The sequence below is a fragment of the Notolepis coatsorum genome (genome assembly GCF_963971535.1).
Source record: "Notolepis coatsorum genome assembly, chromosome: 7".
Classification (NCBI taxonomy): Eukaryota; Metazoa; Chordata; class Actinopteri; order Aulopiformes; family Paralepididae; genus Notolepis; species Notolepis coatsorum.
Genome location: NC_140171.1, coordinates 103,152,853 through 103,648,074, shown reverse-complemented (window position 1 = coordinate 103,648,074; position 495,222 = coordinate 103,152,853). Strand labels below are relative to the sequence as shown.

Here is a 495,222-nt window from a genome sequence, read left to right as displayed (position 1 = left end):
GCACGTTCTTTGCTGAAAAATAAGTGCTACAGTCAATAGGGTCCAGCTGCAGACTCGGAGCCTCGGTCCAGATTGGGCACTTCCGCCCAGCCACAAGATTATTACTCCTGTGACAGGGCAATGCGCTGATTGGCGGAAAGTACGGAAGTATCTCGAATTACGTCTGACGTTTATGATAAATTCAGCAGCATGGGGAGGGCCGGGAGGAGGGGAGGTACAGGTAGTAGAAGACATAGAGGTACAGGTCGCGTGAATATTAAAGGCAACCAACTTCTGTTCGGCTTGTGGTTGCCTTTAATATTCACGCGTACAGGTCACATAATTATAGTACAGTGGAGAAGTAAAAATAGAATAAAAAGGCAGTGTAAACAATATACAATATTATTAACTCTAATAATAACACGCCTCGCGGGCTCATTATAATACGAGTATAGAGCGGATCCCCCGGCCGTATTCAAGCGCTGGAGCGCTTTGCGATGGATCAAAATTAGATAGGAATCAAATGTATTGTCATCATACAGCACCTATAGTTATATAATGGAATAGACTGTATTAATATAGTAGTAATAATAGTAGTTGGCTAGTTGCGCGCTTCTGGCCACCTCCCGCAGTGCGCGCATACACACATACTGTATACAGTATGTGCAAAATTAGTTGTCAAGAGCCAATCGCACAGGTTGCCTCATCTCATCTGGCTCTGCAAATAGATCTCTGATAGTCTGAATATCATATATAGCCTGCTGATGATCTCTCTCGAGTCAAATCCATTCTGAGAACGGAATGCAGTGCCCGCGACTGTTGTTTATACTCTGCTCCTGTGTTGTAACCCAACCCCCTCCAATGTACAGTAAATGACCAAGTATGGTTTTGTCAATATTCCAATGTACAGTTTTGCTTGTACTGTACAGTTGTACAGTGTCCCCCACCCACCCACCCTACCCGACCCCCCCCCCCCCCCCCCCCCCAACCACCTCCAATGTACAGTCCCCCCCCCCCACCTACCCAACCTCCTCCAATGTACAGTTTCTACGTCAAATGTATATACTCTCTTTTCTGGACTCTTTTTGTATCACAAACAATACTGTATTTGCAAATCTGGTATGTCATAAATGTATAGATGTAGCAGTACTGTCTATCTGTATGTCGTGTATGTCATATGTTATGATGAATTGAAAATGGGGGACCCTGATGTAAACAAGACGAAAGTCTTTCTCTGGTCTGCATACCCTTAACAATTGTGTGTATTGAGCTGTACTGTATTGTACCCATTCTGCAATCTGTTAATACAATTTTCAATCAATCAATCAATCAATCAATCAAGACCCGCGTCGCGGGCACTGCATTCCGTTCTCAGAATGGATTTGACTCGAGAGAGATCATCAGCAGGCTATATATGATATTCAGACTCTAGATCTATTTGCAGAGCCAGATGAGATGAGGCAACCTGTGCGATTGGCTCTTGACAACTAATTTTGCACATACTGTATACAGTATGTGTGTATGCGCGCACTGCGGGAGGTGGCCAGAAGCGCGCAACTAGCCAACTACTATTATTACTACTATATTAATACAGTCTATTCCATTATATAGCTATAGGTGCTGTATGATGACAATACATTTGATTCCTATCTAATTTTGATCCATCGCAAAGCGCTCCAGCGCTTGAATACGGCCGGGGGATCCGCTCTATACAATGCAGACCCACGGCTCTCGTATTATAATGAGCCCGCGAGGCGTGTTATTATTAGAGTTAATAATATTGTATATTGTTTACACTGCCTTTTTATTCTATTTTTACTTCTCCACTGTACTATAATTATGTGACCTGTACCTCTATGTCTTCTACTACCTGTACCTCCCCTCCCCCCGGCCCTCCCCATGCTGCTGAATTTATCATAAACGTCAGACGTAATTCGAGATACTTCCGTACTTTCCGTCAATCAGCGCATTGCCCTGTCACAGGAGTAATAATCTTGTGGCTGGGCGGAAGTGCCCAATCTGGACCGAGGCTCCGAGTCTGCAGCTCGACCCTACTCGCTACAGTGGCATCTCCACTTGCACAAATTGAAAGTAGGCACTTCCGGCTGACTTCCGGTTGCCAATAGTACTTCCTGTCCCATCCAAATACATTGGTTTTAGCTACTTTTCTCCCCTTATTTAAACAACTTTGTCGGCACAGAGAGGCAATGAAACGTTTGTATTATTATAGTATAGAATGTATTTAATAAGCAAACGTTTGTCAGCAGGGTTTTTGGGCTGTATTTCATGTAAAAACGTTTACTGTTAGTTTCCTTGCTCAGCCAGCATTAGCCTTCATTAGCTAACAGAAGCTAGTGGTTAAACAGGCCGGATTAGCTTTGAGCTAACTATCTTTCCCGACCCATGTATTCCCATTCTAAACATGAATGAATGAATGAATGAATGAAAACTTTATTTAACAGATTGCAGAATGGGTACAATACAGTACGGCTCAATACATACAATTGTTAAGGGGATGCAGACCTGAGAAAGACGTTTGTCTTGTTTCCATCAGGGTCCCCCATTTTCAATTCATATAGAGTCAGTTTACAAAACATGACCTGTCTATATAACGTTGAGGAACAAATTATAAGTGTGTGGGTGTGTGTTTTGGTGAACATTGGACTGCAAACAGAAAATGCATCACAGTTAGACAGTAGCTACTGTTAGCTGCCCTCCGGATTAGCTTTGAGCTAACTATCTTTCCCGACCCATGTATTCCCATTCTAAACATAACGTCAGTTTACAAAACATGACCTGTCTATATAACGTTGAGGAACAAATTATAAGTGTGTGGGTGTGTGTTTTGGTGAACATTGGACTGCAAACAGAAAATGCATCACAGTTAGACAGTAGCTACTGTTAGCTGCCCTCCGGATTAGCTTTGAGCTAACTATCTTTCCCGACCCATGTATTCCCATTCTAAACATAACGTCAGTTTACAAAACATGACCTGTCTATATAACGTTGAGGAACAAATTATAAGTGTGTGGGTGTGTGTTTTGGTGAACATTGGACTGCAAACAGAAAATGCATCACAGTTAGACAGTAGCTACTGTTAGCTGCCCTCCGGATTAGCTTTGAGCTAACTATCTTTCCCGACCCATGTATTCCCATTCTAAACATAACGTCAGTTTACAAAACATGACCTGTCTATATAACGTTGAGGAACGTTATCTCCCGGGACGAGTAGCCACGTTAGTTAGCCAACAACCAGCCAGGCAGCGCCGTTATCTCCCGGGACGAGTAGCCACGTTAGTTAGCCAGCAACCTGCTCTCACCATGTCTCCCTCCCCAGCCCCCTGCTCTCATCCAGTCCCCTGCTCTCACCATGTCTCCCTCCCCAGCCCCCTGCTCTCATCCCGGCCCCTGCTCTCACCATGTCTCCCTCCCCAGTCCCCTGCTCTCATCCCTGCTGGCTAACTAACGTGGCTACTCGTCCCGGGAGATAACGTTCCTCAACGTTATATAGACAGGTCATGTTTTGTAAACTGACGTTATGTTTAGAATGGGAATACATGGGTCGGGAAAGATAGTTAGCTCAAAGCTAATCCGGAGGGCAGCTAACAGTAGCTACTGTCTAACTGTGATGCATTTTCTGTTTGCAGTCCAATGTTCACCAAAACACACACCCACACACTTATAATTTGTTCCTCAACGTTATATAGACAGGTCATGTTTTGTAAACTGACGTTATGTTTAGAATGGGAATACATGGGTCGGGAAAGATAGTTAGCTCAAAGCTAATCCGGAGGGCAGCTAACAGTAGCTACTGTCTAACTGTGATGCATTTTCTGTTTGCAGTCCAATGTTCACCAAAACACACACCCACACACTTATAATTTGTTCCTCAACGTTATATAGACAGGTCATGTTTTGTAAACTGACGTTATGTTTAGAATGGGAATACATGGGTCGGGAAAGATAGTTAGCTCAAAGCTAATCCGGCCTGTTTAACCACTAGCTTCTGTTAGCTAATGAAGGCTAATGCTGGCTGAGCAAGGAAACTAACAGTAAACGTTTTTACATGAAATACAGCCCAAAAACCCTGCTGACAAACGTTTGCTTATTAAATACATTCTATACTATAATAATACAAACGTTTCATTGCCTCTCTGTGCCGACAAAGTTGTTTAAATAAGGGGAGAAAAGTAGCTAAAACCAATGTATTTGGATGGGACAGGAAGTACTATTGGCAACCGGAAGTCAGCCGGAAGTGCCTACTTTCAATTTGTGCAAGTGGAGAATACTAGACTCCGCTGCCGTGTTAACACTCTTCCTGTTTAGATTTTCGAGCGTGACATCATCGCCTACGGCAAGCGTACACGCTCAAAACGCAAAACCGTAAACAGAACCCGGAGCAAACCAAGACTGAAGTGTGTACACAAACTAGAGGGGGGAGAGGGTGGGGGGGGGGGGGAGTTCAAACCCGACCCGGATGCGTGAATATTTTAGGCGACCAACTTGTGTTTAGCGTTTCTCTGATTGGCCACTACGCCCATGTGACCGCGGCAGCGCGAGAGAGCTGCAGCGCGGAAATAGGCTGTCTATTGCCATTCTCTAAGACAAACTCTAACCATAACCAGCTCCTTAACAGCGCCTAAACTTAACCCTTCTAACTTTAACCAACTCCGAAACAATGCCTAACCTTAACCAACTCCGAAACAATGCTTAAAGTTAACATGCCTAAACTTAACCGGCGAAAGAATGCACGTTAAAAAAAAAAAAAAAATGAAGGGAATCAAACTTGTTACCAACGGACCACAGGATCCACAGCAAGGCAGTGCTACCAATTGAGCTAGTTCTGGATGTTAAAAAAGGGGGGATTACTGCTACATAATGCTGCCGCGACAGAGCTCCGCGGCAGAGCGGGGGGCGTGGCTAGACGCAAGTTGGGCGTGGCTAGACACAAGTTGGTTGCCTTTAATATTTAGGCGACCCGGAATGAGGACGGTACGGACCGGAACGAAGCGTGACGATAGAACGCCAGGTAGTTTGCAGGCTGTTTGACGTGGAAATGGGCAAAGACACAGCTCGTCACGGATTGGGCAAGCGCGTCAGTGGCCAATCAGAGAGCGTCTCCGAGAAATGCGGCTTGGTTTGGTATACACGCGGGAAAACATGCTGAAAAAAGATGCCAGTCTGATATTTAAAATCCAACACAGTCTAGCACAGGAATGAATAAATGAATGAATGAATGAATGAAAACTTTATTTAACAGATTGCAGAATGGGTACAATACAGTACGGCTCCATACACACAATTGTTAAGGGGATGCAGACCAGAGAAAGACGTTTGTCTTGTTTACATCAGGGTCCCCCATTTTCAATTCATATTGACATTTATGACATACACAACATACATGACATTTATGGCATAGGGACATACAGGTATTTAGTACTGATACATTTGTGACATAAACGGTATTCAAATATACAGTACTGTTACCCATAGATCCTGACAGAGTATATACATATGATGGGGAGGGGACTGTACATTAGGAGGGGGTGGGTGGGTGGGAGAGAAATATACATACGGTGGGAAGGAGACTGTACATTTGGAGGGGGTGGGTGGGTGGGAGAGAAATATACATACGGCAGGGAGAGAATATATACATGCGGTGGGGAGGAGACTGTCTATTAGGAGGGGGTGGGGGGTTTGGACATTTACGGTGGCCAGTTTAGAATTGCAGCCTCCCGTAGGTGCTCTTTAAGAGCGGTTTTGAATGTGGGTAGGGATTCACATTCCTTTACAGCTTTGGGTAGGGCGTTCCACATTGATGTGGCATAATTGCGAAACGTGTTTAGTCCCTTGTTTGAGCCGAATCTGGGTTTAACATGATTTGTTGAGCTTCCTCTGGTGTTGTGGTTGTGGTATTCACTGACCTTTGGGAAGTATTTTGACATGTACATGGGTCGTATAGTGTATCTTGTAGACCAGGCCCATTGCAAGTTGCTGTACTCTGTCGTCTACTCTAAGCCATCCTAGGTTGTCAAAGTGGGCAGGGGTGAGGTGGGTTCTAGGGGTAAGGTCAAGTAGTAGTCTGACCAGTTTGTTTTGTGATGTTTGTAATCTTGTTTTTAGCACCTTTGAGGTGCTTTGGTACCATGAGGTGCAAGCATAGTCGTAGTACCCTTGAATGAGTGCTCCTGTCAGAGTCTTTAGGGTGTTCTTGTTTACCAGAGAGGAGATCCGGTACAAGAATCTAGTTCGTTGGTTGACTTTTTTTTTTATTACATTGCATGCCATTTTGTCACAGGAAAGATTTGCCTCTAGGATGGAACCCAGGTAGGTAATTTCATCTTTCCTTGTGACAATATTGTCACCCACTGTAACTGAGAAGCCGTCGGTCTTGCTGAGTTTGTTATTTGAACCGAAGAGAATGGACTCTGTTTTGCCCATGTGTAATGATAGTTTGTTATCAGCGAGCCATATGCAGATTTTGCCTAGTTCCGAGCTGAGGGTTTTTTCAACCTGCAACTTGTTCTTGTCAGAGACCAGCAGGGCTGAGTCGTCCGCAAACGGGAACAAGTTGCAGTCACAAGCTGACGACATGTCATTTGCATAAAAAGGTCAGCGACCTTTACTATCAAGAGCCACTTTTCCCCCCTCCCACAAAATAAAATGCTCAGTATACACAATATATTTACCCTTAAAATGAAGATAACAGTGTATAACGTTTTATATATCCCCAAGCATACCCCACATTTAGCATAAAACGCCTGACAATTGCATACCCAAAGTAATTTGCGATTTATTATACTTTATACGTATAGAATAGCACACAGTTTGTTGCATTAATGGAATTATAAAGCAACAAAAAGATTTTTTTTAACTTTTTATTGCTGTTTTTACCTGTTATAACAAAGGAAAACCTCAAACTCTTATGAAAAGGAGAAAAAATACTGGCTGTGTAGACCTATTTTTAAATAAAACACAGAAGAGGAGACAACACTGGTGTCTGTAGACCGACTTTGAAATAAAACCCTGAACTATTCAGGTATATTTGAGTCCTTCCCTTATTTGTGGAACATTTATAAAATAAAAAGTAGTCCACTTTGAAAAAATACTACCATGTGTAGACCTACTTTGAAATAAAACACATAAAAGGAGAAAAAACACTGGCATCTGTAGACCTACTTTGAAATAAAACCCTGAACTATGCAGCTCTATTTGAGTCCTTCCCTTATTTGTGGAAAATCTATAAAATAAAAAGAAAATGTTTCGTTGTTCGCAAATTTCGCACCACATATCAGGCATACAGCTAAGCCTGCATCGTTAGTCATGAAAGCAAATTAATCTGTCCACGCTGAATTAAACCCTCTATTTTCCTCAGACTTTTTCCTTTTTTTGGATTTATCCATGGTTAGCTTACTGGGGGGTCGGAAACTCAAGATTAGCCACTTAGTTGATGAAATATTTTTGTTGATGAAATATTTTTTCATTTCAGTGTCACAGTATGACACCGATCTCCAAAATAACAAAAAAGAAATTAAAAAAAGCGTTTTTTTTGGGCCAGGGAGCTGATTGGCTAAAGAGCCGTACGCGGCTCCGAAGCCGCAGGTTGCCGACCCCTGGTCTAGCCCCACCACCTCTCTCACAGTTCTTAACAGAAAGCAGCAGGCTCACCAGAACAGTGGTAGAGGGAAATTTCATCATCCCAGGTAGACAAAGCGCATTTAGCAAATCAGCCTTCTCGATCAGAGCTGCAGAGTTCTGGAACACCATCCTATCACACATCCGCAGTACTAATACACTGCACTTTGAGCTACATGACATGTATGAAAGGTGCTTTATAAATACTTACTTACTTACTTACTTACTCAGGTCCTTCACACACACACTCAAATCATGGCTATTACAAAATCAGGTCTGTGACCATAACCATTAGCAAGTCACATCGCAGTCCAGCTGCCCAGCCCCAGTATGCTTGCCTACTAGCCTGACCGTCCTTATTGTGATTATGTGGTATGATTTATGATTATGTATATGTGTGCATGTGTGATTATTATCATATGGTGTGCCTGCCATATGTGTACCTGCCTATACAGTGTTTATGTATAGCTTTGATTTGTCCCTGTACACCGTTTTTATTTTTATTCTATTTTATTTTTTATAGATGCACAAAATGCCTAGAGAGTGAATGTACAGAATATGTTTTAAACTGTTTTTAGATTAGCTTTAATATCCTTCTATTTCTTCCCATTTTTTTTTGTTTCTTTTCTGGCTTAAACATCTAGCCCAGGGACTACACCTGAAAACTAGCAACCCTGCTAATGTTGGCATATTTAGTTTTTTTTATTTGTATTAATTTATAAATGTATAAACTGTTGATTAATATGCACTGTCCCTCAAATAAACTGAGTAAACTAAACTAAAAGAGGCAGTTCACCCAAAATAAAAAAAATAAAAACTCCTTACCCGTAGTGCCCCATGTGTTTGCCTAGTTTTTGAGATATCCGAGCGAAAAACGACATTTTAAAACTGAAATGAAAGCATTTTGTTGAAGTCAGAGGTTATATGTAGGATTGTTAGTAACTGTCTAACTGCATATATAACTGTTTCCACTAGAGGGCGCTCTAGGCGGAGCCACTCAAGACACCACCAGGTGGCGAGTATAAATAGAGATGTCTCCTCCTACTCTACCTCTTTTCCCCCCAGCCTCTCAGTGAGAGGAGACCTCATGTGCTGCTGCTCATTGCATGTGAATGAATAAACCACGCCGCTTAAAGGCTAAAGATAGAAACCATGCCTCTTGACCACATTATTGTCGCCCTATAGCCGGATTCTGTCAACACATTTGAACTGTAAATGGTCTGTTCTGCTTCATGTATTACATACCTCGCAATGTGGTCGTTTGTTTTAATTATTTCCCATAACTCGTATGTGTGATTGATTGATTGATTGAAAATTGTATTAACAGATTGCAGAATGGGTACAATACAGTACAGCTCAATACACACAATTGTTAAGGAACCAGACCAGAGAAAGACTTTCATCTCGTTTACATCAGGGTCCCCCATTTTCAATTCATCATAACATATGACATACATGACAAAGATAGACAGTACTGCTACATCTATACATTTATGACATACCAGATTTACAAATACAGTACTGTTTTTGATACAAGAGTCTAAAAAAAAGAGTATATACATTTGACGTATTTTCAATTGTATTGTCCCTTTTCCCTGTTACCCTTCGAGAGGCCCTTTTGTCCTCTTGCCAGGCAGTCATTGTAAATATAATTTGTTCTTAATTGACCTGCCTGGTTCAATAAAGGTTAAATATTTTTTTTTATAAATAAATGCAATGTCCCTTTCCAGAAACCATGACCCGGTTACTGGCGGTTGTACTTCGGTAGAAAATAGTTCATACATGCAAATGTTCACAAGGTCTGTGGATTATCTTAATTTCTGGAAAGACATTGCCTTATTTTTCTTTTGCCGTTTTGAACCACAGAAGATATCTCCTTGGTAGAACCTTGGTGTTGTCCTCGACGACCAGTTGAACTTCTCTGCTCACATCGCAGCGACAACCAGAACCTGCAGATTCCTCCTGAGCAACGTCAGAAGGATCCGCCCCTTCCTGACAAAAGAAGCCACCAAACTCCTCGTCCAAACAACAGTCATCTCCCGCCTCGACTACTGCAACGCACTGCTCGCTGGCCTCCCGGCCACTGCCACCAAGCCTCTTCAACTCATTCAGAACGCAGCGGCCCGCCTGATCACAAACCTACCGAAGTCGGCCCATGTCACCCCACTTCTTAGGGACCTGGGCCCTCATGCATCAACGTGTTCTACGCACAGATCTGTGCGTAACCCGTGCGTACGATCATTTCTAAGCAAAGAGTGGGATTCATCAACTTCAACTTGAACTTGACTTCGTGCTTACATCTACGCACATTTCGGACCTGGCGTACCTCGCGCCCAGTGGTAGAATATATTATTACAACAAGGAAATGAGCTTCTGTGCATAATAACACTGGATGTTCTATGAACCGTAGTTCATTATAGTTCATTGTAAAATAGCAACAGTAGTGTAATTATGGTCAAAACCCTATAATAGAATAGAATAATAGATCTTTCTCTCAGAATGAATGCAGCATGTCATATATGTTACGATGAATTGAAAATGGGGGACCCTGATGTAAACAAGACGAAAGTCTTTCTCTGGTCTGCATCCCCTTAACAATTGTATGTATTGAGCTGTACTGTACTGTACCCATTCTGCAATCTGTTAATAAAGTTCTCATTCATTCATTCATTCATGGTTTATATAGCGTTATCGGAATATACGGGGTGTAGGCTACTGACTGACTGCGCTCCGCGTAGCTTGATTGATTGATTGATTGAAAAGTTTATTAACAGATTGCAGAATGGGTACAGTACAGTACAGCTCAGTACATACAATTGTTAATTGGGGATGCAGACCAACTTTCGTCCTGTTTACATCAGGGTCCCCCATTTTCAATTAATCATAAATCATAAAGCTCAACTCGTTATTATTTTGCGCACAGACCGCCGAAACACGGGAACGTTTTGATTATATTTAAAAGGCTTTACGTTAAACGAAACAAGTGGAATTTCGAAGCTGTAAGCAGAATAAGTCATATGAATATAGTGTTCTTCCCCCTTTTTACTGTACAAGAAAGAATAGAAAACGCATTGCAATGACACCATGCAGATAGTGGACACTACAGACTATATCAGGGGTGGGCAATTATTTTTCCCGGGGGGCCGAATGAGCAACTGAAAATATGTTGGGGGGCCGGGCCAAAATTCCAAACTCAATTATGCATAATATACATTTTATTTCTATATAAAAAGCAGTAAATGGCATTGTTTTGACCCCTGGTAAGAGTGTATGCTATTATTTGGCAATTAAAAGGTGAGGTTAGCTTTCAAAAATATCATTTATTCAAATAGAATTTATTTCCAAAATGATAAACTAAATGTGAAACATTAATAACGAGTTTCTATTGTTTCTATTGAAACAAGGATTTTCTTAGCTTTCTAAAGACATCACATCATCTTATAGCAAAAATAAACAAGACATGTCACTGAACTGTGTAAAGAAAAGTGTCCCCGTTTTGTAGCCTTTTTTACTTTACATGCCTATATTAAACATTTAAGAAAAAAAAAAATCAAGTGTCCCATTTCACTTGTTATATTTCCACATTTTAGTGTTCTTCAGTTCTTTTTTGTTTCATTCAGTGTGAGAAATCCAGTCTCTGTTGAGCTTTAACAAGTCCATCAAAGTCAGGTTGCATGTCTGAGGTGGAGATGCGAAGCACAGCTGCCAGATGTTCATCAGTGAGAGAGGATCTGTACCTGGACTTGGTAAATGTCATGACTGAGAATGTCTGTTCACATATGTAGGTGGATCCAAAGAGAACCAACATCTTCTGAGCATGTCTCCTAAGCGTATATTGTGCGTGTGAACGTTGACATGAAAAGAAAAAAGTAAAAAAAAAAAAAAAAAAAAATATTAAAGAAAAAATATTTTTTTTATTTTTTTTTTATTTTTTTTTATTATCATGTAATCTTTCGCGGGCCGGTCAGAATCATCCCGCGGGCCGGATGCGGCCCGCGGGCCGTACAATGCCCAGGTCTGGACTATATGATGGAATTCAAGTTCATGTATTGAAAGGCAGGATACATCATACATGCAGTGAGATTCATTGTTCTTGTATATGCTCTCGTATTATATTGTTTATATAGGCTACCCAATACTGACATCAAAATAGATTGTAGTAGTATGCCTCTAGAAATCATGCAGCAGGTAGAAAATTGACGGGAGATCCATCGCGATTTGGAATAGAATTGAGGAGAACTTTAATCCGTGGGTATTAATCAAACAACACGGGAAAAGGCAGTCATATTCCAGCGCGGTCTTTATTAGCCGACAACAAAATAGATGCCTCTAAAAATCATATAGCCAATCGAACACAACTAATAAAGGCATTCATATTGTACAGCACGGTTATAATGACACACAACACAACCAACGCCAAACAGTGGTCAACGAACGGTCTTTATTAGTATTTTGAGCTGTCCAGGCAGAATTGCAGCAATGGTCTTAGGGAGCCGTTGATATCTGACATCACCGTTTACAAATCCGCCTTTTATTTATCCACCTCCGTTACGAGGACCTCCACCTCGGTGTCTGTGTAGTTTCTCTTTTTCGTTCGCTTTGCCATCCTCCAACATTCCACGCACAGGGATTCCCTCATGGTATTTGAAGGGGAGGGCCTGACCATATTTGGTTGGTCGGGGCGGTTTTGGTATGCAAATACGTGAAAGCGTGCACGAGCTGCGGCGCAGGGCCAAGGTGGGATTCATCATGACAGGTGTGCGTAGAGCCTGCTTACGCACGTGTGATGAATGCCGACTTCCCTGTGCGTGCGCTAGTTCTAAATTCCGTGCTTACGTGTGGAAGTAGGTCAAGGTCAAAGTCCACGTTGATGAATGAGGGCCCTGGACTGGCTCCCCATTGCTGCACAAATCCACTTCAAGGCCCTCGACCTAGCATACCGTGCGGCAAAGGGAACCGCTCCCGCCTACCTCCGGTCAATGGTCTCCAACTACACACCCTCAAGACCCCTACGCTCTGCATCTTCTGGCCGCCTCAGACCTACTCCTATCCAAGCTCCAGGAGGGTCATTAAAGAGAAGTCGCCTATTCTCATTCCTTGCCCCACAATGGTGGAATGAACTACCCACCCCAGTTAGAACAGCCGAAACCCGTCCAATCCTTTCGCCGTCGACTAAAGACTCATTTCTTCAACCATTATCTGAATTAAAAAGAAAAAAAATTCTAACCCTATACCTTACCGTCATGCACTTGTCCTAATAAACTAACATACACTATAGCACTCAACACTTTGATGAACATTGTTACTCAGCTGATAGAGTTGTGCCCTTCCTGATGACTTGCCGTACAGAACTTGTAAGTCGCTTTGGATAAAAGAGTCAGCTAAATGACTAAATGTAAATCTCCCAAACCACTACAATCTGGATGGATAGCATTTCGGGTAAGTTAGGTGTTGTGAAGGGCCAGATTAAACCGAATATATATATTTATTTATATATATATATTTAATTGTATTTGTATATTCTCTAATATTCCCTGATATCCCTTGTATATTCCTTGTACAATATGCATTGAATATCCATTCTAGCCTACTGAACATCCCATAATAGTCTCCATTCTACTATTGGTCGAGACCTTGGTGCCAGGCTGCCATACCCCTCAGACCCAGTTCAAACGTACCGCTCCACATGTACGAACAAGTCCTAGTTCCGCGTAGGAATCTGGCTACCGCACCACTAATGGGACTATTTGTTCATAGTGCGTATATATACTGCGCTACTAAAGTAGGACTTTCTTTTCAGTCCAGTTTCTTACCCTCCAATAGAGTCACAGACGTAAAGCCTCCCCGCGACGCCACGTGTGGGAGTAAGGCCAAGTTCGCCTACCATCGGTATTGAGACATCGTGTATACTAATATTTGAATAGTCATATTTGGCACTATATCGTCGAGTTGGACGTAGTCTATTAAGCTAATAATAGTCTGTTAATATATAGTGCTTCGTGCGGTGAGAATACTACCGTAGTCAGTACCCCATCGTTTCGGGCAGAGAACTGGCTGCTTACCCAGGGTGGTTGACCCCATGTGAAGCTGCACCCGAGGAGCCCCAGAGCCGACGAGCGAGTGGACCTGTATACCGGATTATTCTACCGACGACAGCCCGCCTTCCCAGGCACGGATTATGCTTTGTATACTTTGATTATTCCATGGATAAAGACCCCCGACACTGCCGTGTGTTGGAACCCCCCCCCCCTGGAGAGGACGCAAGGTGAGGAGACGCTCTGCAAGACGAGGTCGCTTCACGTCTCTCCCCCGTGGACCGGAGAGAGCCGGCCCACAAAGAGTCCACCTGCTTTCATCTGTGGTCCAAGGATCGCCGGCGCATTGAACGGCACTACAGTGGGTTCACCTGGGATACCCTTGGCCGGACGAGGCAGCCGGATTCTACCCCCCCCCCCCTCCTACTCCTGTCGGCTTACAAGCGACCGGATTAACCCCCTCTAGTGTATCTAGTATATAATCATTAAAGTATCATTGCTGTTATTCCTTAACTATTCCAGGTCGTATATTTACCACCTGCGCCTTCAGAGATTGGACATTCTCTATTGATATACCGACGAATACTCTTTGCCATAAAAGTGCATACTATTTCAATTCATAAATGTAATTAAGTGATTAAGTGCTTGTTCTACACACCATCGCTGTGTAGAAATAAAGACCTGTTTCGACTTCGTACATTTGTGTTGGATCCGTTTCATCTACGTGAGAGTGTTTATGATAATATATTTATGCCGTGTACTGGGTGGCCGAATATTAAGTACAAAGGTAGTGGTAGTAAGTATCATATCTAGTAATACAGTCAGGGAATTGTACCCCTCAGTTACAATTGGTCCTTCGAGCCGGATGGTAATTAGTGTAATATTAATATAGTGTTATTAATATTGAAATGGCCTATGATGAACACTCCACGAAACGATCCTCCTAACCAACGCCCGCAGCGCGAACGACGGCTCCCTCAGTACTTAGAGGCTTACGCTGTCAGTCAACAACCTAGTCTTCTACTAACAGTAAACGCGGTAAAACTAGAAAGTAAAAGTATGTCTAACCCCAACGCCCAGACTACCCCGACCATAGAGGCCCCTACGGGCTCTAATGTAACTGACCAAGTTCACGGTGGGGACCAGTGGGAACCAGACATGACTTCACACCCCGCCAGTACTGAAGAAGTAGTCCCCGATGAGTCCCGGGAGGAATACAACGCTACCGAGAGAGAACTCGGCACGGAAGAAGACGGGGAGAGCACCGTGGAGATAGAACTCCAAGGCTCCGCAAGGAGTACCCCGAGGGAAGGCTCCCCTATACAACCGCCTTCTCCCAGCGAGGCAGAGAGGACCCTACAGCAGGCCTTCCTCATCAGCCTGAACGCCGCTGCTGAACGCGACCGACTGCAGATCCAGCAGCGAAGCGAACACGAGCAGATACGTCTAGAAATAAGACGCATTCAGATGGAAGAGAATGTGGCCCGAGAACGAGCCGGTGCTCAACGGGACGCAGCGCGCGACAGACAGCAGTCGCAACTAATAGAACAGCTGATCAGACGGACAACACCCTCTCCCTCCGCCAGAGGCTCCAGGAACTCGTCTAGACACACCTCCAGGGCGGCATCCCCTAGCCGAGTAAACAACCCTGAACTTGACCAACAGACGAGGTCTATACCCCCCACAGACCACCTCCCCCCACCGGTCCAAGCGAGACCTAGCAACCGGGAAGGAGCAGCATATCCTGTGGAGAGGCTAAACCAGAGACTACAAGCACTGGATGACCTAACTGAAGACGAAGAGGAAGAGGAGGAGAACCACGCCCGAAGACAGCACAGTACTCTACCGGACCAGGAGGCCCGGTACAGCCCAGGCTATACTCCCGCGGAGCTGCGCTACAGACCCCCGACTCTATACCTGGGTGAGCACGACGCACGACCCGCACCGAGGAACAGCACCTGGACAAGCGGGCCATGGTACACTGCCGGTACCAGCCCATACCAAGGAGCGGGAGGAGACTCGCCTAGGAGGCCTCTCCCCCAACGCTCGCCGATGTATCCACAGTCAGCGTCATACATTGGCACGCCTATGGTACCCGACTTCACCCAAGAGAACCGGGCCCAGTATACAGAACTCCGCATGTGTCTGGAGACCATGTTGGTGGATGTATTGGATGAACGCCACAAATACGCCATCCTACTGAAGCACTTAAAGGTACCCCGCGCACATAATATAGCGCTCGCCTACGCGACTTCCACCACCCCATACACAGCAGCGCTGGTAGCATTGGACCAGAGGTATGGGCGCATATGGGATTACGTGATCCAGGAGATCCGACACATCGACCGCTTACCCCCAGCAATAGACAATCGAGCACTGGACGACCTGTCCATCAGAGTGCAGTCCCTGGTAGGGATGTTGGGAGCGCAAAGAGAGAAGGGGAGGCATGAACTTTACGCCAACTCAAATGTGGAAAGGATCCTGGAGAAGCTGCCGCCCGCTCGTCAGGAGCGCTTTAGGCGGCAGAGGGACCACAGAGACCCGAATGGCCCCGAACCGAACCTCCTCGATCTAGCAGACTTCCTGGCGAGAGAAGTCAGCAGCCTACGGCTAGATACATTCGGACGGAGCACCCCTGGCTCCAGAGAAGGAACCAGACGACTAAATGATGGAAGAAGATCGGTGACTGTGATGCACCAATCGGAGTCAGTACCGAGCAGCAGGAGCCACAGTACCCCCTCCAGAACGGAGAAGTGGAAGATAGTGTGCCCCTACTGTGAGAAAGAACACTGGCTAGCGCAATGCGACTCCTTCCCCAAGCTGAACGCGGAGGAAGCAGGTCAATGGATAAAGTCCAACAAGCGCTGTTTTCGCTGTGCGCGCTCACACATGGCAGCCGAATGCCGCTTAAAGAAAAGGTGCACCAAGTGCGATGGAGCCCATCTGGACATACTTCACGACAGTAACAGACGGCGCCCTTCACCTGCACCATCCAGCCGCAAAGCGAGCGTCATGTACATCGATCCCGCCAGCAGCAGTGGAGCCCGAGTACTCCTAAAAGTAGTGCGTGTGACACTAAGCTACCAGAATAAAGTCCTGGACACTTACGCCGTCCTCGATGACGGGTCAGAGAAGACCCTGCTGCTCGCCTCCGCTGCGGCCCAGCTAGGGCTGCGGGGAAGCGAAACCCAAATGACAATTCGGACAATAAGACGAGATTTGAAGACGATAAAGGGCGAGAATGTCTCATTCTCTATCGCAGCAAGCGGCCAGCCTGAGCGACGGTACCAGATTGCAGACGCTTTCACCAGCCAAGAAATAGGACTGTCGCGGTACACATACCCCGTCGCCAAGCTGATGGAGAAATATGCACATCTGCGCAAGTTACCGATCCCGCTCATAGACAATGCTATGCCGACCCTGTTGATAGGCTCCGACCATGCAGACCTCATTGTCCCGATAGACCGGGTTCATACCGGACCCCGAGGCTGTCCTGCAGCAGTCGAGACCCGTTTGGGATGGACTCTCCAAGGCCCGCTCGCCAAATCTCTCAACCGAAGTACAGCCACTAGATGTCTCCACTCCCGAGTCACAGAGGGAGAAACCGCACTCCTGCAACACGTAGAGCGGCTATGGACCTTGGAACAAATGCCCTTTAAGAACGGAAAGAAAGACATTCGCTCTAAAGATGACATTTACGCCATTCACCTCCTCGAGACAGGGACCAAGAGAGTCCCGGTCAACGGCGTGTTGAGATACGCCACGCCACTCCTGCGGCGAGAAGGAATGCCTACTTTCCACGCCAAGACAGACGCCACAGAACGGTACCTGCTGAACACGGAGCGGCGCTTAGCCAAGAACCCCGCCCAAGAGAGTGTATACCGCGCTGAGATTGAGAAGCTCATCACAGCGGGACACGTCACAAAGATGGACATTAAAGAGGCTGACCAGACCACTGAATCGTGGTACGTGCCCCACCACAAGGTCCATCACAACGGTAAAGACCGCATAGTATTTAACTGCAGCTACCAGATCGGATCCCAAAATCTGAATAAAGAGTTACTGCCCGGTCCCACACTCGGCCCCTCCCTACTCGGCGTTCTACTCCGCTTCCGCCAGGAAAAGGTGGCCATCAGCGGGGACATTAAAGGAATGTTCCTGCAGGTGAGATTAGTAGAGGCGGACAAGCCCCTGTTACGGTTCCTATGGAGAGAGAAGCCAGGAGATGAGCACCCAGCCATCTACCAATGGGAAGTCCTCCCCTTCGGAACGACGTGCAGCCCCTGCTGTGCGACATTTGCACTACAGAAACATGTAGCAGAGGACCCAGCAGCGGACGAAGAGGTCCGACACAGCGTAAAGAACAGCTTCTACGTAGACAACTGTCTACAAAGCCTTTCAACCCAGGAAGAAGCCGAGGCTCTCCTGATTAAACTCCGCGCCTCATTGATCAAAGGCGGCTTTGATCTCAGGCAGTGGGCCAGCAGCGATCCGCAAGTACTGCGCAGCCTCTCCTCCGAGGACAAGGCAGCCAGCAGCGAGACCTGGATGGCTACAATCCCGGGAGAAGCCCAGGAGATGACCCTGGGATTGGTGTGGCGATTCAAAACAGATTCGCTTCACTACAGACACAAGCCCCTGACTACGGAGCAGGGAAGGCCGGCGGCGGCGCCGACCACCAGACGGAGTGTGTACACAACACTCGCCCGACAATATGACCCGCTAGGATGTATTCTACCGTACACCACCAGGGCAAAAATGATTGTACGAGCATTGTGGGACAAGGACCAGGGCTGGGACGACCCCATTCCCGCACACCTTGCATCCACCTGGAGAGAGTGGGAGATGGAGCTCCACTCACTCCCAGGCGTTAATATGCGCCGAAGCTACTTCCCACCCACGGTGAGGCCAGAGACATGTAAAATGGACTTACACGTCTTCAGTGACGCCTCAGAGGTCGCATACGGATCAGTAGCCTACTTGCGGGCCCAAGACCAGGGGGGAGAGATCTACACAGCATTTGTCCTCGCCCGCTCGAGAATAGCCCCACGCAAGCAACAATCTATCCCACGTCTAGAGCTCTGCGCAGCCCTAGCCGGAGCGCACCTAGCCACGCTCATCCAACGTGAGCTCACCATACCGGTGTCTAGAACAATCCTGTGGTCAGATTCCACGACGGTACTCGCCTGGATCAAATCGGACTCATGCAAGTACAAAGTCTTCGTGGGAGTCAGAGTCACCGAGATTCAAGACTTAACCGAAGAGTTAACCGGAGAAACAGAGTGGCGCTACGTTGATACAAAACAGAACCCAGCTGACGTCATCACCCGGGGGATGCCCCTGGATGACCTCACCCGTCGCAATGTCTACAGTGACGGCCCCGCATTCCTAAGACTCCCGGAAGGACAGTGGCCCATGCCTATCCCGAGGGAAGCAAGTCCAGAGGAGGTGGAAAATAAGAAGTCTGTGTTCTGTGGATTGAGCACCGTAGCCTCCACCGACCCTAACATAGACGATTGCACGTCCATAGAGAGTGCACAACAAAGAACATTCCTGCGGTACCACCCGGAGTGCAAGTCCCCCGCTGATATGTCAGCAGCTAACTACGAGGAAGCAGAATTGCTTCTACTGCAGCGAGCCCAGAGAGACTCGTTCCCCGATGAATTGGCCTGTCTACAGGGAGGAAAGCCCGTCCCATCCGACAGCAGATTAATTCACCTGGCCCCCGAGAGCGACGCTCATACCCTCATCAGAGTGGGTGGTCGCCTACGCAGAGCCCCCAATCTACCGGATGACATTAAATACCCGATCGTATTGAACAGCCGACACAAGGTCACAGAGCTGATTATAAAGAAATACGATGAGGATGTACATCACGCAGGAGCAGAAAGAGTCTTCGCGGAAATCAGACGTCATTACTGGATCCTACAAGGAAGAGAGGCGGTACGACGCTTCCAGCGAACATGTCTAGACTGCCGCAAGTGGCGCGCGCAGCCCAGCATACCAAGGATGGCTGACCTTCCTCCATGTCGCCTCCGAATCGGTGACAAGCCATTCCACTCAACGGGTATGGACTGCTTTGGCCCGCTGCACATAAAGAAAGGAAGAGGAACCGAGAAGCGGTGGGGTATTGTATTCAAATGCATGACCACCAGAGCGATACACATCGAGCTTCTCCCGACCATGAGCACAGACTCATTCCTTATGGCCTTCCGAAGATTCACATCACGGAAAGGAAGACCGTCTACCCTATTGTCCGATCATGGGACAAACTTCAAAGGCGGCGAAAGAGAGCTGAGAGAGAGCTTCCAAGCTATGGGCCCAGAACTTAAGACCCACCTCGCTCCAGCACAGGTTGATTTCCAATTCAACCCCCCAAACGCACCCCACTTCGGTGGCACTTGGGAACGAGAAGTGCGCTCCATAAAGACAGCCCTGTACGCAGTACTTGGGGCCCAGACTGTGGCGGAAGAAGTCCTAATGACAGTCCTCACGGAGATTGAGGGAGTACTTAACTCGAAGCCCCTCGGATATGTCTCCAGTGATGTGGCGGATATCGACCCAGTTACCCCCAACACACTCCTGATGGGGCGGCTAGATCCTGCATTACCCCAGACAATGTACCGGCCTGAAGAAGCGAACGGCCGACGAATGTGGAGGTACAGCCAAGTATTAGCCGACAAGTTTTGGAACAGTTTCCTACTGCACTACCTACCGTCTCTACAGACCCGCCAGAAGTGGGTAAAGGAGAGAGACAATTTGACAGAAGGAACAGTCGTCATGATTATTGATCAATCACTGCCCAGAGCTATGTGGCCGGCCGGCCGCGTAAGCAAAGTGATCACCGGTGCCGACGGCAAGGTCCGAGCAGCTGAAGTGCTCGTCCAGGGTCGCACTTACACCCGTCCCGTGGCAAGGCTCATAGAACTGCCTCGACTCCCAGACACAATCGATGATGACCATGACCCTACAACCCTATGACTTTGTGAAGTTGACTGACCCCTACAGCAAACCCTTATGTGTAAATAGACAACGCGATTAATCTGTCTCTGTTTAACTGATTAGGTCTGGGACCTATTCAGGGGGTGGCTGTTGTGAAGGGCCAGATTAAACCGAATATATATATTTATTTATATATATATATTTAATTGTATTTGTATATTCTCTAATATTCCCTGATATCCCTTGTATATTCCTTGTACAATATGCATTGAATATCCATTCTAGCCTACTGAACATCCCATAATAGTCTCCATTCTACTATTGGTCGAGACCTTGGTGCCAGGCTGCCATACCCCTCAGACCCAGTTCAAACGTACCGCTCCACATGTACGAACAAGTCCTAGTTCCGCGTAGGAATCTGGCTACCGCACCACTAATGGGACTATTTGTTCATAGTGCGTATATATACTGCGCTACTAAAGTAGGACTTTCTTTTCAGTCCAGTTTCTTACCCTCCAATAGAGTCACAGACGTAAAGCCTCCCCGCGACACCACGTGTGGGAGTAAGGCCAAGTTCGCCTACCATCGGTATTGAGACATCGTGTATACTAATATTTGAATAGTCATATTTGGCACTATATCGTCGAGTTGGACGTAGTCTATTAAGCTAATAATAGTCTGTTAATATATAGTGCTTCGTGCGGTGAGAATACTACCGTAGTCAGTACCCCATCGTTTCGGGCAGAGAACTGGCTGCTTACCCAGGGTGGTTGACCCCATGTGAAGCTGCACCCGAGGAGCCCCAGAGCCGACGAGCGAGTGGACCTGTATACCGGATTATTCTACCGACGACAGCCCGCCTTCCCAGGCACGGATTATGCTTTGTATACTTTGATTATTCCATGGATAAAGACCCCCGACACTGCCGTGTGTTGGAACCCCCCCCCCCCTGGAGAGGACGCAAGGTGAGGAGACGCTCTGCAAGACGAGGTCGCTTCACGTCTCTCCCCCGTGGACCGGAGAGAGCCGGCCCACAAAGAGTCCACCTGCTTTCATCTGTGGTCCAAGGATCGCCGGCGCATTGAACGGCACTACAGTGGGTTCACCTGGGATACCCTTGGCCGGACGAGGCAGCCGGATTCTACCCCCCCCCCCCTCCTACTCCTGTCGGCTTACAAGCGACCGGATTAACCCCCTCTAGTGTATCTAGTATATAATCATTAAAGTATCATTGCTGTTATTCCTTAACTATTCCAGGTCGTATATTTACCACCTGCGCCTTCAGAGATTGGACATTCTCTATTGATATACCGACGAATACTCTTTGCCATAAAAGTGCATACTATTTCAATTCATAAATGTAATTAAGTGATTAAGTGCTTGTTCTACACACCATCGCTGTGTAGAAATAAAGACCTGTTTCGACTTCGTACATTTGTGTTGGATACGTTTCATCTACGTGAGAGTGTTTATGATAATATATTTATGCCGTGTACTGGGTGGCCGAATATTAAGTACAAAGGTAGTGGTAGTAAGTATCATATCTAGTAATACAGTCAGGGAATTGTACCCCTCAGTTACATTAGGTGTAATGTTAAATGTAAAGTGCCCCTTTAAAATGATGAAAAGTCTCCAGTTTACTGATTAGAATAGCAAACTATATGAATACATGTGTACTAAACTGCAATGTTATAGTATCCAAGACCAATGTTATAATTCAGTCCCTGCATACAGTATATACCTCATGCAGTGTTCAGATTAAAAGATAGAGCCAGCCTACATTACATTTCAAGGCAACTTCTCACCTGGTTTTATGCACCTTCTGTGAATATACTAAAACAATTGTTTTATATCTAGGCTTAAATCCATATTCAAAGTTCTGTGTCATAACAGTAAAACTTACTAAATGTAATACAATTTTAGTCTGATAGAAGAGAGGCACGTCTTGCGTTTGTCTAAAGCGCATGTGTTGTGTGAGATCATGTTGGTGATAATTAACCTGGGGGCCTAATTTGAGATCACTGGAACACATGAAGAAAACAGGTGGCTCAGGAGGTAGAGCGGTCGTCTGGTAATCAGAAGGTTCCCGGTTCGATTCTTCCTCCTCCCGACGTCCAAGTGTCCTTGAGCAAGGCTCGTTCTGACCGCCTCCAGCCAAGTCTAGCAGAGCGTATGCAGTACCTCACGTGTACCCTGTGGCTGGATACTAGTCTACATAGACCTGTTCGCTGTATAACTATAAGTCAGACTGTGTGTGTGCAGACACTGTAATATATTTGCATTTGTTAGCCATGCTAGCGATCTAAACAATCAATCCATGCCAAAGCTAGAAATGTAAAAGGTGAAAGACTCACAGCCATGCTGATTTGGCTAAATGACATCCAGCGGTTTTCATTTTAAACAACCTTTAGTCAGGAGAGTGCCATGGTTTCTCCATAGAGCCGTTGATTTTTTTTTAACGCAGCAGCTCTCGCAGGTAGGGTGACCAGATGCAAAAAGTCCAAAAGTGGGACAACAGTAAGATTTTGGTGGGACAAAGTGGGACAACAGTAAGATTTTGGTGGGACAAAGTGGGACAGATAGATAATGTAATTTTTTTTATTAGAATAACTGCCATGGTCTTCACTGAATAGATTTAAATCAAAGGTTAAAGGTTAAATAAAAATAAATACAAATTAAAGACCACAGTCGGCTGACCTGTATGAATGGGAGTGTTGTACTGTGTGATAGACACTTGTTATCTCAGCTGCAGTGACCTCGTCCGTCTGGCTATCATTGTTTGGTTTAAAAAGAAACGTATCCATAGATCTGGATGTTTCTTTTTGGTGAGCCACTTTCAAGTGAGACTCACGTCCACTCTGGCGCTTCAAGTCGTATTCTCCTCCATGCGCAATTGAAAACGAACTATGACACAAAACACAGGAAGCCTGCTGCGGATTGCCTGCCATCTGCCTCACCCAGTCATGTGTCGTTTGCCAGTCTTGGTTGTAACTGCAGGTCCGTTTTTTTTTTTTTTTTTTTACTTTGACCAGTCACCTGGTTCTTTTAGCGTTTATCGCTTTTTTCTTCGCATTCATACTTGGTCAAGTTCGACCGACAGAAGCAGGCTGAAAGGGTTCAGATGGGGGGGTAGACACTCTGGGAAAGGCACGGCTGCCGTCCGGGATTCGAACGCGCTCAGCCCCAGATCCGCGCGAGCGCGGTTGTCCACGGCGCTGAAATAGCACTTGCGGTACGTGGTGAGCTACTGGAGCTCCCCAGGTCCGTTTCTTTTTACTGCTTTCCATCTTGAACTAGTTCGCTTGTAATGTTGTTGTGTTTTTTTTGACCAATCAGATTTGCGATATGAGGTAGCGTCACAAGTTCAACTCTCGCGAGCAGAGCAGTGCGCTAAAGTACTATAACCAATCAGATATGCGATATGAGGTAGCGTCACGACTCAGTCTCAGTCACGTCACAAGCAGGCAAGCAGCGCGCTAAAGTACTATAACCAATCAGAGCAATGTGTGTGGACAAGAGACGGGTTGCTACGTTTACTGTCTGTAGGGAGGGGCTTTTAGACGCATGTTTTTTTTTGGCTTCGAAAAGAGGGACATCCTCTCAATATGAGGGACGCGGGACATTTGGTCAAATGGTGGGACAGTACAACCAAAAGGGGGACACCTGGTCACCCTACTCGCAGGTAGGCCACTTTAGTCACGTGAGTCAGTTGGTATTGCCGATTGCCTCAAACACGGTATGTGTGTAAACAGGTCTATAGGAATCTAATTGAAAGCAGCCACACTACTGCTCTGCCCGTTTCCATCGAAACAGGCCATAATGAGCCGATGAGCAGGTCGGCACCTTGCATGGTCGCCGCCGGTCTGTGAATGTGAGGCATAAGATGTAAAGCGCTTTGGGGATAAAAATGCGGTCCATTAACACTTTTGAGTGCCACGGGTCAATCTAGCCTCACGTTACCACTGCAAACTCTTTGAGCTCCATTGGGAAAATACCACCCCCTATCGTCTCCCGGATGGTACTGCACCCCTTTGGAATGGATTGAATGAAACGCATTCTCGAAGTCAACTTCCTGTCTGTTATTGCTACGCAACTGCAGCGTGGGGGGAAAACTGCCCGCCTGGTACATTGTGTACACTATTTAGTGGAGAAACGGATAGTTAAAGCGGCAAATTAAAGACAATCAAGCAGACTTTTCTTCAGTCCTTCACAATGCCAAAGAGCTGCTGTGTTACGCGTTATACTAATGACAAAAACAGAAATCCAAATCGGAAGTTTTATACCATCACAGAGGAAAAAGTGGCTGGTGGCTAACGTTCGGCTAACTCGCTCTGATGTTGTGGTCGTGGTAATCAGGGGGAGTTTCTTTGACTCATATCTCGCCTTAGAATCACCAGAAAGGCTTTCGAAATAGTGAAATGCCATGTTGGCCTCAATATTTTCAAAACAAATCGTATGAAAATGTTATGAAATGAACAAGAATGTGATAAAACATGTAATAAAAACAGAGCTCAATGCATGGATTTGATGGTAGAAATCCGTATGGTCCCCCTATACGAAGATGGCGGCGGTCTTGTGACATCAGAGTGTCTTCGAGAATGGGAAAAAAACAGTCCAGAATCCACATTTTACTTCTCAGGCAAGTAACCGGAGCCGATTGCAGTCTTTGTGGTCCCGCAGAACAGCGTGGAATAATGTGTTCGAGCACCCAGCGTTGGATCAATAAACGCGATCGATATTTGGAATGACGATCAGGAATTGGAATAATCCTTTTGGAGAACATCTGATCTGAGGTAAGGAATCTATTTTACCAGTATTGGGATAATCAGAGCTATTTTCACCTATATATCAGCGTGTGCCATGTGTGTATGTGTGCGATCAGGAAATAAGAGAATCGATTTTCAGCCCGCTTCTATAGCGTGCATAAGTACACATAAATACTATCGATAATCTAGCGTTTATTTGAAAACGATTCATAAATAGGCCGAAAAATTACAACATGTTTTGTGTATTACAGTAAAGGGCGTTTATCAAGATGTAGTTTATGCGTTCGCAAATATGAGAGCTCTATCATTGAAGTGGGTAAACAGGAAAATATGGCCGGCACGGAAAGTGTTAACAGGTAGCAATATTAACCCGGGGGCCTAATTTGAGATCACTGAAATGGACGAAGACAACAGGTAGGAACAGACTCCAATATTCAGTCAACGGAACGACTCCACAGTTCATCTGCTGCAGTTTATTTAACAATAGTAAATAAGTAGGAAACGAGTCTTTAACCAGTCTGTACAGCGATTCATCCTCTTCCTTATATTTATAGTATTTTGCTTAATAACTTGTATGATTTACAATTGGCCATATTCACACTGTGGACAATTTGCTCCCATGCTTGGGTGGAAAGGAATCCCAACCCAAGTGTGACATAGAAGCAAAATGGCCACCGTGTGAATATGGTCAATGGGGGAAAAGGTTACCCCCCCCCCCCCCCCCCCCCAAATTCAAGTGTGTGTGTGAGAGAGGAATGAGGGTTGATACCAGGTGTTTTTTTACTTAAAGGAACACGCCAACATTTTGGGAAATTAGCTTACCGTCTTCTCCAGAGAAAGACAAGAAGATAGATACCAGTTTCTTCTCTGTGCGTTCAGTAGAAAGCTATCTGGCTGCATGTTAGCCTAGCTTAGCACAATGAATGGAAGCGGACATGACTGGTTAGCCTTCGGGAGAGGTGTTAGTTGGACAATGCTGTGGATAACCGGTCATGTCTGCTTCCATTCATTGTGCTAAGCTAGGCTAAGATGCAGCCAGATAGCTTTCTACTGAATGCACAGAGTTAACTGGTATCCAACTTCTTGTCTCTCTCTGGAGAAGACGGTAAGCTAATTTCCCAAAATGTTGGCGTGTTCCTTTAAGTTGAATTGCAAATTAAACCCTATCCCCTATATAGTACATGACTTTAGTCTAATCATTAGGGCAGAGGACACCATCCGAGACGCAGCCTACGAACAAGCAGTCAGCCAGTGATCACCATTCCGTCTCAAGCTTACGGGGCGGGTCTCTCTTTTAACACTTTACAACATTTGTATGACAAAGAAAATGTATGACAAAATCTTTTTTTAATGTCAAAGCAACATATTTTCTACACCCGCAAGACAAGATTTTCTGATTTCCAGGCCACTGAGATGTATTTCTTTTTCACAAGTCCTTGTGAAACGGGTCATAGCCGTTTCCTTGGAGTGGCCGGGTGGGGGGGTTTGTGTCAGTGTCTTCATGTGCGCCTGCATACATGTCTGTTTGTACACAACCTGCCGTAGTCCATTTCCTATTTCAATACAAATGAGTGCAACGCTAGATTACAACGGCCAGGAACGACAGCTGGAGAAGAGAAAGAAAACCTGGCCCAATATTCCAAGACAAAATATTGTACAGTTTCAAAAAAAAAGAAAAAAAGAAAAAAAAAATGCTTTAACTTTTTTTCCAAAGATACAAAATAAAAAGGTTTGAATAATATAATGCAATTGTTTTTGTAAATCTTCTTAAAAAAGAAAAATGAAATCATAAAGGCATGAAACCATACCAAAAAACAAACCAAAAATAAAAGTATCGAGCACATTTGGTCTCAACCAAAAAATATATTCTTTGTGATTTAAATTTCTTTTAAGAAGCAATTAACAAATCCCTCAACATTTTAAGGAAGAAATACACATCACTTGGGTTTAGGAAACTATTACATTCCCTAGAAGTGTTGACATTATTTAATCTTTTACCCCAAATGTTCTCTTTTTTTTCTTTTTACAACTGACAAAACCTTTTACATGTCGGTACAAAAAAAAGTGTTCTCAACCTCCTAAAGAACCAACCCAGGCCTGAAAAGGGACACAAGTCTGGGAAAAGAAGTAGGAGGATGGGTGTGTTTCAGGACAAGAGTCTCTCGTTTAGAAATAAACTTTATTTCTAGTTTAGAAATGCTACAATCCCTCCACAAACTTCTCTAAAGTGTCCCCTGTAGAGTCTCCCGCCAGGCCCAGGTCACCGCTCAGCCCCCCTCGACCGGGCACGTTGAGCTGCGGCAGCATGGCGCTCTGCTCCGGCGTCCCCATGTGTCCCTGCTCCATGGACCCCGACAGGTGGCCTCCCAGGCCCGGGCGGGGCGACCCGGAGTGGTGCTGGGGCGAGGGCTGGTTCTGGACCTGCGAGGGGCTGGAATGTGGCTGTTGTGATGGTGGACACGGGGACTGAACGGGCCCCGGGGAGCGGACCTGGTTGCTGAGGGCGTTGGCTCCACCCTGGGGCTGTCCTGACAGCAGGTGGGTCTGGGGGCTCATGGAACCGGCCTGTTGCTGGGGCTGCTGCTGCTGCTGGAGCAGTCGCTGGTGCATGAGGCTCTGGGCGGAGTCCATCCCCATACCAGGCTGGCCTATCTGAGCCATGGAAGGGAGCTGGCCCATGGGCCCCCCTGCTCCTCCAGCGCCTGCCTGCATGGCGAGCTGCTGCTGTTGCTGCATTCGGAGCTGGGAGTACGTGGGTGCCGTGCCCTGGGCTTGGGGGGGGAACAGGCCAGGATGGCCTTGAGGCATCACTCCCTGTTGCTGCTGCTGTTGTTGTTGTTGTTGTTGTTGTTGTTGTTGTTGTTGTTGTTGTTGTTGTTGTTGTTGTTGTTGTTGTTGTTGTTGCTGTTGTTGTTGTTGTTGTTGTTGCTGCCTTAAAAACTGCCGGCGGTAGAGCTCCTGCATCTGGGGGTTGGAGTTATGTGCCGGGTTCATCAGCTGCCCCTGGGGCCCCAACGCAGCCATGCCCTGGGCTGTAGGCTGCTGCTGCTGCGGAGGCATCCCGGGCCTCTGAACAGCCCCTCCCGGCATGGCCGCCATCACTTGCATCGCTTGCTGCTGCCCTGCTTGCTGCTGCCCTGCTTGCTGCTGCCCTGCTTGCTGCTGCCCTGCTTGCTGCTGCCCTGCTTGCTGCGGTTGGTTGGCGTGATACTTGGCCGTCCGCTGTTTGATGAACGCGGCCATGAGCTGAGGGTTGGACTTCAGGATACTGAGGACTTGCTGCTGCTGCTGAGGCGAGCTGGGCGACTTGAGGGTGCGGAGGAGGTCCTGGAGGGCGTTGGGAGCGATGGTGCCGGGCCTCTGGGGCACCTGCGGCCGCAGGCCGGGCTGCTGAGGGACCAGCATCCTCTGGGCCGGCCCCTGGGGCATCATGGCCCGCTGCATGGTCAAGGCTTGTTGCGGGGACTGCCCTTGGGGAAGGCCCGGCTGTTGAGGCTGGGAGGCCTGCATGGGTCCCGCGGCTCCGGGCCACTGTCCCGGGACCATGCCGGGTTGCATCACCTGGGGCCCCCGGGGTCCCGGCACCATGTGCTGCTGGGGCTGCGGAGAGTTCAGGCCGTTCATGTTGCTCATGTTGACCCGGTAGTTCTGCTGGTTCTGCTGGGCCTGAGCCATCATCTCAATGTGCCGCGCCATCTTCACGGCGGCCGGGGGCGGAGGCTGCTGCTGCTGCTGCTGCAGAGGCTGCTGGGGCGGCTGCTGGAGAGGGGACTGCTGTTGGTGGAGAGGGGACTGCTGCTGGTGGAGAGGGGACTGCTGCTGGTGGAGAGGGGACTGCTGCTGGTGGAGAGGGGACTGCTGCTGGTGGAGAGGGGACGCTTGTGGCCCCGGCTTGCCCTGGGAGACCGGGGTCTGAGGCTGGCCGCTGCGAGGCGCGTTGGGGAAGCCGGGGGACATGGCGCCCTGCGCGTTGGGGGTCTGAGGCTGGTTGGAGAGCGGCTGCTGAGAGGTCTGCGGGGCGCTAGGCTGGGGGAGGTGGGAGGCTGGCGTGCTGGGGGCGGCGGCGGAGGCCGGCGGGGACGGTAGAGGCATGGTTCTGCCCTGCATGGTGGCCATCCTCCTCCTCATCATCTGGGCCTGCTGGAGCCGGTGCTGCAGCTGCTGCTGACGGAGCTTGTGCTTGATGTTCAGGCAGAAGGGAACGGGACACTTGTTCTCCTGACAGTGCTTGGCGTGGTAGCAGCACAGGGCAATCAGCTGCTTGCACACGGGGCAGCCTCCGTTGGTCTTGCGCTTGCACCCCTTGGTGTGCTGGACCACCCGCTTCATCTTCTGACACGACGGCAGCGCGCAGTTGGCGTTGCGACACTGGCAGGCGTGGACCAGCGACTGGATGCAGCGCTGGATGCTGAGGCGGCGGCTCTCCTGGGGGCTCTTGGAGGCCTCCCCTCCCTGGCCGTTGCTGTCATCGTCCAGGCCCAGGCCCCACTTCACCATCTTGTGCTCGTGGCCCTTGCTGTTGTAGCAGTTGATGCACAGGTCAAAGTCCTGGGGAGAGTGAGACGGAGAGGGATAGAGAGTTTAAGACCAGGTGTGTTCATGGTGACAGGCCTTGGTTTAAGACCAGGGCCCTCATTTATCAATAATGTGTAGAAAGTGTTCTATTTTCGCTCCTACGGACGGAATTCAGAATGTCTCTAGGCACAGAAAAACCGGGATTTATCAAACATGTGTTTTGATTGAACATTTTATTAACAGATTGCAGAATGGGTACAATACAGTACAGCTCAATACACACAATTGTTAAGGGGATGCAGACCAGAGAAAGACTTTCGTCTTGTTTACATCAGGGTCCCCCATACACAGGTCGTATGCACACATGCAAGTACTCCGTGTTGATAAATACCAATTATTCTTATAGTCTATGCTCGTGCACGATTCTAAGTATTTGCATACAGAACCGCCCCTAATCACGGCAATTAAACACCCCCATGGGAACATGCCTGTTTGTGGAATGTGGAATAATGGCTAAGCGAGAGCGAGATTGATCATGGAGGTCATCTAACCAACAAATTGAAGGTAGAAATCATTTAGTTGTGAACAATCTTATTTGGAAACATGACACAATATTCAGCTTTTTATTTTAAACAATATTTAATCGTATGATTTTAAATATTTTTTGAGAATAAATAAATCCAATGAAGTTGTCCATTCCAGTAGACTAGACACCCAGGAGGAAGGAGCGTTCAAGGGTGTTGACTGACGCAGTCCTACAGAACCAGCATTGACAAATGACAAGCTGGCCTGATATTTGCACTGTAATGACTGAAATGAACAAGTCACCGAATTGCTACCTGTGCAACCCAATGGAGAATAAAAACTCATAACCACTATTTTGTGCTTGCGGTGATAACATGCAAAACAAATGCCTTTTTTCGTTTAGGTTTTTTTTTAAGTTAGATTAAGACCTTGCAAGGGTAGATTTACTTAAAACTGCTGTATGATCCTCTTGGCTGAATTGCTGCAGCGTTTGGAGGTGGGTGTTCTGCGTCTGCCCCCCGTGCCAAACGAGCACAGCCACCAAACTTTCAGCAGGCCAACTGCGCTCTACAATGGCTTGTGTGCGCACATGAGCCTGTTATAATTGCGCTCCTGTTGGGTTGTTGGGTTGGTCAGTCATTAACCATGGCTTCAGTGATAACCCAGATCACCTGCATTTAAGTGATATTTTAATTACAGATACCCCAGTAATAACATTACAATTGAATTAAATACAATTAGCCTGAATGAGTCGTGCGTTCCTCCCGGCAACAACATTTATCAGCCAAATGCGCAAATGTACATTGACGGAGTGGAATCCCTTTCTATTCACATAACTGAATTTGTTTATTGATGGAGCTTTGACAGCTACATGGGTACAGTCTATTGCTCTGATGATGTTGGGTAACCTGGCGTAAAATCCTCTCTTGACCTCGGCCTGCTGTTGATATGGGTATTGTATGTAGTTGGGGGTTGGGAAAATTATGACATCCAACACTGCGGGCATAATCCTGCTCATGAAGGGTTGGGAAATGCCCGTGCATGGGGATGTCATTCGTGCGTTTTGTTCCACGCTCCAATTTTGGTCCCAAATTGTGGTACAAATCAAGGACAATGGGTCTCATTCCCGAATATTTTCCAAAGAGTTCTCTTGGAACCGACTGAGACAGAATCTACGACAAGTTCACTCTGAGTCCCCAACGCGTGGGGAAGATGTCTTAACACATTGAGTGCCAACGACGAGATATCTCGTTGTTGGCCGCCATGCGTTGAGTGCCAACAATGAGAAATCTCGTTAATTAATCGCTATTTCTTTTATTAGCGATATCCATTAATTTTTCATCACTCCAGCCTCAAGTTATCATTGGGACTGTCTCTGAGCTCGAAAAGGGCAAATACCACCCCCTATCGTCTCTCCGGATGGTATTGCACCCATTGGAATGGACTCAATGGAAATGCATGGGGGGAAAAAAACCCGGATTCCACATTTTACTTCTGAGGCAATGTAACCTGAGACTATTGCATTCATTGAGGGGACTGGAAGCAGCATGGATTATGTGTTTCGAGGTTGGATCGTTGGATCAATATACGCGATCGATATTTGGAATGGCGATCAGGAATTGGAATAATCTTTTTGCAGAACATCTGATGTGAGGTAAGGACTTTATTTGACCAGTCTTGGGGTAATCAGATGTTTTTTCACATATTTCACAATGTGTGTGTGCGTGTATGGCGTTAGCGCCAGGCAGGGCATAGATAATCGATTTTTCAGCCCGCTTCTCTAGCGTGCATAAGTACACATATACTATCAGTAATCTAGCGTTTATTTGAAAATGATTAATAAATAGGCAGAAAAATTACAACGTGTTTTGTGTATTCCAGTAAATGGCTATTTCCGCAGAATATTTTTTTCTTCTTCTAGAAATCTTCAAAATTATACTCGTATTTAAAGCGGTATAAAACGGAAATGTACAGATGAAAAAACAATCCGTTTCGTACATGTTGACTGCAAGCAAGTCATTGATAAGCGACGGGCGTATTAGACACATAGCCATAATTTAAGATATAGTTTATGCGTTCGCTAATGTGCTCGCCCTGTCATTGACTAAAGCGGTGGCACTCAAGCGATAAATAGCGCACCCCACGCTGGCAATCAAAGTGTTAAGTGGCTCAAACTATCACAGCTGAGATGCCGCGATGAGGAATGTCACCGCTCTGAAACATGAAAGCGCATTGCCGTCTAGGTCATTTGCATACAAAACAACGCCTCCAGAGCTCCTTATAAGGCAGGCTCTGTGCCGTGTGCAAATGAAATCGAGAAAAGTCGAGGGTTTAGACACACCTGCCCAGCTCATTAAATGCAACTAATGATGCAGCCGTGTGAAAATGGTGGCGGAAGTGCTTTGCGACCGATCAAAATGAGATTAGATTAATGTATTGTCATCATTATACAGAATACAGGCTACTACTCGTGACCCACACACACATACGCTCGCACTGGCAGTACTGTAGTCTACGCGCGTAATGAATGAACGCAGTAGACTTATATTATTCTAATGACTTGTTTTATTAGGAAATCGCAGATACAGTCCACCAGTCCGCTGCCAGACTCTGGCGGCCTTAATATGTGTACTGTACTTACTGTATAGGGCAGAGCATATATATAGTATCTACTAAATCCTAATGAAACAAGTAATTAGAATAATATAATAATCATAATATAATGATTCAATTTTACACAGCCATCATACAAAACATCATTTCACTCTCCATCACTGTTTGGTACGGCAACACACCCAAACACACACTACACAGACTAGACAGGATCATCATTAGGGCATCCAAAATCATTAACTGCACACTCCCCACCCTGGACTCCATACACAAACATCACACCATCACACGCACACACAAAATCATCAGTGACCACCTGCACCCAGCTCATCACCTCTTCCAACTCCTCCCCTCTGGTAGAAGGTTTAGGTCACTAGGTAGTCGCACGGTTAGGTTCAACAACAGCTTCTTCCCCAAGGCCATACAATTATTCAACTCCAACTCATCCTAATTTCACCCCCTGCTGTTATGTTATGTTATGTTATGTTATGTTATGTTATGTTGATGTTATGTTGTGTTCCATGTGGTGTATTGTCGCAGCTACCACCTGCACCGTGCTCAAATTCCACCGGCCTGGCCGTGTGGCAATAAAAGAAACTTGAAACTTGATAAGCCTACTGTTCATTCATTAGACACGTAGGCTATACTGGTGCACACAAGACTTATGGAATATGAATGCAGTCTATTTCCACACGATTAGCTTTAGTTCTTATTTATTTATCCACTGTCATTTGCAGTGTTGGTGTAGTAGGCTACATAGTGTATTTCAATATCTGTTTTATTGATTAATGATATATTTGAAGGAATTCAAGTTATAGCTATATCAAACAAATGTCTGTCCCATTAATCATGGGATATATTGCATGTTGGCTCTAACCTGCATTCTTTCAAATGTATAATTAATCAATAAAACAGATATGTAACAAATAAGAAATACAAATTCCACAGAAGGCATTCAATAATTATTATTTTCAATCATTACACAATAATTGCATAATTGTGTTTGAATATCTGGGTAATTAAAGTAATTATACATTTGCCCAAAATAGCTGGTTCAGATATGGTTAATCCAGCTGCCCTGTGATCAGATGAATCCATATTATTTATTTTTCCGACAGTTCGGTCGGGGCGCCTGCTCAGCGAGGAAAGGATCTAAGGGGGGTAGTGTGATCCTTCCACACGTTACACCCTCTCAGTGAGAGTCCGCGCTGCCAGGTGAAAAGAAGCGGTTGATTGGCTACACGTGTGTCGGAGGAAGCACGTGATAGCCTCCACTCTCCCAGACCCACTGTGGGGGATAAGTGCGCAGGGACCAGGAAGGGGATTGGGAATTGGCATAATGACTAACATTGGGATGGGAGAAAAACGGAGGAAAAAGGAGGGGGAAAAAGATTAAAAAAAAAAAAAAAAAGTCTCACGGTGTGTATCATAAGTCTCATGGTGTGTCTCATAAGTCTCATGGGTCTCATGGTGTGTCTCATAAGTCTAATAAGTGTCTCATGGTGCGTCTCATGTGTCTCAAGTGTCTCCTGATGCCAGAGAAGCACGTTAGCGCCGTCCCGGCCGGGCGTGCTCACCTCGCAGACGGTGCAGTGCCAGCGCGTCTCCACGTGGTGCTTGCACTCGTTGCAGGTGTAGACGAAGCGGTCCTGGCCCTGGTTGTGCAGCTCCACCAGCATGCACATGGTGCTCCACTTGCACCTCCTCAGGGAGCTGAACTCCAGGTGCTTGTCCCGGGCCAGCGTCAGGAAGGCGTCGCGTCCGTCCATCAGGTCGCAGGTCAGCAGAGGGTCGGGGTCCAGGATGGGCGGCAGGGCGTTGGCCATGGGAGCGGAGTGCAGGTGGATGACAAAGAACACCTTGGAGAGGAGACATGAGATATCATATTGCTTTATTGATTCGGGAAATGCGGGCATCATAGTAGCATGGGGGGGTGGGGGAGGTACAGGTATGGGCAGGGCAATAGGAGAAAGACATAAATATAGGCAATCAAAATAGATCTAAATATAAAAATATGAGAAATAAACAGTGTAAAAAAAGGTGCAGATATGTTATAGACAGGATAGATAGAATAGTTTATTGATTTAGAATTAGGGATGTCCGATATTATCGGCCGATATTGGCATTAAAATGTGATATCGGAAAATATCAGTATCAGATTTTCAATTTTTATAAATTTTTTTACATTTCTATAACCTTTATTTACCGAGGCAAGCAAGTAAGAACAAATTCTGATTTTATTTATTGTCAAAAGTATGCATACTGTTGTGTTAACACTTTGATCGCCATCGTTAAATTCATAATTTACCATCCCTAGCCAGCACCATTTGTTTATGGAGAAGTTCCCCTTCTTTGCAGGGCTATAACTTTTTAAATTCCATTGCTAAATTGACATTATTATGGCCCATTCAATGTCCTATATCTATTGTTCAGGGTGTATCAACGTTATACTTTTTCATTCACATATTCATACTAAAATATGGTCTAAAGTATAAGTATGTTTTTATCGTTTTCTGCAGCTTTCTCCAGAACTTGATTTATAGCCCCAAATGCATTATATTGATGATCAAATACAGTTTGGTAGCGATCGGTGCCAGATAAAAAATGTCAACTGGAGGTACTTCTAGAAGTTACTACGTATCATCTGATGTTGACCGGATGGGCGGGGGGTCGTTTATAATTCCGTGGGCAACGTTATATCATTCATCTAGTGTGGGTCATATGATCATCAGAGCAGTTTATATGGAACACGTTCGAAAATAACGCTGAAACTCACCGTGGCTTCCTCGTGCCGTTGGGGGATGAGCGTGGAACAGAATTTTTTCTATTATGGGATGGAGAAATACCGGATCCATTTCCAGGTTGTATAATAGTATATACGTCCAAATCATGTTGTTTATTGAGTTAGGGTGAGCGATCGATTATCCAGTGTGTCAAGATGGAGTCCCGGGAGCTATAGCGAGTGGTCGGACCGAATTTGGATGAGCACCAGTTTCCTGTTTCCGGTTTGCTGTTTGGGCGATCTGCCGATCGGCCACCAGATGGCGCTCTTGAACCGTTAGAGAGTTGAGTGGAGATCAGCAGTATATCTCAGGTCCCCGGAGGAGAAATATGATTTCGATCACAGATTTTTGAAATATTGATATCAAAGACGAGTTACGGCGTCTTCGGCAGAATGAGCATGGCGGGGAAAGACGAGTTCCAGCGTTTTCGGCGATTAAAGTGTTAATTCCACAACAAGAGATATGTAATGTTAATTACCTGAAATTATTCCGTTTTGGGGGGGGGGGGGGGGGGGGGGGGGGCCTGCATATATCGGTATCGGAAATTAAGAGTTGGACAATATCGGTATAGGTAAAAAAGCCAATATCGAGCATCCCTATTAGAATGGAAACATACATATACATTTGATCACAGGATGAACAGGTATACATTATCACCATTTACCAATAGGATTCAAATAAACACAATAAAGCCATAGGCTTGTTTCCATTGTGGTCCTTCATCATTGGTGTCAGTGGATTTATGTACTGGTGTGTGGACGTGGGTGTTTGTAGTGTCTGTATGTCAGGATGTGTGGTATAAAATGAAAAATACATAATAATATTCCATTTTATAGACAATAAAAGAATAAAAAAGGAATAACACATTAGAAACCCTTTGGTCACTACTCCCAGCTTCTGCTACTTATGATCCACCTCTTTATAGCTGATTTAAAAGTGGAGAAGGGGTTTATGGGCTTCAACTCCATTGGTAGGCTATTCCATAGTACTGCTGCTGAATACAGGAATGAGTTTTGGCCTATTTTTCTATTACATCTCACTGAGACGATGTCTGTTGGAGAGTTCGAAAATTGACCATATTCACAAGGCGGCCATTTTACTCTCATGTCATGCTTGGGATTCCTTTCCAAAGGACTGAACATTAGACAGGGTAATTATTTCTGAAACCATAGACTGCTTATTAATTAACAAGAACTTATCGACATCCAGCATAGGGGTAGGCAATATAGACAAAATATATCATGATATTTCTACACATTTACACGATTCACATATGTTTTTTCACATTCCTTTTCTGGGGCTAATTTTAGGGCTGGGGCTTAATTTCAAAATATACCTATTCAATATTTTTTGTATGAATGTAAGCTGAACATAAGGCTAACAAGCCGGTCTGTTTAAACTGAGGGGGGAATTCACAAAGTGATTGCGCAGCTTTTTCTGACGCTATGCCGGTGCAAATAGCTCTGAAACAGATTGCTATTCACAAAGCAAGCACAAAGGGTGAAATACAGTGGTAATCGCGTTGCCATCAGCATTGTGTCTCGGTGGCATTTGCGGGTATTTAAAGGGGACATGCATTGCTATTCCTTGCACTATTTGGGCAACTTTACACAATTCCTGTGAGTCTATTGAACACATCTGTATGTTTTTTTTTTTTTTTTTTTTTTAAATCATTGATTTATATTTTTAATCAAGTACTCAAAAGCCAAATTTTTCTCCCTTTGGATTTCAGGCTGTGTTGGCCTGGCTCCGCCCATAAGCACTTTGAGTGACAGTCATCCACACAGTCTGCGACTGGCACAGAGAGAGAGATAGAGGGAGGGACACAGAGCATGAAGTTATCTCTCCACTGTTTCCCTGTGAGGTCCAGGTTGTGTGTAAATGAGTATGTGCTACTGCTGCTTCCCCGCGAGGTCCAGGTTGTGTGTAAATGAGTATGTGCTACTGCTGCTTCCCCACGCGAGGTCCAGCCCAGGTTGTGTGCAAATGAGTATGTGCTAGTGCTGCTTCCTCGCGCACGGTTTGTTTCCCCGACAGAAGTCTCTCTCTCTCTCTCCCCCTCCCTCTCTCTCTCTCTCTGCCTCGCTCTGTTTGAGGAAGGGAAGATAATTTCACTCGCTCTGCTGTCGCTGTCAACCATAGAGGGGGCGTTAGTTATGCAAATCAGTGCTATATTCACGTCAGCAAAACTGTCAAATCAGAACAGCTTAGTTGAGTGAGGGAGGATCTTGTGAACTCGAGACTAGACTGGTGAGTCAATATGATAATTAACGAATCCCCAATTGCTAGGGAAACATGCTAATCACTGGAAAAGGCAATTTATAATGCATGTCACCTTTAAATGAGGTAATATGGGCGGAACATGTGCTCCTTTCTATGCAAATGAGCCTCATCGCAAAATTAAAAAAAAACGCTGCACAATCCATTCTTTGTGAATTCGCCCATATGTCTTTTATAAAAGGATCTTGTATTGTAGCAGTTACTATTTCAAGGCAAATCATTTCCACTGCTGGGCAATTAGAAATATGTTGGCCTACAGTTGATGCACCTATTCTGAGGAGAAACTTGATCATCTATGAATTTGATCATTGTTGGTTCGGTTACACCAGTCTGAAACTCCATGGTGGACCACAAATCAGTTACTGCTTCACTCATTTGAATAGAATCCAGGAATACACTTCTCTCCCTGTAAAAAACAAGCCTTTTGGCACAACTCTTGGCCTAGTTTAAGTGTTTAATCATTGACATCTATTCACAGGGCTTTGTGGAGACTTGAGATGGAATTTCTTTGCATTAGTAAGTAATCCAAGGAGGCTGCCACAGTGGTTAGTAGGGGTGGGAATCACCAGTTTCATCACTATACGATATATTCTTTGGACAACGATACGATATTTGCCGATATCACAAAGTCTGCCACGATACGATACGATACAATTCGATTCAGGTGCCTGTGATCAATATGTGACGATATTATATGCCCATTTATCACAATCAGTAACATTTAGACTCAATATCGGAGATATCATGACATTTTTATTTTAGAGCTCTTCCAGACATTTAAATGAAAAACAATCTATTGTTTTTAATACAAATAGACCTCCTGTTCACTGTAAATTGTTTTATGTTGCATGATGATCATGAATACATTTATTATGTATTGTATTTTTTTATGTTTAAATATCAACATTATCTGTCCATCCTCAGTACATTTACTATAAATATACTATACTTCATCTGGTCTTTGCACACGCACACACACAGAAAGGGAGAATGCCTGCCCCTCCACCCCCCCTTTCTCAGTCCCCACTCTGCTGTTCTATCAGTCTATGGCTCTGATCAGGGTTAGCTTGTTGTTAGCTTACGCTAACGTAACGTTAATTGCGGTCTTTAACGCGACGTGGGCATAAAGGAATGGCGAGGATTGCAAAACATGTTAGATGCATTTGACCCGTTGCGGAATAAAACAGCAGGGACTTGTTTTGGGTCGCAAAATAGGCACACTAGCCTTGCTCTGTTGCAATGTCTGCGTTTCCGACGCTACTGGTGTGCTGTTGAGCCGAGCGGATACGACTCTCCACGGTGAAAGAATAGCCCTGTTTTTCAATGTGTACATAATGTAAATATCTGTAGATGACAGCATCTACTCTGACGGATCTATAGAGGAACAGCAGCTTTCATTTGTGGGATTTTTCAAGTTAGACTGGGGAGCCACAGACAGACAGAGCGGAGAGCAGATAAGGACTTGGGCTGTGCGCCAAGGTCATTGCAGAGAGAGAGCCTTTTGAATCATAGCAGCGTTAGTGTGTCAGGTGACAAGAGCGGCGTTGCCATGGCGTCGTGTCACTTAGTAATGAGAGAAGGGGCGTGGCTACGGGGATGGTCACCGGTTGCTAGGGGAAAGACTTATAGCTGTGAGTTCTTCTGGTTAGACTCAGAAACGAAGCGTAGACACGTAGACAGAGAGACCTCAGAAGCTAGAGGGTGGGGGAAGGGAAGCTGATGCGTAGGCCCCACCCTCCGGTTGCCATGAGCTAGCTTCGGCTAACAGGGAAGGCTTTTGGATAACACTAGGCCGCAACAATCACTGGGCTGATAAGAGAGAGAGATCATTAGAATAATGAATTCAATAGCAGTCAAAGACTTTTCAGAACGGTTTCCATCTTGTACAGAGTATGTTTATGAGAATAAACGTCAACATCCAGGAGAGGTATCCTGTTTCCAGTGTGTCGTTAACTATTTTGAGACGAATGCATCAACGGGGAAGATATCGTGCATCAGCTAGAGAATGAGTACAAGTTAAACACAACGCAGAAACTTCACAGAGCCACAGGTGACGAGGTAATTACTGGCTGATATCCCGAAAACCAACAACGGGATTTTCAAAATAAGAGTATCGCAATATGAATCGATCTTTTTACGTTTCATCGATCCTATTGGATCATTGATAATAGATCGATATATCGATCTGGATCGATGTATCGTCCCACCCCTAGTGGTTAGCCTACAAACTACTAGCCAGTTAAGCTAGGATAACCACTATGTGCTTGTTAAGGCGCTACGGTTCACTCGCTGCACGTTAATGTGTAGTTGACAAAGTGTCCACGGTAACTATGGCCAAAATTATAAATATGAATTAAGCGTGGATTGTGTAGGAATATCCTGATATCCCTGTGAAGGCACATCATGATGAACCTGTAACCGGCAGTGGCGTGCAGACAGAGATGGGGCCGAAAGGGGGGTTTGAGCCCCTACCCTTTTGCCCCAAGTGCCCATCCCAATCCCATCTCGTATTTTTTGTCAAATATGCACACTGGGTGTTGGTGGGTTAAGTGGCCTTTTTGTAGCTTACATATTCTTTTCTACATTTAGTACTGTAGATTTACTGTATATTTTAGAATGTATATACATATTTAGAATGTATATCCAAGACTGTATTTCTATTCTTATTTGTGATAAAAGTTTTTTTTATTAGCGAGCGATCTGTAGTGCTGAATTTCCTGCGGCAATAAAGTACTTCTATTCTATTCTAACGTGTTGAAATAAAGGTTTGAAATGAAAAACCGCCCTTAACACTATGTGTTACAAAGGGTCAGATTAAACCGAATATATATATTTATTGCTTGAGATCCCTTGTATAATATTTGTATATCGTTTGATATCCCTTGTATATTCTTTGTATATATACACGGAATATCCCTTTACCTGGGTACAAGCCAGACCATAATATTCGTTCTCCTATTGGACAGCGACCCCTAGGCGCCAACGGCCATACCCCCAATTAGGGCTGGGCGATATGACCAAAAACGTTATCGCGATAAAATTATAAAATTATTTTCATATAATTCGATATCGATAATTATCGTCGATATAATGTCTGTCAAGTTTCATTAACTTCTAATATGCTGCTGCGAATGTCTCAAGTCGAGTTGATGTCGTCATCAGTCCTCGCACGTTAGCAGTTAGCCGACAAGCGGAGTATCTCATGACAATAAATATGACACTAAAATACTCTCTTCCGCCACAATATATTGAAACGACGTCCACTCCCACACTACTATAATTGTGGCCTCAGAATTCAAAACACACACATACTCGGCACGTAAATATATAAAACAGTGCCGTGCAAGCTAGTTAACCTAGCCAGCCTGTTGCTTCTACGCGGTGTATTCCATGACAATGTGCTAAATATCACACTAAAATACTCTCTTCCGCCACAATATATTGAAACGACTTCCACTGTATACCCCCACTACTATAAACGTGGCCTCAGAATTCACCACACACACATACTCGGCACGTAAATATATAAAACAACGCCGTGCAAGCTAATTAGCCTAGCAAGCCTTGTTGTTGAGTGAGTCCTACCGCTCTGGGTCTCCTTCCGGGTCGCCCGCCTCCGTCGCTCTCGGCCATCTCCTTCACTGATTGGTTGTTAGCTGTTGTGCGTAGCACGTCATCACGTAAGGTTGGTTGTTGTTAGTGAGTGTGATGAGCCGAGGCTGAACGGAGCCAAGCTTGGAAAATCGATATATCGAAACTTTGCGACCACGTTTCATGTTTATTTCGAGGAAATAATTTATCGCGATAGTTATCGTTATCGTTTTATCGCCCAGCCCTACCCCCAATGGCAAGTTCAAAGGCAACGCCAAGGCATGTCTCAACATGTCCAGGTTTGCGCAGTAATACGAGACAGAACTGAGGTTGGCACTAGATTATTCACCTTACGTATAAATACGTCGCAGGTGGATACAGCAGTGGTCTTATCCTAAACGTTGAAGCCTTCACCACGAGACAACGTGCCGTGAAGTGGGCCTCTTTGCCCCTGAATAGAGCCTTGAGAACCGCGTGCGAATATATAGCTAAAGTGTCAGAGTTTAACGCAGTATCGTTGAGTTCGACTTATTCTAATGTGAAGTAATAGTCTATCATTTATAGTGTATCGTGCGGCTACCGTTCTTCAGTGACCAGCATTACCACCGGTTCGTCGTACCTATAGCTAGTGCACTTATCCAGGCTGGGCGGCCTAAACTCGTGCCACCACCCGAGGAGTCCTAGACGAGAACCGTTGGATATGTACACCGGAGAACCTACACCGGCGAATGCACAGCCTTTTCTGGCTGGATTATATTGCTTTGGTACCGTGACTGCTGGAGCAGAGAACCGTCTACCCCACTATCGTGTGGGATCTACCCCTGTGAGGAGCACCCTCGAGCCCGCCTCTAGGACCAGAGGCTGGCTAGCTTTCATCCATGCTGTCGGGCATACTGGATTATAGCTGTTGCTTTGTCTGCGGACCAAGGGAGTACTGCACTGGCTCCTGTATCTGGAGCCTCGTTATTCCGCGTTGACCCAGACTTTGCACCCGAACATTCCTCTACCCTGCCGGCTTACAACCGGAGGGAACCCCCCAGTGTCTCCAGCTGACTACTAGTGTGCCTTATGTAATTGCTATGCTACACTGCTACAGGTGGCGTCAGTTATACCCATCTTACTATCCTCATGGACTTACGCTCTTGACCTACTTTAAGTGTTCTTCGCCTTACAAGCGCAAGTATAATTCTCAATCTGTAACCTACCGTTGCTTGCTCTAATAATAATAAATCCCTCTAACTAGAACTTTATGTGTCATTGCCGTATTCTTGTGTGGGTGTTCACCAGATATATTCATGTACTGTATGGCCAGTAATTAAAGTACATAACTAAGTAGTGGTTTAATAATACCATACTCTCAATACAGTCAGGGAATTGTACCCCTCAGTTACACTATGGGTGCCGGCCAGAAATCCGGAAAATGACTGTGGATTGCCAGCGCTATTTGTCTATGGAGAAATTCCCCTTCTTTGCAGGGCTATAACTTTTTAAACTCTATTGCTACATTGCCATTATTAGGGCCCATTCAAAGTCCTATATGTATTGTTCATTGTGTAGCAACGTTAAACTTTTTCATTCACATATTCATAGTAAAGTATGGTCTAATGTATAAGTATGTTTTCATCTCTTTCTGCAGCTTTCTCCAGAACGTGATATATAGCCCCAAATGCATTATATTGATGATGAAATACAGTTTGATGGCAATCGGGGCGATATAAAAAATTTCAATTGGACGTACTTCTAGAATGATCTACATATGATCTGATGATGACCGGATGGGCGGGGGATCGTTTATAATTCCGTGGGCAGCGTTATATCATTCATCTAGTGTGGGTGATATGTTCATCATAACAGTTTATATGGAATACGATCAAAAATAACGCTGAATCTTACCGTATCCTCCTCGCGCCGTTGGGCGATGAGCGTGGAACAGTCATTTACCTATTATGGTATGTAGAAATATCGGGTCCATTTCCAGCTTGTATAATAGTATATATGTCCAAATCATGTTGTTTATCGAGTTATTGGCAATCGATCGCTATGTATTGTGTCGAGATCGAGTCCCGGTAGCCAAACAGAGTGCCCGGAAGTAATACGGCCGACCAGCACAACCTCCATAGCACTTCCTGTTTGGCGATTGCGCCGATCGGCCACCAGATGGCGCTCCTGAACCGCCAGAGAGCTCAGTGGGTCCTCCTGGTGGATCTCAGGCCAGAGGAGGGGAAATATGAATCCGATCGCAGATTTTTGAAATATTGATATAAGGACGCTGTAAAGCGTCCTCCGGCAACTTGAGCATGGCCGGGAATGACGCTTTTAAGCGTTTTCCGGCAGTCAAAGTGTTAATACAGCGATACAATAGAAAAACACAGATAATCTGTATGATGCAAAAACGAACTCAAATTTTATTTACTGCCATCAAGCCACTTTCCCCAAAGTCCACGGTAAAAAAAAAAATAAAAACGTAATGAAGACCGACCTCTTTATGCTTCTCCATGCTGGCGTAGAGCTTCTGGGACAGGTCGTTGCCACCATTCTGCATTCCAGGTTTCTTCTTATTGGCTCGGCTGATGCTGCTCTTGTTTTTGTTGGTCTTCTTGTTGTTCTTCTTCTTGGCGTTCTTGCCGTCGCCGGGTGTCCCCTGTAGAACAGAGACAGACAAGTGGCAAAGTAGAACATAATTACAGGACTTGCTGACTGAAGGAAAGGGAGACATCCACTATAGGCAGTAGTGGGAGGTGGAATAATGTCCTGTTTCATGTTGTTCTAACCTCGGGAGGTTCGCAGGCGGCCGTGTTCTCCTCCTTCTTCCTCTCCTCCTCCTCCTGCTCCAGCTCCTTGATGCTCTCCTCCAGAACGTTGGGCCAGAAGTCGCCCTCGAAGTAGGGCAGCTCGTTGGCGCTGGTCACGCGGTCCTCCGTCGCCTGCTTGAAGATGTCCTGAAACAAGACACACACAAAAATTCACATGTCTATTCTGGCACAAAGATTACGCTTGATGGAACGTGTTCAATTGTAAAGTCCTAAGTATTCCAATGGGGTGCTGTCAGTGCCAGCTGAGTGTGAGGATCAAAGTGTTTAGACTAGATCTCTTTTACAGTAAGCCTCGCGTCAGATCTGCCCTAGCCCACCTTGTAGTCGTGCAGGATCCTCTCTGCGAAGGCCTTGTCCAGCATCTTCCTGTACCACTCCTGCAGCCTCTTGGGCTTGGGGATCTTCTGGTCGGCAGGGTGGCAGTGGAAGATGTAGTCGTCCCCTTCGCTGGGTGGACACGCCCAGATGTGGCCCTGGGTGTACCTGCGGAGAAAAGACAATTCAGTGGCGGCCTCCCAAGACGGCCCTGGAGGAAGTGGGACCTGATGCACGCTGACTGCAACAGGGAAAACTGAGGTAGCTCAGAACATGTGTGTGTGTGAGTGAGTCAAGTCAATAGTTTTATTTGTCATGGCATACAAGTATACAATGAAATGCGGGGGGTCTTGCCCGCAACGATTGTGCATAATACAATAGTAATATAGTAATAACAATAGTATATAATGGTAGTGTCTGGTTAGGAGCGAGTGATCATGGATGGATTATCCAATGGGGGGTCCGGGAGGGGGGGGTACGAGCTAGAGCATATGTGTGTAGGGTATTAGATAGCAGGTATTAGGGGTATATCCTGTATAAAACATTTAACTAAATGGTGATTTCATTGGATGTGCACTGTTAATTAATGCTTGTATATCTTATCTTGTGTTGTCATGTTTGTTTATGCGTTTGTTTAAAAAATAATAAAAAAATAAAATACAAAAAAAAAATAATAACAATAGTAATATATAATAGGAATCCAATAGGACGACATTGTGCAATAAAACAGGTAAACAAAGTAGGGCATATCGGTATATGTACATGAGTTATTTACAGAGCATGGTAGGACATGCTAGGTCCTGTGGTAGTGCAATACATACACTGTTAGCTACGGATGAGGCACTGGGTCTTTTTTTTTTTTTTTTTTTTTAACTTTGACCAGTCAGCTGGTTCTTTTTGGGTTTATCGCTTTTTTCTCTGGTCAAGTATGACCGACAGAAACAGGTTGAATGGGGGTACAGATGGGGGGAAAGACACTCTGAGAAAATACGGCTTGTCCGGGAGTCGAACTCGCTACCCCAGATCCGTGACGCGCACGGTTGTCCCCGACGCCGAAATAGCGTTGGAGGTACGCGGTGAGCTACTGGAGCTCCCCGAGGCACTGGGTCTTTATGTACACTGCTATACAATGCTATACAATCTCAAGTTATACTATTCTTTTTTTTTAACAAATGTTTTTTATTTTCTCTTTTCTTTACATGAAACAAGACAAACAATACAGTAACAGTAATAAATCAACAATAACTCACAGGACAACAGAAATAATAATAACAATAATGACAGTCCAGTAATTAAATCAGAATGAAAATAGACTAAAAGACATAAAAATAATAAATACAATACCATGGACACTCGCTCGCTCTCTCCCCCCCCACCCCCTCAGGACCCCAACATGGGCTATACATCCACTACTTCATTCAAATCAACCCCAGAAAACTCCAAATTTATATGCGTTCCTTTATCTTATCCACCACAGCTACCCAGACTGCGATGCTGGTTTCATTAACACCTAAAATTCACGCAGTAGATATCTCTAGATAAATCACATCGAGATAGGTGAGAATCCATACCTTCGGGCACATTTTATCCGGTTGAATCCAGCGTGACGCTATCAACTATACTATTCTTAAAGTGACCTTTCCTTTTGTAAAGTGACCATAAGTGTGAGCGTGTGCAGCATGAGTATGTGTGTGCTCATGTTAAAGTGGCTGCTAGTGTGTGAGCGTGTACAGTGTGTGTGTTGTGTGTGTGTTCATGTGTGCTTGTGTGTGGAGAGTTCAGTGTTCAAGGCTCTGATGGCCTGGGGGAAGAAGCTGAGCCGAAGTCTCTCTGTCCTAGTTGCTGGTGTTCGCAGGCGTTTGCCTGACCGCAGCAGCTTGATCAGGCTGTAGTTGGGGTGGTGAGGGTCTTTCATTATTCTGCAGGCTCTGGATTTGCACCTCTTGTTGTATAGGACCTGCAGGGGTGGTAGTGCAATACCCGTGGTACGCTCGGCTGAGCGCACCACTCTCTGTAGGGCCTTCTTGTCCTGTGCCGTGCTGTTTCCATACCAGGCAGTGATGTTTCCAGTCAAGATGCTCTCTACAGCTCCGGAGTAGAAGGACTGGAGTATCTTCCCAGATACTCTGAACTTCCTTAACTGTCTCAGGTGGTAGAGGCGCTGCTTTGCCTTTTTTACGACTGAGTCTATGTGATGTCCATGTCAGAGCCTCTGAGATGTGGACCCCCAGGTACTTGAAGCTGCTCACCCTGTCCACGGTAGCCCCGTTTATCCTCAGTGGTGAGTGAGTGAGTGAGTGAGAGACACACAGAGACAGAACGAGATGGAGACACATATAGACAGAAAGAGATGGACACATACAGAGACAGAGAAGGACAGAAAGAGAGAGAGAGACAGACAGAGAGACAGAGATATAATTGAAGAAGGAGATAATACGGGGGAACAAGACTCACCCTAGTTTCTTTACATATTCCAGATAGCCAATAAGGATCTCGTGGTAGACTGCCGTCCGTAGCAACCGAGGTTTGAAGAAGTGAATACTGTCAAGGTACGATATGTAAACCCGTCTGAGGAAGGAAGAGACGAGGTATCGGGTTAATGCCAGGAAGAAATGTACATGAGTACATGCCATCTCATCTCCAGCAGAATCTCTCCCTCTGGTACGTAGTACGCACCTGGTATTGGGGAACGGGGCTTCAGAGCCGTACTCCTGCACATGCATGCCAAAGAAGCACACGTCCACACCGTCAATCTCCTCGAAGGCGAAAAGTGCTTTGGTTCTGTAGGGGAAGGTCTCTGACATATCGCCCGTGTCCACAAATCTGGCATGGAGAGAAAGAACAGCAACGTTTGACATGAATGAGCAGTCTATTGCAGACAGCCAGAGAACTAATGGCCTTGAATCAATAAACCTACACCCCAGGATTGGGACAAAGACCATTGTCTTTGATCTTGTGTGGGTAAATAGTAAATGTCACCGTGAGAGAGCCACAGGGTGTGTGTGCGTCAACAACGGTACCGACACAAGACTGAACATAAAAGCGTCACATAACTCCTCAGCTGGTAGACCCTAGCTGGTGAAAATAGTAAATACCATAGGCCAGAAAACAAAAGCTCGCCATATGGGTGCGACGTAATGTAAAGATGTGAAATTACTTTGTTATTATTAGACTACGATGGCGCGAAGCTGCAATATTCAGTCGATCGTTTGGAAAGTGCAACGTTTATAATCTTTTCCTCAAACCGAGCTACGCAATCCGACACGTGATTGCATGACCTGCCAGGCCAAAATGAGGCTTCCTATGGGTTTCCCCTAATTGAAGGTCACTTCATTTTTGCATGACAAGTCACCTGCACATGCAATCGCGTGTCAGATTGCATAGCTCCGTTTGAGAAAAAGCCATATGCAAACAGCGCTGTGGGATTATAAACATTGCACTTTACAAACGATCGACTGGATATTGCAATTTCGCAGCATCAGCGTTATAATAAATTAAGCCAACAGAGTAATTTCACGACCAATTGGCGAGCATTTGTTTTCTGGCCTATGGTATTACCAGCTAATGACTCCTAATCTCACTATGGAGTTGAACAAGGCCAGTTAGGGGATTTATATAAATAACACCAACAATAATCTAGTCCATGATTCCAGATTTTATTTTGCCACAGATGAGCATGTGGCCGTGTTTATCAAAAAGGCAATAATGGTTATCTGCTAAGCGCTTGTCTAAAAACCCTGATGTCCTCCACCATCTGAAACGGTTGCTCTCACCTGGCTTTCATGCCAGGCTTGACCTCCGTCGTCTTGTCGGAGCTGGCCACCACTCGCACAAACACCTCTCCTGCTTCTGGGTGGTTCTGCCTCTTCAAGTACTTATTCACACGGTCCTCTATGTACATTCCCAACCGAGTAGACTGCAACCCTACACACACACACACACACACACACACACACACACACACACACAGCAGCAATTAGTTAACACAGTTCAGAAAGGTCACAATTCAAGGGCGGTCGGTGGCGTAGCAGAGATTGCGCTCGTCACCAATGCAAGAGGCTGCGGTCTCGACTCCCGGAGTCAGCATTGCCCTGCGGCTTGGGCCGGTCGTCATACTAACTCGTTTGGCTGAGTTAGGGGGAGGGAAGTCGTGGGTGGTAATCTTGTGGACAGCGACGCCTACAGGTCAGGTCTGGGCGCCTGCTCAGCGAAAGGCAGGAAATGGTGAAGGCAGCGTGACCTCCCATGCGTTACACTTCACCAATTAGAGTCCTCGCTGCCAGGTGAAAAGAGAGCCGCTGGCTGTCTCCGCATGTGTCGGAGGAAGCATGTGGTGGTCTTCAGGGTTCCCTTGTACCGACCAGTAGGAGGAACATGCGCACAACAACCAGGTAGGGGAGGGGGGGAATTGGCATAACGACTAAATTGGGATGGGGAGAAAAAACAGAAAATCAGGCGGAGAAAAAGAGGATACAAAAAAGAAGAAAAAAAGAAAGGTCACAATTCTTGCCTTCATTCCAGCGGACATGTTTTATGCATGACATGAGATTTAATCCAAGTTAACGTTAACCCCAATAATTGGAAGGCATGGAAAGGTCTCTAGGACGACAAATACCAGAGGAACTGCAAGGAAACAGCTACTACTGCAGGAACTATATATATATATATATATATATATATATATATATATATATATATATATATATATATATATATATATATATATATATATACAATGTACAGGTGATTAAACTGGGTATAAAATATAGAAATTAGTACTACTGAGTAGTATAGTGCAAATCAAATGTATGTACAGAGTTGTAGTATTAATATGTACAGTAGGGCTGCACGATTTTGGGAAATAATCTAATTGTGATACAATTTGCGATTATAATTTTTTTTTAAGCAGCCCCACAGAAGTTTATTGTAAAATGCGGCTTGCATCTGGCCTACGCGGTGGGTCTGTTCAGGACACCAAGCCTGAAAATGTTTCTTTTTACCTGGGAATCAATACCGGTACCCAACGGTACCTTTTTTTCTGTACTTTACTCTCCCTCACACAATCTAAAACCCCTTACCTCCCTCTCCCAAACCGATCTTGTATCTAATTTTTTTTTGCGATTTGATAATTGCATCATTCCAAATCGCGATTTCGATTTAAAATCGATTAATCGTGCAGCCCTAATGTACAGTGATACAGGTATACATAACTATGGTAGTACGTCATACTGACCAGCAGCGTAACTAGTAAGAGAAGTTAAGGGATATGTACAGATATATAGATATAGTATCTACAGATATGTAAAAAGGATTACGGTAGGTAAATGCAGACAGATGTATATATGTTAAGAATAAATATATATATACATACATGGTATTTACAGCATTATTGTACATGCCATCATACAGAGTTATATGCTATATGCAGGTGGAGGTATATAGAAGGATTGTATGCAGGTATATTCAGACAGATATGGATATATGTGATAAATATATAAATGTATATACAGCACTAAACTGCACAACAGGAACTAAATCGGCGGCGACAGGCTACAAGGGTAATAAACTAGGAACAGAGGTGGTGGTTACTAACTTTTGGCAGAGAACTTGTTGTCTTTCCGCGTCTTGCCACTTTTCTTCAGACAGTTGTCGCAGATTAATCTGGAGAAAAAGCACCAATCCAGGTTATTAACGGTCGTTACCACGGCAACAGCATATGCAACAGTGCCGTTCTCCTTATCTGGACAGATGTGGTTGATGAGGACTTACCCGGACGGCCAGATGACGTCATAATGAAGAACACAGATCTGGTGCATCTTCCGTCCGCAATCTTTACATTCAACAAACCTGAGGAGGGGAAGAAAAGGGTTTCAATTAACCCCTGGTTGCCTCTGGCTCTGATATTGGTTGTTTAGTGTATTTGTGTAATTAGTTGTTTTTTGTATTCATGTGCAACTTTTGTATTCCTTGGCTGCAGCTCGTCTTGGCCAGGTCTCACTTGAAAGATATTTGTAATCTAAATGTGACTTTCCTGCTTAAATAAAGGTTATAATAATTAATATAATAAATAAAATAAAAAAACATCTTCAAATGCAGAAACGGGTTGTGTTTCCCAGTGGCCATCATTTGACCCGCTGCCATTCCGCTCCTGAGGCAGAGACGAAGCTGTCCGGTCAGTTTTAGGGGCGCAAAGCGATGCATGCAAGCCTCGGTAGGAGGAGTGAAGAATATTTAGGAATTGTGCCTCCAGTATACTCCACTCTGTGTACGATTGGATGAACAGCATTGCAAAACAAGAGCAAAACAATTTTCTATTGGCATGTCGTCTCTTGGGACCCAGAGCCTGAAAACATCCAGCAGGTGGCGTTTCTGAGCAGCCTTGGATACACCAAGACCTCAATGATTGATGCAGGAACAAGGGGAAAAAGGGGAAACTTTGCAAGGAAAGCAGTAAAATATGGAAACATTTGTGGTCGATATGAGGCTGGGTACCGTTAGTCTCAACCGGTGAAGTTAGTCGGATATTCTGAAAATGTTCTACTCAAGAGAAACTGTACGTATGCGTTTGTGTACATTTAACTTAATTTCAAGTCATTATTTCAACTCGTAAGACCCTGAGGTTACCCTAATTTACATCAACAATGAGCTTACAAAACAAGATAACATTTATAAGCAATGTCATACATATATATAGGTACAATAAACAATAAAAAATCTGTTAAATGCAGCAAAGGAAGGAAGAACCTTCAGCTTCAGAGTCAGTTGGAGGGCATTCCAGGTGTTGGAAGCGTCAAAGGAAAAAGCAGTGTTTCCTAGTTCAGAGCAAACTGGAGGAACAACCAACCAGTTATTTGAAAGTGTAGAAGATTCCATTCCAACAGTGTTGTGACGTAAGAGGGAAGTTTACCAATAATGGCTTTAAAGATAAACAAATAGTGAAATACCAATGATAGTTACGCCTTTCAACCAGAGAAGGCCATCCAACCTTTTCATAAAGGACACAGTGGTGGGTATCATATCTGTCACCAGCAATAAATCTGAGAGCAGAATGATGGACGAGTAGAGTTGAAGCCGCAGCATAACTTACGGTTCAGAGTCTAGTGTGTCGTTCTTCTTTCTTTCAAACTGGTCTTTTGAAATCATTCTGGAGAGACATGGGAGGGAGAGGGGAGAGGAGTTGGAACAAAGAGCAACACAGAGTCATTACATTTCTACTTTCCTTCCCCACCAGTTAGTTAATCCGTTATACGATGAAGTGAATATGAGTCAGAGGACCTGGATGAGCATGAGAATTATAGAATAGAATAGAAGTACTTTATTGATCCCGAGGGAAATTCAGCACTACAGAAGATCGCTCACAGTAAACATTTAGGTAGTCAAAAAATCTAAAATAAGAATAAAAATAGCCGGGGATAGACATTCTGAGATATGTATATACATTCTAAAATATACAGCCAAAAATACACAGTAAAATGTACGGTAATAAGTGTAAAATGTAGATTTAAAAAGTCCAGGAAGATTATTATATGACAGAAGAGTTGTACTGTCACTCTGTGCTCAGTGAGGCGCAGTGAGGCGCAGTGATGCGTTATGAAGGCTGACGGCAGCTGATCTTACGTCTGTGGCTGTGCAGGGTCGTCCCCCAATGTCACGCTCTCTCCCTGGATCTCGTTGAAGCACTTCTCGCAGAAATGATACCTGTAGGAGAAACACACTCTTCAGTGTAGAGTCCAACAGACCACACAACACACCACGTTGTACAGACACCAAGTCCTTCAAATAGCAAAAGATAAATCAGTAGATATTTAACATGTCAGTTTTCATCTGTGGTTTAATCCGTCTTTTGATTGCATTGGTTTGTTGTTTTGTAAAACACTTAACCGTTTTGAAAAGAGATGAATTATTTATTAAATATAATATATTATATTATCATTACTACGACTAGAACTACTATTATTAGTACAACTATTACATGTGTATTAGTAGTATGTTAGATATACAACTACTATTCCATGTGGGAATCCCCACACTGCAGTCCATCATCACACTACAGGCCATGCTGCCTGTCAGACTGTGTTCTATCTTTACAGCCATGCTGCCTGTCAGACTGTGTTCCATCATTACAGCCATGCTGCCTGTCAGACTGTGTTCCATCATTACAGCCATGCTGCCTGTCAGACTGTGTTCTATCATTACAGCCATGCTGCCTGTCAGACTGTGTTCCATCATTACAGGCCATGCTGCCTGTCAGACTGTGTTCTATCATTACAGCCATGCTGCCTGTCAGACTGTGTTCTATCATTACAGCCATGCTGCCTGTCAGACTGTGTTCTATCATTACAGCCATGCTGCCTGTCAGACTGTGTTCCATCATTACAGCCATGCTGCCTGTCAGACTGTGTTCCATCATTACAGCCATGCTGCCTGTCAGACTGTGTTCCATCATCACACTACAGCCATGCTGCCTGCCTGCCTGTCAGACTGTGTTCCATCATCACACTACAGCCATGCTGCCTGTCAGACTGTGTTCCATCATCACACTACAGCCATGCTGCCTGTCAGACTGTGTTCCATCATCACACTACAGGCCATGCTGCCTGTCAGACTGTGTTCTTTAATTACATATGTTGCACAGCACCATTCTATCTGTTGGGTATAACGACTTGGCTGTAGTTATGTGGTTTAGACAGCAGGGGGCGCAAGGAACACAGAAATGGAAATAATTTGCCTTCTTTCAGCAGAGAAGAAAATACAATCATTTGCCACACTGCTTGTGGCCTCAACCAGTGCATCACATTTTCAGCTGGCGTACAGGGGAGGGAGGGGGCAGTAACATTTCATTCTCAAAGTCCTTCAAATGGATGCCGAGCAAACCAGTGTTTAGCCCAACAAACCACCATGTCAGACACACAGTTCCCTAACCAACACAATCATATAGACCTCTTTTCCGTCAACTTCATCACCAAGACACACACACACGCACGTATAGCAACAGCAGTATATTTCTGCACCAGCCAATACATAGGAGATATAACAGGGTACTGGCCTCAAACCAAATAAAAAACAATGAAAATCTCAAATGTTATCAAAATCGATCACAGTCAATAATTGCATACAGATGTGGAAGTTGGACACATTTTACAATCTTCATCTTTGACATTTAGACTGTGGTGTTTAATGCCCTTACACACCTGGTTAGACTGTTGTTTAATGCCCTTACACACCTGGTTAGACTAGTGTTTAATACCATTGCACATCTGGTTAGACTGTGGTGTTTAATGCCCCTGCACACCTGGTTAGACAGGTGTTTAATGCCATTGCACATCTGGTTAGACTGTGGTGTCTAATGCCCCTGCACACCTGGTTAGATTGGTGTTTAATGCCCTTACACACCTGGTTAGACTGGTGTTTAATGCCCTTGCACATCTGGTTAGACTGTGGTGTTTAATGCCCCTGCACACCTGGTTAGACTGGTGTTTAATGCCCTTACACACCTGGTTAGACTGTGGTGTTTAAATCCCTTACACCTGGTTAGACTATTTTGTTGCCATTCTATTGCCAAAATCTATGCATCCCAATACACAGTAAGTGGTAAATTATATATGGCACAACGTACCCAATATTGTGTCAGATAACACACTGCCTGCAGGACCTCAGTATTATAAACACACTGCCTGCAGGATCTCAGTATTATAACACACTGTCTGCAGGACCTCAGTATTATAAGACACTGCCTGCAGGACCTCAGTATTATAAACACACTGCCTGCAGGACCTCAGTATTATAAACACACTGCCTGCAGGATCTCAGTATTATAACACACTGCCTGCAGGATCTCAGTATAATAACACACTGCCTGTAGGATCTCAGTATTATAACACACTGTCTGCAGGACCTCAGTATTATAACACACTGCTTGCAGGATCTCAGTATTATAACACACTGCCTGCAGGATCTCAGTATTATAAACACACTGCCTGCAGGATCTCAGTATTATAAACACACTGCCTGCAGGATCTCAGTATTATAAGACACTGCCTGCAGGACCTCAGTATTATAAACACACTGCCTGCAGGATCTCAGTATTATAACACACTGCCTGCAGGACCTCAGTATTATAAACACACTGCCTGCAGGATCTCAGTATTATAACACACTGCCTGCAGGATCTCAGTATTATAAACACACTGCCTGCAGGACCTCAGTATTATAGACTTTGTTTCAACTTGATGCCACAGATATTCTAAATGGAGACCCAGGTTCATTTCCTGATGCAGTGTTTGCAAATATTAATAACCGACAGGAAATCAATGAGTCCAGGCTGTTCCCACACAATCCCAGTGAAACAGTGTGGTTTTCTTTCTTTGCAAATGGACTATGAACTATTAATACGAGGCCTTGCAGCCGCCCCGTGGTATTTTCCAGAACCCAGTGTTGGTGTCAGTGTTGAGGATGAGCGGTTCAAGCTGATCGGTTAAACGTTGCTCTGAGTAAAACCATGATGAGGCCGAGCCGCGCTGTGCCAGGCCTATAATAATTATTTGAAATGTTATGATATTGTAAGAAAGGGGCAGGACTAGATAGCCTGTGCTTCCTTCTGCCTCTTCTCCAACTCATCCTTGTTTGTTTTTATACGGATGAAGACGGACTCATCTTTGTCTTTACGCCGATTTGCATGTTTGTTGTGTTCGGGATTTAAAAAAGAAAATACAAAAAAATTATATAATATCAATCCAATGCATTTCCTGTTCCACCTCTAGACGGATACACACCTGTTCTGGTAGCTGTAGTACGTGCCACCGGTGGGGATGGTGCAAAGCTGTTTGCCGTAGCAACAGAGGGTTTGAGGAGAGAACTCATACTGAAGATGGAAAAAACAGTGGACAAAAGAAGAGGTTACGGTCAACTATGCTGTTATATTCAAATACCGTTTTAATTATGCTCTTAACATTTGCATGTGTCTGGAAGGCAGAATTCATTACTGTATCTACAAAACCTTCCGTTTAATCATCTTCACTTTATTCATTTGCTTAGATTTTTAGAAGGTGTTGAACGAGCTTAGTGGCAGTTTTTCATGTCTGGTCATTTTTAGCATGGTGTTATTCACTGTCAAAGATGCAAAGAAAAATCATAATTTATATTCTCCTTTGTTTCATCACAATTTACTCAAGCCTAATAACAGACACAATATCTCCGACACTGGGAATACATTCCATGAGATCCATAGATGTCCCTAGATACCAAGAACATGCAAATGGACCTTGTAGTGGAGCAATCTTCCATTTACTTATGTATTTTTAGGCGGATTTTCAGAAAATAGGGCTAGGGCTTAACAGGTTAAAATGTATGAAATGTCTCTCTCTATTATGTTTTTACCTGGCATTTTTGCCTAGGGACTGCAGTTGAAAACCCAGTGTCACACTAGCCAGCTAACTCGGCATATTTACAGTGGTGGCACTCTGTCTCACTACTGTTGAATAATGTACACTGTCCCTATTCAAATAAACTATAAACTAAACTAAGATCTTTGAGACTGGATCATCTCAACAAAACGTAGGATTAGGACAGGGGTCGGCAACCTGATTTTAGCCTATCAGCCAAAAAAGATATTTTTTTCTCTTATTTTGGAGATCGATGTCATACTGTGACACTGAAATGAAAAAATATATTTCATCAACTAAAATATTTAGTCAACAAAAATATTTCATCAACTAAAATATACAGTACGTCACACCCCGCGCCTCTCCCTGCCGTCTGCAAGTGGCTAATCTTGAGTTTCCGACCCCCCAGTAAGCTAACCATGGATAAATCCAAAAAAAGGAAAGTCTGAGGAAAATAGAGGGTTTAATTCAGCCTGGACAGATTAATTTGCTTTCACGACTAACGATGCAGGCTTACCTGTATGCCTGATATGTGGTGCGAAATTTGCGAACAACGAAAATTTTACTTTTTATTTTATAGATTTTCCACAAATAAAGGAAGGACTCAAATAGAGCTGCATAGTTCAGGGTTTTATTTCAAAGTAGGTCTACAGATGCCAGTGTTTTTTCTCCTTTTCTGTGTTTTATTTCAAAGTAGGTCTACACATGGTAGTCTTTTTTCAAAGTGGACTACTTTTTATTTGATAAATGTTCCACAAATAAGGGAAGGACTCAAATATACCTGAATAGTTCAGGGTTTTATTTCAAAGTCGGTCTACAGACACCAGTGTTGTCTCCTCTTCTGTGTTTTATTTAAAAATAGGTCTACACAGCCAGTATTTTTTCTCCTCTTCATAAGAGTTTGAGGTTTTCCCTAACATGGGTCTCCCAGTCCCTCCGCTCTGCAGTAAACAGAAAATACATTTCCTGGTATCCCATTCCCACTTTATCCCATCAGGAGGGAGAGCTCCACACTGGAAAAATGGTCTGGCTAAAATAATAAAAACAAGTTTTCTCTCTGTGAGTGGATGTCTCGAGGGGATGACCAAAGTGGTGGACGTCTCGTGGTGATGGCCAAGAGGATACGATCCTCTCTACGTCGCCCCCATACCTCAAATGGATCCGAACGGAATACATATTCATATGCAAACGGCATATAACTGATATTTTTGGATCCGAGCCTTGACATTTAGCCGTTATCCTATTTTCATACTAGTGCTCGTTTCCCTATGCTTTTTCTTTTGTTGTTGCCGTTTTTAGCTCTATTCTATTTCAATCTTTCAAAAATGTTCTTATGTACCCCAGTTGCTATTGCATGTACATGTTTGTGTTTTATTAAACATATATACATACCAACTATTTCACCTGTTTTATTCTCCACCCATCGATCATCCATAGCAACACTACTATCACCGACATCGAAGAAGGGAGATCCCCCCTTGAATGGCCCTTCTAAGGTCTATCCTTCCCTCACTCACGCATCACCTTCTCCTCCCCATCCTTCCCTCACGCATCACCTTCTCCTCCCCATCCTTCCCTCACTCACCACCTTCTCCTCCCCATCCTTCCCTCACTCATCACCTTCTTCTCCCCATCCTTCCCAGACTCATCACCTTCTCCTCCCTTTCCTTCCCTCACTCACTCATCACCTTCTCCTCCCTATCCTTCCCAGACTCATCACCTTCTCCTCCCTTTCCTTCCCTCACTCACATCCTCCGTCCCCTCAGTCTCACCTTCCTGCCACAGCAATAGCCCAGGCCCTGCATGACGGGGTCGATCTCCGCCTCGAACACCTCGGCCAGCTTGGAGCAGTACTTGTAGACGCGGGACGTCTTGCGGTTGTACAGCCAGGCGTTGTTGAACATCATCCAGACGTCATCCACATACTGCCAGGGCTCCTGGTACTGCCCAGTGTCCAGCTTCCGCTTGACCGTGGACAGGTCTATGGGGGTCTTCACAATGTCAAAGTAGTCCTGGACAACGGATATGAATTAAGGTGTCAAATGATTTACTAGTAGATGGCAGACCCACTGTGAAATGCAAAAAAATAAATAAAAAAAGGCAGGCACTGCCGTGAATCAGGAAGTCTGAGCCTAGATCAAGTAAAGCATATAAGCACGGGAGCCTACAGCAAACATAGAAATGTCAGTATTACCAGTTGGAAATAGCAAGGCATACATTTCTGGCTTACAGAGACTGGATTTCAGTATTTACTGCATAAAAATCCTGTTATCAAGCATTTCTGTTAAAAACAGAAGCCAATAGGGAGGTGTAGTGGTTACGTCATTTTCGTTTTTTCTTGTTCCACCTTCTGTTCCATGCAATGTATTTCCCCATTTCCCATTTCTAAATCGGCTCGTTTAAAACAAATAAAGCATGGACATTGGCATGGTGTACCTTTCTGTGCGTATTCATCCACAATCTATAGCTCAACATGAAAATATTCGCAATTAATCATAAAGGTAGCAAAATAACAACGTTTATGTTTTCGTTCACTGAGGAACTACACTGACTTTGGCGCTGCTGACTGTCACCTCATCTGACCCAACAGCCAACACTAGTCCTCTGATAATCTAAAGCCACCATCTTTAAAAGCCACAACCATGATTTGTATTTATAATTTAAATCGTATAACGTTAATTCGCTGCATATTATGTCACAGTAAGTACTAATTTAAAAAAATTGTTTCGTTGTACATATTGTGTATATAGTTGATAACATTATTGTTTTTTACGCAACGTTAGTCTGAGAAGAGGACCTGCAAATTGTATTCGTTCCCGAAACATAACACAGAGCGACAGTGGTGGGCCAAACTGATAAGGTGAGATAATCGCAAGAAGGCTCCGATTGTCATGATTGTCATTTCCCTGTATAAAATAAGAAATTCCTTTATTGATCCCCTTGGGGAAATTCGGTATCATAGCAGCATGGGGGAGGGGAGGTACAGCCAGGTAGTAATAATAACTTTATTTGTATAGCCCTTTTCATACAGAAGTATGAAAACTAGTTTACCTAGTAGAAGACATACTACAGGTACAGGTCACAGAATTATAGTACAGTGGAGAAGTTACGATTTAAATAGAATAAAATATGTATATCTATATATATGATTCATTATTCTATATATACGATTCATTATTCTAATAGCATTTGTGAATTCCTATAACGTCAAGTTATAACGTTAAAAGTACTGTATATTTGCATATCTTGTATGTCACAAATGTAACAGTAGTGTACTGTATATCATAAATGTCATGATGTATATCTGTATATTGTGTATGTCATAAATGTCATTATGAATTGAAAATGGGGGACCCCGATGTAAACAAGAGGAAAGTCTTTCTCTGGTCTGCATCCCCTTAACAATTGTGTGTATTGAGCCGTACTGTATTGTACCCATTCTGCAATCTGTTAACTCATTGACCGCCACGTTGGGAACGGGATATGACTATGTGCTGCCAACGCATTAAACCTATGAAGTCGCTCACCTTGTTTGCAGGGCTATAACTATATATATAGTATTACCTATGGCCCATTTGGCATCGAGTATCTATCGTTCAAGATGTGAAAAAGAAAAAAAATGTCCATCCATACATTCCCGTTTTATACCGTGGTGAATATAAGTATGGTTTTAGAGCGGTTTAGGGTAATTCCTGGGAGGCTAGTAATAGGCCGCGAGGCATATTATACTTAATCCATTGGCATTTCGTCCCTATACACGCTACAATAAAAAATTCAAATGCATATGATCGGTATATTAGTTCCATCATGAATGCATGAAAGGGGTGGGGGGGGTCGTTTCTGATGAATTGATCGTCAATAACGGCATTCGTTAGTACAACAGCATACGCTGATCAGGGTGATGGTTATGAAAACAAGGCACGATCAAGCTGAAATTGACGTTAAATTGCTCTTACCTGTGGCCGGTGAGATTCCAAAATGAATATTCCAATTATTTGATTGCCATCCGGTTACGCGTGAATACTTTCAGCAGCCAACATGCCCTTCCGCGTTGCTCTGATTGGCCGAGCGCGCGCATGCGCATGAGCCGCGACAAGCTCCTCAGCCAGGCAGGAATACTAAACTCCCCTTAACGCAATTTATACAAATGGAAGTATTGATTACGCCGTAACGAATCATTAAACAAATATACCGTTAAGTGGAATATGTTGTTTCTTTACACATATGTTGGATTATGTAATTGGTTTGTCATGACAAACCAATAAAAAATTGCGAATTAACCGGTGGCTACAACAACACACAGTAACTACATGCATCATTGTTTACAATGAACGGTGGGGCTAATCTAATTGACATCAAAGGACAACGATGTAAATAAGTCATTGCGCCTTTTCGTTCCTATCCTTGACAAAAGAAAATTATGTGATGTAATGATCTGTATATGTTTTGTTGTCTAAAATAAATACCATACCATGCATGTAGTTACTGTGTGTTGTTGTAGCCACCGGTTAATTCGCGATTTTTTTTTTGATCCACTTTCTCCCATTTTCTATTTTTCTCCCATCCCAATTTTAATATCGTCCAATTCAACCCTCCCGTCTTCGAACGTTGTTTCTTGCCTCCCACAAGCCGGCTGCAATATGGACTAAGTCATACATAGCACGAGTCCCCTCCGATACTCGAGGTAACAGCCGTCGCATCTTTTCACCTGCGCGGCTCGATCTTTCAGCGTCGAGGGTCTGGGCTTTGTAGGGGCCCCGCCCCCGTCGCTTCTTGATTCTACTGCGCAGGCGCACCAACCGACCTGTAGGAGTCGCTGTCCACAACGCCCGATACCCACCCTTCAGTTTCCCTCCCCGTAATACGGCCAATGTGTATTACTGTGGACGACCAGCTAAACTGAGGGCAATGTGGAGCATTCGTTGCGAGCGCCTTGCCCACTGCGCCACGTAGCGGCCCTAATTCGCGATTTTTTATTGGTTTGTCATGACAAACCAATTACATAATCCAACATATGTGTAAAGAAACAACATATTCCAGTTAACAGTATATTTTTTTAATGATTCGTTACGGCGTAATCAATACTTCCATGCGTATAAATTGCGTTAAGTGGAGTTTAGTATTCCTGGCTGAGGAGCGGCTAATGCGCATGCACGCGCTCGGCCAGTCAGAGCAACGCGGAAGGGCATGTTGGCTGCCGAAAGTATTCACGCATCCGGTACATCGTATGTCCATTTGGGCCACGACATAACCCACCACAGCATAATGAATCGGGGGTAGGGCTGTCACGGTATGACATTTTCTCACCGCGTTGTGTGTGTGGCTAATCACCGCGGGATGCGTTTTTTTTCTAATAAAAAAAATTCTTCATTTATTTTTAAATTATTATTATTTTTTATACCTGTATATATTTTTTTATTATTAAGACATGAGTTTACCCGCGATCGTGATTAGAAAAAAATTCTAAGGTCGTGGGAGTCCCGAAACTATTTTAAACATGTTTGATAATCTATCCTTTTGTCCCTCAACATTCTGAAATGTGATAAAAGTGCGTTGTGGGATATATGCCCTTCTCCTTACTTAAAACTAATGTTATTTGAGCGAACACTTAACGTTAATATAACACTATTTTAACGTTAGTGAATGTGAATGCACATACATAGCTAGTTAAATATCACAACTTGTGTCATCATTGTTCATCATTAGGGGAAACTAAGTGCTGCCTCTCTCCGCCGTCCCCGCTACACTCGGGACTACACTAACGTTAGCCTATAGCTAACGTCATAGATAGCTACTTACGTTTGCAAACAAAGCTAATGTTATCCAGTTGACATTACAGATCATAATAGCTATAATAGCATTAACGAAGTGAGCGTAGGGGTTAGTCAGAGTGTAGCGGGGTCGGTAGAGAGAGGCAGCACTTAATTTGCGTGTAACGTTAGTCAAATAACATTGAGCAAGTTACATGACCGGCACTTTGGCCCGGATGTGTTAGAACGCTCCCCTATACTCGATTACGATTCAGATTAATACAGGAAAAGGTATACATTGGGGGCTCAAGTCCGGGATATGAAAATAAATCCTGATTTCATCTGTGAGTTGTAAACTGTATGGAAACGTGAAGTTAGCTCATGCTACTGGAAAACGGACGCCTCGTCATTAAATGAACAGAGTAAAAAATGATGACATGGTGGACACGGTTGTCTGTTCTGCCATATTAGACAGTCATAATTTAAGATATAGTTTAAGCATTCGCAAATATGAGAGCTCTGTCATTGAAAGGGCTTCTACAACGGAAGACGGCCGCTGCTGCTGGAGCTGGACCGAGTCAAGCCGGCGGCGGCGCACGGAAGCCGGGGAGAAACCACCGCATCGCCCCGCTGGCGCTTCACAGCGCGAGAGTGTAAAGTCGCGGCTCATGCGCATGCGCGGGCGTAAGCGATAACTGGGGGGCGTGCTAGTGTAGGGTCACGTGGGCTTAGTGGCCAATCAGAGGAACCCGGAAACCGAGCAGCGTTGTAGAAGGCATAGACAACTCCAGGCTACTCGAAAACTCCACGCGGATGAATTTCATCGACACACAGCCACATACACAGAGTCTCAAAAGGAGTGCAACATCAGCCGCATACCACCAGGCGGTGGCATTGGACTTTTGCGATCTCAGACTCATTCCCTATAGTTACACAGGCTCCCTGGATGGATAACGATTGGAAATAGCGAATAAAAGAAATAACGATCAAATAACGTGTATATATACGTGGTTGGCGTTCAACGATTGGCGGACAAAGACGTATTAAATCGTTGTTGGCAGAGAATGAGTTAATAAAGTTTTCAATCAATCACATTAATACACCAGCTGACCCTGTTTTCCATGCTAAGTCCCAGCTTAAGGCGAGACACTGCAGGTGAATAGTCAAATATACTTTTTTTGTTGATTTTGAGATTGTTATATTTTGCTTCCTAAACATGTCTTCTATGAAACTAGTGACAATAAAACGTCAATAACACACATTTAGTTGTTTATTTTACATAATTTTACCTTATTGCATCCATAAATGTGCACATATTTAATGGGGAAGTGCCTCATTTGCATATATAAACATAAATTTCAGAAAACTTGCAATATATTTTTTCTTAGTTTATATGTACATAACAAATTGGGAAAGTTTCATAGTGATATCTATTCAAATATTTTTTGCCTATTAGGGGGTACTACACTGTACTACACTGTTTGTAGCCTGTGTGTAGTTCTGTTCAGTTCAATAACATCATTATTATTATTATTCAGTTATCAAGCATGTGTTTAGGTTGTCTATTACTAATGGTTTGATTAGGGATTGTGTTTGTAAATAACTGTTTAAAAAGAAAAGTATGGCATTTTACAATACAGAACTTTGAAGGCGTTTTCCCAAACATGAGTTTTAAGAGTTTTTCCTCATACTCTGAGCCAGAAATCTCCACTTCAGTAGCACTCACATACACCAAACCTTCCAGTTCTATTCATATCTATGTTCTGAAGGTATTTACAGAAGGGTTTGTTGATATCGCATTCATACCCTGATTTATATCACATTTTATTCCTAAAAACATGGCGAAATATGGAATTTTACCATAAAAATGGACTGAATGGAGTATTTTCTGATTTATGGAGTGATAAAAAGAGATATCCAAAATCCCCTCTGTAATAACCTTTGGCTCTAATATGTCAACAAAATGAAACTATAATTTTGAAAATGGCTTTATCCAATGTTCAGATTTCTGTCCTGGAATTATATGCAAATTAGTGCATATTTAAGTAGATCATGCCTCATTTGCATATTTAAACATACAATTTCAGAAAACTTGTAATACAAAAAAGTCTTGTCTTAATATAAGTAATCAACTGGGGAAGTTTCATTGTGATATCTATTAGTTAATTTTTTTACCCTATTCACCTGCAGTGTCTCCCCTTAACCCGTTAACACATTGTGCGCCATAAACGGCGTAAATCGTTATTGCCCGCCATGCGTTGAACGCCAACAACGGCGTAAATAGTTTTTGGGATCAATATTTCATTTTTTCGCCATGGCATTCATAATTCATCCAGCCTCCCTCCGGACTGCAGCGACACCCTGTCTGAGATTGCAACGCCTCAATACCGCCACCTGGTGGATGGTCGGGCGAGTTGCACTCACGCCAAAACCGGAAGTGGCGATCGGTGCATCAAGGAAATCCCTCCGGCAGTCATATCTTGTTACGTGGGTCCAGACAAACAATCGAGTGCATTTGGATCGCTTTCAAAACACAATAATCTATATGATTTCCGCGTTTATTGTGCCATACAAACCGGAAATAGATCTAGGAGATCGGCGTCAAATAATTGGCATCTTTTTCCTCCAGTCTCATCGGCGAACGGTAAGAGGAATATAACGTTATTTTCAGCCCGATTGTTTATTCATTTCACTGCAAACCATCTGCTCAACATATCAACCCATACTAAATAAAGCCGTTACTGACGATCAAGGAATTATAAACGACCCCCCCCCACTTCACGCATGATGAAGCATAATGTATACCGATTGTTGTGAAGGGCCAGATTAAACCGAATATATATATTTATATATATATATATATTTAATTGTATTTGTATATTCTCTAATATTCCCTGATATCCCTTGTATATTCCTTGTACAATATGCATTGAATATCCATTCTAGCCTACTGAACATCCCATAATAGTCTCCATTCTACTATTGGTCGAGACCTTGGTGCCAGGCTGCCATACCCCTCAGACCCAGTTCAAACGTACCGCTCCACATGTACGAACAAGTCCTAGTTCCGCGTAGGAATCTGGCTACCGCACCACTAATGGGACTATTTGTTCATAGTGCGTATATATACTGCGCTACTAAAGTAGGGCTTTCTTTTCAGTCCAGTTTCTTACCCTCCAATAGAGTCACAGACGTAAAGCCTCCCCGCGACGCCACGTGTGGGAGTAAGGCCAAGTTCGCCTACCATCGGTATTGAGACATCGTGTATATTAATATTTGAATAGTCATATTTGGCACTATATCGTCGAGTTGGACGTAGTCTATTAAGCTAATAATAGTCTGTTAATATATAGTGCTTCGTGCGGTGAGAATACTACCGTAGTCAGTACCCCATCGTTTCGGGCAGAGAACTGGCTGCTTACCCAGGGTGGTTGACCCTATGTGAAGCTGCACCCGAGGAGCCCCAGAGCCGACGAGCGAGTGGACCTGTATACCGGATTATTCTACCGACGACAGCCCGCCTTCCCAGGCACGGATTATGCTTTGTATACTTCGATTATTCCATGGATAAAGACCCCCGACACTGCCGTGTGTTGGAACCCCCCCCCCTGGAGAGGACGCAAGGTGAGGAGACGCTCTGCAAGACGAGGTCGCTTCACGTCTCTCCCCCGTGGACCGGAGAGAGCCGGCCCACAAAGAGTCCACCTGCTTTCATCTGTGGTCCAAGGATCGCCGGCGCATTGAACGGCACTACAGTGGGTTCACCTGGGATACCCTTGGCCGGACGAGGCAGCCGGATTCTACCCCCCCCCCCCTCCTACTCCTGTCGGCTTACAAGCGACCGGATTAACCCCCTCTAGTGTATCTAGTATATAATCATTAAAGTATCATTGCTGTTATTCCTTAACTATTCCAGGTCGTATATTTACCACCTGCGCCTTCAGAGATTGGACATTCTCTATTGATATACCGACGAATACTCTTTGCCATAAAAGTGCATACTATTTCAATTCATAAATGTAATTAAGTGATTAAGTGCTTGTTCTACACACCATCGCTGTGTAGAAATAAAGACCTGTTTCGACTTCGTACATTTGTGTTGGATCCGTTTCATCTACGTGAGAGTGTTTATGATAATATATTTATGCCGTGTACTGGGTGGCCGAATATTAAGTACAAAGGTAGTGGTAGTAAGTATCATATCTAGTAATACAGTCAGGGAATTGTACCCCTCAGTTACACCGATCATATACATTTGAATTTTTTAATATAGCGTGTATAGGAAAGAAACGCCAATATGCATCAGGGCCTATAACTAGCGTTTTTGGAATTACAGCAGAAAAGCTTAAAAACATACTTATATTATAGACGGTATTAACACAACAATGTATGAATGAAAAAATATAACGTTCCCACATCAGGAACGATAGATAATCGATGTTGAATGGGCCATAGTAATGCAGACATAGCTATAATATTTAAAAAGTTATAGCCCTGCAAAGAAGGTAAACATCTCCATAGGGTTACAGTGCTGGCAGACTGGGTATAATGATGGGCACAATGCCCGGCGCCCAATGTGTTGATGTAAAAAAAATAAATAAAAAGAAAATACCCTGTTTCAGACAAACTGACAAAGAGCCGGGTGCTCACTCACGGATCTGCACCTGCCACTTTCCCGAAGGAAAAGTGAAGGGACCCATCCTCTTTAAGTGGAACGAGGCAGAGTACTCCAGGCGAAGTGTTGGCCTTCCAACCCTTTCCAGAGACAGGTTCCCTTCCGTGACACCCAGCACACCGAACAAACCCAGCACATCCCGGGAGGGCGGTAGGTCAGCGGGAGACTAATGTAGAGGGAAACTAATGATCCTTTTACAACATACACCACCAGCTTGATTACAAATATTTTTTATTCAAGTAAAAATACCAAAAGAATGTGTTCTAACAATACTCGAACAAAAATGAATATTGAATCATGACTCGCCAGCTACTGTACCATGTCATTCATCATCAATTTAGGAAGCATGTGTAGCTTGAAAAACCTCTCTAGAAAGTCAAGGTTGCTGCCCCATGCCTCTGCTCTTGGGATGACTGCACAGTCCCTTGTTGTCCAGATGAACAGATGACATGTCTCCCTGTCTGTTAGATGCAGTTGTCCCTGGATCTGGTGCCAGTAGACGTGGGACTCCTTGAGCTGGTAACTCTCACCAGATAAAAATCTGGGCTTTCACTAGCCTCTGCAATGGTCATGTCCCTGTGTTTGTAGGGACACTTCACTTCCACCAGTGCAGAACTGCCTACAAGTCCATCGGGGGATGCTCCCAGGATTCCGGACTTGCTGAGCCAGAGCCCAGACTCCTCCACCTTCATCTCAGTCAACTCCTCAAATCTCCCGATTCCCTCCCCCTCGTTTGAAACCCCCCAGTTGACAGCAAGAACCCGATCCAAACAATACTCTCCCAACACTCTTTATCAGTGAAGGTGTAACCCGCTTTGCCACCAACACAGCACCAAAGTTACTGTGCTTACTTGGACAGCGTGCTGCTGCTCCCCGGTCAGCTCCATTGCAGATAATATGCTTGGGAAGCCTAGACTCCCATGTTGCCTAATGATGTCTGCGACTGAGGATGGGAAGACACGGCTTCTCTGGTTCAGGAGAAAGGATCCATCTCAGACCTAGTATTGAGGTGATCAAATGGTGTTTTTGTTTTGTGTTCGTTTTTAAAATTCACATTACAAAAAAGGCACCTGAAATATGTGTCAACGTTTAGATAAAACCTATGCGATAAGACACCAAAATATAATTTAATTAAGTACACAGACACCATTGTGTTCAGAGACTGTCTTGGTGTGCATTTCTTTTTTTTTATCCACTTTTTCTCCTTATTTTCTATTTTTCTCCCATCCCAACTTCGTATAGCCAATTCTCCCCTTCAATGCTCCCCTCTCCTGTCTTGAACGTTGCTAGACTATGCCTCCCACTGGTCGGCTGTAGTGAGGATAGAAGCCTTGCATCACGTGTCCCCTCCGGTACACGAGGAAGCAGCCGGTCGCATCTTTTCACCAGACAGCGCGGACTCTCAGTGGCAAGGAGTAACGCGTGGGAGGCTCATGCTGGCCCCGATACTTCCTGTCTCTGCTGTACAGGCGTCACCCAACCGACCTGTAGGAGTCGCTGTCCACAACGTCCAATCCCCACCCATCGACTTTCCACCCGCTACCTCTGCCAATTGAGATAGTATGACGACTGGCCCAAGCCGCAGGCAATGCTGACTCGGGGAGTCGAGACCGGAGTCTCTTGCATTGGTGACGAGCGCAATCTCCGCTACGCCACCCAGCCGCCTCTTGGTGTGCATTTCATTGTTTGACTTCTTAGTGCCTCGGACTACGGATTTAGCTACACCAAGGTTGTGGGTACTGGGAATATTTCTAAAGTGTTTTTACATCAGAAGTGCTATTATAATCTATATCTGTGGGAAGGCAAAAGTGCCCTTTTCATATAATAAATATGTAATACTATTTGTATTTGATACTATATAATATGTAGTAGTAGAACTATACATATGTAATACTTAACAAGTGCAAGTCCATCATTCCAGTGATGTGAGAGGCAATATGGGGCTTATCACTTGTCACTGTGATGGAGTGTAATGTAGTGTCAGAGGGGCCTATAGCATGCAGCCAAATTAAAAGTATTGTCACATGTAAGGCACATGTACATTACAATGAAAAGCTTGGTTATGTATGACCCTCCTGAGATTGTGTTTCATACATATTTCATATATAAAATGAATTACTAGTCATTCAAACAGCTCTATTTGAATTTTAGTTCAACCAGGAACACATCCATGTACTATTGAGATTCAAAGTGAAAATTCTAACTTTAGTAATCCAATCCAAACTTTAATGTCAATTCAACATTCAAAGTGATGGAAGGAAATTATATTTTTTGCAAGATACTGCCCTGTTTTTCTGTTCATTTGTCTTACAGACTTGACAGTTGGGGGGGAATGTTCCACCTTGAACGCGAAGAGATATCCCTAGTTAGGAACTAGTGCTCTGTTCTTTCCTCATCCTAAGATTACCACACGTAACAGTACTATGCCTTTTGACTGTTTGATGTTAATAAAGTGTTATGTTTTGTGGGCATTGTACACCGTGATTACGTTCTAAACAGTGTTTTAACAGTATTTTACATTTCAATTCGTTATTTCAGGTTTAAGTTCTTTAAATTTTTTAGATTGATGTGTAACAGCATTTAGCCATTTGTAAGATGGGGTTTTGGTTGTTGGTGATTACACTCACCGAAACATGATACAATCAGTGTCTCATGCTTGCCCTGACTGCGCCGATAAGATGACCCTCCGCATACGAAAACTCCTCTACATGACCTGATTTAAAATGGTTCTCTCCTCTTTGTATACTTTTGTCCTCACCAACAAAGTATTCTGCCAGGGAACTTATGGACACGACAGTAGACATTGCTAACGTCTAGTACGTTTAGCTAGGTAACGTTAACCTCGTTCCCAGTTTTATCTCTGTGAGGTAACGTTAGCTAGCTAGCTATCAGCTGGCCGTGACGTGATTAGGCGACGGCTCTGAAAGAGGCATTCTACTGCCTACTGGTAATTTTTTTACGACAAATTAAAAACCTTATAACTACCTTTATTTCAACCAAAAATTATTAAACAGTAATGTTAGTGGTCGAAGGGAACTCATTGTGCAAAAATGGAAGCTTGTCAATTTCCATGCGGCAGAATTGTTACAATAGCCGATAATCCATTTTCCCAATGATGAATCCCTATATGGGTGGAACAACCAGTGACGTCAGACTACACCTCCCTAAAGTTCCCATTTCCCCATTTCAGTTTTTGGTTTAGTTTTCAAAACATTAATGATGTTATAAAGTCCTAAAATTAAGACTTCAGAAAACATGCTGACAGTTGCAAGAGCCAAGTAGTAACATTCTTATCCAAGTGAAAGGCAACTTGTGAACACAAAATACTGTACATGTAATGAGTGTGTGCGTGTGTGTCTGTGTGAGTGCATGTTTGTGCGTGTGTGAGTGCATGTGTGTGTCTGTGTGAGTGCGTGAGTGTGTGTCTGTGTGAGTGCATGTGCATGCGTGCAGGGAGCGAAATTAACTTTTTGACTCACCGGCCAGTGGCGGGTAGATGGGAAGAGTCTACCCGCCAAGCATATTTCTTACCTGCCAATATATATTTTATATATACAATTTTTTTTTAAATAAAATATATATTATATAATCATACTTGTAGTTGTATTATCTGCGAGACATCGCCACCACGCAATAAGTCAAAATGCTTGCTATCTGCAAACAGCTCCACTGTCTGTTTTGGCTGTGTTGCTCTTCTAGAAAAATAATCCTTTCAGGGTTGCCTATTGAAATACTGTACACTTTCCTACTGTACACTTTCCTGATTAATTGAAATGGGGGACCCTGATGTAAACAAGACGAAAGTCTTTCTCTGGTCTGCATCCCCTTAACAATTGTGTGTATTGAGCTGTACTGTATTGTACCCATTCTGCAATCTGTTAATAAAGTTTTCAATCAATCAATCAATCACACCTCCAGTACAGAAACATTGTTTGAGTTTGCGTGTCAGGTAGACCATTGATTGACAGTCGAGTCTGCCAATTACATCACATCGCTTGCACTCCGGTGCTGCAGCTGGACCCATTGCCCACCTCTGCTGTTGATAACGCTAGCCAAGTTATTATACACACAGATACACAGTGGGCCAGTGACTTTGGTGTAGGGGTGTAACAATGCATCGATCCTAAGGGGGAAATTCAACTGCATCGATTTGAAAATGTTAGAATAGATTATCGCAATTTTAATGTGTACACGTTATGTTATTGTCATGTCCGTTACAGCCAACACACCGACATACGCTACTGCATCAACGTTATGATTAACAAAGCAAGGCATTCGTTTTGTTGCATTAACGTTATATTACTATTGCTATCGATAAATCTAGGTGTTCTAAAATCTATTGCTATTGGTAAGAGAGACTATAATAAGTTGGTGTCTCGGAAAACGAGAGCCCTGATCGCGGAGTTTCAGGAAGTAAACAAGAAAAATGAGAGCTTCCGATTGGTCATTTGCTTTATTTCCCATGAAACCAGTCACTTCACTCTACTGTGATTGGACCGTTGGCTTGAGTGCAATGTGGGACTTGTAGTTTTTTAACGATCTCGCAGCGGAGGAAAAAAAAGACGAGAGGCTATAATCTGTATTCGCACAGCGTGCGCGTAAGTGATTTTTACCGTTCGCATACAAATATTTTTAGGGGCCTGCTTATGAACTACACGTCTACACGCCACACGGCGGGCAGCCCTCTAAGTGTCATGCGCCAAAGGTAAAAACAGACCGCCCCTGGCGGGCGGCGGGCTTTAGTTTCGGTCCCTGCATGCGTGTGTGTGTCTGTGTGAGTGTATGTGTAACTGTGTGAGTGCATGTGTGCGTGTGTCTGTGAGTGCAAGTGTGTATACATGTTTGTGTGAGTGCATGCATGTGTGTGTGTCTGTGTGAGTGCACGTGTGTGAGTGTGTGTGTGTGCATGTGTGTGAGTACATGTGTGTGTGTGTCTGTGAGTGCATGTGCGCGTGTGTGCCTGTGTGAGTGCATGTGTGTGTGTGAGTGCATGTGTATGCTTGCGTGTGTGTATGTGTGAGTGTATGTGCATGAGTGTGTGTGTCTGTGTGAGTGCATGTGAGTGCATGTGTGTGTGCGTGAGTGCATGTGTGTGTGTGCATGTGTGTGAGTGCATGTGTGAGTGCATGTGCACCCTACCGGGATGCCGAGCAGCATGGGGTCTACAGGTTGTCTGAAGGGCAGAGACTCTGGGTCCTGCTTGTAGAGTGACTCTAGTGTGGGCATCAGAGCCTGACGCAGCTCCTCTGGCTTAAAGACTGGCAGAGGGAAACACGAGAGACGAGAGGAGAGGAAGTTAGAGAGTTGGATGGTGGGAGAGACAGAGATAAGAGACAGAGAGGGACATGGAGAGAGAGAGAGAGAGAGAGAGAGAGAGAGAGAGAGAGAGAGAGAGAGAGAGAGAGAGAGAGAGAAAGGGGGGGGGGGTGTAGGGAAGAGACATTCATTAAATATTTAACATCCTGAGTTCCACTCAAAAAAGTTAATGTCATTCTTCTGTTGCTCGTCCAAAACTCACTTTTCCTCCGTGACTGAGAGGGAGACGAGGAGGTTGTGCCGTTAGCTCCTCCCTCCTCCTCTTTTGGTTCAGTCTTCATTTCCGGTTTCTTCTCCTCCACCTCCATTGGCTCTGCCTTCTCCTCAGGCTCCTCCTTCGTTATCAACAGCGAACCAGAGTCGCCCTCGGTCTAAGAGGCGGGAGGGCGGGTGGTTAAGCTCCACTGTGACTTTAGGCTGTGATCACATTGGACGCCTTTTTCTGGCACCCAAAACGTGAGGTGCGGTGGTGTACACAGAGAATCTATAAGTGCACAGGGCGCAACGAGCAATACCACTGATTACCGTTGCTACCTCAGCTGGTACATTGCTACTTCAGCTGGTACATAAGTACTGATTACCGTTGCTACCTCAGCTGGTACATAAATACTGATTACCGTTGCTACCTCAGCTAACGTTAGTTACATACATCACCACTAGGGGTGGAACGGTTCACAAAATCCACGGTTCGGTTCGTATCAGGGTTTTGGTGTCACGGTTTTCGGTTCGGTTCGGTATACGTTTTTATTAAAAAAGAATTTGACACTCCAAAAATACCATACATCAGCATAAGATTATAGCCTAAAAATAATCCAACTTTTCAGTTATTCTCAAGGATGTACAGTAGTCATGCAAAAACTGAAAGAATGAGGCAGTTTTATATCAGGCACATTATTTTGACAGTGACCGGTTGTTAGAGCTAGGAGAGATTTTGGTACAGCAAGAGGGGAGGCATTGCTGATTTAAACATGCTTCTCATTTATTTGGTAAAAAAAAAGGTTTACAGCGGTTTGCCTTAAATAATGTTTGGCACACAAAGACCGAACTGACTGAAAAATATAGGCAACATTTGTCAAAGTATTAGTGCAAACAAACAAAATAATTAAACCTTTCTATTTTTGTGGCCACATTATAGACGAAGGCCATCAACATAAAATATGTATATATGCTCAACCAGCACTAGACTTATCAAAAAGGAAAAGTCAGTTATTTAAAATAAATAAGTCATGTGTACTAAATATATTTTTACTTTTTAATTGCATGAAACATTATGAAGTATTCTCTTATGCTGCTTTTCACTGCATGGTACCTAATCGAATCGACTCGCTTTTGCTTTTTGAGCGTCTTAGTAGCCGTATTTGAAGTGACGTCACACGAGGAAGTGACTAGTCAACAGTAACATGGCGTTGGAACCTGGAGAAGCCCTGATATAATATAAACCAACAGCCAATAAATGTGAAGTTATCTTTGAACCTCTGTTGTCATGCCTCGTCAATATACGCCCCCCGCCTTCCCCACTAATGGAACTGGTGTCGTGGAATCACTTCGCTGTGAGCGTTTCCACGGTTAGCTTGCGGCTAACATTAGCTCCGCGAGCTAACGTTAGGTAGCTTAGCTCGCGGCAAACGTAATTACTGCCTCTGCATCACAATAACCGAACAATACACACATGCCCCGAACCGAACAGTGTAGGGTTCTAATGTGTATAGTTCCACCCCTAATTTCCACTGATTAGTGTTGCTACCTCAGCTAAGCATACATTACCACTAGGGTTGGGTACCGAACTCTGTACTTTTAAGGGTACCGACCGAATTACGTCGGTACTACAGAGTATCGATTCACGTTAGATCAATCGGTGCCACATTTCTGTACCTAAGCCCCGCCCAGATAGAAAATGATCCGAATTCCAATGACGTGCAATTGTCCTTTGTCATTTCATTATAGACAGACCAGCGCAGACCTTCAATGACGTGCAATTGTCATTTCATTATAGACACAGACCAGCGCGGACCTTCAATGGCATGCAATTGTAATTTCATTACAGACACAGATCAGCGCGGACCGTTAATGACTAGCAATTGTCATTTCATTATAGACACAGACCAGCACGGACCTTCAATGACATGCAATTGTAATTTCATAAGACACAGACCAGCGCAAGCAACAGGTCCAATGTGTCTAAAAGCTGTGCACATAGTTAGCTGCTAAGCTAACTAGTGTTAGCCACTAACTAACGTTAGCAGCTAACCCTGGAGTGACTCCACAGCACCAGTTCCATTAGTGAGGATAGGGGGGGGGGGGGGTATATTGACTAGGCTTGACAAACGAGGTTCCAAGAAAACTTCACATGTATTGGCCGTTCGTTTATATATATCGCTTCATGCATCAGGCTCCATCAGGGTTCCCACGCTTGCCTTGACATTTTTTTCCATGCTACCTCCTGATTTTCCAGGTACCATATTAAGTGATGATCTATAGCCCCCTGAAGCTTTCCGCCCCCATCCGCGCCCCCCTCACACACACAACCCCCTAGGTCGGACACCTGACTACTTACTTGATTTAAAAGATGTGCCAGTCAAGTCTACATTGTAAATACTTATAAATTATGTCTTATTTTTACAATTTATTGAACTGGAACTTTTGAGCACTGGGATTGATGTTCTCTCTTCCACTCCTCTCCTATATCATCCTGTCCTCTTCTCTCCACACCTCCCCTCTCTTGTCCGCTCCTGTCTTCTCTTCCTACTCTTCTCAACTCCTCTCCACTCTTCTCCCTTTTCCTGTCATCCTCTACTCTCTTATCCTCCTCTTTCATCTTCTCCCCTCTTCTCTTCCTCCTCCCTCTTTCCTTCTGTGCCCTCCTGGCTCCTCGCCCTCTCCACTCCTCTTCCTCCTCCTCTAGAGTTTGAGGTTCTGAAACAGAATGTTATTTTGAGTTAAAATTGGTCATCTCCATGAGCTAAAATGGTATTATATTTGTCTTTAGCGAAGTGAAATGAGACAACCCTACACTTCACAGGAACGCGCAAAACAGAGGGGTAGGGCCAAGCGGTAGGGCCAAGGGGAGAAATGGGACGCAACATTGCTCTGTAAAAGCTTTTGTAAATCAAACTAATGAACCTAAAAGGTCAAACATAAGGCTGGTTCCCCTGTGGTTCCTCAGTACAGCAACCTCACTAGTAAGCTTAGCTTAACAGTATAGATGTATAGAATCAATCAGGTCATGATCAATGATTTTTCAAAAATGTCTCACCCCAAATGTTCCTATTTAGTAGTATAATTCTTAAGAAAAAAAAAGAAAAATCACAAAATAGCTAAAAGTAGATATAAGAATGAATGTTACAAAATTTATCAAGACTAGACTGGTCATGTCAACTAGTATAGAAGTAATGTCACAGCTAGGGCTGGGCGATATGGCTTAAAAATAAAATCTGATTTTTTTCACACCACATCCGAATGAATTTCCTTATTGGGATTAATAAAGTGCAAATCTAACTTTCAGCAAACACACATTTTTGTAAAATAAAAGGTGACTATTAAAAAAAGAATTATAATTTTAATTTTTTATCGATTTTCATTTAAAGAAATCATCCTAAATCATCCAGTCGAATTACTCGATAAAATCGATTAATGGTCCAGCCCTAGTCACAGCCTACTCTGAAAATGTATTGGTAGTTAGCTAGCAATGCAAGCTAGCCAACACTAGCTAGTTAGCTAGCAAGCTGAACGTTGACTAGCAAGATTGCACTGCATGTGCTTGCTAACCATCATTAATTAATCCAAAACAAACTCCCCTAAATGTGGTGAATAACACTGTTTTAGGAAAAGTCGATGAGTGAAATACATCAAACATAGTTCTAGTATTTTAAAAGCAAGGTCAAAATTACCTCAACAATTCTAGTGTAAGCTGCTAGCTACCAAGATTGCACTGCTTACTAACTAACGTTGATGAACCCAGGTTTAGCATACAGTTAAAACACTACTTACATTTGAGGATAAACTTGCATAAGAAATTTCACTGTAGATGTCAAGGTTCCCGTGTTGGCTTCTTATTCCCAAAGTCCACCAATCCGAAACTATACTTTTAAAGTCCATATCACCAGGTTGCCTGTATCAAATTCCAACATCCAATATACCATATACTGTAGGATGCCAAGAGCATGCTCTACAACATGGGATCATCCATTTCTATCTACAGTAAAAGCTGTTGACATGTGCTCAATAGTTTCACGTTATTACTATTTTACACATCATCCAATAAAATTTTCCAGGATCACTGTTTCAATTTCCATGTAAGTGTTAACTTTTTCTCAGTTTCCATGACTTTTCCATACCTGGAAAATGAAAAAATAAATTCCATGTACTGTGGAAACCCTGTCCATGTACAACTCTGTGTGTTGACTTCCTAGTGTCGCTGAACTACTGCAACTAAGAGGCTCAAACTCATACATCACAAGGAACCTCTCTCCCTCTACGTTCAATGATTTAAATAGCCAAACGTTACACTATAAATACTAACTGGATAGTTGATGATGAACATTTAATTAAATTATCTGAAATATTCTAAAATCATTATGTCCACTATAAGCCATTATCCATGTGTGTGTGTGTGTGTGTGCGCGAACTTCCCATCTCTGGTCTTTGGAAAGACCAGATGAGGTCAGAGGAGTTTGATAGTATCTACTAGGGATGGGTACCTTTCACATTTGAACCGGTACCGGTACCTGTGAATCGATACCGGTACCCAACGGTACCTTTTTTCGGTACTTTAGTCTCAAGAAATTTAATTTACCTACCTCAGTCGTAAAAAGAAAAAATCCAAACTTCAAATAACTACAATTTCGACAGTTTTCGGCTTGTCATTGCTCCGACTGCTTTGTTGTTGAATCAAGTCAAATCCTAGGTAAGCATATATTGTGCGTGTGAACGTTGACATGAAAAGAAAAAAGTAATTTTTTTTTCCGGTTTCTCACTTGATTCGATACTCTGTAGTACCGACGTGTTTCGGTTCGGTGCCTCAAAAGTACCGAATTCGGTACCCATCCCTAGTATCTACTGAGGATGGCCAGATAATGTTGATATTTAAACTTAAAAAATACATAATAAATGTATACATGATCATGCAACATTAAAAAAATCGTTGTAGGAACCGTTTGGGAGAGGGAGGTAGGCAGGGGCGGAGCTAGGGGGTGGCTACCTGGGCTCAAGCCCCGGATGTATTCTTAAAAGCCCCGAATCTATTAAATTTTTTTTTTTTTTTTTTTTTACAATTCATCATTGTTACATGAAAATATGTTTGCACCAGATTTAGCAGAAGCTAATTTCCATCTGTGGTCTATCCAGCTGCTAACTGTATTTGAGTGAGTTAAGTCTTGGTGTTATGGTAGACTCGGACCTAAGCTTTAAATCACAATCAACAAGTTGACAAAAACTTAATTCCTCCACCTTAGAAACATAGCTAAAGTACGGCCATTTATAAATCAAAAGGACGCTGAAAACCAGATCCATGCCTTTATCTCAAGCCAACTCGACTACTGTAATGCACTCCTTACCGGCCTCCCGAAAAAATACGATGATAACTATTTTATTGCAATGCACTATTGCATTATTTTATTCTATTTGACTAACTATTTTATTGCACTGCACTATTTTACTTTGTATCAGTGAATCATAGACGCCTGGCCATAAGAGCATTCGGAGCATCTCTGCTCTCCCACTATTGAACTTGGGGGAGCAAAGGTATGATCTTGCTCCACCACTTTTTTATTATATGAAAAATATGATATATCCCCCCCCAATATATAAATCTAACCATAACTACGTTATGGTTAACTGAGTTTTATAGTGAAAAGAGCAGCTTTATTGGTCAAGATTGAAGGCTCTATATTGCAGGAAATTGCACGTACAGGTTCATTAAATTCAAAAAAAATCTGTCGTGGAGGGGGTTGTGCCGGACCCCCTCCGAACCACCCTGTGCCTGCCCAAAAACTAAAAAAAAATTACAATTTTTTTTTGTTTTTTTAATTTAAAAAAAGGCAGGGGTTTTAGTTTGTGTGGTGTGATAACAATGTTGAAATAATGGAGGTACCGAAAAAGGTACAGACAGGTACCGGTATCATTACGTGTTTGCCCGACAACCGTTGGGTGCCAGACATGTAATATTACGTTTTTGGTTAGTTTCTTTTCTTTTTCGATATTAACACTTTGAGTGCCAGCGACGTGTTATGTCGTTATTTCATGCCCCCGTTGAGTGCAGACGACGCTAATTGTCTTTTTTTATTAGCGATCTGAATTCATATTTCATCAACAGAGTCTCCCGTTGGTACAGCAGCCCCTCTAGGAGCTCCGATGGGAAAATACCGCCCCCTATCGTCTATCCCTGTGTAACTGCAGGCCATTCGATTACACTGGTGGATGTGTGGTGGATGTGTGGGGGGGGGGGGAGCCTACTGGCTCCACTATGCTGGTGAGCCGTCTGATGAAGAGGGAAGTGATCGCAAGATGGAAAGCAGCCTGGAATATATATTTACAGCAGCCAATAATCAATCAATAAACGTGATCGATATTTGGAATGGCGATCAGGAATTGGAATAATCTTTTTGGAGAACATCTGATCTAAGGTAAGGAATCTATGTTACCAGTCTTGGGGTAATCGGAGCTGTTTTGACCTATATCTCAGCGTGTCCCGTATGTGTATATGTGTGTGTGTGTGCTGTTGAGGAAATAAGAGAATCGATTTCTCAGCTCGCTTCTATAGCGTGCATAAGTACACATATACTATCGATAATCTAGCGTTAATTTGAAAACGATTCATAAATAGGCCGACAAATGACAACGTGTCTAGTGTATTCGAGAATATTCCAATAAATGCCGTTTATGACGGAATCTTTCTATTTTCCGGAAATTTGAGAAAACGATAGCTTTTCGAAATGCTATAAAAAGGATATGAACCGATTAAAAAACAATCTGTTTCGACAATGTTGACTGCAATCAAGTCATTGATAAGCGACGGGCAGATTAGACACATAGCCATAATTTAAAACATAGATTATGCGTTTTTAACGCCATCATTGAAGTGGATGGTGGCATTCAACGGGGGGTAAATAGGAAACGGAGGCCGGCACTGAAAGTGTTAATATCCTATTCACTGTCACAGAGCTGTATTTTGGCTGGATAAGGTATATTGAGAGACCGAAGGTGCAGTACCGGCCAGATCCTGGTAGTGGCGCCGTCTCGAGAATGCAGTAACCCCTGTTGCAGACCTGGTGTCACACGGTTTACGCTCCGGGCGGACTTTTGTTAGTCTGAAGCGAGGGCTTCACTCGAATTCATTATGCAGTAAAGGATTATGGCATGGGCCAATGGACATAATGATCTACCAGATGGCGATCAAATAATTGAAAAAAAAAAAATTGGAATCCAACCGGCCAAAGGTAAGAGCAATTTGACGTAAATTTCAGCTTGATCGTGCAAGGATTTAATAGCCATCCCCCAGATCAGCCTATGTTGTGGTAATAACGAATGCCGTTATTGGCAATCAATTAATGAGAAACAACTTGCCCCGCCCCTCCCTTTCATGCATTCATGATGGAACATAATACAGATCATATGCATTTGCATACACTGTGTCGTGTGTAGGGACGAAACGCCAATGGATTTAACGTTATTAGCTTAGCACCTTATAAATAGCCTTGCAGGAATTATCCCAGATCATTCCGATATAACACTCATATTCACCACGGTATAAAACGGAACTGTATTGATGAAAAAAACATTTCTTTTATGCATCTTGAACGGAAGGTTCTTACTGTCAATTGACAATGATATTGGATACATAGCTATAATATAAAATATAGATTTAGCTCTACAAACAACGTGACGCACAGTGAAAAGTTGTAATGGAAAGCTGGCCTAACTAGAGCAGGCCCAGTCTAATAGCTGGCACTGATTGAGTTAAGGATCCCCATTAGCTGGTGCAACCAGCTAGTCATCCTGGGGTCCACAAAAGAAAAATAAGAAATACAAAAACAATTATTGTTGCAAAACAAAATTATTAAAAGTCAGTACTCAACACACAATGCATATTGAAACTAACAAATAAGATAGTTAAAATGACATGCGAGCAAAGAAACAGAAAACAAAACAAAAATACTTTACAGTGTTAAATACAATTTAAGATAATTTTTTTAAGTTAATTTACTGTAAATGCAGCAGAGGTTTTGAGGCAGGTTATTCCAAAGAGTCAATGATTTAAAAATAAAATATCTCCTTAAAGCGTTGGTTTTTGGACCTGGTCATTCAAGCAGCCCCTTACTGGAACATCTAGTGTAATGTTCATGCACAGTCACTCGACGACAACGTGACTGTAAATGAGGGAAACCTCAGTTGCCTTTCGAGTTAAAATAAAGGTTTGAATTGAGTATTACTATAAACAATCTGTTTATGTATAAAAACAGGAGTTTTACTGCTCATGACCAACTTGAACAGCACAAGTATATTGAAAGACACCCTATTTTCAACGTTAAGCCAAGAGGCAGGCATGCATACGGCTCACATTAGACCTTAGTGAGCAGCCCAGTACAAACCATGCTGCCCTGTTCTGGACAACCTGGAGCTTCCTGAGGTCACCACTGGCAGCAGATGACCACATCGCAGAGCAATAGTCAAGATGACAAAACTAAACTTTGAACTAGCTGACATAAAAGGGGATGGGCAACAAAAGAAGCACATTTCCTGGAAATACCAATTGCTCTTCCCATTTTCAAAACAATATAATTAATATGGTGAGACCAAGACGGAGTGCAATCCAGCATCACTCCAAGGAGTTTAGTACTTTCAACTTGTTGAACTGCCGAATTACACAAGTTTAAATGAAGCTTTGGATTTGTAGATAACCTGTGCCTTGTTCCCAGCACAATACATTTAGTCTTGGAGATGTTAAGACAGGGATTAAAGCAAAAACAAATCTCCTGACTGAACTTTATTTCAGGCCAAGTCATATTCTTATTTTAACCGCCACTGTATTTTCTTTTAACAGCGTTAGCGTTTTAAGGGAGCCTACTTGTAGAGCCTAGTGTGTCCTGACTGACTATAAAGCCTACAGTGGCGGCCGGTGTGAACAACTTTGGGTGGTCGTAGGCATCTGACCAAGCTGACCAAGCAAATACTGACTCATAACGTTACCAACGTTAAGTCGAGTTAATTGATTCATACTACACTAGTACACGTATGATCATCAATCCAATAATGAACACATATATAGTAGGGCTGCAACTAATGACTAATTTGGTAGTCGACTAATCTGTCGATTATTTTTTCGATTAGTCGACTAATCGAAAACCAATTATGTAAAAAAAAAAAAAAAAAAAAAAAAAAAAGATATAATTTTTTATTTTTTTTTATAAACTACCTATCTTTGTGAAAGTGGCTTCTCAGCTCTGGTCCAGCTGAAGACGGAGCAGAGGAACAGATTGGACATTGAGCATGACCTCAGAGTTGCTCGTCTACCATCACCCCAGACTTTGAGACTCTTGTCAGGACAAAAACAACAACATCTTAACATGATGATCCCATAGCAAATTAAAATAATGACTAATGAAACATTTGAATTTGGATCTTAAGCCACTTTAAATGAAAATGTATTTGAAGAACAATACAGCAATCACTCATAACAAGATAAATAAATTAAATAATACAAATTAAAGTGGAAGTGTACTTTAAATAACTAAAAAAATAATAATAAAAAAGAAAAATAACTAGCAGCATCTGCCCCCAGCACCGCGGCTGATGGGACTGTAACTTGGTCCAGGACCAGGAGGGTGACGTGGAACAGCTGTAAGGGGAGAGGGGGATGAGTCAGATCAGACAGACTTCTAGGTCTTTTGTTTGCTGTATGTGAGAGGAGTCTGTGTGTGTACTGTGTAATTTGTGTGTGTGTCTTACTCTGATCGCTGTGTGAGTGAGAGGAGTGTACTGTGTAATTTGTGTATGTCTTACTCTGATCGCTGTGTGTGAGTGAGAGGAGTGTGAATGTGTGTGTGTGTCTTACTCTGATTGCTGTGTGTGAGAGAGAGGAGTGTGAATGTGTGTGTGTGTCTTACTCTGATCGCTGTGTGTGAGTGAGAGGAGTGTGTATGTGTGTGTGTCTTACTCTGATCGCTGTGTGTGAGTGAGAGGAGTGTGTATGTGTGTGTCTTACTCTGATCGCTGTGTGTGAGTGAGAGGAGTGCGTGTGTAATGTATTGTGTGTCTAGTCTGATCATCATCTCCTGCAGGGGAACAATGTTTTCAATGTCCAAAATTTGCTATGGGATCACCATGTTATGATGTTGTCTGGAACCCTGAGAAACCACTCTCACAAAGATAGGTAGTGCAATCGACGCAACAATTTCTCGTCGGCGATTTTTTATAATCGACGTCGTCGATTATGTCGACTAATCGTTGCAGCCCTAATATATAGGCCCATCTTGTCATTTTAAACAAGTTACCATTCATTCATTCAGCCATTATGCAATACCCACAGCGAAATTAACACGCTGTGTTGAGAGAGAGAGAGAGAGAGAGAGAGAGAGAGAGAGAGAGAGAGAGCGAGAGAGAGAGCGAGAGAGAGCGAGAGAGAGAGACAGAGAGAGACCGCATTAACTCATTAACTCACTGTGTTTAGTTGAAACGTGGTCCAGCCGGAGGGCTTGATAAAGTGTATAATGTCCACTGTCCCACAGTCCCAGACTGTTGTTGTCGATGTATATCCACTGTCCAGAGTGACTGCATCACAACACAACAGCATCGAGTAACTAACTTCCTAACCAGAAACTGGCGTCGGCCAATCAGAGAGAGTGTCTCCGAAAAATGCGGCTACGGAAAATACTGGCGTCGGCCAATCAGAGAGCGTCTCCGAGAAATGCGGCTACGGAAAGTCTCGACGCTGCTTGCTTAGATGATATTAGATCGCTTGGAAAAGCGCCCGGCTTCCATCATAATACATCATATTTCAACGCACAGCACGTTACGCACTGATTGGCTGCGACGGATACAGCGATGAAACCAGTGCACGCCCACTGTAAGCGCTATTGCGTCTAGCCCGAGAGAAATGCGGCTACGGAAAGAATAGACGCCTATTGAGTCTAGCCAGAGAGAAATGCGGCTATGGAAAGGAGTCACTTCCTGTTAATGAAAACAATTATTTATATTTGATATATTAACGTTATATTGTGCATTGGAAACACAAACACTTAAAATGAGTAAATATTATTCATTTTAAACATGTTTATTTTATTTATAGGGCCCAAAAAAAATCTTATTCTTCTTCTTTTAACCAGGGAGGGCGGCGCTCTAGCGCCCCTATCGGCCAGCCGCCACTGAGAGCCTACTGTTGTGGTTGTCGTGCTAGGCAATTGTGTGTATTGAGCCGTACTGTATTGTACCCATTCTGCAATCTGTTAAATAAAGTTTGCATTCATTCATTGAAGTTTCCACGCTCATATGGGCTCCGATGAGTATCAGAGGTAGATCAACGTGTGAGAAATAAGTTTTGTTTGGGTTTTGTCCGCTAAAGTAGGCCTAATGCAGGATTTGTGCACATGTGTTTTCTGACATAGCCTATGTGAATGCGTTTCTGCTACTGGATCTACCAGATCCAGAGAGATACACCTGTGTGATGTTGCTACGGAGTTAACCTGTTCCACCCGTGGAATATTTTCGCCTAAAATATATACCTAGGTAAATGGAATATTGCTCCACTTCTACAAGGGCCATTTACATATTCTTGGTATCTAGGGACATCTATGGACCTCAGGGAATGTATTCAGTGTCCGAAATATTGTGTATTACTAGGCTTGCTTAAATTGTGATGAAACAAAGGAGAATATGAATTATGATTTTTCTTTGCATCTTTGACAGTGAATAACACCATGATAATAATGACCAAACTTACAAAACTGCCACTGATCTCATTCAGTACCCTCTTGAGATCATGTGTAGAAAAAAATCTAAGGAAATTAATAAAGGGAAAATGATTAAACCGAAGGTTCTGTAGATACAGTACTGAATTCTCCCATCCAGACCAATGCAATTTGAAATATTATTATAGAATATAGAATATGATGCTTATAAATTACCTTATTATAGCCAATTCGCACATTTATATATATATACATATATTATCTTTCAAATGCCCGAGTTCAATTTGGATTTAGTATCACCAGGCGTGCATAAGAACAGATAATGATATCTACTGTAATTTACTGTATTTTTTTATTTTCACCACAGTGCAACCATTTTGAAACTAATTTCAGATCTAATTGTTGTTACATGCTAACAATAGGGAGGAGAAACTAACTGCGTTTCAATATTTGTCAAAAACGTTACCTTTTGTGGCTTATTATCCCGAATAATAACAGTTATTGACATAATTCATTCAGAACGCTGAACTTTGAACCCCCATAGAACTTGCCAGGAAGTGTAGTTCGGAATAATTCCAACGCTGATCCACAGCTATGCATGCCCTCGACAAAATGGCTGCAAAAAAACTACAATTCCCATGGTTCAACATTTTCAAAATGGTCGCCACCTTGGAATAGACTTCAACAAATCGAGAAGGTAAAACTATCTAATGGCACTTTTAACCTATTGCTAAACTAACATATTGATGATAATATACATTCTACATGCTTTTATGACATGTTAGTGATGTTAATACTTTAATACTGTTACAAAGGATCAGATTAAACCGAATATATATATATTTATTTATTGATATATATTGCATAGTATTTGTATATCGTTTGATATCCCTTGTATATTCCTTGTACATATACACGGAATATCCCTTTAGTCCAGCCCATAATATTTCATTCTCCTATTTGACAGCGGTCCACCGGCGCCAGGGACCGGCCCCCGGAGCCAAGTTCAAAGTCACCGACACGACGTGTCTGGACATGCCCAACCTTGCCCAGGGATACGCGACAGAAATGAGAGTGGAACTAGTTTGTGCACCGTGCGTATAAATACGGCGCAGGTGAATGTAGAAGCCCCTTAGCCCCTTACCTCCGTACCCTTCGTCCATTTAGTATGTTACCGATAAGTTGAAGCCTCACCCACGATACAACGTGCGGTGAAGTATGGCCTGTTTGGCCTCAGAATAGAGCATCGAGACCGCGTGCGAATTAGTAACTGAATTGTCAGAGTTTGGCGCTATACCGTCGAGTGCGACATATTTCTATTGAGTCTTTAATAGTCTATTTGTGTATAGTGTATCGTGCGGTTAGAATTCTATAGTGACCAGCATCTCCAACGCTTTCTCGTATTAGCTAGAGTTCTTATCCAGGCTGGGCCGACCGCATGGCGCTTTCACCCGAGGAGACCTAGGCGAGAACCGTATGGACATGTACACTGGATTAATCTACCCGACGACTACATAGCCCTTTGCGGCTGGAATATATTTGCTTTGGTCCTATGATTTATGGAGCGGAGAACCAGCCGACGCTGCACGTGTTGGATTTACCCCGAGAGGAGTCAAGTCGAGTCGGCGCTCAGAGAGCCTGAGGCCGCCTAGCTTTCTTCACTGTAGAGCTACAGTCTACAAGAGAACCAAGCTGTATTCGTCTGTGGATCAAGAGACTACTGCACCGGCTTCTGTACCTGAAGTCTCCCTAGTCATCGTTGACCAGACGTCCTACTACCGACAGATCTTCTACCCCCTTGCTGGCTTACAACCAGTGGGAACCCCTTCCAGTATCTCCCGCTATTACTAGTGTACCATAGATATAATTCCCTAAGATTCAGGTTGTATAATTACCTCCTGCGTAACCAGAGAATGGACATTCGTTATTGATTTGCCTACGCATACTCCTTTGCCTTACAAGTGCATTCAAAGAATAATGTAAAGTATCCTATGTACCTTTTGCTCCATTAAATACTTGATTAATACCTTTGACTGGAACCGATTTCATTGTGGGAAGTGTTCATCATATTCATATATCGTGTACTGTATGGCCAGTAATTAAAGTACATAAAGCGGTAGTGGTTTAATGATACCATACTTATCAAGACAGTCAGGGAATTGTACCCCTCAGTTACAAATACGTTTGATTTTAAAATCGCAAATATTTTTGCAACACTCTCATAAATAAAAAATATTGATTTATGATCAGATGCTGTTTTGGGACCGGATCGGGTCCCGTCGGGTGGAACAGGTTAAGCTAATAAAGGATACTCACAACCACAGCAGAGGACTCACGTATTTGTACTGTGAAGTAACACGACAATGACAAATGTGTTGTTTCTGTTTTTCTTTTTGACATACGGTACTTGCGGCCAGGGTTCGAGTTATCACCTATGCTATGGGGGCCCCCTGAATTTTTTTTGTTACTATTTTTCCCCCTGACATTTTGGCTGTTTTCGAAGTCATATTTAGAGGAATATCTCATTAGGATCAGTCTAATACTAATGAAAACTAATGAAACTGGCCCCCGTAAATGTCAAAACCCCCCCTCCTAATGTACATTTTCTGTTAGGATCTCTGTGTAACAGTACTGTATATCTGTAGTCATCATGTATGTCATTAATGTCATGATATATCTGTATATATGTATGTCATAAATGTCATTATGAATTGAAAATGGGGGACCCTGACGTAAACAAGATGAAAGTATTTCTCTGGTCTGCATCCCCTTAACTCTTTCAGTGCCACTCACGAGATTTCTCGTTTTTTTTTATAGGTGGCTGCATGCCACTCACGAGATTTCTCTGAATTATTATTATTATTATTTTTTTGCGATCTGAAAAATTATTGCATCACCCGAGCCTACCCGAGTATAGCCGAGCTGCGCCGGTGATCACTGTGGAAAAAAGCGCCCCCTGTCGTCTCCCAGATGACATAAGTGATTTTGGAATGGACTCAATGAAAATGAATGGGGAAAAAAATCCGGTACTCCACATTTTCCAGTTCACTGATCCAGCCGGGGTTACCACAGTTCATTCTGGAGCCTCAGATCCCCGCGGATCATGGAGATCTACTGTGTCGCGTTGGATCCATACACGTATCGATTTTTTCGAATGGTGATCAGGAATTGGAATATACCAGTTGGATACCATCTGATGTCAGGTAAGGACTCTATGTTATCAGTGGTAGGATAATCGGAGTAAGTTTGATGAAGTTATAAGCTGTTTTGTGAAATGTCTTCTTTCGGTTTCACTGTAAAAGTCTGTGAGGAAATCAACGGAGCGATTATCAGTGCGCGGCCGTAATGTGCTTGCGTGCACGTATAATATTGATCATCTAGCGTTTATTTGAAAACGATTCATAAAAAGGCCGACGAATATCAACGTTGTGGAATATTCCACTAAAAGACGATTTTCATAGAATGCTCCAGAATGAGCTGTTTTTTATATCAAAACGGGGGCTTTTCTAACTGCTCTGAAACGGAAACGACGCGATAAAAAAACAATCTGTCTTCACAGCACTGACTGGAAAATAGTCTTTGATAATGCGATGGGCAGATTAGACACATAGCCATAATTTAAAACATAGATTAGGCGATATTAACGTTAACATTGGCGCCGATGGTGGCATTCAAGCGGTAAAACGGAAAACCAGGCGTGGCACTGAAAGAGTTAACAATTGTGTGTATTGAGCCCATTCTGCAATATGTTAGTTTTCAATCAATCAATCACATCACACAACAGTCTAATCGTTAACTATTGTGTGATGTCATTATTCAGTCTCATTCTTAACACTTTCAATGCCCAAAACGTGATAAGACGTTTTATCAGCCCAATGCCTGAATGCCCACGACGACAATTATCGTTTTATTTTTTTATTAGCGATCTGAATTCATATTTCATCAACCGAGTCTCCCGTTGGTATGCAGCCCCTGTAGGAGCTCAGATGTGAAAAAACCGCCCCCTATCGTCTCCCAGATGGTAATGCATGCTTTTGGAATGGACTCAATGAAAATGGATGAGAAAAGAAAAATCCGGAATCCACATTTTACTTCTCAGGCATGTAATCCGAGCCAATCGGATTAATTGTGGACCATCAGAACAGCGTTGAATATGTGTTTACAGTATGTAGCGTTGGATCAATAAAAGCGATCGATTTTTGGAATGGCGATCATGAATTGGAATGATCTTTTTGGAGAACATCTGATCTGAGGTAAGGAATCTATTTGACAAGTCTTGGGATAATCAGAGTTGTATTCGCTGAGATCTCAGCGCTCGCCCTATGTGTGTGTGGGCGATCGCTTTGAGGAAATCAGAGAATCGATTTTTCAGATCGCCTATATAGCATGCATACATACACATATACTATCGATAATCTAGCGTTTATTTGAAAACGATTCATAAATAGGCAGAAAAATGTCATGTATTCTAGAATATTCCAGTAAAGGGCGATTATCATGGAATATTTATATTTTCCTTGAAAACGAGGGCTTTTCAAACTGCTATAAAACTAAAATGAACCGATAAAAAAACAATCCGCTTCGACAATGTTGACTGGAAAACGAGTCATTGATAAGCGACGGGCAGATTAGACACATAGCCATAATTTTAAACATAGAATAGGCGTTATTAACGCAAACATTGAAGTGGATGGTGGGCATTCAAGCGGTAAATCAAGATTAAGCTTGGGCTCTGAAAGTGTTAACCATCAATATTTGTTAATTTTCTTACTCACCTCTGATATATAATGCCATATGTACTAATTTGCATTTTGCATCTGATCAAATAATACAACAATTTAATTAGAAAAATTAGACTAAATTTATGAACTTGAATGAACATTTATTCGTTTATATTATAAATAAAAAACTAACAAATCGAATGGAAAATAAATGTAGTTGTATGGCACTTAACAGCAGCATTTACCTCCATTTACCTCCTTGGCAAATAACCAGCTGTATTTAGTCTTCCAAAAGGTCCACTCAATACTAGCACTGTCAACCAGTAGCGCTGCTAGCTGCTGCGCTAACAGCATTAGTTGAGTGTTTACATAACGTTAAACTGGCTGCTTCTTCTTCACCAAATGGGTTGGAGTAGCGTTAGGCTATGTGTCCACCAGGGACGGTTTTTTCAAGGCGGACCGCTTTAAAAAATAAAAATAATAATAAAAAAAAGAAAGCTCGGAGTGTTTTTCTGAGGCTCGCGCCAGCCACGGCTCCGCCCCTTCCTCGATGGGTTACCTTGATGAGCGCGCTCCTTTCCAAAAAGTTGAACTAGTTTCAACTTTATGAGCTGGGAGCGCTCAAACCAAAAACGCTGCCGCCGAGAGCTCATAAAACGCAAGGCGCGGCTCTGGGAAGAGGAGCGCGCCTGTCGCTTCTCCAGCATAGAAATTAATGACAGAAAGGAGCGGACAACTCATAAAACGTCCGCTATGGACACAAGCCCTTAGACACGCTCATGGGCGACACATAGCGGCTTGGAGGTGAAACGCAGCCTATTCCACAACATTAATTACTCGGTTATTTTAAAAACTGAAAGACAAATATTATCTATTGACAATTTATTTAGGTAATATAAATAATACTAATTCGTATATTGAAAAAATATATATATATATAATTTTTTTTTTGAGAGACATGTATTGTTGACTATGGGGGCTCAGGCTCTATCTATGGGGGCTGAGCCCCCATTGGCCCCCACATAATTCGAACACTGCTTGCGGCACACGGAACAAGATAACAACTCACCACTACAGCCCCCCAGTAGCCTAGCCAGTCTCTTGAAACACTGCCATCTTCAAACGTCCACTCCTGAGTCCTCTCGAAACTTGCTTTTGTTAGGTGGCCCCGCTCATCATTTTCATCTGAGAAAACCGCGGTGGGTTTTCTTTTTAGCGGCCGGCTTACTCCTTCCATTTAACGGTATTAAGCTAGCGTTAGCTAATCGGTATAGCAGGCGTGCGTAACGTTACAGTGCAAGCAGGTGGTGGATGTGCCGTCGGTAAACAAGGAGAGATTGACGCGCGAGGAGATTGGGGCTGCAAAAAAAGGCGACTGTCGTAAGACCAAAACACACCGCAGTTTTAATTATTGTACATGACTATTTTGTTACCTGCCATGTGGCGGACAGACCTCTCATTGTCACTCGCCAAACCTAAAACCTGCCTGCCATTGCTTATGTGTTCCCAGTCTACAAATCATATTATACCAGGTAGCCAATTGACGGAAAATCCGTCTCAAGACGGAGCGCTTTAATCCCTGCGTTAAGAACAAGTCTATTACATACTACCCAGTCCATTTCCATTTAAATTAATGGAAATGTGTAAAGATGCAAATTAACCTGTAGGCCCCACCCCTACACACACCTCCATCTTGGGCACGAGCTTGCCACCAGTGGACTCAAACTCCTTCTGGTCGTGGCATGGTGGTTGGGCTTTGGTCTCTTGGCCTGGCAGGTCTGCGACAGCGCACTGGGAGTGCAGGTCGGCGCTGGCAGCTGAGGCTGGGGTGGGCACCCGGTTATCCAGACTGGCCCCGGGCTGAGACAGCTGAGAGGGTGGGGAGGAAAGGGAAGAGAGAAAAGAGACAAGAGACAAGAGAAAGAGAAAACATTAGTAGCTCATCATTTGGCCTGTTCACGTGCAGGGGGTGACACTAATGGCTTGTCTCCATTAGCTATGTTCAGCCTGACTGGGGCTATAGCCATGGCCAGGGTCTGGTAGGGTCGTGTCTCCATTGGGTTTCCTGTAAACTCTCCGGTTGCTAGGCAGCCTTTCAAAATGTAGACCACTAACTGTGGTACACAAGCTAAACCATGATGACACAACAGTCCCAGCTGGTTTTGGCCAGATTGTGAAAAGTGGCTCTCACCCGGGGACCAGCCAGGTTTGTCCTGGTTCTAAAGTCAATGGAGAGTGGAGTCGCTCACTGTGTGCCAGACAGGCCACAGCATGGCTAAACCCTGGCTAGTAGGGATGGGTACCGTTCACATTTTAACCGATACGGTACCGGTACCTGTGAATCGATATCTGTACCCAACGGTACCTTTTTTCGGTACTTTAGTCTCTAAAAATGTAATCGACCTACCTCAGTCGTGAGGTAGTTTTTTATTTTTATTTTTTAACGGTATCTCACGTGAATCGATACTTGGTAGTACCTTTAAAAGTACCGAATTCGGTACCCATCCCTACTGGCTAGTGGAGATGAGGCCACAGCACGGCTAAACCCTGGCTAGTGGAGACAAGGCCACAGCACGGCTAAACCCTGGCTAGTGGAGACAAGGCCACAGCACGGCTAAACCCTGGCTAGTGGAGACAAGGCCACAGCACGGCTAAACACTGGCTAGTGGAGACAAGGCCACAGCACGGCTAAACCCTGGCTAGTGGAGACAAGGCATACGACACAGCTAAACCCTGACTAGTGGAGACAAGGCATATGACACGGCTAAACCCTGGCTAGTGGAGACAAGGCATATGACACGGCATGAACATCTCTCGTTGCAATTAATCGCTCCCCAAAAGTCCACAGATGGGACATTCCATTGTGATGGATGCTATGAACAGAATGCCAGGTACGCAGTCAGAACACAGAAGGTGGGTGCAGGTGGAAGGACTGGTGAATGGCATTCAGAGGGATGGGGTTTGGGGCGGAGGGCATGCGGAGGGTCTCAGTCTCTCACCGGCGTGGTGGGGGGTGGAGGCGGGGGCTGTGTCTGTGCCGCCGCGGGGAGCTCCGCCTGGTTTTGGGGCTGGGCGGGACGGGGCGGGGTGGCTCCCTGGCCCGAGGCGGGGCCAGGGAGGGTGGGGGTGGAGCTGCGGCTGGAGGGACGGGGGTTAGTGCCCCCCCCAGCCGAGGAGGCGGGGGGAGGCGTGGAGTGCAAGGGGGTTTGGGAGGAGGCTAGCTGGAGGCCCAGTGAGGGGCCAAGTGCATTCAGTGGAAGGTTAGCGCTCTGCTGCTGCTGGAGGAGAGAAGGACACATGAAGGGCAGCATTCAGACCATATAGCAGACATTCAGACACCATATAGCAGACATTCAGACACCATATAGCAGACATTCAGACCATATAGCAGACATTCAGACACCATATAGCAGACATTCAGACACCATATAGCAGACATTCAGACCATATAGCAGACATTCAGACACCATATAGCAGACATTCAGACACCATATAGCAGACATTCAGACCATATAGCAGACATTCAGACACCATATAGCAGACATTCAGACACCATATAGCAGACATTCAGACCATATAGCAGACATTCAGACCATATAGCAGACATTCAGACACCATATAGCAGACATTCAGACACCATATAGCCGACATTCAGACCTTATAGCAGACATTCAGACACCATATAGCAGACATTCAGACACCATATAGCAGACATTCAGACACCATATAGGCAGACATTCAGACCATAGCAGACTAGGGCTGACCTTCGAAGCTTTTTTTGGCAATCGAAGCTTCGGGGCCGAGCTTCGATTTTAATATAATTCTAATTTAAAAAAAAATGTGGGACTTGTACAGCACTTGGTAAACTTTGTTGTTTTTAAATGTGCTCTATAAATAAAGTGGATTGGATTAATTAATTAAGTAGCCCCTTTCGTGACTGTGACGCAGCCAACAAGGTTTCACTCGGCTCCGCTGCCTGGGTGCAGTGGGGCTGCTCTCACAGCCAACGACATGACATTACATAATTATGTTGCAACCTTCGTCTATCAAGCAAACAATTATATAAATATTTATATGTAGTTGATGGAGACAAAGGCAGAATTCGACTTAATTAAGCACGTTTTATTAAGACATTTTTATATGGGTCGGGACACTTTAAAAAAGCAGCACAATGAACACAAATCTGTCCGACATAGTCTTAAATAACAAACGGCATTGCTTCGCTTTCCTTAACACTTTGACTGCCATGAAACGTGTTTTGACGTCATTGCGGGCCATGCTCAAGTTGCCGGAGGACGCTGTACAGCGTCCTTATATCAATATTTCAAAAATCTGCGATCGGATTCATATGTCCCCTCCGCTGGCCTGAGATCCACCAGCAGGACCCACTGAGCTCTCTGGCGGTTCAGGAGCGCCATCTGGTGGCCGATCGGCGCAATCGCTTTAACAGGAAGTGGCATAGAGGTTGTGCTAGACGTCCGTAGTACTTCCGGGCGCTCGCTATAGGTCCCGGGACTCTGGCTCGTCACGCTACACAGTGATCGATTGCCAATAACTCGATAAACAACATGATTTGGACGTATATATACCATTATACAAGCTGGAGATGGACCGGGTAAATTTACATCCCATAATGATAAGATTTCAACTCTACGATGATCGCCCAACGGCGCGCGGAGACTGGGGTGAGTTTGAGCGTGTAACGTTACCGTCTTCGATACTAACTGCTATTATCAACATTTGACCCACATTAGATGATTGGTATAACGCTGCCCACGGAATTATAAACGCCCCCTAGCCCATCCGGTCAACATCAGATGACGTGTAGTAACTTCTAGAAGTACGTCTAGTTGGAATTTTTTATATCGCGCTGATTGCCATAAAACTGTATTGCATCATCAATATAATGCATTTGGGGCTATAGATCACGTTCTGGAGAAAGCTGCAGAAAGAGATGAAAACATACTTATACATTAGACCATACTTTACTATGAATATGTGAATGAAAAAGTTTAACGTTGCTACACAATGAACAATACATATAGGACTTTGAATGGGCCCTAATAATGGCAATGTAGCAATAGAATTTTAAAAGTTATAGCCCTGCAAAGAAGGGGTACTTCTCCATAGACAAATAGAGCTGGCAATCTATGGTATATCATGAATTTAACCCAAGGCAACCAAAGTGTTAACAAACAAATTAAATAAATTTAATTGTAGGCCTATGCCTTCATTTGAGGCTTAATAAAAATTACACACACAATTAGGCTACTACACACAATCGGTCAGTGTAGACGAATATGAAAATATCTTAAACGAACGGCAACTTAGTTAAATTGAACAAACATTTATTCTAAGCCGTCATTTGAGGTTTAATAAAAGGAAACAATGAATTCAAGGCTACAATACCTGAGCTTTGATTGGCCTATAAAGGATAGTGCTGCTACTCACGGTTATCCTCAACCCGCTTTAGGTTGTGTGCCAAAAATACCAATGTGTCTACATTATTTGGCAACAGAGAACTTCTTGATTTGTTTACAATAAATCCAGCTTTAGAAAAGATGCGCTCTGAAGGGGTTGAAGTGGCAGGGATGGAAAGAAAACGCTTTGCTACAGTTGCCACGGTGCGCATTTATTCTGCACCAGCCCAGCGGTCCACCTTTATCCGTTTTGGTTCTGTCTTTTGATCACTTCTCCACGTGGTGCTGCATCTTCATCCATAGACGGAAGGAGGTCGCATTCTCTCTCTGTCCGTTCTATGCCTCTTTTCCGCTGGCGCCGACTCACTGCCTCCTTCATCCCGTCATCGTCAGTTGGTGGCGGTGCCAGGTGCTCAGCCAACGTAATCACCTCCGTGTACACATGTTCCTTTTCCTCGTCGGATAGCCAGCTTAGTTGCTTGAAGCGGGGGTCAGTGGCTGCGCTGAGGACAGTAGCTTCAGTCGCATCTGAAAGTCGCCACCTCCTATCAATTTCGTCCACCAGTTTACCTTTCAGAGCTTTTGTGGTGGGGCTGTCACTGTCGTCATCTTGCAGGTGTCTTCTTTTCAAATTTGTCAGCATTGGCGCTACTGCAGACAAGGACACATTTTCTTCTTTTGACAATAGTTCAGTCAAAGTGATGAAGGGCTTAAGAATGGCAACAGTTTCCTCTGCGATGACCCACTGGGCTGTTGTCAGGTCCAGTGTTCGGTCAGCTCTTTTGGTGACGATTGGGTCAGACAGGACAGCTGAAATGGGCCACCGTTGTTCAAGAAGACGCTCCAGCATAAAACAAGTCGAGTCCCAGCGTGTTGCAACTTCTTGAATGAGTTTGTGGCTTGGGACTTGTTGTATGTTCTGTTTTTCTTTTAACGCCGCAGTTGCTTTCGCACTTTTCTTAAAGTACGCCACAAGTCGCCTTGCAGCAGCCACGGTACGGTGTACTGGGTCGTGTCTTAGTGCTGCATTAACGCAAAGCTGACGTGTGTGTCCAGCACAGCGCACTCCCCTGACAGTCCCCCACGCCTCCTCCTCCTGCAGCTTCTGAGTGCACAGAATCATATTAGCAGCATTGTCGTGCACAACCGCAACTCTTTTCTCTGCAGGTATAGCATATGCATCGACCGCCTCTCCCAGTCTCTGTGCAATATTTTGAGCTGTGTGACTCTCCTCCATTGACGTAGTCTCTAAGGTCGCTTTCACACAGGGGCTGTTTGGTCCGGACTTTCGGACCAGAATTCGATAGTCCGGTTTTTCGTGTCTGTGTGAATGCGCGTCGAACTCGGTTCGCGGACCAAACAGTCGAACTCTGGTCCGCCTGAAAACGTCGGTCTCGGTTCGGCTTCATCGAACCAAACGCGAACCAAATATAGGAAGTGATTATTATTACCACTGCTCGCAGCACTCACTGCAAAACAAGCACACTGCATCTAATCTCTCTATCTATCTATCTATCTATCTATATATCTGTGCATCTTGGGAAGAAGGAAGAAAAAACGCGGCTTATTATTATTACCGAGGAGCGCGGCTTATTATATTATTAATAAAACAGCTACTTGTGGGCACTCATAAAAACACTGTGGTCTACAAGTTGTTTAGCGAGAGGATGGTGGTAATGTGCTTCAATAGAACAATGGATCAATGCCATGTCAAAACTCGGCTCCGCTGATCTGGAGGGCTCCGCAGTCCACACACGCACACGCGCGCGCACACACGGGATCGCAGCCACACACACATTTCCACTGTCCAATAGACAAGCGCCCTTTTCGACCGCGTGACATTGTTCAGAAGGTCTCGGTCCGCCTGACAGATTTCTATGTGAAAGCAGGCGAACCAAATGAAGAATGCAACAATGTTGCAACTTCACCCCCAGAACCGCACCGAGTCCACCAAAACTATATGTAAAAGCGACCCAACACAGTTCTTCATTCCCCAGTCATTGTTTATCATATGAGCTGTCACCGTCATGTACGCTTCCATCTGTAGACTGGTCCATATATCCGTTGTGAAACTAATTGCAGAGCACTTCTCAATGTCGCTGCGCACTTCATCCCGTATGCATCTGTGCTGGTCTGTAAGCGCATAGGAGATAGCCTCTCGTGTCGGCAAAGTATACGCTGGCTCCAGTGTTTTGATTAGGCGTTTAAACTAGGGCTGTCAGTTTATCGCGTTATGAAAATGAACTCAAAATTAATAAAAAAAATAAAAATAAAAAAATAATAATAATAATAATAATAATAATAATAATAATAATAATAATAATAATAATAATAAACATAAAAAAATATAAAAATGTATCTCATTCATTCCATAAGAACGTAGAATACACATTTACAGACTTTTTTTAATATGGTCCATTTTAATGTTCTTGGTATCTGATTCTAGGAACATTTATGGATCTCAGGGAATGTATTCCCAGTGTCAGAAATACTGTGTCCGTTACTAGGCTTGAGTAAATTGTAATGAACCAAATGAGAATATCAATAAGCTTTTAATTTATCTTTGACTGTGAATAACACCATGCTCAAATTGACCAGACCTGAAAAATCTAAGCAAATGAATAAATGGAAGATGATTAAACAGAAGGTTTTGTAGATACAGTACTGAATTCTGCCATCCGGACACATGCAATTTGAAATAGGATTATAGAATATAGAATATCAGGCCTAAAATGGTTATGAAATTAAAATGTGATTAATTAGATTAATTAATTACAAATCCTGTAATTAATTAGATTAATTTTTTTAATCGCCTGACAGCACTAGTTTAAACCCTTTCCCTTCCATGATATTTATAGGTCTCATGTCTTCCACAATAAACAAAACTAAAGCCTTGCTTATGGCTTGCCGTAAGCTTCTTAGTCAGCGTGTCACCAATGGTTGTTTGTCGTGAGGTGTCGGCTGAGCCTGACGTCGAAGCATCCGTTTTTTTCAGACAATGCACCTACAAAAGCAGATGATTACAATTAAATTAGGCAACTTGGTAACACAACATTAGTCATAGCAGCATAGGCATAGCCTTATTAATGTTTTGTGTGGCGTCACCGTCGTGTACAACAATACTTACGTTTTTTAGGTGATTTGACTAAGTCGTTGTAGAGTTGTGATATGCCAATTTCTTCTGGCATATCTGGCACTCTGCTTTTTGGGTGTTGTCTTTGCATATTTTAAAGTGTAACCACACGTCTGATGACTTCTTCGACATGTCTGCTGCACATGTCCTTGTTGTTTTCAACACAGATAATCTCCACGTGCTTGTTGTAGAGAGGTGGAGTCGAGGCGCCGCTTACTTTCGTTTCATTGGAATGGAGGCCCAAGATTTTGGAGGTGGGAAGATTTGAGGAAACTATTTTTTTTCTTTTTTTTTTAAACATATTTTTTTTCCATGTTCGAATCTCATGCCATCGAACGAAGCTTCGAAGTATTTAAGACAGCCCTATAGCAGACATTCAGACACCATATAGCTGACATTCAGACACTATAGACAGACATTCAGACCATATAGCAGACATTCAGACCATATAGGCACTGGCAGACATTCAGACACCATATAGCAGACATTCAGACACCATATAGCACCATATAGCAGACATTCAGACACCATATAGCAGACATTCAGACCATATAGCAACATTCAGACACCATATAGCAGACATTCAGACACTATATAGCAGACATTCAGAGTGACACCATATACTGTAGCAGACATTCAGACACCATATAGCAGACATTCAGACACCATATAGCAGACATTCGGACACCATATAGGCAGACATTCAGAGTGACACCCTTTTCGACCGCGTGACACCATATACTGTAGCAGACATTCAGACACCATATAGCAGACATTCAGACACCATATAGCAGACATTCGGACACCATATAGCAGACATTCAGACACCATATAGCAGACATTCAGACACCATATAGCAGACATTCAGACACCATATAGGCAGACATTCGGACACCATATAGCAGACATTCAGACTGTTGTGAAGGGCCAGATTAAACCGAATATATATATTTATTTATATATATATATTTAATTGTATTTGTATATTCTCTAATATTCCCTGATATCCCTTGTATATTCCTTGTACAATATGCATTGAATATCCAATCTAGCCTACTGAACATCCCATAATAGTCTCCATTCTACTATTGGTCGAGACCTTGGTGCCAGGCTGCCATACCCCCCAGACCCAGTGCAAACGTACCGCTCAACATGTACGAACAAGTCCTAGTTCCGCGTAGGAATCTGGCTACCGCACCACTAATGGTACTATTTGTTCATAGTGCGTATATATACTGCGCTACTAAAGTAGGACCTTCCTTTTAGTCCAGTTTCTTACCCTCCAATAGAGTGACAGACGTAAAGCCTCCCCGCGACGCCACGTGTGGGAGTAAGGCCAAGTTCGGCCTACCATCGGTATTGAGACATCGTGTATATTAATATTTGAATAGTCATATTTGGCACTATATCGTCGAGTTGGACGTAGTCTATTAAGCTAATAATAGTCTATTCATATGTAGTGCTTCGTGCGGTGAGAATACTATCGTAGTCAGTACCCCCATCGTTTCGGGTAGAACTGGCTGCTTATCCAGGGTGGCCGACCCCATGTGAGGCTGCACCCGAGGAGCCCCAGAGCCGACGAGCGAGTGGACCTGCATACCGGATTATTCTACCGATGACAGCCCGCCTTCCCAGGCACGGATTATGCTTTGTATACAGTGATTATTCTATGGATAAAGACCAACACTGCCGTGTGTTGGAAACCCCCCCCCCGGAGAGGACGACAGGTGAGGAGACGCTCTACACGACGAGGTCGCTTCACGTCTCTCCATCGTGGACCGGAGGAAGCCGGCCCACAGAGAGTCCAACTGCTTTCATCTGTGGATCGAGGATCGCTGAGGCACCGAGCCGCACAACCGTGGGTTCTCCCAGGATACCCTCGGCCAGACGGATACAGCCAGACTCTACCCCCCCCCCCCCCCTTCTCCAGTTGTCTTACAAGCGACCGGAATCCCCCCCTAGTGTATCCAGTTCTATAATCATTAAAGTATCATTGCTATTATTCCTTAAATATTCCAGGTTGTATATTTACCGCCTGCGCCACCAGAGATTGGACGTTCTCTATTGATATACCAACGAATACTCATTTGCCATAAAAGTGCATCCTATTTCAAATCATAAATGTAATTAAGTGATTGCTCTACATACCTTTTGCTATGTATTAATTATTATTAAACGCAGACTTTCGACTTGGTACATTTGTGTTGGATCGTTTCATCTACGTGGGAGTGTTTACCATAATTATTTATGCCTAGTACTGGGTGGCCAGAGTCTAAAGTACAAGAGGTAGTGGTAGTAAGTATCATATCTAACAATACAGTCAGGGAATTGTACCCCTCAGTTACAATTGGTCCTTCGAGCCGGATGGTAATTAGTGTAATATTAATATAGTGTTATTAATATTGAAATGGCCTATGATGAACACTCCACGAAACGATCCTCCTAACCAACGCCCGCAGCGCGAACGACGGCTCCCTCAGTACTTAGAGGCTTACGCTGTCAGTCAACAACCTAGTCTTCTACTAACAGTAAACGCGGTAAAACTAGAAAGTAAAAGTATGTCTAACCCCAACGCCCAGACTACCCCGACCATAGAGGCCCCTACGGGTTCTAATGTAACTGACCAAGCTCACGGTGGGGACCAGTGGGAACCAGACATGACTTCACACCCCGCCAGTACTGAAGTAGTCCCCGATGAGTCCCGGGAGGAATACAACGCTACCGAGAGAGAACTCGGCACGGAAGAAGACGGGGAGAGCACCGTGGAGATAGAGCTCCAAGGCTCCGCAAGGAGTACCCCGAGGGAAGGCTCCCCTATACAACCGCCTTCTCCCAGCGAGGCAGAGAGGACCCTACAGCAGGCTTTCCTCATCAGCCTGAACGCCGCTGCTGAACGCGACCGACTGCAGATCCAGCAGCGGAGCGAAGAAGAGCATATACGTCTAGAAATAAGACGCATTCAGATGGAAGAGAATGTGGCCCGAGACCGAGCAGACAGCCAGCGAGCAGCTGCTGGTGCTCTACGGGACGCAGAGCGCGACAGACAGCAAGCGCAACTAATAGAACAGCTGATCAGACGGACAATACCCTCTCCCTCCGCCAGAGGCTCCAGGAACTCGTCTAGACACACCTCCAGGGCGGCATTCCCTAGCCGAGTAAACAACCCTGAACTTGACCAACAGACGAGGTCTATACCCCCCACAGACCACCTCCCCCCACCGGTCCAAGCGAGACCTAGCAACCGGGAAGGAGCAGCATATCCTGTGGAGAGGCTAAACCAGAGACTACAAGCACTGGATGACCTAACTGAAGACGAAGAGGAAGAGGAGGAGAACCACGCCCGACGACAGCACAGTACTCTACCGGACCAGGAGGTCCGGTACAGCCCAGGCTATACTCCCGCGGAGCTGCGCTACAGACCCCCGACTCTATACACGGGTGAGCACGACGCACGACCCGCACCGAGGAACAGCACCTGGACAAGCGGGCCATGGTACACTGCCGGTACCAGCCCATACCAAGGAGCGGGAGGAGACTCGCCTAGGAGGCCTCTCCCCCAACGCTCGCCGATGTATCCACAGTCAGCGTCATACATTGGCACGCCTATGGTACCCGACTTCACCCAAGAGAACCGGGCCCAGTATACAGAACTCCGCATGTGTCTGGAGACCATGTTGGTGGATGTATTGGATGAACGCCATAAATACGCCATCCTACTGAAGCACTTAAAGGTACCCCGCGCACATAATATAGCGCTCGCCTACGCGACTTCCACCACCCCATACACAGCAGCGCTGGTAGCATTGGACCAGAGGTATGGGCGCATATGGGATTACGTGATCCAGGAGATCCGACACATCGACCGCTTACCCCCAGCAATAGACAATCGAGCACTGGACGACCTGTCCATCAGAGTGCAGTCCCTGGTAGGGATGTTGGGAGCGCAGAGAGAGAAGGGGAGGCATGAACTTTACGCCAACTCAAATGTGGAAAGGATCTTGGAGAAGCTGCCGCCCGCTCGACAGGAGCGTTTTAGGCGGCAGAGACCACCGAGACCCGAATGGCCCCGAACCGAACCTCCTCGATCTAGCAGACTTCCTGGCGAGAGAAGTCAGCAGCCTACGGCTAGATACATTCGGACGGAGCACCCCTGGCTCCAGAGAAGGAACCAGACGACTAAATGATGGAAGAAGATCGGTGACTGTGATGCACCAATCGGAGTCAGTACCGAGCAGCAGGAGCCACAGTACCCCCTCCAGAACGGAGAAGTGGAAGATAGTGTGCCCCTACTGTGAGAAAGAACACTGGCTAGCGCAATGTGACTCCTTCCCCAAGCTGAACGCGGAGGAAGCAAGTCAATGGATAAAGTCCAACAAGCGCTGTTTTCGCTGTGCGCGCTCACACATGGCAGCCGAATGCCGCTTAAAGAAAAGGTGTACCAAGTGCGATGGAGCCCATCTGGACATACTTCACGACAGTAACAGACGGCGCCCTTCACCCGCACCATCCAGCAGCAAAGCGAGCGTCATGTACATCGATCCCGCCAGCAGCAGTGGAGCCCGAGTACTCCTAAAAGTAGTGCGTGTGACACTAAGCTACCAGAATAAAGTCCTGGACACTTACGCCGTCCTCGATGACGGGTCAGAGAAGACCCTTCTGCTCGCCTCCGCTGCGGCCCAGCTAGGGCTGCGGGGAAGCGAAACCCAAATGACAATTCGGACAATAAGACGAGATTTGAAGACGATAAAGGGCGAGAATGTCTCATTCTCTATCGCAGCAAGCGGCCAGCCTGAGCGACGGTACCAGATTACAGACGCTTTCACCAGCCAAGAAATAGGACTGTCGCGGTACACATACCCCGTCGCCAAGCTGATGGAGAAATATGCACATCTGCGCAAGTTACCGATCCCGCTCATAGACAATGCTATGCCGACCCTGTTGATAGGCTCCGACCATGCAGACCTCATTGTCCCGATAGACCGGGTTCATACCGGACCCCGAGGCTGTCCTGCAGCAGTCGAGACCCGTTTGGGATGGACTCTCCAAGGCCCGCTCGCCAAATCTCTCAACCGAAGTACAGCCACTAGATGTCTCCACTCCCGAGTCACAGAGGGAGAAACCGCACTCCTGCAACACGTAGAGCGGCTATGGACCTTGGAACAAATGCCCTTTAAGAACGGAAAGAAAGACATTCGCTCTAAAGATGACATTTACGCCATTCACCTCCTCGAGACAGGGACCAAGAGAGTCCCGGTCAACGGCGTGTTGAGATACGCCACGCCACTCCTGCGGCGAGAAGGAATGCCTACTTTCCACGCCCAGACAGACGCCACAGAACGGTACCTGCTGAACACGGAGCGGCGCTTAGCCAAGAACCCCGCCCAAGAGAGTGTATACCGCGCCGAGATTGAGAAGCTCATCACAGCGGGACACGTCACAAAGATGGACATTAAAGAGGCTGACCAGACCACTGAATCGTGGTACGTGCCTCACCACAAGGTCCATCACAACGGTAAAGACCGCATAGTATTTAACTGCAGCTACCAGATCGGATCCCAAAATCTGAATAAAGAGTTACTGCCCGGTCCCACACTCGGCCCCTCCCTACTCGGCGTTCTACTCCGCTTCCGCCAGGAAAAGGTGGCCATCAGCGGGGACATTAAAGGAATGTTCCTGCAGGTGAGATTAGTAGAGGAGGACAAGCCCCTGTTACGGTTCCTATGGAGAGAGAAGCCAGGAGATGAGCACCCAGCCATCTACCAATGGGAAGTCCTCCCCTTCGGAACGACGTGCAGCCCCTGCTGTGCTACATTTGCACTACAGAAACATGTAGCAGAGGACCCAGCAGCGGACGAAGAGGTCCGACACAGCGTAAAGAACAGCTTCTACGTAGACAACTGTCTACAAAGCCTTTCAACCCAGGAAGAAGCCGAGGCTCTCCTGATTAAACTCCGCGCCTCATTGATCAAAGGCGGCTTTGATCTCAGGCAGTGGGCCAGCAGCGATCCGCAAGTACTGCGCAGCCTCTCCTCCGAGGACAAGGCAGCCAGCAGCGAGACCTGGATGGCTACAATCCCGGGAGAAGCCCAGGAGATGACCCTGGGATTGGTGTGGCGATTCAAAACAGATTCGCTTCACTACAGACACAAGCCCCTGACTACGGAGCAGGGAAGGCCGGCGGCGGCGCCGACCACCAGACGGAGTGTGTACACAACACTCGCCCGACAATATGACCCGCTAGGATGTATTCTACCGTACACCACCAGGGCAAAAATGATTGTACGAGCATTGTGGGACAAGGACCAGGGCTGGGACGACCCCATTCCCGCACACCTTGCATCCACCTGGAGAGAGTGGGAGATGGAGCTCCACTCACTCCCAGGCGTTAATATGCGCCGAAGCTACTTCCCACCCACGGTGAGGCCAGAGACATGTAAAATGGACTTACACGTCTTCAGTGACGCCTCAGAGGTCGCATACGGATCAGTAGCCTACTTGCGGGCCCAAGAAGAGGGGGGAGAGATCTACACAGCATTTGTCCTCGCCCGCTCGAGAATAGCCCCACGCAAGCAACAATCTATCCCACGTCTAGAGCTCTGCGCAGCCCTAGCCGGAGCGCACCTAGCCACGCTCATCCAACGTGAGCTCACCATACCGGTGTCTAGAACAATCCTGTGGTCAGATTCCACGACAGTACTCGCCTGGATCAAATCGGACTCATGCAAGTACAAAGTCTTCGTGGGAGTCAGAGTCACCGAGATTCAAGACTTAACCGAAGAGCTAACCGGAGAAACAGAGTGGCGCTACGTTGATACAAAACAGAACCCAGCTGACGTCATCACCCGGGGAATGCCCCTAGATGACCTCACCCGTCGCAATGTCTACAGTGACGGCCCAGCATTCCTAAAGCTCCCGGAAGGAGAGTGGCCCACGCCCATCCCGAGGGAAGCAAGTCAAGAGGAGGCTGAGAATAAGAAACCTATGTTCTGTGGATTGAGCACTGTTATCTCCGCAGACCCCAACATAGATGATTGCACTACCATAGAGAGTGCACAACAAAGGACATTCCTACTGCACTACCTACCGTCTCTACAGACCCGCCAGAAGTGGGTAAAGGAGAGAGACAATTTGACAGAAGGAACAGTCGTCATGATTATTGATCAATCACTGCCCAGAGCTATGTGGCCGGCCGGCCGCGTAAGCAAAGTGATCACCGGTGCCGACGGCAAGGTCCGAGCAGCTGAAGTGCTTGTCCAGGGTCGCACTTACACCCGTCCCGTGGCGAGGCTCATAGAACTGCCCCGACTCCCAGACACAATCGATGATGACCATGACCCTATAACCCTATGACTTTGTGAAGTTGACTGACCCCTACAGCAAACCCTTATGTGTAAATAAATAGACAACGCGATTAATCTGTCTCTGCTTAACTGATTAGGTCTGGGACCAATCAGGGGGTGGCTGTTGTGAAGGGCCAGATTAAACCGAATATATATATTTATTTATATATATATATTTAATTGTATTTGTATATTCTCTAATATTCCCTGATATCCCTTGTATATTCCTTGTACAATATGCATTGAATATCCAATCTAGCCTACTGAACATCCCATAATAGTCTCCATTCTACTATTGGTCGAGACCTTGGTGCCAGGCTGCCATACCCCCCAGACCCAGTTCAAACGTACCGCTCAACATGTACGAACAAGTCCTAGTTCCGCGTAGGAATCTGGCTACCGCACCACTAATGGTACTATTTGTTCATAGTGCGTATATATACTGCGCTACTAAAGTAGGACCTTCCTTTTAGTCCAGTTTCTTACCCTCCAATAGAGTGACAGACGTAAAGCCTCCCCGCAACGCCACGTGTGGGAGTAAGGCCAAGTTCGGCCTACCATCGGTATTGAGACATCGTGTATATTAATATTTGAATAGTCATATTTGGCACTATATCGTCGAGTTGGACGTAGTCTATTAAGCTAATAATAGTCTATTCATATGTAGTGCTTCGTGCGGTGAGAATACTATCGTAGTCAGTACCCCCATCGTTTCGGGTAGAACTGGCTGCTTATCCAGGGTGGCCTACCCCATGTGAGGCTGCACCCGAGGAGCCCCAGAGCCGACGAGTGAGTGGACCTGCATACCGGATTATTCTACCGACGACAGCCCGCCTTCCCAGGCACGGATTATGCTTTGTATACAGTGATTATTCTATGGATAAAGACCAACACTGCCGTGTGTTGGAAACCCCCCCCCCGGAGAGGACGACAGGTGAGGAGACGCTCTACACGACGAGGTCGCTTCACGTCTCTCCATCGTGGACCGGAGGAAGCCGGCCCACAGAGAGTCCAACTGCTTTCATCTGTGGATCGAGGATCGCTGAGGCACCGAGCCGCACAACCGTGGGTTCTCCCAGGATACCCTCGGCCAGACGGATACAGCCAGACTCTCCCCCCCCCCCCCCTTCTCCAGTTGTCTTACAAGCGACCGGAATCCCCCCCTAGTGTATCCAGTTCTATAATCATTAAAGTATCATTGCTATTATTCCTTAAATATTCCAGGTTGTATATTTACCGCCTGCGCCACCAGAGATTGGACGTTCTCTATTGATATACCAACGAATACTCATTTGCCATAAAAGTGCATCCTATTTCAAATCATAAATGTAATTAAGTGATTGCTCTACATACCTTTTGCTATGTATTAATTATTATTAAACGCAGACTTTTGACTTGGTACATTTGTGTTGGATCGTTTCATCTACGTGGGAGTGTTTACCATAATTATTTATGCCTAGTACTGGGTGGCCAGAGTCTAAAGTACAAGAGGTAGTGGTAGTAAGTATCATATCTAACAATACAGTCAGGGAATTGTACCCCTCAGTTACACAGACCATATAGCAGACATTCAGACACCATATAGGCAGACATTCAGACACCATATAGCAGACATTCAGACCATATAGCAGACATTCAGACACCATATAGCAGACATTCAGACACATTTTAGTTTAGAGCACCTTGTGGTTGGCATGAGAAGTGAACATTTTAATTCTAGTGTGTGGATCGGCCCGATCTTGCTTAAAATATGTAAATAAATTCTGTATCAACCACAGGAACAATTTACATAATGTTATGTTATAGCCATAAGTAATATATTAACATTTTGTATCGGCGAAAGTCCCCAATTTTCTTTTTTGATATATATATTAAAAAAAAAATTAAAAAAAATATATATATATAGATAACATAACATACATTATGGACCTATTTTCCTGTGGTCGATTAAATACTTTAACATTTTCTGATGAGACCGTGTTGCTAGTATGGCTGGACAAAGCCATTTTAGTTCAGTTTCTCAGCAGTGGTCACTCCTCCCCCTGGCTCCCCACCTCTCCTCTCCTCACCTGGGTGACAGCAGCCTGTGCCGGTGGCTGGCCCATGCCAGGCCCCACGGTGACACTCATGGCCCCGATGGTGATGGTGGCGGTCCCCGGGGGGAACTGCCCCTGACTGGCTGTCTGGCCAACCATGCTGCCTCCGCCATGCACTGCCATCATGCCCTGGGACTGAGGCATCCTGGAGGGCGACATGCCCATCTACAACAAACAAGGTGAGGACGAGACAGTGGGACGTTACCACCTGCACAGTAACAGAGTGTAAGGAGGGATGTTACCACCTGCACAGTAACAGAGAGTAAGGTGGGATGTTACCACCTGCACAGTAACAGAGTAAGGAGGGATGTTACCATCTGCACAGTAACAGAGTAAGGTGGGGTGTTACCACCTGCACAGTAACAAGAGTAAGGTGGGGTGTTACCACCTGCACAGTAACATCGAGTAAGGTGGGATGTTACCATCTGCACAGTAACAGAGTAAGGTGGGATGTTACCACCTGCACAGTAACAGAGTAAGGTGGGGTGTTACCACCTGCACAGTAACAGAGAGTAAGGTGGGATGTTACCACCTGCACAGTAACAGAGAGTAAGGTGGGGTGTTACCATCTGCACAGTAACAGAGTAAGGTGGGATGTTACCACCTGCACAGTAACAGAGAGTAAGGTGGGGTGTTACCATCTGCACAGTAACAGAGTAAGGAGGGATGTTACCTTGTGCACAACAATGGGCAACACACAGGAACACACATGCATCTTTGGGTCACAGAGAGGAATAGCAGGTGATATAAATGGTGAATCACACAGACGTCAATGATCCACTTATTATCCTCAGGGCAGGCTACTACTTAAGTCTCTTGCATAGCATATTGGACACAGGCTGTTTTGCAAATTGATTTCGAAACTAATCAGCAGAGTCCTTGACACAAACGGTGTTCCCGTTAATAGGAAATGAAATAAATGATTGGGCACATTTCTCTGCATTGAAAAGTGGCCCCCCATAGTCCCCGCTAGCCCACTGGTTAAGAACGCTCGAACAATGGAGAAATCCACTTCAGCAACGCCCCGCTATGTTCTGTACAGTCAGTGCTTCCACTAACACCAGGGCTTTGGGTATTCTTCGGTCTTGGTCTAACAAAGCCCGTTTCGTCCACTGTTCCACACAGAAGGTGCTTTGTACATGTAAATATTGTATGTATAGATTGTATAGATTTATTTTGCACATAATCTCACACATGCATCCAACAACTCAGTTTTGCACACATTCATTTAGTTCGACAGTTATTGGGAGTAAATGAGATTCCGGTGATGCTATCGGGGGCATTGAATCCTTGCGTCCTTTGCAGAAGTAGTTTGTTTTTAGCTCAGAGGACGAGCACCATAGAAGGAAATGTAATTTTAAGTAATTTTAATCAGTATGCATTACTGGGTAACAAACAGGAAGGAAGACTGCCGGGTTCTAAACTGTGGATATCAAACAGGGAAGGTAAAGACGGTTTTAAACTGTTAAACAGTAATCCAGAACCATTTTACTCGGTTCATTCCATTTTACTTTTTATTACAGGTTCTAAACTGTCAGGTATTGAACTGTGTGGGTATCAAGCAGGAAGAAAGACTGTCAAGACTTTAAAACTGTGTAGAGCAGTGTGCCCAACCAGTCGACCTTGATCGACCGGTAGATCGCACGCTGGTTTCAAGTAGACCGTGAGATTATTTAGGTAGGTGACAGTGGGGCCACAGCGCATTGGCCAAAAAAAATCAAAAAATAAAAGATCAAGCGAAAATCCGCGAGCCCAACTCAGATAGAGTTTTCCACCTGGCCGTAGGGCTGGGCGATATGGCAAAAAATCATATTGCGATAACGATATGATAATGCTAACCCTAACCCTAAACAACAGATGTATGTTTATTTTGCAGCAATTCTTTGTTGTTGCCGCCATCTTTAGTGTTACATCCCCTCACACTCCAGTTCTCAGGCTGCAGCTGGTTTAAAAGCTAAAGTAAACCGGCTTCTCTGCTGGCTGTGGCTCCAGGGGAGTTGAACAGTTCTGACTCTGCTAGTTTCTTTTCTATCTTTTGGCGCTTTTTTGGTGGACAAACCGTGTGCACCGTGACTCCTGACTAGAGACTAGCTCTGCTAGCACACATAGCCTACTGTGTACAGACGGTTTCAAACTGTATTTTAAATTAGAAAGCAAACAAAATAAATGGACAAGAGAAAAATAAATCTCAATTTGGTCAGTATTGTCATTTGGACAAGCAAAGCCATTACTTTAAGTTGCAGGCAAGAAAGACAAGTCTGTCCACTGTCTCTGGTTTTAAAACTGCCCTGTTGCAGGTTTAAAAAAAATAAAAATAAAATCGATATTTATTTTTTCCGATTTTTTTTCTTCTTTTCGATATTGATTATTAAAATATATCGCGATAATTATCGTTATCGTTATATCGCCCAGCCCTATGTGAGCCGCCGCACTCAATGGGCTATTGAGGCAACAGAGGGGCTTGTCTCGCTTCGCCAGTTTCTGACAAATGCGTCAAATTGGTTACTAATGTGAAAGATCGGATCGGGAAAGATCGGTATCGGCAGATACTCAAAATCACATGATGGGGAGCAAAAAAATGCGATCGGGACATCCCTAGTTATTATTATATGTATTATGTGTTATCTCTCCACTCCACACTATGGTAGTGCTTGTACCAGCACTGGAGATACGATCATAAAAAAAAAAGATGATATCTAATATATACGGTATATATATATATATATATATATATATATATATATATATCATATATTATTGATTAGGGCTGCAACGATAAGTCGACATTAAAACATCGATTATAAAGAAATCGTTGACGAGGAATTGTTGCGTCGATTAGTCATTAAAGAAATTTAAAATAAAAAATTATTATAATTTTTTTTTTGCACTACCTATCTTTGTGAAAGTGGCTTCTCAGCTCTGGTCCAGCCAGCTGAAGACTTCTTAGCTTAACATAACAGACCGACAGTAAGTTTGGTGGAACTAATGGGATAACTGGGGATGTTGTTTGGTCCTGACAAGAGTCTCAAAGCAACTGAGGTCATACTCAATGTCCAATCTGTTCCTCTGCTCTGTCTTCAGCTGGACCAGAGCTGAGAAGCCACTTTCACAAAGATAGGTAGTGCAACAAATAAAATAAAAATAAAAATAAAAAATAAAAATAAATATATATATATATATATATTTATAAATGTTTTTATATAATTGTTTTTCGATTAGTCGACTAATTGAAAAAATAAGACAGATTAGTCGACTACCAAAATAGTCATTAGTTGCAGCCCTATTATTGATATATATATAGCACTATCGAGTCCTGGCTTTAGGCACAATCATGAACAGTGGTTTAAGAAGAGTGTGTGTGCTGTATATGTGTGTTTCTCACCGCTGGGACGGAGCTCATGCTGATCTGCTGGGGGTGGTTCATGGGGGAGGCGGCACGGGCTCCCATGGGCGCTTGAGAAATCTGCACGTTGGGCAGCGCCATGGGGTTGAACGGGTTGATTCCTGCACAGACCGGTCAGTAATAACATTAGGCAACTGACACACATACAAACTAAAAAGAAGAGCTGCAGAGGTAACGCAAGCACACACACACACACTGCGGTATCGAGGAGGTACCTTGAGAAACCTGCATGCGATTCATGATTTGATTTGGCAGATTTGGTAGAGGAACAGGTCCATCTGAAGAGGAGGGGGATGGAATAGAAGAACACAGGAAAACAAAATACTTAAGTTAGGAGACAAATAAAGACACCAGGAAGAAGGTTAACACTTTGATTGCCTAAGGCTAAATTCATGATATACCATAGGTTGCCAGCTCTATTTGTCTATGGATAAGTACCCCTTCTTTGCAGGGCTATAACTTTTTAAATTCTATTGCTAAATTGCCATTATTATGGCCCATTCAAAGTCCTATATGTAGTTCATTGTGTAGCAACGTTAAACTTTTTCATTCACATATTCATAGTAAAATATGGTCTAATGTATAAGTATGTTTTCATCTCTTTCTGCAGCTTTCTCCAGAACGTGATCTATAGCCCCAAATGCATTATATTGATGATGAAATACAGTTTGATGGCAATCGGCGCGATATAAAAAATGTCAATTGGACGTACTTTTTTTTATTTTTTAAATATTGATATCAAAGACGAGTTACGGCGTCTTCGGCAACTTGAGCATGGCGGGGAAGGACGCCTAAAAACGTCTTCCGGCAGCCAAAGTGTTAAGAAAAGGACCTCTTCCATGGCTCGTCGAAGTCAAACTGGCAAGCAGGACGGTTTATTTTTAGGTAAAACTACCACAATATCATATCACAATAATTTTGTATTTTATTTTTTTATTATTTTTTAAACAAACACATAAACAAACATGACAACATACGATAAGATATACAAGCATTAGTTGACAGTGCACATCCAATGAAATCACATTTTAGTTAATTGTCATATATAGGATATACCCCTAATACCTGTTATCTAAAAACCTACACATATATGCTCCAGCTCGTACCTCCCCCTCCCGGACCGCCCATTGGATAATCCATCCATTTTCCCTCGCTCCTAACCAGACATTACCATTATATGCTAGCTTTTATTTTCTCCACCACTTCTAACCACAATGTCATTTTGGATTCATTGAGACCCAAAATTCTTGCTGTAGATATTTCTTGATAGATCACATCGAGATATGTAATAATCCAGACCTTTCGGAAATTTTTTTCCGGTTGGAACCATCGTGATGCTATCAGCTTTTTAGCCACTGTGATACCCGATAAAACCAATCTCTTTAGCTGTGGATGTACTGCACACTCAAAAACATCATTCAGCAGTAATACAGAGGGGTGTACAGGTATATTCCAAGTTAAGAGATTTGATAATTGCTGGGTCACCTCTTTCCAGAATATCTTAACTGGTGGGCAGTCCCAGTACATGTGCATAAATGTCCCCTCATCCCCATTTGTACATAAAGAGCATTTGGAGTCTTGTATAAGACCCATTTTTTTCAGTCTTATAGGAGTCAAGTATGTCCTGTGAATATAGTTAAGATTGATTTGTTGATGGTCCGCGTTCCTTGATGCGAGTCGAACATTTGCCCAGGCTTCTTGCCAATCAAAATCACTTTCCAGGTCTGGTATATCCCTCCTCCAGACGGAGTCTAGGTGGAGGGTTTCATATGAGGACGTTAGTAATTGATGATAAAAATCTGAAACAAAACCTCTTGATGTCTCTCTTTCATAGAAGAATTTGTGGTATCTGTGGTGTTCAATTGGTTTCGTTAATGGAACACCTTGAGTCTTCAAACATAACAATAACTGTAAGTAAAAAAGATGTGTGGACTTGGTGAGATTACATTTCTTCTGTATTTCTTCATAACTACAGAAACCCTGTTTGTTAAAAACATCCCCTAATGAGTGTATGCCTTGCTTTTCCCATATAGGGAATCTTATAGGTCGTTTTCCAATCAAGAGTGCATTGTTATTGAATAAGGGAGTATGATTGTGCCATTTATGTGGGTTAGGATATTTTTAGTGTGTTTCACGCCATATCCGGATCGCATGAGTAATTATGGGGCCAAATTTCCGTTCGCAATGCTTGATTGGTAGTTTAGTGCAGTGTTTCTCAACTGGTGGGTCGCGGGGCCATTTTGAGTGGGTCGCGGATGTGTGTGTAATTTTTAAATTTTTTTTTTATAAATATTATATATTTTTTTTGCACTACCTATCTTTGTGAAAGTGGCTTCTCAGCTCGGGTCCAGCTGAAGACAAAGCAGAAGAACAGATTGGACATTGAGCATGACCTCAGAGTTGCTTTGTCTACCATCACCCCAGACTTTGAGACTCTTGTCAGGAGCAAACAACATCCCCAGTTATCCCATTAGTTCCCTGTGCTAAGAAGTCTGCTAAGAAGGATATATTTATTATTATTATTATTATTATTATTATTATTATTATTATTATTATTATTATTATTATTATTATTATTATTATTTTATTTCATTGTGTTTTTAGCCCTAGTTGCACTTTTGTTGCAACCCCAGTTATCCCATTAGTTCCCCCAAACTTAGGTCTGTTATGTTAAGCTAAGAAATCTGCTAAGAAGCATAATTATTTATTTATTATTATTATTATTATTATTATTATTATTATTATTATTATTATTATTATTATTATTATTATTATTATTATTATTATTATTATTTTATTTCATTGGGTTTTTAGCCCTAGTTGCACTTTTGTTGCAACCCCAGTTATCCCATTAGTTCCCCCAAACTTAGGTCTGTTATGTTAAGCTAAGAAATCTGCTAAGAAGCATATTATTTATTATTATTTTATTTCATTGGGTTTTTAGCCCTAGTTAGTTTTTGTGTTTATTTCATGTTTTTAACAGTGCATGAAAGATTGCGTATTACTGCAAAAAAGATAATTGAAATAAATCATAGTGGTTAAAAAATTTGGGTCGCGACTTAATGACTAAGGAAAATGTTGGGTCCCGAGGCTAGACCAGTTGAGAACCACTGGTTTAGTGTATGCTATGTCCTTCAGTCTATGTGGGGCTACTATGTTTTCTTCTAATTTTCTCCAGGATACTAATGCTTGGGGATCAAACCATGTTGGCAATGGTCTTAATGTGTACGCCTTAAAATAGTGGAAAAAATCTGGAAATGCCATGCCACCGTCTGCTTTATTTCCCTGTACGGTGGATCTTTTTATACGTGGTGGTTTGTTATTCCAAATAAATTTGTATGTGGAGGAGTGTAATCTTTTCCAGTAACCCTCTGGAGGGGGTAACGGTAGCATTGAGCTGAAGAAGTTGATTCTAGGTAGTACGTCCATCTTAACTATTGATATCCGTGCCTGTACTGAGTTTTTAAGTTTTGCCCACCTATCAAGGTCGTCTTTGATTTGGTTTTGGATTTTTGTGTAATTGTGCTTCACCGTTTGTCTTATGGTGGCTTATATCACAATAATTTTGTATCTGAGATTTGACTGTATAACCCAACCAATCTTTCGCCGTCGACTAAAAGCACACTTCAATATCTGAAATGAAGGGGAAATAAATTAAGAAAAATCTAACCTTCTTACAGTCTTCTACTATCATGCACTCTTCCAACTAAATAATCTTCCTTGCCTATATTACTACCTACTATACAAATATGTCTACTACTATGCACTCAACACTGCAGCACCCAGGTTTCAGCACTGTTTGATGAACATTGTTACTCATCTGTAAGAGTTGTACCTAGGGCCCTATGGAATCCACGATCGCGGAGGATTTCACAGGAGTGAGACCCTCTCTCTCTGAACATAATCGATAAGAGTCCGCTTCCACCACACCCTCCAGCCCTAATTGATTAGTCTTGGTTCCACCACACCCTCCAGCCCTAATTGATTAGTCTCGATTCCACCACACCCACCAGCCCTAATTGATGCTCCATATGAATCAGTGGTCATGCCTGAGACTCCGCCCGGTGCCTGCAGAGAGAGGAAACACACTCACTCTGTGGCCGGGGGCCGAGGGCGCTGGGCTGAGGGAGGCCTGCTTGCAGAGCCCCCAGGGCGGCCAGGGGGAGGCCTGCTTGCTGCTGGGCGGCCAGCGGGGCCTGGTGGATGATCTGCTTTTGGAGCCGGGAGCGCCTCTTCTCCTCCAGCTCCTTCTGGATCTTGTAGATCTTCTCCGCCAGGAAGTGGTAGTACTCATCCTGGCGAGGAGGAAAGGGAAATTAAGGGGTTTGATTCTGCTGTTGGTGGTACCTCCGGCTCGGTCAGTCGTCCCTACGAACAGTGTTTGCAAGTGGGAACTCTTAACATTCCTTGAACTCTAACATGCACTAACAATTGACCTGTGTCCCCCTCCTCCCACACTGTGCAATATCCTACCCTTCAAGTGCAATACTCACCCACTACCGTCTGAAACCGTGATTGTTATTTTGTATATTGTACAGTATTGTAACATTGTTTTATTGTATATTATTCCGTTTCTCTTTTATTACTCGTGTGATTTTATAATTGCTTCCATTATTGCAACCTTAACCTCTTAACACTTTGAGTGCCACGGACGCTTTTTGTCGTTAGTTCATGCCGCCAGTTGAATGCCAGCACCCCATTGGATTAGACTGATGGGGGGGGGGGGTCCAGTTTCCTCATTTTACTTTTCCGTCAAGCCATCTGAAGGATCAGGCGGCTAGGTGGTGTAGTGGGCAAGGCGCTCGCCACCAATGCAGGAGACGCTGGGTTCAAGCCCAGCTCTCCGCATTGCTATCAGCTTGGCTGGTTGTTTATACTAATACAATTGGCAGTATTAGGGGGTGGGAAGCTGATGGGTGGGGATCGGACGTTGTGGACAGCAACTCCTACAGGTTGGTTGGTGCGCCTGCGCAGCAGAATCAGGAAGCGACGGGGGCGGCGTGTCCCTCCCACGCAGACCCCCGCCGCTGAGAGATCGCGCTGTGCAGGTGAAAAAGATGCATCAGCTGCTTCCTCGAGTACCGGAGGGGACACGTGATGTAAGGCTTCGTCCACATTGCAGCCGGCTTGTGGGAGGCATGGCCTAACAGCGTTCGAGACAGGGGAGGGTAGAATTGGACGATACGACATTGGGATGGGAGAAAAGTAGATAAAAAAAAATAAAAGCCATCTGAAGGATCGAAGTGATTGCCGAGCCGGAAAACAACGTGGAATACATATTTACAGTACCCAGCGCTGAATCAATAAACGCGATCGATATTTGGAATGGCAATCAGGAATTGGAATAATATTTTTGGAGAACATCTGATCTGAGGTAAGCAATTTATTTTACCAGTCTTGGGGTAATCGGATCTGTTTTCACCTATATATCAGCGTTTGCCCCATGTGTGTGTGTGTGTGTGTGTGTGTGTGTGTGTTGATCAGGAAATGAGAATATATTTTTCAGCCCGCTTCTCTAGCGTGCATAAGTACACATATACTATCGATAATCTAGCGTTTATTTGAAAACGATTCATAAATAGGCCGAAAAATGACAACGTTTTTTGTGTATTCCAGAATATTCCAGTAAATGCCGTTTATCACGGAATCTATATATTTTCCTGAAACTTTCAAGAAAACAAGGGCTTTTCAAAATGCTATCAAACGGAAATGAACCGATTAAAAAACAATCTGGTAGCATATTCTTGGTATCTAGGGACATCTATGGACCTCAGTGAATGTATTCCCAGTGTCAGAGATATTGTGTCTATAACTAGGCTTGCTTAAATTGTGATGAAACAAAGAAGAATATGAATTATAATTTTTCTTTGCATCTTTGACAGTGAATAACACCATGGTAAAAATTACCAGACATGACAATCTGCCACTGATCTCGTTCAGTACCTTCTTGAGATAATGTGTAAAAAAAAATCTAAGGAAATGAATAAAGGGAAGATGATTAAACAGAAGGTTTTGTAGATACAGTTCTGAATTCTCCCATCCGGACCAATGCAATTTGAAATATTATTATAGAATATAGAATAGCAGGCTTATAAATGACCTTATTATAGCCAATTTGCACATTCATGGATTGTGCCAAATCTTATATTTCAAATGCCCGAGTTCAATTTGGATTTAGTATCACCAGGCATGCATAAGAACATAATGAAATCTACTGTATGTACATTACAGTAGCTTTTTTTTGTCAGGGTGCCACCATTTTTAAACTAATTTCAAATCCGATTGTTGCTACATGCTAGACATAGGGGAGACAAACTAACTGTGCTCCCATATATGCCAATAACGTTACATTTTGTGGTTTATTATCCCGAGTACGGTAATAAGAGATATAAAAATAATTCATACAGAAGTAATTTACTTGAAGCCCCATAGACACCTTTGGGAAGTGTCGTTCGGAAAAATTCCAACGCTCATCGAAAGCTCTCGTTGTAGTCTTCAAAATGGCGTCAACAAAACTACAATTCCCGACGGTAAATTTTTCCAAAATGGTCGACTTTCGCGACCAAAACAATATAAAAATGAAAACGAAAATCTATCTAATAACACTTTAACCTATTGGTAAACTAACGTATTGATGATAATATACATTATAACTGCTGTTGTGACATGGTTATGATGTTTATACTTGAATACGTTTGAAAAAAAAAAAAAAAAAAAAACTGGTTTCGAATCCAGCCCAGGACATATGTTGCATGTCTTCCCCCATCTCTTCACCCAATTTCCTCTGACTGTCCTATCCACAATAAAGTAGAACCCCCCCAAAAAAAAAGAGATTAATGAACGTGAGTGAAGCGGCCCGGACACACAATATTCTTCTTACTAAACCGGCCTTCACGTGCATGAAAAGGCACCAAACCTTGCTAATAGGTCCAGTGTGTTACCAAACTATGGCCAAATAAATATGGGGTCAATAGTCCTGAAGGAAGCAAAGGCTGAAACTCATGAATTGTAATATTTGATTAAAATCCAATGGTACAAGTTACATTGTCTGCACTAGTGATGTTAAAATTCACCGATTCGCATCGGTGCACCGGCATAAACGTTCATGATGCGAGTGCACCGGTGGAATAAGTCCGCATCGGCTACAATTCAGGCTGAACTCGCGATGCATCTTGTTGTAGCGTCTTTGCATCGGTCAAAACCGATTCATTCATATAATTTTCTCTCATCCACTTCTGTCAGCAGTGCACTGTGACTGCACACAGCAGATACTATCTTTGCTTCGCTACTACAGAAGGCGAGAGCCGCGTCACAGTTATCAACAAACAGAGGAAGTCGAGGAGGAGGAGACATGAATAGAATTGATCAACTGGCTAACGCTAGTAGCTGCTGGCTAACGCTAAACTACAGGGTCTAACTAACTAACGTGACTCTGCATTGCAACACCAGTTCCATTAGTGAGGAAATGGGGGGGGGGGGGGGTATATTGAAGACGCTTGACAACAGGTTCAAAGATAACTTCACATTTATTGGCAATTCGTTTCTTTATATCACTTCCTCCAGCCAGGTTCAAACTGTGTTGTTGACAAAATGCCATCATGGTGTGGTCAGCTACGGAGCATCAGCACGCTCAAACTCAAACGCGCGCGCTCTCTCTCTCTCCCCCCCCTCTCTCTCTCCCCCGCTCTCTCTCTCTCTGTTCAATGATTTAAAGTGGCCAAACATTACAATATAAATACTAATTGGATAGTTGATGATAAACATTTAATTTCATTATCTGAAATATTATAAAATCATTAAGTCTGCTATAAGCCATTAACCCTTTGTGTGTGATTATTATTGTCTATACATTGTGTGTGTGTGTGTGTTTTTAGCTGTGGATAGAAAACACAGTACTATGCCAAAGTCTTCTTAGGCACCCAAGAGTTTTTATATAAATTATATTATATATATTATATAAATTATAAAACAGTAGATTATTTTATTTTTAATAATATTATAAGCTGCATATAAGGAATACAACCAAATCCTCTGTCATACCATAAAATGTTATCATTATTTTGCATCGTGTTGAATCGCATCGTATCGCATTAGGTTGAATCAAATCGAATCGTATCGTATCTCAACAGGGGGTGAATCGTATCGCATCGCCCGGTGCTTTAAATGTATCGTTAATGTATCGTATCGTTGGCACCGTATCGAGATGCGCATCGCATCGGCCTCAGTGATGGAGATGCACATCACTAGTCTGCACAACTTGAAAAAGCATATTTTTATTTTGTCTTTGAATCTTCATGGAAACAAAATTCCAAGATGTTACATAACGTCTACATTTGGCATGGTGTATCAGAATAGTTTAAAAATAAAAAAAATTAACTGAATTTGATTTTATTCTTTTTTTGCCATCATGTGAATCGTTCATATATTAAAACCACAAACGAATCATCATCCCACCTCTCAGTTGGCTCAACATGTTGGTGAGCTGCCATTGGCTACAAAGAGTGCGAGTTCAAGTCCTTTGAGTGGTGCTTAACACAATGTGCGCCATGCGTCGAGCGCCAGGAACTAGTTAACTCGTTTTTGGGATCGTTATTTAGTTAATTCGCTATATCTATTCATAATTCATCCCGTTCAGAGCCTGTCTGAGCTGGCAGACGGTCAACACCGCCCTCTACTGGCAGGCGGAGCTATTGCATCTCATTCAAAATGGGATGGTGTGTTTTAGGAGGCGATCTGAGCCGGGCGGGGGGGGGGGCGAGCGCCCCGCTACGACGGTAATTTCATGTATGGACGAGGAGACATAATAGTGATAATCTAGTGTTGATTTCAGGATGATTAGATAATGGATTACTGGATTACAGTAAAATGCATGGAACTTCTACCCATGTACAATAGAGAGCATCCTGACTGGCAACATCACCTCCTGGTTTGGGAATAGCACTGCACAAGACCGTAGCAGACTACAAAGAGTGACACGTTCAGCCGAACGCACAATTGGAGGGGGGCTTCCCACCCTCCAGAACATTTACAACAAGCGGTGCAGGGGGAAGGCTAAGAGAATCATCAAGGACTCCAGCCACCCGAACAACTGCCTCTTTGAACTGCTGCGGTCAGGCAAGCGATACCGGAGTCTTAAGGCGAGCACAGACAGACTCAGAAGAAGCTTCTATCCCCAGGCCATCAGGCTGCTAAACGAACAATAAACACTATGCAACAACCATCAAATGCACACAGCACACACACCCACACACTCACTTAAACAAACACACTGCAGCACCCACTCTCCACACTTTAGATCACACAAACACACTTTATATTTATTGATAAAGGATTTGCACTACAACTCGTACACCTACTGTAAATTGTACCTAAATTGCACCTCATCCCATTTCTGCCTTGCACTATATAGTATTGTATATTAGTACACTGCATAGTATTGTATATTATATGGTAACTCAGTTACGTCTATTCTGCATCGAACATTGTACATATGTCTATACTGAACACTGACCTAATTTTTTTACTTCTAATTTACATGCTATACTATGTTATTTTATTTCATACTTATCTCGTCTTGCACAGTCTCTGGAGCGTAACAGTAAGAAGCATTTTGTATAAAAGTATTCTGTACTTCTGTATGACAACTATTAAAGAAACTTGAAACTTGAACTTGGCCAGCAGCCTCAACCCCTCTTCCTATACACACTGAAATCCAACCACACCTCAGACAAAAACAAAAGAAAAATGTAAACAAAGAGCAGTATCATGTCATCTTTTGCCTTGAGGTCGCCGTTTGATGACAACATTACAGATTTGACCTTTAACTCATTACCCACCAACGACGAGTATACTCGTTATTGGCCGCCAATCGTTGGACGCCAACGAGTATACTCGTTATTTGATCGTTATTTCTTTTATTCGCTATTTCCATTCATAATCCATCCAGGAAGGCTGTGTAACCATAGGGAATGAGTCTGAGATAGTAAAAGTCCAATACCGCCACCTGGTGGTATGCGGCCAATGTTGCACTCCCTTTGAGACTGTGTGTGTGCTGTGTGTTGATGAAATTCCTCCGGGCGGATTTTTCTAGTAGCCTGGACCGAGAGCTTTACCCAATCGCATTGAATCGTTTTCGGGACCCCCGATTCATTATGCTGTGGTGGATTATGTTGTGGCCCAAATGGACATACGATCTAGCAGATGGCAATCAAATAATTGGAATATTCATTTTGGAATCTCACCGGCCACAGGTAAGAGCAATTTAACGTCAATTTCAGCTTGATTGTGCCTTTTTTTCATAGCCATCGCCCTGATCAGCGTAAGCTGTTGTACTAACTAATGCCATTATTGACAATTAATCAGAAACGACCCACGCCCCCCTTTCATGCATTCATGATGGAACATAATATACTGATAATATGCATTTGAATTTTTTATTGTAGGGTGTATAGGGACGAAATGCCAATGGATTATCCATCGCGGCCTATTACTAGCCTGCCAGGAATGACCGTACTTTTCGGACTATAAGCCGCGGCTTTTCCCCCCATTTTTCGACCCTGCGGCTTATATAACGGTCGGCTTATATGTGGACAAAACCCGAAAATCAAAATATTGCTTTTTTTACTGCAGTGAAATGTTATTTATCTGTTCCCTTATTTGCTAAACTTAATACAAATGAGTTAATTCTTGTTATTTGTCCGACAGTATTGTGTCCCAATGGGAGTCATTCTCTGTAGAGGTGGGAGTCATTCTCTGTAAAGGTGGGAACTTAAAGCTCAATATAAGAACGGCCATGCACCACCACCCACAGAATCGAGAAAGAGCAATCAATCTGTCAATCCTTTCCGTGTCCGGGCCGGGTGAGGTTTCCCGTGTTGAGTCAAATTAAGCCGCAGTCTCCACTCCTTACATATGGTAATTAAACATTAAAACACATGCGGCTTATAGTCCAGTGAGGCTTATATATGTACACATCATTCAATTTAGCTGCTGCGGCTTATAGTCAGGTGCGGCTTATGGTGCAAAAAGTACGGTACCCTAAACCGCTCTAAAACCATACTTATATTCACCACGATATAAAACGGGAATGTATGGATGGAAAAAATATTCCTTTTTCACATCTTGAACGATAGATACTCGATGTCAAATGGGCCATAGTATTGCATCCATAGCTATAATATATATATCAGGGCTCAAAATTGCGACCGAATTGGTCGCACATGCGACCGAAATTGTATCTGTGCGACCTCAAAATATAATTGGGAGCATTCATGCAAGTGCAAATAATTGTTCTGACTTAGGGCGGCTAGGTGGTGTAGTGGGCAAGGCACGCGCCACCAATGTGGAGACGCTGGGTTCGCGTGTTCGAATCCAGCTCTCCACATTGTTTTCACTTTAGCTGGTCGTCCGCAGTAATACACATTGGATTTGGCCGTATTACAGGGAGGGAAACTGAAGGGTGGGGATCGGGCGTTGTGGACAGCGACTCCTACAGGTCGGTTGGTGCGCCTGCGCAGTAGAATCAGGAAGTGTCGGGGGCAGCGTGAGCCTCCCACGCGTTATTCCTCGCCACTGAGAGATCGAGCTGCGCAGGTGAAAAGATGCGACTGCTGTTACCTCAAGTACCGGAGGGGACTTGTGCTATGTATGACTTAGTCCAGTGGTTCCCAAAGTCGGGGTCGCGACCCAAAGGTGGGCCGCGAGCAGCCACGGATGGGCCGCGAGATGATTTAAAAAAAAAGAAGAAAATAAAAAAAAAACATTTTTTTTATTTTTTTTTTTTTTTTTTTTTTTTATTTAATTATTTTTGTCAGGCCACTGAACTTAGAAGCAGGCCAGGACAGTGTTTCTAGTTGTATTCAAAAATTCTATTCTATTGTATTCTAAAATGTGACTATATGGTTTTATATTAACTTAATAAATAAACAAAAACGAAAAATCTATTTATTTCAACGAACATTTCAAACTAAATAACAGATTATGCACATAAAACGCTGAAAACAACCGAAGCAACAATAGTATTTTAATGAGGCTATTATTATTATCATTATTATTTTGCAATAAGTTAGCCCTCTCATAAATAGCACATATAAATGAATAACTAACTTGAACTAACTTAATAGGATTGAAGTGATATTTGGCTTAAAAAAATCGGTCGCCTGGCAAAAAAAAAAAAAAAAAAAGCCAGACGATGTGCATTGGGCCGCGGCTCTCTGACGCCTTATTTTCTGGGCCCCGGCCTGAAAAGTTTGGGAACCCCTGACTTAGTCCACATTGCAGCCGACTTGTGGGAGGCAAGAAACAGCGTTCGTGACAGGGGAGGGTTGAATTGGATGATACGAAATTGGGATGGGAGAGAATATAGAAAATGGGAGAAAAATTGGATAAAAAAAAAAAATTGTTCTGACTTTGATTGTCTCTGATTGGGTAAACAAAGCCATGTGCAACTGTGAAACCTGAAACCGCGCTGGCGTGAAAAATAGCCGGCCCGGACCCATATAATCGACGCACAGCCGAAGATACAAGTTTTCAAAGGGTGCTCGATACCGCCGCCTGGGAGGATCTGGCCGGTACTGCACCTTCGGAGTCCCAGTATGCCTTTTACAGGCAACATACTGCTCCCCGACATTGAATAGGGTATTAAAATCGAAAAAAATAAGGAAAAACGACGAAAGTGTTATTAGCTAAATATGAGCTTATAAACATCTCTGTGCATTACACCGGAAATCGTTGTAGTCCTAAGAAAGATGAGACCCAGGGCTTTCAATAGACGTCAACATTTCCTAACTACACTACCCAGCTCACACCAGCCGCCAACAACAGAAGTCCAACCATTTTCCATGTAATTTTCCTGACGTGATTTTCGTGATTATATCTCAAGGCGGGTCAAACAAACCTCAACGCTATTGCCATAAAATACAACGTATATTGTTTCTTTACCTTTCTGTGAACATCTAGGAAAAAAACGCAATTCCAAATAGTCTGTAAAAAATGGCGGAGCTATGGGTATACAAAATTAACTGTACTTACAGTAGAGTTCATTCACGGTCTTTGCTGCCCTGTAACGGGCGCCTGGTGGCACTAAATCCAGATTTAACTCTGCCATTGGAAAGAGGAGATTTGGCCCGATCCATAGATGACTTGGCCATAATAAGGTAATTTATAGGCCTGATATTCTATATTCATTTAATAATAATTCATATTCTCCTTTGGTTCATTACAATTTACTCACTTTTCAAGCCCGGCTCCGTGGCTAGAAAGGTTTAAGATGGAGGAACCTTCATCTTTAAGATGGATTTTTCAGAATATCATAAAAGATATTTCCCAGCTTCTAATCAGCAGGTGGTCTTCCACAGGCAAGAATTCTACATTCAGTCAGATCCTGACTGAATCTCGTCGTTAAAGAACCTAGGACGCCTATCACAAAGAGTAGGAGGTTCCCCGATGTTCCTGGCCAAATTCCCAATCAGGTCTCTGACATCAAGGCCACCTAATCATCCCTTCCCCTTAATTGGCTGATATCAATCCCTGTCTCCTGAGCCGTTCAGCCACTGTGTAGTGATGTGTGCCTGGTGCCAGTGTATGGCAGCCATTGAGCCTGCGTAGCCCAAGGTTGGGTGCTACCAGTGTGCTAGAAAAGTGCTATATAAATGTAATGAATTATTATTACATGTAGTTCCTTTAAAATAGACTATCACATTAGGCCTTTGCATGGTTTTATGTGGAGGGTTTGCAACAAAATGCAGAAAGCACGCCCTGGGAGAGTACAGGCTGCTTGTGTAGTGTAGTCCCATAACATACACCATGGAGAATTATCTCTGTCATGTTAAGAGCGGTAGTTTATCTTGTGTTAACTTGTCAAAAGTAATTCCACAAGCAGCTGCCTTGGGGTCTCCACCACAGAGGGCCTGATGAGGCCTGGAGGGGCCTTCTGTCTGTCGAGGAGCTCCATCCCACCGTGAGCCGCCGGCTGACCTCTAAAGCCTGCCAGACGGCCGGGCCAAATTGCAAAAGGCAGCCGGACAGCCGATACTTTGCATCTAGTAGGCACGGGCCAATGTGTGATTTTGGTGGTATGTGCTATTGCACCGATGTGTCCCTTAGTACACACAGTGAGAAAAATACCCTGTGTTGTGCAGAACCAATGTCAATATATATATATAAGTGTGTGTTTCAACTTTTGTGTTTTAAAAAGCGGTGTCAATGTTTTAAAATCATTTTTTACGTATTAAATTAACAAATAATCTGTTTCAATGTTTTAAACGGCATGATTCAGAAATAGGTCAACATTTTTATATTGCCAAATAATTTTAGTGCTTTGAAATGTTCTCTATCAGTTTCCTTATTTGCAAAACTTGATACGACTTGTAAATGTGTTAATTATTGTTAACTTGTCCGGCTGTATAATTTCACTCACTGTTTAAAGAACTACAGTTGTGTCGTAGGGGAGGGGCCGAGTACTTTCAGTCCCAGGTGTTGGGAGACCGATGCACAGAAATGACAGCTACCAAATAAGAGAAATGGCTCCATTTTTTTTTGAGGCCTGTAGCTCTGGAATAAGTATTGTGCTATCAGCATGTTTCATAAGACATATATTGAAAAGTATCTGCTTGATTTGTACAAGTGATGGCTTATTTTGAAAATATGAACCTGTACTTTCATATAATGTCTAATATATCTGTCTAAAATATATATATTATGTCTAGATATATGTCTATAGATGTCTAAAGGACCCTAAAGGACCCAGAGTCTGTGCTGGGTCACATATGGTAAAGCCCATGCCTAGTGTCTAGATACTATTGTCTTCCACTGGCTTTCACATCATAATTGCACACAAGGACACACAGAAATATAAATACGTCGATATAAATACGTTGATATAACTTTTTCTTTATGTGCTTCTACACTTAAGAGCATGTGTACTACTACATTTAAGAGCATGTGTACTACTACATTTAAGAGCATGTGTACTACTACATTTAAGAGCATACATTTAAGTAGGGATGCACCGAATATTCGGCCACCGAAAATTATCGTCCGAAAATGGTTAAAAAAGGCAGTTTCGGCTTTCGGCCGAAAGGGTTTTAGCACCGAAAAAATATCACTGAATGTCAAATAACAGGGTTACGTTCGTAACCTAACGTGTTGTTGTGATGACGTAATCAAAACACGGCCACAATCATAACATGCGCAACGTGTAACGTGAGCAGCTTGTCAGCTCTTCCCGCGTTCTACAGCCTGTGACAACTCCTCTTGGGAGTCGCTCTGTTTCTATGTAAACTCCGCGAGCAACGCATCCAATAAATGCGTCTTTAACATGCTTTATATCCTTGCCATTAGTATATGCCCGTCGCGGTTAAAAATCTTTTTAACTAACGTTAGCGTTAAGCTAGCCAACAACGCTTTCCATTCCTCTTTCACTAGTCTCTCTTAAGCTACGTCATCCCCCGCTAAGAGTCACGGGAGATGTAGAAAATACAACAGTCCTTCCATGTAGGCTATAACGCCGTGAATTATGACTCAGTAACCACTACAGTAACATCATTAATTCTGCTATAAGCTATTCTCCCCCTCGTGTGTGTGTCTTTATGCAGATCTGTATGCAGTTTTAAAGCACCTTGGCTTTGTTCTGAATGCACTTTGTTGTAGTTATCCTACAGAGAAAAGAAAATGCACTTGACTTTAATGCACATTTTGTTGTACGCAAAGAGAAAATGTTTAAATTGTACAATCTTTCAGCAGTCAGTCTGGAATTAATGTATACATTCAAAAGTGCTGAATAAATGTTTTATGGACCCATAATAGTGATTATTAATATTATTTAAGTTAAGTTTTGCCATAATCAGGTAGCTGAACAAAGAAATTTAATAATACATTATACAGGGTTCATACACCTTTTCCAAAGCTAAATTCAAGCACTTTTCAAGCTTTTTCAAGGTGCATTTTCAAGCTTTTCCAACATCTTATGCGGCTGTGGTAAATTAAACATTTAAAATATTATTTAAATTATAATTTTACTTCTTCCATCACATTAAATCAGATGTTATTGTGCTATAAACAACCAAAATGATGTAGACTTGGCATCCTATATAACCTGGCTGAGCCAATATGAAACAATCACTCAAATAATCACCAGATAAAACTTCAATTTCAATCAAATATTTATTGATTTGCTTGTTAGCCATGTTGATCACAGCGAAACCACAGCTCCGATGCATAATGGCGTTAGCTAAACGAAACTAGTTTGAGGGTAAATTGGCTTTCAGTGTGTCAGAGCGAGCGCACTCAAGTTGTGCAGACTGGACGCTCTGACCGAAGAGTCAGTTTATCAGAGCGGAGCAGTGAATTTATTAACTCACCTTAATATACGGTGTCGCTTGTCGTTGTCAACATGAACAATAAACATAGCCGTCTGTGGCAAGGCTAGCTGACTAACTTGCTAATGTCTTAAAAAATGAATAAGAAGCTTGCTAACGTTACTGGGATTAAAGCAAGTTTTCAGGAGGGGCGGGGGGTGCCTTTGGCGGGGCAGGCATGCGAGTGGCGAGGCTTGAGAGAGAGAACTCCTTCATTTTGCGTGAAAGGCGATCTCCGAAATTTTATTTCTTTATCTAAAAACCTAACTATTCAGTCAGATAGCGATTTATTATGAAAGTATATACAGTGCAATTTCAATAACTGTCCAGCACTTTATACACAATTCAAGCACTTTTCAAACCTTGAAAACACCACATTGAAATACAAGCATTTTCAAGGATTTCCAGCACTTGTACGAACCCTGATTATATATATATATATATATATACATATAGGATTCTTAATAGGACTAGTTGTTAAAGATCCCTAAATATTCAGCACAACAATTGAATGAGGTTGGAGTGGGGTGGAATTTGGCAATGATCACGTGGTGCCACCAGTACGACACATCTTCAGTTGTGTTCCCCGACCTCATTGGGTGTTTCAGCCATTTATTTATATATATATATATATATATATATATATATATATATATATATATATATATATATATATATATATATATATATATATATATTAGGGCTGTACCGAATGCTTCGATCATAATGTTGACATTCAAATTCTAAATCAACATTCAAACTTTTAATTAAAAAAAAAAAAAAAAATTGTCTATTCAATCCGTTTAGACCAGTGGTTCTCAAACTTTTTACACCAAGTACCACCCGAGAACGTAGCTGGCTCTCCAAGTACCACCATATAACCGGTGTTAAAATACAGTCTATTCAGCTATGCACAGTTCACGCAGGAGGCAAATGTATTCCTAATACCATTATTTATTGTTAACTTTTGTCAGACACAGCCACAATGTACAAAGGGTTAGCACTAGAACTAGCAAACGCTTCCACACAACTCATACAATGCAAAGGGCATTGAGAACATAATAACTAACATTCTCACATAGCAAGTGAGAAAATTAAGAACTGTATTTCAGCAAATGTACTTAATTCTCTCTATCTCTCTCTCTCTCTCTCTCTCTCTCTCTCTCACACAGCAAGCAATTGTCCGTCATTCTCTTTCTCTCACACTTTACCCTTTAAATGCCAGTGTTTGTGATGGGCATCACAAATTATTGTAAAAAAGAAAAGAAAACACATATTCAATAAATGTTTGAATGTTTACCCTTTAAATGCCAGTTTGTGTGATGGCATCACAAATTATTGTTAAAAAAAAACACACAAAAAGTAAAATATTTTCAATATATCAAATGCAAAGTACATTTTTCTGGGGGAGATTATTACAGGCTAGGCATGTGTCAATGATTAGCAGCAACACAGATTTTGATGGATTTTTTGTAATGTCAGATTTAACACCAACTCTTTTCAGAAAAGTGGGAGTATTTCATTTTTTATCTGACATTACAAAAAAAATTGTTATGATCAGGGCTGAAGTTGAATTAAAGATTTATGACTGTTTAGACTGCATTACGCTCCGTCACAGTGATCTCCTGGTTGTTCCCCACTTAGATTATCTAACTATCACGCTGCCGCAACCAGAAACACTGGCCTGGCCTGCTACTACTGTAAGTTCAGTGGCCTGACTGCAAAAAAAAATAAATAAAAAAAAAATCCTTTTTGTTGTTGCTTTTTTGTAAATGTTTTCAAGTACCACCAGCAGTACCACCAAATACCACTAGTGGTACGCGTACCACAGTTTGAGAACCACTGGTTTAGACCAATGGGGGTTTTCTTCACAGTTGCAGTTAAAGATTAGGCTACACTAATATTATAATATTATACTATAAGACGTCACCATCACTTTCATACCAACCGTGCCCTTATTGGATTATTTATGTTGATGAAACTGATAAAGAAAGTTGATTTAATAAAAGAAAAAGACTAATTTAATCAGATTAATCACTTTATTCAAATTGAGGATTTAGTTAAAAGAAAAATTATATTTTTTTATAGACATTCAAAGCTTCGTTCGAATACTTCAATAAAAGCTTTGAATGTTAAAAAATGACATTCGGTACAGCCCTAATTTATATGAATCATTTTCTGCCTTTCGGTTTCGACCAAGAATTTCCCATTTGCTGCATCCCTACATTTAAGAGCATGTGTCGGAGGTCGGCGTAGAGCCCTGTGAATGAATGAATGTGGGTGTGACCTAGTGAGTTGGTGACACTACTGGTCTATGAGGTGCTTTGCATCTAATACAAATATACATCTCAATACAAGCTACCGTATTACAGGAGACAAGGCATTTACTTTATTGTAAGGCAGCTGTTGCGTTTGATAAGAGTGGTGTGCAGCCAAGCTGAGGTGTGGTTATAGATGTGTTTCTCGTCCACGTCAGACTGTGTGTGCGCGTACCAAGGGGGCAAAAAGGAACGTAATCCTGGTCAGAACAACGGGGCAGACTACAATATATTTGCATTTGTTAGCCATGCTAGCGATCTAAACAATCAATCCATGCCAAAGCTAGATACGGTATGTAAAAGGTGAAAGACATCCTGCCGTTTTCATTTGAAACAACTTAGTCAGGGGAGTGTCATGGTTTCGCACAGGTAGGGGGCAACTTAAGTCACATGACTCAGTTGGTATTGCTGATTGGCTCGAACACGGTATGTTTATAAACAAGAAACACGTCTATTAAGACCTACCCTGCTGTTTGCAGACTCGTACATGTCGCCCTCCACCTTCCTGGCGTAGGCCACCAGGTTCTCCATGCGCCGGTCCTTCAGGGCTGCCGGGTCTGGGGTGGGGAATATGGCTTGTACTCTGCACAGGCACACAGGAGATGGGGAGATTGCATCAATAAACCACTTTAATAGTTACAATAGGCCTGTGTGGAAAATAAAACCACACAATTGCCTGTAGCCTGTAAATGTGTCTACAGGCTACGATGGCTGGTAAATACCAACGTCTCACTGGCCACTTGCACTACTTTACCAAATAACTACATTTTTAGAATGTGGCTAGTAAAGTAATCACATTTATGCATTGTTTACATTCTGTCAACTGTGTTCTGCTTTTATGCCTATGTTCATTTTATACTAATTGCTGTGGGGCACTCTGGACTACGGTCCATTTGTGAAAAGTGCTATTTAGATATGTATTCATATTTAATATTTATTATTATTATATAATAAAAAAAAATTAAGCATTCAAATGTCTGTAAAGTCTCGACGACCAAAGTAACGTACCGGCATTTGGCTGGCGTTCCCCAACTTGCCAGCTGCACTTCCAGAACAGTAAACATTCCTAACCAGGTGAGTGGACTTACAGTTTGTGTACGAGGTGATTGCGCAGGTCCTGGGTGACATGCTCGTGCCAGGCTTTCCTGGTGCCTGAGGCAGAGAGGGGCGACGCCATGGGCAAGCTGCCCAGGGAGCCCAGAGTCGGGCCGTCCGACAGCAGCTGACTGCAGGGGGAGGGAGGGGGGTATGGAAGAGAGAGGGAGGGGGGGTTTGGAAGAGAGGTAGGGAGGGAGTTTGGAAGAGAGGGAGGGAGTTTGGAAGAGGGAGGGAGGTAGTTTGGAAGAGAGGGAAGGCGGGGGAAGTTTGGAAGAGAGAGGGAGGAAGTTTGGGAGAGAGAGAGAAGGGGGGGGGTTGGAAGAGAGGGGGCAGTTTGGAAGAGAGAGGGAGGGGGGGTTTGGAAGAGAGGTAGGGAGGGAGTTTGGAAGAGAGGGAGGGAGTTTGGAAGAGGGAGGGAGGTAGTTTGGAAGAGAGGGAAGGCGGGGGAAGTTTGGAAGAGAGAGGGAGGAAGTTTGGGAGAGAGAGAGAAGGGGGGGGGTTGGAAGAGAGGGGGCAGTTTGGAAGAGAGAGGGGGGGTTGGAAGAGAGAGGGAGGGGGGAGTTTGGAAGAGAGAGGGAAGGGGGATATTTTGGAAGAGAATGGAGGGGGGGGGGCAGTTTGGAAGAGAGAGGGAGGGGGGGAGTTTGAAAAGAGGGAGGGGGGGGTTTGGAAGAGAGGGATGGGGGAAGTTTGGAAGAGAGAGGGAGGGGGAGGTTTGGAAGAGAGGGAGGGGGGAAGTTTGGAAGAGAGAGGGAGGGGGAGGTTTGGAAGAGAGGGAGGGGGAAGTTTGGAAGAGAGGGAGGGGGGACGTTTGGAAGAGAGGGAGGGGGGAGGTTTGGAAGAGAAGGAGGGGGGAAGTTTGGAAGATAGGAAGGGGGAGGTTTGGAAGTGAGGGGGTCGTTTGGAAGAGGGAGGGGGAGTTTGGAAGAGAAAAAGAAGGGATTCAGGAGGGAAAATATATCCTAAAGTATATAGCACTGAATGTTGTTTTTTCATTCATATGCCGCCAAATGCTTGTTTGAATTCATAAGGAAACAGCAGAAAGTCCTATGAATAAATCCATCTTTAGTTATTGCTAATCTAAAGATACAGGCACCCAAGTAGCCCTAAAATAAAAATAATACATATACCTGTATCACTATATTGTATTAATTATACATATTAATACAAATGTACATGTATACACCTGATTAGCACTATACTCTGTAGTACTAATTTATATATTTTATACCCAGTTTAATCACCTGTAAATTGTATATTATTATTGCACTTTACTGTTACATTTGCACTCTGGTTCGATGCCAAACTTTGTTCGTTGTACTAGGGCTGAGAAAGAATGTTCTAGGTAAGTAACATTGTTTTATTTTTATTTTCTTTATTATCTTTCCCCCCCCTTATTTTTTCCGATTTTTCTCCCATCCCACTGTTAGTCGTTATGCCAATTCCCAACCCCCTTCCTGGTTGTTGCGCACTCCGCCCTGCGCCTGGCAGCGCAGATTCACACCGGGAGAGTGTAACGTGTGGAAGGTCACACTACCTCCCTCCAGATCCTACTCTCGCTGTGCAGGCGCCCCTGACCGAACCGTAGGGGTCGCTGTCCACAACGCCCAGGACCCACCCATCAGCTTTCCCACCCCTAACACTGCCAATTGTGTTAGTATGAACGACCAGCCAAGCTGATAGCAACGCCGAGAGCTGGATTCGAACCCAGCGTCTCCAGCGTTGATGGCGAGCGCCTTGCCCACTACACCACCTAGCCGCCCTCTAAGTAACATTGTTAACACTGTGCTACATTGCAGAGAAATACAAATCTGCAATAATGACTCTTTAAAATATAAATGTTTACAAGCGTATGTTTCTTCTGCTTCTCATCGACTAACGTTTGATCGACTATCGGAGGGACATAATGATGGACAAAATTATTAACCAATGAGGAGTGACTGACTTGTTGAGTGTGTTGGGGAGGGAGGAGTCTGTGTGAAGGTTGGTCTGTTCCGACGTGGCCACGCCCATCGCTGCCGCGCCTCCAAGAGCCATCTGGTTACCTGCAGCCACAGACGAGTGGCGTCAAATGATTTGGCAAAACAATGTATACGACGATCGACGGATACAACTTAGCGAAACCTGTTGAAAATATTGACTGATCCAAAGCCATAAAATCATGTACAGGGTATCTGCAGGTTTCAACAAGTTACATTTAGACTTTTTAAGACATTTTTAATACCACTTAACTCATTCAGGGCCAGACCCGAGATAAGTCGTGTTAACTCGCTGACGCTTGAGCGCCAAACCAGAGAAAAGTCGGGTTTTCATTGTCATTTATTTTATTCATTATTTCCATTCATTATCCATCCAGGGAGCCTGGTGTTATCATTGGGAATGGGTCTGAGATCGCAAAAGTCCAATACCGCCGGCTGGTGGGTTGCGGCCTGTATTGCACATTCTTTGAAACTCTCTGTATTCGGGTGTGCGTCGATTAAATAGGTCCGGGCGGACTTTTCCTAGTCGGGCATGCCGAGCGCTTATAACGCATGGATTTATAAGAATCAAACACTCCCGATTCATGTTCTTTGGTGGATTATGTTATGGACACGAACACGATCGACATCAATACTTGGAATGGCGATCAGATAATTGGAATATTCTTTTTGGGGTACATCCTAGTCAAGGTAAGGGCTATATGGTATCAATCTTGCGTTGATCCAATAATTCCTTCATTGCGATCGGAGCGTATGTGTGTAATGTACTGTGTAACGTATTCCGTTGGTGATGATCAAAGCATAAAAAAAACGATACCGATATAGATTTGATTTCGAAACAGGCGAGAAACGGCACGTTTTTAGTTAAATGCACGTATTTCTGCATAGCGTCGTTTTCTGGGATTAGACAGGATTACTCTAAAACTATACTCATATTCACCACGGTATAAAACGGGAATGTATGGATGAATTTTTTTCACAAATTGAACGATAGATACTCGATGTCAAATGGGCAATAGTATTACATCCATAGCTATGATATATAATATAGTTTTAGCCCTGCAAACACTGCCACGTATTCCTATACTTTAAAGCGGTGGCCTTTTAACCAACACAGTACACAGCGCTCTCTGGCGCTGATTGAGTTAAGAGCAACATTTAATACCAACGTCACGACCATACTAGCAAAAAACTAAAACATAGCGACACTGAACTGGCGGCTGCACGCCAATAAAGATTTTCTTCTGTATTTATTTTCTTCGCTATTGCCATTCATAATTCATCGGGGCAGCCTGTGCATGCTGTACTGAATGTGTCTGAGATCGCAGACGGTCAATACCGCCGCCTACCGCCTTGCGGCCACTATTGCACTCCATTTGAAACTATGTCGTTTATTTTCTCTACCGAGCTGCGGCGTGGGGGCGGGTCCTAAACACTCAAGCGCTTGTAGGGATGGCTTGGACAACTGAGCCCGCTCGCACGTTCATGTGCAATGCCAGATAACATCGGAGACAGGATCGCTGTGGATATCTGGAATGGCGATCAGATAATTGGATTATTATTTTTGCAGTGATCACAGCACGGAGGTGCGCCCCGCTCCAACCCCCCTTGCATGTATGCACGAGGAAACATAATACCAATAATCTAGCGTTGATTTCAGGATGATTAGATAATCAGGCGAAAAATGGCAACGTGATAAGTGGATTTGACTAAAGGGCTGTTTTGACGGAGTTCCCTGGAATTACACAGGATCACTCTACCACTATACTCATATTCACCACGGTATAAAATGGAAATGTATAGATGAAAAAATTATGTTTTTTGCACGTTGACCAGAAGAAACCCACTGACAATCGACGGCGTTATTAGATCCATAGCTATAATATAAAATATAGGTTTAGCTCTACAAACAAGGTGAGCGTTTACATGGGGTTAATGGGCGGCAAGGCCTATGCACTTCCCGGAAGGGGGCGTGGCACCCAATGTGTTAAGCCTAAGCCTGACGGGCGCGGTACAGGGCCGAGATTCATATCACGCCATAAATCGATCAATACAGAATGTATTAATTAATGTTTGATTGAAAATTGTATTAACAGATTGCAGAATGGGTACAATACAGTACGGCTCAATACACACAATTGTTAAGGGGATGCAGACGAGAGAAAGACTTTCGTCTTTCCCCCATTTTCAATTCATAACATACAGATATACAGTAGTTTATTTACAGAGGGAGTTTCTAAAAGAGAATATATTCATTTGAGGGGGAGGAAACTGTACATTGGGGGGGTTGGGTTGGGGGGGGGGGTTTGGACATTTACCGGGGCCAGTTTCAAATTGCGGCCTCCCGTAGGTGCTTTTTTAGAGCGGTTTTGAAGGTGTGGGTAGGGCGTTCCACATTGTTGTGGCATAATTGCTAAACGTGTTTAGTCCCTTGTTTGAGCCGAATCTGGGTTGGACATGATTTGTGGAACTCCCTCTGGTGTTGTGGTCGTGGTATTCACTGAACTTTGGGAAATATTTCGACATGTACATGGGTACCTTAGTCGTGTAGTGTATATTGTAGACCAGGCCCATTGCAAGTTGCTGTACTCTGTCGTCTACTCTAAGCCTAGGTTGTCAAAACGGGCAGGGGTGAGGTGGGTTCTAGGAGTAAGGTCAAGCAGTAGTCTGACCAGTTTGTTTTGTGATGTTTGTAATCTTGTTTTTAGTGCCTTTGAGGTGCTTTGGGACCATGAGGTGCAAGCATAGTCGTAGTACCCTTGCGTTTCTTTTTAAAATGTAGCCAAGAGTAAAGACCCTAACCGTGTCAAAACAGCAGTGAATGTGTATTTTCAGCAATACGTTTGTTTACCAATGATTTTAAGTGTTAGTGAAATATGAGTTTATAGAAATTGGAAAATTGGAGGAGAAATTTAGATTACAAATCATTCACGTTTTTTGCTGCACGCCTGGTGATACTAAATCCAGATTGAACTCTACCATTGCAAAGAGGAGATTTGGACCGATCCATAGATGTGTCAGTTGGCCATAATAAGGTAATTTATAGGCCCGATATTCTATATTCATATTTCAAATTGCATGTGTCCGGATGGCAAAATGCAGTACTGTATCTACAAATCCCCCTGTAAATCATCTGCCGTCTTATTATTAATGTAATACTTATGGCTTTTTAATACCCTGCAGATAACCTGATGTATACAACGTTTTCTTCCAAGTCCACATCAGAGAGACTTTTACCAAGTGCATTGATGGGTCTCATCTGCGGCAGCTGCTGCTGGTTCTGTGCGTTCTGCTGACCCGGGCTCTGGCCGGGCCCCGGGGCCTGCTGGGACGGTGACTGCCCAGGGGCCTGGCTGCTGTAGGGCAACCCCAGAGCCGCGTAGGCCCTCTGCATGGAGCTGGGGTCGATGGGGGTCGAGGTGTTGATGGAGGGCGAGCTGGGCTGACCGGCACCCACTGAGGACATGGGGTTCTGGAGGCCTGCATTAGGAGAGCCCAGCATGGCTGGAGAGAGGGAGAGAGAGATACGTCAGATAAAAATACTTAACTGTGGTATTTTGTTTGTTAAAAATAAGTGGTCTACATGTTAAAATAATAGCTCCGCATTCCACACAAGTGTTTGGTACTTTGGTCAGTAACATGGATCTTCCAGTCCCTCTGCTCTGCAGTAAAAACACAATAGATTTTCTGGTATGCAGTTCTCATGCAGAACTCTTAAAAATGTAAAACTAGTTTTAAGCAAATATGTGCTTTAAACAAGTAGAATAATCTGCCAGTGCATTAAGCTAAATTTGGCTCGGCAAGATTTCTTAGTCCGAGTGAAAAAACCTCTCTCCTGATTGGATAAAGTGGGAATGGGATACCAGAACATTTATTTAGTGTTTACTGCAGAGCTTAGGGACTGGGAGACTCTATATCAGTGATGGCTGTCAGAATGTAGAGCTATTTAACACTTATACGACTTATAGCGCCTTTAAACACGACAATTAAAATCACTTCACAGAAAGCCCCCGGTAGTCGGAAACAGTGGTAACAGTGAGAGTTAATCTAGGCCTAAACGTTTGAACCGCGACAGGACTGAATAAATGCATAAATCCCTGCAAGGGACGTGACATTTGCATATTATTTTGGGTTCAAGCCGCGGTCAGGCTGAGAAAACACTGCGCCAGAGACAGAAATCAGAGGAGTCTGAACAAAAAAGAAAGAAACTCCTGCACGCTCTGTTTGCATTGGCAGGGGGAACCGCACGCCGTGGCATTGTGCTCTCAAACGGCCCAACAGGCCAATCAGACGAAGACAAACAAATGCCGGAGGGCTCGGGAGCGAGGAGCGATGCTGGGCAGAGTGGCGAGAGGGAAAGCAGAGGGAGGAATATTGGAAAAAGAGCAAAAAGCACTGTGAGGAATGACACGAGATAGAGATTTGAGAAAACCAAGAGAAGAGAAGAAAATGGCACCGGTGAAGAGAGGGGGGAAAGTAGTACCAAAAAAAAACTAGAGCGGTTGTTGGTGCAAGGCAGGCAGTCAGAGCAGCAGTCACGGATTCAGCTGGACGATCGAGATGCTGCCCCCCCCCCCCCGCCCCCCTCTCTCTCTCGACCACAGCCCATCCCTCCCGTGTGTCGGATTACAAGCCCAGCGGGACTCCGCGCTTAGCTCATCGAGCTGCTCTCTCAAAGCCAGCTTGGAGGAGCACAGGGCTGGAAATAAACAGGCTGGTGGGCTTACAATGTTGCACAGAAATACTGTACGTGTATACACATTACACACAACCTCGTTTTGTACACCGACGGTCAATACTGTACATGTATACAGTACACACCTTCGCTTTGTACACGGACGCCGAGTTTGGAAGGATCTGTGCCTACGTATATGGACTATATTTAGCTTTGTTTGCCCCCCAATCAGAGTCATTTAATATGTATCAAGTATCTGCCGATACAGAGTCCCGATGTTTGTATTTTTCTAAATAATACAGCTGTACATTTCAATCCAATGTAGGTAAAGAGTTTTTTTATTTATTTTTTTTGCTGATGGAATGACCAGCTATAACCACGTGGACATGCTTAGGCAAGTTCCCGCTTAGTTGCGTCTCTTAATTGCACAGACTTTGCATTAACAGGGACCGCTCTGCTTCGAGGCACAGCCCACCTGGATCCGTTGCAACTTTTCAAGCTTTTAAACTCTTCCCATGTTGAACATAAGATCGCGTTGACGTTTTGGCTTCATCTGATAAGAAACCACATGGGTTACTGGCTGACGATCCCCTCGTAAAACTATTCTATTCCTGTGTTTGTATAGCGTAACCCGCCTGTCACTGACCAAACGGAGGATACAGGCAGATGCCAAGCCTGCATCACACATTTCCCATAATGTTTTTCATTGGTTTTTATTTCAAGATCGGAATTTGATTTGGCTTAATATAGCCAATAACCGGTTAAAAATGCTGTGATGGGCCCGATACCGATCTTTGAGATCAATATTATTCCAAGATAACTAAGCTGCATCAATACAATATCCCCTAATGGCAGAGAATGGGGCTCCAAGTTGAACCCAGGGTTGGCCATGTCTGGAAGTCATACTGCATATATCGACAACCAAAAGGTCAGCCCAAGTTTTATTTTATTTTATTAGGGATCCCCATTAGCTGGTGCCATAGCAACCAGCTAGTCTTCCTGGGGTCTACACAAAAAAATAAATACAAAAACAATTATTGCAAAAACAAAATTATTAAAAGTCAGTACACACAATGCATAATGAAACTACTGTAACAATTAAGATAGCTAAAATTACATTACAGTGTAAAACAAAAACAAAACATTACTTTACAGTGTTAAAAACAATTTTAAAACAATTTAAGATAATTTTTTTAAAGTGAATCTACTGTAAATGCAGCAGAGGTTTTGAGGCAGGTTATTCCAAAGAGTTAATGCTCTAAAAATAAAAGATCTCCTTAAAGCGTTGGTTTTAGGACCTGGCAATTCAAGCTGCCCACTACTGGAACCTCTAGTGTAATGCTCGTGCACAGTATTACTAAAAACAATCAAGTTCATAATCATAAGTGACCACAAGACTGCTGCACACCCTGCTGCCAATGCTTCGACATATCTGTCCATCTAGACACGTTTCGACATATCTATCCAACTAGACACGTTTCTACATATCTATCCAACTAGACACGTTTCTACATATCTGTCCAACCAGACACGTTTCTGTTTCTACATATCTATCCAACTAGACACGTTTCTACATGTCTATCCAACTGAGTTGGGGAAAATTGTTTTTAAATTCGCTGCCCCCTTTGCTTGGAACATGGAATAGCAGAAAGATTTAAAATAGCCTGATCCAATTTCTCATGACTTTAGTTTGATCCTCAACTCAATCAGCGCCAGATCCGAGTATAGTCGGGTTTTCATCGTTATTTCTTTTATTCGATATTTACATTCATTACAGGCACACGGACTCTGGGTTAACATGGGGAATCATCCTGAGAATGCCAAAGTGCAATACCGGCCGCATCCACCCAGGTGGCAGTATCGAGCACCCTTTGAAACATTATATCTTGGCCTGTGCGTCGATCAAAAGTATCCGGTCGGATTTTTCTTTGTCGGCCAAGTGAAGCGGTTGTCCCGATCGGATTGAGAAGTGTGAAATGCTCCCGGTGCATGATGTGTGGCGGATTATGTTGGCGACACGATCGACACCAATACTGGGACTTGCGATCAGATAATTGGAATATTCTTTTTGGGGTACATCCTAGTGAAGGTAAGGCCTATATGGTATCAATCCTGCTGTGATCCAACCATGACTTCACTTCGATCACAACATATATGTTAGGGGTGCACCGATATATCGGTCGGGTATCGGTATCGGCCGATAAGTGCCTTGTTGACTGCTATCGGCCTATAAGCTCAAATGTGCTGATAGCAGTCGCCGATAAATAACCATCAATTTGTGTAGCGTCAAAAGGCAAAAAAAAAAAAAAAGTTCACTCGCAACCTACCTGCACAACGCCCGCCGTCCCCCACACACACACACAAGCTACTGCATCACAGTTACTACTTATGATTAACAAGGCATTCGTTTTGTGGCATTAACGTTATATAGTTAGTGTTACACGGACAATAACATCAGCATATTATTATTACCCATAGCAGCAAGACATTACTCCGAGTCCGTTCATAGCTCAGTTCCATTCCGTTGCTCATTCCGTACCAAACTACCCATTCTGCAATCTGTTAATAAAGTTTTCAATCAGACAAATGTATAGAAAGGCTTTGTTTTATTATAACATTTGTTGCAGTAAAATCATTGTCTCTCGTTTGGTCATTCTGTGGAGCGCTGGTCGGCGGGCAGCTAACGTAAGTTTGTTTACCTCTCGCAAGCAGATCAATGGCGGCTTTGCGGAAGTAAAAAAAACTAATAAACGCTTGCCGATTGGTGGTAAGAACAGCAGGAGGTGGGTGCTAGCGTTGGGGCGAAATTGGCAGAATCGACTGTCAATCAAAATGGTTCTATTGCATTGGCTGAGAGGCTGAGCTCTGGTTGAGAGAGATGGTGCTCTCTCTTATTAAAACTCATAAGTCATAAACAAGTCTTGAGCAAGACAAGAAGTTAGTCTGTAAGGTTATGAAAGCCAGTGAGTATATTAAAAAAAAAGTTTGGGAACCGCTGCTCTAAACTTTTGATGAATTGAAAATGGAGGACCCTTATGTAAACAAGCTGAAAGTATTTGGCTGGTCTTCATCCTCCAGTCTTATAGTCTTAGCAGTTGTATTAAGCTGTACTGTATTGTACCCATTCTGCAATCTGTTAATAAAGTTTTCAATCAATCAGACAAATCATGTATAGAAAAGCTTTCCTTTTATTATAACATTCTTTCATATAACAAAACAATATATTATTGTTTTTAAGAAAACGTTTATATGTCAACAAATAAAATAATAATAAAATGAATAAATAAAATATTAAATAAATAATAATACACATCTCTTTTTGTGTTACACCAAATTATGCTCACTGAGAACAAATGCCTCTTTACTTACTGGCCTCTTTACTTACTTAAAAAAGGAAAGGAAACATCAAGAAATATATGTATGGCATTCCATACCATGAATGAATATTCTCTGTAACGCGAGAATCAGCGCTCAATAACGCAACAGGCCTAGCTAGTGCTGATTCGAACATTATATTCTGTAACAAACTTCTCAATCAAGCACAGCACAGATATATAAATATATAGCCAATATATTTAACATTGTAACAAAGAAAAAAAGGTTGTAGAATACACGTGTATTCAATAACTGAGAAATGAATAGAACACGTCACATTGTAAAAGGAACATTAAAGAGAGAGATGTTTAGAGCGGCTTCGCACGTTGTTTTAGCCTACTTCCGATTCTTACGAAAAAGCGGCATGTTTTTCTTTATAAATAGAAGCATCTCTGCTTTGTCGCAGCTCAGTCTGTTTCTCTTCTCATCTATAACATGAGACGCAGCACTGAACAGCCGCTCGCTGTCCACGCTGGTGCATGGGGCAGATAGGTATCTGCGTGCCATCTGTGCCAGTACAGGGAAACGGCCGTGATTATTGCTCCAATATTCAAGTGCACTCTCATTTCTGGGAATGGAGACCTCTGCAAGATACCCATCCAGTTGCTGCGATGCGCTTGAGCGTGGCCTTTCTGGCCCACTCTCCTCCAAAATCTCATCGAACATGTCGTGCAGAGTGGACCGTGCCTCGTCCGTCCGTGCCCTTTTCTGCTGTGGGCTACCAGCTGCCTCTGCATTATGCGCTTCGTCATCACCAGGCATTGCATGAATTAGGTCTACTAATACACGTCGTTTTGCATCCCCATCAAAGTAGCGGTCCTTATATCTAGGATCCAGTGCGGTTGCAATACTGTAGATGGGGTCAAACTCTATTTGATCGAAGCGTTTATTTATAGCCTCTAGCAGTGTGGTCTTTGTGGTTTTGACACCATGGTCTGTGTCAACGTCCTTGCTCAGAAGGCGTCTCAGGGCCCTCACGGATGGAATGACGTCAGCAGCCGACGCCTCAGATGCGCTAATTTCTCTTGTCAGTTGTTCAAACGGAGAGAGAAGTGTGAGGACGTTTTCAACCAATCCCCACTGGTGCGCATTGATAGTTGCGGGGAGGTCATAATCTGCAGAATATGCAGCGAGTGTGCGCTTCTGTTCTAGAAGGCTTTGCAGCATATAAAAAGTACTGTTCCAGCGCGTGGAAACATCTTGCTGGAGCCGTTTTATTGGACCCAACTGGCCTGTCTTCTGCAGGGCATGTAGGCGTGAGTACGCGAGTGGGGAATGCTTAAAGTGACCGACTATTTTTCTGCCTATTGCGACCACATCCGCGATGCTCCTCTGACTCAGTACCGCCTCGTGGACTGCCAGCTGGAGAGTATGTGCCATGCACCCAAAACTGGTGAGTCCACTGTCCTTCATCGCTTTAGACATATTCTTGGCATTATCTCTCACGACAACATGCACCTGTGATTTGTCGATTTTCCACGTGGCAAACATCTTATCGAATGCTGCGGAGATTGCTGTTGCTGTGTGGGACCCTGTAAACTCCTGCGAATGAAACACCACTTTGACCAATTTGAAGTCTTTGTCTACCCATTGGGCGGTGAGGCTAAGCATGCTCATGGGACTGACATCGGAACTCCATATATCAGTTGTGAAGCTAATGGCGTGCACATCAAGGGCCAGTAGCTCGTGAATGTGTGTGGCCACAACATTGTAGATGTCGGGTAGACGGACGTCAGCGAAATAACACCGACTTGGCAGTGTGTACCGGGGCTCAATGTACTCCACCAGCCTCCGAAACCCCACGTCTTCCACAACGGAGAAGGGTTGGTCATCTAGTGCGATAAACCTTAGTGATAGCTTTAGCTTTGGCACTGTCCCTATCTAACTTTTGGCTGTGCTCGAATGCGTGTGTTAACAGAGACTGAGTCGAGGACTTGCGTTGCACTTTCGTAGTAGCCAGTGCCGATGTGGCTTTCAGATACTCATTGTAATCTTCCACGTGTCTTGATTTTAAATGGTTGATCAGATTTGATGTATTAAAATCCCTGGTTGAGGTGCCTCCCCTTGAAACACCAACGGAGCATTTGTTGCAAATAGCATAGCGTCCGTTTTCTTTTTCTGACACCGTGAAATGAGCCCATACAGCCGACATTGTCTTCGTATTTGTTTTGTGTACAAGAAAAACAGCACGGTACCGTAGATATTTCAGACACCCCCGCTTTTCTTTCGTTGAAATATAAATAACGTTACATTCAGAGCGCTGCCTTGATTTTTCTGACGAAAGATTATGTTCTTTACTTCCTTAAAGTTCCTTTTTGCGGCCTTGAGAAGCGTGCGCACACTCACAGCTGAGATGATGTTCCTTTTTGCGCCTGACGAGAAACACTGAATTCTGCTATTATTTTAGGCATGGCAACAAATTAAATAATAATAATAATAAAATGAATAAATAAAATATTACTACACGTCTTGTGTTACAAATTGTGCTCACCGATATGAACATAGGCCTCTTTACTTACTTACAAAAAAGGAAACATCAAGAAACATGTTTATGGATTTACAGGTGCAGCTCAATAAATTAGAATATCGTGGAAACGTTTTTTTATTTCAGTATTTAAATTCAAAAAGCGAAACTCTCGTAGATTAGATTCATTACACACAAAGTGAAATATTTCAACTAGCCTTCATTTGTTTGAATTTGGATGATTATGTCTTACAGCTCATGAAAGCCCAAAATCTGTCATCAATAAAAAAATAAAATAGATGTATTTTTCTTTTGTATATACTATAGAAATGTCGGCCTTCTGAAAACTAAGTATGTTCATGTATGTTCACTCAGTACACTTCGTTAGGGCTCCTTTTGCAGTGCACAAATGACTGCATCAATAATACAGTGAAATATACTGACTTTTCCACGATATTCTAATTTATTGAGCTGCACCTGTATTCACCATGCCATGTGTTTTATTTTATAATGCTCATGAGTCATACAATACAAGTAAACATTATCCTCGCCTTAGCGAGCACACAACAATTAACCAGCTATATCAACAATAAGCAGCAGTTATTAACGAAAATGTTGGTAACTCCAGTCATTTTACTCAAATTGCAACAAATAAAATACTTCACCACACGAAAGAACTAAATGAGAAGTACGCTCAGAAACAGATTATATTTATTAGTAAAATAACACCATAGCACCGCCATTAGCCTTTTCATGTCACACACCACCAAAAGGGCGCGCGTGCACATATACAGTAGTTAAAAAAAAAAAAAAAAAAAATTAAAAAAAAAAATTAAAAAAATATATTAAAAATATATATATATATATATTTTTGGGCCACAAATATCGGTATCGGTATCGGCCGATTGTGTTAGTTGAACAATCGGTATCGGCGGCAAATTTGCATATCAGTGCACCCCTAATATATGTGTAATGTTACTCCACAACGTGTGCCGTTGGTGACGATCAAAGCATCAAAAAACTACCCCCTCCCACCCTTTCATGCATTCATGATGAAACATAATACCGATAATATAGATTTGATTTCAAAATATTAGCGTGTACAGGCGAGAAACGGCAACACTTTGAGTGAAATGCACGTATTGCTGCATAGCGTCGTTTTCTGTGATTAGACAGAATTACCCTAAAACTATACTCATATTCACCACGGTATAAAAAGGGAAGGTATTGATGAATTATTTTTTTCTTTAACACATATTGAACGATAGATAATCGATGTCAAATGGGCCATAGTATTGTATCCATAGCTATAATATAGAATATATAGTTATAGCCCTGCAAACACTGCCACTTATTCCTATCTTAATTTAGAGCGTCTGCGTGGTAAGTACAAACGATGCTCAACTGCGTGGCGTCTAGGGCTGACCTTCGAAGCTTTTTTTGGCAATCAAAGCTTCGGGCCGAGCTTCGATTTGAATTCGAAGTTTCGAGAGAGAAACAAATAAATAAAGAATATTAATTAAAATATATTTTTGTTTAATATATATATTTTTTTACCTTATGTTGTGGGACTTGTACAGCACTTGTCAACTTTGTTGTTTTTAAATGTGCTCTATAAATAAAGTGGATTGGATTAATTAATTAAGTAGCCCCTTTCGTGACTGTGACGCAGCCAACAAGGTTTCACTCTGCTGCGCTGCCTGGGTGCAGTGGGGCTGTTCTCACAGCCAACGACATGACATTACATAATTATGTTGCAACCTTCGTCTATCAAGCAAAGAATTATATAAATATTTATATGTAGTTGATAGAGACAAAGGCAGAATTCGACTAAATTAAGCACGTTTTATTAAGACATATTTTTATATGGGTCGGGACACTTTAAAAAAGCAGCACAATGAAACACAAATCTGTCCGACATAGTCTTAAATAACAAACGGCATTGCTTCGCTTCTTCGTCGACATGTCTGCTGCACATGTCCTTGTTGTTTTCAACACAGATAATCTCCACGTGCTTGTTGTAGAGAGGTGGAGTCGAGGCGCCGCTTACTTTCGTTTCATTGGAATGGAGGCGGGAAGGCGCCGCTTACTTTCGTTTCATTGGAATGGAGGCGGGAAGGAGCAGCTTACTTTCGTTTCATTGGAATGGAGGCGCAAGATTTTGGAAAGAAATGTAAAAAAAATAAAAAATGAAACTTCGATTATTTTTTTTTATGTTCGAAGCTTGTGCCATCGAACGAAGCTTCGGAGCTTCGAAGTATTTAAGACAGCCCTAGTGGCGTCCAAAGAGTTAATGATCTAGAATGCAAAACCACTGGACAGTGTCTATGTATTTGATTCGGTTTCCGTGTTATCCCAAACATGTGCACTTCATATGTGATATTAAGCATGTGTACTTCTTATTGCCGCTTTGTTCTTCTACATATTGAATTGTTTACCATTTTTTTATCTTGTGATTTATACTATGACGTGTATCTTGGCCAGGTCACCCTTGTGAAAGAGATCCTTGATCTCAATGGGCTAAATAAAGGTCAAATAAAAACATATACAATTATTACAGGTTTATTTATTATCTATTTCCACTCTTGGTCTTCATTACACTTGGCATCAATACCCTTTTCAACTGGCTCACTGTGCCCTGTGAAATCTCACTGGCCTTTGGGGAAATTCTTGTTAAAAAAGTAACTGTGGCGTTGGCAGCAATTTGATTGGCTCAAATGTTGATTGAAAGCTCCACTGGCACATGCCCTGAAGAGGCACTTTGTTTTTTTATGCTCTGCCCAAGCTGAATTTGATGAGTTTGACTTAATAATACATTTAATTTGTATAGTGCTTTCTCAAGTACACAAAGCATAAAATGAATAAAACAACCGTTTGACAAGAACTTCTCCAGATCTATTGATGACATTTACATTTAGCCGACGCTTTTATCCAAAGCGACGTACAAATTGTGTACAACAAGTCAGCGGGAAGGGTACACCTCTGGCAGCTAAGGGTAAGTGGCATTTTTCGTCAAACAGTGTTGAACTTGAGTGTTAGGTCGCTTTCACATAGTTTTGGTGGACTCTGTGCGGTTCTGGGGGTGAAGTTGCAACATTGTTGCATTCTTCATTTGGTTCGCCTGCGTTCACATAGAAATCTGTGAGGCGGACCGAGACCTTCTGAACAATGTCACGCGGTTGAAAAGGGCGCTTGTCTATTGGACAGTGGAAATGTGTGTGTGGCTGCGAGCCCGTGTGTGCGCGTGTGTGTGTCTGTGTGTGGACTGTCTGCGAGCCCTCCAGATCAGCGGAGGCGAATTTTGACATGACATTGATCCATAGATAGATAGATAGATAGATAGATAGATGCAGTGTGCTTGTTTTGCAGTGAATGAATGCTGCGAGCAGTGGTAAGGTAATAATAGTATTGACGTGGCATTGATCCAATGCCGTGCGCCTCGGTAATAATAATAAGCCGCGTTTTTTCTTCCTTCTTCCCAAGATGCACAGTTAGATATATAGATAGATAGATAGATAGATAGATAGATAGATAGATAGATAGATAGATAGATAGATAGATAGATAGATAGATAGATAGATAGATAGATAGATAGATAGATAGATAGATAGATAGATAGATTAGATGCAGTGTGCTTGTTTTGCAGTGAGTGCTGCGAGCAGTGGTAATAATAATCACTTCCTATATTTGGTTCGCGTTTGGTCCGCTGAAGCCGAACCGAGACCGACGTTTTCAGGCGGACCAGAGTTCGCCTGTTTGGTCCGCGAACCGAGTTCGACGTGCATTCACACAAACCCGAAAAACCGGACTATCGAATTCTGGTCCGAAAGTCCGGACCAAACAGCCCCTGTGTGAAAGCGACCTTACACTCTGAGCGCATAGTAATATAGACAGTGTTTTCTACAGGATTTTCAGACTATGGAGGGTGAACCTCCGACCCTCTAGGGCGGTCCGGAGGCTAGATCTATGATGAACTTTGTGCTCAAAACACAAAATCGACTAGACTAGTGCTTCCCAATCCTCTCCTTGAAGCACCCCAGCAGTTCAAAGTATTTGTTAAATTCCACCACCAGCACACCTGATTTGATTCAACTTAACTAGCCCTTTATTAGTTGAATCAGGTGTGCTGGTGGTGGAATTTAACAAATACATGGAACGGCTGGGGTGTCTCGAGGAGAGGTTTGGGAACCACTGGACTAGAGCATACATTTGAGCCATAAAAGAAATGAAGCAAAAGTGGTTACCTGTGTTGAACTGGTTTATTTTTTTTGAAAATAAAAAAACTTTATATTTATATATATTTAGATTTTAGATTTTTTTTATTTTTATTATTATAGAACTGTCCCCCCAGGAACCCGAATAGGAGTGGTTCTGAGGCGGCCAGAAGACGCAGAGCGCAGGGGTCTTGAGGGTGTGTAGTTAGAGGAGGCAGAGCTGTGCAAGACTACACCCCTGTGTAATGCTATCTTCTGCTGTTACGTGGGGGAATGAACGACAGCAGAGCAGCGCACACTGCCTGGAGCAAAACTGAAAATGTTGCCTCCTCTATAGGAATGATTTGTTGATCTTCACGGGGTCGTCCAGTTGTATTACATAAAAAAAAGAGAATGGAAAAACACCAAAGATTTACGTTTCAATAGTGTTAATACTACAATCAGGGCTCTACAGTGCGACCATATTGCTCGCATATGCCCCTAAAAATATGTGTGTGCGAACCTGAAAAATCAATTACTCGCACGGCGTGCAAGTGCAGATTACAGCCGCAGTCGCAATCGTTAAAAAACTACAAGTCCCACAGTTCACAGCCGCATAAACGTTCCAATCACAGTAGAGTTTCCTGTGGTCACGCGACTGGAAACTGAAAGTAACGATCAGCGTTACTGTCCGAGTCAGACAATACAGCCATGTCGAAGCCCATTCATTTTTATTTTGCGCGAAAGATACCGGAGAATGAGAAGTCAGGCGAGGCAGCTCATGTTACAGAGGTGATAGTTAACGTTAATGTTAACCAAGATACTGACGCTAGCCAGCATGCTAGCGAAGTTGGCCAAGCTAGCGAGGCTACACCCACTACTACCCCCACTGTAGCACCCAATGTAGCCACTGTAGCTAGCGAAGCTACACGCACTGGAGCCGGAGGGAAGACATACAAATTTAACGTGAATTGGCTAAACATTTTCCCATGGCTAGAGTTCGAAAACAATGTCATGTTTTGTAAATATTGCAAAGTAGGATCGATGCATTGCGATGCATTGTTACACCTCTACAACTGGCCCACTGTGTATGTGTGTACAGCTAACTTGGCTAGCGTTATCAACCGCAGAGGTGGGCAATAGGGTCCAGCTGCAGCGCCGGACGGCCAGAGTGCAAGCGGTGTGGCAATAGGGTCTAGCTGCAGCGCCGGACGGCCAGAGTGCAAGCGGTGTGACGTCGTAATTGGCAGAATCGACTGTCAATCAATGGTCTACCTGACACGCAAACTCATAAACAATGTTTCTGTACTGGAGGTGTACAGTATTTCAATAGGCAACCCTGAAAGGATTATTTTTCTAGAAGAGCAACACTAGCTCCCCCCTCTACTGATGGCCTTGGTTGTAAAGCCAGTGTCTCCTTTTTGTTCAATGTCACTGACTTTCTTATTAGGTCTAGTTGTTGGCTACAACTTTGCCACAGTAGGCATTAATCACTTAATTAATAGTTCAAATGTCTGTGTCCCATTCCCGTTTGCACACGCAGATGATACACACACACAGTGGGCCAGTGACTTTGGTGGTATGTGCTATTGCACAGATGTGTGTCCCGTTCCCGTTTGCACATGCACGCACAGTACAAATATACATATATTTATTAAAAAAAAAAAAAAAAAAAAAAAAAAAAATAAACTCTGTTACTTGAAATATTTTCACTGTGCTCCTAAATATTTTTGGGTGCTCCTAAATTTCTTTGTGTGCTCCTAAATGTTTTCATTTAGGAGCACCTGTGCCCCTAGTGAAAAAGGTTAGCGTAGAGCCCCGACTACAATGCGTCAATAATTTATCTGTAAAAAAAAAAGTGCAGTCAATATTTTATGACATCCATTAGTCTTCATCACGCACCAGAGATACAATTACCTGATACAAATAAAACATAGTGCATAGTTAAATAAATATGAGAGTGTGCAATGATCTTTTTATGATTGAAGCTACAAAGATGTATTTGCCAAATGGTTTTCTGCTTCTTTCCGGCAAAGAAAACAGACACATGGCGTGTATTTTGTTATTGCAAGCCGCTTCTGCTGATGGAGTGATGGAGTGTTGTTTTAGAACCTGTTCGTCTTGCCCCAGTCTACTCTATATACTGCATTTGATATGATTGAACAGAAACTAACATTTTAACTTTCAGCTTGCACTCGTAATGTTAATCGTGTACAGACACCTGCAATGGTCACCCAGCCTTCTTACTGACTATGTATTACACTGGTTCAGAACATATATCAAAGGGAGAAAATATTACGTCAGGCTTGGAGATCATTCTTCTGAGAAACATGACACCTACTTCGGAGTTCCACAGGGGAGCTGCCTTGGTCCATTATTATTCTCACTATACATGCTGCCACTCGGAGACATCATTAGAAAGCACAATGTATGTTTCCATAGTTATGCAGATGACACACATTTGTACATCTCCGCTGAACCAAATGATCACACAGCTATAAACTCCATTTCCGCCTGTCTCTTAGCAATAAACAAATGGATGACGAACAACTTCCTAAAATTAAATGAGGGCAAAACTGAAATTCTACTAGTCGGTCCTATAACAAAAAGAGAAATGTTACAGAGCAATATGGGGCAACTTACTCCTTGGATCAAACCCGAAGTTAGAAGTCTTGGTGTTATAATAGACTCGGACCTAAGCTTTAAATCACACATCAACAAGGTGACAAAAACATAATTTTTCCACCTTAGAAACATAGCTAAGGTATGGCCGTTTATAAATAAAAAAGACGCTGAAAAACTGATCCATGCCTTTATCTCAAGCCGACTTGACTACTGTAATGCACTCCTCACTGTGCAATTGATTTCAAGGTCGTCCTCCTTATATACAAAGCACTAAATGGAACAGGACCAAGCTACATTGGAAATTCTCTGGTCAACTATGTGCCTCCTAGAACATTGCGATAATCTACTACTGGTCTATTGACTGTTCCAAGCCACAGTCTAAGGAAAATCGGGGATGCAGCCTTTAGGCTTGGGCGGTATGACTGTATACCAGGGTATTTAGAAATCCCGACGGTATTGAAAATCAATACGGTCAAAATCACAGATGCGTTTCAGTTTCTATTACACTGAAACAGAGTTTTGACAGGGACGGCATTGGTTGTAGTGCACACAGAGCACGTGCCAGCAGAGGGCGAGACCAGTCCTCACTAGTGGAGCGAGCACACGCAGAGCTGGTTGTCTACACACAGGACAGGAAAACCCGCTTCAGTGGTGGAAATTAAATGACACGCTTACCGTTGCTGGCTTCTGGCTACCGTTCTGAGAGCTAACGATAGTAGCACTAGGATGCTGCGGGCTAACTGGCCATTGTTCCGTGATTTGTTTACTTGGTAACACGGGTTGCCCCCCCAACTGTAGCTAGCTAATACTGGAGCTAACTAACTGTACAAATCGATGTGATTGGCTGAGACTGTATTTTGTACGGTTGGCTGCCTGGCTGTTGTGGATTCGGGTAGCCAGTAGCCCCTTTCGTGACTGTGATGCACCGAGTGAATCCACTCTGTGCATCAGTCACGAAAAGGGCTAGGTAGCCAGCTAGCTGGCTGGCAGTTCATAGTGCAGTAGTGTGTGTATCTATGTACATTGATGATAAAGAGGGGTTTCTCCCCTACTAATGTACAGTCTCCTCCCCATCATATGTATATATTTTGTTAGGATCTCTGGGTAACAGTACTGTATATTTGCATATCGTATATGTCACAAATGTAACAGTACTATATACCTGTATGTCATGTATGTCCCTATGTCATAAATGTCATGTATGTCATAAATGTCACTATGAATTGAAAATGGGGGACCCTGATGTAAACAAGACAAACGTCTTTCTCTGGTCTGCATCCCCTTAACAATTGTGTGTATTGAGCCGTACTGTATTGTACCCATTCTGCAATCTGTTAAATAAAGTTTTCATTCATTCATTCATTAGCTGGCTGTTGTTGGCTGAAAGATCGAGTTCTCTCATAGCCGTGAGTAATCGATCAATCGATTACTCAAGCCCACCCCTATAAGCTATACAAGAAGAATTTAATGTGACTGATCTAGTGAGCTAGAATCGGAATATTCCACCCATAAATAGCTAATGTCAAATGGAAGTATTGTATATTCTGTACTTAGTTTGAAAGTGGTCAGACAGTTCCCTCTGTGTGTAATGCACAGTCGTCACACATTCATAAATAACACTTACAGAAAAGCTTATTGTGCACTGTAATAAAAGACGTTTTGTTCAATGGGGGATTTTTTTATGTACCGAATACCGTGAAACCGTGGTATTTTTGCCCAAGGTTATCGTACCCTCAAAATGTCATACCGGCACATGCCTAGTCTACACTATAGTCTACACTACTAGGTCTACACTACATAGTTTTTATCAATAAAAAATATATATTACATATATATTGTTGGTGCTCCTTACATTTTGATGGGTGCTCCTACATTTTTGCTGGTGCTCCCAACTTTTTGAAGTTGGGAGCACCAGTGCTACCAAGTAAAAATGTTAATTTCGAGCCCTGACTGTAGCACTATTTTACTCTGTCAATTATATTGCATAATTATACTATCTATTCTATTCTACTATTCTATTATTGCACTATATTATTTTACTCTGTCTATTGCTTTTTATTACAGGTTCAAAACTGTCAGGTATTGAACTGTGTGTGTATCGAGCAGAAGAGACTGTCATGAGCAGGAGACTGTCTGATACGGCTTGCCTTAAAATGTGCATTTGTGGTGTCAGGCAACAGGAGACTGTCATAAGCAGGGGAGACTGTCAGCTTTAATACTGTCTGATATGGCTTGGCTTAAAATGTGCATTGTGGTGTCAGGCAGAAGAGAAGACTGTGATGTTTTGAACTATGGATACCGAACAAAGGTTTGGGACGGCTTTGAACTGTTGAAACAGTAATTCAGAACAGTTTTACCATTGTACGACTTTGAACTGTTTAACAGTAATCCAGAACTATTTTATTGCACTGTAAAATATATATATTTTTGTATCTATTCTATTCTACAATTTTATTGCACTGCACTATTGCACTATTTTACTCTGTCTATTTTATCTTGCTCCTTTTATCATTGTCTATTTAAAACGGAATCAAACCATAAACTAGGTGGCCTGTTGGGATGTTAGATCCTAATGTGAAAAACTGTGATTTTATATGTCTGCACTTTATGTGCTCATTTTATGCCTGTCTTTTTTCTGTTGTGAAGCACTTTGAGCTGCAGTTTCTGTATGAAAGGTGCTATACAAAAAGTGTATTATTACTACTGTAATTTGTCTGTTATGCTTCATGTATTGCATGCCTTGTAATTTCATTTAGTGCGTTTTAATAATTTCCCTTACTTCTGTGATGTATGTATAGGGATGGGAATTGAGAATCGGAATCGATTGGGAACCGGTTCCTAATTGTCCGATTCCTGGAATCGCATGCCTCCGTGACTATCGATTCCTCTTATCGATGCCATGTTTTTCTGACAGTTGCGCATTTAAAAACAATAACGTTAGCGTCACGCATGCAGCCATAGCAGACTATTTTATTCCTTGACTAGGAAAACCTAAAGGGCTCGATATTGCGACCGTTTTGTGTGTGCAGTGAAAACTGAAAGTGCTTTGCATCCTAGTCATTAATTTACATGGTAAAGTAATGTTAGCTGCTAGCTAGCTAAATAGCCATGCTTATTGCAGAGAGAGACAGAACACTGAGCTTTATTTATACAGGTATAGGTTATTGCTAACAAATTCTCTTTTGCAATAACGACCTGTTGAATGCAACTACAGTTCAATAGATTAAATTAGTTCTCAAATACATTATTTTATCTAAGTGTATAGTTAATTTATTTTTTTATTTAATTTTTCTGACATGGGGGCGCGCAACAATAAATGATAAATGACAATCATAAATGTCAAGTTGCATGTTGTTATTCTAACCAGCTTAGTTCTGTTGCATTTCCAATTTATTTATTCAAATTATAAATGTAGCAGGAATCGATAAGTGAATCAATAAAGAATCGGATAGATAAGCAAAATCGATAATGGAATCAGATCGATAAAATCTTATCAATTCCCATCCCTCGTTTATAATTCCCCAATCATCAGTAAATGCTTTATGTAGGTTGGGTGATATATTGATCAGATGGTTTGCAAACAAGGAAACGCACAATCGGGTTGAAAATAATGTTATATTCCTCTTACCATGGGTCAATGAGACTGGCGGTGAAAGATCCCAAGTATACGACGCCGATCGCCTAGGTCCATTTCCGGTTTGTATGTCGCAATAAACGCCGAAATCATATCGATTATTAAGTTTAGAAAGCGATCCATTATGTACATAGTGTCTGTCGGGAGTCCCGCAACGAGATGTGACTGCCGGATGAGTTTCATCGATGCACTGATGGGCACATCCTGTTGGCGAGTGTAACTCGCCCGACCATCCACCAGGCGGCGGTATTGACCCGTCGTTGCAGTCACCTATAGGGTCCAGCTGCAGCACCGCGGGTGTATATATGAATTATGAATGCCATGGCGAAAAAATGAAATATTGATCTCAATAACGCTGGACAGGGATCTTGGCAGACAACGCATGCCGGCCAATAACGCTGGAAAGCGATTTTGGCAACCAATAAATAGTTATTTAAAAAAATTATAATAATTTAAAGGAAATTGTAATAGTCCCCAATCATTTGGCATAAGATATTGATGGCTAGTGCATTTGTTTGGCTATTATGTCACAAAGTAAATAAACTCCCTTTGAAACGGTGACCGCTGTGTCATTTATGTTTAATGTAGACCTTTTTTTATTTGTACATTAGCTCTTTGACTCTCAAGAGTGGAGTGGACTCAACATTAATGACTTGGACTCGGACTAGAGTAATGGGGACTCCACTCAGACTCTGGCTCTTCTATGGTGACTCGGACTTGGACTTGAACACTGGGGACTCGAGACCCAACCTCAAGATTTAGTGACTCGACTACAACACTGATGTCACGTCAGTCACACAGTTTTTGTCACAGTAGACGGCAAAGACACAAATGTGGCAGGTCTACTCGTCATCCTCCCGTCAGGGGGGGGGGGGGGTCTAACCGGCAAACGTTTCGTTACTAGTCTGCCTCTCTCTACCGCCACTCATTAGGTGCCCTCAGCGGTGAATCTGGACATGAAGAGAGTTAACTCACGCTGCTGCGACCGCCGGTCGTTGGCATTCTTCAGCGGCAGACAAACGGGACAGTCGTGGCGCGTGCAGTTCTTCCAGTGAGAGATGATCTGTCTGGATGACGCACAGTGAGCCACTGAAGAACAAACAATGAGAGAGAGGGACAAACCGTTAGAACACAGGGATTAAAGCAAAAACTGAACTTTTTTTCAGGCCAAGTCATATTCTTATTTTAACCTCTACTGTATATATTTTTTTTAATAGCGTTTTAAGGGAGCCTACTTGTTTTTTTTTTAATCTTTTCCCCCCTCCATTTTCCTCCGATTTTCTCCCATCCCAATGTTAGTCGTATGCCAATTCCCAATCCTCTTCCTGGTCGCTGCGCACTTACCCCCCACAGTCAGATCATCTGGGAGAGTGGAGGCTATCACGTGCTTCCTCCGACACACGTCCAGCCAATCAACCGCTTCTTTTCTTTTTTTAAAACTTTGGCCATTCCCCTGGCTCTTTTATGTGTTTATCACATTTATACTGGTCAAGGATGACCGACAGAAACAGGCTGAAAGGGTTCAGATGGGGGGGAAGACACTCTGGGAAAGGCACGGCTGCAGTCGGGATTCGAACTCGCTAAGCCCCAGATCCGTGACGAGCACGGTTGTCCACGGCGCTGAAATAGCGCTCGCGGTACGTGGTGAGCTACTGGAGCTCCCTAACCGCTTCTTTTCACCTGGCAGCGCGGGTCCTCCCTGAGAGGGCGTAGCGTGTGGAAGGATCACACTATCCCACTCAGGTCCTATCCGCGCTTAGCAGGCGCCCCGACCGAACTGTAGGAGTCGCTGTTTACAACGACCCGGACCCACCCCGCCAGCTTCTCCCACCCTCTAATACAGCCAATTGTATTAGTGTGAACGGCCAGCCAAGCTGGTGACAACCCCGGAGCTGTGAGCTGGATTCGAACAGGCGAATCCAGCTCACAGCTCCGGGGTTGGTGACGAACGCAATCTCCGCTACGCCACCTAACCGCCAAGGGAGCCTACTTGTTTCGGTTTCGTCGATAATCCAATGTACAGTTACCCCCCCCCCCCACCCACCCAACCACCTCCAATGTACAGTTCCCCGCCCCCCTCCACCCAACCTACCCAAGCTCCTCCAATGTACAGTTTCTTCGTCAAATGTATATACTCTCTTTTTTAGACTCTTATTGTACCACAAACAATACTGTATTTGTAAATCTGGTATGTCATAAATGTATAGATGTAGCAGTATTGTCTATCTGTATGTCATGTATGTCATATATGTTATGATGAATTGAAAATGGGGGACCCTGATGTAAACAAGAGGAAAGTCTTTCTCTGGTCTGCATCCCCTTAACAATTGTGTATTGAGCTGTACTGTACCCATTCTGCAATCTGTTAACAACAATCAATCAATCAATATTTAACAGATTGCAGAATGGGTACAATACAGTACGGCTCAATACACACAATGTTAAGGGAGTGCAGACCAGAGAAAGACGTTTGTCTTGTTTACATCAGGGTACCCCATTTTCAATTCATAGTGACATTTATGACATACACAACATTTATGGCATAGGGACATACATGACATACTAGTTTCAAGTTTCTTTAATAGTTGTCATACAGAAGTACAGAATACTTTCATACAAAATGCTTCTTACTGTTACGCTCCAGAGACTGTGCTAGACAAGATAGTATCAAATAACATAGTATAGCATGTAATTTAGAAGTAGAAAATGAGGTCACAGTGTTCGGTATAGACATATGTACAATGTTCGATGCAGAATAGACGTAACTGAGTTACCATATAATATACAATACTATGCAGTGTACTAATGTACAGTACTATATAGTGCAAAGCAGAAATGGGATGAGGTACAATTTAGGTACAATTTACAGTAAGGTGTACGAGTTGTAGTGCAATCCTTCATCAATAAATATAAAGTGTGGGGAGTGGGTGCTACAGTGCGTTTGTTTAAAGTGGGTGTGTGCTATAAAGTGTGTGGAGTGGGTGCTACAGTGTGTTTGTTTAAAGTGAGTGTGTGCGTGTGGATGTGTGTGCTATGTGCGTTTGGTGGTTGTTGTTGTGTAGTGTTCATTGTTCGTTTAGCAGCCTGATGGCCTGGGGATAGAAGCTTCTTCTGAGTCTTTCTGTGCTCGCCTTGAGACTCCGGTATCGCTTGCCTGACCGCAGCAGTTCAAAGAGGCAGTTGTTCGGGTGACTGGAGTCTTTAATGATTATCTTAGCCTTGCCCTTGCAACGCTTGTTGTAAATGTTCTGGAGGGTGGGGAGCCCCCCTCCAATTGTGCGTTCGGCTGAACGTGTCACTCTTTGTAGTCTGCTTCGGTCTTGTGCAGTGCTATTCCCAAACCAGGAGGTGATGTTGCCAGTCAAGATGCTCTCTATTGTACATGAGTAGAAGTTCTTAAGGATCTTCTGACTGACTTGGAACTTCCTTAGGCGCCTGAGGAAGTAGAGGCGTTGTCGTGCCTTCTTCACAACACTACAGGTATATAGTAATGTTACATTTGTGACATATACGATATGCAAATAAACAGTACTGTTACCGATAGATCCTAACAGAGATTATATACATTATGATGGGGAGGAGACTGTACATTAGGGGGGGGGGGGGGGGGGGAAGAAAATTTGACAGACAGATTGGGTCTGTAGGCTGAGGCTCTTGGCAAAGGTAAAGCCCTACCTCTCTCCCAATGACCTGGAGAGGGTCATCTATGCTTTAATATCATCTCGGCTGGACTATTGTAATGCCCTGTATGTGGGTCTAGACCAGGTCTCCCTGCGACGCCTGCAGCTGGTGCAGAACGCTGCTGCACGCCTCTTGACTGGCACAAAGAGGCGTGATCACATCAGACCAGTACTGGCTTCCCTGCACTGGCTCCCTGTTCGTTTCAGAATTGATTTTAAAATAGACTGATGAGGGAGACACCACAACAGTGAAATAGTACAAATAAAGCATCAAACAGCAGAGGTAAGGGCCTCAAAGAATTATGTAGGGGAAACCACTCTGGGCTCTTTTCGGCAGATGAGCCTAGGCCTCGACTAAAGACATGATTGATTTGTATATTATTGTATATCATTACCTTTTATTTCTTACTTCTAGCATTGTATTTTATTCTTATGACTTTTTTTTATCACATCTATTTTTCTTTTTTTTAAACAACGAATGGCCCAACAACGTCTTGATCGACTAAAGACCAAACTAATCTCCTAAGAGGGGGCAGACAGAGACGGATGGAGACACCAAATGAAAGTACATACCGGAGGAACACAAATGACTACTTTGTCAACAAGCTCAGGTTCCGAGTGTTGCACTCATTCCTAGTGTGGGAAGGTTGCGGTTGGCTCGGGTGAGGAAACCAAAGAAGGACGTTCCTGTTGTGTGACGACCAGAAAAGCGAATGGGCTAACGGGGCTAGCAGCAAACTATAGACTAAAACTAAAAGATATGCCGCGTTCACGTTACGTGGGAAGAAGCGGAAGAACCAGAGGACATCTCGTTGCTACAACTAGGAAGCCTTCACGCGTTGACTCGATGAAACGCCCACATCCATACTTCCGCAATTCGTGACGCGAAGTGGGAGATATCGGTGTCTATAAAAAAATCCCATATGTCCTAGAAGGAATTACCACTAGGAGGCTGACGTGAATGGTTTTTCCCAGTCGGAAGCTGGTTCTTCCGCTTCTTCCCACGTAATCCAATCCAATCCAACTTTATTTATAAAGCGCTTTAACAGCCACAGGGGCACAAAGTGCTGTACAGGGGGAGCATATTAAAAACTATTAGCAGCACTAAAAATAGATACAAAAAAAACAAGAGTACCAAAACAGAGATAAAAAACATTAGGTAAATATAGGCAGCAATACAAATTTAAATAGATCAGAGTACTTAAAAAAAAAATGAAAAGCAAAGGACACAGTAAGACAATAAGATCATAAAATCAACAAGCTACATGGTGTCGAAAGCCAAAGAGAAAAGGTGGGTCTTAAGGAGGCCTTTGAAACGGGGCAGTGATGAGGCCTGCCTAATCTGCAGTGGCAGCTCATTCCACATTTTGGGGGCGACAACGGAGAAAGCACGGTCCCCACTGAGCTTACGCCTAGTTGTAGGCACTACTAGGAGCAGCTGGTCAGCTGACCTGAGATAGCGAGAAGGTGTATAGACCTGCAACAGCTCAGAGAGGTAGGGTGGAGCAAGGTCATGACGAGCTTTAAAAGCAAATAAAATAATTTTAAAATGAATCCTAAAGTGCACGTAACGTGACCGCAGCAATATAATAGGTCCATGGCAGAGCCTGAGGCAGGCCCACAGGCCGCCTGGCATCGACGTAAGCTGCGAGACGTGCAAGGGGACAATTACTACATGGCTTCAAGCTTGGAAGGCAATATAGTAATTTATATAATTGTATAAATAAAATACAATTACACTGTGTTATCTTTGACAACACGCCAACACGCTTGGCGAAGCTTCAAAATAAGCGTATCAGTAAAGCCCATCGCATTGGATGCTTATTGCGCATTCAGTGTGCCGTGATAAGCCACATAGCGTCGCTGCAATTTTGTTCTCAAGCCAAACCAAACACTAGCGATACTTGAGTCTCAAGGCGCCCTCAGGTGAAAATGAGCTAAACCTCCAGCTGACTCGAGATTAGGCTCAAATCTCAGAGGGGCGATCGGTGCTTATTGAGGAACAGAGTCTTGCTCCATGGCTATTTACGTGGCGGTGAGATGAAGAGGGCATGAGCCCAAAAGGAAATTAGTTGGTTGGGTTCCATGCAGAGACATCGATATACACACACACACTTACACCCTGGGCTTCAGGGTGAAATCATGAAAAGTGCTTCAGTACAGCAGTATTTTAGATGTTTTGAGCTGTCAGAGCCATAGGTCTTTCTCATATACTCTGCATTTCCCCCCGTTCTAAGGTACATTATAGAAGAATTACAGTTCTGAATTACTTTAAAGAACAGTTCTGAATTACTATACAGAACAACAACAAAGTACATCTACTTAAGGTTTAATTTGTTTTAGGCACAATAAATAAGAAAGCCCAGAGTCAGTACTTCACTCTTATACTTTGAGTTTCATTACATAGTTCACGGCATGTAACAGTCAATCAACTCAATGGTGTCCGACAGTTCTATGGCAATTGGCAATTTTAAAATAGACGGTAATAAAAAAGTAAAATAGAATAGACAGAGTAAAATAGTTCAATAGTGCAGTGCAATAAAATAGTTAGTAAAATGGAATAGACAATAATGCAATAGTGCAGTGCAATTAAATAGTTCACATCTACAGTACAACGACCACAGTCTGGATGCAATGAGTCCAAGCAGCAGAGTGTATAAAATAGACAGCAGCAAGATAGACAACGCCAAGATAAGGCATAGAACATTAAATTATATAATTTTTCACATTAGGATCTAACATCTTAACACTTTGATTGCCTAAGGCTAAATTCATGATATACCATAGGTTACCGGCTCTATTTGTCTATGGAGAAATTCCCCTTCTTTGCAGGGCTATAACTTTTTTAATTCTATTGCTAAATTGCCATTATTAGGGCCCATTCAATGTCCTATATGTATTGTTCAGGGTGAAGCAACGTTAAACTTTTTCATTCACATATTCATACTCAAATATGATCTAAAGTATAAGTATGTTTTCATCTTTCTGCAGCTTTCTCCAGAACGTGATTTATAGCCCCAAATGCATTATATTGATGATCAAATACAGTTTGATAGCAATCGGCGCGATATAAAAAAATCCAACTGGACGGACTTCTGGAAGTTACTACACGTAATCTGATGTTGACCGGATGGCCGAGGGGGCGTTTATAATTCCGTGGGCAGCGTTATACCATTCATCTAATGTGGGTCAAATGTTCATCGGATCAGTTAGTATAGGAGACATTGAAAAATAACGCTGAATCTTACCGTATCTTCCTCGCGCCGTTGGGCGATGAGCGTGGAACAGACATTTTCCTATTATGGGATATAGAAATATCCGGTCCATTTCCAGGTTCTATAGTTAGTAATATATACGTCCAAATCATTTTTTTTTCGAGTTATTTGCAGCGATCGATGTTCACTGTGTGAAGACTGAGTCTCTCTAACACTAGCGAGTGCCCGGACCAGGGTTAGAAATAAAAAAAAAAAATTCAAGGGCTTTTTTTGCCCCCCATAATTGCTTTTCGGGGGCTTTTTTTGTATTTCGGGGGCACAACATTTTTATAATTAAAATTAACATAAAGATTATAAAACATTGTTGACACTTTTTTTACAGTCTTCGTCCCTATGTTTGATAACGTAATGTTAATGTCTCCATATATAGGGCTCTACGCCAGGGCTATTCAACTAAATTGTTCAGGGGGCCACATTGTCAGAAACCCAAGGGGCCAGGGGCCGGCCTGCCACGGCGCCTCCCCGTGCTATGAATATAATGTACACTTGACACAACACGCAACCACATTTTCACAACTTTTATTTAAAGGGGAACTATTTTACAATTTTTTTTCACTATTTGGGCACTTTTACACAATTCCTGTGGGTTTATGGAACACCTGTAATTATTTTTTTTTAATTCATTGTTTTGTATTTCTAATCAAGTACTCAAAAACAGCATTTTTCTACCTCAAGATCTTAAGCCGTTTTGAGCCTGGGCTCCAACCACAGTGGGAACTGTGTGGAAACTCAGCTGATTATCATGCAGCGGTGTCTCTCTGACATCACAAATCAGCACATTTTCAAATGACTCAGTTCAGTGAGGGTGAATATTGTGAGAGGAGAATTGGAAGAATGCGCCAATATGAGAATTAGAGACATAGATCATATTAATATAAGTCCACATTCCATAGCTAGGACACAATGCTAAACACTGAAAAAGGCCATTTATAAGATAGTTCCCCTTTAACTACATTGCAAAAGTAGTATACTTTTCAAAAAAAGTGCTTCATTTATGTGCCACATCTGCAACATCTCCTGCAAAAAGTGCTTCATTTATGACTGTGCAACAACTGCAACATCTCCTCTTCAACATTTCAATATAAAAATAAAAAACAAACAAGTGCATGATGTGCATCTGAACATTCTAACATCAACACTTGAACAAAAAAACACATTTATAGTGCAGCTGCGCTTATGAAAAAGTGCTTCATGTCTGTGCAACAACAGCAAATCACAGCATCTTATTAGCACTTATTGTAGACTCTTAACTCTCAAACATCAGGGGGGTGGGGGGCAGACAGGCCTAGCCTACATACACACATCTAATGAGAGCGATTGCACTTCTTTGACTGGGCAATGGCAGAGAAAGAGGGTTCATAGGAAGTGAGGGCTACCCGCAAACAGTGATGCAAATGCTCATTTGTCAAGGAGGCACGTTGCTTGTTTTAATGGCATTCATGTGAGAGAAACTGGATTCACAGGTGTATGTTGAGCCAAACATTGTTAGCACAGATATTGCCAGCGTTTTTATTTTGGGGAATGTCTTGACATGAATACACTTTATCCAAAATGTTGTGGTGGATTCATTCTCAAGTGCCTGCTTCAGAGCAGATGATGCTTGCATGTCAATTATTTCAAGTTGCAGGAGACCTTCATCAATGTGAAGTGATGCAAGGAACTCTTGTCCTTTTGTGGAAATAGCAGCTACATTGGCAAATGGGTTGCTCACAAAATGCATCAATTCTCTGGACATGTCAAATTCATCAAATCGACTTGCAAAGTTTCCCCTCAATTTATCAATGAAATCTGTCATTAATTGAGTGACTTTTGGCTAAATTGTGCGTGTTAACGTTGACATGAAAAAAAAAGTAATTTTTTTTTTTTTTTTTTTTAATTTTTAATTTTTTTTTTTATCATGTAATCTTTGGCGGGCCGGTCAGAATCATCCCGCGGGCCGGATCTGGCCCGCGGGCCGCCAGTTGAATAGCCCTGCTCTACGCTAACCTTTTTCCCAAGGAGCACATGTGCTCCTAAATAAAATGTTAATAAATAAAATCTAAATACAAATTTAGGAGCACACAGAAATTTAGGAGCATAGTGACAATTGTTCAAGTAACACACACACACACGATGTGTGACATCATGGCTTGGTTTCATGTTTTGATGTACCTTCAATTATCTGTAAATAATACATACATACTCTATCTAAATAGATTAAATATTATTGTCCCTGAGTGAGGGCAAGTTGTGTTGTTGTCTTGATATAATAACCGGTTGCCTCTGGATCAATGAATGTCTAATATTGAATAATATTATTAGATATTTTATTTTTAACATCCCTAATTCCAACAGTCAAGAGGCTTGTTTCAAATGGATGAAAAACCCCACACACGCAACGTTTGTGAGTATAGGCTCTGGCCAGATCGATCAATGAAATACGTTGCGCGCTCAGCGCTGTGGAATGAAGGAAATGCGCATCGGGATCGGATTTGGATGTTATTCTTTTGGAGTTGTGTTACAAATGGAATGGTCTTTCCCCGCCGAACACAAGTTACTTAACGTTACACAGAACACAGGTCGCGCTATGCAGATGCTTAGCTTGCTAACGTTAAGATAGCAGTGTAATGCTTGATGAGAGCAGAGCGCTCTCTCTGTGTTCGCAGCACCTCTCAAGTGCCTGTAACACGCAGCGGGCCCCGCCTCCCTCCTCCTTGGAACAAACATTCCACCCAAAAACTGAATTTCAGTCCAGTTTCAATCTGAACTATTAACAGTGGAGCTGTTTTGTAATCTTCACAATCACTCGTCTGTCTCGCACACTGCAAGTAAATGATTTTTCCGGTTTGCACACACACATATTATTAGGGGCAATACGAGGGAAATGCTCGCACTGTAGAGCATATATATAATTATATATATAATTAGTAAACTGTCAGGGGCTTTTTTTTGCCCCCCTTAACTGATTTTCGAGGGCATTTGGTCAATTTTCGAGGGCATTTTGCCCCAAGCCCCCGTTAATTTCGAACCCTGGCCCGGACCCCATATGGAGTGAGTCCTACCGGGTTAAAGGTAACATCCGTTTTTTCGATCTGCCGATCGGCCACCAGATGGCGGTCTTGAACCGCTAGAGGATTGAGAGGAGATCACACTTGTGTCTCAGGGCCCCCGGAAAGGAAATATGATACCGATCACAGATTTTTGAAATATTGATATCAAAGACGAGTTACGGCGTCTTCAGCAACTTGAGCATGGCGGGGAAGGACGCCTAAAAGTGTCTTCCGGCAGTTAAAGTGTTAATAGGCCTTTGTTTATGGTTTGATTAACCCTTTCACTGCCTCACTACCATTTACAACAAGCAGTGCATGGGCAAGGCTAAGATAATTATCAAAGACTCGAGCCACCCAAACAACTGCCTCTTTGAACTGCTGCGGAGTCTCATGGCAAGTACAGAGAGACTCAGAAGAAGCTTCAATCGCCAGGCCATCAGGATGCTCAACGAACAATAACACTATGTAACAACCATCAAATGCACTCACAGCACACACATCCACACGCACACTCACTTTAAACATACAACTCACTGCAGCACCCACTTTAACCACTTTAGTACACCTAAGCACACTTTATATTTATCTGTAAAGAATTTGCACTACTACAATCCATACCTCATTACACCTTACTGTAAATTATATTGTACCTAAATTGTACCTAGACCTGTCACGATAACACATATTGCTGGGCGATTAATTGTCCAAGAAAATATTGCGATAAGCGATATTATTGCGGTTTTGAGAGAATTTTTTTTTTGAGAAATGTATTTCCCAAAAGTTTTCAATTAACCTTTTTATTTTTATTTTACTAATATAATAATAGCATAATAATGCAAGGAAACCGTTTCAAAGTGCAATAAACCTTTATTTAACATTGGAAGACATTTTAAATATCCTAAATAAGTTCAGTTTGATTATTTATTATAAAACAAACTGAAACTGGAAACAAGCCCTCTGTCTGGCTTTTTGTATCATCCTTTTAACATGTACATGTATTATTAATGTACCTTGCGGTACCAATGACAAAATGTTAATAAAGTATGAGGAAAAAACTGTGGAAACGTAATAAATAAAAAGGCAGTGAAACAATAATCAAATAAACACCAAAATATATACTATCTCTATTGGAATGGAGATTTCAGCACAGGATAAACTAGGGATTGGCAAAAATAATCCAGATCGATTGATCACATGATGTACTCGAGTACTCGTGGAGGAAAACGCTGTACAAAATAAACGTCTTTTCCGGTGTTTTAGACTTTTATTTTGAAACCCACCCACCGGTCCGGAGCGGAAGTATTGTTGTTATTATCCTAGCAGAACGTATTGAGCGGACAACTTGTCTCGTCCGGTTCTGTGTTTTTGAGCTAATGATAAAACAAATGTTGATATTGTTGGTGAACAACTAACTTTAGGTTAGTTTTAACGTTAGATGCAGCTACTACAGGCAATCAACGATGAGGAGGAAGCGCCAAAGCCGTATATAATAGAATAGTAGCCCTGTGGTGCGTAGGCACGACTCGAAACTACCTGTTATAATAAATTAATTCATGTTTAACTTGTCCACGTGTCCAGTCCTTTGACTAGCCCCACCCGTTCATTGTAAACAATGATGCATGTAATTGTATTAATGTTATTCTGTGTTGTAGCTAGCTATGCTATACGTTGTATTTCGTTTGTTAGCTATTTAGCTAATGTTGATAGCATCAACGCTAGATCTTTAATCTTTATTTAGCAGTCCAGTTTCTCCGGGCAGTAGCGAGTAACTACTTGGGTCTAAAAATAGCTACACTACAAAGAACACTACTTGGTTAAAAGGAGCAACACTATTGAGAAATGTAGTTAAGCTATGTGGCGTTGCTAGTGCCCCACGGAGCTCCCGTGCTGTACGCTAAGCTTTTTCACTAGGGGCACACTTGCCCCTAAATGAGAAATTTAGGGGCACAGAATATTTTTTAGGGGCACATTTTTTAATAACTATTTTACCATTATAGTGCAAAAAAATATGTTCCTCCTGCCTCATTACTGTGGTCCTTTTATTTAACATTTAAGTGTGTTTGTTTTCAGGTTTGTATCTTTTATAATGAACCAACTGAGAAAGTGTGTAAATCACTAATAGAACAAAAACAACAAACTGTGTGTGTGCGTGCGCTTGTAGTGCTCCTTGAATGAGATCACCACAACACACACACACACACCACTGGGACCCTCTCGAAAACGAGATACTGTATCTCAAGTGGTTTTCCCAATAAAAGAATTTCAATATATACCATTGCATTAATCAGGAGGACAAGAAACTCTGCATACCTTTGTTTCACAATGAAAAGTGCTTTATAAATACAATTAATTATTATTATTGTAAATAACCCCATGAAAGGTTTATTATTTTTATGGGTAATTACCTGCTTCATATTTGTGATGTTACTGGTTTCAGAGTGTGCCTAAAGTGATCAATGTGTTGGGCCGTTTATTATTTTTTTTGATCCACTTTTTCTCCCATTTTTCTATTTTTCTCCCATCCCAATTTCGTATCATCCAATTCAACCTTCCCCTGTCTCGAACGCTGTTTCTTGCCTCCCACAAGCCGGCTGCAATGTGGACTAAGTCATACATAGCACGAGTCCCCTCCGATACTCGAGGTAACAGCAGTCGCATCTTTTCACCTGCGCGGCGCGATCGTTCAGCGTCAGGGGTCTGCGCTTTGGAGGGGCGCCCCACCCATCAGTTTCCCACCCCCTAATACTGCCAATGTGTATTAGTACGGACGACCAGCTAAACTGAAAGCAATGTGGAGCTCTGGGCTCGAAAAGGCGAACCCAGCGTCTCCAGTATTCATGGTGAGCGCCTTGCCCACTGCACCACATAGCCGCCCAGTGTTGGGCCGTTTATTGAGATCTATGCCAATTAATGTTTATGTATATCCGGGACTTTTTTTTTTATAAGAATTGAGAGGCCTACTACGGTATTTGTATACAGGGTATCTGCAGGTTTACTTACTTACTTACTTACGCCTATCGCTCCTTTTGGGGGAGCATAGGCCGTCGACAACAGTTCGCCAGGGTCCTCTGTCCTGTGCTTTGCTTTCCAGCTGTTTCCATGTCAGTCCGCTCTGTGTGATGTCTGTCTCCAAGTCCCTGCGCCAGGTGTTCTTGGGCCGGCCTCTCTTCCTTTTGCCTTGGGGGTTCCATCTAAGGGCCTGTCTGGTGGTGCTGGTGTTTGGTTTGCGTAGTGTGTGGCCGATCCATCCCCACTTTCTTCTCTTGATTTGTTCTTCCACTGGTTGTTCGCCCGTTCTCTGCCAGAGATCATTGTTGCTGATGGTATCTGGCCAGTGGATGTTCAGGATCCGCCTCAGGCATCTGTTGATGAATGACTGCACTCTAGTCATTGTGATCTTGGTTGTCCTCCACGTCTCTGATCCGTATAAGAGTACTGGCTTGATGTTGGATTTGAATAGTCTGATCTTTGTCTGCTGACTGATAACCTTGGAGCTCCAGATGTTCTTTAGTTGGATGTATGAGGCCCTTGCCTTGCTGATTCTTGCTCTGACATCTGCCTCCGTGCCACCCTTCTTATCTATGATGCTACCTAGGTAGGTGAAGGATTCTACTTCCTCAAGTGCTGTTCCCTCCAGGTTTACTGGGTCTTTGTTGTTTGTGTTGATCTTGAGTATTTTGGTCTTTCCTTGGTGGATGTTGAGGCCTAGTTGTGTTGAGGTGTCTGCCAGTATGTTAGTCTTCTCCTGCATCTGTTGTCGACTGTGGGATAGTAGGGCAAGGTCGTCTGCGAAGTCTAGGTCGTCCAGTTGTGTTGTGAGTGTCCACTGGATCCCGTTTCTCCTCTGTGCTGTTGTGGTCTTCAATATCCAGTCGATGGCCAGGAGGAAGAGGAAAGGGGACAGGATACCACCTTGCCTTACTCCGGTCTTCACTTGGAAGCTTCGTGTGAGCTGTCCGCTGTGTATGACTCTGCAGGTCATACCTTCATAGGAGTTCCTCATGATGTTGACAGGTCTGCAGGTTTAGCCCAGTCAAATTTAAGGCTTTTTAATACTTTTTAATGCCACTCAGAATGAAATTTAATACCAATTTCACAATAACAAAAATCGCGCAACGACACCAATTAGTTTAAGTTTAAGGACACATTGGTCCAAAGATGTTTATTAAAACATAAAGGAGTAACTGGATTGGATGAAACAAAGGGGTGACAAACATAAATATCTCTCCGTCTCTCTCATGTCAGAAGTCACCTCGCTGGCAGACTGCCGTCCCTCTCTCTCTCTCTCATGTCAGAAGACACCTCGCTGGCAGACTGCCGTCCCTCTCTCTCATGTCAGAAGTCACCTCGCTGGCAGACTGCCGTCCCGCTCTCTCTCCTGTCTCTCTCTTATGTCAGAAGTCACCTCGCTGGCAGACTGCCGTCCCTCTCTCTCTCTCTCTCATGTCAGAAGTCACCTCGCTGGCAGACTGCCGTCCCTCTCTCTCATGTCAGAAGTCACCTCGCTGGCAGACTGCCGTCCCGCTCTCTCTCCTGTCTCTCTCTTATGTCAGAAGTCACCTCGCTGGCAGACTGCCGTCCCTCTCTCTCTCTTAGAGCCATATGGAATCCGCGATCACGGAATCGCGGACGGAATCGCGGAATTGAGCAATAAAAATGGAATCAACTATAAAAAAAAAATTACTTTTTTTTTATTATTTTTTTTACTTTTTTTTTTTTATGTTGTGGGACTTGTACAGCACTTTGTTCAACTTTGTCAGTGCTGTAAAGTTTAAACCTTTTTAAATCTTAGACAAACAAAACACTTTGCTTTCATGAAATATTGTAAGCCGTCATTTGAGGCTTTATAAAAGCAGCACAATGAACACAAATCTGTCAGTGCCGAGTCCGACCTCATCTTAAATAACAAATAGCATTGCTTGTTGTAGTTAACAAAGAGAGGCAGAGTTGATTTTGCAAAAATAAATATAATTTTTTATTTTAATAATCAAATTTTATTTTCATATTCGAATCCCATGCCCATCGAACGAAGCTTCGAAGTATTTAAGACAGCCCTATTAAATGGACTGTTATATCTTATTAAATTGTGGACATTTATTCATTCCCACCTATTAGACACGATTTCTGATGGTAAAATGATCGTACAAAGCAAAATACAGAATTCTGAAATATTAAAACGGAAAAAACGGAATTTGGAAAAAAATAAAATGGAATTTGGAAAAAAATAAAACGGATTTCATATGGCTCTACTCTCTCTCTCATGTCAGAAGTCACCTCGCTGGCAGACTGCCGTCCCGCTCTCTCTCCTGTCTCTCTCTTATGTCAGAAGTCACCTCGCTGGCAGACTGCCGTTCCCTCTGTCTCTCTCTCATGTCAGAAGTCACCTCACTGGCATACCTCAAACATACCTCTGTTGGTTCCGCCCCATTCCGGTGAACACCGGTCTGCGTAAATAAAAAGTCCGACTTTATCTCCCGTTTTTCCCCAGATTTCATAATGAAACATAAGATGCCATGGCATTTTATCTTTCCTGTCTATGGCATTTTTTTAAGACCTCTGAAAGATGGATTTAAGACATTTTAAGACAAATTAAGGCCTTAATAGTTGATAAACACATTTAAGACTTTTTAAGACTTTTTAAGGATCCGCGGACACCCTGGTATATGTGACATTTATTTTGAAAACCATGTTGCGACGCATCCTTGTTTAAGTTTGCGCTTTTGACAGTGAAATGTTCAGTTCAACTTAGCTCGAAGGAAAGACTAATCAAAAAGGTTTAATGGACCTGTATGAGGCCATAGCTCTTACGGTGGGACTTTATAGAAGAGGAATGTAATACTATGCAAAACGAGAAATAAACAGTGATTTTACCAGCAGTAAGTTGCAAGCCACTTTCATACGGGGAACCGTGACAATTATTAGTATTATCTTATTTGCATATTGTCTCATTATTAGATAGATAGGTTGATACTTTATTGATCCCCGGAGGGAAATTTAAGTAGACAGTATTTAAGTATTGAAAAACCTCGTAATAGTAGGCGACTCACCTAATGCATGGCTGAACTGAACGTTAGAAGTGCCAGATCAGACTTAATTTCACCGGCTATGGTCTCTTATCATCTCTCCACATCGGACGTGGTTCTCATAAGATGGACTGATATCCGCTCCGTTCTTCTTGCAGAGCAAAATTAGCGGATTAAACTTATTGAAATGAAGTTCTTCTTTGGCGATGCAACATTCAGTTTCGATTCGATGGTTCGCTAGGAATTATGGGATTTGGTGTTGGATGTATGGACTACGCAGATGGGGACATGGTATTTAATCGCACGATAGACTACAACTACCAAGTATATAGCGTGGCCCAGATTCACTTCACACGCAAATCTTTTTTTCCACTCAGGCTATCGCAGTAAATTCATTCATTGCAGACAGATTTTTTCATAGCACCGCAACATTATGTCGCACTGTACAGCCCTAATGTTTTACAAAATTTTTTATCCAATTTGTATAGATTAATTTAGGAGTGAAATGCGAATGAAGGGTTGAAATCACTACTCGCAAGGTTGCCCCCAAATATTATTGTCCACTCGCACGGGCCAAATTAAGGGGCAATTTGCGATAATCTTGTTGCAGTGTACAGCCCTGCTGTAGTAAGGCCAGCGGCCCCCCACACGGAGAGTGACTGACAAGGGGTACTGGTTCCGTCTCATTAAAACAAACGTGCAAATAGCAATTAATCGCGCCCGTCAAAATCATTGCATTCATTTTAATTATTGCGCCGATTAATCGATTTATTGCTCATCGCGGCAGGCCTAATTGTACCTCATCCCACTTCTGCTTTGCACTGTATAGTATATTGTATGGTAACTCAGCTACTTCTACTCTACATAGATCATTGTATATATGTAGAGCCATATGAAATCCGTTTTATTGTTTTCCAAATTCCATTTTATTTTTTCCCAAATTCTGTTTTTTCCGTTTTAATATTTCAGAATTCTGTATTTAGCTTTTTATGCTCATTTTACCATCAGAAATAGTGTCTAATAAGTGGGAATGAATAAATGTCCACAATTGAATAAGATAACAGTCCATTTAATGTTTTTAAGTGCTGCAACTCAGAAATAGTTACATTTTACACAATACTTTTCAAATAATATTGTGACAAAATAAAAATACACATTTCAAGTGTAAACAATAGATACAGCTAGCTACTACTGACATTATCACAATGACAATGTCAGTAGCCTAGCTATATCTATTATATTGTGATGAAATATAGTAATGCATAATTTAGGCACCTTTAGTTTAGTTTATTTCGTTTATAAAGGACAGTGTATAATGACAATTGTTTGCATTAAACAAATGGATGAGTGCACCAGATTTAGCAAGAAGCTATCATTTCCATCTATAGTCCTATGTACTGTAACGTTTCATAGCTATTTAAGTTTATTTAGATTATAAAGGGCAGTGTATAATGACAATCGTTTGCATTAACACTTTGACTGCCATGAAACGTCTTTTCACGTCATTGCTGGCCATGCTCAAGTTGCCGGGGGACGCTGTACAGCGTCCTTATATCAATATTTCAAAAATCTGCGATCGGATTCATATGTCCCCTCCGCTGGCCTGAGATCCACCAGCAGGACCCACTGAGCTCTCTGGCGGTTCATGAGCGCCATCTGGTGGCCGATCGGCGCAATCGCCAAACAGGATGTTGAATAGAGGTTGTCCTAGACGACCGTAGTACTTCCGGCGCTCGCTATAGGTCCCGCGACTCTGGCTCGTCACACTACACAGTGATCGATTGCCAATAACTCGATAAACAACATGATTTGGACGTATATACCATTATACAAGCTGGAGATGGACCGGGTAAATTTACATCCCATAATGATAAGATTTCAACTCGACGATGATCGCCCAACGGCGCGCGGAGACTGGGGTGAGTTTCAGCGTGTAACGTTACCGTCTTCGATACTAACTGCTATTATCAACATTTGACCCACATTAGATGATTGGTATAACGCTGCCCACGGAATTATAAACGCCCCCTAGCCCATCCGGTCAACATCAGATGACGTGTAGTAACTTCTAGAAGTACGTCTAGTTGGAATTTTTTATATCGCGCTGATTGCCATAAAACTGTATTGCATCATCAATATAATGCATTTGGGGCTATAGATCACGTTCTGGAGAAAGCTGCAGAAAGAGATGAAAACATACTTATACATTAGACCATACTTTACTATGAATATGTGAATGAAAAAGTTTAACGTTGCTACACAATGAACAATACATATAGGACTTTGAATGGGCCCTAATAATGGCAATGTAGCAATAGAATTTAAAAAGTTATAGCCATGCAAAGAAGGGGTACTTCTCCATAGACAAATAGAGCCGGCAACCTATGGTATATCATTAATTTAACCCAAGGCAACCAAAGTGTTAAACAAATGGATGAGTGCACCAGATTTAGCAAGAAGCTATCATTTCCATCTATAGTCCTATGTACTGTAACGTTTCATAGCTATTTAAGTTTATTTAGATTATAAAGGGCAGTGTATAATGACAATCGTTTGCATTAAACAAATGGATGGGTGCACTAGATTTAGCAAGAAGCTATCATGTCCTAACGTTATAGCTATTTAATCACAATAGTGTCGCAAGTGTTTTTGTGGCTCCAGTCCACGGAACGTTGACAGAATTTGCAAAACACCTTATCGCCGGAGGCATAAAAGTCATTGGGATACTGCTCTGCTCTGAATTGAGGGCTTATTGGGGAATTTCTTAGCTTCTTGACGATGTTAACACCGAAGCAGCGAGACGGTTGGAGACTGCTGTGTTGTGTGTAACCCGCTCTAGCGTCCGCCTCCCCGGTCGCGTGTGCACCAAGCGTTCCACCCAAAAACGGAATTTCAGTCCAGATTAGGCCAAATTCTGCAATATTCCACGTTTTGCAGTTGATTCCATTTTTATTGGTTAATTCCGCGATTCCGTGAACGCGGATTTCATATGGCTCTATAAATGTATATACTGAAAATTTCTGTCTACGTACTTGACTTCTATTTTATACTTGCTATACTTATTTTATTATCTATTTTTGCCTGGCACAGTCTCTGGAGCGAAACAGAAAGAAGCATTTTGTATAAAAGTATTTAATTTTTTTATATATTTTTTTATTATTATTTTTTAAACATACATATAAACAAACATGACAACACACGATAAGATATACAAGCATTAATTCACAGTGCATATCCAATGAAATTACCATTTAGTCAAATGTCTTATACAGGATATACCCCTAATACCTGTTATCTAAAAACCTACATACATATGCTCCAGCTCGAACCCCCCCCTCCCGGACCCCCCATTGGATAATCCAACCATTATAACTTGTTCCTAACCAGACACTACCATTATATGCTAGCTTTTATTCTCTCCACCACTTCTAACCACAATGTCATTTTGGATTCATTGAGACCCAAAATTCTTGCTGTAGATATTTCTTGATAAATCACATCGAGATATGTAAGAGTCCAGACCTTCCGGCACATTTTTTCCGGTTGAAACCATCGTGATGCTATCAGCTTTTTAGCCACTGTGATACCGGATAAAACCAATCTCTTTAGCTGTGGAGGTACTGCATGCTCAAAGACATCATTCAGCAGTAATACAGAGGGGTGTACAGGTATATCCAGAGTTAAGAGATTTGCTAATCGCTGGGTCACTTCTTTCCAAAATATCTTAACTGGTGGGCAGTCCCAGTACATGTGCATAAATGTCCCTTCGTCCCCATTTGTACATAGGGAGCATTTGGAGTCTTGTTTAAGACTCATTTTGTTCAGTCTTATAGGAGTTAAGTATGTCCTGTGAATATAGTTAAGATTGATTTGTTGATGGTCCGGGTTCCTTGATGCAAGTCGTACATTTGCCCAGGCCTCTTGCCAGTCAAAGTCTGTCTCCAGGTCTGGTATATCCCTCCTCCAGACTGAGTCTAGACGGAGGGTTTCATACGAGGCCGTTAGTAATTGATGATAAAGATCTGATACAAAACCTCTCGATGTCTCTCTTTCATAGAAAAAATTGTGGTATCTGTGGTGTACAATTGATATCTTTAATGGAATAAAAGTATAAAAGTATTATTTTTTTTTTATCCACTTTTTCTCCCATTTTTCTATATTTTCTCCCATCCCAATTTTCGTATCATCCAATTCAACCCTCCCCTGTCACGAACGCTGTTTCTTGCCTCCCACAAGCCGGCTGCAATGTGGACTAAGTCATACATAGCACAAGTCCCCTCCGGTACTTGAGGTAACAGCAGTCGCATCTTTTCACCTGCGCAGCTCAATCTCTCAGTGTCGAGGAGTAACGCGTGGGAGGCTCACGCTGCCCCCGACACTTCCTGATTCTACTGCGCAGGCGCACCAACCGACTTGTAGGAGTCGCTTGTTCACAACGTTCGATCCCCACCCTTCAGTTTTCCCTCCCCGTAATACGGCCAATGTGTATTACTGCGGACGACCAGCTAAACTGAAAACAATGTGGAGAGCTGGATTCGAACACGCGAATCCTAGCGTCTCCACACTGGTGGCGAGTGCCTTGCCCACTACACCACCTAGCCGCCCGTAGTATAAAAGTATTCTGTACTTCTGTATGACAACTAATAAAGAAACTTGAACAACGAGGGTCTTTCCGAGGGAGGCGTGGTTGGAATGGACCTATCTCAAACCCGGCCCTCTTTTCTTGATCCTCCAATCACAACTGTCGAGTTACACTATTTGTCCTCGTTTATTTATATACATTTTATATACATTTTTTACTAAATGTATGTGGAAAACCTAATTAGGAATTCATGGTGTGTGTGTGCGGTGTCATTTTTTATTTTTTTTTAATAAAGTGGGACAAGCACATCTGGTTGCTTATGGCACTTAATTTGTTTTCTAAAACCTTTTGAAAACAGAGATTGATGATCATTTGCTTGTGACAGTTTACTTCATATTGATTACAAGCAGCACATATACAAGTAGCTCTATAGGCTATTGCTCGAATTGTGTGAAAATCAAACATAGTATGCCATCTGATTATTATGTTCTGCAGTGAAGAGAGGGAACCGTGCTGTTAATTCACGAACTGTCTTGTCTGAATCAGGAACAATCAATGTTTTCTTGTTAACCTCTAGCCTACAGCCTAAAGGTTCGCCTGGACGTAGGGTAGGGCTTGGCGATAAAACGATAATTATCGCGATATTTTAACTCATTCGGGGCCAAACCCGAGATATCCCGGGTTAACTCGCCATGCGCCAAGACCCGAGATATCTCAGGTACAGGTAAGGGCTATCTGACGTAAATTCTGGCTCGATTGTGCAATGTTTTCATACCGATCCAGCTGATCAGCGTTTTTTTTTTGCGTTCAATACTAATGCCGTTACTGGTAATCAATAATCAGAAACGACCCCCCATCCCCCGCCTTTCATGTTTGTTTTTTTTAAGATTTCTTTTTTGGCGTTTTATCGCTTTATTTCTACTGGGCAGTCCAGTAGGGAGAGACAGATGAGGAATGGGAGACAGAGTGGGGGGAAGACATTCGGCAAATAACGACGGGTTCGGGAGTCAAACCCGGGTCGGCCGTGTCGCGGCTGAGCGCGCTATGTGGTTCGCCACTGAGGCGCCCCCTTTCATGTATTTATGATGAAACATAATACCTACTGTATACATTTTATTCAGGAATACTAGCGTGTACAGGCAAGAAACGCCAACGCAAATAGTAGAATTTACCTATATGGCTATAACTCAGCATTTCAGGAATTACCCCATACCACTCTGAAATGATACTTATATTCACCACGGTATAACACGGGAATGTATGCATGGAAAAGTTATCTCTTTTTTGCATGTTGACGGGAAGAAACAGTGTCTAATGACTATAGCAATGTACCTATGGCTATAATATAGAATATAGATTTATCTCTACAAACAAGGTCAACGAGTCGTATCTTTTAACACTTGGCCCAGCTACAACGGGACCCGTCTAATAGCTAGTGCTGAATGAGTTAATAATTGATATCGATCGATAATAAAAAATATATCAATAATATACAAAAAATAAAAATTGTGACCTGCAACAGGGCAGCTTTAAAACAGAGACAGTGGACAGACTTGTCTTTCTTGCCTGCAACTTAAAGTAATTGCTTTGCTTGTCCAAATGACAATACTGACCAAATTGAGATTTATTTTTTCTCTTGTCCACTTATTTAGTTTGCTTTCTAATTTAAAATACAGTTTGAAACCGTCTGTACACAGTAGACTATGTGAGCTAGCAGAGCTAGTCTCCAGTCGAGAGTCACGGTGCACATGTGCGGTGGTTTGTCCACCAAAAAAGCGCAAAAGATAGAAAAGAAACTAGCAGAGCCAGAACTATTCAACTCCCCTGGAGCCACAGCCAGCAGAGAAGCCTGTTTACTTTCGCTTTCAAACCAGCTGCAGCCTGAGAACTGGAGTATGAGGGGCTGTAACACTAAAGATGGCGGCAACGACAAAGAATTGCTGCAAAATAAGCATACAACATATATTAACTTTTTTGATTTTTTTTTATACTTATAACAATATCGATAATTATCGATATCGAGTGATATGATAACATTATCATATCGTTATCGTGATATCATTTTTGGCCATATCGCCCAGCCCTAACGTAGGGTTATATTTTTGCCAATTCTGAGCGTATTATTATTATTTTTTTATAAATGTTTTAGCATTTATTGCTTTTCATGGTCAGACATGACCGACAGATGAGGAGAGGATGAACGGGAGAAGAGGCGGGGAAAACATGCAACAAATGTCACCGGGACGGACGCGTAGGTGTGCGATGCACTAACGTGGTGCATATTGTTCTGGGCGTTTTTAGCAGACAATGTGAAAATATACCAATTTTGGTGTTGCCTTCATATTTGGACCAATATCTCCCTACAACACGGCAGGCAGGACATTGTTTTTAGCTTCTCTCCAGTCTTGTCTGCATTTCCGTCTAGGGACCGCTAAACAGTAGTGTATGCTGGGCAAAGGGAAATGCCTTTGCAGATATTAGAATGAAATCAAGTTAATTGGACAGATTTGAAATCGAAATCGCGATTTGGAATGATGCAATTAGCAAATCGCAAATTTAATCACAATCGCAATATCTGTCATAAAAATTGCAATTAGATTATTTCCCAAAATCGTGCAGCCCTACAGTAAAGTACCGATAGCAGCACCATTCGTCCAGCAGCTTAATGAAATCTTGGTTCTCACCAATCAGGATCCAGTACCAAATTGTCACTTTCTCACTATCCGTCCCTAGAGGACTGGTCTCCACATCAGCAGCCTCGTCCAAATCAATAAGAAATATCTACGGGCGTCCTGGTGGCTCACCATGATAGGACGCGTACCGTATAATCACAACATCCTGGGTTTGAATCCGGCCTAAAACCTTTGTTGCACGTCACAACCCCCCCCCCCCCCCCCCCCCCCCCCCCTTCTCTCTACCCCAGATGTTCTGCCACTAACTGTCCTATCAGCAGTGGTGGAAAGTAACGAAGGATTTTTACTCAAGTACTGTATTTAAGTACAGTACATTTTTCTAGCTACTTTATGTGAGTATTTTCATTTTAGGGAACTTCATACTTTTACTCCACTACATTTCAAGGGAAATATTGTACCTTTTACTCCACTACATTTATCTGAACCCATCAGTTACTAGTTACTTTGAAGAAAAGGATTTAGCATAGAAAACATAATGTATACCAAATAAAAAATGTATGAATATTATTATGGCTGACCCCGATTAGTTGAATAGACAACTAATCGATCGAAAGGAGCCGTAGTCCACTGCCAACTGCAAAAAAAAGTATATATATATATATATATATATACACCGGTATATATATATATTATATATTTTTTTTTATTATCATTATTTCCAAAAGAAAAGAGGCCTAGAAGTGTGGCTAACGCTAATGGCATACATACCAGAGGCTAACTGCCTAAGAAAACAGGCACAGAGGCACTGAAAGAAGATTTCACCCATCTAATGAACACACTAGAGACTAGACAAATATCAAGATGTATCCATCAGTGGACCAATTGCATGCTTTCGCAGAGAACAAGAAGCCTTCCGTCGACTCCTTCAGACATTAAGCACCCCCACAGCCCAAATGGAATAATAATATATATTTTTTTTTAATTATACTTTAAAAAAATAAAATACTAAAAATTCCATAGTCGACTAGTCGACTATCGGCTAATTTTGGCAACTACAAGTCGACTATACAAATCCTTAGTCGGGGACAGCCCTAAATATTATATACTTTCACATTTGAAGCCTGTCTGACGTAATCAGAGCAGCATAAGTGGACCACATACCACTTTAACCTAACCTTTAATCAGAGCAGCGTCACTGGACCACATACCACTTTAAAGGATAACTCCAACATTTTGGGAAATTAGCTTATTTAACATCTTCCCTGGAGTTAGACAAGAAGATACATACCTTTTTTGTCTCTGTGCATGCATTAGGCTTAGGGAACAGACGCTCCGTTAGCATAGCTTAGCTTCATCACTGGAAGTGAGGCGGGACAGTACCCTGACGTTCCCTACAGGTTTGTTGATATTCTCCTTCCTTCAAAGGATCTGAACCGATTGAAGTTTATGGATACCATGACTTAAAATCCTCTTACCTTGACGATTAAAAGCCTCCCCAATTTAGAAAACAGTAATCCAATGGCTGGTATTGATAATATACTACTAACTACTGGACGCTCGGAGCTAACCGGAGCTAACGCAGAACAGGATGTGTAAAGCAAATAATGACTTCCTTTCTGGGGTTTTCAAAATAAAAGTGCAACGTTTATAGCAGCGGAAAACGTTTATTTTGTACATTATCTAACGTTAACACGAACCTAAACTAATGTTACAACTAACCTAAAGTTACTGGTAGTTTAGGTTTGTGTTAACGTTAGATAATGTACAAAATAAAGTTTTCCGCTGCTATAGACGTCGCTCTTTTATTTTGAAACCCCCCAGAAAGGAAGTCATTGCTCTCGTTATCGGCTTGAGTGTCCGGTTAGCTCCGTTAGCGTGCAGTAGTTAGTAGTATATCAATACCAGCCATTGGATTACTGTTTTCTAAATTGGGGAGGCTTTAAATCGTCAAGGTAAGAGGATTTTAAGTCATGGTATCCATAAACTTCAATCGGTTCAGATCCTTTGAAGGAATGAGAATATCAACAAACCTGTAGGGAACGTCAGGGTACTGTCCCGCCTCACTTCCAGTGATGAAGCTAAGCTATGCTAACGGAGCGTCTGTTCCCTAAGCCTAATGCATGCACAGACAAAAAAGGTATGCATCTTCTTGTCTAACTCCAGGGAAGATGTTAAATAAGCTAATTTCCCAAAATGTTGGAGTTATCCTTTAACATAAAGTGGTAGAGAGCCCTCTGTCCTCTCATGGTAGACATCATTAACTCCTCCCTGTCCACTAGCTCCATCCCTGCTGACTTGAAGGTGGCAGCAGTCACCCCAATTCTCAAAAAACCCGGTCTGTACCCCGATAACCTCAACAACTTCCGCCCCATTTCCAACCTCCCCTTCCTCAGCAAGGTCCTCGAGCGTGCAGTAGCCGCCCAGCTACAGAGTCACATGGCACACCATGACCTGTTCGAACCACTCCAGTCTGGGTTCAGGGCTAAACACAGCACTGAGACCGCCCTGATAAAGGTAACAAATTACCTCCTCATGGCTGCTGATGCTGGCAACATCAACATCCTCATCCTCCTGGACCTCTCAACTGCTTTTGACACCATCTCACACTCAACCCTCCTAGACCGCCTGGAAAGTGTCCTTGGCATCACTGGTACCCCCCTGTCCTGGTTCACATCCTACCTGACCAACAGGTGGCAGTATGTTTCCCTCGGGGGGTCCAGGTCAGCTCCAGCACCTGTTAAACAGGGTGTTCCCCAGGGTTTGGTGATTGGTCCGCTCCTTTTTATAATCTACCTCCTCCCACTCTGTGATATCATAAGGAAACATGGCCTCCACTCCTACGTAGGGCTGAACGATTAATCGATTTTAAATCGAAATCGCGATTTGGAATGATGAAATTGAAAAAAGAAAAGAAAAAATCGCATTTCTTTATTTTTTTATATTTATTTAACCAGGAAGTCCCATTGAGATACAAGATCAGTTTGGGAATAGGAGGTAAGGGGTTTTAGATTGTGTGTTGTGAAGTTTAGACTTCAGAGAGGGAGAGTAAAGTACAGAAAAAAAGGTACAGTTGGGTACCGGTATCGATTCCCAGGTAAAAAGAAACATTTTCAGGCTCGGTGTCCCGAAAAGACCCATGCATAGGCCAGATGCAAGCCGCATTTTACAATAAACCTCTGTGGGGCTGCTTAAAAAAAATTATAATTGGAAATTTAATCGCAATCGCAATATGTCAGAAAAATCGCAATTAGATTATTTCCCAAAATCGTGCAGCCCCAGTCCTATGCAGACGACACGCAGCTTTACCTCCAACCAAACCCTCTGCTCCCCTCCCTCCCCCCTCCCTCACTGCCTGCCTCCAGGACATAAAAACATGGATGACCACCAACTTCCTTCAACTCAACAGCAAGAAGACCGAATTAATAGTTGTAGCTTCCCCAGCCCTCCTCCAAAAGATCGACGCCTTGTTCTCTCCGTGGATGGCTAGTCCATCTGCCCCTCCACGGAGGTAAGGAACCTGGGCGTAATACTGGAGTCAACCCTCTCATTTCACCCTCACGTCAAGTCTGTCACCAGGTCCGCCTTTTTCCACCTCAGAACCATTTCCCGCCTCAGCGGAAAAAACTCATTCATGCTTTCATCACTTCCCGCCTCGACTACTGTAACGGAATCCTTCTTGGTGCTTCCAAGAAGGTTCTGGATCGCTTGCAGTACGTCCAAAACTCTGCTGTGAGGGTCCTCACGCGCACCAAACCCTGGCAGCACATCACCCCCACCCTGCAAAAACTCCACTGGCTCCCCATCAACTACCGAATCCCCTACAAGATCCTCCTCCTCACCTACAAATCCCTGCACGAGTTGGCCCCTTCCTACTTGAACAACCTACTCCACCCCTACACTCCAGCACGAGGCCTCCGCTCTTCCAACTCCGACCTCCTCACCATCCCCCGCACCAGGCGTTCCACACTGGGAGGCCGAGCTTTCTCTGTAGCTGCCCCAAGGCTGTGGAACTCCCTCTCCCCCTCCATCCGAGGCTCTGACACCATCAACCTCTTCAAAACCCACCTAAAAACACACCTGTTCACACTTGCCTTCACGCAACACGGCCCTGCTCCAAAGTTTAAAGTTTTAAGCCACTGTTACGTGTGGGGTATGTTTGTACCCTGATCAGGTGTTCCCAGTGTGTGATGTGTTATGTCTAGTTGTAGTTCCTGGTCTTGTAGTCCTTATCGTTTCCCTCCCAGGTGTATCCATTTCAACCCAGGTGTGTCTTGTCTCGTCATCCCCTCCTGTATAACTGTCCTGTTCTCCCCTGTGTGAGATGCTGATCCTGTTTGTACAGTTCTGTGTTTTGTGTCGTTATTTTATGTTATACAACGGCATGCAAATTTCTCTATTCTGATTGGCTGAAACAGTCAAGTTATACGTGGGTATTTGTAATAACCCCACGCTCTTGGTACCAGGACCCACCCACAACCGCATTACTATCACTCCGCCATGCGAGTTTTTAGAAGTGAAAGCAAGATGGCGGACAGTAAACATTACGAAAGGATATGGTGATAGGGTCACATAAAGACTAAATGAAAAACGATTCTGTCACGGCGAATGTGTTAGTTTCTTAAACAATGTTGGATGATGTAATTGATGGGTCATGAGTCATTGTGGAACAAAATTAAAATCGAGCGAATTGATTTGATTGCAAAAAAATATATATATTTTTTTACCTACTTTCTATAGAAGCAGCTGGGAGGTGCGCTGTTTTAAGTGAGCGTGGGTTATTGAATTGATTGATTGCTAATTTTATTACTGTACACCTTGTTTCCAACTGGTTAAGTTTAGGCACTCTTTCGAAGTCGCTCTCTTTCGAAGTTGGTTAAGGTTAGTTTGTCTTTAGAGCAGGGCGATAGACCACCAGCCCTGATTCCAAACTCTACCCTTAACCAACTTCGAAAGAGAGCGACTTCGAAAGAGTGCCTAAACGTAACCAGTTGGAAACAAGGCGGACAGTAATTAAAATAGCAATCAATCAACCAATCAATTCAATAATCCATGCTCACTTAAAACAGCGCACCTCCCAGCTGCTTCTATAAAAAGTAGGTAAAAAAAAAAAAAAAAAAAAAAAAAAAAAACTCTTATAGGGCAAAGAAACCCCCCCCCCCACCCCTATATAGGGCAAATAAAACTTTTTTTAATTTGTTTTACCTACTTTCTATAGAAGCATCTAAGAATGAAGTTCTATAGAAAGTAGGTTCAAAACTAAAGAAAAGTTGGATGTGTTAGTTTGTTGGATGTCTAGTTGAAAGACCGTTGGATGTGTTAGTTTGTTGGATGTCTTAGTTGAAAGACAGTTGGATGTGTTAGTTTGTTGGATGTCTTAGTTGAGACAGTGAGAACAGTTGGATGCACTTCCGAGCTGCTTCCACATAGAGGCAACTTCTCCCTTTTTTTTGGGAACTACTTTTTCTGCGGATGGTTTTTTTCAATAAATCTTCAATTAATGTGTGTTCATTGTATAGCAATAAGGTTGGATGAATGCGCCAGTTGTGTAAAAGCCATTACACCACATGCAGTCGTGGGTTGTGAGAATTAGACCATGCCTAGGGGGTCTAACGACCACCCACTCCTGTGCGTGATGTAATGCTTTATTACTCTTCTTTTACAAAACCATGGTAAATATAAATTAAATATCTTTTGTTGGTTACTTTGGCTACTGTCTCCTTATTATGTTACATTGACAAAGACAACGAGCACTCCTTCAGTCAATGGTAACGTAATAGCCACAGATCCCGCTTGTTAATTTTCTTGTTACCGTTTCATCCAATTGGACAGCACCTTGCTTCCTTTTTTATTTTATTCGTTTTATTTTTTCCTGTTACTATACACATATTCATTTTTTTTAACCCGTTCTTTTATATAGCTTCTCTCTCCTTGTACAGTGTCCTTGAGTCTGAGAAAGGCGCTTCTCTCTCTAAATCCAATCTATTATTATTATAGAGGTCAATGGATACACAAACGCCATGTAGAATGTGTACTTTTACTTTAGATAATTAAGTACATTCAATAGCAAATACTTCTAATTTTACTTAATTTGAATAGATAACTTTTACTTTTACCAGAATACTAATTTACCAGAGTATTTCTACTTGTACTTAAGTAAAGGAACTGTGTACTTCTTCCACCACTGTCTATCAGATGAAGCAGAAATGCAAATACAAAATAAAAAAACATTCAGTTCTACACATCAAGGGCCAACGTGCCACTCACCCTGGCAGGATTTGCCGGCCTGGCAGTGGGTCATGTGGTTGAGGACGTTCTTCATGGTGCGACAGTGGGGCAGAGAGCAGGCCCTCACCTCCCCGTTGGCCTGCTCCCGCCGCTGGCACTTGTGCGCGTGGAGCAGCAGGACCAGCTGCTGCTGGATCAGTTTGCGCTTCTCCGGGTCAGCTGTAGGTCCGGTCGTCGGCACCGCCACACCGGCACCGATCAGAGGCAGCATAGCTGTCTGCTGCTGGGGCTGCTGCTGGAGCTGGGACTGGAGGGGAAGAGATGAGCAGAGTCGGCAGCCAGAATGATTATTATCGCAGCCTAAATGGTAAATGGCTGCATTTCTATAACAGCTTTTATCCAATGCACTTTACAATTTGTTCCTCACATATTTACCCATTCACTCACACATTCACACACCGACGGCGGAGGCAACCATGCAAGGTGCCGACCTGCACATCGGGAGCAATTAGGGGTTAAGTGTCTTGCTCAGGGACACTTTGACACGCTGCCCGGGAATCGAACCGGGAATCTCCGGATTACCAGACGACTGCTCTACCTCCTGAGCTACTGTTGCCCCTTCAGCCTAGCGGTGAGCTGTACAAAACTGTGGTGCGGAACATTATTCGTCAATAATCATGAACCTTGCCAAAGACATACGTCTTCTGGTAATGATGTGCTCTGGGTGGTTTATCAGGGTATCTGCAGGTTTCAACCAGATACATTTAAGACTTTTAAGACCTTTTTGATACCACTTTCACTTTGCAAAATGTAATACCAATTTCACGACCATAAATACAACAATTATGAATTAAAAAACACAGAGCGCCACTGAACTGGCGGCTGCACTTGCGCGCCACTTTAAATCATTGCGCGTTCCATCCTCGCCAGATGCACCAAGCTCCCGGTAGCCCCGCAAAAACATTTTGACTTGACTACAAAAACCTTAATATATTTAATATTATTTCATCTCCCAATAGCTGGGCTGGGCTGGGCTGGGCGGGGCTGCCCCCTCCCCCCAAAAAAGTGTATACTTGTGCAAATTGAATTGAACACATTACCTTTTAAGGCCTTAAATTGAGAATTATAAATGCAATAATTTAAGTATTTTTAATACCCTGCAGATACCCTGTTTATTGCTGAAAAAAATATGCCTGGAGGAATTGCTAGGTAAAGGTGTGCTTGTAGACAAGAACTAACCATGTTTGGTACACTGGTGACGGCGGCCCCTTTGAGCTCGGTGGGGAAGGGGGGCAGGCTGTTGGCAAGTGCAGCCTTGTTCTGGAGCTGCTGCCCAGGACCTGCAGAGCCTTGACCATAGGCCTGAGCCCCGAATGGACCCCCGTTACTGCCCAGGCCCATCTAGAAATAGGGACAGAGAGAAATAACGTTAGCAGAATGCAAATATCGTCCACCAGCATAGCTGTATCAAGCCTAAAGCAGGAATGTTTCAGCAGGACATGGACAAAATATAGAAATACAAAAGAAAAGAAAGAACTATCTTAATTGAAATTGAATGGGAATGTCCAAAACAGATTTTCACAATAAAGGTGCAGTTAACACATTGACCACCAGCAGCAGGGGGCGGTGATCCCCCTTCATCGCCAGGTCTTTATTCAATGGATATAGTTTTAGACTGCGACATTTGCGAGTGCTTAAAATATATCTTATATTATATCTATGGGTCTAATAACGCTGTCGAGTCTCAGTGAGTTGCTTCCAGTGAATATGCCCGAGACAGATTTTTCATCCGTACATTTCCGTTTTATACCGTTTTGAATAGAGTATGGTTTGGGTGCTTTTCAGTAATTCCAGGAAAAACGCCCCGGGCACATACGACGAGCACAAAGTTTCCGCGCGGGTTCCGTGCGAGATTGCGCGCCTGGCCTGGCACACCAAACTCCGACTTCAGAGCGGGTGGACGACAGACTGCAGCGCGGAGCCCTCTAGAACCAAAGGAATTCCCAGCAGCAGCAGCACGAACTCTCTCTCTCTCTCTCCCCCCCCTCTCCCTCTCCATCTCTCAGTCTATCTCCCCCCCTCTCTCTCTCGCTCTCTATCTCCCCCCCTCTTCCCCCCTCCCCCCTCTCTCTCTCTCTCTGTCTCTCTCTCTTTCGGGTATTTCTATGTTTACTTCTCAGTTCTCACAACTGTTGGACTTTCACGTGTCAGGCCAAGCCAGGCATGGGGGGGGGGGGGGGGGTGCGTGAATACTTTATCCAAGGCAGTTGTCCTTCCGCGTTCGGTTTGCGCGCCCTGATTGGCCTCTCAGCGCCCAATCGTGTTGCGCCTAGCTTTCAGTTCCACAGCCCAAGTCCTCGCCCATTTCCTCGTATTGTTTTCATATCAATCGACATCACATCACGCGCTATTCATATCAATCGACATCACATCAATATAAATAACGTAGTGTTTTCATCTCAGATATTAACGTAACACGCTATTCATATCAATCAGCATCACATCAATATAAATAACGTAGTGTTTTCATCTCAGATATTAACGTAACGCGCTATTCATATCAATCGGCATCACATCAATATAAATAACGTAGTGTTTTCATCTCTTCATATCAATTGGCATCACATCAATATAAATAACGTAGTGTTTTCATCTCAGATATTAACGTAACGCGCTATTCATATCAATCGGCATCACATCAATAATTTTCAGCCCTGCTTGCGTGTACATTTACCTGCCAGAGTGGCAGGTAGCCTTCTGAAATCTAGTCGCCAAATGGAAGTTATACATGCATTTGGCCGGTGACAGGTGTTAATTTTTAGCCCTGCTTATGATGTAGCCTATTGGCAGGTTGAGTGATAGTTAGTTGAGTGATAGTTAGTTTTACTATATGATGCACGGCGGAGATGAAAACAATACGACAATACGAGGAAAGTTTTAGTATATGATGCGCGGCGGAGATGAAAACAATACGACAATACGAGGAAATGGGCGAGGACAGTTGAGTGATAGTAGTATAGGCCAATCAGGGCGCGCAAACCGAACACGGAAGGACAACTGCCTTGGGTAAAGTATTCACGCAGGGGGGGTAGGAGGGGTGGGGGGGGAACACTGTACAACTGTACAAGCAAAACTGTACATTGGAATATTGACAAAACCATACTTGGTCATTTACTGTACATTGGAGGGGGTTGGGTTAGGACATTTACAGGGGCCAGTTGGCTTCATGAGAGTGTTCCTTCAGAGACTAGATTCTAGGCCCGTGCACTGTTCTTCAGACGGATTCCTACGCCACTATAAAACTACAATATCAATGGTTTGGCTGAACAAACAGACAGAAAGACAGGCAACCAGATATATAGACAAGATAGACAAACAAACACAGACAGGCAACCAGATATATAGACAGATAGCCAAACAAACAAACAAACAAACAGACAGACAACCAGATATATAGACAGATAGACAAACAAACAAACAGACAGACAGGCAACCAGATATATAGACAGATGCCAAACAAACTAACAAACAAACAAAAAACAGACAGGGGGGGGGGGGGGGGGTTGGGCGGGGTACTAAGTATAGTAATGGTTTATTTGCATTGGGAAAGATACAGACACATTAGCTGGTTGAACAACGTCTATATGTTGAAAGATAGAGAGAAAAAGAGAGAAAGAAAGAGAGGGGGAGAAAGAGACTGGAGAGAGAGAAAGAGAAAGAAAGAAAGGCAGGGAGAATAAAGAGAGAAAAAGATAAAGAGAAAGAATGAGAGAGGGAGAAAGAGAGGGAAAGAAAAAAAGAAAGAAATTGAGTGTGTGAGAATGCGCGTGGCGCACGCCTCCCGCGCCGCCTCGAATCCAACCAAAGCGGAAAAGATAGCTTGCCGCCCGCGAGGCGCGCGCCCACTTGCGGCCAGTGTGCACAGCTCCGCCCGTTAACATGGGAGCGGAAGTGAGGCGGCAGTCGCCCGTCCGTCCGTGTTCATTCGCGTTGGGTGTGCCGGGGGCGAGGCATTTTACTGTAATCCAGTCATGTTGTAATTTTTCGGCTGATTATCTAATCATCGTGAAATCAACGCTAGATTATCATTATTCTCCTTTAGTCTCCTCGTGCATACATGAAATAACCATCGTAGCGGGGCGCTCGCCCCCCCCCACCGCAGCCAACGGTAAACAGCCATACACTGTCCACAGATAGCTGTGATCGCGGTAGAAATAAATGTCAGATCAACGATCAAATTTATATATTATGTTCTTACCTTGTATCTGATGTAATGCAAAAGAAATAATCCAAATATCTGATCATGGAGGTCCGTACCACACTACCGACTGTTTCACAATGACGGCGGGCGGAGTTACTGTTCGATGCCATCGTTGTATAGAACTGGCTCGCCTGAGTATTTAAACCCTGCCCGCCCGGCTCAGATTGGCTCCTAAAACACACCAGCTCATTTCCAATGAGATGCAATAGCTCCACCTGGCAGTAGAGGGTGGTGTTGACCGTCTGCCAGCTCAGACAGGGTCTGAAGGCTATACCAGAGGCTGCAGCTATGAATTATGAATAGATATAGCGAATAAACTAAATAACGATCCCAAAAACGAGTAAACTCGTTTCTGGCGCTGAACGCATGGCGGGCAATAACGAGTTAACTTGTGTTAATGGTTAACTCAATGGGTGCCGCTGTAGTTAGGCCAGCTTTCCATTACAAACTTTCACTGTGCGTCACGTTGTTTGTAGAGCTAAATCTATATTTTATATTATAGCTATGGATCCAATATCATTGTCAATCGACAGTAAGAACCTTCCGTTCAAGATGCAAAAAAGAAAATAATTTTCCATCCATACGTTCCCGTTTTATACCGTGGTGAATATGAGTGTTATATCGGAATGATCTGGGATAATTCCTGTGAGGCTACTTATAAGCTGCGACGCTAATAACGTTAAATCCATTGGCGTTTCGTCCCTACACACAATAGTTAAAAATCCAAATGCATATCAGTGTTTCCCACAGGATTTTGTGAGACTGTGGTGGGTGAACCCCCGGAACCTTAATTTTTTATTTAGTTTTATGTTAAATGCATCAATCTGGTGCACTTTGAGAGCAAAATAAAGAGGCTAGATCAGGGGTGGCCAACCAGTCAGAGACTAAGAGCCACAAAAATGACTGTGGTACCACAAAGAGCCACACCATATACCAGCGTTTCTCAACCTTTTTTTTCAGTCACGGCACCCTTCATGTGTTTATAGGTCTCACCCTCTGGCCTCTGAAGTTGCTAATGTCTTTTTTATTTGGGCCTCACAGGGTTAAAAGTACCCTGTGAGACCCACGGTTGCAAAATTACAAAATCACTTTTAGCCATTTAAAAAAAGAATGTTTATTTAAAAAATTGTAAGCACATGGTCCTGTTGTTCAGCCTCACAATGCTATTTGATAGTAAATGTGTTTATATGTCCCACCCTCTGAAGTTGCTAATGTCTTTTTCATTTGGGCCTCACAGGGTTAACCTCCGAGATATACAGTAAAAGTGTATATTTTCAGCATACGTTTGTTTACCAATTATTTTAACTGTTATTAGTGAAATATAAGATTATAGAAATCTCAGGGCATTGAGTCGGAAACCGGCGCATATTGACAGGAGGAAGTGGCACATCCAAAAGTGAGTGTAGTCTTTTGAAGGAAGAGACTCAGGGCTTTCAAATTTCGAAAAACTACCCTACCCAGCTCACACCAGCCCCTGTCAATCATCTGACTTCTGGATTTACTTTTTTATTTCTATTATTTTTTGGGATGATCTCCCACAAACCTGAACGTTATTGCCATAAAACAGAATGCAGTTAGTTTCTCTAACTTTCTGTGAACGTCTTGCAAAAAACGGTGTTGCAATATGATGAAAAATGGTGGAGAAATTTAAATTATAAAAAAGATGGCAGAATTCAGTACTGTATCTACAAAACCTTCTGTTTAATCATCTTCCCTTTATTCATTTGCTTAGATTTTTCAGGTCTGGTAAATTTTAGCATGGTGTTATTCACAGTCAAAGATAATTTTTTTTTTTAAATGATATTCTCCTTTCGTTCATTACAATTGACTCAAGCCTAGTAACAGACACACTATTTCTGACACTGATCCATATATGTCCCTAGATTCAGATACCAAGAACATGCAAATGGACAATTTAAAAAAAATAAATTATGTTTATTCTACGTCCTTATGGAGTGACTGACATAAAAAAAAAAAAAAAAAGATGGAAGAGCCGCACATTGACGGGCAAAGAGCCGCATGCGGCTCGCGAGCCGCGGGTTGGCCACCCCTGGGCTAGATATATGATGAACTTTGTGCTCAAAACACAAAATCGACTAGAAATAAAAAAGACATTCGCAATTTCAGAGGTCAGACCTATAAACACATGAAGGGTGCCGTGACTGGAAAAAAAGGTTGCGAAGCGCTGGTCAAAATAGAACTTCTAAATACACAATCTCTCAATAATAAATCATTCTTCATACAAGACCACATTATCGACAAGGAGATAGACTTCATGTGTCTCACTGAAACCTGGCACCAGCCAGAGGTTTACTTCACCCTAAACGAAGCCTGTCCTCCTGGCTACAGTTACCTGGAGAAAGACCGCAGCACCGGTCTTGGTGGAGGCTTAGCCGTTATTCACAGAAACCAACTGGAACTGTCCCCCCTGCCTGTACTGTCCTCATTTGAATGCCTTGCTTTCAAATGTAAACCCCCTCTCCTCATGACAATACTACTGATTTACCGGCCACCTAAACCCAACTCTGTTTATCCCAGAGATGCAGGACCTCCTCACTACACTCTGCACAACCTCTGCCAATATCATAATACTTGGAGATATAAATATTCACGTCGACACGCCCTCCTGCCACCCTGCAGCTGAGTTTCTGCTACTCCTGGACTGCCTCAACCTCCCACAACACATTGATGTCCCCACACACACAAAGGGCCACACACTCGACCTGGTCATCACAAACTCCGCCCCCATCAACAACCTGCTAGTCTACAATCTAGGGGTATCTGACCACAAGACCATCTCAAGGGAGCCGTCTTTCCAGTCTCCACTCAACAAGCCCACGCGCCAAATCCATTTCAGGAACCTCAAAAATATCAACCCGGACACCATGACCCTGGACCTCCAGCTTCTCTCCTCGGTCAACTTCTCATCAGCAACTGAGTCAGTGGACTTCTACAATAAATCCCTGAACAGTCTTCTGGATCTCCATGCCCCTGTCAAATCCAAAACAGTCACCTTCGCACGCTCAGCCCCCTGGTACACCAGCGAGCTGCGGAGTATGAAGACTGCTGGGCGTGTCCTTGAGCGGCGACTCAAGGTCTCAGGACTCACTGTACACAAATTGGCCTACCGTGAACACCAGAAGACCTACTCAAAATCCCTCAGTCTGGCACGGTCCCAGTACTACTCCTCCATCATAAATTACAGTCCTGGAAACTCCAAGCAACTATTCTCCTCCTCAAACCCCAAATATCACCTCACTCTGACTCTTCTGAGGAACAGTGTAGCAACTTTGCCACCTTCTTCAGGACCAAAGTTGACACCATCCGCTCCCTCCTCTCTAGCCTCTCCAGTCCAAACAGTTGAACCACAGCCGGCGACTACTCAACCTCTCTGCTGCTTTTCAATCATCACACAGCAAGAGGTTGAGGAAATTGTCAGGAAAATGAAGCCTTCCACTTGTATCCTGGACCCCTTTCCCTCAGCCCTGGTGAAATCCAATATTGTCACTATGAGCCCTCTCATCACCAAGGTCATAAACCTCTCTCTCCAGGCTGGCCATGTCCCCTCTGCCCTTAAAACTGCAGTCATAAAGCCACTAATTAAAAAACCCTCCCTAGACCCGGAAATCTTGGCCAACTACAGACCTATATCCAACCTCCCATTCCTGTCTAAGGTGCTGGAGAAGGTAGTTGCCGCTCAGCTTCAGGACCACCTAAACTCGAACCAACTTCTCGAGAAGTTCCAGTCAGGTTTCCGCTCTGGCCACAGCACAGAAACTGCCCTGGTCAGTGTCACCAACGACCTACTGATGATGGCTGATGCTGGCTCTCCTTCCCTCCTCATCCTCCTTGACCTCACAGCAGCTTTCGACACCGTCGATCATGACATCCTCCTTCACCGGCTCCAGTCCACCAAACTGCAACAGGGCAGTTTTAAAACCAGAGACAGTGGACAGACTTGTCTTTCTTGCAACTTAAAGTAATGGCTTTGCTTGTCCAAATGACAATACTGACCAAATTGAGATTTATTTCTCTCTTGTCCATTTATTTAGTTTGCTTTCTAATTTAAAATACAGTTTGAAACAGTCTGTACACAGTAGGCTATGTGTGCTAGCAGAACTAGACTCCAGTCACGAGTCACGGTGCACATGTCCACCAAAAAAGCGCCAAAAGATCGAAAATAAACTAGCAGAGCCAGAACTGTTCAACTCCCCTGGAGCCACAGCCAGCAGAGAAGCCGGTTTACTTTGGCTTTTAAACAAGCTGCAGCCCGAGAACTGGAGTGTGAGAGGATGTAACACTAAAGATGGCGGCAATGACAAAGAATTGCTGCAAAATAAACATACATCTGTTGTTTTAATAAAAAAAAAAAATATATATACTTATAACAATTTCGATAATTATCGATAGAGAAATATGATAACATTATCATATCGTTATCGCGATATGATTTTTTTCCATATCGCCCAGCCCTACGCTGATGACACCCAACTCTACCTAAAAATAAACCCTACCCCATCCACAGTTCTGCCATCTTCCACTCTGACCACATGCCTGGAGGAGACCAAGGCGTGGATGAAGGACAACTTTTTACAGTTAAACAGTTCTAAAACTGAAGCCATTATTATTGGCACCCCACACCAGGTTCGCTCATCCACCATCACCACCATCACCTTTTCCGGCCAAAACATCACCCTGACACCAACAATCACCAACCTAGGGGTAAAAATGGACCCTCACCTGACCTTTGAGGCATACATAAATCAACTATACAAAAATTATTTCTACCACCTTAGGACATCGCCAAACTTCGCCCCTCACTCACTCTGTCAGATGCCGAAAAGCTCATCCACGCATTTGTTTCCTCCAGGCTGGATTACTGCAACGCACTCCTCATTGGGATCCCTAGCAAGAACATCCAAAGGCTACAATGTATCCAAAACAGCGCTGCTAGGATCGAGTGCGGAAATACCACCACATCACTCCCATCCTCAAGTCCCTTCACTGGCTCCCTGTCTCACTCAGGATCGAGTTCAAAGTCTCCCTGCTCACCCACAAATGCCTCTACGGAAACTTTTTCCTTCCGGTCCGATTCCGATACCCAAGCTTTGGGTATAGGCCGATACCGATACCAGTGCATACATTTAAAAAAATATATATTTATATTATATGAATTATATATATATATATATATATTTTTTTTTACAGATACTGTTTTATATATACTGTTTTTTTGTAATAACTAGAACATAATGGTAATTATTCAACAACAGGTGATTGTATAGATTAGTATTAGTATCATTAATTGACAACTATGCTCAATGAGTTCACCCACGGAAAGGTTGTTGGGACATTGGTACCGCACGAACGTTCTACGTTGTTGCACTTGCTACCCAGTCTGCTCCGGTTCAGTTAGCTACTGTAGTAGGAGAGGCTCTGGCTAGTAGTAACATTTATTAGGGATGCACCGAAATTTCGGCCACCGAAAGTTTTTGGCCGAAAATGGCCTTTCGGCTTTTGGCCGAAAGAGTTTTTTCACTGAAAATATATCACCGGAACAGAAACAACCTGTAACCTAACGCGTGTTGTTGTGATGATGTCATCAAAACGTGGCTTCAGTGATTACATGCGCAACGTGAGCTCTTCAGTCCTGCGTTCTGCAGCCTGTGATAACTCCTCTTAGGACTCGGGAGTCGCGCTGTTTCTATGTAAACTCCGCACGCAACGCGTCCAAAAACACGTTGCGCGTCTACTGTGCCAAAGTCAAGAGAGCACATTCATCTGCGGACTAGAAAGGTGCGCTCAGTAGAGCACAGATGTCCGCCATGGGGGGGGTCTCTCTCTCTCTCTAACTTTATTAACAGATTGCAGAATGGGTACAATACAGTACAGCTCAATACACACAATTGTTAAGGAGATGCAGACCAGAGAAAGACTTTCGTCTTGTTTACATCAGGGTCCCCCATTTTCAATTCATCAGGACATATATGACATACAGATAGACAGTACTGCTACATCTATACATTTATGACATACCAGATTTGCAAATACAGTACAGTTTGTGATACAAAAAGAGTCCAGAAAAGAGAGTATATACATTTGACGTAGAAACTGTACATTGGAGGAAGTGGGGGGTGGGGGGGGGGGGGGGGGGGGGGGGGGTTGGGTTAGGAGGGGTTGGGGGGGACACACACTGTACAACTGTACAAGCAAAGCTGTACATTGGAATATTGACAACCATACTAGGTAATTTACTGTACATTGGAGGGGGTATTTTTATATAAAATGCTTACTGTAGCCACTACAGTAACATCATTAAGTCTGCTATAAGCTATTCTCCCTCTCATGTGTGCAGATCTTTATGCAGTTTTAAAGCACATTGGCTTTGTTCTGAATGCACTTTGTAGTTATCCTACAGAGAAAAGAAAATGCACTTGACTTGGAATTAATGTACTGTATGCATTCAGAAGTGCTGAATAAAGGTTTTATGGACCCATAATAGTGATTATTTATTATTTAAGTTATGTTTTGCCATAATCATATATTTTTCCATAATCAGGTAGCTGAACAACATTGGTAAAAAAAAATTCAATTCTATGAATCATTTTCGGCCTTTCGGCATTCGGTTTTCGGCCAACTGTTTCCTATTTTCGGTATCGGTTTCGGCCAAGAATTTCCCATTCGGTGCATCCCTAACGTTTATGTTGTGATTTTCGATAGAGATGTTCGGATACCATTTTTTCCTTCCCGATCCGATTCTGATACTGTTTATTAGTAATAACTAGAAAGTAATGGTATTTATTCAACAACAGGTGATTGTATAGATTAGTATTAGTATCATTAATCAATGAGTATGGGGCTGCGGCACTGCAGATATACCCTACTCCAATGATCCGCACGGACGTTAGACGGTGTTGCACTCGCTACCCAGTCTGTTAGTAGCAGAGGCTCTGGCTAGTAGTAACGTTCATGTTGTGATTTTCGATGCAAAATAAATATTCAACATTCTCTTTTGAGACTCCGCCTCAGACTCTTATCCTTTGGCACTTGGAACTTGCTGTACTTTGCTTGCAGGTCTGCAGCCATTATTGCTGGATTATGAATAGCACCAACTTTAGCCACGGTACCGTTATCAAGCTAAGCTAGCTGGCCTAGCTCGTCTTCCCCGCATTGATGAAAATTTGCCACCGATACCGATTGTTCAACTAACACAATCGGCCGATACCGATACCGATATTTGTGGCATTTTTTTTTATTTTTTTTTGTAATATATATTTTATGAAACTACTGTATATTTGTGTTACAAATTGTGCTCACCGATATGAACATAGGCCTCTTTACTTACTTAAAAAAGGAAACAAGAAATAGCACTATCTCTCTCCCAGTATGTTCTGCAGGGCTGCAGCTAGATACTAGTTCTCCCAGTATGATCTACCGGCTGGGCTGCAGCTGGATACTATTGTCTCAACCACAGCTCTCAACCAATGAAATTTTGATTGACAGTTGATTCTGCCAATTACGTCACACACCGCTTGCACCCGCCTCTGCCGTTACCACCAAACGGCAAGCGCGTATAAATTTTGTACTTCCGCTTTTGTCCGCCATTGATTTTGACGAGACTGGTATTCTACAACAACAACAACAACGGCGGCGCGGCCGACGTTTAGCTTTTAGCTCCGCAGGATTACTTAAACGAGGCATAATGATTTTACTGCAACGCATGTTATAATAAAACAAAGCCTTTCTATACATGTGTCTGATTGAAAACGTTATTAACAGATTGCAGAATGGGTAAAACTCGGGGCTCTATGAGCAACGGAAGGAACTGAGCTAGTATGAACGCCTAATGCTTGCTACGTTCGGGTAAATAATATGCTGATGTTATTGAACTTGTAACACTAACTATATAACGTTAATGCCACAAAACGAATGCCTTGTTAATCATGAGTAGTAACTTTGATGCAGTAGCTTGTGTGTGTGTGTGGGGGGGGGACTGGCTTGTGCAGGTCGCGAGTTAACTTTTTTTTGTCTTTTGACACAAATTGATGGATATTTATCAGCTACTGCCATCGGCACATCCGAGCTTATCGGCCGATAGGCCGATTGCAGTCAACAAGGCACTTATCGGCCGATACCGATACCCGACCGATACCGATTCCCTTGGGAATCCGATGACCGACCCCTACTTATCATTTGGCACTAAAAGCTAGAGATGTTCCGATACCATTTTTTCCTTCCCGATCCGATTCCCTTGGTATCGGCCGATACCGATACTGATCCGATACCAGTGCATACATTTACATTGTCACCGGTATGGCTGTCCGTATTATGTCATTAATTGCGTGCATGTGTGGGAGAGGTGGACGGCACTTAGGTTAGCCAGTTAACGCGAGCTATAACGTTACTGGGGAAAAAGTGATTTACCTTGGAATACTCCTTTGCCAATTTGCTGTACTTTGCTTGCAGGTCTGCAGCCATTATTGCTGGATTAGGAATAGCTCCAACTTTAGCCAAGGTAACGTTAAGCTAAAACTATCTTTTCAGGTAGCTCTTCAGCTAATGCTAATAACACCAGCAACGCAAGCGAATACATCAGAGCTCCCCGTCAACACCGCTCTGTCGGGACGATGGAATTTAAGAAAGTATCTGCTGTTAAAATGACAAACAGCATTGACACTTTAATTCACGGCCGATTAAAAACACGTTTGTTTTATAATGCACTATCAGCAGGAGGATACCGCACGTGTTGTTGATAAATTACGTCATATGGTATCGGAGCATATCATTTACGTGTAGTCGCCGATACCGATACCAGCATTTTAGGCTGTATCGGAAGAATTTCCGATACTGGCATCGGTATCGGAACAACTCTACTCAACGGTTGTTCCAGCTAGGGATGCCCCGATCGACCGGCCAGCGATCGGTATCGGCCGATATTCAGTATAAATATGAGATTGGTGAATTCCTATAATGCTTTATTTTCGCAGATCGTGAAAACCGATCGAAAAACATGATCCAATTCTCAGCGGAGTTCTCACTCGCTGACTTCTCTCTCAGGCACACAGCTGCTGCTGCAGCGCACTGCCCCTCCTCCTCCCCCTGCCCCTCCCAGACTCATGTCAACAGGGGCTCCGGCAATAGTCCTCCGTGAGACCTACGTGAGCTAACGTTACTGTTTAAACAAAACTACACAGTCAACTATTCACTTTAGTTTAATACATGATGCATTGTCTAACTGGCTAGCTAATGATAGCTCCTGATATCAACAAATGCGCATTTCAGTTTAAGAATGATAGGGATGCCCCGTGCAGATCGATCGGCCAGCATGAGACCTCCGTTAGCTAGGTAGCTAACGTTAGCTCACTGGTTAAACAAAATGACCCAGTAAACTAAATAGTTCACTTTATTTTAATACATGATGCATTGTCTAACGTCATCTAGCCGGCTAGCAGTAGCTACAGATAGCTCCTGATATCAATGTCTTATAACATAATTGACATCCATTTTTGCAGCTGAACATTGGCTAATTAGCTATCATGCTTCATAACAACACTGCGAAGATGGCAATGCTGAATGTGATTTGACCAAAGCAGAGTATACACACAGACAGTGGAGCTGTTTGCAGATAGCGAGCATTTTGACTTGTTGCGTGGTGGCGATGTCTCGCAGATAATACAACTACAAGTATAATTATATAATATATATATTTTAAAAGATATATAATAATATATAATTAAATTTTTTTTTTTTTATATAAAACCAAAAACGATCGGTATCGGCAGTGTATCGGACGATATGGCTCATAGACGATCGGTGATCGGTGGCAAAAAACGTGATCGGGGCATCGCTAGTTCCAGCACATAATTATTTGAGGACCTTTAAATTAAATTTAGCCCCTTTGGTGGCTCAGATATAGGGCTGAACGATTAATCGATTTTAAATCGAAATCGCGATTTGGAATGATGCAATTATGAAATCGCAAAAAAAAATATATATATACCGCAATTTTTTTATTATTATTTTTTTTAACCAGAAAGTCCCATTGTGATACAAGATCGGTTTGGGAGAGGGAGGTAATGGGTTTTAGATTGTGTGTTGTGAAGTTTAGACTTCAGAGAGGGAGAGTAAAGTACAGAAAAAAAGGTACCGTTGGGTACCGGTATCGATTCCCAGGTAAAAAGAAACATTTTCAGGCTCGGTGTCCCGAAAAGACCCATGCGTAGGCCAGATGCAAGCCGCATTTTACAATAAACCTGTGGGGCTGCTTAAAAAAATTATTATTATAATCGCAATCGCAATATCAGTCTGAAAAATCACAATTTGATTATTTCCCAAAATCGTGCAGCCCTACTCAGATACAGGAAGATTTCCAGAGGTGGTCATTGCTGCCTCTATCCCTTGTTGCCTGGGTTAACGGTAACTGTCCTACAGTTTAGTCACTGGTTTCATTAGGAATAACAAAGTCTCTCGACTTTGCAGGGAGCTGCTGCCAAGGTTTCTCAGAGGTTTAACTTTACCTCATTGCAGGTTTTATTAGGAGTTTTATTAGGAGCCGTTCTTTCAACCTAAAGGTGCACTTTCTTCAACCTCGAACCTAAATTCCTTAGCGACCCGTGTTGCCAACGTAAACAAATCAGCGCGCACATTCGAGACACACATATGAAACGAGTCATACGGAACAAATAACGTATAACGGAGGCTGGAATTAGACCAATGTGACTCACAAACTCACGACAGTAGTACACAACTACACAGACGCACACAATTTATTCTGCATTGATTAAGTGATAATCAAAACCCAGCTTAAGCCGTTAAACCCCTGTAGTGAATCCGAAGCCAATACGCACACACATAGTCGCACTGGAACACTTTACCAAACATACACTCCCGGCATTCATAACTCGTAGCAGTCATCTTCCATACGCTTAACCATAACATAACGGTACCCAAACAACACGTCCCCGAGTCCACATTCATGCACGCATCCATTTCAAAACGTTAGAAAAACGCTCCGTTTCCCGATTCCTCATTCATCCAATGTCTGGAAGTGGACCCATGGTCAATCCATTCGACCTTAATAAACGGATGGCCACCGGTCCATAACCGCATTCTATAGAAGAATAAGTCTTTATTTGTCGTGCAGATTAACACGCATGCGAGATGAAAGACTCACAGGAACACGCGCGTGGCTCTGACAGAGAGGGAAAGACAGACTGCCCTGCCCTCTGCTGGCACCAGGGTTTCCGTTAGAATTTTTTTTTGCAGGTCTGAGTGACAAATGGGATAAATTCCGGTCAGAGTTTATTGAGCTTAAAAACAATTGATAGGCCTATATAAAGAATGACATCATCAAGGCATTTATAATATTTTAACTTAAAACTAGGCTACTTTTGCGTATATAGTCATTAATATATTCCAAATAAAATAAGTCCCTCGAGACTTCGTGCTGCTGCCGACTTGAGGTGTCGGTGGGCAGTCTGCCCGACCTTAATAAACAGCAGTCTGTTATAATCACATTTTTATGAGCTAACGAATTCCGTTATATTGGACATTTGTATTAATTATATCAAGCGAAGAACTGAGAAATTTGGCAGAGAGAGACGGCAACATTATCGTGGGTTTGCGCCGTGATGTATATCTCCACCTCCCAACGACTTGGTGCTGCTCATAATGTCCGGTGAAAATAATTCCCTCTAAGCACAATTTGATTATTTGAATTGTATTAAAATAGGCTAAAATTAAATAGCCTATGCGATGAACGAAACAATCATTACATTTGTCGTTGCTTCACCAAGCAGCCGGTCTAATAATGACATCCTGTTGTCAGCGCAAGCTGGCTGCTGATATATTTACGTGAAGCATGGAGCAGGCAGAGTGGTGTTTTTAGGTCCGGTCTGGAAACCGCTCAGCAGGGCCCCCACCCAACAGCTGAATTGCCAATGGCTGAATTGGAGTACTGCACCCTGCCAAGCCATGCTTCTCGCAAATATATCAGCAGCCAGCTCGCGCTGACAACAGGATGTCATTATTAGACCGGCTGCTTGGTGAAGCAACGACACATGTAATGATTGTTTCGTTCATCGCATAGGCTATTTAATTTTAGCCTATTTTAATACAATTCAAATAATCTAATTGTGTTTAGAGGGAATTATTTTCACCGGACATTATGACCGGAGAGATTAAATATGTCGGACTTCAACAGATTTTGCCGGTCAAATACCGGTAATTACCGGCTAACGGAAACGCTGGCTGGCACGTGCTGTGCACTACAAGCAACGCATCTGTTATTTGGCGCACAGTCTGTGACGTCACAGTATTGAAAATCATACCGACGGGATTTCGAAATACCCTGGTATACCGTAATACCTTCCAAGCCTAGTGCAGACTGTGGGTGACTGTCACTCAAAGCGCTTATGGGCGGAGCCCAGCCCAAAACAGCTTGAAATCTTGAAGTGGAAAAATGCTGCTTTAGAGTACTTGATTAGAAATACAAAACAATGCATTTTTTTTTTTTTTATACTTACAGATGTGTTCCATAGACTCACAGGAATTGTGTAAAATGGCCCAAATAGGGAACCCTTTAAGCATTTTTGGTTGAAATAAAATGTAATTATTTTACGATTAATTGCTAATTGTGTCATGTTGAGGTATAGATTGTGGATGAATAGTACACACAGAAAGGTACACCATGCAAATGCTGTTCATGCTTTATTTGTTTTAAACGAGATGATTTAGAAATGTGTCCATTGGAAATACATTGCAATTTCAAGTGAGGTGGACCGGCCAGAAACAACAATGACGTAACCACTATACCTCCCTATATGGAGGCATCGCATCCTCCACTAAACCTCGCCGACAGCCCTTATTGATTCGCCCCTTAACATGTCTTCCTCTTCTTATTCTAAAAATACCGTAGTTAATCTAGAAGCAACTCCGACGGCACACTTTCTTCGCTCCAATATAAGATTCCGTAATTCCTCTAATAGTGACCCGGGCTTGTATTTGCTTAAACTGTAGCGGGTACCAGGCTTTTATTAGGAGGAGGCATGTATAAGAGAGAGGCCTATATTTCTAATTTTCAAACGGATCATAATGAATAAATCAACATTTTGTGTCAGTTTGAACCCAGTAAAATGTACTGGGTTCATTTATTGAAACCAAGTACTGTATGAAATAGTAAACAGTGCAATTACAGGTGGTCACTGGTCATTTCAACGTTTTCAAAGTGAAATCAAGTAACTTTACCTTAGCAGCTCAGTATGCAGCTCAGTATATTAGTAACCCGGCTTGTATTAGGAGGTCGGCTTATAATTGCTTAGCTCAAGAGCGCACCCGGCCATTAATAGAGACCCGGTTTGTAATTGAATACCGGTCACTATTAGAGGAATTACGGTAATCCGGTTTTCCGTCCTTCTCTGGTTGATAGTGTTCTCCCTGTGGTCCAACTCTGGCATGGAGACATTTAGGCCATGGTTACACAGACTGTTTTAGTTTTCGTTTTCGTTTTGTTGCTGTTTTTTATACGTTTGCTGTCCCTGTTAACACTTTGGCTGCCAGGAAACGTGTTTAGACATCATTGCCGGCCATGCTCAAGTTGCCGGAGGACGCTGTACAGCGTCCTTATATCAATATTTCAAAAATCTGCGATCGGATTCATATGTCCCCTCCGCTGGCCTGAGATCCACCAGGAGGACCCACTGAGCTCTCTGGCGGTTCAGGAGCGCCATCTGGTGGCCGATCGGCGCAATCGCTTAAACAGGAAGTGGCATAGAGGTTGTGCTGGACGTCCGTATTACTTCCGGGCACTCGCTATAGGTCCCGGCATTCTAGCTCGTCACAATACACAGTGATCGATTGCCAATAACTCGATAAACAACATGATTTGGACGTATATACCATTATACAAGCTGGAGATGGACCGGGTAAATCTACATCCCATAATGATAAGATTTCTACTCTACGATGATCGCCCAACGGCGCGCGGAGACTGGGGTGAGTTTTAGCGTGTAACGTTACCGTCTTCGATACTAACTGCTATTATCAACATTTGACCCACATTAGATGATTGGTATAACGCTGCCCACGGAATTATAAACGCCCCCTAGCCCATCCGGTCAACATCAGATGACGTGTAGTAACTTCTAGAAGTACGTCTAGTTGGAATTTTGTATATCGCGCTGATTGCCATAAAACTGTATTGCATCATCAATATAATGCATTTGGGGCTATAGATCACGTTCTGGAGAAAGCTGCAGAAAGAGATGAAAACATACTTGTATACATTAGACCATACTTTACTATGAATATGTGAATGAAAAAGTTTAACGTTGCTACACAATGAACAATACATATAGGACTTTTAATGGGCCCTAATAATGGCAATGTAGCAATAGAATTTAAAAAGTTATAGCCATGCAAAGAAGGGGTACTTCTCCATAGACAAATAGAGCCGGCAACCTATGGTATATCATGAATTTAACCCAAGGCAACCAAAGTGTTAAATAGAAATGCCGTTTTGGCAGGAAAACACGCTGCCCTACTGACAACGCTAAATTGTGTTTCAGTTTTGGAAAAACGCCAAAACTCGCCGACAACGTGTCGTGTAATCTGCGCGGAGCCGTTGTTGCTCAACGCCCATGCGGAGTAGATACCGACATCACCAATACTGTGTGTCTCAATACTGTGGAAAGACTACAGGCGAGGGATTTACGCTGGGTGGTCTGTCTGCGCGTGGTTCATGCATTAATCATAGGTACTTAACGAGGTGTTAAGAACACACACAAGGACACAAGCACTCCTTTCTTAGCAGAGAACGAAAATGTAATACACTTATCTTAACGTTATAAGTTATAGCAACTTAACTTGTGACAAACGCAGTGTCTATATTAAAAAGACCATCATAAAACGCGAGTCGGGACTCAGTGTATTGTCATTAAACAACATTAAAACACATTTAGAATGTTACGAATTTTATGAGCGAACAAATTTAGTTTGAGTGGATTTATTGCAACCTAATGCTGTCCTTATTTTAATGTTGCGCTTTGTTATTACGTGGCTTGAATCCGCAGCCCAGGGAACAAACTTAACTTTTTGACTTACCAGCCATTTGGCAGGCAGATTTTTTTTACCAGCCAAAAATTATAAATAGCTTTTTTGTATATCGCCATGTGTTATTATTACTATATAATACTTCTCATATGCTATTTTCAATTAATATCATAAACAACATAAGGAATATTAGCATAATTTTGAGTGGATTGAAGGAATGAGTCAGCGTTAAATATTTTTAAATGCAAATAATTTATTGAAACATAGAAGTGGGGTCGGGACGTCACACACACTGTTTCAACTCACCACCCCCGCATTATATTGTAGTGATGTAGTCTGTCTTCAAACTTCCACTCCTCTCGAAACTTTTTTATATTTGAATATCAACATTATCTGTCCATCCTCAGTAATCCTCAGTTTACTATAATATACTCCTGTCCTGAGTCCTGACTTCATCGTCTTTCCAAACGCACGCACACAGGGAAGGGGAGAGTGCCCCCCCATTTCCCTTTCTCCAGTCCACACTGTCTGCTGTTCTCTATGGCTCTGCGCCTCTGCCTCTGATCAGGATTAGCTTGTCAGCTTACGCTAACGTTGTAGTGATTGTAATGGTACATAAACGTTAATTTCGGGCGATGTGGGCATAAAGGAATGGCGATGGTGCAAAGAATGTAGATGCATAGGGCGGCTACGTGGTGTAGTGGGCAAGGCACTCGCCACGAAATGCTGGAGACGCTGGTCTCGTCAGTTCGAGCCCAGCGCTCCACATTTGCTTTCAGTTTAGCTGGTCGTCCGTACTAATACACATTGGCCATATTAGGGGGTGGGAAACTGATGGGTGGGGATCGGGCGTTGTGGACAGCGACTCCTACAGGTCGGTTGGTGCGCCTGCGCAGTAGAATCAGGAAGTGTCAGGGGCAGCATGAGCCTCCCACGCGTTACTCCTCGCCACTGAGAGATCGAGCTGCGCAGGTGAAAAGATGCGACTGCTGTTACCTCAAGTACCGGAGGGGACTTGTGCTATGTATGACTTAGTCCACATTGCAGCCGGCTTGTGGGAGGCAAGAAACAGCGTCCGTGACAGGGGAGGGTTGAATTGGATGATACGAAATTGGGATGGGAGAAAATATAGAAAAATGGGTGAAAAAGTGGATAAAAAAAAAAGAATGTAGATGCATTTGACCCGTTGTGAGAAGAAAAAAACACCACAGACTTATTTCGGGTCGTGTAGGCGCACTGCTGTGTAGCGCTGCTCTGCTTTCAGAAGCACGGATTGGGTGGATATGACTCGCGGAGTTGCTACAGGGTTTTTCAAAATAAGAGTATCATATGAACCGAACGTTGCTAGCTGCCATAGATATTATGACTGGAGCTGCGCTTGGGGCGGAAATGAGACCTGCACAGGATTTTCAAAATAAGAGTATCGATATGAACTACACGCCAGGTGGCGGGCAGACCTCATTTTTACTCGCCAAACCTTAAATCTACACGCCATTGGCGCTTGGCGGGTGCTTATTTTGTTCCCCAGAGTAAGCCAGATAAACAAATTTATTAACGCGCCTTTCAAGATGCGCTATTGGTCAGGACAGGCCGCTGTCCTCATTCAGAGCGAGAGAGGGGGAGGGATAGTGTGTGTGCGAGCAGCGAGCTGTGCTTTTCTTTCTTGTCACAACCCATGCTGTTCCTCATAGCTCTGGATAGTTAACCACAAACGAATGCAAAGTCAAGTCAAGATACTCCTCTTCAACCTCCTTCCTAAAAATATAGTCTGCTCTACTGCTCTACCACACTACAGAAGGTTAACCCTTTCACTACCACACTACAGAAGGTTAACCCTTTCACTACCACACTACAGAAGGTTAACTCTTTCACTACCACACCACAGAAGGTTAACTCTTTCACTACCACACTACAGAAGGTTAACTCTTTCACTACCACACTACAGAAGGTTAACGCTTTCACTACCACACTACAGAAGGTTAACTCTTTCACTAACACACTACAGAAGGTTAACCCTTTCACTACCACTAAAGAAGGTTAGCTCTTTCACTACCACACTACAGAAGGTTAACCCTTTCACTACCACACTACAGTAAGGCTGAGCCCGAATGTTCGAACGTTCGTTCGTTATGTTAACATTTGAATTCTAAATCAAAATTCAAAATTTTATTAAAAAATAAAATAAAAAATAATGTATGTTTCTTTTATGTGTCTATTCATTCTGTTTGAACCAATGTGGTTTTTCTTCACAGTTGCAGATAAAGATTAGGCTACACTACTATTATAGTATTAATTCATTAAAGAAAGTTGATCTAATAAAAAAGACTCATTTAATCAGATGAATCACTTTATTCAAATTGAGGATTTAGTTTGAGGATATTTATAAAAAATAATAATAATAATTAAAACTCGATATAAAAAAAAAATATATATATATTTATTAAAAACGAAGGTTCTAACGTTCGTTCGTAAAACCCTGACGAAGTTCGAATCCCAAAAACAGGCTTCGGGGACAGCCTTACACTACAGACGGTTAACCTTTCACTACCACACTACAGACGGTTAACCTTTCACTACCACACTACGTAAGGGATAATGTATAGCTACGAGGTCATTGTCGCAAAATAATTGACCGACACGTAGTTTAAAATACCGAGCCGCTTCGGCGAGGTGTTTTAAACGTCAGTGAAGGTCAATTATTTTGCGACAATGACCGAGTAAAGCTATACATTATCCCGCTTATTACATGGCTAACTTACTAACAATATACCTAATTCATTTTACATCGACTCGCAACACTGGTTCTGGCTGCGTTCTGGCTCCGCTCGTCGCTCCGCCCCCTGTCATCGCCGGCAGCAGAACACCGGCAGTGTCTAATTGCACTGAAACAGTGTGTGTCAGTGGGCTTGATTGCGAACAGCTGCGCACAGCGGTCATTATTGAAAAAACAGCGGTCATTATTGAAAAATAATGACCGCTGTCGGGGGGCTATTGACCAATCACAAGCAAGCATTTCGGCGAATGTGAAAACGCCATGTAATAAAGAAGGTTAACCTTTCACTACCACACACAGAAGGTTAATTTTTTTTTTTTTTTGTGACCTGCAACAGGGCAGTTTTAAAACCAGAGACAGTGGACAGACTTGTCTTTCTTGCCTGCAACTTAAAGTAATGGCTTTGCTTGTCCAAATGACAATACTGACTAAATTGAGATTTATTTCTCTCTTGTCGATTTATTTTGTTTGCTTTCTAATTTAAAATACAGTTTGAAACCGTCTGTACACAGTAGGCTATGTGTGCTAGCAGAACTAGACTCCAGTCACAAGTCACGGTGCACATGTGCGGTGGTTTGTCCACCAAAAAAGCGCCAAAAGATCGAAAATAAACTAGCAGAGCCAGAACTGTTCAACTCCCCTGGAGCCACAGCCAGCAGAGAAGCCGGTTTACTTTAGCTTTTAAACCAGCTGCAGCCTGAGAACTGGAGTGTGAGGGGATGTAACACTAAAGATGGCGGCAATGACAAAGAATTGCTGCAAAATACACATACATCTGTTGTTTAAATAAAAAATTAAAAAAAGATTTAATACTTTAATAATTATCGATAGAGAAATATGATAACATTATCATATCGTTATCGCGATATGATTTTTTTCCATATCGACCAGCCCTACCCTGGTGTGTATGTGAATTAAGGCTGAGCCCGAACGTTCGTTCGTTACGCTGACATTCTGACTTTAATGAATGGGTTTGAACGTTCGGTGAAAAAAAAATAAAGGAGGCGCACGGGGTTGAGGCGATGTAAAGAGGCGCGTCCCCCGCGGTGCTCGGCTCAACCAGTATGGTCTGCCGGGCTGTAGCTGGATACTATTGTCTCAACCAGAGCTCTCAACCAATGCAATAGAACAATTTTGATTGACAGGCGATTCTGCCAATTACGTCACACCGCTTGCACCCGCCTCTGCTGTTACCACCAATCGGCAAGCGTTTTAGTTTTTTACTTCCGGCAATGCCGCCATTGATCTGCTTGCGAGAAGCACAACACTTACCGTTAGGGATGCACAGATATGAAAATTGGCCACCGATACCGATTGTTCAACTAACACAATCGGCCGATACCGATATTTGTGACAAAAAATAAGTATTTGTCATTTTTTTTTTATATTTTTTTTTGTAATTTTCTTTTGTAATTTTTATTTTTTTTTTAATGAAACTACTGTATATTTTTTTATGTGTATGTTTGTATTTGTAGGCCTCTTTACTTACTTAAAAAAAGGAAACATCAAGAAATATGTTTATGGTATTAATTCCACCATGCCATGTAGCACTATCCCTCTCCCAGTATCGTCTGGCGGCCTGCAGATGGATACTATTCTCTCAACCAGCGCTCTCAACCAATGCAATATAACCATTTTGATTGACAGTCGATTCGGCCAATTACGTCACACCGCTAGCACCCACCTACTGCTGTTCTTACCACCAATCGGCAAGCGTTTATTCATGTTCTACTTCCGGGCATGCCGCCATTGATCTGCTTGCGAGAACCACAACAAGCTAATACGTTAGCTGCCCGCCGACCAGCGCTCCACAAGATGACCAAACGAGACACAATGATTTTACTGCAACAAATGTTATAATAAAACAAAGCCTTTCTATAAATTTGTCTGGTTGAAAACTTTATTAACAGATTGCAGAATGGGTAGTTGGGTACGGAATGAGCAACGGAATGGAACTGAGCTATGAACGGAGTAATGCCTTGCTTACTTGCCATCTTCGGGTAAATAATATGCTGATGTTATTGAACGTGTAACACTAACTATATAACGTTAATGCCACAAAACGAATGTTTGTGTCATTTTAACAGCAGATACTTTCTTAAATGCCATCTTCCCGAGAGAGGGGTGTTGACGGGGAGCTGTGATGGGTTCGCTTGGTTGTGTTATTAATAGCATTGAACAGCTAACCGAAAGCTAGCGTTAACTAATGTTAAATGTTTAGCCATAACGTTACCTTGGCTAAAGTTGGGGCTATTCATAATCCAGCAATAATGGCTGCAGACCTGCAAGCAAAGTACAGCAAGTTGGCAAAGGAGTATTCCAACGTAAATCACATTTTCACCAGTAACGTTAGTCTTCCATCTCCCGGTAGCTCATGCTAGCTAACCTAGCTCATGTTAACGTAGTCACTGAGCGACCACCTCGCGTACACAATTAATGACATGTTGCGGACAGCCATATCGGTGACAATGTTTAGCTTTTAGTGCCAAATGATAAGTCTGAAGTGGAGTCTCAAAAGAGAATGTTGAATATTTAGTAGTAACTTTGATGCAGTAGCTTGTGTGTGTGTGTGGGGGACTGGGGGCGGCGCCGTTGTGCAGGACGCGACTGAATTTATCGGCTACTGCCATCGGCACATTCGAGCTTATCGGCCGATAGGCCGATTGCAGTCAACAAGGCACTTATCGGCTGATACCCGACCGATACATCGGTGCACCCCTACTTACCGTAGCTAATACAGCTCCCCGCCGAGAACGTAGATGACCAAACGAGGCATAATGATTTTACTGCAACGAATGTTATAAAACAAAGCCTTTCTATACATGTGTCTGATTGAAAACTTTATTAACAGACTGCAGAATGGGTACAACTCAGGGCTCTTATGAGCAACGGAAGGACGAGTGCTTGCTACTTGCTATGTTTGGGTAAATAATATGCTGATGTTATTGAACGTGTAACACTAACTATATAACGTTAATGCCACAAAACGAATGCCTTTGTTTATCTGGCCCCTTACGTGACTGCGGTGTGCAAGGGCTATTGTTTATCATAAGTAGTAACTTTGATGCAGTAGCTTGTTTATTTTCTTCTGAGTGATTTGTTTAATTACAAGTTTACATGAACAGCCACCACTGTAAACAACATGTTTTTCACCAATAGACTATGCAATGCCGCCCTCCATAGGATCTATAATAAAAAAAAATCAAAAAAAATGTAAGTAAATTATTTTTTTTATTAAAATAATTTAAAAAAACTAACGTTCGAACGTTCGTTCGATAAACCCTGGCGAACGTTCAAACCCTAAAAACAGGGTTCGGGGACAGCGGCAGCCTTAATGTGAATAGATCTCGTGTTATTTAAAATGATAAGAAAATCTTGAAACTTGATTTGTCTTGTTACGTCAGGGTCCCCCATTTTCCTTATAATACATTTACATTTAGTCATTTAGCTTTTAGACTTACAAGGTCTGTACGACAAGTCATCAGGAAGGGCACAACTCTATCAGCTTGGTTTGGTGAATTCGGTGGACACTGCGCCGAGGACAATAACACGCTGGCGACATTCTGTGATGATTATTATTATTATTTATGAAGCCCAAGACATCACATCACAATAAAAACGTGAGTTATACTATGAGTAGGAGAAACTGCTCATTAGCAGGGAAAGCTGCTCTTTTTGCAGCACAACAAGGTTACAAAAGATACAAGGTTTATTGGTTAAAACACATGAGCATGACCCCCAGAATATGACGGGGTTAGCAGAACCAGATAATAACAGCGGGTATAGTAAGGCGTCCCTTAGGTAAATTAGCACACTTATCACAGCACTAAATTACATAAACTATCATGACTTTTCCTTCTATGGGTGTGTGTTTGCAGTGCCACAAGACAGAGTCGTTGTCATAACAAAAGAGTCTGCACTAGAACGTGAGAGGGGGCCATGCAGGATTACAATGCATTCTGGGTAGGGTTGTAGTTGTTTAACACTAAGTGTAAAACTTTCAAGGCCATTTTCTCTGAATACGTTTTGTGATATCACCATGATTCATAGGAAGTAGCTTGAAAAGTATCCCACCAAAATGTTCAAGTGATGGCTTATTTTGAAGGTATGAATCTGGACTTGCATAATATGTAAAAAAAAATATATATATATATATATATTTGACATGGCCTCAACAAGTCCCTACTATCCACGGCTAGTCACACTGACGATACCTTTGCATCCTTTCAGCAGCTCTCCGAGAAGTAATGTCTTTATGCATCTACAGAGCCGTAGTTTTAGATTCCATTGTCCCAATCTCCGGGAAGCCTTACCTATTGACTCTTTAAGACTATTCCCTTTTATAAAGAGTATGATCTCTTGTCTCTATGATCTTATCCACACACCGTGTCCAGCTTCTTTACAACGTAGCAACGTGTACGTTTTGAGTCTATATTTTATTCCATTTATCTTTTTGTTTGGATGTTAGTTATGTCTTTCTCTACTGCATACTTTTTTGTAAGTGTGTATATTTGACTGAATACTGAAACTTGAAAAGGAACTGTTTTGACAGCTATGAGTCTTTAAAAATAAAAATCTAAACTGTTCAAAGGCATTTCTGAAGTTCCGCTTGGTTAGTCTGGATGCTGAGCAACATTCAGTAAATAGCACCAACATGCCAATAGCATTGGTCTTCCAATTTGACACCAATTTGTCACTGAGGAACTCTGACAGTGGGGGCCATATCTCAGCTGTGCCACGATGCCTCTGCCCAAGCCAGTCAAATGCAGTTCAGGACCCACCACCGACACAATACAGCTCAGCATGGCAGTCGCTTTTGGCAGGAGTTGAGTTTTTAAACCGCCAGCCTGTAGAAACCGTCAATCTTTTTATCCACCATTCTGATGCATTTCAACCACAAGGCACATCACCACTCCTCTTTCTGTCCTCCTTGTTTTACAAGTTAATTACTTTTCATAGATAGTTTAGTCATAGATTTGATTTATCATTGAACAAATATTTAAGTTCTAGGTGTGGGAGATAAGACTCCCTTCTAAGGCTGAGCCCCGAACATTCGAACGTTCGTTACGCTGGCGTTCGGATTTTAATGAATGGGTTCGAACGTTTGCAAAAAAACTAAAAAAAACAAAACAAAACAACGAGGCGCGCGAGTCGAGTCGAGGTGGCGCACGTCACCACTCGGCTCAATTATTCAATCATGGCAGCTGTAACAGCAAGAAGTGGGAAGAAGTCACAATACTATCCAAATATGCACTAGATAAAATGTATATTACGTTCACACTAATATAACTGTTTATAATAGAATAGTCTATTGGCTGAGTGCGGCCGGCTTTCGTGTGACATCACGTCCGGGCGAGTTAACCAGGCAATTCAAATGACTGCTGCAGTGCTAATGCTAATGGTTGTTGTCGAAAATCTATAATAATCACAGATACATTCAGACAGTCAGTACTGGATCTAACAAAATGGATTTATGGATTGGATACACAATTATGGAAAGTTCAAGCCCGCCAGACCAGAAAGCTTCTGGGAGACATGCAGCGGCTATTCCAATTCATATGGAGATGTTCTACCGGGCCGGCGGCAAAAAGTGAGTCTGCGTTATATGTAGGGATGGGTACCGAATTCGGTTCTTTTGAGGTACCGAACCGAAACACGTCGGTACTACCGAGTATCGATTCAAGTGATATACCAAAAAAAAACTAAAAAAAAACGTATTTTTTTTTAACTTTTTTTCTTCTCATGTCAACGTTCACACGCACAATATATGCTTACCTAGGATTTGACTTGATTCAACAACAAAGCAGTTGGAGCAATGGCAAGCCGAAAACGGTCGAAATTGTAGTTATTTGAAGTTAGGATTTTTTTTTACGACTGAGGTAGGTAAATAAATTTCTTTTAGACTAAAGTACCGAAAAAAGGTACCGTTGGGTACCGGTATCGATTCACAGGTACCGGTACCGTATCGGTTCAAATGTGAAAGGTACCCATCCCTAGTTATATGATATTATGTTGGACTGCTGTCGGACCCCGATACGGATCGTCTTTTCCCTTTATTTTCTTCTGAGTGCTTTGTTTACATGTTTACATGAACAGCCACCACTGTAATATAAACATTTGTTTCATGATAAGACTATGCAATGCCGCCCCCGTAGGATCTATAATGATCAAATTAATTAATAAAAAAAATAACGTTCGAAAGTCCGTTAGAAAAACCCTGGCTAACTCCAAACCCTAAAAACACGGTTTGGGGACAGCCTTACTCCCTTCCCCCCTCTCTTTGATCTCTCAGGGGTTCTCAAACTTTTTTATACCAAAACCCCATTTTATTTATGATTTTTTTTTGCGACCCCACACTTGTCCAGTGTCCAGTGAACTTGACTTTCAGTAGCTCGTCACACGAAAGATCATTGAGCGCCTCCTGGCTGCATTCTGTTCCTACAAAAAGCCATCAAGCTGAGTAAATACCCCCAAATCTCCGCTGATTATCCTGGAGTGCCACTAACAGATGCCAGCGCTTTATCAGCACATATCTCTGCCAATGTGTTGTTTTTGTCTGCAAGGAAAATCTGCGCTTCTTCTCCGAGTTAACAAAGGTGAATACTCTGCCTCGAGATCAGAGGCAGACACCATTTCATCACGGCAAACCAGCACCGCTTCCGACAACAAACCTATCAATTGAGAGTCTGGGTTACACAAAAAAGACCAGACCGCCCCTCCCGCGATTATAAATGCGCAGGGTGTAGTGAGATGTGTATTGGAATACGTGTGCGGGCCTCCATTGATGAAGGGGCGAGAGTCGCGAGACATGGCAAATACACAGCTGCCGGGTGGAAAACTCGATCCAAGTTTTTTTTTAGTTGCCAATGCACTGTCATCTACCCGCGACCCCACTTTGGGTCGCAACCCGTAGTTTGAGAACCGCTGCTCTATGTCCCCAAAAGATGTCTCATTCCTTTGACCCCCACCCTTTCCAGTTTTGTATAAAGATGTTCCAAGATTCTGTGGGGGGGGGGGGGCTCTCGTCCCTGGTGTCCTAGCTAAACACTGGGTTGAGAGTCATCCAGCCTAACTCTTACTATTTTGTATTGATACTTTGAGTAAATAAATCATATTAACTTTGAACTTGAACCGCTTTACACTGGCTTCCTGTAACATTTAGAATTGACTTTAAGGTCCTTCTCCTTACATACAAAGCTCTAAATGGACAGGGACCTAGCTACATCGCCAACACTCTAATAAATTACACACCAGCAAGAACACTGCGATCATCAGCTGCTGGACTACTAGAGGCTCCCAGAAGCAGTCAAAAGAGGATCGGCAATGCAGCCTTTATCAACTATGCCCCAAAACTATGGAACAAACTACCCCAAAACATCAGGGAAGCCAACTCGCTAGACATCTTTAAAAGACAGCTTAAAACCTATCTCTTTGCTCAGGCATATCACTGATAGATATCTGCTACCACCTAGTGGCAAGAGGAAACATCAGGGATATCCTGACACAACTTGTATTTACCTGCACTATTCTTACCCTGCCTACTCTTATACACTGCCTATCAAATTCATGTGTCGGTTATTGCACTTTTTACTTCTTACTGATGACTATTTTTAAACTGAATCATTTTAAACTATTTTTATTATTTGCTAGATCCAAATGTGAAACACTGATTATTTGTTCATGCAATAGGTCCCACTATTTAGTATGGGTTCGAGTCCCTGTGATCTAATATCACTAAAGTTACAGTGTGGGTTTGAGTCCCTGTGATCTAGTATCACTAAAGTTACAGTGTGGGTTCGAGTCCCTGTGATCTAGTATCACTAAAGTTACAGTGTGGGTTCGAGTCCCTGTGATCTAGTATCACTAAAGTTACAGTGTGGGTTTGTGTCCCTGTGATCTAATATCACTAAAGTTACAGCAATATGTACTGGGAAGTATGTTGGGAATTACAGGAGTATTACTGAATAGAGAGCCTATTAGGATGCTAGATCCTAATGTGAAACACTGATTTGCCATATCTTGCTATGCTCGCTCATGCCTGTATTTTTTATGTCAGTTCTATTTTATAATTTTTTTTTACTATTTTTAAACTGAATCATTTTAAACTATTTTTACTATTTGTGTTACTGAAAACTGTAAGCGGAGAGCCTATTGGGATGCTAGATCCTAATGTGAAACACTGTGATTCTACCTGTCTATCTTTTTATGCTCACTTATGCCTGTATTTTTTACTGTTGTGAAGCACTTTGAACTGCAACCTCTGTATGAAAAGTGCTATACAAATAAAGTTATTATTATTATTATTATTATTATTATTATTATTATTATTATTATTATAACTTTGTTCCACCACACAGGGGTGGGGAGATCAAAATAATTGTGATTCTTATGTGAATAGATTATAAAAAAAATTAATAACAGTCAAATTTTCCCAATGAAAATTTAATAGTATTTCTGCTTGAAATGCCCATCCCTACAAGGTTATAGGAACATTTGACTATTCAAAATGACATAGGTATTCAGACAAAAGAAAATGTGGCAACCAAACTTTCGCACGCTTTTATTTTGAAGTGCTTGGGATTATATGGAGTTATTTGCAAAACATTACATATCTTTGGAACAGTGTATGATAAAGATTCACTTTAAATTGTATCTGAATCGGGAGATTCCCCTCAGTCAGAATTGAAAGTGTATTTCTCCGCTGTCTGACTGGCAGAAAAGTCTAGTTCGGTATTTTTCTCTTTTTCGATACCAGGCTAGTAAATCCTTTCTTATACATCACTGAGCTTTTAGCCTATAGCCAATTGTCACGTACGTGGGTTGTTCATTATCATTATTGCCATATATTTTAACACCATGTAACATCAGGGTATTATATTATTTGTGTTGTTTTCTATGTGGGATGTTGTGTCATCTCCTAATTGCCTGTTTCTGTTCCGCAGATGCCACTCATCTCCCTGATTGGATTGGTTGCATCTGATTGGTGCACCTTCGGACAGGCAGTGGAGATGGGTGGTTAATAGAGTGGGAGGTGACACACATCGGGGCGCCTCATGGAGTCATTTGCCAGTGACCATAGTGTTGGAGGTTGCCCTTGAATTGCCACTGTTGTGTCGAATTGTTATTGTGTGTTCTTGCTGTTCACACTGCTTACCTGGTGTATTTGTGTCTGTGTTGGTTGCTACCAGGTAAGTGCAAATAACAATATATCTTGTTGGCCTCTGTGCCTTCTATCACTATTGTGTGGATACTATAGTGAGTACTCCTTATGCCATTTACCACTGTGTGTGGGCAACTGTAATATTGTGTTGGCCTTATTTGTCGCTACTGTGTAGATTAGCCATTGTTTCAGTTTATATATTATTGTTGTTGGCCTCAGTGCCTAATTGCCACTGTTCCCCTGGAACTATATATATACATTGTGTTGGCCTTAGTGCTGGGTGATATTCCAGTGCCAACCTGGTTGGCTGGTGTCTGTAGACACAGCCCATACTAGCGTTTATTAGATTTACCCTGTGTGTTCTCCAACTACCTTTTTCCCTGTTTGTTTATATGTTTGTGGGATTACTTCCCCTCCTTCCTTACCATAATAAATCAGTGGCGGTTTCAATCCCTACCCTGTATAATAAATATAATTTACTATTTTTGGAACAACGCCTTGTGTTTACTTTCTTACCTGCTCAGGACCGTGCTTAGTGCACTACTGAAGGGGCTGGTTTTCACATACAGCCCGCTTCAGCTTATATTTTATATTGTCATTAGACATTGCTATGTGACACCAATGGAAATGCTAGAAATTGTCACGTGGATCAATGGAAAATGTCTATTGTTTCTCTATACTTCAGTGTGCTCTGACAGATCGGGCCTTGCATGTTTACAAATGATAGAGAGAGGAGCTTGTCCCTGGTTTTATAATAAAATGGCATAAAGCCATGAAAAGAGGTATAATGTTCAACAAGCATTGGAAGTTGTGGTGGATGTTGAGGACGATCCAGATAATATAAATGAAAAGGACTCTGAGTCAGATAGCTGGACAGTGATGACAATCATAGTGAAGGACTTGACTTGATGTGTTTGAAGCTATGGTTTGAAGTAGCCTCAATTGATCCGACAACTACTGTGTATTATGCTTTATTGTGCAACTTGAATGAAAATCACCTGTTGATTCATGTGTGTAACTATGCTATTTGGATACGATGCAGAGAGGGACATTGAGGAGCCCACAACAGAAAAGGAGGAGAGCTATATGATGAAGGGGCCTTTTGTGTGTGTGTGTGTGTGTGTGTGGAGGGGTGGGGGTAAATTGCAGAGAGATATTTGTCCATATGAAGGAAACACCAAAATGTATATATTTTCTAAGGCTGTCAATCGATTAAAATATTTTATCTGATGAATCGCATGATTGTGCATAGTTAACTCGTGATTAATCGCATATTTTGTATCTGTTCTAAATCTACTTTAACCGTTTCGGGGCCAACCACGGATAAATCAGTGTTTCGAATCCAACGGTTGAGGACCAACCCAAGGTTGTTTTGGCTTTTATTCCATTGTAATATCCTACTCGATGTCACCGAGCTGCACTGCAGATCTACCCTCCTCTTCGAATTCTGAAAAGTGCATTTACCGGCCAGATCCTCTTAGGGGCGCCGTCTCGATAATGCAGTGTGCCCTGTGGCAGAACGGTGCACTCTTTTTTTGACTTTCAATGGAGTTTCCAGTTAGCTGGATTCTGGATGTGCAGCCTAGTAGCTTGGAATACCTTTTGCGACGCCGAATTCACTATGCAGTAAAGGAATAAATCATCAGCCAATGGACATATGGATCTACCAGATGGCGATCGTTAACTGGGAAATGCTTTGGGGGATCCAACCGGCCCACGGTAAGATCTTTTTCACGTAAATTACATGCTGATCAGGGCTTGTTATGAGAGCCATCCACCCGATCAGCGAATGAGGCTAACGCGGTTATTGGTAATCAATAATCAGAAACGACGTCCCCCGCCACCCCCCCCCCTTTCAAGTTTTAATACTCTTATCAACATGAGTCAACAAATGCTTGCTTTATGCAGCCATTTAACCTCTTAAGCCCGGAGCCCTATTTTCTGGAAATCCGCCTAAAATACATACCTAAGTAAATGGAAGATTGCTCCACTTCTACAAGGTGCATTTGCATGTTCTCGGTATCTAGGGACATCTATGGACCTCGTGAATGTATTCCCAGTGTCAGAAATATTGTGTCTATTACTAGGCTTGCTTAAATTAAAATGTATACAAAGAGGAGAGAACCATTTTAAATCGGGCATTGTTAGGAGTTTCGAGAATGCTGGCTACCAAGCTAAGCTAAGTTAGCCAACTTAGCTACTAACGTTATATACACAATATGTACAATGACAATGATTTACATTATTACAAATATGGTAACGTGGTTGTGGCTTTTACAAAAAGTGGTTAGCTTTAGAGATGAATGGCTATGATCACGGAGCAATAGTGTTAGGTGAAACAGAGACTAGCTCCGCGGCTAGTAGTAGCAAGGCTCTCTGCTTCCTGCCACTACCTGCCCTGTGACTGCCCCCGTGGCCCTGTAGCGTCTATTAGTGGCGTAGATAACTGGCGTAGATAAGGGGGGCGTAATAGCATAGGTCAGTGGCCAATCAGAGCGCAAAACTCGAACGCGGAAACACAAATGTGTTGGGCTTCGAATAAACGCGTACGGTCGACTGAGTCCATTTTCTTTTGCCCCCATTTCTCAGAAACAATGCCCCCCCAATAGGTTCCAGGTAATTTGGAGGTTCTTGCACTTCAGTGACAACCAGGCGATAAATCTTGATGACAGACTGTACAAAGTACGCCCGATCCGGCATATAACGCAATCAATCAAAATATCCCTATATAATAGCTTTACTACATTTTAGGGCTGGGCGATATAACGATAAATATCGCGATATATTTTAATAATCTATATCGAATATCAATTTTTTTTTTAAATCGAAAAATCGTTTTTTTTTTATTTATTTTTTTGACCTGCAACATGGCAGTTTTAAAACCAGAGACAGTGGACATACTTGTCTTTCTTGCCTGCAACTTAAAGTAATGGCTTTTCTTGTCCAAATGACAATACTGACCAAATTGAGATTTATTTTTCTCTTGTCCATTTATTTTGTTTGCTTTCTAATTTAAAATACAGTTTGAAACAGTCTGTACACAGTAGGCTATGTGTGCTAGCAGAACTAGACTCCAGTCACAAGTCACTGTGCACATGTGCGGTGGTTTGTCCACCAAAAAAGCGCCAAAAGATCGAAAATAAACTAGCAGAGCCAGAACTGTTCAACTCCCCTGGAGCCACAGCCAGCAGAGAAGCCGGTTTACTTTCGCTTTTAAACCAGCTGCAGCCTGATAACTGGAGTGTGAGGGGATGTAACACTAAAGATGGCGGCAATGACAAAGAATTGCTGCAAAATAAACATACATGTTTATAAAAAAAAAAAAAAAAAAATTATACTTATAACAATTAGATAATTATCGATAGAGAAATATGATAACATTATCATATCGTTATCGCGATAAGATTTTTTTCCATATCGCCCAGCCCTACTGCATTTCATAAATGATAAACAAAATAACACTAGGTGGTTGTCGTTATTTGCTACTTTCTATATTGCATACTGTCAAATAACAAGTTTCCACACTTACTGCATATAGCCTCAATGCCACACACTTACTGCATATAGCTCAACATGATCGAATATATATATATATATAGGCATATATCGTAATCAATCAAAATATCACTATATAATAGCTTTACTGCATTTCACTAGGTGGTGTTTTACCCTATGAACTTGGAATAATGTGTCTCAGACGAGCAAAGATCATGATTCTCGCATGCTGCAGAAAACGCTTCATATCTCCGTTTTCCAGGAAATCAGCCTCGATTTCAGCCAATGTTTACCTTTTTTTAGCGTGGAATTGTGAACGAACGAAGGCATGTAGAAACTAACGTTTTTTTCATATTGTACAGCAAATAGTGTTTGTCAAATGAGCCGAACCATTTCCACATAGCTAAAATATAGAATATAGAAATAGATCCGAGAAAATCATGAAATATCGGAAAATCAGCCCAAAAAGGCTGGCATTCAAGCGCTATTTCTGGCTCCCCCTGCTGGCACTCAAAGTGTTAAGAGAAAAAGAGAAACCGCTAAAACCTTGTCTTGTCCAGTGTCCGTTCCTCTGACCAACGCAAATACCTTGTGTTTCAACATTTGGGAGTCAGCCAGTCAGTTTGGGACATCAGCTGTTTGGCAAAAGAAAACACTATGAGAGTCACCTAGAACGGACCCATAATAACTCTGGCAGCGAAAGGTAAGCTAAGCAAGATTGTTCATCAAACATGTTGAAACTTGAGTACTACAGTCTGTACTGTATGCACTGTCAGAGTGCATACTTAGTAGTATTAAGACATATTAGCATATAATATAGGCAAGGATTCGAACTTCGTCAGGGCTTTTCGAACAGATGTTCTAACCTTCGTTTTTAACACAGTGGACGCCAACAACGTCATAATTCGTTATTGCCCGCCATGCGTTGAACGCCAACAACATGATAATTCATTGTTGGGATAAATATTGAATTTTTTCGCCATGGCATTAATAATTTGTCCAGCCTCCCTGCACGACTGCAGCTGCACCCTGTCTGATATTGCAACGCCTCAATACCGCCGCCTGGTGGATGATCGGGCGAGTTACACTATGCCAAACCGGAAGTGGCACTGGTGCATCGAGGAAATCCCTCCAGCAGTAACATCTTGTTACGTGGGTCCAGACAAACACTCGAGTGCATGGGATCGCTTTCGAAACGCAAAATAATCTATATGATTTCGGCGTTTATTGCGTCATACAAACGGGAAATGGATCTAGCAGATCGACGTCAAATTATTGGAATATTTTTCCTCCAGTCGCATCGGCAAACGGTAAGAGGAATCTAACGTTATTTTCAGCTTGATTGTCCATTTCTTTGTTTGCAATCCATCTGATCAATGTATTAACCCATACAAAATGAAGCCGTTACTGACGATCAAGGAATTATAAACGACCCCCCCCCCCTTTCCTTCACACATGATGAAGCATAATGTATACCGATAATATACATTTGAATTTTTTAATATAGCGTGTATAGGAAAGAAACGCCAATCGATAATCTATCATTATGCTTCAGGGCCTATAACTCGCGTTTTTGGAATTACAGCAGAATCTTAAAAAACATACTTATATTCTCGACGGTATTAACACAACAATTAGAGCTGCCGCGATAACCGCATTACCGCGGTATCGCTGTTGCATCACGCTCACCGCAGAGTTAGGCTGAATACCGCGTCACTGCTGTTTTTTATCATAATAATAAAGTTGGCTTGCGGCTTGCGGCTCTGCAGATATACCCTACTCGGTTCCAAGCGACCCTATTGGGTAGAAGTGGTACCAGAAAAGTCATGTGAAACATTGCAGACCACTGACTGGTCAGAAGACCACTTTGTAGCCTCTGAACAAAAACAGTACGCCGGCGCCGCCATCTTTACTGCCTCGCTAAGGATGCATTTCATTCGGATTTGTTTGCGTCTTTGCGACAGAACCAAGTGCAATAAACAAAAAAGAATGGATTCACTGTGTATTCTGCCTTATTTATTGATGAAACAAAACCGACATCAACCCAATTTACCACCGAGCGGAGAGTTTAGTGTCACAACAAGATCGCTGATGTGTTAAGTTTGTTGTTGTTATTAGCCTAATACTATCGTCAGCCGATATACACGAGAGGTAACGTTAAACCCGGGTTTGCTTGGTAGAATACACAATGAGAGGTAACGTTAGCTTTAGCAGAATAGACGCAACGAGAGTCTGGTTAATGTTATTGATTGATTGATTGATTGATTGATTGATTGAAACTGTGTTAAACTCTGGCTTGCTGCAAGCCCTCGGACATCTATGCCCACGGAGCTTTCAGTGTACACAAGCGAGCGGCCCCGCCTGCATCCCCACACGGAGACAAACGGAGTAGTACCTGGCTGCAGTGGAAAAGGAACGAAGTACCAGGTGCCTAAAGCGGGTCGAGTCGAGTAGGTACTATGCAGTGGAAAAGCGCCATTAGACTAGAGGCAGGCTATAAGAGTAGACTACAAAAAAAAAAAAAAAATGCATTCAAACTTTTTTTTTTTTTGTGCGCACTGTGCGGTAATAACCGCGGCGGTAGGAAATATTTCGCAAATTCGTGCGCTAAGGAAAATATCAATACCGCGGCAGCTCTAACAACAATGTATGAATGAAAAAATATAACGTTCCCACATCTGGCACGATAGATACCTGATGTTGAATGGGCCATAGTAATGTCAATATAGCTATAATATTTAAAAAGTTATAGCCCTGCAAAGAAGATAAACATCTCCATAGGCTCACAAAGGTGGCAGACTGGACCCAATGATGGGTACAATGCACGGCGCCCAATGTGTTAATAAAATGTTTTTAAATTCAAATAAAAAAATATATATAATTCTGAGAGAATTGTTGAATAGATACACAAATGTTCTAGAATGTTTGATTATGACATCATACTGTGACATCACAATGTTCTAGAATGTTTGATTATGACATCATACTGTGACATCACAAATGTTCTAGAATTTATTTTACTATAATATTAGTGTAGCCTAATCTTTATATGCAACTGTGAAGGAAAAACCCCATTGGTTTAAACAGAATGGGGAAAAAATACAAAAAATGTATTTCAAAAAAGTTTTATTTTATTTTATTTAAATGTTTTAATTAAAAACGAAGGTTCTAACATCCGTTCGAAAAACCCTGACGAAGTTCGAATCCCAAAAAACAGGCTTCGGGGACAGCCTTACCTACCACATAGCAGTACATTCAAGTAGCACAGGTCGTTGTGGACACTCACTTTTCCACGGCTAAACGCACCTTGGTTGAAAAATGCAGGATTCAATCTATGTTGTTTAGTCCATCTGTTCAGTACTGTTAGTACTGTTTCAAATATGCGCAATGAGATCTTCTGAGAGAATTGTTGAATAGATACACAAATGTTCTAGAATGTTTGATTATGACATCATACTGTGACATCACAAATGTTCTAGAATGTTTGATTATGACATCACAAATGTTCTAGAATGTTTGATTATGACATCATACTGTGACATCACAACGGAACATGTTTGAGTCCCATTTGAATAATATAAATAATATGTATGGTAAGGCTGTCCCCGAAGCCTGTTTTTGGGATTTGAACTGCGTCAGGGTTTTTCGAACGGGCGTTCGAACCTTCGTTTTTAATAATAAAAAAAAATATATATATATATTTATACTTTTTTTTTATATCCTCAAACTAAATCCTCAATTTGAATAAAGTGATTAATGTGATTGAATTAGTTTTTCTTTTATTAAATCAACTTTCCAGACCCAGACCCAGCCCAGGGAGAAGCCCCAGCCCAACTAAATCAACTTTCTAATGAATATAACTCATCAGTTTATTTTACTATAATATTAGTGTAGCCTAATCTTTATCTGCAACTGTGAAGAAAAACCCCATTGGTTTTCAAGGCCAACTTGCATGTTGTATTTTTGTTCAATAAACAATGTGGACTAGGCCAACGGTGACTTTCATGAAGGAAAAAAAATTATTGAAATTGACCCAGTTTTAGCGTTTTTATCAAACATTTTGTCTGCCCAACACAATCACCACGCACGTGGATATTTTAATCAATGGTTCATAAGTAACGTGCGCGTGTAATCGAAATGATGTCGTCACAACAGGTGCAGGGCACCAGGGGGCTCTGAGAGTCACACAGACACAGCTAGTGGCAGGCACTGCAGGCAGAGAGCCTTGCTACTACTAGCCAAATGAAAATGTATCTGTTTCACCTAACAACACTATTGCTCCGTGATCATAGCCATCCATCTCTAAAGCTAACCACTATTTGTAAAAGCCACAACCACGTTACCATATTTGTAATAATGTAAATCATTGTGTCGTTACTTGTACATATTGTGTATACACCGTTAGAAGCTAACATAGCTTAGCTTGGTAGCTATTGTGCTAACAACATATCCCGACGTCCAGCTCGCTAGCCGGCATGAACGCCCGACCCAAAATGGTTCTCTCCTCTCTGTACACCCCCGTCCCCACAAGTACCCTGCCAGGGAGCCCATGGACACGACAACAGCAGCAGCCATAAGGTGCTCGAGCCCGTAACGCTAGTGGTACACGATAGCTATGAGCTAACTAACGCTACAAGCTCAAACACACAACCACCACTATTGTCACGTCCACAAGCTCCCCCGGCAGAACACCCGCAAGGACAAAGGCACACAAAGAGGAGAGAACCACCCCAAATCGGGCACTCATGCCGGCCAACAAGCCAGACGCCGCAGCACGTTGTTAGCACAATAGTAGCCCACTCGGTGCATCACAGTCACTGACTGATGCACCGAGTGGGCCACCATTGATCAACATGCAGCGACGTGTAGCTTGCATGATGCGTGTGCAGTGCTTTGCCACACAGGTCTGAGAAGAGGACCTGCACATGATTTTACTCGTTCCCCAAACTCCTCTACATGCCCCGATCTAAAATGGTTCACGACAGTAGACATAATGCTAACGTTAGCCAGCGCCATATATCCAGTAGTACTATGACCCGGACGCTTATTGCTTATTAACAGCGGAGGAGTGCTGCCGAGTGCTTCCGTGTTTTCCCTGATTGGCTGCGACACGCCCCGCGGCAGGCGCGACAGCCGCAGAGCGGAGCGGCAGAGCTTGCGGCATTATGTAGCCGTAATCCGCGATGATTTTCATTCGAAGCTTAGCTCACCTGGCAGCACTGCGGTCCTGCGGTCCGTTGGTGACAAGTTCGAATCCCATCAATTTTTTTTTTAACGTGTATTCTTTCGCCGGTTAAGGTTAGGCATGGTTAAGGTTAAGGTTAGGCATTGTTTCGGAGTTGGTTAAGGTTAGAAGGGTTAAGTTTAGGCGCTGTTAAGGAGCTGGTTAAGGTTAGAGTTTGTCTTAGAGAATGGCAATATTCTTTCTATGGTTAAGGTTAGGTATGGTTAAGGTTAAGGTTAAGGTTAGGCATTGTTTCGGAGTTGGTTAAGGTTAGAAGGGTTAAGTTTAGGCGCTGTTAAGGAGCTGGTTAAGGTTAGCGTTTGTCTTAGAGAATGGCAATAGACAGCCTATTTCCGCACTGCCGCTCTCTCGCGCTGCCGCGGTCACATGGTCACATTGTCACATTCTTGCACTCCTCCGCTGTTAATAAGCAACACGCGACCCGGACGGGCATAAGGCATACGTTTCCTGAAGTGACGTCACGGCCGTGCTAGCGTCTAATAAGCTTTTAGATTTGCTTGTGCATGTTATTCGTGCGTGGACCTTTTTAACCATTTCTGAGTGAAATTTCTGGCGTCAAATGGAAAAAAATAAATAATTAAATTAGATACCAATGATGTAAACTACCCATAATTGCAGAGTAGGGTTTAACCTGCAAGTTGGGCTTTAAACAGAATGAATACTTTTTTTTTTTTTTTTTTTTTTTTTAAATAAAAAATTCGAATGTTGATTTAGAATTCGAATGCCAACGTAACGAACGAAGGTTCGAACATTCAAACGTTTGGGCTCAGCCCTAGTAAGACATAGTACAAAGGTTAGTATTCTTTTTTCTTTTTTCATTTCAGATATTGAATGAAGATGTGTTTTTACGGCCGGTGCAGCAGGCAGACCAGGCCATGCCAGGCCAGGTAGCACCCCCTGGGGCAGCCTGTTGATATAAAAGACCCAGCTGATACAACCAGAGACCAGCAGCTTTTCTTCTACACAGTTCAGTGAGCACACACACACACCCACCCACACCCTCCACACCACACCACTCTTCCTTTCAGTCCCCTACCTCGACACACTCCACACAGTGGCAGACGGCCTAGTTGCCAGTGCTCATCTCGCCACTCCGCGCCTAAGCAAAATCTAGGAGGACTAAGTGTATTCAGCTGGATCACGCTCTTCCCCCTCATGCTGTCCATGATAAAGTGGTCTACAACACACCCCCCTTCCCCAGAGACTAACAGGGCACCAAGCCAGCCGGGGGGGGGGGGGGCTCACAGTTCCACAAAATAAAAAAAAGAGACAAAGGGGTATAAAGGACTGATCACAGGCCACACACGCATGCGTCCAGAGTGAGATATTTACAACCGGGACACACAAACACAGGGTTCATTATATGTGCTTCAAAAAAAATTGTGTCATATCGATCATATGTGCCATCATATGACACCTTTGACAACTGTGAGAAGGGGACAGGAAGTAGGGATTGGGGGTTAATTTCATATCACGGCTTTGGGGTCACCGCTCAGCGGGGAGAAATTATACCATTGACAACCGGGGGCGACAGTGGCTCAGGAGGTAATCAGATAGTTCCCGGTTCGATTCTGGCTTCTCCCGGGCAGCGTGCTGAAGTGTCCTTAACAACTGTCGCTCGACAGAAACGTCGGCGTCACTCAACGTTTATCCTTCATGTTTCAAGTTTCTTTAATAGTTGTCATACAGAAGTACAGAATAATTTTATACAAAATGTTTCTTACTGTTACGCTCCAGAGACCGTGCTAGACAAGATAAGTATGAAATAAAATAGTATAGCATGTTAAAAATAGAAGTAAAAATAGAAGTCACAGTGTTCAGTATAGACATATGTACAATGTTCATGTTTTGGTGAAGGCTTCGTCGTCTCAATGGTAATAAAAGACGCCAAGCTCCCGACAACGTTAATTTCCTCTGCCAGTCCTTCCTCCATGTAGGCTATGCTAGTAGCTACAGCTAAAAACAAAGTGACCCCACCGCGTGTATGCTTTACCCAACGCAGTTGTGCGATTTGCGAATCCGATTGGCCACTGACGTTTCTGGTCATGTGACATGTGCGCCCAATAGCGTGACGAGCTGTGTCTTTGCCCATTTCCACGTCGAACAGCCTGCAAAGCACCTGGCGTTCTATCGCCATGCTCCAAGACAAACTCTAACCTTAACCAACTTCGAAAGAGTGCCTAAGCTTAACCGGCGAAATAACTTGCCGTCACGCTCTAAGACAAACTCTAACCTTAACCGACTTCGAAAGAGTGCCTAAGCTTAACCGGCGAAAGAACTTGCAGTCACACGATTGGTGCACATGTCACATGACCAGAAACGTCAGTGGCCAATCAGATTCGCAAATCGCACAACTGCGTTGGGTAAAGCATTCACGCGACCCCACCGGTATATCCACAGCAAGGTTGGCACTTCATCCAATCACACTGCGTGACATATATTGACAGTATCACAATATATTGAATAGGGGCGGAGTCAACAGAGGCCACAAATAGATATGATCACGATACTAAGAGTCACAATATTGCAATATACTTTGCGATGTATTACAATTAGTTAAACTGAAGCCTTTAACATCTGCAATAAAAATATATATACACATCCGTTTTATCTTTTTTTATCTACTTTTTCTCCTTTTTTTCTGTGATTTTTCTCCCCATCCCAATTTACCTCTTGTACCAATTCTCCCTCCCCTGTCCTGATCGTTGCTCGCATATGCCCCCCACTGGCCGGTTGTAGGGAGGATAGAAGCCTTGCATCACATGTCCCCTCCGATACATGTGGAGGCAGCCTGTCACACCTTTTCACCTGCCAGCGCGGACTCTCATTTGGCTCTGCCAATTGAGTTGGTATGACGGCCGGCCCAAGCCGGAGGCAACGGCGACAGCCGGATTAGAACCCGGTCTCTTGCGTTGGTGACGAGCGCAATGTCCGCTGCGCCACCCAGCCGCCTTATCTAATACGATAATAATTTCTATTGCCGTAAAATGCGATTGTCAAGCTAAAAAAAGGAAGAAAGATCAAATATCTATTAAATAAAAAAAAAATATTGATACTTGGCGTCACTGTATTAATATAGTATACTCCTCCCTCTCTAGGTTCCCTCAGCAGCTAGTATACTCCTCCCTCTCAGCAGCTAGTATACTCCTTCCTCTCTAGGTCCCCTCTCAGCAGCTCAGGGCTCCAGACTAACTTTTTTCACCACCGTCCCAGAACCGTCCCGAAATACAATTTTAACCGTCCCAAAGTGAATGTAACCGTCCCAAAAATCAAATGTTGTTTATTTACTTTGGTTTTGTCGTCTATAGTTGTTATTGCCATAAGAAACACCATTCAGAGAAGGGGAGAATTAATTGATTTAGTCAAAAGGCTCCCAGGTGGAAAGATTTCACAAGAATAATTATGATTAAAAATAAATATATATATATAAAAAATAGTGTTTAACAATATAGGGATATTTGGTCACGGTGCTGTTATAGTCAACCAATTGGAGCCATGTTGATTAAATGTATTTGTATTTTATTTCGTTTTAGTTTTTTTTTGTTATTACAAATGTGTGTTTATGGTTGAAAATGTTAGATAAATAAAGATCAAATCAAATCTAACTGAATAAGTTATCCTTCTTCTAACAAGAAAGAAAAAAACGTAGTTTAGCTTTAAACTATATAATGTCATTGCGTCCAGAGATTCCACCTTTGATAACTAAAGTAATGACACTTGACTAGTAATGAAACATGTCCCTTAGATCGCGCTGTCCTCCTGGTCGATATTGATAACTGCTGCTAAATTCCAGCGGGCCCTCCTCACTGAATAATATAGATTCATCATGTAGCTGAAGTGAAGTCGTCTATTTCTCCGTGTTCGTTTCGATAAATGTAACGTTATGCCAAATAACTCGCAATGGTAGTAACATTACGTGTTAGTATAGAATCGAATAGAAATCCTTTAATAATCCCGAGGGAAATTCGGCACTACAGAGCAGACTATGTATCGCTCACATTGAACAACAATAAACATTTAGGTCAATATAGGACTAAAATAGGAATAACAATATAATAATATTAACAATAAGAATAAAATAGTGTGAACTATGGATTAATCAGTGGCAGTCTGATACGTTAGTCAGTAACGTTAGCTATAATAAGCAGCTATAACTAGAACGCGTCGATAACTCTATACAGTTCCAATAGACTAACATTACACTTCTGTGATTTAAATGTGTCCTCACCTTAGACTCAGGCCCTGGGCCTGGGGTAGTATTGCTGGATGTGGATGCAGTTCCTTGTTGGTCAGTTTGGGACTGTTATCCATCTTCTGCTGTGTTCACCCTCTTCAAATAGCGCAGCATGTTTATTGTTTACAGTGCTCGCTTCACTGAGAGGATGCCACAGTGACAGTATAGCGTATTTTTTTATTTATTTTACTTTTCGTTGTGTTTTTGTACAGTGGAGAAAGCCTAGGTAAGAGAGATTTCCCTCACCTGATAACACGTTTATATTTTTTGGAGCGAGATTCATTTGGGGTGTGTGCTGCTGCTGCTGCAGCAGCGCGACTGGCTGCGGAGAGGTGGGTAGGAGCTTGACGTTGGATTAGCGTATCGCTGCCTTGGGAGACGGAGATAGACATTGGATTCGGCTAATCATGCAACGTTTAGATTCACCATTTGACAGCAATATATGCGCGCACTGACAGTCGGCTAATTTACATTTCCTGTGAAAAAAAAGAAAAACTCCCCGTCCCGGTTGCGTCCCAAAAAAGATTTCTGTTCGTCCCAAATCAATATTTGATCGTCCCCGGGACGACGGGACATCGTTAGTCTCGAGCCCTGAGCAGCTAGTATACTCCTCCCTCTCAGCAGCTAGTATACTCCTCCATCTCTAGGTTCCCTCTCAGCAGCTAGTATACTCCTCCCTCTCTAGGTCCCCTCTCAGCAGCTAGTATACTCCTCCCTCTCAGCAGCTAGTATACTCCTCCCTCTCTAGGTTCCCTCTCAGCAGCTAGTATACTCCTCCCTCTCAGCAGCTAGTATACTCCTTCCTCTCTAGGTCCCCTCTCAGCAGCTAGTATACTCCTCCCTCTCTAGGTCCCCTCTCAGCAGCTAGTATACTCCTCCCTCTCAGCAGCTAGTATACTCCTCCCGCTCTAGGTCCCCTCTGAGCAGCTAGTATACTCCTCCCTCTCAGCAGCTAGTATACTCCTCCCTCTCAGCAGCTAGTATACTCCTCCCTCTCTAGGTGCCCTCTGAGCAGCTAGTATACTCCTCACTCTCTAGGTCCCCTCTCAGCAGCTAGTATACTCATCCCTCTCTAGGTCCCCTCTCAGCAGCTAGTATACTCCTCCCTCTCAGCAGCTAGTATACTCCTCCCTCTCAGCAGCTAGTATACTACTCCCTCTCAGCAGCTAGTATACTCCTCCATCTCTAGGTTCCCTCTCAGCAGCTAGTATACTCCTCCCTCTCAGCAGCTAGTATACTACTCCCTCTCAGCAGCTAGTATACTCCTCCCTCTCTAGGTCCCCTCTCAGCAGCTAGTATACTCATCCCTCTCTAGGTCCCCTCTCAGCAGCTAGTATACTCCTCCCTCTCAGCAGCTAGTATACTCCTCCCTCTCAGCAGCTAGTATACTACTCCCTCTCAGCAGCTAGTATACTCCTCCATCTCTAGGTTCCCTCTCAGCAGCTAGTATACTCCTCCCTCTCAGCAGCTAGTATACTCCTCCCTCTCTAGGTCCCCTCTCAGCAGCTAGTATACTCCTCCCTCTCTAGGTCGCCTCTCAGCAGCTAGTATACTCCTCCCTCTCTAGGTCCCCTCTCAGCAGCTAGTATACTCCTCCCTCTCTAGGTCCCCTCTGAGCAGCCAGTATACTCCTCCCTCTCAGCAGCTAGTATACTCCTCCCTCCCTCAGCTAGTATACTCCTCCCTCCCTCAGCTAGTATACTCCTCCCTCTCTAGGTTCCCTCTCAGCAGCTAGTATACTCCTCCCTCTCAGCAGCTAGTATACTCCTCCCTCTCTAGGTTCCCTCTCAGCAGCTAGTATACTCCTCCCTCTCTAGGTCCCCTCTCAGCAGCTAGTATACTCCTCCCTCTCAGCAGCTAGTATACTCCTCCCTCTCTAGGTCCCCTCTCAGCAGCTAGTACTCCTCCCTCTCTAGGTCCACTCTCAGCAGCTAGTATACTCCTCCCTCTCTAGGTTCCCTCTCAGCAGCTAGTATACTCCTCCCTCTATAGGTTCCCTCTCAGCAGCTAGTATACTCCTCCCTCTCAGCAGCTAGTATACTCCTCCCTCTAAGCAGCTAGTATACTCCTCCCTCTCTAGGTCCCCTCTCAGCAGCTAGTATACTCCTCCCTCTCTAGGTTCCCTCTCAGCAGCTAGTAATACACCTCCCTCTCTGCAGCTAGTATACTCCTCCCCCTCTAGGTCCCCTCTCGGCAGCTAGTATACTCCTCCCTCTCTAGGTCCCCTCTCAGCAGCTAGTATACTCCTCCCTCTCAGCAGCTAGTATACTCTGTTGTCACAGTTTGTTCACTCTCGACAAAGCTGGTGGCTGGGTCTGGTGCCTCCTATTGCCTTCTTGTGAAACCACACTGGCGGCAGGCTCGGGGTAAACAATCCCTGACATACACACGCGGGTCTCGACAATGATATATATAAATGACAATAGTGTGGAAATCATCTCGCAGCCGAAGGCCGGGATAATACTGCCAAGTGTGGAATGTGTCCGTCTCGTTTCTCAACTGCATCCGAGCGATTGAAGAGACATTGTAAAGAACCGGGCAGGGAGCCAGAAAGGCACGGCGCTCGCTATACAGATGGGCGCGTGCTTGTGCACACAAAACAAAAAACGAGGAGCGATGTGGAGTGCGGAAGGCTTTGATAGACCTCTCCATTAGTGTTCTCCAAGGCCTTGGAGGCACGCTGCAGTGAATATATCAAGCTGTTTGAAACAAAGCCTGGGCAGCTTTATGGTCGGCTGTGGTACATCTCTGCTCTCATTAACTGGCCAATTGAGAGCCACATAAAACCAAGCACTGGCAACTATCACACACACACAAAGACATTAAAAGATCGAGCTATGCTGTACAGACAAGGACACACACACGGATTCTGGGCGAGAGCCCATGTCCTTCCAAACGGCTAAGCTGCTAGAGAAAAACCTCCTCGTCTCAAATATGAAAAGTATTATTACCGCTCCCGCCACTATGAATTACGCTAATGGACGATTCTGTACAAATAATGAATCATAGCCGATGACGCCGTCAATGCACCCCCCCCCCCCCCCCCCTCCCCCAACCACTTGGCCGTCACGGCCACACAGGAGTGAGTCGAGGCTTGTTCCAGCGACTAGGCTATACACTGAGTCAGAGCAGAGAGGATGGTGCATGTGAATGGCATAGGCTAGGCTATTATGGCTGGGCGATATATCGAGTATACTCGATGTATCGCGGCTTGTTCTACATGATGTAGTAAATTACTATATCGTGAACATCGAGTATATGTTGTCACGTCGCGGCTGAGATGAGACTTGCTTTAGCGCAGAGCTGTCCTCTCATTTTCATTATAGACAGACTGGCTCGCCCTCTCTCGCTCTCTCTCTCTACATTCAATGATTTAAAGTAGCCAAACGTTACAGTATAAATACTAACTTGATAGTTGATGATATAAATATTTAATTTCATTATCTGAAATATTGTAAAATCATTAAGTCTGCTATAAGCCATTATCCCTTTGTGTGTGATTATTATTTTCTCACAGTAGTGTGTATTATATATATATGTGTGTGTGTGTGTGTGTGTTTGGCTAAAGTGGATAGAAAACACAGTACTGTGCAAAAGTCTTGGCACCCAATAGTTTTTATATAAATTGTCTTAGATGTAAATTATTTTTTTATTAGTGTGTCAGTAGACTACTCTTAGTACATTTTCATTTAATTATTTAAAGCATCTTCATGGTTTAATAATGCAAACATATGTTGCAGGGACTTATTATAATCATCATATTGGCGTGACTGTATGCATCAAAGGGGTAAATCAAGCATTTTTAAGTGCTTTCGAGGAAATGTCAAAACATCGCGATATATATCGTGTATCGTGATATGGCCAAAAGATATCACGATATCATTTAGAGGCCATATCGCCCAGCCCTACTAGGCTATACACTGAGTCAGAGCAGAGAGGATGGTGCATGTGAATGGCAGCGACTAGGCTGTACACTGAGTCAGAGCAGAGGATGGTGCATGTGAATTCCCCAAGGTATAGAAAAAAGTGCGATGACTCACCTTGTTCATGTTGCCTGCCTGCTGGGCTGCATTAAGGGTGGCATGCTGCCCCCCCTGGGTGAGCGTCTCTGCCAGCGCGCTACCCGCTCCTCCAGCACCAGGCGCCGTTCCCTGCATGGTCTGTCCCTGGTAGGGTATGCCAGCACCCCGGCCTCGTCCAGCACCAGGCCCCAGGCCGCCGTTCATCACCTGCCCCGGCTGGGGCTGCCCTCCCTGGCCCAGGAGCCCGGCATGGCCCTGGCTATTGTTCATCATTGCCTGGTTGTAGCCCGTCGCGCCGGGCGTGCCCACTTTCTGGCTGTGGGGGGACGGGTGGCTGTTGGGCGAACCCTGGCCCAGGGAGCTCTTTCCCAGCAGCCCGCCCATGCCGCCGGGCTGAGGGCCGGCCGAGTTCATCCCCACGCCGGTGAGGCTGGAGGTGCTGCCCGCTCGCAGGAGCTCCGAGAGCTTCTTGTGCTTGGCGGCCGCGTCTGGGACCATAGCGCCGCCTAGGCCTGCCGGCATACCCCCCGGTGCCGAGCTGCCGTTGGGGGGCAGGCCGCCCATCAGGCCAGGTTCCCCTCCGTTGGGGATCAGCTCGTCTGGTAGGTCATTTTCCAAATCATCCCAAGACAGAGAGCCCAGGTCCACTGGGAGGAAGAGGGGCCAAGGGGGAAGGAGAGGAGAAAGGAGAGAGGAGACTGTTAATACCATGTATACACTTTTTGGACAGCCCATGTATTTGCAGTTGTCAAGCCAAATCAATTGTGAATGTGATATATCACCAGACAGTAGGGCTGGGCAATATAACGATAAATATCACTGTTACAAAGGGTCAGATTAAACCGAATATATATATTTACTGCTTGAGATCCCTTGTATAATATTTGTATATCGTTTGATATCCCTTGTATATTCTTTGTATATATACACGGAATATCCCTTTACCTGGGTACAAACCAGACCATAATATTCGCTCTCCTATTGGACAGCGACCCCTAGGCGCCAACGACCATACCCCCAACGGCAAGTTCAAAGGCAACGCCAAGGCATGTCTCAACATGTCCAGGTTTGCGCAGTAATACGAGACAGAACTGAGGTTGGCACTAGATAATTCACCTTACGTATAAATACGGCGCAGGTGGAAACAGCAGCAGTTCGTTCATTACTAGTAAAGCCTTCACCACGAGTCAACGACCAAGTGAAGTGAGCAACCTTGCGTCTAAATAGAGCACTTAGAACATGTGCGAATAGGATAGTAAAGTGTCATAGTTTGTAGAGTTGTTCCGATACCGATACTAGTATCGGAAATGCCGCCGATACTGCCTAAAATGCTAGTATCGGTATCGGCGAGTACACGTAAATTCTAGCCTCCGATCCCATGATGTAATTTATCTCCTGCCGAGTCCTGCGGAGAGTGAGGATTATAAAATGAACATGTTTTAAAGTGTGATGCTGTGTCATTTTAACAGCAGATACACTTTCTTAAATTCCATTGTCCCCGACAGTGCGGTGTGACGGGGAGCTCGGACGGGAATCGGGATGTGTTTGGCTGGTGTTATGATAGCATTAGCTGGAAAGATAGCTAGTTGGAACAACATCCGCTTTTAACGTTACATCAAATCAGATGATCGCCTGTCCTTTCTCCAGGACCTAACACTGTCCGTGACCGTCTATCAACAATAATGCACCCACGGTGAATTGTATTTAAGTTAAGTAGCTACGGACTAGCGTTAGCTGACTATTACTAACGTTATCTTAATGTCGATGCGGGAAGGCGAGCTAGGTCAGTTAGCTTAGCTTGATAATGTTACCGTGTCTAAAGTTGGTGCTATTCACATAATCCAGCAATAATGGCTGCAGACCTGCAAGCAAAGTACAGCAAGTGCCAAAGGATAAGAGTCTGAGGCGGAGTTTCAAAAGAGAATGTTGAATATTTATTTTGCATCAAAAATCACAACATGAACGGTCTATCTGCCACTAGCTTACAGACTGAATAGGGTATATCTGCAGAGCCACTGAGTAGCGAGTGCAACACCGTTTAATGTCCGTGTGGATCATTGGAGTAGGGTATATCTGCAGTGCTGCAGCCCATACTCATTGATTAATGATACTAATACAAATCTATACAATCACCTGTTGTTGAATAAATACCATACGTTCTAGTTATTACTAAAAAAAACAGTATAACAGTATCTAAAAAAAAAAAAAAAAAAAAAGTATAATTTATATAATTTTTTTTTACATTTTTTTTTTATGCACTGGTATCGGATAAATATCGGTATCGGCCGATACCCAAAGCTTAGGTATCGGAATCGGATCGGAAAGGGAAAAATGGTATCGGAACATCTCTAATAGTTTGGTGAAGTAACGTCAAGTTCAACCTAGTTTAATGTGACGGATAGTGCACAGGAGAATCTACACCGGCGAATGCAGAACCATTTTCTGGTTGGATTATATTGCTTTGGTACCGTGACTGCTGGAGCAGAGAACCGTCTACCCCACTATCGTGTGGGATCTACCCCAGTGAGGAGCATCCCTCGAGCCCGCCTCTAGGAGGAGGCTGGCTAGCTTTCATCCATGCTGTCGGGCATACTGGATTATAGCTGTTGCTTTGTCTACCGATCAAGGGAGTACTGCACTGGTTCCTGTATCTGGAACCTCGTTATTCCTCGTTGACCCAGACTTTGCACCCGAACATTCCTCTACCCTGCCGGCTTACACCCGGAGGGAACCCCCCAGTGTCTCCAGCTGGTACTAGTGTGCCTTATGTAATTGCTATGCTGCCCTTGGGGGGGAAGGGCGACGGGATGGGTTAATCGCAGATACGAATTGCATGCATGCATCGCATGTGTGCCAATTGATGACCTCGGAGCAGGTCCTAAATTATTATTAAATTATTATTATATTATTATAATTATTATTAATTATTATTATAATTATTTCCCACGCTTGCCTTGAATTTTTTTTCCATACTACCTCCTGATTTTCCAGGTACCATATTAAGTGATGATCTATAGGCCCCTGAAGTTTTCCGCCCCCATCCGCGCCCCCCCTCCCCTCACACACACAACCCCCTAGGACACCTGACTACTTACTTGATTTAAAAGATGTACCAGTCAAGTCTACATTGTAAATGCTTAGAGATTATGTCTTATTGATAATATCAATGCATGAAATAATGCAACAAGCTCAGGGGTGTACAGTGCGACATATATCTCGCACGTGCTACAGCAACAGCTGTCTGTGCGATGGATGGATTTACTTCAGTAGCACTGGTGCGATAGGGATTCGGTTCATATAGATACTCTTATTTTGAAAATCCTGTAGCGGGTCTCATTTCTGCCCACGCGCAGCTCCAGCTAGGCTCCGAAAGCTAGCAACGTTCAGGTGCATATGATACTCTTATTTTGAAAAAACTCTTGTGACAACTCGACGAGTCGTATCCGCCCTATCCGTGCTTCTGCTAGAAGAGCAGCGCGTTGGTCGGTTGGTGCACGTTAACACAGCAGTGCGCCTACACGTCCCGAAATAAGTCCGTGGTGTTTTTTCTTTCTCGCAACGGGTCAAATGCATCTACATGCTTTGCACCGTCGCCATTCCTTTATGCGCACATCGCCCGAAATTAACGTTTATGTACCATTACAATCACTACAACGTTAGCAAGCTAACAAGCTAATCCTGATCAGAGGGCGCAGAGCCAGCAGACACAGTGTGGAAAGGGAAATGGGGGGCACTCTCTCCCCTTCCCTGTGTGTGTGTGTGCGTGCGTGCGTTTGGAAAGACGATGAAGTCACTAGTCAAGACTCAGGACAGGAGTATATTATAGTAAACTGAGGATGGACAGATAATGATGATATTCAAATACAAGTTTCGAGAGGAGTGGAAGTTTGAAGACAGACTAGACTACAATATGATGCGGGGGTGGTGAGTTGAAACAGTGTGTGAATGAATGAAAACTTTATTTAACAGATTGCAGAATGGGTACAGTACGGCTCAATACACACAATTGTTAAGGGGATGCAGACCAGAGAAAGACGTTTGTCTTGTTTACATCAGGGTCCCCCATTGTGTGTGTGTGTGTGTCCCAACCGACCCCACTTCTATGTTTCAATAAATTATTTGCATTTAAAACTATTAACACTGACTCATTCCTTCAGTCCACTCAAAATTATGCTAATATTCCTTATGTTGTTTATGATATTAATTTAAAATAGCATATGAGAGTATCATAGTAATAATAACACATGGCGATATACTAAATGACAGCCAAACATGGCACTGCAACTAAATAACACAAATACAATAGGCACATTTGTGACTGTTACAAATATAACACGTTTTATACTTGTGCTACAAGATTTTGGCCTGTGCTACAAAACTATCAACCTCTGTAGCACCAGTGCTATGTGCAAAAAAAGTTAACGTACAGCCCTGAAGCTGTAGATGAACAACAATTTATTAAACTGGAACACATGAGCACTGGGATTGATATGTTCTCTCTTCCACTCCTCTCCTATCTCATCCTGTCCTCCTCTCCACACCTCCCCTCGTGTCCGCTCCTGTCTTCTTTTCCTACTCTTCTCAACTCCTCGTAATCATAATCGAAATTAATCGTTGTGAGGTTGCATCGTTTCACCCCTACTACCAGGGGAGGAAACTAACTTTTTGGCTTACCAGCCAACTGGCGAGTAGATGATTTTTTTTACCAGCCAAACTGATTTTTTTACCAGCCAAAAATAAATCGCTAATTGTGATAATTACTTCTTTGTATGTCTTCGTCTAAATTGATTTTCAATCATAGTAATAATAATCACACCGTGTCTCTACTCTTTAAAATATTTATTAGCATAAAACATTAATAAGTCTCTACTCTCCAAAATATTAGCATACAACATGTATTAATCACACTGTCTCTACTCTTCAAAATATTAGGATATCACATATTAACATGAAAGAGGGAACTATTCTGGACTGGGTTGGGCTGAACTGGGCCGTGAAAGATGCTGGGCTGGACTGGGTTGGGCTGAACTAGGCAGTGAAAGATGCTGGGCTGGGTTGGGCTGAACTGGGCTGTGAAAGATGCTGGGCTGGACTGGGTTGGGTTGAACTAGTAGGCAGTGAAAGATGCTGGGCTGGGTTGGGCTGAACTAGGCAGTGAAAGATGCTGGGCTGGGTTGGGCTGAACTAGGCAGTGAAAGATGCTGGGCTGGACTGGGTTGGGCTGGTCTAGGTTGGGTTGGACTGGGTTGGGCTGGTCTAGGTTGGACTGGGTTGGGCTGGACTGGGTTGGTCTAGGTTGGACTGGGTTGGGCTGGGACCGTTGGACTGGTTTGGGCTGGTCTAGGTTGGACTGGGCAGTGAAAGAACCAAGCATTTCACTGTAATGTAATAGCTAAATAAAACAACTTGAACTTGACTTGTTACATTTGCACTCTGGTTGGATACCAAATGTATTCTGGTTGTACTGTACTTGTGCTGTATGATGACAATACATTGGAACCGAATCTCATGACAAGTTGACAACGCTAGGGGTTCAGCAGGTGTATTCTGAATGCCAAGTGTATGACAACATCACCGTTGTGAAGGGCATATGGGCGAGTGGTGATATGGGGGGAAATCCGGTAATAATAAAATGTCACTCTGCTGCATTTAAGCAAAGCCGCTCAGTATAGTCCACTATGTTGAATGCGCGTTATGGTAGCTTGATGCTAGGTAGCTAGCCGGCTAATGCTGGTTAGCCTCACGTCCACTTGTCATTCTCATCCGACTCGAAGGTGAACGTCCTGTGCTGTTCGTCCCCATGTCAGACCGCACTGATATCCGAAAGCGACGACTCTACATGCAATTATTTTCATCCACAATGTGTTTTTGTCTAAGTGTGTCTACGTTGTCAAGCCGGTGACAGGAGTTTGTAGGTCTGCGCGCAGTGGTCTGTCCACTTCCCCTAGATGCGCGACATCTTCTAGAAAACGAGTGTTCATTGGAGGAGCTTAGAGCGCATCTGTACAACGATGATGTTCATTGGTTATGGTCGGATTATTATGATGCGCAAATGGGAGGAATCAAGGGGGGAGTCAGATTTCGGCTTGTGCCAGTGAGCGAATCAGCAGATTGCAGAATTATTTTTTTGTTTTGTAATTACTAGTACTCGCCAGACTGGCGAGTGCTCTTCATGAATCACTCGCCAAACGTAAAAAATACTCGCATTTGGCGAGTAAAGTGGCCTAATTTCCTCCCCTGCCTACTACTCTTACTCTGTAAAAGCGTTTGTAAAAGCTTTTGTAAATCAAACTGGTTATCGTTATGAGAGCTAACCAGGGGCGGATTTAGGATTATAGGAGATCCGGGGCTTAGCCCAGATAGGTGCCCGCCTTTTTATTTTTTTTTATTTTCGAATTTTTTCTTTTTTTTTGCAGGCAAGCGGCAGATTTTTTTTGAATTTAATTAACCTGTATGTGCAATTTCCTGCAATATAGAGCCTTCAATCTTGACCAATAAAGCTGCTCTTTTCACTATAAAACTCAGTTAACCATAACGTAGTTATGGTTAGATTTATATATTGGGGGGGGTATATCATATTTTTCATATGATCAAAAAGTGGTGGAGCAAGAGCATACCTTTGCTCCCCCAAGTTCAATAGTGGGAGAGCAGAGATGCTCCGAATGCTCTTATGGCCAGGCGTCTATGATTCACTGATACAAAGTAAAATAGTGCAGTGCAATAAAATAGTTAGTAAAATAGAATAAAATAATGCAATAGTGCATTGCAATAAAATAGTTATCGTATTTTTTCGGGAGGCCGGTAAGGAGTGCATTACAGTAGTCGAGTTGGCTTGAAATAAAGGCATGGATCTGGTTTTCAGCATCCTTTTGATTTATAAATGCTATGTTTTCAGCATCCTTTTGATTTATAAATGCTATGTCGAGAATACAGCTGTGACTGCGTCCCCGACCGCCAAGAACCTTGGTGTTGTCCTCGACGACCAGTTGAACTTCTCTGCTCACATCGCAGCGACGACCAGAACCTGCCGATTCCTCCTGAGCAACGTCAGAAGGATACGCCCCTTCCTGACAAAAGAAGCCACCCAACTCCTCGTCCAATCAACAGTCATCTCCCGCCTCGACTACTGCAATGCACTGCTCGCTGGCCTCCCGGCCACTGCCACTAAGCCTCTTCAACTCATTCAGAACGCAGCGGCCCGCCTGATCTCAAACCTACCGAAGTCGGCCCATGTCACCCCACTTCTTAGGGACCTGCACTGGCTCCCCATTGCTGCACGAATCCGCTTCAAGGCCCTCGACCTAGCATACCGTGCGGCAAAGGGAACCGCTCCCGCCTACCTCCGGTCAATGGTCTCTAACTACACACCCTCAAGACCCCTACGCTCTGCATCTTCTGGCCGCCTCAGACCTACTCCTATCCAAGCTCCGGGAGGGTCATCAAAGAGAAGTCGCCTATTCTCAGTCCTTGCCCCACAATGGTGGAATGAACTACCCACCCCAGTTAGGACAGCCGAATCACGTCCAATCTTTCGCCGTCGACTAAAGACGCACTTCTTCAACCATTATCTGAATTAAAAAAAAAAAAAAAAAAAAAAAACAATAAAAAAATCTAACCCTAACTAACCGTACTGTCATGCACTTGTCCTAATAAACTAACCTACACTGTAGCACTCAACACTTTGATGAACATTGTTGCTCAGCTGATAGAGTTGTGCCCTTCCTGATGGCTTGTCGTACAGAACTTGTAAGTCGCTTTGGATAAAAGCGTCAGCTAAATGACTAAATGTAAATGTAAATGTAAATGTATGTTTCTAAGGTGGAAGAATTAAGTTTGTCAACTTGTTGATTGTGATTTAAAGCTTAGGTCTGAGTCTACCATGACACCAAGACTTAACTCACTCAAATACAGTTAGCATCTGGATAGACCACAGATGGAAATTAGCTTCTGCTAAATCTGGTGCAAACATATTTTCATGTAACAATGATGAATTGTCAGAAAAAAAAATAAACACTTTTATTTTTTATTTTTTTAAAAATAGATTCAGGGCTTTTCAGAAAACATTCGGGGCTTGAGCCCAAGTAGCCACCCCCTAGCCCCGCCCCTGGAGCTAACGTTGGCTAGCTACTGTACCTGGTGCTGGCTAACTGGCTCGTTATGAGAGCTAACGTTGGCTAGCTACTGTACCTGGCGCTGGCTAACTGGCTCGTTATGAGAGCTAACGTTGGCTAGCTACTGTACCTGGAGCTGGCTAACTGCCTAGTTATGAGAGCTAACGTTGGTAGCTACTGTACCTGGCGCTGGCTAACTGGCTCGTTATGAGAGCTAACGTTGGCTAGCTACTGTACCTGGCGCTGGCTAACTGGCTCGTTATGAGAGCTAACGTTGGCTAGCTACTTTACCTGGCGCTGGCTAACTGGCTCGTTATGAGAGCTAACATTGGCTAGCTAGTTAGCAAGATTGCACTGCTTACTAACTAACGTTGATAAACCCAGGTTTACCACACAGTTAAAACACAGCTACTGTACTTACATTTGAGGATAAACTTGCATAAGAAGTTTCACTCAAGTTTCACTGTAGATGCCAAGGCTCCATTGGCTCACCAAGCTGCCTGCATCAAATTCCAACATCCAATATACCATATAGGATGCCAAGAGCATGCTCTACAACATGGGATCATCCATTTCTATCTACAGTAAAAGCTGTTCACGTGTAAAGGGTTTTTATAAACTCATGTTAATTCTGTGCTCAATAGTTAAATTTTATTACACATTATCCAATAAAATTTTCCAGGACAACCGTTTCTATTTCCATGTAATTGGTCACTTTTGCTCAGTTTCCATGCCTTTCCATACCTGGAAAATGAATCCCATGAATTCCATGTTTTCCATGTTTTCCAGGTCCGTGGGAACCCTGAGGTGGTGTCAGTTTAGACCCATCTTACTATTCTCATTGACTTACGCTCTTGACCTACTTTACGTGTGTTCTTCGCCTTACAAGCGCGAGTATAATTCTCAATCTGTAACTTAACGTTGCTTGCTCTGATAATAATAAATATCCTCTAAATAGAACTTTATGTGTCATTGCCGTATTCTTGTGTGGGTATTCACCATATATATTCATGTACTGTATGGCCAGTAATTAAAGTACATAACTAAGTAGTGGTTTAATAATACCATACTCTCAATACAGTCAGGGAATTGTACCCCTCAGTTACAATCACGATATATTTTAATAATCGATATTGAATATAAAAAAAAAATCGAAAAATCGTTTTTTTTCTTTGACCTGCAACAGGGCAGTTTTAAAACCAGAGACAGTGGACAGACTTGTCTTTCTTGCCTGCAACTTAAAGTAATGGCTTTGCTTGTCAAAATGACAATACTGACCAAATTGAGATTTATTTTTCTCTTGTCCATTTATTTTGTTTGCTTTCTAATTTAAAATACAGTTTGAAACTGTCTGTACTAGTGCACTGCAACCTTGCCCAGGCCCGACGGGGCCCGGCCCGGCCCGGCGGGTTCGGCCTGGGTAGGGCTTTTTTTTTAATAAATAATTCGGGCTCGGCCGGGCCCGGGCACCGCCGTTTTTTTTTTTTTTTTTTGCGTTTTTTTTTTTTTTTTTTTATATATAACTAGGGTTATATGATAACCTTCGTTTTAAGATTCGCTTTCTCTTTTGCGCCAGAGAAACATTTGGATGTAATTACTGCAGCGCGCAGAGAGAACTCAGGGGACAAGTTCAACTCGATTGGTTGTGTTGGAATATAGCCAGTTGGCGAACGTTTTAATTTGTTCTTGGGATGTATGTAGCCGGTTTTGTTAACGGTGTTCAACGCGTTGCTGACGTCTGGTGAGTGATGTTTACTATTTGCTGGGTCGCGACTGCTACTTGTTTTGTTGTGATTTTCATTACGTTGCTCTGCTCGAAATCTGATTTCTGTTTTCTGTTTGTTTGTTTGACTGAGTAGGTTATTGTGTGTTGTGTGTGTGTGTGTGTGTGCGTGTGTCAAAGAAGATTCTATAGCCTTCAATACGTTTTACGAGGCTGATGTGTGACAGTGTGAGTCAGTCTATATAAGCGAGCACTGGGAGAGACGGCATTGCGAAACAGGCTATGTAAATGCTTCTTAGTTTTGTTTATTTATTACGTTCATATAAAACCGTGTTTCGAATATTTAAAACAAATACAAAAAAAATTATATTTTAATAATAATAATAATAATAATAAATTTTTTAGGGTTTTCACGCGGGCTAGGGCTTAAAATATTATTTACAGTCAGGCTTATTTTCGGGCAGGGCCTGAAGTTCAAGGGCTCGGGCAGGGCTCGGGCTTTATTTCAAGGCCCTTGCAGACCACTAGTCTGTACACAGTAGGCTATGTGTGCTAGCAGAACTAGACTCCAGTCACGAGTCACGGTGCACATGTGCGGTGGTTTGTCCACCAAAAAAGCGCCAAAAGATCGAAAATAAACTAGCAGAGCCAGAACTGTTCAACTCCCCTGGAGCCACAGCCAGCAGAGAAGCCGGTTTACTTTAGCTTTTAAACCAGCTGAAGCCTGAGAACTGGAGTGTGAGGGGATGTAACACTAAAGATGGCGGCAATGACAAAGAATTGCTGCAAAATACACATAACAATTTCGATAATTATCAATAGAGAAATATGATATGAGAAATGTGATTTTTTTCCATATCGCCCAGCCCTACCAGACAGTACTCACTGTCTTTGACTATGAATGCACACAACACTCTAACTTACTATTAGGGATGGGTAGAAAAAACTCACTAAATTGCTATACAATATTCACTGGAGTGGGAACTATTTGAATACTAATCGATAACCCCCCCTAGGGGTGGACGGTATGGTCTAAAATTTATATCACGGTATAATTTGAAGCATAGACGGTAACGGTATATATCACGGTATCATCGTTTTTGATAAAAAAAAAATTTTTATATAATTTTTTTTTTTTTTTTTATAAAATATATATATTATATAATTAGACTTGTACTTGTATTATCTGCGAGACATCGCCACCACGCAACAAGCTCCACTGTCTGTGTGTACTCTAGTAGCCTCCAGCTACGGCCAGGATTATCCGGAGCTGCACCTGGACCTATACTCGAGTAGCCTCGAGCAGAGCTACGGCCAGGATTCTCCGGCGCTGCACCTGGACCCTATTGGCATAACGTTACTTAACTGTGCTCATCAAGCCCTCAGCTCGAATACGCATCGAATCAGTGTTATAAGACATTGATATCAGGAGCTATCTGTAGCTACTGCTAGCCGGATATATAACGTTAATACAACGCCTCAGTGAATTATTTAGTTCAATGGGACATTTCGTTTTGAACGGTGAACCAACTTGCGTTAACGTGAGCTAACGGCTAACGGAGCTATCATACACGTCTACTCTACTAGACTTGATGGAGCGTTTGTTGATGTCAGGAGCTATCGGTAGCTGGCCGACTAGATACCGTTCGGTTAGACAATGCCTCATCATGTATTAAACTAAAAGTGAATAGTTGACTGGGTCATTTTGTAACGGTAGCTAAGCTAACGTTAGCTCAGGGAGACGTCCCGTCCCACTAGACTACTAGTAGACCCGTGTTTACATGCGTGCGGGAGGGGCTGGCACGCCCACTGCGCGAAGCCTCCTAAATAACTTTTTCCAGTTCGCACATATCTATTATCTATGACTAATTCTATCTATTTTTAGGGGCAAATGCGAGTGAAATAGTCGCGCAGTGGTTACATGACGTCATTGCTATTTTAGAGCTGCACTACCGGTTACACGGTATAGGCAAAATCCATACCGTAGAGCAAATTCATACCGTTTATACCGTATACCGTTTATACCGTCCACCCCTAACCCCCCCCCCCCCTTTTTTACCTGGCTGGCTGGGGAGCTGTACCCATGCCGTTTAGTGGTGTAACAGTTAATAGGGTCTCCTCTCAATACACTAAACAACGTAGGAGTTGATAAAACAAGGGAAATGTATTTTATATTTACCAAATGATATTTGCATAAACTATTCGATTCTTTACAATTGAACAACTATTTGAATATTAGAAGATCGACGCCATCCCTGCTTACAGATTTGAAAACATTCTTCCTCTGAAAACTTAAAAACGGACTTATATGGTTCTTCGTCTGAGCCTCTGAGGTAGGGCTGGGTGATTAATCGATATTAATGAATTAATCGATTAATTCGAATGAATGATTTAGGACGATTTTGAAACATTTGTAGTTTTTTTTAAGAGTCACCTTTTATTTTAGAAAAAGTGATGTTTGGTGAAAGTTAGATTTGCACTTTATTAATCCCAATAGGGAAATTCATTATTTTTTTACTGAATCCTCAATTTGAATAAAGTGATTAATCTGATTAAATTAGTATTTTTCTTTTATTAAATCAATGACTGTGGTAAGTTTTCATTTATGTTTTTAGATGGAAGGCTGTATTCCATCTGTCTAACGTTAGCGAATATTGTGAGATTGATGAATAGGACAGTCATAACGTTGCTGGACTATCGACCTAGTTAGCCCCTTTCGTGACTGCGATGCACGGCTACAGGGTTTGGGCGAGTGAATCCACACTTGTGGTATTATTATAACTCATTTATTGTGTAACGCTAGCCCCTTAAAACTTACCACAGTCATGGTATCCATAATAACTTCAATCGGTTCGGATCCTTTGAATGAAATGAAAATGTAAACAAACACTGGCCTCACGTTAAAAAGTAGCACTGGTGACGTGAAATCACTGAGCCCAGAGAGGAGTGGTTCGGCAAAAAAAAAATCAGAGTATATTTGCTTAGAAAACGTAAATGTCAAGCCGTCAGGTGGCGTAGCGGAGATTGCGTTCGTCACCAACGCCGGAGACGCTGGATTCGCCTGTTCGAATCCAGCTCCCGGCGTTGTCACCAGCTTGGCTGGCCGTTCACACTAATACAATTGGCAGTGTTAGAGGGTGGGAAAGCTGGAGGGGTGGGTCCGGGTCATTGTAAACAGCGACTCCTACAGTTCGGTCGGGGCGCCTGCTCAGCGCGGATAGGATCTAAGGGGGGTAGTGTGATCCTTCCACACATTACACCCTCTCAGTGAGAGTCCGCGCTGCCAGGTGAAAAGAAGCGGTCGATTGGCTAGACGTGTGTCGGAGGAAGCACGTGATAGCCTCCACTCTCCCAGACCGACTTTGGGGGGTAAATGCACAGCGACCAGGAAGGGGATTGGGAATTTGCATAACGACTAACATTGGGATGGGAGAAAAATCGGAGGAAAAAAAAAGATAAATAAAAAAAAATTAAAATAAAAAACGTAAATGTCGAATTCAATTATTTTTTATTTCTCCACGTGGTAAATACACAGGTCACAACATGTTTACAGGAACGTTTTGGAGTTGTATTTGGAGTGTATTTCGTGACTGTAGGGGACTGTAGGGAACTTCAGGGTAAAGGTCTGACCAACTTCCAGTGATGAAGCTAAGCTACGCTAACGGTGTGGGCGTTCCCTAAGCCTAATGCATGCACAGAGACAAAAAAGGTATGTATCTTCTTGTCTAACTCCAGAGAAGATGTTAAAGCCCAACATCCAGGTTAAACCCTAGTGATCAATTATGGGTAGTTTACATCATTGGTATATAATTTCATTCTTTATTTTTTTCCATTTGACACCGGAAATGCCACTCCGAAAGAGTTAAAAAGGTCCACGCACGAATAACATGCACGCGCGAATAAAAAAAGCTTATCAAACGCCGACGTCACAACAGGTGCATATTAATGAGCCGAATCTAAAAGCTTATCAGACGCTAGCACGGCCGTGACGTCACTTCAGGAAACGTATGCCTTATGCCCGTCCGGGTCATAGTACTACTCGATATATGGCGCTGGCTAACGTTAGCATTATGTCTACTGTCGTGAACCATTTGAGAACGGGGCATGTAGAGGAGTTTGGGGAACGAGTAAAATCATGTGCAGGTCCTCTTCTCAGACCTGTGTGGCAAAGCACTGCACACGCATCATGCAAGCTACACGTCGCTGCATGTTGATCAATGGTGGCCCACTCGGTGCATCACAGTGGGCTACTATTGTGCTAACAACGTGCCGCGGCATCCGGCTTGTCGGCCGGCATGAGTGCTCGATTTGGGGTGGTTCTCTCCTCTTTGTGTGCCCCCGTTCTCGCGGGTGTCCTGCCGGGTAGCTTGTGGACGCGACAACAGCGGCGGCCGTAGGGTGTTTGAGCCTGTCGCGTTAGTTAGCTCATAGCTATCGTGTACCACTAGCGTTACGGCGGGCTCGAGCACCCTACGGCTGCCGCCGTTGTCGCGTCCATGGGCTCCCCGGCAGGGTACCCGTGGGGACGGGGGTGTACAGAGAGGAGAGAACCATTTTGTGTCCGGCGTTCATGCCGGCCAGCGAGCCGGACGTCGGGATATGTTGTTAGCACAATAGCTACCAAGCTAAGCTATGTTAGCTTCTAACGGTGTATACACAATATGTACAACGACACAATGATTTACATTATTACAAATATGGTAACGAACGTGGTTGTGGCTTTTACAAATAGTGGTTAGCTTTAGAGATGGATGGCTATGATGATCACGGAGCAATAGTGTTGTTAGGTGAAACAGATACATTTTCATTCGGCTAGTAGTAGCAAGGCTCTCTGCCTGCAGTGCCTGCCACTAGCTGTGTGTGACTCTGAGCCCCCTGGTGCCCTGCACCTGTTGTGACGAGATCATTTCGATTACACGCGCACGTTATGAACCATTGATTAAAATATCCATGTGCGTGGTGATTGTGTTGGGCAGACAAAATGTTTGATAAAAACGCTAAAACTGGGTCAATTTCAATACTTTTTTTCCCCTTCTTCATGAAAGTCACCGTTGGCCTAGTCCACATTGTTTATTGAACAAAAATACAACATGAAGGTTGGCCTTTAAATAAGCTAATTTCCCAAAATGTTGGAGTTTTCCTTTAAACTATGGCTCAAGCTGTAAGGACTGTTGAAGTTCATTCCATGAGCTAGAGGGGCATCATAACAAAATGCAAATTTACCCTGTTCAGAGCAAACTCTGGGGCAGGGCTGTACGCTAAGCTTTTTCACTAGGGGCACACTTGCCCCTAAATTAGAAATTTAGGGGCAAAAAATATGTTTTAGGGGCAAATTTTTTAATTACAATTTTACCATTATAGTGCAAAAAAATATGTTCCTCCTGCCTCATTACTGTGGTCCCTTTATTTAACATTTAAGTGCTTTTGTTGTCAGGTTTGTATCTTTTATAATGAACCAACTAGGGCTGGGCGATATGGCCTAAATATGATATCACGATATTTTCTGACCTTTCGGCGATGCACGATACACATCACAATGTTTTTCTTTTTTACCCCAAACAATTCATTATGAGGCTTACCAAGACAGTATGAGTTTGCAAGCTAACATTAAAGACAAAATAAAATACCCATGCATTTAGCATTTTTATATTATATATTAGATTTAGATTATTGGATTATTAGATTATATATTGCATATATTTAGCAATGAGATATTATATGATTTAGATATGAAATATGATGAATTGAAAATGGGGGACCCTGATGTAAACAAGACAAAAGTCTTTCTCTGGTCTGCATCCCCTTAACAATTGTATGTATTGAGCTGTACTGTACCCATTCTGCAATATGTTAATAAAGTTTTAAACCAATCAATCAATAAATAAATAAATAGCATTTTAGCATTTTTATGAAACTACTGTATATTTGTATGTCTCTAAATGTTTTGATGAATTGAAAATGGAGGACCCTTATGTAAAAAAGCCGAAAGTCTCTCTGGTCTTCATCCTCCTGTACTGTATTGTACCCATTATGCAATCTGTTAATAAAGTTCTCATTCATTCATTCTGACGGGAAACAGAATAATTTTGATTGACAGTAGAGTCTGCCAATTACGTCACAACGCTTGCACCCGCCCTGCTGTTCTTAGCACCAATCGGCAAGCGCATTCGTTTTTGACTTCCTGAATGCCCCGTGTGCTGACATCAACAAAGCTACTTACATTAGCTCCCCGCGGCCCACGAGTAGGAGACCAGTGCTCTGCAGGATGACTAAATGAGGCATAATGATTTTACCTCAACGAATGTTATAATAAAAGCCTTTCCATACATCTGTCTGATTGAAAACTTTATTAACAGACCGCGGAATGGGCATATCTCAGCACAGGCTGAGATATGAACGAGTAACGTGTGGACCAGATTGACGCGACACAAGGTTTACACAACAGCCCCCACCCCTTGTTTTATTGTATTTGTACCTGTACTACCTGCTGTCAGCTGTTTATCTCTCTCTGTGAGCTTGATTAGCTCACGTTAGCTAGCGTTAGCTCCGCGGCTAACCCTGAACTAAATCAATGACATCATTTCGAGTAGTTTTCACTGCACATAGAAGCAGCCAAACAGCGGGAGAATTTCGGGAGCATATGGCCAAAACCCAGTTAGGAACCATCGATTCCCATCCCTACTACTAACTTTACTTTTCTTCATAGCTAAATCAGACAGTCAGCCAGTCTATCAGAGTGAGTGCTCAGTTGATTTTCCCCGCTGATCATACCTGAGTGCTCAGCGTCATCACACGCCTTGGATCATTTAGGAGTGAAATGCGAATGCAAGGCTTGAAATCCCTACTCGCAAGCCCGCCCCCAAATATTATTTACCAATCGCAACGGCCAATTAAAGGGGCAATTTGCGATGAGATCATCGCAGCGTACAGCCCTGCTCTGGGGACCTTAACACATTCGGCGCCAGACCCGAGATATCACGGGTTAACTCGGCATGCGTTGGGCGCCAAGTCTGTGTTACATAGGGAATGAGTCTGGGGTCGCCAAACGGCAATACCAGCCGCATCCCGCTAGACGACGGTATCGAGCACCCTTTGTAACCTTGTATCTTGGTCTGTGTAATGGCCAATAAGGCTGTCGCCGAAGCCTGTTTTTGGGATTCGAACTTCGTCAGGGTTTTTCGAACGAACGTTCGAACCTTTGTTTTTAATTTAAAGAAATAAAAGAAATTTTTTTTTGGAATACTCCCGATCACAGGTAAGAACGATCCGACGTCAATTTTAGCTTGATCCTGCAAAGCTTTTATATCGCTCGGGCTGATAACCGTTTTTAGTGTTCAATACGAATGCCGTTACTGACATAATCAGAAACGGCAACGCAAAGACGGCAACGCAAGGGGAGAGTCTTCAGATTTGCCCACTCTGGGAGCCGTTCTCAGAAAATAGCGTATTCAGGCTCCCAGAACGCAGTTCCGTGTGGATGAAAGGTGCATACTATTGCTGCCGCGGTATTGATGTTTTCCTTACCGCACAAATTTGCGAAATATTTCCTACCGCGGCGGTAACCGCAAAAAAAATTAATATTAAATAGTCTATTCTTTATAGCGTTAGTGTTATATAATTATACTTGTAGTTGTATTATCTGCGAGACATCGCCACCACGCAACAGGTCAAAATGCTTGCTATCTCAGGTCTGTACACTGCGATGATATCGGCGCGAATTGCCCCTTTAATTGGCCGTTGCGATTGGTAAATATTATCTGGGTGCGGGCTTGCGAGTAGAGCTTTCAAGCCTTGGATTCGCATTTCACTCCTAAATTATCCAAGGCGTGTGATGACGCGATGACGTCACTCACGCGAGCTGAGCAGTGAGTCCCCAAGTGAAGCATATGAAACGGGAGACAAAGTGTTCTACAAAAGGACAGACTGTGTTGAAGGTATGATCAGCGGGAACAATCGACTGAGCACTCACTCTGATAGACTGGCTGGCTGACTGTCTGATTTAGCTATGAAGAAAAGTAAAGTTAGTATTGCTTCATATTTTCGATGCGTTGTTCGACCTCCTATAGTGAGCCGAACTGAACTGAACTCAGACACACGGAGAGAGCTGCGGCGTCTGCTCCTCCTCCAGCCCTCTCGCACCCGTGGCTGTTGTAAACACTGGGACCTCAGTGAGCCTGCCAGCCGGCTAGCTACTGATAGCTATCAACAAATGCTCCAGTAAGTCTAGTAGTGCATGATAGCTTGCGTTAGCTTACTGTTCAAAACGAAACGTCCCATTAAACTAAATAGTTCAGATAGCTCCGTCCTGATATCAATGTCTTATAACACTGAGTCGATGCGTATTCGAGCTGAGGGCACGCTGAATATAGTCAATAGGGACCAGCTGCAGCGCCGGAGAATCCTGGCCGTAGCTGGAGGCTACAGTATAGGGCCCAGCTGCAGCTCCGGAGAATCCTGGCCGTAGCTGGAGGCTACTCAGTACACACAGACAGTGGAGCTGGTTGCATATAGTGAGCATTTAGACTTGTTGCGTGGTGGCGATGTCTCGCAGATAATACAACTACAAGTATGATTATATAATATATAAATTTTATTAAAAGAAAATTATATAAAAAAAAAAAAAAAAAATTTAATCAAAAACAATCGATATAAATAATGGTAAAATTGTTATTTAAAAATGTGCCCCTAAAAAATATACTAGTGAAAAAGCTTAGCGTACAGCCCTGCATCTGCAAACAGCTCCAGGCTCCACCGTCTGTGTCGAATCACATTCAGCATTGCCATCTTCCCAGTGTTGTTATGAAGCATGATAGCTAATTAGCCAATGTTCAGCTGCAAAAACGAATAATGTCAATTATGTTATAAGACATTGATATCAAGAGCTATCTGTAGCTACTGCTAGCCGGCTAGATGACGTTAGACAATGCATCATGTATTAAATAAAGTGAACTATTTAGTTTACTGGGTCATTTCGTTGTGATCTAACGTGAGCTAACATTAGCTACCTATGCTAACGGAGGTCTCATGCTGGCGCATCCCTATCATTCTTAAACTGAAATGCGCATTTGTTAATATCAGGAGCTATCAGTAGCTAGCCAGTTAGACAACACCTCATCATATATTAAACTAAAAATAGTTGACTGTAGTTTTGTTTAAACAGTAACGTTAGCTCGGTAGCTCACGAGCGATAGCTAGTTAGCCAACGCTAGCCAGCACTTGCGAAATGAATACCAAACTGATTATATCAGACGTTGATATCAGGAGCTATCAGTAGCTAGATAACACTAGACAACGTGTCGCCTCATGTATTAAATAAAAGTGAATAGATGACTGGGCCATTTTGTTTAATGCTTGTTAAATGTTGAAAGAGGAGCTCTGAGGACGGTGCCCATGCACTCGAGGGTTTGTTGACGATATGCCACGGGTCTGGGAGGGGGAGGAGGAGGAGGGGCAAGACGGTCAGCAGAGTGTGGCTGTGAGAGAAAAAAAATCCTCTGTCCCCGTTTTGTGATGCGGTATTATTCAACTTAACGCTGCGGTGGCCGTGATGTAACAGCGATACCGCGGTAATGCGGTAATGCGGTAATCGCGGCAGCTCTAGTGCATACGATAAAATACTTTGACTGATATGACCGAAATAATTTTCGTCTGGACATGGCCTTAATTAGCTCATTTAAGATAGCTGGTGCCAAGTGTCTCCTCTAGGCTGCTTTTTTTCCTCAGTTGAAAAAAGTTGAAAGTTTTGGGTTAAAGCGCAGGCAAGACTGCAGAGACAGAACGTTAGTGCTAGCTATCCTATAACTGATGATTTATAAGTTTGTGCTGTAGCAATGCAATCACGGGTTCCTTTATGGATGCTGTCATTTGTAAATTGTGTGTTCCCCTGCAGATCAGGGTAAGACGCATACACAAACACACAGCTCTTCTCACTCACACACAGACACAGCAAACAAAAATCGGACTCATCCTCGTCCCCTACAGCTGTTGGAGATGGTGGAGCCTAGTGAGTGAATCCACGTCACCCTAGGGCTGGGCGATACTGGCCAAATTGAGATTTATTTTTCTCTTGTCCATTTATTTTGTTTGCTTTCTAATTTAAAATACAGTTTGAAACCGTCTGTACACAGTAGGCTATGTGTGCTAGCAGAACTAGACTCCAGTCACGAGTCACGGTGCACATGTCCAGTGGTTTGTCCACCAAAAAAGCGCCAAAAGATCGAAAATAAACTAGCAGAGCCAGAACTGTTCAACTCCCCTGGAGCCACAGCCAGCAGAGAAGCCGGTTTACTTTCGCTTTTAAACCAGCTGCAGCCTGATAACTGGAGTGTGAGGGGATGTAACACTAAAGATGGCGGCAATGACAAAGAATTGCTGCAAAATAAACATACATCTGTTGTTAAAAAAAAAAAAAAAAAAAATTATCGATATCGAGAAATATGATAACATTATCATATCGTTATCGCGATATGATTTTTTTCCATATCGCCCAGCCCTACGCCACCCTCCTGGACCAGGTTAACAGCCCCATCAGAACCGCGGTGTTGTTCATTCATTGTTTTGTATGTCTAATCAAGTACTCTAAACCAGTGTTTCTCAACTGGTGGGTCGCGGGGCCATTTTGAGTGGGTCGCGGATGTGTACCGTACTTTTCGCACTATAAGCCGCACCTGACTATAAGCCGCAGCAGCTAAATTGAATGATGTGTACATATATAAGCCGCACTGGAATATAAGCCGCATGTGTTTTAAAGTTTAATTACCATATGTAAGGAGTGGAGCCTGCGGCTTAATTTGACTCAACACGGGAAACCTCACCCGCCCCGGACACGGAAAGGATTGACAGATTGATTGCTCTTTCTCGATTCTGTGGGTGGTGGTGCATGGCCGTTCTTATATTGAGCTTTAAGTTCCCACCTCTACACAGAATGACTCCCACCTCTACAGAGTGACTCCCATTGGGACACAATACTGTCGGACAAATAACAAGAATTAACTCATTTACAATATATATATATTGTATTAAGTTTAGCAAATAAGGGAACAGATAAATAACATTTCAATGCAGTAAAAGAAGCAATATTTAGATTTTCGGGTTTTGTCCACATATAAGCCGCACCGTTATATAAGCCGCAGGGTCGAAAAAATGGGGAAAAAAGCCGCGGCTTATAGTCCGAAAAGTACGGTATATATATATATATATATATTTTTTTTTTAACTTTTTTTTTTTTCACTACCTATCTTTGTGAAAGCGGCTTCTCAGCACTTTTGTTGCAACCCCAGTTATCCCATTAGTTCCCCCAAACTTACTGTAGGTCTGTTATGTTATGTTAAGCTAAGAAATCTGCTAAGAAGCATATATTATTTATTATTATTTTATTTCATTGGGTTTTTAGCCCTAGTTGCACTTTTGTTGCACGTTTTTGTGTTGTTTTCATGTTTTTAACAGTGCATGAAAGATTGTGTATTACTTTTTTTAAATCATAGTGGTTAAAAAATGTTGGTCACGACTTAATGACTAAGGAAAATGTTGGGTCCCAAGGCTAGACCAGTTGAGAACCACTGCTCTAAACTAAAGCAGCATTTTTCCACTTCAAGATTTCAAGTTATTTTGGGCTGGGCTCCGCCCATAAGCGCTTTGAGTGACAGTGACCCACATTCTGCACTGGCAGACAGAGAAAGATATAGAGAGCTTGTGGGGGATACCAATTAATTTCGCCACGGGGGGAGGGGCACAATCCCACAGGACAATGCATTGGTAACTTGTTTCAAATGACAATATATACCCCTGTGAATATTATTGCACGGATCGGAATACAGGAGCGTGTGTGGGAGCGTGCGCAACGATATTTTGACAGTGATATGCGAGCTCCAGCCCCACGCGCACACACATTTACACACACACACACACACTCCTGCACGTGGTCGGGAGGTTGTGTGTAAATGCTTGTGTCCCTCTCGCTCTCCCTCCCTCTCCATCTCTCCCCATCTCTCTCTCGCTCGTTCTCTGCTGTCTCTGTTGTCACCCGCGCACGTCAACCTGTGGCAGTACTGAATTCTGCCATCCGGACACATGCAATCTGAAATATGATTATAGAATATGAGGCCTAAAATGGTTATGTGATTAAAATGCGATTAATTAGATTAATTAATTACAAATCCTGTAATTAATTAGATATATCTTTTTAATCGCCTAACAGCACTATTAAATATATTAGGCCTATACTGCACAGACTGTTGGAAGAAAAAAAAGAAGCTATTGGATAACATCCGTCTGTAGCGCATAGGGTTAAACCCATAAAGGAATAATCACCCTTTTGACAATAGGCCTAAGTAATTTCTACTTCTTCAGGAAAAGTGTCAGCTTCTCTGCCGTCTCACAGGAAAGTTGGTTCCTTTTCTGATCAAGGACATGAGATGCAGCGCTCAACAGTCTCTCACCGTCTGTGCTCGTGGACGGGGCAGACTGTTAAGTTCACTTCTACTGCAGCCATTACGGTAATCTGTATAAAGGTGAATGGGCGCTGTTGTTGCGCGTCACTGGTTTCGGACTAGAGGAAGGCTGTGGCCACTACGCTGTGGAGCGTGAAATAAACATGAATGAAAGATAACGGTTGTCTTATTTGCAGCTTAACATGGTAGCAGAGGATGTCGGCCTCTAACGTTAACTACAGGCAGCCGCCTGGACTGGACGAAAAGACGTCTTTTGAGAAGTGATAGAATGAAGTGGAGATGTGGAGTCGGGTGACGGATTTAGCCAAGAAGAAACAAGCGTTGGCTGTTGCTCTATCGTTGACGGGTAGGGCGAGGGATACTGCGTTGGAAATACCTGTCGATGATCTAAATGAGGATAATGGAATGATAACTTTGATTCGGGAACTTGACAGAGTGTTTTTGAGAGAAGAGAAGGACCGGGCTTACGAAGCCTATTCGGAGTTTGATCAGATTTCGCGAGGAGACGGCGTCTCTATGGTGGACTATATTGTTGATTTTGAACAGAAGTACAACCGGATCAAGAAATTCGACATGGTTCTACCTGACGCTGTTTTGGCATTCAAACTGCTGGATACAGCAGGCCTCGACATCAAAGACAAACAACTGGCATTGACTGCCTGTGGTAAGCACACCTTTGTTGATATGAAGTCAGGACTGAAACGTATTTTTGGAGAAAAAACTGAGAAAAAGGCTGGGGGCATTACTGTGAAGCAAGATGCAGCTTTTTACACAGATCAGAGACGAGAGCAGCAGAGGCGGGAGCAGCCGCGATCTCAAAGTGGACAAGTTAGAGGGCCATTCGCAGGCACAAATCCGCTTGATAAATTTGGAAGACGAACGAAGTGTGGGATTTGTCAGAGCACATTCCACTGGGTGAAAGATTGCCCAAACAAAAAAGAATATGTACAGGTGATGGAAGAAAAAGAAGAACCAGATGAGTGTAATATAACACTTTTTTCTACGGAATCAGATGCAGAAATATTCATGGTTGAGGCTCTGGGAACGGCTGTCATTGATACGGCATGCACACGGACTGTATGTGGTGAAAAATGGCTGGATAACTATGTTGGGGGACTAAATGAGAAACAAGTCAAAAGGTTGGTTAGCACAGAGAGTAGCAAACCTTTTAAGTTTGGGGATGGGCGAGTTGTACATTCTACAAAAAAGGTCAAGATACCAGCCAAGATAGGAGAAACAAAATGTTGTATTGAAACAGAGGTAGTCTCATTTGACATCCCTTTACTGCTCAGTAAAACTTTGCTAAAGAGAGCAGGAGCTGTGTTGAACCTGGAAAACGATACAGCTATAATGTTTCAGAAACCAGTAGCTCTGGAGTTGACTTCATCTGGACACTACTGTCTGAACATACTGGATAAAGAGTCCCCAAGTGAAGCATATGAAACGGGAGACAAAGTGTTCTACAAAAGGACAGACTGTGTTGAATGGAAAGGCCCTGGGGTTGTGATGGGGCAAGATGGGGTGGTGATTTTTGTACATCATGGTGGGACAAATGTCAGGGTTCATCAATCTAGGCTGCGAAAAGTGCACCCTGGGGAAAGTAATACAGTGGACAATATCGATGTATCTGTTAGTGATAGTAATGTGCATGTTACTGACAATGATATGAATAGTAACAGTGGGGACATGCCTGTTACTGATGGTGATATAAATGGTGACATGAATAATGACGTAGAGGCAGCGGGTGTAGCAAACCAGGATATAGATAATCCTAATGGGATCAATCAAGACGATTATTACCAGACCGGTATAAAGGTAAAAGCCGGTCAGACAATCAGCTTTGTGGATAATGTAACAGGTGTTTCTCACACAGCTAAATTGATGGGACGAGCAAGGAAAGGCTACAGGAAAACACAGCAACTGGTACAACCTACAGTACTTAGAACCTTTTGACATCACCGGTACTATGGGGTCAGTTGATCTTACTAAAGTACACAATTTTCAGGTTAAGCCACTAGATGGTGTAGAACTAGATGGTGTAGAACTATGCTCTGATATGCAGGAAAATGATGTATTAGGAACAGAGGGTGTATCATTTGATAAGGCTAAACAAGATGAAATCAGTAACTGGAGGAAAAATGAGGTGTTTGAGGAGGTGAAAAATGTGGGTCAAAGACAGGTGTCAACGAGATGGGTGTGTACCAGGGTTCGAAATTAACGGGGGCTTGGGGCAAAATGCCCTCGAAAATTGACCAAATGCCCTCGAAAATCAGTTAAGGGGGGCAAAAAAAGCCCCCGACAGTTTACTAATTATATATATAATTATATATATGCTCTACAGTGCGAGCATTTCCCTCGTATTTGCCCCTAATAATATGTGTGTGTGCAAACCGGAAAAATCATTTACTTGCAGTGTGCGAGACAGACGAGTGATTGTGAAGATTACAAAACAGCTCCGCTGTTAATAGTTCAGATTGAAACTGGACTGAAATTCAGTTTTTGGGTGGAATGTTTGTTCCAAGGAGGAGGGAGGCGGGGCCCGCTGCGTGTTTACAGGCACTTGAGGAATCAGAGGATGCGAACACAGACAGAGCGCTCTGCTCTCATCAAGCATTACACTGCTATCTTAACGTTAGCAAGCTAAGCATCTGCATAGCGCGACCTGTGTAACGTTAAGTAACTTGTGTTCGGCGGGGAAAGACCGTTCCATTTGTAACACAACTCCAAAGAATAATATCCAAATCCGATCCCGATGCGCATTTCCTTCATTCCACAGCGCTGAGCGCGCAACGTATTTCATTGGTCGATCTGGCCAGAGCCTATACTCACAAACGTTGCGTGTGTGGGGTTTTTCATCCATTTGAAACAAGCCTCTTGACTGTTGGAATTAGGGATGTTAAAAATAAAATATCTAATAATATTATTCAATATTAGACATTCATTGATCCAGAGGCAACCGGTTATTCGTCTGCTATTTGTAGATATATCAAGACAACAACACAACTTGCCCTCAGGGACAATAATATTTAATCTATTTAGATAGAGTATGTATGTATTATTTACAGATAATTGAAGGTACCTCAAAACATGAAACCAAGCCATGATGTCACACATCGTGTGTGTGTGTGTGTTACTTGAACAATTGTCACTGTGCTCCTAAATGTCTGTGTGCTCCTAAATTTGTATTTAGATTTTATTTATTAACATTTTATTTAGGAGCACATGTGCTCCTTGGGAAAAAGGTTAGCGTAGAGCCCTATATATGGAGACTAAGGGGGGCAAAAAAAGCCCTTGATTTTTTATTTTTTTTTCTAACCCTGGTGTGTACGCTTAAAGAAACCCCTGATGGTATCATACCCAAAGCACGGCTAGTGGCTAGGGGTTTTGAAGAATTTAACACTCAAGATCTACAGAAGGACTCGCCTACATGCTCATCAGAGTCCTTTAGATTACTCATGTCAGTCCTGTGTCAGAAAAAATGGACATTGAACTCTATGGACATAAAGTCAGCTTTTCTTCAAGGAATGGAGTTGTCTCGGGATATACACATCCGCCCTCCTCCAGAGGCTAAAAGTGAGGGGACACTGTGGAAGCTGAAGAAGTGTGTCTATGGACTTGCTGATGCCTCTCTCTACTGGTACAACAGAGTAAAAGCAACGATGATCAAAACAGGGGCCACTATGTCACAATTTGATCCTGCTGTATTCTACTGGCTTGATGAAAACTGTATTGTGACTGGTGTTCTTGCCTGTCATGTGGATGATTTCATCTGGGGTGGTTCACACACATTTGCCACGACAACCATTCCCCACCTCAAAACAGTTTTCCAGGTGGGACGTGAGGAACAAGACAACTTTCGCTATGTGGGGATGGAACTCTCCACAATAGGTGGAGAAGTGCTTGTGCAACAGGAGATCTACATAAAGAACCTTCAGCCCATTCTCATAGACCCATCAAGAGCGTTGCACCGTGATGCTCTTCTCACAGAGTGTGAGACTGACAACCTAAGGTCAAAAATAGGACAACTCTTGTGGGTGGCTAGACAGAGTAAGCCAGATATCATGTTCGATACATGTGTCCTTGCAACCAATCTAAAACATGCTACTGTGCAAACTATGCATGAAGCAAATAAGGTAGTACGAAAACTGAAATCAGAACATGTCACCCTGAAGTTTCACAACTTAGGAAAGGAGGACTCTTTGAAGCTTGTTGTTTTCAGCGACGCATCCATGGGAAACCTCCCAGATGGGGGAACACAAGGAGGGCATCTCATCGTTCTGATGGGTGAGAAAGGACGATTCTCTCCAATCTGCTGGAAATCAAAAAGGATCAGAAGAGTGGTTCGGAGCACGCTGGCAGGAGAGACACTAGCCCTGGCTGATGGTATTGATAATGCCATATTTTTGTCCTCCTATCAAATCCACCAAGTCAGTGACTGAGAAACGACTGAGACTGGAAATAAGTGGAATCAAAGAACTTATCCAGGACAAAAGGATCCAACGGATTCTGTGGTCTACCACGAAGGACCAGCTGGCAAACTGTCTGACCAAAAAGGGAGCATCTTCCCTTGTGCTGCTTAAAGCACTGAAGAATGGACAGTGGAAGCTAGATGACTGAATAACTGGTTATGATGACTGAGTTTATTTTTTTTTGTTTTCTTGAAATATCCTTGCAGTCTATTTTTTTTCTTGTAATATCCGTGCAGTGTATTATTTGTTTAAAAAAAAATAGTGAGATTTGGGTGCATTTTATTTTCTTGAAATATCCTTGCAGTCTATTTTTTGTTTAAAAAAAAAAGAGAGTGAGATTGTTAAATTCACTTGTTGCGTGTCACTGGTTTCGGACTGGAGGAAGGCTGTGGCCACTACGCTGTGGAGCGTGAAATAAACATGAATGAAAGATAACGGTTGTCTTATTTGCAGCTTAACACAGACAAGTGCCTTCAAAGATCTAAAAGAAAAATAATCTGGGCACAACGCTAATTGAGCTGTGCCAGTTCTGGAAAGCGGCCTTGATTGGTCCTCCAATATCTAAGAGGGCTATCACGACTGTGCTTGATCCACTGTATAAATCAAATCAAATGTATTTGTAGGGCTGTAGACCGAATGTACCGAATCATAATGTTGACATTAGAATTCTAAATCAACATTTGAATTTTAAATGTTTTATAAAAACTATTTATTCTTTTACATTTTTTTTAATCTGTTTAAACCAATGGGGCTACACTAATATTATACATAAGAGTAAGACGTCACCATCACTTCATACCAACCGTGCCCTTATTGGATTATTTATGTTGACGAAACTGATGAGTTATATTCATTAACCCTTTCAGTGCCACGGACGACATATCTCATTTTTTTCAGCCCCCCCCATTGAGTGCCCACGACGACAAATAGTTTTATTTTTTTATTAGCGATCTGAATTCATATTTCATCAACGAGTCTCCCGTTGGTACACCAGCCCTTACAGGAGCTCAGATTGGAAAAAAGCACCCCCTATCGTCTCCCAGATGGTAATGCACCCTTTTGAATTGGACTCAATGAAAATGGATGAGAAAAAAAACTCCGGAATCCACATTTGACTTCTCACGCATGTAACCGGAGCCGATCAGATTCATTCTGGACCCTCAGCACAGCGTGTAATATGTGTTTTACAGTATACGCGTTGGATCAATAAAAGGATTGATTTTTGGAATGGCAATCAGGAATTGGAATAATCCATTTGGATACCATCTGATCTCAGGTAAGGAATCTATTTTACCAGTCTTAGGATAATCAGACCTGTTTTCACGGAGATATAAGCTTTTCCCCTATATGTGATATGGCTGTTTGACTGTGCGAGCGATCAGGAACTAAGATAATCGATTTTCAGCTCTGAAAATATATTATAGTATATATTATAGTATATTATACTATCGATAATCTAGCGTTTATTTGAAAACGATTCAGAAATAGGCCGAAAAATGACAAAGTTCTAGAACAGCGGTTCCCAAACTTTTTTGGCCGTGCACCCCCCGTCACCTCCCGACCTAGCTGACGCACCCCCCAATGGGTTTCTGCTAGAAAAAATTGTTGCTGAGACCACACAGATTTTATTTTTTATTTTATCTCTTCCCACGGCGACTATGGATAGGGAATTTCTTTATTTAATTAAAATGTTCACGACAACATGGATGCATGTACTCTGCCAGCATGTTTAATATCCATAATACTAAAGGTTTGACTAAGATTTTGATGAAATTTTATTATATATATATATATATATATATATATATATATATATATATATATATATATATATATATATATATTATAAAAAAAAAAAAAAAAAAAAAAAAAAAAACAGTTTGGGAACCACTGTTCTAGAATATTCCAGTACAGGCCGATTATCATGGAATCTATTTTTTCCGCGAAAACGAGGGCTTTTCAAAATGATATAAAACGGAAATGAACCGATAAAAAAACAATCCGCTTCGACAATGTTGACTGGAAATGGGTCATTGATAATGCGACGGGCAGATTAGACACATAGCCATAATTTAAAACATAGATTAGGCGATATTAACGTTAACATTGAAGTGGTGCTGGGCATTCAAGCACTAAATGTGCGCCCCCTGCTGGGCATTCAAAGTGTTAATGGTAATGTGATTATGTGGGAAAAGCATTATTTATTTATATACAGGGCTTTCCCTAAACAATGGTATAGGGGTGCAGCGCCACTATGACAATGTGCCAACACCACCAATGCGTTTAAGTTAAATCGTATTTTTTTTTTATTACACTGTACTTTTTTTATTTGGAACTTTTGTTTGCCATTTTATTGAAATTACGTTTTTAAGTTGCAGGAAATTACAGCAAATGGCTTTCTACGATCTACAAAAACAAATATGGCAGCGACATGAATAAGGCGGCTAATAACCAACCTTCCTATCACAGTATTGGTCAACCAAAATGGGTTCAATGGCTGATGCTATAAAGAAGGCAGATGCTTTAAAATTCATTAAATTCATAAATGTAGTCAATTAAGTATGTAGCTGAAAATGAGACAGAGCAGGGTGGCCGATATAATGCAGATAATTATTGGCATCGGCTAAAACTATATTTAATATTAACAAATGGGACAAAAAAATCTAAGTAAAGTTTATTTTTTATCAATTGACACTTGCGGGATTGACACAAGGGGAAGCGCAGCCTTTTTTTTGTTAAATCAGCCATGTGGGCACGTGTCCTGGTCTATGCTGATTATTTCAAAATACCAGATATCTGCCAGATTAATCTGCCGGAGCGATTAATCAGCACTACCTCGTTCACCCACTTCCACCAACCCCTGGGTCCCAACACTTCCAATTAAGGAGCACTAATGACCTCCAATTACGGAGCACTAATGAGCTAACATGCTAATTGCCGCTCCAACATCACAGGGACAGGAGAGATGCGGAGCACTGCTGTCGCCTGACGAACCGAACCCTGTGTGACAACACTGAAGGATCCGGCAGCACTCTGGGCTCCTGCTGGGTGAAGGGGGAAGGGGGAGGGGGTGGTGCAAGCGTAATGCAGACTTCTCGGGAGCTGTACTTTGGTTGAGGCAGAGAATGAAGGGATTAAGATGAAAAAGATGGGAGGTCTGTGCACACATACACCCTGAGGAAGTGTTATTGTCTAGCAGCATAAAAGAAAGACGGGTATCTGCAGGTTTCAACAAGTTAAATTTAAGACTTTTTAATACCACTTAGAGCCAAATTGAATACCGATTTCACGACCATACTAGCAAAAAAATTATAACACTGCCGTCTGCACTGCAGATAGCTTGAAAGAAATAACTGACTGACTACTACTAGATGCCAATTATAAATCACTAATGGGTATGTAATTACCAAGTTAATTTATTAGTCACAGAAAGAAACCTTCCATTTTCTGCACAATGCTGCTGGCTCAGTCAGGCTGCTGCTGGGTGTGAGAGAGGGCTCTCTTCTGCTGCTGGGAGTGAGAGAGGGCTCTATTCTGCTGCTGTGTGTGAGAGAGGGCTCTATTCTGCTGCTGGGTGTGAGAGAGGGCTCTATTCTGCTGCTGGGTGAGAGATGGCTCTTTTCTGCTGCTGGGTGTGAGAGAGGGCTCTATTCTGCTGCTGGGTGTGAGGGGGCTCTATTCTGCTGCTGGGTGAGAGAGGGCTCTATTCTGCTGCTGGGTGTGAGAGAGGGCTCTATTCTGCTGATGGGTGAGAAAGGGCTCTATTCTGCTGATGGGTGAGAGAGGGCTCTTTTCTGCTGCTGGGTGTGAGAGAGGGCTCTATTCTGCTGCTGGGTGTGAGAGAGGGCTCTATTCTGCTGCTGGGAGTGAGAGAGGGCTCTATTCTGATGCTGGGTGTGAGAGAGGGCTCTATTCTGCTGCTGGGTGTGAGAGAGGGCTCTATTCTGCTGCTGGGTGTGAGAGAGGGCTCTATTCTGCTGCTGGGAGTGAGAGAGGGCTCTATTCTGCTGCTGGGTGTGAGAGAGGGCTCTATTCTGCTGCTGGGTGTGAGAGAGGGCTCTATTCTGCTGCTGGGAGTGAGAGAGGGCTCTATTCTGCTGCTGGGTGTGAGAGAGGGCTCTATTCTGCTGCTGGGTGTGAGAGAGGGCTCTATTCTGCTCTGTACTCTCACATCCAGCAGCAGAGTGGACCCATCTCTCTGAAGGAAAAAATAATAATAAAACAGCACTCTGATATTCTCATTTAACTCATTGTCCGCCGGGGACTAGCCTCATCCTGTTCTAGCCAGGCCACGCTTTAAAGTTAGGAGTGCGTCACCTTGTTTGTAGAGCTATATCTATATTCTATATTATAGCTATGGATACAATACTATGGTCATTTGACAGTAACCATCTTCTTTCCAAGATGCAAAAAATTCAAATTTTGTTCATGAATACGTTTGCACGCTATCCCGTGGTGAATATAAGTATAGTTTCGGAATGATCCGGGCTAATTCCTGGGAAACGGAGTTAAAGCGTGCTACGTGAATTCTACTAAAAGCATTGGCGTTTCATCACTGGAGACGCTACTATTTCCAAATCAACTGTATATAATAGGTATTGTTTCATCATGAATACATGAAAGGGGGGGGGGGGGGGTCGTTTCTGATGCTTTGATTGCCAGTAACGGCATACGTTATGAACACCACACGCGCCGATCAGCCGGATCGGTACGAAATCCTTGCAGGATCAAGCTGGAATTTACGTCAGATAGTCCTTACCTGTGGTCGGTGGTATTCCAAAAATAATATTCCAATTGTTTGATCGCCATCTGGTCTACGACAAAATATGGCACAACACATGCATCGAGGGGCCCGGACCCGTTACCGAGTGAATCTCGAGGCTTCCCTGTACTAAAAAAATGCGCCCGGAGCGGTTTAAACGTAACACCCGGTCTGGAACAGGGTTTACTGCACTCTCGATACTGCCACCTCGCAGGATCTGACCGGTACTGCACCCTTGGGATCAGGGTTTCCGTTAGAAAAAATTGTTGCCGGTCTCCGTGACCTGCAAGATTTCAATCTACCGGACAAATGAGATTAATTCCGGTCATAGTTTATTGAGCTTTAAAACAATTGAATAAAGAATGTCATCCTCAAGGCATGTAGATTTATAATATTATTACTTAAAACTATAGGCTACTTTTGCGTATACAGTCATTAATATATTCCAAATAAAATAAGTCCCTCGATACTCCGTGCTGCTGCTGACTTGAAATAAAATAGACCGCGTATGTGGGCAGTCGGTCCGACACTAAACAGCAGTCTGTTATAATCACATTTTTATGAGCTAACGAATTCCGTTATATTGGACATTTGTATTAATTATATCAAGCGAAGAACTGAGAAATTTTGCAGAGAGACGGCAACATTATCATGGGTTTGCGTGATGTATATATCCACCTCCCAACGACTTGGTGCTGGTCATAATGTCCGGTGAAAACAACTCCCTCCAAGCACAACTTGACCACCCGAACCGTACCAAAACAGGCCAAAATTAAATAGCCCATGCGACGAACGATTCATTACATTCGTTTCATCGTTGCTCCACCAAGCAGCCGGTCCAACAATGAAAGCTGTTATCAGCGCGAGCCGGCCGCAGTTAGTTTGCAAGAAGCATCCAGCTGCAGACCCGCAGAGCAGCTTTCCAGGTCTGGGGACCGCACTGTGCCAGCAAAGCTGGTGGGTTCTGTGGGTCTGCAGCTGCATGCCTTCCGCAAATCCAGCAGCAAGCTCTCGCTGAGCGAAGCAACGACAACAAACGCAATGATTGTTTCGTTCATCGCATAGGCCACCCAACTCCAGCCCATCCAAATACAATTCAAATAATCAAACTGTGCCCAGAGGGAACTATTTTCACCGGACACTATGACCGGAGAGATTAAATATGTCGGACTTCAACAGATTTTGCCGGCCAAATACCGGTAATTACCGGCTAACGGAAACGCTGCTTGGGATCCCAGTATGCCTTTTAACGGCAGAATACAGGTCCCGTGACATTGAATAGAATATTAAAATAAAAATAAAAACAATCAAATAACGAGTATACTCGTTGTTGCCGTTCAAAGGATGGCGCCCAATAACGAGTATAATCGTTGTTGGCGGGGAATGAGTTAATAAGTGGAGAATATTATGTTAAGCAGCAGCATGTCAAACTGATGTTTTGGCAAACAACCTTCATCGTTGTTTCAAAATACTTATGATGGAATTGTCCAAACATTCCTTTGACGTGCGGCTGCTCAGTTTATTCATAAGTAATGAGTATGTCAGCAAGTGCAGGTTCTTCCTTTCTATTTTGTGTCCCGATTAGTGGTGGAACGGTACACATTTGGGGCATGTGTGTATTGTTCGGTTATTGGGATGGGCAAAAAAATATGCACATACCCAGAGAGGCAGTAACTAAGTTAGCCGCGAGCTAAGCTACCTAACGTTAGCCGCAAGCTAACCTTGTTCCCAGTTTTATCTCCGTGAGATAAAGCCTGGTAAAGAACTACTGCCGAAAGTGTCCATGGGGTAGTACGTACTTCCCCTGGAAGCTGCCTCCGAACGGACCAAACGTTTCCCGAATCCTGTCGGCAAACAAGCTAGAAAGTCCCGGTCATGTAGTAAATTCTTCAGGCAAAGGCGTTGCAGTGGCTTAAGCGAGGAAATATTGTGCACTTCACACGTTTCTAGGCTCAAGGCTTCTCGAGTCAATTAGGTACCATGCAGTGAAAACGGCATAAGAGAATACTTCATAAGGTTTCATACAATTAAAAAGTAAATATATATTTAGTACACATGATTTATTTATTTTAAATAACAGTGACTTTTCCTTTTTGATAAGAAAGTTAATACTTTGACAAATGTTGCCTATATTTTTCAGTCAGTTCGGTCTTTGTGTGCCAAACGTTATTTAAGGCAAACCGCTGTAAACTTTTTTTTTACCAAATAAATGAGAAGCATGTTTAAATGCCTCCCCACTTGCGCTACCAAAATCTCTCCTAGCTCGGTCACTGTCAAAATAATGTGCCTGATGTCAAACTGCCTCTTTGCATGACTATGTCCATGAGAATAACTGAAAAGTTGGATTCTTTTTAGGCTATATATCTTATGCTGATGTATGGAATTTTGTATTTTTTTTTAATTTTATTTACCTATACCGAACCGAACCGTAAAACGTGACCTCAAGACCATGATACAAACCGAACCGTGGATTTTGTGAACCGTTCCACCGCTAGTCCCGATGCATCAAACATCTTAATGGCCTATGTGTATGTAATAGAGTTCAACACTTGCTCTTTACACAGCCCGAGGAAGGTCACCGTTTCTCTGGCAAAAATGAATAAATAATCGTAGTTAAATTAGTGTGGGCGGCTAAGTGGCGCAGTGGGCAAGGCGCTCGCCACCAATGCAGGAGATGCTGGGTTCGAGCCCAGCTCTCGGCATTGCTACCAGCTTGGCTGGTCGTTCATACTAACACAATAGACCTATCTCAAACCCTGCCCCTTTTCTTGATCCTCCAATCACAGCTGTCGCTTACCTCGGACAAACTTTGTTTGTACGAGGAAGTCCGAGGTAAGCGACAGCTGTGATTGGAGGATCAAGAAAAGAGGGCAGGGTTTGAGATAGGTCCATTGGCAGTGTTAGGGGTGGGAAGCTGGTGGGTGGGGATCGGACGTTGTGGACAGCGACTCCTACAGGTCGGTTGGTGGGCCTGCGCTGTGCAGGTGAAAAGATGTGACGGCTGCCTCCTCGTGTACCGGAGGGGACGCTTCATTACTTTAGGCAACCAACTTGCGCCGAGCCACGCCCCCGCGGCATTATGCAGCCGTAATCCCCCCTCTTTTAACATCGCCGGTTAGCTCAACTCGTTCGCCGCCTTGCTGTGGAGCCTGCAGTGCGTTGGTGACAAGTTCGAATCACTTCAAATTTTTTTTTCTTTTTTTAAACATGCATTCTTTCGCCGGTTAAGTTTAGGCATTCTTTCGGAGTTGGTTAAGGTTAAGGTTAAGTTTAGGCATTCTTTCGGAGTTGGTTAAGGTTAGGGTTAAGTTTAGGCATTCTTTCGGAGTTGGTTAAGGTTAGAGTTCGTCTTGGAGCATGGCAATATTTCTTTCGCCGGTTAAGTTTAGGCATTCTTTCGGAGTTGGTTAAGGTTAAGTTTAGGCATTCTTTCGGAGTTGGTTAAGGTTAAGTTTAGGCATTCTTTCGGAGTTGGTTAAGGTTAAGTTTAGGCATTCTTTCGGAGTTGGTTAAGGTTAGAGTTTGTCGCAGAGCATGGCAATAGAATGCAGCCTATTTCCGCACTCACATGGGCGTCGTGGCCAATCAGAGAAACGCTGAACGCAAGTTGGTTGCCTAAAATGTTGACGCGGAGGGGACACATGATGCAAGGCTTCGTCCACATTGCAGCCGGCCAGTGGGAGGCATGGCCTAACAGCGTTCGAGACAGGGGAGGGTAGAATTGGACAATACGAAATTGGGATGGGAGAAAAATAGAAAATGGGAGAAAAAGTAGATAAATAAAATAAATAAATTTGTGTTGTGCAGGCCACGTGAGCGGATCGGCGTGGGCGTGAAATCCGCTCTTCGCTCTAGACGGCTTGTTCCGCTCCGCTAATCGCTCATGTTGACCCCGCCCCCAAGTCGCTCTCCGCTCGCTCACCTTGAATCGAGCGCTCCCCGCTCCACATCGCTCGGTAGATTTTTTTTTTTTTTCTTTTTGAGCATGGTGTAAATTAGCTCAAACTACAACAGTCTACACCCCCTGGGCCCCTTAACAATTGAGCCGTATTGAGCCGTATTGTAATTGTACCCATTCTGCAATGTTAAATAACGTTGTTTATCCATTCACTAGCTCTACTAAGCGATGATAGCTAGCCTAGCCACAATGCTATGGTTGCTGCCATTAACGTTAGCATGTAAGCAGGGAGCGAAATTAACTTTTTGACTCACCGGCCAGTGGCGGGTAGATGGGAAGAATCTACCCGCCAAGCAGATTTCTTACCTGCCAACTTTTTTTTTGATATATAATTTTTTTTTTTTAAATAAAATATATATATTATATAATCATACTTGTAGTTGTATTATCTGCGAGACATCGCCACCTCGCTGTCTGCAAACAGCTCCACTGTCTTTGTGTATACTCTAGTGGCCTCCAGCTCCAGCAAGGATTCTCCGGCGCTACAGCTGGGCCCTAACCTCTTACATTCAGCATGAAAGGATTCTCCTACCCTGCACCTGGACCCTAGTCAGCAGCGCTGCAGCCCTCATGCGATGTAACTGGACACTTGCAGTTGTTTATGTCGGGAGCTATCAGAAGCTAGCCAGCTGGATAACGTTACACAATGCCTCATGTATTAAACTAAAAGTGAATAGTTGACTGGGTCATTTTGTAACAGTAGCTAACATCAGCTCACGGAGGTCTCTCTGACTAGAGTAGACTAACATCAGTCACGGTGACTGTGTGTTTACATGCAGCATACAGAAACAGGTAGGGGAGGTTTAGGAGCAGCAATGCGCTCAGACAGCGAGTGAGAACTCCGCTCAGAATTGGATCATGATTTTCGGTTTTCACATGACCATTTGATTGGCCGCCACACGGCGGTCAGTCCTCTAAGTGGGAGGAGCCAAACGTAAAAACTGCCCGCAAATGGCGGGCGGCGCTCTCTAGTTTCGGTCCCTGCATGTAAGCTAACGACAACAACAATGGCGTCATATACTTTTTCTAACAGGATGTGAGTGACGGTTCACCCTTCTCATTGGTTGAAAATGGCCTTCATGTTTGTACATCGCTATCTGTTGCTTTGGCATTGTACTACATGTATATTACATCAGTGTTAAACCACTGTGAGCGGCCCGGAGTGGATTGGAGCGGAGGAGAACTCTCGCTCCAGACGTCGTGCCGACCCATTTTAAAACCCACTCCTCGCTCACGTCAAAACACCCCGCTCCGCTCCCCGCGCCGCTCACGTGCACTGGTGTTGTGCCCAGATTTTCTTTTTAAATCTTTAAATACTTTGAGAATTACTTTCATGACTCAACCCACATTGACCACCTGCAGTTTGCATACCAGGAAAAGACACACCAAGTATAATAATAATAATAAATCATTTATTTTGTATAGCGCTTTTCAAAGACCCAAAGTCGCTGACAAGGCAAAAAAGAAACAAAGAAAACAAACAAACATAGAACCACAGGGAAACGGAGAACAATAAGAATACACAGGAACATAAAACCATGAGTAAGTAAGGGAAAACCAAGGGGGGTGGGGGGGGGGCAGGAGAGGAGAGAACGTAGGGCAGGGGAAAATGGTGGTGGGTTGGAGGAGGGTGGTTATGGGTAAGGAAGGTTGAATGCTAGGGAGAACAGGTAGGTTTTGAGTCTGGATTTGAAGGTGGAGAGTGAGGGAGAGTCTCTGATGGTCTGAGGGAGGGAGTTCCAGAGTCGGGGTGCAGCTCGTGAGAATGCCTGGTCACCAAAACGTTTGAGTTTGGATGACGGGACAGTGAGGGAAAGAGTGGAAGAGGACCGGAGGGAACGGGTGGGGCGGTAGGGGAGAAGGAGGTCAGTCAGGTAGGGGGGGCCAGGCTATGGAGGGCTTTGAAGGTGAGGAGTAGTGTTGTCTGTATGTATGTCTGACAAGTATGACGTATATCTTGCCAGTTAGGGTACAGACCCTCACCTGTATCCCTGTGTATACTATTGATTTCTCTCATATTTCTTATATTGAGAGTAGGGATGCACGATAATTATCGGGCCGATATCAGCAATTATGACGTCATCCCGATAAACCCGATAACGTTATTGATAGCTCCGATAATATATAATAAATTTTTTGGTTAAAAGAAATCCGGTGTGGGTGGATTTGGATGAAGGGCGCTTGTTTTTATTATAGCCTCCTCCCGTTTTGCCAGTACTGTGGTATGACTGATAGCGTGTGGTTTAGGAACAGGGAGTTTTTCACAAATCCAGCGCTCCCTTTCTTGGCTGTGACGTAGTCATGTTACATTCGGAGGCAGACAGTCGATCTGCCAATTACGTCCCACCGCTTGCACCCACCTCTTCTTCTTACCACCAATCGGAAGCTCTCGTTCGTTTATTTACTTCTGGATTGTCAGCCATTATTCTACTCGGAGCTCAGGCTAATAACGTTATCTCCCCGCCAGCCACATTGACAAGTACCAGTGGCGCTTATACATTACTGGCAAATGTCTTGTTGCACTTGTGGCAACGAGCGTTGTCAGCATCGACTTTAGTAAAATAGACCCAGACTTTTGAACGTTTCGTTCTGTCCGCCATGATGAGAGCAGAGCTGTCTGTACTCGGCAGCACCCGTGTGTGTTTGTGTGTGTGAGTCAGGGCTGTACACTGCGATGATATCGTCGCGAATTGCCCCTTTAATTGGCCGTTGCGATTGGTAAATATTATCTGGGGGCGGGCTTGCGAGTAGTGCTTTCAAGCCTTGCATTCGCATTTCACTCCTAAATTATCCAAGGCGTGTGATGACGCCACTCACGCGAGCTGAGCAGTGAGCACTCAGCAGGTATGATCAGCGGGAACAATCGACTGAGCACTCACTCTGATAGACTGGCTGACTGTCTGATTTAGCTATGAAGAAAAGTAAAGTTAGTATTGTTTCATATTTTCGACGCGTTCAACCTCCTATAGTGAGCCGGAACTGAACTCAGACACACGGAGAGAGCTGCGGCGTCTGTTGCTCCTCCTCCCTCCCGCACCCGTGGCTGTTGTAAACACTAGTCTCTAGTGGGACACTGGGACCTCGGTGAGCCTGCCAGCCGGCTAGCTACTGATAGCTATCAACAAATGCTCCAGTAAGTCTAGTAGTGCATGATAGCTCGCGTTAGCTTACTGTTCAAAATGAAACGTCCCATTAAACTAAATAGTTCAGATAGCTCCTGATATCAATGTCTTATAACACTGAGTCGATTCGAGCTGAGGGCACGCTGAATATAGTCAATAGGGTCCAGCTGCAGCGCCGGAGAATCCTGGCCGTAGCTGGAGGCTACAGTATAGGGTCCAGCTGCAGCTCCGGGGAATCCTGGCTGTAGCTGGAGGCTACTCGAGTACACACAGACAGTGGAGCTGGTTGCATATAGCGAGCATTTAGACTTGTTGCATGGTGGCGATGTCTCGCAGATAATACAACTACAAGTATGATTATATAATATATATTTTATTAAAAAAATATAAAAAAAATATTTTTTTTCTTTTTTTTTTTTAAATCAAAAACAATCGATATAAATAATGGTAAAATTGTTATTTAAAAATTTGCCCCTAAAAAATATTTTTTGCCCCTAAATTTCTCATTTAGGGGCAAGTGTGCCCCTAGTGAAAAAGCTTAGCGTACAGCCCTGTGAGTGAGTGTGTGTGTGTGTGTGTGAGCACAGCACAGCCCGCTCCTCGCGCAGGCAGAGACACCGAGGCAGGAGAGATATAGAAAACGGCCAACAAGATTAGTTTGCGACGTTTAAATTCCTCAAAAAAAAAAAAAACATAATTTCTCGAGTACCGATAGCAGTACCTAATACCTATGACATCGGAGCTTATAAATACTCAAAAAAAATTATATACATTTAAAAATAAATATCGGTTATCGGTTATCGGCTTGAGGAGCATAAAGTTATCGATATCGGTGTCAAAAAAATCAATATCGTGCATCCCTAATTCAGAGTTCATTTTCTCATATTTTCTATATTCATATTTTACTTTATTGCTTATATTTATGTCTTTCTACCATTACCCTGCCCATACCTGTACCTCCCCTCCCCCCTGCCGCATGCAGCTATGAAGCCCGAATTTCGCACAAGGGAATCAACAAAGGAATATCTTATCTTATCAGTACTCGGAAGGATGGGGTTAGGAAACGGATTCATTAATATGATAAAAGTACTATACAAAGACCCATCGGCCATGATTATAACAGGTAAATTCACCTCCATACTCTTTCCTGTGTCAAGCTCGTCTAGACTGGGTTGTCCTCTTAGTCCCGGACTATTTGCTCTATCCTTAGAGCCTTTAGCACAGTATATAAGACAATCCCAATCCATAGAGCCAATCTCAATTAAGGGCACACCGCATCATATTAGTTTATATGCGGACGACGTAATATTGTTCATGCAAAACCCTACCACCTCACTGCCTCATCTTCTCAAGCTGATTGATGATTTTGGCAATCTATCGAGATTTAGGATAAACTGGCCAAAGTCGGCCTTCCTTCCATTAATGTCTCTGCGAAGGCTACATTCCTTCCAGAAAATATACCAATGGTAGAACACTTTAGATGTCTTGGAGTTGAAATATTCCCTACTATATGCCAAACGGTGAAGTATAATTATTAAGGCTGTCAAATATATCGCGTTAATATCGCGTTAACTCCCGATTCTATTAATGCCACTAATTTTTTTAACTCAAGATTAACTAAAAAAAAATAAAAAATTTTTTTTTTACTAGACTTCACTCAGGTGTATTATTGATGCTCTCATTGATACTATGTTTGTTTCTGAAGTGTGTGTGTGTGTGTGTGTGTGTGTGTGTGTGTGTGTGTGTGTGCGTGAGATATATAGAGAGAGGGGGGTGAGAGAGATGAGGAAGGGGCAAAAGAGAAAAAGAGCTGGGAGAGTGTGTGTGTGAGGGAGAGAGGGGGGTGTGTGATTAATCAGCCCTTGTGTGTGTGAATGTAACAAGTTCCTAACGTTTTCTTTCCCCTATTATTTCATGCACACTTTATTCATTGTTTTAAATTATTATTTTCTTTTAAGTTATTTTGTGCATCACTCTGTTTTGAATTTGATGCAAATTTGCAATGCATGAGGGTCATCCTTTTGTGTTAAATGGCTGCACAAAGCAAGCATTTGTTGACTCGCATGTTGATAAGAGTATTAAAACTTGGAACTTGAAAAAGATCTGTTTAAGGTAAAAAAGAAAAAGAAAAATGCGATTACTTTGCGATTAATCGCGAGTTAACTATGGACAATAATGCGATTAATCGAGTTAAATATTTTAATCGTTTGACAGCACTAATAATTATACAAGACTCCAAGATAGGATCACAAATGACTTTGACAGGTGGTCAAAACTTAAAAACTCAGTACAGGCCCGAGTATCAATAGTTAAGATGGATGTTTTACCTAGAATCAACTTATTTAGCTCAATGTTACCGTTACCCCCCCTGCTGGTTACTGGAAAAAATTACACCCCACCGCATATAAATTTATTTGGAACAACAAACTTCCATGAATAAAAAGATCCACCGCACAGAGAAACAAAGCCGACGGAGGTTTAGCATTTCCAGACTTCTACCACTATTTTAAAGCGTTCTCTTTAAGACCACTGAACACCTGGTTTGATTCTCAATAGTGATGCACCGATGTGAAAATTGTGGCCGATACCGATAACCGATATTAATATTGCTGTTCTGGCCGATACCGATATTTACCGATATGATAATCAAATAAAGAGCTTTTTTTTTTTTTTTTTTTTTTTTTTACTTTTGTAACTTATTTTCAGAAATGACTGATATTTTGAAACTATTTAAGGCCAACACATGTATAAAAAAAAATATATATTTTTTTTTAATATCGGCCCTATCTTGATATCGGACCGATACCGATGTGTAAAAAAACGGCCATATCGGCCGATATTATATCGGCGCCGATATATCGTGCATCACTAATTCTCAAGCATCTGTATCCTGGAGAACATTAGAAGAAAACATAGTGGCACCACAGACTGCAGGATATAGTATACACTAGAGATGTTCCGATACCATTTTTCCCTTTCTGATCCGATTCCGATACCTAAGCTTTGGGTATCGGCCGATACCGATATTTATCCGATACCAGTGCATAAAAAAAAAAATTATATAAATTATACTTTTTTTTTTTTTTTTTTCAGATACTGTTATACTGTTTTTTAGTAATAACTAGAACGTATGGTATTTATTCAACAACAGGTGATTGTATAGATTTGTATTAGTATCATTAATCAATGAGTATGGGCTGCAGCACTGCAGATATACCCTACTCCAATGATCCACACGGACATTAAACGGTGTTGCACTCGCTACTCAGTGGCTCTGCAGATATACCCTATTCAGTCTGTAAGCTAGTGGCAGATAGAACGTTCATGTTGTGATTTTTGATGCAAAATAAATATTCAACATTCTCTTTTGAAACTCCGCCTCAGACTCTTATCCTTTGGCACTTGCTGTACTTTGCTTGTAGGTCTGCAGCCATTATTGCTGGATTATGTGAATAGCACCAACTTTAGACACGGTAACGTTATCAAGCTAAGCTAACTGACCTAGCTCGCCTTCCCGCATCGACATTAAGATAACGTTAGTAATAGTCAGCTAACGCTAGTCCGTAGCTACTTAACTTAAATACAATTCACCGTGGGTGCATTATTGTTGATAGACGGTCACGGACAGTGTTAGGTCCTGGAGAAAGGACAGGCGATCATCTGATTTGATGTAACGTTAAAAGCGGATGTTGTTCCAACTAGCTATCTTTCCAGCTAATGCTATCATAACACCAGCCAAACACATCCCGATTCCCGTCCGAGCTCCCCGTCACACCGCACTGTCGGGGACAATGGAATTTAAGAAAGTGTATCTGCTGTTAAAATGACACAGCATCACACTTTAAAACATGTTCATTTTATAATCCTCACTCTCCGCAGGACTCGGCAGGAGATAAATTACATCATGGGATCGGAGGCTAGAATTTACGTGTACTCGCCGATACCGATACTAGCATTTTAGGCAGTATCGGCGGCATTTCCGATACTAGTATCGGTATCGGAACAACTCTAGTATACACCAAATTATCAATTAAGCAATGAGACTTGAAATTTGGCCCTCTTATATGTGATTCGGATATGGCGTGACACAGAAAAAATTTACTAACCAACATAAATGGTAGGGATGCCCCGATCACGTTTTTTGCCACCGATACCGATCACCGATCGTCGTGATCCATATCGGCCGATACCGATCCGATACCGATTGTTTTTGATTAAAAAGAAATTAAATTTTTTTTATATAAATTTTTTTTTTTTTTTTTTTTTTTTATAAAATATATATATTATATAATTAGACTTGTACTTGTATTATCTGCGACTGCGAGACATCGCCACCACGCAACAAGTCAAAATGCTCACTATCTGCAAACAGCTCCACTGTCTGTGTGTACTCTAGTAGCCCAGCTCAAAAGGATTCTCCGGCGCTGCAGCGGGACCCCATTGGTAACGTTAAGTGCTTTGGTCGTTTCACATTCAGCAAGCCCTCAGCTCGAATACGCATTAAATCAATGTTATAAGACATTGATATCAAGAGCTATCTGTAGCTACTGCTAGCCGGCTAGATGACGTTAAGACAGAACTTTAGTTCAATGGGACATTTCGTTTTGAACAGTAAACGAACGTCAGCTAACGCAAGCTAACTGAGGTATGAACATGAACTACTAGACTTTCTGGATCATTTGTTGATATCAGGAGCTATCGGTAGCTAGCCGGCTAAATACCGTTAGACAATGCCTACTAAACGTGAATAGTTGACTGGGTAATTTTGTTTAAACAGTAACGATAGCTAGGTAGCTAACGTTAGCGCAGGTCGAATGCAGTGCACTACAGACTCGAGCAGAGGAGCCGCACCTCTTTGTTTACAAACTCTACACGGGGGCGGGCGGGGCTAGGGAGGAGGAGCAGCGGCAGTTTGCAGGTCGTGTGTGTCTGAGACAGACAGCGAGTGAGAGCTTCGCTTGATCGGTTTCCGCTATCGGCGAATATGACTAATTATCGGAATTCACAGATTGCATATTTATACTGAGTATCGGCCGATAACGATCGGTGGCCGATCGATCGGGGCATCCCTAATAAATGGCATAGCCATTCTCCCCTATTCAATAACAATGCACTCCTTATTGCACAACGACCTATCAGATATCCCAAATGGGAAAAGCAGGGCATACATACATACATTGGGAGATATCTTCAACGAACGGGGTTTCTGTAGCTATCAAGATATTCATAACAAATTTAACCTCACCAGCTCCACTTATTATTTCTATATACAGTTATTAGTAACTTTGAAGGCTCATGGAGTCCTATTAACCCTTTCTCTGCCACGGTTATATCCATCCTTATACCATCCTCTGCCAGCTCTATTTGTCTATGGAGATGTTCCCCTTCTTTGCAGGGCTATAACTTTTTAAATTGTATTGCTAAATTGACATTACTATGGCCCATTCAACGTCAAGTATCTATCGTTTAGGATGTAGCAACGTTCTACTTTTTCATTCACATATTCATACTAAAATACGGTCTAAAGTATAAATATGCTTTTATCGTTTTCTGCAGCATTCTGCAGAATGTGAGTTATAGCCCTAAATACATATTAGATCATCAAATGTAGTTTGATACCGATTGATGTCAGATAAAAAATTTCAATTGTACAAGGTCCTACACGTCAGGCCTCATCATCTGCTGGTGACCGGAGGGGGGGGGGGGTTTATAAGTCTGTGGCCGACGTTAAATCATTTATTTAGTATGGGTGATATGTTGATCGGAGCAGTGTGTATGTATAATAATAATCAAACACGCTGAAACTCAGCATGGAGCAGAAAGTTCGCTATTATGGGATGTCGATCTTGTTGGTCCAGTTCCAGGTTGTATAATACTATATACGTCCAAATCATGTTGTTTATAGAGTTATTGGCAACAGATAGCTATCCAGTGTATCAAGCTGGAGTCCCGCTAGCGATAGCGAGTGGCTGGACGAAATATGGGTGAGCACCACTTCCGGCACGTCACTTCCGGTTTTGACGATTCGCCGATCGGCCACCAGATGGCGGTCTTGAACCGTTGGAGAGTTGAGAGGAGATCAACAGCAAGTCTCAAGTCTCCGTGGGTGAAATATGATTGCCATGACAGATTTTTGAAATATTGATCTCAAAGACGCTGTACGACGTCATTGGCAGATTAAGCATGGCGAGCAATGACGTCTAAAGTCCTTGGCGATTAAAGGGTTAAAGATACCACTTGAGCACCACAGATATCACAAATTCTTTTATGAAAGGGAGACATCGAGAGGCTTCGTATCTGACTTTTATCTTCACTTACTCACGTCTTCGTATGGAATCCTTCCCCTAGACTCAGTTTGGAGGAAGGATATACCAGACTTGGAAGTAGATTTTGATTGGCATGAAGTCTGGGCAAACATTCGACTAGCGTCACGCAACCCGGATCATCAACAGATGAATCTTAATTTTATTCATAGGACTTACTGACTCCTATAAGATTGAACCGAATGGGGCTTAAACAAGACTCTCTATGTTCTTTGTGTCTAAGGGGTGATATCGGTACATTTATGCATATGTTTGGGAATGCCCCCCTGTTAAGATATTCTGGGAAGAAGTAACCACGCAATTATCAGAATTTTTATTTCTGACCATACCTGTACTGCCTTCTGTATTATTGTTGAATGATGTTTCTCAGTTAGCAGCCTCTATACAGCTAAAGAGACTAATTTTGTCCGGTCTTACGGCTGCTAAAAAGCTGATAGCATCACGCTGGATTCAACCGGATAAAATGTGCCGGAAGGTATGGGTTCTTACCTATCTCGATGTGATTTATTTAGAGATATCTACCGCAAGAATTTTAGGTGTCAATGAAGCATTGCAATCTGGTTAGAGGTGGTGGAGAGAATAAAGGTTAGCATATGAATTGTAATCCTTGGTTAGAAACGAAATAATGGATGGATTATCCAAGGGGGGTCCTGAGGGGGGGGAAGAAGAACGAGCAAGAGCATGCATGTATTGTATTGTTATACTATAGTCCTGTGATTTATTGTGGATATTTACTGTTAATGTTTGTGTGTCTAGTTTTATGTCATGTGAAGAAGAAAAAAAAACGTTAAAAAAAATCTTATCTTATGGGCCGCAATGGTTGTGGTGTGCAACAGCAACCGTTTAATTCTGTACCCTTTCAGAACGAGGCACCCGATTTTATCCGCCATGTGCAGACTGGAGGTGAGAAGACAGAGCGGTGCGGCACAGTGGACCAGTTCCCCCGGCAGCTGCTGCTGCTGCCGCCGCCGCCGCTGGACATCTTCATCGAGATTCAGGGAGGATGCAGCCTTTAATGAGGCCACTTGGCCCGCACACTTCCCTGAGTAAACACAGCCCCCCTGCTCCGCTCCCCCACCGCTCTCACTGGCATCGGGCAAGCAGGTGCTCCGCGTGGAGGAAGTCTGGCCATGGGGCCGAGGGACCATCAGTCTTTCTCTTTCCCCTTTCTCTGACTCGCTCCCCCTCCTCCTCCTCATCCTCACAGCTGGGTTGCTCCTCACAGCGTTAACAGTGTTCTCTTTAACCACAGACAGTCAGGCCCTCGCCTTGTGTTCTTTTCTGAATGGGAACACACACACACTCCAAGACCTTGCTCCCCCCCCCCCCCCGGCTCCTTGGCTAGAAACCAAAATGCAAAGCAATGTTTTGGTTTGGTAGCGCCATGCAGTCGGGGGAGCCCCCGGCAAGTGGGAGAGAGCAGCCCGATCCCATTTGAAATATGTAAACAAAGTGTGTATCGACCACAGGAAAAAGGTATTATAAGTAATAGATTTACGTTTCAAATCTGTGAAAGTCCCAGAAGAAACGTTGCAATCGGGAGTCAAAGTAACAATGCTTGGGGTGGGGGGCGAGTGCTCATTGCTAGTTCAACCCCTGGTCAGGTTTGGGAGACTTAAATATATTACTTATTAATATATTACTTTTATATATAACATAACGTACAATATGTACCTTTTTTCCTGTGGTCGATTAAGTACTTTATTTACATTGATGAGACCGTGTTGGGAGAGGGAGGGGGGGGGGGGGGGGGGGGGGGGGGGGCGAAAACCAAAGTGACACCAAAGTCTCCCCTCCTCCTCCTTCTCTCCTTTTGCACAACATTCCTATAAACCCCACCCCCCATTCCGAGCCTTCAGCCAGCCTGTTCTTCTCACCACTCGTAGTGCTTCCTTTTCTTTCCCTGGTGGGTCTGGACGTTTGGTTGCTATAAATAGGCCCTGCAGCATCTAGCTGCCCCCAGCAGTGGTCCACTCCAGACTGTGGCTGCTATCCCACCCCAAAGCGGAGAGTCTGGCCCAAGAGGGACAGGTGCAGCACGCCTGCCTGCCTGCCTGCCTGCCCGCCCACCTGCCTGCCTGCCTGCCTGCCCGCCCGCCCACCTGCCTGGGATTTCACTTGCTGTTCTGTATCACAGCAGGGGGACTAACAGACCACTTAGCACTGAGAATGGTGTCAAGACCTTCTATTGAAGCCTGAATTCAAATTCAATATATACAAGCTATCTGAGGAAATATACATCAACGTATATATCAAATGTTAGCTAGGGCATAAAAAAAATATTGTTTGGTTCCTGTTGGTTGTCAGTTAAGGCCATGAGTAGGTAGGGAATTTATTTAATTTTTTTATTTTATCTCTTCCCACGGAGACTATGAATAGGGAATTTCTTTTTTTTATATTTTATTTTTTTATTATTTTTTAAACATACACATAAACATAACATACAATTAGATATACAAGCATTAATTAACAGTACACATCCAATGAAATCACCATTTAAATAAATGTATTATATGAGATATACACCTAATACTTGCTATCTAATACCCTACACACATATGCTCTCGCTCGCTCCCCCCCCCCCCCCCCCCCGGACCCCCACTTGGATAATCCATCCATTATCATTCGCTCCTAACCAGGCACTACAATTCATACGCTAGCTTTTATTCTTTCCACCACTTCTAACCACATTGCAATTTTGGATTCACTGACACCTCAAATTTTTGCTGTAGATATTTCTAGATAAATCACATCGAGATATGCAAGAATCCAAACCTTCCGACAAATTTTTTCCGGTTGAAACCATCGTGATGCTATCAGCTTTTTAGCCGCTGTGATACCAGATAAAACGAATCTCTTTAGCTGTATAGGGACTGCAAACTCAAAAACATCATTCAACAGCAATACAGAGGGGTGTACAGGTATATTCAGAATTAAGAAATTTGATAATTGCTGGGACACTTCTTTCCAGAGTATCTTAACTGGTGGGCAATCCCAGTACATGTGCATAAATGTACCCTCATCCCCATTTGTACAAAAGGAGCATCTGGAGTCTTGTTTAAGTCCCATTCTGTTCAATCTTATAGGAGTCAGGTTAGGGGTGGACGGTATGGTCTAAAATGTATATCACGGTATAATTTGAAGCATAGACGGTAACGGTATATATCACGCAGGGGAGGAAACTAACTTTTTGGCTTACCAGCCAACTGGCTGGTATCTGATTTTTTTTACCAGCCAAATAGATTTTTTACCAGACAAAAAAAATCGCTAATTGTGATAATTACTTCTTTGTACGTCTTCGTCTAAATTGATTTTCAATCATAGTAAATTAATCACACTGTCTCTACTCTTCAAAATATTACATCATTAAATCACATATTAACATGAAAGAGGGAACTATTCTGGACTGGGTTGGGCTGAACTGGGCAGTGAAAGATGCTGGGTTGGGCTGGTCTAGGTTATACTGAATGATAAATTGAAAATGGGGGACCCTGATGTAAACAAGACGAAAGTCTTTCTCTGGTCTGCATCCCCTTAACAATTGCATGTATTGAGCCGTACTGTACTGTACCCATTCTGCAATCTGTTAAATAAAGTTTTCATTCATTCATTCATCACAGCTCAACTACTAGGAATGTGTGTCTGACTCTTAAGTGCAGGAAATATTCATCAGAAAGGGGGGACATGATGGAGGGAATGGAAAGAGCAGGTTTGACAGGAGCAGGGTTGAAGGGCATATTGGAGTGTGGAGGAAGTGGACAAGGCATTAAGCAAACAGGACTGAAATGGGGGACCCTGATGTAAACAAGACTAAAGTCCTTCTCTGGTCTGCATCCCCTTAACAATTGTGTGTATTGAGCTGTACTGTATTGTACCCATTCTGCAATCTGTTAATAAGGGCTGGTTTAGGTTGGACTGAGTTGGGCAGTGAAAGAACCAAGCATTTCACTGTAATGTAATAGCTAAATAAAACAACTTGAACTTGACTTGTTACATTTGCACTCTGGTTGTATGCCAAATGTATTCTGGTTGTACTGTACTTGTGCTGTAAGATGACAATACATTGGAACCGAATCGACAACGCTAGGGGTTCAGCAGGTGTATTCTGAATGCCAAATATGACAACATCACCGTTGTGAAGGGCATATGGGCGAGTGGTGATATGGGGGGAAACTCGGTAATAATAAAATGTCACTCGGCTGCATTTAAGCAAAGCCGCTCAGTATAGTCCACTATGTTGAATGCGCGTTATGGTAGCTTGTTACATGCTAGGTAGCTAGCCGGCTAATGCTGGTCATTCTCATCCGACTCGAAGGAGACGCGTCGCGTGCTGTTGTTCGCCCCCATGTCAGACCGCACTGATATCCGAAAGCGACGACTCTACATGCAATTATTTTCATCCACTGATGTGTTTTTGTAAGTTTGTCTACGTTGTCAAGCCGGCTGCCGGTGGCAGGAGTTTGTAGGTCTGCGCGCAGTGGTCTGTCCACTTCCGCTAGATGGGCGGCGTCTTCTAGAAAACGAGTGTTCATTGGAGGAGCTTAGAGCGCATCTGTACAACGATGATGTTCATTGGTTATGGTCTGATTATTATGTGGCGCAAATGGGAGGAATCAAGGGGGGAGTCAGAGTTCGGTTTGTGCCAGTGAGCGAATCAGCAGATTGCAGAATGATTTTTTTGTTTTTGTAATTACTAGTACTCGCCAGACTGGCGAGTGCTCTTCATGAATTACTCGCCAAACGTAAAAAATACTCGCAATTGGCGAGTAAAGTGGCCTAATTTCCTCCCCTGATATCACGGTATCAGTGTTTCTGTTAGAATAATTTTTTTTGCCTGATAGGCAGGCTATATAAAGAATGACATCCTAAAGGCATGTAGATTTATAATATTTTAACTTAAAACTAGGCTACTTTTGCGTATAAAGTCATTATATTCCAAATAAAATAAGTCCCGAGTCGAGACTCCGTGCTGCTCCCATTGCAAACAGCGGGGCTGGATTTTGCTAGAAGCATATGTAGCTGCAGAGCCGCAGAGCCAGTGGCTCTTTCAGGTCGTTCAGCCGTTTGGTGGGGGGGGCGCTGTTGAGCGGGCCTGTGACCAGACCTGAAAGAGCCACTGGCTCTGCGGCTCTGCAGCTGCATGCTATTTCGCAAATCCACTGCTGCAGCCGTCCTCCCGTCGTTATCATAACACTACACACATATCATAATGTTTACAGCAAACTGTAGTTGATCACCAGGTATGTTTTATTAACGTAGAATAATTCATATAAGAAAAAACGATAGGTAAGATCTCTTACCTTTCTCCACTGGTTAAAAATGCCAGGAACTGAAATTGAAACTTGCTGTGCGCCGCGGTGATATGTGTTTATTATGAAATGACAATTGCGTGTTGACACCCCCAGTGCGCCCACTGCGCGAAGCCTCCTAAATAACTTTTTCCAGTTTGCACATATCTATTATCTATGACTAATTCGATCTATTTTTAGGGGCAAATGCGATTGAAATAGTCGCGCTGTGGTTACATGACGTCATTGCTATTTTAGAGCTGCACTACCGGTTACACGGTATAGTCAAAATCCATACCGTAGAGCAAATTCATACCGTTTATACCGTATACCGTTTATACCGTCCACCCCTAAGTCAGGTATGTCCTATGAATATAGTTAAGATTAATTTGTTGATGGTCAGGGTTACGTGACGCAAGTCGAACGTTTGCCCAGGCTTCTTGCCAATCAAAATTTATTTCCAGGTCTGGTATATCCCTCCTCCAGACTGAGTCTAGGGGGAGGATTCCATACGAGGACGTTAGTAATTGATGATAAAAATCTGATACAAAACCTCTCGATGTCTCTCTTTCATAGAAGAATTTGTGGTATCTGTGGTGTTCAATTGGTATCCTTAATGGGACTCCATGAGCCTTCAAACATACCAATAACTGTGCGTAAAATAAAATAATATGTGCAACTGGTGAGATTAATTTTTTTATGTATGTCTTCATATCTACAAAAAACCTGTTTGTTGAAAACATCTCCTAATGTGTGTATGCCCTGCTTTTCCCATTTAGGGTATCTTATAGGTCGTTTTCCAATCAGGAGTGCATTGTTATTGAATGGGGGAGTATGACTATGCCATTTATGTGGGTTAGAATATTTTTTTTGTGTTTCACGCCATATCCGTATCGCATGAGTAATAATGGGGCCAAATTTCAATTCGCATTGCTTAATTGATAATTTGGTGTATACTATGTCCTGCAGTCTATGTGGTGCTACTATATTTACTTCTAAATTTCTCCAGGATACTGATGCTTGGGAATCAAACCAGGTTGTCAGTGGTCTTAAAGTGTACGCCTTAAAGGGGAACTATTTTACTATTCCTAGCACTATTTGGGCAACTTTAAACAATTCCTGTCAGTCTATTGAAGACATCTGTACGTTTAAAAAAAAAATGCATTGGTTTATATTTCTAATCAAGTACTCAAACCCATCATTTTTCAGCCACAAGAAATCAGGCTGTTATGGCCTGGCTCCGCCCATAAGCACTTTGAGTGACAGTCAGTCGATCGAGAGAGAGAGAGAGAGAGAGAGAGAGAGAGAGAGAGAGAGAGAGAGAGAGAGAGAGAGAGAGAGAGAGAGAGAGAGAGAGAGAGCGAGAGAGAGAGCGAGAGAGAGAGCGAGAGAGAGAGAGAGAGAGAGAGAGAGAGAGAAGAACAAAAAAAGTGTAAACACTCTGCGTGTACACGCAGAGTGTTACAGTTCTCTCTCTCTCGGTTCGGGAGCATGGGCTGTAGCGCAGCACGGTGGTGGACTTCCTCGAGAGGGAGAGGGAGACACGCAGAGCGTTTACAGTTCTCCCTCTCTCGGTTCGGGAGCATGAGCTGTAGCGCAGCACGGTGGTGGACTTCCTCGAGAGGGAGAGGGAGACACGCAGAGCGTTTACAGTTCTCTCGCTCTCGCTCGGCGGGCAGCTAGAGGGGGCGGGTGTTATTATGCAAATACGCTTACGCACCATATGACGTCCCATATAGGCTAATTTTCAGATGACTCACTTGAGGGAGGGACATTATTGTGAGGGGAGAATTGGAAGAATGCGCCAAATCGAGAATTAGAGACAGATCCTATTACTATAAGTCCACATAGCTAGAAAATAACCCTAAACACTGGAAAAGGTAATTTATAAGATAGTTCCCCTTTAAAATAGTGGTAAAAATCTGGAAATGCCATACCTCCGTCGGCTTTGTTTCTCTGTGCGGTGGATCTTTTTATACGTGGTGGTTTGTTATTCCAAATAAATGTTTATGCGGTAGAGTGTAATTTTTTCCAGTAACCATCTGGAGGGGGTAACGGTAGCATTGAGCTAATGAAGTTGATTCTAGGTAGGACATCCATCTTAACTATTGATACCCGTGCCTGTACTGAGTTTTTAAGTTTTGACCACCTGTCAAAGTCGTATTTGATCTTATCTTGGATTTTTATGTAATTGTACTTCACCGTTTGGCTTATAGTAGGGAATACTTCAACTCCCAAACATCTAAAGCAGGGGTCAGCAACCTTTTTGACATGGAGTGCCTGTTTGAAATATAGTTGTAACTAGTGTGCCTCAACAATATTCCATGCATCGTAATTTTTTTTTCTCATCAGGTCATTATTACATCATTATTGTTATTGTTATCATTAACAATATTATTATGATGGTTGTATCAACCCTAAATCTGAGTGGGGGGGGGGTGGAATGCAATGCATTTCACTTACATTTGCCCATTCATTTTTGGACAAATCACACACCATTGTGTGTACTGTACGTGTGCTGTCATAGATCCACCTACAGGCCTAATGGAGAACACCAGGAGAAAACTAGGATGTGAATGGAGGGTGAATGTGAGGTATATCGTGTAAATAAGTTTTGATTGATCGCAAGACTACACTGTAAAAAAAATTATAATAATAAGTGACCAGAACTTAAAAATAATTAGTTCAGTTACTGTGCATTAAGGTTCAGTTTTCAATCCATAATAAGTTAACAGAAAAATAAGTACACAACCACATTATTTCAACCTAATAAAACTATGTTTATTGTCATTGTTTTAAGAACACAAGTTGACTTGGTAATACTCACATTTTGAGTAAAAAAATTGCTTTTAACATGTGCAATGTTCAATTAAATAGAAAAATAAATAATACAATTTGTTGATTAATCCCACTGGTCACTAGGGTTGGGCACCGAAAACCGGTTCTAATTAGGAACCGGTTCCTAACTTCCGGTTCTGGAACCGGAAGTAACATACCTGCATTTCGATTCTTTAAAAAAAAAAAAAAAAAATGTACTTTGTTAATTAATACCCTAGTTACAGTACAGCAACCAAATTAAACTGTATCAAGTCAACTGAAAATGTGAATAGTATGAAAAAAATGTAAAATTTTCAAAAAAAAAAATATATATTCTCCTGCGAAATAAGCTGTGACCTGCACCTCAAAGAATCGGAATCGAGAATCGTTCAGAACAGGAATCGATATGGAGAATCGGAATCGGAACCGTTCAAATCCAAACGATGCCCAACCCTACTGGTCACAATGGTGACCGTAATAATGTTTTTGTTATAAGGCTCTGCAAATGTTACTGAATGATGTAGCAATGTATTTCCAGCTAAATTGAAATAATAAACAAATATAGGGTCTCAATTAAATATGTGGTAGTTAAAAGAACCTGTGGGAGGATTTCAACAAGATAAATGCGACAACAGTGCAAAATATTTCACTATAATATTTCAATTTTCAAAAAAAAATAAAAAAATTTGCCTATGAAAATGCCCTGCGTGCCTATGCAGGCACGCGTGCCTAGGGTTGCCTACCCCTGATCTAAAGTGTTTAACCATTGGTATTTCTTCTGGAAGGAGTATATTTTTTGCAGGGGCATTAAGTGGAAGGAAAGCCGATTTTGGCCAATTTATCCTAAATCCCGATAGATTGCCAACGTCATCAATCAACTTGAGTAGATGAGGCATTGCGGTGTTAGGGTTTTGCATGAACAGTATTACGTCGTCCGCATATAAACAAATTTTATGTTGTGTGCCCTTGATTGCGATTGGTTCTATGGATTGGGATTGTCTTATATATTGTGCTAAAGGCTCTAATGATAAATCGAATAGTCCGGGACTAAGAGGCCAACCCTGTCTAGAAGAGCGTGATACCGGAAAGATTTCGGAGGTGATTATACCTGTTGTAATCATGGCCGATGGGTCTTTGTATAATACTTTAATCATATCAATGAATCCTTTTCCTAACCCCATCCTTTCTAATACTGCCCATAGATAAGACCATTCCAACCTATCAAAAGCTTTTATCGCATCCAGGGACAGCATCGCCTTAGGTGTGGTGTCATCCTTGCTGGCATCTAGTATGTGTAGTAATCGTCTTATATTATCCGTGATCAAGCGGCAGTCTGATCCGGATGAACTAAAGACGTAATATGCTTTTGAAGTCTGATGGCTAATACCTTAGAGTACAGCTTGATATCGGTTCCGAGGAGGCTTAAGGGTCTATAACTACCGCAATCAGTGGGGTCTATGTCTTTTTTAAGGAGGACTGTTATGAGTGCAATCAGGGAGCGAAATAAACTTTTTGACTCACTGGCCAGTGGCGGGTAGATGGGAAGAGTCTACCCGCCAAGCATATTTCTTACCTGCCGAAATATATTTTATATAAAAAAAGATTTTTTTAATAAAATATATATTATATAATCATACTTGTAGTTGTATTATCTGCGAGACATCGCCACCACGCAATAAGTCAAAATGCTTGCTATCTGCAAACAGCTCCACTGTCTGTGTGTATACTTGAGTAGCCTCCAGCTCCAGCAAGGATTCTCCGGCCCTGCAGCTAGACCCTATATTCAGCTAGACCCTACATTCAGCATGCAAGGATTCTCCGGCGATGCAGCTGGACACTATTTAACGTTACGGTTATTTTGTCAAATCACATTCAACATGCCCTCAGCTAGAATACGCATTCAATCAATGTTATAAGACATTGATATCAGGAGCTATCTGTAGCTACTGCTAGCCCGGTAGATAACGTTAAGACAATTTAGTTTACTGGGACAGATGGATTTAACGTGAGCTAGCTAAGCTAGCTAACGAGGGAACGGAGCACTCAAGTCGACTATTGCTGGAGCATTTGTTGATATCAGCAGCTATCAGTAGCTAGCCAGCTAGATACCGTTAGACAATGCCTCGTCATGTATTAAACTAAAAGTGAATAGTTGACTGGGTCATTGTTTAAACAGTAACGTTAGCTCATGGAGGTCCGATATAGACTAGAGCAGACGGAAGTAAACAAGCCAAATGAGAGCTTCCGATTAGTCATTTGCTTTCTTTCTCGTGAAACCAGTCACGTCACTCTACTGTGATTGGACCGTTGACTTGAGTGCAATGTGGGACTTGTAGTTTTTTAACGATCTCGCGGCGGAGAAAAAAAAGATGAGCGGCTATAATCTGTACTCGCACAAGAGTATCGTTATGAACTACACGTCTACACGCCACACGGCGGGCAGCCCTCTAAGTGTCATGCGCCAAAGGTAAAAACAGACCACCCCTGGCGGGCAGCGGGCTTTAGTTTCGGTCCCTGAGTGCAATATTGTCGTTCTTATGGAAGTTCCCCTCCTTGATCGAGTATAAAATCATATTAAGTAATAGGGGTCCAATTACGTCCCAACATGAGAGGTACATTTCTGGTGGGATACCGTCTCTTCCAGGAGCCCTAACACTTTGCATTTCAGATATGTCCTCCCTAAGTTCATCTAGTGTGATGGGTGTTTCTAACTGTTTAGCGTCATCCTCTGATAGTTTAGGGAGGTTAATTTGATTAAGATATGTGTCCATTTTGTTTTGATCGAAGGTCGTTTCTGATTTATACAAGTTGGAGTAGAACTCTTTGAATGTCTCGTTGATTTTTTTAGGGTCTGTAACAAGTCCTTGTTGTGCTTTAATGGTAGTTATATCTGCAAATTCTGCGTTGACTCTTAACCGCATAGCTAGTAGGGGTGCACCGATGTATCGGTCGGGTATCGGTATCGGCCGATAAGTGCCTTGTTGACTGCAATCGGCCTATAAGCTCGAATGTGCAGATGGCAGTAGCCGATAAGTTCAGTCGCATCCTGCACAACGCCGGCCCCAGTCCCCCACACACACACACACAAGCTACTGCATCAAAGTTACTACTAAATATTCAACATTCTCTTTTGAGACTCCGCTTCAGACTCTTATCATTTGGCACTAAAAGCTAAACATTGTCACCGATATGGCTGTCCGCAACATGTCATTAATTGTGTACACGAGGTGGTCGCTCAGTGACTACGCTAACATGAGCTAGGTTAGCTAGCATGAGCTACCGGGAGGTGGAAGACTAACGTTACTGGTGAAAATGTGATTTACGTTGGAATACTCCTTTGCCAACTTGCTGTACTTTGCTTGCAGGTCTGCAGCCATTATTGCTGGATTATGAATAGCCCCAACTTTAGCCAAGGTAACGTTATGGCTAAACCTTTAACGTTAGTTAACGCTAGATTTCGGTTTCCACTAGGGACATTCCCCCCTCACTTTTCAAAATCTTGTTTTTGCCCCCCTCACATTTTACAGTCCGAAAAATAACATTATATAATGTTATTATTTTGCAAGACATGTCGAGAGGAGTATGGTGAGTGAGTGGATGGATGTCTCGTGGTAATGGCCAAGATGGTGCAATCTTCTCTATATCACCCCCATACTTCAAATTAGGGATGCCCCGATCACGTTTTTTGCCACCGATACCGATCACCGATCGTCGTGAGCCATATCGGCCGATACCGATCGTTTTTGATTAAAAAGAAATTAAAAATTATTTTATATAAAAAGTTTTTTTTTTTTTTTATAAAATATATATATTATATAATTAGACTTGTACTTTTATTATCTGCGAGACATCGCCACCACGCAACAAGCTCCACTGTCTGTGTGTACTCTAGTAGCCTCCAGCTACGGCCAGGATTCTCCGGAGCTGCACCTGGACCTATACTCGAGTAGCCTCGAGCAGAGCTACGGCCAGGATTCTCCGGCGCTGCACCTGGACCCTATTGGCATAACGTTACTTAACTGTGCTCAGCAAGCCCTCAGCTCGAATACGCATCGAATCAGTGTTATAAGACATTGATATCAGGAGCTATCTGTAGCTACTGCTAGCCGGATATATAACGTTAATACAACGCCTCAGTGAATTATTTAGTTCAATGGGACATTTCGTTTTGAACGGTGAACTAACTTGCGCTAACGTGAGCTAACGGGTAGCATACACGTCTCTACTAGACTTTGTGGAGCGTTTGTTGATGTCAGGAGCTATCGGTAGCTGGCCGACTAGATGTTATAAGACATTGATATAAGACATTGATATCAGGAGCTATCTGTAGCTACTGCTAGCCGGCTAGATGACGTTAAGACAACTATTTAGTTCAATCGGACATTTCGTTTTGAACGGTGAACTAACGTCAGCTAACGCAAGCTAACGGAGATATCAACATGGACCACTAGACTTCTGGGGCATTTGTTGATATCCGGAGCTATCAGTAGCTAGCCGGCTAAATACCGTTAGACAATGCCTACTAAAAGTGAATAGTTGACTGGGTAATTTTGTTTAAACAGTAACGATAGCTAGGTAGCTAACGTTAGCTCAGGTCGAATGCACTATCTAGACTCAGCAGAGGAGGTCCGCCTCCTCTGTGTTTACAAACTCTACACGGGTACGGGCGGGGCTAGGGAGGAGGAGCAGTTTGCAGGTCCTGTGCGTCTGAGACAAGCGAGTGAGATATCCACTTGATCAGTTTCTGCGATCGGCGAATATGACTAATTATCGGAATTCCTTGATCGCATATTTATACTAATTATCGGCCGATAACGATCGGTGGCCGATCGATCGGGGCATCCCTACTTCAAATGGATCCGAGCGGAATACACACACGTGTGCAAACGGAATATGACTGATATTTTGAGCTGCGACCCTTGTCATTTTAGCATTTATTTATTTATTTGTGTTTAATTACACATATATGTACTGTGAATCTTCACTGGCCTCACGATTCGATTCTACGATGCAGCTCAATAATATATTACATTCTCAATTTTATAATCTATATTACTGCACATGGCTACTTTTCCATCAATTAATACAAGCAGTCAGATAAATAAACTTTTATTTAGAAAGTTCTTAAATCAGAATGTCAAAATAAATGTCTTTACTAATGTTGCACGATACTAGAAAAGTATCTCGATCAGGGTTTCCGTTAGAAAAAATTGTTGCCGGTCTCAGGGTCCGGTAGATTTAAATCTACCGGTCAAATGAGAGAAATTCCGGTCAGAGTTTATTGAGCTTAAAAATAATTGACATCCTCAAGGCATGTAGATTTATAATATTTTAACTTAAAACTAGGCTACTTTTGTGTATACAGTCATTATATTCCAAATAAAATAAGTCCCGAGACTCGGTGCTGCTGCAGACTTTAAATCAAATAGGTGTCTGTGGGCAGTCGCCCGACATTAATAAACAGCAGTCTGTTATAATCACATTTTTATGAGCTAACGAATTCCGTTATATTGGACATTTGTATTAATTATATCAAGCGAAGCACTGAGAAATTTGGCAGAGAGAGACGGCAACATTATCGTGGGTTTGCCTGATGACTCTCTCCACCTCGCAACGACTTATTTGCAAAGAGTATGGCGCTGCAGAGCAGCAGATTCAGCTGTTTTAAGGCTCTATCTGGGGACCGCTCAACAGCGCCCCCCACCCAACAGCTGAATTGCCAATGGCTGAATTGGAGTACTGCACTCTGCCGGTACAGATGGGTGGGTTATGGTGGATTCTGTGGCTCTGCAGCTGCATGCAGTCGCAAATCTAGCAGCAATCTCCCGCTGACACAGCAGTGTCATTATTATACCTGCTTGGTGAAGCAACGATGAAACAAATGTAATGATTGTTTCGTTCATCTAGGGCTGACCTTCGAAGCTTTTTTTGGCAATCGAAGCTTCGGGCCGAGCTTCGATTTTAATTCGAAGCTTCGGGGGGGAAAAAAAATTTAATGTTTTTTTTTTAATATTTTTTTTTATCTTATGTTGTGGGACTTGTACAGCACTTTCGTAAACGTTGTTGTTTTTAAATGTGCTCTATAAATAAAGTGGGTTGGATTAATTAATTAAGTAGCCCCTTTCGTGACTGACGCATCCAACAAGGTTTCACTCGGCTGTGTGATTTAATTCAAGGTGGATCGCTGTTGTCGTTTGAACAACTTCAGATTTCATGGGAACTACCAATCCCCCAAATCAAGAATGTTTAAGATGAATGAAGTAAGATTTTGATTATTTGAAATATGGCCTGTGTAGACTAAACTATGCACAGAATTATGTCAGTCTACAAGGTCCGGATTCTACATGGTCCGGCAATGTAGACCTTGTAGACTCCACTACAGACCAATTATCAGTGAATGTTCATGCATTTTTAAGAAGGGCAACTTCCACAAAAAAACAAAGAACTCACCAAAACATCTCAGTAGCACCTTATCTAAATGTTATATTTCATATATGGAGATTCATATTTATTTATGTATTGCATGCATTTCTACATTTTATTTCCTATTTTGTTTATTCATCCCAGTATCTTTCTTTCTTATGTGTGGAATTCTACAAGGTGCGCGCACACACACACACACACCTACACACACACCTACACACACACACACACACACACACATTTAGTCATTTAGCTGACGCTTTTATCCAAAGCGACTTACAAGTTCTGTACGACAAGACAGCAAGAAGGGTACAACTCTATCAGCTGAGTAACAATGTTCATCAAAGTGTTGCGTGTTACAGTGTAGGTTAGTTTATTAGGACAAGTGCATGACAGTAAGGTTAGTCACGGTTAGATTTTTATTTTAATTTTTTTATCATTTCAGATAATGGTTGAAGAAGTGAGTCTTTAGTCGACGACGAAAGATTGGACGGGATTCGGCTGTCCTAACTGGGATGGGTAGTTCACACACACACACACAAATCGAAGTAAAAAAAAAATTGATTTTTTTTTTTTTTTTTTTTTTTTAAACTTCGATTTTTTTTTTAATGTTCGAAGCTTGTGCCATCGAATCGAACGTTCGAAGCTTCGAAGCATTTAAGACAGCCCTACGTTCATCGCTTAGGCTATTTAATTTTAGCCTATTTTAATACAATTCAAATAATCAAATTGTGCTTAGAGGGAATTATTTTCACCGGACATTAAGACCGGAGAGATTAAATATGTCGGACTTCAACAGATTTTGCCAGTCAAATACCGGTAATTACCGGCTAACGGAAACGCTGATCTCGATACCCAGCTGTTAACACTTTCAGTGCCGGCCATTAGACACAGCCACTTTACAAATAAATTTGATTTGGCTAATGAAAAAAGTATGGTTAAATGGAAATCGTTGGGTATGATTTGAGCTTCACGAGCGTGCGTTAATTTATTCACATGCAAACAAATCTATTGTGCACACATATTTCCCATCACATAATAATTGTGTGTCCCCCACTTCTCAAACTAAAGTTTCGCCCTTGGTAACGATTACATAAGAGCCATATGAAATCCGCGTTCACGGAATCGCAGACGGAATCGCGAAATTGACCAATAAAAATGGAATAAACTGTAAAACGTGAAATATTTCAGAATTTGCCCTAATCTGGACTGAAATTCTGTGTTCGGAAGAATATGGAACGTTTGGTGCAACGCAAACATGATCGGGGACGCTACAGCGTAGGGCTGGGCGATATGGCCAAAAGCGTTATTGCGATAAAATTATAAAATTATTTTCATATAACTCGATATCGATAATTATCGTCGATATAATGTCTGTCAAGTTTAATTAACTTCTTATGCCCGGCGCCGATGGACGGGCTATTAATAGCATAGATATATATAATAGACTTGTTTTGCTGCTGCAAAACATCCTAGCCAGCCTGTTGTGTCTAAGCGGTGTATTCCATGACAATGTAATAAATATTACCCTAAAATACTCTCTTCCGCCCCAATATATTGAAACGACGTCCACTGTATACCCCACACTACTATAAACGTGGCCTCAGAATTCACGCCACACACATACTCGGCACGTAAATATATAAAATAGTGCCGTGCAAGCTAGTTATCCTAGCCAGCCTTGTTTACTACTAGAGTCCTACCTCTCTACCCAGAGGTGCACCGCGGGTCTCCTTCACTGTCGGCCATCGCCTTCACTGATTGGTTGTTAGTGCGTGTGCTGACATCCAAGCTTGGAAAATCGATATATCGAAACTTTGCGACCACGTTTCATGTTTATTTCGAGGAAATAATTTATCGCGATAGTTATCGTTATCGTTTTATCGCCCAGCCCTACTACAGCATGTTACACACAACACAGAGAAATACCCAAGTGTCTGGCTGCTTCGGTGCGCCGTTAACATCGGAAGAAATTCCGCACTAAGCCCTAAATTCAGAGCAGAGCAGTATCCTAATGACTTTTATGCTTCAGTCGATAAGGTGTTTTGCAAATTCTGTCAACATACCGTGGACTGGACCCGCAAAAACACGTGCGGAGATCACTTCAAAAGCCATGTTAGGAACAAGGACTGTGCTTCCCAAAACGCACCAACTCTCTAACGATGATCTCTGGTGATCTCTGGTGATCACAATAGATACAGCTAGAGGGCGAGGCTAATCACTGACACTATTGTGATTTAAATAGCTATGTAACGTTACAGCACATAGGACTATAGATGGAAATTATGGCTTCTTGCTAAATCCCATCTATTTGCAAATGATTGTCAGTAGGCCTACACACTGTCCTTTATAAATGAAATAAACTAAAGGTGCATAAATTATGCATTACTAATACTATATTCCATCATAATAGAATAGATATAGCTAGGCTACCGACAGTGAAGTAGCTAGCTGTATCTTGTTTACACTTGACATTTTTATTTTGTCACAATATTATTTGAAAAATAGTGTAAAATTGAACTGTATTTCTGAGTTGCAGCACTTAAAAACATTAAATGGACAGTTATATCTTATAAAATTGTGGACATTTATTCATTCCCACTTATTAGACACTATTTCTGATGGTAAAATGGTAAAAGGCAAAATACAGAATTCAGAAATATTAAAATGGAAAAAACTGAATTTGGGAAAAAATTCAACGGAATTTGGAAAATAATAAAATTGATTTCATATGGCTCTACGATTACACAGAGAGCAGCCAGGGGAATGTTCTCGGTTCACGTACATTCTGTGTTTCAGAACTGAAAACACAACTGTTGAATAAATTTGATTTGGGTATAAAAACTAAAACAAACATTATGTGGGTCCATAAGATCTGTATCCCATTCACTGTCTATGGAGCAGCTCCAGAATTTATACCTGATGATGACATCACAAGTTTGAATCTGACTTCTCTAGCTTCTGACTTTGGGAGAGAGTGTCAAGTTCAAGTTTGTTTATTAAATATCACAATAAAATACACTTACTTTACGGTAAAATGCTTGGTTCTGTATCATGTTCAATATTGATTTAACTTTCCTAGGCCATGGAAATAAGATATTGGAATTCGTGCGACCATTTCACTCGCATTTGCCCGCACATTCGCATGTGCGAACTGGAAAAATTATTTAGTGCAGTGTGCAAGTCAATATTACAACCTACCGTAATCTTTTTCCCCCTCTGTACAATAGGCTATACGTTATAGGTGGGGACATCACTAAAAATGAAGCAGATTCATTTTTATTTTGAGTGAAAAAGAGAAGAGGAGAAAGAGGAATCCGGCAAGGGGGATTCGCAAGCTTCATCTAACGAGGCGAGGCGTTGCAAGGTTTAACTGAGGTGGCTAACGTTAACATGACGGCACTCACTTTACCAAGCTAATGTTATAAAAAATTATATCTTGCAGCATATTTTAAGTTTTTCTTTCTTATATTAACACTTCCGGTGCCGTTCCCGTAGAACTACGTTTCTGTAGCCCAATCGTTGAGTGTCGGAAACGTAGATCTACGTTTTTCTCATGGTATTTCTTTTAATCGCTATTGCCATTCATAATTCAGCGGGGCACCTTGTGCATACTGTTCTGAGTGTGTCTGAGCTGGCAGACAGTCTTATACCGCCCTCTAACGCCTTCGGCCATTATTGCACCCCGTTAGAAAGGGGTTCGTTTCTTTTCTCTACCGAGCGGCTCCTAAACACTCCGGCAAAACACACGCTTGTAGGGATGGTTTGGACTACTGACCCCGCCCGCCCGTTGAAGTGCAATGCCCAACAACATCAGAGACAGGATCGCTGTGGATAACTGGAATGGCGATCAGATAATTGGATTCTTTTTTTTGCATTACATCAGATACCAGGTAAGGACACTATAATATGAAAGCTTGCGTTGATCTGATATTTATTTCTACCGCGATTGAAGCTATCTGTGTTTTATGTGTGTGCCTGTCTGTCGTTGGGTTGCGCGCCGGTCTAAACCACATTGCATACTTGCACGAGGAAGGATAATAATGATGATCTAGCGTTGATTTCAGGAAGATCCGATAATCATATATTGTGCGTGTGAACGTTGACATGAAAAAAAAAAAAGTTAAAAATTTTTTCTTTTTTTTTCGGTTTCTCACTTGATTCGATACTCTAGTACCGTCTCGGTACCTCAAAAGTACCGAATTCGGTACCCATCCCTGCTAATACGGTGTATATATATACACGCGACGCGTTAAACGCTGGTCAATCACATTAATACTATATGCTATTGCTATATATTGCTATTGCTATATGCTATTAATTAGGGCTGGGCGATAAAACGATAACGATAACTATCGCGATAAATTATTTCCTCGAAATAAACATGAAACGTGGTCGCAAAGTTTCGATATATCGATTTTCCAAGCTTGGCTCCGTTCAGCCTCGGCTCAGCACACTCACTAACAACAACCAACCTTACGTGATGACGTGCTACGCACAACAGCTAACAACCAATCAGTGAAGGAGATGGCCGAGATCGACGGAGACCCGGAAGGAGACCCAGAGCGGTAGGACTCACTCAACAACAAGGCTTGCTAGGCTAATTAGCTTGCACGGCGTTGTTTTATATATTTAAGTTTCAAGTTCAAGTTTCTTTAATAGTTGTCATACAGAAGTACAGAATACTTTTGTACAAAATGCTTCTTACTGTTGCGCTCCAGAGACTGTGCATGACAAGATAAGTATGAAATAAAAACATAGTAAAAATTAGAAGAAAAAAAAAGAGGTCAGTGTTCAGTTTAGACATATGTACAATGTTCGTAGACGTAGTTACCATACAATATACAATACTGTGCAGTGTACTAATATACAATACTATATAGTGCAAGGCATAAATGGACGAGGTGCAGTTTAGGTACAATTCACAGTAGGTGTACGAGTTGTAGTGCAAATCCTTTATCAATAAATATAAAGTGTAAGTGTGTTTGTGTGATCTAAGTGTGGAGAGTGGGTGCTGCAGTGTGTTGTTTGTTTGAGTGAGTGTGTGTGTGCGTGTGGGTGTGTGTGCTGTGTGCATTTGATGGTTGTTGCATAGTGATTATTGTTCGTTTAGCGATTATTGTTCGTTTAGCAGCCTGATGGCCTGGGGATAGAAGCTCCTTCTGAGTCTTTCTGTGCTCGCCATAAGACTCCGGTATCGCTTGCCTGACGGCAGCAGTTCAAAGAGGCAGTTGTTCGGGTGGCTCGAGTCCTTAATAATTCTCTTAGCCTTCCCCTTGCACCGCTTGTTGTAAATGTTCTGGAGGGTGGGAAGCCCCCCTCTAATTGTGCGTTCGGCTGAACGTGTCACTCTTTGTAGTCTGCTACGGTCTTGTGCAGTGCTATTCCCAAACCAGGAGGTGATGTTGCCGGTCAGGATGCTCTCTATTGTACATGAGTAGAAGTTCCTAAGGATCTTCTGGCTGACTTGGAACTTCCTTAGGCGCCTGAGGAAGTAGAGGCGTTGTCGTGCCTTCTTCACAACACTGTCAATGTGTGTGGTCCATGACAAGTCCTCGGATATGTGGGCTCCGAGGTACTTGAAACTGTTCACTCTCTCAACTGGTGCCCCGTCGATGCTGAGGGGGCTGTAGTCCTTGACCCCCGACCTCCTGAAGTCCACAATCATCTCTTTTGTTTTGCTGACGTTCAGGGAGAGGCAGTTCTCCTGACACCACTGTGACAGGTTCTCTACCTCTTCCAGGTAGGCCCTTTCGTCGTTGGCAGAGATCAGGCCCACCACTACTGTGTCATCAGCAAATTTGATGATGGTGTTGTTGTTCCGCTGTGCTACGCAGTCATGTGTGTACAGGGAGTAGAGGAGGGGGCTCAGAACACAGCCCTGGGGGGCCCCTATGTTGAGCGTGATGGATGAGGAGGTGCAGTTGCCGGCTCTTACCACCTGGGGTCTGCCCGTCAGGAAGTCCAGGACCCACTGGCACAGGTCATAGTTCAAGCCCAGGTCCCTGAGCTTGGCTATGAGTTTGGAGGGGACTATGGTATTGAATGCTGAGCTGTAGTCGATGAACAGCATTCTCACATAGTTCCCCTTCCTCTTGTCCAGATGTGATGCTGCTGTGTGCAGCACATGGGCTATGGCGTCCTCCGTGGACCTGTTGGGGCGATATGCAAATTGCAGAGGGTCCAGGTTGATGGGGAGGGAGGAACAGATGTAGCCCTTCACTAGCTTCTCAAAGCACTTCATGGCTATGGAGGTGAGGGCTACAGGGCGGTAGTCGTTGAGGCAAGCGGGCGTAGATTTTTTGGGTACAGGGATGATGGTGGACTTCTTCAGACAGGTGGGGATGACGGCCTGTTCCAAGGACAGGTTGAAGATGTCAGTGAAAACCGGGGCCAGTTGGTCGGCACAGACTTTTAGGACGCGGCCGGGGATGCCGTCCGGTCCTGCTGCCTTCCTGATATCCACTTTTTTAAAGATCCGTCTCACCTCATGCTCTGTTACCCTGAACACTGAGTCTCCCTCAGCAGACCCCCCCCCCCCCCTTGCCGTGGTTTGTAGGCTGGTGTTGTTATTCACAGCCTCAAACCTCGCATAGAAGGAGTTGAGATCATTTGCTAAGGAGATGTCACTGTTCAGTTTGAGGGGGGTTCCTTTGTAGTCTGTCATTGTTCTGAGGCCCTGCCACATGCCTCTAGAGTCAGCCTGTTCAAACTGAAGTTCAACTTTATCCCTGTAACGCCGTTTTGCCTCTATTACTGCTCTCCTGACGTTGTATCTTGCCATCTTGTGTTCTTCCATGTTGCCTGTCACCAGCCCGGTGTTGTATGCTGATGTGCGCACTTTCAGAGCCTCACGGACGGATTTGTCTACCCAGGGCTTTTGATTTGGGTAGATATTAATTTTGGTGGTGGGGATTATTACTTCTACCTGAGTACAGACATAGTCAATCACCGTTTCGGTGTATTCGTTAATATTGGCTGTGTTATCACGGAGTACACTCCATTCTGTGCTTCCCAGCACTGCTTGGAGTGACTCTACTGACGTCACGGTCCAACGCTTAACCTCTCGCGAGACCACCGGCGTTCGCTTGAGACACTGTTTGTACTTAGGCAAAAGAAAAATTGCGGCGTGATCGCTTTTACCGAATGGACTAAGAGCCTGTGACTTGTACCCATTCTTAAATTGCGAGTATACATGGTCTAATATGTTCTCGCCTCTGGTGGGACAGGTCACATGCTGATAGAAATTCGGCAGCACCTTTTTAAGACGCGCGCTGTTGAAATCCCCCAAGACCAAAATGGCCGCGTCAACGTTAGCTGCCTGGAGTTTGTTTACCTCGTCGTGAAGTTTTGAAAGTGCGACCTCAGTGTTCGCGTGTGGTGGAATGTACACTCCGATGAGGATGATGGACGTTAACTCTCTTGGGAGGAAGAAGGGTCGACATTTTATCGTGATAAACTCCAGGTCTGGGGAGCAGTGGTTAGACATTTCTTTTGTGTTGCCTAAATCGCACCACTCCTTGTTTATCATGAAGGCGATGCCGCCTCCTTTCTTCTTTAGTGACTCTAATGTCGTCCGGTCTTTCCGTAGAACGAAGAAGTGGTCTGCCGGTTCTATTGCATGATTCGGGACATCTGGACTCAGCCAAGTTTCTGTGAAACAGAGGACGTTACAATCCCGAATGTCCCTCTGGAATTGGATCCTTGCTCTGATGTCGTCCAATTTGTTTCCTATCGATTGCACATTGGCCAACAATATGCTGGGCAATGTGGTTCTGTGTCGTTTGGACCTCAGTCTGTTCCGGACCCCGGCTCTCTTTCCTCGTCTTCGCGGCGGCTTTTGTTGTTGTCCGTGGCCGGCATAACAAAGGATCTCGGTGGGCCATTTCTGCTGTTCAGCGATCCGATCCAGAGAGCAATCCAAACGGTAAGTTTTTCTTAATCCAATGTCAATGATTGACTGACGGTCATACACATATAATGCACCAACAGTTGGTGCAAATAAAACTCCTAATACTATAAAAATTAACAAAATAAAGCACAGTCTCGTCGGAGCGATCAGAAAGGCAGCCATCACAGCAGCGCCAGTTCAGTCAGTGCCGAGTATGTGTGTGTGGTGAATTCTGAGGCCACGTTTATAGTAGTGGGGGTAATGGGTATACAGTGGAAGTCGTTTCAATATATTGTGGCGGAAGAGAGTATTTTAGTGTGATATTTAGCACATTGTCATGGAATACACCGCGTAGAAGCAACAGGCTGGCTAGGTTAACTAGCTTGCACGGCACTGTTTTATATATTTACGTGCCGAGTATGTGTGTGTTTTGAATTCTGAGGCCACGTTTATAGTAGTGTGGGAGTGGATGTCGTTTCAATATATTGTGGCGGAAGAGAGTATTTTAGTGTCATATTTATTGTCATGAGATACTCCGCTTGTCGGCTAACTGCTAACGTGCGAGGACTGATGACGACATCAACTCGACTTGAGACATTCGCAGCAGCATATTAGAAGTTAATTAAACTTGACAGACATTATATCGACGATAATTATCGATATCGAATTATATGAAAATAATTTTATAATTTTATCGCGATAACGTTTTTGGTCATATCGCCCAGCCCTACTATTAATACTAATACGTAGGGCTGGGCGATAAAACGATAACTATCGCGATAAATTATTTCCTCGAAATAAACATGAAACGTGGTCGCAAAGTTTCGATATATCGATTTTCCAAGCTTGGCTCCGTTCAGCCTCGGCTCAGCACACTCACTAACAACAACCAACGTTACGTGATGACGTGCTTATGGTGCGTTCACGTCAGGTGGGAAGAAGCGGGAGAACCAGCTTCCGACTGGGAAAAGCCATTCACGTCAGCCTCCTAGTGGTAATTCCTACTAGGTCATATGGGAGTTTTTTTATATACCCCGATATCTCCCACTTCGCGTCCCGAAATGCGGAAGTATCAACCATCATGGCAGCAAGCTTGACGGCGATGTCGGCAATACAAGGTAAATACAAATCAAAATGATCACTTTGATCACATAATCAGAATAATACAATCATACTGCTGTACTCTTCATATGAAAAACGAGCTATACTTGCTGCTGTTCGTCTACAGTTGATTTTAACGTAACTTGTTAACGACTTGTAGCAATAGGTTAGCAGTAGGCTAAGATCGCCATCTTGGATGTGGGCGTTTCCTCGAGTTCAACGCGTGAATGCTTCCTAGTTGTAGCAACGAGATGTCATCTGGTTCGTCCGCTTCTTCCCACCTGACGTGAACGGACCATTACGCACAACAGCTAACAACCAATCAGTGAAGGAGATGGCCGAGAGCGAAGTAGACCCGGAAGGAGGTAGGACTCACTCAACAACAAGGCTTTGCTAGGCTAATTAGCTTGCACGGCGGTTTTATATATTTACGTGCCGAGTATGTGTGTGGCGTGAATTCTGATGCCACGTTTATAGTAGTGGGGGTATACAGTGGACGTCGTTTCAATATATTGTGGCGGAAGAGAGTATTTTAGTGTCATATTTAGCACATTGTCATGGAATACACCGCTTGGATACAACAGGCTGGCTAGGATAACTAGCTTGCACCAGCGTTTCCGTTAGAACATATTCGTGCCGGTCTGTTTGTCCTGCAAGATTTCTATCCCCGGACATATTCGAGAAATGCCGGTCAGCCTGGTTTTCCTTTTTACCAGCTGAATGCCACCATCGGCGCCAATGTTAACGTTAATATCGCCTAATCTATGTTTTAAATTATGGCTATGTGTCTAATCTGCCCATCGCATTATCAAAGACTATTTTCCAGTCAGTGCTGTCAAGGCTGTTTATCGCGTCGTTGCCGTTTCAGAGCAGTTAGAAAAGCCCCCGTTTTGATATAAAAAACAGCTCATTCTGGAGCATTCTATGAAAATCGTCTTTTAGTGGAATATTCCACAACGTTGATATTCGTCGGCCTTTTTATGAATCGTTTTCAAATAAACGCTAGATGATCAATATTTTTATATTATACGTGCACGCAAGCACATTACGGCCGCGCGCGGATAATCGCCCCGTTGATTTCCTCTCGGACTTTTAGTGAAAACGAAAGAAGACATTTCACAAAACAGCTTATAACTTCATCAAACTTACTCTGATTATCCTAACACTGATAACATAGAGTCCTTACCTGACATCAGATGGTATCCAACTGGTATATTCCAATTCCTGATCACCATTCGAAAAAATCGATACGTGTATGGATCCAACGCGATACTGTAGAACTCCATGATCAGCGGGGATCTGAGGTTCCAGAATGAACTGTGTCACTGGTAACCCTGGCTGGATCAGTGAACTGGAAAATGTGGATATAATGTCGCACCTCAGCCAGGATAATTAAACTTTCCACTCGGGCCTGATATACCCGTTTGTCGTTATGGTGGCCAGACAGGCTCAAAAAAAGAAAGAAAAAAAGATTCACATCCGAGCGGCGCCATCCGCGCTTTATCAGCGTGAAGCAACATGTAATGATTGTTTCGTTCATCGCATAGGCTATTTAATTTGAGCCTATTTTAATACAATTCAAATAATAAAATTGTGCTTAGAGAAATTATTTTCACCGGACATTATGACCGGAGATATTTAAATATTCGGACTTCAACATATTTTGCCAGTCAAATACCGGTAATTACCGGCTAACGGAAACGCTGGCTTGCACGGCACTGTTTTATATATTTACGTGCCGAGTATGTGTGTTTTGAATTCTGAGGCCACATTTATAGTAGTGTGGGGTATACAGTTAGTTTCAATATATTGTGGCGGAAGAGAGTATTTTAGTGTCATATTTATTGTCATGAGATACTCCGCTTGTCGGCTAACTGCTAACGTGCGCGGACTGATGACGACATCAACTCGACTTGAGACATTCGCAGCAGCATAAGAAGTTAATTAAACTTGACAGACATTATATCGACGATAATTATCGATATCGAATTATATGAAAATAATTTTATAATTTTATCGCGATAACGTTTTTGGTCATATCGCCCAGCCCTACTAATACGGTATATATATATACACGCAGGGAGCGAAATTAACTTTTTGACTCACCGGCCAGTGGCGGGTAGATGGGAAGAGTCTACCCGCCAAGCATATTTCTTACCTGCCAAAATTTTTTTGATTAAAAAAATATATATATATATTTTATATAAAAAAAATTTTTTTTTAATAAAATATATATTATATCATCATACTTGTAGTTGTATTATCTGCGAGACATCGCCACCACGCAATAAGTCAAAATGCTTGCTATCTGCAAACAGCTCCACTGTCTGTGTGTATACTTGAGTAGCCTCCAGCTCGAGCAAGGATTCTCCGGCCCTGCAGCTAGACCCTATATTCAGCTAGACCCTACATTCAGCATGCAAGGATTCTCCGGCGATGCAGCTGGACCTATTTATAACGTTACCGTTCTTTTGTCAAATCACATTCAACATGCCCTCAGCTAGAATACGCATTCAATCAATGTTATAAGACATTGATATCAGGAGCTATCTGTAGCTACTGCTAGCCCGGTAGATAACGTTAAGACAATTTAGTTTACTGGGACATATGGATCAACGTGAGCTAGCTAAGCTAGCTAACGAGGGACCGGAGGTATTATGCACTCGAGTAGACTATTGCTGGAGCATTTGTTGATATCAGCAGCTATCAGTAGCTAGCCAGCTAGATACCGTTAGACAATGCCTCGTCATGTATTAAACTAAAAGTGAATAGTTGACTGGGTCATTGTTTAAACAGTAACGTTAGACTCTTGGAGGTCCGATATAGACTAGAGCAGATGGAAGTAAACAAGCCAAATGATAGCTTCCGATTGGTCATTTGCCTTTTTTCTCATGAAACCAGTCACGTCACTCTACTGTGATTGGACCTAGTGCGATGTGGGACTTGTAGTTTTTTAACGATCTCGCAGCGGAGAAAAAAAAGACGAGCGGCTATAATCTGTACTCGCACAAGAGTATCGTTATGAAGTTATGAACTACACGTCTACACGCCACACGGCGGGCAGCCCTCTAAGTGTCATGCGCCAAAGGTAAAAACAGCCCGCCCCTGGCGGGCGGCGGGCTTTAGTTTCGGTCCCTGTATACACGCGATGGACGCAGCAGGCGATCACTGCTACTGTTATTCAGCCACGCCAGCCGCCGCGCCGCAGCCGTGCAAGAGGTACATGATTGATTGATTGATTGATTGTGTAGTGACTGTACATAATTCACACAGAACTGTTGTTGGGAATAGTAGTTCCCCCCGGACGATATTGTGTGTAGCACTTCCTGCCTCGAGCATTCATTCTACCTATCGATTCGACTACGTTGACATTGTTATGCTGCTGTTGAATAAAGGAATTAGGTTCAACTTCGATACATCATTCTACCTATCGATTCGACTACGTTGACATTGTTGTTATGCTGCTGTTGAATAAAGGAATTAGGTTCAACTTCGATACACGGCCTCAGACTCCTTTATCCCAACTACCGAGCTAACATGAAGCTAACTACTGAGCTAACATGAAGCTAACTGCTGAGCTAACTACTGAGCTAACATGGACCTAACTACTGAGCTAACATGAGCTAACTGCTGAGCTAACATGAAGCTAACATGAAGCCAACTACTGAGCTAACATGAGCTAACTGCTGAGCTAACATGAAGCTAACTACTGAGCTAACATGAGCTAACTGCTGAGCTAACATGGAGCTAACATGCAGCTAACTGAGCTAACTAAGAGGTACGCGATTGATTGATTGACATGTATTCCATAATATGTAAAGTACATGTGGTCCTCGTTTGGATAATATGTAAAGTACAGTTGACAGCGGCGTTGTGTTAACGTTGCAATGTACAGGGAAAACATTATGGCGTTGCGAGTGAATCGCGTCGCGATAATATACATGTATTCCATTTCGGCGTCTGAGCGGGGGAAAAGAAAATGCGCATTTGGAGGGCGTTACAGGGGCCAATCAGGGCAAAATGCGGAAGCGCTCTTGCACTCTTCGGCTGGGATTAATATAGACGCGGCCAGGTCACTTCCCGGAAGGGGCGTGGCACTCAATGTGTTAAAAATAGGGATGCACGATAATTATCGGGGCGATAATTATCGGGCCGATATCAGCAATTATGACGTCATCCCGATAAAAGTATTGATAGCTTCGATTTTTTTTTTTTTTATATAAACACATTTTTTTTAACTTTTTTCTTTTCATGTCAACGTTCACACGCACAATATATACTTATTAGGATTTGACTTGATTCAACAACAAAGCAGTCGGGGAATGGCAAGCCGGAAACTGTTGAAAATGTGGTTATTTGAAGTTTGGATATATTTATTTTTTTCAACTGAGGTAAATCATACATACGCTAGCCTGTTTTTAACACTTTGGGTGCCGGGAGCCGTCTTTAGACGTCTTTGCTGGCCATGCTAAAGTTGCCGGGGGACGCTGTACGTCGTCTTTATATCAATATTTCAAAAATCTGCGATCGGATTCATAATGTCCCTCCGCTGGCCTGAGATTCACCAGCAGGACCCACTGAGCTCTCTGGCGGTTCAGGAGCGCCATCTGGTGGCCGATCGGCGCAAGCGCTTAACAGGAAGCGCACTAGAGGTTTTGCTAGACGTCCGTATTGCTTCCGGCCACTCGGTACATGTCCCGTGACTCTAGCTCGTCACTCTACATAGCGATCGATTGCCAATAACTCGATAAACAACATGATTTGGACGTATATACCATTATACAAGCTGGAGATGGACCGGGTAATAATATATCCCATAATGATAAAATTTCTACTCGACGATGATCGCCCAACGGCGCGCGGAGACTGGGGTGAGTTTCAGCGTGTAACGTTACCGTCTTCGATAATAACTGATATCATCAACATTTGACCCACATTAGATGATTGGTATAACGCTGCCCACGGAATTATAAACGCCCCCTCGCCCATCCGGTCAACATCAGATGACGTGTAGTAACTTCTAGAAGTACGTCTAGTTGGAATTTTTTATATCGCGCTGATTGCCATCAAACTGTATTTCATCATCAATATAATGCATTTGGGGCTATATATCACGTTCTGGAGAAAGCTGCAGAAAGAGATGAAAACATACTTATACATTAGACCATACTTTACTATGAATATGTGAATGAAAAAGTTTAACGTTGCTACACAATGAACAATACATATAGGACTTTGAATGGGCCCTAATAATGGCAATGTAGCAATAGAATTTAAAAAGTTATAGCCCTGCAAAGAAGGGGACTTTCTCCATAGACAAATAGCGCTGGCAATCTATGGTATATCATTAATTTAACCTTAGGCAACCAAAGTGTTAACAATAACACTGGCATTTAAAGGGTACAAATAAAAAAAATTCCTGCACCAGAATGCAGGAAATTAAGTCTTTGTAACAAAAAAAAATCCTGGTGGGGGACCCCCAGACCCCCTGTTTAACCCTTTATCTGCCAGGGATTATTCTGATCTTAATCCACTGTCTGCCAGTACTGTAAATCCATGAAGATGTTCCCCTTCTTTGCAGGGCTATAACTTTTTAAATTGTATTGCTAAATTGACATTACTATGGCCCATTCAACGTCAAGTATCTATCGTTTAGGATGTAGCAACGTTCTACTTTTTCATTCGCATATTCATACTAAAAAACGGTCTAAAGTATAAATATGTTCTAGTTTTCTGCAGCATTCTGCAGAACGTGATTTATAGCCATAAATACATATATTACATCATCAAATGTAGTTTGATACCGATTGACAGATAAAAATGTTCAATTGTACAAGGTCCTAATCGTCATGCCTCATCATCTGCTGGTGACCGGAGGGGGGGGGGGGGGGGTTTACAAGTCCGTGGCCGACGTTAAATCATTTATGTAGTATGGGCGATACATAGATCACAGCAGTTTATATGGATCATAATAAGCAAACACGCTGAAACTTACCGCAGCTTCCTCTGACCGTTGGGTGGTCAGCGTGGAGCAGAAAGTTCGCGATTATGGGATGTTGATATATGCGATCCATTTCCAGGTTGTATAATATATACGTCCAAATCATGTTGTTTATCGAGTTATTGGCAACGGATCGCTATCCAGTGTGTCAAGCTCGAGTCCCGCGAGCGATAGCGAGTGGCCGGACCGAATATGGATGAGCACCACTTCCTGCCGCTCATTTCCTGTTTGGGCGATCCGCCGATCGGCCACCAGATGGCGGATGGCGGATCGGTGGTAACACGTCATTGGCGAATAAAGGGTTAAAAAGTGGCCTGACTGGGGCTATTTTGCACTATATTTCCTGGCCTGAATGATTTCCCCAGTCCGGCCCTGGTTAAAAGCCTCCAATGCGTATTGGTGTGTGCGTTTGAACGTTTGCATGTTTCAACCATACATTTCCATTTATAAAAAAAATAAAAAAAAAGAGTATAATAAAAAGAATTTTTTTTTATCTCCTATAATAGTGGGGGTTGCGGCTCTCTGACACCGTTATTTGGGGGTCGCGGCCTGAAAAGTCTGGGAACCCCTGCACTAGAGCATACATTTGAGCCATCAAAGAAATTAAGCAAAAGTGGTTACCTGTATTGAACTAGTTTATTTTTTAGAAAATAAAAAAAATAGACTGGATTACTATTACGACTACTACCAATACTACTGATACATCCCTATTGGCAAACTTTATATATATATATTTTTTGTATCTACTTTTTCTCCCATTTTCTATTTTCTCCCATCCCAATTTCGTATCGTCCAATTCTACCCTCCCCTGTCTCGAACGCTGTTTGGCCATGCCTCCCACAAGCCGGCTGTAATGTGGACGAAGCCATACATTGCACGAGTCCCCTCCGGTACTCGAGGTAGCAGCCGTCGCATCTTTTCACCTGCACAGCGTGATCTTTCAGCGTCGGGGGTCTGCGCTTTGGAGGGACGCCGCCCCCGTCGCTTCCTGATTCTACTGCGCAGGCACACCAACCAACCTGTAGGAGTCGCTGTCCACAGCGTCCGATCCCCACCCATCAGCTTCCCACCCCCTAATACTGCCAAATGTATTAGTATGAACGACCAGCAAAGCTGAATGCAATGCGGAAAGCTGGGCTCGAACCCAGCGTCTCCTGCATTGGTGGTGAGCGCCTTGCATTGCGAACTTTATCACGCATTTGAAACGGCATCACCCGAATGTGAATATCACTGGTACACGGAAGAAACAGATCCTAGTGCAAACCCAGTTCCCTGTGGCAGTCAAGCAGCATCTCGCTATTAATTCAGACCGGGCCAAAGCAATAACAAACGCCATAGGTGTTTTTATAGCGGCAGAGCTGCGACCATACTCCGTTGTCGAGAACACTGAGTTTAAGCACATGTTAAAAGTAATATAGCCCCGCTACCTAGTTCCCTCTCGTCCGTATTTCAGCCAGCAAGTCATACCACCAGCTCTGGTAGCCCCTTTCGTGACTGTGATGCAAGCCCTGGCTGCCCCTGTATTAAAGCATCAGTCATGAAAGGGGCTATGTATAAACAAGCACCCGCTACAGTTGTCCACGACTTATCCTCCAAGGCATCTGCTAATATAATAATCTTCAGATTTACTAAAGTGTTATTAGTAGGTTACAGCAGTAAGCATTAGTTTGCTCAGTATATTATGGCCAATTCGTTTTATATTGTTTAATAGTTAAATAAATAGATAAATGAAGCACATTTCTTTTGTACCCCCCCCCCCCCCCCCCCCCCACTGTACCGAAAATAATACTTAATAATACACTTACCAATGGAGGGCTCAACATTAGCTTGATAACATGAGCTACAGTAGGCTATAGCTAAGGATGCCCCGATCGATCGGCCAGCGATCGTTATCGGCCGATAATCAGTATAATTATGAGATCGGTGAATTCCGATAATGCTTTATTTTCGCCGATCGTGAAAACCGATCGAAAAACATGATCCAATTCTTAGCTCACTCGCTGAGTTCTGTCTCAGACACACGGAGCTGCAAACTGCCGCTCCTCCTCCTGCCCCTCCCGCACCCGTGTAAACACAGAGGCTCCTCTGCTCTAGTCTATAGTGCATGGGACCGTGAGCTAACGTTAGCTACCTAGCTATCGTTACTGTTTAAACAGAATGACCCAGTCAACTATTCACTTTTAGTTTAACACATGAGGCATTGTCTAACAGTCTCTAGCCGGCTAGCTACTGATAGCTCCTGATATCAACAAATGCTCCAGCAATAGTCTAGTAGTGCATGTTGATACCTCCGTTAGCTCACGTTAGATCACTGTTCAAAATGAAATGTCCCATTAAACTAAATAGTTCACTGAGGCGTTGTCTTAACGTTATCTAGCCGGCTAGCAGTAGCTACAGATAGCTCCTGATATCAATGTTTTATAACATTGATTCGATGCGTATTCATTCAAGCCCCTGGCTTCCATCGCATGAGGGCAGAGTATAGGGTCCAGCTGCAGCGCCGGAGAATCCTTGCTGGAGCTGGAGGCTACTCGAGTATACACAAAGCAGAGTATACACACAAGACAGTGGAGATAGCGAGCATTTTGACTTGTTGCGTGGTGGCGATGTCTCGCAGATAATACAACTACAAGTATAATTATATTGTAGGAATGCGGTAATGATAGTGAAAACGGATCCGTGTTCTGATGCAAAAAAGCTATTTTATTACGCACTCTACTGTCGCACAACAACACTGCCATTCCTCTTTCATTCGTCTCTCTTAAACTACGTCATCCCCCGCTAAGGATCACGGGAGATTAGGGATGCCCCCCGGACCCCGGTTTTAAACGGGAACCGGTACTATATTAGAAAATACCGGAGTATTTATAAGCTCCGACGTCCTCGGTACTGCTATCGATACTCTAGAGAAATTATTATTATTATTATTATTATTATTATTAAAAAGTTGCGAACGATCTCTCCTCTCTCTGTCTCTGCACGAGAAGCAGCGAGTCATTATTACACACTCCTCGCGAGTCGCGCTACACATACATACGGGTACTCCTTAATGAAAGCGCTGTCAATAGTATGCAGCTGCAGCACGTCAGACAGCAGCGCTTACAAGCCCCGCACATACAAGCCCTGCACACCTGATGTGCTGCAGCTGGAAGCATCTCAGCGCTGTCTCCGTGCCGACGCGCGCTGCACACAGACACAGACAGCTCTGCATGGACTGAGTCGTGATGGCGGATAGAGCGAAGCGTTCACAAGTGCAACAAAACATTTGCCAGTAAGGGTGGCAATACGAGCAATCTATCAAAACATTTGTTTGCAAAACACTATATTAGTGTGCAGAAATGCGCCGTATTCGACTGCCTTGCGCGCAGTGGTCCATCTGCATCCACGTCCACTGCAGCCGGTAAGCCAAGATACGGAGTTTCCTAGGCTAATAACGAATTATTACAAATAGGCTAATAAACAAAATAATTGTTTAGCTACAAATACTACAATCTAAAAACTTTTTATAGATCGTCAAGCTGAGGTCAGCCACCAATGTGTCCCAGGCCAGTGAGCCCACCACACATCCTCCCTCTACCTCCACCACCCAAAGTCCTTTCTCCCTAGCAGCTAGAGGAAAGATGACAGAGGATAGGGTGAACGAGTGTCACAGGGCTGTGACAAAGTTTGTTGTCAAAGGCCTGCACCCGTTCTCTACAGTGGAGTCCAAGGACTTTAGGTAACAACTAATCATTCAGTGTATATCGTTTTTTTTGTATACATAGTTGTCTAACTTGTCTGTTGTTGTTATAAGTTATTATTGAAGCAGCTATTCCCACCACTCCACACACATTTACAATAATTCAATCATTTCTAATCTTTACTGTAGGGAGATGACCAATGCTCTCAACTGCAAATATAAAAATCATAAAAAAATTATCAAAAAGAACCGATAAGAGTATCGATAAAGTACCGAACCGTTAAGCAGTATCGATAGGAGTAGTAGTATCGATAAAATCCTAACGATACCCATCCCTACGGGAGATGTAGTAAACACCACATAAGGCTAGGATGCCGTGAATTATGTCCCAGTAGCCACTACACACGTCCCCCCAGAATTTACAACTGGCCCCAAAAAACGTCCAGGGGCTCTGACGACCCGCCCAAAACGACTCCGGTACCCCTGGGCAGGCACAGGAAACCGAGGCAGTGGTAAAGCAGTAGGCTGACATAGGGCTGGGCGATATGGCCAAAAACGTTATCGCGATAAAATTATTTTCATATAACTCGATATCGATAATTATCGTCGATATAATGTCTGTCAAGTTTAATTAACTTCTTATGCCCGGCGCCGATGGACGGGCTATTAATAGACTTGTTTTGCTGCTGTGAATGTCTCGAGTTGATGTCGTCATCAGTCCGCGCACGTTAGCAGTTAGCTAGAGCAAGCGGTGTATCCCATGACAATGTACTAAATATGACCCTAAAATACTCTGTTCCGCCCCAATACATTGCAACGACGTCCACCGTATACCCCACACTACTCTAACCGTTACCCTCAGAATTCACGCCACACACCCACTCGGCACGTAAACTATAAAATAGCGCCGTGCAAGCTAATTATCCTAGCCAGCCTTGTTTCCAAGCGGTGTATCCCATGACAATGTACTAAATATGACCATAAAATACTCTGTTCCGCCCCAATACATTGCAACGACGTCCACCGTATACCCCACACTCAGGGAGCGAAATTAACTTTTTGACTCACCGGCCAGTGGCGGGTAGATGGGAAGAATCTACCCGCCAAGCATATTTCTTACCTGGCAAATTATTTTTGATTAAAAAAAATATATATATATATTTTATATAATTTTTTTTTTAATAAAATACATATTATATAATCATACTTGTAGTTGTATTATCTGCGAGACATCGCCACCACGCAATAAGTCAAAATGCTCGCTATCTGCAAACCGCTCCACTGTCTGTGTATACTTGAGTAGCCTCCAGCTCCAGCAAGGATTCTCCGGCGATGCAGCTAGACCCTATACTAATACTCTACATTCAGCATGCAAGGATTCTCCGGCGCTGCAGCTGGACCCTATTGGTGTATAACGTTACGGTTCTTTGGTCAAATCACATTCATCAAGCCCTCAGCTAGAATACGCATTGAATCAATGTTATAAGACATTGATATCAGGAGCTATGTGTAGCTACTGCTAGCCCGCTAGATAACGTTAAGACAATTTAGTTTACTGGGACATATAGAGCTAACGTGAGCTAGCTAACGTGAGCTAGCTAACGTGAGCTAGCTAACGTGAGCTAGCTAGCTAACGAGGGAACGGAGGTATTATGCACTCGAGTCGACTATTGCTGGAGCATTTGTTGATATCAGTAGCTAGCCAGCTAGATACCGTTAGACAATGCCTCGTCATGTATTAAACTAAAAGTGAATAGTTGACTGGGTCATTGTTTAAACAGTAACGGTAGCTCATGGAGGTCCGATCTAGACTAGAGCAGACTGCCTCTGTGTTGATACGAGCAGAAGCCAATAGTATCCCGCTGCAGGGCTGGCCCGGCTGGGCGGATATGACTCGTTGCCACGTTTTTTTTTCAAAATAAGAATATCATACGAACTGAATGTTGCTAACTGCCGGAGCCATCGATATTATGACTAGCTGCGCTTGGGGCGGAAATGAGACTCGCACAGATTTTCAAAATAAGAGTATCGTTATGAACTACACGTCTACACGCCACACGGCGGGCAGACCTCTCAGTGGCAAGCGCCAAAGGTAAAAACTGAGCGCCCCTGGCGGGCGGCAGGCTTAAATTTCGCCCCCTGCCCACTACTATAACCGTTACCCTCAGAATTCAAAACACACACCAACTCGGCAGGTAAACTATAAAATAGCGCCGTGCAAGCTAATTATCCTAGCCAGGCTCGTTTACTACTCGAGTCATACCTCTCTACGTCTCCTTCCGATGTCGGCCATCACCTTCACTGATTGGTTGTTAGTGCTGTGTGCTCATATCCAAGCTTGGAAAATCGATATATCAAAACTTTGCGACCACGTTTCATGTTTATTTTAAGGAAATAATTTATCGCGCTAGTTATCGTTATCGTTTTATCGCCCAGCCCTAGTCCATCTGATCATTATTATCAATACCATCAACACTAGCATGGCATCAATACTAGGGATGCACGATATTGATTTTTTGACACCGATAACTTTATGCTCCTCAAGCCGATATTTATTGTATTATAATATTTTTTTTAACTGTATATATATATATATATATATATATATATATATTAGAGCTGGGCCGTTAACGGCGTTAACGTGCTGCGTTAACGCTATACTAGTATCGCGCGATAATATAATTAACGCATTAATCTTTAAAAAAAAAAAAAAAAAATGTACCTTATTTACCCAGGGTAGGTTCGCTGAGCACAGATGCTCTTTTTCAGGAACGCCCTGCTTCACATTCACACAGTTCCATTCACACCTGGGAGCTGCCCAGTACAACCACAGTTGACACCATTGGCCACTGAGCAACTCCACTGGAGCAGTTGATTCAAGCCATGTCACATAGTTCAAGTTTGAAATTATTCTTTCCGTTTTGCTCCCGAGAGTGTGCTAGATACTGTACTGTACTGGTAATATTATTTATTTGTGTTAACTTCTGAATAAAACAACTTATTAAACACAAGTACATCTTATTGAACATTATTTTGATATTTCATTACCAATTATCATAGCAAAACAGCTTTTTCAAACAGTCTGTAATGCATTTTGGAAACGGGAGATGGGCTCATGGTGTAATGGGCCACCTGGCCTGAGAAACATGAGGAAAGAAAAAGTAAGGACTTACTTCTGGTCATTATTTGGGTAGAACACACATAGTTTGAATGCCTTCGGCAGGTTTTTCTTTTTTTTTTGAGCCATTTTAATCTAGATTAATCTAGATTAAATCCAGGATTGCAGATAGATTAATCTAGATTAAAAAAATTAATCTATGCCCACCTCTAATATATATATATATATTTTTTTTTATCAAATTTTTTTTGGGTATTTATAAGCTCCGACGTCATCGGTACTGCTATCGGTACTCGAGAAATTATGGAGTTTTTTTTTTAGGAATTTAAACGTCGCAAACTAATCTTGTTGGCAGTTGTCTATTAGGCAAAGTAAAATATATTGTTGGTTTCCTGTTGGTTGTCAGTTTGGCCATGGGTAGGTAGGGAATTTATTTAATTTTTTTATTTAATTCTTTCCCACAGCGACTATGGATAGGGAATTTCTTTATTTAATTAAAATGTTCACAACAACATGGATGCATGTACTCTGCCAGCATGTTTAATATCCATAATACTAAATGTTTGACTAAGATTTCTATGAAACTTTATTCTAAAAAAAAAAAAAAAAAAAAAAAAACGTATTTTTTTATTTTTATTTTTTATATATATATTTTTTAAACTCATAAAATATATTGGGTCGCACCTAAATCGGCAGGGTCGGTCGGCAACCGGAAACCAACTATTAATTTTGTTAGGCCTTATCTCTCCTGCCTGTGTCTCTGCCTGCTGTGCTCGCCTCTCTTCCCCTCCCTCCCACACACACACACACACACACACACACACACACACACACACACACACACACACACACACACACACACACACACACACACACACACACACACACACACACACACACACACACACACACACACACACACACACACACACACACACACACACACACACACACACACACACACACACACACACACACACACACACACACACACACACACACACACACACACACACACACACACACACACACACACACACACACACACACACACACACACACACACACACACACACACACACACACACACACACACACACACACACACACACACACACACACACACACACACACACACACACACACACACACACACACACACACACACACACACACACACACACACACACACACACACACACACACACACACACACACACACACACACACACACACACACACACACACACACACACACACACACACACACACACACAGACACAGACACGGGTGCTGCGCTGCCACAGACAGCTCTGCTCTCATAATGGACAGAACGAAATGTTCAAAAGTCTGGGTCTATTTTACTAAAGTCGATGCCGACAACGCTCGTTGCCACAAGTGCAACAAGACATTTGCCAGTAATGTATAAGCGCTGGTACTTGTCAATGTGGCTGGCGGGGAGATAACGTTAGCTCCGAGTAGAGTAATGGCTGACAATCCGGAGGTAAATAAACGAACGAGAGCTTCTGATTGGTGGTAAGAAGAAGAGGTGGGTGCAAGCCGTGGAACGTAATTGGCAGATCGACCGTCTGTCTCCGAATGTAACGTGACTACGTCACAGCCAATAATACGTATCGGCCCAATAATTATCGTGCATCCCTAATCAATACCATCTGCACCGAATGGGAAATTGTTGGCCGAAACCGATACCGAAAATAGGAAACAGTTGGCCGAAAACCGAATGCCATATAAATATATAATATATATATATAATGTATTTTTTTTTTTTTTTTTTTGCTACCCGATTATGGCAAAATACATGATTATGGCAAAACTTTACTTAAATAATATTAATAATCACCATTATGGGCCCATAAAACATTTATTCGTCACTTTTGAATGCATGTATTAATTCCAGACTGACTGCTGAAAGATTGTACAATTTAAACATTTTACAATTTAAACATTTTCTCTTTGCATACAACAAAATGTGCATTAAAGTCAAGTGCATTTTCTTTTCTCTGTAGGATAACTACAACAAAGTGCATTCAGAACAAAGCCAAAGTGCTTTAAAACTGCATAAAGATCTGCATAAAGACACTCACACACATGAGAGGGAGAATAGCTTATAGCGGACTTAATGATGTTACTGTAGTGGCTACTAAGGCTGAGCCCGAACCCTGTTTTTAGGGTTTGAACGTTCGCCAGGGTTTATCGAACGAACGTTCGAACGTTCGTTTAAAAAAAAAATTAATAAACATTTTCTTTAATACATTTTTTTTTTCATTTTTTTTATAATTTTTTTTTTTTTATTGTATTATTATAGATCCTACGGAGGGCGGCATTGCATAGTCTATTGGTGAAAAACATGTTGTTTACAGTGGTGGCTGTTCATGTAAACATGTAATTAAACAAAGCACTCAGAAGAAAATAAACAAGCTACTGAATCAAAGTATGATAAACAATAGCCCTTGCAGTCACGTAAGGGGCTAGATAAACAAATGCATTCGTTTTGTGGCATTAACCGAACGTTATATAGTTAGTGTTACACGTTCAATAACAGGTATTCACTCTTGGTCGACGGGGAGGGGAGCCGGGAGAGGCGCACGCCTCGGCTCAACAGACCCGTCCACCGTCTACCTCGGAACGGCCGGGCTCCCAACACGCCTGCCGCCCGTCCGCCCTACCACCGTTCCGAGGTAGACGGTGCACGGGTCTGTCCACCGTGCGCCTGCTGTTGTTTCCAACGCAACCACCTCCCGCCATGAAGCTCGCGCTCCGTGGCCGAAAAAGGATGGTATTCATTAATGATCCTTCTGCAGGTTCACCTACGGAAACCTTGTTACCGATTACTTCATCGGCCGGTAGCTACGGTAAGTCTGTTGAGGCTTGCCGATTGGTGGTAACAGCAGAGGCGGGTGCAAGCGGTGTGACGTAATTGGCAGAATCGCCTGTCAATCAAAATAGAGCTCTGGTTGAGAAATAGTATCCCGCTGCAGCCCGGCAGACCATACTGGTTGAGCCGAGCGCCTCGCATTCACATCACCTCAACCCCGTGCGCATCCTTTATTTTTTTTTCACCGAACGTTCGAACCTATTAATTAAAGTCCGAATGTCAGCGTAACGAACGAACGTTCGAACGTTCGGGCTCAGCCTTAGTGGCTACTGTCATAATTCACTGCGTTCCTACATGGAAGGACTGTTGTATTTACTACATCTCCCGTGACTCTTAGCGGGGGATGACGTAGCTTACGAGCGATGGGTCAAAGAGGAATGGAAGCGCTGTTAGCTAGCTTAACGCTAACGTTAGTTAAAACGTTTTTAACCGCGACAGGCATATAGCAATGGCGAGGATATAAAGCATGTTAAAGATGCATTTATTGGATGCGTTGCTCGCGGAGTTTACATAGAAACTAGGGATGCCCCGATCACGTTTTTTGCCACCAATACCGATCACCGATTGTCTATGAGCCATATCGGCCGATACAGATCGTTTTTGGTTTTATAAAAAAATTAATTTAATATATACATTTTTTTTTATATAAAATATATATATTATATAATTATACTTGTAGTTGTATTATCTGCGAGACATCGCCACCACGCAACAAGTCAAAATGCTCGCTATCTGCAAACAGCTCCACTGTCTGTGTGTATACTCTGCTTTGGTCAGGGGGCGAATTTAGAGCCCGCCACCCGCCATTGGCGCTCAGTTTTTACGTTTGGCGCCTCCCACTGAGAGGTCTGCCCGCCGTGTGGCGTGTAATCAATCAATCAAGTTCATAACGATACTCTTATTTTGAAAATCTGTGCGGGTCTCATTTGCGCCCCAAGCGCATCTCCAGTCATAATATCGATGGCTCCGGCAGTTAGCAACATTCGGTTCGTATGATACTCTTATTTTGAAAAAAAAAACGTGGCAACGAGTCATATCCACCCAGCCCTGCAGCGGGATACTATTGGCTAAGGGCTTCTGCTCGTATCAACACAGAGGCAGTCTGCTCTAGTATAGAAGAGCGGACCTCCATGAGCTACCGTTACTGTTTAAACAATGACCCAGTCAACTATTCACTTTTAGTTTAATACATGACGAGGCATTGTCTAACGGTATCTAGCTGGCTAGTAGCTACTGATAGCTGCTGATATCAACAAATGCTCCAGCAATAGTCGACTCGAGTGCATAATACCTCCGTTCCCTCGTTAGCTAGCTCACGTTAGCTAGCTCACGTTAGCTAGCTCACGTTAGCTAGCTCACGTTAGATCTATATGTCCCAGTAAACTAAATTGTCTTAACGTTATCTAGCGGGCTAGCAGTAGCTACAGATAGCTCCTGATATCAATGTCTTATAACATTGATTCAATGCGTATTCTAGCTGAGGGCATGTTGAATGTGATTTGACCAAAGAACCGTAACATTATACCAATAGGGTCCAGCTGCATCGCCGGAGAATCCTTGCATGCTGAATGTAGGGTCTAGCTGAATATAGGTCTAGCTGCAGCGCCGGAGAATCCTTGCTGGAGCTGGAAGCTACTCAAGTATACACACAGACAGCGGAGCTGTTTGCAGATAGCGAGCATTTTGACTTGTGGCGATGTCTCGCAGATAATACAACTACAAGTATGATTATATAATATATATTTTATTTAAAAACTTTTTTTTTATATAAAATATATATATATTTTTTTTTAAATCAAAAAAGATTTGGCAGGTAAGAAATATGCTTGGCGGGTAGATTCTTCCCATCTACCCGCCACTGGCCGGTGAGTCAAAAAGTTAATTTCGCTCCCTGCTCGTCATGTATTAAACTAAAAGTGAATAGTTGACTGGGTCATTGTTTAAACAGTAACGGTAGCTCATGGAGGTCCGCTCTAGACTAGAGCAGACTGCCTCTGTGTTGATACGAGCAGAAGCCAATAGTATCCCGCTGCAGGGCTGGGCGGATATGACTCGTTGCCACGGTTTGTTTCAAAATAAGAGTATCATACGAACCGAATGTTGCTAACTGCCGGAGCCATCGATATTATGACTGGAACTGCGTTTGGAGCGGAAATGAGACCCGCACAGATTTTCAAAATAAGAGTATCGTTATGAACTACACGCCACACGGCGGGCAGACCTCTCAGTGGCAAGCACCAAACGTAAAAACTGAGCGCCAATGGCGGGCGGCGGGCTTAAATTTCACCCCCTGATGGCAACAGATCAAAAAGTTTGAACCTGGTCGAGGGCAGGGTTTAGTTCAGTTAGCTGGATAAACCATGGCCACGCCCTCGCAAAGAAATGCCAGCTCCCTTCCTGAAATAATTCTCACAGTCTAGATCCCATTATACCATTCTGAATTATGTTTTTGTGGTTCGTTTTTCTAGAGGGGGCTTTTGAAATGTAAAATAATATACCTAAAATGCTGATAATAAATCATATTCAGCCTATGGATTTACTTTGTTCTAAATAATGCACGTCATATATACGGCGCTCGCGAGGTGCGATATACACACTGTGGTTATTTTAACACTATGGCGACCAAAGTCCCGCAGCGATTTAGGCCTCAGAGGACAGAGGATTGTTTACAAACCAATGTACTTTCTAAGAGCTATATATATCATTTATAGTAGGGATGCACGATATTGATTTTTTGACACCGATACCGATAACTTTATGCTCCTCAGGCCGATAACCGATATCGATAACCGATATTTATTGTATTATAATCTTTTTTCTTAATGTATATATTTTTTTTTCAACATGAAACAAAACATATCACAATACAATAATAATACATAAAAAGACTTCCCAGGACAATAACTTAACACCAACTTAAATGTGACCTAACCAGACAACAGAAACAAAAGCCAAGACAACAGTATTGACTGATAAAGTGACCATATTTATTTTTCCAAATGAAAATTCACAATCCGTCAACAACTTATAATACATCCAACCTAAGACGCTCGAAGCTTTTTGTTCTTCTTTTTTCAAAGCGGAGCCTTGAAAAAAAGGCTTTGAGTGGACACATCACCACCACAACAAGTCACCTGCAACAAGCTAGAAGATAGAAGCTAGAAGCTAGAAGCTAGAAGCTGCTGTGAATCCAAAGCCAGCTATTGACGAGTTGTTTGCTAAATTAAAGAAGTTTGACAGAAATGACCCAAGGGCTCAAGCCGCTAGCTTTTAAGCAGTCCTTGGTGGTGCAAATTAACCTGGCTACTATGGAGCAATAAGTGACTGCGTTCAACCGAGGGTTGCATCACAGCCATGGAAGGGGCTAGCTTTGCTTAGCTCCTCGCGTCGTCGTAGGCTTCTAAGTTAACACAATAACACACCATCGTAGCGGTGGTGATGCCGCAGGTGACCCGTCAGGCTGGATGTATTACAAGTTGTTGCCCTTTTCCCTCCTTGTGGAACTTCTCCATTGCATTTATTACAAATAGCAAGCGATCTTTTTCCTCTGAAATTCCGAGTACCGACGCAGCCATCTTTGTTTTTAACGTCCGCGCTGATTCAGAAACTTACGTGCCTACGTCACAGCCAAGAAAGGGAGCGCTCGATTTGTGTAAAACGCCGTTCTTAAACCACACGCTGTCAGTCGTACCACAGTACTGGCAAAACGGGATGAGCCTACAGTCAAAACAAACGCACTTCATTCCAATTCACCCACACAGCATTTTCTTTTACCAAAAAATATATTATATTATCGGAGCTATTAATAACGTTATCGGGTTTATCGGGATGACGTCATAATTGCTGATATCGGCCCGATAATTATCGGCCCGATAATTATCGTGCATCCCTAATTTATAGTATTGCTATCTGTCCATTCTCATTGTCACTTGAGCAGGGCTGTACGCTAAGCTTTTTCACTAGGGGCACACTTGCCCTTAATGAGAAATGTAGGGGCAAAAAATATTTTTTAGGGGCAAATTTTTAAATAACAATTTTACCATTATTTATATCGATTGTTTTTGATTTAAAAAAAAAAGAAAAAAATTATTTTATATAATTTTTTTTTAATAAAATATATATATTATATAATCATACTTGTAGTTGTATTATCTGCGAGACATCGCCACCACGCAACAAGTCTAAATGCTCGCTATATGCAACCAGCTCCACTGTCTGTGTGTACTGAGTAGCCTCCAGCTACGGCCAGGATTCTCCGGAGCTGCAGCTGGGCCCTATACTGTAGCCTCCAGCTACGGCCAGGATTCTCCGGCGCTGCAGCTGGTCCCTATTGACTATTCAGCGTGCCCTCAGCTCGAATACGCATCGACTCAGTGTTATAAGACATTGATATCAGGACGGAGCTATCTGAACTATTTAGTTTAATGGGACGTTTCGTTTTGAACAGTAAGCTAACGCAAGCTATCACCGCAGCTCTCTCCGTGTGTCTGAGTTCAGTTCAGTTCGGCTCACTATAGGAGGTCGCGCGTCGAAAATATGAAGCAATACTAACGTTACTTTTCTTCATAGCTAAATCAGCCAGTCTATCAGAGTGAGTGCTCAGTCGATTGTTCCCGCTGATCATACCTGCTGAGTGCTCACTGCTCAGCTCGCGTGAGTGACGGCATCGCGTCATCACACGCCTTGGATAATTTAGGAGTGAAATGCGAATCCAAGGCTTAAAAGCACTACTCGCAAGCCCGCCCCCAGATAATATTTACCAATCGCAACGGCCAATTAAAGGGGCAATTCGCGACGATATCATCGCACTGTACAGCCCTGTTGAGTGCATAAACCGTGCCTTCATAATGGCTTAAAGAAAAAAAAATCCATCGGTTGGTTGTCATTTTATAGTGTCGTGAATATAAGGTTTATCGCGCTTTTCGTCTTTTTTCCAGGAAGCTGAAAAAAAGGCTAAACATTGGCGCCGTTATATCAAACGCCATTTCTGCTGTATATATACGAATGAAATAAAACAAACTGCGTAGCATCCGGATATTACAGAGCATCTATGGATGAAATGGGGGCGGCGGGGAACGCCGATTAGTATGCGTTCAGGTAGCCAATGTCAGTAGTCTATCACGTTTGTTTTATAACCTATGTCCAATCCAGCTGTAATTTGGGGTAATAGTATCATACCGTCAGGCCATGTGATCGCCGGCAGCATTTCTTCATTAGTCATCGGATTCTGGTAGATCGATATGTATTGGCTCATAAATCCCATTATTCCAGGCTGAAAAATACGTTCGGTAAGGTGATCAAAGATGGAGGGTCTTCATTTGGAACCGAGGCTCATATGATCCGCCCACAGGCTGTAAAAGAAATTTATTTTAAAATCCCCTCAATGATACTGCAGTGGAGCGATGGCGCCCCTAAGCGGATCTGGCCGGTATTGCATGTTTCGAAAATCAAATATGTGGAAAGATCCTGCAAGTGGATCGGGGACCTAATAAGTTATAAATATGGAATAAAACAATAACAACTTGCCACGTATGTACTCGTGGCTCTGGACCACAACGCATGGAATCGAAACACGTATATACTCGTGGACGGACGCCATAGTGTTAATAACGTCGGAGCATTGCCAATGTGAATCCTGCGGGGATGTTTTTAATGAATGAAACCTATCAGGCGTTTGACTCCGATTAGTTTCATATTCTCGGCTGTGGATGTATTTGCGCCCGGATTGTGTTTCATTAAAGCATAAATTGAAGCATCTTCATGCGTGGATTGTGGATATGAATTACGACAAATCTGAATATGTGGATTGTTGAATTGTGTCACTCACACGTTATTGTGATATTGTAACTGGGATTAAAATGTTTGAGGAGATGCGCTGTTTGACGGATTTGATGACGTGGATGTGACTTGAGAAAATGAATGAGCAATTGCAAGCCTTGGATGTTTTGATGAATGCATTTGAGAAAATGCATTTATCTGTTCAAGCACCGTTAGTGTTATCTGATGATGAACAAGAAGGTGATTACATTTACATTTACATTTACATTTAGTCATTTAGCTGACGCTTTTATCCAAAGCGACTTACAAGTTCTGTACGACAAGCCATCAGGAAGGGCACAACTCTATCAGCTGAGCAACAATGTTCATCAAAGTGTTGAGTGCTACAGTGTAGGTTAGTTTATTAGGACAAGTGCATGACAGTACGGTTAGTTAGGGTTAGATTTTTTTTTTTTTTTTTTTTTTTTTTTTTTTAAATTCAGATAATGGTTGAAGAAGTGCGTCTTTAGTCGACGGCGAAAGATTGGACGTGATTCGGCTGTCCTAACTGGGGTGGGTAGTTCATTCCACCATTGTGGGGCAAGGACTGAGAATAGGCGACTTCTCTTTGATGACCCTCCCGGAGCTTGGATAGGAGTAGGTCTGAGGCGGCCAGAAGATGCAGAGCGTAGGGGTCTTGAGGGTGTGTAGTTAGAGACCATTGACCGGAGGTAGGCGGGAGCGGTTCCCTTTGCCGCACGGTATGCTAGGTCGAGGGCCTTGAAGCGGATTCGTGCAGCAATGGGGAGCCAGTGCAGGTCCCTAAGAAGTGGGGTGACATGGGCCGACTTCGGTAGGTTTGAGATCAGGCGGGCCGCTGCGTTCTGAATGAGTTGAAGAGGCTTAGTGGCAGTGGCCGGGAGGCCAGCGAGCAGTGCATTGCAGTAGTCGAGGCGGGAGATGACTGTTGATTGGACGAGGAGTTGGGTGGCTTCTTTTGTCAGGAAGGGGCGTATCCTTCTGACGTTGCTCAGGAGGAATCGGCAGGTTCTGGTCGTCGCTGCGATGTGAGCAGAGAAGTTCAACTGGTCGTCGAGGACAACACCAAGGTTCTTGGCGGTCGGGGACGCAGTCACAGCTGCATTCTCGACTGTGATTGAAAGGTCGGTTAGGGGGGAGGATTTGGCCGGCAGGTGGAGCAATTCTGTTTTGCTTAGGTTCAGTTTGAGGTGGTTGGACGTCATCCAGGCTGAGATGTCGGACAGACAGGCCGAGATCCGCACAGAGACGTGGATATCTGAGGGAGGGAAGGAGAGGAAGAGTTGAGTATCGTCGGCATAACAATGGTAGGAGAAGCCATGAGACGTGATAATGTTACCCAGTGATTTAGTGTAGAGGGAGAAGAGAAGGGGTCCTAAAACCGAGCCCTGGGGGACACCCGTCCGCAGGGGGCGGGTGGCCGACAGGGTCCCTCTCCATGACACTTGGTAGGAGCGGTCATTGAGGTATGATGACAGCCATGTCAGCGCAGAGCCAGCCACTCCCATTCCTGCGAGGGCCGCAAGGAGGATCTGGTGGTTGACTGTGTCGAAGGCTGCAGATAGATCTAGGAGAATCAGGACAGAGGAGAGGCCTTTCGCTTTTGCTAAGTGAAGTGCCTCTGTGACCGCAATGAGGGCTGTCTCTGTGGAGTGACCAGTCCTGAAGCCTGACTGATTAGGGTCTAGGAGGTCATTCTGTAAGAGATAAGTAGTAAGTTGGTTGGATACAGCACGTTCAAGTGTTTTAGAAAGGAAGGAGAGAAGAGAGACAGGACGGTAGTTGCCTATGACAGTAGGGTTCAGGGTTGGTTTTTTTATGAGCGGCGTGACTCTGGCTTGTTTTAGGGAGGTGGGGACCACCCCCGAGTTGAGTGAGGAGTTGATGGTTGCAGTTAGGAATGGGAGGATGTCTGGTGCTATGGTCTGGAGGAGTGGGGAGGGTAGCTGGTCCAGCTGGCAAGTAGTCGGACGGTTTGACGTTACCAGTGTCAGGGTCTCTGCTTCTGTAATGGGAGAGAAAGATGACAGAGTGAAGGATGAGGTTCTCGATTCAGCATTTGGAATGGGTGGGGGTTGGGAGAAGGAGCTGCGGATGTTCTCCACTTTTTCCTCAAAGAAGATCGCAAAGTCTTCGGCAGAGAAAGATGAGGGAGGGGGGGGTGGGGGGGGAGTGAGGAGGGAGGACATGGTAGCATGCAGTTTGCGAAGATTCTTGGCAGAGGCCTCGATCCTATGGTGGAAGAAAGAAGCTTTGGCATTAGTGATGGTTTTGGAGAATGTTAACAAGAGGTTGTGATATGTGTCGATGTCAGCAGTGAGGCGTGACTTTCTATACTTCCTTTCAGCTGCTCTCAGGACCTGTCTTTGTTCTCTCACTGGATCTGTCAGCCATGTGATTAACATGACTGGTGTCACTGGTATAAACTAGGGCTGCAACTAATGACTAATTTGGTAGTCGACTAATCTGTCGATTATTTTTTCGATTAGTCGACTAATCGAAAACCAATTATGTAAAAAAAAAGATATAAGATATATATATATATATAAAAGATATAATTTTTTTTTTTTTTTTTTTTTATAACTACCTATCTTTGTGAAAGTGGCTTCTCAGCTCTGGTCCAGCTGAAGACAGAGCAGAGGAACAGATTGGACATTGAGCATGACCTCAGAGTTGCTTGTCTACCATCACCCCAGACTTTGAGACTCTTGTCAGGACCAAACAACAACATCATAACATGATGATCCCATAGCAAATTAAAATAATGACTCATTAAACATTTGAATTTGGATCTTAAGCCACTTTAAATGAAAATGTATTTGAAGAACAATACAGCAATCACTCATAACAAGATAAATAAATTAAATAATACAAATTAAAGTGGAAGTGTACTTTAAATAACTAAAAAAATAATAATAAAAAAGAAAAATAACTAGCAGCATCTGCCCCCAGCACCGCGGCTGATGGGGCTGTAACTTGGTCCAGGACCAGGGGGGTGACGTGGAACAGCTGTAAGGGGAGAGGGGGATGAGTCAGATCAGACAGACTTCTAGGTCTTTTGTTTGCTGTGTGTGAGAGGAGTCTGTGTGTGTATGTGTGTATGTGTGTGTGTCTTACTCTGATCGCTGTGTGAGTGAGAGGAGTGTGTGTACTGTGTAATTTGTGTGTGTGTCTTACTCTGATCGCTGTGTGAGTGAGAGGTGTGTACTGTGTAATTTGTGTATGTGTGTGTCAGCGTTTCCGTTAGCCGGTAATTACCGGTATTTGACCGGCAAAATCTGTTGAAGTCCGACATATTTAATCTCTCCGGTCTTAATGTCCGGTGAAAATAATTCCCTGAGTCTAAGCACAATTTGATTATTTGAATTGTATTAAAATAGGCTAAAATTAAATAGCCTATGCCAGGGGTGTACAGTGCGACATATATCGCACGTGCTACAGCAACAGCTGTCTGTGCGATGGATGGATTTACTTCAGTAGCACTGGTGCGATAGGGATTCGGTTCATATAGATACTCTTATTTTGAAAATCCTGTAGCGGGTCTCATTTCTGCCCACGCGCAGCTCCAGCTAGGCTCCAAAAGCTAGCAACGTTCAGGTGCATATGATACTCTTATTTTGAAAAAACTCTTGTGACAACTCGACGAGTCGTATCCGTGCTTCTGCAAGGAGCAGCGCGTTGGTCGGTTGGTGCGCACTGCTGCGTTAACACAGCAGTGCGCCTACACGTCCCGAAATAAGTCCGTGGTGTTTTTTCTTTCTCGCAACGGGTCAAATGCATCTACATGCTTTGCACCGTCGCCATTCCTTTATGCGCACATCGCCCGAAATTAGCGTTTATGTACCATTACAATCACTACAACGTTAGCAAGCTAACAAGCTAATCCTGATCAGAGGCGCAGAGCCAGCAGACACAGTGTGGAAAGGGAAATGGGGGGGCACTCTCTCCCCTTCCCTGTGTGTGTGTGTGCGTGCGTGCGTGCGTGCGTTTGGAAAGACGATGAAGTCACTAGTCAGGAGTCGGGACAGGAGTATATTATAGTAAACTGAGGATGGACAGATAATGATGATATTCAAATATAAACAAGTTTCGAGAGGAGTGGAAGTTTGAAGACAGACTAGACTACAATATGATGCGGGGGTGGTGAGTTGAAACAGTGTGTGTGAATGAATGAATGAAAACTTTATTTAACAGATTGCAGAATGGGTACAGTACGGCTCAATACACACAATTGTTAAGGGGATGCAGACCAGAGAAAGACGTTTGTCTTGTTTACATCAGGGTCCCCCATTGTGTGTTTGTGTGTGTGTGTCCCAACCGACCCCACTTCTATGTTTCAATAAATTATTTGCATTTAAAACTATTAACGCTGACTCATTCCTTCAGTCCACTCAAAATTATGCTAATATTCCTTATGTTGTTTATGATATTAATTGAAAATAGCATATGAGAGTATCATAGTAATAATAACACATGGCGATATACTAAATGACAGCCAAACATGGCACTGCAACTAAATAACACAAATACAATAGGCACATTTGTGACTGTTACAAATATAACACGTTTTATACTTGTGCTACAAGATTTTGGCCTGTGCTACAAAACTATCAACCTCTGTAGCACCAGTGCTATGTGCAAAAAAAGTTAACGTACAGCCCTGCCTATGCGATGAACGAAACGATCATTACATTTGTTTCCTCGTTGCTTCTAATAATGACAACGACGTTGTCAGCGAGAGCTTAGTGCTGGGTGTGCAAACTTTTGTGAAGCTGCAGAGCCGGAGCAGCAGCAGCACAATGCAGTATTCCAGCAGTACTCCAATTCAGCCATTTTCAATTCAATGTTGGGTGGGGGGCGCTGCTGTGCGGTCCCCAGAAAAGAGGCAATAACAGCTGAATCAGCTGCTCTGCAGCGCCATACTCTTTGCAAATAAGTCGTTGCGAGGTGGAGAGTCGTCACGCAAACCCACGATAATGTTGCCGTCTCTCTCTGCCAAATTTCTCAGTTCTTCGCTTGATATAATTAATACAAATGTCCAATATAACGGAATTCGTTAGCTCATAAAAATGTGATTATAACACTGTTGTTTATTAATGTCGGGCGACTGCCCACAGACACCTATTTGATTTAAAGTCGGCAGCAGCACGAGTCTCGGGACTTATTTTATTTGGAATATAATGACTTTATACGCAAAAGTAGCCTAGTTTAAAGTAAAAATATTATAAATCTACATGCCTTGATGATGTCATTCTTTTGTTTTGTTGTCATTCTTTTGCCTATCAATTGTTTTTAAGCTCAATAAACTCTGACCGGAATTTCTCTCATTTGACCGGTAGATTGAAATCTACCGGACACTGAGGCCGGCAACAATTTTTTCTAACGGAAACCCTGGTGTGTGTGTCTTACTCTGATCGCTGTGTGTGAGTGAGAGGAGTGTGAATGTGTGTGTGTCTTACTCTGATCGCTGTGTGTGAGTGAGAGGAGTGTGTAGGGAATCGAAAACCGGTTCCCGTTGGGAACCGGTTCCTAATTGGCCGATGCCTGGAACCGTGTGGCTCCCGTGACTTTCGATTCCCTTATCGCTGCCTACAGTTGCGCAATAATGTTAGCCGTTAGCATGTAGCCATGGCAGACTCTATTTGATTCCTTAATGGCTCGAAATTGCCTGGGTTTTGGTAATATGCTCCCGAAATGCTCCTGCTGTTTGGCTACTTCTATGTGCAGTGAAAACTACTTGAATGCTTTAGAACCTAGTCATTGATTTAGATCAGGCTGAGCTAAAATTAGCCGCGGAGCTAACGTGAGCTAACGCTATTTAATCAAGCTCACAAAGAGAGATAAACAGCTGACAGCGGATAGTACAGGTACAAATACAATAAAACAGCAGGTGGGGGCTGTTGTGTAAACCTTGTACTCTTTAGTTCACATATAATGAGAGACGGAATGTTTGTTTACAAGACTGTAAGCCAGGAAGTACAGTGGTGCAACATACAAATGTGTCCGTGTAGCAACACAAGCCAATAGCTTATAGGACAGGGGCCCGGGGAGCTCTCTCTCTCTGTGTGTGTGTGTGTGCGTGTGTGTGTGTGTGTGTGTGTGTGTGAGAGAGAGAGAGTGTGAGTGAGAGACAGAAGTCAGAGGAATAACAACCTGTTATTCAATAGATTAAATTAGTTTAAGAATAAAAAAATAAATACATTTTAAGAGAATCTCAAATACATTATTTTATTTAAGTGTAGGCTATAGTTAATGTTTTATTTTTTACAGTTTTTGTATTTTTCTGACATGGGGGCTCAACAATAAATGACAATCAGAAATGTCAAGTTGCATGTTATTCTAACCAGCTTAGACCCCTACGCTCTGCATCTTCTGGCCGCCTCAGACCTACTCCTATCCGAGCTCCGGGAGGGTCATCAAAGAGAAGTCGCCTATTCTCAGTCCTTGCCCCACAATGGTGGAATGAACTACCCACCCCAGTTAGGACAGCCGAAACCCATCCAATCTTTCGCCGTCGACTAAAGACGCACTTCTTCAACCATTATCTGAATAAAAAAAAATATATCTAACCCTAACTAACCGTACTGTCATGCACTTGTCCTAATAAACTAACCTACACTTTAGCACTCAACACTTTGATGAACATTGTTGCTCAGCTGATAGAGTTGTGCCCTTCCTGATGGCTTGTCGTACAGAACTTGTAAGTCGCTTTGGATAAAAGCGTCAGCTAAATGACTAAATGTAGTTCTGTTGCATTTTCAATTTATTTATTTAAATTATAAATTGATCAGGTATCAATAAGGGAATCGATAATGGAATCGTATCGATAAAATCCTATCAATTCCCATCCCTATGTGTGTGTCTTACTTTGATCGCTGTGTGTGAGTGAGAGGAGTGCGTGTGTAATGTATTGTAGTCTGATCATCTCCTGCAGGGGAACAATGTTTTCAATGTCCAAAATTTGCTATGGGATCATCATGTTATGATGTTGTCTGGAACCCTGAGAAGCCACTCTCACAAAGATAGGTAGTGCACAAAAAAAATAAAAATAAAAAATTATGACTAATCGACGCAATAATTTCTCGTCGACGATTTTTTATAATCGACATCGTCGATTATGTCGACTAATCGTTGCAGCCCTAGTATAAACCAACGGTTAATCAATTCAATGCATGTATGGATGATGTCCGAAAGATTAAAACCTGATTAATAGTGAAACTGTATAGCCTCCAAGCCTCTCTAACATGTTATTTCGGGGGTCGCGCCTTGAAAACTTTGGGAACCATGTATTTATACATGATACCTAAGCACATACAGTACAGATATCCTCATAAGTATCTATTAATTCGTATCAATTAGATACTTTGAGTTTGTTTTTGTCTACTTATTCTGAAAGAGTAAAACTAATTATTTTCGCTAGCAAGATCTCATTCGATTATTCATTCCATTAAGCCTACTGCCAGCAGGCACATTTAAAGAAATATAATCTGATTGATTGGGGTAATGAGGGACTTAAAATGTGCCTATGATAGATTATGCATTTAACTTGTTGGTGAGGCTATTGAGCCCTACTGTATTGTACCCATTCTGCAATCTGTTAATAAAGTTTTCAATCAATCAATCAATCCCGTTTCAGGTGAGGCGGCCGCACGCAATTATCCTGAGTATCATGTCTGGTTCAAATTAACGAGACTAAATCAGCATTCGAGGAACAGGGAATGCCTGGATTCAAACATAATCTGGATAATGGGACTTTTGGTCGATTTATTTGAACCAGGTACGGGGAATAGGGCCCAGATGATTATTATCTCAAAACAATCAACACTTGCCCCCCTCCCCACACACACGTCTCTCATTTCATCATCTCTTCCTCCTAAGACCTTCTCCCATATTAATCTTCTTTCCTTTTAGGTTGTTCATTCTCCTCCTCAGCATCTCCACAAAACCTTTTACCTTTTGCTGAGATTTTTCCTGGATTATTAGGCCTAAAGTGAAAAGGACCCAGTCATGTAAAGATCTGAGGGCATCCAGTCAAATGGGAGGAACTCCAAAAAGGGGGGAGTAACTAATGACCCAGCAAAGCTACATTTCAAGCATGGACAGAGAGCAAAGAAACAACCGAGTATTCCAAGGGCAAGAGCTGAATGGACCGATCTCAAACCTTGCCTTATTTTCCTGATCCTCCAATCACAAAGTGTTTCCAGGAAGCAACAGTTGTGATTGGACGATCAAGAAAAGGACAGGGTTTGATATTTTATTCAATTAAACACATGTGGAATATATAGGCTTGTATTTAGGTAGCTGAATCTAGTTCTGTTGTGACTAAAATAATCACCCACAAAACATTCCTAGCCAATCCTCCTTTCCTCCCACCCCCCTTCTCTCTCTCTCAATACAGAGGGAGTGCATAATGTGAGTGGGGAGCAAAAATTGCAATATCGCCTAATGGGAACAGATTGGATTCAAACTAGGGGAAACCAGCTTAAATACAAGCTCAGACGTGTGCAGCGAGTGGCATTTAAAACCACCAATTAAGCGGCGGTGTGGAGTCAGCCAGCATAATCATAATTGATTTCTTGGGGTAGGGGTAGGGGTGGGGGGCACCTCCCTTGTCCTACACCCTCCACCGCTTCTCTCCGGTTTATTTTCTTGCCTGCAGGCACAACCCTAAATGGCTCCATTAGAGGCTGGCTCCTAAAGCGTGCCATTTGCCCGGTGGGCCCTAAATGTGCCGTAGGTACTGTAGGGTTAGCTGCGACTGAGTGCATGGAGAGGGAGGGGCTGAGCTCTTATTGAAGCCATGCAATGCCCATGATGACTGAGACATGGATGTTGAACCACAAGATGCCAGGGTCTGTAGTTCACTAATATTGTTGTACTAGTTATACACTGCTGCTCTATAGAAGTAGTGAATAGCAAATGATGAACAGGGAAATTTGCCTAATCATTCCTATTTTGAATTTTCACATAATATTGCCACTACCAAGAATTTGAAGTGTCATCAAGAACGGCCAGGAGCTGTAGTAGTTGTGTGTTGTATGTATATATTGCAACTAAAATACTAGACTGTATAACGTGAAAATCTACACAGTCACACACTGTCGGGCTGTGGCTTATCTGTGGACCGAGAGCGGTAAGGGAAGCAGAAGGACCCTGCTGGGGTGACAGATGGCCTGAATGGGGTAGAGGGGGGCACAGTTTGCTCTCCATCACATCAATGAAAGGCACCCACTACATAAAACATCCAAAACACACACAAGAGAAAACAGACGCTGGAAAAATCTGATGCATGAACGATCACATGCATACATATGCTCACACACAAAAAACAGACTACCATACACCCCAAAATGGGAGGGGGCATATGCAACCCAAGCTGGGCCCCCGCTGCAGAAGGCAAAGGGCAAATGTCAGGGCAAAAGGGGTGTTGCACGAGAAGCTCATCACCACAGTGAGCAAGCACTCTTTTGTCTGCAGTAATTTACTGCTGAGGATGCTGCACAACTCAAAGCCGACAAGGTCTGCTGGGTTAAAATTACAATTGGGAAGCACTTGGGACTCTATAAAGGAGGGGGTCGACGGGTGGGTGGGGGTCTAGCGAATAGATCACGATAGATGGGAGGTGTTTCCATCATGTGCGACTGGAGTCATAATGTCAATGTGGTGACTGATGTTCATGTTGGGTGAAATCTTGTTCAGACGAATCATCAGTGGACAAGTCGAGCATACAGAAAACTCAATCAAAGAAATATATATATTTATTTTTACAATAGACATTCCCAAAATGTGCACACAAAAGAATACGATGCTACAGTACAGGGCTACTACACGGCACACATCGTGCATGATATTGCATTATGAAGTGCAGTCCCGTCCCATCCAGCTGCCTGGCAGTTCATAAGGTTAATAGAATGAATGCCATTCAATTGGTCATATATACAACTGTAAACTGTCAGATTCCTGGTTAGCTGTACTTGTTACAAGCATCTGCAACTTTATCAGTCATCATCACTAGAATACCTGTAATGAATTACAGCTCAGGGAAAATAGCTAACGTTAAGACTAGTAAAACTGTAGCTGTAAAAAAGTGGAACCAATTCTATTGACTTAAGGTGTGTAAGTAAGGACTAGCCCACTAGTTACAACATCACACGAGGTGGCCACTAGTGTATGTTGACAGAGTTTACATGTGTTTGTTTAGCTAGAAAGCTAGATATGATCATGGCTTGGATCTTATACGTATCCCCCCTGTGGTACGAGTTGGTTGACGTTAGGCTAAACCACGCCAAAGTAGTTTAAATCCAGTATTATGTCTGGAAAACAACGGACTACATCTTGCAGACATGAGGTTAGCAGCTCAGTGCAGACTTGCTCACCGACACTATTGGACGTTTATAGCAACCAACGGCCAAACTTTCTACCAGCAGCACCGATCAGCAAGACATCACTTTGCGTTATGAATCTCGCACAAGTTTGTTTGATCACGTCTTGTTGAAAAAACATAAACCATGGTGGATTCACCTGTATGGGTTTAAAGACTGTAGTACAAGTGATGACTGTGTGTGAGAGGCCTTTACCTGGTCCATCTGACAGCAGCGCAGGTGAATTCAGCTTCGCTCGCTTTGAGTTGGGAGGTCCGACATCCAGCAGGTTTTCAGCCATTGTTGTGGTCTTTTTCTAGTTGGTTTGTTTGCGAAGTATTGGGAAAGTTGGTTCCGTCAACCGCCACCTTTCTGGTTATTAGCACATTAGCAAAGCCGAAAGCTCGCCAACTGGCTAATTGTTTGCTAACAGTTAGCCACTGGCTAACGTTATAGCTGCTCCTTGCAGTGGGTCTTTCAAAAGAGATGCAATAGCGCCCCGCTTCGCCACCGCCACTCACCCCATGATAATCCAACACCCAACACCCACATTATTATCGTTAAATACCCCGAAATAAACTATCGCCCATGTCAAATCGAACGCAGAAATTTAAACGGGCAATATTGACACGGATCGTTGCATTTCGGGACAGAAGTCGTACATTTTATATGTCCAAAGAACCCATTTTGTGTGACGTCAATTTTCTTCATGCAAAAATCGTGCGAAGGTCCATAAAAATGCAGAATTGCATAAAAATCATATATATTCGCAGAATTGTCCGAACGTCGCCGTCTTGTCGCTGATTGCTCGCGGTAAACAACACCGCTCCGAGCAGCGACACGGGGCTGAAGCGCCGCTGCACTCTGAAGGGGAAATCACATCTACAGGGCTTTTCTGTCCGACGGAGGCCGATCCAATTCCCGTTTTTTCGCGAGAAATATTTCCGAAACGATGCTAGAACTTCGTTTGCAGGGGAAGGCGCCTGCCAGACCTCGGCTATGATGCTCGATTTCTTAAATAAAAAAAACTGTGTTCGACCGAAATCCAAATTCCGAGCCACGACAAGATGGCGGCTGTTGATTCCTTCGATACAAAAAAGTTTTTTTTCCCTTTTCCAGATCCACTGTGGAGGGGGAGGGGTCGCGCTGTCACGCCCTACGTAAGCCGTACAGCAGCGCGCCGCCAGGGGCAGTAGTGGACCACCAGAGACCAAATAAAATAAACGGAATACTTTCCATTAAACTGCCACAAATACATTTGATACGAATTGAATAATATTCATTGCGGAGACCACGAATTAAGCCTACAACAACTAATCACACATTTCAGGGATGGGTTTAGCTACCCATTATTTTTTTCCCTTTTGAAATTACTATGGGAATTCTATCAGTTCAAGTAAATATGATTGATAACTCCCAACAACGTTGACAGGTGGTCATAGGGGAAGATGATTCCACAGGTTTAAGTGCTTTCCCTCTCTCTGGCTATGTTCACACTGCAAGCTTTAGTCCTTAATTCTGATTTATTGCTCAGATCAGATTTTCTTTGTTTGGCTGTTAAGTTTTTTTTTAAATGTGGCCAATTAATATCAGATTCCAGTGTGAACTGGAACGCTCCTGAACTGAGTCTGACCTGCATACGCAAATGAACAATAATGATGATGGACGTAAACATAGAGGACACTGAAGTCAGTTTATGGTTTAATTTATAAGCTGAATGCAGTGTAGGCTAGCTAAGTAAAACAAATCAAACCGGCACCTGATTTAGGACCACATTATGAAAGTGGCCCAAATCAGAATTGAAAAGATCAGATTCCATGTGATTTGTGCTGTTCACACTGTCATGGAAAAAAACAGATCAGAGTCATATATGAGCAAAACAAATTTTTGACTGCAGTCTGAATGTAGCCTAAGTCTTTAAGTCTGTGTGTCTGTGTGCCTGTGTGTGTTGACCCCCTCAATCCTTCCAATAAGCCACATGGTAGACTATTACACAAAGTACACTCCAAGTATAAACTTGTGCATCCTGGTCTCCGTCACTATTACACAAAACAAAAGCAAACCAATGAAATTATGTCACTCATCCTCTCACTCAGACAGACACACGTTGAATCATTTGATAATAAGTGTCTCTTTTTCATTGTTTTTGATGTAAAAATCTGACACATGCACATGTAAAAAAAAAAGATTGTGACATACAATACTTGCATATGTACAAACACAGTGAGTGCTTTGTGCAAATGTGTACAGATTATGATTGTGTGTTGATAAATGATACATGGGTAATGTGCACAAAAAAACATCTAATTGATGAAAAGAAAACAGATACACAATAATTTTTAAATGAACAAACTTTGCCTTATTTAATACATTGTCCCAGTGTGGTAAAAAACACCCAAGGGTCGACTTTACTAGCAAATCCATTATGAAAAGATGTGTGCGATCATTACCATTAAAGTGTGCGATTAGGCTACTTGGCTGTGATGATTTCAAGAGTGCTAATAAAACACTTCCTTTATACAAATCTACCCCTTTCTGTTGAATGAATTATCCTACTTCTTCATAAATGATTAAAAGGACACTTCATCCAAAAAAAACTAAATTTATTTTGCACATAATCTCACATCCAAAAACTCTCTAAACAATTTTGAAAACATTCATTTAGCTCAACAGTTATTGAGAGTAAATTACTTTGAATATGGCCACCAGTGATGTCAAATAGCAATACCTTATCTTATAGGGACTGCTACCTTATACAGCTGTAATTACCATGACACAGGGATTCAGTGTCCCAGATGACATCATCACTGCTGGCCATATTCAAACTAATTTACTCTTCAGATCAAATTTGATTGCTATGTCTCTCTACCATTACCCTGCCCATACCTGTACCTCCCCTCCCCCATACTGATATGATGCCCAAATCTCCCCAAGGGGATCGATAAAAGATTTATCGTATCTTGCTTTTAACTGTTGCATCAAATTCACATGCGCAAAACTGTTTATTTTAGAGTTTTTGGAGGTGTGCGAGATTATGTGCAAAATAAATCAGTTTTCTTTGAGTGAAGTGCCCCTTTAACAAAGAGAAATGTATTTGTGTTCGCTCGAGCCGACTCCATTTGTAGAGATGGTCACGGCGCTCGCTTTCCTCTTGACGTGTTTTTCCCTTTATGAAAATATGCGACACACGCATCGTTCAACACATCAGGGGCTTCGATTGCATTCAGGCAAGACTATACGGCAGAATCTAGATCCACAAAAAAAAATAAGCAAGAATTTTGCATTAAAGTGTTATCTGAAGAATTACACAAACCAAACACAAGGTTCAATATAAATATTAAGAAAAAAGAAATGTAAAAGAAAAAGAAATGTAGACAGTTTGCTACTGAAGGAGAATGAAAGTTATTGTAGTGAGAAGAAATCACCCCGTCGTCCGTCCACATGCAGACACCCCCCCCGTCATAGACCAGTCAGACGAGGTCACCCTACCATAGACCAGTCAGACGAGGTCACCCTACCATAGACCAGAGTCAGACGAGGTCACCCTACCATAGACCACAGTTAGACGAGGTCACCCTCCCATAGACCAGAGTCAGACGAGGTCACCCTACCATAGACCACAGTCAGACGAGGTCACCCTCCCATAGACCACAGAGTCAGACGAGGTCACCCTCCCATAGACCACACAGTCAGACGAGGTCACCCTCCCATAGACCACAGTCAGACGAGGTCACCCTCCCATAGACCACAGTCAGACGAGGTCACCCTCCCATAGACCACAGTCAGACGAGGTCACCCTCCCATAGACCACAGTCAGACGAGGTCACCCTCCCATAGACCACAGTCAGACGAGGTCACCCTCCCATAGACCACAGTCAGACGAGGTCACCCTACCATAGACCACACAGTCAGACGAGGTCACCCTCCCATAGACCACAGTCAGACGAGGTCACCCTCCCATAGACCACAGTCAGACGAGGTCACCCTACCATAGACCACAGTCAGACGAGGACACCCTCCCATAGACCACAGTCAGACGAGGTCACCCTACCATAGACCACAGTCAGACGAGGTCACCCTCCCATAGACCAGAGGGTCAGACAAGGTCACCCTACCATAGACCACAGTCAGACGAGGTCACCCTCCCATAGACCACAGTCAAGAGAGGTCACCCTCCCATAGACCACAGAGTCAGACGAGGTCACCCTCCCATAGACCACAGAGTCAGACGAGGTCACCCTACCATAGACCACACAGTCAGACGAGGTCACTGCAATCCTGTTTGTTTTTATTTCTCCACATACAGATGTGTGCTATAAAAAAGGGGGTGGTGTGCCCATCATCACACCGCAGCGCCAAAAACTGCATCTTGCTCTTAGGTCATTTACCTGCATGTATATGCCCAAAAAAATTTAAATAAAAACTGAATCCAATTGTGATCTAGTATATACCTTGTGCCATAATCCAGAGTGATGGCTTTTACACACCTTGCATAGGATATTTTGAGGGAAGGATTTGTCACTATAGGGGTGTCGATTAAATCCCAACACCAATGTAATAACCTCTGTGTTTCAGCTCAAACACTTAGGCTATGTTCACGCTGCAAATCTTGGTGCTCGATTCTGATTCATTGCTCAGATCAGAATTTTTAGTTTTGGCTGTTCTCATTACATTTGAACCCTTTCACTACCACACTACCGAAGGTTAACCTTTCACTACCACACTACAGATGGTTAACCGGCTATGGTGTGGTAGTGAAAGTGTTAACCCTTTGTTGTGTGGCAGTGAAAGGGTTAACCTTATGTAGTGTTGCCGTGAAAGGGTTAACCATTTGGTAGTGTGGTAGTGAACGGGTTAAATGTGGCCAATATCAGATTCTAGTGTGAACTGTTCACACAATCCTGAACTGACTCACATCTGCAAATTAACAATAAAGAAGATGGACGTAAGAAATTGTGACAAATGTCAATCTAGAGTGACGTAAAAGTCACATGAAAGTCACATGACTGTTCAGACTTAGGTCACATTGCAAAATATGAGACCTGTAACTGATTTAGAACCACATATGAAAGTGGCATGTGATTTGTGTTGTTCACACTCTCAAAAGAAAAATCAGATCCGATTCACATATGAGCAAAGAATTTGCTGATTTGGGCCACTTTGACCTGCAGTGTGAATGTAGCCTTATTTGTGACTTTATGCTGAATGAGGTCATGTGACAAATTACTTTAGTTCCTAAACATTTGGTAGAACGTTATATGTGGAAAAGGAGACATGATACTTGGTCGCAAATGAGCTACAATAGGCTATAACAAGAGCTCCACTCACACCAGCAGACTAAAACGACGTCTGTTGAAAAAGGCACTGGTTCCGTACATCAGGATTGCACATTGACAGAGGTAAACAAAAACAAAACAAAAAAACGCAAAAAAAAAGTCTGGCTAGAGCTGAAGTTGTCTACAAGAAGTTACACACCAGTGTGACATTTGAATGATTTCCTTAGGCATCATCACGTTATAGTGACCTTTTCTGTGTTTTCCAATAACCTTTTCACTGCACAGCTGGCATTAAAAGTGCTGTAAGTGGTGTTTTTTGTTTGTTAAAATAAGTGTTCTACATGTTAATAATAATAGCTCCAAACTCCCAACAGCCATCACTGGTATAGTGTGTCTGGTGAGTAACGTGGGTCTCCCTGTCCCTCCGCTCTGCAGTAAACACTAAATACATTCCTCATTCCCACTTTATCCAATCCAATTGTCTGACAAAAATAAGAAATAAAAGCTAGTTTTGAGCAAATAGTCTTTGAAACAAGTAAAATAATCTACAAATTTGCAAATTTGGCTTGGCAAGATTTACTGAAATAAGTAAAGAAAATATCTAGGGTTCCCTCTCCTGATTGGATAAAGTGGGAATGGGATAACAGAACATGTTTTTCTGTTTACTGCAGAGCAGAGGGACTGGGAGACCCATGTTACTGACCAGACTGTCAGAATGTAGAGCTATTTAACACTGAGGACTGTTTAGAACCTGGTTTTAATTTTCTCTACTGCTGCAAGTGGGGGCATTTTATACTTTGTCAAAGAAAGGTGAAAAGGGTCCGTTTTGTCCTAGTCCTCCTGTCCCAACACTAAGCCAACTTATCATCACAATGTAAGGGCAACATCTACATGCATTCTAAACATGTGCACACACGCACGCACACACACACACACACACACACACACACACACACACACACACACACACACACACACACACACACACACACACACACACACACACACACACACACACACACACACACACACACACACACACACACACACACACACACACACACACACACACACACACACACACACACACACACACACACACACACACACACACACACACACACACACACACACACACACACACACACACACACGGAATAGGGCAACAGGTGAATCCCAATCTGTTATTTGAGTAAGTGGAGGCAGAGAGAGAGTGAGCGATGAGCAAAGAGGAGCACTTTAAAAGCTGAAGACACGCAGGCCTAGCGTGGGCACACCACCACAACCATCAGTCACTAATCACTACTCCCACGAGAGGAAGACAAGAGGAGGGAAAGACAGATGATGAAGTTTGTCAAAAAGAAGAGAAATAACTGCAGCAAAAACTCAAAATCATTTCCTCGGACATACCATCATAATCTATCATCATCATGACATGAGTGTGATTGAAAAAAAATAAAAACACGTCAAAAATACAGTTAGTCATACTTTTTAGGCACTACAAAAGAATCAGCTCGAAAGAATAGGTCGCATTGCACCTATACGTCGCTCCGTTAAAGTGGCACAATCGACCCATCTCAAGCCTGCCCTCTTCCTATCGATCCTCCAATCGAGGGTAGAGGAAAAGAGGGCAGGGCTTGATATGGACCCATTGAAGTAAAAGGATACAGTAGAGGCCTCCTCTCGCGGAGGCTGTGATTGGATAAAAAGGTGAAAACTCCCACACACCTCGAACTAGAAAGTCACATAAGTAACGGCATACGATAATCAACAACAGATGGAATCTAGTGATGTCAGAATCTGTTTTTTCTTTCTTCCCGTGGCAACGAAGGCGTCGGACAGAACCTCACAAAAGAGTCTGAGGTCTTTTACACGTTACTATAGAAACCATGAGAATTCCATTGTTGTGCCTTGACATTTTAACCAACACCTAAATGTAAACCACCCTTATCTAATGAAGTCTGTGATCCATTACTACAAATTGATTGTCACTCAGTCACATTTTTAGTATCTCTAAAGTGCCTCCCCGCTGGTTTGAGAACCAAAATCGTCCCTTGATCGCTCCCGACATAATCCCTTATCCGGTTTCACTTTGTGCTTTTGAATGTACTCGTCTGTTTTTGCGACAGATAAAACTACCAATACAAGTGGTCGAGGAAACACTGTTTGTGCAAGAAGACCTGTGCTTACTTGTGCATTTAAGTTACTACACAAACAAAAAAATCGATGTAGCCCTATAGTGTAGCCTCTTTGCACGGAGACTCTGGCACAAATGAATACTGTATCAAGCCCCCATGTCAAAGCAGAATACATCAATTAATACTGCTTGTTGCGATTCCCTCATTCTACCCATAGTTCCCTGTCTAACCCTTTCGGCCCTCATTTGTTGGCCGAGCCGCAAAGTACAAAATCACTATATTTTCAACCATCACAAAAAATATATATATATATCGAATATCTATTTGAGCGTAGGGTGTGGTGTGGGGTCTCCGGTAAGGTTAGGGTTAAGGGGGGGGGGGGGGGGGGGGGGGGGGGTAAAGGTTAGGTTTATAAAGAAAACTTTATGAGAAAATGATGACGAGTTGTGTCTTTGCAGCTTGGCCAACTAGTGATGACAACATTATGCTCCACTGGCACTTGTAGAATCTTTAAGAATGATTTCCCCTCAAGTCAGATAAAAGACTTTGATCACGTAAAAAAAAAAAAAAAAAAAAAAATTATATGGCACAATGATTTATAATAATTGCATTGAGAGAAAAAAAAGCATGGAGTAAGAAAACCACAGCATCATCCGTAGTCAAGGGGAGGAAAAGCCCAATACAAAAAGATTGTTCTAAATGGTTTTGTTTTGTTCAATATTCATATTTGTTCATTCATGGTTCTTCTAGTCCTGAAGGCACTTAATAACAACAACAAAAATGTAATAATCAAAAATATCAACAACAAAAAAAAAAAATCTGCAACTCCCTTTTAATCCAGAACCTCCTTCAGCACATCCTCTACCACGCCTCACTGTGCTCAGCACAGGTCCCCGTCGCCCAGGACACCTTCCGGTGAACAGAGCTAGTAGCCCTCGTAGTCGGAGTCACCGTGGCCTCGGTGTGAACAGAGCCAGTAGCCTTCATAGTCGTAGTCACCGTGGCCTCGGTGTGAACAGAGCTAGTAGCCCTTGTAGTCGGAGTCACCGTGGCCTCGGTGTGAACAGAGCCAGTAGCCTTCGTAGTCGTAGTCACCGTGGCCTCGGTGTGAACAGAGCCAGTAGCCCTCGTAGTCGTAGTCACCGTGGCCTCGGTGTGAACAGAGCTAGTAGCCCTCGTAGTCGTAGTCACCGTGGCCTCGGTGTGAACAGAGCCAGTAGCCCTCGTAGTCGTAGTCACCGTGGCCTCGGTGTGAACAGAGCCAGTAGCCCTTGTAGTCGTAGTCACCGTGGCCTCGGTGTGAACAGAGCTAGTAGCCCTCGTAGTCGTAGTCACCATGGCCTCGGTGTGAACAGAGCCAGTAGCCCTCGTAGTCGTAGTCACCGTGGCCTCGGTGTGAACAGAGCTACAGTAGTAGCCCTCGTAGTCGTAGTCACCGTGGCCTCGGTGTGAACAGAGCTACAGTAGTAGCCCTCGTAGTCGTAGTCACCGTGGCCTCGGTTTGCCTGCAGATGGATAGAAGAGGAAAGACTTCTTCCTCTTATTTCCACCATTCCTGCGACGTGTGTCGCCCGCACCTACAACCACTGCGCCCTGCTGAGAGGAAACAGCAGCTGCAGGAGAGGGGGGGGGGTTTGATCAGAGGCGCTCACAGAACTCCTCGTTGAGCTGTGACAGCTCGTTGGCCTCGTCCTCTTCGTCGTCGTCGTCCTCCTCCTCCTCTTGGAGTGCGAGAGGCGCGGGCTGCACCCGTGCGGCACTAGGCTCCGGGTCGAGTTCTACCGGGGTAACGTGGCGAGGCTCTGAGGACTGTGCTGCGAGGTGCGAAGCGTCCCTGTACCCCTCTCTCCCTGCCCCCGTGGGCTGAACCGGACCAGGCTCTTCTGGCCGTGGTGGTCCTGGAGGTCCTACAGCACTGCTTTGGGGTCGGCGAGTGAACCTGGAGGGAGGGGAGGGGGGAGGAGTGTGAGGAGAGGAGGATGGGGGCTGAGGAGGAGGAGGAGCCGCTGCCTTAGCAAGAGACTCTGAAGTCTTATTGGGTGATTCTGAAGCGGACGAGGGTTCGACGACGCCGTGCGCCTCCAGCCCATCTTGATTCCCCGATGCGCCGTCTCCACCCCTCGCGTACAGGAAGGTCCTCATCTGACCTTTGCCCTTAACGTTTACGGTACCTCTATAGTGGAACTCCAAGCCCAGGGCGCTGAGCGCGGCGTGGCTCTCCTCGCTCACCTGCACACGGCACTCCACGCCCGTGGAGTCCATGCGGCTGGCGATGTTGACTGTGTCGCCCCAGATGTCGTACAGCAGCTTGGTGGTGCCGATCACCCCCGCCGTCAGCGGCCCGTGGTTGAAGCCGATGCGGAGCTTGAAGCCGAAGCCCAGCAGGTTCTGGTTGAAGTCGTCCAGGACGCCCATCATCTCCAGGGCGAAGTCAAACAGGGCCTTCAGGTGGGCGTGGGGGTTCTCCTTGTCGCTCTCGGCAAGCTGCTGGACGTTCAGCCCCGACGCCGCCATGTACGTGGCGCCGATGGTCTTGATCTTCTCCACATCGGCGAAGTCGGGCTTGCGGAGGAGCTCGTCGAAGTCCCCGATTAGCTCGTTGAGGACGCGGTAGCACTCCTTGCCGCCCTCGTAGCTCTCCTCGTAGAACTCGCTGAAGTTGACGATGCTCGCGAAGATCACGCCCACGTTGTCGTGGTTCTTGGAGTAGCTCTGCGTCACCTGGGGATATACATATTTTAGAATGTATATCTCTGACTGTGTATTTAATTTTTATTTTATTCTTATTCTTATTTTTGACTTTTGACTATATACTAACTAACTAAATGTTCATTGTGAGTGATTTGTGGTGCTGAATTTCCCTCTGGATTAATAAAGTATTCTATTCTATCTATTCTATTCTACAATGATTTGCCGATCCATCGACAAAACCGTATCCTACCTAGTCGGTTAAAAAATATTTGTTTATTAAAAAAAATAAAAAATAAAAAGAATTTAATCAAACTTCTAAGATGAACCTGCTTATGTTAACAGGTTAAACCAAGAGAACCTTGAGTTGCTCCGCGACGTGGATGGGGATGATGTTGCCTAGCAACCACTCCGCCTGGTCCCGCAGGGTCTGGATCTTGGCACGGTGCTTGTCGGCCTCCACATTGCCGTGGTAATGGAGCCGGTAGCTGACCTCGAACTCGCGGTTGAGGAACCAGACCAGGAGGAGGAGGAGAAAGAAGGCCAGAACGGCCTCCGTCACCAGCAGGTCGAGGGGCTGCAGGGGAGCGTCCGGGCCCGGAGGTTCCGAAGTGGACCAAGCCGAGCCGTCACTCAGATTCACCCTGGGGGGGAAGAGGAGAGAGAGGGAGAGTGAAAGGAAAGGAGATAAGCGGAGACAAAATGGTGAGATAACGGGAGGGGACAGAGGTAGATAGAGTGGAGGGATGTTGATACGCTTCTATCCAAAGCAATAAAAGTCAGCAGGAAGGGTACAACTCTGGCAGCTAAGGATAAGTACGATTGTTTGTCAAACAGTGTCGAACTTGAGTGCTACAGTCTTGAGTGTATAGCAGCATAGTAGGTAGTAATGTAGGCAAGGTAGAGTGTTGTTTTATATAATCCCACCATGTAAAGTGTCTTTGGGTACCCAGAAGAGCGCAATATAAGTCTGATGTATTATTATTATTATCATTATAATACAAAATGTACACATTTCTACAAACAAAAGCCAATCCATGTGTCAATATACTGCAAAACTACAGTATCACAACATTATAATTAGCACATAAAAGCAAAACTACAGTAACACAACATTATAATTACCACATAAAAGCAAAACTACAGTAACACAACATTATAATTACTACATAAAAGCTACAAAACTACAGTATCACAACATCACAATATCCACATCAAAGCTACAAAACTACAATATCACAACATCACAATAACCACATAAAAGCTACAAAACTACAGTATCACAACATCACAATAACCACATCAAAGCTACAAAACTACTGTAACACAACATTATAATTATAATAACCACATAAAAGCTACAAGACTACAGTAACACAACATTACAATAACAACACAAAAGCGACAGAGCATTCAATAAAACATTTGTTCTTCCATGACGGAAAGAAAGCATTCTGCCAGTCTCAGTATAACTAGCTAACCTGTGGCTCTGATTTTTTTAAAGGAGCACCTTTACACTGTGGTTAATTTCCACTTGTGGTGACATTTAGCAGCCATTACAGACGAGACAGGCTCGAGTGGGAGTGAAGACGAGGGATGAAGAGGCACAGAAACACAGGAATGAGTTGAAGAGAGGCAGTTATTATGAGAACACAAGAGAGAGACCCTCGCTCCCGTCCATACTTCACATGTCAATCATCTATCTGTTGCCATGGAGACACTCACCCGAGCACTGGCGAGCTGTTGTTACTTGATCTGAAATACAGAAGACCACTGCCGTTTAGGAGTGAGGACACACATGCACATGCGCACACACATACATTCTCAATGGGTGAATTACCCCGTTGACATTCTTAATGAGAATCCTTGTGCGTGTCTTTGTGACAGCTTATCATACACATGTATATTCCGGATCCCAACCTCAGTCTTCACACCTTAAATGTAGTCTTATCCTTGCTTTTGGTCCGAAGCCCCGACTTATATATAAGTAAACGGTACAACTATGACTTACATTCATTCTTTTTGGCATTTAGCCGCACTATGTCAATTTTGTAAATAAACAAGCAAGAAAACAAAGACAATTCTACCGTCAAGTTAGCTTTGTGCAGTTTTTCATTAATTTCGTTCATGTTTCTGCTCTACAAACTACATATTTTACTTATTTCTAATACGTGAATTGCACATTTCACGCCACTGGTTGTATCTGATCAGGAGGGCTTGTTAGTGCAAGTCCTTTGTTTGTCATATCGTTGATGGGGGGGGGGGGGGTTCTGTTACTCAGCCCAACTCCATGACTTAAGAACGTAGATAAGACTAAAGTGATATTTTTCCCAAGATACTGTTACATAGACACTCACGTATTTGTATGCCGTCTAAGTATAGTGTGTGTGTGTGTGTGTGTGTGTGTGTGTGTGTGTGTGTGTGTGTGTGTGTGTGTGTGTGTGTGTGTGTGTGTGTGTGTGTGTGTATACTTGTATTGCTATACTACAGGGGACACTGATCTGTTTACACACTCACGCAATGGGTACCAAAACATTATGGGGAAAAATCTGGGTGTCCACAAATTAGGTTATGGTTAGGTTATGGTTAGGTTATGGATAATCAAATCAAATCAAATCAAATTTATTTGTAAGGCCCGACAACACACGTTAATGTCCCCATGGGCCGGACACGTCTTCTTTAAACAAGTCAAGAAGAAACATAACAATAAGTCAAGAACAAAACAAGAACACCATAAGGTCCAACACATTTTAAATAAATGCAAATGTGTGTGTGTGTGTGTGTGTGTGTGTGCGTGTGTGTGTGTGTAGCAGTTGCTCACCTTGTCCTGTGGAGGGGGCTGTAGAGCAGCAGTAACAGCGTAGTGCCTGTAGCCGTGGCCAGAGCCGAACGCATCCAGAAGCTCAGCTGGCAGAAGTTACAGTACTGGATGATGGCCAGGATGGTGGCACAGCACAGGTGCATGGTCACCTGCAGAGAAAACATCCATTGGATTTGATTAGATTCATCGTCTATCTCAAGTTAACGTGTATAACCGATTCATGTCTAAATACGCCAATCAAGATGACAATGTAAACTGTGTTGTTTACACGCTCCTGCAACGGTCACCCAGCCTTTTCAACTGTAATGCGTCTGTTCTGCTTCAGCGTTTCAGAACTTCCATAGAATAAATTACCTTTCAGGTTTAGCAGGGAACCCTGTCCAAAATCATTAAACAGAAACAGAAGCAGCTTTCATTTGATTAGTAGGAAGAGAGTTGTCGAAGCGGTTTTATCAGTCCTGGACTATGGTGATGTAATTTATAGGCACGCTGCAGCCTCAACCCTTAAAATCCCTGGACTCTGTATATCACTCTGCCCTCAGATTCATCACTAATGATAGATATGACACTAATCACTGTGTCTTTTATGAGAAGGTTGGTTGGACGGAGAGGCGCAACAAACACTGATACTTGTTAATTTTTCAGACCCTTCTTGGTAAGCTACCTCCTTATACTACATCATTATTTAAATGGATTTTGGTACCTATGGAACCCGTTCCAGTGACTGGCTGGTCCTTAAGGTAAATGGTAAATGGCTGCTTTTTTATATAGCGCTTTTATCCAAAGCGCTTTACAATTTGTTACTCTCATATTACCCATTCACTCACACATTCACACACCGACGGCGGAGGCAACCATGCAAGGTGCCAACCTGCTCATCGGGAGCAATTAGGGGTTAAGTGTCTTGCTCAAGGACACATCGACACTCTGCCCGGGAGGAGCGGGAATCGAACCGGGAACCTCCGGATTGCCAGACGACTGCTCTACCTCCTGAGCCACTGTCGCCCCCTGAGTTTGCTCAGAACAGGGTAAATCTGCATTTTGCTATGATGCCCTCTAGCTCATGGAATGAACTCCAACAGTCCCTAAAGCTTGAGATTCTCCCCTCTGTTGCAGAGTTTAAAACCTTGATCTCCATCCTTTGTCAATCAGGTTGTACGTGTTTTAATTGATTTGTTATCCTTGCTTTTTGCCTCGTCATGTTGTCTTATTGTTATGATTTTATATGCTGTGTGATTTTATATGCTTTATGTATAGCTTATTTCTGTATGTAAAGCTGGTCAGGAAGGCCAGTAGCGTGGTTGGGGTGGAGCTGGACTCCCTAGCGAGGGTGGCGGAGAGGAGGAGCCTTGCTAAGCTCCAGGCCATCAGGGAAAACCCCTCCCACCCGCTATACACAGACTTGGCTGACAGGAGGAGTATGTCCATGTACTGTTGCGCTCTCTGGAGCGCAACAGTAAGAAGCATTTTGTACAAAAGTATTCTGTACTTCTGTATGACAACTATTAAAGAAACTTGAACTTGAAACTTGAAGAAACTTGAACTTGAGGCTCACACTACCTAAATGCAGCACTGAACGGCACAGGAAGTCCTTCATTCCAACAGCCATCAGACTATACAATGCATCACTGTGCCTCACTGCATCACTGAGCACAGAGTGGCAGTTACCATCTTTCTGGACTCTTACTTTTGAAACAGCACTGTGCAATATTACACCTACTGTAGACTTCAGTATATTTTATTCCATTTTTATTCTATTTTATTCTATTCTTATCTTAGGCAATTTGATTTGTTTTGTTATTCTTATTCGTGACATGAAACAGATGAGATGATCTAGTCTCTAATGGTGGAAGTCACATCTTTTTGTGAAGAATATAACGTGTCCTCTTAACTCATTTAATTCCACAGTAATATATTAATGGAAAAACCCAGCGTGAAGCAGCTCTTACCGTTCAGCCAGACAGGTCCATTTAGGACTGTTATGGAAATGTTATCTATTGTCTATACATCTGTGTTAAAATACATATTCCATGTCTTACAGCTTGACTAGTTAATATAGTAAACTGAGCTCAGACACTGGGTGACAGTTTCTTCAGTGTCTCTTAAACTCAGCCAAAGGGCCAGGAGATAGGAGAGGTCCAAGGCAAAGTTCGGGCGGGAAGGTGTACTGTATTTAAAGGTGTACCTCTGATGTTCTGACCTCTGATATCTTTTTACAATACCGTTTTTATTTTATAGTTGATGTATTCTTTTCAATGTTCGAATACAAGAATTGCACATTGAAGCGGTATTTACAATAGAAATTGAATGAGAAAACAGTTTTTTTTATCCACTTTTTCTCCCATTTTCTATTTTTCTCCCATCCCAATTTCATATCGTCCAATTCAACCCTCCCCTGTCTCGAACGCTGTTTGGCCATGCCTCCCACAAGCCGGCTGTAATGTGGATGAAGCCATACATTGCACGAGTCCCCTCCGGTACTCAAGGTAACAGCAGTCGCATCTTTCCACCTGCGCGGCTCAATCTTTCAGCATCAGGGGTCTGCGCTTTGGAGGGACGCCGCCCCGTCGCTTCTTGATTCTACTGCGCAGGCGCACCAACCGACCTGTAGGAGTCACTGTCCACAACGCCCGATCCCCACCCATCAGTTTCCCTCCCCCTAATACTGCCAATGTGTATTAGTATGAACGACCAGCCAAACTGAAAGCAATGTGGAGCGCTGGGCTCGAACCCAGCGTCTCCAGCATTGGAGGTGAGTGCCTTGCCCACTGCACCACCTAGCCGCCCTGAGAAAACACTGTTTGATTGAACGCCGCACTATTGCATCTTTTGTTTTTATTTACATTTTTCTTACAAAAAGACATTGTGGAGGAATCCCTTTTGTTTGTCCCAACAATAGCTTAATCTCACACCTTGGTAAGAGCCAAGCGGGCTACAGCCTGCCCCACTCTACCTTTAAGCGTCCCCATCTCTCCCTCTGTGTCTCCTAGATGTCCAGGATGAGAGTGCTCCTCTTAGCCCAAGCTCATTTAACCTACATGTACTTTGTTACTATGCGTTTCACTATTAAACCTATATTTATCATGAAGATCCGTCTACGATCATAATTGATGAGTCAAAACCCTTTACATCACAATCTAATTCAAGACAAAAATATTGTGGCGTGGTATCACCCAGTGCTAGGTTATAACCATATTGATCGGTACTTATACGACACACTCGCACACATAGCAATAGTAATGTGGACATTGTTAAAGTAGCTGATTATTGACATAACAACTTTTTGTTATTGCTAATGTCTTCTCTCCCTCTCTGCCAGCAATGTTAGTGACTCTTAATGTCTTCAAAGGCAGAACAAATGAATCACGTCTAATTAACCACTCCTGGGACCATGGCTTTGATCTGGAAGCCCTAAAGGAATGGGGAGAGAGAGTGTGAGAGAGAGAGAGAGAGAGAGAGAGAGAGAGAGAGAGAGAGAGAGAGAGAGAGAGAGAGAGAGAGAGAGAGAGAGAGAGAGAGAGAGAGAGAGAGAGAGAGAGAGAGAGAGAGAGGGAGAGAGAGAGAGAGAGAGAGGAGAGAGAGAGAGAGAGAGAGAGAGGAAGAAAGAGTGTGTGAGAGAAAGAGATGGGGGAGGGGGGCTTGTACTGTATATCCATGGCAAACTAACACATCTCACAGCGGCAATCAGCTTGAAACTGGAAATGAGAAGTCTAACAAGCTCGAGAGCCAGCTCTACCAGTCCCACAGGAGCCAGTTCTACCAGTTCTACGGGAGCCAGTTCTACCAGTCCTACCAGCTCTACAGGAGCCAGTTCTACCAGTCCTACCAGTCCCACAGGAGCCAGTTCTACCAGTTCTACGGGAGCCAGTTCTACCAGTCCTACAGGAGCCAGTTCTACCAGTTCTACGGGAGCCAGTTCTACCAGTCCCACAGGAGCCAGTTCTACCAGTCCTACAGGAGCCAGTTCTACCAGTTCTACAGAGAGACAGTTCTACCAGTTCTACAGGAGCCAGTTCTACCAGTCCCACAGAGAGCCAGTTCTACCAGTCCCACAGGAGCCAGTTCTACCAGTCCCACAGAGAGCCAGTTCTACCAGTCCCACAGGAGCCAGTTCTACCAGTCCCACAGGAGCCAGTTCTACCAGCTCTACGGGAGCCAGTTCTACCAGTTCTACAGAGAGACAGTTCTACCAGTTCTACAGGAGCCAGTTCTACCAGTCCCACAGAGAGCCAGTTCTACCAGTCCTACAGGAGCCAGCTCTACAGGAGCCAGTTCTACCAGCTCTACGGGAGCCAGTTCTACCAGTTCTACAGAGAGACAGTTCTACCAGTTCTACAGGAGCCAGTTCTACCAGTCCCACAGAGAGTCAGTTCTACCAGTCCCACAGGAGCCAGTTCTACCAGTCCCACAGAGAGCCAGTTCTACCAGTCCCACAGGAGCCAGTTCTACCAGTCCCACAGGAGCCAGTTCTACCAGCTCTACGGGAGCCAGTTCTACCAGTTCTACAGAGAGCCAGTTCTACCAGTTCTACAGGAGCCAGTTCTACCAGTCCCACGGAGAGCCAGTTCTACCAGTCCTACAGGAGCCAGCTCTACAGGAGCCAGTTCTACCAGCTCTACGGGAGCCAGTTCTACCAGTTCTACAGAGAGACAGTTCTACCAGTTCTACAGGAGCCAGTTCTACCAGTCCCACAGAGAGCCAGTTCTACCAGTCCTACAGGAGCCAGTTCTACCAGTCCTACAGGAGCCAGTTCTACCAGTCCCACAGAGAGCCAGTTCTACCAGTCCTACAGGAGCCAGTTCTACCAGTCCTACAGGAGCCAGTTCTACCAGTCCTACAGAGAGACAGTTCTACCAGTCCTACAGGAGCCAGTTCTACCAGTCCCACAGAGAGACAGTTCTACCAGTCCTACAGGAGCCAGTTCTACCAGTTCTACAGAGAGACAGTTCTACCAGTTCTACAGGAGCCAGTTCTACCAGTCCCACAGAGAGCCAGTTCTACCAGTCCCACAGAGAGACAGTTCTACCAGTCCTACAGGAGCCAGCTCTACAGGAGCCAGTTCTACCAGTCCTACAGAGAGACAGTTCTACCAGTCCTACAGGAGCCAGTTCTACCAGTCCTACAGGAGCCAGTTCTACCAGTCCTACAGAGAGACAGTTCTACCAGTCCTACAGGAGCCAGTTCTACCAGTCCTACAGAGAGACAGTTCTACCAGTCCCACAGAGACAGTTCTACCAGTCCTACAGGAGCCAGTTCTACCAGTCCTACAGAGAGACAGTTCTACCAGTCCCACAGAGAGACAGTTCTACCAGTCCCACAGAGACAGTTCTACCAGTCCCACAGAGAGCCAGTTCTACCAGTCCTACAGAGAGACAGTTCCCTATGTTATCCTATGTCAAAAATAGAACAATTCCTGATACCAATATCACACATGAAACATATTAGTTATAACTGTGTTTATAACCCTGCTATGACATGTCAAAATGCCTGCTGTGAAAACACAGAACACAGGCACCCACCCAGGCCACGGTCTACCAGGTTATGATGCAAGAGTTGTAAATGCACCTGGATACTGGGAGTCAAAGACAGTCATGCTCTGATACGTTGCTTTCTGCCGTCGTTTTACACCTTCCTCTCCATTGACCATATTAACCAGGGGGCCATTTTGCTCTTGTGTCATGCTCAAGTTGGGATTTCTTTCCAGGGCTTTCCCGTAAACAATAGTATAGTGGTGCAGCGCCACTATGACAACGTGCCAGTGCCACCATGTGGTTTCAAAAAATATATTATAATATACAGTATATTTTCTCTTTTTGAAGTTTTATAAAAAAGAATTGCAGTGAAAAGAGGTTGGGACCAGCTTAGAAACAGACACATCATTGTCTAATATGTGATTGCCCAGTCCTCTATTCCTCCATTCCACTGAGTGTGTGTGTGTGTGTGTGTGTGTGTGTGTGTGTGTGTGTGTGTGTGTGTGTGTGTGTGTGTGTGTGTGTGTGTGTGTGTGTGACGTGTGTGTGACGTGTGTGTGTGTGTGTGTGTGTGTGTGTTTTCGTGTTCAATGTTAAACTACTGTGTAACCGTATACACTGTATTTCAACAAGTAACTTGTGTTTGAAATTATGTTTTTAAATTGCAGGAAATCACAGACCACCCCCTAGTTGCGACTCACCGCCAGCATGTTTGAAAGTACTGGGAAAAGCCCTGCTTTCCATATATTGGAAAACTTGAGCGCGTCCACTCTGGTTTAGGTTTAGGTTTACTTTATTTGTTCAAGGGGGACAGCGTACATTAATAAAACATTTTAAAAATAGCAATGATCAATTCACCACACGCTCTCAGCCCCTCTACACCAGGGATGGGAATCCATACCATTGTATTGCTTCCAATGCCATTATCAATTCTGCGTATGGGTCAGATTGTTTATCGATTCCCTTATTGATTCCTGATACATTTTCTGTGTGAAAAAACAAGTATATATATGACAACATTTCTGTACAGCATTTGTTTTCATTTAGGTTTTCTTAGTCAAAAGAAAGAATCTGCTGAGCCTGCCTGCTAACCTTATCATAACATATATTATATATTCACCCTCTGTCGCGGGCGTGCAGCTCGGCTGGGAGGCGCTCGTGCGTAGAGGGTCAAATACATGGCATTCCGGGAGTTTAAGCCCATGTTGCGTAGGGAGATATTTCAGTGTACTGTTGGTGTTTCGACCCTAAGAGTAAAGACCCTAACCCCATCACAACAACAATCAAAGTGTATAATATATATTAATATATATTATGTTCAGCACTACGTTTGTTTAGCAAAGATTTTAAGTGTTATTAGGGAAATATGAGCTTATAGAAATATCCGCGCATTGCATCGGAAATCTGAGGATTTAGACGTGAGGACAGGAAGCCATCATGAAACCGTTGAAGTCCTAAGAAAGAGGAGACCCAGGGCTTTTGATGGGCATCAAAATTCCATAAAACTACACTACCAAGCTCACACCAGCCACAGACAACGGAAGGCCAACCATTTTTTTCTTAGAAATATTGATTGAGTGATTGTCGTGTTTATATCTCACGGGTCGAACAAACCTCAACGTTATTGCCAGGAAGATGTTTTAGTATATTGTTGGTGTTTCCACCCTTACTTGAAATGATGATTTTACAGACATTACAACTAACACGGATCTCATCTTTTGTGGTGAAATGAAGCCACGCCTTTCAGCCGTGACTCCTCCTTGTTGTTGCAAGTTCCCAGCAGTGTAGACGTCATTGTTTTGCAACGCACGATGGTCATAAAAAAAAATTTATAAGCTCGAAGGCACGCAATCCCCATTCTCAACCGGAACCGCTTCTCGATTCTCATCCCTATTCCACGCAGACACACCCGCAGGCGTCTTACCTGGATGGGCAGGTGAAGGCCACAGGTGAAGTGGGAGAAGATGGACACGGCAGGGAGGGAGACCAGGATGGCCCCGATCACATGGCGAGGGAGCCAGCCAGACGCCACCCTGAGCAGGGACCAGGTACAGCCCAACACCTCGTCCAGATAGAAGGCCATGCTGCAGGAGGAGAGGAGAGGAGAGGCGAGGAGAGGAGGGAGAGGGGAGATGGGAAAGAGGAGAGGAGAGGAGAGGAGAGGAGAGGAGAGGAGAGGAGAGGAGAGGAGAGGAGAGGAGAGGAGAGGAGAGAAGAGGAGAGGAGAGGAGAGGAGAGGAGAGGAGAGAGGGGCGATGGGAAAGAGGAGAGGGGAGAGGAGAGGAAGAGAGGAAAGGGGAGAGGAGAGGATGTTTTCCATTATTGACAAGTGAGAGGCCACCTGCAACACAGCCTACAAGCCACATCACTCATCAATGTCCCCTGACCTTGTGCCCCCCCCACCCCTCCCGTTCAGTAGACTCCCTAATCAAGGAGCCTTGTCAAAACAGGGCTTTAGAGGATTTACTGTCCATCTACTCAGAATTTAATACATTTTACATGTCCACTCACTCACACAGCCTTTTGATCAGGCTTTCCCAAAACTAGTGGTCAGTACACAGTTTTGGGGTCTTGTGATATGAAAATGAGATCCTAAAAGAAATGTTGTAAAACTAAAATGAATGTAATGAAATTAAATTGCTGTTCTGAAATGGCTTCAGTACTGCAAAAAAAAATACAAAAAAACAAGCCTGAGTGATAAGCCAACCAGTCTGGCTGTACACAGCTGTCAGCTGGAATAACCTTCAGAACACACTGCAGCTTAGTGATTCTGTCTCCCTGCCCTGGAGAGTTCAAAGCTCTGGTCAAAACTGTTAGACTAAAGAGTACAAGCGCTATTCGTAAGCTGGATTTTGTATCATGTAACCACTATCTCTTGCCCCGTTTTTAACATGTTCTATTTTATAATCCATAATTTAAAACGTGATCACTTTGAACTTTGAGGTAAAATTAATTAATTAATTAAAATAAAATAAGAAATACAGCTGTCATTGACCAGCGTACGAGAACAGTGTTTTTGCACGCTGTGATACAGTAAACGTCAATAGCCTACAGGGGGAAAGATGCACAACTCTCATGCGTTTCAAACGTGTGAGGGACAGGGAGAAAGATGCACAATGCTCATGTGTTTCAAACGTGTGAAGGACAGGGAGAAAGATGCACAACGCTCATGCGTTTCAAACGTGTGAAGGACAGGGCGAAAGATGCACAACGCTCATGCGTTTCAAACGTGTGAGGGACAGGGAGAAAGATGCACAACGCTCATGTGTTTCAAACGTGTGAAGGACAGGGAGAAAGATGCACAACGCTCATGCGTTTCAAACGTGTGAGGGACAGGGAGAAAGATGCACAACGCTCATGCGTTTCAAACGTGTGAAGGACAGGGAGAAAGATGCACAACGCTCATGCGTTTCAAACGTGTGAAGGACAGGGCGAAAGATGCACAACGCTCATGCGTTTCAAACGTGTGAGGGACAGGGAGAAAGATGCACAACGCTCATGCGTTTCAAACGTGTGAGGGACAGGGAGAAAGATGCACAACGCTCATGCGTTTCAAACGTGTGAAGGACAGGGAGAAAGATGCACAACGCTCATGCGTTTCAAACGTGTGAAGGACAGGGAGAAAGATGCACAACGCTCATGCGTTTCAAACGTGTGAAGGACAGGGAGAAAGATGCACAACGCTCATGCGTTTCAAACGTGTGAGGGACAGGACGAAAGATGCACAACGCTCATGTGTTTCAAACGTGTGAGGGACAGGGCGAAAGATGCACAATGCTCATGCGTTTCAAACGTGTGAAGGACAGGGAGAAAGATGCACAACGCTCATGCGTTTCAAACGTGTGAGGGACAGGGAGAAAGATGCACAACGCTCATGCGTTTCAAACGTGTGAAGGACAGGGAGAAAGATGCACAACGCTCATGCGTTTCAAACGTGTGAGGGACAGGGAGAAAGATGCACAACGCTCATGCGTTTCAAACGTGTGAAGGACAGGGAGAAAGATGCACAACGCTCATGCGTTTCAAACGTGTGAAGGACAGGGAGAAAGATGCACAACGCTCATGCGTTTCAAACGTGTGAGGGACAGGACGAAAGATGCACAACGCTCATGTGTTTCAAACGTGTGAGGGACAGGGAGAAAGATGCACAACGCTCATGTGTTTCAAACGTGTGAGCGACAGGGAGAAAGATGCACAACGCTCATGCGTTTCAAACGTGTGAGCGACAGGGAGAAAGATGCACAACGCTCATGCGTTTCAAACGTGTGAAGGACAGGAGTTCTTCAACCACAGTGTGGGGTGATCAGCCTACTAGGAACCCGTCACAACTTGTAAGGACTCTATCACAGAGTTGTTACACACACCTGCAACTGTCACCAACCCTTTAACTGTAATGTGTCTGTTCTGCTTCATGTATACCTTGTCATTTTATTTGGTTGTTTGTTTGATGTGTGTTTTAATTATTTCCTTTACCTCCGTGATGTATGTATCGTCTGTCTCTTTTCTATTTTATTTTATTGTCCCCTTTCCCTGTTACCCTTCGAGAGGCCCTTTGTCCTCATGCCGTCATTGAAAATGGTAGATTTTTTGTAAATCTTTAGGCAATATGCACTCTAAAAGGAGCACTGGGCTCTTTTATGCACTGAAAAGACATACAAGAATACATACAATGCAATCCCTGAAGTAGAATAAATATTTCACAAACATTTCATATGACCCATGAATTCCTAAAATGCTGAAATGAGCATTGCACCGAGACAAATCCAAATCAACCATGTCTTGAAATAGCAATAAAGTATCTATCTTATCTTTTTTTTTATCCACTTTTTCTCTTCTTTTTCTATTTTTCTCCCATCCCAATTTCGCTGTGCCAATTCTCCCCTCCCTTATCTTGAACGTTGCTCGCATATGCCCCCCACTGGCCGGTTGTAGGGAGGATAGAAGCCTTGCATCACATGTCCCCTCCGGTACATGTGGAGGCAGCCTGTCACATCTTTTCACTTGCCAGCGCGGCCTCTCATTGGCGAGGTGTAACGTGTGGGAGGCTCACACTACCCCCGCCATTTCCTGTCTCTGCTGTGCAGGCGTCCCCCAACCGACCTGTAGGAGTCGCTGTCCACAACGTCCAGATTACCACCCATCGACTTCCACCCGCTGACTCTGCCAATTGAGTTAGTATGACGGCCGGCCCAAGCCGGAGGTAATGCCGACAGCCGGAGTCGAACCCGGTGTCTCTTGCGTTGGTGACGAGCGCAATGTCCACTGCGCCACCCAGCCGCCAGTATCTATCTTATCTTATCTCTACCTCCTGAGCCACTGTTGCCCCAGATAAGAATTGTCTTAATGAATTTGTCACAGTCGTCATTGTAAACACAAATTTGTTCTTAATTGACCTGCCTGTATAAAGGTTAAACAAATTAAAATAAATAAAAGAACCCCAGCTGCTGCAGATCGCTCTACCCGTTTCTGTACTTTTCGTCTAATTCTACATTTCTATTGTATTATTATTTATTTTGTTACCTGGCTGTATATTTTAGAATGTATATACATATTTCAGAATGTATATCCCTGATTGCATTATTTGTATTCTTATTTGTGATTTGAGATTTTTGACTACCCTAAATGTTTACTGTGAGCGATATGTGGTGCTGAATTTCCCCCGGGATCAATAAAGCACTTCTATTCTATTCTATTCTATTCTATTCTAGTCTAGTCTATTCTAGTCTATTCTCTTCAGCCTCCTCCCTCCGCTGGCCTCCTCACCGTATGGAGAGCACCAGGGAGGCCAGCTGCAGCAGGCCGGCCAGGGGGGCCAGCACCAGGGCAGTGGGGGCCAGAGGCCCGGTGGTGCGGGGGCTGACCAGGGGGGGCAGGAAGCAGGAGAGGGTCAGGGCAAGGAAGACGAAGCAGCTGAGCAGGACGTCCAGGCAGGAGCTGAAGATGGCACTGGCGAACGTCAGGACCTGCACTTGGTTCTTCACCTGGACAGGAAGAGAAGGAGATGTAACAGGGTCAGCCCTATGTTCCCACATTTCAAAGATTCTTCTCAAAATTAGGCCCTATGTTCCCACAGCCCAATGGTCCCACATCCCAATGGTCCCACAGCCCTATGTTCCCAGACAAACCATCTATTACCAGAGGACAATTGGATACTAGGTTGGGTGTAATTGGCTACCAAATTAAGAGAAAGGGGGGTGTAGGAGCCAAAAAAAAATTAATCAGAGGGAGTGATAGGTAGAGAGATAGAGGTAGATTGATTGAAATGGAGGAGAGGAGGGAGTGATAGGTAGAGGAAGAGATTGAATAGGAGATGATGGAGTGATAGGTAGAGTGATAGAGGAAGATAGTTTGAAGAGGAGGAGGGAGTGATAGGTAGAGGGATAGAGGCAGAGAGATTGGGGAGGAGGAGAGGAGGGAGTGATAGGTATGGTGATAGAGGAAGAGAGATTGAGGAGGAGGAGGAGAGGAGGGAGTGATAGGTATAGTGATAAGAGGAAGAGAGATTGAATAGGAGGAGAGGGAGTGATAGGAAGAGGGATAGAGAAAGAGAGATTGAACAGGAGGAGGGAGTGATAGGTAGAGAGATAGAGGAAGATAGATTGAATAGGAGGAGGGGAGGGAGTGATAGGTAGAGTGATAGAGGCAGAGAGATTGGGGAGGAGGAGAGGAGGGAGTGATAGGTATAGGGATAGAGGAAGAGAGATTGAGGAGGAGGAGGAGGAGAGGAGGGAGTGATAGGTATAGTGATAAGAGGAAGAGAGATTGAACAGGAGGAGGGAGTGATAGGTAGAGGGATAGAGGAAGAGAGATTGAACAGGAGGAGGGAGTGATAGGTAGAATGATAGAGGCAGATAGGTTGAACAGGAGGAGGAGAGGAGGGAGTGATAGGTAGAGAGATAGAGGAAGAGAGGTTGAATAGGAGGAGGAGAAGATAGATAATAATAGAGAGAAAAGAGTTGTAATGATGCTGATGTAACAGCAGGGGGCTGGAAGATTGTAAGATCAATGCAGAGCAAATAAAAGTGGCTCTGTGTGTGTGTGTGTGTGTGTGTGTGTGTGTGTGTGTGTGTGTGTGTGTGTGTGTGTGTGTGTGTGTGTGTGTGTGTGTGTGTGTGTGCATGCGTATGTGGGTGTGTGTATATGTGTGCATATACATGTGCGTGTGTATAATGTGTGCATGCATGCGTAAATTGCGTATGTGTGTGTGTGCGCGTACGTGTGTGTGCATATATGCGTGCCTGTGTGTGTGTGTGTGTGTGTGTGTGTGTGTGTGTGTGTGTGTGTGTGTGTGTGTGTGTACCTCCTCCTGGTAGCTGGTACGGTAGGCAGACTCCAGAGGTCTCTCTAGGAAGTTGAGGCTGATCTTGTTGATGGGCGGCTTAAAGAAGTAGTCCTTCATCAGACTAGGAAGCACAACGGAAACAGGCCCAGTCACGCATCAATACAATACACACAATAATATCAATCAATAGATAAATATTCTAAAATCTATCCAGGACGTGGGTATTGGAGAACAATAGTCTGACTATAGTAGGTGTGTAGGAGGGGGGGGGGGGTTGTGCAACAGAGTCAGCCATGTGAGACTTCATCCCCCTAGTCATTATTTATTCAACAAATGCATTTCCTTTGCCTATTTACTGCATGAGCTCTCTATCGACAAAAGCAGAAACCTGGAATTTAGCCATTTCCATTCCTCTCCCATCCGTGTTCTATAGCAGGAGCAGCCAGTGACTGAACTGTAGGACGGGGAACTCAACTGGAGTTACTGTTTACACCTGTTTTTTCTTGCGCATGGACTGATCCCATAACTAGTTTTTGGGTATGGGCATACATTTTTTAATATTCAAATCGTAGTTAAATAATTTTTTTAAATCTAATCGTTTATGCGAATATAGTCTCAAAAAATATATTTCCAAGATGGCGGAGTAACGACGCACATGAGAGTAGCTCCGCGAGAAATTAAGTTTTACTACAGCCCATTTGACTTGGCTCGAACTGAAAGTATTATTTTATGTTCTCTGACTAAACAGACGACACTATCAGACATTTGGTATGCCTAAAAAACCAGCAACAACCAGCAACAAGATATATGCAACAAGATATATGCGAAAGACAGAACTTGAAGAGGTAGAGGAAACGGGCTCGAGTACAGGCGACAAGATGGCGGACGCCGCGGAACCAACAGAGCTGACGCCAGCGATAATGAAAGAGCTGATTACCTCTACAATTCGTGCCGAGGTAGCTTCCCTCCGCACAGAATTCCTGGCCGAGCTCCGTACCTCCCTCTCGGTCCTCCAGGCCTCGATATCCACACAGACGCAGAAAATACAGCACGTGGAGACTTCATTGGCGGATATGGACGAGAGGTTGTCCACAGTAGAGACACTGTGTGCATCCACAGTGGAGACATTGTGTGAATCCTTAAGCGAAAACACTAACCTACGACTCAAAATTGATGACCTCGAAAACCGTTCACGCAGGCAGAACGTAAAAATAATTGGAATCCCTGAAGGAATCGAGGGGCAGAACTCTATTACATTCATGTCCGCCTTTTTCGTGGAGCTGTTCGGTGAAGAGGCCTTCGACAAGCCGGTAGTCCTAGACCGCGCACATCGCCTAATGGCACCCAAAACGCACCAGAAGGCCCCTCCTAGAGGCATGATGGTACGGTTCCATTATTCCCAGACGAAGGAGCTGGTCATGCGGCTCTCGCGTGAGCGGGGACGGCTAACATTCAGGGGCTCCACGGTACACATTTTCCCCGATCTTTCTGCGGATCTATCCAGACGCCGAGGGGCATACAAAGACATCAAGAACCTGCTCCGCGAGGCAAACATCAGATACGGCTTGCTTTACCCGGCTAAGCTGCGCCTGACATTCGGTGGGGAAGGCTACACATTCGACTCTCCAGAGCTGGCAGCCGATTTCTACAAGGAAAAAATCATGCCTACACTAAAAGACTAATAACGCTTGGATATGATACATATCAGTTTTTTCCCTCATACCTCCGGCCGAAGTGGATCTGAAGGATCATTCTGGCTGACCGGTAACGTTCTTCACGGTCCTAGCAACTAGCTAGACCGTTGTTATTATTATTATTAGTACTATTATTATTATGATTTATTTTACTTGCATCTGTCTACTATCAGGTGAGCCACTACTTTTCGTTTTTTTTTTTTTTTTTTTCGTACTGGGATTACCTAGGAGGTAATGGAACACTATCCAAAAAACAATCCGTTATTATTCATATTATATACCATACTGTTGACGATAAATCCTGCTTACACTAAAGGACTAACAAACATTTGGATATGATACACACCAGTGGACTCAGGGTTTTTTCCCCTCACACCCCCGGCTGAAGTGGATTTGAACATTTTGGCTGACTGATAACGATCCTCACGGTCCTAGCAACTAGCTAGACCGTTATTATTATTATTACTACTATTATCATTATGATTTCTTATTCGCATTCATCTACTATCAGGGGGGCCACCACTTTTCGTAATTTTTTGCATTGAGATTATCTGGGAGGTAATGGAAGACTATATAATCTGTTATTGCTCCTATTTATAATTACATAATGTTGAAGAAATTGATGTGGGTAACAACACGGTATGATTGTCGCTATGCAATTGCTGTGTACATCGGCCAACCTGCTCGTTATAACCGGCCGACTAGTCTTAATTTACTAAAGCTCATTTGTTACTACTATTTTTATTACGTAGAATACAAGCCGAATGTGAACCTGCCGGTGAATGTCGCCTATTTTTTTTTTATTATTATTTTTGTATTTCTTTTTCTTCCGGGTCACTGCCGGGTTTGTTCGATTACGTCACTTACTATAGACTGTTGGCTAACTCGGTTCACTGTGAATTCATTGTTACTATTATTATTACTTGCTAAAGCCAACTTATTATTATTATTCTTTCGTTAAATACAAGCTGACTGTCATCCCGCTGGCGATTAACATGTATATTCATCTTCATCCGGGTCACTGGTGGCTGACTTGATGACGTCACTTACCACAGCTAGCCGCCTGGCTATTGCTAAACTTTCAGTCTCAGTCTACGTTGGGTACAAGCTGACTGTTTACTCGCCCATATCCCACACTGGTGATATCGTATTATTTAGTATCATTACATTATATGCGCCGAATTGGCTGCAGGCTTGCGATTTATCTTTGTCATACTTATTTAAGTTAACCATAGCAACATACGTGGTGTGTGAGTGCGTGTGGGTGTGAGTGCGTGTGGGTATGTGTGTGTCAGGGCGGTGATCAATTGGCCCCCGCCCCCGTGTGTGTGTGTGTGTGTGTGTGTGTGTGGGTGTGTGTGTTAGTTATATGGAAAAGGCAGGTTTGGTGCCACTATGCACCTTTATAAAACAACATACCCCATGGCCCAAACATTTGGTGTAGAACTCTAACCAAAGAGAGATATCTTACATTCTACTGGTCTAAATAGGCAGTACCTGTCTCTTGAGGGGGTGGACTACAATGAGATTCCAAACAGGGGTTTAGGTGTATACATTGTTAGAAACCTGCCTTATCCAACCAAGCTAGTTACATAATTATATATGGCCACGTGTCGAGCAATTATTTATTTATTCATTATTTTTTCTTTCTTCCCTTTTTTTCTTTTCTTTTTTGGTTCTTGCCATGTGTAATTAAGAATTACAGTTCTCACAGGGTGCTCGTTTAGAGCACAGGGTGCACAAGGTTAGCTGTAATGCTAGGCACAGTCAGTGTTACTATGGCTGTGAGTAGTCACGCCCCACGGGGACGTGAGAGGGCGTTTTATGTTTGTTTGTTTTTCATTGCTAATATTAACAGTGAATATCTTTGTCTATTTTTGTTTATTGTTTTTTGTTTCTATTCTTATGACTTTTTTTCATCTTTAATTATAAGCACCCTGGACCACCACTTTGCCATCTCAAATGTCATGAATATTTTTTCACTTTCTTATGCCAGTGTTTGATCCTAATAGGGGGTCAGGGGGCAATACTAACATAATTAGTTGGAATGTGAAGGGTGTAAATAACCCCTTGAAACGTACTAGGATCCTTACTCACTTACAGCAGCTTGGGGTTGGCATCGCTTTTCTGCAAGAAACTCACCTTCGGCGAGTAGATCACCGTCGAATACACAGAGCTTGGGTAGGTCAAGTGTTCCACTCTGGTTTTCAGAGCAAAGCCAGAGGAACAGCCATTCTGATCAACAAAAACACACCATTTACTCCATCTGATGTGATCTCTGACCCTAATGGCAGATTCATTATAGTTTCAGGAACTCTCTATTCCACAAAGGTAGTCCTAGTCAACGTATATGCTCCAAATTTTGGTGACACGCATTTCATCAATAAACTTATCTCTTCACTCCCCGACCTGAACTCTAACCAACTGATTATGGGAGGTGACTTTAATTGTGCTCTTAACCCAGCCTTAGATCGATCATCATCTAATCCAGCTCCACAATCTCAGACTGCTAGAGCCATAGTGTCCTTCCTGAAGCAATACGGTATTTCAGATGTCTGGCGCTTCCTTCATCCCACCGCCAAACAGTACTCTTTCTTTTCACCAGTTCATCATACATATTCTCAAATTGATTATTTGTTTATTGACAACACATTTCTATCTCAAGTGCGTTCCTGCTCTTACGATAGCATTGTTATTTCAGACCATGCAGCAATAATCTTAGAGCTAGCCTTCCCGGACAAATGTCCATCATTCAGGCCGTGGAAACTTAATCCACTATTGCTATCTGAGGACTCATTTTCATCGTTCCTGTCCACTAAGATCAAATTTTTTATTGAGGTAAATTCTACCCCTGGCATGCCTATGTCCATCATTTGGGAAGCTCTTAAAGCTTTTCTCCGTGGAGAAATTATTTCTAATTGTGCTCGACGTAATAAACTGCACAACAGCAGACGCACTGAACTTTCAGACCAAATTATTAAATTGGATTATTCATACGCAGTCTCTCCGACACCTGCACTTTATAATGAAAGAGTGACCCTACAGACGGAATTTAACCTCCTTTCCACCAGTCATGCTGAGCAGCTTCTACTCAAATCACGGCAGTCCTTTTTTGAATTCGGTGATAAACCTAGTAAAGTGCTGTCACTACAGCTAAAACACCGCACCGCTCAGAACTTGATCACGCAAATTAACTCTGCCACTGGAGAGATCTATACGGACCCATTGGAAATAAATGGTCAATTCAAAACATTTTATTCTGCACTATATACCTCTGATTCCCCCAAAGACCCCTCTCTCATGAATAGTTTCTTCGCAAATTTGGATATACCAGTCATAGACAATGATTCAATGACTCTTTTGGAAGAGCCCATTAGCGCTGATGAAATCCAACAGGCTTTAACTATGATGCAGAGTGGGAAAAGCCCAGGCCCAGACGGGTTCCCAGTGGAATTTAAAAAAAAATATTCCACCCAGTTATGTCCCATTATGGCTTCAATGTTTGAGGAATCTTTTCAATCCTGCTCGCTTCCTCCGACTCTCTATCAAGCCTCAATATCCCTGCTTTTAAAAAAAGATAAGGACCCGAAAGACTGTGGCTCATATCGTCCTATTTCTCTCCTTAACAATGAAGCAAAGATCTTGGCAAAGGTACTCGCTCGACGACTGGAATCCGTTATACCAAGTATTATCCATCCAGACCAGTCTGGCTTTGTGAAGGATAGAATGGCTTTTTTCAACCTGCGGCGCCTTATGAATATAATTTACTCATCCACCGAGTCTCCCGTTGCAGAGGTCGTTGTTGCGCTAGACGCAGAGAAGGCCTTTGACCGGGTTGAATGGGACTATTTATTCTATACTCTGCAGAAATTCGGTTTCGGCGAGAAATTTGTGTCCTGGGTCAAACTTTTATACTCCTCTCCAGTGGCATCAGTTCGAACAAATGATGTGACTTCGGAATATTTCCCCCTACAACGCGGTACAAGACAGGGTTGCCCTCTCTCTCCGCTACTATTTGCACTAGCGATCGAGCCACTAGCTATTTCCTTTCGCAAGGACCGCCATGTCCAAGGCATCATCAGAAATGGACAGGAACAAAGAATCTCGCTATATGCGGACGATGTCCTGTTGTATATCGCGGATCCAGCGGCCACACTTCCACGTGTCCTTCACATACTACACGAGTTTGGTGTTTTTTCTGGCTATAAATTAAACTTAAACAAGAGTGAACTCTTCCCCATAAATTCCTTAGCTAGAAATATCCCCCCCTCTAGGTTCCCCTTCAAGCTTTCCCCAAGTAGCTTCCGTTACCTTGGCATAACGATAACACATAAACATTCTAATCTCATAGCGTCCAACTTCACCCCTCTACTGGAGCGCACCAAGCAGGATTTTATCAGATGGTCATCACTTCCTTTATCACTTGTTGGCAGAGTGAACACTGTGAAAATGAACACATTACCGAAATTTCTGTACTTATTTCAAAATATTCCAACCTTTATTCCAAAGTCATTTTTTAAAGCCCTCGACAAGGCAATATCAGATTTTATTTGGAACAAACGCCCAGTCCGAATAAATAAAATGGCCCTCCAGAAGCCTAAATCACAGGGAGGCTTCGCACTACCCAACTTCTTGGTCTACTATTGGGCTGCAAATATTCACAGCATTCTCTACTGGAGCCACTCCCACTACGGACTCTGTCAGTGGGTACCGGCATGGGTGGACATGGAAAGGGCATCTTGTTCTAGAACATCTTTGCAATCCTTAGTCTGCTCCTCGCTCCCAGTCACAACCGCCCAGTATACCAACAACCTCTTAGTACAACACTCCCTCCGGATCTGGTCCCAGTTTAGAAAACACTTTGGTCTCCACGCCATGTCACAGTCATCACCTGTCCACAAAAACTTCCTTTTCCCTCCCTCTATGGTGGATGAAACCTTCAGCAACTGGTTTAAGAAGGGCATTCTGAACATTTATGATTTGTACCAAGACAGTTCTTTCATGTCTTTCACACAACTGTCCCTAAAGTTTAACTTACCAAAAACAAATTTTTTCAGATATCTACAGATACGTGATTTTGTTAAGAGCAAATTTGACCAGTTCCCCCATACACCCCCAAAAACTTTGATCGATCGCATCTTGGAGGTGAAGGTTGTAATCAAAGGCTCAATATCTAAACTATATAACATCATATCCCTATCCCTACCCTCCTCAGTATTGGCTATAAGACAAAACTGGGAGTCCGATCTAAATCATCAATTTACAGACAAAGAATGGGAAAACGCTCTTGCCCGAATACACTCTTCTTCAATATGTGCCCGCCATTCACTGATACAGTTCAAGCTCCTCCACCGTCTATATTGGTCAAAGACTAGACTGGCGAAGATAAATCCTGGCATGGATCCCACATGCGACCGGTGTCACCAAGCCCCTGGCTCACTTATCCATATGTTCTGGCATTGTCCAGTACTGGCCCCTTTCTGGACTTCCATTTTTAAATCTTATTCAGACATATTTTTTATGAACATTGACCCATGCCCTCTTATTGCACTATTTGGCTTGACACCGGAAAACGCTACAATATCTATTGGGCAATCCAATGCCATGGCCTTTGCCTCACTCATTGCCAGACGTCTCATCCTATTCAACTGGAAGGCAGCCACTCCCCCTTCACACTTACACTGGATGAGGGATGTCATGTCTCTTTTTTTTTTTTAATTTTTTTTATTATTGCAAAACAAAACTTATTAAAAGTCAGTACTCAACACACAATGTATAATTAAACTTTCAGTAAAGGTGGTTAAAATATATGCAAGTACAGAAACAGGATAAAACAAACATAGTCAATAATAACAATTTAACCGTATACAGTGTATATCCAGCGAAGTTACAATTATATAAATGTTAGTATATAATATACCCCTAATACCTATTTTCTAAAACCCTACACACATATGCTCCAGCTCAAACCCCCCCCTCCCGGACCCCCTCTTGGATAGTGCCTCCATTATCCCCCACTCCTAACCAAACATCACCATTATAGGCTAGCTTTTATTCTCTCCACCACTTCTAACCACATTGACATTTTGGATTCATTGAGCCCCAGAATTCTTGCTGTAGATATTTCTTGATATATCACATCGAGATATGTAAGAAACCACACTTTCCGGCACATTTTTTCCGGTTGAAACCAACGTGATGCGATCAGTTTTTTAGCTACTGTGATACCCGATAAAACCAATCTTTTTAGTTGTGGATTCACTGCAAACTCAAAAACATCATTCAATAGCAATACCGCGGGGTGTACAGGTATATTCCAAAATACGAGTATTGATAATTGTTGGGACACATCTTTCCAGAATGCCTTAACTGGTGGGCAGTCCCAATACATGTGCATAAATGTTCCTTCGTCCCCATTTGTACATTGGGAGCATTTGGAGTCTTGTATAAGCCCCATTTTGCACAGCCTTATAGGAGTCAAGTATGTCCTGTGAATATAGTTCAGATTGATTTGTTGATGATCCGGGTTCCTTGATGTAAGTCGGACATTTGCCCAGGCTCCTTGCCAATCAAAGTCATTTTCCAGGTCTGGTATATCCCTCCTCCAGACATTGTCTAGTTGAAGGGTTTCATACGAGGACGTTAGTAATTGATAATAAAAACCTGATACAAAACCTCCCAATGTATCTCTTTCATAGAAAAATTTGTGGTATCTGTGGTGTTCAATTGGTATGTGTAATGGAACACCGTGAGATCTCATACAAAGTCGTAACTGTATGTAAAAAAGCCATGTGGACTCGGTAAGGTTAAACTTTATGCATATTTCGACATAACTACAGAGGCCCTTGTTATTAAAAATATCCCCTAATGAGTGTATGCCTCTTTCTTCCCATACAGGGAATCTTATAGGTCGTTTTCCCATTAAGAGAGCATTGTTATTGAATATGGGAGTGTGATTATGCCATACTTGAGGGTTAGGAAATTTCCTTTGTGTTTCCCGCCATGTCCTGATTGCATGGGTTATTATTGGGCCAAATTCTCGCTCACAATGCTTGATTGAAAGTTTAGTGTATGCTATGTCTTTCAATCTCTGTGGGGCTACTATGTTTTCTTCTAATTTTCTCCAAGATACCAAAGCCTCGGGGTCAAACCATATCTTCTTCAATGGTCTTAATGTGAAGGCATTAAAATATTGTAAAAAATCTGGGACTGCCATGCCACCGTCTGCTTTATTTCTCTGTGCGGTGGATCTTTTTATGCGAGGTGGTTTGTTATTCCAAATAAATTTGTATGTGGAGGTTTGTAATCTTTTCCAGTAGCCCTCTGGAGGAGGTAACGGAAGCATTGAGCTGAAGAAATTGATTCTTGGTAATACATCCATCTTAACTATTGATACCCTTGCCTGTACTGAGTTTTTAAGTTTTGCCCACCTGTCCAGGTCGTCCTTGATTTTGTTCTGTATTTTTGTGTAATTGTGCTTCACCGTTTGTCTTATGGTGGGAAATATTTCCACACCCAAGCATCTGAAATGTTTGACCATGGGTATCGCACCTGGGAGGGTTGTCTCTTTTTTTGCACTGGTGTTAAGAGGAAGAAAAGCCGACTTAGGCCAATTTATTTTAAATCCCGATAAATCACCAAAGTTCTCTATCAACTTGAGTATAAGCGGCAATGTGTTGTTGGGGTTTTGCATGAACAATATTACGTCGTCCGCATATAAACTAATTTTATGATGTGTGCCCTTGATTACTATTGGTTCTATGTGTTGGGATTGTCTTATAAATTGTGCTAAAGGTTCTAATGATAGATCGAATAGTCCGGGACTAAGAGGGCAACCTTGTCTGGCTGAGCGTGATACCGGAAAGATATCGGAGATGAATGTGCCTGTTGTAATCCTGGCCGATGGGTCCTTGTATAGTACTTTAATCATATCAATGAAACCTTTTCCTAACCCCATCCTTTCCAATACTGCCCATAGAAACGGCCATTCCAACCTGTCAAATGCTTTCATAGCATCCAGGGATAGTATCGCCTTAGGTGTGATGTCCTCTTTGTCTGTATCTAGTACGTGCAGTATTCGCCTTATGCTTTTGCAATCTGATGGCTAATATCTTAGAGTACAGTTTGACATCGGTTCCGAGGAGGCTTAAAGGACGGTAACTACCGCATTCAGTGGGGTCTTTGTCTTTTTTGTGAAGAACTGAAATGAGTGCGGTATTTTGGTGTTCAATGAAGCTTCCCTCTTTGACTGAGTATAAGATCATATTTAGTAATAAGGGTCCAAATATGTCCCAGCAAGAAATGTACATTTCTGATGGGATACCGTCAATTCCCGGAGCTTTGCCGTTTTTCATTCCGGATATGGCCTTCTTGAGTTCTTCTAATGTGATCGGTACTTCTAACTGTTTAGCGTCTTCATCCGTAAGTTTAGGGAGAGTAATTTGATTAAGATATGTGTCTAATTTGTCTTGATCAAAGGTCGTTTCTGAGTTATATAAATCGGAGTAGAATTCTTTGAATGTATCGTTTATTATTTTGGGTTCTGTTACTAGAGCTTGTTGTTTCCTAATGGCAGTTATATCTGCACATTTTGCATTAATTCTTAGTCGCATGGCTAATAGGTGACTAGGTTTAGAACCTTGGAAGTACTGCTGTTGTCTAGTGCTGCGTATTTGCAATTCCGATTTTTGTCTGTACATTGCTTTGATCTCTGTCTTTAGAATGTTAACTTGGTTATCTAGTCTAGTAGAGTTGTTGTATTTTAAAGAATTAAAAAGCGTTGAGTAAAGCGTTTCCATTTCAGACAGTTTTGTGTTTTGATTTTTGCGCAATATGGAGGTAAATCTATCCGAGAAATCCTTGATCATATTCTTTACCGACATCCATAATATTCTGGGATCTTGCACCGAGTTAGCATTATCTTGTAGGAATACTGTGAGAGCTTCTTTAATTTGTGTAATGAATTCCTTGTTGTTAAGCAGCATCGAATTAAAACGCCATCTTGGGGCCCGGGTAGATAGTGTACCAAATGTTGCTTTCAGGATTAAGTAGCAGTGATCTGATAGCGCATTGGGTGTCATTTCCACTTCATATTTATCAAATATTCTCGGGGATGCAAAGACGTAATCAATTCTGGATAGTGTGTTGTGTCTCGCCGAACGACAGGAGTACTTGCGGGTCATGGGGTTAAGTGAACGCCATAAATCAGTTACTCCTGTTGATTTCGACCAATCTTTTAATGCTTTAGATGAATTCTTTTGTTCGCTGGAGAAGGAAAGGTAAGTTTTGTCCATCCTTGGGTTCCAAATGGCATTAAAATCCGCACCTATTATATATGAGTACTCGGGATGGTTTAACATTTCTCCTGTTAGTGAAGTGAAGAAACCCACTTCGTACAAATTCGGGGCATATACCGCTGCCAATGCAATTTTCCTGTTATTGTGTATAATCCTAGCTATAGTTATGCGCCCCTCAGCATCCGACCATACCCCTTTCAATTCGATATTTAATTTGCGTCTGACGACTATGGCTACCCCTCTAGTTCTCGTAGCAAAAGAAGAGTGACTAATATTATGGTATATGTTATCCGCTAACGTATTTATGTCTCCCTCTAAAATGTGCGTTTCGCTTAATAGAGCCACGTCCACATGTTCTTTTTTCATCAGTGTAAGCACGCTTTTGCGCTTGTGTTGTTTGTTTATCCCACCGGTGTTCCATACCATTATATTCAAACTAGCCATAGTCTATGCATGTTTTCGTGTAGTTTTTGGTAATGTTTCTGGAGTATGAAGCTACAATAGATGCACATCCAATTAATGAGGTCCCGTTGAGAGCTGAGCTTAAAAACATATATATATACAAATAAAAATCCCCTATTTTCCCCTCACCCAGAAAGTCGAACATGCCTGTGTTCCAAGAACACATCCTCCGCGATTGACTTTCTCCCATGGTCCACCGGATTGCCCAAACTGAGCATTGTAATCCTAATTTTCCTATGCACATTGCCATAGGATCTAACATTTCCATTCTATTGCAATAGAATGTCGCTTTTGGTCTTGCACCTTCCCTTACTGTAATGAAGTATTGTGATAAATAACCTAAAGATAAAAATAAAAAATAAAATAAAAAAAAGAGAATAAACCTTTATCGACATATTCCTTTGAACCCTCCACCAACGTGTGGGGGGGAAAAAAAGGAAAAGATTGTAGAGCAATATTGACACCTTAATGTGAAGAACATTGGAAAAGAATAATGTAAGTTAAAATATATTTAAAAAATATAGAGTAATATTGACACCTTAATGTGAAGAACATTGGAAAAGAACAATGTAAGTTAAAATATATTTAAAGAATATAGAGTAATGAGAAGAAAAAATTAAATAAAATAAAAATCAATGGAAAGATATAGATAAGGAATAAGAGATAAATAATTATCAACGTGGAGAAGCCACTAGAACCGATTTAACTGATTAGATAAGATAGAAAAGCAGCGCCTTTTAGCGCTTCAATGTGCCTTTAATGGAGTGATTACTTAAATTGTTAGAATAACCTTGCTGTGCTCATACGTTTATGTGTGGTTAATTTTAAAGTATTATTAAGGACTGATTGCACTTCATTTAATTTATTATCTGCTATGTGTATGCACACCGAATGTTATTGTTATAGTTGTATGCTTCGTTGTCATGGTGCCTTATATTCTAGAAGGTTGTAGAATATACTAGTGCCTAGACTATTTTACATTCCAGAATGATCTAAGAGACCCAGGGCATTTGAGCGATAAACCCAGAATATTCCAGATAGATCTTTTTGCATTGATATTTATTTGTCCCCTCAGAGACCAGAGACTGAAATTATAATGTATTATGAATCGTATTATACACAGTACACTTTGTTATAGACGACTTGCATATCGTTTGCTACTTTGATGAGCACAACAATGTCATTCCAACACTGGTGGAATGACCTCATTGATGAACACAATAAAGTCATTCCAACACTGGTATATATTTAGAGAGAGGCTTAACTGATTCCGGCATTTTCGTCATGCTTTGGGTTATTTGCTGCATTTTGATTCAGGAAATCCTCAGCTTCAAAGGGTGTAAATGGACCTGACCTGCGGCCGTTATTGCCCAAGAATGATAACAGCGCCGGATATGCTAGCCTTGGCTTGTAGCCGGCTTTGTACAGCTTTTGCATCACATCTTTGTATGGTTGACGTCGGATGATGGCCTCTCTGCTCAAATCTTCGTAGATAAATATTGGTTTATCACCATACTTCAGCTTCCCACGTTGGTTGCGAGCATATTTGATGATGTCATCCCTTGTTGTAGTTTTCCGCAGAGTGACAATGATGACTCTCGGCCCGTTGATACTTTGCCCCTGGGGACCAATTCTGTAAACTTGTTCCACTTCTGGCACTTTGTTTGGATCGGAGTTTTCCAAAATCGTTGATAACTCTTTTGGAAAGTTGATGTCTTCGCAGTTCACTGCTTCATCAAGCCCCACAATGCGGATGTTATTCCGCCTGTGGTAACGATGGGTTTCTAGTTGCCTCTCCATCACTTCGTTTTTAAGCAATTTTATTTCCCTCCGATATTCCTCTTTAGCTCTTTCCATCTCTTCTCCCATCTCTGTCAAGCCACCTTCGTTCGCTTTGACTGCTTTTGTGTTTTCTGTCACCGAAATCTCCACTGTCGTGATTCGCACGGACTGCAAAACGACCGCTCTCATAACCTCTTCGAATTTAGTATCGATGTGTTTAGCGTGTGCGACCAAGTGTTCTTCTACGTGTGCTTTGAAAGCGACCATCTGTTCTTCTACGTGTGCTTTGAAAGCGACCATCTGTTCTTTGATCAGGATAGTCAGAGAGTTGAAGTCGGGCTGTGCAACTGAACTGCTTGTGTCAGTTGATGTTGTTGGAGCAGTGAGGGATCCGATGGATGATTTTGCTATTATCTTCTCAAAATCGCCTGCTTTTTCCTTCACGGTATTTTTTTCTGATGTTCCTGTTATGTTGTCATCTGTTGTCTCCCTCTCGGGGACAATTGTCTTTGGTCCCTCTATATTCCCCGCGCCGGGGCTCACCAACGGATCTGCCACAGCGTCGCCTGTCATTGTCTTTGACCGAGTTTCAATCTGCGCCGTTAGCTTTGCCGTTTCTTGTTTCTTTCCCGTCTTTTCCTTATCCCTAACCATGTTGTCTTTTGATATAGTTAGTAGAAGGTCTTATCAATACATACGATGTGGTCTAGTCTCTTTTGGTACTGTCCAAATAAGGTTTTTAAACGAAATTAACGATAACGGGAGCGGAGCTATAACCAATTGCGTGCGCTACATATTGCAGCTAAACCGGAAGTCGGGATGTCATGTCTCTTATACATATAGAGAAAATCAGATTTACTACACAAGGCCACACGGATATCTTCCACAAAACATGGCAGCCCTTCCTATCCCATTTCAAAACCCATATGACTCCATCCAATCTTGGGACCCCATGACCCCCCTCCACCCCCTATCTACCTTCATGACACTGCTAGCCCACGCATGGCTAGGGAGATGGCATTGTGGTGGTCTGCTAAGGGTGTTAAATTTACTCTCCATTTTATTTGTTTTACCATCTGGAAATGACGCTACTAAAATGGAGAGTAACACTTATATTATATATTATTATTACGGTATGTATATATAAAAATATCTCTGTTTTATCTTTGTTTTATTTTAATTTGACTTCATTTTTCTTTTGCGTAGCTTTGTCTGCCACATCTGTATTTTTGTTTAATTATTTAAATGTCTATTTTTTATTTATATCTCTTTTTTTCTTTTTTTTCTTTTTCATGTATGTTTGTCGTCGCCCTCACTGGGTGGGATGGGTGGGATTAGGGGATAGGAATGAGGAAGGAAATGGAAGTTGTATAATTTTGATAACTGATATGTATAAATATGTACTAATTCTTCCAATAAAAAAAGATAAATCTAAAAAAATATATATATATTTCCCCTTGTTTTTACCGACAACTACACTGTGCAGTGTATTGAGAAGGGACCCTATTAACTGTTACACCGCTGAACGGCACGCTGGGTACAGGTATCTAGCTAGCCAGGTAGCATAAGAGTCTGTTAACAGCTGAGAGAACAGAAAAGAAAGATGAAGAAAGAGACTTGAGAGATGTTACATGGTGGGACGGCTGGGTGGCGCCGCGGACTAAGCGCTCGTCACCAACGTGAGAGACACTGGTATCAAATCCGGCTGTCAGCGTTGCCTCCGGCTTGGCCAGCCGTCATACTGGGAGGGGAGTTGATGGGTGGTAATCTGGTTGTTGTAAACAGCGACTCCTACAGGTCGGTCAGGGCGCCTGCACAGCGAGGAAGGGAGATGGTGAGGGTAGTGTGAGCCTCCCACACGTTACACCTCGCCAATGAGAGTCCGCGCTGGCAGGTGAAAAGAAGTGGCTGGCTGACTCTGCATGTATCGGAGGGGACAGGTGATAGTATCTATCAACCCTCCCTAGACGCCCAGTGGGGGGACACATGCGAGCAACGACCAGGAAGCGGAGGGGGGAATTTGCATGACGACTAAATTGGGATGGGGAGAAAAACACAGAAAAACAGGAGGAGAAAAAGTGGATAAAAAAAAAGAGATGTTACATGGTAGCAACGTTTTATACGTTTGCCATGTTGTTTCACTAAGTTCACACATTTCAAGTAGGGCTGCAACTAATGACTAATTTGGTAGTCGACTAATCTGTCGATTATTTTTTCGATTAGTCGACTAATCGAAAACCAATGTAAACAAAAAAAACAATTATTTTTTTTAACTACCTATCTTTGTGAAAGTGGCTTCTCAGCTCTGGTCCAGCTGAAGACAGAGCAGAGGAACAGATTGGACATTGAGCATGACCTCAGAGTTGCTTGTCTACCATCACCCCAGACTTTGAGACTCTTGTCAGGACCAAACAACAACATCATAACATGATGATCCCATAGCAAATTAAAATAATGACTCATGAAACATTTGAATTTGGATCTTAAGCCACTTTAAATGAAAATGTATTTGAAGAACAATACAGCAATCACTCATAACAAGATAAATAAATTAAATAATACAAATTAAAGTGGAAGTGTACTTTAAATAACTAAAAAGATAATAATAAAAAAGAAATAACTAGCAGCATCTGCCCCCAGCACCGCGGCTGATGGGGCTGTAACTTGGTCCAGGACCAGGAGGGTGACGTGGAACAGCTGTAAGGGGAGAGGGGGATGAGTCAGATCAGACAGACTTCTAGGTCTTTTGTTTGCTGTGTGTGAGAGGAGTCCGTGTGTGTATGTGTGTATGTGTGTGTGTCTTACTCTGATCGCTGTGTGAGTGAGAGGAGTGTGTGTACTGTGTAATTTGTGTGTGTGTCTTACTCTGATCGCTGTGTGAGTGAGAGGTGTGTACTGTGTAATTTGTGTATGTGTGTGTGTCTTACTCTGATCGCTGTGTGTGAGTGAGAGGAGTGTGAATGTGTGTGTGTCTTACTCTGATTGCTGTGTGTGAGAGAGAGGAGTGTGAATGTGTGTGTGTCTTACTCTGATCGCTGTGTGTGAGTGAGAGGAGTGTGTATGTGTGTGTGTCTTACTCTGATCGCTGTGTGTGAGTGAGAGGAGTGTGTATGTGTGTGTCTTACTCTGATCGCTGTGTGGGAGTGAGAGGAGTGCGTGTGTAATGTATTGTGTGTCTAGTCTGATCATCATCTCCCTGCAGGGGAACAATGTTTTCAATGTCCAAAATTTGCTATGGGATCATGATGTTATGATGTTGTCTGGAACCCTGAGAAGCCACTCTCACAAAGATAGGTAGTGCAAAAAAAAAAAAAAAATTAAATAAAGTTTTTTTTTTAATGACTAATCGACGCAACAATTTCTCGTCGACGATTTTTTATAATCGACATCGTCGATTATGTCGACTAATCGTTGCAGCCCTAATTTCAAGCGTCAGTGATGTAACTTTCAGAATGAATGCTTTCCGTTCACCTGGTCAGCTAGCGTTATCTGTTAGATTGTTGGATTATCTCACGTTCGGTATTACGTAAAGGCAAAACCATACGTTAATGTGGAAGCTCAGATGCTTCTTCCATCCTTACTACTCCCTACTATTTTTTTGTTATGTTTTAAGTGCATAGCAAAAGGGCAATGTGCAATCTACAATTAACGTGCAATCTATTCCTGCACTTTACAATACAAGTGTATTGTATAAATAAATAAAATGAGCACATTAGCACTCTGGCTCTGGCAAACACTTGGTACCTAAAGCACTTTAAACTTATAGTCTCCCTATTTCCCCGGTTTGTCTCACCACATCGTTCATATTGTCATTGTCTGTTTCATCTTATTGTCTGTTTTTTATGGTTGTGAAGTTTATGTACATCTGTAATTGTCTGCTCTGTTAACATCAACCTGCAAAAGGGACTACAGATGGAAACTAGCTATATCTGGCATATTTAAAAGAAAATGTTCATATGTATTGTCCCTATTTAAAAAAAAATATATATAAATAATTGATACTTCATAATTGGCTTGAAAACACTTTGATGGAAATGTGGCTAGAGACAAATCAAAGTGTTATCCTCCAGCGTCCTGACCTGTCCTCCTTGATGACGTCCACAAAGTGGACGTCGCTCTTCTCCCGGAAGCTCTTGGCCCGCAGGGGGATGAGGGTGGAGTGATCCATGGCTGCTCCCGCCGCTCCCGTGCCCAGGCTGGTGCCGGTCCCCGTGCCCGCCGCCCCGGTGCCCCCTGCCATGCCCAGGCCGGTGCCGGTCCCTGCACCCATGGCGGTGTTCCTCTCTTTCTCCTGGAGCATGTCGCACAGGGAGCTCTGGCTGGCCCGCACCGGGTCCTCCACTGGAGGGCTGAGCAGGCCGTTGGCTGCCCTGGGGGGGTGGCCCAGAGGAAACTGGAAGAGAGGAGGCAGAGATGGGTGAGTTACGTGGGAGGGGGTTATGGGGGGGTACAAAGGGGGACAATAATAGATGGTTAATTCTCTAGACTACAACCAAAATCGTGGCATATGCAAGCTCGTATTTTACTTGGTCAAATTATTGCGAGTTAGGATCAAATAAAATAAGATATTCCTCTATTGATCCCCACAGAGCTAGCCTTCCTAACCAGCTTGTTCGATTTTTGGTGTCCCTTGAGTTGATGTAGCCCCCCACCTGCATACAATGGCAAAAAAGAGGACACTGGCTACTACAGACTGGTAAAACAGGTCTATTGCGCCCATTGAAGGACCTGAGACCTGAGCCTCCTCAGGAAGAAAGAGTTGGGGGGGGGGGGGGTCAAATGGTTACCGTAATTAAAACCAAGATGCAGTCATCTAATCTAATTTTTTGTAAGAGTATATTTTGATATATTGCACTGGTATTGCTCATCTTTTTATTATAGTTAGGCATGTCTATCTACATAATAACACAGGATCCATGAATGGAGTAGGCTTCTGGTAACATAGTCTAAATAGAAGTCAGGGAAACAGAATGCACGTATCAGAGCCAAGACATCTGTGAGGACTATTGCCTAGCCTACTGAACTAATTCACTAATTCAGTTGACTAAAAACGACGACACAAAATGTAGTTTGCAAAATAAAATCTTGCTAAACATTTATTCAACATCAACTTCAACGTTAACACTGTTTACTTGCTAGCTAACAGGAACTTGTTTGCCGACAGGAAAGTAACAAACATAATTGTAGAACCCTTATCCCCAACACATCATTCCATGGGTGAATTATTGTAATGTTCTGGGGTTTTGTGTGTCGCTCTAGTTGTATGGTCTTAGGGGCACCACTGTTATGCTGGGGGTGTTGTTTCCCCCCGGGAGATATGAGAGGACAGACCGGATGGTACATTGTTGTTGTGAAGTTGGCGTATTAGCAGGTAACCCAGGCATGCGTTGGTGATATCAAAGCTGGTTGCACAGTGTTTTAATGACGCCACGTGCATGTGCGCTCCCGCGCATGCGCATAAATGTTCCCTCGCATACGCACAGACTAAAGACAGTGCCTAAATGCCTCTACGAATGGAATGTAACACATTTCATTCACAAGTTTTGTGTGAATGTATCTGAGAACGTATTTGAACACACCTGACGACCGGCGCTATTGTTATGCAAAGTAGCCAGGTGGGTACTTAGCGAGTTGGCGCATCAGTCGAGTGCAGCGCATTCCTGTGTGCGTGCGCGTGCTTATGCTCACAGAGCCGGTTGCACGGCGTGCAACTCCGTCCCATGAGCAACGCATCCCTGCAGGTAACTGTGTTGTGTATGAAAAGGAAAGTATCAACCTGTAAAACCCCATATTGAGCTGGAAATAAAGCACCATACAGAAAAGGAAACTCTCCTCTTTCTTCCCTACATTACTGCATGACGGATCACTACATTATGTTGATCCACCACAATAGAACACATTAAATAGCTTACATAAGTCTAACCAGCTAGCACTACAACCAGTGATGCGTTGCTCATGGGACGGAGTTGCACGCCGTGCAACCAAAGTTGTGAGCAGAAGCGCGTGCACATAGGAATGCGCTGCACTCGACTGATGCGCCAACTCGCAGTACCCACCTGGCTACTTTGCATACTAATAGTGCCGGTCGTCAGGTGTTACATTCCATTCGTAGAGGCAATTAGGCACTGTCTTTAGTCTGTCCTTATGCGAGGAAACCTTTATGCGCATGCGCATGCACGGGAGCGCGCGTGCATGTGGCGTCATTAGCGTGCGTGCAACCAGTGTTGATAATGAGGAACGCAACACTGACTACAACATTAGCTTTTTTTGTTTAGAAAAAGCTCACGCCAACTTATGAGGCTGTAACCGAGTGGCGAGACTAAACAAAAAAGACTAAATCGAAACTAAACAAAACAGACTAAAACAAAAATGCTCAGACCTGTAGTTGACTAAAACTTTACTAAACGAAAAATAGATAAAAGGTGACTAAATATGATGAAAACGAAAAAGAGCATTTGAGACATGACTAAGACTAAAAAAAAAATAGCTGACGAAATTAACACAGAATAAGGGGAGAGGAGAGAGAAGAGAAAAGAATGACGAGGCATGAGAGAATGAGAGATGCAGAGTCACTGAAGGGTGTGGATGATGGAGAGAGAGAGCACTTTTTACTCCCGTCTCAGCCGCCCCCGGAGATATATATATATGTAGAACCAAATCTTGTACTGGCGCCACCAACTGAGAAACTTGGTCGCATCAGAGGGACTAGTGAAAAAATTTGAGGAGCACTCTAGTGACAATAGTGGCAGTCGTCTGGTAATCCGGAGGTTCCCGGTTCGATTCCAGCTCCTCCCGGGCAGCGTCCTTGAGCAAGACACTTAACCCCTAATTGCTCCCGATGAGCAGGTTTGGCACCTTGCATGGTTGCCTCTGCCATCGGTGTGTGAATCTGTGAGTGAATGGGTAAATTGTGAGGAATAAATTGTAAAGCGCTTTCGATAAAAGCTGCTATATAAATGCAGCCATTTACCATTTACCATCTAGAGGGGGCCTGCGCTAGGCTTACTGTGGGAGTCTGTGTTACCGGTGTTACTCTGACATGTTTGCACTGCTTGCCCACCGCTCCCACCAGAGTATGCTTTCAATAAAACCCATTTAGGTAAGGACAATATAACTCCGGCCACGGTTCTGTCTTTGGATGCCATGAAGGCATTCAATAGACAAGAATGGTCATATCTTTGGACGGTACTGGAGGCTATGGGACTTGGAAAGGAATTTATACACATGATTAAAGTGCTCTATGCCCAGTGGTGCAGTGGTCATGGGACGGGGTTGCACGCTGTTCCATCTGCTTTTTGAGCAGAAGGACGCGCACGCTCAAGCTCATACGCTCAAATGTGTTACATTCCATTCCTAGAGGCAATTAGGCATCGTCTTTATTCGCGAGGGAACATTTATGCGCATGCACGTGACGTCATTAAAACACAGTGCAACCCCTTATGAAATCACCACTGCACCACTGTCTATGCCTCACCATCAGCAATGATAATGACAGGCAAAATATGCTCCACACTCTTCCAGGTCTCTAGATCCTCTAGGCAGGGTTGTCCTCTGAGCCCCGGACTATTCACGCTCTCCTTCGAACCATTAGCCCAATTCATTAGACAATCAGAAGAAATCGACCCTATAATAATCAATGAGACACCACACAAAATTGCTCTTTATGCGGATGACTTACAAATGTTTATGGAGGATCCCTTCCAATCAGCCTCAAAGCTACTTAATATAATTGATGACTTCGGTAAATGATCAGGCTTCAAAATTAACTGGCCCAAATCAGCTTGTCTACCTCTTAATGAGTTGGTCATTAGCGGTGCAACTACCGGCTGACATCCCCTTAGTTGATCATTTTAAGTACTTAGAGATCTTTCCCACACTAAATCAGACAACTAAATATAACTTCACAGGTACATATAATAAAATACACCAGGATCTGGATAGATGGTTGAGCCTTCCTAACTCATTACAGGCCCGAGCATCCATAATTAAAATGAACATACTACCTAGGATACATTTTGTTAGCTCACTGCTCCCCCTACCTCATCCAATAGACCACTGGCGCAAGACTCAAACTATGATATCTAAATTCATTTGGGATAACAAACGCCAGAGAATCAAAATAACTACCACTCAATGTAGGAAACAGGATGGGGGCTTGGCAATCCCCGATTTTAAGTTATACTTCTGGTCTTTCTCGCTGAGGCCCCTGATAAACTGGTTTGACCCTGAAATTGCTGTGTCTTGGCGTTCCTTAGAAGCAGCAGCGGTCTCACCACAAAGATTACAGGATGCAATATACTCCAATACCCCTATATCAAAATGCCAATTACGATATGGACCGATCATATCCCACGTGATTCAAACGTGGCGTAATGTAGAGAGGTCTTGTGCGCAGGGGCGTAGCTGGGGGGGGGTAGATTAGGATGATTCCAAGGGCCCAGCACTGGGGGGGGGCCCAGAGAACACTATTATTATCTTTTTATTAATATGGTTTTATTATTATCCTAAAGTAAGTTAATGTAGTTGAGTCAAAAGTATAATTGCCTGTATTAAAGAAAAACGTCACAAAAGAAACAAACAGGTGCTTGTTACTTTGTTTGACAATATGAGCACCCCTCCCTTCTTTCATTGCATGGTTCAGTCCACATACACAGCAGCGCACAGGAGTAGGGGATATCTGCAGAGAGCACAGCGCACAGCTTGAACAGTGTCAGAGTGACAGGAAAATGTCTACAGCTCATGTTTTAGGAGCTCAGAAAACGAAAGAAAAAACATCAGCATTGCAAGAGTCACCAAGTATTTTCACAAGAAAGGTATTTATTCACAGAACTTGTTTTGAAGCCCATAACAGCTTGGCCAACATTTTGTGGCTGATGTTAGATGATTGATTGATTGAAAACTTTATTAACAGATTGCAGAATGGGTACAATACAGTACAGCTCAATACACACAATTGTTAAGGGGATGCAGACCAGAGAAAGACTTTCATCTTGTTTACATCAGGGTCCCCCATTTTCAATTCAACAGCTACCTGTTGCTATAAAAAAATTAGATGAGTGTAGATGAGCCCAGTGCATTTGTATCCAGCAGCTATGCCCTTTTGCTATGGCTAGCTAACCTAACCTGTATATTGTTACATGGTAACATTGCACTGCTCTAATGCACAGATGCGGCTTCAGGATCAGTACCCCTTGTCCCCTTCCCTCAGGCCAGCTCCCAGTTGAAGGAGAGGGAGGTAAGCAGCAGGGCTTGGGGTTAACAAACAGATTTTAAAATATGCTTACCATGCATGCATTGAATACAACTTTAGGTAATATTCACATTTAGTTACTCTAGTTCTTCCAGTAATTGCAATACCATTGACCACTGGCACATTAAATTGAGGTTGTTACAGTAGCTATAGCTAGATTTGAGCAATTGGAAAATATCTATACAAATTATTATTATAACAATTAAGAGATAGCTCGAGCTGTACTGTGTTATTACTATTATAGGACATTTTATAAATCATGTACACTATGGATACTCGAGCAAGGCAGCCAACGAGGAGAGCAGAGGTGAAGAGGCAGATAAGTACCAGTACAAGAAGAAATTGAGGACCATGAAAGCAGCACAGATGAGGAGGAAGCAGCTATGGACAGTCAATGTCAGGGACAACGTGGGGCTCAGACACAGGATTCCACAGATACTGAGCCACCTGTAGTGGTGTCTGAGGTAGAAGATCTGCTATTGAATTGAATTGAAAACCTTTATTTATCCCCAAGGGGAGATTCAGATGTCCATTACAGCATAACAGAAATTTTAAAACAGTTCGTGGAAACAGTTAATACATAACATACACTTATTAGTATGTGTTAAAAACAAGATGGACAAATACATAGGGATAAAAAGAGCTAAAATAGGGCTAAAATAGAGCTAAAAGTGGTGAAAAGAAAAACAAACAAGTCCAATCATGTTAAATAATAAAATTAATTGGTTACAGTCCACAACCCAGCTCCTCCAGTCCACGGCAGTTGGCCCGTCCTGGCCCTGCCTGGTTGTGGAGCCTGATTGCCACCGGCACAAAGGACTGCCCGAAGCGCTTTGTGGTATGTCGGGGGGGATAAGTCTGTGGCTAAACGTGGACCGCATTGCGGTCAGCTCATCATGGAGGGGGTGGCAGGGGTTCTCAAGGATAGCATACAGCTTCCTCCTCGTCCTCCCCCACCACCTCCAGACTGTCCAGGTCCGCTCCCACCACAGAGCTTCCTTTTTTGACCAGTTTGTTTATTTTGTCTGTGTTGGTGTTGCCCCCCCCCCAGCATACCACAGCGAAGAAGAGGGCACCAGCAACCACAGACTGGTAGAACATCTGCAGCAGTTTGCTGCAGACATTAAAAGACCTGAGCCCTCCCAGGAAGAACAGTCTGCTCTGTCCCTTCCTGTAGGGCCTCGATGTTGTTCGTCCAGTCCAGTTTACTATCACTTGACCCAGGGTTGTTCCCAGCCTAGTGCGACTCAAGGTTCTTTGGTAGACTATTGCATTGGTCCATTCATTGAAGATGAACGCAATGCGACATCCTTTACTAGGCTCACCCACCAACAGTGCAGGTGCTGAACTGCTGATCCGAATGTATAGGTAAAAACCATATTATGCGTTTTTATCAATAAATAAATGGCCAAAAAAATATCGGCTTGCGCTCTAACGCGCGTTCGCATTAATTGGGGGCCTACAAATACATTCTTTCATGGGGCCCAGAATCTACAGCTACGCCCCTGCTTGTGCGGTTAAATGCCCGTGGCACCTCGACTCTCCAATTTTTCATAACCAGCAACTACTTGTTGGGCACAAACCTGTTAATATTCCTCAATGGGAGAGGAGGGGAGTTCATACTCTGGAAGATATATATGATAAAAATGGTCTTCGATCGTTTCAGGACCTAAAAGAGTTTTATGATATACCTGGCAAATCATTCTTCCTCTACCTACAACTAAGGTCGACGCTCAGGGCTCACAGTGTGCCGTGGGCTCAGGCGTTGCACCCACACCCTTTTGTCTGGCTTATCGGTGACAGGACAACCACAAGAGGGTTTGTCTCAGATTTGTATACACTTTTAATCAAATCCACATATAAAAAGTGTCTAATGTCTAATGTCTTTTGTGTTGGTTGTGTTTTTTTTTAAATTTTTTACTCTGTATTTGATATTTAGTATTTATTAGTTAAGTTTTGATATTCTGTATTTATTATTTCTAATGGTCTTGTCATTATTATGATTATTATTGTTGAAGTACTGTCCTGTGATGTCCTGTGTATTATTGTTATCAATGTGTTATGTTGTGTTGTTTAACACGTTAACCGCCGGAACTCGTCATTCCCCGCCATGCTCATTCCGCCGAGGACGCCTTAACTCGTCTTTGATGTCAATATTTCAAAAATCTGTCATCGAAATCATATTTCCTTTCCGGGGCCCTGAGACACAAGTGTGATCTCCTCTCAACTCTCTAGCGGTTCAAGAGCGCCATCTGGTGGCCGATCGGCAGATCGCCAAACGGATATTAACCTTTGAACCAGTAGTACTCATGCAAATGTGGTCCGGCCACTCTCTATAGCTCCCATAGCTCCATCTTGAAACACTGGATAATAGATTGCTCGCCCTAACTCAATAAACAACGTTATTTGGACGTATATACTATTATACAACCTGGAAATGGATCGGGCATTTCTACATCCCATAATCGAAAACGGTCTACTCCACGCTGATCGTCCAACGGCGCGAGGAACATACGGTAAGATTCAGCGGTATATTCTAACGTGTTCAATATAAACTGCTATGATGAACATATGACCCACTCTGGATGAATCATCTAACGTTGCCCACGGAATTATAAACGATCCCCCGCCAGGGGTGCAGTCGTAATATGGGCGGAGGCCAAACGGTATCCTATTATTATGCAAAGTCTAGGCACTTATCACCTAGACTTTGCATAATAATAGGATGCGCGCACTTCGAAGCCCAAACGCCGTTTGACCGCGGTTGCCCAGCACTGCACCACTGTCCCCCGCCCATCCGGTCATCATCAGATCATACGTAGATCATTCTAGAAGTACGTCCAGTTGACATTTTTCATCTTGCGCCGATCGCTACCGAACTGTATTTCATCATCAATATAATGCATTTAGGGCTATAAATCACGTTCTGAAGAAAGCTGCAGAAAACGATAAACACACACTTATACTTTAGACCATATTTTAGTATGAATATGTGAATGAAAAAGTTTAACGTTGCTACACCCTGAACAATACATATAGGACATTGAATGGGCCATAATAATGGCAATGTAGCAATATAATTTAAAAAGTTATAGCCCTGCAAAGAAGGGGAACTTCTCCATAGACAAATAGAGCTGGCGAGGGATGGTAAATTATGAATTTAACCCATGGCGATCAAAGTGTTAATTGAAAATACAAATTTGATAAAAAAATTATAAAACCCATTCATTTTCACATATCAGTGCCAACTAGGGATGCACCGATATGAAAATTGGCCGCCGATACCGATACCGATTGTTCAACTAACACTATCGGCCGATACCGATACCGATATTTGTATATAAGTATTTGTAATTTTTTTTTTTTTAAATTAAAAAATTTTTAAATTTTCTTTTTTAATGAAACTACTGTATATTTGTACATTTACTTAAAAAAAGGAAACATCAAGAAATATGTTTATGGTATCACTATCTCTCTCCCAGTATCGTCTGGAGGCCTGCAGAGGGATACTATTTTCTCAACCAGAGCTTTCAACCAATGCAATGGAACCATTCTGGAGGCCTGCAGCGGGATACTATTCTCTCAACCAGAGCTTTCAACCAATGCAATGGAACCATTTTGATTGACAGTTGATTCGGCCAATTACGCCACACCGCTAGCACCCACCTCCTGCTGTCCTTACCACCAATCGGCAAGCGCTTATTCATTTTCTACTTTCGGGCATGCCGCCATTGTTCTGTTTGCGAGATACGTTAGCTGCCCGGCCCGCCGACCAGCGCTCCACAGCATGACCAAATGAGACATAATGATTTTACTGCAACAAATGTTATAATAAAACAAAGCCTTTCTATACATTTGTCTGGTTGAAAACTTTATTAACAGATTGCAGAATGTGTAGTTGGGTACGGAATGAGCAACGGAATGGAACCGAGCTATGAACGGACTAACGGAGTAATGCCTTGTTTACTGCTATCTTCGGGTAAATAATATGCTTGTTATTGAACGTGTAACACTAACTATATAACGTTAATGCCACAAAACGAATGTTTGTGTCATTTTAACAGCAGATACTTTCTTAAATGCCATCTTCCCGAGAGAGGGTGTTGACGGGGAGTTGTGTTATTAATAGCATTGAACAGCTAACCGAAAGCTAGCGTTAACTATTGTTAAAGGTTTAGCCATAACGTTACCTTGGCTAAAGTTGGGGCTATTCATAATGCAGCAATAATGGCTGCAGACCTGCAAGCAAAGTACAGCAAGTTGGCAAAGGAGTATTCCAACGCAAATCACATTTTCACCAGTAACGTTAGTCTTGCATCTCCCGGTAGCTAATGAACGGACTCGGAGTAATGCCTTGCTGCTATGGGTAATAATAATATGCTGATGTTATTGTCCGTGTAACACTAACTATATAACGTTAATGCCACAAAACGAATGCCTTGTTAATCATAAGTAGTTACTTTGATGCAGTAGCTTGTGTGTGTGTGTGGGGGACGGCGGGCGTTGTGCAGGTAGGTCGCGAGTGAACTTTTTTGCCTTTTGACGCTACACAAATTGATGGGTATTTATCGGCGACTGCTATCGGCACATTTGAGCTTATCGGCCGATAGGCCGATAGCAGTCAACAAGGCACTTATCGGCCGATACCGATACCCGACCGATATATCGGTGCACCCCTAGTGCCAACATTCATCAAATAAAAGAGATTAAACCCTGCAGTAGCTCGATTGGAGAGGAGCTCAGAGGACCAGTCCAGACCAGCAACAGATCGACTGGAGAGGAGCTGAGGACCAGTCCAGACCAGCAACAGATCGACTGGAGAGGAGCTCAGAGAACCAGTCCAGACCAGCAACAGAAGATCGATTGGAGAGGAGCTCAGAGGACCAGTCCAGACCAGCAACAGCTCGACTGGAGAGGAGCTCAGAGGAACAGGCCAGACCAGCAACAGATCGACTGGAGATGAGCTCAGAGGACCAGTCCAGACCAGCAACAGATCGATTGGAGAGGAGCTCAGAGGACCAGTCCAGACTAGCAACAGCTCGACTGGAGAGGAGCTCAGAGGACCAGTCCAGACCAGCAACAGATCGACTGGAGAGGAGCTCAGAGGACCAGTCCAGACCAGCAACAGCTCGACTGGAGAGGAGCTCAGAGGACCAGTCCAGACTAGCAACAGCTAGACTGGAGAGGAGCTCAGAGGACCAGTCCAGACCAGCAACAGTATATTTGCCTGATTCACTAAATAAGGCTGCAGCTACATTGATCCGTAAATGAACGGATAGAAAATTGAGGGAAGGTATTACTGTCCGTTTGTTTATTTCAAAATTAGAACCTAATGTCAACTCTGTCTGTCCAACAAATGGATACTAGTCATTATAAATGAATAAAAAACAGACGTAGACGGACAGACACAGTGGATCAATGTAGCCACATAGCGTTAAAGATGAAAGTAAGTGCTCTACAGATATTCATTTTGTAAAATGTCTGGTGTCACCGGTAATACCGGTGTTGTCATGAGTTTATTAGTCATGGGAAATTTCACATCACTGCAGCAACCGTGTCTGTAAGACAAGTGATTTGCGAGACGAACGGAGGCGGGGCAAACATAGGGAAATGAAATAGGATCTCCTCACCGAGTCCGACGGCGCCACCAGTGAGTCTCTAGTTTGTGATATATGCAAGGGCCGTGGCTTGCACATGGGGCGTGGCTTAATCATGGGGGGGGGGGGCATGGTTAACCTAGACCAGGGGTGGCCAACCAGTCAGAGACTAAGATCGCTTTCACACAGGGGCTGTTTGGTCCGGACTTTCGGACCAGAATTCGATAGTCCGGTTTTTCGGGTTTGTGTGAATGCGTGTCGAACTCGGTTCGCGGACCAAACAGGCGAACTCTGGTCCGCCTGAAAAACGTCGGTCTCGGTTCGGCTTCATCGAACCAAACGCGAACCAAATATAGGAAGTGATTATTATTCTCTCTCTCTCTCTCTCTCTCTCTCTCTCTCTCTCTCTCTCTCTCTCTCTCTCTCTCTCTCTCTCTCTCTCTCTCTCTCTCTCTCTCTCTCTCTCTCTCTCTCTCTCTCTCTCTCTCTCTCTCTCTCTCTCTCTCTCTCTCTCTCTCTCTCTCTCTCTCTCTCTCTCTCTCTCTCTCTCTCTCTCTCTCTCTCTCTCTCTCTCTCTCTCTCTCTCTCTCTGTGCATCTTGGGAAGAAGGAAGAAAAAACGCGGCTTATTATATTATTAATAAAACAGCTACTTGTGGGCACTCATAAAAACACCGTGGTCTACAAGTTGTTTAGCGAGAGGATGGTGGTAATGTGCTTCAATAGAACAATGGATCAATGCCATGTCAAAACTCGCCTCCGCGGAGGGCTCTGCAGTCCACACACAGACACACACACACACACGCGCGCGCGCACACACACAGGCTCGCAGCCACACACACATTTCCACTGTCCAATAGACAAGCGCCCTTTTCGACCGCGTGACATTGTTCAGATAGTTCGGTGCTGCCTGACAGATTTCTATGTGAACGCAGGCGAACCAAATGAAGAATGCAACAATGTTGCAACTTCACCAACAGAACCGCACAGAGTCCACCAAAACTATATGTGAAAGCGACCTAAGAGCCACAAAAATGACTGTGGTACCACAAAGAGCCACACCATATACCGGCGTTTCTCAACCTTTTTTTTCAGTCACGACACCATTCATGTGTTTATAGGTCTCACCCTCTGGCCTCTGAAGTTGCTAATGTATTTTTTATTTGGGCCTCACATGGTTAAAAGTACCCTATGAGACCCACGGTTGCAAAATTACAAAATCACTTTTAGCCATTTAAAAAAAAAAGATTTAAAAAATGTTAAGCACATGTATAGTCAATTGGTCCTGTTGTTCAGCCTCACAATGCTATTTGATAGTAAATGTGTTTATATGTCCCACCCTCTGGCCTCTGAAGTTGCTAATGTATTTTTTATTTGGGCCTCACAGGGTTAAAGTCAAGTTAGACCGCGCTCTCAGTATCTAACACTGGGTGCTGAAATCCCAAACATTATGAAGAAAAAGGCGAAGGCCGGACCAGCACTCTCACAGGGTTAACCTCTTAAGCCCGAGATATACAATAAAAGTGTATATTTTCAGCATTACGTTTGTTTACCAATGATTTTAACTGTTATTAGTGAAATATAAGATTATAGAAATCTCAGGGCATTGAGTCGGGAACCGGCGCATATTGACAGGAGGAAGTGGCACAGCCAAAAGTGAGTGTAGTCTTTTGAAGGAAGAGACTCAGGGCTTTCGAATTTCGAAAAACTACACTACCCAGCTCACTCCAGCCTCTGTCAATCATCTGACGTCTGGATTTACTTTTTTATTTCTCTTATTTTTTGGGATGATCTCCCACAAACCTGAACGTTATTGCCATAAAACAGAACGCAGTTAGTTTCTCTACCTTTCTGTGAACGTCTTGCAAAAAACGGTGTTGCAATACGATGAAAAATGGTAGAGAAATTTACATTATAAAAAAGATGGCAGAATTCAGTACTATATCTACAAAACCTTCCGTTTAATCGTCTTCCCTTTATTCATTTGCTTAGATTTTTCAGGTCTGGTACATTTTAGCACGGTGTTATTCAGTCAAAGATAATTATTATTATTTTCTTTTTAAAATAGAATTGATATTCTCCTTTGGTTCATTACAATTTACTCAAGCCTAGTAGTAACAGACACACTATTTCTGACACTGATCCATAGATGTCCCTAGATTCAGATACCAAGAACATGCAAATGGACCATTACATTTTTTTAAATGTTTATTCTACGTCCTTATGGAATGAGTGACATAAAATAAAAATATAAAAAAAATAAAAAATTATGGATGGAAGAGCCACACATTGACGGGCAAAGAGCCACATGCGGCTCGTAAGCCGCGGGTTGGCCACCCCTGACGTAGAGACCAATGAAAGTAGAAGTCTATTGAGTTAATTGACAAGTCTATTGGAAGTCTATGAGGCTCATTTATGTGCCTGTCCCTTTATGATAATGGGTGTGTATGTGAGCGGAGCAGTGTCTGTGCCCTTATATGGGCTGCTGAACTGCCTGTGACCTGGCTGGCTCGTTAAGTCTCAGCCAGAGGGCAGAGAGAAGGGGCTAGTAGCGCACATGTCCAACTTATGCTGATTTTGGGAGAACCAAACTCGCTAGAGTGTTACAACAATATTTGTGAGTGCCTTGAGGTGTGTGATCGCTTTGGGGCAAAAAGGTCAGAGATTGAGTGAAAATTTAGGTCATGGTGGCGATTTAGAAAACGTGCCAAATTCAGGATAAAAGCTGCTCCCACACTCTAGGATCTCAACATTCTGCGATGCATTACTATGGGCCAAAATGTACTAAAAGTATTCAAATAAAATACTTGTCGTCGACCAATTTGAACATTTTTAATTCAAGTCCTTCCGTCAGCATAATTATGTGTGATGTTTCATCCAAATCAGCTCAGAACTGTAGAGATTATGGCTGGAGCGGGCAGGCAGGCAGGCAGGCAGGCAGACAGAAAGACAGCACTTTGAGCTGCATGGGTGTAATTAGTGCAGAGCCCTGCTAATGGGATATTTATTTCGGAATATATGACTGAATGCACTGTTAATATTATGTGTGTGTGTGTGTGGGGGGGGGGGGGGTATGTGTGTGTGTGGGGCATCTTTTTAATAGCCTTTTCGTTGATTTTTTCTAGTTTTAGCTCTTCTTATTTTGTGTTCTTTTACTCTTTTACTAGTTTTAGCCCTTCACATTTCATGTTCTTTTTTACTCTTTTACTAGTTTAAAGGTCCCATGTCTTATAAATGGCCTTTTCCAGTGTTTAGCATTGTTTTCTAGCAATGTGGGGTCTGTGTCTCTAATTCTCATTTTGACTCATCAGTCTAGTCTCGAGTTCACGAGATCCTCCCTCACTGAACTAAGCCATTCTGATTTGACTGTTTTGCTGACGTGAATAAGGCACTGGTTGTAGTCACCGCCCACAATCAACAATACGCTCAACAACAGAGCGAGTGGAAATAATGCAGAAGCAGTCTCCCTGTCCCCGCTCACACAGCGCACACGCGCACACGGAGCGACGTATCCTATCTCTCTCTCCCTCGGCCTCGCTCTCTCCACGGTCCACCTGCATTTTACACACAATCGCAGTCGAGCCGCTCACACAGCGCACACGCACACAGACGTATCCTCTCTCTCTCTCTCGCTCGCTCGTTCTCTCTCTCGTATACATGTATCACGCCGTGTGGGTGACTGTCACTCAAAGCGCTTATGGGCAGAGCCCAGCCCAAAAGAGCTTGAAATCTTGAAGTGGAAAAATGCTGCTTTAGAGTACTTGATTAGAAATACAAAACAATGAATTTTTTTGAAAAAGAAACTTACAGATGTGTCCCATAGACTCACAGGAATTGTGTAACATTGCCCAAATAGTGAAAGGAATAGCAAAACATGGGACCTTGAACTCATTCAACACCAGTCACGAGTATAGTCGGGTTAACTCGCCGACCGTGCAGCGCCAATCACGAGTATAGTCGGGTTTTGGTCGTTATTTCTTTTATTAGCTATATCCATTCATTTTCATCCATCCAGCCTGATGTTGTCATTGGGAATGGGTCTGAGCTCGCAAAAGGGCAAATACCGCCGCCTATGCCTTCCAGCTGGTATTGCACTCCATTGGAAATGGTGTAGTTTCTTTTCTGGGACGATCCGAGCCGTGCGGGTGGGGGTTTAGGTGCTCAGGCGAGGTAGGCTTCAACAACGATGGTATGGAACAGTAACCCCGCCCGCCCGTCCATGTGTAACGCTCTGTAATGTGGCACGGACCTCCACAAGCAGTATTTGGAATGGCGATCAGATAATTGGATTATTTCTTTTGCATTACATCAGATACAAGGTAAGAACACTATATATAAATTTGATCGTTGATCTGATATTTCTTTCTACCTTGATCGAAGCTGTCTCTGTGTGTGTGTGTGGCTGTGTGCCGTTGGGTGCAGGAGGTGGCGGGGGAGCCCTGCGGTCCAGGGCTATTTTCATTCTTGCATGAGGAAGGATAATAATGATAATCTAGCATTGATTTCAGGAAGATTCGATAATCAGGCGAAAAATGACAATGTTTTTAGTGTATTCCACTAAACCGCTATTATCGCATCTTTTTCTGGAATTACTCAGAAGCACCCAAACTATATTCATATTCAAAACGGTATAAAACGGAAATGTACCGATGAAAAAACAATCTGTTTCATGGATGTTGACTGGAAGCAACTCACTGACAGTCGACGGGTGTATTAGACCCATAGATATAATATAAGATATATTTTAAGCACTCGCAAATCTCCCAGTCCCCCCATTGATTAAAGCGATGGCGTACTAGCGCCCTCTGGCGCATTAAGCGATGGCGCAGAATGAGTTAAGTCCTACTTATTTTATGTTCTTTTTTTTACTCTCTTATTAGTTTTTATGTTCTTCTACACTGTAGTGCCTTGAGATATGTTCCACAAATATAAAGTGCCCCTACAAATCGAATATATTATTATTGGGAGGGTGTGTGTGTGTGTGTGGGGGGGGGGGGGGGGGTGTACCGTATGTGTGTGTGTTTCCTTTACTTTGCCACTGCTGGTCTTGTGCTCATCCTGGCAGCCGTTCAGCACAGTCCCATCGTCCCCCTGATCTCTCCCGGAGGACAGGACCCCGCTGCAGGAGACACAGGGGGCCTGGAGACGTGGAGGTGGGGGAGGGATGGAGAGAGGGAGGGATGGAGAGAGAGGGAGGGAGAGAGAGGGTGGGATGGAGAGAGGGAGGGAGGGAGGGAGGGAGAGAGGAATGGAGAGAGGGAGGGATGGAGAGAGGGGGGAATGGAGAGAGAGGGAGAGAGAGAGGGAGAGAGAGAGAGGGAGGGAGAGAGAAGGTGGGATGGAGAGAGGGTGGGAGGGATGGAGAGAGGGAGGGAAGAAGAGAGGGAGGGAGAGAGGGTGGGAAGGAGAGAGAGGGAGGGATATAGGGAGGGATGGAGAGAGGGTGAGAGGGAGGGGAGGGAGAGAGGGTGGGAAGGAGAGAGGGAGGGATAGAGGGAGGGATGGAGAGAGGGAGGGATGGAGAGAGGGAGGGACGGAGAGAGAGAGGGAGGGATGGAAAGAGGGTGGGAGGGAGAGATGGAGTGAGGGAGGGAGGGATGGAGAGGGAGGGAGGGATGGAGAGAGGGAAGGGAGGAGAGAGGGATGGAGAGAGGGAGGGACGGAGAGAGAGAGGGATGGACGGAGAGAGGGAGGGAAGGAGAGGGAAGGAGAGAGGGAGGGATGGAGAGAGGGAGGGAAGGAAGGATAGAAGGAGAGATGTGGAAGTTAACTAAGAAAACGAGACAAGAATAACAACTTGATATTTAGACCAGGTTTCCAAAATGAATGGAAGTGAATGAGGAGCCTGACACCTGGGAGGAATACATTTACATTTAGTCATCTAGCTCAGGGGTTCCCAAAGTGGGAAAAAAAATTATAAAAATAATAATAAATCCAAAAAAAATATTTTCCACATTTCTTTTTTTTTGCAGTCAGGCCACTGAACTTAGGCTATGGTTAGACTAGTGTATTCCTGGCGTTTTTTTATACGTTTTTGACGACGTTTGATGTCCTATCTACACAGAAATGCGTTTTTTGGCGTTTTTTTGTGGATACGGCTAAAACGCAAAATTGTGTTTGCGTTTGGAGATACGCAAAAAAACGCTTCGACAACAGCGTGTAGTCAGCACGGAGCAGTTGTTGCGAAAACGCCCATGCGCAGTAGATACCATCTGCGTGCCCTTCCGGTGACAACAGTGTGTGTGTTTGGGACAGAGCTCCGTGTCCCAAATAGCTTCAGCTACCATGTGTTGTCAAGTTATTGTTATAAGGACCCCAGTCCAAGCTACAACAGTCTGCATTCCCTTAACAATTGTTTGTATTGAGCCGTATTGTATTGTACCCATATGCAATATGTTAAATAAAGTTTACATCCATTCATTCTGCTAGCATTACCGATTGCATGAGCAGCTGGCTAACGTGAGCTATCAGGATTCAGACCCTGTTAGCTCAGAGTTCCTCTTTCAACTTAACAAGCATTAAACAAAATGGCCCAGTCATCTATTCACCTTTGTTTAATACACACAGCGTTGTCTCTAATGTTATCTAACTACTGATAGCTCGCGATATCATCAATTTCGTGCTGGCTAAGTAGCGTGAGCTAACGTTAGCTTCTAGCCACAATGCTATATTGTTATAATGGCATACTCCATTGACGTTAGCATGCAGCTAACAATGCTACCGATCGTTTTTTAGACTAAACTATCCGCTCTTGGTGGTCACTTGTGTTGATGTTAGTTTTGTTTCATCAACAAATGACAGGCAGAACACACAGTGAATGTATCCGTTTTGTTTATTGCACTTTTATTAGGCTTTGCTGAAAAATTATTGCTGCATTGAGTGCATCTTGCATTGCAAGATGGTGGCGCGGCATAGGCGCCTGCCTTATTGACATTTTCTTTGCTGGAGCTTCCACCAGGAAGTGTATTGGCACATTCGTTCTGATTGGTTGAAATTGCCTTCATGTTTGCCACCTACTGCCACCTACTGCTTTGGCAGTGTACTACATCAGTGTGCTCGGCTGACAAAAACGGGAAAAAAACGAAAGTGTGACTCGAGGCGCATGACGTCGCGGCGATACGCGGCGATACGTATAAGAAAACAATACGAAATGATACGAAAGGTGTAACCTCAGCCTTAGAAGCAGGCCAGGCCAGTGTTTCTAGATGCAGCAGCGCAATAGTTAGATAACCTAGGTGGGGAACAACCAGGAGATCACTGCAACTCACACAAGTTGGAGAACTATCTCTCTCTCTCTCTCTCTCTCTCTTGCTCTCACACACACACAAAGGGAGCCGCATGTGATTGGTAGAGGCGGGACCCTTACACAAAACTGTTGTTGCTAATCATTGACACATGCTAGCCTGTAATAATCCCCCCTAGAAAAATCTACTTTGCATTTGATATATTGCAAATATATGCCATCACACACACTGGCATTTAAAGGGTTAGAATTATAAAATGAATATGTGGTGTTATGATCAGGGCTGAAGTTGAATAAAAGATTGTATTTTTTTCAATCTGACATTACAAAAAAAAGAAAATCCATCAAAATCAGTGTTGTTGCAAATGCTAGCCTGTTTTTTTAGTTTTTTTTAAGATTTGTTTTTTTAGCGTTTATCGCTTTATTCTACTGGGCAGTCCAGTAGAGAGAGAGAGAGAGAGAGAGAGAGAGAGAGAGAGGTGAAACGGGAGACAGAGTGGGGGGAAGACATTCGACAAAAAACGACGGGTTCGGGAATCGAACCCGGGTCGGCCGTGCCGCGACTCATCGCGTTATGTGGTTCGCCACTGGGGCGCCCGCTAGCCTGTTTTTTAACAATAATTTGTGATTCCATCACAAACACTGGCATTTAAAGGTTACAAATAAAAAAATTCCTGCACCAGAATGCAGGAAATTAAGTCTTTATAACAAAAAAAATCCTGGTGGGGGACCCCCTGCTTAAAAAGTGGCCTGACTGGGGCTATATTTTGCACTATATTTCCTGGCCTGAATGATTTCCCCAGTCCGGCCCTGGTTAAAAGCCTCCAATGCTTATTAGTGTGTGTGCGTTTGAACGTTTGCATGTTTCAACCATACATTTCCATTTATATTCCAATTCCATTTTTTACCTCCTATAATAGTGGGGGTCGCGGCTCTCTGACACCGTTATTTGGGGTTCGCGGCCTGAAAAGTTTGGGAACCCCTGATCTAGCTGACGCTTTTATCCAAAGCGACTTAGAAGTTCTGTACAACAGGTCAACAGGAAGGGTACAACTCTTAAAGCTGAGTAACAATGTTCATCAAACAGCGCTTAACATTTTGTGCATAGTAGTAAAGATATTAGTATAGTAGGTAGAGTGCATGATAGTATAAGACAGTAAAACGTTTTATTTAATTTTTTTATTTATTTTTTGGATATTGATTGAAGAAGTGTGTTTTTAGTCTACGGCGAAAGATTAGTCAGGTTTCAGCGGAATAGACGACAGGGACAGTGGTCGCTAGCTTACCTGTAGATAGATGCACTTAAATAGAGGTAACACTGCTGAAACTTGACAAATTCTACTATTTCCCCAAGGGGATCAAGATAATATCTTATCTTAATTTATATTAACACTTTGATCGCCATGGGTTAAATTCATAATTTACCATCCCTAGCCAGCTCTATTTGTCTATGGAGAAGTTCCCCTTCTTTGCAGGGCTATAACTTTTTAAATTCTATTGATAAATTGCCATTATTATGGCCCATTCAATGTCCTATATCCATTGTTCAGGGTGTAGCAACGATATACTTTTTCATTCACATATTCATACTAAAATATGGTCTAAAGCAGTGGTTCTCAAACTTTTTACACCAAGTACCACCTGAGAACGTAGCTGGCTCTCCAAGTACCACCATATGACCGGCGTTAAAATACAGTCTATTAGCTATGCACAGTTCACGCAGGAGGCAAATGTATTCCTAATACCATTATTTATTGTTAACTTTTGTCAGACACAGCCACAATGTACAAAGGGATAGCACTAGAACTAGCAAACGCTTCCACAACTCATACAATGCAAGGGGCATTGAGAACATAATAACTAATATTCTCACATAGCAAGTGAGAAAATTAAGAACAACTGTATTTCAGCAAATGTACTTAATATTCTCTCTCTCTCTCTCTCTCTCTCACAGCAAGCAATTGTCCGTCATTCTCTCTCACACTCACACACACACACACACACACACAATTATTTTGTTACAAAAACTTAATTTCCTGCATTCTGGTGCAGGAATTTTTGATTTTTTACCCTTTAAATGCCAGTTTGTGTGATGGCATCACAAATTATTGTTAAAAAAAACACAAAAAGTAAAATATTTACAATATATCAAATGCAAAGTACATTTTTCTGGGGGGGATTATTACAGGCTAGGCATGTGTCAATGATTGGCAGCAACACATATTTTGATGGATTTTTTGTAATGTCAGATTTAACACCAACTCTTTTCAGAAAAGTGGGAGTATTTCATTTTTTATCTGACATTACAAGAAATCTAAAAATAAATGGTTATGATCAGGGCTGAAGTTGAATTAAAGATTTATGACTGTTTAGACTGCATTACTCTCTGTCACAGTGATCTCCTGGTTGTTCCCCACTTAGATTATCTAACTATCGCACTGCCGCAACCAGAAACACTGGCCTGGCCTGCTTCTAAGTTCAGTGGCCTGACTGCAAAAAAAAAAAAATAATAATAATTTGTTTAGCTTTTTTGGAAATGTTTTCAACTCAAGTACCACCAGCAGTACCACCAATTACCACTAGTGGTACGCGTACCACAGTTTGAGAACCACTGGTCTAAAGTATAAGTATGTTTTTATCGTTTTCTGCAGCTTTCTCCAGAACTTGATTTATAGCTCCAAATGCATTATATTGATGATGAAATACAGTTTGATAGCAATCGGCGCGAGATAAAAAATGTCAACTGGACGTGGTTCTAGAAGTTACTACGTATCATCTGATATTGACCGGATGAGCGAGGGGGCGTTTATAATTCCGTGGGCAACGTTATACCATTCGTATTGTGGGTCATATGGTCATCAGAGCAGTTTATATGGAATACGTTAGAAAATAACGCTGGATCTTACCGTATGTTCCTCGCGCCGTTGGACGATCAGCGTGGAGTAGACAGTTTTCGATTATGGGATGTTGATCCTGATGAACCATTTCCAGGTTGTATAATACTATATACGTCCAAATAACGTTGTTTATTGAGTTAGGGCGAGCGATTGATCATCCAGTGTGTTGAGATGGAGTCCGGCTACCGATCGCGAGTGCCCGGACGACATATGGATGAGCACTTCCTGTTTGGCGCGCCCCTCCCTCTTGGCCGATCTGCAGATCGGCCACCAGATGGCGCTCTTGAACCGTTAGACAGTTGAGTGGAGCTCACCAGTACATCTCATGTCTCCGGAGGAGAAATATGATTTCGATCACAGATTTTTGAATTATTGATATCAAAGACGAGTTACGGCGTCTTCGGCAGAATGAGCATGGCTAGGAATGACGTCTAAACACGTCATCGGCGATTAAAGTGTTAAAGTGAAATATAGGCTTGGGCTAAAATCAACAAGCAAAGCAAACCAAAATTATCTTCATAATTTTAATAGGCAGAATATTTTATTATACTTGTACTTTCAAATGACCACCAAATGGCCAACATTCTGCTTTCAGATGCCCATCGGTGCCCGTCTAATGTTTAGAATCTCAATAAACCATAAACATTAAATAATGCCATCTTAGGGCGGCCGGGTAGTGCAGCGGACTAAGCGTCTGTCTACCACCACAGAGACAGTGGGATCGAATCCAGCTGTGGTGCTTCCGGGTTGGCCGACCGTCCATACTAACACAATTGGCAGTGTTAGCGGGTGGGAAACCCGGCGAGGGTGGGTCCTGGTCGTTGTAAACAGCGACTCCTACAGTTCGGTCGGGGCACCTGCACAGCAAGGGAAGGATCTAAGAGAGGTAGTGTGACCTTCCACACGTTACACTCTCCCAGTGAGAGTCCGCGCTGCCAGGTGAAAAGAAGCGGTGGGCTGGGTACACATGTGTCGGAGGAAGCATGTGATAGTCTCCGCCCTCCCGGACCGACGGTAGGGGGTAGAGTGCGCAACGACCAGGAAGGGGATTGGGAATTGGCATAACGACTAACATTGGGATGGGAGAAAAACGGAAAAAAAGGAGGAAAAAGATAATAAAAAAAATATATAAATAATAATGCCATCTTACGATGGCTTCATGCTTAACACTTTCAGCGCCAATCACGTAATATTACGCGTTTGTTCGCCAACCGCTGAGCGCCAAAAGCGTAATATTATTTTACGTTTTTAGATCGTTTTTTATTTTTTTAACACTTTGAGTGCCACTCACGAGATTTCTCTGGTTTTTTATAGGTGGTTGCTAGCCACTCACGAGATTTCTCGGAATTATTATTATTATTTTTTTTTAGCGATCTGAAAAATTATTGCATCACCCGAGCCTAGCCGAGCGGCGCCGGCGATCACTGTGGAAAAAAGCGCCCCCTGTCGTCTCCCAGATGACATAAGTGATTTTGGAATGGACTCAATGAAAATGAATGGGGAAAAAAATCCGGTACTCCACATTTTCCAGTTCACTGATCCAGCCGGGGTTACCACAGTTCATTCTGGAACCTCAGATCCCCGCTGATCATGGAGATCTACAGTATCGGAAGTGGAAGTTAGTGTAACATTGAAGTTATGACCAAAACGGAGTGAGTGGAAAATAATGCGGAAGCGCTTTCCCAGTCAGACACTTGCACTGTATAGTATAGTAATGCCACCGTTCTTGCCTGTTCGGAAACCAGTGAAGATGTCGGGTGTGTGAAACACTGTTGCTGCTGCTATACTGTATTGTTGCACATTGCATTTTTACCCACTGCTAATTATTGCACATTGCTCATTGCACATCACATAACATAAATTGTTCTTGTTGGAACTGTACATAGCCATTTTGTTATTTATATTTTATATAGTATAATATCTACATCCTGTTATCTACACTGCACACTTTTTTTTTGGAACTGTACATAGACATCTTGCTGTTATTTTATCTTATTTTATTTTATTTATATTCTATTGGATGCTGCTATGGTCAAGGAACCACAACGAAGTGAATTTCAAATATTTTCTTTGTATGGTAGTGAATGACGTGACAATAAATTTATCGGAATCGGAATCCGTGTGCTGGAAGGTGTGGGAGGAGCCAAGAGGAATGACGTGACAGATGACAAGCCACAAGACCAACACCTCCCTCCCCTTTGCCCTGCTGACCTACCATGGTTCTGTCCGGGGATCTGAGCGGTAGCGGGGGCTCGGTGGCCTGCGCCCCCCAAGGGATGAGATCTGGGGTGTGGGGATGAGGACATGGAGGAAGACAGTCGCCCCCAAACTCCACACAGCTACACTGGACATCATGTTCCAACTTCCTCCCAGAGATCAGGTAGGTATTGAGTCCTGCAGGACAACACAAACACACGTTATTAGTGTGTATATAAACAATGCACAAATATTAGCATACAATGCATAGAAATATAGATTGGTTAACATTGTGTGCCTAATTAACATTTGTTGTCAGTTAACATAGACAGCGGCTCAGGAGGTAGAGCAGTCGTCTGGTAATTGGAACTTGGAAGGTTCCCGGTTTGATTCCTGGCTTCTCCCGGCAGCATGTCGAAGTGTCCTTGAGCAACCCCTAACCTAACTGCTCCCGATGAGCAGGTTGGCACCTTGCATCAGGCACGTGCACACATTAGAGCCCAACGAGTGCTCGAGCACCTGCCCTTTTGAGCCTCATAAAAAAGTGCAATTTTTTTTTACCGTTGCGCATATAGACTGCCCTTCCAACTGAAAAATGTCAGGATAAAATAAAAATATTAGGTAAAGAGAGAGAGATGCCCCGTATTCCATTGCAGTTTGCACGTCCTCCTCAGTGTGCCTCTCCGCGGACCTATATATTTTATGCATTGGGTGGTGGTGGTGGTGACGATGACGATGACGATGATGATAGAAACCGCTGTGGCCCATACAGTTGAATGCTGGCATTACACTCACTGAGGGACACGAAGAAGTTAAGTCCGATGGGATTTGGGAATCTCAAATACAAATCGGGATTGGAATAAAAAAGGCATTTATATTAAACAATACAGAATATACAGCACTTCTTGGGGTCTGTAGGGTAAGCACTTATTCCCTCCCCCCTGAACATTTATGGAGATGTATGGGCCTTTTAAGTCAGTGATAAAAGTGTCTTTCAAGGATAAGTGAGCTCCTGCACTGATTATTATAGTTCAATATTCAATATTTGATCACCAAAACCCCCCAAAAAACATATAAAGGGGGCCCCCGTCCAAAAAGGGCCTAAAAGAAACGGGATTGCACGCTCGGTTCTAACACACACAGGTATAATGCCCTTTTCAGCCTTTGAGCACCTGCCCGTCTAAAGTCTTGTGCACGTACATCCCTGCCTTGCATGGTCGCCACCACCACTGGTGTGTGAATGTGTGAGTGAATGGGTGAATGTGAGGCATACGTTGCAAAGTGCTTTGGATAAAAGCACCATATAAATACAGTCCATTTACCATTTACCAATGCATTGATACATACATCTATATTGCTATTAAGTGTAGTGTAGGGCTGGAAGGTCTACCGAATATGAAGGTGTGGATTTTTACTATACCGTTGATACCATGATATATATATACATATAACATCATAAAAAAAACATACTGTATATTTAGTAAAATAAAATAGACCATTTTGAATGAAATAGGACCATGACAATTGTATTAGAAGACAAAAACAAAAAATACGTCATATCACATTGGAATTTGTACTGGAAAACTAACGTCAAATACAGTTATGTCGTCAAAACTGTATATAACATCTGCATATTCTACTCCATTGATGTAGACAGACGGACAGGCAGGCGGACAGGCAGACGGACGGACAGGCAGGCGGACAGGCAGGCGGACAGGCAGACGGACAGGCAGACGGACAGGCAGGCGGACAGGCAGGCGGACAGGCAGACGGACAGGCAGACGGACAGGCAGACGGACAGGCAGGCGGACAGGCAGGCGGACAGGCAGACGGACAGGCAGACGTGTGGAAACGTAATCCTAGGTGTTTCACAGAAAAGTGTTTGCACAACAGCATAGAGCTTTGGCCCTGTTCACACTAGAGTGGGGCCAACAAGAACATACACAAACAGTGGATTAGAGAGGTGGCCAGGGGCCAGCTGATATCAGCCTGTCCAAACACACGCTAACCTGGTTAGCGGTGTTCACTCACTGTTCAAATACATACTAGGTGCTATTTACACTGCTGAAAGATTATGATTTTTACGTATAGCTTCCAAGAGAACTAGCTACTCTGGGCAAATGATCTGAAGCCATATGTTTGCAATACAAAAAAAGGTATCTCTTGGTTGAAGATCTCTTTAAAGCCACATTAGAGCAACAATCCTCTTATACAATACACAAGTCATTCTCTATACTGTATATGCACAAATCTAACCTAACTCTCTCAGTTCAATATTAATATAGTGCATATTAATGCGAGCAAGCCAAATGCTTTCATTGATGCATCTATTGAGCTGCTGCTGATAACATCAGTCTTGTCTTTGTCCAGACGTGGTGCCGCTTAGGTTTAGGTTTACTTTATTTGTTCAAGGGGGACAGTGTACATTAATAAAACATTTTACAGATGTAAATGCACCCAATTTTAGCCAAAAGGCAAATTTTCATTGGCAGTCCCCCTGTGGTGCTGACCACCTTGCTTGTTTCCTTTTGACAAAGGGAGGGTGGCTTGTGTGCTGGACTGGATTGGACTGGACTGGACCAATTGAACTGATTGGACGGCTCGTGATATTTGTGTCTATTTTTTGGTCTATTTCTTCTGCGAGTCATGAGTGTCTCTACATAATGGACTGCGTTTATATCCAAAGCGCATTACAACTTATGCCTCACATTCACCCATTCACTAACACATTGACACAACGACGGCGAAGGCAACCATGCAAGGTGCCGACCTGCTCATCCAGAGCAGTTAGTTGTTAAGTGTCTTGCTCAAGGACACTTCGAAGCGCTGCCGGGAGGAGCGGGAATGTAACCCGGGAACCTTCTGATTAACAGACAACCCGCTCTACCTCCTGAGCCACTGTCATGTGAATGGAGAAGAGGAGCCAGGATCCTGCTCTTCTGGTGTGAACAGCCAGGCTCCGAGGTGTGTCCCTGGTGTAAGACGAGTGGAACCTTCCAAAACAATAAGCCATGAGTGACAAAGGGTCTGAAAGGAGTGCTTCATGAGAAGAAGCCAACGGTAACCTGCTCAACAGGAATGAGAGACAGGTCAATAGAGACACTGCAACGCCAAAATGGCTGTAAAGCGACAGGGCTTAGCAGACAGCGATTGAAAAGACACTTCCAGGTCTGTGTGGAGTGGCCTTAAAAAGGTGTGGCAGGCAATTTAGGAGAAATGAGCCAGAGTGAGCTTACAGGTCGAGCCCAAACAGAGAACGCTCTGAATCACTGTTCACGCCAGGCAGTTCTCTACAGACTCCCAGAGGCACGGGCAGCGCTGAGCAATTTTTTTGCGGCTCTGGGAACGCCACTTGGCAGGTCAAAAATAAAAAAAAATCTGATTGGTTCTTAAGATTCAGACCACCCTGGGATTTTGGAATGTGTGATTACATGGCCTGGGACAGTGGGACACTCAGGCACAGAGACCAGAGCTACATGGCCTGGGACAGGCACAGAGACCAGATGTATCAGTAGCTGCTGGGATGTACTGTAAAGAGAATTTCTCAAATTAAAAGTAAAGTAAGCAAGTGAGTCAGTGTCTACGTTTACATGCATAGCAAAAAGACAATTTGCAATTAAGACAATAATGCGAGTATAGCACAAGCCATGTAAACATAATACTCCGATTATGTTCATGTATCACGCTCTTAATCGCATGACATGACAGATGTAAACATAATCACTGTAGCATATGTGGTCTCCGACTGCGTCGTGTCACGCATGATGCCTGGGCCTGCGAAAGTTTATGAATATAAATCTCTTATAGAATTGATCTTATTAACAAAGCACTTGCCAGCTGTTGCCGTTTTGTTTTAGAACAATTGAATTACAATCAAATAACTAGGCCAGTCGACAATGAATCAATAAAGTTCGACAAGGGCAAGAGCCTGATAATAATGTGGTGAGGTCATTCATTGGGTGGCAATGTGGTGAGGTCATTCATTGGGTAGCAATGTCATCAAGTAGGATAAAGTTAATGAAACGATCACCACATATATCTTTATCTCAATAAATAATAATAATAAATAATCTTTTCCCAGATAAAAGTAAAAAGATTTCTAAGCAACACATATATTCCCTCTTGACCGTGGGAATAACATCACAACGTTATGTAAACAGGATTATTAAAGGAGCTGTCATTTTATAGAATCATGTCAACGGCTCAATGGGACTTTTGCCTTAAATCACAGTGAAACAGTGGCATCATTGTCTGACACTGAGACTGGTGTATCTGGTCGCCGTGTCTATATGGTAGATAAAAAAAATACATGTGGGTTTATTTTGTCGGCCTATGCGACATTCTCTATAACAAGTCTCGAAACGGGTCGTGACTTCGCCATCATTAGGCCTAATGGTGGTCACTTTTGTCCATTATTTTCCTTGTTAAGCTTCTATTATGAGATATAGAGAGAGAGGGGGGAGGGAGAGAAACAGAGATAGATGGGGGAGAGAGAGAGGGGAGAGAGAGAGAGCAAGGTATTCACTGACATATTTAACCTGTCCTTAGAACAGGCTGTCATCCCCACCTGTCTGAAGAAGTCCACCATCATTAGGGTTGGGCACCGAAAACCGGTTCTAATAGGAACCGGTTCCTAACTTCCGGTTCTGGAACCGGAAGTAACATATTTGAATTTCGATTCTAAATTTCAATTTTTTTTTTTTTTTTACTTTGTTAATTAATACCCTAGTTACAGTACAGCAACCAAATTAAACTGTATCAAGTCAACTGAAAATGTGAATAGTATGATTTTCTTTTTGAAATAAAAAAAAAATAAAAAATCTCCTTCGAAATAAGCTGTGACCTGTTTTGACCTGCACCTCAAAGAATCGGAATCGAGAATCGTTTAGAACAGGAATCGATATGGAGAATCGGAATCGGAACCGGAATCGTTCAAATCCAAACGATGCCCAACCCTAACCATCATCCCTGTACCCAAAAAATCTACACCTGCTTGCCTCAACGACTACCGCCCTGTAGCTCTCACCTCCATAGCCATGAAGTGCTTTGAGAAGCTAGTGAAGGGCTACATCTGTTCCTCCCTCCCCATCAACCTGGACCCCCTGCAATTTGCATATCGCCCCAACAGGTCCACGGAGGACGCCATAGCCCATGTGCTGCACACAGCAGCATCACACCTGGACAAGAGGCAGGGGAACTATGTGAGAATGCTGTTCATCGACTACAGCTCAGCATTCAATACCATAGTCCCCTCCAAACTCATAGCCACGCTCAGGGACCTGGGCTTGAACTATGACCTCTGCCAGTGGGTCTTGGACTTCCTGATGGGTAGACCCCAGGTGGTAAGAGCAGGCAACTGCACCTCCTCATCCATCACGCTCAACATAGGGGCCCCCCAGGGCTGTGTTCCGAGTCCCCTCCTCTACTCCCTGTACACACATGACTGTGTGGCACAGCGGAACAACAACACAATCATCAAATTTGCTGATGACACAGTAGTGGTGGGCCTGATCTCTGCCAACGACGAGAGGGCCTACCTGGAAGAGGTAGAGAATCTGTTGCAGTGGTGTCAGGAGAACTGCCTCTCCCTGAACGTCAGCAAAACAAAAGAGATGATTGTGGACTTCAGGAGGTCGGGGGTCAGGGACTACAGCACCCTCAGCATCGACGGGGCACCGGTTGAGAGAGTGAACAGTTTCAAGTACCTCGGAGTCCACATATCCGAGGACTTGACATGGACCACACACATTGACAGTGTTGTGAAGAAGGCACGGCAACGCCTCTACTTCCTCAGGCGCCTAAGGAAGTTCCAAGTCAGTCAGAAGATCCTTAAGAACTTCTACTCATGCACAATAGAGAGCATCCTGACTGGCAATATCACCTCCTGGTTTGGGAATAGCACCGCACAAGACCGTAGCAGACTACAGAGAGTGGCACGTTCAGCCGAACGCACAATTGGAGGGGGGCTTCCCACTCTCCAGAACATTTACAACAAGCGGTGCATGGGTAAGGCTAAGAGAATTATCAAAGACTCCAGCCACCCAAACAACTGCCTCTTTGAACTGCTGCGGTCAGGCAAGCGATACCGGAGTCTCATGGCAAGCACAGAAAGACTCAGAAGAAGCTTCTATCCCCAGGCCATCAGGATGCTCAACGAACAATAACACTATGTAACAACCATCAAATGCACTCACAGCACACACATCCACACGCACACACTCACTTTAAACAAACAACTCACTGCAGCACCCACTTTACACACTTTAGAACACCTAAACACACTTTATATTTATTGGTAAAGAATTTGCACTACAACCCATACCTCATTACACCTTACTGTAAATTGTACCTCATCCCATTTCTGCTTTGCACTATATAGTATATTGTATATTAGTATATTGTATGGTAACTCAGTTACTTCTACTCTGCATTGAACATTGTACATGTACATACTGAACACTTGTGTCCACGTACGTGACTTCTATTTTTTACTTGCTATACTTATTTTATTTTATACTTATCTATTTTTGTCTAGCACAGTCTCTGGAGCGTAATAGAAAGAAGCATTTTGTATAAAAGTATTCTGTACTTCTGTATGACAACTAATAAAGAAACTTGAACTTGAAACTTGAGAGAGAAGAGAGAGAGCGCGTGAGAGAGGGAGAGAGAACGAGAGAGAGAGAAAGGGAGAGGGATAGGGAGAGAAGAGGGAGAGTGAGAGAGTGAGTGTGTGTGTGTGAGAGAGAGAGAGACACATGAATATGCAAACCAGTGGCATCTGCCTCGTGTTAGTGATCAAAAGGGGTGCATAGCAATACTTACAGGAAATATCTCTCTCTCTCCCCCACAACAGGGCACTACCACCCACATTGCACCCCTTTATACACTTAAATATACAACATCTGGCAGTCCCAGGAGACATTCTGAGAGGTGGCCTAATGATGACCATCCTGGATGAACACACACACACACACACATACACTGGGGATATAGAAACTGGTTCAGATGCAAAGGAACCGTGAGCAGATGATGAAAACACGCACATTCCTCTGGGTTTGACGTTCCCCGCGTGCGCATGAGTCATCCAAGACACTACCGCAGTATCAGCGCCCCCAGCCTCACACCATATAACACAACCCACAATACACACACACACTCGCGCACATTTATATATATATATACACAGACACTCACTCGTGCACGCACACACACATATGTTTGTTTATGTGAAATATGGGGACATTACATAGACTTACATGCATTCTCTAACTAACCATAACCTTATCACTAACCATAACCTAATTTGTGTTATGGGGACACCCAAACTTGTCCCCATGATGTTTTTGGTACCCATTGCGTGAGTGTGTAAACAGGTCAGTGTCCCATGTAGAATAGAAATACAAGTACACGCAAACACACACAAACAGATCAAATAGGAATGTTAGATTTACATTTAGCCAAGACGTTTATCAAAAGCTTACAAATTGTGCACAACGAGTCAGCAGGAGGGGTACATCTCTGGCAGCTAAGGATCAGTGGCATTGTTTGTCAAGTTACACTTTGAGTGCATAGCAGTATAGGGCTATAGGCATGAGCATGATAGGTAGTAGTATAAGTATAGTAACATAGTAGTAAGGTGCATAATAGTAAAAAGACTAAGAAAATGTAAAAAATATTTCAGATATTGTGTTAACACCAATAGGTAACTAAAAACAAGTTTCAAGTTTCTTTATTATTTGTCATACAGAAATACAGAATACTTTGCATGAAATGTTTCTTTCTGTTTTGCTCCTGAGAGTGTGCTAGATAATAACAAGATAGTATAAATAAGTATAATAAGTATAAAATAGAAAGTCACAGAAAAACACACATCTGACCTTATTACTGTCTTTTTACCATTATGTACTATAAGTAGTTTGCTCAAGGACACTTCGACACACTGCCGAGAGGAGCCGGAATCGAACCGGGAACCTTCCGATTACCAGACGACCGCTCTACATCCACTGAGCCGCTGTCGCCCGCGTGGATGAATGAACCGGGAGGAGGAGAGAGAATGAATGAAAGGAGGCGATAGAAACGTCTGGCTGCTGGAGGCGGGCTGAGCTGTGACATTCCACATGTACACACCAACCCCGCACACACATCGGAAATCAACTCGCCCACGACACACACGCTCATGCATACACAGATACTCAACACATTCACACACACACACACCCCCACACTTTCCTCCGTGGCTTCAGGTGTGAGGTTGCGTTGCCGGGGGCGTCTGAATGGAGTATGAACGCTGACACATTCTGGGCGAGTCCCCAGAAGAGCATCCTGGGTCCGCGAACTCCACACTTCCTGTCACGTGACCTTTGCCCTTAAGGCGGCTTCCGACCCACATGATCAAAACCATCCACGGTGACCTCGGGGGTCACCGTTTCCCCCTATGGTCTCACACAGTGTGTGTGTATGTGTTTGTATGTAAAAGAGTGAGACAGAGAGTGAGAGTGAGAGTGAGAGTGAGAGAGAGAGAGAGAGTGAGAGTGAGAGTGAGAGAGAGAGATCTACATCCAAGTGACAACATTACGCTGGATGGAACCTACGAGATGTAATCAAATTAATTATAAATCAAAGCACCTCAACCTGGAAACCAAAGCACACGAGGCAAACTAAGAGTGTCTGAAGTCCTCTCTCTCTCTGCGTGGCGTTTCCCACAACCTCTATGATGCTTTTGTTTGTCCTACTTTCATCTCAACGTTCCAAACAGTCAAAAAACATTCAAATAAACATCATCCGGCGGTAGAAATAGACATTAAGTCGTTCTCCTCTCTTTCCGACAAACACGCCGGCTTCTCCCGTCGCTCGCCGTCCCTCTCTGTCCGACTCTCCTACTGTCGCTCTACCGTCTACGTGTGTCGTTATCTCTCCTGCCGTCTCTATCCTTCAGTCTCTATCCCTCCATCGTTCTCTCTCACTTGTTTTACTTTCTACCGCCAACACCCCCCCCCCCCCCCCGGAGCAGCATCGGAGCTTGAGAACGGGCTCAGGGCTCAGTGTGGTAGCAGATGCCTCCATATTAGGTCACACACTGATGGAACGGAGGATGATCCTCTGGGTTCCGACCGCCCCCCCCCCCCACCCCCCTCCTTCCCTCCCTCCCTCCCCCTCTCATGGGTCTCACTCAGCAACTGCAACATACTAAAGTCCAGGGAGCCCCTCTCTCTCATTCTCCATCTCTCTCTCCATTTACTCCATCTCCCTTTTCTGTGCCTTTCCTTCTTTCTAACCCCCCCCCCACCGGATCCGTTCCTCTCCTCCCTTTATCTCTCCTTCTATCCCCCTCTCCGTTTATAAAGCCTTCTTCCTGCCGTGAGTCCTGCTGGGGGGATGTGGAGGGACTTGACAGGAGCGTGACGCACTCCCGACGGGGCACTGCGTCACGCCGAGTGACACCCTATTCCTCCTGGAGCCCCAGAGACACACACACACACGCGCGCGCGCGCGCACACACAGAGAGAGAGAGACACACACACACCTTGAAACGGAACACAGAGAACACTGTTCAGAGAGGCTATCTATCTCTACGCCGAATCTCTGCAACGCCTGTCCATCAATGGCAGCCGTCCCGGAGCTGTGGACAACCTTGAGAAGAGCAGGAGGATGACACTGCATGTATATACTGTACTGAACAAACATGATGGAGTGTACGTGTACGTGCATGAACCGCCACATGGATGCACATTGTGTGTGTGTTAAGGCTGTCCTCGAAGCCTGTTTTTGGGATTCGAACTTCGTCAGGGTTTTTCGAACGGACGTTCGAACCTTCGTTTTTAATTAAAAAAAAATATATATAAAAAATAATCATTTCAAATTAAAGTTTTTTCTTTTTATTTGTTTTATAAATATCATAAAAATAAATGAATTTGAATAAAGTGATTAATCTGATTAAATTAGTAATTTTTTTTATTAAATCAACTTTCTTTAATGAATATAACTCATCAGTTTTTAATACTATAATATTAGTGTAGTAGCCTAATCTTTATCTGCAACTGTGAAGAAAAACCCCATTGGTTTAACAGAATGAGAGTGTGCCTGCCCTGTACACACGTGTTGTGTGGTTGTTTGTCCACCCCCACACGCATCTCCTTAGAGTCAGAGGGTCATATGGGTGATTCATTCTACAGTATGTCATGTTGTCAAGATGCCCCTACACACACACTTCCCCTCCCCCACCCCAAGCTAGACTGTGGGAAATCCTTGGAGAAGGGTCATGACCAGAGAAAATCTCTCTCTCCATCTCCCTCTCCATATCTCCCCCCCCCTCTCTCTCTCCCCATCCCTCTCTCTAGACAACTCTCTTTCAACTGAGACAATAAACATCCATCTATTAGCTGGAGTCCTCCCCATCCCCAAGAAGGTGAACAATATAGAGTTATTTAAGACGCCTCAACATCAACCAAGTCAATTCAGCAGTGTGTGTCATCCGTGTTTGATTCATGATCCCTCGCCGTTATTTATGTATCCATTTTCCGTCTCTGCATTGCATTCTCTTTCAGAACACATCTCCCCAGTATATACCCCCCTGCTTCCCCAGGCTTTCTGTGTACACTTTCTCCCTCTCTCTTTCTCACACACACACATACACATACTTTAGCCAGAGAAATCAGTGCGAATGAAGGTCATGGATTTTTTAACAGGATTGGGGCCACGCTCTGCATACATTATTCAGAGCAATCGTTTAGCACACAACTTCTCCAGCACAGATGTCACATATACACAAATGCACATACTCTCTGTCTCTCTCTCTCCATCTCTCTCTTACTCTCTCTGTGTGTGCAGTGCCGGGCCCAACCAGCTGCTGTCGACACACAGACAGATCCAACTGTCTGAAATGTTAAAACAGTTGTCACATCAGCACACACACACACACACAGACACACAAAGAGAAATAGTCTGTTAGAGATACACATGTGCCCCCCCCCCCCCCCCCCCCCCCAGTGAAAGCACAGAGAAAGCTAGTGAACCGTGCATTAACACACACTTTCAGACCTTGCTCCTCTGAGTAGCACACATCTGAGTGGAGTCAATGAGTAACATCATGATGGGCTCGTCAGGTGAATTATCACAACTACTCCCTGGTTTCTCTGGCCTGCCACAACAACCACAACAACAGGCTCACAGATGGTCACAACAACCACAAGGAAAATTGACGGGACGATGACAAAGCCAGCGCTGTCGTGATGACAAAGCCAGTGCCCGCGACGGCAGAAATCCAGCGCTGTCGGCTTAAGCTGGCGTACTGCCAATTGTGTCGGGTGCAAGGGGAATTTTTTATTTTTTTGCCTGCACCCACAAGGTGATTTTCATGGCTGGAAATGAAAGCACCCGTGTTGAGATTGGTGTAGTGTCGCGACATGTGGGCATGTGCCAAAATGTGGGTATTAAATTGGGTGTAAGATTACTGCCTCCTCTTACCCAGACCACGTTTCACTGCAAACGCCACTTTAGCTTAGTAAGGCAAAGGCGCACACACACACACACCGCTAACCTACAGATTCACACACACCTGTTTTGTGGCCGTTATACAAGTAACACACCAGAGAACAGCTGGTTTCCTTCACGATCTTCAGTGATAGTTTCTGTGTCTGAATTCACAACAATACTCAACAACATGGCCCCCCTAAGAACCACCAGGGTTAAAAATCGTGCTGAGCCATGGATGCACTCTGAAATACTGACTGCTATGAAATCCAGAGACAAAAAATGCTCTGAACTTCATAAAAGTCAGTCAAAGCTTGCCAAAAGCACAAACAGAGATCTCCAAGCCCACGTGGTAGAACTCAAAATACAAAGAAACAGACTAAGAAACGATGTAAACACCATGATCAAATCCGCAAAAACAAATGTCATCAATGACAAAACTGAGGAAAACAAACAAACCCTGTGACTTTGGAAATTACTCAACAACCAACTAGGCTGCAGCAAAAAACAAAAAAACAGATTTACAAACATAAACATAAAGAAAGACAGAAAACACCCTCATCACAGACAAGCTGGATGTGGCCAAATACTTAAACCTTTTCTTCACAAACATAGCCACAACACTGGTTAACTCATTGACCGCCACGTTGGGAAATGGATCTGATGTGCTGCCACGCATTAAACCAATGGAGTCGCTCACCTTGTTTGCAGGGCTATAACTATTTAAATATTATAGCTATATATGCAATACTATGGCCCATTTGACATCGAGTATCTATCGTTCAAGATGTGGAAAAGGAATATTTTTTCCATCAATACATTATCGTTTTATACCGTGGTGAATATAAGTATGTTTTTAGAGTGGTCTGGGGTAATTCCTGGAAGGCTAGTAATGACCTGCGCATATTATACTTAATCCATTGGTATTTCGTCCCTATACTAGGGCTGACCCCTATTAATCGATTAGTCGACTAATCGGTCGAAAGGAGCCGTAGTCGACTGGCCAACCTCTTAGTCGAATATAATAAAAAAATAATAATAATAATAATATTAATATATTTAATTTATTTTTTATTTTTTTATCATTCTTTCCAAAAGAAAAGAGGCATAGAAGCATGGCTAACGCTAATGACATGCATACCAGAGGCTAACTGCCTACGAAAACAGGCACAGAGGCACTGAAAGAGGATTTCACCCATCTAATGAACACACTAGACAAGACAAATATCAAGATGTATCCATCAGTGGACCAATTGCATGCTTTTGCAGAGCACAAGAAGCCTTCAGTCGACTCCTTAAGACATTAAGCACCCCCCACAGCCCAAATGGAATGATAAAAAATAAAAATAAATTAAATAAATAAAAAAAGGTTTAAAAATATTATACTTTCTTTTTTTGGTCGACCAATAGTCGACTAACGGCACATTTGCATGTTCTTGGTATCTGATTCTAGGGACATCTATGGATCTCAGGGAATGTATTCCCAGTGGCAGAAATATTGTGTATGTTACTAGGCTTGAGTAAATTGTAATGAACCAAAGGAGAATATCAATTAAATTATATATATTCTTTTGTATCTTTGACTGTGAATAACACCATGCTAAAATTGACCAGACCTGATAAATCTAAGCAAATGAATAAAGGGGAGATGATTAAAAGGTTTTGTACTGAATTCTGCCATCCGGACACATGCAATTTGAAATATGATTATAGAATATCAGGCCTATAAATTACCTTATTATGGCCAAGTCGCACATCTATGGATTGGGCCAAATCTCCCCTTTCCAATGGCAGAATTCAATCTGGATTTAGTGGCGTGATTCACAAGTACAGTTACTCTTTTATAATGTAAATTTCTCCAAAAAATGTTCATCAGATTGCAACGCCGTTTTTTGCTAGACGTTCACAGAAAGGTAGAGAAACTAACTGTGTTCTGTATTATGGCAATAACGTTCAGGTTTGTGGGAGATAATCCCGAAAAATAAGAGAAATAAAAAAGTTAATCCAGAAGTCAGATGATTGACAGGGGATGGCGTAAACTGGGTAGGGTAGTTTTTCGAAATTCAAAAGTCCATGAAAAGCCCTGGGTCCTTCAAAAGACTACTCACTTTTGGCTGCGCCACTTCCTCCTGTCAATATGCGCCGGTTTCCGAATCAATGCCCTGAGATTTCTATAATCATATATTTCATTAATAACTAGGGATGCTCGATATTGGCTTTATTACCGATACCGATATCAACCGATATCAACCGATACCGATATATGCAGGGTTTCCCCCCCCAAAAAACGGAATAATTTCAGGTAATTAACATTACATATCTCTTGTTGTGGAATTAACACAACATTATGCATACTTTTGACAATAAATAAATGAGAATCCAAAAAGAATATTCCAATTATTTGATTGCCATCTGCTAGATCGTATGTCCAATTGGCCCTCGATATAACCCCAAAAGCATAATGATTCTGGCGTCCCGAAGGCGATTCAATGCGATCGAGTGTATATCTTGATCCACGTTACTCCGCCCGGAAGACTTTCAATGACGCACAGAGTCATACTTCCTTCAAAAAGTAAGTGCAACATCGGCCGCATACCACCAGGTGGCAGTATCGGACCGTTGCGATCTCAGACACAGTGCCACACATTTCCACAGCACAGCAGGATGAATTATGAATGGAAATAGCGAATAAAAGAAATAACGATCCAATAACGAGTATACTCGTTGTTGGCAGTATTCGATTGGCGGGCTATAATGAGTTAACTCGTTTTTGGCAGGGAATGGGTTAATAAACTACCCTCCCACTCAGGGCATTTTGGGGTAGAACACATCCTAGCCTACTACAAAAACCTAGGGGTCCGCAAAGACGACTTCAAACTTGAAATGGTAACAACAGATGAGGTACTCAGAAAACTGAGCGCCCTCCAACCTAACAAGGCCACTGTCCATGACAATATCCAATCCAAATTCCTCAGAGACTCAGCAGCCGCCATCACCCCAGTCATCACACACATAATAAACCTCTCCATAAAACAGGGACACGTCCCCAAAGACTTCAAAATTGCGAGTGACCCCCCTGCACAAAAAAGGCAGCAAATTAGACCCAGGCAACTACCACCCTGTTTCTATTCTTACCTCCATCTCGAAAGTTATGAAAAAAATTGTCTACGAACAGGTTGAAAAGTACCTCGCGGAAAAAATCTAATCTACGAATTCCAATCTGGCTTCAGAACATCCTACTCCACTGACACATGCCTTCTCTATTTGAACGACCACATCAAAGTGAGCTGTGAAGCATACTAGGACCATTACTGTTCCTAATTTATGCAAATGACATGTCGTCAGCTTGTGACTGCAACTTGTTCCTGTTCGCGGATGACTCAGCCCTGCTGGTCTCTGACAAGAACAAGTTGCAGGTTGAAAAAGCCCTCAGCTCGGAACTCGGCAGAATCTGCACCTGGCTTGCTGATAACAAACTATCATTACACCTGGGTAAAACCGAGTCCATTCTCTTTAGATAAAATAACAAACTCAGCAAGACAAACGGCTTCTCTGTTATATTATCATACTGTCATCGCATCTCGCTCTTGCCATTATGAGATAACTCTTATCTCCTAGCACCTACTGTGCTCATGGACAAACAATTTGCACCCATGCACGCGACCAGGCCACGGCCCAGCGTCCTCCTATAAGACGCCGGACATGGTCACACTCTACCTTCTTCTTTTTTTGTTTCCAACATGGACGCTGCAGTGCACTCCATGAACTAGTTGTTATGAAATGCAGAGAGAAATTACACAATGTTGGGTTTTCGCCGGAGATTCACCAGCCCCTGGAATCTTCTCGGCACATCCTAACAGCGCATCGGGCCTGTCCTGGGTTTTCCTCATCTCGTGACAGCGGATCGAGGGACGTCGCGCGGCGGCTAGCTGTCGGGCTAGGTTGCGCACAGGTAGGGCCTGCGCTGCCAGGCATTAATGCTAGCATTTGTGATACTGCTCGTTGTCCAGTGAGACAGCCGAGTCGTGTATTGGCACGAGGGGCAGGATATTTGGGAAAACATGGTCGTCATGACTCTGTTTTGGGTGTTTTCCCAGCTATCCTAGTGCGCGCGGCTAATGCTAATGCTACAATGCTAGGTCTCCGTTCTTGTTCCCCGCCGAGGCCTGTCTTTACTAAAAGGTCTTCCCTCCTCTTAACCATTCATGCTGACGGTCAATCGGTGTCTAATGTTGGGAGTTTTGACGGGGGCTTGTTTACCATTTTCATGGGTGGATGGGCTGAGGCCTAGGGCTGGTGTGCTTTTTGTGAATCTATGAATTGTGTGCGGGACTGGTGTTTTTCTCTGGTCTGCATCCCCTTAAAAGGGGCTATGTACTGCTATTCCTAGCACTATTTGGGCAACTTTACACAATTCCTGTTAGTCTATTGAAGACATTTGTAAGGTTTTTTTTTTTTTTAAATGCATTGTTTTATATTTCTAATCAAGTACTCAAAACCATCATTTTTCAGCCTCAAGAAATCAGGCTGTTATGGCCTGGCTCCGCCCATAAGCACTTTGAGTGACAGTCAGTCCACAGTCTGCACTGGTAGAGGGAGGGAGGGAGGGGGGGGAAGAGAGAGAGAGAGAGAGAGAGAGAGAGAGAGAGAGAGAGAGAGAGAGAGAGAGAGAGAGAGAGAGAGAGAGAGAGAAAAAAAAAAGGCCGTTATCGACAAGGCCCCCTCTCTCCCTCTCTCTTCCTTTCTCTCCCTCTCGGTGATGAGTCTGCGCGCGGCAGAGAGAGAGAGAGAGAGAGAGAGAGGGGGTGGGAGAGAGAGAGAGAAAAAAAAAGAGGCCGTTATTGACAAGGCCCCCTCTCTCCCTCTCTTCCTTTCTCTCCCTCTCGGTGATGAGTCTGCGCGCGGCAGAGAGAGAGAGAGAGAGAGAGAGAGAGAGAGAGAGAGAGAGAGAGAGAGAGAGAGAGAGAGAGAGAGAGAGAGAGAGAGAGAGAGAGGGAGGGGGTGTGTGGCGCGCGGCCGGCAGGTACCCCCCCCCCCCCCAAGTGCCCCCTCTCTCTCCATCTCTCTCTCCCTCTCTCTTCCTTTCTCTCCCTCCAGAGCGCACGGGCCCCACTCCGTCTCGCAGCTGAGGAAGTGGCTTCCTCCACTCGCTGTCTAGTCTAGGTAGAATGGGGGCGGGCATTAGCTCCAACCACAGAGCCAATCGCATCACCCAGCGGCCGTATGACGTATATCGGCCGTTCAAATCAAAATGGCCTGATTTACTGGAGGAAAGGGGCTGAGCTGAAACAGAGCAATCCGCCAATATGGTATTTAGACACTAAAACACATTGATACGAACTCCTATTACTATAATACAATGCTAGAGACTGAAAAATGACATTTATAGTACATAGCCCCTTTAACATTTGTGTGTATGGGCTAGCCCATTCTGCAGTGTGTTAGTGGAGTTTTCGTTCATTTATTCATTTACTCCTTCATGGGTGCACACCACAGTGGAGGTTGCTGCATGCCTACTAGTGAGGCAGTGCTTCACTAGTAGTAGTCTTTTGTCTGCAGCCGCCACTGGTGCTCCGTGCTTGTGAAGCAGGTGGCATCAGTCCTTTGCCTCTGACATGGTGGAACGGTGTCCCACCCGGCCGACGCCATGAGGCGAGTGGCTGGTGGGCTGTTAAAGAACATCACAAAACAAACTGGTCAGACTACTGCTTGACCTTACTCCTAAAACCCACCTCACCCCTGCCCATTTTGACAAACTAGGATGGCTTAGAGTAGACGACAGAGTACAGCAACTTGCAATGGGCCTGGTCTACAAAATACACTACACCACTAAGGTACCCATGTACATGTCGAGGTACTTCCCAAAGGTCAGTGAATATCACGACCACAACACCAGAGGGAGCTCAACAAATCATGTGCAAACCAGATTCGGCTCAAACAAGGGACTAAACACGTTTCACAATTATGCCACATCAATGTGGAACACCCTACCAACAGCTGTAAAAAAAATTGAATCCCTACCCACCTTCAAAACCACTCTCAAAGAGCACCTACGGGAGGCTGCAATTCGAAACTGGCCCCTGTAAATGTCCTAACCTCCCTCCCACACCCTCCTAATGTACAGTTCCCTCCCCCTCGTATGTATATATTTACTGTTAGGATCTGTTTAACAGTACTGTATATTTGCATATCTTGTAGGTCACAAATGTAACAGTACTGTATATCTGTATGTCATGATTAGATTAGATGATTAGATTCGATTTTTATTACGGATGCTCGATATTGGCTTTTTTACCGATACCGATATTCCGATATTGTCCAACTCTTAATTTCGATACCGATACCGATATCAACCGATACCGATATATGCAGGGTTTCCCCCCCAAAAAACATAATAATTTCAGGTAACTAATAATTTCACTGGATGCATTCAAAAGGCTTTCTAAATGTAAGCATTATCTGTGCAAAATATGATAATTAAAAAAGTTAAAATTAACATTACATATCTCTTGTTGTTGAATTAAACCAACATGCATACTTTTGACAATAAATAAAATAAGAATTGGTTCTTACTTGCTTGCCTGGGTAAATAAATGTTAAATAAATGTAAAAAAAAAAAAAAAAAAAATGTAATTTTTTATTTATTTTTTTACCGATACCGATATTTTCCGATATCACATTTTACTGCCGATATCGGCCGATAATATCGGTCGGCCGATAATATCGGACATCCCTAATTTTTATATCTGGAGATCTGTATGTTGTGTATGTCATAAATGTCATTATGAATTGAAAATGGGGGACCCTGATGAAACAAGATGAAAGTCTTTCTCTGGTCTGCAACCCCTTACCAATTGTGTGTATTGAGCCGTACTGTACCCATTCTGCAATCTGTTCATTCAAGTTTTCAATCAATCAATCTGGTTCCTTTGCTCTGCGCCTTTACATGCGATCGCGAGCAGAGGAGCAGAATCTCTCGTCGCCGTGTGCAGAGTAGCGGCTTTGGGCGTTTTAAAAAGCCAGGCTCACTGCTCGTCCCGCGTGTCCCCGTCCTTAGGCTAGGGTACGTCAGTCCTTCAAGTAAATCCTTCAATCTGAATGCAACCTTTTTAATCAGCTAAACAAAACAGAATTCTAAAGCTGTGCACTTGTGGTTATTAAAGGTAGTATGGTAGCGGGCACTCTGCTATTTTCCGTTAACATGGACCTGTAACCTACAAATTCCCACACACTTGATTTGTGGCTGTTAAGCTATGTGATTCAGTCCACTTTGAAGTAAATCCTTCGACCAATAACCAAAATTAATGCAACCTTTTTAATCGGCTAAACAAAAACAGAATACTAAAGCTCTGCACTTATGGTTATTAAAAGGTAGAATCTGTGCTGCCGTCCACCAGCGACCTCTAAGCAAAAGGAAGTATGGTGTTGCACTTTGTAATGTAGCATGTTTTAGTTTGGGTCTGATGTGTGGGTTGGAGTTGAGGGGTGACAGGGGAGGGGTCGGTATTGCTGGCCACACCTCAGCCTGGTCTGGAGAAATTCACAGTACAGTAAGTTACTACATACATATATATATATAGGGCTGTCCCCGACTAAGGATTTGGATGGTCGACTATGATTGGCCAAAATTTGCCATTAGTCGACTATTGGCAGACAAAAAAAAGAAAAAAAGTACAATATATTTTTATTAAATTTCTTTTAATATATATATATTCTTTTTTTTGTATCATTCCATTTGGGCTGTGGGGGGTGCTTAATGTCTGAAGGAGTCAACTGAAGGCTTCTTGTCCTCTGCAAAATCATGCAATTGGTCCACTGATGGATACATCTTGATATTTGTCTAGTCTAGTGTGCTCAATAGATGGGTGAAATCCTCTTTCAGTGCCTCTGTGCCTGTTTTCGTAAGCAGTTAGCCTCTGGTATGCGTGCCATTAGCGTTAGCCACGCTTCTAGGCCTCTTTTCTTTTGGAAAGAATGATAAAAAAATATATATATATTATAATTTTTTTTTTGTTTTTGACTAAGATTGGCTAGTCGACTACGGCTCCTTTCGACCGATTAGTCGACTAATAGGGGTCAGCCCTATATATATATATATATATATATATATATATATATATATATATATATATATGGTAAATGGTGCATTTATATAGTGCTTTTATCCAAAGCGCTTTACAATTTGTTCCTCACATTTTACCCATTCACCAACACACCGACAAGGTGTGGAGGCAACCATACAAGGTGCCAACCTGCTAATCGGGAGCAATTAGGGGTTAAGTGTATTGCTCAAGGACACATCGACACACTGCCCGGGAGGAGCGGGAATCGAACCGGGAACCTCCGGGTTACCAGACGACTGCTCTACCTCCCGACCCACTGTCGCTATAGTTGTATGCTATAGTTATTGTAACTGAGGGGTACAATTCCCTGACTGTATTGATAAGTATGGTATTATTAAACCACTACCTCTTGTACTTTAACTTCTGGCCATCCAGTACATGATATAGATATGATGAACACTTTCCCACCTGATGAAACGAAGTCCACACAAATGTACAAATCGAATATTTTATATAGCAAAGGGTATATACAACGTTCACTTGATGACATTTATGATTTGAAATGCACTTGTATGGCAAATGAGTATTCGTAGGTAAATCAACATTGAATGTCCAATCTCTGGTTACGCAGGGAGTAAGTATACAACCCGGTTCTTTAGGGAACTATAGCGATGGTACTTAAATGATTATAGCTGGATACACTAAGGGGGGGGGGGGGGTCCCGCTGGTTGTAAGACAGTAGGAGGGGGGGTTAGAAGAGCCGCTGGCGGTATCCCATCTGGCCGACGATTTCTTGGGAGAATTCAGAGTCCTGAACACGATGCCCACAGAACCTCGGTCCGCAGATGAATACAGCTGGACCCTCTGGTGGACGGTAGCTGCCGGTCCACAACGGAGAGACGTGAGGCGACCTCACTTGGTGTAGAGCGCCGTCTCACCTGGACTCATCTCCGGGGGGTAGTTCCAACACTCAGCAGTGTTGGCCGTTATCCATGGAATAATCAAAGCACCCAAAGCATGTAGATAATCCAAGCCGTGGAAGGCTCGCCGTCGTCCGGGTAAAGTAATCCAATGTACAGGTCCACTCGTCCTGGCCCGGAGCTCCTCGGATGCAAGCACCACAAGTGGTCTGCCCAGCCTGGTTAAGACTCCAGATAACGTCAGGAACGATGGGGGTGCTGCTCACTTTATAACTCTAACCGAACGATGCACCATACATAATAGACTATTATTAGCTTAATAGAAATACGTCCAACTCGACGGTATAGTGCCAAACTATGACAATTCAACTATTAATCCACACGATATCTCAATGCCTATTCTGAGGCCAAGTAGGCCTTACTGCACCACACGTGCGTCGTGGGTGAGGCTTCGCGTCTGTTACTAGGTTGGAGGGTAAAGAACTAATGGACTAAAAGGAAGTTCTACTTTACTTGCGCCATATATATATGCGCTGTGAGCAAATAGTACCATTCGTATTTCGCCAGACGTATTCCTACGCGGAACCGGGCTTGCCACGACATGTTGGTCGGCACGATTGAACTTGAACCTAGGGGTATGGCTGCTGGCGCCAGGTTCTCGTCCAATGGTAGAATGAAACTATTATGGGCTGTTTAGTAGACTAAAGGGATATTCAGTGCATATTGTACAAGGAATATACAGGGGATATCAAACGATATACAAATACTATTAAATATATATCCATAAATAAATATATATATTCGGTTTAATCTGATCCTTCACAACAGTTATATAGTAACTTCTTATCTTCTCCAGACCTCTCTTGGCAGAACCAGAGGTTCGGTATCGCTCTTCTTAAAGCACCTAGGCCAGCGGTGTGCCGGCGCCAATGGTCACCAAATTACCAAAAATAAATGTTTGGTAATGGAGTTGAAAATCTCTCTTAAACTCACCCCTCTAGTAGGAATAGACCCGTTCGCTGTCCACGTCAGACTCAGTGTGTGCACGCATCAGTGGGGCAAAGGGAACGTAATCCTGGTCAGAACAACGGCGGAGACTACAATTATTTGCATTTGTTAGCCACGCTAGCGATCTTAACTCATTGACCACCGGGGATTAGACGGGTCCCGTTGTAGCTATGCCACACTTTAAAGATAGGAGTGCGTCACCTTGAAATATGCGATCCATCTCCAGGTTGTATAATAGTATATACGTCCAAATCATGTTGTTTATCGAGTTATTGGTAACGGATCGCTATCCATTGTGTCAAGCTCGAGTCCCGGGACCTATAGCGACTCGCGAGTGGTCGGACCGAATTTGGATGAGCACCAGTTTCCATTTCCAATTTCCGGTTTGGGCAATCCGCCGATCGGCCACCAGATGGCGCTCTTGAACCGTTGGAGAGTTGAGAGGGGATCAACAGTAGATCTCAAGTCTCCGCGGGAGAAATATGATTGCGATCACAGATTTTTGAAATATTGATCTCAATGACGTGTTACAGCGTCATTGGCAGATTAAGCATGGCGGGGAATGACGAGTTACGGCGTCCTTGGCGATTAAAGTGTTAATATCGCAATACTCAGCATATCGTGATATATTTAGTATCGCGATACTATCATATCGTGACGCAAGTATCGCGATAGTATCGTGTCGTGAGGTCTCTGGCAATTCCCATCCCTAGTAATTATAGCCTTATATGTGAATTCTACTATAAGCGTTGGCGTTTCTTGCCTGGACACGCTACTATTCCCAAATCAAATGTATATAATAGGTATTATGTTCCATCATGAAAGGGGGGGGGGGGGTCGTTTCTGATTCTTTGATTGCCAGTAACGGCATTCGTATTGGACACAAAAACGCTGATCAGCTGGATCGGTATAAAAACATTGCACGATCAAGCTAGAATTGACGTCAGATAGTCCTTACCTGTGATCGGGAGTATTCCAAAAATAATATTCCAATTGTTTGATCGCCATCTGGTCCATCTGATGTCTATCTGGTCCATGACATAACCCACCACAACATATGGATCGGGGGCATGTGACGCGCTTCAATGCAATCGGGAGAACTGCTCGACTCGCCCGACCCAGAAAACTGCGCCCGGAGACATTTGAGTGTAACACAGGGTCTGGAACAGGGTTTACTGCACTCCTGATAGTGCCACCTGGGAGGATCTGGCCGGTACTGACCCTCGGGGTCGCAGTATGCCTTCTAACGGCAACATACGGGTCCCTGACATTGAATAGAATATTAAAATTGGAAAAAAAGGAAAAACTATCAAATAACGTATACGTGGTGGTTGGCGTTCAACGGTCGTCGGCCAAACACGTATGTAAACGTTGTTGGTGGGAAATGAGTTAACAATCAATCCATGCCAAAGCTAGATATGTAAAAGGTGAAAGACTCACAGCCATGCTGATTTGGCTAAATGTCATCCAGCCGTTTTCGTTTGAACCAACTTTTAGTCAGGGGAGTGTCATGGTTTCTCGATAGAGCCCCATCGTATTCTTTTAGCACAGCAGCTCACGCAGGTCCGGGGAAACTTAAGTCACGTGACTCAGTTGGTATTGCTGATTGGCTCGAACACGGTATGTTTGTGAACAGTGAACAGGTCTATACTGCCCTTCTACCCAGTCAAGTGCATGCTTTTGATTTGGCTCAGCCCGGGAGCACTGCTGCCCTTCACACTGACTAGCACAGGACCGGTGGTTTGAAACTGGGCAGAGGCTGCATCCCCAGAGGAAGTATGTACTCGTTCGTGAAAACGGGGCCCAACAGCATCACATCCAATCAAAACTGGGCCCCCCAATACATGCAGTACGAGTTTTCAACAGTGTGTAAAATTACTGGGTTACTGGGCATGTGTCACAATCCCACTTCTGAATAGCTGTCCTGATTATAGTCTCCTTCTGCATTTTCCAACTAGGTTTGGACTGGTGTGGTGCCAATCTCGTTCTGGGGGTAAAATCCAGTGGTGGAAGAAGTACACAGTTTCTTTACTTAAGTAAAAGTAGAAATACTCAGATAAATGAGTACTCTGGTAAAAGTAAAAGTCCTCTATATCTAAAGTACACATTTGTGTATCCATTGACCTCTATAGGTTGTGTTAAAGTGGTATGTGGTCCAGTTATGCTGCTCTGATTGAAGGTTATGTTAAAGTGGTATGTGGTCCAGTTATGCTGCTCTGATTACGTCCTCTTGAAGTTGACTGGCTTCAAATGTGAAAGTATATAATCGTCATACATTATTTTTTTTTACAAGTAACTAGTAACTGATGGGTTCAGATAAATGTAGTGGAGTAAAAAGTACAATATTTCCCTTGAAATGTACTGGAGTAAAAGTATAAAGTTCCCTAAAATGAAAATACTCACATAAAGTACAAGTAGCTCGAAATTGTACTTAAGTACAGTACTTGAGTAAAAATACTTAGTTACTTTCCACCACTGGTAAAGTCCATTCCTAGTACAACCCTTGAAACGAATAGGATTTAATATAGGCTAACAGTAACATCATAACGTTGTTGTATGTACAATCAGTTTATAACATATAGGCCTACAACCATTTTCACCGCATATCATTTCAGTTTGTCAGGTTGATATGACGTTAGCTTAGCATTGTACACGGCTTGCTAGCCAAGATGTCCGACGCACGCTAGTCAATGATTAGCTAATGTTAGCTTCTCCCTCAAGACAGTCCGTTTGCATTTACAGTGGAAACTGACTGTACATACGATGGCAGGTTGACGTTATCGTTTTGAAATGCAAATATGAACTTTATGAATAGTTTGTTTATCACGTTAGTAAGCTGGAAGTAGGGTAGGAAGATATTTTGACAGGAATAAGATTTACCCTGCACTAGGAACCTTTCTGCGAGCTGGATCAACGTGCTATTTGCTGTGGGGCGATTTGGGCTGCGGTCCATGTGTGAAAGGTACTATATATAGATAGTTATTATTTATTATTATTATATTGTTAAAAAATATATATATTAATTGAAATGTCTACGTCTCGACGACATTGAAAATGAGGAAAATGATGTAATCAGGAAGTTACATCACAGGAAGCTGGCAAGTTGACAACATGGTGTGCGTTCACTGCCGTTCAGCTGACAACTTTTATTTGAAACGGAAACGGCCGTGCGCTGAACACCCAGTCATGTGTTACGCAAGCATTGCAACTACGGCAGCTGAGAAGGCCATTCTCATTATATACACGTCGTAGCTGATTGGGTAACACCTCGGACACACCCGACAAACAGGAGAAAACGCACCGCAAAGCCCTGTTTCGTTATGAGACATGGAAACCGTAGCAAAACGGTGCACACCGCTTTCAGACTGAACTGAAACCTCCTTCAAAAGACAGAATTCCATGTATTCAACTTTTATTTTGTATTATTATTTAACCAGGCAGGTCAATTAAGAACAAATTGTTATTTACAATGACGGCCTGGTGAGAGGACAAAAGGGCCTCTCGAAGGGTAACAGGGAAAGGGGGAAAAAAAGATTATAAAATAGAAAAGAGACAGACGATACATACATCACAGAGGTTAAGGGGAATAATTAAAACACACATCAAACAAACAACCAGTTGCACAACTCAATAGTCCTTAAAAGTAGCGAGGGGGGATCAATTTGTCCATTTTCAAAGTCTTTCATCTCATTCCAACCGCTGGGAGCAGCTAATTGGAAGGCTGAGACGTAGACAGAGACAAGTCTTTGTTGTCCATTATCAGTACGGAGGTAAGAGAACGACGAGAAGGTTCAATATTATGGCACAATGTGTTATGTAATGCATCAGTGAAGGAGTGAGGACATGGACTCACACAACACACACAAGTCACCAGAGACACTTCGGTAAAACTATGTCAATGTTGTCTGGAGAGCAAAACTATGAGAACAACACTGTCCCTCTCTCCGTGTGTGTGTGTGTGTGAGACTGTGTGTGTGTGTGTGTGTGTGTGTGTGTGTGTGTGTGTGTGTGTGTGTGTGTGTGTTCTCTGTAATCAGATGGAACAGGGTTGGGCTACCTTATCAAGACAGGAACATACACGCATTGACCTGGTTGGGACAGACCTGACTCACCATTTCAGCAAGAGGTAAGAAGGAGTAGGGGGGGGGGGGGGGGGGGGTAATGGTGAAAGAGAGGGGGACTATAAAAAAAGAAGAGGTACGACAGCTGATAGAGAGACACTGTATTAAGAGTTCAAAATAGGAGCGAGTGAAGGCAGAAACAGGATTGAGATACATAGCTCTCATTACCGGTGGTGTTGCCTTCCTCCCCCTCTGCTCTAAGACTTAATTAGCTCTGAGCCATCGCCTTTTAATTATGTATGGTAGACTATAGCGTCTCAACCCCTGGGCCTTGCGTCTCTGTCACACAAGCAGTGTTAATGGTATTGGAATGTGGTTTTACACAATATTATGATGACATACAATACAAAGTCTAGCACCGATTGTGTGTGGGTGGCGTGTGCAAGCCCCAATCTGGATTCACCTGAACCACATTCAAGTTTCAAGTTCTCAAGTTTTTTTTATTAACCCTCCAGTCACCCTTGTCGCAATTCTCTGCAAATAGCCTTTTTTTCACATGTGTGTGGATAGCGTTGGCTATATTTTATGTATATGCCAGGAAAGTAGCTCAGTCTCACATTTTTCTTTTTTTTTATTATTTTTTTTAAACATACATATAAACAAACATGACAACACACGATAAGATACACAAGCATTAATATACAGTGTATATCCAACGAAATTACCATTTATACCAATGTCTTATACAGGATATACCCCTAATACCTGTTATCTAAAAACCTACACACATATGCTCCAGCTCGAACCCCCCCCTCCCGGACCCCTCTTTGGATAGTACCTCCATTATCCCTCGCTCCTAACCAGACACTACCATTATAAGCTAGCTTTTATTCTCTCCACCACTTCTAACCACATTGACATTTTGGATTCATTGAGACCCAGAATTCTTGCTGTAGATATTTCTTGATAAATCACATCGAGATATGTAAGAAACCAAACTTTCCGGCACATTTTTTCCGGTTGAAACCAGCGTGATTCGATCAGCTTTTTAGCTACTGTGATACCCGATAAAACCAATCTCTTTAGCTGTGGATTTACTGCAAACTCAAAAACATCATTCAATAGTAATACAGAAGGGTGTACAGGTATATTCCAAGATACGAGTTTTGATAATTGTTGGGTCACATCTTTCCAGAATGTCTTAACTGGTGGGCAGTCCCAATACATGTGCATAAATGTCCCTTCGTCCCCGTTTGTACATTGGGAGCATTTGGAGTCTTGTTTAAGACCCATTCTGTTCAGTCTTATAGGAGTCAAGTATGTCCTGTGAATATAGTTAAGATTGATTTGTTGATGGTCCGGGCTCCTTAATGTAAGTCGGACATTTGCCCAGGCTCCTTGCCAATCAAAGTCACTTTCCAGGTCTGGTATATCCCTCCTCCAGACAGAGTCTAGTTGGAGGGTTTCATACGAGGACGTTAGTAATTGATGATAAAAATCTGAAACAAAACCTCTCGATGTCTCTTTCATAGAAGAATTTGTGGTATCTGTGGTGTTCAATTAGTATGTCTAATGGAACACCGTGAGACTTCAAACATAGCCGTAACTGTATGTAAAAAAAGCCATGTGGACATGGTGAGATAAAAATGTTTGCATATTTCTCCATAACTGCAAAAACCCTGTTTGTTAAAAACATCCCCTAATGAGTGTATGCCTTGCTCTTCCCATATAGGGAATCTTATAGGTCGTTTTTCAATTAAGAGTGCATTGTTATTGAATAAGGGAGTATGATTGTGCCATTTTTGTGGGTTAGGATATTTTTTTTGTGTTTCACGCCATATCCGGATCGCATGGGTAATTATGGGGCCAAATTTCCGTTCACAGTGCTTGATTGGTAGTTTAGTGTATGCTATGTCCTTCAGTCTATGTGGGGCTACTATGTTTTCTTCTAATTTTCTCCAGGATACTAATGCTTGGGGGTCAAACCATGTTGTCAATTGTCTTAATGTGTACGCCTTAAAATAGTGGAAAAAATCTGGAAATGCCATGCCACCGTCTGCTTTATTTCTCTGTGCGGTGGATCTTTTTATACGTGGTGGTTTGTTATTCCAAATAAATTTGTATGTGGAGGAGTGTAATCTTTTCCAGTAACCCTCTGGAGGGGGTAACGGTAGCATTGAACTGAAGAAGTTGATTCTAGGTAGTACATCCATCTTAACTATTGATATCCGTGTACAATAGATGTACATCCAATTATTGAGGTCCCGTTGAGAGCAGAGCTTAAAAACATATATATATACAAATAAAAATCCCCTTTTTCCTCCTCTCCCAGAGAGTCGTACAGGCCTGTGTTCCTTAGACACATCCTCCGCGTATGACTCCCTCCCTTAGGCCACCGGATTGCCCAAACTGAGCTTTGTAATCCTACTCGTCCTATGCTAATTGCCATAGGATCTAACATTTTCATTCTAACTCAATAGAATGTCGCTTTTGGTCTTGCGCCTTCCCTTAACTCTTTCAGTGCCACTCACGAGATTTCTCGTGTTTTTTTATAGGTGGTTGCTAGCCACTCACGAGATTTCTCGGATTTTTTTTTATTTATTTTTTTTTGCGATCTGAAAAATTATTGCATCACCCGAGCCTACCCGAGTATAGCCGAGGGGCGCCGACGATCACTGTGGAAAAAAGCGCCCCCTGTCGTCTCCCAGATGACATAAGTGATTTTGGAATGGACTCAATGAAAATGAATGGGGAAAAAAATCCGGTACTCCACATTTTCCAGTTCACTGATCCAGCCGGGGTTACCACAGTTCATTCTGGAGCCTCAGATCCCCGCGGATCATAGAGATCTACTGTGTCGCGTTGGATCCATACACTTATCGATTTTTTCGAATGGTGATCAGGAATTGGAATATACCAGTTGGATACCATCTGATGTCAGGTAAGGACTCTGTGTTATCAGTGGTAGGATAATCGGAGTAAGTTTGATGAAGTTATAAGCTGTTTTGTGAAATGTCTTCTTTCGGTTTCATTGTAAAAGTCCGAGAGGAAATCAACGGGGCGATTATCAGTGCGCGGCCGTAATGTGCGTGCGTGCACGTATAATATTGATCATCTAGCGTTTATTTGAAAACGATTCATAAAAAGGCAGACGAATATCAACGTTGTGGAATATTCCACTAAAAGACGATTTTCATAGAATGCTCCAGAATGAGCTGTTTTTTATATCAAAACGGGGGCTTTTCTAACTGCTCTGAAACGGAAACGACGCGATAAAAAAAGAATCTGCCTTCACAGCACTGACTGGAAAATAGTATTTGATAATGCGATGGGCAGATTAGACACATAGCCATAATTTAAAACATAGATTAGGCGATATTAACGTTAACATTGGCGCCGATGGTGGCATTCAAGCGGTAAAACGGAAAACCAGGCATGGCATTGAAAGAGTTAATGTAGTAAAATATTATGAAAAATGAAGAAAAAAAGAATACCTTCATTGATATATTCATTTGAACCTTCTACTAACTTATGTAGGAAACATCAGAAAAAGGAAAAGATTGTAGACAAACACTAACACCTTAAAATGAGGAAAAATAGAAAAGAACAATGTAAGATAAAAAAAAGAAAAAGAAAAAAGGGAGTGAGAGCTAAAGTAAAACTCAACGTGGAGAGAAACCACTAGAATCAAATTGAATACATAGATAAAAGAGAAAAACAGAGACTTTTAGAGCTACATTGTGCCAATCTCTAAATCAGTGGAGTGATTATTTAAATTATTAGAATAACCTTGTTGTGCTCATACATTTAGATGTGGCTGATTTTTTTTAAAGCCTTATCAAGGCCTGATTAAACTTCAGTCAATTGATGCTTATACACACCGAATGTTAATGTTAAAGTTGCAGGCCTTCGTTGTAATGGTGCATTATATTCTAGAAGGTTGTAGAATACCCTAGTATATACAAACAGACTGCTGTTATGTTCCAGAATGATCTTCCTACCCAGGGTTCTTGACTACTTGTATTTTCGGGATATTCCTTAGTGTCACAGAGCAGTCGAGCGATGAGCCCAGAATATTCCAGATTGTTCACAGTGTCAATGATATATTCTTCTCTCCACGGAGATCAGAAGTCTGTAAATATAATGCATTACGAACCATATTATAAGCCTTGTGCCTTGGTGTTGCCGGCATGCATATCATCTGCTACTTTTGTTGAGTGGTGGTAAAGTCATTCTAATACTGAAATACAAAGAGAAAGAGAGAGATGAGTAGGCTTATCTGGTGCGAGACAGTGTTGCGTTCTGCCCTGGGGGACCTGCTCCATGTCGATTCAAGTATTCCTCTGCGTCTTTAGGCGTGCGTAATCCTTCCCTACGGCCGTCTTTTCCCACGATCGATAATAGTGCCGGGTATATTAGCCTTGGTCTGAGGCCACACTTGAACAATTTCTGCATCACCTCCTTGTAGGGGAAACGCTGAGCGATGGCCTCTTTGCATAGATCTTCGTAGATGAATATTGAATTTTCACCATATTTCAGTTTACCCCTTTGGTTGCGTGCAACTCTGATGATGTCATCTCTTATTGCCGTCTTGCGCAGAGTAACAATGATGACTCTTGGACCGTTGCCTCTTTGTTCTCGAGTACCGATTCTGTAACATTGGTCCACTATCGGCTCTGTGGTTAGAATGTTGTTACCCAAAATCTCTGCTAACACTGTTGGGAACTTGTCGTCTGTGCAATTGACTGATTCATCAAGTCCCACAATGCGGATATTATTTCGCCTGTAGTAACGTTGGGTCTCGAGCAGCCTCTCCATCGCTTCATCTTTGACTTCTTGTATTTTTATCCGACATGCTTCTTCCACCTTTTTTATCTCCTTCGTTAACTCTGTCAATCCATCGTTGACGATATTCTCGTTCTCTTTGACTACCCGTGTAATTTCTGTCACCGTATTCTCCACTGTCGTGATTCGCACGGACTGTACAGCGACCGCTTTCATAACTTCTTCGAATTTAGCATCGATGTGTTCGAATTTAGTATCGATGTGTGCGACGTGTAATTTGAAAGCGACCATCTGTTCCTTCATCAGGATAGTCAGAGAGTTGAAGTCGGGTTGAGTAAAATATTGCCTGTGTCAGTTGATATTGTAGGTGCAGTGATGGGAGCGATGGATTTGTTGGCCATTATCTTCTCAAAATCCTCTGCTTTGTCCCTCACGGTACTTTTTCCTGTCGTTCCCGTTATGTTGTCCTCTATTGTCTCCCTCTCGGAGCCAGTCGTCGATGGTCCCGGTATATTCTCATCAGGGGTTGTCAACAACGGATCTGCCGCCGCGTCGCCCGTTGTTTTTCTTGAGCGTGTCTCAATCGTCGCCGTTGGATTTGCTGCTTCGTGTTTCTTTCCAACCCTTTTCTCATCCTTACCAACCATGTTGAGTCTTTATGTCTTTTGATATAGTTAGTAGAAGTTCCTATTAATACATACGATGTGGTTTAATCTCATTGGTATTTGTTAAAATAATGTTTTTGAACGAAATTAACGTTGACAGGAGCGGAGCTGTTACCAAACGCGTGCGCTACATATTGTAGCTAAACCGGAAGTTTCACACATTTGAAGTTAATAATGATATTCATGAAAATTTATTTTAACAATACATGAAAAAGATATGTTTTACTGAGATCGCAGTTTTTGGCAAAGGGCTAAAAGGTGCGATTGTTTTAAAGGTTGACTCGAGGGTTAAATATCACAATAAAATACAGGTGAAATGCTTGGTTCTGTATGAGCCCTGAAATTAAATTAAACTAAATTAAATTAAATGCTGGATGTTTCATTCTCATCCTGATCTGGATTCACCGGAACCACATTGCTGGATGTCTCCTTCTTACATTACATTTACATTTAGTAATTTAGCTGACACATTTTATGCAAAGCGACTTACAAGTTCTGTACGACAAGTCAGCAGGAAGGGTACAACTCTTACAACTGAGTAACAATGTTCATCAAAAAGTGGTGCTGTGTTGAGTGCACAGTAGTAAAGAAAGACATATTAGTATAGTAGAAAGAGTGCATGATAGTATAAGACAGTAAGAAGGTTAGTGTTTTTTTCTTCCATTTCAGATATTGAATGAAGTGTTTTTAGTCGACGGTGAAAGATTGATCGGGTTTCGGCTGTCCTAACGATTGGGTTGGTGTTAACATTAGAATTGAACTCAGGTCCACACCAAACAATCGCACCCTGGTCCACCTGTTTGAGGTGGTCTACAAGTGACCCCTGGAGTGGTTCGTTTGAGGTGCAAAAGCAATCAGACCAAATGCAGGAAAAGACCAGGAATGTCACTGACTTGACAGAAAGCTGATTTTGTTGACTTGTTCCCATATATTTCCAATTTCATCATCATGGTTATTATCTTCGCTGCTGGTATGTTCTAAATAGCCTAATAATGTTGTGATACTAAATTAATAGACTACCTCACATCCATAATTCAAGTGACGGTAGCCTAGACTCTCACCATATTCCAAGCCAAAGTGGGGATCACAACATTATTTGTGTGCATAGTATTCATGTTAGGATTCCAAATAATGTCCAATAAAAGGCAGAGCTGCAGGATCACATGGCTGACCTGCAGGATCACATGACCGAGCTGCAGGATCACATGACCGAGCTGCAGGATCACATGGCTGACCTGCAGGATCACATGACAACCTGCAGGATCACATGACCGAGCTGCAGGATCACATGGCAGACCTGCAGGATCACATGGCAGACCTGCAGGATCACATGACCGAGCTGCAGGATCACATGACCGAGCTGCAGGATCACATGGCCGACCTGCAGGATCACATGACCGAGCTGCAGGATAACATGGCAGACCTGCAGGATCACATGACGACCTGCAGGATCACATGACCGAGCTGCAGGATCACATGACCGAGCTGCAGGATCACATGGCGACCTGCAGGATCACATGGCTGACCTGCAGGATCACATGGCTCTAGATATTTCGCGTTTGATTCGGACCATTTCAAGCGAACCAAGACAACGGCAGAAAAGTCACACAGCACACTACCAAAAATATGGAATAGATATAAACAAATATCATAGGAATAGAATAACTCACCACATCCATCTCAATTAATAATGTAGCATGGACATGCAGTGGTTTTCAGAAGGTTTCAAACATTTAAACAGATTTTGTGAGTTGGTGTCCAAATAGTGACTAGATTTAGGAACGTTCAGACGTTGTAAGAAGAACCAGAGCATAGAACTCAACACACATCAAGGTCCAACGCACCTGTATTGGTACTGGAGCCAAAAATGCAAGTTCTACACCATTCTTCTTACCCTCATATCAACGTATAAGAAGACGGTGTGTATTTACATTAACATTGTCATTTAGCTGACGCTTTTATCCAAAGCAACTTACAAGTTCTGTACAACAAGTCAGCAGGAAGGGTACAACTCTTTCAGCTGAGTAACAATGTTCATCAAACAGTGCTGAAACATGGGTGCTGCAGTGTGGAGTGCAAAGTAGTAGAGACATATTAGTATTGTAGGAAGAGTGCATGGTAGTATAGGACAGTAAGAAGGTTAGTGTATTTTTTAGTGTATGCAGTGTATGACTAACATAACTTCAAAATGTATGAACCCTTTATTATTCTGGTCAGTTTCTGTTCCTGTCTCCACATGACCTTGTCTCATATGTGCACTGCCCCTGCACTGCCCTGCACCCTTCCCTGCCACACTCACCATCATATATCTCTATCTTCTAATTGTCTGTCAATATTAATTTATATCTACCGTTATCAATCTCCCACCACGACCACCAATCCAGAATAAAATAAATGGATCTAGGCCATCTCCGTCTCTTCTTCTACTGGGTCTCTCTCTCTCCCTCTCTTCCCTTCTTTTCTGGCTCGTCTCTCCCCTGGCTCTCAAGTGAATCTCTCCATCTCCTCTGTTCTCCTCCACTTTTTACTCCTGCCTTTCTCTGGTTCAGTTCTTGTGTTATCTCACTCCTTTTTGTGCTCTTATCATACATTCCAATACAGGCGAGGGGCATAGGAATGCACACACACACACACACACACACACTCTTACAGGACCACCTAGCCAACAGATTACAGTTGACCCTTGAGCCTTGCAGTGACAGCGGGGCTGTAAACTAATTGGGGAGAGGAGTAGTGGGGTTAGGAACGGCCCATGGGTACGACTGCTCGGTCTCTTTTCACCTTTAGACAAAGTCTCGCCTTCACACAAACAGCCACACAAAAGGCACAAAGCGCACCACTCCCGAGACATGCTCGCAGAAAGACAGGGGCATGTTCTGGGGTGGGGGGGGGGGGGGGGTAAGAGTCAAGGAGACAAACAATTAAATGTAGATGTCTGAGAAGGGAAGGACGGACACAAGCATACCGCACACACACACACACACACAACGGTTAATCATTACCACGTTTCCATAAAAATAAAAAAACAGTCTTATATTAATTTTCATTTTACATTTAGCAGGCGCTTTAGAAGTGACTTAGAAATTGTGTGCAACAAGTCAGCAAGACATTTAATCTAATCAAGACATGCGGGGAGGAACACATTTCCCCTTCATTTGAATGGAGAGTAGCTGCTGATTGATTGATTGATTGATTGATTGATTGATTGATTGATTGATTGAAACCTATATTAACAGATTGCAGAATGGGTACAATACAGTACAGCTCAATACAAACAATTGTTAAGAGGATGAAGACCAGAAAAAGACTTTCGTAGGTGTGTCGAGCGATTCCGGCAGGGGTCAAGGTTGTGAGGGAGCGGAAGGGGATCAGCTTTGAATGGTGGCGAGTGAGGGACGAAATACGAAGAGGGAACACATGGTTACAAACCAGTTTTTGATCACTTACATTATTAATGTCACCCAGCCCTCCCCCCCCCCCCCCCCCGATTTGTATATGAATTTAGAAGTGTTTCCGTTTATTAGGTTTGAGGTCCCTAAATGACAAAAGGAGTCAAAAGACTGAGCTGCAAAGTTACATCTTGGAAAAAAAAGGGAGGTACGTTTGAAGCACACGCCACCATCGCAGCCCGCCCCGCCACACACCGCATAAAGATTTCATCAAATGGAATTGATGGCTTGCGTATCTTCCACGCTCGTCTCTCTCTCTATGGTGGAACTCCGAAGGCGGAAAGGGTTTGATGAGTAATCGGGACGCCCAGGACGTCATTTTAATGATTTCTCTCACAGTATGGCTGACGGATCACTCTGCGCGGTCTCCCGTGGTCTGCAGCGTGCTTCAAACGGAAGACGCGGACAAGGACAGAGCCAATTATAATCCACCAGTGAGTGTCGCTCAGCCCGTGGTTTAGTACATCTACAATGTCACTCCAGTCCTTTCCCCCCGTTATCTCTCCAAAAAAAAGGACACACATTTTCTTAGACCAATATAAGAATAGCAGTGGTGGAAGAAGTACACGGTTCCTTGTAGACTGTAGAGAGCGGCAGACAGAAAGCAGGTAAAAAGATCTGGGGCATTTACGTAAATAACCAAAGAGCCCGGGAGCTCTCTCTTCCTCTCTCTGCACATCCTCCCATCTCCTACCACCAGTGGTGGAGGAAGTACACGGCTCCTTTACTTAAGTAAAAGTAGAAATACCCAAGACATTAAAGTCCCGCCATAGTTTCTTCCCCTCAGCAGCTCGCCTGGTAAACGAGTCCGGTGTCCCCCTGCTCCCCCCCCCCCCTCTATGGCGAGCTGCTAGGGCTGGACCTCTGGACTTGAACTGTGCTGCACTGTATCCATGTCCCCAACCACTGCACTTTTACTGTCTTATTGTTGTCTCACTGTTCTGTCCCGTTTTGCACTTATTTATTTATTATTATGTTATTCCTATTTGTGAAAAAAAATCATGCACTGTAATGTCGAATCACGTTCCATTTGTATACAATATGGTGAATAAAGTAATCTGAATCTGAATAAATGAGTAATCTGGTAAAAGTAGTCCTCCATTCAAATTCTACTTAAGTAAAAGTAGAGAAGTATTTGCTTATTGAATGTACTTAAGTATCTAAAGTAAAAGTATGCATTCTACATAATGTGTGTGTGTGTTCCAGTGCTTGGGAGCATTCAAGCCTCCATCCATTGACCTCTAAAGGTCATGTTAAAGTGGTACGTGGTTCAGTTCTGCTCTTGATTAAAGGTTATGTTAAAGTGGTATGTGGTCCAGTTACGCTGCTCTGATTACGTCCTCTTGAAGTTGACAGGCTTCAAATGTGAAAGTATAATAATATTCATACATTTCTTCTATGTTTTCTATGCAAAATCTCTTTCTTCTAAGTAACGAGTAACTGATGGGTTCAGATAAATGTAGTGGAGTAAAAAGTACAATATGTCCTTTGAAATGTAGCGGAATAAAAGTATAAAGTTCCCTCAAATTTAAATACTCACGTAAAGTACAAGTAGCTCGGAATTGTACTTAAGTAGAGTACTTAACACTATGGTTGCCGAAAACGTAGAACTACGTTTCTGACGCCCAATTTCTTTTAATCGCTATTGCCATTCATAATTCATACTGTTCCGAGTGTGTCTGAGCTGGCAGATGGTCTTATACCGCCCTCTAACGCCTTCGGCGATTATTGCACCCCATTAGAAACAGGTTAGTTTCTTTTCTCTACCAAGCTGCGGCGTGGGGGCGGGTCCTAAACACTCAGGCAAAACACACGCTTGTAGGGCGGCTAAGTGGTGCAGTGGGCAAGGCACTCACCTCCAATGCTGGAGACGCTGGGTTCGAACCCAGCGCTCCACATTGCTTTCAGTTTGGCTGGTCGTCCTCACTAATATACATTTGGCAGTATTAGGGGGTGGGAAACTGATGGGTGGGGATCGGACGTTGTGGACAGCGACTCCTACAGGTCGGTTGGTGCGCCTGCGCAGTAGAATCAGGAAGCGCAGACCCCCGACGCTGAAAGATCACGCTGTGCAGGTGAAAAGATGCGACGGCTGCTACCTCGAGTATCGGAGGGGACTCGTGCTATGTATGACTTAGTCCACATTACAGCCGGCTTGTGGGAGGCAAGAAACAGCGTTCGAGACAGGGGAGGGTTGAATTGGACGATACGAAATTGGGATGGGAGAAAAATAGAAAATGGGAGAAAAAGTGGATCCAAAATAAACACACGCTTGTAGGGATGGTTTGGACAACTGACCCCGCCCGCCCGTTGATGTGCAATGCCCAACAACGTCGGAGACAGGATCGCTGTGGATAACTGGAATGGCGATCAGATAATTGGATAGTTTTTTTTGCATTACATCAGATACCAGGTAAGGACACTATATATGAAAGCTTACGTTGATCTGATATTTATTTCTACCGTGATTGAAGCTATCTGTGTTTTATGTGTGTGGCTGTTTGCCGTTGGGTGCAGGGGGGGGGGGGGGGGGGGGGGGGGGGGGGGGGGGCGGTCTAAACCACATTGCATACTTGCACGAGGAAGGATAATAATGATCTAGTGTTGATTTCAGAAAGATTCGATAATCAGGCGAAAGATTACAACGTATTTATTGAATTACACAAAAACGCTGTTTTCGCGTCTTTTCCCTGGAATTACTCAGAAGCACCCAAACTATATTCATATTCAAAACGGAAATGTACGGATGAAAAAATTATCTGTTTTTTTGCACGTTGACTGGAAGCAACTCACAGACACTTGACGGCGTTATTAGACCCATAGCTATACTATAAAATATAGGTTTAGCTCTACAAACTACAACGTAAAGTTATGTATATAACCAAGTTCTATGAATACTGGTGACGCTCAGCGTCAGTCTTCTGCACTAACCTCCCTTCGTGCCTAGCACTGAATAAAAAACTCCACAATGTACCTTTACAAACGGACATCTGTCTGGCCACACCCCTATATACACAGCTGAGCAAGTTACACGCAGGCAAGGCTGCGGGTCCAGATGGGGTGAGCCCAAAGGTACTCAAAACCTGTGCCTCTCAGCTGTGTGATGTGCTCCAGTTCATATTCAATATGAGCCTGAGGCTGCAGAGAGTCCCGACACTGTGGAAAACCTCCTGTGTGGTCCCTGTACCCAAGTGCCCGCGTCCCAGCACGTCCAAGGACTACAGGCCGGTGGCTCTAACCTCTCATACAATGAAGACCATGGAGAGGTTAGTCCTGGAGCAACTCCGCCCGGTGACCAAACCCCACCTAGACCCACTCCAGTTCGCCTACCAGCCCCGACTGGGGGTAGAGGATGCTGTCATCTACCTGCTGAACCGAGCCTACACTCACCTAGACAAGCCGGGGAGCACTGTGAGAATCATGTTCTTTGACTTCTCCAGTGCTTTCGATACCATAAGGCCTGGGCTACTGGGTGAGAAGTTGGAGGTGATGCAAGTAGAGGCCCCCCTGGTGTCCTGGGTTGTGGACTATCTGACGGGAAGACCACAGTACGTGCGCCTACGGAGCTGTGTGTCAGACAGACTGGTCAGCAACACCGGGGCCCCGCAGGGGACAGTCCTCTCTCCCTTCCTCTTCACTGTCTACACCAACGACTTCCACTATCGGTCAGAGTCCTGCCACCTTCAGAAGTTTTCTGATGACTCTGCGATAGTGGGATGTATAAAGGACGGTGACGAGAGAGAATACCGGGAACTGGTAGTGGACTTTGTCACATGGTGCGACAAAAACCACCTGCAGCTAAATGTGGCGAAGACCAAGGAACTGGTGGTGGAGCTAGGGAGGAGGAGGAGTGCACCCGTGACCCCCGTTTCCATCAAGGGAGTTGATGTGGACATGGTCGAGGTGTACAAATACCTTGGTGTGCACATCGACAACAAACTGAACGGGTCAAAACATGCAGAAGCACTATACAAGAAGGGCCAGAGCCGACTCTACTTCCTCAGAAGGCTGAGATCCTTCAATGTCTGTACAAGGATGTTGAGGATGTTTTATGAGTCGGTGGTGGCGGGCGCCTTCTTGTACGCTGTGACCTGCTGGGGCAGTGGACTGAGAGCAGTGGACACAACCAGGCTGGATAAGCTGGTCAGGAAGGCCAGCAGCGTGGTTGGGGTTGAGCTGGACTCTCTAGCGAGGGTGGCGGAGAGGAGGAGCCTCGCTAAGCTCCAGGCCATCAGGGAAAACCCATCCACTATACACAGACTTGGCTGACAGGAGGAGCATGTTCAGTGCTAGGCTCACACTACCCAAATGCAGCACTGAACGGCACAGGAAGTCCTTCATTCCAACAGCCATCAGACTATATAATGCATCACTGTGCCTCACTGCATCACTGAGCACAGAGCGGCAGCTCAATAGTGGTAGGAGGACGCGACTAGCGGCCTCCAGGCTCCACAACAGGGGGCAGCGACGGCTGCCAGACATTGATCTAAGTCTCATTGGAACCCAAGGAGGACAATACACTACCTAAAGCATACTGCACCTAGTTACACTGAATACTGGAATATATAGTTCATATTTCATTTAGTTAGATTTAGATTTAAATTATAATTATAATTATATTGACCAAATTGTTTACCCCATGCTCAGTATGCTCAGTATATTCTTACTGTATTTATTTCTGTATATATTATTTCATTTAATTTTATCCTATTTTATTTTACTCTACTCTTAACCTAGGCAACTTGATTTGATTGTGTTATTATTCTAATTTGTGACCTGTCCTGTCTAAATGTTTAAATGTTGAGCGATTTGCAGTGTCTAATTTCCCACGGGATAATAAAAGTATTTCTATTCTCTATTCTATTCTATCTATTCTATTCTATCCGCTTACCTTCATAAGCAGGTGTGTGGTCACCTACTCGCCTCCTTCCCAAACTTTCACCACAAGGCGAGATCAAGGGCCGCAGTGGCGTCCCGACGCTGAGCGTCACCAGTATTCATAGAACTTGGTTATATACATAACCTTACGTTCCATTTCATTCTGGCCTCCACTCAGCGTCAGTCTGCACAAGAGGAGCTGAGCGGAAGCCAGAAGCTCGACAAATGTACCCCGCTGAGGCCCCCCACAACCATCAGACCGGAGAGGACCGAGCCCCCCGACCCTCCCTAATGGAGGGATACCCTCCCTATTGGAGGACGGGAGGGAGACGGATCCGACCGTGCGAAGAGGAACTCGAGCAACTCAACGCACAGGGTGAGCAGACCGTGGCTTGACCCCACGACTACGCACACGCACAACATGCCACCAGGGAACGAACGGAAGGAACAACCCTCGTTACTGCCCCCAAAAATCACGGAGTCAAGAGCAAACTCAACCCCGTGGCAAGGCCGTAGCAGCGGAGCGCGAAGTAAGACCCAGACCCCCTGAAGGGACTGGACCCCCTGGAAAAAAGGGGGCCCGGAGAGGTCAATGACGCCAGGCATCAAGACCTCACCAGGCGGTCACTTAGTGACACCGCCCCCCACATTGCCAGCGTATTCGGACAGGGCCACTCCAAGAGCGGGCCCTTCCCCCCATTAGTACGCCGCCTGGCACACTGACCCTGCAACACAGGCAGTCAGCATGGCCGTAACTTTGAAGCACTCAAAAGGTTAACCATAACGGAAGCAGGCAGCACACCGGGGAAACCAGGCAGCAGGCTGTAGACCCGAGCCTGGAGCACTGCGGACGAGACAGGCGCCAAAGGGGTCAACTGAAAACAGCACCCCGGCGGAAGGGGCGTATGCTGGCATTGTTGCGCACCATGACAAAGCCTCCATCAAAAAAAACCCACCCAGAGGGTCGAGGCAGAGAAGGCTGACATGATTGGCAGACGTCATGAACGTGCAAGGGCACACTCAACCGGGTAACCCGGGAGTTGACTCTGCTCCAACACACCAGGGAATCAACCACCCTCTTGGTACCACATACGGTGGTTGTTCCTATAACCCCTCAAGAAAAAAACTCCAAAACACACCTGCGGGTATACACCAGCTATACCGCAGTACAAGTGTTTCAGTTTCCAAAAAGGGTTATCCCAGGCCTACGGTTTCAACAAAACATTACTTCGGACCGGGCCCGGCGGCTCGGGAAGCACACAGGGTTACCAGAGGAGGTCCAGAAGACCACCCCAACAGCCCCCTCTTCGCCATGCGTGAGAGAGGAGCGAAAGAAAAAGGAGAACCAGCCCCTTGATGATAGTGTCAGGTACAACATGTACCCAACAAAGGGTCTCCATAACGCCTAACCCTGTGACACCCGGCGGGCAACAGGTTAACTGACCTGGACCAGCGTGACCAGAACCAGTCCCATGCCCTAACCACGCCGACATGCCCACTCCAGTAGAGGGGGTAGGTATGCGTGTCGATCTAAAACATGAAAAGAGGGCGCCACCCAGACAGTCCCATTTGTACCTCGCTCAGTGGCCCACCCCAAGGGCGTGAGACCCCTCGACCTATGTCCTGATCTATTCCGTTAACATCCCCCAGATATGAACGAGAATCCGTCGAGACCCAGTAACAGGCTCTCGGAAGAGGAAAAAATCCCCCATCCCAGTTGCCCTATAAAAACGCTGTTTTAATAACAAGCAACCAAGGCGTACTAGCCTCCTGCATGATTCTTAACAGAAACACCCCGAGCCAGCACTATGTACGTGTCGAGACCCAAACACATCAATGGATAGTCTAACCAGACACCAGACATTGGTCTTTCAAGTCGCCTGGGAGAACGACAAAAAGTTTGTCGTGCTTCATATTCTCCACTCTTTTTATTTATTAAAAAAGAAAGAAACACCGACTGACATGAATCGCACGTGACGCGGCCGAGGGTAAATTTTTTTTACATTCTTACATCCTGCCACCCTTACCAGAGGAGAGACGGGACTCCTCAGAGAGACTTCCCACGTGAGCCATAGATTGAAAAGTCACGGTAACATTGAGTCATGTGACCAACAGACTCAAGTTACACGTATATCGAGCGTAGTAGAACAGTAAGTTCCTACGCTCTGCCCGACAACTTGACAACAACAGACCCTACATACGGGTAGGGCTGGGCGATATGGCCTAAATATGATATCACGATATTTTCTGACCTTTCGGCGATACACGATACACATCACGATGTTTTTCTTTTTTACCCCAAACAATTCATTATGAGGCTTACCAAGACAGTATTTGATTTTGCAAGCTAACATTAAAGACAAAATAAAATACCCATGCATTTAGCATTTTTATATTATATATTAGATTTAGATTATTAGATTATATATTGCATATATTTAGCAATGAGATATTATATGATTTAGATATGAAATATGATGAATTGAAAATGGGGGACCCTGATGTAAACAAGACTAAAGTCTTTCTCTGGTCTGCATCCCCTTAACAATTGTATGTATTGAGCTGTACTGTACCCATTCTGCAATATGTTAATAAAGTTTTAAATCAATCAATCAATCAATCAATAGCATTTTAATGAAACTACTGTATATATGTATGTCTCTAAATGTTTTGATGAATTGAAAATGGAGGACCCTTATGTAAAAAAGTCGAAAGTCTTTTTCTGGTCTTCATCCTCCTGTACTGTATTGTACCCATTCTGCAACCCTTTAACAAAGTCTTCACTCATTCATTCTGACGGAAACATATAATTTTGATTGACAGTCGAGTCTGCCAATTACGTCACAGCGCTTGCACCCGCCCTGCTGTTCTTAGCACCAATCGGCAAGCTCCTAGCTTTTTACTTCCTGAATGTCCTGTGGCTGAACAACGTCAACAAGGCTACTAACGTTAGCTCCCTGCGGCCGTCGAGTAGGAGACCAGTGCTAAACAGGATGACTAAATGAGGCATAATGATTTTACTACAACGAATGTTATAATAAAAGCCTTTCCATACATCTGTCTGATTGAAAACTTTATTAACAGACCGCGGAATGGGCATATCTCAGCACGGGCTGAGATATGAACGAGTAACGTGTGGACAGATTGACGCGACACAATCCTCTTGGGCAAAACATCACGATATCCACGATACGTTGAAAAAGTGTATCGTTAATGAACTGTACCCGATATTTATATAATATCGTCATATCGCCCAGCCCTACATACGGGTCTAAAACTCACGGAAGCCGCCGTCCAATAGAAGCGTGCTTAGTGACGTTTGCTATGACGGGGGGAAACCCAAGACTCAACTGCCTGTGATAGGTGCGGAGTCTGGGAGGTTCTAACCCAACATCTGCGTACGAGGAATCCCAAGGAGACATCTCACCCCCCTCCAGTGTTACCTGGACGGGCGGGGGACATGTCTCCACCGGGGCTTCGAACAAGAACCCATCCACTTCTACCATGTAGTCCTCTGTTTCCATCGGCCATGGAGAATCAGACGCATCCTCATCCGGCTCCAGCAACTCACCAAAATCAGGCCGTTCGCGTCTGCAAGCCACCATCTTGCGACGGGAGCGAGCTGACGCAAAAAGTTTGCGTCTCAAATCCCCCGCAACCAAAGGCGCCGGCCGCCCAACAGTGGACGACTCCCCGAAAGCAGAGGAACCAGAGCCGGAACCAGGCCATCGCACAGGAGACGGCGCTGGTGCACCAGCTCCTTGGAGAGGCAAACTATCCATCGGACGCCTACCGGGCATGGCTGCCGACCACGAGAGAGGCCTCAACCCCGCTACAAGACGTACAACAGAGGCGGCAATGGAGAACCGCTGGTGAAGGGTGACGTTGCGAGCGCGACCCTCCGAGGTAAACATTATGACTTCGCTTTTTTCTTTTTAAATATATGAAAGAAAAAAGCAAGAAAAAATTTAAACACGTATCAACTTTCTTCAACTAAACAACCGAAGGCACTTCCTTGTGGTGAAAGTGAAGAAGGAGACGAGTAGGTGACCACACACCTGCTTATGAAGGTAAGCGGATAGGGGTGTGGCCAGACGGATGTCGGTATGTAAAGGTACATTGTGGAGTTTTTTATTCAGTGCTAGGCACGAAGTGAGGTTAGTGCAGACTGACGCTGAGCGGAGGCCAGAATGAAATAGAACTACGTTCTACCTAGAAGGTGAAGCAGGGGAGACTATAACGAGCCTGCAGGACTGGTGCCTTCTACCTAGAAGGTGAAGCAGGGGAGACTATAAAGAGCCTGCAGGACTGGGGCCTATATTTCCTGGCCGGTTTTCCCAGTCCGGCCCTGGTGGGGCTATCCATTTGTCTAAGTTTCCTTTTTAATGCTTCTGATATTCGGTAGCCTTCGTTGTGTCCGTAGACTAGACATAAAGCAGGTACTAAAAAAAGTACCATCCGCAAATTTTGGCAATGGAAAACCGAAAAAGCAGAGTAGAGTCGAGTCGAGTAGGAACCATCCAGTGGAAAAGCGGCATTAGTGGCTAATGTATCCAATCAAGTTAATATTTAAATCCCATGCATGTGTGATGGGTGATCTGTGGATTCAAATACAGTATTCGGATATGTTTAAGTACATGCACATGTGAAAGAGCATCCATTTAAAGTAGGGATGGGAACACACTCACAACATTGCTATTAGATAGTCACTGGGAACTATTTGAATACTAAATAGGGCCCCCTCTCAATACACTACACATTGTAGTTGCCCGTAAAAACAAGGGGAAAATATAGATTTTTTTGCATAAACAATTTGGAAATTGATGCCCATCCCCAATTTAAAGGTAGATGTTAATAGCAGTGTTGTAGTCGAGTCACTAAATCTCGAGTCCCCAGTGTTCGAGTCCAAGTCATCAATACGTCAGAATTAGGGATGCTCAATATTGGCTTTTTTACCGATACCGATATACCGATATTGTCCAACTCTTAATTTCTGATACCGATATCAATATATGCATGGTTCCCCCCCCCCCCCCCCCCAAATTTTTTATAATTTCAGGTAATTAACATTACATATCTCTTGTTGTGGAATTAACACAACATTATGCATACTTTTGACAATAAATAAAATCAGAATTTGTTCTTACTTGCTTGCCTGGGTAAATAAAGGTTATAGAAATGTAAAAAAATAAAAATAAAAAAATAAATTGAAAACAGATACCGATATTACATTTTAATGCCGATATCGGCCGATAATATCGGTAGGCCGATAATATCGGACATCCCTAGTCAGAATACGTCTCTGCCCTTGCACGAAATTAAATAATGTTACGGTATTAATATAGCCATCAATATCTTATGCCATATGATAAAAAAAATAAAGATTCATCAATTAACAAGTCTGCACCTTCCGAGTCTGAATGCAGTCAATGCTTGAGTCCAAGTCCAAGTCATCAGTGCTTAAGTCCAAGTCGAATCACGAGTCCTTAAAATCAGTCCAGGACTCGAATACTACAACACTGGTTAATTGGTAGTGTTTGTGTGTGTAATAGGTAGTGTTTGTGTGTGTTAATAGGTAGTGTTTGTGTGTGTGTTAATAGGTAGTGTTTGTGTGTGTTAATAGGTAGTGTTTGTGTGTTAATAGGTAGAGTTTGTGTGTGTTAATAGGTAGTGTTTGTGTGTTAATAGGTAGCGTTTGTGTTAATAGGTAGTGTTTGTGTGTGTAATAGGTAGTGTTTGTGTGTGTTAATAGGTAGTGTTTGTTAATAGGTAGTGTTTGTGTGTGTAATAGGTAGTGTTTGTGTGTGTTAATAGGTAGTGTTTGTGTGTGTGTTAATAGGTAGTGTTTGTGTGTGTTAATAGGTAGTGTTTGTGTGTGTGTGTTAATAGGTAGAGTTTGTGTGTGTTAATAGGTCGCGTTTGTGTGTGTTAATAGGTAGCGTTTGTGTGTGTTAATAGGTAGTGTTTGTGTGTGTTAATAGGTAGTGTTTGTGTGTTAATAGGTAGAGTTTGTGTGTGTGTTAATAGGTAGCGTTTGTGTGTGTTAATAGGTAGCGTTTGTGTGTGTTAATAGGTAGTGTTTGTGTGTGTAATAGGTAGAGTTTGTGTGTGTAATAGAGCGTTTGTCTGTTAATAGATAGTGTTTGTGCGTGTTGTTAATAGGTAGAGTTTGTGTGTGTATTACATACAAATCAGTTGATTGCAGTATCGCGGCATCATGCTGAACCTTGAGCTACTGTTCTCTTGAGCTACTGGCATTGTGTGGTGGCTCCTGAGCATTTAATTAGCGTGTGTGTGTCTGTGTGTGTGTAGGCCGACGCTTTCCTTCTTGCACATGGCAGTGTGTAGTCCCTACCCCCAGGCTGGCTAGTCTGGACTAAATCAAACATGTCACCTAAAAATGCAAGGGGGGAAAAGCCAGAGACTTAACTGTAGCCAGGCCGTCCCGCTAGGTAGAAGGCCCCAGTCCTGCAGGCTCTTTATAGTCTCCCCTGCTTCACCTTCTAGGTAGAAGTCTTTATAGTATCCCCTGCTTTACCTTCTAGGTAGAAGTCCCCAGTCCTGCAGGCTCTTTATAGGGAGGTGTAGTGGTGTAGCACTTTTCTCTCTGATCTTCACTGACAAAAGTCTATTTTACCTATTTGGAATATTGACCATATTAACAGCCATTTTGCCGTTGTGTGAATATGGTCACTTGAGGAACAAAACAAGCATCACAAGTAACATTAAACCCTTCAGACATGAGGCGTCGCTTGTGAATGTTTGTGCAGACATACAGTACATGACCTGGTAAGACCTCTGCAACAGCTGACGGCCAACCGGCCAATCGGGACTGTGATTAGGCCGTGTCTAGCGGGCCTTAATGCAGTACAGCCATTCACAACATGTGTAAAGAGATTCTAGATGTTGATGTGAATCAAGGTGCAAGGCACGTTGTAGACACACACACACACACACAACCTAAGAACTTCACGACCCCATTTCCCCAAGTAACAATACTCCATAACAAGAGCCTAATAACTGCATGAACACAGCAAATATGCAGGATATAAAGGCCAGCTAAACAAAAACATAGAACAGAAAATGCAGCCCTCACCAACCTGCAGTGAAATATGAGTATGAGAGATGGATAGCGGGATTGGACAGGGGAGAAGAGGCCAGAGGCAAACACAATGAGCAGGACAAGAGGGACTACAATTGTAGAAATTAGAGGAGGGGAGAGATACAGAGATACAGAGAGACAGAGACACACAGGGAGACAGAGATAGAGACACAGAGAGACAGAGCGAGACAAAGAGAAAGAGAGACAGAGAGAGAGAGGGGGGTATCGGAGATTAAACAGAGCCAATGGTAGTCCTGGCGGGGGATCTATAGCAAAGCCAGACACAGAGCAATAAAACTGTGTTACACAACACAACAGAGACCACATGCAATGGGGCTATGTGGCAGGTGAGAAGCAGGGACAACAAGAGTGATAACACAGAGATATAGAGATGGAGACAGACAGAAAGACGGATAATAATAGTAATAATAATAAAAAATAATGGGGCTTTTCTAGAACTCAAAGTGACTTCACACAAAGGGGGGGGGTAGTGGGACAAACATGACAGAAGGACGGATGGGGGGAGGGCTAAGATAACACAGGGGAGAAGAGATGGGTCTTGAGGCGGTATTGGACACCGCAAGGGACTCGGAGTCTCTAATGTCTTGGGGAGAGTTGGTAGGGGGTGAGATATGGGGGGGGGGGGGGGTCCAGTTGGCGAAGGCCTTAAATAGATAGATACAGATGGGTAGATAGATAGATACAGATGGGCAGATAGATAGATACAGATGGGCAGATAAGATAGATACAGATGGGTAGATTGAGATAGATAGATACAGATGGGTAGATAGATAGATACAGATGGGCAGATAAGATAGATACAGATGGGTAGATTGAGATAGATAGATAGATACAGATGGTAGATAGATACAGATGGGTAGATTGAGATAGATAGATACAGATGGATAGATTGAGATAGATACAGATGGGTAGATAGATAGATAGATAGATAGATAGATAGATAGATAGATAGATAGATAGATAGATAGATAGATAGATAGATAGATAGATAGTAGGGATGCCCCGATCACGTTTTTTGCCACCGATACCGATCGTCTTGAGCCATATCGGCCGATACCGATCCGATATCGATCGTTTTTGATTTAAATTAAAAAAAAATTATATAATTTTTTTTTTTTTATAAAATATATATATTAGATAATCATACTTGTAGTTGTATTATCTGCGAGACATCGCCACCACACAACAAGTCAAAATGCTAGCTATCTGCAAACAGCTCCACTGTCTATGTGTACTCGAGTAGCCTCCAGCTACGGCCAGGATTCTCGGGAGCTGCAGCTGGACCCTATTGATCACATTCACATGTAGCCCCGAAAATGAACTAACGTGAGCTATCATGCACTACTAGACTTGCTGGAGCATTTGTTGATATCAGGAGCTATCAGTAGCTAGCCGGCTAGATACCGTTAACAATGCCTCATGTAGTCACTGGGTCATTTAGTTTAAACAGTAACGTTAGGTAGCCAACGGCTCGATAGGTAGCCAACGCTAACTCACGTCGCATACACTACTAGAGCAGACTGTTGCCAGGGTTTCCGTTAGAAAAAATTGTTGCCGGTCTCAGGGTCCGGTAGATTTAAATCTACCGGTCAAATAAGAGAAATTCCGGTCAGAGTTTATTGAGCTTAAAAACAATTGATAGGTAGGCTATATAAAGAATGACATCCTCAAGATTTATAATATTTTAACTTAAAACTAGGCTACTTTTGCGTATAGTCATTATATTCCAAATAAAATAAGTCCAGAGACTCCGTGCTGCTGCAGACTTTAAATCAAATAGGTGTCTGTGGGCAGTCGCCCGACATTAATAAACAGCAGTCTGTTATAATCACATTTTTATGAGCTAACGAATTCCGTTATATTGGACATTTGTATTAATTATATCAAGCGAAGAACTGAGAAATTTGGCAGAGAGAGACGGCAACAGCTCTGCAGCTGCATGCAGTCGCAAATCTAGCAGCAAGTTCCCACTGACACAGCGGTGTTATTATTATACCTGCTTGGTGAAGCAACGATGAAACAAATGTAATGATTGTTTTGTTCATCGCATAGGCTATTTAATTTTAGCCTATTTTAATACAATTCAAATAATCAAATTGTGCTTAGAGGGAATTATTTTCACCAGACATTAAGACCGGAGAGATTAAATATGTCGGACTTCAACAGATTTTGCCGGTCAAATACCGGTAATTACCGGCTAACGGAAACGCTGCTGTTGCCGGAGGCTCCTCCTTCTCCTCCAGCCCCCATGTAAACAATGGGTGCGGGAGGGGCTGGAGAGAAGAGCGAGTGAGAACTCGGCAGAGAATTGGATCATGTTTTCCGTGTCATCGATCGGTTTTGACGATCTGCAAAAATAAAGCATTATCACCGATCACCGATCGCATATTTATACTGATTATCGGCCGATAACGATCGGTGGCCGATCGATCGGGGCATCCCTAATAGATAGATAGATAGATAGATAGATAGATAGATAGATAGATAGATAGATAGATAGATAGATAGATAGATAGATAGATAGATAGATAGATAGATAGATAGATAGATAGATAGATAGATAGATAGATAGATAGATAGAGATGGTAGATAGATAGATACATATGGGTAGAGATAGATAGATACAGATGGGTAGATTGAGATAGATACGATACAGATGGGTAGATTGAGATAGATAGATACAGATGGGTAGATTGAGGTAGATAGATACAGATGGGTAGATTGAGATAGATACAGATGGGTAGATTGAGAGACAGGTGGTCCAGAAGGATTCGACTGATATTACTGAAAAAGGATGGAAGGACAGACTGAGATAGAGAGGGAGGAAACTAGTGAGACACCAAGAGAGAGAGAGAGGAGAGATAGAGCTCATCAATTGTGCAAAGGTGTGAGAGACAGTGAAAGAAATTGACAGAGAGAAATCGCTATGTAACCAATGTGTAAAATTATTCCTCTCTCTCCCTCCCCCTCTTATTTCTAAATAACTTTATCTGTGCGCGTCTCTCTCTCGCTACTAACAAGTCTCGAAATAGACGGTGACGGAAGTGTCTAGAGACACGTGCGAATACACCCTTGGCCTTGACAAACGCTCCCTTTGTGGGCTGACATAAGGGCTGACAATAGTACAACGGCTTCTATTCACGGGAGACCCAAGATTAGACGGCGTGTAAGGAATTCCCTACTGGGGAAGATTATCACCACTAACACAGGTTTTCACAGAAAGCTGTGTGTGATTACACACACACACTAAGAAAAACACATGCTTGTAAACATGTGTGCATGGACTTTTGCACCTTATACAATGGCATGCAAATTTCTTGATTCTGATTGGCTGAAACACTTCTTTCAGACATTGTTATTTCTCATAACACTCCACGTGATCCCAGAACCCGCCCACAACCTAATAACGTTTTTTCCGAATCACTCCGCCGTTCGTGTTTTTATGAATGAAACCAAGATGGCAGACAATAATCTTTATGAATGGATGTATTGATATCGTCATAAAGACTCATTCAAAAACGATAGTCACATGGAATGTGTTAGTTGCTTACACAATGTTGGATTATCGATTTTGTTGGTCATGACTCATTGTGAAACAAAATATAAATCGCGGGAAGTGTGTTGTTAGATGGTATTCGTTGTAGAACATCCCTCTCCTTCAAAAGGACACTGTCATTTCACTGTTAATAAAAATGTCAATTAATCAATCAATCAAATAACAACCACTAACTTCACTGTTAGATGGCATGCTTTGTAGCAACCTATGTATAGATGTAGCACTGTCTATCTGTATGTCATATATGTTATGATGCATTGAAAATGGGGGACCCTGATGTAAACAAGACAAAAGTCTTTCTCTGGTCTGCATCCCCTTAACAATTGTGTGTATTGAGCTGTACTGTATTGTACCCATTCTGCAATCTGTTAATAAAAATGTCAATCAATCAATCAAATAACAACCGCTAACTTCACTGTTAGATGGCATGCTTTGTAGCAACCTATGTATAGATGTAGCACTGTCTATCTGTATATCATATATGTTATGATGCATTGAAAATGGGGGACCCTGATGTAAACAAGACGAAAGTCTTTCTCTGGTCTGCATCCCCTTAACAATTGTGTGTACTGAGCCGTACTGTATTGTACCCATTCTGCAATCTGGTAATAAAATGTTCAATCAATCAATCAATCAATCAATCAATCAATCAAATAACAACCGGTAACTTCACTGTTAGATGGCATGCTTTGTAGCAACCTGCCTCTGCAAAAGGACACTGTCGCACAAAGCGATTTCACTGGATGTCCCGGACACAATGGAAGTATGGATATATTTCGTAACGAATAATTAAAAAAAGATACCGTTGGGTGGTCAGGTGGCGTAGCAGAGATTGCGCTCGTCACCAATGCAAGAGGCTGCGGTCTCGACTCCCGGAGTCAGCATTGCCTTGGCTTGGGCTGATCGTCATACTAACTCGTTTGGCTGAGTTAGGGGGAGGGAAGTCATGGGTGGGAATCTGGCGTTGTGGACAGTGACGCCTACAGGTCAGGTCTGGGCGCTTACTCAGCAGAGGCAGGACTTGATGAAGGCAGCGTGACCTCCCACGCGTTACGCTTCACCAATGAGAGTCCTCGCTGCCAGGTGAAAAAAGAGTCACTGGCTGTCGCCGCGTGTGTCGGAGGAAGCGTGATGACTTCAGGGTTCCCTTGTACCGACCAGTAGGAGAACATGCGCACAACAACCAGGCAGGGGAGGGGGGGAATTGGCACAATGACTAAATTGGGACGGGGAGAAAAACAGAGAAAAATCGAAGAAAGAGAGGATTAAAAAATACAAATAAAAAGATACCGTTAACTGGAATATGTTAGTTGTTTACACAATGTTGGATTATGTAATTGGTTTTGTTAGATGGCATGCTTTGAAGCATCACACCTCCCAGCTGCTTCTAGACACGGAGGCAACTTATTTTTTAATTTTTTTGGACCTACTTTTTCTGCGGATGGTTTTGTGAATAAATCTCCATTATCAATTACTGTGTTTATTGTATAGCAATAAGGTTGGATGAATTCGGCCATTGTATAAAAGTATTACACCACTTGAAGTCGTGTGTTATAGAAATTAGATCACGCCTATGGGGGTCTAACGACCCTCGGCTGCGCCTCGGGCCTAACAACCACCCATAGGCGTGATCTAATTTCTATAACACACTCCGTCACGTGATGTAATGCTTAATTCCACAACACACCCACCGCCAGAGTAGCACAGACCCCTCACCACATCATGCAGACAGCGAAGCCTGAATTCTGTATGTTTAGCTCCCAAATTCTTCCATTATGAACCAACCCAACCGGTCAGCCAAATTTGATTGATTGATTGATAGAGAGATAGAGAGATAGAGAGATAGAGAGATAGATAGGATAGATAGAGTAAACCTGACTTCATGTAGTGCGTATCTGTCTGAATATACCTGCATATAATACTTGTATACCTACTAATACACCTGCACATAACCCATATAACTCTGTATGATAGCATGTACAATAATGCTGTATAAACTATACAAATATATTTATTCTTACTGTTGTAGTAGATTGCCTATTCTGTGTCATGCGCACTAGGGTCCCCGGACGGGGTTCCGTTACCATGTAAACAAGCAGTAAAGTGTTACTTACGTTAAGTCCGGTGTCCGTCTATTCTTTACCAAGAATACTACAACAACTGTATATCTATCTATCTATATCTGTAGATACCTGCATAATCCTTTTTTACATATCTGTAGATACTATATATCTGTATCTTACTAGTTATGCTGCTGGCCAGTATGATTTACTACCAGTGTCTCTTTATACCTGCATCACTGTATATATGAATACTACAACTCTGTACATACATCTATTAATTTATATATTTGATACCCAGTTTAATCATCTATACATTGTATATTACTATTGCACTTTACGGTTACATTTGCACTCTGGTTGGATGCCAAACTTATTTTTGTTGGAATGTAGTCTACTTGTGCTGTATAATGACAATACATTTTAATCTAATCTAACCTAATGATCCTCAAACAGAGCCTGGTCTCTTCCCCCCAGAGCAGGGCAGTCTGGGGAGAGGGAGGTATGTAGTTAGCCGACACACAGGTATATGCCGTTGTTTCTACAGTTTGTTTAACAAACAGGTGTTGGGTCTTCATTTTAATGGCCAGTGATGCTTGGCAATACACTAAATACAAATGCAAGTCCCAGAGAAGCACCGAGACTATTTGATCAAATGTCCATCTCTATCCATTGAAGTTTCTACCAAATGTTTCTCCAAACATCCGTTCTGCCATTACTAGGCCTATATTATAGAATTATGGCACTATATAATTTGGTGGCTCCATTACATTCAGTAGCAGTTCACCGAATGACATTCAATCTACACAAATAAACACATAGTTTTCCTCAATCCTCAAAAAACATTGATCTCGACAACGTGATCATTTGTCTCTTACCGCTGGCAGTCAGTTGCCGACAGGACTAACTGATCTGGTAACATACCGGTATTTGGAGTCTGGTGCGCTGTGACCCCATACAACCCTTGTGACCCTGTGTAGCGATACACTAACATACGTCTAATCTACGGTTTATTATGTCGTTTTCACAACAAACTGACTTCAAAATGTATTTTCTTTCATTTCTGCCGTCCTTTAACTCAATCAGCGCCACAGCGATATGCGTGATGTGTTGTTAACAGGCCGACGCTCTAAAATATAGGAATACGTGGCGGTGTTTGCAGGGCTATAACTATATTCTATATTATAGCTATGGATACAATACTATGGCCCATTTGACATCGACTATCTATCGCTCAATATTAGGGGTGGGAATCACCAGTTTCATCATGATACGATACGATATCGATTCTTTGGACAACGATACGATATTTGCCGATATCACAAAGTCTCTCACGATACAATACGATACAATTAGATTCAGGTGCCTGCGATCGATATGAGATGATATCATATGCCCATTTAACACAATCAGTTATGAGACTCGCCACAGGATTTTCAAAATAAGAGTATCGATATGAATCGATCTTATTACATCGCATCGATCCGATTCGATCGTTGATAATTACATCGATGTATCGATCTGGATCGATGTATCGTCCCACCCCTACTCAATATGTGTTAAAGAAATAATTTTTTCATCCACACATTCCCCTTTTATACCGTGGTGAATGAGTATAGTTTTAGAGTAATCCTGTCTAATCCCAGAAAATGATGCTATGCAGCATTACGTGCAATTCACTAAAAACGTTGCCGTTTATCGCCTGTACACACTACTATTTCGAAATCACATCTATATATCTGTATTATGTTTCATCATGAATGCATGAAAGGGTGGGGGGAGGGGGGGGGTTAATGCTTTGATCGTCACCAACGGCACACGTTGTGGAGTAACGTTACACACATATATTGTGATCGAAGTGAAGTCATGGTTGGATCACAGCAGGATTGATACCATATAGGCCTTACCTTCACTAAGATGTACCCCAAAAAGAATATTGCAATTATCTGATCGCGAGTCCCAGTATTGGTGTTGATCGTGTCGCCAACATAATCCACCACACATCATGCACTGGGAGCATTTCACACTTCTCAATCCGATCGGGATAACCGCTCCCTTGCCCGACCAATAAAAATCTGACGGAGACTTTTGATCGACGCACAGGCCAAGATATAATGTTTCAAAGAGTGCTCGATACTGCCACCTGGTTGGATGCGGCCGGTATTGCACTTTGGCATTCTCAGGATGATTCCCCATGTTAACCCAGATGTCCGTGTGTGCCTGTAATGAATGGAAATATCGAATAAAAGAAATAACGATGAAAACCCGACTATACTCGGGTCTGGCGCTGAATGGTTGGCGAGTTAACCCGACTATCATTGGGTCCGGCGCTGATTGAGTTAAGGAGTGAGCGTATGACACTCCCCTCATTTAAACGAAAACTAAACGTCTTTAACCCATTCAGTGCCGACCACGAGATTAGTCGGGTTGAGTGCCAAGACCCGAGAAAACTCGGGTGTTAATCGTTATTTCTTTTATTAGCAATATCCATTAATTTTTCATCCATCCAGCCTGACGTTATCATTGGGAATGGGTGGGTCTGAAATCGAAAAGGGCAAATACCGCCTATCGTCTCCCAGATGGTATTGCACATCATTGGATTGGATTGGGTGGGACTGTGCATCAAGAAAATATGTCCGGTCCAGGTTTTACTTCTCGGGCATGCAGTATCGTTATAACAGATGGACTGAGGACACTCAGAGCAGCGTGGATTATGTGTTTTGGTGCTATAACGTTGGATCAATAAACGTGATCAATATTTGGAATGGCGATCAGGAATTGGATTAATCTTTTTGCAGAACATCTGATGTGAGGTAAGGACTCTATTTTACCAGTCTTGGGGTAATCAGATGTTTTTTTCTCCGCCATCGCAGCGTGTGTCTGTGTGTGTGTGTGCGTAACGTTAGCCGTATCCACGGCATGGATAATCGATTTTTCAGCACGCTTCTCTAGCGTGCATAAGTACACATATACTATCGATAATCTAGCATTTATTTGAAAACGATTAATAATCAGCCAAAAAATTACAGCGTGTTTTGTGTATTCCAGTAAAGGGCTATTATCGTGGAATTTCTCTGGAATTCTCCAAAATCTCCAAAACTATACTCGTATTCAAAACGGTATAAAACGGAAATGTACCAATGAAAAAAAAATCTGTTTCGTACATGTTGACTGCAAGCAAGTCATTGATAAGCAAGGGGTGTTTTAGACCCATAGCCATAATTTAAGATATAGTTTAGGCGTTCGCAAATTTCCCCGACCTCCCATCGACTTCCTTACTGGCACGATAGCCCTAATATGGTCAAAGGGGCGTGGCTCTGAATGAGTTAATGAAGCCTGCGCTTGCAATGACAGTGGTGGTTCCCGTTGTGACGGCTATGCAAGGCTCTCGCAGCAAAACGTGTCATTCAAGCACGTACACTTCGTGTTCACGGAAGTACGTTAGGCACAACCATTTCCCAAAAAACAAACCGCCATCTTACCCTTTATTTTCTCCATCACATTCTGTCCCGCCCTCTCCGCCACCCTCCCGTCCTCCCTCTGGTAGCGGTCGTCCAGGAAGCGCGCGGTCGCCTCCGACAGGTGCACCTTGCCCGCCACGCCCAGCTGCTCCATGATGTTGGCCAGGTTGACATCGTTGGACCACACGTCGAACTTGAAGCGCTTCATCCCCAAGATGCCGCAGAGCACCGTGCCTGTGTGGACGCCCACGCGCATGTCCACCGTCTCGCGTGTCTCCTGGCAGAACTGCTCAATGGCCTGGATCATGCCCAGGCCCATCTCCACGCAGCAGTAGGCGTGGTCCGGCCGCGGCTCGGGACAGCCCGCCACGCAGTAGTAGCAGTCCCCCAGGGTGCTGATCTTCTCGCAGCACGTCAGCTCACAGAGGTGGTCGAAGCGTCCGAAGAGGTCGTTGAGGAGGCCCACCAGGGCGTGGGCGGACTTATTGGCAGACATCTTGGTGAAGCCCACGATGTCAGCGAAGAGGATGCTGACGGGCTCCATGCGCTTCATGTTGAAGGGCCGGAAGATGATCTGCGCCCGGGGGATGGAGGTCTTCTTGCGCTTGTGGGAGTGGTGAGGGTGGTTCTTGGGGCTGGCGGCGATCGACGACGACGCTCCGCCCCCCACCCCGCCGCCGCCCACCGACATGGCTGAGGCGGAGCAGGCGCCGGCGGAGTACCGCTTACCGGAGCTGTCCGCGCCACCGCCCTCGTCATCGCCCTGCTTCATCAGCTCGTCGGCGACCCTCCGGGGCATGACCGAGTGGATCATGCGCTCCTTCAGCGCCTTCTCCACCTCCAGGTCCTTGCCGTGCATGATGGCCTGGCCCACCTTGAGGAATGTGCTGCGCGAACGCACCTCCGACATGATGAACAGGTGGATGCCGATGGCGTGCGCGCACAAGTGGAGCAGCACTTTGGCCGGCACCAGCCAGCGGAGGGTGTCGCCTTGCCAGTCCGAATCGGAACCTCCGGCCGGGGCCTCGCCTTGCGCCCACTCCGTACCGCTGCCGCCGCCGCCGTGTCTCCTCTGGAGCAGCGGCAGCCACCCCAGGGCCTCGAACAACACAGAGTACAGGAAGCCCAGCAGAACCGAGGCGTACAGACGGACATGCAGGACGCTGTACAACAGCAGCAGGACCTCCATACACAGGGAGAAGGTGCCTACGGGGGAGATGCAGGGAGCCCGGGGAGAGGACGCCCCGTCCGCCGTGAGAGAGGTGGCGGAGGTGGTGTTCGTATCCCGGACCCACTCCAGGTCAGAGTAGCCTGCGGTCTGAATCTGTGGCGCCAGGGTGATGGCGAAGGTGGCCACGATCAGAAGCAAGGAGGCTTGGTTGTACAGGCGCGTGTAAGGAGCGGTTAAAGTGAAGAGGAAGAGGAGGACCAGGAAGAGGAGAAAGGAGGCCGTGGGGGCGAGGAAGGTCACAGGGTCACAGCGGTCAGCATTCACCCCAAAGTAGGCCCCCCAGAGGACGGATGCCACTGCCAGGTAGAAGAGGACGTAGCGGAAGCGCCGTTGCGTCTGGGGGAAACATCTCTCTCGACACGCCTCTTCCAGGATGGAGGAATCGAACTTGGGGTCCCAGCACTGGGCGGCCGAGCGCTCAAAAAGCGGGGGGATCTTCCTCTGGCTCCTGAGCGTGGTCATCGTCGGCCTCATCCCAGACTCCCCGGAGCTACAGCTGGAGGAGATGCTGTACTTGTGGAGGTTGGGGTTGCCTTTATTCATCGCTCCATAGCTTCCTCCTCCTCCGCCACTGTTGGTAGTCCTGGGCAGCTCGTACTGGTGCTCATGCACGTGTGGCGTGCTGTTGGTAATCCGCACCGTCACGGCGCCACCGTCCCTACCGGAGTCGCAGCTCACCTCCGTGCCATGCATGAGAAGTTGCCGGTGATGTTGCAGAGTGGCCATGTTGACTGTGTGTGACGTGGGGAAAATAGGAATATTATGTTTCTTGGTGATAATAACTGATGCCCGCTCATGCAATCAGATGAAGTGTGTGGACGCCGTGTGTGCACATCTGGCACGGGGGGGGGCGGCGGAGAGGTGGCGCGAGGGAGCGCAAAGGTGTTTGTTGTAATAATCACACCGCATGAATCGTGCGCACGGAACAGACGTCTTTACTACGCACAGGGTAGCCTGCACACTCACTCACATATAAAGGACCGTTCCAGACTCTTGAGTAGTTCATTATCCGACCCCAGTATTACGTCAGTACTCACATTCCATTCATTAGTATCTTCGGGGGCTCTTGAACTGTCCGGTTCGAGCTCGTGTGTTTCTCTCCAACGGCGGTGAAAACGGTCATTCCTCGGTCTCCCTCCCGACAGGAGCATCGGGATCGGGAGGTGGGAAAAGGTGGTTCAACAGTGTAGTGATTTCACTGCTGTTATACAAAGTAATCTCTCGCTTCAGTGTTTTGTTGTTGGCAGTGAGCGCTGCTGTCAGAAGAAAAAAAAGAGTCGGTCAGAAAAAACTAAATAAAATAAAACAAATAACGTTCCTGTTGCATTAAAGGCAGGCGACGGCTAAGTAATGTTCAAGTGCATGGTTTCATTGTGAGAAGTTGGTGTGTAGGCTAATACCCACACACACAGAATTAGACCAAATTTTTAAAGAACAAGAAAATTATAGAAAAAGTTATAGTGTCCCTCTTATCTCGACGTCAAATGATCCACTTACAGTTCCCGTGTTCTTGAATAACGGCCAAATCCTCTTCTTGACATGCATGAGTCAATGGTGTAAGAATAGTAGTTCTCTCGACCCATACGTTCTGCTCCCCCGGCGGCTCCAACCGAGGGCACTGCGTGTAAATATCTAAAGGGAATAATAATCACGCAGCTCGGTCGGTCCACGACATACAAACTACAAGAGAGTCCACTTGGTGCAACAGGCGGGGGCCTATTCCCACGGATCCATCCCCGTCCTTTCCTGAACTCCCCTCTCCCGGATTTCCACCGTTTATTCCCCCACTTCTTCCAAGAGGTCGGGAGCGAAAGGTTGTAATTTGAAGACGTTTAAATCGAAAGGGCAGCAGCGCTGAAAACGTGATCCGTAGCTCTTATTATCTGAGCTTGGCTTCTGTTGGGAGTGTCACCAACTTGTTGCGCGCAGTTGGCAAAACATAAAGCTATGAAGAACAGCCCACTGGAATGGTCTATAAATAGTGATGATCAAACCAGCTATCGGGCGAAAAAGTATTGCAATAATCACTCCCAACAACATAGGCATTAGAATATAATTTCTTCAATTTGTATTTGTGACTATAGAGAGGAAATTATATAAATTTGCAGCCACTAAAAACTACTTCTCAAAAAGAAGGCATAAAAAACGCATGCAAAACGTCAGAGATATGTCCCCCTCTGTGTCCAAAAGCTTCCGAACTTTTCCCAGGCCGTGTTTCCTGCGTTAGGAGAGAGGAGGCACAGCAGGCTTTACTCGTGGAGTAGGGTTGGAGCTGGGACTGTGAGTTTCCTTCTCTCACATGATGCCCCCGAGGAGTTGAAATCCCTTGAGCAACAATACCCTTGATCCCGTTTCCCTTATTCAAAACAGTGCAGCGGGATCGCAAACAGCGCTGTCTTGTTATCTCCCACCGAATTCCTCTGGTCTGGACGACACTAGCTGGCATGCATGTGTCCAACAACACTGTCCCGACGTTGCGTCCTCTTCCGTTCGGCGTCGGTTGCCTCCCTTTTGCCCGACTAGTATTATGGCTTTCTGCTGCGAGTTGGAGAGTATAAATGGCTGGAGAGAGTTTTCTTTTTGGTGCTTTCCGTGTCTATCCAGAGAACTCCGCTCCCGACGCCACCACCATCTTCCCTGACTGTGTCGGACTCGGAAATTCTCGCCCAGCTGTTGTGGCTGTAGCGGGCGGGTGGGTGGGCGTCCGAGGTGGAGGGGGGAGCACAGAGAATACAGGGGAGGGGATCTGGGGGCGCGCACGCAGGCCTGTGTGTCGACGACGAGCACGCATTCAAGTAGAGGGGGCAGACAGTTCATTATTACTTTATTTCTTTGCTATTTATTATGGCACGGTCGATTTGCAAATGTAAAGATCGTGGTTGGGGTCAAAGATTTATAAAAAAAAATACAAATAAATGTTGTTTTCTAATAACTGGGGTATTGTATAGGGTATAGTGGCGTATAATGGGGTATTGTTTGTGAACATATGGGGGTATAGTCTACTGCCGGGGTGGGATTCATCCTGAGCAGGTGAACACAAACATTACTGAATCAAATGAAACTATAAGCAAGCAGCGCTCTCTCTCTCTCTCTCTCTCTCTCTCTCTCTCTCTCTCTCTCTCTCTCTCTCTCTCTCTCTCTCTCTCTCTCTCTCTCTCTCTCTCTCTCTCTCTCTCTCTCTCTCTCTCTCTCTCGCTCTCTCTCTCTCTCCCCTCTATCTCTCTCACTCCCCACCTCTCTTATTGTGTTTGTCTCTGGCCTCTTCTCCCCTGTCCAATCCTACTATCCATCTCTCATGCTCATATTTCACTGCATATTTTTCTGCCCCGCGCTTTCACCCCCCATGAGCTGCTCTGTACAATCTAAAGCACGCATTCTGCCCTTTACAAGCTTGGTAGATGATTCTGCTCTTCATACGCTTGGTAGAAGATTCTGCTCTTCATACGCTTGGTAGATGATTCTGCTCTTCATACACTTGGTAGATGATTCTGCTCCTCATAAGCTTGGTAGATGATTGTGCTCTGCAGCTTGGTGATTCTGCTCTGCAGCTTGGTAGATGATTCTGCTCTTTATAAGCTTGGTCAATCATTCTGCTCTGCAGCTTGGTAAATGACAGGGGCGTCCCTAGACTAGAGGTTTAGGGGGGGGGGGCAAGGTCCTTCAGTACTTTTTGTTACCAGGGGGGTCCGGGGGCATGCTCCCCCAGGAGAAAAATGCTGTCTCTAAAATTTCTAAATGCTTGATCTGAGAGGGCAATATAAACAAGTTTCCAAGGAGAAACATGTCTCATAGGAGGTGGTTGTGGCCGGTAAAGACGAGGGATCTTTGAGTTTAGGTCAACAGTAGATGCCAACATAGAAGTGTTCTAAACCATCAAAAAACTTGACTCTGAAGATAATAGTTTGAGATTAGATTAGATTCAAATGTATTGTCATCACACAGCACAAGTACAGTACAACAAAAGGTACAGGTAGTAAAAACAACACAAGCAGTGTAAACAAATAAGTCAATATAATTTACTATCTAACTAACTGAAATATACAGTATTCACAGTGTCACATAAGGTGCAGTATGCATAAGGTAGTGTTATAATTTACTATCTAACTAACTGAAATATACAGTATTCACAGTATCACAGTATTCACTTAAGGTGCAGTATTCACATACGGTGCAGTATGCATAAGGTAGTGTTATTGTCCTCCTTGGGTTCCTATTAGTTCTAGTTGGATGTCTGGCCGCAGTCCCTGCCCACTGTTGTGGAGCCTGATGGCCGCTGGTATGAAGGACTGTCCGAGGCGGTTAGTTGAGTGTCGGGGGGGTATGAGTCTGTGGCTGAACGTGCTTCTCATCTTGACTAGCTCGTCGTAGAGGGGGTGGGAGGGATTCTCCAGGATAGCAGCCAGCTTCCTTCTCATCCCCCTCTCTGCCATCACCTCTAGTCTGACCAGCTCGACTCCCACCACGGAGCTAGCCTTCCTCACCAGCTTGTTGAGCTTGTTGGTGTCCCTCGAGTTGGTGTAGCCCCCCCAGCATGCCACAGCATAGAAGAGGACGCTGGCCACTACAGACTGGTAAAATGACTGCAGCAGTCTATTGCAAACATTGAAGGACCTGACTCAGTCTCCTCAAGAAGAACAGCCTGCTCTGTCCCTTCCTGTAGAGGGCCTCTGTGTTGTCTGACCAGTCCAGTTTATTGTTCAGGTGTACCCCAAGGAACTTATATGACTCCACCACCTCCACCTCCTCCCCTCGGATGGTGATGGGAATCGGGGGGAGGGACCTCTTCTTGCCCCTCCGGAAGTCCACCACCAGCTCCTTGGTCTTACTGGTGTTGAGTTGGAGGTGGTTGCTGTCGCTCCACCCCACAAAGCTCTCCACCAGGGCTCTGTACTCCTCCTCATCATCGTCGGTGATGTAGCTTATGATGGAGGAGTCGTCAGCGAACTTCTGTAGGTGGTATAGCTGTCTGTGTTGTTGCACGTGGCGTGGGAGACCCGTGTTCGAAACTCCCTCTGGGCATCGAAGTTTGAGGTGACGTTGTCACAACCGTTACATATATTAACAAGCTATTGAAAACAAACGATTGATTAATATATGCTAAACTGAATAATCCACAGAGCTTCTACAAAGCAGAATAATCTACAGTTTCTACAGAACCCCTCACAGCATAATCGTTCTGTTATTGACAAACATGCACCATTCAAAAAATCTTAGAATAAAAGATAATAAGACCTGGTTTTCATCTGGACTAACAGCTTCATTCGAGGAAAGGAACAGAGCCTGGTTACTTTTTAGATGCTCTGGAGAACCATCACATTGGGCACCATTTAGACAAATTAGAAATAAATCTGTGAAAAAATCTATATCTGAAATAAAAATACACTAACCTTCTTACTGTCCTATACTACCATGCACTCTTCCTACTATACTAATATGTCTTTACTACTATGCACTCAACACTGCAGCACCTAAGTTTCGTATACCCTTCCTGCTGACTTGTCATACATAACTTGTAAGTCACTTTGGATAAAAGCGCCAGCTAAATGACAAAATGTAAATGTAAAATGTAAAAAGTCAAATCTGAATATTATCTAGACCTAATTACCTGCTCCTATGCAAACCCTGCAACATTTTGGAAAGCACTATTTCCCTCCCTACACACATTACATGGGACTGTTTCAATAAAAACCTCTGCAGATGCTGGGCATTTATTTGAAAAGGAATACTACTAGAAAGGGTTGTGTGTTTCAGTTTGTGGTGTAAATCTGTGGAATGGCTTAGATGAAGAAACACAAATGAGCAAGACCATTGTACAGTTAAAAAATAGATAAGAAAACCCTCATCAATGAGTACAAAAACGAGGAGCTTGTGTTACTTTTTATTTCTACAAAAATGTGTGTTTTTTTTTATTGATGTTTATTTTGTTTGTTATTTTAGTTTTGTAAGAGATTTAGTTGTATGATATTGTGAGGAAGGGGCAGGACTAGATAAGCATTTGCTTCCTTCTGCTCCTTCTTGAACTAATTTGTTTATCATTTACTGAAGAATGTAAGATTTTATATAGTTTATCCTTTTTATTGTGTTTTTTATATGGTTGATTGTTCGAGATAAAATAAACTCAATTCAACAATACACAGGGCCCCCCTTATTAAAGGAACACTCCAACATTTTGAGAAATTAGCTTATCGTCTTCTCCAGAGAGAGAAAAGAAGATAGGTACCAGTTTCCTCTCTGTGCGTTCAGTAGAATTGATTGATTGATTGAAAACTTTATTAACAGATTGCAGAATGGGTACAATACAGTACAGCTCAATACACACAATTGTTAAGGGGATGCAGACCAGAGAAAGACTTTCGTCTGGTTTACATCAGGGTCCCCCATTTTCAATTCATCAGGACAATTATGACATACATAACATGACATACAGATAGACAGTACTGCTACATCTATACATTTACGACATACCAGATTTGCAAATACAGTACTGTTTGTGATACAAAAAGAGTCCAGAAAAGGGAGTATATACATTTGACGTAAAAACTGTACATTGGAGGAGGTTGGGTGGGGTTGGGTGGGCAGGAGGGGTTGGGGGGGGGGAAACACTGTACAACTGTACAAGCAAAACTGTACATTGGAATATTGACAACCATACTAGGTAATTTACTGTACATTGGAGGGGGTTGGGGGGGACACACTGTACAAACAAGCAAAACTGTACATTGGAATATTGACAAAACCATAGGTAAATTACTGTACATTGGAGGGGGTTGGGTTAGGACATTTACAGGGGCCAGTTTCGAATTGCAGTCTCCCGTAGGTGTTCTTTGAAAAGAAAAGAAAAGAAAGCTATCTGGCTGCACGTTAGCCTAGCTTAGCACAATGAATGGAAGCGGACAGTGCCGGTTAGCCTAGGCATTGTACAACTAACACCTCTCCCGAAGGATAACCGACACTGTCCGCTTCCATTCATTGTGCTAAGCTAGGCTAACATGCAGCCAGATAGCTTTCTACTGAACGCACAGAGAGGAAACTGGTATCTATCTTATTGTCTCTCTGGAGAATACGGTAAGCTAATTTCCCAAAATGTTGGCGTGTTCCTTTAATGATGATTGTGTTTGCACCATGCGCCATGTCTCTCAGTTTACCTTTTGAGCACTCCTCTACTAGTGATGTATTTGAAGCTTTGTAACCCATTGATTCCAGGAGCTCAACTGGAGAGGATAAATTGGATTTAATTTCTTCTAAAGCTGTCTGCTCCATTTAATTAATGGACATATTATCCAGATCCAGGGAAAGAGAGAGAACGCACCGGAATCCTCCCCGGGGAAAATGGGGAGTGACACAACGTCTCACACCGGAGACGCGGCAGTACGCGGCACCATACGGCAGTAGATGGCACAACGTCTCACACCGGAGACACGGCAGTAGATGGTAGAATACAGATGGCACGACGTCTCACACCGGAGATGCGGCAGTAGATGGTAGGATACAGATGGCACGACATCTCACACCGGAAACGCGGCAGTAGATGGTAGGATACAGATGGCACGACGTCTCACACCGGAGATGCGGCAGTAGATGGTACGATACAGATGGCATGATGTCTCACACCGGAGACGCGGCAGTAGATGGTAGGATACAGATGGCACGACGTCTCACACCGGAGACGCGGCAGTAGATGGTAGGATACAGAACGACCTGGCAACGAGTGGAAGGCAGTCGGCAATACTTGTACTCTCCCGACAAGCTGATTGCAAACTCCTCTCAGGTGCGTGAAGCTGATTGTTCGGCATGCCCCCCCCCCGTTGGGAAGCGTGCAGTGTTCCTGTCCTCTTCACCTTTACATGAATGATATAGGGAGGTGTAGTCTAACGTCGCTGGTTGTTCCACCCGTATAGGGATTCATCATTGGGAAAAGGCTATTGTAACAATTCTGCCGCATGGAAATTGACAAGCCCCTTCGACCACTAACATTATTGTTTAAGCATTTTTGGTTGAAATAAAGGTAGTTATAAGGTTTTTAATTTGTCGTAAAACAAGAACTACATTTACCAGTAGGCAGTAGCAGGGCCGGACTGGGGAAATAATTCATACCGGGAGATATAGCGCGAAATATAGCCCCAATCAGACCACTTTTTAAGCGGGGGTCTGGGGGTCCCCCAGCAGGAATTTTTTTGTTACAAAGACTTAATTTCCTTCATTCTGGTGAATTTTAGTGCATGTGAATCACAAACTAATGAGCCAACAATTGCTTAGTACAATGTACTGTTATGAACCTCAAATAAAACTGTTGTGGCACTAGCAATGCTACTCTCTCCACCTTCAAAAAGAAAAAAGCAAGAGCACAACATATTTTTCTATTTACTATTATAATACAGTTAACCACTCTCTCCTGTAAGGGCCTTTCTTTTTCTTTGTTTTATCCCTCTCTCCTCCACCCTTTCTCTTTCTTCCACTGTCCATCTTGACATCAACGTTAATTGACTTTCGCTCTACTGTATCTCTCCCGAGTCCCTCACTACCTGGCTCACTGACTGGCTGCTATTCTGCATCTGAGTGCCGTCTGCCATTCCATTCGCCGCCTCCGCTGTCAATCAGTTGTATCGCCTGGTCCCGCCTCCACCAATCACAAGCGGCAGCACGGCTCCATTGTGTGTGTGTGTCCGTGTGAGGGAGAGAGTCAGATAGTTCTCCAACTCTGTCGCAGACAGTGTAATCCTGGTTGTTCCCCCACCCACCTAGGTTATCTAACTATCGCGCCGCGCCGCCGCCACAACTAGAAACAATGGCCTGACAAAAAAAAAAAAAAAAAGTATTAATTAATTTTTTTTTTTTTATATATAATTTTTTTTTTTTAAATCTGTGCAGGCCAGGCCACCGGGAAAACTCCCGGTGCTCCCGATGGCCAGTCCGGGCCTGGGCAGTAGAATGCCCGTTAACGTTACCTCACAGAGATAAAAGTACTAGACGTTAGCAATGTCTACTGTCGTGTCCATAAGTTCCCTGGGAGAATACTTTGTTGGAGAGGACAAAAGTATACAAAGAGGAGAGAACCATTTTAAATCAGGTTATTTAGAGGCGCAGTCAGGGAAAGCATGAGAGACTGATTGTATCATGTTTCGGTGAGTGTAATCACAAACAACCAAAACCCCATCTTACAAATGGCTAAATGCTGTTAAACATCAATCTAAAAAAATAGAAAGAACTTAAAACCTGAAATAACCAATTTACATTTACATTTACATTTACATTTAGTCATTTAGCTGACGCTTTTATCCAAAGCGACTTACAAGTTCTGTACGACAAGACAGCAAGAAGGGTACAACTCTATCAGCTGAGTAACAATGTTCATCAAAGTGTTGCGTGTTACAGTGTAGGTTAGTTTATTAGGACAAGTGCATGACAGTAAGGTTAGTCAGGGTTAGATTTATTTATTTTATTTTTATTAATCATTTCAGATAATGGTTGAAGAAGTGAGTCTTTAGTCGACGGCGAAAGATTGGACGGGATTCGGCTGTCCTAACTGGGATGGGTAGTTCATTCCACCATTGTGGGGCAAGGACTGAGAATAGGCGGCTTCTCTTTGATGACCCTCCGGGAGCTTGGATAGGAGTAGGTCTGAGGCGGCCAGAAGATGCAAAGCGTAGGGGTCTTGAGGGTGTGTAGTTAGAGACCATTGACCGGAGGTAGGCGGGAGCGGTTCCCTTTGCCGCATGGTATGCTAGGTCGAGGGCCTTGAAGCGGATACGTGCAGCAATGGGGAGCCAGTGCAGGTCCCTAAGAAGTGGGGTGACATGGGCCGACTTCGGTAGGTTTGAGATCAGGCGGGCCGCTGCGTTTTGAATGAGTTGAAGAGGCTTGGTGGCAGTGGCCGGGAGGCCAGCTAGCAGTGCGTTGCAGTAGTCGAGGCGGGAGATGACTGTTGATTGGACGAGGAGTTGGGTGGCTTCTTTTGTCAGGAAGGGGCGTATCCTTCTGAATAAATCTGGAATCTGCAGATTCTGGTTGTCGCTGCGATGTGAGCAGAGAAGTTCAACTGGTCGTCGAGGACAACACCAAGGTTCTTGGCGGTCGGGGACGCGGTCACAGCTGCATTCTCGACTGTGATGGAGAGGTCGGTCAGGGGGGAGGATTTGGCCGGCAGGTGGAGCAATTCTGTTTTGCTTAGGTTCAGTTTGAGGTGGTTGGTCGTCATCCAGGCGGAGATGTCGGACAGACAGGCCGAGATCCGCTCAGAGACGTGGATATCTGAGGGAGGGAAGGAGAGGAAGAGTTGAGTATCATCGGCATAACAATGATATGAGAAGCCATGAGACGTGATAATGTTACCCAGTGATTTAGTGTAGAGGGAGAAGAGAAGGGGTCCTAGGACCGAGCCCTGGGGGACACCTGTCCGGAGGGGGCGGGTGGCCGACAGAGTCCCTCTCCATGACACTTGGTAGGAGCGGTCGTTGAGGTATGATGTCAGCCATGTCAGCGCAGATCCAGCCACTCCCATTCCTGCGAGGGCCGCGAGGAGGATCTGATGGTTGACTGTGTCGAAGGCTGCAGATAGATCTAGGAGAATCAGGACAGAGGAGAGGCCTTTCGCTTTTGCTAAGTGAAGTGCCTCTGTGACCGCAATGAGGGCCGTTTCTGTGGAGTGGCCAGTCCGGAAGCCAGACTGATTGGGGTCTAGGAGGTCATTCTGTAAGAGATAAGCAGTAAGTTGGTTGGATACAGCACGTTCAAGTGTTTTAGAAAGAAAGGAGAGAAGAGAGACAGGACGATAGTTGGCTATGACGGTGGGGTTCAGGGTTGGTTTTTTTATGAGGGGTGTAACTGAGGGGTACAATTCCCTGACTGTATTGATAAGTATGGTATCATTAAACCACTACCGCTTTATGTACTTTAACTACTGGCCATACAGTACACAATATATGAATATGATGAACACTTCCCACAATGAAATCGGTTCCAGTCAAAGGTATTAATCAAGTATTTAATGGAGCAAAAGGTACATATGATACTTATATTACATTTGATTGCACTTGTAAGGCAAATGAGTATTCGTAGGCAAATCAACACTGAATGTCCATTCTCTGGTTACGCAGGAGGCAAGTATACAACCTGGCTCTTAGGGAATTATATCTATGGTACACTTAATGATATAGCGGGATATACTGGAAGGGGTCCTCCCGGTTGTAAGCCGGCAGGGGGGTAGGAGAGCTGTCGGTAGTAGAACGTCTGGTCAACGATATCTAGGGAGACTTCGAGTACAGAAGACAGTGCGATAGACTCTTGATCCGCAGACGAATACAGCTTGGTTCTCTTGTAGGCTGTAGCTCCACAGTGAAGAAAGCTAGGCGGCCTCAGGCTCTCTGAGCGCCGACTCGACCTTGACTCCTCTCGGGGGTAAATCCAACACTCCCAGGCGTCGGCGATTATCCGCTCCACAAATCACAGTACCAAAGCAAATATATATTCCAGCCGCAAAGGGCTAAGCAGTCGTCGGGTAGGTAATCCAGTGTACATGTCCATTCGGTCCTCGCCTAGATCTCCTCGGACGAAAGCGCCATGTGGTCGGCCCAGCCTGGATAAGAACACGAGGAAGCGTTGGAGATGCCGGTCACTTTAGAACTCTAACCGCACGATGCACCATACACAATAGACTATTATTAACTTAATAGAAATACGTCGCACTCGACGGTACAGTGCCAAACTCTGACAATTCAGTTATTAATTCGCACGCGGTCTCAATGCTATTCTGGGGCCAAACAGGCCATACTTCACCGCACGTCGTATCGTGGGTGAGGCTTCACTTAGTGGGTAACAAACTAGGTTAACTAACTTCTGTATCCACCTGCGCTATATTTATATGCACGGTGAACAAATAGTGCCACTCTCATTTCTGTCGCCGTATCCCTGGGCAGGGCCGGGGCTAGTACAGACATGTCTTGTCGGTAACTTTGAACTTGGCTCCGGGGGCTGGTCCCCTGGCGCCTGGTCCTTTGTCCAATAGGAGAATGAACTATTATGGGCTATAGTAGGCTAAAGGGATATTCCGTGTATATGTACAAGGAATATACAAGGGATATCAAACGATATACAAATACTATTCAATATATATCAATAAATAAATATATATACTCGGTTTAATCTGATCCTTCGTAACAGCCGCCCCCTAATTAGTCCCACCTAATTAGCTAAGCAGAGACAGATTAACCGCACTGTCCACTACTCAGTGTCTGCTGTGAGGGTCAGTCAATTCACAAAGTCATGGGGTCATGGTCGTCATCGATGGTATCGGGGAGCCTTGGCAGTTCTATTAGCCTCGCCACGGGTCGGGTGTAGGTCCGCCCTTCCTTTCCGTCGGCACCGGTGATCACTTTGCTTACGCGGCCAGCCGGCCACATAGCTCGGGGTAGTGACTGGTCGATAATCATGACGACTGTTCCTTCTGTCAAATTGTCTCTCTCTTTTACCCATTTCTGGCGGGTCTGTAGAGACGGTAGGTAGTGGAGTAGGAAGCTGTTCCAAAACTTGTCAGCCAATACTTGACTGTACCTCCACATTCTTCGGCCGTTCGCTTCTTCAGGCCTGTACATTGTCTGGGGTAGCGCGGGGTCCAGCCGCCCCATCAAGAGTGTGTTGGGGGTGACTGGGTCGACATCTGCTACATCACTTGAGATGTAACCGAGGGGCTTTGAGTTCAATACTCCCTCGATCTCCGTGAGGACTGTCATTAAGACTTCTTCCGCCACGGTCTGGGCCCCAAGCACGGCGTACAGGGCTGTCTTTATGGAACGTACTTCTCGTTCCCAAGTTCCACCGAAGTGAGGTGCGTTCGGGGGATTAAACTGGAAGTCAATCTGGGATGGAGCGAGGTGGGTCTTAAGTTCTGGGCCCATAGCTTGGAAGCTCTCTCTCAGCTCTCTTTCTCCGCCTTTGAAGTTTGTCCCGTGATCAGACAACAATATAGACGGTTTGCCTTTCCGTGATGTGAATCTTCGGAAGGCCATAAGGAATGAGTCTGTGCTCATGGTTGGAAGGAGTTCGATATGTATCGCTCTGGTGGTCATGCATTTGAATACAATACCCCACCGCTTCTCGGTTCCTCTTCCTTTCTTTATATACAGCGGGCCGAAACAGTCCATACCGGTGGAGTGAAAAGGCTTGTCGCCGAGTCGGAGGCGACAGGGAGGTAGGTCAGCCATCCGGGGTATACTGGGCTGTGCTCGCCACTTACGACAGTCTAGACAGGTTCGCTGGAAGCGCCGCACTGCTTCTCTCCCTTGCAGTATCCAATAACAACGTCTGATCTCCGCGAAGACTCTCTCTGCCCCTGCGTGGTGCACATCCTCGTCGTATTTCTTTATGATCAGCTCTGTGACCTTGTGTCGGCTGTTCAAGACTATCGGGTACTTGACGTCATCCGGTAAGTCTGGGGCTCTCCGCAGACGACCACCCACTCTGATGAGACTATGGGCGTCGCTCTCGGGTGCTAGGTGACGCAGTCTGCTGTCTGATGGGACGGGCTTTGCTCCCTGTAGACAGTCCAGCTCGTCGGGGAACGAGTCTCTCTGGGCTCGTTGTAGTAGAAGAAGTTCTGCTTCTTCGTAGTCAGCTGCTGAAATGTCAGTAGTGGGCTGAACCTCTGGGTGGTGCCACAGAAATGTCTTTAGCTGCACACTCTCTAGGGTGAGGCAATCGTCTATGTCGGGGTCTGTGGAGACGAGTGTGTTCAATCCACAGAACATAGATTTCTTGTTTTCGGCCTCCTCTTTACTCGCCTCCCGTGGGGTGGGTGTAGGCCACTCTTCTTCCGGGAGCTTGAGAAACTCTGGTCCGTCACTGTAGAGGTTGTGACGGGTGAGGTCATCCAGGGACATTCCCCGGGTGATGACGTCAGCTGGGTTGTGTTTTGTGTCCACATACCTCCAGCTCGCTACTTCTGTTAACTCTTGAATCTCTGTGACTCTGACTCCCACGAAGACCTTGTATCTGCACGAATCAGACCGGATCCATGTGAGTACTGTCGTGGAGTCTGACCACAAGATTGTTCTTTGCACCGGAATGGTGAGTTCACGTTGGATTAACGTGGCGAGCTGCGCTCCTGCTAGGGCTGCGCAGAGCTCTAGACGCGGGATAGATTGTTGCTTTCGTGGGGCTATTCTTGAGCGAGCCAGGATGAAAGCAGTATGTATTTCTCCTCCCTCCTCTTGGGCACGCAAGTAGGCCACCGAACCGTAGGCTACTTCGGAGGCGTCGCTGAAGACGTGCAGATCCATCTTGCATGTCTCTGGCCTCACTGTGGGTGGGAAGTAGCTGCGGCGTATGTTAACACCTGGGAGTGAGCGGAGTTCCGTCTCCCACTCTCTCCATGTGGATGCAAGGTGTTCGGGTATGGGGTCGTCCCAGCCCTGGTCCTTGTCCCATAGTGCTCTTACAATCATCTTTGCCCTGGTGGTGTAAGGTAGAATACATCCCAACGGGTCATATTGTCTGGCGAGTGTTCTGTATACACTCCGTCTGGTGGTCGGTAGTGCCGTCGACCTTCCCTGCTCCTTGGTCAGGGGTTTGTGTCTATAATGGAGCGAGTCTGTTTTGAAGCGCCAGACTAGTCCTAGTGTCATTTCTTGGGCTTCTCCTGGGATGGTCGCCATCCAGGTCTCGCTGCTCGCTGCCTTGTCCTCGGGGGAGAGGCTGCGCAATACTTGCGGGTCGCTGCTGGCCCACTGCCTGAGATCAAAGCCGCCTTTGATCAGGGAGGCGCGGAGCTTGAGTAGAAGAGCCTCGGCTTCTTCTGGCGTCGAGACGCTTTGCAAACAGTTGTCCACGTAGAAACTATTTCCTACACTTTGTCGGACCTCTTCATCTGCTGCTGGGTCCTCTGCGACGTGTTTCTGCAGTGCAAACGTAGCACAGCATGGGCTGCATGTGGTTCCGAAAGGGAGGACTTCCCATTGATAGATGGCTGGTTGCTCATCCCCGATCCTCTCTCTCCATAGGCACCGCAGCAGGGGCTTGTCCTCCTCCACTAGTCTCACCTGCAGGAACATCCCTTTGATATCGCCGCTGATGGCCACCTTGTCCTGGCGGAAACGTAGTAACACGCCTAGTAGAGAGGGGCCGAGTGTTGGGCCGGGCAAGAGCTCTTTATTCGGATTTTGTGATCCGATCTGGTAGCTGCAGTTGAACACAATACGATCCTTGCCGTTGTGGTGGACTTTGTGGTGCGGCACGTACCATGATTCGGTCATCTGATCGGCCTCTTTAATGTCAATTTTCTTTATGTGTCCCGCTGTGATTAGCTTGTTAATCTCAGCGCGGTACACAGTCTCTTGAGCGGGGTCTCTGGCTAGGCGCCGCTCTGTGTTCAATAGATACCGCTCCGTCGCTTCTTTTGTGGCGTGAAAGGTAGGCATACCCTCTCGCCTCAGGAGTGGAGTTGCGTATCTCATCACTCCGTTGACGTTGACTCTCTTTGTCCCTTGCTCGAGGAGGGCTATAGCGTAAATGTCTTCCTTGGAACGAATGTCTTTCCTTTCGTTCTTAAAGGGCATTGTCTCTAGTGTCCATAGCCTCTCGACGTGCTGTAGGAGAGTGGTGTCTTCTTCTGTCACTCTGGAGTGGAGGCAGTTAGTGGCTGCTGTTCGGTTAAGAGACTTAGCGAGGGGGCCTTGTAATGTCGATCCTAGGCGGGTCTCGACTGCTGCAGGACAGCCTCTGGGTCCTGTGTGGACCCGGTCTATCGGGACTATGAGGTCTGCATGGTCGGAGCCTATCAGCAGGGTCGGGGTGGCACCGTCTATGAGCGGGATAGGTAGTTGGCGCAGGTGCACATATTTATCCATCAGCTTGGCGATGGGGTAGGTGTACTGCGACAGGCCTATTTCTTGGCTGGTGAAAGCATTAGTAATCCTATACCGTCTCTCTGGCTGCCCGCTTGCTGCGATAGTGAAGGAGACATTCTCGCCCTTTATCGTCTTTAGATCTCTTCTTATTGTCCGAATCGTCATCTGGTTTTCGCTCCCCCGCAGCCCCAGCTGGGCCGCAGCGGACGCGAGGAGAAGGGTCTTCTCTGACCCGTCGTCAAGGACGGCGTAAGTGTCCATGACCTTATCTTGGTAACTCAGTGTTACGCGGACCACCTTTAAGAGCACCTGGGCGCCCCCGCTGCTGGCGGGGTCAATGTACATAACACTTGCCTTTGTGCTGCTGGAAGGTGCAGGCTTTCTTCTGTTACTGTCGTGTAGGACATCTAGGTGGGCTCCGTCACACCGACTACACCTCTTCTTTAAGCGGCAATCGGCTGCCATGTGACTGCGCGCACATTGGTAACAGCGTCGGTTGGACTTTATCCATTGACTCACTTCTTCAGCGGTCATCTTCTTGAACAGGTCACATTGTGACAACCAGTGTTCCTTTTCGCAGTACGGGCACACCATCTTCCACTTCTCTTTCATCGAGGGGGTACTGTGGTTCTTGCTGCTCGGTACTGATTCTGATTGGTGCATGACAGTCACCAATCTTCGGCCATCGTTTGCTCTCCTAGGTCCCTCTCTGGAGCTTGGTGTGCTCCGCACGAACGTATCCAATCGTAGGCTGCTGACTTCTCTCGCCAGGAAGTCGGCTAGGTCTAGGAGGGATGGCTCGGGACCGTTAGGATCACGGTGGTCTCTTTGCCGCCTGAAGCGCTCTTGTCGTGCGGGCGGCAGCTTCTCTAAAATCCTCTCGACATTAGAGTTTGCGTATAGTTCGTGCATACCCTTTTCTCGTTGCGCCCCCAGCATCCCTACCAGGGATTGTACTTTGATAGACAGGTCGTCTAGTGAGCGATTGTCTGTTGCTGGGGGTAGGCGGTCAATATGCCTTATCTCTTGTATTACGTAATCCCATATGCGTCCATATCTTTGGTCGAGCGCTGCTAGAGCCGCTGTGTATGGGGTAGTAGAGGTGGCATAGGCCAGCGCTATGTTGTGCGCTCGGGGCACCTTCAGGTGCTTCAATAGGATAGCATACTTGTGGCGTTCATCAGCTACGTCAACCATCATTGTCTCTAAGCACATCCGTAACTCCGTGTACTGTGCTCGGTTCTCATGGGTGAAGTCTGGAAACGTCGGTGTGCCAATGTATGACGCCGTAGATGGCTGGCACATCGGTGAGCGTTGGAAGAGAGGCCTCCTAGGCGAGTCTCCTCTTACGCCTCTCGGTGGGCTGGTACCGGCAGGGTACCATGGCCCGCGTATCCAGGTGCTATTCCTCGGGACTGGTCGTGCGTCATGCTCACCCGTGAATAGAGTCGGGGGTCTGTAGCGCAGAGCCGCGGGGGTAGAGCCTGGGCTGTACTGGACCTCCTGGTCCTGTGGAGTACTGTGCTGCCGTCGGGCTTGACTCTCCTCCTCTCCCTCTTCTTCTTCTGTCAGGTCATCTAGGTCCTGTAGTCGTCTATTTAGCCTCTCCACGGTGTACACCGTTCCTTCCTTGTAGCTGGGTCTCACTGGGACCGGTCGGGGAAGGGGTTCGGAGGGGGGTATAGGCTCTCTCTGGTGGTCGAGTTCAGGGTCGCTTGATCGGTTAGGGGAGGGTGCCCTTGACCCGTGTCTTGACGAGGCCCTGGAACCCCGTGCGGAGGGAGGGGGTGTTGCCTTGGCGATCAGCTGCTCCATTAGCTGCGCTTGTATTCTGTCGCGCTCTGCTTCTCTTTGGGCACCGGCAGCGGCACGCTGGGTGTCGGCCCGGTCTCTTGCCATATTCTCTTCCGTCTGAAGGCGTCTAATCTCTAGACGTATACGATCTTCGTCGCTCCGTTGCTGCGCTTGAATGCGTTCTCTTTCCATGGAAGAATGTTCGCGCTCACTAAGCGTCTGTGCTTGGAGTCGATCGCGCTCTGTTGAGGCTGCTAGGCTGGCGAGGAACGCCTGTGCCAGCATCTTGTCCGCCTCGCTGGGGGAAGACGCTGGTTGAGGTGATCCGCTCCTGGCAGTACTCGTTGGAGATGCGTTCTCCTGCGGGGAGTCCTGGAGCTCTATCTCCGCGGCGCTCTCCTCATCTTGTACCGTGCAGAGTTCCATCTCTGGAGGGTTGTCTTCCTCCCGGAGCTCTCCGGGGACTACTTCTTCGGTCTTGGCGGGGGGTAAAGTCGTGTCGGTTCCCTCCTGGTCCCCACCGTGAGCTTGGTCAGTTACATTAGAACCCACTAGGGCCTCTGTGGTCGGGGTATCCTGGTTGATAGGGTCGGACATAATTTTACTTTCTACTTTTACCGCGTTTACCGTCTGTAGAAGGCTAGGTAGTATACTGGCCGCGTAATCCTCTAAGTACTGAGGTGGCTGCCGTCTACGCTGCGGGCGATCTACTTTAGGAGGACCGTTTTGTGGAGTGTTCATCATAGGCCATTTCAATATTAATACCACTATATTAATATTACACTAGTTACCATCCGGCTCGAAGGACCAATTGTAACTGAGGGGTACAATTCCCTGACTGTATTGATAAGTATGGTATCATTAAACCACTACCGCTTTATGTACTTTAACTACTGGCCATACAGTACACAATATATGAATATGATGAACACTTCCCACAATGAAATCGGTTCCAGTCAAAGGTATTAATCAAGTATTTAATGGAGCAAAAGGTACATATGATACTTATATTACATTTGATTGCACTTGTAAGGCAAATGAGTATTCGTAGGCAAATCAACACTGAATGTCCATTCTCTGGTTACGCAGGAGGCAAGTATACAACCTGGCTCTTAGGGAATTATATCTATGGTACACTTAATGATATAGCGGGATATACTGGAAGGGGTCCTCCCGATTGTAAGCCGGCAGGGGGGTAGGAGAGCTGTCGGTAGTAGAACGTCTGGTCAACGATATCTAGGGAGACTTCGAGTACAGAAGACAGTGCGATAGACTCTTGATCCGCAGACGAATACAGCTTGGTTCTCTTGTAGGCTGTAGCTCCACAGTGAAGAAAGCTAGGCGGCCTCAGGCTCTCTGAGCGCCGACTCGACCTTGACTCCTCTCGGGGGTAAATCCAACACTCACAGGCGTCAGCGATTATCCGCTCCACAAATCACAGTACCAAAGCAAATATATATTCCAGCCGCAAAGGGCTAAGCAGTCGTCGGGTAGGTAATCCAGTGTACATGTCCATTCGGTCCTCGCCTAGATCTCCTCGGACGAAAGCGCCATGTGGTCGGCCCAGCCTGGATAAGAATCTAGCTAACACGAGGAAGCGTTGGAGATGCCGGTCACTTTAGAACTCTAACCGCACGATGCACCATACACAATAGACTATTATTAACTTAATAGATATACGTCGCACTCGACGGTACAGTGCCAAACTCTGACAATTCAGTTATTAATTCGCACGCGGTCTCAATGCTATTCTGGGGCCAAACAGGCCATACTTCACCGCACGTCGTATCGTGGGTGAGGCTTCACTTAGTGGGTAACAAACTAGGTTAACTAACTTCTGTATCCACCTGCGCTATATTTATATGCACGTGAACAAATAGTGCCACTCTCATTTCTGTCGCCGTATCCCTGGGCAGGGCCGGGGCTAGTACAGACATGTCTTGTCGGTAACTTTGAACTTGGCTCCGGGGGCTGGTCCCCTGGCGCCTGGTCCTTTGTCCAATAGGAGAATGAACTATTATGGGCTATAGTAGGCTAAAGGGATATTCCGTGTATATGTACAAGGAATATACAAGGGATATCAAACGATATACAAATACTATTCAATATATATCAATAAATAAATATATATACTCGGTTTAATCTGATCCTTCGTAACAAGGGGCGTGACTCTGGCTTGTTTTAGGGAGGTGGGGACCACCCCAGAGTTGAGTGAGGAGTTGATGGTTGCAGTTAGGAATGGGAGGATGTCCGGTGCTATGGTCTGGAGGAGTGGGGAGGGTAGCTGGTCCAGCTGGCATGTAGTCGGACGGTTCGACGTTACCAGTGTCAGGGTCTCGGCTTCTGTAATGGGGGAGAAAGATGACAGAGTGAAGGATGAGGTTCTCGATTCAGCGTTTGGAATGGGTGGGGGTTGGGAGAAGGAGCTGCGGATGTTCTCCACTTTTTCCTCAAAGAAGATCGCAAAGTCTTCGGCAGAAAAAGATGAGGGAGGAGGGGGTGGGGGGGGGGAGTGAGGAGGGAGGACATGGTAGCATGCAGTTTGCGTAGATTCTTGGCAGAGGCCTCGATCCTATGGTGAAAGAAAGAAGCTTTGGCATTAGTAATGGTTTTGGAGAATGTTAACAAGAGGTTGTGATATGTGTCGATGTCAGCAGTGAGGCGTGACTTTCTATACTTCCTCTCAGCCGCTCTCAGGACCTGTCTTTGTTCTCTCACTGCATCCGTCAGCCATGGACTGGGTGGGGAACGGCGGGCAGGTTTCTCAACGAGGGGACAGAGCTTGTCAAAGGAGGTTGCAAGGGCTGAGAGGAGGGTGGAGGTTGCCATCTCTGTGGGGAGAGCAGAGAAGGTGTCACTCAAAGGTAGAGCGGATATTATGTCAGAGGAGAGGGTGGAGGGGGATAGGGAGGCCAGGTTACGTCTGAGTGAGACGGTTTGAGTTGGGGTGAAGACCTTTCGGTTAAGCATGAGAGTTAGTGAGAAGGATATGAAGGAATGGTCAGATACATGTAGGGGAGTTACCGTGGTGTTAATGATGCTGGAGTTACGGGAAAATATGAGATCCAAGGAGTTGCCTGCTTTGTGGGTGGGAGGCATGGCAGTGGGAGTCAGGTCAAATTGTTGTAAAATGTAAAATGTTTAAATGTAATATACTGTTAAAACGCTGTTTAGAACGTAATCACTGCGTACAATGCCCACAAAACATAACTTTATTAACATCAAACAGTCAAAAGGCATAGTACTGTTACGTGTGGTAATCTTAGGATGAGGAAAGAACAGAGCACTAGTTCCTAACTAGGGATATCTCTGGGTGTTCAAGGTGGAACACTCCCCCTAGCTGTCTCCTCAAGTCTGTAAGACAAATTAACAGAAAAACAGTATCTTGCAAAAAATATAATTTCCAGTGTGTTTGCTTACATCACTTTGAATGTTGAATTGACATTAAAGTTTGGATTGGATTACTAAAGTTAGAATTTTCACTTTGAATCTCAATAGTACATGGCTGTGTTCCTGGTTGAACTAAAATTCAAATAGAGCTGTTTGAATGACTATTAATTCATTTTATATAATATGTATGAAACACAATCTCAGGAGGGTCATTCATTGTAATGTACATGTGCCTTACATGTGATAAAACAAAACTTTAAATTTGGCTGCATGCTATCTATAGGCCTCTCTGACACTACATCACAGTGACAAGTGATAAGCCCCATATTGCCTCTCACATCACTGGAATGATGGACTTGTGTTACGATTAGGCATTATAATAGTGGAACCCCGGCGCAGACCAGCAGAGGAGAGACGAAGACAAAAGTTGGATCTTGAAGTGAGCAATGTTCCTTTAATGTTGGAACGAGTAGCTTAACAAACAGAGAGGGCAAGTCTCCAAACGTGCTACTTGCCCTACAAAACATAAATACTATAACTAATTCTATCCTCCGTGACAAGGAGCAATAGACACTTCGACAAGACAGTTTTAAGCTACTTACAAACAATGTTCAGTGAACGGCTAACAAGCAAACGAGCACACAGACAGGAACCAGGAACATAGTGTAATGACGCGACAGGGAAGACAGGAACTCACAGGCATATATACAGACACTGATTGACACAGGATTGGGTGATTAGACTCTGGGAAAACAGAGTGACACAGAACATTACAAGGTTGAAATATAAATACACACAAAAACAACACTAACCAGATCACAAAACCAACACAGATAGGGAAGACATTAGACCAGGGAGTGTAACATCACAGACAAGACAGACATCAAATGTACAGACAACAGATTGATAAGAATCATATGAAACACATTAATAAATAAAGACAAGAGCTGCACCACCTGAATTAGTCCACAGGATGGCGCAGCAACCTGGGGAGCGTTACAGACTTGCACTTGATAATTATTACATATAGTTTTACTACTACATATTATATAGTATCTAGTGCTAGTATCAGGCGATACAAAAAATGTATCTAATTAATTACAGGATTTGTAATTAATTAATCTAATTAATCGCATTTTAATCGCATAACCATTTTAGGCCTAATATTCTATATATTTTTTTTTATCTACTTTTTCTCCCATTTTTCTATTTTTCTCCCATCCCAATTTCGTATCGTCCAATTCTACCCTCCCCTGTCTCGAACGCTGTTAGGCCATGCCTCCCACAAGCCGGCTGCAATGTGGACGAAGCCTTACATCACGTGTCCCTTCCGGTAGTCGAGGAAGCAGCGTCGCATCTTTTCACCTGCACAGCGCGATCTCTCAGCGTCGGGGGTCTGCGTGGGAGGGACACGCCGCCCCCGTCGCTTCCTGATTCTGCTGCACAGGCGCACCAACCGACCTGTAGGAGTCGCTGTCCACAACGTCCGATCCCCACCCATCAGCTTCCCACCCCCTAATACTGCCAATTGTATTAGTATGAACGACCAGCCAAGCTGATAGCAATGCGGAGAGCTGGGCTCGAACCCAGCGTCTCCTGCATTGGTGGTGAGCGCCTTGCCCACTGCACCACCTAGCCGCCCTAATATTCTATATTCTATAATCATATTTCAAATGCATGTGTCCGGATGGCAGAATTCAGTACTGTATCTACAAAACCTTCTGTTTAATCATCTTCCATTTATTCATTTGCTTAAATTTTTCAGGTCTGGTCAATTTTAGCATGGTGTTATTCACATTCAAAGATAAAACAAATTTAAGCCTAGTAACAGACACAGTATTTCTGACACTGGGAATACATTCCCTGAGATCCATAGATGTCCCTAGAATCAGATACCAAGAACATGCAAATGGACCATATTTAAAAAAAATAATAATAATAAAAAAAAATAAAGTCTGTAAATGTGTATTCTACGTTCCTTTGGAATGAATGAGATTACAAAATATTTAAAAGTAATAATAATAATTTTTTTTTTTTTTTTTAATTAATTTTGAGTTAATTTTCATAACGCGATAATTTGCTGTGTAATTAATTAATCTAATTAACGTGATAAACTGACAGCCCTAATAGTATCAAATACAAATAGTATTACATATTTATTATATGAAAAGGGCACTTTTGCCTTCCCACAGATATAGATTATAATAGCACTTCTGATGTAAAACACTTTAGAAATATTCCCAGTGCCCACAACCTTGGTGTAGCTAAATCCGTGGTCCGAGGCACTAAGAACACAAACAATGAAATGCACACCAAGACAGTCTCTGAACACAATGGTGTCTGTGTACTTATTAAATTCTATTTTGGTGTCTGATATAGCATAGGTTTTATCTAAACGTTGACACATATTTCAGGTGCCTTTTTTGTAATGTGAATTTTAAAAACGAACACAAAACAAAAACACCATTTGATCACCTCAATACTCAATTTGTAAACATCTTTCATTCTGACAGTAATAGATTCCAAACAAAGTTCAGTATATATTACCAAATATTTTTAGATGATATTGTAGTGTCTGTAGTGTGTGTTTTACTGCCTCATTTGTTCCTTTCAATTACACTATCCTCTGAATTAGTTGACCACTGAAAATGCATATGTGACTAAAACCTAACAAACAAAAATGATAAACAAAGTATTCCTATGTAGGTCAGCATCGGTAACCATGGTATTTTGTCTGTGAAGGAGCTGTATCCCCCCCCTAAAGAATACAAAGCACTGTCCAGGGGGGTCACAGAGGAGGAACGGAGGGGATTTTACGAAAGCCTTGCTGGATTGGACCGGTTCACAGGTCTGAGATGGATCCTTTCTCCTGAACCAGAGAAGCAGTGTCTTCCCATCCTCACAGTCGCAGTCAGACATCATTAGGCAACATGGGCTTCCCAAGCATATTATCTGCAATGGAGATGCAGCACGCTGTGTCATGGTCCCAGCAAGGGATCATGCTTGAACAATATGAACAGTCGTTTTCTGCCACCCTCTGGTGGCCAAACGCAGCAGCTCCAGATATTGGACCTTATCATCAGGCCTGTAGTCCTAGGTCTTCTGGATATTATTAATGCTACTGTGTTTTCTCTGTTCATGTTGTGTGGTGCGTTTTAGCTTGTGTTTTTAATAGGTTTATCTTTTCATATGTTTCCTTTAAAGGTTCATCTCTTTTGCATATGTTTTTATAAGTGTTAATACTTTACTTGTGTTTCCTCTAAGGCTCATTCCCTTTACACATGTTTTTAAGTGTTTAACATCTTTACATATGTATGTTCCTTTAAGGGTGGTTTGTTTACATATGTTTCCTTTTAGATATTCCTGTACACATGCTTTTAACAATGTTGTGAGTTTTCTTTTACTAATTCTGTGTTCACCTGCTTGGCCTTACACCAGCTGGCACTTGTTAGTAATCACAGGGCAGTGTATATAGAGCTGCCAGTTTCTCACATTCCTGGTCGCACCATTGTATTGCCTTGTTTCAGTGTATTGTTTCACATAGTTGGTTTCGGTCACGTACTCACCTCTTGTCACTTATATTCCCTGTGAGTCCGTTCCTCTCTAAGTCCACATTTTTTGCCAGCTTTGCGGTGTATAGTTTGTTTCCGGGTTTTGCAGTTCGCTTTTGTTTTTGCTACCGTTTGTAACGTGTATCCTTGTCGAATCTGCTCAGTAAAAGCCTGTCACTTCAGTACGTCGTCTCAGCTTCTTCTCTCTCTGCTCGTGTTACCTGCAAGTGGGGTCTCCTCTCCTAACCCACACGAAACCATCACACGCTGTCCAAGTAAGCACAGTAAAACAACAGGATAATCCAACCTGGCATCAGGTCCGGCAGACTGACTGCCAGTAACTTTGGTGGCAAAGCGGGTTACACCTTCACTGATGAAAAGAGCGTTGGGAGAGTATTGTTTGGATCGGGTTCTTTCTGTCAACTGGGGGGTTTCAAACGAGGGGGAGGGAGGTTTGAGGAGTTAACTGAGATGAAGGTGGAGGAGTCTGGGCCCCGACGGACTTGTAGGCAGTTCTGCACTGGTGGAAGTGAAGTGTCCCTACAAACACAGGGACATGACTATTGCAGAGGCTAGTGAAAGCCCAGATTTCTATCTGGTGAGAGTTACCAGCTCAAGGAGTATTGTTAGAACCAGGGGTGTAGCTCCAGATTCTGGGCCCCATGAAAGAATGTATTTGTTGGCCCCCAGTGATTTTTTTTTTGGCAATTTTTTTATTGATAAACGCATAATATGGTTTTTACCTATACATTCGGATCAGCAGTTCAGCACCTGCACTGTTGGTGGGTGAGCCTAGTAAAGGATGTCGCATTGCGTTCATCTTCAATGAATGGACCAATGCAATAGTCTACCAAAGCCCCCCCTCTCTCTCTATATATCACACACACACACACACACACACACACACACACACACACACACACACACACACACACACACACACACACACTTCAGAAACAAACATAGTATCAATGGGTCTCATTCTCGAACGAAGTTACGACAAAATATTTCGTCTTAGCCAGATTTCGGCCTATTTAAGACATATTAGGGCTGGGAGTGGGAGTCTTCAAATTTTCCTGAGATCTTATTTGAGAGCAGATCTAAGAGTGCTGAGGAGCACACTTAAATAATTATGCTCTCAGCCCACGATCAAACCTCATGATTGATTGACTAATTTAAAATGTTATTATAACTTGACAGACTGTGTTCTCATAGTGATTCCTTCACGTCAACGCTACAGGCCTCCTTGGAATTAATTACTTAATCATAATTAAAATAAATATGACAATATTTGTACAATAAGAAATTACGAATTTGATGTCGGAAAAATAAATAATATGGATTCATCTGATCACAGGGCAGCTGGATTAACCATATCTGAACCAGCTATTTTGGACAAATAATTACTCAGATATTCAAACACAATTATGCAATTATTGTGAAATGATTGAAAATAATAATAATTTAATGCCTTCTGTGGAATTTGTATTTCTTATTTGTTACACATCTGTTTTAATGATTAATTATATACATTTGAAAGAATGCAGGTCAACATGCAATGTATCCCATTGATTGGTATACAATGGGACAGACCTTTGTTTGATTGATTGATTGAAAACTTTATTAACAGATTGCAGAATGGGTACAGTACAGTACAGCTCAATTACATAAGGGGATGCAGACCAGAGAAAGAATTTCGTCTTGTTTACATCAGGGTCCCCCATTTTCAATTCATCATAACATATATGACACACATGACACAGATAGACAGTACTGCTACATCTATACATTTATGACATACCAGATTTGCAAATACAGTACTGTTTGTGATACAAAAAGAGTCCAGAAAAGAGAGTACATTTGACGTAGAAACTGTTGGAGGAGTTTGGGTAGGGATGGGTGGGGGATAGACTTACACTGTACAAGCAAAACTGTACATTGGAATATTGACAAAACCATACTTGGTCATTTACTGTACATTGGAGGGGGTTGATATAGCTATAAACCTGCATTCCTTCGAATATATCATTAATCAATTAAACTTATATTGAAATACACTATATAGCCTATACACCAACACTGAAATGACAGTGGATAAATAAATAAGAACTAAAGCTAATCGGTGGAAATAGACTGCATTAATATTCCATAACAAGTCTTGTGTGCGCCTACGAATGAACAGTAGCCTATAGGCTTATGGAATAATAAGCCACGTTCATTCATTACGCCCGCCGTAGGCTATATATATTATGTCATTCATTCATTCATATACAGTACTGCGCGCGCGCGTGTGTGTGTATCTGTGTGTGCGCGCGCGCTGCGGCAGGTGTGTACCGCGCTCGAGCTGTATATGATGCCAACACATTAATCTAATCTAGTTTTAACTTTTGATGGGCGCAAGCGTGATTACGAAACCTAGCCGCATTTCTCGGAGACGCTCTCTGATTGGCACTGACTGACGCTAGGTTTCGTAATCACGCGGCTCGCAAAGCACTTCCGCCATTCCATTTCACACAGCTGCGTCGCCAGTTGCCTTATAAGGAACTATGGAGGCGGTGTTTTGTATGCAAATGAGCTGAACGGGAACGCGCTTTGGAGTGTGGTAAATATTGACGATGAATTTCATAATTAATATGTGTGAATAAATTAGAGAACCATAAATGTAAAGCCAGATGTACCTTTCAATAGCAGAGTGGACTCAGTGGGTTAAACAGTCTCAACTGTCAGTTGAGACAGCTGCATCAGATAACAGCTGCAACAGTTACTTCAACCCCCACTCAAGCAATGACTAAATTAGAGAACTAACGACACCTTCTCGAACTGACTGTATGTAAATGCTGATCAGAGAACACTAACTCACAAACAAAGTAATCGATTAATCAACTGTTTAGTATCAAAAGGTCTTATATGATGTCTGGTATCAGTCTTAGAAAGCACTGACTGTACTTGGATGATATTAGACATCTATAGCCATATAGAAGGAATGTTAAAGTTATATATTATTCATTTAAGAGGAGATTTCTGTAGGGACAGACCCAATCAGGAAGACACTGACGGGGGCCACTAGCGTCCCCCTCTGGGTATTGAGTCAAGATCCACACGGGAGATCAAAGGGGGGGGGCAGCCAGCCTCCCCCCAGAGAAACCCAGAGGGAGGGGCTGCCAGCGCCCACCGGACACCCCCACAAGAAGACGCCGCTGGATTGGACCAGCGATATGTATTATTGGCTAGAAATGATAGTATATAGGGCCCTACACAGGGTTATTCAGGAGCTCTCGGACCCAACCAGGGGTCTGGGGGCTCCCCCACCGCTAAACCACCCAGAAACAACCGTGAGCTGATGCATTGTACGTGAGTAAAATCATGGGAAACACCAAATGGTTGTTTATAGATTAGAGTAATGTTGTACAGATCCCTGATCTGTAAACCAGATTTACTCATGTATAATGTGTACAGTAAACCATGTATGTTCAAATTATGTTAACCAAGTGACTGTTTGATGTGCAGTATTTAGGTTTGAAGATGCAAACCTGATTGTGATATTTCTGTACAACAGACAGCTGTTAAATATTATCTGATCATCTTTTGTATGTAGAAGTCAACCTTTTATTCACCTTGGACTCCTGGCTAATCAAATAAATCAGCTGAGTTGAACTACAATTCTGGTTTGTCTGGCGTACACGTTTTATTCTTCATCTGCATTAAGCCAGATGAGGAGACCAACCATTCTATCAAGTATGAATCTTTCCTCCTCCTTTCAGACAATCAATCTCATTGTATTGTGCTACAATAACCACAAATTATTGTAGGAAGTCTGTGGGATTTTACTACAGAAATGGTGCCGTGCTGCCCTACCCTTTTGTGTCTCCCCCTGAAAAGGTGCGGTAGGGTCTTGTTATATGTATCATATCTGGACCGTGCTGTAAGTTGGGGACACGGGGCGAAGAGCTGGGGTGTTGCTGCGTTTGGAGTGATTAACGATGGGCTTGTTGTCTGAATGGATGAGGGAGAGGAGAAGGATGGAGGTTGGTTGTGTACGCCACTGTTTGGGGCCCGCGGTGAATATGGCGTCTGCATGCAGGGTTGGGGGTTGCGGTGGGAACAACTGGAGCGGTAAATGCAATATTATTAAAAACAGACTGCTTTGTTTTGTCAGCCAGGACAACAAAGAACTGCTTTATACTGAAAACAGACTATATCAACAACAACAATATTTTAGCTTGTGTGTCCGGAGGTATGACGGTCGCGCTTGTTGTGCAGTGAACATGCAAACGTAGGCTTTTTGTGTTTGTGTGTTCGTTCAGACACAGGAGGCCGGTCTCGGCCCAGCGGGCCACGGGGGTTAGTTAACTCGTATGGAATGTACGTTATGAACTATACGGGGGAGTTGCACCAGGAAGGGTGGTGGCGCACAGACTATCTGGTCATGTTGTGGGAGCTAGCGTCGCATGACGGCAGGTAAAAGGCTTTTCTTGCTAGGAAGCACGGTTATTCTGTTGTATACGACAGGGGCGCGTTCTGAGTATATAATTGCCCTAAAGTTATTCTCAGGAAGAGGGCGCAGGTAAGACGAGGAGATTTGACTGTTCTGAAATGGAAGGGGAGCTGGGTCCAAGGTGCATTGTGTCCCTGCTTGTAGTCACAGATAGCGGGACGGGGACCGTGAGTGGCGGGTCAGTATGGGCATAATTGCGTCGGGCTAAGGGTTCTGTTACTATTTCAGAACATACGAGTCAAGTATGGTGAAAGGTTGTTGACCCTGGCATGATCAGCGCAGGGGTCTGTGCGATTGCAGGATTAAAACGTAGTAGTTAATGGGGATGTAGGGTGCCGGCGTGTTCAGGGTGCGTAGTACGTTCTCTTGAGCGAAACCGGCCTGTTGATTAATTACGTTCGCTGTGATACAAAAACGATTCGGTCGAACTGACTGATAAGTACTTAATGGTTTTGTTATGATATTTTGATGACCAACGGACATATTATGTTGGAGGCGAGTCCTACTGTTGGCTGGGGCTAGCTAGCTTAGCTCTGTGGAAAAGTCCGCGGTGGAACTGGGGACGTTACAATGGCGTTATGAGAGGATTGATTAAACACTGTGGCGGCGATTACAAGTAAGAGGCGGATTGAGACGCAGGGTGGCGAAATTGTGGCCGTTTTGAGGGTTAGGGAGGGGATTAGGCACCCCGAACCTCTAGCCTTCAACAGGCGGCAGTGGGCTCGCAAGAGTCTGGGCGCACGTTAAACACAAACTATAGTGCTGAGGAGTTACTGAAGGCCTCCGTGCGTAACGAGGTATGAATCAACATACCACTGTGGTACCGTCTAGTCGGCCCTGATGTCGCATGTAAGGTAAATGTTGGCACAGGGTGGTACGTGGGCGACAGTCCACACCTAGGAGCAGGGCGGTGCACCGTAGGGGGCACAGCTCCTGCCATGAACAGGCAAGGCTGGCGAAAACGGTCAATATTTCCATGCCCAGAGCAAGCGGGGTGGGGACAAGACCGTCGGTTTCTAAACTGAGTGGCTGATAGGTACTACGGACAGTCAGCTGCTTGGGGTCCTGACTTGATGACGGACTATGAGGTCGCTATCGACTGGGTCGCCAGCCGGTCAGGAGAGCGTTATGACCCCTGCTTATAGTCACAGATAGCGGGACGGGGACCGTGAGTGACTGGACAGTATGGGCATAAATGCACTTGGCTCAATGTACAGTCAGGCCACGGTAACCTTACTAGCCGATACAGGGTTAGTAGGCGAGCTGTGCTTCTGTGATCAGTGTTTTTGAAAAGAAAATGCTGGGAAGCAGAGGGATGAGGGGTGTCAATTCAGAGGAATCTGAATTGTCTCTCCTAAGGTTGGAAAGAGGCCCAGCCTTAAACTGCACCTGAAGGTAAGATAAGGGGACTTCTTCTGTTCATGTGAGGAGACCTTAGCCTGGAAGTGGAGGCCTGTATCCTTGGTTGGGTGAGAGGGGGTCCAGTGTAGGCGGCAATGCGGCCCTGAAAAAGCCGGTTTCCCCACACGTGGTATCTCCTGATCCTGGCGGGGAGAGGTGCATCTAAGTAGGGCAAGGAGTGCATCCGAACGGGAGGAGGGTACTCTTAACTGGAAGGAGGTTAAAAGGGTCAAAGCGTATTATTAATGCGGTAACGATTGTGTACGATATTAAGAAGTCGCTGCTTGATGACGTCATGGTGTTGCGTGGAGAGTGTGAAAGCGCCCATGGAGCCGGAAGAAGAGAAGGGTAGGAGAAAGGATTCGTGATTGACTATATGTGCGGCGTTGGTTGGTGAGAATGTTTTAAAAATTATTCTTCTTTTATAGGGGTTGGTTATTTTAGGCTTGTGTGAGTTGTTTATGCTTTGATTGGTACTGAGCGAATTGCGTGGATGAATGGATCTTGGAAAGCACGGCTTCCGTGAGGGCCTTGAACGTCGCATCAGAGCTGGCTAAGCTAGTTAGCTTGCGGGCTGTTGTTGTGTGGCGTTTGCGGGCGACATATGTTACGTTTCGAGTTTTGAGAATGATGTTTGGGGAGGGGTAGAGAACGTGGCAGGTTATGAATGTCGGGGCATGTTATGAATGTGTGGCAGAATTTGGTTGTCGTAGCAACGTTATGGGGACAGTCGCAACGTTGGCCACTGCGCATGCGCGGTACAGCGTGGATCCATGCATTCGTAATTCATAATTCGCTCGGGGCCGGGGATAACGGGTAATTGTATATTGTACATTATAATGGACTCTGCGTTATGTAAAATGGTTGTATTAAGTATATTGTACATTCTGTGGGTTGTAAACAATGTTCTGGGAGTGGGTTTGGTGGTGTTACTACAAATTATATAGGTGTAAGCATGTGGTGGGATGATTTAAAATACATGCCCTTAACTTACTTGTAATAAATGGGCAGTAAATATGTTACACAGGGGGAGTCTTATCCAAGGCATATCGCTTGCGTCATATTTTGATTAAAGCGTCTACATTATAGTCACATGTCATCTGTATACAGTGGTAGGCGTTCCCGGAATATCCTGTTTACAGTTATCAGACATAGCATGGTGGGAACTTAACTGATAAATAATGTGCTTTTTAGGATGTACAAGTGTGTTTTGATTATTTTAAGAGGTTTGTATGAGGGAAATCTTTAGTACACTGTTATTATGTGGACACAGGTCTCAGTTTTAGGGGAGATTATAATTTGTTGGTGGGGCCTTGTTGTCTGTGTAAGAAAGCAGTTTTGTTAGTACATTGGCGATTTAATACAAGTGCACGGGCTAAGACACATAACATTGTTAGTGGTTGGTTTACGTACGCACATTTTGACACAGGAATATTTTTATCCAAGGGGGGAGGAGTAGTTGATTGATTAAAAATAGTCACGTTTGTATATAGGAACATTCCTAAACCTGTTTACAACAATTGAGGCTTGGTGCAAATTTAGGACTAACCACTATAAATGTTATGCTGAGATGAAACATGCTTACATGTAAAATGTTCTATAGTTGAAAGCGTATTTCCAGTTTTTTAATTTGTGTAACGTGTACAATGGTAAGCTTGAGGATAATAATGTTGTGTTTTATGTAGCTTGATGTAAGATACTTGTTATAGCTTTAATAACGCTGGAGATTTAAATAGGATAATGTTTATATTAGTTGCTAAATGTTTTATAGTGAAATTTGATGCAAGCCCGGTTGTGGAGCAGGATAATTTACTGATGCTTGTTTTAGATTGTTAAATCTTTAATACACTGTTGATATGGTTAGGACATGTGTTTATGCTTGTTTTAGATTGTTGAAGTCTTTGATATAGTGTTAAAGTGTTGACACAAGCCTTCGACTAGTAGGATAATTTATTGATGGAGGCTTGCTGAAGATGACAAATTTTGACATGAGTGTTTTATTAATCCTTAATAATTTTATATTAATTCAAAAACCTGGGGGCGCTTGCCTTTGGGAAGATGAGAAATGTGCTAACCGTTTAATGATTTACAGATGAAGGGTTGTATTACCCAGGGGGGTAGGAATCCTTTTGAGGCGGGCCAATAGGCCCAAGGGGGGTCAGGATGTACAGCTGTTGTTTACAGTGGCTGTTTGTTCTTTTATGACAGGATGACGTGAGATTAGATGCAACAGGAGAGAGAGGTGAAGATGCAGGAGACAGTTGGCAGTTATTTTTATGACAGGGGAAATGTTGAGACAGGAAGCGTGCTAATACAGAACACAGCTGATGGAGGAGTGAGCACAGTAATTGAATTAGGATAGCCAGCTCAGATGAGGTTAATTACATTGGGGGGCTACCTGTTTGATTAGAAGGAATAGCGGTAGACTCTCAGGGTACTAGGACTGCTTTGAGGTTCTGTCGTTGAGGGAGAGTTCCTAGACTCTCTCTGGCAGTAGGTAGGAGTGTAGAAATTAAGTGTGAATTGTATTAGCCAGGGATGAGTGTAGCAAGATGAGAGAGTAGAAGAGATGAGCGCAGGGGAACTAACCCATTGTCGGTCTGTGGTTGATTAACGAGGGTATGAGAGAGATATATGTTTATAATATGAATGTTTTTATTTAAATTTAATTTTTGTATGTATGTGTGAGATTGAGATGTCCTTTAGTGAATGATTGAGCTGCATGGGGGCAAGGAGGCTTTGTCTACCCATTCAGGCACAGGCACACACACACACACCCATTCACATTCACACACACACACACACACACACACACACACACACACACACACACAGACACGCACACACACACACACACACGCACACACACAGACACACACACACACACACAGACACACACAGACACACATTCACACAATTTGGTCGCACATGCATGCACACACGCAACTTAGCTTTCACTTAAGGTGAGACTAGTCTTAAGAATAACAAAATATGTTTAGGTAAGGAGTGTATCGAACCACTTGGGTTATACCATTATCATTTGTTTCATATCATTTGTTTTACTGCATTTGATTTGATTTCTGTTGAATGTTTTGTAGGGATAAGGTATTGAATTTAAGTTTTTGGATTTCTTTTCTATTTTTATCTATGATTGTGTGGCCTGAATGGGTGTGAATGGAGCCTGTAGAGGGTGACTGTGCTGGCTTGAAAGGTGTCAAAATCACAATGACAGATGTGATGAGGCTGGCTTGGAAGGTTTTAAATTTCTTTTCTTTTCTTTTTTAATAACCATTGAGGTGGTCTGCATGTGACGTCTGTTGGAATGTTTTTTTTTGATTATTTGCGTTTTGTTTGTTGTTTCTCTATGATCTGGGGAGAGGACGGTTGGAGCGTGAGATACATTGGATCAGATCAATGGCAGTTAAGTGGTCCCATTACGTTTTGCATAATGATTAACCATTTGGCGTCTCTTGAGAAATATTTGACATATTATATAAGGAAAATTTGTTCTGTGTTTTTGTTCCCTTGCAGTTCGGTCGGAGAGGGAGGATGGACCATCACGAGTGGGGGGATCATGGGGAAAATGTGTAGGAATACATTTCATTAGATTATGACACGATGGTGTGACCCGTTCAGTCAGTTCCTGTGGGAGATTGTTGGATTATGAAGAGAGGTCGCTTGGGACTCTACCCCTCCTTCAATATAAGCCCCGAATACAAAGGCCGGAGGTTGAGACATACCTCCAGACTGACGGAGTCGTTCGTCTGTAGATCCATGGAAATACAGTCATGGGACGGAAAGGACGAGGTCCAGGCCTAAAAACAGTGGCTTCAGCTGAGGCTGGCCGGCATGGGGTGGAGGGGGGGGGGCGAAAACGGTCGGAGACTGTGCAACCAAAGCGTTGAACAAGGGCCTCTGTGTGATTGATTGGTGTGTTGGACGGGAAGTGACTGAACGGTAACAACTGATATAGATTATGACACAACGCAAGAGTACTAAACTAAACACATACACATAGGTAGAGTAAAAAGTAAGGTGTAGGTTATGGCCGATATGGTGAAATTTTTTTCCCTTGCGTGATGCTCCTCCCTCCCTGTCCGTCTGTGCGCAGAGGTGGTAAGATTTATGTCCATAGGGATGTTCATAAAAGGGGGGAGAGGTGAGAAGACCAACTGGGTTGATTATGCAAAATGTGATTGGGCTGACTTGGAAAAGGAATTAACAGGAGAGGAGAAGCAAAATGTATGAAAGAATGAAGAATAATCTCTGTGTCTCCACAGATCATGTCAACGGATACCATAATTTTTAAAAAAATTGTGTTTTACTTTAATGTGTAATGTTTAGATTACATTGTTTTAATTGTTTTCAACAAATAAGCCTCTGGCTGTGGGCCCAGAGGAACAGAGCCTGATGATAGTAGGTGGTAAACACTGTTTCATTAAAGGCAGAATAGTTTAATTGGGGAGCTGGATGAATGGGTCACCAGGATTCCCCGGGAGGGGGCCATAGTCAGGGGAATGTGGGGAAGAAAAGAAGAAGACAAGAAGAAACTAATTGATGATATGTACCAAAGAATAATGAAAAAGAAAAAATATGAGAAAAAAGAAAAATTGGGAAAAAAAAAAAATGATTTTTATTATTATATTGTATGGTTAGTATGTATAGAAAATCAAGTCAATATACAGTATATGACAATTGAATTGTCAAAGTGGGGAAATGTGGTAAATATTGACGATGAATTTCATAATTAATATGTGTGAATAAATTAGAGAACCATAAATGTAAAGCCAGATGTACCTTTCAATAGCAGAGTGGACTCAGTGGGTTAAACAGTCTCAACTGTCAGTTGAGACAGCTGCATCAGATAACAGCTGCAACAGTTACTTCAACCCCCACTCAAGCAATGACTAAATTAGAGAACTAACGACACCTTCTCGAACTGACTGTATGTAAATGCTGATCAGAGAACACTAACTCACAAACAAAGTAATCGATTAATCAACTGTTTAGTATCAAAAGGTCTTATATGATGTCTGGTATCAGTCTTAGAAAGCACTGACTGTACTTGGATGATATTAGACATCTATAGCCATATAGAAGGAATGTTAAAGTTATATATTATTCATTTAAGAGGAGATTTCTGTAGGGACAGACCCAATCAGGAAGACACTGACGGGGGCCACTAGCGTCCCCCTCTGGGTATTGAGTCAAGATCCACACGGGAGATCAAAGGGGGGGGGCAGCCAGCCTCCCCCCAGAGAAACCCAGAGGGAGGGGCTGCCAGCGCCCACCGGACACCCCCACAAGAAGACGCCGCTGGATTGGACCAGCGATATGTATTATTGGCTAGAAATGATAGTATATAGGGCCCTACACAGGGTTATTCAGGAGCTCTCGGACCCAACCAGGGGTCTGGGGGCTCCCCCACCGCTAAACCACCCAGAAACAACCGTGAGCTGATGCATTGTACGTGAGTAAAATCATGGGAAACACCAAATGGTTGTTTATAGATTAGAGTAATGTTGTACAGATCCCTGATCTGTAAACCAGATTTACTCATGTATAATGTGTACAGTAAACCATGTATGTTCAAATTATGTTAACCAAGTGACTGTTTGATGTGCAGTATTTAGGTTTGAAGATGCAAACCTGATTGTGATATTTCTGTACAACAGACAGCTGTTAAATATTATCTGATCATCTTTTGTATGTAGAAGTCAACCTTTTATTCACCTTGGACTCCTGGCTAATCAAATAAATCAGCTGAGTTGAACTACAATTCTGGTTTGTCTGGCGTACACGTTTTATTCTTCATCTGCATTAAGCCAGATGAGGAGACCAACCATTCTATCAAGTATGAATCTTTCCTCCTCCTTTCAGACAATCAATCTCATTGTATTGTGCTACAATAACCACAAATTATTGTAGGAAGTCTGTGGGATTTTACTACAGGAGTTTACGACAGAATGCCATTCTCCAAACAGATATCAGATCATATAATTTCTGTGACCGTTTCAGCCACTTAAGACATATCTCCAGCACGTTCAGGACTCAGAGTGTACTTGTCATAGATTATGTCTCAGTGGTTCCAAGATAAGTCTTCCAGAATATATCTTTGGAAAATTTTCGGGAATGAGACCCAATGAGAGCATCAATAATACACCTGAGTGAATAAAAAAAAAAAAAAAAAATCTTTAATTTTTTGGGCCCCCCCCCCAGTGCTGGGCCCTTGGAATCATCCTAAGCTACCCCCCCCAGCTACGCCCCTGGTTAGAACACATTATTTTGGTATTTTTACTTGAATAAAAAATATATCAAGCTGGTGGTGTATGTTGTAAAAGGATCATTAGTTTCCCTCTACATTAGTCTCCCGCTGACCTACCGCCCTCCCGGGATGTGCTGGGTTTGTTCGGTGTGCTGGGTGTCACGGAAGGGAACCTGTCTCTGGAAGGGGTTGGAAGGCCAACACTTCGCCTGGAGTACTCTGCATCGTTCCACTTAAAGAGGATGGGTCCCTTCACTTTTCCTTCGGGAAAGTGGCAGGTGCAGATCCGTGAGTGAGCACCCGGCTCTTTGTCAGCTCGTCTCGAATTTTTTTTATAAACATTAACGGGTTAATCGGTTAAGCTGGGACTGTTTATGCATGGAAAACAGGGTCAGCTGGTGTATTAATGTGATTGATTGAAAACTTTATTAACAGATTGCGGAATGGGTACAATACAGTACGGCTCAATACACACAATTGTTAACACAATGGCCACCAACAACGAGTCAACTCGTTATAGCTCCGCCAATCGAATTCTGCCAACAACGAGTATACTCGTTATTGGATCGTTATTTCTTTTATTCGCTATTTCCATTAATAATTCATCCTGCTGTGCTGTGGAAATGTGTGGCACTCTGTCTGAGATTGCAATGGTCCGATACCGCCGCCTAACGCCTTGCGGCCGCTATTGCACTCCATTTGAAACGATGTGGCTTGTTGTCTGGGCTGAGTGTTCATGTTCAATGCTGGATAACGTTGGATACACGATCGCGACCAGTATTTGGAATGGCGATCAGATAATTGGATTATTCTTTTTGCAGTACATCATAGACAAGGTAAGGACTATATGTTATCAATCTTGCGTTGATCCGATAATTATTTCCCCGCGATCGGGGCGTGTGTGTGTGGTGTGTGTGTGTAACGTATCCCGTTGGTAGCAATAAAAGCAAGGAGGGGCACGTGTTTAGAGGAATGGCAACGTGTTTAGTGAATTGCACTAAAACGCTGTTTTAGTTGATCTCTTCAAGCGCAGGCGTTTATTATTCCAAACGAATTTATATGAGGCAGAGTGCAACTTCTGCCAGTAACCAACAGGAGGAGGCAATGGGAGCATTGAGCTGATACAATTTATTCTAGGTAAAATATTCATTTTAATCATTGACGCACGGGCCTGTAATGAATTTTTTAATTTGGACCATCTGTTGAAGTCATCTGTAATCCTGTCACCCAAGCTGGAGTAGTTATACCGTATCGTCTGGCTAATAGTGGGGAATATTTCAATTCCGAGACATTTAAAGTGCTCCACCATAAGTATGTTTGCAGGCAGGATGGTAGCCTTCGCAGGCGCATTAAGTGGAAGAAAGGCAGATTTTTGCCAGTTGATCTTAAAGCCGGACACCAAGACAGTCTCTGAACACAATGGTGTCTGTGTACTTACTCAATTCTATTTTGGTGTCTGATATGGCATAGGTTTTATCTAAACGTTGACACATATTTCAGGTGCCTTTTTTGTAATGTGAATTTTTAAAACGAACACAAAACAAAAACACCATTTGATCACCTCAATACTCAATTTGTAAACATCTTTCATTCTGACAGTAATAGATTCCAAACAAAGTTCAGTATATATTACCAAATATTTTGAGATGATATTGTAGTGTCTGTAGTGTGTGTTTTACTGCCTCATTTGTTCCTTTCAATTACACTATGATCCGATAATTATTTCCCCGCGATCGGGGTGTGTGTGTGTGGTGTGTGTGTAACGTATCCTGTGTGTTTAGAGGAATGGCAACGTGTTTAGTGAATTGCACTAAAACGCTGTTTAGCAGCGTTTCACCAGGATTACACAGAACTACCCTAAAACTATACTCATATTCACCACGGTATAAAACGGGAATGTATTGATGAAAAAATTATTGACCGAAAGAAACTCAATGACAATCGACTATGTCATTAGATCCATAGCTATAATATTTAATATAGTTTCAGCACTACAAACACCGGCATATACCCCCATTTCATTACAGCTCTGGCACAAACGGCCATACGCCCACAGCGACCTCCGGCGGTCAATGAGTTAAGGGGATGCAGACCAGAGAAATACTTTTTTCTTGTTTACATCAGGGTCCCCCATTTTCAATTCATAATGACATTTATGACATACACAACATACAGATATACATCATGACATACATATATACACTACTGTTACATTTGTGACATACAAGATATGCAAATATACAGTATTGTTAACGTTATATGATGAATTGAAAATGGGGGACCCTGATGTAAACAAGACTAAAGTCTTTCTCTGGTCTGCATCCCCTTAACAATTGTGTGTATTGGGCTGTACTGTATTGTACCCATTCTGCAATCTGTTAATAACATTTTCAATCAATCAATCAATCACGTTATAGGAATTCACAAATGCTATTAGAATAATGAATCGAATACTGAACCATATATATAGAACAATGAATCATATATAGATATACATATTTTATTCTATTTAAATCGTAACTTCTCCACTGTACTATAATTCTGTGACCTGTACCTGTAGTATGTCTTCTACTAGGTAAACTAGTTTTCATACTTCTGTATGAAAAGGGCTATACAAATAAAGTTATTATTACTACCTGGCTGTACCTCCCCTCCCCCATGCTGCTATGATACCGAATTTCCCCAAGGGGATCAATAAAGGAATTTCTTATTTTATACAGGGAAATGACAATCATGACAATCGGAGCCTGCTTGTTTGGCCCACCACTGTCGCTCCGTGTTATGTTTCGGGAACGAATACAATTAGCAGGTCCTCTTCTCAGACTAACGTTGTGTAAAAAACAATAACGTTATCAACTATAATACACAATATGTACAACGAAACAATGATTTACATTAGTACTTACCGACCGTGATATAATATGCAGCGAATTAACGTTATACGATTTAAATTATAAATACAAATCGTGGTTGTGGCTTTTAAAGATGGTGGCTTTAGATTACCAGAGGACTAGTGTTGGGTCGGGTGAGGTGAGGTCAGTCATCAGCGCCAAAGTCAGTGTAGTTCTTCAGTGAACGAAAACATAAACGTTGTTATTTTGCTACCTTTACGATTAATTGCGAATATTTTCATGTTGAACATACGGTTATCCTATAACCATAGTTATATGAGTATAGCGAGCGCTCTGCTCGTAGTGGAACTTATCCCTTTCAATCTAATTCTGAATAAAATGTCTCCACATGTACACACCCATCCTCCTGGCCACACCCACATCCGCTCCTCTACATAAGTGGGGACGTGGCCATACTAACAGCTCCTTCCCAAGTCTTTCACCACCGAAGGCGAAGACCACGGGGTCCTCAGTGAGTCCGAGCAGAGCGCTCGCTATACTCATATAACTATGGTTATAGGATAACCGTATGTTATATTATCGTATAGCTTACGCTCTGCTCGTAGTGGAACACAGGAGCTGAGCAGAGCGGAAGCTCGACAAATGTACCCGCTGAGGCCCCCCACAACCATCAGAACCGGGGAGGACCCAAGCCCCCGGACCCCCCTAGAGGAGGACGGGGGGGAATCGGATCCGACTGTGCGAAGAGGGTTTAGCAACTCAAACGCACAGGGTGAGCAGATCGTGGGACTTACCTTCACACAGAAGAACCCGCGACTACGAAGGAGGACCCAGCCCCAGGAACAGCCTGAGGGTCAGGACCCCCCGGAAAAAGGGGGCCTGGTGAGGCCAACGATGCCGCAGCATCGAGACCCCACCAGACGGTCACTAGTGACACCACCCCCCACATCGCCAGCGTATCGGACAGGGCCCATCCAAGAGCAGGCCCTTCCCCCCTACAGCACGCCGCCCTGAAGCACTCCAAAGAGGCTACACCCCCACAACACAGTGGGACCAGGCAGCGCACCGGGGAGACAACCCACAAAGAGGTTGATCCCTCAATCCAGGCAACAGGTCAAAAGCATAACTCGACCTGTGCCCGGAGCACTGCGGACTAGACAGGCGCCTAAGGGGTCTGCTGAGAACAGCACCCCGGCGGAAGGGGCGTCCGGTATGCTGTGCACCATGTCGCAGCCTCCACAAAAAAACCCGACCCCCTAGAGAGGCAGAGGCAGAGAAGGCTGACATGATTGGCAGACGTCATGAAAGGTGCGGGGGCACACTCGCAGGCAGACGGGGTCAAGCCCGGCCTAACCCGAGAGTCAACTCCGCTACCAACACACCGGGGAACCAACAACCTCCCTATGTTTAGTTTAACAGGAGGCGGTTGTTCCTATAACCCCCCCAAGAAAAAACTCAGAAACACAACTGCGGGTATACACCGGCTATACAGCAGTACAAGTGTTTCAGTTCTCAAGAAGGGGTTAACCCAGGCCAACAGGTCGACGAGAACGAGTCCGGACCTGGGCCCGGCGGACCGGGACGTACACAGGGATGCCAGAGGGGTACAAAAGAACCACATCGACAGCCCCCTCCCAGCCCCGCCAAGCAGGGGAAGAGAGGGGCGAAAAAGAATGGAGAAGGACCAGGCTCCTTAGCACAGCGCAAGGTACAACACAATATGGACCAAGCAACAGTGAAGGATAACACGCAGTGACATAACCACGAACACCTCCATAACATCAAACCCTGCAACGCCCGGGCCAACCCGGCATTTCCCCCCCGAAAAAGCACAAGTCCTTCAGAGTACCAGAACAGCAGATCTGCGCCCCGGCGGACAACGGGTTAACTGACCTGCAGTGATGTACCTGAACGCGTTCAATGAACGATCGTTCATGAACGCGTTCGTATTTTGGGCGAACTTGAACTGAACGATTGATTGATTGATTGAAAAGTTTATTAACAGATTGCAGAATGGGTACAGTACAGTACATCTCAATACATACAATTGTTAAGGGGATGCAGACCAGAGAAAGACTTTCGTCTTGTTTCCACCAGGGTCCCCCATTTTCAATTCATCATAACATATATGACATACATGACATACAGATAGACAGTACTGCTACATCTATACATTTATGACATATCAGATTTGCAAATAC

General features: G+C 43.5%; 2 protein-coding genes across 3 annotated transcripts; both read right to left on the bottom strand.

Moving 5' to 3' along the window:
• Nucleotides 1-26,470: 26,470 nt before the first annotated feature.
• crebbpa (CREB binding lysine acetyltransferase a) lies at nucleotides 26,471-331,660 on the bottom strand. 2 transcript variants are annotated; one of them, XM_084318719.1, is made up of 31 exons: nucleotides 330,833-331,660; nucleotides 230,347-230,975; nucleotides 183,330-183,491; nucleotides 182,130-182,397; nucleotides 153,619-153,732; nucleotides 134,915-135,181; nucleotides 131,644-131,743; nucleotides 129,689-129,826; nucleotides 129,066-129,183; nucleotides 114,021-114,222; nucleotides 110,143-110,205; nucleotides 109,907-110,028; nucleotides 106,498-106,689; nucleotides 91,535-91,813; nucleotides 90,222-90,404; nucleotides 72,117-72,285; nucleotides 71,738-71,856; nucleotides 57,946-58,185; nucleotides 55,565-55,653; nucleotides 52,410-52,490; nucleotides 51,880-51,936; nucleotides 50,562-50,639; nucleotides 50,386-50,453; nucleotides 48,566-48,716; nucleotides 47,469-47,615; nucleotides 47,247-47,360; nucleotides 44,795-44,960; nucleotides 44,436-44,603; nucleotides 44,144-44,305; nucleotides 34,588-34,869; nucleotides 26,471-29,905 (listed from the first exon to the last, which is right to left on the bottom strand). In XM_084318719.1, exons 1-31 carry the CDS (start codon nucleotides 330,915-330,917, stop codon nucleotides 27,557-27,559), a joined length of 7,362 nt encoding a protein of 2,453 aa, XP_084174845.1. In that variant the 5' UTR covers nucleotides 330,918-331,660; the 3' UTR covers nucleotides 26,471-27,556. The 2 variants fall into 2 exon arrangements, with proteins under 2 accessions (XP_084174845.1, XP_084174846.1); XM_084318720.1 differs by lacking the exon at nucleotides 91,535-91,813.
• Nucleotides 331,661-339,366: 7,706 nt separating this feature from the next.
• Nucleotides 339,367-454,886, bottom strand: LOC311231933 (adenylate cyclase 9). The gene is made up of 11 exons (XM_084318569.1): nucleotides 452,228-454,886; nucleotides 396,728-396,906; nucleotides 389,404-389,511; nucleotides 373,606-373,919; nucleotides 356,311-356,413; nucleotides 354,774-354,991; nucleotides 350,935-351,094; nucleotides 343,540-343,688; nucleotides 342,444-342,473; nucleotides 341,080-341,362; nucleotides 339,367-340,751 (listed from the first exon to the last, which is right to left on the bottom strand). The coding sequence occupies exons 1-11, from the start codon at nucleotides 454,161-454,163 to the stop codon at nucleotides 339,669-339,671; spliced, it is 4,563 nt and encodes a 1,520-aa protein (XP_084174695.1). The 5' UTR covers nucleotides 454,164-454,886; the 3' UTR covers nucleotides 339,367-339,668.
• Between the last annotated feature and the right edge of the window lie 40,336 nt (nucleotides 454,887-495,222).

What these genes read in the sequence shown, in the direction of transcription:
- crebbpa (XM_084318719.1), bottom strand. Translation starts at nt 330,917, where the DNA reads ATGGCTGAAAACCTGCTGGATGTCGGACCTCCCAACTCAAAGCGAGCG. An exon ending in AGGCAGGCAACATGAACAAG is followed by an intron (nt 183,492 to 230,346) that starts GTGAGTCATCGC and finishes CCCTATTTCTAG; the next exon opens with ATGGGCCTGGGCAGTAACGG. An exon ending in CCATGCTGCTCGGCATCCCG is followed by an intron (nt 58,186 to 71,737) that starts GTAGGGTGCACA and finishes TCCGTTGTCCAG; the next exon opens with GACTACTTTGACATTGTGAA.
- LOC311231933 (XM_084318569.1), bottom strand. Translation starts at nt 454,163, where the DNA reads ATGGCCACTCTGCAACATCACCGGCAACTTCTCATGCATGGCACGGAG. An exon ending in TCCCTGGTGCTCTCCATACG is followed by an intron (nt 351,095 to 354,773) that starts GTGAGGAGGCCA and finishes CTCCTCCTGCAG; the next exon opens with CATGGCCTTCTATCTGGACG. An exon ending in AACAGCTCGCCAGTGCTCGG is followed by an intron (nt 341,363 to 342,443) that starts GTGAGTGTCTCC and finishes CTTCCCCCCCAG; the next exon opens with GGTGAATCTGAGTGACGGCT.